We start from the raw sequence: 518,966 nt of genomic DNA, 5'->3' as shown, positions 1-518,966 counted from the left end.
GTCCCATACAGGATAAATCCAAGGAGAAACATGCCAAGACACATATTAATCAAACTATCAAAAATTAAATATAAAGAAAACATATTAAAAGCAGCAAGGGAAAAACAACAAATAACACACAAGGGAATCCCCATAAGGTTAACAGCTGATCTTTCAGCAGAAACTCTGCAAGCCAGAAGGGAGTGGCAGGATATACTTAAAGTGATGAAGGAGAAAAACCTACAACCAAGGTTACTCTACCCAGCAAGGATCTCATTCAGATTTGATGGAGAAATTAAAACCTTTACAGACAAGCAAAAGCTGAGAGAGTTCAGCACCACTAAACCAGCTTTACAACAAATGCTAAAGGAACTTCTCTAGGCAAGAAACACAAGAGAAGGAAAACACCTACAATAACAAACCCAAAACATTTAAGAAAATGGGAATAGGAACATACATATCGATAATTACCTTAAATGTAAATGGATTAAATGCTCCCACCAAAAGACACAGACTGGCTGAATGGATACAAAAACAAGACCCATATATATGCTGTCTACAAGAGACCCACTTCAGACCTAGAGACACATACAGACTGAAAGTCAGGGGATGGAAAAAGATATTCCATGCAAATGGAAATCAAAAGAAAGCTGGAGTAGCAATTCTCATATCAGACAAAATAGACTTTAAAATAAAGACTATTACAAGAGACAAAGAAGGACACTATATAATGATCAAGGGATCGATCCAAGAGGAAGGTATAACAATTGTAAATATTTATGCACCCAACATAGGAGCACCTCAATACATAAGGCAAATACTAACAGCCATAAAAGGGGAAATTGACAGCAACACAATCATAGTAGGGGACTTTAACACCCCACTTTCACCAATGGACAGATCATCCAAAATGAAAATAAATAAGGAAACACAAGCTTTAAATGATACATTAAACAAGATGGACTTAATTGATATTTATAGGACATTCCACCCAAAAACAACAGAATACACATTTTTCTCAAGTGCTCATGGAACATTCTCCAGGATAGATCATATCTTGGGTCACAAATCAAGCCTTGGTAATTTTAAGAAAATTGAAATCGTATCAAGTATCTTTTCCGACCACAAAGCTATGAGACTAGATATCAATTACAGGAAAAGATCTGTAAAAAATACAAACACATGGAGGCTACACAATACACTACTTAATAACGAAGTGATCACTGAAGAAATCAAAGGGGAAATCAAAAAATACCTAGAAACAAATGACAATGGAGACACGACGACCCAAAACCTATGGGATGCAGCAAAAGCAGTGCTAAGAGGGAAGTTTATAGCAATACAAGCCTACATCAAGAAACAGGAAACATCTCGAATAAACAACCTAATCTTGCACCTAAAGCAATTAGAGAAAGAAGAGCAAAAAAACCCCAAAGCTAGCAGAAGGAAAGAAATCATAAAGATCAAATCAGAAATAAATGAAAAAGAAATGAAGGAAACAATAGCAAAAATCAATGAAACTAAAAGCTGGTTCTTCGAGAAGATAAACAAAATTGATAAACCATTAGCCAGACTCATCAAGAGAAAAAGGGAGACGACTCAAATCAATAGAATTAGAAATGAAAAAGGAGAAGTAACCACTGACACTGCAGAAATACAAATGATCATGAGAGATTACTACAAGCAACTCTATGCCAATAAAATGGACAACCTGGAAGAAATGGACAGATTCTTAGAAATGCACAACGTACCGAGACTGAACCAGGAAGAAATAGAAAATATGAACAGACCAATCACAAGCACTGAAATTGAAACTGTGATTAAAAATCTTCCAACAAACAAAAGCCCAGGACCCGATGGCTTCACAGGTGAATTCTATCAAACATTTAGAGAAGAGCTAACACCTATCCTTCTCAAACTCTTCCAAAATATTGCAGAGGGAGGAACACTCCCCAACTCATTCTACGAGGCCACCATCACCCTGATACCAAAACCAGACAAAGATGTCACAAAGAAAGAAAACTAGAGGCCAATATCACTGATGAACATAGATGCAAAAATCCTCAACAAAATACTAGCAAACAGAATCCAACAGCACATTAAAAGGATTATACACCATGATCAAGTGGGGTTTATTCCAGGAATGCAAGCATTCTTCAATATACGCAAATCAATCAATGTGATACATCATATTAACAAATTGAAGGAGAAAAACCATATGATCATCTCAATAGATGCAGAGAAAGCTTTCGACAAAATTCAACACCCATTTATGATAAAAGCCCTGCAGAAAGTAGGCATAGAGGGAACTTTCCTCAACATAATAAAGGCCATATATGACAAACCCACAGCCAACATTGTCCTCAATGGTGAAAAACTGGAACCATTTCCACTAAGATCAGGAACAAGACAAGGTTGCCCACTCTCACCACTATTATTCAACATAGTTTTGGAAGTGTTAGCCACAGCAATCAGAGAAGAAAAAGAAATAAAAGGAATCCAAATCGGAAAAGAAGAAGTAAAGCTGTCACTGTTTGCAGATGACATGATACTATACATAGAGAATCCTAAAGATGCTACCAGAAAACTACTAGAGCTAATCAATGAATTTGGTAAAGTAGCAGGATACAAAATTAATGCACAGAAATCTCTTGCATTCCTATATACTAATGATGAAAAATCTGAAAGTGAAATTAAGAAAACACTCCCATTTACCATTGCAACAAAAAGAATAAAATATCTAGGAATAAACCTACCTAAGGAGACAAAAGACCTGTATGCAGAAAATTATAGGACACTGATGAAAGAAATTAAAGATGATACAAATAGATGGAGAGATATACCATGTTCTTGGATTGGAAGAATCAACATTGTGAAAATGACTCTACTACCCAAAGCAATCTACAGATTCAATGCAATCCCTATCAAACTACCACTGGCATTTTTCACAGAACTAGAACAAAAAATTTCACAATTTGTATGGAGACACAAAAGACCCCGAATAGCCAAAGCAATCTTGAGAACGAAAAATGGAGCTGGAGGAATCAGGCTCCCTGACTTCAGACTATATTACAAAGCTACAGTAATCAAGACAGTTTGGTACTGGCACAAAAACAGAAACATAGATCAATGGAACAGGATAGAAAGCCCAGAGATAAACCCACGCACATATGGTCACCTTATCTTCGATAAAGGAGGCAAGCATATACAGTGGAGAAAAGACAGCCTCTTCAATAAGTGGTGCTGGGAAAATTGGACAGGTACATGTAAAAGTATGAAATTAGAACACTCCCTGACACCATACACAAAAATAAACTCAAAATGGATTAAAGACCTAAGTGTAAGTCCAGACACTATCAAACTCTTAGAGGAAAACATAGGCAGAACACTCTATGACATAAATCACAGCAAGATCCTTTTTGACCCAGCCCCTAGAGAAATGGAAATAAAAACACAAATAAACAAATGGGACCTAATGAAACTTAAAAGCTTTTGCACAGCAAAGGAAACCATAAACAAGACCAAAAGACAACCCTCAGAATGGGAGAAAATATTTGCAAATGAAGCAACTGACAAAGGATTAATCTCCAAGATTTACAAGCAGCTCATGCAGCTCAATAACAAAAAAACAAACAACCCAATCCAAAAATGGGCAGAAGACCTAAATAGACATTTCTCCAAAGAAGATATACAGATGGCCAACAGACACATGAAAGAATGCTCAACATCATTAATCATTAGAGAAATGCAAATCAAAACTACAATGAGGTATCATCTCACACTGGTCAGAATGGCCATCATCAAAAAATCTACAAACAATAAATGCTGGAGAGGGTGTGGAGGAAAGGGAACACTCTTGCACTGTTGGTGGGAATGTAAATTGATACAGCCACTATGGAGAACAGTATGGAGGTTCCTCAAAAAACTACAAATAGACCTACCATACGACCCAGCAATCCCACTACTGGGCATATACCCTGAGAAAACCATAGGTCAAAAAGAGTCATGTACCAAAATGTTCATTGCAGCTCTATTTACAATAGCCAGGACATGGAAGCAACCTAAGTGTCCATCATCTGATGAATGGATAAAGAAGATGTGGCACATATATACAATGGAATATTACTCAGCCGTAAAAAGAAATGAAATGGAGGTATTTGTAATGAGGTGGATGGAGTTAGAGTCTGTCATACAGAGTGAAGTAAGTCAGAAAGAGAAAAACAAATACAGTATGCTAACACATATATATGGAATCTAAGAAAAAAAAAAAAAAAGGTCATGAAGAACCTAGTGGCAAGACGGGAATAAAGACACAGACCTACTAGAGAATGGACTTGAGGATCTGGGGAGGGGAAGGGGTGAGACGTGACAGGGTGAGAGAGTGTCATGGACATATATACACTACCAAATGTAAAATAGATAGCTAGTGGGAAGCAGCCACATAGCACAGGGAGATCAGCTCGGTGCTTTGTGACCACCTAGAGGGGTGGGATAGGGAGGGTGGGAGGGAGGGAGATGCAGGAGGGAAGAGATATGGGAACGTATGTGTATGTATGGCTGATTCACTTTGTTATGAAGCAAAAACTAACACACCATTGTAAAGCAATTATACTCCAATAAAAAATTTTTTTAAAAAAATTTATAAATTCTGTAAAAATAGAAGATGCTGGCATCCCGGCTTCCCTGCAAGGGTAGTTCTCCAAAACTGCTCTCTCCTAGATCTCTATCACTGACTCATCTTTAGACCAAAAGCACCAGAAGCAAAGTCATCGTCAGAACTCAGCAGCGCCTTGTTCTCTGCTGTCACCCCCCCATCCTTACCCCAACTCTCCCCAAGCTCTTTTTACTCCAGGTATCAGATTTTGTATTAAACCATTAATGGTAGTTGCTAACGCAACATGCTCTTAATATAAGTCCATTTCAAAATTAACATCATGGGGCTTCCCTGGTGACGCAGGGGCTAAGAATCCGCCTGCCAGTGTAGGAGACATGGGTTCGAGCCCTAGTCCGGGAGGATCCCACATGCCGCGGAGCAACTAAGCCCGTGTGCCACAACTACTGAGCCTGCGCTCTAGAGCCCACGAACCACAACTACTGAGCCTGTGTGCCACAACTACTGAAGCCCGCGCGCCTAGAGCCCGTGCTCCACAACAAGAGAAGCCACTGCAATGAGAAGCCCGTGCACCGCAACGAAGAGTATCCCCCGCTCGCCGCAACTAGAGAAAGCTCACGCGCAGCAATGAAGACCCAACGCAGCCAAAAAAAAAAAATTAAATAAATAAATTTATATAAAAAAATCAACATCATGACCTATCATTAGGTAATTGACTAAGGTTGTATTCATTGAAAAAATGTTAGCAATGGAGAGAGTGGATGAAAACATCAGAAAACTGTCAAAACGCTTCTAAGAAGACCAACACAGGCATATTTGGAGTAATGTAACTTGCATCCTTCACTCTGCTCACCAATGGCTTTTGGCTTGAGCACTGTCTCTCTGTTCAGTTTTAATTAGACAGAACCCAAGGGGTCAGCTTTGATTTTGAAACAGAACTGTCACCAACAATAAGAGTTCCCGTGTAGGAGGAAAACTCCCTATCATTCTCTTAGCAGGGCTTGGAGAGAAGAATGAATAATATCCAGCAAATTCCAAATTTCATTGATGTTAAAACTCACACTGTCTTGCATTGTAACATCTCTGAATTTCAGGTTCATCTTACAATGAAAGGCATTTTATAATCATGGTTGGTCAGGTGACAGCTGAGATGTTTTGTCACTGCCTGAACACACACAAACTCAGTGGTTATTCCTGGTGGGATGACTTGGCAAGAGTAATCTCCATGTTTCCGTCAACAAGTTGTATAAGGACCATCTGGAAAAGAAACATGCTGCCTGTTGTCTGAAAACCTTCTGTTGACACCTTCAGGTAAGATCAAGAATGTGCCAGCATTAAAAGGTGTACATGAGATGTTAGTGGTTTGAAGGCAAACAATAGTGAAGTACTCTTTAAAATGCTGCATCACCAGCACCTGGTAATTACGGACATCAACAATTTTGAGTCAAAAAATGATTCAGAAGAATAGAGATTCTGTGTGTGAAGAGACTATAGGAGTTCCTTAATGAATTTATTTTGCTTATATTTTCCTTTTTGTGTGGGCACAAGAATGAGGTATAACGATGTATGTCTACGTCTAAAAGCTCTCACTCAATAAATATTTTAAAATTCTAAATGATAAAAAAATCTTTTACAAATGATTTAATTGGGAGTATCTTTCTTTTTAATAGCAGCTCTTAACATTTTTGATCTGAGGACTCTAATACTCAAAAATTAAGGAATATAAAGAACTTTTGTTTATGTAGTAATATCTATCAATATTTACCATATTAGAAATTTACACAGACTTATTTTTTATTGAAGTATAGTTGATTTACAATGTTGTGTGGGTTTCAGGTATACAGCAAAGTGATTCGGATATATATATTCTTTTTCCGATTTTTTTCCCTTATAGATTATTACAATATATTGAGTATAGTTTCCTGTGCTATACAGTAGGTCCTTGTTGGTTATCTATTTTATATTTAGTAGTGAGTATATGTTAATCTCAAACTCCTAACTTCCCTCTAATAATCCCTCTCCCCCCTTTCCCCTTTGGTTACCATAATTTTGTTTTCTATGTCTGTAAGTCTATTTCTGTTTTGTAAATAAGTTTATTTGTATCTTTTTTTTTTTTAGATTCCACATATAAGTGATGTCATATGATATTTGCTTTTCTCTATCTGGCTTCACTTAGCATGATAATCTCTAGGTGTATCCATGTTGCTGCAAATGGCATTATGTCATTCTTTTTTATGGCTGAGTAATATTCCATCGTGTCTATACATCACATCTTCTTTATCCATTCATCTGTCGATGGACATTTAGGTTGCTTCCATGTCCTGGCTATTGTAGATAGTGCTGCAATGAACATTGGGGTGCATGTGTCTTTTATAGTTTTCTCTAGGTATATGCCCAGGAGTGGGACTGCTGGGTCATATGGTAGTTCTATTTTTAGTCTTTTAAGGAACATCCATACTGTTCTCCATAGTGGCTGCACCAACTTACATTCCTTTTTCTCCACACCCTACACAGAGACTTTTAATACTGAAGAATACACAAGTACATGTTCCATTAGCTATCAGAGAGATAATGCCATCACACAACACATAGCCTCTGAAAAACTTCAGTGTACACTGGTGAGAGAATGAGAGCAAAAAGGGCAGATAATGTCATAGTGTTAAGAGGAAGTGAGCTTTGACCTGAAAGTGATCTCACACTCTGAGAGCCACTGGCATATGAAATGATGGTGTGTTTTACACCAGCAGAATTAATGAATATGAACACATTTCCACCTAAAGTATTAGAAGGAGTAAAACCTTAACATGGAGAACTATTGTTGGGCAGTTGGTGTAGCACTGTGAGACACTGAGAAATTAACTGATGTACTTTTCTTTTGTGTCTGTGGGAAACGTTTTCTTCCTCCCACTTCAGCGGCCAGCTCACACTGGGTATCCTACAGGTCTGGGTAATTCTGACCTTAAGAGAAGGTCATTGGGTCCTGAATTTCAGGACACAGTGGAACTGGCTGTTTAGGAAGAGGACAGAATAGGAGTTGGGACAAAGTTGAAAGGAGGAGTGTGGTCTGGCTCTGGGGGGAGAAAGCTGCATTTCCTGGAGACTAGGAGAGGAGTGGGCCTTGCAGTTTCTGCCGGTGATGGAGAGCTGGAAAGACAAGTGATTGTCTGTGCAGGTACCTGTGGAAGAAGGACACTGGGGGCATAAGGCATTGGAACACCAGCCAGGGTCCAAGGGGACTGTCAAGCCAGAGGGAGGTCAGCCTCTGGGCAGGTTCTGGCCTTCCGGGTACCATGACGGCTGGAGCAAAGAGATCCTAGTGACAGTCACCTGACCAGGGCCTATTCTGCCACTGCCATCTTGACCTGGAATCCTAGAACTGCCCAAGGAAGAAGGACCAGAGCTATGACCAAAACTAAAATGACAGGTTTCTCTTTCTTCAGGAATCGCTGGAACCAGATTAGCTTTGGTTTAGAAACTACAGAATAGTTACAGCAGCAAAAGCAAAGCAGTGATGAGCAGATCTGAGATCATGCTGAATTTGATTTCTAGCTCTGACACTTACTAGCTGGAATGGCATTGCTGATAGAACCCACTTCGCAGGATCCCCTCTGGGAGCACTAAGTGAGTGACACACTCGGAAGCTCTTCAAACAGCGCCTGGCACATAGTAAGTGCAATATACCTGTCATCATCTCTTGTACCTGGAATGTTCTGGAGGTGTCATACCAGCCACACTGCATCTTTTGGGGACTGGGATAGCTGAAGTTTGACCCTATGTGTAAATGAGGACTACATTCTAACACTGGAGTCCACGGGACCGAGGGCAGGAAAGTATTCAAAACTGCAGAAGCGCTCTACCCAGGTGTGGGTGGCAGAGGCTGTGTGGGAGAGTCCTCGGCTCCACTCCAGACCCCAAGGTCTTCCTGCCTTAGCCCAACGCACCAAGCAAGCCGGAGGGACTGAGGGCTTTTCTCGGCCATGAGTGCAGGCGTGCCACATGCGCTCAGACATGTTCCTCCGACATGCAGGCAAGTCCGAGCAAAGGCTGCCACGATTTCGTAGGGGCCGGGTCCTCCTGGGTTTCTTAATTTCTGGGTTTTCAAATTTTTGCCAGGGCGGGCTCTGGCGCTCTTTGCGCAACTGGGGTAGGGGGCGCCTGCAAGTCTGAGCCGCAAGGTGGGCGTGGGCAGGCCCGTCAAGGCCTTTGCCACCTGCTGGCAACAGACGCGTCCAGAGGTGGGGGTAGGAGGAGACAGGTCCCCTCCCCGCCAGTCTCCCCTGCCCCGCGCACCCCGCCTCCGGGGTGGGCGTGGCCGGGGGCTCAAGGTCCCGCGGGCTCCCCCAGGGGGCGGAGCCGAGGGAGGGGTCTGCGAGCCAGTCACGTCCTACGCGGCTGAGCGGAGCCCTGAGAGGCCGGCCCGGGAGGCGCCACATCCGGCGGCTGTCCCGTGGTGCATAAAGCCGCCGCCGCTGCTGCCACCACCGCCGTTGGTTTCCAGCAGCAGCTCTGGCCTCCTCTCGGCTGCGGGAGCAGCTGCTCCAATGCCCCAGAGCGGCCATGAGCTCCCCGCACTGGTGGGACCAGCTGCGGGCTGGCAGCTCGGAAGTGGACTGGTGCGAGGACAACTACACCATCGTGCCTGCCATCGCCGAGTTCTACAACACGGTGCGGAGTGCGGGAGTGGGGATGGCAGCCGGGCTCGTGGGAGGGGGCTGTCCCCAAGCGCCGCCGCGCCTGGAGCCTGGACCTGGGTCTGTGCGTACATCTGGGGCATTTTCGCTCCCGGGCCAGAGTCGACCCACGCCCCCTCCCCTGCGCGCCTTCCAGTTCTCCATCTGTCCTCCTCTCCTGTCCCTATCGCCGACATCTGGGCTCATCCTCCTCCTCTAGTCATTTCTTTCTGATGGCGCTATTGTCTTGTTTTGTCCTCACCTGTCCCGGAGCCAGTGCTCCGTGTCAGCCCATTCTTCCAGTTTGGGTCATTGGGGGCGGTGAACCCACCAGGACTACTCCCTTAGTCCCTTAGGATCTCTGTGGCGTGACGCACTTGGGTCGCATTGTGCGTTTTTGCCCTGAGCACCTGCTCTAGGAGTCCGGGGAAACGGGGAGACCTCCCGGCAGGTCTCTGGGGCGGGGCCCACTCCGAAGGTTGGCCCCGCCCCAAGCGTACACCAATAATAGGTCGAGTTCCTTTGGGCCAGAATCAGGTTAACTGCTACGAGTTCTTATTTCCTTGCCTTTAGTACAGAGTTTCACACCAGCCCCAAGTTCAGCTCCCCCAGGCCTGTGCATTCTTCAGTTATTAAGCCTGGGAAGTGAAAGGGAAATTTGGGAGGGATCGTGTGCGTGTTTTCTGGACTTGCCTAGGTCTCTAGATGTGGGCAAGACGAAACTTCCCCACTGCAGAATCCTGTGTGCTTTTAGTCTTTGTGGGAGGGAAAGCCTGCAGTTGGGAAGGAAATGCCTCTTCTTTTTGCTATGCCCATGCCTCAGGATTCTGGTACCAAAATGTGAGACTTTGCATGGTCATTTCTGTGGCTTTTCATTTCACTGCCCTAACATGGAAAACAGGAACTCCCGGTTTAAGAGTCGCTGTGAATTTGAGGTTGTTCTTTAGGATTTCCCCCTTAGATTTGCTGGAGAGAATGTTCTTGACTTGAGTCAAATACTTCTTGCCTGGAAGGATCTCCCATGAGCTAGTCCCTGTCCTATTCATTGATGAGGAAACTGAGCTCTCCCCAGGGGAGCTGCTCTGCGCACATTTCTGGCATGGCTGGGGCCACAATCCAGAGCCTGCACTCTCCCTCCCCTTAGGGCTGAAATCCATTGCTGCCCTGCCAGCAAATGTTCCTCCTTTTTTTTATGACCGGATTAATTCCTCAAGGAAACCTGGCCCTCTGCTGCCCCTAGACGCTGTGACAGATGCAGTCAGTGGAGGTGGCCACCCTTCACCTATTGTACAACCTGTTTCAGAGCATGCTATCAGGTGTGGGCAGGTGCCTTCAGGGGATGAACTGGAGCAGGGCTGGGTGCTTTCAACGGCAGTAACTCAGTTTCTCCACTTGTAAGTGGAGAGTACTACTAAGGATTTCACCAGAGTTAAAGAAGAAATGACAGCTTGGGGACAGGTTCTCACACACCCAGCAAGGTAATTATCTGTGGAGTCTGAGGCCAGCAGAGTCAGGCCTGGTTATTTGGCCAAAAATGTTAGTGTATAGCTGCTCTGAGTCTGCCTTTAAAAGCCCCAGAGTGCTGGATGAGGGGGAGAGCTTATTTTGTCTTAACTTTTAATCTAGTCCCATTGGAGCTGTTTCGTAGTGAGTGCCAAAGTCTTTTTTAGAAATGAGCTGTTGATCTTCAGCTGCAGTGTCTGTGGCTGATTAGCTCTGCTGGTCTGCCTGGCAAACATTATTCTTTGGAATACTTGTAAACCGCAGAATTTGCTTTAGCAAAGTGGAGAGATTGAGGGTCTCAGAGAAGTAGTTGGCCATCAAACTTTGTAGAGTGTCGATCCAAAGAGTTTACCAAAAAAACGTTTCCTCCTCTTCTTCTCATGTCCTAGTTATCTTCTGATCCTAATCATGGCACAAACCCATGCTTATCTTACGCCTGTATTAAGGAAGACATCGAGCTATTACTTGGTGACAAACATCTCATTAAATCCTCATAGTAAGGCAGCAGGCCTAATTATCCACTTTACAAGAAAATAATAATCATTACTCATTTTGAGAAAAAAAATGGAAGGAATAAAGATGTAAAATCAGGAGAAGACTGGGAGGGGGATCTAGAACCTACTTAATGGAGCTTGGCAGTAGCACATCACTACTGCAACTTCAGTTACTCCTGGCTACCACTAGTTGTTCGCTATGTGTTGAAGCTCTGCTGGGTACTCTACAGTCACCCTCAGCAGTGGATGCTATTTATTACATCCACTTTGTAAAGGGGGAAACTGGGGTCTAGATAGATTTTGCAACTTGCTAAGGTCAAGAAAATGGCAGAACTAGAGTTAGAATTTGGACGGTCCATTTGATCCTACTAAAATACTGCTCTTGCAGATGCAAATGCCGTTGTAGCTACTTTAGATTTATTTATTTAGCATTGTACAGGTATTTATTGTTCAGTCGTTCTTTAACTTAAAACTCCTGCATTGGGACCATTTGATCTCTAGGCTAATTATGGTGTTTGATATGGGGAAATAAAGTTTTGTTTAAAGTAGTTTTTTTTTTTTTGGCCGTGCCGTGTGGCATGCGGGATCTTGGTTCCCCAACCAGGGATTGAACCTGGGCCCCCTGCAATGGAAGTACAGTCTTAACCACTGGACCACCAGGGAAGTCCCTTAAAGTAGTTTTTTGTTATTGTTTTTTATTATAAAAGTAACAACATGATCATGGTAAAAAAAAAAATCAGAGTATGCAAGTTATAAAGCAAAAAATACCCTTCTGTATCTTTTCAGACATTTTATAAGCATGCAAAAAAAGTGTATTTGTGTAAACATAAAAGATATGTGTGCAACGTGTATATACACACCACAACCCAATTGAGATCATACTACAGAAACTCTTCTGCACCTTGGTTTTTTCCCTTCAATTTGTCTTGGAGATAATCCCATATTGGATCATATAGAATTATCTTCCTCTTCACAATGTCTATACAGTATTCCATTTAATGGATTGACCAAAATTTATTAAACCAGTCAATTCATTATTGGTGGACATTTAAGGCAGTTTCTGTTTATTGTTTTCATTTTGGTTTCTGAACAGTGATGCAATGAATATCCGCAAATAGGCATCTGGATGTACTTCTCCAAGTACTAATTCTAGATGGGAATTTGCTGTGTGGAGGGGAGTATTTACTTCAAAGGCTAATAATTGTTGCTTAATGGTCCACCAGAGAGAGTACTCTGATCTGTGTTCCCACTGGTGATGCTCCCACAGAGCATTTTGCTTTTGGTCCCCGCAAATCTCCATTGCCTCAAATTTTGTCATTGTCCTTTGCATCAGCCAAGCCCAAATATCTCTTCCAAGAACACATCATGCCCTTACACAGTCTTTTACTTTTGCACATTTTGTACTGTTTCTTCTAAGTACAAGTTTTATTGAATTGAGTTCCTTTTTATGTTTTAAGTTTTAAGGCCCAGTCACACTAAAGAGAAAGACTCCAGACCTAGTAGCTTTGGAGAAAAGGGGGGTATGCCTTTTAATCACCGAGCTTGGCCTTTGGGAATTCTGTTGGGGACTCAAGGGGACAGAAGGAAATCAACTGGTGCTGAAAAAAAGTCTTGAAGCAAAATATATGCCTAAAATCAGTCCATGATCTGTCACCTCTCCTAATCAGCTCTGCCCCCAATCATCAAGTTAAGTAGAGTTCTCTTTATATGCCAAAGCCCACATCCCACTATCTTAGGGCAGAGTTATCCATCAGTCAGTCTATCAGTCTCTCCATCCATCCATCCATCCATCCACCCACCCATTTGCTGGGCAACTGTGTGCCTATCACAGAGACCAGACCTGCAAACAGTCATCTGGGTGGTGAGGACCATAGGAGAGGTACGTACAAGTCACTGAGGTGTTATTAGTACTCTGCTGGGGGTTGGTGTACTGTGGAGGTGGGGTGGGGGATTGCGCAGGAAGGCTTCTGAGTCAGGTGACCAACTTGTCCTGGTTTGCCTGGGACTTGCCCATTTTTAAAACTGAAAGTCCCACGTCCTGGAAACCCTCCTCAGTGCTAGTCATACCAGGACAGTTGGTCATTCCAGAGACAGAAATGGAGCAATGGAATGGATAGTTAGGAATCTGCTTACGATTAAGATACATAGACAGCCTACTCAGCCAGGGTAATGCCCCTAGCTGTTTATGAACTTGCTGTTCAGAAAAACTTACAACCTGTTGCTTTGTCAGTATTTACGCTCTGTCTGGGAAAGTGCACAATCACATGCGTCAGGATGAGATTGCAGTGTGTTCCTGAGATTATTTTGGTACAAGTGGCTGGTAGGAATTCATAGAATGAGGAACTTTCTAAGGAAATAATAAATTTTAAAATTGTGGTTTCCTTTTAATTAAAAAAAAAAAATCTGTTCTGCAGGCATTGAACAAACCAATTCTCCAAAGGATAATCCAACAATAGGCTTTAAAAAATACCCCTTGGCTGAACTATTCAACTTTAGTGAGCCACAAACTTTGAGGGGAAGTTTCATTTCTCAGTAGACATGGAGCCATTGAATCTGTCTTTCAACAAATGAATCTTTTACCAACGACTTGTTTGCTTTTCCGTATTTCTTTAGGAGTTCCTTCCTCTTTTTGTCTTGGGGAGCGTCTCCCTCTAATTTGGTCTTTTCCTTTTCATAGATTGATGTCTTTTTTTTTTTTTAATTGAAAAAAAAAATTTTGGCCGTACCATGCAGCATGCAGGATCTTAGTTCCCTGACCAGGGATCAAACTCACCCCCTCTGCACTGGAAGGGCGAACGAAGTCTTAACCACTGGACCGCCAGGGAAGTCCCCATAGATTGATGTCTTTAAAAAGCGTGGTGGAGACCAGCAGGCACTGGTAGACGGGCTGTGCAGAAGCAATAATGTGATTTCAGTGTTATTTGGGACTGTTAAAATGGTGCTTCTAAATTGAACTCCCTAATATGGGCATTAAAAATATTTGAGGTATCATAATTTTACTGCAGGTGTAATAAATGACCTCATGTTTTTGTGACTAGTGTGTAAATACATTTAAAGGTTATTACTGTATACATTGCTAGTGGTAACATAGATTGAAAAAGCCTTTTAAGGAGCAGCTTGGCCATAGATAGTTGTACCTGGCTGAAGCAAAGGAGATTGAGAGAACTTGAGGCAATAAACATATACAGTTGGCCCTCTGTATCCATGGTTCTGTATCTGTGGATTCAATCAATTGTGGATTGAAAATATTTGAAAAAAAAATTCCAGAAAGTTCCAGAAAGCAAAAGTTGAATTGCTGTACACTGGCAACTATTTACATAGCATTTACATTGTGTTTACAACTTTTAAAAAAAATTTGTTTATTTTTATTTATTTTTATTTGGTTGCGCCAGGTCTGAGTTGCAGCAGGCAGGCTCCTTAGTTGTGGCTCGCCAGCTCCTTAGTTGTGGCATACATGTGGGATCTAGTTCCCTGACCAGGGATCAAACCCGGGCCCCTTGCACTGAGAGCGTGGAGTCTTAACCACTGCACCACCAGGGAAATCCCTGTATTTACAACTATTTACATAGCATTTACACTGTATTAGGTATTATACATAATCTAGAGATGATTTAAAGTATACAGGAGGATGTGTGTATGTTATATGCAAATATTATGCCATTTTATATAAAGAGACCTGAGCATCCAGGTGAGTTTGGTATCTGAGGGGGTCCTGGAACCAATCCCCCATGGATACTGAGGGACGACTGTACTGGGGTAAAAAGCTGTGTTATATTTATTCCCTGGCATTGTAGGTGGGGCTGCAAATTGGTGCGCCTCCCACTGGGGAATGGCTCAATAAACTGCTGCTGTCTGCAGCACTTACAGCAAGTGTGATAAAGCTCTATGAGCTAGGATGGAAAAGTTTGCAAGGCATATTGTCGAATGAGAAAAGGAAGTTGCAGAATGATAATATTGTAATATATGATATATATGTATTCACATAAATGCAAAGAAATTGAAGATTATGAATCTGAGAAGAGGGGATATCTCCAGGGAGGAGTATAGAAAGGAAGACTTTAGTTTTGTAATGTATTCTTTTTCTTACACGGAGAACACATTCATGTTACGTGAAAGGAGAAAGTTACTTATAGTATAACAATTCCATTTCCCTCCCTCTTCTCCCCTGTCACCTCCTTTTATTCCTCCTACTTCTATGTTTAACAAAAAGGAGAGCCGTGTTTAAATCACATAAAGGTCGTAGGTGCACAGTGTGTGATGCAATTCAGAATTTTTAGATGCCCATTGAGGCATGAAGCCAAGGAGGTCAGAATGTGGTTGGGTGGGTTGGAGGTGAAAAAACATCAGCTTGGGGCAGTGGAAGGAGTGGCTGGATGCTGGCCCCAGCTCTGTGGGTCACTGCCTCTCTGACTCTGGCCAGCCTGGGAGCCTTTCTGGGCCCTTAATTATATCCCCTTGTAAAGCAAATGATCTTTAAGATCTCTCATTTTAAACTCTTAAAGATCTCTGACTTTTTTTTTTTTTTCTTAAGATCTCTGATTCTTTAAATGATTCCAAGGAAAGTTAAAGGCTGTGATAATACGTAGACCCTTGTCCTGATTCTTCCTTCTCTGCTTCTTAGTAAATAAATGAGAGTCGGCTATATTTCCAAGTCTGGAGACTGCATACCACCTGGGACAGCTGAGGCCATTTATCCAAACTCTCGCCCGGGGTCACCAGTAGCTCAGAGGGCTCCTAGGGGGGAAAGAGGAAAAGGTCCCCATCAGAATGGGCCGACTAGAACAAGGTACCCCCTTCTCCAGAAGGACGCAGCCCCACGAGGGATTTCAGTCTTGAACTTGAACCAAAGGCAGCAGCCTTGCTCCTATCGCACCCCTGACCAAAGGTCTTGTCCTCTCTTTATTTCTCTCCCACTCTGTCCTTCTCCCCTTTGTAAAGACTGTGTCATTCCCATCCCCTCTTGTTCCCAGTTGGTGACAGAGGCGTGCGTTAGCTACTGTCGTTGCCAAATTCCTACCTGTACTACACCTCAAGTTCTGGAGTTTGCGATGCATTTTGTTTAGTTGTGATTTCCTTGGTCTGGACACGGGTTCGAGCCCTGGTCCGGGAAGATCCCACATGCCGCGGAGCAACTAAGCCCGTGCGCCACAACTACTGAGCCTGGGTGCCTAGAGCCCGTGCTCTGCAACAGCAGAAGCCACCACAATGAGAAACCCGCGCACCGCAAAGAAGAGTAGCCCCTACTCGCGGCAACTAGAGAAAGCCTGTGCACAGCAGCGAAGACCCAACACAGCCAAAAAAAAAAAGAGACAGGAAGGAGCCCCCTAAAGGGTTATTAAAGAAGTTGTGAGTTTTTCTGGTTGTGCTTTTTTTTTTTTTTTTTTTTTGGTTAAAAAAAGATGTATGGCCGCATTCATCTCCATTTGCAAAGGACATACTGGGAACAAGCTGCTTTACTTTTTGCCCTTTTACTTAATATTCATCTTTTCGTTTTACATTTTCTCCCCCCAGATCAGCAACGTCTTGTTTTTCATTTTACCGCCCATCTGCATGTGCTTGTTTCGTCAATATGCAACATGCTTCAACAGTGGCATCTACTTAATATGGACTCTGTTAGTTGTAGTGGGTAAGTGGATTCGTTTGCGAGCATGGGCTGAAAGGGAGGAAATGGAATTCTGCACACTCCCTGACCCCTTTGAACATTATGTTTTGTAAACCAAAGTCATTCTGACGTCTTAGCAAACTTTTATGTTGTTTGCTAGATGCCAAAAGGAGGACTCTTTTGGGCTTGATAACAAGGTTGACTGTAGTTATCACAATTGCGCTTGAGAATTCATTTATGTAATAGCTATTGGTGTCGTGCCAGTGCAGTTTTCTGTGAACTTCTGAAGAAAGTCATGTGGAACAATTGAAGTCTGATGAAACTGTGGTTTCTAATGGACTAAAATAAAAGAAAACAAATTCTAGATGTTTGATCCTTCATTATTCTGGGAAATACTTGTATAATTTTCATTTCCTTCCACAGGCAGATTGGGAATTCTTAACAGTGAGAGAATGTTGACTTTTATTTACTGCCTGTTCCCATGAGGGCTTGGTGGATGAAGACAGAGTGTTTTTGTGCAGTTATTAAAGCTCTGATGTGCTGGTGTTTGGGCCCTTCTTCAAATCCTCTTTCTAGACTTGAAGTCTGCATGCCTAGGTGGTGTTTCTTCCTTCAGCTTCTTTTCTCAGAGAGATAGAGCGACCTGGTCATTGCTGTTTGTGAAAGGGCTATCCTTAAGCAGTGTATTGAACTTGTGAGTCTGTTCTTCTATGTGACCTTTTTTATTGGTTGTAATTGATTCTAGGAATTGGATCCGTCTACTTCCATGCAACCCTTAGTTTCCTGGGTCAGATGCTTGATGAACTTGCAATCCTTTGGGTTCTGATGTGTGCTCTGGCCATGTGGTTCCCCAGAAGGTATCTGCCAAAGATCTTTCGGAATGACAGGTAAGCTTGTACTAAATTTTTGCATTTACTACTAGGTGCAGTACCCAATATAACTATGTATTGGATTGGCCAAAAAGTTCGTTCGGGTTTTTCCATCTTACGGAAAAACCCGAATGAGCTTTTTGGCCAACCCAATATATATCAAGAAAAATCACAAAAGAAAAAAAAAAAGGTCTTCCCTGGTGGTGCAGTGGTTAAGAATCCACCTGCCAATGCAGGGGACACAGGCTTGAGCCCTGGTCCGGGAAGATCCCACATACCATGGAGCAACTAAGCCCGTGCGCCACAACTACTGAGCCTGCACTCTAGAGCCCGCGAGCCACAACTACTGAAGCCCGCGCGCCCAGAGCCCGTGCTCTGCAACAAGAGAAGCCACCGCAATGAGAAGGCCGTGCACCGCAACGAAGAGTAGCCCCCACTCACCGCAACTAAAAGCCTGCACACAGCAACTAAGACCCAACGCAGCCAAAAATAAAATAAATTAGAAAAAAAAAGAAAAATCACACCCTATTGAGTCTAACCTAGTGATGAGCTTATCATATACTTATTTAATATCCACTGATTGTACTGTCAGACCAAAAACAAACTGCCAGATAAAAAAGGTAATTTTAATATGCTTGGGGAAGATGTTATCTGATATTAGGGACAAAAAGTCAAATATCCCCCTTATTGGTACTAGCAAAACTAGAAGGATTTTCAGTGGAGGAGAAAAGACTGAATGGTAGTTCAAAGACCTTTGATTTCCTGCTATAATATTTCCTGAGTCCCACCCAACTCCACTAGTTTTAAATGTTTACAGTAGAATCCACACTGAGGAACTGGTTCTTGGAGCTATAGATAATATTCAAATTGTGTCAGTATTGCTTCTGATGAGAGCTACACACCAACACACACACACACACAAACACACCCCTTCAAGCTGGAAATCCAGTATTTCAGGAAGGGATGCATTTTAATATCCATTGTGTTATTCTTATATGGTTATTTATCCAGTAAATATTTTTTGGACTTACTATTTACTATGAACTATTTACTATCAAGTTTTCTAGGCACTAGGATATAACAGCAAACAAAACAGCAACGTCTCTGCCCTTGATGAGCTTACACTGAAGTTGGGGAGATTATGAATCAACAAACAAACACAGAAATAATATTATGTTAGGGTGTGATAGTGCTATGATGAAAAATGAAGCTGGTAAGGGGGTAGTGGTGACTTGGGGTGCTGATTTAGAGTTTGGTCAGAGAAGGTCTTTCTGAGGCACTCTTGTTAATATCTGAAGTAACAGAAGAGAGTCCGCATCATAAAGATGAGAAATTCTCCCAGAACTCATTACTCATACGTTTCTCTGTGCACACTGTTTTGTTAAGATATATAGATAGATAGATAGATAGATAGATAAACAATCCAAAAATATGGATTCAATCAAGCAAGCTGTGTGTGCCCAGGGAAGAGCTATACCAGGAAAATAAAAGAGTTCATTACAGTGTTCCTGGTACCCTGAGTGGGAATAGGAGCAATGCAGCTATTAGAGACGCAGGCAGTTCTCTATGGATGGAGGTGGAGGAGCGTCAATGAAACGTGCTGGCTGCAAAAAGCGCATTGTAGAACTGTGTGTGTAACACCCTAATTTTAGAATGAATGAAGCCTCTTTTTGAGTATATGTCTTTGTATATGCACAAACGTGCCTGGGAGGATGAGGACGGCAACTGCTACCATTGGCTATTCTTAGGAATTGGGGTGGAGAGAGAACTTTCACATTTACCTTTAATCTGTACTGTTTTACAATTTTTCTTTTTAAAAAGAGCACATGTTAATTTTTAATCCTAAAAAATGCATTATTAAATGAGGTAGGGAGAAAACATTATTTACTTATTTATTGGCCACACCACATGGCTTGCAGGATCTTAGTTACCCGACCAGGGATTGAACCTGGGCCCCGGCAGTGAAAGCACTGAGTCCTAACCACTGGACCACCAGGGAATCCCAAGAAAACATACTTTAAATTAATTAGCTGTACAGTCTTCATCCTGGGCAGCAGGATTTGAATTAAATAGTATTATCTCTAAATAACCATTGAGCAGATAGAAGTATCCTCAAGAGGTTACTTATCCAAAAATGAGAGAGAGAGAGAGAGAGAGAGAGCAGCTGTTTACAAGTAGAAACGAAAAGGAGGGTGTTCCTGGTCTTAGATGAAATACGTTCTCCATCGTGCTGAGACCTTCTCCAGAATAGAAACCGGAAATAGCCTAAGCCAACCTGCTGTGTTTCAGTTGTGTGTCTTGTTTCCTTGTTCAGCTTCAGGAGAATGACTGGGGGGTAATCAGAAAGCCTTGGGAGGTAGGGCAGGGGTGAGGGCAGGGGTGAGGGCAGGGGTGGAGGTAGATGCCACTCGGGCAGAGACACGAAGTGGCTTGGCCAGTGGGGACTTTTTGCCTCTGCCTGAGAAGCACACCCCTTACCTTTTGGCCTTTTTTATGGTCTCAGAAGGTGCCCACCAGTCACCTCCATGCTTTCCCTGAGCACACGTGCATCAGGTTGAGAACTGAGCAACCACTTTGCTCTTAGATCTGATTGTTCAAGTCCTGGGATCTGAGTGAGAAGCTGACGAAATGGGAATAAGGGTTTTGTTTGTCTGTGGTGCTCTGGAGGCCTGGATTTGAAATTCCACTGGACAGTTTTTAATGTGTTCATAAAGGAGAATCTTTTTCTTTTCTTGTCTCTTGGTGGGTGCAGGAGAGAAGAAAATGGGGCAATGCTGTAGTCATGAAAACTTACCGACTTTAATAATGAAACACATTTTGAGGCAGGGAGGTCTGTGACCAGCCGGGACTCTTCCATCGCCAGCACTCTGCAGCCTTTCTCTGGTGAAGATGTGAACTCTCTGCCTTCAGTTTAGGGAGAGTCCTTTGGAGGCGCTGAGCGTCCTATATGTCTATATCCGTGGCTTTGGAGACCCACCTGGGTTTGATTCCTAGCTTCCCTGCTTACAAACTGTATAACTTGTCTTGACTCTTCAACTTTCTGTTTCCTCATCTGTAGAATTAGGTGACTCATGGTGTTCACCTCAGGGTTCTTGTGAGATGATCCTGCAGAGCACTCTGTAGAGTACTAAGAACATGGTCAGTGCTTAAAGTCCGCTTTCGTTATTACCAGTGGCACGTGGAAATTTCTGCCCAGCATTTCTGAGATGTGCATACCAATGGAAGGAGAGAATGAACATTGCTAATTTTAACGAACAAAGAAAGAAAAGGTGCACGTTATAGGAAAGGTAGCTCACTGTAAATAAGGATTTCAGCTCTATTTGTTGGCCTTCAATTTGCCAGTGGTGGGGAGAGCAAGCAGGCCAGAAGGCCAAACCCCTCTGTGTGGGCTTCACCACCCATGATGCGGGGACAGGTGACAGCTCTGCAGTGGAATGGCAGGCCAGACCAAAGATTTCGGGTCAAAACCAGGAATTCTGGAGACTGGGGAGTGTGTGTTTTAACTGCCTGAACTTACACGGTAGTTAACATTTGTCTCCCCTCAGCCCCACCTTTGTATTTTCAGTGATCTAGACTTTGCTGGAATATTTCTAAAAACCTATTAGGAGTGGTTCCAGTGTGAGATTTCTAGAGAAGAGAGGGGAGAATGTGTTGGCTAAGTGACTTTGGATCAGACAAATACGGATTTCAATAACAATCCAGCTTTTTTTTTTTTTTAAGCTCTGATGCCTCATTTTGCTCATCTGTAAAGTGGAGATAGTAAAAGTATCTACCTTAGGGGTTAGAAATATACGGGAAAATCATATCAAGTGTATAATATAGTGTCTCTTACACAGTAAAGACTCACTAAATGCTAGAAGTTTTTATGAATGGCTAATACAGATAAGAGTTTTGAAGATAAAGATATCTAGAACAGCAGGGAAATTATCAAAGTTCATATGTAAATAGAAGTAATTAGTGGGATTTTTTAAAAAAGGGCTGTCTTTCATCTTGCCTGGAATGTCTGAAGAATTGTCAGGATATACACTCAGCTGTTGATGGTTATTAATAATTTGACATTTTTGTTTTGAGAAAAAGAACTTTTGTAGGCTAATTGTATCCATTTTCTAAAGAATTTATCTTGGTTTTTATGATGTTGTGTCTACAAAATGTAGGGACAGCCCTCACTTTATGATCCAGTTCATTTTTTGAATCCTGAGTAGCAAGGTTGCAGGCTGAGGTTTGCCTGTCCTGCTCGCTCTCTGCCTGAATAACCTGGGGCCTCCATCTCAGACTCTCTGGGCTGTATCAGTTCCTTAGGAAATGGCAGGGGTGGACCTTCCAGGACCAAATGCTGGAGTCCTGTGAGTATCAGGGGCTTGTTCTAAATAGGTTATATTTTAGCCTTAAAGGGGAGTTTAAAGCAGTGGATCTTAGCCAGGGACATTTCTATCCCATGCAGGCCATCTGGGAAGTTTAAGGACATGTTTTTGGTGGCCCCAGTGATGGGAGGTTTGATCATCCATAAATTCCATTTCACTTCAGAAGAGTAAAGGGGGCATTACCAAACATTTGATATAAAAAAGGAGCTCAGGGCCTGATAGGGCTGAAAACCATTGCTTTAAAGGGTAGCTAATGATAAGAACAGTAACAGCATTATTATAATAATATTATGATGATGGTATTGGGTTGCTAGATTTTAGTTTGGGGAATACAGGAAGAAGGGGTGCTAAGGGTTCCCTGACCTTGTGTTCAGCTTGAGCCCATAATGGGCTGGAAAGTTGAAAACAGGAACAGAGGCCACAGTAGGGGTTGTTTAGAAAACACCTGATGGGGGCCCCTTGCTTCCCAGATATTTCTAGCTCTCTCTGTCCCCAGGGCCTCTGGTGACTGTGGGGTCGGCTGGTGACCTCTGTTGACTTCTGCTGGTTGCAGAATCGTGCGTTCACACGATGTCCTCACTGGTTAAGCTGCCTTCCAGAAGTGCATTCCTGCACACCCTCTGGGGAGTGGTAGGGAGGTGTCTGCCCACATTACCCTTAGAGAAAGCATGTTTCGTCAAGCTTGTTGCCTTTGATCTCTTCGGCAGAATTATATAGAGCCTTTGCTGATTGCAGCACCAGCTCAGTCAGCTTTTCCCTGCGTGTGATATTATCAACAATGATGTTATTTAAAATAACATTTCTTCTCAAACAATGGCATGGTAACAGAAATAATGGATTTTCTTAGCACACACCATGTACCAGGCTCTGTATTGAGTGCCTTAATGCTTGTAAGAACACCATGGGGCAGGTGTCTTGATTTCCACACGGAACACCTGAAGCCTGGGGAGTTTTAGTGACTTGCCAAAGACCCCAGCGCTGCTAAGTGATGGAGGCAGAATGTGAACATAGTGGGTCTCATGTTGCTCTCCGTGTCCTGTGCCTGAATCCTAAACCACTGGATACAGAGAGATGATGCAATTTGGAAGTATCTGATTATGTGTGCATGCAGTCTAAAAGGCAAAAAAGCCTTGACGTGTCACAGAACCTCAAACCCAGTAACAGAGTCACTGTGGGTCCCCAAGGGCCATGCGCATGCTTGGGGCTGGGGCCGTGTCACGCTGCCGTCCTCAGGCTGAGCCGCAGACCTTTATCCGGTAGCTGAAGGATGCTGGCCAAGGCCAGGAAAAGAACATCGTTCTCCTGAGGATTTGCTGCCTGGATCCCTTCCCATATACATATATTTTCCCTCTGGTTGAAGTTCAGGGCTACAATTCATGTTCATTCCAGTCCGAAAGTTGGCAGCTTGATCAATGATTTCCTGTGCCTTGATGACAAGTGGTGTTCCTCTTGAAGAGATCCATTTGTATTTTGAAGGTTTCAATGCACTTTGATTTCTTTATAATGGAATTTCATTCAGATTAGCTTCCTAACTGTGACCCTTTCCAGGGCTCTTGGCCAAAGTAAATTGTGCTAATGAGGAATGACAGAAACTTCAGGAAAATCATGTGCCCCTAAATTTCAGTCATGGATATGGCCTTTGCGATCATCTAGTCCAGACTAGACAGGAAATTTATAGATAAGGAAACGGAGTCCCAGGGAGAAAAGAAGGAGCATGTCCAGGGTCACGTCACCACTTCTAGCTCTTGCTACCGAAAGCACCTTCACTGAAGGGTGTAAGGATGGTACTGATTATTTTTCTAAGATTTGTCACGTCGAAAACCTAACACAAAATTCCAATGCATACTAGACTGGATTGTCAGTAAATATAGACACTAGAATTTTAGACTTTCGTGTGCTAGACACATAGGGCATTTTTTTCTTTTAATCTAGGAAGTTTTATGATTTGTAAATGGTCTCTGTTTTTCTTATAAAAGTCATACATGTTCACCTTGTAGAACAGGGGTTGGCAGACTATGTTCTTCGGCCAGATGGGCCCCTTGCCTGTTTTTGCAAATCAAGTTTTATTGGTGCATAGCCATGCCCATTTGCTTACTTGCTGTCCACAGTGGCAGAGTTGAGTAGCTGAGGCAGAGACCCTGTGACCTGCAAAACCTAAAATATTTGCTATCTGACCCTTTACAGAGAGAGTTTGCCCAATCATGCTGTAAAACATCTGAAAAAAAAAATACAGAGAAATGCCACTAAAAAAAAATCAAGTATTCATATCTCACCCTTAGGGATTTAGGTTGATTTTAATTTTACCATTTTCATGGCTAAATATTTTGAAAATTTCTTACTGTTTCCTAAGGATAAATTCCTAGAATAACCGAGCCAGTGCGCGAGAATAGTTTTTAGGTTCCTGGTACTTAGTGCGGAATGTCTTTTGAGCTTGCACTCCCATCAGCAGTGCCCGTACTTTGCCAGCATTCAACAAACCAACACGACCTCCTTTGCTAATGGATTTGGTTTGCTTTCACCCATGTAGGGGCAGGTTCAAGGCGGTGGTCTGCGTCCTGTCTGCAGTTACAACGTGCCTGGCGTTTGTCAAGCCTGCCATCAACAACATCTCTCTGATGACCCTGGGGGTTCCTTGCACGGCGCTGCTCATTGCTGAGCTAAGGAGGTGGGTGCAGGTCTTCCTGCCTGGCCCTGAGGCTGTCCCTGGGGTAGGAGCAAACCAGCTCCTGGTTCTTTTACTGCCCTTGAATGTGGAAGAGGAGTTACTCCTCACAAAGAGTAGTTCCTGACTTTTGGATTAGCATCAAGTTGCCTGGTTTGGTTCAAAATCTTAATGATCTCATTTCCAGAAAGAGGGGAGCAGTGTGTGCAATGCATCCCAATGATTTGAAACTAGCTTAGGAGGAACATCTCAAGGACCTGGTGAGTGCCTAGACCAAGCTGCCTAGAGTTAATTCTGTAGAAAGGAGAATAGATGTGCTCATGTGACAAGAATAAGGAGAAAAGCAAAGTCCTAGAGAGGCTATTGCATTTACACACAGAAGGAAAAAGAAATGAATGTCTATATACAAAGCAGCACTGCTACTTTCTCTGAGGCTTAGTTTCTTACAGTCTATCAGGTAAAGCCTTGGCTGTTTGCATAAGCATTTTCTTGTGGGAAGTTGTATGTGCAGAGTTCAGGTTGATATCCAGAAACATTTTAGTTTAGCTCTTGTGTGTTTATGACTGTCTTACTCAGCCCCAATTAAAACACAGCTCAACCACTGCCCTTATTGTAATACTCTTTGAAAATGCTTCTTTTCCTCTGCACTCACTTGTAGACGTCCATTTTAATTCATGACTCATGGTCATGGACATAGATGCTCTTAATTGAAGTCTTATATTTATCCACCTTAGTGAGAGTTTCTCTGTGTAATGTGTTATCAGCTTTCTGTCAGTCTTTGTTTTGAGTGGAGACATGTATATATTTCCTTCCATTGCTTTGCCTCTGGGTGTTGTTTTGATTATCAGCAATACCAGGCAGGGTCAAAGGTGGTTGAAGAGGTATTTAAACTTGCTGGCTGGCAGTGGAAGGACTCTGTCCTGTCTTGTCTTGTCTTGTCTTGTCGGCTTTGAGTAGCCTTCACGGACCTGGGAAGTAAGAGACCCATTTCAGAACACTAAGAGATCTTAAAGCTCTTTGGAAAACAATTATTGGGTTGGCCAAAAGTTTCATTCGGTTTTTTCCATAAGGTGACTCTAATAGTACTTAGTTGTCTTTAACTTCATTCAAAACAATTTTGTTAGATTGTATGTGACAGCTGTCATATTAGCGTGCATTTAAAAAAACCACTTATTGGGACTTCTCTGGTGGCGCAGTGGTTAAGAATCTGCCTGCCAATGCAGGGGACGCAGGTTTGAGCCCTGGTCCAGGAAGATCCCACATGCCGTGGAGCAACTAAGCCCGTGCGCCACAACTACTGAGCCTGCGCTCTAGAGCCCACGAGCCACAACTACTGAAGCCCGCGCACCTAGAGCCCGTGCTCTGCAACAAGAGAAGCCACTGCAATGAGAAGCCCACGCACCGCAATGAAGAGTAGTCCCTGCACGCCGCAACTAGAGAAAGCCCGTGCACAGCAGCCAAGACCCAACGCAGCCAAAATTAAATTTAAAAAAAGATTTATTAAAATTGGTGAATTTTTGTAGCCATTTTAATGTTGAAGATGGAAGAAAAAAAGCAACATTTTTGGCTTACTCTGCTTTATTATTTCAAGAAAGGTAAAAATGCAACCAAAATGCAAAAAAAGATTTGTGCAGTGTATGGAGAAGGTGCTGTGACTGATCGAACATGTCAAAAGGGTTTGTGAAGTTTCGTTCTGGAGATTTCTCGCTGGATGATGCTCCCCAGTCGGGTAGACCAGTTGAAGCTGATAGTGATCAAATCGAGACGTTAATTGAGTACAGTCAGCGTTATACCATGCGGGAGACAGCCGACATACTCAAAATATCCTAATCAAGCGTTGAAAATCATTTGCACCAGCTTGGTTATGTTCATGGCTTTGATGTTTGGGTTCCACATAAGTTAAGCGAGAAAAACCTTCTTGACCGTATTTCTGCATGCGATTCTCTGCTTAAACGTAATGAAAACCTTCTATTTTTAAAACAAATTGTGACGGGCAATGACAAGTGGATGCTGTACAATAATGTGGAACGGAAGAGATCGTGGGGCAAGCGAAATGAACCACCACCAACCACACCTTCATGCAAAGAAGGTGATGTTGTGTATATGGTGGGATTGGAAGGGAGTCCCGTATTATGAGCTCCTTCTGGAAAACCAAACGATTAATTCCAACAGGTACTGCTCCCAGTTAGACCAACTGAAAGCAGCACTCGGTGAAAAGCATCTGGAATTAGTCAACAGAAAACGCATAATCTTCCATCAGGATAACGCAAGACTGCATGTTTCTTTGATGACCAGTCAAAAACTGTTACAGCGTGGCTGGGAAGTTCTGATTCATCCATCGTATTCACCAGACATTGCACCTTCAGATTTCCATTTATTTCGGTCTTCACAAAATTCTCCTAACAGAAGAAATTTCAATTCCCTGGAAGACTGTAAAAGGCATCTGGATCAGTTCTTTGCTCAAAAAGATAAAAAGTTTTGGCTGAGTAATATTCCATTGTATATATGTGCCACATCTTCTTTATCCATTCTTCTGTCGATGGACACTTAGGTTGCTTCCATGTCCTGGCTATTGTAAATAGAGCTGCAATGAACATTGTGGTACATGACTCTTTTTGAATTATGGTTTTCTCTGGGTATATGCCCAGTAGTGGGATTGCTGGGTCACATGATAGTTCTATTTTTAGTTTTTTAAGGAACCTCCATACTGTTCTCCATAGTGGCTATATCAATTTACATTCCCACCAAGAGTGCAAGAGGGTTCCCTTTTCTCCACACCCTCTCCAGCATTTATTGTTTGTAGACTTTTTGATCATGGCCATTCTGACTGGTGTCAGGTGATACCTCATTGTAGTTCTGATTTGCATTTTTTTTGTTAATTAGTGATGTTGAGCATCTTTTCATGTGCTTTTCGGCCATCTGTATGTTTTCTTTGGAGAAATGTCTATTTAGATTTCCATTTATTTTGGTCTTTACAAAATTCTCTTACTGGAAAAAATTTCAATTGCCTGGAAGACTGTAAAAGGCACCTGGAACAGGTGCTCAAAAAGATAAAACATTTTGCGAAAGTGGAATTATGAAGTTGCCCGAAAAATGGCAGAAGGTAGTGGAACAAAAGGGTGAATACGTTCAGTAAAGTTCTTGGTGAAAATGAAAAATGTGTCTTTTATTTTTACTTAAAAACTGAAGGCACTTTTTGGCCCACCCAATAAATTGCCAATAAAGACATCTGAATGGATTTGTAACAGTCAGCCCAGTGATTCTGCCTGCTATGAGGCCTGAAGTCAATAGAATGTTCTGCACTTAGCTATGTTTCTTGAGTATTCATTGCAATCTAGTTGTCATTTTAACTCCTGAGTCTAATCATCTGTTTTAGCCTATAATTTTGTTAAAAAATAACTAAGGAAAGGGAAACTTTTAAATTCATATTACCTAAACAAGAGCAAATGAAAGACAAGTAAGAGGGAAGAGATATGGGAACATATGTATATGTATAACTGATTCACTTTGTTATAAAGCAGAAAATAAGACACCATTGTAAAGCAATTATACTTCAATAAAGATGTTTAAAAAAAAAAAAAGACAAGTGGTTAGGGCAGATGATTTTAAGGTTTAAATTCTGCTTCACAACTGTGATCTTTAAGCAGGGAAACATATCTTTCTTTAATACTCCAATCTTTGAAAGTAACTACAGAGGAAATAATTTCTGTTCCATACTTAAAATCTTGGCCCCTAAAAAGCTAGTCATCACTACTGCTAATTGGTCTTCATCACGACATTAGCAAATTGCCGCATCATGGGAAGTATCCCCCCTTCCATCTAAGGTCAGCCTTTCTACCCCTTGATTACTCCTTCTTCTCCTATGCTTAGTTTACCCCTGTAGGTTGTCTACTGTGTCATTCCTCCCTCTCCAAAGGATCCATCCTGTTAGCCTGCAGCCGTGTTTGAGTCTCCCCCATCTTCTCTAACACCCAAACCTGGACTCAGTCACATCTGTCTCCAGCCATCACCCTTTCTCTCTCTTGTCTGTTGCAGCCACACTTATTTAAAAGTTGTCTGCAGGGAATTCCCTGGCTGGTCCAGTGGTTAGGACGTGGAGCTTTCACGGCTGTGGCCCGGGTTCAATCCCTGGTCGAGGAACTAAGATCCTGTAAGCCGTGTGGTGTGGCCACACACACACACACACACACAAATAAATAAATAAAAGTTGTCTCCATCCATCACCTCTCATTTAGTCTTCAAGCCACTCCAATCTGGCTTCTGTCCCCACTTCAGTACCCAAAGCCTCTTGGTTGTACATCCAATGGTCATTTTTCTGTCCTCCTGAATCTCAGCTCTCTACACAATTCACCCCCTCATCCTTGGAACATTCTTTCCCGTGATTCCTATGACACCACGCCCTCTTGAGTTTCTACCAACTCTGCGGGAGGTCCTCTCAAGCCCCTCATGTAAGCTCCTTCTTTTCTATGCACCTGTCCATGTAGGGACCCCATAAGGTACACCCTCACCTCTCTGCTTTTCTCCCACTATACTTCCCCCTACAACCTCTCATCTACTCCATGGCTTTAATTCCTGTACGTATGCAAATGGCTCTAACCCAGTCCTTCCTTCTACTCCACCACTGTGTATCTAGCTGCCTGCCTGACCTCTCCAACTCCACATGTCGCAGGCATCTCAAATCCAACTCATCCAAACCCAGATTCCTGATCTCCCTTTCCAGTTCTGACTCTCTTAATATTTCCAACCTCAGTAAATTAGAGCACCATTTACCCATTTGCTCAAGCCGGAAGTCTGGCTTCCTCTTCCTTCCCCGATCAGCTCATCTGATCACCATTATTTTTCTATTGGTTGGCATCACAATTAGGTTAAAGTTCAAAATCCTCCACATGGCCCCTGCCTGTGGATCTCTCCCCCACGAAGCTCCCCTTACATTCTGTCCTCCAGCCATTCTGACCTTCCGTGTCCCCAAGGGGGCCTGGCTCCTCCCGGCTCCAGGTCTGGGTTCATGCTGTCCCTTCTTTCTGACCCTCTTGCTTGGTTCACTTCTGCTCATCCTTCAGGTTTTGGCTCAACCATTTATATGCTCTCACAGCACCCCAAATTTCTCCTTTATGGCCCCCATCTTGGTTATAATTTAAAAAGTATTTGTACTGTTGTTTTGCTCAATGTCTGTCTCCTCTGCTTGACGTAACTCCACGTGGGCAGGGACGAGGACCCCGTACACTGCTGTGTCACACTTCCCACTCAAGTCCCAGAGGGGAAAGAGAAGATGCTTGTTGGCCTGCTTTGATAACATCCCCAGCAAGAAGATGCCCTGTCACTCTTGTTGTGTCCTTCCAGAATGTTCCCTGCTTGTCATCAGCAATGATCTGTCATGTCTCAGATAAATGTTCCTCATCCCACCTCCCTCTGCTCAGAACAGATAGGGGAGGGGCTGTTTTTTAGCTTTCCATTTCTCATGAACCTCATTCCTAGAGCTTGTTTCTAGTCTTTTCATACGTTCATTGTCCTTATTAAACCTTCTCTCAGACCAGGAGGAAACAAAATTTTCTTATGACTGGGGGTCATGACCTGACATTGACTGACATTTGTGTTGTCACATCACCAAGTGACTCAGCTGTGTTGAGAATATTTTGAAATAGATTTTTTCTGATTATAAGAGTGAATTTATTGTTAAGGAAAACTTTGAGAACACAACAAAGGGTCAAGAAGAGAAGAAACGACAGCCATCCTCTCAGTTTTTCTATTCTAAAATAGGGTCCTGATATATATGTGTGTATATATATGACTTGTGTCCTGCTTTTCCCGTTTAACCTCACATTGACATTGTGATATAAGCCCTGAAAAGTGGGATAAAACCTGATGAAGCGCAGGTTTGGACAAACCTCAAGTTCACATAGCCCTTGTTAGTGGTGTACAGCAGGACTGTGTCTCTAGAAGCAGAGAAAGGGTCAGTACCAGGTGCCCTGAGTCCCTGACTCTGCAGGGCTTTGCTTTCCCTCCGTGCTTCACAAGTGTCAGCCCCACCCCGCCTCTTCTGTGACCACCTGCCTTTCAGCCTCTCTTGCCACGTACACTGCATCTGCAGCTCTCTGTGCTGGTGTGGCCCTTAAGCCAGATTTCCTAGGTTTAGTTAAATTGAGCTTACATAGCTCCCCTTATACCAGGCTAACTGTCTACGTATTTGTTGATGCTTGTTTTTGTTAGTTTTCATTTTACCTTTTAACATGGCAAGAGCCCTGTTTATTTATTTTTAAAATAAATTTATTTATTTTATTTTTGGCTGCGTTGGGTCCTCGTTGCCGCATGCGGGCTTTTCTCTGGTTGCCGCGAATGGGGGCTACTCTTCATTGTGGTGCGCAGGCTTCTCATTGTGGTGGCTTCTCTTGCTACAGAGCATGGGCTCTAGGCGTGCGGGCTTCAGTAGTTGTGGCTCATGGGCCCTCGAGTGCAGGCTCAGTAGTTGTGGCGCACGGGCTTAGTTGCTCCGCGGCATGTGGGATCTTCCCGGAACAGGGCTCGAACCCATATCTGCTGCATTGGCAGGCAGATTCTTAACCACTGTGCCACCAGGGAAGCCCAGGCCTGCTTATTTTGCCTTGTACAGTGCCTGGTGTGGATTCTGAGAATTTGGTACCCAATCAATATTGTTACTGTTTTTGTTTTTTTTTTTAATCTAAAAAAATGTTCTGATCAGATCACTAGGAGGCAGTTAAAATAAAGAAGTGAAGGACAGTTTTATCTGTTCATGGAGCAAGCCTTATTTTTACGTGCCTATTCTGGACCAGGCACTGTTGCTAGATGCTGGATATACATTGGTAGAAGACTAGGCCTAGTTCCTGCTCTCATTGGTCTTACAGTCTAGGCGGATACTAGGTATTAACAAACACTTAAACAAATACACAATCTCAGCTTGTGATGCATGTTATGAGGGAAGATGGCAGGGCCCCAGGAGAGGATGTGATGGGGGAGTTCGATGGTGCTTGGGCTGTCAGAGAAAGTCTGTTTGAGAAAGTGCCCTTGAAGCTGAGACCTGCAGGGGTGGAGAAAAATGGGCGGAGTGAGGGGACAAGGCTCTGGGAGAGGGGCGGCAGGTCCAAGGGTGAGCCGTTCAGAGGAGAGTGCTGAAGAGAAGAGGGAAAATGGACATTGTTCATCTCTGTTTGCGTCACTAACCTGGAAAGTAGTCACTACTTATGTCATGGGACTCTATTAATTCTTTCAAAAATCTTTTCAAGTGGTGCCTTTAGCCCTCCTACCGACAGGGTTTTTCAGTTTGTTTTTTGAGTGGGTCTCTGAGCCCGCTGTCCATCCCATTTTCACTGATGCTTTTACTCATGTTTCTATCAGGCAGCTGGGAAAGGTACCAGCAAGTCAGGCTTTTGACACCATCTACTCGTTCAATAAATATGAACAAATAAATATGACCCCTTCTTGGGTGCAGATATTACGTTAGATGCTGACTCCTGAGAGTGAGCGAGCTTGACTGACCAGGGAGCAGTCCTCTAAGGGAAAGAGACCCTGAGGGAGGGTTCGAAGGACCCTCAGGCACCAACTGCCTCTGGGCATTTCTCCCTAGGAATAGAAGTCACCCACTTTGCGAGCCATTTGGTGACAAGGAAAGAAAACGGCAGCTGAAATGTCCTTTGAGCTGCTGGGATCTGTTTCAGAAACGCTTTTGTTCCAGTGTACATTCAGGAATAGTGTGAGTCTCCTATGTGCCTGGCTCTGTCCCAGGGGCTGGAGATGCAGCAGTGAGCGGCTTACCTGCTGGTGGGAGTTAGGTCTTAAATATATAAGTAAAACACAGAGGATGTCAGAGGGGCTGTAATCGCTACAGAGAGAACTAGAGGAGGGAAGGAGGTGATAGGGAGGGTCACTTGGGGGGTAGAAACAGGTGGTGCGATGGTTAGGAACAGTGCTCAGCAGAGGACTCCCTGAGTGACATCTGAGCAAAGACTTGGAGGTGGCGAGCCGCGTGGGTATCTGGGAACGGCATTCCAGGTGGCAGGAACGGCAAGTGCTAAGGCCTGGGGGAATGTGCCCAGGAGTTTGGAGGAATGGCAAAGATCCCTGGGGGGTTTGATGAGCAGAGGCAGTGAGGGGCAGAGTATGGAGGAGGAGGTGGAGCACAGAGGAGAAGCCAGCACACGGGGGCCTCGTGGCCTCCGTGAGCACTTTGGCTTTCCCTCTGGGAGAAGGGAAGCAGTCGGGGGCTTTTGGGCAGGGTGTTGAGAGGTGACTGTAGGAGCAGGGGCGGATGGAGGCCGTTGCTATAACTCAGGCAGAAGATGCTGGTGGCTTGGACCCAGGTGGACGTGATGGAAAGAGGTCAGATTTTGGATATATATTGAGGGGCTGATGGATTGGATGTGGGGTGTGTGAGAAAGAGAACAAGGACTCCAAAATTCTTGGCATGAGGTCCTGAAAGCACAGAGTGACCTCTTCCCGAGAGGGCTGGGAGAAGAACGGGCATTGGGCAGAAGGAAGGATTTAGGAGTACGCTGCGGACATGTAAAATTTAGATCAACACTGGACATCGGGTGGACATGTCAAGATGTGACATGTGGTTTGTACGTCTGGAGTCAAGGAGAGGCCTGGGTCAGGAGTGTGGCTTTATGAGCCATCAGGGTACATACGGTGTTTCCATCCATGAGCATGTGCGACGGGGCGTTGGGTGGGAACCCCGGCGCCAAGGGGGGCCAGGGAGGCAAGAGGAAGCAGAAAAGAAGTGGCCAGCAAGGTAAGAGGAGCCAGGACTGACACGAGCTGTTCTCTACATCCCCGGGCAGGTGTGACAACGTGCGTGTTTTTAAGCTGGGCCTCTTCTCGGGCCTCTGGTGGACCCTCGCCCTCTTCTGCTGGATCAGTGACCGGGCCTTCTGTGAGCTGCTGTCATCCTTCCACTTTCCCTACCTGCACTGCGTGTGGTGAGCCCCGGTCGTGGTGGGGTGGGTGGTCACCAGGCAGGGTCTACACTCGCTGTCACTCCATTCTCCCTGCAGGGGGCACAAGTGTACATGGGGGACAGAGCAGAGCCTGGGTGCCTCCTCTCCTCAGGTAGACCCTCAGACGTTTCAGAAGCGATAGAAAAAGCAGAAACAGCTCCAGGGGGGAGGCTTAGCCGGAACAAACAGACCTAATTGTCTGTGCTTCATGTCTGCGGTCTCTCACCTCTAGCTCCATTATTAAAGCAGAAAGGAGCTTGGAACTTGAATCTGTAACCTGAGCTCTAGCTAGATCACCAGGGTGGGGGAAGGTGGCGAAGGCTTGGGGCAGATGTGATGTGGGGATAGGACAGTCCTGAATAGGAACCAAGCACGCTTTTTGAGCCTGAGTGACCAGCCTGGGCCTCACAGGTCATCTAGGGACAGTCTCACCCATTCATTTGACAGGTGGAGACAGAAGCCCAGAGAAGTAAAGTGAATTGTTCAGGATCACCCACCTGGTGACATCAAACCAGTCTAGGAACTCAGTAATAGGGAACTGGAGCATCTACAGTTTAGAAGGCTCAGGATATGCTGTTAAGAAAAAGAAAGCTACAAAACAGCATGCAGAATCCTGTACTCAGAAAGCTGAGGAGGAAATCCAGTGGTTTTCTTCCTGGGAATGGCTTCTGCTCCAAACCCAGCGTCATCTTTCCCTCTCTGTCCTCCAGGACTTCTGATTGCAAAAGATATCAAGGAACAAGGGAAATCTGCTTTAGAATGTTCCTTGTAAGCTGAGAGCACCCAGGGAGGAATTCTAGTGGTAAGGAGTTGTTAAAATTTGTTAGATCCAGATTCAGAAGAAGCTTGACCTCTATCAGGAGACGCCTGAGACTATTCGGTTTGAAAGGATTCGCTTGAATTCCCCTGGATGTTTGAACTTGTGTATTATCTACCATGAGACCTAAGCTGCTCTCAGTTTAAGACTCGGGGACTTCCAGATTTGTTCGCAGAAGATAAGACAAAGGGGAAACAGCTCCCACTGGGGATTCCCAGTCTTAGGATCCATTGCCTGATATTTCTTAGGTTCAACCTCGACTCACATTAGTGAATTTATACACACCTTGTACATTTGAGTTATAATCTACAGATAATCAAATGCACAGATTTTAACTGTGTAGTCTGGTAAATTTTGATAAATGTATCCACCTGTGTATCTCACTGAAGATATGGTACGTTTTTAATCGATCCAAGTTCCCTTATCACACAGTGATTTAAGTAAAATTCAAAAAGTAGACTGTAATAACTTGGATTCCAACTTAATTTGTTTCTAAATTTGGTGTACTTTCTGAGGTTGTTTTTTTTTCCCCTAAAGTTGAACCATTTTCTGAGACTTCCCCTGTGGTCCAGTGGTTAAGACTCTGTGCGTCCACTGCAGGGGGCGCGGGTTTGATCCCTGGTCGGGGAACTAAGATCGCACATGCTGTGTGGTGTGGCCTCAAAATAAAAACAAAAAAAAAGTTGAACTATTTTTTCATCCCAGTTGTAAAGTGACGTATTTATTTATTATAACAAGTGTAAACAATAGGTAAGTATAGAAAGAGAGACTTTCATAATTCTGTCCACCAAAGAGAGAGAACAATTGTTAACAGCCTGAAGTGTATCCTTCCAGGTGTTTTATACACACAGTTCTCTAATTCTACTTTTAAAAACAAAAATAACATCATTCTATACATGATGCATATCGGTCCTTCTTTTGTTGTTTAAACTAAATACTAGATCATAGACAGCTTTCCTTACCAGTGCGTTTATATTATCTTCAACAGTTTTTGTGTCCAGTTAATACCGCATAATATGGATGCTTTATAATTCATTTAACCAACCTCTCTATTAATGGATATTTAGGTTATTTCTAACTTGCCACTTTTACAAATAATTGGTAATGAACATCTGTATTTGTTCATATGCCTGAATTGTGTCCTTAGGTTAAATTATAATATGTTGCCAAATCCAGAGGTATTATATCAACTAACACTTTTTACTAAAATCTGTAAGATAGTAAAAGTGTATCTGTAAGATACACTTTCACATATACTGGATGTTAGTAACTTTAAAAAAAATCTTTGTTAACCTGAAAAGATTTTATTTTTATTTTCATGTCTTTTAAAAAAATTAGTAGTTTGTTGGGCATCTTTTCAAATGTAAATTTACTGTATCTTTCCTCTTTTGAAATGTGCCTTTTAAGTTTCTTTATCATCCCTGTGGAGTGTTTCCATTTTCAAAAGTTTATATCCAGCACCTAGTGCCTGACACATAGGAGACAGTCATTGCTGTTTACTACCTACATGCCGTTTACTGGGCACACTTGCAACATTTTCAGAAGTACAGAGAATAATACATGGAGCCCCCAGGTAGGCAACACTTAGCTTCAGTAGTATCTACATGAGGCCAGTCTCATTCATGCCACCTTCACCCACTACCCACCCACACCTGGATTATTGTAAAGCAAATCCCAGACACCCTATGAGATGATTAGTCTTTAGGGTTCTTTGTAAGATAGGGATTTTAATTCTTTGTCATATGGTGCAAATATTTTCCCCCAGTTTCCCATTTATCTTTCAGTATGTTAATGATATTTTGTGCCATGCTGGTTTAAAATTTTCATGTTCTCACATCTGTCAGTCTTTTCCTTCAGTTTTTTTTTTTTTTTTCTCTCCCTTCTATATGCATTACAGTGTGGCTGTGACATCCCTTAAATGACACTGTTCTCAACTAAGCAAACTGGTAGTACTCTTACAGCCATCTTTATTCCATGTGTTTTTAAATGTAGAGACGTGCATTACATGTGGCTCTCACAGCCATTCCCTTTAGGGTTTCTGAACTTTGTGTCATTCTAAGAAAGGCCTCCCCCACCAAAGTTTCTAAAAAATATTTTCTTTAAATATGTCTTTAAATGTATTTTAAATCTTTAACTCATCTGGAGTTAAGTTTCAGTATAAGGTACAAAAGTAGGATTACATGCCTTTAAATGGTCCCTTGCATGATAAAGATCAATATGAAAACTTTTTACAGGCACAATGAATTTAATAATAGTAATAAAAAAGAGTTCCCTTACTAAAGTGCAAAAGCAGATGAATCAGTATAAAATTATTCCTAATGAAGGGCGTCAGATATGTACAGCCGATTATTAAAGCTAGAAGGGGGGGGGACTAGTTCCACGTGCTCATCGGTTATTTCCTTAGTGCCTCTGTTTTATTTATTTTGGTTTTTTTTTAGTTTAATTCATTAATTCATTAATCAATTTATTTACGTGTCAATCCCAACTCCCAATCTACCCTTTCCCCCCCTCTTCCTCCCTGGGAACCAAAAGTTCCGTTCTCTAAGTCTGTGAGTCTGTTTCTGTTTTGTGAATAAGTTCTTTTTGTTTGTTTAAGATTCTGCATATAAGCGATATCATATTAGTGCCTCTGTTTTAAATCCTCGGGCCTCAGTCTTCTCTGTGGAGCCCCAAAGGCATTTGCAGGTTTTTCCTATTATCAAGCTGGAATGTTTTAGAACATTCCAAGAGAGGCTTTGTTGGCTCAGGAGTTACCATTCTTCTGCTATTCCAGGGATTGTTGGGCACCCTCACCCCTTCCTAATTAAAGGAGGCCCCTGCCTGTCTTTGCGTCCAGGAGAGGCAGGTTAGCGGGAGGGAGGGGCGGGCTAAACCCGAGCACAGTCTGACCTGCGTCAGGTCCTCTCGGTTCTCACGCCGCCACGTCTCCGTTGCAGGCACATCCTCATCTGCCTGGCCGCCTACCTGGGCTGCGTGTGCTTCGCCTACTTTGATGCTGCTTCCGAGATACCCGAGCAAGGCCCCGTCATCAAGTTTTGGCCCAGCGAGAGATGGGCCTTCATCGGCGTCCCCTACGTGTCCCTTCTGTGCGCCAGCAAGAAATCACCGGTCAAGATCACGTGATGGCTAGGCAGTGGCTGGCCTCTCTGCTTATTTTCCCTCGCGCACCTAAACTTCATCTGCCAGCAGAGACAGCCAGGGGGGTTCGCAGAGTCGGGGGTGGAGTCTGTCTTTTAAAAAATTCAGTGCCCTTGGGTTCTAACTAGTGTGTCTGTGGACCGCCAGGACTCCACGGTGCCTGGGGAGCAGCGGGTGTCTTTCCCAAAGGTGGGAAGTAGAGGGCCGAGGGGCACTAGGTGTGTCTCCTCAGTGTCACCTCCAGCTACAGTGCTCGTTGGGCTGCGTCCTTTATGGTGATGGCAGAGCCGTCCCGTGGGGGACCCAGCGCTGCACACGCCTCGCTTCCTGGAGAGAGTTTGCTCCAGATCCCACCGTTCCCATGTGCTCTCGGAGCGGACCCTCCCTTGACAGACAAATCCTGCGCCAGACAAGACCCTCTGACTCTATGATGGAAGAGGCCAGAGGTTTTCATTTGGGGAAACTGTCCTGAAACGAAAGCAAACAAATGGAACGCACAGAGGGGTTGTGGCTAAGGAGGCTGGTTTCCCCCCTTGCAGCTCTCCATAACCCAGGGTTTACGTACATGTGTGCATCCTTTTCCTGCTACCTCTTCTGAGAGATGGGGACTTGGCTTTAGATCAGGGTGAAGCTAACAAGCAAAACCCTCTATGCCAAAACCGACACTCCACGTTAAGCCATTCTTGAAGATAAGCACAAGTTTTAAATGCTGACATGGTCCCCGCCCCCCAGCCCAGTACCCTCAAACACGCAAAGAGAAGACTAGCTACGGTGTGAGTGGTGTGAGCTTTCCATACAGAGACCCACCCCTTTACTGCTTGACCTCTGTGACATTGCCAACGGCCTGTGACAATCGTGGTAGGGGTCCTGGTTCAAACTTTGGAGCAAACATGAAGTTTTAGAAGTTGTTCTCATTGGAAGCCTCCCATATGCTGTCCTACTCTGGAAATTATCCTCAAGAATCTTGCCGCTTCTTTCTTTGATATTTACTGTGGGAATTACACTCCATATCCTCACAGTATGAGGTGCTTCCTGTGGTTTCTCCGCGCTGGCGTTTGACCACGTGCTTTTCTTAAGTGTTGGCCTTAACTACACACTGGCTGCTTTGGGTGCAGCAGGGCAAATCTCTTGCCTTCTGAGTTCTCACCTAAAGTGACACTGGCTGCAACTCCTGTCCTCTTCACTGGGCTGAATGGGAGACTCTGCATATGTCTTCAAGGTGCGAGGTGGGAATTCATGACCTCAGGGATACTCATTTTAACTCAGGCATCTCTTGCTTTGCAACATTCCATCACAGGAGAGGGCAGAACAGACCTGTCCTTCTTGTGTGGATGGGAATCACGTCACTGTCCTAAGTATTTAAGAGTTGGGCAGTAACAGATTTTGGCTTGTCCGGGAACTCTTACTCTGGTTAAAATTTGCACAGAATTGCAGGTGAAAAGTCCAAGAAGCAACTGAATTTAGACTTTAAAAATGAGTGACTTTATTCTACTTCTGTGGTTTTCAAATTATTTTAGCAGCAGAACCCTGTTTGCAGTAAGAAATCTTTATGGAGACTTAATGTGTGAAATAATTTGTATTTTATTAGCTTAAATTTATTTTGAGGTTAAACTTATAGCACTTCGTGAATAATGTAAAAGGCAGTGAAAATGGAAATTAACAAATTGGTGGTTTCCAAGGTACAAAAATTTGGTATTGAATGAGTGTACATGTTGCTTTATTATAGTTTAAAAAACGATATTTGAATTAAATACTCGTGGAATCTTTAATGTACCCATATGAGACCTAGGTGGCTTGTGGAACAGAATTGGAAAAACTGCTCTTAAGTCCTTTGGGTTTCAAGTCTAGAATTTTCTTTAAAGGGAAATGTCAGACCATCCAGATTGACCCACCAGGCACAGATTCTCGTCTCATCCATCCTGCAATATAAAAATGCTCCAACTAGGGAGTTTGTTGTACTTTAAGCCCAGCTCTTTTAGTGGGAAAAAGTAAATAAGGAGAAGCAGAGAGTGTAGGAAATGTTTTGTGTGTGTGTGAGGTTTAATTTTTGTCTTGAAAGCTCCTCAGTGATGGGAGCATTGTCCCAACAATTAAGGAGGGACCGTTTCTCCCTATGAAATGAAGGGTGTGTTCCGTGGGAAACACCATCTCCAGCCCCCAAGGCGTTGACATTGCCCTTCTGGAAGGTTCTGAGTGACCTTTGGAAATAGGGATACAATGTGACTCTGCTGGAAGTAAGGAAGTAAGTACACTAACTCACAGGACTATTTCTCTGCTTCTCCTACAAGACAAATGACTAAGTTAAGTTTAGGAGAGAATGCTTTTGTTATGAAAAACAGAATGTCCTCCTAGAGATTGGTTTTAATGAGATGAGGGCTGAGAAGAAAGTGTGGAATGGGGTATATTTGAGGAAGACAAGACTTTGCTTTTGAACAGAAATCACTACGCTTGCCATTGTGGGATGGTAAATCAAGAGAGTAGGAATAGGGCTTCCCTGGTGGCACAGTGGTTAAGAATCCGCCTGCCAATGCAGGGGACTCGGGTTCGAGCCCTGGTCCAGGAAGATCCCACATGCTGCGGAGCAACTAAGCCCGTGCACCACAACTACTGAGCCTGTGTGCCACAACTACTGAGACTGTGTGCCACAACTACTGAAGCCCACGCGCCTAGAGCCCGTGCTCCACAACAAGAGAAGCCACCGCAATGAGAAGCCCGCGCACCGCAACGAAGAGTAGCCCCGGCTCGCTGCAACTAGAGGAAGCCCGCGTGCAGCAATGAAGACCCAACGCAGCCAAAAATAAATAAAATTAAAAAAAGAGTAGGAATATACCAGTCTTACTTTAAGTTAGGTTTGTGGCATCATGCATATTTATATTTACATTTGTATTCATAATGCTCATAGCACTACATGCATTTTAAAGAAAATGGTGATATTAAGAAAAGTTGATGGAGAAGAAAAAAAGTAATGTGTATTTCTATAGCTCAAGGACAACTATTGTTAATATATTTTGATATATTTCCTTCTCGTCTTTTTTTTTCCTAATATAGTTGTCAATTGATGTCTTTTAGAGCTGACAGTTGATCTTGTACCTTGAATGGAATATAAATGCTAGTTGTATATTTTTCCTGAAGAGCAGGTTTGGGGATATACGAGAGTTAGCTATACTCTTGAGTGTTCATCACTGGATTCTAAGACTTACTACTGAGCCTTCCTTTTTAATCGAGCCTCACATGAATGGGCCCTAAGAAATAATGAACTGAATTCTGCTTTTTGATATGCTTCTGCATTTAGATGGACAAGTCATAGAAAATAGCTCTTAAATATATGGTTCTACAGGTTTTGATGTTTTCAGATTTTAAAAAAGTGCATAGCTTATTTCATTAATTGATGTGCAATCAAGAATCCTTTTTTTCCCCCCTGATAATTCAGGGAAGTGGAGATTTGACATTTAGGAGTTAGGTCACGGCAGTTACTCAGCATGGCTATTAGATATTTGTTCTGGTTAGAATTTACCTAAGATAGATACCCAGCAGGAACTGGATTTAGAATATTAAAAAACATTAATTTACCAAGTGGTCATTTAAGTTAATGATTCTTGTTGTATAGTGTTTGATGATTTTTAGAAAATATTTTCTCCCCTTTGTTATTATAATGTAAAACAAGCACTTCAGTGAATATATTGCGGTGTTTGGGGATGAGATATCTACATCTCTTTGGTAATAGGCTACCTTTTGGGGGAACTCTGTGCCTGTCCTTCTGAAGAGTGCCTATAAAACATGAATTGTGGATCAAAGTTGTTCGGTTAGGGGACTAACCTTGATGGTCATCAAGCACAGGCTTTGTAAAAATACCATCACGTATTCTATTTATTGGATCTCTCAGGTGTGTAAAAACTTCTTACTAGTTCATTATGCTTACATGAGCTGGTGCCATACCGAAGGCTCCAAAACTGGGACGTGATCCTTCCCCGGCTCTTTATCCCTCGGGGCTGACATGGAGCCATCTCTGGGGGACAGGTGAGGGCCGAAGCTTGCCTGGCCAGAGCCCCTCTCATAGCTCCTTTTTCCCAAATGAACTTGGAACCTTTAACAGCCAGCTCTTTGTCCGGGTGCTGCTGATTCAGCTGGTCAAAGAGGGGTCTCGGGCCAGGTTGGGATTCTCAATGGATTTTATAGACATCGTTCTCCTACAGATGGTTTTTTCTTTTTTTTTTTTTTTTTTAATGACCCCTACTCTAAGGGACTAATTGTTTGAATTGTATCTTTCCCTATGTGTTAAACCAGATTTAAGACGATTTTGTAACCACAGTATGTAATCAGAGCAAATAGAGTATTTTCAGATATATACCTTGTTCTGTACTTCATGTAGGGTGTGCTGTCTGTGGGTGGTAGGCCCACTGGCTGTGGTAGCATTTAATCTCCATTATTTTGGGAGTAATTCAAGGCCCTTTGAAATGGAGCTTTTGCACTTTATGCTCTTTTTGTGAACTGACTGTGAGAGCTATGTTTGATATTAAAGCTATAAGTGGTGTTTTCTGTGAATACGTATGTTTGTGTTTATTTCCAAAATGATTTCTGCAACGGCTGCAGTGAGGAATACATTTAATGGATTGTAAAGTGCATTTGTTCAAATTCATTTATTTAATGAGTTTGGGTATCATTGTTATTAAACATACTTAAAATTAGTGTAGTTTAATTGTTGGTTTCTTCTCAGAGCTGTGAAATTAATACACCTACATATTTCCAGTATAGAAGTAGCTAGAGGCAGTTTATTTTTATTGAAAGTTCTCTAATTATGTCATGTGGATATAAAATCTCAAATATAGAAAACAACTCACCTAAGCTGTAGTTCATCCAGTCACTGGAAGGAAGATCATAGAACAATATAATATAGTAAATGAGTTTAGCAGGAAAATTCTGTATCTACCTGTTTTTCTTAATTTCCTGTGACCATTTTTTTAAAAAAATATTTATTTATTTATTTAGGCTGTGCCGGGTCTTAGTTGTGGCATGCGGGATCTTCATTGCGGCATGCAGACTTCTAAGTTGCGGCATGCGTGAGGGATCTAGTTCCCTGACCAGGGATTGAACCTGGGCCCCCCTGCATTGGGAGCATGGGGTCTTAACCCCTGGACCACCAGGGAAGTCCCTCCTGTGACTGTGTTTTTAAAATTAAGGGATTCATAGGCAATCATATTTATAAGAATAATAGGACTATCAGAGGAGAAAGACTGGGTCAGCAGTATTAGTATCACTGCAGTGGTGTTTTTAGACTTCTTTTCTGGCCAGGGTGAGGGGATGAGGGGTAGACACAGAGGCCTTTGATAATCTGCTGTAAGCAGTGGGTCTTGGAAAATGCCCATACATAGAATTATCTGGGTATTCAGATGTCCCTAGAAGCCACCCAGATGAAGAACTGTGTGACAGGACACAAAGCCAGGACTCACATCCTTTCTGGTGATGAAATTGGCATCTCCACAGCTCCACTTTCCCGACTGCCCTCCGAGACCAACCCCAGGGCCCTTCTCGTGTGAGGACTTTCCATTATGAGGGGCCGGAAGGGAGCAGACCCACGGGGCTAGAAACTTACACCTTAGGAGTTGAACAAATTTGGAATTCACCTCTTCCTCAAGCCTCTTTCCTGGTTTATAGTTTCAGCCACTCCTTAAGATGCTATCTGGGCCTGTCATACTATTCTGTCTCCTTTTGCACTGTTGAATTTTTCCATAAATAAAAAAAAATGTTTTAAATAGGGTATTTGGGTTTTCCTCCTCTGCTCTCTCGGGTGGGGTTCAGCCTCCTCCTCTTGCCCCACCTTATAGGGGCTGGTAGCCCCTTTCCCCAGTTTGAAGAGTTCTCTGTATCTCACGTGGGCACTTCTGTCTCTGATCAACTCCAGGCCTGGTGACCCTCTGAGTATTAGCTCACGAAAGGGAAAGATCAACCTCACCTGGGTTTTTGTTGGCTTATTTTATGTTTCTCGTTAAAACAAAGCATTTGATTCAGCTGCTTTTACGAGCAGAGAGACCAGACGTTATTGTAACAAATGGCAATAAAGTCAGTAGAGTTTATTTTTGTATTAAGGCCGGTGGTGAGAAAGTGGCTAACTGTGAGGCTAGGGGCATGGGGTGACAGAAAATGCATAATGGCATTATTGGTGACACTGGCTAGAGATGGATGCCTGTGAACAAAGAAAACCTTAGCCACCAGGGTGGGAGGGACCTGGAGAGACTCCTGGGATAATACTGCAATCTAGTGGCCTTTCAGGTTATTGCTACCAGGGCACAAGTGAAGTCCTTCCCAATTGATGATCATCCCAGGACTCACTATTAATTGTCTTAAAACTCCCACAAGTTATGCAGACTCTTTTTATTTTTAAAATTATTTTATTTTATTTATTTTTTGGCTGCGTTGGGTCTTCATTGCTGCACGTGGGCTTTCTCTGGTTGCGGTGAGCGGGGGCTACTCTTTGTTGCAGTGCATAGGTTTCTCATTGTGGAGGCTCCTCTTGTTGCAGAGCAGGGGCTCTAGGCACGCGGGCTTCAGTAGTTGCAGCACGCGGGCCCTAGAGTACAGGCTCAGCAGATGTGGCGCAGGGGCTTAGTTGCTCCGCGGCATGTGGGATCTACCTGGACCAGGGATCGAACCCGTGTTGCCTGCATTGGCAAGCAGATTCTTAACCACTGCGCCACCAGGGAAGTCCCTATGAAGCCTCTTTTTGGGCCCAAGTATGTTTCCCTGGATTCTTTCAAACGTATCTCTGCCTTCATTTTCCTTTCCTCTATTCCCGCAGCTATTCATTCTTTAACCACTAGGTGTTTGATCTTACTCGAAAAAATCTGCCAAATACCTTAAACCAAATATTTTCCTGTCCATAAAACCAACTTAGAGTAGATGTGATCTGGAGGAAGTTTTGTATTTATTAACTTTTTATTCTTCTTATTTTTATTTTATATTTTTTTTGGCCACACCATGTGGCATGCAGGATCTTAGTTCCCTGACCAGGGATTAAACCCATACCCCCTGCAGTGGAAGTGTGGAGTCTTAACCACTGGACCGACAGGGAAGTAAGTCCCTGGAGGAAGTTTTTTAATCCCCTGGAGTTAAATTTAGCTTTTGGCATTAATAGTTTCATTTACATGAGTCAAATGTCATTACAATCCCCCAAATTTTAAGACGGAATCCAGTTTGAACCAACACTTTGCAATACCCGCTGTGCTAATACAGAGGGCTATGTGATGAGCACATAGCCTTGAGCTGGGTGTGTGTGGAAAGGCGGGAGGAGAAGGGGACCACTAACTCTGCTGAAATCCCTGCATAAGAGAGGAATCAACAGTGCTAAGAGGCAGGCAGGAGAGAGCAATAGGGTTCAACCTGGGAGGAGTTGGGGTTTGAGAATTCTAAGCTTTAACTGATGGCCCATGAGCCACGTTTAATAATATATAATCTCAGCCTGATTAAAGTATACTTAGGGAGTAATACTACCTAGGAGTATTATTATCTTCTTAAAGCCAGTCTTATTTGAGAGCCTATCACATAAATTATCTTTCACATAAATTGTCTGACTTACTCCTCACGATTATTTTGTGAGGCTATTATTATTCCTGTTTTGAAGACAATAAATCTGAGGCTTAGCAATGTATTTTGACCACAGCTGTTAAGTGGCAGAGTCAGGTTTTGAACCCAAGACTTTCAACTCTTAAGTTTATTTCTCTTTCCACAAAGGATTTAATCTTATTTTCAAAATGACAAAGAAGGTAAAAGGTTTTTATATAGGTAGGCACAAATTTGGGATTATCGGATTCAAAAGTGTGTTATTAAAACAAATGATTAGACAAAATGTAGAGTAGCAGTTGGCATATAGTAGGTGCTCAATAAATGGCAACTAAGAAGTTAACCCACCATCAAGCAGTCCTGGGTGACAGTGCCATCTTGTGGCCATAGTCAGGAATCACACCCCATCCTCACACCTTCCTGGGAGTGAGGGGTGTGCATACATGTGAACTCCTCCATCATCTGTCTCCGTAGTCCAAGCCATCTCTCACTCTTCAGTGGCAGATCTGCAAATCCAGTTCCTTCCCGGCCATCTCTACTTGGACGCCAAATAGACACCTCACATTTGCCTTACCTTACACTACTCTTACACTTGCACCTTGTGTACCTTTTCAGTAAATCAGGCCCCTCCATTCAGTTGCCAGAAGTAGTCCCCACTTCCCTCAATATGTAATCTAAGAGTAAGTAAATCCTCTTCATCCCACTTCCCCACTGTCTCAAATCCATCCATTTATCTCCTTCCTAGACAGGGCGCCACCATCTCTTGCCAATCCATCCTCCACGCTTGGAGTCCTCTGTCTCAAGTGAAATCTGACCAGGTCACTTCCCAGCTCAAAACCCACCTATTCTTCCCCATTGCTCTTAGAACAAAGCAAATCTTATCTGAGAGGCTTAGTGTGATTCAGAATCTCCTTCACAGTCTGGTCCTGGCCTTCTTTTCCTGTCTTGTTTTGCGTTTCTCTCCCCTTGTCCCCTTGACTTGAGTCTTTCAGAACTTTGTGTAGTTCTGCATGGTCTTTCATGGCCTGTATTAGTTATCATTGCTGTGTCACAAATCACCCTAAAACTTAGTGGCTTACAACAACAAAGACTTACTATCTTACAGTTTCTGTGGGTCATAAATTTGGGAGCAGCTTAGCTGGGTGATTCTGGCTCAGGGTCCTTCATGAGTTTGTAGTGAAGGTGTCAGCTGGGGCTACAGTCATCTGGGGGCCTGACCGGAGCTGTAGGATTCACTTCTCAGATAGCTCACCCACAGGGCTGTCGGTCGGAGGTCTCAGCTCTTGCCGTGTAGACCTCTCCATAGGGCTCCTTCCTCACAATAGGGCAGCTGGTTTCTCCCAGATGGAGTGACCCAAGAGAACAGATGGGCAGCTGCAGTGTATTTTATGGCCTAGCCCTAGAAGTCACACTCAGTCACCTCTATAATATTCTACTTGTTACGTAAGTCAGTCCTATTCAGTGTGGGAAGGGACAACACAAAGAGGCGAAGAGCATGAGGCAGGGGTGGTCAGGGACCATCTTGGAGGCTGGTGAATACAGGACCTTTGCACAGACTATTCTGTCTTCCTAGAATGCGCCACATCACACCCCCCTCACCTTTTGGGAAACTTTACCTATTACCTTTGCCTCCTTCTACCTCCCTCCATTTTTATTGTAGTGTTTTTCATACTGTGTTGTAATAACTTCTAGGGGCAGAGACTGTTTTTAAAGATAACTATTTCCTTCAAAATCTGGCACAAAGTAAAAACTTGTGGAATTTAATTCAGGGAACGAGGGTTTAAAGTGGGGTAATGGTTGTGAGTGGAGAGGAGTAATTGCAGACTCCCTGACGAAGGTAGAAGCAACAACTTTTCTAATCAGTGGAAGTGGCTGCAAGGGAGAGGACGGCCAAAATGGTCCCTGTTCCCTACAGCTGCTATAACATGTTGCTACAAACTCAGGGACTTAAAAACAATACACATTTCTTATCTTACATTTCTGGAGTTCAGGAGTCCAAAATGGGTTTCACTAGGCTAAATCGAGGTGTCATCAGTGCTGCATTCATTCTGGAGGTTCTAGGGAATTTGTTTCCTTCCCATTTGCAGCTTCTAGAGACTGCCTGCACTCTTTGCTTCATGGCCGTCTTCCATCTTCAACACCAGCAATCTTGGGCTAAGTCCTTCTCGTGCTGCCATCTTTCTGGTTCTTTACTGTCTCCATCCCCCACTTATAAAGGACCCTTGTGATTACATTGGGTCCACCCAGATCATCCAGCATTATCTCCCACCTCAGGATTAGCTGATTAGAAATCTTAATTCCATGAGCAACCTTAATTCCCTTTTGCCATGTAACCTAACACATTCACTAGTTCTGGGGATTAGGATGTCAACATCTTTGGGGGGCCATGAGCTTGTCTACCACAATCCCCAAGTATCAGGTTTGTGTAGTGAAGAATGGTGCCATGAACGAAAGCAGAGATGTCAGAAGAGGGAATTAGGAAGGACATCCCTGGCGGTCCAGTGGTTAAGACTCCACCCTTCTACTGCAGCGGGGCGCGGGTTCGTTCCCTGGTCGGAGAAGTAAGATCCTGCAGGCTGCACGGTGTGGCCAAAAAAATTTTTTTTTTAATTTAAGAAGAGGGAATTATGAGATAGTAGCTAACATTTAGTGAATGCTCGCTCTGTGTCAAACACTTTGTATATACTAGTTAATTTAATCCCATGACAACTTTGGATACATTGGCAATGGACATGATAGTGACCCTCCCCACCAGTGGTAGCTCCATGAGGGCAGGGACTCTGTTTTGTTCACAGCCGTCTCCTGAGCATGAGAATAGCACCCATTGCACAATAGGAACTCAGTAAATATTTGTTGAGTGAATGGATGGTTAACCATGTCTTAGCTTACATCACCATACGAAATACCACAGAGGCACTGGCCTAAACAACAGACATTTATTTCTCACACTCTTGGAGACTGGAAAATCCAAGACCAAGGTACCAGCAGATTTGGTTCCTGGTGAGGACCAGCTTCCTGGCTTTCAGGAGGCCACCTCCTTACGTGGTCAGGGAGAGAGCTCCAGCCTCTCTTCTTCATCTTATAAGGACACTGATCCCATCATGGGTGCCCCACCCTTGTGACCTCATCTTAAGCTGATCACTTCCCAAAGGTTCCACTTCCAAATACCATCACATTGCAGGGGATGGGGGGGGAGGGGTTAGGGCTTCAGATTATGGATTTGGGGGGACACAAATTTTCAGACCATAGCAGACTGTATGCAGGAGGTTTTTCTTATCTTCATTTTCCCAGTGACGTCCTGAGGCCCAGGGGATGTGCATATCTAGTCCGACAGCACAGAGCTGGTAAGTGGCTCAACTCTCCCTCACCCCCAGACCTGGCTCCTTCCCTTCCTCATTCTGCAGCAGAGAAGGTGGGACTGTGTCCACTGTGCTGAGTGGGGAGAGCTAAGGGTGGGAGGGACAGGACGAATATGTTCTGAGCACCTTCTGTGTGCGCCAGGTCCTGATACGAGTCCCTTTCAGATTGGGCTGGAGTTTCCTGTGGCTGTGGTAGCAGATTACCATAAACTAGGTGGCTTAAAACAGAAATGCATTGTAGGGCTTCCCTGGTGGCGCAGTGGTTAAGAATCCTCCTGCCAGTGCAGGGGACACGGGTTCGAGCCCTGGTCTGGGAAGATCCCACATGCCGCGGAGCAGCTAAGCCCGTGTGCCACAACTACTGAGCCTGTGCCCTAGAGCCCGGAAGCCACAACTCCTGAGCCTGCATGCCACAACTACTGAAGCCTACGTGCCACAACTACTGAAGCCCACGCACCTGGAGCCCATGCTCCACAACAAGAGAAGCCACTGCAATGAGAAGCCCACACACAGCAACGAAGAGTAGCCCCCCGCTCGCTGCAACTAGAGAAAGCCCATGTGCAACAACGAAGACCCAATGCAACCAAACATAAAATAAATAAATAAATAAATAAATAATAAATAAAAAGAAGAAATGTATTGTCTCACAGTTCAGGAGACCAGAGTCTGAAATCAAGATGTCAGCAGGATTGGCTCCTTCTGGAGCCTCCGAGGGAGAATCTGTTCCCTGCTTCTCTCCTAGTTTCTAGTGGCTGCCAGCAATCCTGGTTCCCCGGCCTGTAGACCCATCAGTCTATCTCTGCCTCTGCTGTCATGTGGCTTTTCCCTCTCTCTTTGTGTCAGAATCTCCCTTTCCTTTCCCTTATAAAGACACCAGTCACTGGATTTAGGGCCCACTGTTGTCCAGTCCAGTCTTGTCTTAACTAATTACAGCTGCAAAGACCCTATTTCCAAATAAGGTCACGTGCTGGGGTCCCTGGTGTATGTCAATTCTGGAGGGACAGTAGTCAACCTACTACACTGTCCCACAGGCTGCTTCCTGCGTCTGCCCAGAATGTGGGCTCCCCTCCCCACGTGTTCAGCCAAAGGCACCAGAAGAGTGGCTGGAGTCCTCAGTGTACACACATGTGCACAGACACACACCTACCACGGCCTTCCTCTTTCTCTTCCACGGCCCCTGCTGGTGTTCCCCTAATACCTTTCTCACTCCGCATCTCAGCTGGGGAGTATGTGCCCCACCCTACCAGCAGCTGTGGAAAAATACTTTGAGAAAGAGTGAGTTCTGGTAGGAGAGGAAAGAAGGGATCTTAGGGAGCTTGGCTGTGGTTTCGCTCGGTAGAACCCCCCCTTCTGTCTCAGACATTTAGGGTGCCTGGCAGGTGGAAGCCAGCCACCTCTCACCTCCACCCACCCCGTGGCCTCCTCATCTTTGTACTGCCCGAAGCAAGCCCAGGGCTGACCAGGCAACCAGTGTTTGGGAGGTTGAATTCAAACATCTATTAATCAATGCATAAGTCAATTCATACAGTTAGAGAAGTTCAGGGTGTGGTGGGAACACCTTGCCGGGGCCGGGAAGTCCTCTTTGATTGGAAAGCAACGTCCAAATTAAGACATGAAGGGTTGAGGGGGTCGGGTCAGTGCTCAGCCAGAGGATGGCATTTTTGTTAACAGCACCTGGATGGGTCTGTTGGGAGTATGAAGGGGAGAAAGAGAGAGAGAGAGAGAGAGGGAGAGGGGGAGTGTGTGTGTGTGTGTGTGTGTGTGTGTGTGTGGCAGAGAGAGAGAGAGAGACCATGGCGATTGTGCTGCTTGGCCACGTTGGAGAGATGCCCTCGCCAGCTGGGACCAAGGGCAGGGACGCACCTGGGGAGATGGGGAGATGGGGAGATGGGGGTGGGAGCCGGATGAGCAATCGGCCTTGGCCTGTGCGTGCCCGAGAAGTGCAAGCGCTGCCCGTGGTGCCCACCAGGGGGCAGTGCAGCCGCGCGCACAGCGAAGGGCCCAGGAGGCTGTGAAGCCAGCCTCCCGTGCAGGCAGGAGAGGGTTCTCCTGGGCGTGCTGCTCTCGGCTGTTGGGATATTTCAGTCAAGCTACCAGGGCTGACGCTGGGCTGCAGAGACGCTGGGCCCCAGGGTGAAGTAAGATCTGCGCTCTGTGGGGGGCCCTCAAACCCAGGTTCCAGAGAACGGGTTTAGCACAAAGCTGGTGATGCTTCCTGCAAGTAAGGAGTCCACCTTGAGCCCTTGTTCCTTTTTAAAATTGTCAACTGATTAAGGACCTACTGTATAGCACAGGGAACTCTACTCAATACTCTATAATGGGAAAAGAATCTAAAAAAGAGTGGATATATGTATATGTATAACTGATTCACTTTGCTGTACACCTGAAACTAATACAACACTGTAAATCAACTATGCTCCAATAAAATTGTTATTTTTTTTGGATACACATACCATGAACTACATGAGTGATTGCATAACCAATTATCCCAACATTAAGTTATAACAAAAACAAACATTTACTATCGCTCAGTTTCTGTGGGTCAGACACTGAGCAGGGGCTTGGCTTAGCAGTTCTGATTTAGGGGCTGTCATGAATTTCAGTGAGATGATAGCTCAGGATTTTGAGTATGAGATCTTGTTAGGAATCTCTAAGCCTCAGTTTTCTCATCTGTAAAATGGAGATAATGATAGAAGTTACTCATAAGGCTGTTATGAGGATTAACGAAATAATCCTCACATGGCAGAGACTGCCAATTGCCTACCTCAGGGACAGTTCCCTCTTCTTTCTTTGTGATAGAAGCTCCAGTGTTTAGCTGTGAAGATGGATGGCTGTCTGGAATAAAAGTCTACATTTTCCTTTTTTCCCCCAGTCAGTTCTGTTTGAAGAGACAGAAGTAGAACTGGTATGTGGCAGCTTTCAGGAAACTTCCCGTGATGTCACGCTGACTGGGCTAAGGGATGCCCTGATAGCTGGTAAAATATTATTTCTGGGTGTGTCTGTGAGGGTGTTTCTGGAAGAAATTAGCATCTGAAGTGGTAGACAGAGTAAAGAAGTTTGCCCTCACTAATGTGGGCAGGCTTCAACCAATCCCTGGAGGACCTGAATAGAACAAATAGGCAGAGGAAGGACAAATTTGTCCTCTCTGCTTGAGCTGGGACATCCATCTTCTCTTGTGCTCAGACATTGGTGCTCCTGGTTCTCTGGCTTTTGGACTGGAACCAGCTTATACCATTGCCTCTCCTGGCTCTTTGGCCTTCAGACTCAGACTGGAACTACATGACCAGCTTTCCTTGGCCTCCAGCTTGCAGACGGCAGATCATGGGACTGCTCAGCTTTTATAATTGTGTGAGCCAATCCCTCATAATAAATCTCTCTTTCTCTCTCTATCCTATTGTTCTAATTTTCTGGAGAACCTGATTAGTACACTTCTTTTAAAAGCAAGTGATATCTCCATTTGTTTCTTTTGTGTTACCCTTCCTCTAGTTGGCTTCCTGGAATGTGGATGTGGTGGCTGGAGCTCTGGCTGCCATCTTGGAACATGAGGCTAAGCATCAAACCCTTGGGATGACAGAGTGGTGAATTGGAAGGAGTCTGGGTTCCTAAAAGTTTTGTGGAGCTGCCATACCAATGCTGGACTGCCTACATTATACAGAAATGCACTTTTACCCTGTGTTTAAGCAACTGTTATTTGGATTTTTGGGGTTTTCTGGGTCATGCAGCTAAGCTGAACATCCTACCTGACTACACCCTTAGTAAATGCCTGGTAGTCAGGAGGTGCTCAGCACGCTGGTAAGTGTTTTGAATATTCAAAGCTGGGGTTGGAACAGCCAACCAAACCTCATAGCCTGGATGTGGGGAGTTAAGGGAACAGCCAGGATGGTGGGGAAATAGCACTGGGGCTGGGAGACCTGGGTCATAATTTCAGCTCTTCTCTCAGCCTTCATTTTATTTTCTGCGAGACTGGACTAGCTCCAATGTTTTCAAACTTTTTTTTTTTTTTTCAGCAGCAAAAATTGTCTTTCACATGGACGCGAATACACAAAACAGATGTAAGTGGTACTTTGATCCATGCAATCCTTTTGGGTCCATCCCCAAACTGCCTTGGGGTGGCTCCTGAGGCTTCCAAGGAGTGTAATTTGAACCACAGAGAACTGAGTGCCTCCCCAGGTTGTGTCCTAGAGCAACAGTGTGTGACTCTAAGATGCTGAGCTGGGACACTTGTTCAGGCTCTCTAGAATGAGCAGTAATCTGGGGTAAGGGGGGTGTCAAACCTTCGTTGTCTTGGGTTTCCCGGGGCCTCCGACTCTAAGTGTGCTGAGGACAAAGCCTGTAGCTTCATCTTACAGTGAGGGAAACGCATGAATTCATCATTAGCTGACCTCAGGAGTCTTTCCCTTTGCAGTTCTAGGCCGTGTATCACATTACAATCACCAGAAGTCAGTATAAAACCGCACAACTCAGATTGGGACTTGAACCCACTGTCTTTTAATTGAAATCACACACCTGGTCTCAGAACTTAGTGAAGCTCGGGTTCTTTATGTCTTGTCGCAGAAAGAATTCAGTGAGAGACAAAGTGATAGGTAAGAAGTGGATTTACTTAGAGAGATACACATTCCATAGGCAGAATGCAATGTTTCAGGGCTTCCCTGGTGGCGCAGTGGTTGAGAATCTGCCTGCTAATGCAGGGGACACGGGTTCGAGCCCTGGTCTGGGAAGATCCCACAGGCCGCGGAGCGACTAGGCCCGTGAGCCACAACTGCTGAGCCTGCGCGTCTGGAGCCTGTGCTCCGCAACAAGAGAGGCCGCGATAGTGAGAGGCCCGCGCACCGCGATGAAGAGTGGCCCCCGCTTGCGGCAACTAGAGAAAGCCCTCGCACAGAAACGAAGACCCAACATAGCAATCAATCAATCAATCAATCTTAAAAAAAAAAAAAGAATGCAATGTTTCAGAAGGTGAGCGTGGCCCCAGGGCATGGGGTTGTCTCAGAAAGTGAGAGCAATGAGGGAGAAGCGCACCCCACAGACAAAGTGTGGGCCATCTCAGAGGGCGAGAGGCCCTGAAATATGGGGTGGTTAGTTTTTACAGGGGTAGGTAATTTCGTAGGCTAATGAGTGGGTGGATTATTACAACTATTTTGGAGAAGGGGTGGGGATTTCCACAATTTGGGCCACCGCCCACTTTTTGGCCTTTTATCGTCTGCCTCAGAACTGTCTTGGCGCCTGTGGGTGTGTCACTTACATGCTGATGTGTTACAAGGAGCGTATAATGAGGCTCAAGGTCCACTAGAAGGCAAATCTGCTGCCATCTTGGGCCTAATTGTTTCTGACCAGGTTTCGTCGTAGCCTCAATGGCTATGCCATTCCTTTAAAGGTTGTGCCCTGTCCCCTTCCCTCCTGTTTCAGGTAGACATCATCAAAAGCAACAGGAACATGTGAAGTTTTATTTTGCTGGTGCTGCAGGATTGGAAATGTCAGTTCCCTCTAGCCACCTAAGCCATGGATGAGGGAATTAGGCCATGGATCAATGAAATGAGGACAAAGACATAAAACTTTTATTCAAAGTTGTGTGTTACAGACTGTGCTGTAAAGTAAAAACGTTGCTGTGAAATACGAACATCTTGAGCTGTCACGGTCCCTGTTCATTGCTGGGGTCAATAACAGTGTACTTGATTGGGTTGTGTGAGGACAGACATTTTTGTGACCCACAAACATTCAGTGAATAGGTCATCCACTGTTTCTTCTTTGATGATCAACTGCGGGGCTTTTGTGTTTTTCTTATTGAGTTGAGAAAGCTTTTAGTAAGGAAGTGAGCCCTCTGAATTTGGTGTTTACTGCTATTATCATTTAACATGCAAATGTTTGAAAGTTTTAAGTGGTCATATTTGTTCATCTTTTCCATAAAAATTGCAAACATCCCTGTGTGTCAGGCATCCAGGCACAGCTGTCTTTTTAAGTCCGTTTCAGGCATTAGTTTATTGAATTCTCACAGCAACGTGAGGTGGGTACTGCTATAGTGCCCATTTGACAATCAAGGCAGTGGTTCTCAGCCTAATTCCCACCTAGCCCGCCCACGGGATGCCTTGTGCCTACAGCTTCCAGAGACCCACAGAGGCTAGTTTTGTCAGCAGATAAGGTAGGGGTTTCCCCAGAGAAAGAAAACCAGGCGTGACTTTCTTGACATAAGAAGCCACTTTGGGCCTAAGCTATTTTGTGATTTAAGCCTGGCCACAGCGCTTGCCCTGAACAGGTCTCAGCAATAAAGGTCTTAAGGGAACAAAAGAACAAACTGTTATCAGGCAAGAAAAGTAACATTAGCAAAGATAACACATCAGTTGTAAAGACTCCCAGTTCTGTATCAATGGTAAGGACTAGCCTGAAGCACTGTCTTGAGCTGTTTTGCAGAATCTAAACCCCCCTCAGGCGCTCAACCACCAGACGAACTGGAACCTAAAGGATGATGCTGCTGACCTTTTGGAACCCTCGTGATTTCAAGCAATTAAAGCTTGGCCTCCATTGCCCAAGTGCCTTCATGAATATGCATGTACCCTTAGCCTAAAACTTCCCCAATTTTGCTGTTTGGGGAGATACTGCTTTGAGAAAGATCCCAGGTATTCTCCTTACTTGCTGCAAGTAATAAATCCTTCCTTCTCTGACTCTTCTGCTTGGTTGTGTCTTTTGGCTGGACGCCTACCAAGAAGCGAACTCAGTCTTTCCGGTAACAGTTTCCTTTAAGGATGGAAGCATGTGAGCATGTGGTGGGGAAAGACCTTGGGGCGAGGTGAGGGGCGCAGAATCTCAGTGTCGGGCTATGGAAAGTGTGAAAAAGCCTTGCAGGAAATTCCCAGAAGCCCAACAGGATGTGCTATCTTGAGAACCAGATAGGTTCTGAAACCTACCTATGTTCTCCACTGGAAGAACAGTGGAGAAGAAATGTTCATTAGAGCGCTTTTTTAATTCCACACTTCCAGTGCCTGAGCCTAGAGTCCAGGATAGCACCTCCCAATTCCTTTCAAAACCATCCCCAGTAGAAATGCTCTTGCTTTCAGTTTTCCCCAGGATTATGGGCCAAGCAGCTGTAAGCAGCCCCTTGGCCCAAGAGCCTCTTTATACTTTAACCTTTACACTAGCTCAATTCCTTAGGCTTCTGCAATATTTACCAAGGCCTTTGTTCTGCTTGGCTCAGCATGTTGGTTCTTAGATTAAGGGAAGGGAGGGAATGCAGAAAGAAAGGAGGAGCAGTCAATAATAGTGCAGAAATAAAGCAGGGTCCTGTTTCCTCCTCAAGGGATATACATAACAAAATCTTTGAGTTCTGCAGGAACTAAGGCTCCCACCCAGCTGGAGGATGGTAACTTCAGGCTGAGTACAAGCGCCCTGGAACACGGCCCTTTTACTTCACCACCAACCCATCGGAAGAAAGTCCGCACACCGCGGAAGATAACGAAGCCTCTGACCCCCTCCCCAAATGATTAACTGCGATGAACTTCCACTTTCTCCCTTTAAAAAATGTTCATGGTTGAGCAGAATCTTTGGAGTTGGTTCTTGGAAAGGAGTCCGCCTTTTCCCCGGGTTGCTGGCCTCCTGGATAGAGCAACCTTTCCTTTCCAACCGACACTTGTCTTCTGAGTATTGTTTTCCAACGGTGAGCAGCTGAGCCTGAATCTGGTAACACAACCACTGGATTTGGCAAGCTGGCTGTGGAATAGAGGCTGGAGCTCCAACTTGAACTTGTAGAGTTCTGGCCCAGCCACTTAGCTTTGTTAGTTTGGAACTAACTAACAAAGAGCTTTGTAAACGACAAAGAGCTGTGTATAAGAGCACAGGCTGAATATTCATGGTGCGCTTCAATGTGCAACTGAGCAGCGCCCTACAGGGCTTTCCCATGTACAAAAGCCTTTCTGTGTCCCCTGTTTCTGGGTTGTAGGGAAAAGGATTCTGCCTCCCAGACCTTCCCGGAGTTCCAAAGGGCAGATTCATACAGCTACTAGTTAGGGAACTGAGGGATGCAGAAACAAAGGAAAAGCAGTTAAGAAACAATAGTGTAGAGGTAAAAGGAAGTCCTAGCTCCTCCTCGAGATATACATAACAATCTGATACATTTCCCCACCCAGGTGGAGGATGGTGACTGAGACCTAGATCGGTTGCAACCAAAAGGTTGATGACTGAGATTCCTGGACCACCACCCGGTCACCTCACCATCAACCAATCAGAAGGAAGTCACACACCCTGCAGCCATCACCCCACAGCCATCACCCCAAATGTTGCCTTTAAGAACTCTTCCCAGAAAATCATCAGGGAGTTTGGGTCTTTTGAGCATGAGCTGCCTGTCCTCCTTGCTTGGCCCCTGCAATAAACCTTTCTCTGCTCCAAACTCTGACATTTCCATTTGTTTGTCCTCTCTGTGTTGGGCACACAACTCGAGTTCAACAACAAGTGGATGACATCTCAAGCTGGTGACAAGTGAACTTGCTGGTGTAGATGCTGAGGGGCATTTTGAGCCACGCTCTCATTTGCAGCACCATTTAGTGACTGTGCAGATCCCTCCGAGTCAACTGAACATGTCTGAGCACGTTTATGAACTCCCTCACTGGGCCCCTTTCTAGGCCCCCTTCTCTCCTTCTTCTAAAACACATACCACCCGCACTGAATACCCTCGCTCTGTGCTCTGACACTTCTGTTCCCTTTGCCCAGCATCTCTTTCTCCCTTCTCCACACTTTCACCCTTACTTCTACTTGTCCTCCAGGACTCTGCTCACCTCTAGGAAGCTTTCCCTGACAACTACCCCTCCCGCCCCCAAGGTTGGCTTTTGTGCCCTTCCTCTGTGTTTCTGTAGCACTTCTATTTTCCTAGCATGGGGTATATCGCACTGTGTCCAACTGTCTTTACCACTGGGGGAGAGTCTATGTCTTGTTCATTTTCTTCTACCTGCAGAGCCACTGGTCCTTCCTAACATTCTAGAGTCACTGAATATTCAAACTGGAAGGGATCTTAAATATTCAATAGTATCACACCTTCATTTTACAGAAGAAGAAATGAGTCCAGAAAGATCTAGTGACGAGCCCAAAGGCCACCCATTTACTTGGTAACAGAATTGAGCCTGGAACTCACGTCTTCTGAACACATATCCTTTTTTCCTGCCAAGTGGAGTCAAGGAGGCCAGGGTTTGAATGCTGGCATATCCCTGAACCAGTGGGGTGACTTTGAGCAACTTGCTTTACCTCTGAATGTGTTTGCACGTATGGAAGGTGAGAATAACGATCCTGAGACCCAACGTGGCTGCCGTGAGGATTCATTAGTCTGTGGCAAGCAGAGAGCTCAGCACTTGGTGTGGAACGGGGGTGGGGTTATGGAATTCAAAACGAGACAGCTGGAGTTATCATCTTACATGGCTGACCTGCACCTGTCATACAGATGTGGCACCATTATTTATATTGTGGGTCACCCGCTTCCATGTAAGCCCCATCAGGGAAGGTTTATGTCCAGCTCATGGCTGTATTCCCATAGCTTAGAATAGTTCCTGGCACATATTAGGTGCTCGGTAAATGTTGGTTGAATGAATGAATGAGAGAGTCACCCGGAGACCCCACGGGGTGGTTAGATATTGGTGGCCAGTCTAATGGCCACTGATTCAGGACTATTTTTTTTGGCCGTGGCCCGCGGCATGTGGGATCTTAGTTCCTCAACCAGGGATCGAACCCATACCCCCTGCAGTGGAAGTGCAAAGTCCTAACCACTGGACCACTAGGGAATTCCCCAGGACTTCTTTTCTGCCTTAGAACCTGGCTAGTCTGTGTTCCAAAAGAGCCTTACCTCATCCCAACCCAGAGGGCCCCAAACATTTCCACCAAGCACCCTTTGTCAGAAAAAGTTATTTTTCTTGAAGAGAAAGCAAGAAGGGAGAGAATGCCTTGTCTTACCCTCCAGTGACAGACAGAGCCTAAAACACACATGCCTACATGGCTCATGTTCTTGGGAGAGACACACAGTAATGTGGCATCTGGAAAAAACCCAGGTCAAGACAAATTTGTGACAGTTCCTTCTCTGTCAATGAAGTATATAACAAATAGTCCCATCCAGTTTCCTGCTTTTTCTTCTTTCCAAAGAAAACTGGAAAGAAATTTAAAGACACCTGGGCAAAAAAATTCCTAGCTCATAAAGCAGCATTTCTCCATTATAAGTCTCTATGATGATGGAAATGTCCTATAGCCTGCACTGTCTGGTACGTTAGCCACCAGGCCCACGTGGCTATTGAGCATTTGAAATGCAGCTGGTGCAAATGAAGAACTGAGTTTTTTATTTTGATTAATTTGATTTAAAGAGCCACACACGACCGGTGGCTACCATGCACGGTGGACAGTGGACAATGCAAATAGACAGAGGAGGGACAGGAAGAGAGGCTCAAACAGGGGTCAGACCCTGGAAGTCTTGACCAGAAAAGTCTTTCTGTGCTTTTTAACATGGGTGCATTGTGATCAGCTTAGAGCAGCAAATGAAGTCGCGTTCCTTTTAATATTCAAACCACATGACTTTGAGCCCTTATCCCACCTCTCTTTCGTCTCTTGCACAGGGGGTCCTCCCTCCTGGGAAATCTCATAGTCTCCTTGAGGGCTTCTTTTGCCCAAGGGTCAGTCGTGATTACTCTTACCTCCAGGAGGGAAAACCAGGAATTCTGGTTCTTTGGCTGCTGCCACCACCTTGGCCACTAGGTGTCACTAGTGGCCACGCAGCCCACCTTCAAGCAGAAGGCAGGCACCAGGTTGGGGGTCTGGGGACAAATAGGGGGCTGGAGGTGGAGAAGAAGTCAGCTTCTGGAGGGGGTGGAACTCAGGCTCAGGAACACAGTAGAGGCACCAGATCACGTGTTGATGTCAGGGAAATGTACACAGGAAGCAGGAAGCTGTATTCCTTGTCTGGTTGTCCTAAGGGAATCCTTCCTACCTACATCCTGCTGAAAGAAGAGGCTTTTGGAGTATGTACTCTCTTGCCTAGGTGGACTTCAGTAGGCAATCCCCCTCATAAAACAAAGTCATCTGATGTATGTGCTCATCTCGCTGTCTGAGCGCTTCATCTTCTCTGTGGTCAATGTAGAAGAGAGAGATTTCTGGCAGCAGGAGAGGTGGACAGACATGGGTCCTGGTCCGTGTGCCACCTCCCACTTCCGGTGTGATTCATGGGAGCAATTCGACTCCCTGAACACCTGTACAGGAGAGAAAATAAGACCTGCCACACAATTTTGCTGCTTTTGATTTTCTCTCCAAGATGAGATTTTAGTTTCCTGACAACTCATTGCCCAGCTTACTTACGGGGCTCAACTCTTGCTAGTTGACTGACTACTAGTTTGAGGGTTATTAATGTAGGCGGGGGAGAACTGAACTTTTTCTCCTGGTGAGATTTAATTACACTTAACCCCAGCCCCAACACTGAAGTCAGAGAGGCTGACCTCCAACCAGCTACTTCACTGGGTATGTCACTTATTTTGCATATGAGGAAACTGAGGCTTAGCGGAATTGAGGGCAGTATCTACCTTTCAGATGGTGTGATGGTCATATGCCAGCTTCGCTGGGACAAGGGGTGCCCAGGTATATATTTGGTCAGACATTACTCTGGCTGTTTCTGTGAGGGTACTTTGGATGAGGTTAACATTTAAATCGGTAAACCTGGAGTAGAGCAGATTGCCCTCCACAATGTGGGTAGGCCTCATCCATCAGTTGGAGGTCTGAACCAGACAAAAAGACTGGCCTCTCTTGAGCAAGAGAGAATTCTCCAGCAGACTGCCTTTGAACTTCATCACAACCTTGGCTTTTCCTGGTTCTAAAGCAGACGGCCTTTGGAGTTGAGCTGGAACTTCAGGTCTCCTGGGTCTCCAGGCTGCCAGTCTACCCTGCAGATTTTGGAATTGTCAGCTTCCATAGCTGCATGAGCAAATGCCTTATAAAATACACACACACACACACACACACACACACACCCTATTGGTTCTGTTTCTCTGGAGAACCCTGATTATTACAGATGGCCATGAGGGTTAACTGAAATTACAGTGTGAAAGTATCTAGTACAGTACTCCATGCATTGTAGGTGTTCAATAAATGCTACTTTGTTTTCTAACCCTCCCAATTCTCTCGGTCAAGCATTAAATAGACACGGAAGGACAGGAAGACTACTTCGAAGCTGGGCCTAGGAATCCACAGCTGAGTCTGTTTATGTTGCCCACTGTCAATGGAAGACCTGGTTTCTGTCAAATTACTCCCAAGAGGCGGACTCTCCCAGGGCCCCTCCCTCCCCCACCTGGCTCCAGTCTCCCAAGCCTTAGAATAAGAAGGCACATGACTTTCTTTGTTCCCTGGCACTAATCGCTTCTGGGTGAGTAACAATGGGAAGAAGAAGATTCCTTTCTTCTTCTGCTCCTCAACAGTCTTTATGAAGCCACACGTGTATTTGGAGCCTGAAAAGTGTGGAGGTGGGTTCATTATGCTTCCTTAGATTCATAAGGCCTCTTTTCATCTGAGTGCTCCTTACCAATTGATGGCAATTAGAATTATTTTTAGCATATTTGAAAACTTGCTTTTCCCTATTGCACTCTGGAAATCTAAAGTGCTTTGCTACTCTTATTTTTCCTATATATGATTAACATTATAATTTTAAAAACCCACTTACACTATTGCATTTAGGTTCTTTCAAAATACTTTATTATTCTTATAGTTTGGCACATGTGTTACTTTTCTAATGCAGCATAACAAAGTACTGTAAGATTAGCAGTCTCCAACCCCATCTATTTATTATCTCCCAGCTGTGTAGGTCAGAGGTCCAGGCATGGTGTAGCTGGCTTCCCTGTTCAGGGTCTCCTAAGACTGAAATCAGGTGTCAGCCAGGCTTCTTTTTCATCTGGAGCTCTGTGTTCCCTTTTATGCTTATTTGGGTTGTTGGTAGAATGTAGTTCCTTGTAGCTGAAGGACTGAGGATCCTGTCTCCTTGCTGGCTGTTGGCTGAGGGCACTCTTAATTCCTAGAGGCTACCCTCAGCCCCTTGACACTCTGCCCTTTCCCATAGGAACTCACACTCTCAGGCTTTGAACATCTCAGAAAAGGGCTCAATTCCTTTTAAGGGCTCAGGATAATCTCCCTTTTGATGAACTCAAAGTCATCTGATTAAGGACCTTAAGTACATCTGCAAAATCCCTTCTATCATATAACAATGACAAGAGTGATATCCTTCACCTTCACAAGTCCCACTCACACTCAAGGAGAGGGGATTATGCAGAGCGTGGATACCTGGGGGCAGGAATCTTGGGCACTGTGTTAGTTTTCCAGGACTGCCCTAACAAGTACCACAAACTGGGTGGCTTAAACAACAGAATCTATTGTCTTGCAGCTCTGAAGGTTAGAAGTCCAAGATCAAGGTGTCAGCAGGGTTTGTTCCTTTTGAGGACTGTGAGGAAGGATCTTTTCCATGCCTCTCCCCTAGCTCCTGGTGGTTTGCTGGTCATCTTTGGCATTCCTTGGCATGTAGAAATGTCCTCCACTCTGTGCCTTCTTCTTCACATGGTTGGTCCTTCTGTGTGTCTGTGTCCAAATTCGCCCCTCTTATAAGGACACCAGTCATATTGGGTGCAGGGCCCACACTACTCCATCATGACCTCATCTTAACATCTGCAATGACCTTATTTCTAAATAAGGTCACATTCTGACTGGGGGTTAGGATGTCACCATATGAATTTGGTGGGGGTGGGGAGGACACAATTCAACTCATAGCAGGTGCTATCTTAGAACTCTGCCTACTACAGCCTAAATAACATTATCATCCTTAACATCGATATTCAGTTGTTCCTTTTATGATTCTCCTGAAAAATGACCCAGATTTACAATATTTTATATATTCCAGTTCCTTTGTCCTTTTTTCCATCAACTGGGATAAGAAGAATCAAGGATGTGGGGGTGATTGCCCTGGTCATGGAAATCACATTTGGCTCAAAATTCAAAATTCCAGTAGAATCAGAACAAGGGGGCTTGAGGTTTCCAATCCCCCTTAGTCCTGGAAGGATCCAGGGAGACTAACCTTTCTCAGGCCACCGCTAAAGTTTTCTGCAGCTGCTCTAGGCGTTTTTTGTCTTACCAACTGGTAAGCTTGAATCACTGTTGTGTTTCCCCTTTTGGAGCGGATTGGGATGGGTCTCTTCATGCTACCACAAAGACCATTCATCTGATTTCACCTGTTGGCCCTTTCTCCCCTCTCTGATCTAAATCAGGGGTTGGCAACCTATGGCCTATGGACCCAGTTGGTCCACCGCCTGTTATTGTAGTGCTCTATGAGTAAGGTATAAATTTTACACTTTTAATTGGATTAAAAAGAAAAAAACAAAAAGAATAATATGACATTTGAAAATCATCCAAAATTCAAATTTCAAGTGTCATTGGAAGACAGCCATGCTCACTTGTTTACATATGGTGCATGGTGGCTTTCATGCTACGGTGGCAAAGTTGTGACAGAAATGGCATGGCCCAGAAAGCCTAAAATATTACCATGTGGCCCTTTATAGAAAAGTTTGCCAACCCCAGTTCTAAATGGTGGTGTTTAAGGCATGTTCCTAGACCCTCCGTTTTTGTTTTTCTTTTTTCTTTTATACTCTTTCTTGGTGACCCCATCTGGTCCCATAAGTTAATTGTCTTCTGTATATTGATGGCTGTACTGAGCTACAGACTCATATATCCAATCCTTCTCTTCTTGGATACCCAATCTTTTCCATCCTGCATCCCCCTGCCACCCATCAAGCCATCAGCAGGTCTGGTTGATTCTACTATCATAACAGCTCTTGAACCCATTTTAGATCTCCACTGGCATTGCCACCACTGTCACCCAAGCCAGCACTCTCTTGCCTGGACCACCACAATGTCCTCTTAATGCACCTCCTGTCTTGCCCCCTTATCTAATCTACTCTCTACATTGCAACAATCTGTGATCTTAAAACTCACTTTACATCATGCCACTCCCCTGCTTTAAATCTAATGTCGTTGCTCACTGTTCCTAGAAAAAAAAAATCCAAATTCCTTGCTGTGGCCTCCAGGACCCTACAGAATCAGGTCCCATCACCTCTCCATTCTCATCTTGCGCCACTTGCCTCGCACTCACTAACTGTAGTCACAGTCATTTTCTTTCAGCTCTTCAAATCTGTCAACCCCTTTCTCACCTCAGGGCATTTTATTTTATTATTATTATTTATTTATTTATTTTTTATTTTTTTAAAGGTAGGAGAATTCTTTTTTTTTAAGATTTATTTTTATTTATTTATTTTTGGCTGCATTGGGTTTCGTTGCTGTGCATGAGCTTTCTCTAGCTGGGGTGAGCGGGGGCTACTCTTCGTTGAGGTGCATGGGCTTCTCTCATTGAGGTGGCTTCTCTTGTTGCGGAGCATGGGCTCTAGGCCCACGGGCTTCAGTAATTGTGGCGTGTGGGCTTCAGGAGTTGTGGCTCACGGGCTCTAGAGCACAGGCTCAGTAGTTGTGGCGCATGGGCTTAGTTGCTCCATGGCATGTGGGATCTTCCCGGTCCAGGGCTTGAACCCGTGTCCCCTGCGTTGGCAGGCAGATTCTTAACCACTGTGCCACCAGGGAAGCCCACCTCAGGGCATTTTAACGTCCACCTTCTGGAAAGTTCTTCCACCTGCTCTACCCATAACTGACTCCTCCTCATTTCTCAGGTCCCAGATTTCACATTGTTTCTTTTACAGTCTTCTTTCACCTGCTAGCCGTAGCAGCACTCCACTGTCCCCATTACTCTCTGCTTGAACACATTGCTTCTTTCCTTGTTGAGACCCATCAACATTTGTCACCACTGGATTTATCGGTCTACCTTTTTGGGGTCTCTTTCACTAGGACATAAGCTTCAAAGGGGCAGGGAGTCAGTCTGTCTGTCTTCTCCATTGAATCTTCAGTGCTCAGCATCATGTTATTCATATAGTAAGTTTGCAATAAGTATTTATAGGAATAATTAATGAATGGGAGGTAGAGGTGGAGGTGGCAGTGGTGACACCACTGAGACACTGAAATGGAGATACTTTTTTTTTGGCCATGCCAAGTGGCTTGTGGGATCTTAGTTCGTCAACCAGGGATCGAACCCGTGTCCCCTGCAATGGAAGCACAGGGTCCTAACCAACTGGACCGCCAGGGAGTTCCCTGGAGATACTTTATTTCTTTAACACTTTTTATGGTTGCCTAAGAACCTCAGCACTGGGTTTCAAAGCACTGGTCATCCACCAACTCATGGGTCACTACTCCCATATCCCCAAAATACCAGTGTTGTCCTCACTGAGGGTGGAGGTGCTCTACCTTCCACCATCACTTTTTTCCTTTGAAAAAAATTTATATTTTAAGTAAAACACATACAGACAGCAATACAAATGTGTAAATTAAAGAATTGTTCCAAGGCAATCACCTTTAGGTTAAGAAATAGACCACTGCTGCCACCCCAGAAGCCCACCTAGGTCCCCCATTCCAGCCACAGTTCCTGTCCTTTCTACCCTGGCAGGTCATCAATATCCCGCGTTTATAAAGAATTTTTTCACTCAAATGTGCCTCCATAGACACTACGGTTTAGTTTGGGACATTAAAAAAGCTTTGTTATGCCTTTTAAGGCTCTTCCAATCTTGTATCTTATAATCTGGAAGCTTCCCTGCCATCTCTATTTTCCTTTAAATCTATCTGTGGAAGAACCTGGTCCATTTGACCTGTACAGGTTCCCACAGTCGGGATTTGCTGATTGCATATTCATGAATGTATCACCAAGTTCTTTCATATTGGTAGCTGGATCTACAGACTGGTTTAGACTCAGGTTCTATTCCCTTGGCAAAACTACAGGAGGCAGATAACGTCTGGTCATCTTTCTTTTTATGATGTAAGCAGCCATCAATACTTAATGCCTATACCTAGTAATTCATTGAGGTTTGCAAAATGGTGATATCCTATCACTTCTTTTTCATTTTTTTTTTTTTTTAAAATCATTTATTTATTTATTTATGGCTGTGTTGGGTCTTCGTTTCTGTGCGAGGGCTCTCTCCAGTTGCGGCAAGCGGGGGCCACTCTTCATTGCGGTGCGCGGGCCCCCCACTATCGCGGCCTCTCTTGTTGCGGAGCACAGGCTCCAGACGCGCAGGCTCAGTACTTGTGCCTCACGGGCCCAGTCGCTCCGCGGCACGTGGGATCCTCCCAGACCAGGGCTCGAACCCGCGTCCCCTGCATTGGCAGGAGGATTCTCAACCACTGCGCCACCAGGGAAGCCCTTCTTTTTCATTTAATAGTTGGAGTACTTTAATAAAGAGAAAATCCCCCTCATCTACTATTGGTTACCCAGTGATAAAGATCATATAGGGAAGGCAGGATAAATCTTTGATTCTTCCCCTTTACCTACTGCTTTTCAAGGTTAAAAAATTGGTTCCTTATCCTCCAGAAAGGACTAGATGTACATAATTATGAATTCATGGATTTAAACATTTGATGGATTTCAAAGCCATCGCAATTATTATCACTTATACTCAATTTGTTCCATCTTTGGCCAGTGAGAGTCTCTTTAAGTTGGTTCTTGAATTTTTCTAACATGATCCTAGCTATTGTTTGTTTCCTTGTTATGCAGTAGGACAGTATGTTGTCCTCTCTTACATTTCCTACCCAGACCCAGACTCAGCCATTACTCGAAGAAGCACTGTTTGTTCACTTATCTTTATTTTAGTGAGACGTACTTAGAAGCCTAATCCAGGTTCTAGGAATGATCCCTGCTAGTGGCTTGGTCATTGTTTCTAAGCCTTTTCAGTGGACAGAGCTAGTGTACATTTGAAAGTCATGAGAAGGACTGAGAATTGCTCTCTGAATATGGTCCATAATAAACAAAGTTTTTAAGCCCTTGTTGACCTCAAGTTTCCCAGAATCATTCTCTACAGGAGGGGGTATCAGCTTTGCCGTATGAGCCCAACTCTGGTCTTAGTGATGGTGTTCTACTGACCTAAATTCTTCCATTGCAGCTTTGGTTAAAAATAGCACTGCTTCCTTGGTCCCTGCTCTCAGTTGCCACCTGGTTGCCACACAGAGACTCATGTGGAGGCTGTGTCCCCTCCACAGTGAGGAAGTCATCCCTATAGATGACTTGAGTGTCCCCAGGGTCTGTTTATCACCTAGTCTTATGCTACCAAATATTATCTCCCACTGGCGCACTGGACCCTGCTCCGTCTTGTCCTGCTACCCTGTTCCTACTGCCCCTCAGTGCTTTCCCAGCTGTTCTCCAGGACCCACCGCCTTCAAGACTGCATCAGGTCTCATGAAGCCTTCTTGGACTATTTAAGCCTCCAGGTACTTCAGCTTTCATATCTGTGAAATGGAGAAAATTGAATCACCTGACCAAGTTGTGAAATTTAAATGAGTTGCTACTATAATTAGGCTTTAGCACAGCACGTTCTCAAATTTCAGCTTTTATCTTACTCTAGCCCAATAGTTCTCAACCCAGCTGCATATTAGAAACATCTAAGGAGGCTTTTAAAAGCAAATAGTGATGTTTTGTCCCTGCCCCTGGAGATTCTGGCTTAATTGGTCAGGGCAATTGACAGTTTTCAAGTTCTCGAGGTGATTCTGGAGCAGGAGTTGGCAACTCACACTGGCAAACTGCCACCTCCATTATTCCCTTCTGGGTCCTGTGAGGTGAGATACTCCTGTGACATTTTAATAAATTTTTGCTGACTCGACATCAAGCTTGGCTCTGTTACTTGAAACCGAGGGAGGCCTAATGAATGCAGGAGGAATCTAAGAAAAATTACTGGAGAGACCTAGATCTTGGGCAACTCTGGAACTGAAGAAGCTTCCCTACCCTCAGCACCCTAGAGGCCACATCTGCTGTGGTGACTGGCGTGCTGTTTAATGCTGTCCCCTCTTAGAGAACCAGCTGCTACTTGATTTAATAATACATTAGTAATACATATTCTTTCCTTATCACATTAGCTCAACAAATTTAAGGGAAAAAAAAATCACTAAAATTTGTCTTTCATACTTTTCCCCTCTTGCCTTTGAAACCAACTACTGCAGCTGCTAACAGAGGCTTCTCTATGTAGAATGTGTTTTGTCCTTCTGGAGAAGACAAAAGAATTATTAAAAGGGCAGGCAGCTGCTTGTAATGACAGGACAATGTGAAGCGTTTGTCAGCATTCACTCTTCTCTCCTTCCTCAGTTGAATCGCCATGGTCTTCCTCTTTATCCCTTTTGGATCGTACTCTTCCCGGTCCAGGAATGTAGGGGCCTTCACCCTGCCTGTCCTGCATCGTCTGTGTTAAACCTGCATGAGTCTCACCTCCAAGACTTTGAGCAAACCTAACAGCTGATAAACTCTACCCTGACTTATGAACACAATCTCCCTTTCTTTCACAAATGCTCAGATCATGCAATGTTCTAACAGGGATATTTGCACAACAGTTTTGCACGATGGGGATAATGACAGAGTCTACATCATGAGGGTGTTGTGATAATTAAATGAGATAGGGCCATGGGTTTCAAACTTGGCCGCACATTAGAATCACTGGAAGAGTTTCAAAAATCCCATTGCTGAGCAGCGCCTAGATATGTTCAGTCAAAATTTCTGGTTGTGAGAGCCATCCGTCAATATTTAAAAAAAAAATCTCCCTAGCTAATTCCAACGTGCAGCTACATTTTGGAGTCAGCGAGATAGTACTTGTTTATAAGTATTCAGTAAGTGGTAGCTGTTTTTATTATTATAATTAAAAATGGAGAATTACCCCAGTTTAACAGACTGCTTGAGGGCTTAGTAGGACCCAGATTCATTTTTTTAAAATACATTTATTAATTTATTTTTGGCTGCATTGGGTCTTCATTGATGCGCGCAGACTTTCTCTAGTTGTGGTGAGCAGGGGCTCCTCTTTGCTGTGGTGTGCAGGCTTCTCATTGTGGTGGCTTCTCTTGTTGCAGAGCACGGGCTCTAGGCACGCGGGCTTCAGTAGTTGTGGCACGCGGGCTCAGTAGCTGTGGCTCGCGGGCTCTAGAGCGCAGGCTCAGTAGTTGTGGTGCACGGGCTTAGTTGCTCCACGGCATGTGGGATCTTCCTGGACCAGGGCTCGAACCCGTGTCCCCTGCACTGGCAGGCGGATTCTTAACTAACACTGTACCACCAGGGAAGCCCTTCATTTCTTCTTTAATTCATCCATCTAACAATAACTGAGCGTTTACTACCTGCTAGGCTCTGTGCTAAATTACTCCTCTCCACTTGAAAGTAAAAAGATAGTTATCGCCTTCAAAATGAAATTCAAGTTCTTTAGGACAGTCTTCCCATGCCCCCAACCCCCCTTCTGTGCGTTATTACCTGCCAGGGCCATGGCCCACATGCTCGTGAGCTCCAGCCACTCCCAACTATTCATAGCGTTCCAGGCCCTTTGTCTCTGGGCCCTTCTCCATACTCTTCCTTTTGCTTAGGATGCTCTTCCCACACTCCTTCTGCCTTTTTCTGTGTCTTCCTTCATGATGTTTTTCAGAAGACATGTACTACTTTTTTACAGGCCAATGATAAAAGAATCCTAGTAACAAATGTTACTAGTAACAAATCCTAGTAACAAATTTTTTTTTTCCCTTAAATGTTAACATACAAATAGTAGGTTCCATCCAAGTGAAGGCCTAAGGTATAAATGAAGATTTCACTAATATTACAAATACAGACAGGTGGTAAAAGAATTAAATCAAATCATCACACAGCAATAATAGCAAAGCCCTGTTGTCACACTGAGCAGTTATATTACATGAATTCTGTCTTTGTTCTTGGCAACTTTAACAGTTCATGAACATTAAGTATAGTAGCAAATATGCAGTGAAGATATTTCTTAAGATCCTATTTTTTCATTCTTTAATATTGTTTTTGGGTTTCCTCATAGATCCTGATGCCCACAAGCCAGCCACCTGCCTGGATGTTAGTTGGAGCCCTGAATTCTTACCAGGTCTGTATGGACTTGGCTCTTTTATGAACAGTGGGTTGGTGACTGTCAGAATCTGGAGGTGGCATGCAAGCACGCTCAGATACCTCACTCCATTTCTCACAGCCTCTGATTATGTCCCTGAGTAGAAGTAGGCAGTAATTCTGTAGAAGGGAACAAACCACAGGGGGCTCATTTCTGTGATGTGGGGGAGAGTCTGCCTTTCAGGGCTGCTCTGCAGATAGGTTAAAGAAGTGGATTTCCAGAGAATGCAGTTTCAAAAAGTAATTACTTAATGGTTTGAGTTCTTTAGAGAATTATAGGCATGTGCCTCAGACTTCAGAGCAGGAGGTACCCAGTTTCCTGTCTGTTACTTAATAACAGAGACATTGCTGCTGTCAAAAAGGCAGCGTTCTGAAATGTTCCTATTAATATAGCCCAAGGAAGAATGATGTTTTATTCCACGGTACACTGAACAGGGAAGCATTTAAAGGCTAATCACTGCCCAGCCACAATAATCTGTGCATTTCTTCATTCACTTATTCATCATTTATTTATTGAGTGCCACACTGTGCCAGGCACCATGCTGGGTGGAGATATCAAGATAAATAAAACACACATACACCTCCCCATGTATCAGTTAGCTCTGGCACTGTAACAAACACACCAAAACAGTGGCTTAAAACAAAAACTATGTATTTAGTTTACAAGGCTCTGGGGTCAAGCATTTGGGCCGGGTTCAGCTGGCCAGTTCTTCTGGTCTTTGCTGAATTTACTCAGGGTCTGTGGCCAGCTGCGGGGTCAGTCAGGGCTGGCTGGTCTGGGGGTTCTCAGCTAAGATGGCTCGTCTCTTCTCCACATGCCTCATTCTCCCACAGTCTGGCCTGGACTTATTCACATAGGGTCTAGGCAGATAACAAGAGAATGAGGGGAAGCCTGCCGGGTCTCTTGAGGATTAAGCTTTGAACAGACATAATGTCCTTTTAGTTATTCTGTTGGTCAAATCAGAACAAATCGACTTACAAGGCCAGGGAAAGGTGAATACCTCTTGATAGTCACGGCCAAGAGACTTGGCAACAGAAGGGGGAATAATGATGGCTAATTTTTGCAGAGTCTATCTCACTGCCCTTTATAGCTCATAGTCTGTGGTCAGAGGGACAGGAAATTGTGATACGTGCTACTAAGAAATTGTTTCTTTCTCCTCCTCTCTTTCCCTCCATCTCTAAGTAACATTTTTACATTGTACATCAGGGAAATCTAGTCTCTCCAGTTAAAACACTTCAACGAGTCAAAGGTCTGGCGCAGTGCTGCTATTATACATTAAAAAGCAGAAATGTTACAAGGCAGTTGGAGTGATCCATGAACCTCATGACCACCAAGCTGTTGGTCATATCACACACTCGATTCTATGATAGCATGTCTGCCTTTTAAATATATTATCAACATACACACTGTGCCTGGGTTTTGTTGAAACACACTGTATCGCTGCACACACACATATTTCTTCAACTAGAGGCAGAAAATCATCTTGTTAAAATGCATGGTGTGAAACCAATGAAAATAAAGCCATAGCCAAATCCATAGCCATAAAATGGATCTTTTAACCGAGGACCTTTTTTTAAATTCCATCAGCGAGTAAACACCTGTCAAAATATGCGACCTCAACGCCAACACCAGATGCATCTAATTAAATCAATTTCCAGCTCTTGCTGTCCGATAACAGCTGTGTGTAAAGCACGTTTCCCCCGCTCCTTCCCACCACGTGAAATCACTGAGGGGGCAGAGAAAGCCCCGGGTGAGTGGGTCTCAAACTTGTGTGCATGAGAATCACCTGGATAGGGGTGGTGTGGGGCATAATTCTTGTTAAAAATGATGTTCTTTTACTCTACCCTTTCCCCTCAGTCTTGGTAATTTCTCCCAGGAAATCTGCACACAGGTGGTCAGAATCACTGCCTTTATCTTAGAGCAGTTTTCCTTCCAGGAACTTTAAAAAAATGAATTAGGACCTCACACTTCATCTCTCTATGTCAGGCAGAAAGTACCAAGTCTCTGCCAATCTAGTTTTCTCACGTGGACTAAACTTCCTGGAGAATTTGAGATATGAACAGCACTAACTCACTAACCAGAGACCAAAATGCCTTTCAAAAAATCCAATTTGCCGCAAAGGGGAGCGAATGCAGCTGTGACTTGTGGATGGGCACCTAGGGCTATTGTTTGAATTTCCTCTAAAACTGTAGATCTATACAGTCTACGGGTACAAAGGGAATTTGGGGCCACTTAGTTAAACTCCATTTTATGGGTAAAGAAACTGAAGTCAAGTGTCTTCTCTAAAAGTAGCAGAGATGGGGCTAAAACCCAGGTCTTCCCATTCTCTAAAGTTAGTTTTCTTTAAAAATGTGGAGTCTGCAGTGCTCCGTCTGAGAGTCCTTTGGGTGCATGTTCTCTTGTGAGGCAGCCAGCAGAGTCGGGGAGAAAGGACACCCCAAGAGTGTTCTTAGTGCCCCTTTCCGACAGAACTGGAGTCAGGTGACCTGGGGCCTTGTGATTCTCCAGCCCCAGTCCGTGTGTGGGATGCAGCAGCATGGAGTGTGTGTGGAGGGGGGAACTTCACGCTGAGTGTGCACCGAGGTGCTGTGGCGTGTTGCCTGCCACGACCCCCAGCCTCCCTCTGTTCTGGGTTCTGAGAGGAGGCAAGACAGGTCTCCCTGCGAGAGTTTCACACCTGCTTAGAGTCTGCCCCATGCTGACTACGCTGCCGCTTTCCCCATTTTTCCCCCGCGGCAGACATCACTAATCCAGTATGACAGTTCTTCCAGCAGAGCCAAAACCTGGTTTCAGCATCTTCCTCAAATTAGCTCCGTGGGCAGCCACTTCAGATCATCCAGTCAGCGGGAGAGAGGAGACTAGTTTGCAATCCTGCTTCTGAGTGATTTGGTCTAGAAGTAATTCTAGAATCGACATCCAGGGAATAGGGCTTACAGGACCTTGGGGAGGGGGTGAGGGCAGAGTCAGAGCTATGGAACACTGTGGCTGTGGTTCAGGGCTGGGTTCCCCCCCAGCAGCCCAGGTGTTACATGCCGACCTCCACATGGGCATCCCTTCCCACTGAATCTCCTCTGGTCCAGTGTGTGTGTGTAACAAAGACCCAAGATAACCAGCTGGAGCTGCGGGTTCAGTTTGCAGCCATAGAACACAGTGATCCCACTGATGGGGCTCAAACTGATGTCCTTGACTTTCCTGGTGTGATTCTTAACCGAACAAGCTACCTTGTGACCAACAGAGAGTATAAAGTCTTGTGACTCAAAGTGTAGTCCAAGGACCAACATGTTGGCCTCCCTGGGAACTTGTTAAACCCACCTCCTAGAGAAATGGAAATAAAAACACAAATAAACAAATGAGACCTAATGAAACTTAAAAGCTTTTGCACAGCAAAGGAAACCATAAACAAGATGAAAAGACAACCCTCAGAATGGGAGAAAATATTTGCCAATGAAGCAACTGACAAAGGATTAATCTCCAAAATATACAAGCAGCTCATGCAGCTCAATATCAAAAAAACAAAAACCCAAACCAAAAATGGGCAGAAGACCTAAATAGACATTTCTCCAAAGAAGATATACAGATTGCCAACAAACACATGAAAGGATGCTCAACATCACTAATCATTAGAGAAATGCAAATCAAAACTACAATGAGGTATCACCTCATACCAGTCAGAATAGCCATCATCAAAAAGTCTACAAACAATAAATGCCAGAGACGGTGTGGAGAAAAGGGAACCCTCTTGCACTTTTTGGTGGGCATGTAACTTGATACAGCCACTATGGAGAACAGTGTGGAGGTTCCTTAAAAAACTAAAAATAGAACTACCATACGACCCAGCAATCCCACTACTGGGCATATACCCTGAGAAAACCATAATTCAAAAAGAGTCATGTACCACAATGTTCATTGCAGCTCTATTTACAATAGCCAGGACATGGAAGCAACCTAAATGTCCATCGACAGATGAATGGATAAAGAAGATGTGGCACATATATACAATGGAATATTACTCAGCCATAAAACGAAATGAAATGGAGGTATTTGTAGTGAGGTGGATGGAGTTAGAGTCTGTCATACAGAGTGAAGTAAGTCAGAAAGAGAAAAACAAATACCGTATGCTAACACATAAATATGGAATCTAAGGGAAAAAAAATGGTTCTGACGAATCTAGGGACAGTACAGGAATAAAGACTCAGATGTAGAGAATGGACTTGAGGACACGGGGAGGGGGAAGGGTAAGCTGGGACAAAGTGAGAGAGTAGCACTGACATATATACACTACCAAATGTAAAATAGCTAGTGGGAAGCAGCTGCATAGCACAGGGAGATCAGCTCGGTTCTTTGTGACCACCTAGAGGGGTGGGATAGGGAGGGTGGGAGGGAGACGCAAGAGGGAGGGGATATGGGGATATATGTATACGTATAGCTGAGTCACTTTGTTATACAGCAGAAACACAACATTGTAAAGCAATTATACTCCAATAAAGATGTTTAAAAAAAAAAGTCGAATCTCAGGCCTCATTCCCAGACCTACCGAAATAACAATTCAAACCTTAACATATTTTAACAAATCATACAGGTGACGTATATGCTTGAGAGTTTGAGAGGCATTGGCTTAGAAAGTCACTATGACTTCAAACTGATTAGTATTTGAAGTGTGCTGGACTCCTTGGCAGATGTCATCAAGACAGGCCCTGTCTTCAGAGGTAGCTCAGCACGTGCAAAGGCATCGGGCAGAACATGGACTGGATTTGTGACCCATGTTGTTCTAGAAAGAAAACCCTGTTCTTGTTTTGTGCAGCCTTTTTACTTCTTCCCCCATCTTCTGTTCATTCTTTCATCCTTTCATGTTACTTCACCCTGCACAGGCCCCGATATCCAACTTTTGTTGGATATCAAAAGTCCTCTTGGTCTCAGGCCCTCCACTCTCTGTTCTCATTGTCTGCTTCTCCACAATCTCCCTGCAGGCTCAGGGTTTTGAATGAGGCCCTAGTTTTGCAGAAAATACTCATATGGCTTGCCTTCAGCTGTGGTTGATTTGTTTACTGCATTCAAAAGGGCCCAGGCTTAAGCAATTCAAAAGGCAAATAATGAGGTTTGGAGTAGAAGTGCACAGTGGATCCTGTTTGCTGGCAAGAAGAGGCACAGTCTTGTTCAATTGGTCCCTTAATTGGGGGTCTTTCACCTGTTCTGAAATCTATTGAACAGCCCCATGGGCTGGGATTCCCATCTCGGTGGGCACTGAATGGCCAAGTGACAGAAGCCAATGATGTTAACAAAGTGACATGCCCTATAATCTTTTCTCTGCATAGGGATTGTTACTCTAGCCTGCCACCTTGGAGGACTGCTTTGCCCAGCATTGAGTATTGGCTGGATCCCTGTTATTCATGCTAAATTCACTGCAATGGGCCAGACTCTAGGGTGTAACCACTTGACTATGTCCTCTCAACATTTAGAAGAGCAGTGATTAGAAGAAACAAGACAGGGAGTCTCTAAAGTCTGTCAAGAGAAGAAAAGATTAACTGTTGAAATGGCCCCATTTGCCTTCACTGTCCTCATTCAGGCCATTAGCTGGCAGACTAACAGCTGCCATGCCTGGCTTCTCCTGGCTGCCAACATTTAGGGAAGGCAGGCATCTTTAAATCTGAGTAACTGAGTCTGTGGATTAATTGTATTTCCTTAACTCAGACACTGTTAAGAAGACTCTGTCACCATTTCCATTGAGAAAAGATTAATGAGAACTATGATTAATTGCTAGTTGTACCAATGCTCTTGTGTTTTTTTTCCCCTGAGAATTATTTTGGGTGAAGCTTTCCACTATGGCATTTTTATACAAAACTGTATGATCGATTGTCCCCTGTGCAACAGATTAGCCACTAACCATACGTGGCTATTGACATTTAAATGGAAGAAATAAAAGATTTACTTCTCAGCTGCACCATCTACATTTCAAATGCTCACTAGCCACATGTGGCTAGTGGCTACTGATAAAGGACATTTTCATCATCACAGAAAGTTTTTTAGACTTTCTGACAATGACTCAGTAGAATTTAGAAGAACACGGGTTTCTGAGTCTTATGGGCCTGGTTTCTTCTGCACACACATTATATCTCACTTCTCTGTGGGAAGTCACAGGTAAATAAGACACCTACATTTCAACTGATTGACTATGCTTTATAGCTCGGTGGTTCTCAAATTTCAGTAAGCATCAGGATCACCTGGAGAACTTGCTAGAAAACAGCTTGCTGGGTCTCAACACCAGTTCTGAGAACGTGATTTTAAGTTTCCAGGTGCTGCCCCTGCTGCCTTATGCAGCTGCCCTTGAATTGTGGAAGCCAGAACACCTTGATCGACAAAGATTAAACCATGGTTATCCTTGGTTTATACCAAGGAGGTCCACAGGCACATTCTTGAGGGTGTGAGCGTTCTTTATAACCTTGTAACAATTGTGATTTCACTCTCAAAAGATTAATAAACACCTATTCAGGATCACTGATGACCATCTGAAAACCAACAGCAGCATGCGATTTTAGTGCCTGCGTTTGCATGTGTATTTACGATCACATGATCACCAAACGATCTCCGGAACAGGTAACATTTAATTTTGATGTAGTATTTCTTAAACTGGGTTCTGTAGAGGTCACTGAACATATGTAGGAGTCCCAGATTCCCTGTGTTTGAGAAACAGTGACCTGGGGAATGGAGGTAGGGGAGGGGTGGACCCAGCAAGGGCAAGGTCTTATCAGCATTTTTTCAGGGGGAGAGCATGTGGCATTTTGATTGGAAAGATTTTCTGTTTAGGACTTCCCCTCACCTTGAAGGACATTTAGCATTGCTGGGCCTTGCCCATTAAATACCAGGGGTTGCTCCAGAGTCACAGAACAACCCCAACCATTTGTACACGTTTAAAAATCCCTCTGCGGGGCAACAGTACAGCCTGCCTCTGGGTGAGCAAACCCATAGACCATCAGGTTTGCCCTAAGGCAGCTGGGCCTCTGCTCTTTCTGGAGATACTATGGCTACAGCTGGGCCCCGGGGCCTCCCCGGCCTCTGCTTCTCTTTTGTCACTCCCAGGCTTCTTGGTTGGAAACTGAGATACTGTATACTATACAGTGTACGGCCCATCTTCAGGACACTTCGGTGGGGTCACCTTCAGTCTACCGTTTGGCCTGTAGAGGGCAGCAGTACCCAGAACTTCCCGCTTACTTTGCTTATTACTATTATGGAAGGTGCCTGGCACCTGTGTTCCCTCCATCCCTCTTCCCACCTTGCCCTTCTTTTTGGGGGTCTCATCTAGAGAAGGTCTTCTCAATGTTTCCCCCATGGCCCTGGCAACCGGTGGCCAGGAAGGAGGCCTGGCAGCCGCAGTGGTGTTAGCTGGACCCCACGAGCTCTTTCTGACCCTTGGAGGCGGCGGTCCTCTCCCCACGGCCCGGCGCCTGGAGGGGCTCAGCCAGGGCAGGAGGCCGCTGCCCTCCTCACCGACTTTGATCTGAAATTCTCTCTTGCTTTCTTGTCTCCCCCCACGCCGCTCCCACCATGCTTCATTCCCAGAAAGAATCTGAGTCAGTCTCTTGTCATTAGATTAGTTCCTGCCAGACGTCAAAGCAGTTGACGGGGAGATCGTGACCCCCTTGCTCCCACTCCAACAGAAAAGGAGAATAAAGAACTGGAGTGGAGAAGGGGCTCTTTCGGCAGCTCAAGAGCCCTTCCCCGGTCTCCGGTAGAAATAGGAAGAGGATGCAAGCAAGAGTCCCACTTAACTACCTGTTAGCATAGGTCAGAATCTTTAGATTTAGAGTTGCTTTAGAACAAGAATATTTTCCCTTCTCTCGAGAAATACCCTTTGGCTTAGGCCTGCCTCTTTCTAGAAGTCCCCATTTCCCCCCAGTTTTCTCTAACGCTCTCTTTCTCGCCCGCTCTCAAGCATACTCGCTCTTTCCTGTACCATGACTCACATGCGTGGGCTTCAATTTATCTTCTTTCTGTGAAACAAGCAGCACCTGTCCTATCATCAGTGACTCCTGATAACCCTCTCTCCTAGGGCTCACAGAGGCTGAACTTCTCTCTGACCCTCCTGGGGGGTCACCCTGCGTCGCTGGCAGGGGTCCATGCAGTTAAGGACTCTCATGCTGTAACCCACTCCTGCCTGTGACCAAAAGTCCTCCAGTGAACTCTCTGTCCTTGAGGAAAGGACAAAAGATGTGATACATCTTAGATCCAAGACCTGGGACAGAACAGCACATTTCAGAAAACACTCATCATTCGGGATGCTAAAGTGGGCTCTGGGCAGTCCTGGGGGCACCTGGACTTTCTTTGTTGGGGGAAAGTCAGTCTGCAGTGGCCCCAGGGAAACATATTAGCATCAAAGCCAGGGGGCCAGAGCAGAAGTGGCCTGGCCTTGAGAGTGCAGAGAGCTGATTGCTAAAATCTGTGTCAGGCATGATATCCAGGTAGGGGTACGGGAAGCATGCAGGAGGGGAAGGAGGCCGACTGACAGGCAGCCCAGCCTCCCTGGTGACAGCGTTTTCCCTGCTCAGTTTTGCTTTTCTTGACCCTTCCTACCTCAGGCACCCCCTGCTTCCACTTCATGTGCATCAAAACTTTCCTCCTTTCACACTGAGGCGCAAGTGACTGATAAGAGCAGAGAGTGGTGGTGCCTAAGAGCTTTCTCCTGGCCGCCCTTTCAAGATAATTGTTTATAATGGAAGACTGCAAAGATATAGAAACAGAATAGTATCGTGAACCCCCACATAGCCATCATCCAGCCTCAGCAACTATCAACGCATTGCCAGTCTGGGTTCTTTTATAGCCCCGAACTCCTCACTCCCAGCTTCAGTGTGAAGTAAAGCCAAGGCACCATTTCTTTTCAGTATGTGCAGAGGGCTTTCTTAAGCCCAATCAACCATGTCATGTGCTGGTTGAAGAAGCTCTGGTGGCATGAGGTCCAGGCTGCTTGGTGGGTTGGACAAGCCTCCCCTGCAATCTGCTACTGCCCACCTTTTCAGCTTCTGTCTCTCCACTCTCCAGCAGACCCTACCCTTCCAGCCGTGCTGAACACTGTTCCCCCAAACGTCACGTGTTTTCATCTGTCACTTGGTATAAGGGTTTCCTCATCAGACTTCTCATCCCCCACCTGCAGTCAGGAGTCATGTTTTCTCCGAAGATTTCCCTGAACCCTCAGATGGGCTTAAAACACTGTCCTGTGGGCTCAGCTGACATCAAGACACTTATTTAGAGCACTGATTTATCAAGTGGGGCATATTGCTTACTATAAGATAGGCACTGTTCTAGGGGTGTTCCAAAAAAAATTAACTGATTTAACCCACATAAAACAATTCTCATGAGGTCATAGATGGAACAAGGGAGGCACACAGAGGTTTAGGTCACTGAGCTGGTAACTGGCAGAGCTGAGATCCAAACCCAGGCAGTCTGGCTTCTTTTTTTTTTTTTTTTTTTTTTTAACATCTTTATTGAAGTATAATTACTTCACAATGGTGTGTTAGTTTCTGCTTTATAACAAAGTGAATCAGCTACACATATACACACGTTCCCATATCTCCTCCCTCCTGCATCTCCCTCCCTCCCACCCTCCCCATCCCACCCCCCCAGGGGGTCACAAAGCACTGAGCTGATCTCCCTGTGCTATGCGGCTGCTTCCCACTAGCTATCTATTTTACATTTGGTAGGGTATATATGTCCATGACACTCTCTCACCCTGTCACATCTCACCACTCCCCCTCCCCATATCCTCAAGTCCATTCTTTAGTAGGTCTGTGTCTTTATTCCCATCTTGCCACTAGGTTCTTCATGACCTTTTTTTCCCCCTTAGATTCCATATATATGTGTTAGCATACTGTATTTGTTTTTCTCTTTCTGACTTACTTCACTCTGTATGACAGACTCTAACTCCATCCACCTCATTACAAATACCTCCATTTCATTTCTTTTTATGGCTGAGTAATATTCCATTGTATATATGTGCCACATCTTCTTTATCCATTCATCCGATGATGGACACTTAGGTTGCTTCCATGTCCTGGCTATTGTAAATAGAGCTGCAATGAACATTTTGGTACATGACTCTTTATGAATTATGGTTTTCTCAGGGTATATGCCCAGTAGTGGGATTGCTGGGTCGTATGGTAGTTCTATTTTTAGTTTTTTAAGGAACCTCCATACTGTTCTCCATAGTGGCTGTATCAATTTACATTCCCACCAACAGTGCAACAGTGTTCCCTTTTCTCCACACCCTCTCCAGCATTTATTGTTTGTAGATTTTTTGATGATGGCCATTCTGACCAGTGTGAGATGATACCTCATTGTAGTTTTGATTTGCATTTCTCTAATGATTAATGATGTTGAGCATTCTTTCATGTGTCTGTTGGCCATCTGTATATCTTCTTTGGAGAAATGTCTATTTAGGTCTTCTGCCCATTTTTGGATTGGGTTGTTTGTTTTTTTGTTATTGAGCTGCATGAGGTGCTTGTAAATCTTGGAGATTAATCCTTTGTCAGTTGCTTCATTTGCAAATATTTTCTCCCATTCTGAGGGTTGTCTTTTGGTCTTGTTTATGGTTTCCTTTGCTGTGCAAAAGCTTTTAAGTTTCATTAGGTCCCATTTGTTTATTTGTGTTTTTATTTCCATTTCTCTAGGAGGTGGGTCAAAAAGGATCTTGCTGTGATTTATGTCATAGAGTGTTCTGCCTATGTTTTCCTCTAAGAGTTTGATAGTGTCTGCCCTTACACTTAGGTCTTTAATCCATTTTGAGTTTATTTTTGTGTATGGTGTCAGGGAGTGTTCTAATTTCATACTTTTACATGTACCTGTCCAATTTTCCCAGCACCACTTATTGAAGAGGCTGTCTTTTCTCCACTGTATATGCTTGCCTCCTTTATCGAAGATAAGGTGACCATATGTGCGTGGGTTTATCTCTGGGCTTTCTATCCTGTTCCATTGATCTATATTTCTGTTTTTGTGCCAGTACCAAACTGTCTTGATTACTGTAGCTTTGTAATATAGTCTGAAGTCAGGGAGCCTGATTCCTCCAGCTCCATTTTTCGTTCTCAAGATAGCTTTGGCTATTCGGGGTCTTTTGTGTCTCCATACAAATTGTGAAATTTTTTGTTCTAGTTCTGTGAAAAATGCCAGTGGTAGTTTGATAGGGATTGCATTGAATCTGTAGATTGCTTTGGGTAGTAGAGTCATTTTCACAATGTTGATTCTTCCAATCCAAGAACATGGTATATCTCTCCATCTATTTGTATCATCTTTAATTTCTTTCATCAGTGTCCTATAATTTTCTGCATACAGGTCTTTTGTCTCCTTAGGTAGGTTTATTCCTAGATATTTTATTCTTTTTGTTGCAATGGTAAACGGGAGTGTTTTCTTAATTTCACTTTCAGATGTTTCATCATTAGTATATAGGAATGCAAGAGATTTCTGTGCATTAATTTTGTATCCTGCTACTTTACCAAATTCATTGATTAGCTCTAGTAGTTTTCTGGTGGCAGTTTTAGGATTCTGTATGTATAGTATCATGTCATCTGCAAACAGTGACAGCTTTACTTCTTCTTTTCCGATTTGGATTCCTTTTATTTCTTTTTCTTCTCTGATTGCTGTGGCTAACACTTCCAAAACTATGTTGAACAGTAGTGGTGAGAGTGGGCAACCTTGTCTTGTTCCTGATCTTAGTGGAAATGGTTTCAGTTTTTCACCATTGAGGACAATGTTGGCTGTGGGTTTGTCATATATGGCCTTTATTATGTTGAGGAAAGTTCCCTCTATGCCTACTTTCTGCAGGGCTTTTATCATAAATGGGTGTTGAATTTTGTCGAAAGCTTTCTCTGCAGCTATTGAGATGATCATATGGTTTTTCTCCTTCAATTTGTTAATATGATGTATCACGTTGATTGATTTGCGTATATTGAAGAATGCTTGCATTCCTGGAATAAACCCCACTTGATCATGGTGTATAATCCTTTTAATGTGCTGTTGGATTCTGTTTGCTAGTATTTTGTTGAGGATTTTTGCATCTATGTTCATCAGTGATATTGGCCTCTAGTTTTCTTTCTTTGTGACATCTTTGTCTGGTTTTGGTATCAGGGTGATGGTGGCCTCGTAGAATGAGTTTGGGAGTGTTCCTCCCTCTGCAATATTTTGGAAGAGTTTGAGAAGGATAGGTGTTAGCTCTTCTCTAAATGTTTGATAGAATTCGCCTGTGAAGCCATCTGGTCCTGGGCTTTTGTTTGTTGGAAGATTTTTAATCACAGTTTCAATTTCAGTGTTTGTGATTGGTCTGTTCATATTTTCTATTTCTTCCTGGTTCAGTCTCGGTACGTTGTGCATTTCTAAGAATCTGTCCATTTCTTCCAGGTTGTCCATTTTATTGGCATAGAGTTGCTTGTAGTAATCTCTCATGATCGTTTGTATTTCTGCAGTGTCAGTGGTTACTTCTCCTTTTTCATTTCTAATTCTATTGATTTGAGTCTTCTCCCTTTTTCTCTTGATGAGTCTGGCTAATGGTTTATCAATTTTGTTTATCTTCTCGAAGAACCAGCTTTTAGTTTCATTGATTTTTGCTATTGTTTCCTTCATTTCTTTTTCATTTATTTCTGATTTGATCTTTATGATTTCTTTCCTTCTGCTAGCTTTGGGGTTTTTTTGTTCTTCTTTCTCTAATTGCTTTAGGCGCAAGGTTAGGTTGTTTATTCGAGATGTTTCCTGTTTCTTGATGTAGGCTTGTATTGCTATAAACTTCCCTCTTAGCACTGCTTTTGCTGCATCCCATAGGTTTTGGGTCGTCGTGTCTCCATTGTCATTTGTTTCTAGGCATTTTTTGATTTCCCCTTTGATTTCTTCAGTGATCACTTCGTTATTAAGTAGTGTATTGTGTAGCCTCCATGTGTTTGTATTTTTTACAGATCTTTTCCTGTAATTGATATCTAGTCTCATAGAGTTGTGGTTGGAAAAGATACTTGATACGATTTCAATTTTCTTAAATTTACCAAGGCTTGATTTGTGACCCAAGATATGATCTATCCCGGAGAATGTTCCATGAGCACTTGAGAAAAATGTGTATTCTGTTGTTTTTCGGTGGAATGTCCTATAAATATCAATTAAGTCCATCTTGTTTAATGTATCATTTAAAGCTTGTGTTTCCTTATTTATTTTCATTTTGGATGATCTGTCCATTGGTGAAAGTGGGGTGTTAAAGTCCCCTACTATGATTGTGTTACTGTCTATTTCCCCTTTTATGGCTGTTAGTATTTGCCTTATGTATTGAGGTGCTCCTATGTTGGCTGCATAAGTATTTACAATTGTTATACCTTCCTCTTGGATCGATCCCTTGATCATTATATAGTGTCCTTCTTTGTCTCTTGTAATAGTCTTTATTTTAAAGTCTATTTTGTCTGATATGAGAATTGCTACTCCAGCTTTCTTTTGATTTCCATTTGCATGGAATATCTTTTTCCATCCCCTCACTTTCAGTCTGTATGTGTCTCTAGGTCTGAAGTGGGTCTCTTGTAGACAGCATATATATGGATCTTGCTTTTGTATCCATTCAGCCAGTCTGTGTCTTTTGGTGGGAGCATTTAATCCATTTACATTTAAGGTAATTATCGATATGTATGTTCCTATTCCCATTTTCTTAGATATTTTGTGTTTGTTATTGTAGGTGTTTTCCTTCTCTTGTGTTTCTTGCCTAGAGAAGTTCCTTTAGCATTTGTTGTAAAGCTGGTTTGGTGGTGCTGAACTCTCTCAGCTTTTGCTTGTATGTAAAGGTTTTAATTTCTCCATCAAATCTGAATGAGATCCTTGCTGGGTAGAGTAACCTTGGTTGTAGGTTTTTCTCCTTCATCACTTTAAGTATATCCTGCCACCCCCTTCTGGCTGGCAGAGTTTCTGCTGAAAGATCAGCTGTTAACCTTATGGGGATTCCCTTGTGTGTTATTTGTTGCTTTTCCCTTGCTGCTTTTAATATGTTTTCTTTATATTTAATTTTTGATAGTTTGATTAATATGTGTCTTGGCATGTTTCTCCTTGGATTTATCCTGTATGGGACTCTCTGTGCTTCCAGGACTTGATTAACTATTTCCTTTCCCATATTAGGGAAGTTTTCAACTATAATCTCTTCAAATATTTTCTCAGTCCCTTTCTTTTTCTCTTCTTCTTCTGGGACCCCTATAATTCGAATGTTGGTGCGTTTAATGTTGTCCCAGAGGTCTCTGAGACTGTCCTCAGTTCTTTTCATTCTTTTTTCTTTCTTCTGCTCTGCAGTAGTTATTTCCACTATTTTATCTTCCAGGTCACTTATCCATTCTTCTGCCTCAGTTATTCTGCTATTGATCCCTTCTAGAGTATTTTTAATTTCATTTATTGTGTTTTTCATCGTTGCTTGGTTCCTCTTTAGTTCTTCTACATCCTTGTTCAATGTTTCTTCCATTTTGTCTATTCTATTTCCAAGATTTTGGATCATCTTTACTATCATTATTCTGAATTCTTTTTCAGGTAGACTGCCTATTTCCTCTTCATTTGTTAGGTCTGGTGTGTTTTGACCCTGCTCCTTCACCTGCTGTGTGGTTTTTTGTCTTCTCATTTTGCTTATCTTCCTGTGTTTGGGGTCTCCTTTTCACAGGCTGCAGGTTCGTAGTTCCCGTTGTTTTTGGTATCTGTCCCCAGTGGGTAAGGTTGGTTCAGTGGGTTGTGTAGGCTTCCTGGTGGAGGGGACTAGTGCCTGTGTTCTGGTGGATGAGGTTGGATCTTGTCTTTCTGGTGGGCACGTCCACGTCTGGTGGTGTGTTTTGGGGTGTCTGTGGCCTTATTATGATTTTAGGCAGCCTCTCTGCTAATGGATGGGGCTGTGTTCCTGTCTTGCTAGTTGTTTGGCATAGGGTGTCCAGCACTGTAACTTGCTGGTCGTTGAGTGAAGCTGGGTCTTGATGTTGAGATGGAGATCTCTGAGAGATTTTTGCCGTTTGGTGTTACGTGGAGCTGGGAGGTCTCTTGTGGACCAGTGTCCTGAAGTTGGCTCTCCCACCTCAGAGGCACAGCCCTGATGCCTGGCTGGAGCACCAAGAGCCTTTCATCCACACGGCTCAGAATAAAATGGAGAAAAAAATAGAAAGAAAGAAAGAAAGAGGATATAATAAAATAAAATAAAGCTATTATAATAAAAAATAAAAAAAAATTATTAAGAATAAATGTATTCAGAAAAAAATTTTTTTAATTTTTAAAAATAGATTTATTAATTTTTATAGTAAAAAATAAGAAAAAAATTATTAAGAAAAAATTTATTAAGAAAAAAAATTTTTTTAATTTTTTAAAATAAAAAATATGAAAAAACTTATTGAAAAATTTTTTTTAATTTCTAAAAATAGAAAATAAGGAAAAAATTATTAAGAAAACATTTATTAGGAAAAAAAATTTTTTAAGTTAAAAAAAAAAAACAAAAAAACACGGACGGACCTAACCCTAGGACTAATGGTGAAAGCAAAGCTATACAGACAAAATCTCACCCAGAAGCATACACCTATACACTCACAAAAAAAGGAAAAGGGGAAAAATTAATATATCCTGCTCCCAAAGTCCACCTCTTGAATTTGGGATGATTCGTTGTCTTTTCAGGTATTCAACAGATGCAGGCACATCAAGTTGTTTGTGGAGCCTTAATCCGCTGCTTCTGAGGCTGCTGGGAGAGATTTCCCTTTCTCTTCTTTGTACAGCTCCCGGGGTTCAGCTTTGGATTTGGCCCCGCCTCTGCATGTAGGTCGCCTGAGGACATCTGTTCCCCGCCCAGACAGAACGGGGTTAAAGGAGCAGCTGCTTCGGGGGCTCTGGCTCACTCAGGCCGGGGGGAGGGAGTGGTACGGAGGAGGCGGGGCGAGCCTGCGGCGGCAGAGGCGTCGTGACGTTGCAGCAGCCTGAGGCGCACCGTGAGTTTTCCCGGAGAAGTTGTCCCCGGATCAACAGTGGCAGTGGTGGGCTGCACAGGCTCCCGGGAGGGGCGGTGTGGAGAGTGACCTACGCTCGCACACAGGCTTGTTGGTGGCGGCAGCAGCAGCCTTAGCGTTTCCCGCCCGTCTCTGTGGTCTGCGCTGATAACCCCGGCTCGCGCCCGCCTCTGGGGTCCGTGCTTGATAGCCGCGGCTCGCGCCCGTTTCTCGAGCTCGTTTAGGTGGCGCTCTGAATCCCCTCTCCTTGCGCGCCGCGAAACAAAGCGGCAAGAAAAAGTCTCTTGCCTCTTCGGCAGCTGCAGACTTTTTCCCGGACTCCCTCCCGGCTAGCACCGAAGCCCGAGCCTCAGCTCCCAGCCCCGCCCGCCCCGGCGGGTGAGCAGACAAGCCTCTCGGGCAGGTGAGTGCTGCTCGGCGCCGAGCCTCCGTGCGGGAATCTCTCCGCTTTGCCCTCCGCACCCCTGTGGCTGTGCTCTCCTCCGTGGCTCTGAAGCTTCCCCCCTCTGCCACCCGCAGTCTCCGCCTGTGAAGGGGCTCCTAGTGTGTGGACACCTTTCCTCCTTCACGGCTCCCTCCCACTGGTGCAGGTACCGTCCCTATTCTTTGTCTCTGTTTTTTCTTTTTTCTTTTGCCCTACCCAAGTACATGGGGATTTTCTTGCCTTTTGGGAGGTCTGACGTCTTCTGCCAGCGTTCAGTGGGTGTTCTGTAGGAGCAGTTCCACGTGTAGATGTATTTCTACTGTATCTGTGGGAAGGAAGGTGATCTCCGCGTCTTACTCTTCTGCCATCTTGCCCTTTCCCCCCCAGTCTGGCTTCTTAACCACCCTCTAGGCTGCTTATTCTAGTACAAGTCCTGATTTGTCACGTGTTTATCTTCCTCTGCAGACTACAAAGTCTTTAAGAAGAGGGGCTGGAACTTAGTCTCCTCCAGGCCCCCAGTGCTAACGCCTGTATCTGGCACATTGCAGGTCCTGACAACCCATGATTGAATGCATGAATAAATATAAGGTCATTTGTAGAAACTTCCAGGCATGGACTCTTCCTAGAGCCAGTTACAATTTCTACAGGGATCAGGGCCTTAAGCGAAGCAGGATTCTCAATCTTTTTTCCACACAGCACTGCTGCAGCTTATGTAGAGCTCACTATGGCTCTCACCTGGGAGCATACACGTTGGCCAGGTTGGAGAGGGCAGCCGGAGGTGGGGTTGGGTTCTAAAAAGCCCCTGAGTATTTCTGATATGCCCTTTGGGTGCCACCTCTTTGTTGAGAATCCCTGAGCTGGAGAGACAAGGCACTAAGATGAAATTCTAGGCAATAGTCCGGGGATGGAGGGGGAATTTGAGGATGTTGGGGACAGGGTCTTCCCCTTACTTCCCAGACTCTCCTAACGGCCATCCCTGAATCAGGCCAATGGGAATGAATAGCATTACTCTCCTTGTGGAAAACACGTTTCCGTTATCCCTGAAGTTCAGTGGAACTGCTATGGGGATGGATTGTGCATTTGAGTGAGCTCCTGAGAGGAGACAGGAAAGCTAGAATGTTTACAACCTTCCCTGACCTGATTCCATTTCAAGGACATGGGTCGTTAGCTGCTGGCAGCAGTCAGAGCTGTATGCATACTTTCCAACAGTTTTGTGATCGAATTTGGGCATAACTTTACTTTTTGTCCCTGAGGTGATTGTTATTATTTACTGGAAATTCCATTATTAAATCCAGAGGCAAAAGCCTTTCTTTTCTTCCTACGCAATTCTCATTAGTTAGAAGTTGCTATTACTCACTGTCTGGCTATAACCTAACTAATGACCTAACTTAAGCCTTTTAAACTAGATGTCTTCTTATCATAGTTCTCCAGCTACTCTGCCTTGTGAGCAGCAAACCCTCCACCCTGCAACACTGTACGTCATGGCTGAGTATATAAAACACCCGTGGCAACACGCGAAACACCTCAGATGCTTTTTGGCTATTGCAGCAAAGACTATACACAAAACAAAAACCAGACCCTAATATCCAGTTCTACAGCTTAGTAGTGTGACCTCAGGAAAGCAACACTGCTGATTTCGTCTTCATTTCCTCATTTATAGATTAGGCTAAAACATGGCCATTCGATTTTCTCTCGCTCGTCACTGGGACTGATTGGTAGTGGCCGCCTATAATGCTCAGCTGAGAAAGTAGAGTGGGGAATGTTTCTGTGACTGATTATTGATGTCTGCTGTGGGGGAGGCAGCATGAGTGGCATAATTTACCAAGTGTTGCCAGTACTGGTTTGGCAATGTCTTAGGTCTATCCCTGCAGAAATATACAGAATGTATTTAATGTATGAGCTGGCCCTAGAGGCAAGATTGACCAGGAGAAGTTTAGTATTTCACTGTGTTATTTGTAGGTATATCACCAAAGCCTCCAAAAGTTGTGGGAATCCTGGGTGCACCTCAAAAGTTTTCATGTCCTGGATGAGCCTGACACCTAGATTGAAATGGAATCTGCCTTTGTATGCTGTTTCTAACCAGGCTAGGCTTTTAGATCCCAGGGTCACCTGGCGCATTGCTGGATGAGGGTAGGTGGGGGACTGGCTTCCCAGGAAGAGGTGGGATGTGTGTAGTGTTAGCATACTGAGACAAACAGTTAGGATTCCTATAATCTTTAAGCTTAGGAAATATACTGACATCTCAATAAGGGACCGATTTAAAAGATTTTCTGAATCTTAGGGAGGTTATATAACTTGTTCAAGATCACAGGAGGTGGGCAGAAGGGAGCTAACGTATACTAAAAGCCCACTATAAGCCAGGCACGTTATGGCATAATGACTCACTCTTTCCAATAACTTATGGCGGGAGTGGGGCATGCTGGAGAGTAATGCAGTTGTAGCATTTCATAGACAAGGAACTGGTGTGCAGAGTCATTGAGTAACTTGCACACAGCTGCACCGGAAGAGGTGGACCAAGGTCAGTCTTTCCAACAGTTCTGGATTCTGATCATAGCACACTTTCTGTCAGGACTTCTGTGTGTAATTGTCAATGCATTTGGACCCCAGTATCTTGGAATCTGTGAAAACTAGGGAGTAGTTTTTTTAAATTTTTCTTTTGGAAACATTAATTATACAGATGTTTGTAAGCCAATTGCTAACATAAATGGTTGTGAGGGGAATTTTTTTTTCTTTTGTAATTTATTTTTATTTTTACAAATTATACCGTGATAAAACAATAAAAATTGCTTATTTGAAATATTTTCCTTTAACATTTTATAAGTTAACCAAACGCATACTACAATAGATTGTTGTTTAAATAAGGGAACGCAAATGATTTTAGTATTACAAAACTTTAAGCTGAGGCTACACTCAAAAATAAGTTTAGAAAATGGTATTACAAAAGATTGAGAGTGAGTAGTAAAAACACTCCAAACCAAGACCAAACCCAAGCAGGGCTGCTGTGCTGTAGGAAATCAGGTGTTTTCACTGCCGTAAATCTTCACTGTGGCCAAACTTAAAAAACAAAAAACAAACAAACAAACAAACAAAAAACCAGTCCTCTGGGGAATTCCCTGGCAGTCCAGTGCTTAGGACTCTGCACTTTCACTGCCGAGGGCGTGGGTGGTTCAATCCCTGGTTGGGGAGCTAAGATTCTTCAAGCCCCACGGCGCAGCAAAAAAACACCCCCAAACCCCCCCAAACCCAAAAACAACCCTGCCTAACCTCCCCCTCCAAAAAACCCCCCCCCAAAAACAGTCCTCTGAAAAAGAGAAAGACATTCTGGAAAAATACAGCAATTCCAGTGCATGTTATGGCTTTTTCTTTAGCAACATAACCTCCAAAGAGTGCAATCTGTTATAGAGTTGTGGATGAAAAATGGATGGAAAACTCAAATCTTTTTAATCGGTAAAACTGTACCAGTAAAAACTGGGTTCAGTAGAAATAATGGAGAAGATTCCCAATAGCACCTACGGTTGGTAAAAAATTTAATATGGATATAAAAACTAAATTTAATTGATGAACTAAGTTCCTATCTTAAAATTTATACAGAAAGCAATGTCTCCTGGAAATTTTCAATAAAATAGAAAGGATAAGTTAGAAATTGTTCTCTATACAAACGTATGGACACCAAGGGGGGAAAGCCACCGGGGGGGTGGTGGTGGTGTGATGAATTGGGCGATTGGGATTGACATGTATACACTGACGTGTATAAAATTGATGGCTAATAAGAACCTACTGTATAAAAAAATAAATTAAATTAAATAAAAAATTAAATAAAAAAAAAGAAATTGTTCTCTATAGATAACTGATCAAGGGTTTTAATCAACCTAATGAATATTGCCTGAAATCAGCATTAATGAAATCAGCATTCATATAATTTTGATAAAAATATTTACATTTTCAAACATAGATCAAAAATACCATCAAGGGCACACCCCCGAGTTTTTAAATATCACTGGGTTGAACACAGTGTCAAAATGCCTTGTACCTTTTCCCTAAACATAAAGCAGTTGCTAAATCCTCATCTCTGAGAAGTGAGATTCATTTTGGAAGGAAGGGAAATGAGAGGTGTGTGGATTTCAAGTTTTTCTTAAACTTGGCCATGTGCCCTCAGCCCATCAGCTGTGCTGACAGAGAAAAGACCTTAAATCTTCCTCCGGGAGAAATCCAGCTATCAGGACAATACCAATGAACGTTCATTGAAGAGGTCACTTTGGAGCATGGCTTTGGGGATGTGCTGTTTCCATGGTTGTGGATTGCAGAAATTCCTTCAGAGGTCGGCAAAGCTTTGCTTAGGGAGAGACCCAGAAACTCAAGAGAGGAGGACCTCTAAAACCCAAACTGTATTTGGTAAACTGCCCATTTGTGTGGAATGGGCCGAAAGAGTCCCATAGCCTAAGCTTCAGTAGTCTGCTGTTCACACAGAGACCATTTGAGGAATAATGCCAAACAGGTTATTCCTGCTTGAAGTTTTACCTCTGCACTATTGCATTTAGGTGGGGGTGAAGCATGGGAGGTGGTGTGTGTGTGTGTGTGTGTGTGTGTGTGTGTGTGTGTGTGTGTGTGTGTCAGAGAGAGAAAGGGAAAGAGAGAAGACCGAAAGGGCAGCCATTGGCTGAATTCCAGCCATCTTGAGGCAGTGGATTAAATTCTATTTGATAGAACAGTAGTCATTCGCAACCTGGGGCAATTTTGCCCCACCCCAGCCTACCCCCAGGGTAATTTGTCCATGTCTGGAGACATTTTTTTGTTTGTTGAAATTTGTGCCTAACGGGTAAAAGCCAGTGATACTACTAAACATTCTGCAATGCACAGGACAGCACCCACCAACAAATAATTTTCTTTTTTTTTTTTTTTTTCACACACACACACTGTGTTTTATTTTTACAAGAGATAAATAGACTGACACCAAGCATTGTACATGGATGACCACAACAAAAGCAACAATGATTACAATTACCAAACATGAAACACACTCATACTATGTCATAATATTGACATTCAGTCCAGTAATCCTCCACTGTAACAGCTCCTTTACTTTGCAGTGAAAATTGATTTGTATATTCTTTGCCTCTGAGACCTTGTGGGATTTTTTTTTTTTTAATTCAGACAGAAAGTCACAAAAATTATACTCATCCTCATCAGTTCACTCAGTCCCATGTAATTAATTTTTTTTTCATCTTGATCTTTTTTTAGCACTTCTATGAGTTCATCAGTTTTTCATTAGAGTTCTGAAAATGCTTATTCATTCAGTTCAGCAGTACAGTCAGTTACCAGAAACCTGTACTTGTCAGAGTCTTTTCCATGAATTTCTTGAAGATGAAACCCTTTTATAGGAACATATTTGCAAAAGCATCAGAGTACACCCAGAACTGTCTGTAAATGACAAAAGACTTAAAAATGACCACAGTTAAAGATTTGATGAAAGTTCATAATAATGCAGTTGACAAGAAAATTAGTTATTTCTGAGATATACATTTTAAAGTAATAACTAGGATTATTACTTATAACATTATACCAGAACATGTAAGATTTTTAGAAATTTCATGTAATGTCTGAAACATTTATATTAACATATTTCCATACAAATACAAATATAAGATTTTTAGAAATTTCATGTAATGTCTGAAACATTTATATTAACATATTTCCATACAAATAACCCAATGAAAGTTTAGTATTAGTTGTTTTGTTTTTGTTTTTTTATACTGCAGGTTCTTATTAGGCATCAATTTTATACACATCAGTGTATACATGGCAATCCCAATCGCCCAATTCAGCACACCACCATCCCCACCCCACCACAGTTTTCCCCCTTTGGTGTCCATATGTCCATTCTCTACATCTGTGTCTCAACTTCTGCCCTGCAAACCGGCTCATCTGTACCATTTTTCTAGGTTCCACATACATGCATTAATATACGATATTTGTTTTTCTCTTTCTGACTTACTTCACTCTGTATGACAGTCTCTAGATCCATCCACTTCTCAACAAATGACTCAATTTCGTTCCTTTTTATGGCTGAGTAATATTCCATTGTATATATGTACCACATCTTCTGTATCCATTCGTCTGTTGATGGGCATTTAGGTTGCTTCCATGACCTGGCTATTGTAAATAGTGCTGCAATGAACATTCAGGTGCATGTGTCTTTTTGAATTACGATTTTCTCTGGGTATATGCCCAGTAGTGGGATTGCTGGGTCATATGGTAATTCTATTTTTAGTTTTTTAAGGAACCTCCATATTGTTCTCCATAGTGTCTGTATCAATTTACATTCCCACCAACAGTGCAAGAGGGTTCCCTTTTCTCCACACCCTCTCCAGCATTTGTTGTTTGTAGATTTTCTGATGATGCCCATTCTAACAGGAGTGAGGTGATACCTCATTGTAGTTTTGATTTGCATTTCTCTAATAATTAGTGATGTTGAGCATCTTTTCATGTGCTTCGTGGCCGTCTGTATGTCTTCTTTGGAGAAATGTCTATTTAGGTCTTCTGCCCATTTTTGGATTGGGGTGTTTGTTTCTTTAATATTGAGCTGAATGAGCTGTTTATATATTTTGGAGATTAATCCTTTGTCCGTTGATTCATTTGCAAATATTTTCTCCCATTCTGAGGGTTGTCTTTTCGTCTTGTTTATGGTTTCCTTTGCTGTGCAAAAGCTTTGAAGTTTCATTAGGTCCCATTTGTTTATTTTTGTTTTTATTTCCATTATTCTAGGAGGTGGATCAAAAAAGATCTTGCTGTGATTTATGTCAAAGAGTGTTCTTCCTATGTTTTCCTCTAAGAGTTTTATAGTGTCCAGTCTTATATTTAGGTCTCTAATCCATTTTGAGTTTATTTTTGTGTATGGTGTTAGGGAGTGTTCTAATTTCATTCTTTTACCTATAGCTGTCCAGTTTTCCCAGCACCACTTATTGAAGAGACTGTCTTTTCTCCATTGTATATCTTTGCTTCCTTTGTCATAGATTAGTTGACCATAGGTGCGTGGGTTAATCTCTGGGCTTTCTATCTTGTTCCTTTGATCTATGTTTCTGTTTTTGTGCCAGTACCATATTGCCTTGATTACTGTAGCTTTGTAGTATAGTCTGAAGTCAGGGAGTCTGATTCCTCCAGCTCCATTTTTTTCCCTCAAGACTGCTTTGGCTATTCGGGGTCTTTTGTGTCTCCATACAAATTTTAAGATGATTTGTTCTAGCTCCGTAAAAAATGCCATTGGTAATTTGATAGGGATTGCATTGAATCTGTAGATTGCTTTGGGTAGTATAGTCATTTTCACAATGTTGATTCTTCCAATCCAAGAACATGGTATATCTCTCCATCTGTTGGTATCATGTTTAATTTCTTTCATCAGTGTCTTATAGTTTTCTGCATACAAGTCTTTTGTCTCCCTAGGTAGGTTTATTCCTAGGTATTTTATTCTTTTTGTTGCAATGGTAAATGGGAGTGTTTCCATAATTTCCCTTTCAGATTTTTCATCATTAGTGTATAGGAATGCAAGAGATTTCTGTGCATTAATTTTGTATCCTGCAACTTTACCATATTCATTAATTAGCTCTAGCAGTTTTCTGGTGGCAGTTTTAGGATTCTCTATGTATAGTATCATGTCATCCGCAAACAGTGACAGTTTTACTTCTTCTTTTCCAATTTGTATTCCTTTTATTTCTTTTTCTTCTCTGATTGCCGTGGCTAGGACTTCCAGAACTATGTTGAATAATAGTGGTGAGAGTGGACATCCTTGTCTTGTTCCTGATCTTAGAGGAAATGCTTTCAGTTTTTCACCATTGAGAATGATATTTGCTGTGGGTTTGTCATATATGGCCTTTATTATGTTGAGGTAGGTTCCCTCTATGCCCACTTTCTGGAGAGTTTTTATCATAAATGGGTGTTGAATTTTGTCAAAAGCTTTTTCTGCATCTATTGAGATGATCATATGGTTTTTATTCTTCAATTTGTTAATATGGTGTATCACATTGATTGATTTGCGTATATTGAAGAATCCTTGCATCCCTGGGATAAATCCCACTTGATCGTGGTGTATGATCCTTTTAATGTGTTGTTGGATTCTGTTTGCTAGTATTTTGTTGAGGATTTTTGCATCTATATTCATCAGTGATATTGGTCTGTAATTTTCTTTTTTTGTAGTGTCTTTGTCTGGTTTTGGTATCAGGGTGATGGTGGCCTCATAGAATGAGTTTGGGAGTGTTGCTTCCTCTGCAATTTTTTGGAAGAGTTTGAGAAGGATAGGTGTTAGCTCTTCTCTAAATGTTTGAAAGAATTCACCTGTGAAGCCATCTGGTCCTGGACTTTTGTTTGTTGGAAGATTTTTTTTTTTTTTAAATCTAAATGATATAGATTTTATTTTATTTTTATTTTATTTTTATTTTTTAAACATCTTTATTGAAGTATAATGGCCTTACAATGGTGTGTTAGCTTCTGCTTTATAACAAAGTGAATCAGTTATACATATACAATATGTTCCCATTTCTCTTCCCTCTTGCATCTCCCTCCCTCCCACCCTCCCCATCCCACCCCTCTAGGTGGTCACAAAGCACCGAGCTGATCTCCCTGTGCTATGCGGCTGCTTCCCACTAGCTATCTATTTTACTTTTGGTAGTGTATATATGTCCATGACACTCTCTTACCCTGTCACATCTCACCCCCCCCCCTCCCCATATCCTCAAGTCCATTCTCTAGTAGGTCTGTGTCTTTATTCCTGTCTTGCCACTAGGTTCTTCATGGCCTTTTTTTTTTTTCCTTAGATTCCGTATATATGTGTTAGCATACTGTTTTTGTTTTTCTCTTTCTGACTTACTTCACTCTGTATGACAGACTCTAACTCCATCCACCTCATTACAAATACCTCCATTTCATTTCTTTTTATGGCTGAGTAATATTCCATTGTATATATGTGCCACATCTTCTTTATCCATTGATCTGTCGATGGACATTTAGGTTGCTTCCATGTCCTGGCTATTGTAAATAGAGCTGCAATGAACATTTTGGTACATGACTCTTTTTGACCTATGGTTTTCTCAGGGTATATGCCCAGTATTGGGATTGCTGGGTCGTATGGTAGTTCTATTTGTAGTTTTTTAAGGAACCTCCATACTGTTCTCCATAGTGGCTGTATCAATTTACATTCCCACCAACAGTGCAAGAGTGTTCCCTTTTCTCCACACCCTCTCCAGCATTTATTGTTTCTAGATTTTTTGATGATGGCCATTCTGACCGGTGTGAGATGATATCTCATTGTAGTTTTGATTTGCATTTCTCTAATGATTAACGATGTTGAGCATTCTTTCATGTGTCTGTAGGCCATCTGTATATCTTCTTTGGTGAAATGTCTATTTAGGTCTTCTGCCCATTTTTGGATTGGGTTGTTCGTTTTTTTGTTATTGAGCTGCATGAGGTGCTTGTAAATCTTGGAGATTAATCCTTTGTCAGTTGCTTCATTTGCAAATATTTTCTCCCATTCTGATGGTTGTCTTTTGGTCTTGTTTATGGTTTCCTTTGCTGTGCAAAAGCTTTTAAGTTTCATTAGGTCCCATTTGTTTATTTGTGTTCTTATTTCCATTTCTCTGGGAGCTGGGTCAAAAAGAATCTTGCTGTGATGTATGTCATAGAGTGTTCTGCCTATGTTTTCCTCTAAGAGTTTGATAGTGTCTGCCCTTACACTTAGGTCTTTAATCCATTTTGAGTTTATTTTTGTGCATGGTGTCAGGGAGTGTTCTAATTTCATACTTTTACATGTACCTGTCCAATTTTCCCAGCACCACTTATTGAAGAAGCTGTCTTTTCTCCACTGTATATGCTTGCCTCCTTTATCAAAGATAAGGTGACCATATGTGTGTGGGTTTATCTCTGGGCTTTCTATCCTGTTCCATTGATCTATATTTCTGTTTTTGTGCCAGTACCAAACTGTCTTGATTACTGAAGCTTTGTAATATAGTCTGAAGTCAGGGAGCCTGATTCCCCCAGCTCCATTTTTCGTTCTCAAGATTGCTTTGGCTATTTGGGGTCTTTTGTGTTTCCATACAAATTGTGAAATTTTTTGTTCTAGTTCTGTGAAAAATGCCAGTGGTAGTTTGATAGGGATTGCATTGAATCTGTAGATTGCTTTGGGTAGTAGAGTCATTTTCACAATGTTGATTCTTCCAATCCAGGAACATGGTATATCTCTCCATCTATTTGTATCATCTTTAATTTCTTTCATCAGTGTCTTATAATTTTCTGCATACAGGTCTTTTGTCTCCTTAGGTAGGTTTATTTCTAGATATTTTATTCTTTTTGTTGCAATGGTAAATGGGAGTGTTTTCTTAATTTCACTTTCAGATGTTTCATCATTAGTGTATAGAAATGCAAGAGATTTCTGTGCATTAATTTTGTATCCTGCTACTTTACCAAATTCATTGATTAGCTCTAGTAGTTTTCTGGTAGCATCTTTAGGATTCTCTATGTATAGTATCATGTCATCTGCAAACAGTGACAGCTTTACTTCTTCTTTTCCGATTTGGATTCCTTTTATTTCTTTGTCTTCTCTGATTGCTGTGGCTAACACTTCCAAAACTATGTTGAATAATAGTGGTGAGAGTGGGCAACCTTGTCTTGTTCCTGATCTTAGTGGAAATGGTTTCAGTTTTTCACCATTGAGGACAATGTTGGCTGTGGGTTTGTCATATATGGCCTTTATTATGTTGAGGAAATTTCCCTCTATGCCTACTTTCTGCAGGGCTTTTATCATAAATGGGTGTTGAATTTTGTCGAAAGCTTTGTCTGCATCTATTGAGATGATCATATGGTTTTTCTCCTTCAATTTGTTAATATGGTGTATCACATTGATTGATTTGTGTATATTGAAGAATCCTTGCATTCCTGGGATAAACCCCACTTGATCATGGTGTATGATCCTTTTAATGTGCTGTTGGATTCTGTTTGCTAGTATTTTGTTGAGGATTTTTGCATCTATGTTCATCAGTGATATTGGCCTCTAGTTTTCTTTCTTTGTGACATCTTTGTCTGGTTTTGGTATCAGGGTGATGGTGGCCTCGTAGAATGAGTTTGGGAGTGTTCCTCCCTCTGCAATATTTTGGAAGAGTTTGAGAAGGATAGGTGTTAGCTCTTCTCTAAATGTTTGATAGAATTCGCCTGTGAAGCCATCTGGTCCTGGGCTTTTGTTTGTTGGAAGGTTTTTAATCACAGTTTCAATTTCATTACTTGTGATTGGTCTGTTCATATTTTCTGTTTCTTCCTGGTTCAGTCTTGGAAGGTTATACCTTTCTAAAAATTTGTCCGTTTCTTCCAGGTTGTCCATTTTATTGGCATAAAGTTGCTTGTAGTAGTCTCTTAGGGTGCTTTGTATTTCTGCGGTGTCTGTTGTAACTTCTCTTTTTTCATTTCTGATTTTATTGATTTGAGTCCTCTCCCTCTTTTTCTTGATGAGTCTGGCTAATGGCTTATCAATTTTGTTTATCTTCTCAAAGAACCAACATTTAGTTTTATTGATCTTTGCTATTGTTTTCTTTGTTTCTATTTCATTTATTTCTGCTCTGATCTTTATAATTTCTTTCCTTCTGCTAACTTTGGGTTTTGTTTGTTCCTCTTTCTCTAGTTTCTTTAGGTGTAAGGTTAGATTGTTTACTTGAGATTTTTCTTGTTTCTTTAGGTAGGCTTGTATAGCTATAAACTTCCCTCTTAGAACTGCTTTTGCTGCATCCCATAGGTTTTGGGTCGTCGTGTTTTCATTGTCTTTTGTCGCTAGGTATTTTTTGATTTCCTCTTTGATTTCTTTAGTGATCTCTTGGTTATTTAATAACGTATTGTTTAGCCTCCATGTGTTTGTCTTTTTTACGTTTTTTTCCCTGTAATTCATTTCTAATCTCATTGCGTTGTGGTCAGAAAAGATGCTTGATATGATTTCAATTTTCTTAAATTTACTGAAGCTTGATTTGTGACCCAAGATGTGATCTATCCTGGAGAATGTTCCGTGCGCACTTGAGAAGAACGTGTAATCTGCTGTTTTTGGATGGAATGTCCTATATATATCAATTAAATCTATCTGGTCTATTGCGTCATTTAAAGCTTCTGTTTCCTTATTTATTTTCATTTTGAATGATCTGTCCATTGGTGTAAGTCAGGTGTTAAAGTCCCCCACTATTATTGTGTTACTGTCGATTTCCTCTTTTATAGCTGTTAGCAGTTGCCTTATGTATTGAGATGCTCCTATGTTGGGTGCATATATATTTATAATTGTAATATCTTCTTCTTGGAGTGATCCCTTGATCATTATGTAGTGTCCTTCCTTGTCTCTTGTAACATTCTTTATTTTAAAGTCTATTTTATCTGATATGAGTATAGCTACTCCAGCTTTCTTTTGATTTCCATTTGCATGGAATATCTTTTTCCATCCCCTCACTTTCAGTCTGTATGTGTCCCTAGGTCTAAAGTGGGTCTTGTTTTTGTATCCATTCAGCCAGTCTATGTCTTTTGGTTGGGGCATTTAATCCATTCACGTTTAAGGTAATTATCGATATGTATGTTCCTATGACCATTTTCTTAATTGTTTTGGGTTTGTTTTTGTAGTTCCTTTTCTTCTCTTGTGTTTCCCACTTAGAGAAGTTCCTTTAGCATTTGTTGTAGAGCTGGTTTGGTGGTGCTGAATTCTCTTAGCTTTTGCTTGTCTGTAAAGCTTTTGATTTCTCCATCAAATCTCAATGAGAGGGGCTTCCCTGGTGGCGCAGTGGTTGAGAATCTGCCTGCCAATGCAGGGGACACGGGTTCGAGCCCTGGTCTGGGAAAATCCCACATGCCGCGGAGCAACTGGGCCCGTGAGCCACAACTACTGAGCCTGCGCGTCTGGAGCCTGTGCTCCGCAACAAGAGAGGCCGCGACAGTGAGAGGCCCGCACACCGCGATGAAGAGTGGCCCCCGCTTGCCGCAACTAGAGAAAGCCCTCGCACAGAAACAACAACCCAATACAGCCAATAAATAAATAAATTAATTAATTAAAAAAAACAAAAAAAAACAAAAAACAAACCTGAGTCTCATAGTGATTAAGTAGCCTGTCCAGGATCACAAAACTAGTAATTGGCTAAACAGTGTTGAAAAGTCTCTCTGACCACAAAGTGTTATTAAAAAAAAAAAAAAAAAAAATCTGAATGAGATCCTTTCCGGGTAGAGTAATTTTGGTTGTAGGTTCTTCCCTTTCATCACTTTAAGTATATCATGCCACTCCCTTCTGGCTTGTAGAGTTTCTGCTGAGAAATCAGCTGTTAACCTTATGGGAGTTCCCTTGTATGTTATTTGTCATTTTTCCCTTGCTGCTTTCAATAATTTTTCTTTGTCTTTAATTTTTGCCACTTTGATTACTATGTGTCTCAGCGTGTTTCTCCTTGGGTTTATCCTGTATGGGACTCTCTGCGCTTCCTGGACTTGGGTGGCTCTTTCCTTTCCCATGTTAGGGATGTTTTCGACTATAATCTCTTCAAATATTTTCTCTGGTCCTTTCTCTCTCTCTTCTCCTTCTGGGACCCCTATAATGCGAATGTTGTTGCGTTTAATGTTGTCCCAGAGGTCTCTTAGGCTGTCTTCATTTCTTTTCATTCTTTTTTCTTTAGTCTGTTCCGCAGCAGTGAATTCCACCATTCTGTCTTCCAGGTCACTTACCCGTTCTTCTGCCTCAGTTATTCTGCTATTGATTCCTTCTAGTGTAGTTTTCATTTCAGTTATTGTATTGGTCATCTCTGTTTGTTTGTTCTTTAATTCTTCTAGGTCTTTGTTAATCATTTCTTGCATCTTCTCAATCTTTGCCTCCATTCTTATTCCGAGGTCCTGGATCATCTTCACTATCATTATTCTGAATTCTTTTTCTGGAAGGTTGCCTATCTCCACTTCATTTAGTTGTTTTTCTGGGGTTTTATCTTGTTCCTTCATCTGGTACATAGCCCTCTGCCTTTTCATCTTGTCTATCTTTCTGTAACTGTGGTTTTTGGTCCACAGGCTGCAGGATTGTAGTTTTTCTTGCTTCTGCTGTCTGCCCTCTGGTGGTTGAGGCTATCCAAGAGGCTTGATGGGAGGCTCTGGTGGTGGGTAGAGCTGGCTGTTGCTGTGGTGGTCAGAGCTCAGTAAAACTTTAATCCACTTGACTGTTGATGGGTGGGGCTGGGTTCCCTCCCTGTTGGTTGTTTTGCCTGAGGCAACCCAACACTGGAGCCTACCTGGGCTCTTTGGTGGGGTTAATGGCAGACTCTGGGAGGGCTCACGCCAAGGAGCACTTCCCAGAACCTCCGCTGCCAGTGTCCTTGTCCCCACGGTGAAACAGAGCCACCCCCCACCTCTGCAGGAGACCCCCCACCACCAGCAGGTAGGTCTGGTTCAGTCTCCCCCAGGGTCACTGCTCCTTCCCCTGGGTCCCGATGCGCACACTACTTTGTGTGTGCCCTCCAAGAGTGGGGTCTCTGTTTCCCCCAGTCCTGTCAAAGTCCTGCAATCAATTCCCACTAGGCTTCAAAGTCTGATTCTCTAGGAATTCCTCCTCCCGTTGCCGGACCCCCAGGTTGGGAAGCCTGACGTGGGGCTCAGAACCTTCACTCCAGTGGGTGGACTTCTGTGGTATAAGTGTTCGCCAGTCTGTGAGTCACGCACCCAGCAGTTATGGGATTTGATTTTTCTCTGATTGCGCCCCTCCTACCGTCTCACTGTGGCTTCTCCTCTGTCCTTGGACGTGGGGTACCCTCCTTGGTGAAGTCCAGGGTCTTCCTGTCAATGATTGTCCAGCAGCCAGTTGTGATTCTGTTGCTCTCGCAAGAGGGAGTGAGAGCACGTCCTTCTACTCCGCCATCTTGGTTAATAATCACAAATAATTTTCCAACCCAAAATGTCCATGGTGCCAAGGTTGAGAAATCCTGTGATGGAGGCACCAAGGTCACTCAATCAAATGCAGCTAGTGTGCACATACCTTTTCTTGAGAAGCGTATGGTTAGGAAAACCAAGAAAAGAATCCAAGCACTTGGTTGACTTTGGGGTCCTCATCTTGTCTAATGGTCTGTGTGCTCCATAACTGTAATCCTGGAACTTGGGGTAATTATGTAGCTAATGGCAGGGGAGGTAAAAAGTAACGACTAAGAGTTGAAATTTGGATAACAGAGTTCAATTTAAAATTCTGACATTTAATGTGTGACCTTGGAATGTTACTTAACCACTTGAGGTCTTATATTTCTGTCTGTAAAATGGGAATAATAATGGTAACCAACTCAGTGGGTTGTTGTGAGGATTCAATGGAATGATGCATGCAAAGCATTTAGCATTAGTGTAGACACATAGCTGTTAATAAAATGTTGGAAATTGTGGTCACAACAGATAAGAAAAATTATGAACAGAATGAAGAATCCAATCAAGGGATAAAGAGATTAGTAGAATACAACCCAGTGGTACAGAAAAACTGGCTGAGACCCAGTGGGGCTGCAGGATCCACCTACTCAAAGCAGGAGGCAAAACTTTGAAAGAGATTGAAAAAATAAAGTAACGGTAATGATGCCCATTGGACTGCAAAATGAAATTCCAGCTGAAAGGGACCCTCCATGACAGAAGACAGAATTTGACTCAAAGCCTGAGTGTTATGATTCCTTTTGGCTCCAGTAGAATCATCTTGGTAGTATGTAGGAACCATGTGTCATGTTCTGGGTTAATTCTCGAAATGATAAATAATGGTATTGTGACTCAGCCTACATCATCTTATCCTACCAGAGAGGCTCCATAGTGAGGTGACTTTTCAAAGCCTGGGAAGACGTTATAGAAATACAGATAATAAAGTAAATCAAATTCATAGTATTAATACTTTGGTATGATTTAGGAATAAGTTTTATAATCCTTGGGATATTTTGTGTGTATTTGTATTTCAAGGTGTTTGAAATAAATCTGGCATACTAGATAATCTGATTATATAATTTGAAATGTGTAATTATACTAGACTCATGGTATTGATTTTAAAGGTGTAGTAGACTTTTATTAAGATTGTAAATGGCATTTAAATGTTTCGGATAGCCTGGTATATTATATTTTATTTAAGTTTGATATATTAGATTAATAGGAATTGCTTAAGTGCATAGGAAGATTTTGTTTTTTTAGGTTTGTAAGTCTGTCAGGGTTTTGGAGTGTTTGAGAGAATCGGGTATGTTAAAGGTGTAAAATTTAAAAAGTTCCTGAGGGAATTCAATTCGTAAATTGGGTTCATTAGAATTTAGTCTTTTAAAGTTATCAGTCAATTGAGTGTAATCAAAGAAAAAACTGACTCTGAATTCTCATTTTTATGGGAAAGTAATAGGTTTATACAAGACTTCGAAATTGAATTTAAAGGCTTAGAGAACACTAGGCTTTTGAATTTACAATTTTCAATATATTTAATTAATTAAAAGCCAATTGTTAGAGTAGTCCTTTCAGCGCGCAAGGTTCCCTCAGACATTGGAAAGCTCAAATGACATTAGTAAGCACCCCGTAAATGGTTATAATTAACAGTAACTACTGCTTGCCCTCTGTTCCTTTGAGTCCTTGCAGTGAAACTTCCACAACTGTCTGTCAATTTCTTGAGATCCTGAGGGTCCCGATTAGCTGAAGGCAAGGATTATTCCAAAACCAAAACACTTTTTTTTTTTTTTTAAGAACAAGAACCCAGTGTTTTAATTTGATCATTTCTTGCATTTGAAGTACTCCTCCATGACACCCTTGGCCTGAGACTCTTTGCCATAGTCCTTAACCACCACACTGCAACCAGCCACTTTAGGGGGTTTTCCCTCCCCATCAGTTTTTACAGAGGCCTACCCACTCCCCCAGTTTCTTGTTGTCATCAACCTTAATCAGGTTGATCTGGTGCTCAGCACAAAGGGTTTCCACCAACTTGACATATATATAGGCAAATCACAGTTGGATGCAAGCACACAAAGCTGGGCTTTGGCAGTTTCCCGAATTCCACGTGCTAGGCCATCGTGGATGAGGGCGGTCTTCAGCACCTCTTGCAGAGCAGGATTAACGTCCATTACACCTCCAGCAGCAATGCCTTCCTCGGCCATGGCGGCAGGGACTCCGAGGTGGCAAGGAAAGAGCAAAACAACACTTCTTTTGAGTCAATAGTTTTATTACTATTACTTTTCACACCGAGGAGACTTAGTTACATAAAGTGAGATATTCTATGAGTTGATTACCAGTAGTAGAAGCACAAAGGTGGGGAAAGTGTAACATGAACACAGTGAAGAAACGCCCTTTATCAGAGTGAAGTCCGTGTGACAGAAACACATTACTCCAAACAGACTATGTACAAATAAATATAGCTTTCCATCTATGTACAGACATACTCACAGAGAATAAACTGACGCAAAATCTCCATACATCTCCTCATCCAGCGAAAATTGCTCACAGTAAACAAAACACACGGGAAATGACAAAAGTAACTTGGAAGTGCATCACCTGGACTCTTGTAGGGGTACAGAGGTTAAAATGCTTCTTTATAAATGGAGGCAAACAGAGGAAGCATGAGATCACGTCCATCCTTAAAAAGATCCTTTACAAAAATGGCGTTGATATTTGTAAGGTAACCTGTCCCAAAGACAGTTTACGAGTTCTAGGGCAATGCCTATGTTGGGGTCAGTGTTCACAGCATGGTCTCTGTTTTAACACTATGCAAAGAACAAAAGTGTAATTTATCTTTCCTTTAGCGCTAGCAGCCACTTCATTAAACCAGGAAGGTAGTTTTTGCTGCTCTTTGATGGCACTTTTGAGACTGCAGATTGCTTGGAGATGGAAGCTGTTGCTTCTGGAGTTTTTTCAAACTGGAGCAGAAGAAAAACATCCAGGCTAGACGCAGGGCAAAAATATGAACTTTGTGTGCGGGGTTCAACAGGATTATATCCCAACCGAGGTTCCCTCATCCAGATGGAGAGTCTCTGCGCTGTGGAGAGATGCTTCAGACCACAAAACAGCCCCCAACAGAAACATCACTGGCTCTGGATCCAGACAATCTTTCTTTAGGGCAAATGGCCAATTAAACATAAAATTGATGGGGTTGGTCAATTTAACACACATGTTTACTCTATAGAGATAATTTAGGTATCCAGGTGGTAGATATTTCTAGGCTATTAAGTGCCTTTTAGTCATTCTTTTAGCTTTTACTCAAATCATATAAAAAAATTGTGATGAAGTGAAACAAAGTTTTTAGTTGTGGGGACATCAACATGCATGTACATTACATGTACATGCGTGTAAGCAGTCTATGATACTGGGCCAGAAATTATGTAGTTTAGCAGAAAAGGAAAAAAAAAAATCCAATGCATTATGAAGTCTCCTGTTTTATATGCTTTCCTCCCAAGGAAGGTTTATAATTTAGGCATAATAAATTATTGATAAACTGTATATCTCTATTTGCCATTTTTATAAGGGAACTTCTTAGACCCATCCTATATTTACATAAAAACTCAAATAAACCTTAAATTTTCCAGGTACATATTTGCTAATTATCCATTTCACTCTCTATATTGCTTTACATAACAAATGGATTCCTGAAAAACAGTATATCTATAACTTAAAAAAGGAAGTACTTTCACTTAGTATCAGAACTTGCTATTTAAAGGAACTTGCTATTTAACAAGCTATTTTGAAAGTGAAGAATGCTTTTGTGAAATGAACAATTTCTTTGATTTTCAGTTTTATTAAAGTACACATCTAAAATTTATCAGATTAGGATTGTCTAGAACAATAATTGTATGCCTTAAAAAACAGAACAGATAAACTCTAATTTACAACAAACGATACAAAACAGGAGTGACTCATGGACTGCTTATCGATTGACTATATTCAGAAGCCCTGAATATATGTATTATTGGTATTTTATGGCTTTAATTAAGACAATTGTCTCTTATGAAGTATTGATACTATAAAGTGCAATATTAAAAAATTAAAAAACCCAAAAGGCATCCATTGTCCTTCAGTTTTAGCCTGATGAGAAGAATCGGAGATTTGTTTAATTAAATGGCAAAGGATTTTCTACCCTTAATTCCTGCATGTAATTTCATCCTTAAAATTATTTTATTTGGGGATTCAGACTTCATTCATTCGTTCCTTTTTTTTTTTTTTTCTCTTTTTTTGATGACACGATTTAAAAAATTAGTATTCTCTTTTGGTTAGTTGAGTGCTTTTCGAGAACTGTCAGTCCCAAGGCCTTAGTTACTTCCAGATCCATTGTAAAGGAATATGCAACCCAATAAGTGAGAATGTAGGAGCAAATTTCCAGCCTTTTGGTGAACTGTACCCCATTTTCCTGGGCCACGACACCAATCAACAATCTTACAATTCCCAGCCAACCCACCACACAAGGAAGTAAATGCGCTGCAATACTGGGTGATGAGAGGTGGTCCAACCATCTCCCCCATGTCCTATTCAGAGCCAAAATATAGATTCTTTTTGGTAAATCAGTGCAGGTAAGTGCAGGTCCAGAGTTCCTGAATGATCTCCAGCGGTGTCTCCCCCATTCTGAGTACTTGTTGGGTGTGGGATTATGACCATAAAGACGAAGTCCGTGAGCTTCACCTCACCAGGGCCTCAAGACAATGCCGCATCAGTGTTCAGACTTTTCACCAGAGGATAAATGCCTGTTAGTACGTGTTGAGTCGAGGCCTGCTGGTGCTTTTAAGGCATTTCTGTGACTCTACTCTCTTGTAGTTGTGAATTCTATTCGCATTTTAGTATCAATTAGGAGGAAGTCCCTCCCCCCACCCCCCAAGAAGTAGTCAATTACACAAAACGTAAGTTGTTAGGGGCACGGGGCTAGCATTTTTCTATCTTCACCTTAATGCGGAGATGGAGAAAAGGCTCATTAGACTTGCCAAGTACAAGTAAAGGGGAGAGGCTGGTGGTGAGAACCTGGAAGGGGAGTAAGCACTGGGCCCAACCTAGACTTGAAAACTGGAAGTGGGGTTAGAAAGAAACAAACTGAGACTCAGTAAGGCCCAAGGGAGAGGGGCTCATGGTGGTAGGTGAGAACATCCATCCAAACGCACCAGGCAAGCTGAGAAATGCACTCGCTTCACCTGAATGTCTTGGAGAAAGATACGGAAGTCACAGGGAACACAAGATTAATGTGAATTAGCAATGAAGTGTGACTTTCTAAAAGGTAAGGGGCACAGAGGAGTGCAGAAGCAGGGGGTAAACACTGGGTCTGAGGCTGTCATTCCACCCTATTCAGACCTTATACTTGTGCCATGACTAGTCAAAAGGTTCCATGATTTCAGAGCAACATAAAGCATTTTAAAAGACTTAGTAAAGAAAAACTTAAAAATTATTGAGGGTTAGAGAGAAAGACTCAGAAATAAAAATCTGAAGATAACATTTGATGCAAATAGATAAAGGGTCACATAGTGGTGACTCCCAGCTCTGTCAGGGGTAAATAGTGAAGAGTGCCCAGATGCAACTCTTTTCTGCCAAACAGAAAAAAAAAAAAAAGGTGAATTCATCACCTTGAGGGGCTGGGGTGAATCTGGAGGAAGACTTTTCTGACACGGATGGTTGTTAACGTTAATAGCTGACGGACCTGGGTTACACCAGAAACATCTATGCTAGGATTTCTTTCCTACAAAGGGACTGTCTTTTGGATCAGGGTGATAGGTTGAACAAGCGCTCTTAACAGAACTAAACCTTTGGCAAACTCAATGCCAATTCCATGGCACTCTTTCACACTTAGGTCTTTATCAGTTTTTTAAAAAAATTCTTTAAGGTTTTCCAGTCTGCCAACCAATCATTTAGTGGAAGGGCTTTGGCTTAGATAATTTGGTGTTCCGTAGTGTCCCCACTATTTGTTTGCTAATTTGAACAGAGTTGTCTATCCAGTCGTAATTAGAGGCTCCTTTTTCTCTCTAAAAAACTGGCTGACTTCTGGATTCCTGGGCCCTTTGTAGCTTTCTCTCACTTCATTTAAAGAAAACTGCCACTAAAGACCATGATGGAAATCAGGTGGTGCTGAGCAAGGCCGATGCCCTGTGCGTGAGGAAGGTGGGGAAAGGCAGTGAGCACACTGGGGGGGCATCTAGGTGAAAAGCACGTGTGACTTCCATAACAAACATGAGTGCACCTGTGTTTTCTACAGACACCTAAAGACTCTTGGTGATTTCTGTGCTGCAGCCCGTGCCTTTTTTTAAAAAAGATATTTATCTGGTTGTACCAGGTCTCGGTTGTGGCAGGCAGGGTCCTTAGTTGTGGCCTGTGAACTTTTAGTTGCAGCGTGCATGTGGGATCTAGTTCCCTGACGAGGGATCGAACCCAGGTCCCCTGCATTGGGAGTGCAGAGTCTTAATCACGGCACCACCAGGGAAGTCCTGCCTGTGCCTTTTCAAAGCTCCCAGTAAAGTGAAAAAAAAGAGCATAATCTCACGAAAAGTACTGGAGTTCAGCTGGCTCTGAGTGTGCCTTTCTTGCTTTTCTTGTTTGCTAGACATTTCAATGAATAGGAAGCTGTGGGATTAAAAAATGAAACACAAAGCTAGAGAGGCAAGGAGCTAACCTTAAATAGATAGTGGAGTGGAGGCCCTTACCTTTCTTCCCAATGTCTTCTTGAGAGGGGAACATATTTTTATCTGGGACTCTATATAGGCTTTTGTAATTGGGTAAAAAAGCCTGCAATTTGTAATTATTTAAAACTACATAGGGATATATATCAATGTGATATTTGCTTTCTTGGGAATCCTGGTAAAAGTAAGTTCATTTCCCCTTTCTTCCTTTTCCTTATTCTTTATTTTTTCACTAACTTTCTCTTCACAACAAGCCCTCACCTACTAATTGAAGACAGTCTTGCTGAGGGAGGTACAGGAGTTGAGCATGTGTCTTTAAAAATATTAAGCCAGGTGGTTATGTGAGATCTGGCTTAGCAAGAATGAGCATCAGCTTCTATAACAAGCTTTCAGGAGACAGTTGATTTTTCCAGAAATCACCCTGAGAACAGTTTCCCTTTATTTCTTCTGGAACAGAGCTGTAACAATCCAATTAATTACTACTAGCCACTTAATTATTGGAGTAGCAATCTGTCCAGGTGCAAGGAAGAATGGCATGCTCATAATCTTGTGTGTGTGTGTGTGTGTGTGTGTGTGTGTGCGCGTGCGTGTGCATGTGTTGGTAGATGTAGGGAAGAAAGCATATTGCAGTTTTCTGACATGCTTGGATTCAGACCCACGTCAGATATTCCAACCCAGCAATTTCAGCAGAGCAGTTAACGTTAGTCCCATCTTTTCCAGCTGTCTATCTGGCCAGCAGCTCTATCTATCTGCTGTCACTTCCCTGGTCGGCTTTCTGTTAAGGTGGTCTTGGGTGGAGGGCTTCCCTTGATAGCTCAGCCTTGTCACAGAGGAGTTGAAGAGCTATGAGCAATGGTGGGGAGTCTGCCAACTCTCTCCCTGCCCAGCACTGATGTACATTAATATCATCAAATGTCTCATCAGCAAAGCAGCTGTGTTTTGCTGAAAGGCCTCCAAACACCTGATTCACGTCTTCCCTAGAAAATAAATTATAATGGCCCCTGTCAGCTGACACCTGTGAGAAGCCTTACAAAGCATTTTTCCCAAATATGAAACAGTCCCTGCCTCTTTTTATAATCTTCTGGGCAAGGCTTTAGGAAGTTCTGCTGCATCAGCCAAACTGATAAGCAACCCTCCCCCTTAGTCCGTGTACGTTACTGTGTTTTCCTGACCTGCCGCCGTCTGGCTCAGCTTAGGCCCGGGAAGCTGCATGCAAACCTTCTCGTCTCCAGCTTCAGTTCTTGAGGGTCTAGGCAGGTTCAGAGGGCAGCTGAACTCAGCGTGGGCATTCCCAGAAGCAATTGAGAAGGGTCTATTTGGGTATTCTCGGCATGAACCAAGTCGTTCTCCTGTCCTGAGGCTGCCTAGGGTGACAGGGGAGGTGACAGCAAGTTAAGACCTGCTTGGTTTGCTGCAGGTAAAGGGAACCATTTGCGTACAGCTCATTTATTTTAGATTGAACAGTAAGAGGTTGGCTCTTGAATTTTTGATATTTTTACCCTGTTCCAGAGAAACAAAGAGAGTATCTGTAGTCTAAATTTTTTTCCCCTATACTTTTCTATTGTGCATTCTTTGCCTCTACATCACCATTAGGGATATGGCTGGCCATTTAAATATACAGGGAGGGTTCATGTGTGTATGTTTGTATGTACTTGTGCACAAAACAAACCTTATGAGATCAGGAGGAAATGTTCCCTTTGGTTGTTGGTGTGCATGTTTTTCCTTTCCCTTCACTAAGGCAAACTTTGGTGCTCCCTGCTTTTGAATCCTGGATGTAATTGGGTCAGAGGGTGATGATGTAAGTGGCATTGTGTGTGTATATATAGATTTGGTATGAAGATATATATTTATATATGTATTTACACAGGCACTAGAGATGAACTACTCAGAAAACCATGTTGTGGAAAGTTCTTTCTTATAATTATGTTAATGATTTGAATGCTTTTAAAGATCCACTGTTGCATCCTATACACTTTTCTCTGGGTTCACCCAAGCCCAACACATAACCTCACAGACAACTTATAGGGGGCAAGCAGGGGCAAGCAGGGCAAGCAGGGGCAGGGAGGTGCCTGCATACTGGCCAGTGAGCCAACACTGCACTCCCTTGAGGTGGGAACTGGGCTCAGAAATAGCATCTTCTCAAATGCAACTTTTCATGACTGACAACACTCCCTAGGAAGGGAGCTCCCAGGCAAGTCAAACGCTCTGTGGCTGCTTCGATGAGTCTTCACCGTGAGCTGGGAATGAACGGGAAAGAGTGAGGAGGCAGGGCGAGTGTGGGGAAGGGCTGGAATAAGAACAGGGTTGCACTGGACCTCCCTCCTCCTTTCTGGTTTTATATAGTCAATCTGCAACTGAGTCAGAGTCACCTACTCAAACCTTCTTTCACACAACAAACCAGTCCATCATACACATTCATGCAATAAACAACTCTGCTCCCCTTCAAGTAATGCACAGGGAAAACCATCAGGGTTTTTAACTCAATGTTCACTTACTCCTTCTCTTTCACTCAGAGGAACTAACACAAATTCTTGCTTCAACACAAAATCCTGCCCTTGAGGAAGGAGACGTGGGTCTCTCTCACACAACTGAACACCCGACTCTGCAAAGTTGGAGAGACTGGGAAGCTGGCCTCCTGGGTGGCAGCCATCTTGGCTTCTTGCTTTCCCATTGGGCCTCCGCTCAGAAGAGCAATGATGGGCACTGCCTGTGACTGCCATGCTCTGTGGAGGGGGCTGAGGTTTTGTGGAAGGAATGCTGAGCTTGATCTTTATCTTTATTCAGTTGTGAGTTCTGCATCCTGTCTCCCTGTGTTAGGAGGGACGTGCTCACCGCAAAATCATAGCAGCATCAGTGACACAACAGACTGGAGAGAAGCCATGGTGTGTGCCAACTTAGATGCAGGATGGCTACAGAATAATGCGCCATCCTCTATTTACTCTTTCAACTGATTATAAGGAAGCATGATTTGGGGAAATGAAAAACTCTGCATGTTTTTCAGTAAGTTAGTCCACCTAATCTTTTTTCTCTGTTGGTTTTATTTTCTTTTGACATACACAAAATGTCAAATAGAACTTGGGGGCACTGAATGAATGAAATGAAGATGTCCCTTGAATGCTCTGAAAATCAGATCCTTGACGTGACTGGCTTGAAGCCAGTGTAAAGAAGCTGTTGAGTGTAGTCTGCAGTGTACTCTGTGAGCTAGAAAGAGTCCCAAATGGGGTCCTGATGGCAGGAGAGACACCCATGGTGCATGGGTTTTAACCAAATCCTGGTCCTGGCACCACTAGACACAGGTCTCAGAAAACTTCCTAGTTAACAAACGCCTTTCCAAACATCTTGAAGCTGCCTTAATCCAAGCAGTATTGATCAGAGTCAATCTAGTTCTATTGGTTGGAGGAACAATGATTTCTTTCTTCAGCCACTGAAGGCCTTTATGACCACACTGGAAGATGCATTAAAGAACCATGTCCTTAGGGGGCAAGTCCCACTGAGCGCCTCTACTGGATGGTATTTCTTAGTACATATCCAGGCTCTCTTGGCAGGCATTTTGATGCGCTTAGCATCAAAATAATGTCTGAATGACAATCACAACTAAACTTGTCCCCCTTCTTTTGATGATAATGGGACATGCATTGGAACAGTATAGGTTCAGTTTATATAATCTAGCTGTCCTAGAAGAGCACTAATTTGCTTTGCAATCATATTTTCTACTTGCATGCTGGGGCAATATATAAGCCCCCCGCCCCCCACCCAACCCTGGTCACCTCCCCCTTGCCCCAAACCAGTATCCACCCAGCCTGGGTTTTACCTCTGAATGTCCCAATAACCCTGTGGGTTTCAGAGAGTGTACCCCAGTTGGGATGGAGAGACGGTCTTCCCGGTTTGGCTTGTGGGAATAGTTTGGAGGGCTCATTTCAGGGCCCCTACAGGCCCTCTCCGCCCAGCCCTCCCTCGTGCAACCTACTTTCCTAAAATATCCACCGTACCGGGCAGAATCCCAGTATGTCCAAGGTAGGCTGAAGGTCACAGCAATGATTCTCTTAGCTCACCTCTTGCACTTAAGAGGTAAAGCTCAGACTGAAGGTTGATGCCCCTCTTCAAATAGGTACTAGAAATATACTAGAGCTATCCCTGAAAAGATGCAGTTGTATTTTTATATATATATATATATATATACGATTATATATATATATATATTTATAATTTTTCTTTCTTTGTATTTGTATACAGGTATGTACTACTCTATAGGTGTGGAAGGAGAGGTATAATACAGGACCAGGCAGGGGTGTGTGCGTGTGCATCTATACATAATATATATATTTTATATGTATATATATCACCTCTGTCATTCTTTGCATCATGACAACGGCCAGCGAGGAGTACCTGTCAGCGGTGCAGGCAGAGAAGCCCCAAATGCTGGGATCTCTTTGTCTCTTGCATGGAGCCAGTGCAGGAGGCAAGGGTGGGAGCAGCCCAAGAAGTGAGTGGGCCCAGCGCGAAGCCATCCCCTGTCAAAGCCACCAAAGAGGAACACTTGAAATGCCCAGGGCTGTGTGCCAGCGGAGGTCAAGGAGCCTACAACCCTGAGTGGGGGGGGGGGGGGGCGGGGACAGTCCATGCTGTTGGCCTAAGATATGGCTTTTCCTGCTAGATGGAGACGGGGCACATGAGGATTCTGTCTTCCAGGAGGACGCTGACCACGAGGAACCCAAAGTAGAGGCCGAACATGGTGAAGCCCAGCACTTTGTTCATCCTCCATTTGCAGAGGGCGATGGAGAGGATGACGAAGAGCAGCATGATGAAGAGGAGGACGATGGCGCAGAAGAGGCCGTTGCTGCTGACGGCCACGGGTTGGAACCTGTGAGCGACGGTGTACAGGAGCCAGGGCAGCGGGAGCCTGTGGGGGAGAGAGGCAGGGAAGAAGGGGGGGCAGTCAGGCACGCGACGGAGCATTAGCTTCTCGGAATCTGTGATTGGAGACCAGTGTCCTGTTAGGTTCACCAGGACTCAGGCCTGGCTGATGCAGGAAATCATATTTACAAGGAAGTCAGGTGAACTTTAAAAACCCTGGTCTAGGGCTTCCCTGGTGGTTGAGAGTCTGCCTGCCAATGCAGGGGACACGGGTTCGAGCCCTGGTCTGGGAAGATCCCACATGCCGCGGAGCAACTGGGCCCGTGTGCCACAACTACTGAGCCTGCGCGTCTGGAGCCTGTGCTCCGCAACAAGAGAGGCCACGACAGTGAGAGGCCCGCGCACCGCGATGAAGGGTGGCCCCCGCTTGCCACAACTAGAGAAAGCCCTCGCACAGAAACGAAGACCCAACACAGCCATAAATAAATAAATAAATGTAAAACAAACAAACAAACAAAAAAAAAACCTTGGTCTATTTCCCAGTCGAATTAGGGAGAACAGAGAGAATTTATTCTACGGCTGAATAAGATCAAAGACATGGCTGCTGCAGGTGATTTCTGAATTTGATTTGAAATAATTTTTTTGGTTTCCTTCCTAGTTGAGATTAAAGTGTTACTCTTAGCCCTAAAGAGGTGAATTGGAGGATCTGTACAGGATGACAGGAGGAGATGATAAATGGAGAAAAGGTATAGAAATCTGTGGTGAAAATGATCAAATTATTTTTTTTTAATGGAGACAGAGAATAGCAATCACACACACACACACACACACACACACACACACACACATCCAATTCTGGTAAAGTTGTGGTTGACAGCACTACAAATAGATAAAAAACCTTTGGGGGAAATATGACATTTTTAATACTTTTGACCAATCAATTCTATTGTCAGGGATTAAGCACAAGGAATAATTTGAAATGCAGATGCAATTTTATTCAGAAAGGTGATCATTTCAGTGTTATTTTGAGTAGTGAAAAACCAGGGACAACTTAATCTCTAATAATAGGCAGCTAGTTAAATAGCAAACTATAAGTCAATGTAATTTTATGTAGCTATTAAAAATCATAAACTTATAATGATACAGGTAAATGTTCATGATATGATTCTATATTTAAAAAGAAGGATAAACATAAACATAGCAATCTAACTTCAATAATAAATTAAAAAAGATTGGTGTTGGTCTGTATTATGCTTTATATATATTTATGCTTTATATGTATTTTTAAAATCCTTTACCTTGGGTATGTATGAATCCTATAAACAAGAAGAAAATGCTAGCAAGACTATGAAGAAACTGTTACACTCAATATATTGCTAATGACTTTGTAACTTGGTATAAACTCTTGGGAAAGACTTTTTGGAAAAATATACTACATCAATAGCCACTGAAATGTTTATAATCTTCAATCCATCAATATTTCTTGAAGAAATTTATCCAAATAAAATAATTAAAAGAGGAGATGTTTCTGCATAAAGGTGTTCATAAAACACCCATGATGTCAGAAAATTGAAAAAAATACAAAGGTCCTACTAAAGGGTAAAGGCTAAAACCGAAAGCAACAGGATGGAATATTTTGAAGCCATAGAATGTTAATTATGAGAGCTATGAAGAAACTTAGAAAAATGGTTGATTTACTCATTTACTAATAGATGCCTACTCTTTGCTGTGCATAAATGGCTTTAAAATGGAAAAATAAAAGCCCTCCAACAGGGCAAAACTGATTATTCACTAAGAAAACTTTCTGAAATATTAGGAGAAAAACACACAAAAGTTAAATGTTTTGGGGTAGTAGGATTAGGGGTGATTTTCTTTAAACTTTCATTTAAGTTTCATTTAAGTTACAAGATATATAAAATTTAAGAACAATGAACAAAAAGCATCTTGCAATTCACTATAATATTTTTCAAAAACACGACAAATTTGTCTCATAGAACACTTGTCATTTTTCCCAATATGTAGGATTTTCTCTTTTTGTGCTACAGAATATTTTCTTTCTGTTTATACAAGATATTGACCAAGAAAACTACTCTAAATGTGTGGGCAGTGGAACTGAGAAACACTGTTTATACTAGGGATGTCCTTCCTTTAAAATACACCTTTTCAGGCATTCACTCACTCATTCACTTGTTCATTCATTCATCCATCCACCCATCCATTCATCCATTCATTCTACAAACATCTGCCAAACCACTGCCATGCATTAAGCATTGTATTAGGCTTTGGGGAGTTCTTGTTCTTGGGGAATTCACAGTCTAGCAGGCAGACTGATAGACAGGACCATGACAAGAGTGTGAGATACAGATATACAGAAAGTATACAGGAGCACAAGCCCCCAGGCAAGACTTAAGGGAATCAGAAAAACCAGGATTTGAGTTGACACTGGAAGGGTAAATTGGAGTTTTCCAGACAGACAAGCAGGGAGGGCTCCTGAGGGAGAGGTGCCAGCAAAGGAAGAAAGAATGGTAGGAGAGGGCATCTTTGGAACTCAAAGGTGGTTCAGACAGTGGAAGCTCAGAGCAGGGTTTTATGCACAGGTAGTGCTGGAGTTGAGAGCACAGACTCTGTTCAAATCCCAGCTATCTCATTACTAGTTGTGTGAATTCTGTGCCCTTCGGTTTCCTTATCTGAAAAATGGGGATGAAAATACATACATCATAGGATCATCGTGTGGCTTAAATAGATAAAAATGTATGTACAGTGCATGTGGTAGATACTGAATGAAAAAATTATTATATATATTAGGTAGTGGAAAGGATAAAAGAGAACAATATTCAAGATGTTCAATGAGAAAGTAGATCCGTTTTAGTGGTCTTCCAAACTCAAATGCAAGAGCTCAGTTCTTCCGGGAACATAAGGATAATATCCCATGTCTTACTTTCTCAAGGGGCTGTCCTTCAAGTTATTTATCAGACTACTTTTACTTGGACACATTAAATGAAATGACAGAGATGACAGCATCCCTCCCCAATCAGATCCACTTGAGATTATTCATATTGAGAACTTCATTTTGCTTAACTGTAAGAACAGATCTCATCTTCTGACTTTCAAAAAACCTAGACTATCTTCACCAGCACAGATAAAGAAATGATAATGCCAAACCTGCCAGCATTTTCCAAGGAAGGAGATGGGATATTTTTTTCTGGGCCTATGTTTGTTTCAGTCTGCTTTCCAATCCAAATCTCATCTGAGGCTGGTGGGGACTTTAATTAGAATTAGAACATGGAAAAAAATACAGTGAAACCACCAGAGCATCTCAGTCACATATAAATGTTGAATATTCATGACATATAGCCAGTGCCATTTTATAGGTGAAATTCTCTTAAAGTATTTCCTACAACACCCACTCTGTAAGCAAGTTATGTGTTTCTGCCTGTCTACGGATAACTTATTCTTCATGAAGTTCTCTGAAAATGAAAATTGGAGTTGGTGAAATTGAATGGTACTACCAGTCTTTACTTTCTATTGGTATCGGTTGGTTTTGGGCTCTGAGATCCTGGTCACGTCTTTACAGCTTCTAAGAAGACAAAGACAGTGGTGGAGATGATGTGCACCTTTATATAACTAGCTCTACTCACCCTACAGTGATGTCAAAGATGTTGCTTCCAACAGAGCTGGACACAGCCATGTCCCCGAGCCCCTTCCGGGCCACTATGACACTGGTGATCAGATCAGGGATGGAGGTCCCAGCAGCCAAGATGGTCAGACCCATAATCTCTTCACTAATGCCAATTGTCTCTCCAACCTAAAAGCAACGACAGGGACAAACATATGAGTGTTTGAAGTCACAAAACCATCAAACCCACTAACATTTGAATGCAACTCCCTTTTAATGAGTTCTTACTCTGTGCTGTGCTGAGTATCAAGATGATAACAAGGAAGAAGGCACCATCATTGACAGAAAGGATTTTATATTTTAATGATATTCAGACCCAAGGGATCAGGAAGGTTCACATGAGGATTAAACAGATAATCTCAAAAAAGAGCTATAGAAGACTAGAGTGCAGCCTCTATATGGTTTTTATTAAGACCAGGAAGGGGAAGCAGAAGATCAGAGTTATGAATGCCAATTGGTCATTGGCTACAGGGGCCAGTGCCTGACAATGGCACCAAATCCTGTAGCAGATTTGCCCCTGGATTTATCATTGAAGATGGTTGTGAAGTGGTATCTTATGTTTATTTTTAAACAACTTTATTGAGATATAATTCACATACCCTAAAAGTCACCCATTTAAAGTATATGATTCAGTGGTTTTTTAGTATATTTATAGAGTTGTGCAACTATCACCAGAATTTAAGTTCAATTTTTCGTCACTCCAAGAAGAAACTCCATACCTGTTAGCAGTCACTTCCCATTGCCCTCCAACCTCCTCAACCCTAGGTAACTGTTACCTACTTTCTGCCTCTATAGATTTGCCTGTTATTCACATTTCATATAAATGGAACCATACAACATGTGATGTCTTGTGACTGGCTGTTTTCACTTAGCATAATATTTTAGAGGTTCATTCACACTGTAGCATGTATCAGTATTTCATTCATTTTTATTGTAGAATAATATTCCATTGTATGGATACACCACATTTTATTTACCCACACAAGTTGATGGACACCTGGATTGTTTCTACTTTTTGGCCATTATGAATGATGCTGCTGTGAACATTTGTGTATAAATTGTGCAGATGTTTTCATTTCTCTTGGGTATATAGACAGTGGAATCACTGGATCATATGGTAACTCTATGCTTAACATTTTGTGGAACTGCCAAGCTGTCTACAAAGTGGCTGCACTGTTTTACATTCTTACCAGAAATATATCAGGGTTCCAATTTCTATACACCCTCTCTAACACTTGTTATTTTCTGTCTTTTTGATTATATCCATCCAAGTGAGTGTGAAGTGGTATCTCACTGTGGTTTTAATTTGCATTCTCTAATGAATAATGATGTTGAATATCTTTTCTTGTGCTTATTAGCCATTTGCATACCTTTCTTGGTGAAATAGCTACTCAAATCTTTTGTCCATCTTAAACCTTAAGATGCCTGTAGATGCTTGCCTTTCTATTATTGAGCTTTAAGAGCTTTTTATATATCCTGGATACAAGTGCTTTATCAGAGAGATATGATTTGCAAATATTTTCTCTCAGTCTGTGGTTTCTCTTTCCAATTTTTTTGGGTTTTTTTGGCCATGCCACGCGGCTTATGGGATCTCAGTTCCCCAACCAGGGACTGAACCTGGGCCCTAGGCAGTGAGAGCGCAGATTTCTAACCACTGGACAGGCAGGGAATTCCCTGTCTTTTCATTTTTTAAATGAGGTTTTTTGAAGAGCAGAAGTTTTACTTTTGATGACATTTAGTTAATCAATTATTTTTTTTATGGATCATGGTTTGGTGTTATATCATAGAACTCTTTGCCTATCCCATGGTTATGTGGATTTTCTGTTTTCTTCTAGATGTTTTTAGCTCTTACGTTTAGAACTATCGTGCATTTTGAGTTAATTTTTGAGTATCGCAGGTGGTAAATGTCTAAGTTCATTTATTTTGGCATATAGAAATCCAATTATTCCAGCAGCATTTGTTGAGAACTCTATCCACATATGTCCTTGGTGTATATTTCCTTATTTCAAATTGCTATATTTTATTTCTGTTAAGAAGTATAATAATTTTAAGGGTATATTAGACAAAGAATACAAGTGGGCAGTTGGAATTGATGTAGTTTATAATAGAGATTAAAAGCATGAGTTTGGGAGCTGCAGAGTGCTGGGTTAGAATCTCAGTCCTGCATTTTACTACCTAAATGATCCTGGGCATTTTTTTTTTTATTAGCTCTAAGCTTAACTCTTTATCTGTAAACTGTGGATAATAATAGTATCTCCCTCATAGAAATTATACCCATGTACAAGGACAAAGGGATGTAAATTATCTGGCATGTAGTACACATTCAATCAATAATGGTAACCATTACTATCTTTGAGAATGTAAGACCTTTGCATCTCATTTTTCCATTCATGTGTTGCAGCAAACAATTCCTGAGAGTTTATTCTGGTGATGGGCACTATGACTGGTACTGAATTAAAAGTAGTAAAAGGGAAATACATCATCATTTTTGTAAATGGAGGCTCAAGGAAGAGACCATTTTGTGTCCAGTTCTTTCCCTAAGAGCCAGTTGGATGAGAACGTGAGGTGAGTGGCTGCCCAAGAGAAAGTATAAGTGCTGCTGAGCCAGGAAAAACTCTGACATTCCTCCAGGCCTGGGTTGGCCTGGCTTCAGGCTTCAGAGGGCAAGAAGCAGTGAGACTTGCCTTTCCTCCACATGGCTGTCTGGGGCTATGCCGATTTGAGTCCACACTATAGGGAAAGGCCAGGAGACGAGGGAAAGTTAAGTGGAATAAATTCCTTTAGTCCTGGAATATGTAACTTGTTAGATGCAATACTGTTGTGACAGTTTCAGAAAGCAAACACACTGGTTAGCCACTTAGCAACCAAGAGAAAAGCCAGGCAGATGTGTGTCACTCTCAAGGTCTTACCTGATGTGCCCACCAGACCATCAAGTAAGAGAATACTGCGATCCAGGCGATGGAGCCAAAGAACGTGATGGGAAAAAACTTCCTTGAAGACTGAAAGAGAACCAGAAAGAGGAGAGAATGTGAGTGCTAACTGAGGTGATCTGATAGCTCAAAGCTAAGACCACCAATTCAGCTACTTCTCCCTCACTGCCTGCAGTCCTGGTAGAATTAGCAATCAAAATAAATGACCAAGCGTTGGTCAAGCTGGGACATTAAGATTCTCTCTTGAGAATGTCAAATTGGTGGAAGCCAAACCATCCCAAATCTAGTTTCTGAGATGGAAGCCTTTTGAAGAGAATGTCTGTTCCTGCTGCTGGTTTCTCAGATGCTCTCTGCTCCTGCCCTTTCCAAGGCTTGGTTTCTCAGCCTTGCCTTCAATCCCTCAATACCCCACATTCTCCCTCCCTCTCCTGCTCCCTTTTCTACCTTCTCTTCAATTTCATGAGAATCAATTTCTATTGCTTCAACCCATGTATCCTAATAATCCATATGCCAGAAAGCCTACGGGATTAATTACATTTCACAAGAAGGATCAATAGTTTCCAAAATACATTGGCTCATTTTACGGTCCCATGAATTATGAGGAAAAGCCACACAGAAGAAGCCATCACCACAATTAATACAGATTCCTGAGGATGGCCAGTCTCCAGGACGTTGGAGCCACACAAGTATCAACAGCAGATGCTCACTTGTGCTGCTCTCCATGGGGGTGGCACAGTAGACATTCTTGGGAATGCTTTTTCTCCTGTTCTCCACCCCTAACTATGTTATATCCAATTATGCTTCTAGCCCTGGGCTTTGTGCAATCTCAGGCTTATAGTATGAGCACTTTTAAAGTTCTTTCAAACATCAGCCAAAATCAGACACTCAAAATGCAGTGCTTCTTATCCATCCCACTATAGGGAAATCCACGCTTGCACTGGATGGTAGTGGTGTCCTGTTGATGCCCTTTTTGCAAAATTGGGATCCTTTAAAACATGCTCAGATAACAGAATGCTCTCAGAGAGTCTCTCATTTATTATTGCAAAACACTTTTTATTTCAAAGCTTTCCACTTTGAGAAACAATCTCACTTTTTGCTTTGATAACGCCATCCAATTTTGTCCAGAGAAATGAATCCCGGAGTTGACCTGGATGAAAGCTATCTCACTCGTCTGAAGAGTTGACCTTGGGCAGTCACATAGAACACTTCTGCCATGGCTTTTGAGAGCTTCATTAAAAGGAAAAGATAAACCTGTATATGGTAATCTTTTGAATATCTTTAATGATGAACACAGTCTATTGCTCCAAACAGGCTTATGTTCTCTCTATTAATTTCAAGTTTTTAATATATGTTTTCATTATCATTCACATGGTTCTATTAAGTTTCACAATAACCATTTCTTTCTTTCAATGGTTGTGGTTTTTCTTGGCCCTTTTGTTAGCTGGGATGTCTGGAAGACCAGTGGGCTTGATTAAACTGGGGAAAGCATTAACCACGGTGAGTAGCCACAACCTTATTCTTAAATGCTTCCCCCTACTCCTTCCCTTTCTTAGAAGGAAAATATTTCAGCCAAAGACTCAGACTCCTTCTGGGGACCTAAGCACTGTTTAATGGGTTATGGGAAAAAAGTCATCAATTTTTCAAAGTGGAGCTTGAGACACTCACTTTGAAAGCAAATTCCTTTAAAGCGAGGGGTTCAGCTGGATTCTGGAGACCAGATTCCCTGAGCCTTGGAATTGCCAGTGCCAAGAAATCAATTTTTCCCAGGCAAGGCATTTCGCTGATTAGAGTTCCTGTTCTTTTCCTCTGGCCACAAGTCACTGTTTCAGGATCCTAGGTGTGATGAGGGCTTCATCTCCCAGGCCATGCTCTGTCACAGGGAAGAGAAGGGCCCCCCCTTGTGATGTGGGACCACCCATGTGGTTTGAGCAGTAGCCAATCCTTAGCTTGATTCTGCGCATCCTGGGAGGGAACAGAGTACCATCTCCACACTTCATGACATGGCACATGGACTGGATATCCTGGGAGAGTCCTCATTTCATAGGTACGCCCCCTTTCCAGGTTAGCTCACTTACTAAGCATGTAACTATTATTTTATTATTATTTAACTTTTTTGTACCTTTGCATGTCTGTTCATCGATATAGCATCCGAAGTCAGAATCAAATTATTTGAACATATTTCTCATCTGAAAAATATCATCCCTGAACCATAGACCATTCCCAGTCAAAAGGCAGAAAGTAAGGCATCGGACTAAGGATTTAAAGGTGCTAAGTTTACACCAACATATTATTGAAAACCTCTGTATTTCAAAATTTGATGCTTATGAGTCTTAATCAAGAAGCCAATTAGTCATTAGTGGACATCTAAATGTACCTAGTATTGGATTAGGAACTCATTGAAAAAAAAAAGGTTAAAAATATTTTTTCTTTGTAAAGTTTCAGGTCTTCATCATTAACCAGGGGTAGGTAAAGGCTGGGCACTTACTCTGTACCCAGATCTTGAACTAGACATGAAATTCAAATCTAGGTCTCTCTGACTATATAGCACGCATTCCTAGATGTGAGGAATCTAGGTTATACTCATTCCTAAAGAAAGACAGGGCCAATGATGCTCAAAATATACCCGGCTTTGGACACATAATGATCATCCTCATCATAATACTAGCCTATGTTCTGAATGTCAGCAAATAAAGAGCATCAGGGAAATACAGACTAGCATTCCAGCTGTACAACCGTCTGCCTCACCCAGCCTCCCATATTGTTCCTGCTTTGGAAGCATCAACCTTTCATGCATCAACAGTTTGGTTAAGTGTTTCCCCGACTGTCAAAGTACCTTACCATTTCCAATCTCACAGCCCAGGTCATTCCTTCCTTCCTTTTTTTCTGGACTATTTCCCTTCTTTGGACTCTGTGGTCTCATTCCAGTTATCATACCTGTACTCTTATTTAGTTACCAGTCTCATTGGAAGGAAGAAAAGAGCTCCTGAAGCCAAGGTCTGATATGTCAATTTATGGTTAGTAATGGCGGTTCATCCTGACATCTGCTGGGATGGACCTCATACCAATTAGGAAAAAGCAAATTGTATCCATGTGTTGGCCGGCACATGTGTCTATTTTGTTCCAGTGTAATGGTTTACTTGTATAATTGACAGCTAATGTTCTCATTAGAAGTTTTTAGTACATCAGAGTGATATTTTCTTGGCTTAAAAAACATTACTGGACATTAGCTGGTCACACAAATTGGCCATCTCCTAACTTATTTAAATTCAACAAACATTCACTGAGCATCTCCTCTGTGCAAGGTTCTGGGGCATACATATTTAACAGAGTTCTCCAAAGCAATCCTGTTAAAGATTAAAAGTATGGTCTCTGGATTACTATGACCAGTATTGAAATCCTTGCTCATCAATTACCAGCTATGTGCCCTGAGAGAAATTATTTAATCGCTCTAAATCTCAGTTTCTTTCTCTGTAAAATGGGAGGAATAACAATGTCTAGTAGTTCTGAGGATTTCACGCACATGAAATGTCTAGCAAACTGCCTGGCACAGAACAAGTGCTTGGATAGTAATGGCAGATGTTATTAGACAATATTAAGCTCATTTTGATTTTTAAGAGATGAGAAAACTGAAACTCAGGGAGGTGAAAGTGATTGCAGAGATATGGCCTAGAGTCTTGGCTTTGCTTCTTATTAGCTGGTTTTGCTTGGACAAGTCACTCAATCTCAGGGCCTCAATCACTCCATCCTTGCTAGAACCGTGCTTGGTACATAGTAGACACAATAAATACTTGGTGAATGAACCAATGCATGACAGAAATTGCAAAAACCTAGCTGGGTTCTGCAGTACCTTCCTAGCTCTGATGGGTCATATTTTGATATCTCATGAGATGCATTCTTGTTTTGTAAGAACATCCATCCTAGGCCATGAGAAAATAAAACTTTTGGGGTCTTTGTTTCCTTTATTATTTTCAATTTTCATCAAAGACATATTCCTCATTAAGGTTTGCATTTCAGTTCTTGTACTTCTAAAACAAAGCCATTAATTTAAGAAAACTATAAAAGTGAAGCCCACCATTAATTATCTGAGCTGGAAGTATGCATAATTCAACAAACACTGTCATATAATTTGCTTATAAATGAAGTGTAAATAAAAGCAAGTGGGAGTACTATTTACTCTGAAACTAGATGTATACACTAAAAAAAAAATCGTGTTTTCATTGTAATTATTGTCAAGGTTTGGGATGTTCATCTCCATGGGTAAAAAAAATCGTATTTTCATTGTAATTATTGTCAAGGTTTGGGATGTTCATCTCCATGGGTAATTCAAAAACTACTCAGAAAAAAAAACCCAGAAAAAACCAAACTACTCAGGAGGCAGAGCTGCCAGGCTCTGAGGAGTAGCAAGTGTCTATTAATTGATAGTTTTCTCTTCTGTCTCTCCTCTCCCTGGATAATTTTTCAAGAGGCCCTTGTGGCAGGACATGAGGACCATGGCAGACTACAAAAATGACCGCATCACTTTGCAATTCCTCCCGTGAAGAGGTGAGGTCTATTTCCCAAGCCTCTGCATCTGGGCTGGCCTTATGCCTTGCATTGACTAATAGAATGTGGTGGAAATGACAGTGTGCAGATTCTGAACTAGATCTTTGTGGCTTTGCGGCTTTCATTCTCACTACTCTTGGAACTTGGCTGTCATGTGAATAAGCCCAGGCTAGCCTGCTTAAGGATACAAGACCAGTGGAACAGAGACAAGGTGTTCCAGCTGACATACGCCTACACCAACCAGCCCTCAGCCGTATAAGTAAGTAGCAGAACTGTCAGGCTGAGCCCCACCTAAATCGCCAACTCACAGAATTATGGGCTAAAAATAATGCTTGTTGTTTTAAGCCACTAAGTTTTGGGGTGGTGTGTTACACAGCAAAAGCTAACTGACACAAGATCAAACCTAATGAAACTCTCCTGAGCTGAGCATGAGTAAGAAGCCACTTACTGGCCTTTGTATCAATCGGCATGCTTTCGTTCGGCATTTCATGTATGCAAAGAATGACCATATAACTCAAACCAGCATGCTTTGAGAGTAAACTGGGACTATCTCAGGCAAACGGGGATATACGGTCACCTTAAATTAGCAATATTGTACTGATAGTTATCTCTTTATGCTTTCCTGAATCACAGAATGTCACCGCTGGCAGGGAATCTAGAGAGCTTCCTCCACTCCTGTATTTCACAGAGGAGGAAATACAGGGTCCAGAGTTGAGAAGTGACTTTCCCATGATTGCACAGCTCATGAGTCGTGTGGGAAAAGCCACGATAGTAAATGGTAGCATGAGAATGCTCCAGAGTCAGGAGACTTGGGTTCGAGTCTAGCTGCTCTTACTAGTACAGCTGTGCAATCTTGCCCTGTAGTTCTATGTGGTCATGATTTGTTTCCTCTACTGAGTTTAGAGCACCTTAAGAATGGGAATTGTGACTGATGTGTCTCTATATCTCTTTTAGGGCGTAAGCCTGATGCCTGGCATATAATAGGTGCTCAATAAATATTTGCTGAGGAAATCTAGAAAGACCCAGTGTTTTACCTAGGAGTCTCATTTCTGCTTGGAACAGCACATGGTATACTCAGGAAAAAACAGAAAAAAATCCAGTCCATCCAGGGATGGCCCTTGGGGGTGCAGTGAGCAAAAGCCCCATTGGCTACCCCAGCGCACGCTGCAGGGGCTGGCTCCCACGGGGTGCTATCAGCGAATGACCAGTCAGCAGTACTACAGGGGGAACATCATGTTCAGCTGTATTTGCTTGCTTTGCACCCCTCAGGATAAGAGCATCAGCCTCTGTTTCGATCCAGGTAACTACAGCCATGGTGGGATCCTGTTTGCTGGCCAGGAGTTACAGGTTGAGAACTCTGATCTTCCTTAACAGTTCCCTTGACCTATCAGCTCAGATCACGGAGGGGACGAGCACTTTGCCAGCCTTTGCTCTAAGAGTCCCACGCAACCCTGAGATTCTAGGGCCTTGAGTCATAGGCCATTCCTGCACATCTTCCTGATGGCTTCAGCAGTTGTGTGCTGACATCAATCACTCATTTGTGAAAAATTTATTTTTAAAATTATTATTAAAATTTTAAAATTGAGGTGTAGTTGATTTATAATATTGTGTTAGTTTCAGGTGTACAGTACAGCAATTCAGTTATATATTGGGTTAGCCAAAAAGTTCGTTCGGCTTTAAGTGAAAATAAAAGACACATTTTTCATTTTCACCAAGAATTTTATTGAACAATGTATTCACTAACCGAACGAACTTTTTGGCCAACCCAATATATATTATATATATATTCTTCTTCAGATTCTCTTCCCTTATAGGTTATTACAAGATATTGAGTATAGTTCCCTGTGCTATACAGCAGGTCCTTGTTAGTTATCTATTTTATAACATCAGTCAGTCTTATCAGTGAACCAGGCCCCTCTACTCTGGGCCATGATCACTCTAGGCCTGCTGTGGGGATTTAGAAAACCCTGTCTGTCTCCCTCATTTTCCTCCCTGAGCTAAGCAAAAGCATCGGGCTAAACAGCAGAGCAATGGTGACAGAAAGAGAGAGAGACAGAGAGAATAAGTGAGTGAGCGCACGTGAGCACACACATCTCAGAAATGTCAATGTGATGGGAGCCAAGAAGAAACTGAACCCATTCCAGCTATTTGGCTGCAGGTTTCCAGGAAGCCAGGCCTTTGCATACAGCAGATGCTCTGTAACAGCATCTTGAACAAAGAAACCTAGATAGCACTTTAAGTGAGCCACACCTGCTACATTCACCCTTTCCTAGGAATCGTCTAATGTCAGGAGTCCTTAAATGAGGGGTCATTCCTGGCCTGTACTTGACAAGACAAGGCTCTCTATCAGGTTGGATTATTTCTAGGTCAGGGTAACGAGACAGGATTTTTCTCCAGTCTTTTTCAAGGGAGGAAGGTGAAATCATCACAGGGCTCTTGAAGAAGGATGCTAAATTACGCTGGATGTTACCACAGTATTCTATTCCAAATGCTTTTAGAAATGATGTTTTCAGATTTCTACCTTCTGGCGTCAAGAAATATGAGGAAGAGCCCAAGCTGTGTGGTCACACGGGCCTGGGTCTGAATCTCAGCTCTATGCCCTAGGAAGTGACCAGGCTTGAGCTAGTTAACTCTTTTTGCCTAAGCTTCTTTCTACTTATGCCAATTATATGTGTGTGTATATATATATATATATATATATAAAATTTTATATATATAGTGCAGGCATATATATATGTATATGCCCATACTAGATGTTTTCTGAGATTTACAATAGAATTTATGAAGTATACCAAGGATAGAGCATGATGCATAGTAGGTACACACTTTTGTTGAATGAGTACGTGTGTGTAGGGCCATAATAAAAAGTAGAGCTGTTTCTCCTTATCTCTCATTAGTTCTTTCACCCTTTGGGGCAGTGGCCCAGGAACCCAGTTTGACACTACTGGGAAAGGATGTTCTTTTGATTTGATCTACATTCAGATTGTACTTTGCTGATTATAAGATGGTATTGTGTTCACAGCATACAGTACATAATAGCGGCAGATAATAATATTGATTATGGTAATGATAATAATACTGGTGGGAGCAGATCAGACATACAGGCATTTACACCAGATGAATGCATTTCTGTAAATTATTTTTTGAATCAAGTGAATAATTCGTGTACACAAATATTCAACAAAATGTGAGTCACCCTTCTGCCTCAGACCTTCAGTTCCCCTTTGCAGAGACAATCACTGTAGTGGTTTTAAAACATGGTCACAAGTGCTCTGAAACTGCTGCCATCAAGGGTGTCATATGCTATAGGACACTGATATATTCTAGGGAGACTTCTTATCTCTTCCCCTTTAATCAAGACAGACTTATGACTGCTTTGAGTAGTAGGGTTCAGTGGAGGTGACTCTGTGACTGCTGAGACTAGGCCATCAGAGACAATGTAGCTTCTCCTTGTGTTGCTAGAACACTCACTCTTGGAGTCCTGATCTCTTATGTAAGACATCTGACTGTCCTGATGCCACCATACTGTGAGAAAACCCTAGTCACATAGAGAGGCCACGTTAGGCTCTCCAGTAGACAATCCCAGCTGAGCCCAGACTTTGAATCATCTCTGCCCAGGTGCCAGAAACGTGAGCCAGGAAATCTCCAGATGCTTCCAGCCCCCAGCCACTTGAGTCTTCCCAGCTGAGGCCCCAGACATTGTGGAGCAGAGACCAGCCATCCCCAATGTGTCCATTTGACTTACTGATCCACAGGACCCACGAGCAGAATAAAATGGTTGTCATTTCATACCACTAAGTTTTGGGGGAGTTCATTACGTAGATTCAATAGCCAGAAAAATCACTATTATTGTGTATTTGTCCAGAGAAATTTCAGGCACACATATATATATGCATATACATGTGTATACGTCACCCCCTTTTCCTTTTAAGACAAGTAGAAGCAGGCTATGCATACTGCTATATGCTGTGCTTTTTACAAGGAATTCATTTCAAAAAAAAAAAAAAAGCTTTACTCACAGGTTTGCGAACATCAGGTAAGGTAATCCAGAGAGGAAACACTATGGGGAAAACAATTAGGAATGTGACTTGTTTGCGGGTATCAGAAGGCCAGGCCAGGCTGAGAGGCTGGTCCTCCTCATCTTCACCCGACTCTGTGGTCTGTTGTAGAAAGAGAGAGAGAGAGAAAATGAACAAAAAAGACAATAACATCCGCAGGCCACAGAGCAAGGAGAGAAGTTCCGGATCTCATTAGGAGTTTTCTTGGGTCATCTCGGCTGCTTCATCCATGTAACTTTTAGGTTTGTAAGAGAACCCCACCTGTCATAGTCTGAATCCCAGGAACAAACAATACATTGCTCAGCCATGAGAATTTAAGAACTTTCTTTCCTTTCCCTGAATGCTCTCCAGCCTCTCTCTTTCCTGAATTGATCGTTCAACTGGAGTGGACTCTGAACTTAGGAGAAACCACATCTGCAGAGCAAAAGACCCCAATGCCAACCTTCTTCTCCTCTCTTCTTGAGGAGAAAGCCACAGGATTCAGAATCCTTGGGAGTAAATTTTTTAAAATTAAAATAATCAAAAATCGTTTTTTTAGAACACAGATTTGGAGTGGGCAAATGAAAGTAACCACAGAAATCAGTCAGTAACAATGCTCAACTTCCTTCAGTGGCCCTGGAATAGTTAAGTTCATGGATTATTGTGTGGTTGTGAGTTTCTAACCTGCCTAATCACCTCATTAAATTCTAAACCATTTTATTTCCGGCCAAAGGCTTATTATGCAAACATATATATGCATTCACAGAGAAACAGAGTATGGAAGTAGAGGACGCTAAACCTGTGGGTGTCAAGCACACAGGGCTGCAGAGCCAGGGGGTAAACTTCAGAGTTTCTGACTTGGCAGCAAGCGGCCAGCGTATTATTCGCTGCCCGCTGAGGTCAGCAGCTTCTGAGGTCCCAGAGCTAGAAGGGACAGAAGGTGGATCAGGGCCTGGCAGGATGACCATTAGCCTGTCAGACGGGCCCTCCAAGCCTCCGAAACAGCACTGCAGACCGCATCAATCACTCCCTTCTCTGCTTGTTTAAAAATGAAAGTGCAGCAGCAGGACCAAGCGTCAGATCTAAAAATATCAATAGGAACATTTCCACGGATGCTTCCTTTTGAGACCATATAAATAACCCACACAGGCTTCATACAGCTCCTGCCCTCCCCCCTGCCCCCCACCCATGGCTCTTGCTTCCAGCATCCTGTACTATTTCAGGCAGCACTGAATCCCCCCAGCACTTCTCTCCCTAGGGAGGTGGTAAGTGGGCCAGGCTCGGGCAAGTTGTCTTAGAGGAAAAGGACAAGACTAGAGGCAGGGCTGGGTGTGAGGCCCGACTTGCTGCAGTGTTATGTTTATTATTTATAGTTTACACCCTAGTACTGCCAAAAGGATTTGTAGTGGTTTACACAATCACCCCCACTTTCTCTCCAGAAGTTAAAATAAAAAAAATAATAATTAAAAAAAGCTAGTCTTAAGCCATGCTGAAAAAGGTTCTTTCTCTTTACGTGTATGTCCTTGGCAGTGGGTGAACGAATTTTAAACACCAAATATGAGGGAAATAAGAGGATTAGGTAATAAGGCAGAATTAGGAAGTCAGCGCGGTTTATTTGGGTTGTCTGGACCCTCATTAAATATACTTCTTATGCTCCCCATCTCTTTGCTATGCAATATGCTGGAAAAGAAGGAAGATCTAAAATCAGTACTCTACATTTCCACCTTAGGAAACTAGAAAAAGAAGAGCAAATTAAATCCAAAGTAAGCAGAAGAAAAGAAATAATAAAAATTAGGGTAGAAATCAATGAAAGTTCAACTAATCTATGACAAAGGAGGCAAGGATATACAATGGAGAAAAGACAGTCTCTTCAATACGGGGTGCTGGGAAAACTGGTCAGCTACATGTAAAAGAATGAAATTAGAACATTCCCTAACACTATACACAGAAATAAACTCAGAATGGATTAAAGACCTAAATGTAACACCAGGCACTATAAAACTCTCAGAGGAAAACAGAGGAAGAACACTCTTTGACATAAATCACAGCAAGATCTTTTTTGACCCACCTCCTAGAGTAATGGAAATAAAAACAAAAATAAACAAATGGGACCTAATGAAACTTACAATTTTTTGCACAGCAAAGGAAACTATAAACAATACGAAAAGACAACCCTCAGAATGGGAGAAAATATTTGCAAATGAATCAACAGACAAAGGATTAATCTCCAAAATATATAAACAGCTCATGCAGCTCAATATTAAAAAAACAAACAACCCAATCAAAAAATGGGCAGAAGACCTAAATAGACATTTCACCAAAGAAGAATACAGATGGCCAAGAGGCGCATGAAAAGCGCTCAACATCACTAGTTATTAGAGAAATGCAAATCAAAACTACAATGAGGTATAACCTCACACCGGTTAGAATGGGCATCATCAGAAAATCTACAAACAACAAATGCTGCAGAGGGTGTGAAGACAAGGGAACCCTCTTGCACTGTTGGTGGGAATGTAAATTGATACAGCCACTACGGAGAACATTATGGAGGTTCTTTAAAAAACTAAAAACTGAATTACCATATGACCCAGCAATCCTAACTACTGGGCATATACCCAGAGAAAACCATAATTCAAAAAGACACATGCACCCCAATGTTCACTGCAGCACTATTTACAATAGCCAGCTCATGGAAGCAACCTAAATGCCCATCGACAGACGAATGGATAAAGAAGATGTGGTACATATATACAATGGAATATTACTCAGCCATAAAAGGGAGTGAAATGGGGTCATTTGTAGAGATGTGGATGGACCTAGAGACTGTCATACAGAATGAAGCAAGTCAGAAAGAGAAAAACAAATATCGTATATTAACGCATATATGTGGAATCTAGAAAAATGGTACAGATGAACTGGTTTGCAGGGCAGAAATAGAGACACAGATGTAGAGGACAAATGTATGGACACCAAGGGAGGAAAGTGGGGGTGGGGCTGTGGTGGGATGAACTGGGAGATTGGGATTGACATATGTATCAAATAGATAACTAATAAGAACCTGCTGTATAAAAAAAATAAAAAAAATATGTTTGTGAGGAAAAAAAAATAAATCAATGAAAGTGAAAACAGGAAGTCAACAGAGAAAGTCAACAAAACCAAAAGCTGTCTCCTTTCGTACGTAGTTCATGAGGGTTCATCCACTGCTTCCTTTACTTATCCCGAGGGCTCCCGTCCCTGACAGAAGCTTGGGCGTGCTGTCCCTGGTTCCTCTTCTGAGCTACCTCAACCTCCTCCCAGAAGATGTAGCGGATGTAGAGAGTATCACTCCCTGTTGGGCTCACCAGCCTCCCAAGCTGTCAGTTGACTACATGAATAATCTCTGTGTCATGAGACCAGTGAAGATTAGGAGACAGGTGCATTTTAACTGTTCCCTCCCAGATATGATCTTTCTTGTTTAATCCAAATGAATGACTTTCCCCTCCCCACCTGGTAGATGCCTCAGGAATAGGGAGGACCATGGGAGAGTTGAGAATTTGCATTATGACTAATAAGTACCCTGTCTCATGCAAGGTAGGTGGTTTTTTTCAGAGAGAGGATGCCAGCACTTTCTTGAAGACCCATCAAGCTGATCTGATGAGTTCATCAAGGCTCCTCCCCCTTCCAGAGTTGACACTCCCCCCAGTCAGGTCCCCCACTGCCATCTGCAATCGAGCAACTTCTCTCTAAACTCTAAGCTAACCTTTTTCAGAGAAAAAACAAAAGCAACTCTTTATGACTCATATCATTTTAATGACACCAACAGATGGTGACATTTCATCAGTAACCCTTCTGCTTATAACCTACGGATTAGCTCCTTTCTCCATCTGCCCAAGTCACCAGGCAGGCAGTGCCCCTAGAAAATAGCAGAAAGTAATTGTCTGTTTAGATGCATAAGCTCTAAACATACTACTGGTCCAACGCAAACAATTAGCTATATTGTACGGCTTCCAAAAGCTGCATTTGAGGTTGCTGTTGCTAGGGCAGAAATGGACGAGGAGAAGAGACTGGGTCTCAGGCTGTACAAACAGTGCTCTCCGTGGGGACTTCATGGCCTCTTGGGGACGAATCTTGCTACAGAGAAGTACAGGAGCCCAGAACCCTGTGGAGGATTCTAGAGGTGCCTGGGGAGCAAGGTTGTCAGCATATTTTAGGGGAAATTCTCTTTGTCTTTTTGCCAAGTGCAATCTCACTCTGGTTCAGTGGGCAACAGCTTGCAAGCTACTTAGAGGAAAAAAATTCTGTTCCAAGTCTGGGGGCTCGATTTGCCTTTGCCTAAGCTGGGGCTGTTGGCATGCTCATTTGTCTCAGCCCCGGGAGAGGCTTGGCACTGATTTTCCAGCTTTTCCTGGAGTTGTGGCATCCTGGCTTTGACCTTGCAACAATCCATCCTTAACCTCCTAAAGCTTCTGCAGCATGTCTATAGAAAGAAAACAAGGCAAAACGATCCTGAAAAAATTCAAATGTCTCGTGATAGTTTAAGGTAGATTGAGATCTACTGGGGTCTTCATAGAATCCCTAGAATTGTGTAAAACCAGGGCACCAATGACTGCTTTAGGGCCTTGTAATCTCTGACCTGGAAAATGTGAGCCTAAGACAGACGACTCTAAGTTTCCACATTCTGGTTGTCTGATCTTGAAGGAGTCAGTGCAGCCTGGTGGGAAGAGCAGGTGGTGGAGAATCAGCAACCCTGGCTGCCCTTCTCTGCTCGAGCTGGGATTCCTTGGGTGGTGACCATGACCGCCTGCAAGTATTCACTGAGTGCTTTTTAGGTAGAAAGCATTGCACTAAGTTCTGGGACTCTTGATTTGAAGGAGACTTGAATTTCAAAGGGGAGACAGAACAAATGGCTCCAAAGAATTTATTCTTTATCTAGTTACGGGGATGCTGGCAACAGCTTCTGCTTGTTCTCTAGTATCTATTCTGCCTGTTATGGATTGAATTGTGTCTCCCCAAACTCATATTTTGAAGACCCAACCCCCAGGACCTTAGCTGTGACTGGAGATAGGGTCCTTAAAGAGGTGATTAAGTTAAAATGAGGCCATTAGGGTGGGTCTTAACCCAATATGACTGGTGTCCTCATAAGAATAGGATATTAGGACTCATGGAGAGTCCTGTGCATGTGCACGCATGGAGGAAAGGCTGTGGGAGGACACAGCAAGAAGGCAGCCATCTGCAAGGAGAGGGGCCTCAGAGGAAAACAACCTGTAGACACCTGGATCTTGGATATCCAGCCTCCGGAACTGTGAGGAAATAAATTGCTGTGGGAGGACACAGCAAGAAGGCAGCCATCTGCAAGGAGAGGGGCCTCAGAGGAAAACAACCTGTAGACACCTGGATCTTGGATATCCAGCCTCCGGAACTGTGAGAAAATAAATTTCTGTGGTTTAAGCCACCCAGCCTACGGTATTTTGTTATAGCAGCCCTAGCAACCTAATATACTGCCCTTGTGCTTTAGTGATAGAAGGCCTACTTTTACCTGGGTCTGGAATAAAGACTATTTCTAGCCTTCCTTGTAACAAGGTGTGGTCATGGGATGAAGTTCTGGCCAATGAGATGGAATGGGAAGTATTCTCTGCAACTTCTGGGATGTATCTTTAAAGGGTGGAGGTGTATCCTTCCTCACTCCTTCCTCCTTCTGGCTGCCAGGAATGGGGACATTTTGGCCAGAGCTTGAAGAGCTATCTTAGACCATGAGGTGGAGAAATAGTATAAAAGGATCTGACCTCTGACACCCATCAAGAGCCATTCTAGCTCCGGGCTGCCTATAAAGACTTGGGAGAATCATCGGATGAATGGAGAAAGAAGATGTGGCACATATATACAATGGAATATTACTCAGCCATAAAAAGGAACGAAATTGAGTTATTTGTAGTGAGGTGGATGGAGTTAGAGTCTGTCATACAGAGTGAAGTAAGTCAGAAAGAGAAAAACAAATACAGTATGCTAACGCATATATATGGAATCTAAGGAAAAAAAAAAGTCATGAAGAAGCTAGTGGCAAGATGGGAATAAAGACACAGACCTACTAGAGAATGGACTTGAGAATATGGGGAGGGGGAAGGGTAAGCTGTGACAAAGTGAGAGAGTGGCATGGACATATATACACTACCAAACGTAAAATAGATAGCTAGTGGGAAGCAACCGCATAGCACAGGGAGATCAGCTCAGTGCTTTGTGACCACCTAGAGAGGTGGGATAGGGAGGGTGGGAGGGAGGGAGATGCAAGAGGGAAGAGATATGGGAACATAAGTATATGTATAACTGATTCACTTTGTTATAAAGCAGAAACTACCACAATATTGTAAAGCAATTATACTCCAATAAAGATGTTAAAAAAAAAAAGACTTGGGAGAGACATAAAATTCTATCTTACTTAAGCTGCTGTGATTTTGGGGTTTTGGTTGCTCACAGTAGAACCTTATCCTGGCTGATCCAGTGTCCTCTTTATGAGGAATCAAGGGAGAAAAATCTTTCACATCTCAGCACTGGGAAAAGTCATGCTTCCTCTGAGAAACTGAGAAATCCGTGCATCAGGGGAATGATATTCTTTATTTCTTGGCACTGGGGAGTTCAGAGCCAAATTTGTAACCCTGTGCAGCAATCACAGCACTGGAATCTGCACTCACCTTACTCTAGTCTTACTCTCTTCCTTTCCTTTCCATCCTTTGCTGAATTTTCTCAAACTAGTCATTTTATCCTTTTACATCAGATGTATTTTTGCAAGCAGCCTCAAATCTTTGTGAAGGTGGGGCAGACCTAAAAATAAAAGTCTGCAGTGGTCCAACAGAATTTTGGGGATAACTTTATGAGAGAGTGAGAGAGAGAGAGAGAGAGAGAGAGGGAGGGAGGGAGGGAGGGAGAGGGGGAGGGGAGGGGGAGAGGGAAAGGGGGAGGGGGAGGGGGAGGGGAGAGGGAGAGGGAGGGGGAGAGGGGGAGGGAGGGAGGGAGAGGGAGGGGGAGGGGGAAGGGGAGAGGGAGAGGGAGGGAGGGAGGGGGAGAGGGAGAGGGGGAGAGAGAGAGAGAGAGAGAGAGGTAAGATGTTACTGTACGTGACAACGCATGACAAATGGACAACTACCTTCTTGGATTCATTATCAATACTGAAGGTTGGAATCTGGAGGTCTGGCTATCAGAACACCTACAGATAGAAGAGAACAGTTCCAGGGGGCAGTTAGCACCTATTGGGAGGTCTCTGGAGCAATCAACTCATTTTTATTTTCCTTTATCTAGTGAATGGGAGGAGTGGCGGCAGCCTGCCCATTTGTGGCCTAGCATCACGAGAACTGGTTCAGCTTCTTTGCACGTGCGTCTTATACTATTTCCACTTGTGCCTCGTCTGGATGGTTTGCCCCAGAATAAGTGTCAGGTTTCCAGTGGAGGGGCTTGAGTTGGATTTATCAGTCCAGAAGTTGCCTCTTCAGCCAGAAAAATATTTCTTGGAGGCAACTCAATTTCTTATTCTTGTCTGTGAAGGGCACTGTGCAAGATTACTGCGTGAAGGTGAGCCCACTTTAATGCAAACTCTGCTGTCAGAGAATTAAAATGAACACCCAGGAGGCATCTGAAAATAGGCCAACTTTGAGTTCAGTTTTGCTGATTGGTAATCACATCTCATCTCCAGTTCACAAGGAGCAAGCTCAGAGGATCGCTTGCACCTGCCTAGCTCTCAACTCGGTGGGGTTTGATTCTTCTTTAACCCCCTCAAAAGGACCACTCAGTTCAGCACTCAGGAATGCCACCTCTTCCCACTGGAGAGTCCCTTCAGTGTGGCATGATGCTGGATAAAATGCAATGCCAGTACTTAGGTATCTCTGTAAAAATATAATTCACTTACGCTAAAATACTGGGCCAGGGTCAAACTGGGGGAAGGTGAAGATTTCAAGTGATTTGGACTTCTACTTAAAAAGAATGGTTCCTAGTATATTTGTTGTTGTTGCTGTTTCTACGATTTATATCTGTAGAAAAAAAGAATCCGTTTTACCTCCACATTGTTCAGTCACACAGATGCCCACACGAATGATCAAATGGGGCAAAGCTCATGGAGTGCGGTGTGGGCTACGAATCCCCAACAAGACCCCGAGGGGCTGGGAGTGGGAAGAGACATCCATAAAAACATTCGCCGAGCCTGAGATATGAGGCTGGGTGGGTGCACCAAGAGTATTGAAACTGTCACCCTCAACAAAAGCCACTAATAAAACACGTGAAATATGTAGGCTACGTGGGAGGTGTTCATCTGTAGACTGCGGATAGTAACTCTCAGGCAGTCGCAGGATGCACGGTACCTGGGAGAGACCAGGGGATCAGCACATGTTATCCTCTTCCTTTCTGCCATTAATCTCATCTCTGCCACTAACTAGCTATGTGACCCCAGGCAAATCAACGGAAATGCTGGAATAGCAAAAGAACACATATGTGTCACCGGTAAGGCATCTGGACCTGGGGTGCACCTCACCCCCTTTTAGGCCCCCAAAGTCCTTAAAAACCTTGTCATTGTGAAGCAGAGCTTCTTTGTCCCCTGCAATGTTTTAATGTGGGACCACCTTCCTGTCCAAGAACTTGTCATTCATTTTATCATTTGGACACTGAATGATCATGAAAGACAAGCTGCAATCATATAGACCTCTGCAATCATCTAGTGTAGGAACTTCAGGGCCGCAGAATTTCAGAGCTGGAGGGGCCTGGGTCATTGAGCGCCCCCCCCCCCAATTGAGGACCCTAAGATGAAGTGATATGCTGAAGGAAGGTCACAGTGCCAGGCTCATCTCACTCCCAACCCAAGGCTCTTCCAAAATACCACATGGCCTCCCCTCCTCACTCCTAAAAAGTAGGTATGAATGTTCTGTATGTCCAATTACACTAGGTTTCCCAGCTTTTTGTAATAAATCAAATCTACTAAAACAAAAAATGCTAGCTATGGCAAGCACTAAGAATGTAACTGACATAATTTTGGTTGATTTTCTTGAGTCTAGAACTAATTTCTGGTGGTTTGGCTGCCCCATGTTCTTGCAAAAGCTGATCAGAAACATTTGATTCTTGGACGCACTCTTTTCCTTTTCTTGAGTCTGCTATGGATGGCATATCTGTGTCTCTCCAAAATTCATATGATGAAATGCTAACCCCCAAGGTGATGGTATTAAGAGGTGGGGTCTTTGGGAGGTGATTAGGTCAGGGTGGCAGAGTTCTCATGATTGGGATTAGTGTCCTTATATATAACTGGGAAGCTAGCTTGCCCCTTCTGCCACATGAGGACACAGTGACTAAATGTCCGTCTGTGAACCAGGAAAAAGGCTGTCACCAGACAATTGATCTTGGACTTCCCAGCCTCCAAAATTATGAGAAATAAGTTTCTGTTAATAAGCCACGTCGTCTATGGTATTTTTGTTATACCATCCAGGGCAGCTTTGAAGGGGAAATGAAGGACAGATCTGGGCGTGGGTGGGGAGGAGGAGCCATTGTGATTCTCTCTTCCCTCCTCTATCTCCTTGGGTGATATCTCCAAGGAGCCAGGTACAAATTTAAAAATGAAATGTGGGTACTGATAAGATAGCAAAGAATGTCAGGACTTCAAATACAGGTGAAAAAGAAAGACTTGTTCTTTAGCATCTCTAGCCAAGAAAAAAGTGCAGAAATTTAGCCCAGGTCTGAAGTAGGAGGAGGTGACAATCAAGTACACCATAATGAGGGCTCGAGATTTTATGTGCATTTCATTGCTTGATGTCACCCCTGATTCCCATAACTGTGGATAATCCTGTACTGGCTACTTCTAAAATGAGTATCTAGGGAACATTGGCGGAGATGGATTAAGCCCTTTACAATCATAAACTTTCCCGAGGCTAACTCTAGCAAGAAATGAAATAGGAGGTGGGTTATTTCCAGACTCCAGCATTCCGTGTTCACAGGCCAGTGGAACCTCAGGGGAAGAATATGCGCAAAAGAACAGCATCGTCTTGGAACAGGGACCATCTGCTTCTCCTCCTGCCTTTGTCCTCTTTCATTATTGAAGCATTAAAAATACTCTTTGACAAAGGTGGCATGTTTTACTTTTCCATTTAGGTTTCCTTGGGAACTGACGAGAAGGTGTGTGCACCCGTACAAAGCGTACGTGGGAGGCTCCTAGAGAGAGAAGAAATCTTGAAAGTGCCTCACCTAATGAAGGGATTGCTGGAGAAGGGACTAAAAGACGAAGAAGACCTACTTCTGCTCCAGAATGTTCTTTTACAATGTGACTGCTGTGACAGAATTAACTGAGATAGTCCAGGAAAAGCACCTAGAACTGCGCTTGGCACAGAGTAAACAGTCAATAAACATTAGTTATTATTATTATTTTTAACAAATGGTTAGGAGAAGAATTTCTTCAAAGACATCCAGGAGAGAGAAGTTTGACTAGGTGACTTACGATACTTCCAAGCAATAAAATTCTATAATTTAATTTTTTTCATGTGAAAGTGGAAACTGCAATAATTGTGTTCCTCATCTATCCATTCATCCAACATTTACTGAGCATTCATTGACTACCGTGATGTCAACAATCTAATTTACTTTCCTCTTTGGTAAGAGGAATAAACACAAGGCCTTTGTAAATAAGATGAAAGGGAAAATTCCATAGCCCTAAGGAGAAAATGCTCTTTTATTTCAGTAGATGGGCTGTAAGTAGACTTTCTATCTGAAACAAAGCTTCCAAGCAGACTCATAATATTGTGACACCTTGATTCTGTCTTTTGAGCAGAGCTAAAAACAACACTAGAGTTGGAGCTCTCAAAAATGCACAGTCACACTTTAATACAGTGAAAGGCTCTGAAATCAACATCTGTTTGGCAAGTAGAAGGTGCCTTCCAAGAAACATTCCATGGAGTGCTTTACTACAAAGGAAATCTATTCAAAAAGGAGATTTTTTAAAAAGATAAATATCCATATGGTCAGCGTATTAGTCTGCTTGGGCTGCCATAACAAAACACCATAGACTGGGTGGCTTGAGCAGTAGACATATATTATAAACTCACACCATAAATATCAGCTGGCTCAGGGACAGTAAGTGGTTTTCATGTCATCTCCATTTTTTTTCCTAAAGTGGTTGGCCAATTAGTGGGGTCAACATACCAGTAGCCTTCATTTCGTCTGTTACAGAGCTAGAACATTGTGCTTGAAATTCAAAATATCGATCCATAAAAATCTCATTACTAGGTTGTGGATCATTTTGTCTTACAGACCCAAAGACCTATACTCAAAACGTCTGAGGGACACAAGTGAAAATGAATTTTTGGGACCCCAGAGCTATCGTTCAGGACTTGCCAAAGAAGGTGTGTGTGAGTCATTTTGAGTGCAAGCTCAGAGTTCTGGGATGGGTCAGCTAAGGGCTCTAGGGACAACTTCATTTGCCATTTGCCTTTCCTCTTTGAAAAGGGAATAAAAACAGGAGAGCCAGGAAGAAAAACTGTTAGACACAATGATGGAAGACCAGAGTCGTGTTTGGAAAAATTCAGTTACTCAACTCTAAGATGAATCCTTACTGACTATTATGGATAGAGTGTTTGTGTCCCTCCAAAATTCATATGCTGAAGCCCTAACCCTCAGTGTGGGTATATTTGGAGATGGGGCTTCTAAGGAAGTAATTAAGGTTAAATGACATCATAAGAGTAAGCCCCTGGTCTGATAGGATTAGTGTCCTTGTGAGAACAGACATCAGAGAGCTCTCCCCTGCTCCTTTCTCTCTCCACCCACACCCTTTTGTGTAGGAAAGGCTCTGTGAGGACAGAGAGAGAAGACAACCAACGGCAAGCCAGAAGGAGAGCCCTTGCCTGAAACTGAATTGGCCGAAACCTTGATCTTAGACTTCCAGCTTCCAGGACCGTAAGAAAATAAATTTCTGTTGTTTAAACTACCCGGTCTGTGATTTTTTTGTTATGGCAGCCCGAGTGGACTTATACACACTGTCCATATGGATATTTATCTTTTTAAAAATATCTTATATTTGAATCCTTTTGTTTTTTTGGCTTTGAAAATAAAGTGTTCACTTGCTATAATTTATTTTTAAATCACCCTTTCACTCATTCTTTACCGAGTCTTTGAGAAATCTCTTTATTTTTGTTCTCTTGAGTTTCTCAATGTCTTTGCCCTTGCATTATTTACCAATATCCTTCATCTCTCGACTCCGTTTTTATCTCTGTGTTTCTATCACTTATCTCTTTCCAAGAGATAAGTCAAGAAGAGGTCAGTCAAAAAGCATCTCTTTTTGGAAGGCAGCACCATCTGAGACATCTGTATTGCCTTCTGTGTGGACATCCTGAACCAACAGAGCTAACATTTATGTAGCATACAGATTTTTTAAGAAGTGATTAATCTCTGCCTGTCTAGCAGTAGGAAATAATTCCCCCTCCCCTTAAAATACCATCTTATGGTTTGTTTTACATATAGATGGAAAGAAATCTAGCATCAAGAACTTAGCATATTAAATACAAAATGATAAGGTTTCACTCAGCAGTGGCAACCTGAAAAAACTTCATCTGCTTCTCCATGACTTTGAATTGAAACCAAGATTTCAAAATATTTTGCTGTGAGTGATGAAGCTGTCTGGACTTAAGTTTTCCAAGAAGCCAAGAAACCATTTTATATTAATGTAAAATGGCTTTTGGAGAGTCTGGTGAAATGCAATTACTTTCCTTCACTTTGCTTTTTGCCCAAATAATTCTGAGGTGCAACCTATGGACAAGATGGATTTCTTTCTGTATTGCTATTTTAAACTGGTTTTTGTATAGTTTTCATGGGCTTCGTAAATCCTGCTGATACAAATCATAAAAGATCTGTCAACATAAAAGCTACTGAAGAATCTAAGAAACAATTCAAAAGTCATTCTCATCGTTTAATCATCAACTGGATTACAATTACTCATAGGAACAGTAATATTAATGTTGGTATTTTTTTCAGGGTGTCAATGGAGTTTTTTCCTTTTTATTAATAGTCAGCTCTTAATGTATCTTATGTGAATAATTAATAGACTTTCTTCAAACTACTTCAGAAAGCACAATGACAAATGGTGTTATTAACAGTAAGATTCTAAGTGAAGTTATAATTCTCTGTCAATATTCAAATTTAGGCAGAAACCCAAGAGCCAGATCTATCTATTTCATTTTCAAGTGTGGTCAAAAGGCCTCTGAGTGCATCTTAAGCAGTTGGTAAATATTGTACAGGTCATCAGATATAGGAACTAGATCTCAACTTTTCGTTAAAAAATATGTGTATAGATTGAAAGGAAAAAATGTTATCTCCTCCAGAAACGGAACCCATGTACTAAGGCTTGGTAGGTAAAATACTGTAATTTTTGCTTTTTTCTATAGTTTGTATTAGCTCTTCTCAGATACTAATAAGTTTCTTGGCTTGGACCTTGCAAACTCCAGTCTGATGAAGAATCTTTGGATATTCTTTTTCTTTCACAAGAGAAAGGCCTTGCCCTCTCTCCCCAATACTGCCCTTGTGCTCTGGCTGTGTCAGACACAGAGATCCAGCCCCAATTTCCACTATTTTCTACTTTCCTCCATTTCTTGAGTGCCAGAATCCTCTTATTATGCTTCACCAATGTTCCAAGAGATTGAATAATCTCATCAATATTGGGAAATTCGGTCCTTAGCTGTTTTGAAACTTTCAAAATGGTGGATCTGGCTATTCCACCTTAATCATTTAGAAGAGATACTTGCTCTTTGAATAACAGGAGGATTTGAGGTTCGAAAGGCCTCTGTTAAAACTTATTACTGCTAAGAAAGTAAATGTTTACTAACTAAAGGTAATATTTTAGGAAGAAAGACATCATATGGATTCTAGGTCCCATCTGCTTGGATAATGTTGGAAATATTATCAGAGCTAATGTTTTGGACCAATGTTTATTATGAAGTCTTTCTATGGAGCTTTAAAATCATAGCTATAACTTTAAACGACAACAGTAATCCAAAACAAACTGCTGTCTTTGACAACAACGCTTTTTTACCACCCTCAGAGATGCACATTTAATAGTAGAGAAATATCTTTGTGCATTTTATTTTATTTTTCTTAAGAGAAATCTAAGCTCACAATCACATCCATCATCTTTTCCCTACTCATCCTTTACTTAGTCACATAATACCCAAATATTTTTATCAGCACTGAGAGCAGATCTTAAAAACCATACTGAGTTTAGGTGAGGACGAATGCTAGACTGGGGAGAAATAAGGCAGGGTTGAAATCCCAAAGGGAGAAGGGAAGGACTTAATATAGCAAGATGATATTTAAGTTGTAAAGTGAGAAAAAAGTCTGCGCTTTATACATTTTCTATCTATCATCTATCTATCAGTACACGTATGTGTGTGTGAGTATATGTGTGTGTGTGTGTGTACACACACACACACACACACATACATATTCATTTTTCCTAGGAATGTGATTATCTTAAATAAGTCTGTTTGCCCACTGGTGCATCTGGGCAACTCTTAACCAAAGCAAAGACAATCTGGATTTCCCTAAGGACAGAGAGAAGTCTCAGAGGTGAAATGAAATAAAAGCTGCAACATATAAAAAGCATAATACAAGAAAAAAAAGTTAGATTTTCAGATTTCAGAATCTAAGAAATTTGCAAGGCATTTCCCCTCCTACCCTTTCACTGTGCGTGTGTATGTAAAGAGTTTGGATGTGCCGTGTCTGGAGGATTGTGATGCAGCAAGGCAGGCAGCTTCCCTGAGCAAGCCGGCCACATGCAATCACCTGGCTGTTGTCTAGACTGGCCAAATTAAAATGTAAGAAAATGCTGGGTTCTGAGTGGGAGAGAATATAACTTAGAATTGTTTTTCAAACCTGGATAAATTTCCAACACTGAAAATTTAGAAGGTTGGTAAATTCTCAGTGACAGCTCAAATCAGTTCTGTTAGAATTGACAGCATTTTGTTAGCAGGTACTGGGAGAAGATAATTAGCACTAAGCTGTTCGAAAAGTCAAATTATTTCTTGGTTCCACAAAATATACAAATGAAGCAGAAAACCTCCTGCAAAGGGGCTTCCTTGGTAAGAGAGAATATTTTAAAGTGCTCTTCATTGCCAGTGTAAAGCCTGGACAGAAGGAAGGTCTCAGAGCTGAGGTGTCGGTGTAAAATTAGCTCATTGGTAAACAGGGTTTTGAAAACAGCAGGTTAATTACACGAGACAGGTTAAACTCTCAGGAGAGTATCAGCAGTCAGTGTGTGGTGTGTGGGGCTCATCACTTCCATTAATAAAGTCGAGGTGCACACCTCATTCCTCCTGGAGCCTGATAAAAATACAACTGGGAAAGAAAGAAAACCAACACAATAAAAAGGCATTGAATCCTTTCTGTGAAGTTGTGCTTTGGGTGGCCTGAGTGTCCTGATTTCACACCTTTTTTTCTGACTCTGGAATCACAGCCTTAATTTACCGTGTTACCCAGTTTTTCCAGCCTTGAAACTCAAGCACCACCCACAGCTGCTTTTTCTTGTTCACGCTCTGTGACCAATTTATTACCAAAGGGTCTCAACTCTGCCTCAGAAACAGCTCTCACAATCCAGCCACTGTCACCCCTGCCACAGCCAATACTTGGTCTGAGGCCTTGTCATCTGGGCTACCTAACAGCCATTTTTAAACAGTTTTACTAAGTACTGCTAATAGCAAACACCTATGCAGTGCTTACCGTGTGCCAAGAACTGTTCTACGAGGTTTCGAGTCTCACAATAATGCTATGAAATAGGTTACTATTCCTGTTTCAGAGAGAAGGAAGATGAGAACAGAGAGGTTAAGTAACTTGTCCAAAGTCACACAGCTGGTAAGTGGCAGATCTGGGATTTGAACTCTGTCTTCAATTTGTGGTCTGTCTACAGAGACTCTACTCTTAAAGGACTAACGCATATTGTTTCTGTTTTAATTTAACCCATTATTATTTTTAGTTGTTGCATTTTTTTGGAATAGGTAAAACAGTTAACTCATTCAAAATTCAAAAGCTACAGGAGGCTACATACTGAAAGACGTGTGCAGAAGGCTACCTCCCACCCTGGTTCCCTACCACAGGCCCCTGTCCTGCAGGCAATCAGCATGACCAGTTTCTTCAATAGCATCCAAAGCAAATGTTTATATGTTACTATGTTATTTCCGTCCTTTTTTTCCTCTTACACAGAGTATATTGGATGTAATTTGGCACGGTGCCTTTCCCACTTAACAACATATATTGAAGATCATTCCATATAAGTGCATGAAGAGCTTCCTCATTATTTTTTTCTTTTTTCTTTTTTTTTGGAAAGACTGCAGATGGTTGAAATGAGGGGTGGGCAAACTTTTCCTGTAAAGGGCCAGATAGTAAATATTTTAGGCTTTACGGGCTTTATGGTCTCTGTCACATATGCTACTGCTGCCTTTTTTTTTTTTTTTTAATGTTCAAGAATATAAAAACATCCTTATCTGATAGGTTGCACAAAAACAGGCTGCAGGCCGGATTTGGCCACAGATCATAGTTTGCTGATCTTTGAACCAAACAGGCTCTTACCTCGCTGCCCTGCATTCTGTCCTCCCTCACTCTGGCCCCTTCTTGACCATTCAGAAAGAGCTCTCTTCTTATCACATAAATCCAAAGCTGCCACTGCTCCCTTTAAACCCTCTACGCCTCCCCACTCCCAGCAGGGGGAGGTCCAGACTGCTGAACAGTGCCTACAACGCCCTTCCTTATCCCTGTGCCTCTCCTCCCCTGCCTGTCTACTGCTCTGGTCCAGGCCACTATCAGCTCTGCCTCACCTCCTGCAGCGACCTCTTTGCTCCACTACTACTACACGATCTCCTGCCACAAATCCACTCTCTATACCCCAGCGCAGCCCCTTGGATCGTTTACAAGTGCAAAGCACATCTGGGAACCTCTGACAGCTTGTTGCTGCCCTAGAATGAAGTCAACTCCTGTATCATGGTCTACAAGGCAGGCCAGCTCCACTCGGCCCTCCTGTCAGACCTCACTGCCACCACCATCCCTCCCTCCACTCCCCACTCTCCAGCCACAGTGACTTTTCTGTTCCTCAAACAAGCCGAGCTCCTCTCTGCCTCTGTGGGTGCTGTTCCCTTGACTGACCTGTTCTTAAAGTTCAGCCTCTGTTCAAATGCCACTTCCTTAGTCAAGCTTTCCCTCACCTTCCAACCTAAAGGGGCCCCTCCACTCTTGCCCTCCACTGAGTCACCAGGCTTTATTTTCTTCATGGTCCTATGGCTGTCTATAATTATACCTTGGTTTACATTTGCAGGCTCTCTGCTCTGCTAGGATGGTGGGCACCTCTGGTACACAGCACATTGCCTGACACACATTAGATGAACACTGAAAATTTTCTGATTCAACAATGGAAGAATTTCAGCCCAATTTACTTTTCCTAGTGGATTTCTCCTCACTCCTCACCTTATATTTCAGTCTTCAGTTCCCCTGGCTTTCTCAACCAATCACTACACAGGAATCTCCCTCCAAGTGAACATGTTGTCATCTCGGTCATCTCCTCCTTCTTTGAGCGACAAACTCCTACTTACCCATCAATACCCAGCCCAAATGTTACCTCTTCTCTGAAGTTTTTACACTTTCCCTTGCCAGGGTCAATTTCTTCCTCTGGCAGGCTCCCAGAGCACTTTGTATAGACCTCCCTGATCACACTGGGCCATAATGATTTCCCTACCACAGATGTTTTTTAATTTACTTATCATACCCTGAATACTCTCAAATTTATATATATATATATATTTATATATTTATATATATATATATATATATATAATATATGTTTCATTTTCATTTTGTCTACAATAAGCATTTTACCTATAGGGAAAGGACACTTTGGATGCTGTTTATATAGTAGGTATGAACACATAATAATATAAATAGCATCATTTAGCTCCGTGATATGTGCTTTATGTATATTATCTCACTTAACTCTCCTAATATCCCTAATGAGGCAGGTACTATGGTTATCTGTACTTTGCAGATAAGGAAACTAAAGCGAGGTTGGGTAACTCGCTCCTGGTGGATCTGGAATTCACTGTCAGGCTGTCCTGCAGGCAGCTGGTGGCCTGCCTCTTTGAAGGTCTGTGTGCCCTTGAGCTCTCAGTGTATCAGGGCCCAAATCTGCCCTCTCACCCTGCGTGAGACCTGGGGACACAGCTCTGCTCAGAGAGGGGTCAGCTGGGACTCTGTCACTCCCCTGCAGCAAGGTGCCCCGTGTGTGGGGGGCACAGATGTCCCTCTGCCAGCCAGATGGAGAGGCACGATGATGAGGCTGCCCTCTGCACACCTGTGACTGTGCCATCCCCAAGGGCAGCCAGGTATCCTTGGGGCCTGCTTCCTGCTGCCACATGCTGCTTATCCATGTGGACATAAGCTGCTCCGCCAGCTCACTCTTGAGCTAATACGAAGGGACCACAGGGCTCTGGGCAGGAGGGTGGGAGCCTAGAAGGCAGAGGAGACAAGGGCAGAAGGAGCTGCCATTTCTCTATCTTTTCCTTTAGCCATTTCCCCCCCTCCACCCCAGCTTTACTGAGGTATAATTGACAAATAAAAATTTTATCTATTTAAGGTATACAACATGATGATTTGATATACGTACACCTTGTGAAAAGCACAGCAAAGGAAACAACAAATGAAAAGGCAACCTATGGAATGGGAGGAAATATTTGCAAATCATATACCTGATAAGGAGTTAATATCCAAAATATATAAGGAACTCAAACAACTCAATAGCAAACAATGAATAACCTGATGAAAAAATGGGCAAAGGGACTTCCCTGGTGGTCCAGTGGTTAAGAATCTGCCTTCCAATGCAGGGGACACGGGTTGGATCCCTGGTCAGGGAACTGAGATCCCACATGCCGTGGGGCAACTAAGCCCGTGCGCCGCAACTATTGAGCCCATGCGCCACAACTAGAGAGCCCATGCGCCCAAACTAGAGAGCCCACGTGCCACAACTAGAGAGCCCACGTGCCACAACGAAGATCTCTCGTGCCATTACTAAGACCTGATGCAGCCAAATAAATACATAAACAAATAAATAAATAAATATTAAAAAAAAAAAGGGCAAAGGACCTGAATAGATATTTTTCCAAACAAGATGTACAAATGGCCAACAGGTATATGAAAAGGTGCTTGACATCTTTATCCTTTCCTTTAAACAAAGAAACTTTCCTTGCACCTTTCTTCAGGGAATAAAGGTAACAGGCAACAATGAGCAAGTGTTTGTCTAAGACATACAGACTTCCTCTGTTGCAGAGTGTATCCCGGTGTAAAGGAGAAGAGAGGGCTGGAATGGATTTGCTGTAGTCTGGCTTCATTATCAGCTCATCAGGAAAATTCTGCCTAGAGAAGTGGGTCACAAACTTGAGGGGAATGCTACTCAAAGTGTGGTTCTCGTACCAGCAGCATCAGAATCACCTTGGAGCTCAGGAGAATCGCAGACTCTGGGCCCTACTCCAGACCTGACAAATCAGACCCTGAATTGTAACACGATCCCCCAGGAAATTCCTAAGCACATTAAAGTTTGAGAAACACTGACCCAGGGTGACTGATTAAAATGTGAGTTTGGGGCGCTATGCCTTAGAAATTCTGATTCACTTGAGGAGGGTGAGATCCAGAAATCTAACAAGCACCACCTACTTTTTGCTTCTGCCTACTTTTTTGAGCAACTGTGGTCTACAGGCAGTGCTGCTTGGTGGAAATAGTACAGACACTATATTTAGACAGTCTTGAGATCAAATCTCATTTCTAATAGCTACAAACTAAGTAATCCTGAATAACTACTTCATCCTGTTAAGCTTTAGCTTCCTCAGCTATAAAATGGAGATATTAAATGTCTATACCTTCAGCTGGATGGTTTAAAGCACCTAGCACCAAAGTTGTGGCACACAGTACATATAAATGTTAAATATTATAGCCATTAGATCAAACAGCTATCTAATGGTTGCAACATTGAATGGTAGACTGGGCCAGAGTACTGATTAATTTCAACTGCAGGGACAGGGAAGGCCAAAGGGGGCTAACCAAGGTGTGATGGCTGTGGTTTCTTTGTTACTTAATCTTGGCCCTAAAGACAGAGAAAGGATTAGACTGCAGCAGTGATCAAACTTTATCATCTACTAAGAATCACCAGGGAAGGGAGTTAAAATGCTGATTCCTGGGTGCTGCTTCTCAGAGATTCTGTTTCATCGGGTCTGGGATATGGCCTAGGGATCTGCATTTTTATCCCCAGGAGATTTGATGCATGAGTCCTCCAATCTCACCCTGAGAAACAGTGGCTTAGAGAATATGTGTCCTTATTGGATAAAGGAAGAGCCTGACGCATGTGGTACCCTGGCTGGTACTGGGAAATATACACAAGGATGGATGACTCCACCTGGTGTCCACCCAGCTGGGATCTGGGGCCTCCAAGGAGAACGTAAGTCCGTGCTGCTGTGCTAGAATATCGACACGAATGGTGGCCTGGAAGAGCAATGGAAAAGAGGCATACCTGGGCTTCTGCAGCTTCAATGCTGTGGGAGAGATTTCCATTTTGCACAGGTTCCGATGCATCACTGGACGGTGTCATCTCCACTTCTGTGCTGGTGCTGTTTGGGAGCTCGATTTTTTCTGTGACATAAATTAGACACATACAAAGAAAGCAAATGGAGTCAAGTAGGTGTAAGAGCCATATAGAGAAGAACACCCTATATTGGGCCAAGGGAGAAGGTAGTGGTCTCTGAGGGGTGATAAGGCCCAGGGCCGAGGTTGTGTCAGATGGCAAAGGATTTCTACCCTTCTCCCCCATGCCTTTTAGTGTACTCAGTCCTCCTTCTCTCTTTAGTAGCTCTCTGGCATCCCCTCTGGCCTGATGTCTGACCTTGAGTGCCCTATCAACTCCCAGGGTATGCATTCTCTAGACTAGGCAAACTGACCAACTTGTCATTCAAGAACACGAGCGTGGGCATTTTTATACCAAAAGCCAATCTACACACTAACTGTTTATACCCAGGGCCACATCTCTCAGATATTTTTTATAGCAGGATCTTTTCTTTTGTATCACATTCCAGAAAGGATATTTATTAGCTATGGCCTCTGAAGACTTGGGTCCTAGGCTCTGCTCTGCCCCCATCAGGCTGTCACCTCGGGCAAGTCCTCTTCTTCCTCTGGGCTTTAGGAACCTTATCTATGAGATTAGGGGAATCAACTGGGTGACCTCCAAGGCCCATTGCTTCCATCTCTAATTCCCTCAGGCTCAGTGAGTAGACAACTCTGCCAGCGTGTAGGTGCCATGCGTAGGGCAAACCTGGGAACCCGGCCTTCTCGAAATGCCTGGAGAATGCTACTTAGAACCTTCCACACCTGGGCATCCTACTGCAGGCCAGGCAAGAGCGGGGGGCTGAATAAGTAATCGTTCCTGAATGAGAGGTGACATTTGGCTAGAGTGACTCCCGGGCAATGGTTGAGCGCTGGGACTCGTGGACACCGGGCATCTCAGACAGGCCTGGGTTCACACTCTGATTCTGCTACTTGTGCTGGGGGGCCTTTAGCAAGTGATTTAACTCCTCTGAGATTCAGATTCCTCATCTGTAAAATCGGGGTGATGATGATAATAGAACCACCACTGCTGCTACGACTAACAACAACAATACGATCAAAGGGTACGCTGATAAAGATTACATAAGAAAACGCATCCAAAGCTCTCAGCACAGTGCCTGGTACAGAGCGAGCAAAAAAGAAATAGAAACTATTGGGATCCTCATTATAGCACCTGCCTTGCACTAGAAGATTTTTTTTCAGGGCTCAGAGGAACACCGGCAGGTGATCAGTGATAGGCACCACTGAGGTTTTTTTGCCATGCTTTCAGTGACAGGGAAATAAAATGGGTTCCTAGGCCCTCTGGCTGTGCTGGGTCAAGTCTTGGATTTCAGGAGACAATGAAGCTGTGTGGTTCAGTGTCAGGGTTGCCAGGAATACCAGAATGCTCATCAGTATCAGATATGGGCAGTCTCAGGCTGCTCATAGAGTATCAGAGTATTTCTAGCAATTTCAGAAAAACTGAACATTTTTATCACTGGTAAACTCTCACTGGAAAATAATTTGAGAGTTACATAAAAATTGTTGGGTTTGAAGGAGCCAAATTTTGGAAGTCACAGGGAAATATTTATGTTTATGTATTTAGTTGTGGAATACAGAGGCATAGATATATTTAAATATAGAAAGCCACTGAAACTCAAACTTATTTTATCTTTCCATGTTTTCAGTCATGATGACGTTATCTTAATGATGTTCTGCTGTGTGTGACTGTGTCTGTTTTTCCTGGTATACTTGGTTTAGTTATTTAAACTAAAAAGTACTAAGTACCTTGGGAAATATTAAAATTGTGTTTAGGGTGCCTGTTGGCTGAAGTGATACAACTTTAGGATCGGCCTTCAATGGCCAGACAACACAGGAGGCTGGGTCCCAAAGTGGAGTGAAGATATCCAAGAACAGACATGAACAGATGAGAAGAAGCAACCTCCCAGGCGTGATAGTTAGCATTTTAGCTTATTTCCTTTAAGTTTTTCTTTTCATACCCAGTAGAATCTTGACTGTTTCTTGGCCAAATAGTTTCCCTGAGCTAGAAGTCAGGATAACAGGAGAGGCAGAAACTCTTCTAAGGAATGTCATGTATTTCGAGTGCAACACTGTTGAATTTTGTCTGCAGATAATTTTAGTTTCTTGGGCAATAGTATTGTGTATCACATAGTTCCAGATTAGGGTAAATTTAGTCTGAATTTAGAATTAAAGAGCTACGGGAGAGTCACAGACTGGAGATGAGGAACATTACATTCCAAGTTAAAATGAGATGCCTGAATGTCACGATCTGGTCACACAGGAACTCAGAAAAGGTCAACCACAAGAGACCCGGGTGAGTACTGTTGAATTCTTAGGAAAGGCAGGGTCATCTTGTAGGAACCCTGCCACTCAGTTCAGGAGTGACCAAGTGAACAATCGGGTAATTTACTGGGGGTGCTGCAGGCATTGTCACAGGTATAAAATCTGGCTACCAGGCAAGAATTTCAGAAGGGGTACTCTCACCTTTTGTTAAGCATTAAATGACAGGTCTATGTGACCTCTTTATGTGCAATCCCTGAAATGAAGTGACTTTCTACTCTTCAGTGGAGATGCCTGGCTAGGAGCTGGTGTAACTTTGCTTATTTTTAAATTTTTATTTATTTAACATTTTAATTTATTTATTTTATATGGTTCCTCAGAGAATCATTTCACTCTTTTTAAAGTTCCCCTGGGGGTAGGTGATATATTGTGTCTATTCATGCCCTGTACCCACGAGGGGGAAGTGGGACTCTTCCTGACACCCAGGAGAGGGCTGAGTTGCAGGGTTCTGCGTCTGCACTGAGTTGGGGTGTCCACACTGGGTCCTGTCTCTCTGCCCCCCTCCACGTACTTCAGGAAAGGCACGGGATGGAAGCCTCCCCGGACTCACCCACGTGATTAGCAGCCCCATTCTGCCTTTCGTTCTCATCCACCTGACATTTTTTCTTGGCGATCTTGTGGAGAATTGAAGCCTTTTCTCTGAACCTCCCTGAAGCAAGAGAAAGTAATGGAAAGGAGACAGGGTGAGAAGGAAGATAAAGAGAGAGGCTCGTGGCAAATGGCAAAGCGCTGGTGAAGCAGGCACGTGGTTTCCTCAGCTATGGGGCCGGTCAGCAGCAACCCCTCCTTTCTGCCCAGCCCAAAGGCCCTATGACCTGCAAGAAGGGTACTTTCTTACCTTGTGATTCTTCAGCCCAATTCTCTCTCTGAGAATCTCAAGCTGCCAGATCACAGATGAAAGGTGACCTCTTCCCTCCCTCCCACTTGCTTACAAAAAACGAAAGCACCAATCATCACCAAAACTCCCTCTACTGCTGAGGTCCGAAACAGGTCTAGAGAAACAACTGCTCTGGAGGCATAGCCGTGTCTCTGGAATTATATGCTCATCCCAGAATTGGCTTTTGACCATGGAAAGCCAAGCCCAGGGGTCCTTTGATTTGACTTTGGTTTTCAAACATTTATCTTAATTAACACTGCAATTTCTACAGGAGTTGGGATGCATCACAGCTTTTCGAATTAGCTGAGTCAGCTGCAATTAAAGCATCAGGGAGGCAACTGATTCCAGTTAGGGATTTAGGGTAAAGGATGAGCAACTAAGCACAGCAAGTAATGTCTGTTGGTGAAGAGACGCTTAGGGAAAGGTGCTGGAAAAAATACCATTTTCAAAGTAATCATTTTAAACAGCTGTACCACAAAAGTAATGCTTCATTTCTTCTCCATTACTGACATAATTAATGGGTAAATGCATGCAACAAGCACAGAAAAAAAGCATGCAAAAGTGTAGAGGTTACTTTATGTGAAACATAGCACATTTTTCTTTCTCTTTTAATCCTTGATTTTTTTCCCCCTGGGAACGTTCAAGGTACAAAGGAGACTCATTTTAAACTGACTATTGCCTAGATTCAGATATGATGAGTCCCTGAAAATATCACAACTCCTACAATTTTCCCACTAGGCATTGGGGGTTGGCTGGGTTCTCTAGCAGCATATTAGCAGAGGAGCTCATTCTACTTTTCTAGTTAGACCAAAACCAAACCAAATCAAACCGCAAAATGTTTCTCTTGGAGAGCCTGTCCTCCTAGGATGGGGCATGGCAGGTTGACATCTGCACCCCACCCCTCCTTGTGAATGGAAATCCTGGGGAGTGGTCATAGAGGTGACTTGTGTGCCTGGCTGGGGACGACAGAAGCTGTAAACTAGAGTGGGACCAGTTGACTTCAATGGTGAAAATGATGGGGGACAGAGCCCCTTCTGCTCACAAGCTCCATTAGCCTTAAATCTAGAGGCCTGCTACCATAAAGGTAGCCTCTAGCAGGTAAGTACCTTAGTGTAGGTAATGAATGTGCCCTGCCGGGCACACCCTCCAAGGAAGCAGGAAGAGGAACATTACGCAGAGAAAAGTGGGTTGGTATGTGGCTTGGGCTTCATAAGGAGTGAGAAAGAAGGACTAGGAGATGGGCATGATGTCCATCCTTGGGGGATGTCGAAGGTCAGCATTAGGTCCCCCACGTTGGAAGGTAATTTGAATTTGGCTGTTTCTATTTAATCTCCAAGGAAAACTCGGGGAAGAAAAGAGGAAAGGAAAGAAGTCTGGGGACTAGGAGAAGGAGGAGGTAAAAGGGAATAAGAAAAAAAAAAAAAAAAAGAAAAGAAAAAGGAGAGAAAAAGAAGGAATTCAAGAAGGAGGAAAGAGGCAGGGAGCTGGGATTGTCTGGAGGTTGCCAGGCAGCATGGATGCAAGACACGTCCCTGGCTGCCAAATCTAGTCTTATTTGGGGAGTAGATAGGTGGATGATGCAGAGTGATTCTCAGCATTTGGCAGCCTGAAGCCTAAAGAGGCGTACTTCTTGTGGAAGACGACCCTAAGAAGACCTCAAATCATCTGCTGAAAAGGCAAGAAGAGGAAAAGGGAGGTTCTAAAACTTTATAGAAGGTGATGATTCTAGTAATAATGCCACCCTGTGGATTTGGGGTCTGTCTTTGAACTTAGAACATTCTGCAGCTCTGTGATCAACAATCGCTATTTAAAAATTATATGTAAAATAATAATAAAGCAAGAGAGCAATCAGAAGAGGAAACAAATAAGCCTGGGGAAATAAAACCTGAAGTAATCCAATCCAAGTAATGCCCGAAAGTCATGAAACACGGCAGAGAAAAATATTTGATAGAAACCAGTTAATCACATGTTGTGTGTGATTCCAAGGATCTTTTCAGAGCTCAGATGAACGCCAGAGAGAAATGGTAACAAAAGGGGCCCCAAAGCATGGAAGGGATTGGCCACTCCCTCTGCCAGGAAACATCTTTCATAACAGTGTTGGCCACTGTCACTCGTGGGCTCGTTTCCCCAAATTCTCTAAAGGAAGAGTGGGAGGACAGGGCAGGGAAATGATTCTAGAATTGGGATTTCATAGGTTCTCAAACATTTTCACAGACCAGCAAGGGTTTTCTAGACTGTGTGTGTCACCCGTTTTCCCACTGCAGGAGCACCTCAGATTTTCTGTGCTATGGAAAAATGGGAGGGATAGACCTTACTTGTTTTCTCTTGGGGTTCAGCCCTTGGGCAGCAAGGCCAAGCTGCAGAGGCCGCCTGGAGAGCAGCTTTTGTCCACCCACCCCTTCAACTTCTTTAATACAACTTCTGCCCCAATTTGCAGGACTTGGCAGGCTTTCTGCCTTGTGAGTGCTGACAATGGCTGCTCCAAGGCCTAAAAGGATTTTCAGAGATGAGTTTCTAGAAAAGCAGCACACAGAAAAGGTGAAGGAAAGGGGAAGGCCCACCTTTAGAATTTGGCACACAGGGGAATTCCTTGCGGTGGTGGGGCAGAGCCTCGCCAGCAAGGGATCCTCATCCCAGTTCAGTGGACACCCCTGGGATCACCACAGGGCATCTTTTGAGAAAAGCTGTGAGGATCATGCCGACAGGACAATGGGCACAGAACATGTGACTCTCAAAGGGACCCTCTGTGTTTGGGGGTAGGAAGACCTGGCACCTTCCGGACCTGCTCAGCCTGAAGCCACAAGCTGGGAGAACACCTCGCAGGATGCGTGTGTGTTGGGGACAGCACAGTATTGTGGTCAAAAGGATGTGATTTCGAGGCAGCTAGGCCTGGGTTTAAGCCCCGCCTCTCTCACTGGCTCTGCTGGCTGAGAACTGGTAAATACATGAATATTTCTGAGCTTCAGTTTTCCCACCTGTTGAATAGGGATGTTAACGACCGACTCCTGAGCTAAATGCAAGGCTTAAGTGAGAAAATATGTGTAAAGGACTGAGCACAGCACCTGGCATTAGCAGAACTCTGTAAATAAGAGGAAAAAGAAAAACCAACCAACAGACAGCCCGGGGGCAAGGGTGACATGGCCCTGAATTGCTTTAGAGCAGCTGTCCCCAACCCTTCTGGCACCAGGGACCGGTTTCGTGGAAGACAATTTTTCCACGGACAGGGGCGGGCGGCGGTGGGATGGCTCAGGCGGGGTGAGAGTGATGGGGAGAGGCAGAGGAAGCTCTGCTCACCTCCTGCTGTGCGGCCCGGGGGTGGGGGACCCCTGCTTTAGAGGAATCGTTGGCATCGTCTCTTCTCTCAATCCACACAGGCGGGACTGGAGCATTAGCTGCATCTGACCTGACAGTGTAAGCATCGGGGGCCTTGTCGGATTGGTGTTTAGTTTTCAGTGAGTCCTCCAAAGTCAGTTCCAAAACCAATTAGGAGAAGGATCACTTTATACTTTCCCGAAATTAAGAAGGTCAAGGTGAGGGAGCTGGCCCTCTGTGTTTTAGATACCTTTGTGATCTTAAAATGAAAAGATAGTGATCAGCTTACTCCCATTACCTGTGAGGACAGAGTACAGGGAAGGACTATTGGTGTTGCACAGTGGATTTGGGGTGGCTCAAAACAGCTTCCTGATGCACAGGGGCTTTACCTCCTCTGTGTCTCAGGCTCAGAATTGTAAAATGGGGATAATAAATAGAACACCCAGCTCATACAGTTGCTGGAAGACTTAATGGTTTGATACACAGCAGGTGTTTAGATGGCCCTGACATACAGTAAATTACTCAGAAAGGGTTGTTATTATTATGGAAGTGAATGCAGGACCTTCACCCCATAAATTACTGAAAATAAAAAGCTTGATATTTAAAAATAGAATGGAAGCTTAGCAGCCTCCGGTGCAAGAGACCTTGGCAGTAAAGGCACTGCTTCCATAGACTATTTTAAGCATGGATTCCACGTTGGCATAAGGGTTGACATGGACAGATCTAAGAAAAAACTGTAGCTCTGTGCCTGGTGACAAAGAAGACATTTTTGAGCACTTTTCAAGGTGAGAGAGGGAGTGATTTTTAACATTTTTTAAGGCAACTTTAAAAAATATACTCTGCTGCAGTGTGAACCCTTAAAGTGTTGTATGTTTATACAGCGACAGATTATTTGTATACTTAAAATCGCAGAAATAGCAAATTCCGCTCAAATAATTAGGCACCTAGTACGTCAAAACCTAGTACACAATTTTAATATAGTTTAGCTTGCTCTGAAATTTGCAGAAGAATACCAGCTGAGTGTCCTCAGGGGAGTGTGTGTTGAGGGGGTGCGGTAGGGGTGTGTGGGAGAAGATCAGAGCAGAAAGGCCTATTATGAATAAGAACAAATTTTGGAAGAACAAAATTTGAGGAATCAAAATCCTCAACCAATCTCTCTGCCATAAAACAGAAGCTCTAAGCCGCTTCGCAAAATAACCTTTGGAGGTTCTGTTTACTCAAAGAAAAAGCGTTTTGCTTCTGTTTCTGATGTTAATTAATGAAAACAGCCCCTGGAAATTCCTTCACATCTTTCCCACCAAGTAATCAGCAGCTCTGGACAGGAACCCTTTGGGCTGGAGGTGAGATTCCCTCCCAGCTGCCATAGAACATTCTGAGCACCAGAAACACAGAAGAGATAGGACCAAAGAGATTTATAGATGTAAAGGGAGTGGCCACACACACCTCAGTGAACAGACCTTGGTTTGGGAGAAGAAAAGGGAAAATGAAACAGGAGGGAAAACTTAGTGTTTTAGAAACTATTTTTGTGTTTTCAGTTCTGCCTTTCCTGTCTCCGTCTTTGAAGTTTATGGCTTGGCTGGTAGCTTAAAAAGTAAAAGGGCACTGAACTTTCTTCCTGTTTATCCCGTCTTTTTGTCTGCAAGCAGAGACTCAGGTCAGGCAGGCAGGCCATCGTCGCTCTGAGAAGGCATGCAATGGAACTGACGTGGCAAAGAGCAAACGCTGACCTTGGGGTCATCGTGGGTTCCTCTCTTTCTCTCACATCCCACATGTTATCCACCAGCAAATCTGGGGTCTCGACTTTCAGAATATTTCAGAATCTGACCACTTTTCCCTCCCCACCCCCTGGGTCGAGCAACAATCCTGCTGGCCTCCTGGCCAGTCTCCCTTCCACCTTTACCTCTCTATCCCCCCCAGGCTGGTCTCAGTGATCAGATCGCGCCACTCACTCCTCTGTGCAAAATCCTGCAGTGGCTCCTGAGGTCAAAGTGAAAGCCAAAGTCTTCCCAATGACCTGGAAAATTCTGTCCAGTGAAGCTCACCTCGACCCCCTCCCTCGTCCCCTCCCCCTCTCCTAGCTTACTCTGCTCAAGCACTCTGGCCTCCCCGCTGTTCTGGAAAACACTGTGCACTCTCCCACCTCAGCGCCATGGCCTTTGCTGGTCCCCCTACCTGAAATGTTCTTCTCCCAGGGATCCACGGGCTTCACTCTCTCAACTCCTTCAAGTACTCGTTCAAATGTCACCTTCTCATCAAGGCTGCTCTGAGCAGCCTATTTAAATTTGCAGCTTTTCTTTCCAGCGTTTCTCATCCCCAGCTTATTTTCTCTCAAGTGTTTTTCACCATCTAATTTACTGTATCATTACTGCTATTGATTATCTGCTGCTTCCCATTAGCAGCCAAGCTCCACGAGGGTAGGGATTTTCATCGGTTTTGCTCGCTGCCGTATCCCCAGCGCCCAGCGGGGCTCAATCAATCCTTGTGTTTGTGGTTTCCTGGCAAGTTGATGAGTTTCTTACATGCTTCTTGTTGGCTAATGACCCAAAGTAAATCCTTTCAAGTCCACCCAAGCCCAAGGCCCCAGTAGGGCTGAGGGTCCATACGTAGAGCCCCAGGAACTGTCCGAAGGTAAAGAGGAGAAATGGGCTGGACCAGGTGTTTATGCACCGGAGATGGAAGACAGAGGGGCACACCAGTCATCTCGCTCCTGCACCTCCCTCACCAGGCTGCCCAGGTGAGCCCTGGAAGGAAGAGGAGGAAGATGGAAGAGGAGGCCCGGTGGGCACGGCAGAGAGCAGAGCGGGGAAAGCTGGGCTTTGGCTCCTCCTTCTGTAGGAAGATACCCCTCATTTGTCAAGGCCTAACTGAAGGCCAGACCCGAAGCTTTTTCTCTACTGATACACACACCCATCTTCCCAAGTGGAAATCCGCCCGCCGTTCTCATGGCACTTTGTACCCCTGTCACAGCCCTTATTTCAGTTTGCTGCCCACCTGTCTGCTTTCCCCACCAGAGGGCAGGCTTCTCAGGGGCAGAGACCTCTCCACCATCTGCGTATCTTTGTGTCCCTCAACAAGCGTCTTAGAATCGTGCTTGGCACGTCACATGCACTCACTGAGTTACAGTGAGGCTCTCGGTATATTAGCTCCCCTGGGAAGTCTGCTTTTTTTCCAAGTCAGTACAGGTCACAATCTTCTGCTCTGCAAATATTAACCAAGCCTGTGCTATGAATCAGGCAACATTTGGTAATAAGATCCAGCTGGTGGGTGCCCTTGTAGCGTTCACAGCCTGGAGCGAGAGGGACGAGAAACAAGGACTTAAGATTCATGCTCTGATGGTGCGGGCCTTCTCAGGAGGGCATGGAAACTCAGAGAATAGTGAAAGTTCTAAGATACAAGACACTACCTAGCAGCTTGAAGGAATAAACTCCTCTTGCATTCCACAAGCTGTCCTCATGGGGCAGCTTATTCACCTAATAGGATCTGACCTGATTTTTTTTCTTAAAAGCAAAATATTAAAAATAATATTCTCGTCCTGCACAAAAACACCAAGAACATAGAGTTTACTTACTTATTCTTAAATCTACTTTTGCGGTACAACCTCTAAATTATTTCCTCTAATTTTTGTGAAACATCATGTAAAACCACTTATTGTAAAATTACATTGACATTAATGGAAATTAAGCTAGTATTGTAATAAAGTAGTTTGTAAAGTGTCTTTGTAAATATTTTGTGAATGGACCACATAATAAAGATGATGAACATAATTTAATTGTAGTTATAGTTAAGATATAATCATAGGACTGGTTTTTGTAATTAATGAGAATATTTACATAATTGTATCCCAAGCAGTGGCCAAACCCATCATATAATGAAATGAAGCAGGCTGATTTCCTTATTAAGGCTTTTAAAAATAATTTTCTGTAATAATGACCTTTGCAGTCACAAGTAAAGCACAGTTCTGTCTACATGTGAATTGGTTCTATATCATCTCTCCTAATGGGGTCACCTTATCATTGGAAATATGAGAGTGTCTTCCTAAATATTTTGGAAGATTTCCAATGTGTTTCAAAAGTTGGTATCTTAAAGGTTGAAATTTTGTCCTTTATCCCAATTTCCTGCCTTTTCAGGGACTCTGCCTCATCAGTCATCTTATCCTCAATCCTTCCCTTTCCCCTCAGTATATAATCATGCTTAAGTCTTTCAACGTGGCAACTTTTCTCTTGACTTCAGGTTTCCTGCGGGCACTGCTCTCTCTTGCCTTCTCTTCACGGACAAGCCTCTGGAAAGATCAGTCTGTGCTGGTGCCTCTGTGTCCTTAGGGGTCCTTCGGTCACTTCTTAACTCTGCATCTGCCATTTGTCAGCATTGCTCCACTGAACCTACCCGTGGCCACTTTTCACCTCCACTTGCCTGGATCTCTCAGTGGCATCTGATATTCCTCACTCCCCTCCTCAAAATCCTCTCTGATTTTCAAGGACGCCCGAGAGTGCTCCTTAAGTGTCACCACTCCTCAGGGGCCCCTCCTTGCTCCCTCTTCCTCACACCTCACATTCTCCCAAGGGCCCCAGTGGACCACTGCCTGGATAGCGATGATTCCCACTTTCAGATCTCTGGCCCAGATCCTCTCATCCAATGGACTTCTGAACACCTTCACTGGGAAGTCCCTCTGCTGGTTAAACTCAACATGCCCCAAACTTCCATACATCATTTTCTTTCCTAGGAATCTGCTCTTCTGCTTGTATCTGTTGGTGATTTCCTCACTCCCAGTGTTTTCTAGTCACCTTAGAGGTCTCCCTCTCCCCCATATCCAATTAGCTGCCAAGTCCTTTTGAGTCTACCTTTGAACACTTCAGATCCAACCTTTCCAGCCTGGATGTTGGTTACAGCTTCTTAATTGGTCTCCCAGCTTTTAATCACATTGCTGACTTGCCTCCTTCTAATTTACCCTTCATATGGCTTGGAGTGCTCCACAGTTATTTTCTTGTCTTACTCCTTTTTAAGACTCTGCTTTAGGCATCTCATCTTTCAGGAAGCTTTTCCCGAGTCCCTTTCCTGGGCTGGCAAGGCACCTTGGTACTTTTCTCTATCACAGCACTGATACTGATCCTGTCATGGCAGTTATCATAGAGCCTCAGAGGTGTTTTACTGACCCTCTCTCCAACTGGCCTGTGGGCCCCTCAAGGCAGGGATGCTGCTTTTCATCTGTCCCCCCAGTCCTTACTTCTTAGGCTGGTCCTCAGTAAGTGTTTATGAATATAACAACATTAACACAGACAACAAAGGGAACCTTAGTGTGTGTGTGTGTGTGTGTGTGTGTGTGTGTGTTTGAGAGAGAGAGAGAGAGAGAGAGAGAGATGCTTGGAGTTCTTGCTGTATGCAAATCTATTTGAAATTTACATTCTTTTCCAGGGGAGAGAAAGAAGGAAGATCCAGAAACACATCGCAGGAAACTCACCAGACTCTCTTCCCAGTTAATGTTGTGATTAAATCTCCAAAGTCTAATAGTGTTTACAATTAATGTTTGTCTATTTTGAGACTCTCTTAAAAAAAAAAAAAGATAACCTAATCAAGTTCAGGCAAAATCGGAATTTTACAAACCAAAAAACTCGCAGCAGGTATCAGATAGCAAACTACAATGTTTCAGGCAAGGAGCCAATTTACTGACCTTAGCCAAGGCTCACACGGCTTGAGAGCTACTGTTCTTCATCATTTTGGGTCGCCTGTTTTATTATTTTAGGAACTTAATTTTCTGGACATTTCTATCTCATATACACAGATACCAATGGCTCACACCCAAACATCCTCAAAGGGGTTTGTCTGATCTCAGCTTCGGAGTTCTGAGCCAGGGAGGGGCTGCCGGAAGGCTTGAACGTCTTCCCCCTGCTCCCATCCCTTGTACCCTGTGGATATCTAAGAGATAAATGAATAAAGAATCACTTTACCCAGGCATGCTTCAGATCCAAGATTTGCCAGCATCCAGCCCCAATGCCACCTAAGGGGTGGAAGAGAGCTTCTCGGAGTCAGTTTGTCAAAGCCTGTATCTTGGGTATGTCTCTCTGCAAATGGGCTGTGACATTGGTGTATACATTTGGGCAGAGTTTTGATTTGTTCACAGCACTTGGCAAATAGTAGGTGCTCAATAAATATGTGTTGAATGGTTACTCTGACTTGTATATAAAAAACAGAACGTAACAAAACAGTTCTTCCTTATGATGACACTATATATTACCCAGTTATTTATCTTGACATAAAGGGAAAGATTTTATTCTGTAGCAGCCACTGTTTCATGTACACCCATTCTCTCCTGTCACTTGGATTTCATGTGTCTGCAAATTGTCAGTTAACTTGGATTCTTATGTTCTATTTTTTTTGAATCCTCAACTTTACATTGTAAACTGGTGCCTGTAAATCTCATTTGAAATGTGGGTTTGCAACAGAAATGCCGGCACCTGCCGTGGGTTCTTAACTAAATGGGACTGAAGGCTTAGTGGCCCATAAAATGAGATACTTCAGTTCATTTCAGATTTAATCAAAAGAGAAACTTACCATGCTTAATTGAACATGCCAACCTCCTGGTATAACAGATTCCCACTTTTTTTTTTTAAAGAGAAAGTTTCATGGGGGCGGGAAATTATATTATTAATTTATAATAACAATATTCAAGTTTGATTGATGAAGGCGAACTTAACATTTTCAGTTCTGAAGATGTCAGAAATAGACCAAAAAAAAGCATCCATGGTTTGCCTCCTGCTGCCACTTAACACCTTCTACATATGCAATGTGGCAAAGTCTGCCTTTACTTGCCAAGTCCAATCTTTCTGCTTTTACTGCTGACAGTTTAGATCATGAAAATAAGATGCAATGAAGTTTGAAGTGCTGGATGTATTCTAATGAGAAGACTTCCTTGGTCCTGGTTTTCAGGAAGACCGTGGATTTACCCACACAGCTGGTTTGGTCTTTCTGACAGATCTGATACAGGTTACTAGCTGATTAGTTTGGTTATGCACACACACGAGGCTGCTGTCTTCCTAAGATCCAGCCCCAGGGAGAGACCTGTAAGAATACATCTCTAAAAAAGTAATGTGGTTAATAACTGATGAGTTAAATCTGTTTTTTTTGGAGAAGGCTCAGCCTTAACAGAGAGCATCTGTTCAGGTGCCCAGAAAAATTGTGTGGTTATGGAAAGTTGGACAGAATGAGTTAAACCATAAACCTGGAATGAATGAAACATAACATGGTGCTGGAAATGGTGTCTGTGCATAACAGAGGGTGCCCTCATTGGTAACCGGAAGGGAGAAAGTTAACCTGCAGTGTACTTCTCGGAGTTTCTATAGGGATATCAATGGTCTTGAGGCAAGAAGGCACATGCTGTGGTGGAAATTGGATATTCTGTGTGGGAGGAATTGCCTTGTCATTGCATTTAGAAAGGACAAGGACTTCCATCAGAACTGCACCCTGGCTTTCAATCAACTTTGGTAAAAAGTCAGGTTTAGCAATGAGTAAATTAGAAGGTAGTTACATTATGAAGGCTTAACCGCTTTGGAATGAAGTCAGTTTGAATCTCTGGTCAAAGAACTTATTTAAATTTGTTGTTTAAGGCTTGCTCTTTCACTGTTACTAGGAGTGTAAATTGGTGCAATGCCTTTGGAGGGCAATTTGGCACTATCATTCGAAGTCTAAAATGTGTATGTCTTCTGATCTGTCATTTCTATTTCCAGACATTTATTTTATATCTTTATTTATATCTTTTATTCAGTCGAGTTTATTATATGGGCAAAGAAGATGCTCATGTAGCATTGTAATAACTAAATGAACAAAAATGGAAATATCCTAAATCTTCATCAACAGGGGACTGATCAAACCCACCAGGGAAGAGCCAGGCAGTGGAATACTATGCACCTGCTAAAAAGGAATGAGGAAAGTAAAAAAGTGCTAATATGGAAATATCTTCAAGACATATTAATAAACGAAAGCCAGGTATAGAACAGTACATAGAAGAAAAGAGAATATGTTAAAAAACTGATAAAAGTGGTTAACTCCAAGGAATGAATGGAATCTGGGGTAAAAGGGGGACTCACTTTTATTGTCTTTCCTTATGTAATGTTTGCTTTTTACCTCTGTGCGCATGTAATGTTTTTATAACAAAAAAGAATAGTTAAAATTAATTTGCAATTTAAAATTTCTACTGTGGTAAAAGTTTAGATTTGTAACTAAGAATATAGGATTTTTTCGGGGGGTGGGTTGTTGTTCTTTTAAGGGTCTATTCCACAGGAACTATCTAACGGACTATTTGCTGTATTTAACCACATTAATAAAGAGTTGGGCTGTGAAATGGATCAACTAATACACAAGCCTTTTATTCCAGATGCTATGACCCAGGAACATACCTACCACAATCTTGGTGGCAGCTTAACCAAAATGCAAGATCAAGTTAATCTTAAAGGTAGACTGCAAACCAAAAATGTCTGCTGTCACACTTAATAAAGGCACCAGGACAGAATCTTGGACATGGGACTGGAAGGGGCATCAAGGTGTCCATTATCTGAACATCCTTCTGATGGAGGCTTGTTTGGCTTCTCCAGAGATGGGAGACTCACTCCTGTCTGAGACAGGCCATCCCATCTCTGGCCATGTCTGTAAGAAAGGTCCTCCTGTGCTGGACTGAACTCTCTCTCCCTGAATTAAGGAAGGCTGATCTCCTTCCTCAACCTTCCCCACTCCAAGCTGGACTCAGGGGGATTCCCCAGAGCTCCTCTCTCCTGGAAAGATAGACCCCACTTTATCACTGCAAACTGCCCATGCAACCAATCACAAGAAGGAGGCTCTAGGAAGAACTTCGAAAACATTGTTAGGTTGTTCCCATCCCATGCTACATCCTTGTTCACTTCAGCACCATCCATCACCATCGAGATGCTTATCACCAAGTGGCTCTGAAAATCCCTGGACTGACTCAACCTCCCAGCCCCGCCATCGGTAAATCTCTTATGTCTTAACCTCTTCTATGAACATTTTCTTTTTGTTCCAACTGAAACATAGCTGTTTCCTGATGGCCCCTTTTCTCCTATGGCCTTTGAAAGTGACACTACTTGTCTCTCCAAGTGCCCACATTCCATTCCTCCTACCTTACCACTTATAGATCATTTCTCTGTCCTTCTTTGAAGCCCAGGGCAATAAACTCTACCACCTATACCCCAAACGACTTCCAAGTCATCCTTCCCTCTTTCCTGAATATATCAGAACCCAGTTCACTCTTTTTCTCTCCACCATTACTCGTGTTACCATCCATGGTAACTTTACGTGGGTGAGCCCTGCAACACTTGGCTCCTCACCGCCCTAACCTACTCGCTTCCAGCTGCCCTTTCCTCCAGCTCACCTCATCCATCCACTCCTGCAGTTAGACCTTAGACTTTGTCACTAGCAATAACTGCACCACATCCAAACTCCTGATTGGAAACATCTCACGTTCTGTCTGTAACTCTTTTATCTTTCTATTACAAAAAGTCTTTGCTCTCATTGGTCAATTCATTGATGCCATCACCTTTTTATGCCCCTCCTTTAGAACAAGTTCTTCCCTTGGCTTCTGGGATGCCATTCTCTCCTGGTCCTCTGCCCACCCCAGTCTCCTTTGCTGGGCCGTCTCCCTTCTTCCCAGACCCTACACTTTACAGTCCCCAGGGTTCAGTCCTTGGCCTCCTCTTTCCTATCGATTGGCTAGGTATTCTTATCCAGTTCTGTAGCTTTAAATGATACCTATATTTTACGACTTTCAAATCTACATCTATAGCCCTGACTTCTCTCCCAAGCTCCAGACTCCAATTCCACTTTCTCCACATCTCCATTTGGATGTTCCATAGGCATCTCAAACTTAGCATGAGCTCTCAATCTTCCTCCCAGAGCTTGCTCTGGTCTCAGTCCTCCCCATCAACATACAGTTATGTGAAAGTGATATTTCTCTGTTGTGGAGAGATTGCAAGTTGCCTATCAATATCTATCCCTTTTTCATTTCCTAATGACATAATATCTGAATTACTGGGGCTAGCAAATCACCCAGCTTAACATACTACATTTCCAAGCTTCCTTGAACTATGTGTAGGCATGTAACTGAGTTTTGGACAGATTTTACTGGGAGGGTCTAAAAGGAAGCCTCCTTAAAAAGAAGACAAAACAGCTGGGGAAAATAATTTTGGCCCTTCCTCCTTCCTGGAATACAGATGCGATGGCTGGAGCTGTAGTGGCAGCCATTTTGGACCATGAGGTGCCCTTGAGGTTGAAAGTCATATATTAGGATGGTGAAGAAGAAGGATGGAAGGAGTTGGGGTCTAGGATTACTGTGAAGCTTCCATATCAGCCATGTACAGCCTGCCTCTGGACCTCTTTTACTTGAGAGAGAAATATACTTCTATCTGATTTAAACCACCGTTAATCTGGATTTTCGTCTATATAGAGCTGAAACTATCCTGCTTGATATATCAGGGTATACAACACAGTCTCATCCATTCAAAGCCAGGATTAAAATATAATGTGAAGGCCACAGATAGCACCAAGGACCTGTTTTAGGATTACATTTTCAGAGGATACCTCTTGGGCAATGGAAACTACTGTTGAATAGTATTCCAAAATTCAATTTCTCTTTGAGAAAGAACGGAATATTTCACTGCAATTAAGAACATCAAATGACTGGCTAGACTATGTAACCTTAGGGTGCTTCTGTTTCTTTGAAATAATGTGGGTTTTCAAAACTCAGCCACATGACTAATTGAGGAAACCATGATTCACATAAGACATTATTAGTTTCTCAGCTTGGTAAAGAGGTTGCCAATAGGTTGCCATGAAACTAGCCTTAATTTCATTAAAGAAAAGATCATTATTATTTTTGCCTTTGATATTACAACAAACTTTTCTATCTTCTTTTTTCCTTATACAAATGAACAAAGATTGACTTTTTAAATAGTGGAGAAATTATTTTTCTAGAAATGGCTTCTGTTAAATGGCAACGAGTTTAGGACAATACATTGCATCTTTGCAAAGTATCCTTAGTCAGGATTTCTGTTTACCTACCTACCTTCATGTCTCTGTGAATGTTTATCTCCAAAGAGCAGAAATGATTAGTTGTGTATACTGCCACTGGTGGAAAGGCATCTCTCCTTTGAATGTCTCTGTTCCATCACATGAGTTTGTTTTCTTTTGAACTAACTTTCTACATTTTCATTTAAAGTAACTTTAGTAAGGAAGCCAAGTTCAATTTATTGAGGATGTTCCGGAGTGATAATGGTAAGAAATTTGGGTGTCTGCAGATGAGAAATAAACTATGGGTTATTTATTTATTTTTTAACTGAAGTATAGTTGATTTACAATGTTGTGTTAGTTTCAGGTGTACAGCAAAGTGATTCAGTTATACATGTACATGTGAATATGTACGTGTATATATATTCTTTTTCAGATTCTTTTCCATTATAGGTTATTACAAGATATTGAATACAGTTCCCTGTGCTATACAGTAGGTCCTTTTTGTTTATCTATTTTCTAGATAGTAGTGTTAAACTATGGGTTATTGACATTAAGTAAAAATCAGAGATTGCTCTTCCAAGAATATTCGGTATCACCCCATGAGGAGATAAAGGGATGGATGCCCATGTAGGGGGATCTGAGGTCACCAAAAGACTATCCCTAGAGTCATTTGTTTGTATCCTTGGAAACAGCTTGTTACAGAGGGAAATAGAGTCTTTGGGAGGAGTGAAGCTCACGAATCTATCAAGTCTAGGAACATGACTCATACAGAGGCAGGTGCTCAGCTATTATCAAGTGAACACACTAGAATCAGGTGGCTGGTGGGAGAGTCATCACCTTGGCAAGCAGGAATGAGGCAGTGGAGACATGGCCCCTTCTGAGAAGCCTGCCCTCTTTTCCATTGGGCTCCCCTGGCACCTCGGGTCTGCCCATCACGCTACTCATCTCTCTGCCTGTGTCTCCCACTAGAGCGTGAATTCTTCAGGAGAAGCACTGTCTTTCATCTCCACAGGCCCTGCACCCAGTCTAGTGCCTGGTCCATACTGAGTGTTGTTGAATGAATACGTTAGGGAATGAATGAGTGAGTGGATAAAATTCTGATTGGCTCGGGGTGGGAGAGGAAGTTGGGTGTGGCCCAGGGAGCTGTTCCCATTTATGTTCTGGGCACCTGAAGACAAGGGAGGGAGGGAAAGGGCTCCGAGGGGAGGGGCAAATTTTACAAAAAATGTTATGATTTTGTCCAGTGTCTGAAAGTAAGTAGATTGTTTTATTAAAATAACATTTTAATGGTAAAGTGTTCCAGTAGGGGGGCCATGTTTCAGTCAATAGCTCACTGTCATTCTTAGTCTGTGGTTCAACCTTTCCCATGGTCTGGTCTCCATCAAGCCTTTCTTCCCACTCCTACACTGTAGCCAATCTGAACTGTCCAGTTCCTCATTCCACCTTGTGGAGCAACCACAGTGGAGCTGAGAGGACAGGGTGTGGCATGCCACAGTCCTGAGTTCAGGTCCCTCATCTCAACTTACTACCTACGAGTCCCAGAGCCAATTACTTTTCTTCTCTGTGTCTTCATTTCCTCATCTAATACAACACTTCTTTGGGCTTTGGTTTTCTCATTTTCGGTAAAATCTACCTATGTGATCATCACAAGGATTAAATGACACAGAATATATAAAAAGCCCACAGCGCTGCACCTGGCAGGTGGGAGGCACCCAGTAAGGGTTGGTGTGGCCCCTCTTTTCATCCTTCTCTCAGCCTGGTGGCGCGGAACTTACCACTCCTCCTTTCCCAATTTACCGTATTTACTGATCTTTTAGGGTGCAGGTCAAAGATCACCTTCTCCATGAAATCCCTCCCCACCCCGCCCCCCGCTGAAAGCAGTCTTTCCTTCTCCCATAGCCTGTCATCTTTTTCTGAGCACCTATGGTACTTACCACTCTCTTCCTGGTGGCTCAGTGATTGCTGTGCTTTATTCCTCCCCCGTCTCTAAGTTCCATGGGGCAAACTGCCCACCTTTTAATCTTGTGTTTCAACAAAGCACCTAGCAGAATAACTTGCATATAGTAGGTGCTTAAAATAATAAACTGAATCTGTGCTGGACAATTCTCTATATTGAGGAAATCGTCACACAATTTCTCTTAGGATAGGGGGTGGCATATATAATTCATCTTTCCATTTAATCCACCTTAGGGAAAAAAGTAAAACAGGCCTTGTTGCAAGTAGCTGATGTCACACAACATCCAGAGCACTTTCTGGAAACAGTTACAAATAATGACTAGTCACATGGGCAATTACAATAAAGCCCTGTCAAGGGCTAGTCACATTTCTAAGATTGTGAAAAGAAATGCTCAAATGGAGGGGGATATTTCCTATTGCCCATAACATCTTCACCTTTATTATACCTCCCTAAACTGTACAACATGGAAATGATATATATCACAGTTACTGCTATTATTTTCAATGAGAGGGGAGAGGCCCTTAAGAATTTGAAGAAGTCATGCATGGTGGTTGCCAGGTCTGAGGTTACTGAGCTGGCTGTGCGTCTTTTAAATTGAATCCCAGAATTAGGTTTAAGCCAGGCCTGGCTTGTCATAGAGGCAGCTGCCAAAGGGTATAATCTGAGGGGGCTGTAGGGAGACCTCCTGTTCCAAAGTATCCTTTCCATGAGTGCCTGAGAGGGATTGCTATGTGTTTAGAAAACTTTTGAATCTTTCAGAGGTTCCTATTCTAGGTGAAGGATAATGCCTTAACCAGCATTTCTAAAAGAGTTCCACAAGAGGCTCCATGGAAGAATGGGTCCTCTGACCAAAAAAGTCTGGGAAATACTGCAAACTCCATCCCTCTGTACGATTTACTATTATATGCTGCAGTGCACGGGTACATATGGAAGGCTCTGACAAGTCACATGGTAAAGAAATCTATTTAACTTAACTCAGAAGCTCTCCTGCTTATTTAACAACGAAATCAAGCTTGCTTTCTTTTTTTCCCCCAATTGTTGCAAAATTCCTAATGACATGATCTGGAAGTAGTATTTCATAGAACATGCTTTTCAAGTGCTCCCTTAGCTATTATTAGCTATCACTGTAACAGGAATGAATTTTCAGCTAAGCATAGGGCACAAAGGGATGTGCACGAAGGAATGGGGCAGTCAAGAGAAGGATAAGGAACGTTAAAGGTGACCATGAGGGCCCCCAAAACAATTTCACAATCTTGCTAAGCTGGTCAGCCTTCTCATTCCAGATATTATTTTGGCTTTGTTTCCCTGCCTAGAAAGCCCAGCTGTTCGATATCAAGTGGTAGCATCAGCTTGGAAGTAGCATTTTTGCATCCTCACATAATCTTGGTTTGTCTGGCATGGGGAGGAAGAGGAAGGGAGCACTCGGATGGCCACATTTGCTCAAATAGATGTGGAAAGAGGAAGGAAGGGAACAGTAAGGGAGAAAAGGGGCAACTGAGGCAACAGAGAGCCAGAAGCTGCTCTGGCCACAGGAAGCTAAGGGCGGAAGGCAGAGGACAGGATGGAGGAAGGAGAGAAAAGTGAGGGGTCGTCACTGCTCAGGTAGAAGGTAACAAACCCACCAGCTGCCCAAGCCATGAGGCCGAGGCTGAGGGCTGTGAGACGCCTGAATCGAATTATAAAGTCAGTGAGGCCCAAACCTTTGGCTTCCCAAGCCAATCACCAAGAAAAATCAAAGTGGTTTGAAGACATGAACTAAAAATAACAGCCGGGACAGGAGCCTTCCTTTAAGGTACGGATTGCTCTTTCTATCCCTGCGGTGGTGGGATACTGATTCTCATAAGTAGCTTTCTGCCTTTGGCGCTCTCACTGCCCAAGGGTCTGCATTTCCCCAGGTTGTGGGGAGGGCCCTGGGCTACAACAGAGCCCAGTCTGAGATTCTAACTGTGGCCTGCTGCTTTAGAAAAAATTACAGTGGTTAACTGAAAGCACAGAGATAGCAGCAGAGAAGGGCCCAGGTGCGGTGCAGAAGCCAGAGTGGGGAGGGGCTGGAAAGGGCTTGCTCTTACCGAGGGCTGTCGGATGTCCTGCTTCCTGCAAAGCAACTAGGAAATCTTTGGCAAGCTAAGGCAACTCAGAAATACTAGAAGCTGAAAATAAGATATACAACACTTTTGGGAGTTTCTCTCATGTTGAAGGATAAAATTAACTGATTCCCCTTCTAGGTACCTTTTGATTTCTTGTCAATATCAGTGTAAAAATCACGGGAAGACTCCAAATGTTTTCGTAACTTACAAATATTATTTATTAGTCAAAAGGCGGAGGTATGTGTGGGAGATAGGGCAAGAGAACAACTCCCTTTACAAGAATGCAGAAATTCTCAAATTGCTGTTCCGTGGTACACTTATTTCAGAAAAGTCATTCTGACTGGGGCAAGGCCGTGCTCTGGGACAGAGCCTGGAATTCATCAGTAGATACATTGAAAAAGAAGTTTCTGCCAGAATTCACTTATTCAGGGGAAATGGTTAAAATGATACGTCCAATCTCACGGAGTGTGAATCCCAATATATACAATCCCACTGGCTGGAAATGGTGGCCCTGGCCTCTCTCGGGTGAGCTAACAGGGACCGCGACAGCTAAGGACATGAGCCTACGCGGCCCTCTGCATCAGAAACAGGTCTCCAACTGGTTTGGGGCCTAGTGGTTCCTTTAGATCGCTCATTCCTTGGCATAAATCAGAATATTACCAGAACCTCCCCACCTCTGAAATTGGGGCATATTAAAAGAAGAGTGTTGGTTGGATGTGTTTCTATATGTTGTGAGCACGTGGAGGAAATAATGATGACTCAGTGGGTGTGGGCTTGTGTTTATGTTGCTGACACCATTTCTCTGACTGTGTTACACAACTGAGATGGTTTGGATCGTTTGAATGGAATAACATGATTGCTCATAGTATTGCACGTCTCCAATTCCAAACCAACACGATGGCAAAAACTAGACGAAAATGTGGAAAGAATAATAAATCACACAATGTCACTGAAGTCATGCAAAGAGGGGGAAAAAAAATGATTAAAAAAAAATGGGCAAGCCACAGACACCATAAATGAAAAAAAAAAGCCAATGCATACAATTCTAAAATCATTCTTACCTTCTTCAGTCATTGTGTCATAATATTTTAGTTTTCCATATGATCCAAGTTCTACAACATCACAGTAAAAGACACAAAGATAAGGAACGAGCTGTAATGCAAGAACTTTGTTTTTACACATTCTCAATTAATCAGATTCAGAGTTACACTGTCAAATTCCGCAATTGTAACTATATAGAGATGTGCAAACATGGGCCATGTGGCGGATGGCTTTCACGACCCACTTTCAGAAATCACTTAAAATATATTATTCCACCGGGGGTAGGACTTGCCCTGCATTCCAGAATAGGACACAGTTATTTTAACGTCTGATAAAACAAATGCTTGGCAAAGATATCTTCACACCAGGTCCAGCCTAGGCCTATAATTTTTAGAGGTGACATTCCAAGAGAAAGGGCTGGGCAAGGACAATGCCCAGACCCACTGAGGCTTGTAGACGCCAGGATTCCTTGCCATGGAACCGCAGTCCCAGGAGTTCATTTCACAGCTTTTCTCCAATAGAACTACTTCCTAGAGATTAGTAAGGAAGGCTACCTGGGAAAATCCCAAAGAAAAAACCAGGTTCTAAACTTCCCTTTCATTTCTAATCTTGTATTTTAGACAGAAAGCACTGAATACCATGGGTGCAGCATGCTTTGGTGTGTGTTGGGGGGGGAGGGGCGGGGGATGGGAAAGGCGTGGAAAGCTTTGGGAGGAAGGGGGAGGTGTATTCCCAGGGAAGGGCACGTGGCCCAGACAGGTGACAGAGCAGCCACAGCTCCCAGCTCAGGGCATTGCCTGCTGCTGTGTAGACCGCAGGGGCCAGGAGGCAATCTCCTGGGTGCAGCCCACCAAAGGACAAGGCTGTAATGGAAACCACGGGCAGAAAGCAAGCTCTTCTGAGTCAGCTGGTGGAAGTGGCAGCTTGGGTGGAGGGACGGAGGAGGTGGGGACGCACCATTTCTGTTTTCTTACTTCAGTTCTAAAATAGAAACTTTCATTCTTGTTCATCTGAAAATTCCAGATTTTTTGAAGCATCACTGTGAGCAGGTTAGAAATATTTTCCCTGGTCATAACAACACTCTCCCAATAAAATTCAAGAAATTAATGACACTCAAGAGATCTTCCTGTGATTCTGTAGAATGCTTCCATGGCTCATTAACTTGGTCGACTGCTAAAAATTCACATGTGAATGAACTAATAACTGATGGGTTTTGTGTACAAAAAGCTTTAGCTTAAAACACAATAATAAATATTCTTCTGCTTATATTATACACATTCTATATATATTCTTTTTCCACGTGCCTAAAATTTTACCTAAAGCTATTTTAACACACCAATACAAAATTATGTCTTGGGGAGAAAAATCACCTCATCTTTACGTTTCTGCAAAAGCCTGCCTATTCTGGATTTTGTTAGATACACGACAAAGGATGCAAGTGCTTCAATAAGAAATTGAATTTTGTGTAAAAAACAAGAAAGTTTAAAAAAAAAAGACTTCTGGGGATTGCCTTCTGTAGAAAATTTTTTTTTTCTGGTATTTTAAGAACAGTAGTCTATTATATATGACGTTGCACAAGTTTGGGATTTTAAAATGATCCAAATACCTTCATAAATATTAAAACACATGTTCATGGTGGCTTTACACATAATCTATGTATTTGTATTTGTGTGTGTGTATATAATCTTGCAGTAAATTGATGAATTATGTCAGCCGACTAATTTTTTTGTAACCTCTACTCTTTCCCTGAGGTAAAGCAGTAGAATAAGCAGCTGGCATTCTCTTTACTTGCCGAGGAAACAGAACGTGGGCAGCTCTGTGTTTGCAAAGTTGGGTGTAAACCATATTCTACGCAATGAAGATACATTACTGCATTTTTGTGTTTTGAGATGCAACCTCTCTGTATGCACACACTGGTCTTCATGTATCAACCCGAAACTTTCAAACATCTGCTTGTGGCAGATGTGATTATTTTTTACCTCCTCTCTCGTGGAGCCAGTTATAAATAAATACAATCATATTCTTTAATTAAGTTATTTTTACATAGTCAAAACTGGATCTGTGGGTGACTGACAAAGCTCACACATTCTTGCTGCTGTGGCAATGCCTAGATTGTTTCTTAGCTGCTGCCTTGGATGAGGACTGGGGCAGGGGGAAAAGAACTGGACAAAACATATAAAAAAGGAGGCTAAAGGTGGTGGAAGAGAAGGAATAAGAGCAGTGAAAGGCTGAATAACAACAGGTGATGTAGCAACTTAAAGCACAGTGAGTGAGGAGGGCAAGGGAACAATATTTGCCCAAGTGAAGGGAACCATGTTTGTTGTTTACTAAAGAAAAGGCACGCAAGAATGTGAAGGAAACCAGCCTACTGGAATAAAGTTTTTAACATTGACAGCAACGGCACGGTGAGACGGTGAACTCAGCACCTCAACGCTTTCAAATGGTCAGGGAGGCATCCTGGGGCTGGTGGGACAGCATCTCCGAGAGCTGGTGCCTCCCTTCCTTGAACCAGGGGCTCAGGGGATGTAGGAAGAGGAGTGTGACATGCGACTAGGGCAAACACGACTTGCATCCGTAAGCCAGAGCACATCACGCACCTGGCTGGTGTCCCACATACCATGGACACCTCATGGAAAGTGGCCTGAGAGGCATGAACGAAAACTCACCTGTAAGGGGCAATGGCCTCCAGTCAGCGCACTCCCCATGGACAGTAGCCAGGGCACCTTTAGCACCGTTGGATTAAGATTCAAACTGCGCCCAATCCAAGCTGAGTTTCTTTGACACGGGAGGGAGAAGTGGGGGGGATTCAAGAGGCTGCTGTTTAATACCACTGAGCAACTTCCATTACGTCAACTGAGCAAGAGGCAGCCAGGACTGGAAGAGGGATGAATCAGCCGTGAATATCATCCTGGGTACCAGCTGGTGCCTCTTCTATCTAACATTTCTCTAAGAAGACAAACAGCCTCAGAAAAATTCCAGAACCCAGTGGTTGGTGTTTGAGATGAGGCTATGAGCCCATTGGGAATGCTGTCTAACATGGTGCCCACACTCGCTCATGCTAGTTGGACAGCTGGGTCCACAGGCACCCAAGCTCCCAGGTCTCTAGGAGGGCTTGAACCTTTTGTCATTCCTCTGTCCACTTCCCTTCAGGTCTTGTCAGCAACATCATCACCTGGCTTTAAGGTACCGCTGACTTCTTGTCCATATTTCTTGGTTGACAAGTCAAGGGAAGGATCTTGTCTTGAGTCTCAAAGAATCTGAATAAGAACTAGTGTTTTGGGCTCCTAATTTCTTTCTTTCTTAAAAAGGGCATGGACACAGATTTCTCCTTCCAACGTTGACCTTCTCAGCTCTACTTTTGAAGCCTCTGGCATTCTCAACCCTTTTCTCAGCAAATCTCCCCAGATAGGAGCAACAGAAAAGTGACTTCTCACCTTTCAGGCCTCAAAATCCTGACGTATACAACAGAAAGTCAACAGAAGCATCTATGCTGAATTCATTTTGTTAGAATGAAGAATAGAGGTAGAGAAATCAGTGAGAGCAAGTATTTATTAAGTGTTGGTTGATGGAAAAAAATGATTAACTTGTTTGTTTTCTTAAATCAAAGAGCTGCTATATTTTTGATACCGGTTTGAACTGAGTTTGAAGATCTAAAAATTAAGGTTTCTAAACAACAGAGAGTAGTTTCTTGGTAAAGTTGTCTAATACCTAGCAAGGAGGTGTGTACAGATACCAGATTACATCACATCCATGAAAGGATTATTTTCAGTAGCAAATAGAAGTTAAGAACATAGGCTTTGAAGCCAGGGTATAGGTTTGAACCCAAGATCTGCCACTTATTAGCTGTGTGACTTTGAGCAAATTTACCTCTCTGAGCCCCAGTGTCCTCAGCTGTAAAGTGATATGACTGTATCTATCCCGCAAAGTTGTGGTGAAGAGTAGATGAGATAATAGTACCCACTAAGTGATCGGTAATGGGCAGCTTCATTATTGCAAGCATCACCAAGAAGAGTAGAAGAGAACCTATGGGACATGGAGCAGAACACTTAGAGAACTTGGTATTTTACACGGGTTTAGTTTGTTAAAACTAATTCAACAGTACTTATAGAAGTTTAAAATAGCTATTTGTTGCCCAACAATAAAAGATATTCTGCCTTGCTGGGGCTAGAATTAGAAAGAAATTTCTTCATCAGTCCTGCCCTTCTACTGTCAGATCTATGGGGAATGTCAAAACATGGACCATAATCATTGGAACAGGATGTAAAAAGCAGACCCTTCATTCATCTGACCACCATGTTCCAGCTTTGGACTTACGCACCTTTCCTTCTAATATTTGCACACAAGACTGTCTCTCCACATGTTGGAGGCTGAGACCCTCTTTGGATTCCTCTTTGGATCTCTCCCAACTAGAACAGTGCTTTTCTCGTACCACATGCTCTCCTCACATTTCTTAAACAAAGCATATAAATGCACAGCTCCCAAATAACAGTGAGGTTTAGGATGCTTTGGTTTGTTGAACTTCCCTGGACTTGCTGAAGTCAGGAAGGCAGGCTCTGATGTCTAAGGCTTCTGGACTGCTGATACCATAATATCACTATCAAAGTTCAGGGGGTGGGGTGGCGGAGGGATGGCTTGGGAGTTTGGGATTAGCAGATGCAAACTCTTATATATAGAATGGATAAACAACAAGGTCCTAATATACAGCACAGGGAACTATATTCAATATCCTGTGATAAACCATAATGGAAAAGAATATGAAAAAGAATTTATATATATGTATAACTGAATCACTTTGCTGTAGAGTAGAAATTAACACAACATTGTAAATCAACTATACCTCAATAAAGTAAACTAAAAAAAAAAAAAAAGAGTACTTCTGAGTGAGACAGATAAGACAGCTAATTCAAAGCTTGGTTCTACTACTTATGAGCTGGGTGATCCTCTCTGCACCTTAGTCTCTTCTTCAGTGAAATGGGGACAAGAGCAATAAACACCTGTTCTCAGGAGGGTTTTTGGAGGATCAGATAAGAACATGTCTCTATAGCACTTTGTGCTGGGTGGCAGAGGCATCCTTAATAACTGGTACCTCTCTTCATTGTCTCCCAAAGATCCAAAAGGAATATCTATTTCAGCCCAGCATGAGGTTGTTAAATCCTATCAATCTCTAATTATCTCTGCGGGTGGGCACCAATGTCAATGTCAATACTCAATGTGTGCAAGTCAACAACCCCCGCTAGACATCTTAAACACAAGGAAGACTGTCAAAAGGAAAACTTTCAGTTTAATGAAAGGCTGCCCTGGCTAACTTCCAGAACCATGTTTGGCAGTATTAACATTTTAGCCTGAGGTGGTTTTTTTTTTTTAATTTGTGAATTTATTTTCATTATTGAAGTTTTGTGAATGAATAGTACGAGAGTTGTGTATTTGTCATTTTCCGTTCACTCCCTACAAACATAACATTTATATTTGTAGATCTATATAATTTTTAAGTTTCTTGCAGGGTATGTGGGTTGATCTTGCTTCTCTTCTATTCCTGTGTGAAAATTTTTCATCAAAAAAAACCATCTTTGGGCTTCCCTGGTGGCAGAGTGGTTAAGAATCCGCCTGCCAATGCAGGGGACACGGGATCGAGCCCTGGTCCGGGAAGATCCCACATGCCGCGGAGCAACTAAGCCTGTGTGCCACAACTACTGAGCCTGCGCTCTAGAGCCTGCAAGCCACAACTACTGAGCCAGCGTGCCACAACTACTGAAGCCCTCGCGCCTAGAGCCCGTGCTCCGCAACAAGAGAAGCCACCGCAACGAGAAGCCCACGCACCGCAACAAAGAGTAGCCCCCGCTCGCCGCAACGAGAGAAAGCCCGCACGCAGCAACGAAGACCTAGCACAGCCAAAAAAAAAAAAAAAACAACAAAAAAAAAGTATTCTGAGTTAAAAGGTATTTCTAATATAGCCCAATTTAAAGCTTTTTGTTTGATTTTACCTAAAAAAGGGCTGCAAGGACCACCGAAATTAATTGCTTTCCATTAAAAGGCTTTCTTTGGTCATTATTCTTTTATATCAAATGTTCATGTCAAGGCAAGTAATTTGTTTTTAACTAAAAAAATAAAACTTTAAGAGATTGAGGTTAAGTGAGGAAACAACCATATTCTCACTTCAGACTCAAGTCAGAAGAAAAGGAATATTTTAACCTTCAGATTCAAATTCTCACTCAAAAAAAGCTTTTAAAGTACTGACTCATTGCAGAAGCTCTGCTTAACAGTCTGTGGGGGAATGATATTTGTGTGTTAAACTTCCCTAAGAGGCTCCTGAATACACGGTTACCTGGGGACAGCTGTACCCAACATGTGGTAACACATCTATGTCATACACAAGGTATAAACGGAGGTGATTTTGCCCTATGGAGTTCTTTTCATATTCGGCTCTTCCAAATCTATGCTAACGAGTGCTTCTTTTTCTTCTATGAGATTAAAACCTCTCACTTAGGCTTTTGGAAGCAAGGCAAGAACTTTCCAAATGAAAATAAAGGGCTGAACTTGTGGGTAACCCTCCATCAGCTACTGAGTGTCAAGTAGGATTTATGTACATACACACACACCACCTCTTAAGACATTTATCACCTGATTTTCACGCCCTCTGAATCCAGCCCCTTCATGAAATACTCACTCTTCCTTTTCAAGCTTCCTGCAAACCCAGACACACTGGTTTGTTACTGCTGTTGTTCTTATCTCTCTCACTTTCTACATGTATTTCCTTGTTGATGTCCATCTGCTGATATCATTCTGAGGCCCCAGTCACTAGGAAATACTGATACTACATTGGTGGCCAAATCAGGGGTCAGAAAGATCCCCAGCAGCTGGCCCAGTGCCTGGAGTACAGCAGCATTCTGATAAAGCACCAATGAACCACCGGGCCCAGGTGTGTAGGTGAGAAAGTAGACTGGGGACCACAATAGGGAGTGGTGGGGATTATGGAAAACTGGCCAGTGCATGCCTAAAGAGGGGCAGCAGCCAGTCAGCTCCCACTCCATGCGGGAAGGCGGGCACAGTGCTGACAGATCTGATTATTCAAGGGAAGCCAGATACCCGGATTTTTATGTGAAAATTCCTGATTTTAAATGTTGGCAACTAATTCCAAATTAAAAAAAAGAAAAACACTCTGGGTCATTATTTGGCCCAGCAATTTGTAATCTTTGGTTTAAAATCAGGATGCTTAGTCCAATTTTCTTATAAATATTAGTTGAATGAATGAATGAAGAAATGAGACCATTTAGGCTATTGGAACTGGGAGGGGTCCTTGTTAGGCCACCCTTCTCCAGAAGGTCAAGGACTCTGGTTCTCTTCCTTGTCTCCCTCAAGGCTTACCTATCACCTCAGGCTCCTCTGGGACACCAAGGCTGAGTCCATGTCAGGCCAATGGAGCTGCTATGATGCCATGGCTAATACCTTCTTTTTTTGCATGTCCTTGCCCATCCAGCTCTGCCATCACATGAGCCAACAGAGTAAATTTTTTAAAAAAAATCTTATTTTGGAGAGGAATGAACACTGCCCGTTAGGTATAACTGTTCCCAATTATTTTGCAGAGAAATATCTGCAATGTGAAAAACACAATGAAAGGTTCTGAAAGGTAGGTGAGGATCACAGAGGGAGGTGCCATATAATTATATGGGAATTATCATCCTCGAACAGTGAACAATAACGTGTGGTCATTACTGTGGATCATCCAGATGGTTCATGATGAAACGCCCAAGCAAGTCCCCAGATACTCCAACTTCTTATAAATTTGTCACCTAATTTGCAGCCGTGCTCCTCTGCGGTGTTGCTTAGCAATATCAATGGTTACTGATTTCTGTCCTGTGAGGAGCTGACTCAGGCCGTATTTCACTCTAATTTACATGCTCTGGATGATCAAGCAAGAAAAATGGGACTCAGAAGCGCTGTTGTGCTGCTTTCCTTCTGAGGTAGATTGGGGAGGGGGAGAGAACAGGAGAGAGCAAGCAGATTTCTGGAAAGAATTTCTAAAGAAAAACAATGAGCCACCAGGCAAGAGAATCAACCCCAGTGTGGTTAAAAAAAAGATTTCCTGGGCTTTTATGAGTGTCCTTTTAATTGTGTAATTAAAAATCTCAATAACAATCTTAAGGTAACTTTAAACACTGAGACTTTGGCAGAATGTTTTTCCTTTTTCCCAAAGGGACAGAGAAAAGCACGTGACAATATAGCATGATGGCCCCATCATTTGTACTGTGGAGCCCCACAGGCTTTGACTTGACAACTGAAACATGTTACTCATAAGTTTTTGGGGTAGGTAGTGGGTTAAGAAGCTAACATATTCACTAATGACATCTAACATCTTGGGTACTTTTTTGCATCTCTGTAAATGGAAAGATTATGTTTACCAAATCAGGCAAAAGGTACTTTCTGATTAAGTCTTATCAAATTTGGGGTGGAGGATACAAACACATTTATTGCTCAGTCTTAAAAGTGGCAAAGGGCTTCCCTGGTGGCGCAGTGGTTGAGAGTCTGCCTGCCAATGCAGGGGACACGGGTTCGAGCCCGTGTGGTCTGGGAGGATCCCACATGCCGCGGAGCAACTGGGCCCGTGAGCCACAATTGCTGAGCCTGCGCGTCTGGAGCCTGTGCTTCGCAACGGGAGAGGCCGCGATAGTGAGAGGACCGCGCACCGCGATAAAGAGTGCCCCCGCTTGCCACAACTAGAGAAAGCCCTCGCACAGAAACGAAGACCCAACACAGCCATAAATAAATTAAAAAAAAAAAAAGATTACTAAGAGCTTATAACCAATTAACATTCACTAATGTTGTATGACTCAATAAATCTATATATTTAAAAAAAAAAAAAAAAAAAAAAAAGTGGCAAAGTATTCCATTCTCTTCCCCTATCCGCGTTTTAAAGGATTTTTCGAGGTGGCACATACAGATAAGCCCACTGGTTTCTTTCATAGAGATGTGAGCTCGGTTATATCACATGTGACTAAGATCCACAGGGCGGGGCTTTAGGTGATGCTGATACTTCTATAAGCCATACCCACAACCCAACCAGTCATGAAGCCCTATCAATTCTACCCCTAAATATCCTCAATTCTGTCTTTTCTGTTCCATTCCCACTGTCCCTGCCTTAGTAGGAGGCCTTGCTGAGGTCACTGCAATAGTCCTATTGGAACTCTCGTTTCCTAACCTTTCTTACCACCTACCGTGACCTTTCACCTATGTTTCACATTGTTACCAGGGTAAGGCTTTCAAAACACCAACTGAACATACACATCTAAATCCCACGCATACCGTCTTTTTGTGTTGGAAATTTATTAGGTCTCCCAACTTACTGAATCACTTGGAACCCAGGTTTGAGGTTCCCTCCTGCAGGCAGCATTCCTGAATGCCCCTCATCCCTAGTGTAAGTCACTTTCTCCTGCGTGTCTGTTCCAAGTATGCCCTTCTGTGCGTGCTCATCAAAGGCACCTTAACCTACTTGCTTTCTGTCCTTTAGGGCAAGGAATCCACACACTCATTTTGTTAATTTGAACACCCAGCATAGTTCCTGGCACTCTGTAGGTGTTCAAATGCTGCTGAACTGAATTAAATCTCTATTTAATAGTGCTCTGTTAATCTTCCTTAGCCTAGCTGCCTTTGGTATGGACGTCTATGATTCCTTCCATTTTAGTGTTTTAACTCCACAGTTTCAACTATTCTGTCTTCACTATCTCTGCAGGGAGGAAGTCTGTGAAGGGAAAATGCATGCAGCCTCAACTGTTGGAATCCTCTTCATTTCTTCTGTAAAGTAGGAGGATTTACATCATGCAAAAGTGCCATCAGGAGAGTCCTCAGCACATAGAAGACAAAATGGTGGCAATGGCTTGGAAATGGAGATAAAAAAACAAACAAAAAAAAAACCCCACTGGTGTGCGGAATGGATGGCGCATGCTGGCTAGAGAACAATTTGGATGTTCTCCTGGATCCCATCCTGCAGCCTGGCTGGATTCAGAAGAGTCTGCCAGGCAGAGAGAATCAGTGCTAAATTATATCCAGCCATTGGGTCAGCACAGCTGAGTTTCTACCCTCTGATGCACTGAGCATCAAAAAATATCAGAAAAGTATCTTAGAAGAGGAGAGGAAAAACAATAAAATAGACAAACAAACAAACAAACTTCAGCCATCCAAGGGGGAAAAAAGGGCAAGAGATAAGAGAGAAGAATGAGAAGGCAAGAGAATTTAAGAACAGAATGAAATTGAGGGAAAAAAAGACTGGAAGACAAAGGAAATGAATGCCACTGATGTGGAAGTAATTCAAAGTCAAAACTACCCTTATAATTTTGTATTCTACACTTCAGTGCTGTTCAGGATGTCACTGCATTGAATACCTGGCTCCCCACCACAATAGAAACAATCACCCCAAATTATGAAAAACTTAAAGGATCAAATTTAAAGTAGAAAGAATGTTCATGCAATCCTCTAAATTTCACTGAAGTGTAAATCCATTTACCATTACTCCTACTTAAATACCATATTATATAAAATGGGACCATACGAGTGAGTTTAAAATCCAGGATGCAAAGATAGGGTAAAAGATTAAGATACCTTTCCTAAATAGTCCACTATGTGCCTTATATTAAACAGCAAATGCCTGCCAGTGAACCAGAGCTCTGATGACATAGGAGGAAGCAGGGCACTGCAGGATCTTATAACCCCTAACTGCACAAACAGTGCCCTAAGGATGTTTCAGCAGGGTTAAAATATTAGTACAGTAATTGCTTTTGCAGATTTTTATCAATATGTTGGAAAGAGGAATTTTTTTTTTTTTAGTCTGCCAAATATCCTAAAGCTATGGACCCCAGAGGAAACTGGGACTTTTTGGAAGGAAATGAGTTAAGTACCATGTCACATTGATGTACTTCTCATTGTGCAAAGGACAGGAGAATGTGGAACTACAGAAAGTATAATTATTCAATTTCAGGATAACTTTTGCTCAACTAAAAGCCAGACTGCCAAAAAGACCAGTTCCCATCTTATCTTACAGACAGGTGTGGCAGGATCTCAAAAACTGGTACATGGTGAAGAGGCTGCTTTTTAAGGGAAAATAGAGATAAGATACATAATTCAATGAATTACCATTGAACCACTGAAAACTGCCTAAAAATATGACAGCTGCAAGAAGAAAAAAAAAAGAACTGAAAGCAATTTGGCAAATACCTACCTAGAACTAATGAGGTACCAAGCACCGTTCTACATGCTCTGTGAACAGCACTTTATTGAATACACTCAAGAGCCTCAAGAGATAGATGCTCTTGTCTTCCCTATTTTACAGAAGAGGAAACTGAGTTATAGAGAAGTTAAATAACTCACCCAAGGTCACACAACTAGTAAGTGGCAGAGCCGGGGTTCAAACCCAGGCGGCTGGCTCCACAATGTGTCTGCTGAGCAACTACACTATTCCCTCCTCCCATGAGCCCAGTGGGAAGATGCCACCACGAACACACCTAGCGTAGGACAGAGTCCTGTCTAAACGGACATATTGCAAGATGCTACCTTTAAGCTCCAAGGGTCAGCTCCTCACCTTCTAATCCTGACTTGCACAAAGAAGATGGGGAACAGTCCTGAGGTCAAGAAAAGAACTTGTAACTTTTTCCAGATAGGAAACTCTGCGTGACCTGTTGTGCCATGGATGGGAATAGGATGCATGGAAAGGGAGATAACAACTGGGTAAAGTTTTTTTTCAGAAATGGAAGAGGAGACTTTTCATTACGAAGAGTTTTCTGGAATGAGATGGACTCACCATGATTTTTTTTTTTTTTTTTAATTTATTTATTTTTGGCTGTGTTGGGTCTTCGTTTCTGTGCGTGGGCTTTCTCTAGTTGCGGCAAGCGGGGGTCACTCTTCATCGCGGTGCGCGGGCCCCTCACTATCGCGGCCTCTCTCACTGCGGAGCACAGGCTCCAGACGCGCAGGCTCAGTAGCTGTGGCTCACGGGCCCAGTTACTCCGCAGCATGTGGGATCTTCCCAGATCAGGGCTCGAACCCGTGTCCCCTGCATTGGCAGGCAGATTCTTAACCACTGCGCCACCAGGGAAGCCCCTCACCATGGTTTTTTTTTTTTTTTTTTTTCTCACCATGATTTTTAATTCCTGCCAATGATGGTGGTTCTGGCCTAAAGGCCTCAGAGTTGAAGCAAAGCTACCTTCGCTCTTGGTTATTTGGGATTAAGTGCCGCCAGCCTGGGAAGTCAAAGAGAGAAATCACCACCGCAGAAGTAGCCACAGAGGTTACTGCAACTGCACTGCTAAAGCTCAGCTTTGACAACAGCATTTAAGCCGGTTTTCAGGAAGCTATCTAGTCTGGGGCAAGCACCGGCTTCTGTTCCCCCAGAGACTTACCTACAGTGGGGGCTTGTAAAGAGAAACATTCTCAAATGGCGTGACTACTTACTCAGCTTGCAATAGGAATGCATTTTGTGAATGAATGAATGAATGAATGAATGAATACATGACCCCATACACAAATAAGAAACCAATCTGATGTAGATCCATAAGCTTTATATAAATCACAATGCTGCTGCACTCTGAGTGCGTGTGTGTGTGTGTGTGTGTGTGTGTGCACGTGCACTTGCACACATGTGTATCATATAGTCTCATTTGAGCCCCAAGGCAACCGGTAAGGGACAGTTTGATGCGGGTCAGGGAATTCTTTTTAACGGCTGAGGCAAAGAGGCCAGATTGGGTGGCTCTGATATCGTGAGATCAGAAGAGAAATGGACCCTCACAGCAGCTCAAGGATTTGTTTTTATAGTATAACCAACATCCAGAGGTGAGTGCACAGCACAGTGCAAATCCCAGACCAAGAGACAAACTAGGAAGAGATCTGGCTACTGTCAGAGGAAAGTGTCTCATAACCGAATGCAAGTCGTCCAACCTGCATTCCACTAAGTGAGGCCTGGCTATTGATTAAACAAAGCAGAGGTGTCTTTAGTGTTTCATTTGAGAGAAAACACTTTCGAATGCACTTATCTCACAGACGATGTTTCTGTATCAACATGCTTTTGGAATGGGCCGTCACTGACAAAACTGAAGTGCTTTTTTTCACCTTCACTGATTGGCCCCATCCTTCGGTCCTCCACATAGTCATCGCTGTGACGGCTGCTTTCTGTCTCTGGGATTTCTGAGTCCTCTCCTCTGAAGGAGTTCTAACTGCATCTCTTGAGCATGTGATAAGTTCAAGAGAACAAAGATGAAGTTGTAACTTTATAGATGCCTCAACATCTTTTTCTTTCTGCGTGCAATGTTTACATTCAAATGGCATCAAGTCAAGTTTCTGGCCATATACCTTTGTGGACTTGACTTCAAAGCAAACTTGAGAGAGACAGAGAGAGACAAAGAGAGAGAAAGAGAGAGAGAGAACCTATTCCCATCCTCAAAGCATTTATTTCGGTAAGACCATTCACATTCCCTTCATGCCCCAAATGAAATGTATTTGTAATGTGTACAACACAAAGAGAGATTCAATTTCGACCATCTTTGATGTTCAAATCTGAGAGTAATGCTTTACTACTCCCCAAAGAGAGGAGCTATTTAACTTGTTCCTGAATTTGCTCTATGAGAGGCATTAATAGCCTGCCTTCCTCTCTCCAGGCATTTAAACTGCTGTCATCTTATTAAAAACAAGGCCAGTAGATTGCATTTTATTCTTCTCCAGTGAAGATTTTCACTCCTGTTGCCTGTTCACGCACCAGCTGAGGCGGCACGCAAACATCTTTCTTGCTAATTTAAACTGATCTACGACTGGGGACAGAAAGAAAGGTTACAATATTGCCTTTCAGGGATAACTTCTCCCCATTTTGAATCAAATAGGCATGAAAATGACTTTCTTCTGGTTTCAAATGACAATTTTTGAACGCTCATATTGAAGCTGTTTTTAAAAATAGAAGCTGGGGAAATAGGTTCTGCTGTTTGGTGTGAAAAAAAGAAAACCCAGCAAGCCAGTGAAAGTTTAATCTTAGTGTCAGCCCCAAATTAACACACAATGTCTATGTTAAAGAACTGAAGTGATCTTACAAAATAGGGAGCTTCATGGCTGTGCATACGGGAGACGGACACTTGTGGCTACAGACGAAAGTCCTGTGTGAGTGCAAAGCGTTCAGGCTCCGAAGGCAAACTTAGGAGCTGGGTGACCAAGAGCAAATAGTGTCACCTCGCTGAACCTTACTTTCCTCAGAGGTAAAACACACAATAATTCCCAGAGTCGCTGCTGGAAGAACTCCAGGAGGTGACTGGTAGTTGTGTTGCACAGAGCAAGCACTTCGAAAGTTCCACTTTCTTGTTTTCCCTCTTCAGCATCTCTTAGGCCTTTAGCTTCCTACACTTAAGTCACACACGCACAGGTATGGTAGACGTACACACAGACACACGCAGACACAAAAAGATACACACACAGACACAGCCCAAGGGCCCCTGGACAGGAGAAGCTGCCAGAGCATTAGTTCAGCGGGCAAACGGCCACATGCCCACTCATCTTTCAAAGGAGCCCCATCTCGGCTGGGCCAACCATACGTAGTTTCAAGTCTCTCCAGCCAGTTCCATTGCCCTGAATTTTTCACCACCTTTCCTGCCCTCCCACACTCCTCACCTCCTTTGAGAACCACTCTCGAAGCTCACTTCCTCTGAAGGCACCCTCTCCCGATGGCCCTGCCCTCAGGTTCACACGGAGATGAAGTTCCTGAAGATCTGGCCAGCACAGTTCACCTGCACTGAGAGTTTCCTCTGCGGCCACTCAGCGCCGTCTGCGCACCAGCCAGAATTCTCCATTGGGTTTACTAACCTGCACTTGTCATGATGTGATGTCGATTCCGTGAACGTGCGCTTTCACCACCTCGGGAATGAGTGCCTCGCTCCTTCACACGGCTGATTCTAGTGCTCGGGGAAGCCCCTCTCCCGTCCCCAAAGTGCTTCACCCAGAGCCGGTAACAGACCCCCCAGGACAGCGGTGCTCACAGCTTCTTCCTGCTCGTCGGGGGCCGCCTCTGGGGAAACCCTGGCGGCTTCTGGTCCAGCCCTCTCCCCTTCCTCCCAAATCCTTCCACAAGAGCACCTAAAAGCTGCTGCTTTGTGGTGCACCTTGATCTCTGCTGGGCATATTTTCCCTTTTTGTTCTTTTGTCTGAAAAGTGCCTTTGCTCTTCCTGCTTATTCTATATAAATTTAGAAGTCCAGTTATGAAGTCCCATAGATATCTTTTTGGGATTTTACTTAGGATTGAGTTGCACTTAGAGTTTAACTTGGGGAGAACTGATATCTTTATAATACACCAACATTTGTTTAGATCTTCTTCCATGTTCTTCAGAAATGACTACTGTTTTTGCTATAAAGTTCTTAAACGTTTTCTTTGGGTTAATCCTTGGTACTTTTTGCTTTTGTTGCCCTTGTGAGTGGCCCTTCATTTCTTTTATGTTTGATATTGCTGGTCTAGAGGAAGGCAACTGAATTGGGCATAGTGATACAGGATTTGACATGAGTGAACTCTTAACAGTTTTAACTATTAAAAAAAGTGTTTATTCTTCCCTGTGGGAATTCCTTTGAACAAAAGGTTCTGCTGCTACTAAAAAACATGTTTGAAAACACATAATCTAGGGTACAGGGAAGACGGTGAAAAAATAGAGAGTTGCTATTCATTTGTGAGGCTTTTACAATCAAGATGTCCTGGAATTCATGTCACCTCACATTGCCTGAGCCAGACTGATAAAGCAACAGGAGAGATGGCATCAGGATGTCACAGGAGCTAGTGGGAGGAAAATGAGGGACCCAAACTGTCCCTTTCAGAAAGGCAGGGGAAATGCTCCCAGGACACTCCTCCAGTCAATCTGAATGAAAGTAACATAAATGTGTTGAATGGAAAGTGACAACAGCAGAGACTGGCTGTGATAACGTGAAGTGAATTTACCATGGGGGAAATTTGCCCGTCATTCTAACAGCAAAGAAGGCAGGTATCATACTATGAGTACGGTATCATTTTCAGACATCTTATTACAGGATTCTGAAGATTTTGTCATGAAAACAGCCTCGAGAGAAACACATATGAGGCCTGGAGACCTGCTGTTCTAAACTGTCTCATGCCCTGTAGTTAAATAATCCTTCACTTCAATTACAGGCCCCCTAGGCAAGTACTATCCCTACTTTTGTGTTTCTAAGGTATCAAGTGTGCTTATTTGTTAAGTTTTGCTATTGATAATAAAATTGTTGTTATGATGAAAAAATGTAAATCAAAGTTTGAAATTCCACAAGGAAGGAGAAATTACTAGAATTGTGGAAGGGAATCCAAGAATCCATAAAAATTGAATAAGGAGCTTCTTCTTTTGTAGTTTTCTTCTCAAACACAACTTAATACCCAATTTCGTGGTAGATGCTACTTTAGAGGTGTTTGAATTTGTAAAATGAATGGTTAAAACAATAAACTCCTTACAATCTTGCAGTGATGGTAATTCTTTTTTTAAAAATTTTTTTTAAAATTTATTTTATTTTATTTATTTTTTATTTTTGGCTGCGTTGGGTCTTCGTTGCTGTGCGTGGGCTTTTCTCTAGTTGCAGCGAGCGGGGGCTACTCTTCGTTGCAGTGAGCGGGCTTCTCACTGCAGTGGCTTCTCTTGTCGCAGGGCACGGGCTCTAGGCGCACAGGCTTCAGTGGTTGTGGCACATAGGCTCAGTAGTTGTGGCTTGCGGGTTCTAGAGAGCAGGCTCAGTAGTTGTGGCACACGGGTTTAGTTGCTCCACAGCATGTGGGATCTTCCAGGACCAAGGTTTGAACCTGTGTCCCCTGAATTGGCAGGCAGATTCTTAGCCACTGCGCCACCAAGGAAGCACGATGGTAATTCTTTGAACATGTAAAGTTAGGCCCATGAAATGCAACAAATGAAGGGATAAACAGTTTATCAAAGGGAAGAAAAGAAAAGGAAATAAAAGAAGAACAAAGGGTTTGGAAAGAAAAGAGAAAGAAGTGGACAGGAGAACTCATCAAGAAGGTGAGTGGCAGAGAGCAAACCTTTCCCACTGCAGCAATAACTCTAGAACTACAAGGAGATTCACTCATTCAATCATCCAACAAATATTGACCAAGTCAGTGCCATCCTAGAGGCTGGAGATACAGTGCTGGCCACAGCAGACATGATTGCTTCTCACTACTGCAGAGACAACCATCAACTGAACAGGACTTTGCTGGTCACAACCAAAGAGCCTTTTGACAGGGCATAGATTAAGACAATCTATGTGGCTAGAGACATATGTTCTCCAGCAGAAACATTATAAAAGCAGGCACTCATTCAATCTACTCAACAAATATGGATTGGGATCCATGTAAGCTGGGCCCTGGAGATAGAGGAGTGCCTTCCCTATGTCCTGCCCTGTCAGAGATGTAAGGGTAGAGACAGGCAGCAAACGACAAATAAATATATTCATGGCAGTTATGGAGAAATATATTGCAGGGCAAGAAAGGTCCAGAACTCTGCTTTATTATCATTGTTTTGATTCTGCTATTTTTCAAAGGCCGATTGAGTAAGATCTTTCTCATCAGGTGACATGCGAAGGCTGACTTGAAGGAAGGAAGAGCAGAAGCCACTTGGATGTCTGGGAGAGGAGGGAACATGTGCAAAGGCTCTGAGGCAGGAGGCTGCTGGGAGTTTGCGAGGAGGAGCTGCCAGGTAGCCAGAGGAGTAGAGCACAGGGAGTGACACGTGAGAGGAAGGAGAGAAGGGCTGAGAAAGAGGAGGAGAGGAGTGGAGGAGGGAAGAACAGGACGGAGAAGAAGGGAGGAAGGAAGGTCACAGTGGGCCTTAGGGTCACCACAAAATCTCGGGCTTTTACTGCTGGTGAGATGGTTCTGAGCAGAGGTAGGGCATGATTTCACCTGTGTCTTAGGGGAACCAGGGTCCTTAGATGGCAAGTTTTGGGGCATGGTTTTTCTGGGGAAGGACTCAGGGCCACCGTATAAAAGTTGGACTCATGGGCCACCAGAGAATGCTTTAAAAGGAAGGAAGAAGGGGAACGCCACATCTCTTCTCTGTAAATCAGGAACTTGAGAAGACAGGATGAAGGTTATTAAGGACAGGAATAAGAAGGGACGTTTGACCTTCACTGGCATCTACCATGGAGTTCCCTGTTTGGGGAGGCAGAGTGCCAACTCCTGGTTCCTTTGTAGGTTGGGGTGGTCACATAGCCCTGTTCTGACCCATGTGACGTAAGTGGAAGTCTGCTTCTGGGAACACTAAGGGTTTTTCTTTGTTTGTTTGTTTTTGTTTTTGCTGCGCCATGCGGCATGCGGGATCTTAGTTCCCTGATCAAGGAAGGTTTTTCTGATTAAAAAAAAAAGACAGCTGGTGTCTTCTCCTTCCCAGAATACAGATATGATGATGGTGGGGGAGGGGAGTAGCTTCCATCCTCTGGGGATGAGGATGAGAGAAACAGGCTCCAGATGAAAGAATGGAAAAACAGGAGACCAGGTCTCTCATGGCAAGGAGGAGCTATATTATTAGCCTTGAACTGCTTTTAATGGGCTTCTAGTTAAATAAGAGAAATAAAATCCTGCAAAATGATTAAGGCCAACCTAAAGAGGCTATATACTGTGATTCCAACTATATGATGTTCTGGAAAAGGCAAAACTATGGAGACAATAAAAGGATCAGTGGTTTGCAGGGGTGTGTGTGAGAGAGAGGGAGAGAAGGATGAATAGGCAGAGGACAGAGGTGTTTTAGGGCAGTGAAAATACTCTGTTTGATACTACAATGATGCATAAATGTCATCATACATTTGCCTAAACCCACAGAATGCACAACGCCAAGAGTGAACCCTAAGGTAATCTATGGACTTTGGGTGATTATGATGTGTCAGTGTTGGTTCATGCTCAACAAAAATGGAGGAGGATATGCATGTGTGGGGCAGGAGGTATATGGGAAATCTCTGTATCTTCTTCTCAGTTTTATTGTAAACCTAAAACTGCTTTAGAAAAATAAAGTCTTAAAAAAAAACTATTAAATTAAGCCACTGTAGTTGGATTTTATTACATGACACTGAACACAATTTTAACTGAAAAGTCATAGCCAACAGTCACGGAGTGCTAATTATATGCTTTTTGGGTACTGTTGTACTGAATACTCACCATAAACTTCTGATGGTGGAACTATTATTATTCCTTTTTACAAATGAAGAAACCAAGGCCCTTTCAGGTTGGAAATACTACTCATAAACTTACGCTCGTGCTGCTATCATTATTCCATTTTAAAAGTGGAAACACTGAGGCCCGATGAGGTTGAGAAGCTTGTTCGAGGTCTCAGAGCTAGAGGCTGAGCCAGGATCCGAACGCTGAGAGTCTGACTCTTGGACCACATATGCGCCACGGCCAAACCCTAAGCCTTGTCCTCACAGCAACCTCTCCATTTCATCACCCAGTCACTGAGTTCTACCGGAATTACAGAGTTGGTTATGGGCTTCCTTCTGCTGTGTAGGACAGTACCCATGTCCTCCTGGATGGTGAAATCAGTGGTAATTCCATGCGCTTAAGCAAAAGCGAATGAGAGCAAGGTGCGCTTGTGGATTCACGAGTGTGGCTGCAACTCGAGGTGTGGGGGAAGGGAGGGGGGAAGCTAAGGCCAGGCCGGGCCTTGCCGCAGAGGCCTCTGTAGGGGAAATCCACGTCTTACAACGTGAATGTATAATTGATCCAGGGATAGGTCAGAGCTCCTGGTATTTAGGCTGGCGTCTACATTAGAAGAAAAAGGGACACTGAGCCGGACACGAGGTTACACAAGGAGACAGAGCAGCACAAGAACTACAAGAATGGACTGAGTCAGGCAGCCACAGGTTCAAATTCTGGCTCTGCCATTTACTTCCTGTGTCACCTGGTGAGGCAAGACACAGCCTCTTTACATTTCAGTGTCCTTCTTTGACTGACCGAGTAGGGCTAGTGTAAGGATTAAATGGGATGGTTTATGTAGAGCACTCAGCATAGTGTCTGTCTTATAGTAAGCACTCTGCAAATACTATCATCATTATTATTATTATTAGGCAAATTAATAACAGCTACTTCTCACTCCAAAAGCGCTACACCCAGCATCCTTGTTTTAGGTTCATAAAGATGTACACTTGGGTAAATATAATGGCTTGTTTAGAGAAATGTTAAAACCAACATGGGACACCGGATTTTTTAGAAAGATCAATTCAGACAGTCATACTGTGATCTCAAAGATCAATAGTGCTACTTCTCCAGGGCTTTCTTATAAAAGAAACAAAATCTTTATTCCAACCATTTATATGAGCCTTAAGCAGATTCCTTGTTTTCATCAACAATGTCCTGTTCAGAATTCTGTGGCCATGGAAAGGCACAGCTCGGTCTTGTTTGGACTAAATCTTCACCCAAGGCAAGCTGACGATGGCTTTGTCCCTTCCACACAGTGCAGTGTACCCAGAGCCCACCAATGCACCACGGACAGACGAACCTCTCAGTGACGTGTGTCCCTGAAACAGATTAGGTTAGATGAAAGGTGGTTTCACGTTCTCTGCTATCTTCCCATGGAGAGGCGGAGTCTCCTCCTCCCCGTCTTGAGTCTGGGCTGGCCTTTGTGATGGCTTGATTAGTAGAATACAGTAGAAGTGACTTCCTGGGACTTCCCAGGCTAGGTCATGGGAAGCTTTGCTGCCACAGCCTGGGCCTCCTGGAAGGTTTGCTCTTGGAGTCCTCAGCCACCGTGTAAGAATGCCAAGCATGGGGGCTTCCCTGGTGGCGCAGTGGTTGAGAATCTGCCTGCCAACGCAGGGGACACGGGTTCGGGCCCTGGTCTGGGAAGATCCCACGTGCCGCGGAGCAACTGGGCCCGTGAGCCACAATTACTGAGCCTGCGCGTCTGGAGCCTGTGTTCCGCAACAAGAGAGGCCGCGATAGTGAGAGGCACGCGCACCGCGATGAAGAGTGGCCCCCGCTTGCCACAACTAGAGAAAGCCCTCGCACAGAAACGAAGACCCAACACAGCCATAAGTAAATAAATAAATAAATTAAAAAAAAAAAAAAAAACAGAATGCCAAGCACGTGGAAAGGCCCTGAGACAACCTGGAGAGTCAGGGGGCCCAGCCGAGCCTGGCCTTCCAGCTGTGCCTTCAAAGGTGCCAGATGTGTAAGCAAGGCCCTTTTGGATCTTCTAACCTGCAGGTCTCCTAGCTGAATAACATCAAATGACCTCTGTTGATACCACATGGAACAGAAGAATCACCCCGCTGATCCCTGAATCACCCAAATTCCTGATCCATGAAATCATGAGCAGGAATAATATGGGGGTGGTTTTAAGCCACTAAGTCTTGGGTGCTTTGTTACATATCAATAGATAACAAACACAAACACTGTCGGATCTCGTGGCTCGGGCTCAGAGGCCCAACTGACTGACTACCAATTAAAGCTTTTAGTAAGGGCTCCATCACTGGATTGACACCAGAATGGCACAGATGAGAAAAAGGGCATTTTTTAATTTAATTTTATTTTTTTAGTAGTTCAGTTTAATTTTCTGCTGTAACAAATATTTCAGCACCCTCCTCCTCCAGCAACAGGGAAACAATAGGGCCAAGAGTGCCCAAGGCCAGTACAAGCAAACAATTAGGCCCCCATAATAAGGTGGCAATCAGTGTAGTGTAGGAATCAGTGCCCTGGGGAAGGGGATTGACTGTCTTTCCATAGGTCATCTGTCCTAGGTGATGTTGAAAACTTCCCTTTATGAACACTGTCTGCCATGTGGTGCCAGTGCACGACTCAGCAAGGCAGACGCCAGGAACCACCATTAGTATAACAGCGAAGCCACTGCAGTGTTCATGCGGTCAGCTTGGTGATGTAACCAGCATGCTCTATATTGCTAAAAGGTGACAGTTTGGCATGCGGATGTGTGAACTCAAGTGATTAGATGCAAACTAAAAGAGAGATGACTATTTCTGAGAGCTTGGAATGTTCTTGGAATGGAAAATGATTGTGAATTTTTTTGGGGGAAAAATACCAGAGCAATCTGCTTTCTTGGCCGCGTGCTATGGAGCAATTTTAAAGCATTGAAGTACTTTCCATATTTTCTAATCACTCAAGTCCAGAACTGATTATGGCTCTCAGCATTCTCCCAGATTCACACCACTGGAGCACTCCACGTCTTTCGGGGAGAGGTTTCACCTTGAAAGCAGACGTCCAGATTCGGAAGGCACATCTTGGTACAGCAGGAACAAACATTTTAACAGCAGCACAGCCCTACAAGGGCCAGGTGTTTTGGAAAATCACTGGTGGCCCAACTCCGAGACAACTCAGATTCACTCTCTCTTATCTCACAAAGTATAACCTCCCCACCAAACAGAAAAACAAAAACAAGCCCTACCAGAAACTGAACTCCCTCAAACAAAAACCACAGAAATTTAGATTGTTGAGACCTGTGGGCAATGACACACACACACACACACACACACACAGAGTTGTATATGCATAGATCATCTCTGGAATGAGCCCCAAGAAATTGGTAGCTGTGGTTTCCTCTGGGAGAACTGGGGGACTGGAGAAAATTGGGAGGTTGTTGGAGGAGGAAGACTTATTTTTTCCGCATAACCTTTTGAATGTTTTAAATTAAAACATTCATATGCTGCATTATTTTTCAAAATAATGGAACAGAGTAATTCCAAACCTGTATATGGTGCCTACGATCTGCTAGGCAATGTGTTCAATGCTTAATGTATATTCACTCCTTTAGTCCTTATAACAACCTTATGATGTAGACATCATTATATATCATCCTGATTTTTACAGATGAGGAAACTGAGGTACAGAGAGGTTAAGTAACTTATCGAAGGTCACACAGCTAATAAATGCAGAGCTGGAATTTGAATCCAGAGAGTCTGGCTCTGGAGTCTGTCCTCAATTACTACATAACGTGCCTTGCCAGAAATAAATATACCCAGTTGCCTGCCTGCTCATAATCAAGTTGGGGCAGATAAGATAGTTCATTTCTTCTCTCACCTGACTCTTTTGGGTGATGGGTAGAGAAGATGGTGGCTCAAAATAACCAAGATACAATCTTAAACCCATGGGGCTTTAGAGGGCTTTGAAATTGTGTGACTATCAGAGCAAAAGCATGACTTTGGCCAAGTTGCTTAATTCTTCTAAGGCTTAACAGCTACCATGTGCCAGGTAGACTGCTAGACCTTGGGGACAACTAGTAAATAAACAGAATCCCTGCTCTCTAGAAATTTACCATGTCCCGGGGGAGACAGGCAGTGAACAAATAACCACACAAATTGTAATGTGGGCAAAAAGGAAAAATTAAAGGGTGCATTGAGAGAGGATGATTGATTGGGGCCCTGATTTATACTGGATGGTCAGGAGGTGTCATTTACACAGAGGACTGAAGAACGGGCAGGAATAAAGCTTGGAAAAGTGGAAGAAAATGGGAGAAAGAAAAGTATTCTGGGCGGGGGGAACAGCCTATGCAAAGACCCTGAGGCAGGAAAGAAGTATCTGTTTTACAACAGAAGGCCTCTGTCTGGCTAAAGCAAAGTGAGTCAACATGAGTTTGGAGAAAGAGACAGATCATGCAGACCATGGCAAGTATTTCACAATTTTCCTAAGAGCCACGAGAAGCCACTGTAGGTTAATAGGAGTGACATAATTTGATTTACTTTTTAAGAAGATTACTTGGGCTGCTGTGTGGAAAATATGCAAAGAAAGAGGCAACGGAAGAAGCGGAAGACCAGCTAAGAAGCGATGAAGATGGCTTGGAATAAAGAGCTGGCAGAGAGAGAAGGAGATACATTTGAGATCTATTTCGGTGGTACCCTATTTTATGAAATTAGAATAATAATGTTAGCTATGAAGTGTTATTATAAAGCAAAGATTCACAGGTGTGAAAATACTTTGTCAATTATAAAGTACTAGACAAAGGTAACTATTACTGTAGGTGAAAGAACCAAGTACTAGAGAGGCTCTAAGTTGCCCAAAGTCACACAAATGCTTCGTGGCTGGGCGGAGGTTGGCCTGCGATCCCCTCACTCCCTGAGATCATTTTTCTGGGGGTGACCCTGGTGGGGAGGAAAAGAAGGCTAGTGGCCAGGGCTAATTTCCTTGTCATGTGGACCTCTGGTAAAGAGAGTAATGATATTTAGGATGTTCCCGGCGAAGGATTACCTGAGTAAACAGAACCCAGGATCTATGAAAGAAGGCTCTTTGGAAAATATCACATCAGCTACGTAACTCTCTGGGGTATAAGGCAGAAATGTTTTATAACTGAAATGCTCCACAGTGAGAGGTGAGCCCGTGATCCTCACTTATTATTCTGGGTGAAGGTGCGTGTCCAATGAGGGGAGACAGGACCTGGGGAGCTGCTCTTGAGGTCCCAGAGTTTTCTTGACTGCCTCTGAATCTCCTGATGGCCTGAACCCTTGAAATTATTTAGCCAAGCTTTATATTGGTTAAGAGCTCTGATTTATGTGGGGATAATTTGCCAGTGGCAGAGACCTGTTTCCCAGGCTATTCGTCTCCGTGTAACATCAGGCCTTACTATAAGGTCCAGGGATGAAGGGAGAACAGAAGACTTGGTTATATTTGAACCCTTTGCTAGTAGCTTAACTCTGATATTTATTTGACACATCAGATATCTGCTTCCTTGAAAAATTAATTTTTTAGGAAACTTATGCAATTCAAGAAACAAGATGTACCTGGCTTCCTTGTGAATGAGTAAAACTGGAAGAACACAATACTGAATTCTTCGTGATGGTTTATATAATGTCCCTAGGAGGTGAACCAGGCCTCTTCAGTCTGATCCTAAGCAGTTATCTTAGAGAGCGCTCTTTGGGTGCTTAGAAGCTCACCTCCCATCTTCCAATTGCCAAAGAATAAGTACAACATCAGCGCTCTGCAGTGAACATCATTCCCCAAACTAATCACAGCCCTCCTAAGTCATGGAGTTCTTGTCTCCTCTTTTTCTTTTTTAAAGATGTACAATTTTTCAATTTTTCTTCACATATAACTTCATTTCGAAACTTAGGAGGATGATGAAAGAGAACTGTTACTCTAGCTGGAAGGGAGAGAAACCTCTCTTGTCTTCTCCACCTCGTGACAAACTGTATTTATGCTGGAGGCATCAAAAGACAGAATCAGCAAACGGACTTCCGCTCCTGCTCCTGGTGAAAAATCTCTGATCATGAGCTGGGCGGTTGCAGATAAGCACGCAGAAGGGCCAGGGCTGCCTCTGGCAGAGGTTAACACGCGGACATCAGCCGGTTTGTGACGGAAGCGTAAACATATTTTATGAAGAGAGGACTTTTCACATCCTCTCCCCACCCCCCAAGCGAAAGCCTGATGTTTACCTTCAGCGAGCGGGTCGAGGGTGTGTATCATGAGCTGGAAGATGCTGTTCCTCATGAGACTGTTGTGGAGGGAGGCGGAACTTCCACCCCGCTGCAGACGCGGCTTTGCCTGAGCAGAGAGACCAAAGAGGCCGTTAGTGCTCAGAAATGCAAGGCAAGTCCTCACCTGGTCTGTCAGAGGCTCGCACACAACTGAACCAAAGATTTTCAGCGTACGTTCCTTCAAAGTCTCCTGAAGGAATGGCATTCTCACATCCTTTCCTACCAAAGGGATTAACTGCTATCATCTTTTGAGAACTTATTATATGCTAGTCAACGTGCCATAGCCTTCACCTCCATTCTCTAACTGAACTCTATGAACTAGATACCATTATTGTTCCCTTTAGACAGATGAGGAAATTTAGTCTCAGAGAAGCGAAATGAGGTGTTCGGGTCACACAGATAAAAAATGGAGGATAGAGGAATGGGCTGCAGGTCTGCTTCACTCAAAATCTGTTCTCTAAACCAGTGGGTGGTCTCTAAGATGTTTGGATTGTGCATCCTATCAGTAAAGTTTTTGAGTGTGTATATATGCATCTATCTATATCTGTATCTATATCCATATGTATCTCTATCTATATCCAGACACATACTAAAATATTGGCATATATATCATAAAACATTTGCAAAAGTAGAAATAATGAAGAGTAACAAAGAAAGCAAACAATAGAGGTGCTAATATTTCCCCCTTGCTCCGCAAAGGGACATCCTGCACACATTCCGGGGTACCTCATCTCCACGATGGGAACCACAGCTCTCATCCATGAAGCCTTACAGTCTATGTTAAGTGAGATTTGAAGAGAGAGAATCTCCTATTATGAATCCACAGAGAACTTTCCTGGCTCCAAAGAGTCCTTTACATTACAGGGTTTTGCAAAATATTCCATTACACTCCAGATCCACAAGGGAGTTTCCCAAGAAAAGTCCCACAAGAGACTCCATGACCAAATATATTTGGACGTTGCTACATCCTAGACCAACTCACCTTTAGAGTTTTAAGATACACATTAGACCACTAAGTCTAACACTAAAGAAATCTGGTTAACTTGATTAACTTGGACAGTGTTTCCGAACTATTGCCCATTCGTCCCTTGTTTTATAGAATACTTATTGAAACTGAGCCACGTGTTTGGAGACAAACAGGAAACCCAGAGTAAGCTTGAAGTATGGGTAAAATGTCAGTGTGAGATACATGGAGAAATCTGAATTTTTTAGAGTGATTTTATTATAATTGATATTCTATTAGAAATAATATTTCCAACCCTACAGGGTTTGGAGAAGAATCAGAGGGGATTACTGGTGTCTCCTTGGTGAACCAGATCATGATTCACAAAGGAAGAGACTGGCTCTGCACCCCTAGCCCAGTACTGGATCAGGCATATCCTATGGGCTCTCAATGCATGTCGGAAGTCTCTGCTTTGAGCATCACAGGAGGAAGAATGGGGTCATATGTATCTTCATTACTAGTCTTTTCAGCCTCAAAAATCTGGAACATTTTTTAATGCATTGTGTTATTTGATTCAGAAGATTAAGGCTCAAAAAATTTTAGGGGCAAGGTTAAAAGATTTGAATAGATTTGAAATGTAATCACTGTTTGATGGCTGAACACAAAAACTGATGGTCATTTCCTTGCCATGCTGCACAATACAAAATGTGACATGTTAATTGGACAGGAACTGGAAAATATCTTGTAGATAATTTTTGGATCTTTGTTGTTAATAATTTGTCATAATCACTGTTACTATGGTCCTTATTTTGGGAAACCGAAAGAACTCTCTTGTGGAAATCTTCATTAGCCTAGGATTATGTCTACAGAACTTAAAGCAGTCTTCGGGGCATTATGAATATATTGAATATATAGATCTCATGCAGCATTTCTTTTGATGGAACCAAAAGAAACTTCCAACCAAAAAAATAGGTGCATGCAGATACACAAATAGATACCAAGCATTAGATCCCTCGCTGTCCCCAAATATCTGCTCAACATCCCTTGGAATGTAATTTGGAAATATCTCACTCTTTCAACTTTTCCATGCCAAGTGAAAGAGAGAACTCAAACTTTTTGAAAGCCAGTCCCAGAAATAATTTGTCATTGAATGTAAGAATTCAGTTGACACTGATTATAGGACAGAGCATACACACACCAGCAGATTAAACCCTTTAAGTATTCCAAGGGAGAGGATGTTGAGCACAAGAGCCCCTTCCGCCCACCCCTGCCCTCACACTCTCCACAGGCACATGAACAGGTACAGGCAAGGCCACTGCTTCCTACCGGTAGAGCCTGTTCATCCTTGTCGCTGGCTGCAGATGACTGCGTAAGAGGAAAAGGCAGAAACAGAAGACACAGAAATAACTAAACACATATAGGTTTTACATTTAATCACAAGCATCAGTATAGGGAAAGATTTGGTTCTTTCTGCTCCTGGGAAGGACTATGCCAACGCAGGGGGTCAAGAGTGTGTATTTCTAGCTAATATATCATGGTTTATTTAGGCATATGGTACTTTCGCTTGAAAGATCAAAGCTGAATGGCCAACTTAAATGTCCAGTAACAGAGGGCAGTTAAATCAATTGTGGTCCAGCCATCCAGTGGAATGTCACGTGGCCACTACAATGAATGAGCTAAGTACACATGTGTTGACAAGGAAGAATATCTAAGATATATCGTTAAGTGAAAAACATTTAAAAGCCTTATTTATTACCTCATTTTATAAAAGAAAATAAATTAATAATACTGCAGTATATGTAAAGAAAAAGGTTCTGCAAGAATCAATAGTGGTTATTCTTATTAGTGGTCATTATTTGGGGCTGGGATTACAAGGACCTGTCATATTCCATGTCTTTCAGAGGGAACTGACATTCACCGTCCCAAGTGTGATGAATAAAATAAAAGCCTGAAGACGTTAAGTCTTTGAAGTAAAGACTAAGATCATCACACACGGAATCCAGAAAATCACCTTCTTTCCTGCCCCACCACTTCAAATTTTCCATTCTAAAAAAGGAAATATCTGTCACACTGAGAAAAGTTGACTAAAACGCAAGGGCACGTGAGGGCCGGTCATCTGTTGGGAGAGAACACAACTCAGACAAGGGACACTGGTGCTCTTCTAACACGTCCCAACTGGACGGCTTTGCTTCCCCTGCTTAATATGAACACCCCCTCTTCAACAGAACCAGGCACTGTCCTGTGATCTTTCCAAGGGTATGCAGGTGCCTTGGGAACTTCCTCGTGATCAGACCACCGCCTCTGTCACTTCACCTCAACTACGGGTGCATACAGCAAGAAGAAACTGGTTCTCCAATTAGCGTCTTTGCTAACCTGTGTCTTCAGGACTAATCACACACTCGGAGAAGAGAAGACGAGGGCAGAGCTGTTTTAAAATCTTCATGGGCCCTGGGCTCTCTTTTTTTAGTCCTACCACACATGTCACAGAAAGAACGTGAAGATGCCCTGACATCCCACCTAAGATATACATTTTGGTGTAAAAAAAAAAAATGGAAAGGATTCTTATAATTTTGCATTTCAAATTATTGGCTATGTGCAATTCACTTAATTCATGATTGGCATGCTGGAAATCTTGGAAAGTGAGAAAACTGAATCCGTGATTTGGTTTCATGTAATTTTTAAGAAGGCTAAATTTAATACTTAATGAAGTTGATAGTACATATTTTGTTGACATTCAATTAAACATTTGATAATCTTGTAGATAATTTTTGGATCTTAGAGTCAATGTCAACATATATTTTTTCTTCTGGTCCCGAACACTTTTGCAGACCCTTTAAGAACTTGTAAGGCTCAGGCACAAATGGAAGAGTTTAGGCTGGAGATAATTTCTGAGTACAGCCCACAGGCCTGACTAAATTTGCCAGAACCTCCTAATTTGGGACTCTCTCTCGGTGACTTCTCTAAAAACACTAACAAGAAAATATTCCTGCTTCCCTAGTTCTAGAAACATGCTTGGGGAACTAGACTGGAGCTGAAATTGTCCTTTGATTTCCCTTTTTGCTCTGAAAGCCACCGTATGATCCCATTTCTCTCTGGCAGTCCTTTCATTTTCTCGTCTCCCACATTAGACAGCTCAACAAATGGCCCCCCATTCTACAGAACAATCCCCCAGGGAAATTATCCAGTGCAGCCAGATCAGCCTTTGGACACACATGGAGATTAACTGTCAGAGCATGCCTTTTCAGGTCGCAAATTTACACCTTGTGGCTAAACGGGAGACAAATAATTATGAGCTGGGATTGATACCACAGCAATATCACAGAACATGAAGGAACGGGATGAAACTGAGGAAAGAAAAGTGTGGTCTTTATAAGAACAAAAATATCACCAGCAGAGAGTTTGGATTTAAAAGGTAGATTTAAAAAATATTTGAGGAAGAAAAAAAAAATCCCAACCTGTCCTTTGGTCTGAAAGGAAGAAAGAAATATCTATTCCATTGACTTGCTTTTTCTCTCACAAGCAAGGAGGCTCTTAAGACACAATAAACGTAAAGAAAATGCGTTGTACATAGATTCTACAAAGATAAAACTCAGTGCAGAGAAAGGTCTAAATCCTTTACAAAATTTCCCACCGCTTAACGTCAGCAGAGGTTGGCATCATTAGTTTACTTTCAAGTGTAGTTTGCAGACATGAATATACATCAGGTTACAACATGTAAATTTAGGCACACACACAAATGGCAGCTGAGGCCATTAAAACACCCCTGCACTTTCCTTTTATGTAGCCTTGTTGCAAAAGAGATGAGAAATGTGACATATGATGATAATTGCTCATTTTCAGGGCTTTGCCCACCTCTACTGATGATTCCCGATGCTCACCTGACTTAGCTCCCCTCTAATCGCATCTTGAAGCAGCCTCACAGTCCTGGAAATGTGCCTCTGATTATGTCAGGAATTCAATTTTAAAGGGGCTTTAATTACACTGGAAGTAACTAGTGAAGGACCAGAGAAATGATCCAGATATGCACAGCTCGTAGTGTTTCTAAGAACTGAATTATTTAACTAAGTATCTGGGTTTTGGATTGGCCTCTGTGTTGTGATTTTCTTTTCAGGGCCATTGAACATCTGGCAAGTTTATGCTAACCCACTGGATGTCACAGAAAAGACAACTTCAAAAGAGGACTGATGTGACTTTAAGGATTAATCCTGGCATATTTATTACGCATTCTGCTTTTTTAATTTCCTTAATTTTAAACACACCAAAATATCATACATTTGGGCTGTACCAATTTCAAAGCCCAGTTCCTGGTGGTCCGTTCACAAAGGCTGTGCCAGTTATAGGAAAGATCTTTTAAGCCAAATCCATAGTATTCCACAGTAATTCTTGAAGAATACCTCTTTTACTTGAAGTATTCTGTAATTCAATACTTTAATTTAAACTGACTCTCTCCCTAATTACTGCAAGTAATTGAGTAACTGAGCAACTGAGATGATGTCATTAATATCTGTTGTCCTTCCTGGTGGAAACCCAATTCTATGTGGGAATTTTGCTACCCGTTCGGTAGGTGTTTTGAAAGTGCCACATTCCTGCACCCCGGATAATAAAACACACAGCTCATTTACAAAGTATTTTTAATGCTATCAATCATTCACAAATCCTTAAACCACCTCTCTTCCTTTGGCCCTTAAAAGCCACTGGTTAGAAATGATTCCCCTGACTACTAAGTATAGTTTTTTGTGTTTTTTTTAATTTATTTATTTTTATTTTTGGCTGTGTTGGGTCTTCGTTTCTGTGCAAGGGCTCTCCCTAGTTGTGGCAAGTGGGGGCCACTCTTCATCGCGGTGCGCGGGCCTCTCACCATCGTGGCCTCTCTTGTTGCGGAGCACAGGCTCCAGACGCGCAGGCTCAGTAGTTGTGGCTCACGGGCCCAGTTGCTCCGCGGCATGTGGGATCTTCCCAGACCAGGGCTCGAACCCGTGTCCCCTGCATTGGCAGGCAGATTCTCAACCACTGCGCCACCAGGGAAGCCCCTAAGTATAGTTTTGATGTGACTTTGTACAGAGCTTACCCTGCATACAGACCCCCAGGGCTACCTCACACACATAAACATGAGGCAAATACTGCACAGTTTATAGCTACATCATGAGCACACAGCCCCTGGTTTACTCTGGTTGGTAATCACCTACCTGAAAATTACGTTATCAAGTGGGTTACTGGGAAGATTTCTTGTGCCAAAAGACAAGTATGTAAAATAAAGGGTGGATTTGCTGGCCAGTGGCTTTGGCAACAGATATAGAAAGACAAGCAATTTTTCACAACAGTCAAGTAACAACCATAAACTTCCACCACCATAACCTTTCACTAAGTCCTGTGAAATGCACCTAAATTCAGTGTGCAAAGGACTCAGAAGCACTATAAAGTCTACAAGAACAGACTTAAAAGTATAATTGTTTTGTCATAAATGTGATTCAAAACATATATGCTGGCAATTAGAAATATTAATCCATTATTTAATTGATATTAACTTTAATGTCTTAGAATTTAGAAAGGTTGGGTGAAGGATGGTTTGAATGACTGATTTTCATTTAAAAAATTAACAATGAAGTATTAAATGATGTCTCCTTGTGCTTTCAATACATTTACATTCAATAAGCAAAAACATTTAAAATCTCCCTTCTGGTTAAAGATGAATAAACCTCAAAGCCTATGGGAAGACTGGATAAAAGGTGCAAAAACTTGAAATCTGAAATCTAAAAGGAAAGAAACCCAACCACTTCTTAATCAGACGCAAAATCATGTCCCTTTGCCTCCCTTTATTGTGCCCCTAACATACTCCCTAAAATATTAAGGGGAACAGGATTAAATAAATTCCTAAAGAAAGAAATACTAAGAGATTTAAATTCAAATTACTTTTACTACTGGTTGCCAGGTAATTACGCCACTGTCACTGTCCTTTAGGAAAGTAAGAATCTCAAAGATTAATGAAGTGCTGAAGTGGCAGCCCAGGCTGCAAGAATACCCACTTGCAACTCTGGTTTAAAGAAACACATTGGGATGGAGAGAAAGGATAGAAATTAAGTAAAAAGCACGGTAATAGAAACTTTGGAAGCAAAGCGTTTTGATGATTTATCTGAATAATTCCCATGATCTTAAAATATTTGGGATAGTAGAAAGAAACTTCAGAAGAAGACCCTTCAAAAAAATGAAATGGAAGTGAAATTGCTTAGAGACAGCTAGGAACAACATTTTGCCTTTTAAATAGTTGTATGAGGGAAGAAATAATGTAGGATGAGAAGTGGTGTCATACAGTTATTAAGAATATGGAATTCAGGCCCAGACTGTGCAAGTTCATTTCCTTATTTTTGTCACTTATGAGCTGTGTGACTTTGGACAAGTTACTTAATCTCTTTATGCTTTAGTTTCCTCATCTGTCAAATGGGGATAATAACAGTAACTACTTCAGAGGGTTGTTGGGAGGATTACCTGAGTTTATACATGTAAAGTGCTTAGACGATGTTTGGTGCATGGTAAATGCTATGTATTAGCTCTACTATCAGTACTATTAATAATAAGAGCCACAAGGAAGAATAAAGACAAACTATATGACAAAAGTAGGTTCAGGGTTGTGAACCGGCTTAGAGAACAAGGTGGTTTCTAAGGGAAGTAGGAAAATTCCATTGATTAGGATGGTGAGAGGTGACTTGTGTAGGACACTAGAGTACGGTTAATTGAGCATGTCCAAGGTTGGCAGCCCCGGGAAGAGGAAATGTCACAACAGATTATATTTCCTTGGCTTGGCTTCTGACTCCGTCCCTGTCCCATGAGTCAGCATTGTCTGAAGGATACAGGATTGGCAAGGCGAGGCCAGCGTTTCGCATCTCATACTTTAGTGGGCCTGGTTTTGATCAGGAAGCTCTGGAGGCTGGAAGATTCAGGGAAGGTAGGACCCCTACACTTAACGGATGTTATATATATTATATGTCAATGACATCTCAATAAAGCTGGAAAGAGTAAAAGAAAAACAAAAAAGGAGTTTAAATGCTTCTCACTAAATTGGTAAGCTGTATTGGGTGTGTACCACAACTGCCCTAGCCAGCCTCCTAAATAGTGGAAGCCGTAAGATCCCTGAGAGCAGGATTCACCTTGTGCCTCCTATGGTCCCTGACGTGGCTACTAAAAATGCAACCAGGTGGCAGGAGAGAGTGAGGCCACTCAGGCAGAAAGGGGATTGTGCGGTCCTGTGTCAGGAACCAAAGCTCCTCTGATGCTTGCTCCAGAGGCTAAATTAATAGTAATGATGGTTATTTAAATCTACCCCTAAGAGACCCTATTGAATCCTTCTTATTAAGTAGGTACATAAAAGACATTAATCCCCATTCTGTAAATGGAAAGAGAGAAGCTGGAAGTGCCTCCGGCTGTTTCTGTACTCAGGATACTGAGCACCTTTGTTAATTCACTTAATTTAGGAATTAACAACCCGACCACCACTGCCATCTCTCGCCTCCCCCTTAAAAATCCAGATGTTGCCAATATACTTTGTTGTATCGTTTGAGCAATTCTCACAATTGCTAATGAGCCATTTTGATATGCCAATCAAACACAATCTGTTAGTGGTGTTCTGGCATAAGTCACACAAATTTCCTTTGACTGGTAAAGTACCCCAGTGCGCTTACATGTTAAGTCTGGATTACCTGACTTCCAAGGAAGAGTGTCTAAGATGATGTGAACTTAAAAGTCCAACAAATGCTGGTGCTGGACATACCACAGAATAATTTGCCACAAATAAAGCAGATTCCAGTAATAATGGATAATATTTATTGAAAGCACAGTACATGGCAACAGCTTCATGTATAATATCTCATTGTATCCTCACAATAACAGGTATTATAACCAGTCCTGCCCCCTCTAATACGTGAGGACCCCGAGGCTGATGGATGTTGGACAATTTGTCCATGTCCATGTAGCCAGTAAGAGGCAGAGCTGGGATGTGAGCTCAGACAGCTGGGCTCCAGAGCCTCTCTAAGTACCGGGGAAACAAGAAACTGGAATTTTCCTTGCAGTGGCCTGTGGGAAGGAGTCACTAGAACTGCAAATACAGCAAAAATAGTTTACTATTTTATATTAAGAACTATTTATGAGCTCTGACTTCCAATGGAAGCCAGAAAATCGTTGCCAGGTGATTGCTGTTAATACAGAAGGACAGATTTTGTGTTCATTTGGTGCAAAGTTGGTGCCTGGGAATAGAGAAAGTATAGAGGTTATTTTCTGATTTTTTGTCTCTTCCAGCATTATTATTTAGACTTGTCTACAATTGTCATAAATTTTCTTCTGAATGTCTTGAAGGTCACAGAGGCACTTTTACGACCTTCACAATGGTGTAGGTTCAAGTAACACTGCAAACTAGTTTATCCATACATCAAATTGACCTGTATTAAGGAGTTTATAGCTCAGCAGTAGGTGAGAAAAGAATATGAAAAAGAATGTATACATGTGTATAACTGAATCATTTTGCTGTACAGCAGAAATTAACACAATATTGTAAATCAACTACATTTCAGTAGAAAAAAATAAAAGTGTAATTAAACTTTGGGAAAACAACAGAGGGCACAAATAACAAGTATATAACATTTTCCACTGAAAATGCAGTAATATTGAGAATTGGTCCCATTCCTTGATCTGCTCTCCTGTTCCTAAGAGAGGCCAGGAGGAAACTAAGATCACCCATGTCGTGGGTTCACTTCGAACACAGCTTGGCTACTTTCATATTCTACTCATGCTCTGTGTGGCCCTCCATTTTCTCCCTAGTTCATTCTTTTGTATTATTCGTTTCATCTCTCTCTTTCCCACTACTGAGCACCCTTCTGAGGGCAGAGACAGTGCTTTTTTCATTTTATATTATTCCACAGCACAGTAATGCTAGATGCTCAACAAGTACATGTTTAATAATAAATAAGTAAAATCAAGCCCACATGCTCATATATAATGAGGTTGGAGGCACATGGCTTCTTTCTAGTCCAACACCGAACCATGTCACTTTCCTCTAAGCATCTGACACTGCTAATGTCCCACTGCTTCTTGAATCATTCTCCTCCCATGTATCTGAGCTGTGTGTGCTGACCAGGCTACTCCTTCCTCATACTTGTAGAAATGTCATAATATAAAACCTCCCTTCTTTGAACTCTGATTGTAGTTACAATCATCATTTCACAGTTATTCCCAATTGCTTGTGTTTGCCATTTTGCTTGCTTGCTTGGATCTGTAACCTTCTTGAACATGGGTGTCTTACACATTACACATCTTTGTATTTTATATTTTGCCTACCCGTGTGCCAGCATCCTGCAGATGCTCAGCAAACACTGATCTCTTGACTGACAGCTAGAAAGTTGTGGGATTAGAGCTTTGCAAGGAAGGAGGACGCTGGGATAGGCATGAAACTCACTCTGAGACAGAAAAGAGTTGAGGGACCTGGACTCAGTGTTGGGTTTAGGTCACGGTCAGCAGAAACTCTTTGGACTAATACAGAGTGGTACTGATTCTCTGGCTTAATCCCTAGACCCTGTGCCCAAACACTATCGCATGGGTCCTTTAAACTAAGAGAGCCAGTCTTCTTTTTGGTGGTTGAATGGGACCTGCAATAGTAGTGGCAGAGGCGAGTATGGTGGAAGCACTGAATGGAACAGGACCACCATGTAGTGAAGTGGAGAGCATGGGAGTAAGGAACAGTTCCATCGGACACTGACCATTACACACCTGGGCACCCTAGAAAAGTACGGTACACAATAAAGACTACGAATCCCACCACTGGGGCCTGACACGAAGACAGTTACCATCCCACTTTCCCCTTAAGGCTGATGCAATCTACAGTAACGAGAATCACATGAAGGTTCAAATTTATCTACACAGATCACTTATCTTTCCTACCCTTTGCTCTCATAGGCAGTCCAGGCAAATTGCCATTTTAGCTGTTTTATCTGTGTCCTACCTTGGATATTACCAAGTTATTCCCTTGTGCTCTACTTGCCAAATATCTTCCTTCATGGTATCTTCAAAACCACTCTTTCATTCATTCTTCAACACATATTTAATGAGCACCTTATATGCATCACACTGTTCTAGGTATGGGGATAGTCTAGTGAACAAAACAGCCCAAATCCTTGCTCTCGTGGAACTTATATTCTAGTTTAAATCTCTCTTCTAAGACATAGTCTTCCAATTAAGTAGCAAAGGTGGCCATTAATATATAAAATCCCTGCTGACTTTTACTGAGTACTAACTACACTAGAGACAGTGCTAAATGCTCATTGAATCCTCGTCATAATTCTAGGTGGAAGGTTCTATTAGGAAGCATTGAAAAAAAACCTTTTTATTTTGAAATAATTATAGAGTCACAAGTAGTTGTAAAAAAATGTACAGGGAGGTGCTGTGTACACTTTACCCAGCCTCCCCTAAAGACAGCATTTTGCACAACTATAGTACAATATCAAAACCAGGAAGTTGGCATGTACAATCTATTGAGTTCACTCGAACTGTGCCACTTTTATGCGCACTTACTTGTGATTGTGTATGGTGTGTATGGCATTTGTGTTGCTCTATGCAATTTAATCACATGTATAGCTTCAGGTAACCATCATTGCAATCAAGATACTTAACTGTACCATTACCATAAGATTCCTTTCTGCTACCCCTTTATATCTACATCCACCCCTCTCCTCATCCCTATCACCTGGTACTCACTAATCTGTTATCTATCTCTATAATAATTTCATGATTGTTATGTAAGTGGAATCATGCAGTATGTATCCTTTTGAGACTGGATTTTTCTACTCAGTATAATTTCCTAGAGGGTCATCCAAGTTGTAGCAGATGTCAACAGTTTGTTCCTTTTATTGTTGAATAGTATTCTACGATATGGACCAACCACATACATCCATTGAGGGACATCTGGATAGTTTCCAGTTTGGGGCTATGGTGAATAAAGATGCTTCGAGCATTCACGTACAAGTTTCTGCATAAAGATAAGTTTCATTTCTGTAGGATATATGCATAAGAATACAATTTCTGGGTTATAAAACCATTTATAGTTTTAAAAGGAACAATGAAACTATTTTCCAGAGTGGCTGTGCTATTTTATATTCCCACCAGCAATGTATGAGTGATCCAGTTTTTTCTGCATTCTTGCTAGCATTTGGTATTGCCGCTATTTTTTATTTTAGCCATCCTAATAGGTATAGTTATATCTCATTGTGGTTTTAATGTGCATTTCTCTAATGCCTATGATGTTGAACATTTTTTCATGCACTTATTTGCTGTTTGAATATCCTCATCAGTGAAATGTTTGTGCCTATCTTTTGCCCATTTTCTAATTGGATTTTTTAAATAAATTTATTTATATTTTATTTTTGGCTGCGTTGGGTCTTTGTTGCTGCACGCAGGCTTTCTCTAGTTGCGGCGAGTGGGGGTTACTCTTCATTGCAGTGTGCAGGCTTCTCATCGCAGTGGCTTCTCATTGTGGAGCATGGGCTCTATGCACGCAGACTTCAGTAGTTGTGGCACATGGGCTCAGTAGTTGTGGCTCACGGGCTCTAGAGTGCAGGCTCAGTAGTTGTGGTGCAAGGGCTTAGCTGCTCTGAAGCATGTGGGATCTTCCCAGACCAGGGCTCGAACCTGTGTCCCTTGTACTGGCAGGCAGATTCCTAACCACTGTGCCATCAGGGAAGTCCCTCTAATTGGATTTTTTTTTTAATATTATGTTTCAAGAGTTCTTTATATATTCTAGATACAAGTCCTTTGCCAGATATGTGGTTTGCAAATATTATCTCCCCACCTGTAATTAGTCCTTTCATCTTAACGTTGTCTTTCACAGAGCAAAAGTTTTTAATTTTGATGAGGTCCAATTTATCAATTTTTCTTTTGACACACTGGGTTTGGTAGCACATCTAAAAATTCTTTGCCTAGTCCTTGGTCCGGAAGATTTTATTTCTATTTTTTGTCTAGAAGTTTTAATTTTATGTTTCACATTTAAGCCCCGATCCATTTTTTTTATTGGAGTATACTTGGTTTACAATGTTGTGTTAGTTTTAGGTGTATGGCAAAGTGAATCAGTTATACATATACATATATCCACTCTTTTTTAGCTTCTTTTCCCATATAGGCCATTGCAGAGTATTGAGTAGTGGTCTTTGAGTTAATTTTTGTATAAAATATGAGCTTTGGTTGTGATCCATTTTTTGCCTATGGATGTCCAATTGCTATTATACCCATTTTAAAGATCAGGAGTGGAAGTTAACTGATATGCTCACAGTCATACAGGTAGTAAGTGAAGGCACTGGGGTTGAAATGCAGGAAGTCTAACTTGAAACTATGTGCTCTTAATGGCTATACTTCCCTGGGCCCAAGGCATCACTCTCTCTGCATTCCCCAAGTAAACATGAAACACACTCTGAATTCACCTTCCTGCAGGAGGAAATTTATTCAGAAAATGGAAGCCATCTAACCTCCCTAGAGCTATTTAAGAAAATCTAGAGTTTTATTCATTAGCCTTGCTTTGAAAAAGTACATGATTTAAAAAATAAACTATTATTTCCAATGTCATGCATCCTTTCAATAGCATAAAGACAAAGTGCAAACCAGAAAAACAGAGATGAAATTGAGATCTGCCATTAAGTAAGGACAGTGCTCTATTTTTGCTGATGAAGTGTTAAAGGACTGACGATGTTGGAGGTTCAGGCCTTAAAATAAAATTTCTGGTTCCACATAGTGGCTGTGGTCTCTGAGGGCATATCTTATCTGCTACCTGTCAATAGCACAACGGAAGTTGTGTATCATTGAGAACAGATGTAGCTTCGCAATAACAGAAATGGAATAAGATACACTCTGGGAATCCTAACTGCATTACTGTCAAATGGAGCCAGGAAGTGCCGATATTACAGTCAGTACCATCTTCTTGGCCAAATACTCAGCACTATTTTCAGTGATGGAATTAAAAATCTGTTGCAGAATTAGGGGAAAATGACATGAGGAATATCCTATAGAAAAAGCTTTCTTTCTAATCGCTGTTGACTCTGAAGCCTTGGCTTTAGACATTGAGAACTTCTAGATAGTTCTAGAGACTTCATCTTGCAGCAGGTCCCAGGGCACAAGCTTACTGCCCAGAGAGCATCTTAAATGCCAATAATAATCATATAATGTTGTATAATATCATCACTGAAAGTTTATTATTTACTCAGCTATAGGAATGCTAGACATCTGAGGACAGGATTCTAATATAGTGAAATTATGTTCCTGTGGGAAAATCATGCTCACTGATTGAAGAAAATCCTGTCCAAAAGTGAAAGATTGTGCTTGTGTTGACATTTCTCTTAAAATAATGTGTGTTTATCCTCTAAGGTTCTATAATGAAAAATTTCAAACACAGGAAAAGCCTGAAGAGTAGTACAATGAATCACCATACTCCTACCACTTAGATTCAGTAATTGTTAGCATTTTCTATATTTGCTTTATCAATATATGTATATATTTATAATTTTTTTCTGAATCATTTTAAAGTAAGTGGCAGATGTCATGCTGAACATTTCACATGTTATCTTCTAAGGACATGGTCATTCTCCTGCATAATCATTAATACTGAGTGCATGTGCATTTTGTCTGTATGTAATAGGTGGCATGTTGCCTTAACTGGCTAACACCTCCTAATGGTGTTTTTTTTTTTAAACATGGTCAATTATTTTTATATTTATAATTTTGTCCTCAAGGCTAGTTATTAACTGTATGTAAAACAATGTATCTGTTTTACTTGTGAAGACCTCCTCCTTTCCTTACTTATCCCACCAACCCATGAGAGCAGATCAAGAAAAATCATTTGGTTCATTGAAAAAATTGCTCTAGACACAAATATTCATTTCCTGACTCTGTTTGGTATTAGCTTATTGGTGGACAATATTGTCCATACAAATATTTATAAATACAAATACTACTTAGTGCTGGAATTTGGGGTCCATAGTCTGGATTTAAGAGGGGAGTTGTGAAATCTCTGAAATGATGTGTAACATTTGGTGTGCATATGAATTTTCAGGGGCAGGAGGAAGAGTATCGATAGCTTCTATCAGATTTTCATAAGTGTCCAGGACCCTAAAAAGGTTAAGAATCGCTGATCTAACGCTTTCGGAAGACCCTTTGGAAGCTGGATGACATTATTACAAAGGGCACAAATGATCAATTGCTAAATGAAGGGAAGAAGGAATTCCAAAAGGACCCACCTAGTCTATCCAATGACAGCTCGATGCCACTGAAGTGTGTTCTGGCAGAGGGGAGCTAGAGCAGAAGGCAGCACAAAGCATGTTACACACATTGACAAGTTCGCAATTAGTTCAGACTCTTCAGGAAAAAGATCTGAATGTCACTGCAGATGATCCAGTTCTATTCAGTGGGCAGAGACTGGGCGGAGTGCCAAAGGACAGCTCCACGGACCAGGCACTCATCTCACGCAACTGTGTTTGTTCCAGATGTCCCCCGTCTGCAGGCTTTGGCAGTCTTTAGGGTGGCTTACTACTGTGATTATGCTCACCTCGGAGAAACACAGAAGGATGCCGAAAAGCCCAAAGTAAACAAGTGAGGGAAAGGAAAAGAGTCTCCTCTTTTACCTGCCAGGCCATTTTGGAAATGAGAATAAATGCCAAGGGGAATAAAACAGGGGCATAAAGAAGCACCGGCACTGTGCTAGGTGTTCTCACATGGCTATCTCATGGCATTAGCAGAACTATGAGTATCTCCTTTAAACCATTTGGTAGCTGGAAGGAAGTGCAGCTCAACCGAATGAAGCAACTGGATGGCGTAAGGACAACTAGTTACCCAGTGAGCAGAGGCCGGCGTTAGAACCCGTGTCTTTGAATGCCATTTCCTATCACAAATATTTAGTGTGGGAGGATAGATGTGGAACACACAAATGATAGAGAAAAATAAACAAGTGAAATCCCCTGGTTCTGTGGGGTTGTTCACTTACTGTGCTTTGTTTTGTGTTAGCATCTATTGAAAAATGCAGGTGAGAGACAAATCAATAGCACTTAGCTTTTGAACGAATTGATTTACATGCATTATCCCACTTAATATTTAAAAAAAATGTTTTATTGGAGTATAGTTGATTTACAATGTTGTGTTAGTTTCTGCTGTACAGCAAAGTGAATCAGTTATACGTATACATATATCCACTCTTTTTAGATTCTTTTCCCATATAGGTCATTACAGAGTATTGAGCAGAGTTTCCTGTGCTATACAGTAGGTCCTTATTAGTTATCTATTTTATTTAATTTTTAAAAATTTATTTATTTACTTTTTAAAAATTTCTTTGTTTTCTTTTTTTTTAACATCTTTATTGGAGTATAAGTGCTTTACGATGGTGTGTTAGTTTCTGCTGTATAACAAAGTGAATCAGCTATACGTATACATATATCCCCATATTCCCTCCTTCTTGTGTCTCCCTCCCACCCTCCCTATCCCACCCCTCTAGGTGGTCACAAAGCACCGAGCTGATCTCCCTGTGCTATGCAGCTGCTTCCCACTACCTATCTATTTTACATTTGGTAGTATATGTAAGTCCATGCCACTCTCTCACTTCGTCCCAGCTTACCCTTCTCCCTCCCCGTGTCCTCATTCCTGTCCTGCCCCTTTATTCCTGTCCTTCGTCTTTATTCCTGTCCTGCCCTTAGGTTATTCATAACCATTTTTTTTTTTAGATTCCATATATATGTGTTAGCATACGGTATTTGTTTTTCTCTTTCTGGCTTCACTCTGTATGACAGACTCTAGGTCCATCCACCTCACTACAAATAATTCAATTTCGTTTCTTTTTATGGCGAGTAATATTCCATTGTATATATGTGCCACATCTTCTTTATCCATTCATCTGTCAATGGACACTTAGGTTGCTTCCATGTCCTGGCTATTGTAAATAGTGCTGCAATGAACATTGTGGTACATGACTCTTTTTTTTTTTTTTTTTTTTTATAAGAATATTTCTGTGTTTTATAGTTGCCTGAAAACACCAAGATGAACAGCAATAGGATAGTATATTTCCTGGGTTGTAAAAGTGAATATATGTACACAAATATGCTATTTCCGTTTTTTAAAAAAATCTGAATGCAGCACATTTTAACAGTGGTTTCCTCTGAGTTGGGTAGTTGAAGCTGGGTTGTGAACTTTTACCTTCGTTAATTTTTGCAGGTTTTTTTGTTTTTGTTTTTTTGTAAGCAGCATTCATTGCCTTTCATTGTTTTTTTTTTAATAAAAGGAAAAGGGGAATATATTCACCCTCTAAAAGCTTATAAAGACATTTTTATAAAGACCTTAACAAACCCCATGCCCCATAAAGCAGGCATATATTTTCAGAAGGGTCATTACCAAGGTTTGGTTCAACATTTGGTTTACTGTTGCCAATTGTAAAATGTTTGGGGGGAACGTAATCTTTTATCTCTGTATCTGATCCAAGATTTTCCTCTTCTCTGAGGCTACTGAGAACAAAATTGGGCGTTGTTGATTTGTAATCAGAGTCTAGTCCTTCAAGGAGCAAGTCCTAATAACTTCAGCTAGCGGCAGTCAGAATGGAGATGGAAGACTGAAATACTTTCAGGAACTTGGCACTGCTCTTCAATTCAGAAATGGCTCTTCCAGTGTATGTTGGAGACCATGTGAAATGAAACTGCAGTTTTTCAGGTGTATTTAAGTCTTCACATTTACACGTTCCATCTTCCAAGGATTTGTGGAGGTCCCCATAATAGCACTACCAATAGATAAATGAAATATAACTAAGAATAGATGGTGGTGTCGAAGACTAAATAACCTCACCTATTGTGATCAAATCTGTAAAATCTTGCCCCCATCAAGAAGATAGGCCTTTGCTTATAGAGAGAGTTTTATAATTTTAGGGAACTCTGTAACATCCAACTGCAAATCTGGGCTCTATATTTGGCTTTTTCTGAATGTGAAATTGACAAAAATAGCTACAATCCCTACTATATGTAGTTCTTAAATAGTCAGATAATCCGTACAATGGAAGCTGTCATATTTTTCAGGAGTAGCACCAGTAACCTTATAATTATTTGCTAACTTTGAGTCCACTCTGACTGAATCATTTTTAAAAATATATGAAATCAGATGTTCTAGAGGCTGTCACAAAATGCCACCAGTCTAAATTTTCTTTTGCTTAAGGGCACTAGTGACAGGGCACGGTGCAACATATGGGTTTCTTTGAGTTTAAAGTCTGCTGTCAGCAAGGATAGGGCTGCCCGTATATTTGCTGCATCAGACTGGAAACAACTGAATTACAAAGAACATCGTTCTCCGGTCGCACCTTCCATTGAAATGGTGACTGTTCACATGAGTTAGTGCCAAGAAAACATTAATTGCATTGGTGTTCCCCAGTGTGAGTGGTACCAGGACACAAAAGAGTCTAGATCAGTGGTTCTCAATCTAGTATGATTTTCCCCACCTGGGAACACATGGCAGTGTGTGGAGACATTTTTGTTTGTCACAATTTGGGGAGGGTGTATTACTGGAGTCTAATCGCTAGAGAGCATGGATGCTGCTGACCGTCCTACAATGCACAGGACAGACACCCCCACAACAAAGAGGGATGACTCTTTTTGAATTGTGGTTTTCTCAGGGTATATGCCCAGTAGTGGGATTGCTGGGTCGTATGGTAGCTCTATTTTTAGTTTTTTAAAGAACCTCCATACTGTTCTCCATAGTGGCTGTATCAATTCACATTCCCACCAATGGTGCAAGACGGTTCCCTTTTCTCCACACCCTCTCCAGAATTTATTGTTTGTGGATTTTTTGATGATGGCCATTCTGACTGGTGTGAGGTGATACCTCATTGTAGTTTTGATTTGCATTTCTCTAATGATTAGTGATGTTGAGCATCCTTTCATGTGTTTGTTGGCAATCTGTATATCTTCTTTGGAGAAATGTCTATTTAGGTCTTCTGCCCATTTTTGGATTTGGTTGTTTGTCTTTTTGATATTGAGCTGCATGAGCTGCATGCATATTTTGGAGATTAATCCTTTCTCAGTTGCTTCATTTGCAAATATTTTCTCCCTTTCTGAGGGTTCTCTTTTCGTCTTGTTTATGGTTTCCTTTTCTGTGCAAAAGCTTTTGTTTCATTAGGTCCCATTTGTTTATTTTTGTTTTTATTTCCATTTCTCTAGGAGGTGGGTCAAAAAGGATCTTGCTGTGATTTATGTCATAGAGTATTCTGCCTATGTTTTCCTCTAAGAATTTTACAGTGTCTGGCCTTACATTTAGGTCTTTAATCCATTTTGAGTTTATTTTTGTGTATGGTGTTAGGGAGTGTTCTAATTTCATTCTTTTACATGTAGCTGTCCAGTTTTCCCAGCACCACTTATCAAAGAGGCTGTCTTTTCTCCATTGTATAGTCTTGCCTCCTTTATCAAAGATAAGGTGACCATACGTGTGTGGGCTTATCTCTGGGCTTTCTATCCTGTTCCATTGATCTATATTTCTGTTTTTGTGCCAGTACCATACTGTCTTGATTGTTGTAGCTTTGTAGTATAGTCTGAAGTCAGGGAGCCTGATTTTCTCCAGCTCCATTTTTCTTTCTCAAGATTGCTTTGGCTATTCGGGGTCTTTTGTGTTTCCCTACAAATTGTGAAATTTTTTGTTCTAGTTCTGTGAAAAATGCCATTGGTAGTTTGATAGGGATTGCACTGAATCTGTAGATTGCTTTGGGTAGTATAGTCATTTTCACAATGTTGATTCTTCCAATCCAAGAACATGGTATATCTCTCCATCTGTTTGTATCATCTTTAATTTCTTTCATCAGTGTCTTACAGTTTTCTGCATACAGGTCTTTTGTCTCCCTAGGTAGGTTTATTCCTAGGTATTTTATTCTTTCTGTTGCAGTGGTAAATGGGAGTGTTTCCTTAATTTCTCTTTCAGATGTTTCATCATTAGTGTATAGGAATGCAAGAGATTTCTGTGCATTAATTTTGTATCCTGCTACTTTACCAAATTCATTGATTAGCTCTAGCAGTTTTCTGGTAGCTTCTTTAGGATCTTCTATGTATAGTATCATGTCATCTGCAAACAGTGACAGTTTTACTTCTTCTTTTCTGATTTGGATTCCTTTTATTTCTTTTTCTTCTCTGATTGCTGTGGCTAAAACTTCCAAAACTATGTTGAATAACAGTGGTGAGAGTGGGCAACCTTGTCTTGTTCCTGATCTTAGTGGAAAGGGTTTCAGTTTTTCACCATTGAGAACAATGCTGGCTGTGGGTTTGTCATATATGGCCTTTATTATGTTGAGGTAAGTTCCCTCTATGCCTACTTTCTGGTTTTTTTTTTTTTTATCATAAATGGGTGTTGAATTTTGTCGAAAGCTTTTTCTGCATCTATTGAGATGATCATATGGTTTTTCTCCTTCAATTTGTTAATATGGTTTATCATATTGATTGATTTGCATATATTGAAGAATCCTTGAATTCCTGGGATAAACCCCACTTCATCATGGTATATGATCCTTTTAATGTGCTGTTGGATTCTGTCTGCTAGTATTTTGTTGAGGATTTTTGCATCTGTGTTCATCAGTGATATTGGCCTATAGTTTTCTTTTTCTGTGACACCTTGTCTGGTTTTGGTATCAGGGTGATGGTGGCTTCGTAGAATGAGTTTGGGAGTGTTCCTCCCTCTGCTATATTTTGGAAGTGTTTGAGAAGGATAGGTATTAGTTCTTCTCTAAATGTTTGATAGAATTCACGTGTGAAGCCATCTGGTCCTGGGCTTTTGTTTGTTCGAAGATTTTTAATCACAGTTTCAATTTCAGTGCTTGTGATTGGTCTGTTTATATTTTCTATTTCTTCCTGGTTCAGTCTCAGAAGGTTGTGCTTTTCTAAGAATTTTTCCGTTTCTTCCAGGTTGTCCATTTTATTGGCATATGGTTGCTTGTAGTAATCACTCATGATCCTTTGTATTTCTGCAGTGTCAGTTGTTACTTCTCCAGTTATCTATTTTATATATAGTAGTGTGTATATGTCAATCCCAATCTTCCAATTTTTCCCTCCCCTCCTTAGCCTCTGGTACCATAAGTTTGATTTCTACAGCTGTAACTCTTTACCCCATTTAATATTTATAGCTGCATAAGCTTTATCAATCCCATTTTACTGCTGGAAAAAAGTGAGGCTCAGTAAGGCTGAGTAAATAGCCCAAGGTTACAGATGTAGATAAAGTTGGGGTTCATGCCCAGCACCGTCTGGCCTGGAAGCAGGTCTTCTCTGCAGGCTGGAGGCTATGGGATCAGGGACTATGTTAACATCTGGAGGGCACAGACTTTCAGGCCACTAGAGAGCACTTAGTTGAATGAGGAAAGGTTATTTTCTCCAAATGAGCCCCCCTTTTATCCAATACACACATTCTTAAGAAGTTCTGTAGGAAATCAAGTTTTAGTAAATTGAATTTGTCATTATTGTCAATGAATATTCATTAGGCAGATGATTCTAATACTTTCCTTTTACTCGTTCCTTCTGTTGAATTGGAGATTCACAAGCATTTAAACATCTTGGAATAGCTAAAGGAATCTCTGTTTTGTTTTTTTGTAATGGAATGATTATTTCCCAATGAGTTAGATTGTCACATCTGTATTTCTAACATAGCACTTAATAAACATACATGAGAATATGAAATTACAAGAAGCTACAACTGGAAGAATTAAATATCTAAACTCAGAGATGGCAGAGAGCCAGGTTTAAATTCCTACCCCTGAACAAATCTTGAATCTCTCAGAAGCTTTGGCCAAGGATTTCAACTTCATGGAACTGCAGAGAAGTGGGCAAGTCAGTCATGCTCACCCTAGACAGATGAGAATGGAATCTGCTTCAATTTTTCCATTTTCTCATCAAATAATGGTCATTTTGCATTTGCAAGTGGTTTTCCCAACGCAAAGATTCTTTCTCACAGCTCTTCATCCCTCTCTCATAAACTTGTTAAAAAGTCACTAGGTGAAGCCACTATATTCTAGGTAATTGTGTGGGTTTTCCACTTTCATGTGGTGGTTTGTTTGCAAAACAGCTGCAATTATTCTCCTCCCTGTATCCATGTATCTTTGCAACAGTGACTGTAGTTCCCCCACATCAGGGGATGAAGTTTATTTCCCTTCCCTTTGATCTGGGCTGGTCTTATGACTTGCTTTGGTCAAGAGAATGTGGTGGAAGGGACAGCATGCCAGACTAGGTCTCAAGGGCCCTTGCACGCATGTAGACGTTCCCTTAGAATTCTGCCCAGCCACCATGTGAACCAGCCCAGGTTAGCCTGCTAGCGGTCCCCTGTCAGGCCAGCCATCATCCAGCCAGATGATAGAATTACCACTGAGCAGTGAGGCAAATACTTTGGGGATGTGTATGTGCGCAGTACATACCTACGTGTCTTTCTCACCAAGGATCTTATTTGGACATGGGGTCATATTAGCAATATCTGGATAATGAATTTTTAGTGTAATGATGACAATATTTTGCATTAGCAGATTCTCAAATCTCCAATATGGAAACTGAGATAGACACACCTCCTTTAATATAAGAGCTTGACTAAGATGAGAGTCAATAGCTTTTAGGCGTTTCCGAATCCATTTACCCACAGTTATTCAGAGGAAGCAAACCAACTTTTAAAACATAAGGCACAGTGATGAGGGAAGGGGGCGGGGAGAGGTCAAGAGAAAGAAAATGTTTCTTGTTAACTTGGAAAACCTACAAATATTTACCCTATTAATCAAACCTCAAACCATATGCACTCTTAAAAATATGTTCATTAATAGATTTCTGAGATCATTCATGCTTCAGTATAATAACTTGAATTTATTAAAGGAAAGAAGAAATTAAAGCTTCCTGGTTATTTTCATTGACAACCTGGTAAATAAGAAAAACCTCTTCTCTCTGCTGAAGAGGTCACAAAATAAAATTATGATCATAACATATTTAAGCAGTCAAAAAGCATTATGTCTTATACAACTTTAATCCGCCTGGAACCTTTCCATGAAAGCGCCGTCAGTTTTACCTAAAAACGGCTCCACTGCTGTTATTAATCCATGTGCTTCGCTGAGCACTCACTGCATAAGTGAGATCAGATCCATTTGGAAAATAAGAAGTTGAATCTTCACCTTTTTAGATGTTAGTGTTCGGTGCCTTTCTCTCTCTACTGCTGGGCAAAACATCTTCACATGTCTTCGGTTTATTTTAGGTTGCTTCAACATTTAAAAAAACTAATATTTATGTTTTTGACCATAAAAACAATACATGTTCACTGGGAAGTATAGGTCTTGATATGGGGTTTGCAGGGCCAGGACAAAGGTGAGGCAAATGTTTCATTGGCGTCATGCACAAAATTTAAGGGGGCATCAAAAAACTTAGTAATATAAATGATACAAATGCAATCTTTCAAAAATCAAAATCAATGCACAAATTCCATGTTGAACAAAAGATCAAAATTTTAAATAAAGATAGGCTCCGACCCTGTACTTGCATGACCCTTTGTCATGTACCTTATCCTAATCCTGGCCCTGGTTCCAATAAAATTTTATTTATAAAAACAATCGGTTGGACTTCCCTGGTGGCACAGTGGTTAAGAATCCATCTGCCAATGCAGGGGACACGGGTTCGAGCCCTAGTCCAGGAAGATCCCACATGCCGCGGAGCAACTAAGCCCGTGTGCCACAACTACTGAGCCTGTGCTCTAGAGCCTGCGAGACACAACTACTGAGCCCACGTGCCACAACTACTGAAGCCCGCGCGCCTAGAGCCCGTGCTCTGCAACAAGAGAAGCCACTGCAATGAGAAGCCCGCGCACCGCAATGAACAGTAGCCCCCGTTCGCCACAACTAGAGAAAGCCCGCAGGCAGTAATGAAGACCCAACGCAGCCAAAAATAAACAAAGGAATAAATAAATAAACAAAAAAAAAAACCCAAAAAAACAATCGGCTGGCCCATGGGCTATTGTTTGTCAATGTGATTTTTTAAAAATACTGCATTAAAATATGACTTATCTTGAACTGAGATTTTGGATGCCTGCTTAAATCTTGTACCTCACTCACCTCACCCCAGTTCCAGCCCTGGGAGTTCAGATTTTATTTTAAGTTGAAATGATGCAAATGAAGTTTTTCAAGCAAGGGCTTGATGGGATTGAAGTTTTAAAAAGATGGCTTTGGCTGCTGTATAGATTGGAAGGAGGTCAAATGTGGAAACTAGGAGACTAGTTAGGAGGCTGATGCTCTAGTCTAGTGATTCCGCTCTTATCTAAGTCATCAAAGACCACTCTGGTGTAAAGGCAGTGGCCACGCCCCTGTGCTCACGTCTCACTGGACATCTCAGCATCTGTCTTCTTCCTGTCATTGTCTCCTGGCTCTCCTTCTACCTCACTGACCCCTCCTTCCCAGTCTTGAGGACTCTGCTCCCTTCTGTTCTCAAACAATCCCTTGGCCTTAAGTACCATCAACAGACATCTCTAGCCCTGACTCTGTCCTCTCCAATCATGCACATCCAACTGCCCACCCGCCACTTCCATTCCATTTCTAGTGAGCAGACCTCACAGGCCAAAGTTCACGGTCATAGATATTAAGGAAGGTGCCTTTCTATCTGTACTGTTGGGATCAGTCCAATTACAAACTTAGATGTTACAAAACACCTTCATATTTCTTTGGTTTATTTTAGGTTGTTTAAACATTTTTTTAACACTTAAAATAACATGTATGTGTTTGGACTATAAAAGCAACACATGTTCCCTGGAAGTTTTTTTTCTGCTCCCCAAACCTGTTACTCTTCCCCCTCCCTTTGAGTAGAGGATGGCATTGTCATCTACCCAACTGTTCAAGCCAAAAAATTAGGAGTCTTGCTGAATTTTTCTTTTTCTCTTTTCTCCTACATCAATCTACCAGCAAATTCCATCAATTCTATTGCCAAAATGTGTCTCCATTTTTCTTTTAATAACATCAGCACCAACCTCAGTAGGCTGGGGACCTAGCTCCCACATACCTAGGGTAGGGTCTGCCTGGATGGAAGAAGCTGGGGTGCAAGGGGTTGGGGGTGGGGAAGAATGTGTGAACAGGAGTGTTAAATTTCCAGCACGGGTTGTAGGGAGGGAGACTGGCTTGGCTTTTGGGAGGGGGAAGATGCAGGCTGGAGAGGACTGGTTCCTCATGTGCCTGGGCCTCCCCAGGTGGCACAGAGGCTACAAGGCGTCCTAGCTTTAGGCCCACTGCACACACTCCCTCACGTCCTGTGCTGGGTCCACACATCTGGATCTGGGACCAGAGGAGAAATACTCCAGCAGGCTCTGGGAGGTGCATCTGGTCGATCTTGGAGGGAGCAGGGTGATCTCAGTGAAGATGTGTCTAGTTATTATCTGGGAGGCTGCCCAAGCAGAGAGGTTGGTGACAATACGCAGCCAGAGCTCAGCTTGTATGGCTCAGAATCCATGGCCTGGCGTAGGGTTGACACCAGGTGGCAGTGTACCAAAACCACAGGGTCAGTGTGCTAAGCTAACTCCTCTGGGAGCTGAGTTCACTAATGCAGAGGCCATTTAACCAGCAGTATGCCCATGGGTCCTGCTCACATAGACCAAATGAAGTTTGTTCGCCTGATCTGTTGTTTGATTTGGCTTGAAGGTGCCTTATATGGGGCTGTGATGCTATGACTTTTCATGTTTCATGATTGCAAGAGCCAGCTTCCAGAGATGGTATTAATTTTTAAAAATACAGATCTGAATGAAATCATTAATCTTCTTCCCACTTACAAAAATCAGTGGATTTGATTTAGTAACTACTGATTTTGAATGCTCTTTGCATATCAAATGTAAGCTGTCGTGACCCTATTGAGATGAAGAATTTTTATCTTAATGTTAAATACTGAAAAATGATAAATATGTGCTTTACTTATACCTGCATTTTACTAAATTCAGTGGATACTATACTATAAAAATGTTAGATTTAATAGCTCTTTTCTACTAAATTGTCTGTTGCAGAGATCAAAGGATCCATTATTCAGGTCAGTTATGTTTTTCATTGATCTTATTTGTTTGAAGTATCTCTAGCTTATTTTTTGACATGTTCCTGCTACTCCACACTTGCCACCACCATTAAATTTGAATAACTGGTGGAAATGTCCCTAAAATGGTAGCAAATTGAGCATGGAACTATTGGGGTATATTTCTCTGTATGTGGAGTGTTTGCTATTGATGGGCCAGCAAGCAAGTCTAATCCAGACATGCTCCAGAGGATGGGTAAGAGGGGCTTGTTGCCATACACACCATGTCCCAGGACAACTGCCCCAAACACTTTTGCATCCTTTGGAAGGAGCAGACGTGTCATGTCTGAGCCTTCTTTCTATAACATATATTTACCGAAAATAACGATGAACATCTGTGTATGCCTTTCCAGTTTGCAAAGCATTTGCAGTACGTCACTATTAACATGCTGCTTAGGACAGCAGTTCTCAACATTAACTTTTCCTGTAACACTTGAGGATGATACTGTAGTGTGTGACACTCGCACAGCAAAGGGCCAATGATATGCTTAATCCACAGAGTGTAGGATTTCCCAGAACTTTACATCTTTGCCTCCTTCCTCCTTGTGGAAGCTTGCTGGAACTCAATTGAGAGAGGCTAAGGTTACTGAGATAACCTTGAAACTACTTTAATTGGTGCAAGTAAATTTATGAACCTGAGTACTTAAGTCATTGTGAATATAAACTACCTATGACACGCCTCACACCTGGAAACACACTAGTCCCTCTCCACACTGCGAACTTGGAGCTTAGTGAGAAATAGCATGTCTCAGCTAAAGGTCAAAAATTTATGTAAAGTGAGAGTAAGGTGCAGTGTTGGAGATACGGCTGATAGAAGCACTGGTATTATTGATGGTGGGGAGAGATGGTGCTTAGAATTGTTGATTTCTGTTCTCTTCTGGAAATAGATAAGAATATTAAGACAGTCAGATTCAAAAGAATGTAGGTGGAAGACTGGTTTCTGACGAATAAGGACATTCAGCCTAAACTGACATGTTTGTAATTTTTTAAGGTGACACTGTTTGCTTACTCTGCCAGGAAGGGTCTATGTATTTCACATAGATTCACTCATTGAATCCTCATAACAGCCTATGAGATAAGTTCTATGTTCATCCCCATGTTACAGAATGGCAAAACTGAGGAAACTGAGGAAGGGGAAGATTAAATTACTTGCGTAAAGCTTACTGTAATAAATGATAGAGCTGAGTCTGAAGCCAGGCAGTCTACCCAAGGTCTGTGTCCTTAATCATCATGCTACTCTCTATCTCCAATTTTAGCTGGTTTAATGTTAAATTACAGTCCTGTTTTTCTCATTTGACCTTCGCTTATGTACATTTTCTCTCTATTTTTACACAAGTAATATGCTTGATATAAAAAGTTCATGTTTATTAAAAAAATCATGCCACTTTCATGTTTTGCTTAATGGATACTTGCACATATCTGAAAATAGGATTCTTCATTAGGAATATCTGTCATCATTAATGCTGCTTACTCACATTGAAAATTTTGTAGGTAAATGATTATATTAGTATTCTCATTCTGTGATCTCTAAGTCTAAAAGTACATTTATTTAAATAGGGCCTTTTTCCTGAACTAATCTTGGATTGGAACTTCCAGAACAACTTTGACCAGGCATGAAACTACACAAGGAGAATAAGAAATATACAGTACTTAAAAGTGAGAAAAGATGTCCTATTCTATTACATTCTATTTGGTACAGTTTCTTTAGATGCTCCTCATCCCCACTGATGAAAAGAATAATTTTAGTATTCAGGCTATACACTGTAAAGATACAGAGAGAAGGGGCACATAACCAAGGACATAAAAAATACCTGGATGTTATAATATATCCAACTCCCAGAGATTACATTAGCTATTGTATTAATGTAATTTCTATTCATATTCATTTGTAAAAATCATGATATCTGGAATTGCCACCATTTTAGGAATATCTTATATTGTGGTTGACTGTAAACTTGACACTTTTTTTTTAACTTAAAAAATTTCTTCGCTCCTCACAGAGTGTGCTGCATTGTTACAATTAATTATTCAGGACTCTGATTTAGCATATTTTAGTTTGTGAGCTTATGACTGTAAGAGAAAAATAAGGACATATTTTGTACTTCAGAGTAAAATTTCCACATATAACAAAATAAACACGGTATGTTTTTTAAACATGGTGGCAAAAAATAAATGTGTGTTTTTAACACCTGATGGCAAAGAAGGGTGTGGAAAAAGTGGAGCTCAGGACAGAATGTGAAAGGATGAGCATTTGCTAGGCGGGTCCCAGTGACAGTGGGTCTGAGATCAATAGCAGCACGGGGTTGGGTGATAGTTGGCGGGGGGATATGTCCAGTAGCCCAAGTACCCAGGGGCTCCGGCCCACCCCATACCTCAATTTTGGGTTCCCTACATTGGTTCTGAAAGAAAGAAGACTTTGCACTAATTTTTCACTATGAATCACAAACATAAACTTTTCATGTCTGTAAGGAACCTCTGAGAGAATTGTTCTTGCTGGGTCCTCTCTTTGTACAGAGGAAGAAGCCCATCCCTAGAGAAGCAGCTCTGTTTGAAATGCAAAGGGCACTGGATTTGGGGTTGTTCCTGCATCTCCCCACCTGTGAGATCTTGGGAAAGCTATCAGCCTCTCTGGCTGCAGCATCCCCAACTGTAACATTATGACAATCCTTCCTAGGAATGCTAGGAAGAGCAAATGCGACAATGTATATGAAATTACTCAGAAAATTATGTAAAGCAATGCAATCGTTGCCATCAAGTAACTCACTTTAGGTGCACAGTTGAGCAGGATCTGAGCTTTAGCCAGAATGCAAGGAATTCTAGCCCTTTTGTACAACTAAGAGTCAAACAGCTCTATTTTGGTGCATATAAATCTTATAGGTCTTTCTTCCTCACAAAGTAAAATATAAACTATTTGAGTTTCTTGCTTGTTCAGACTTCACCAGCAGATCATTTCTCTTCTCTGAAATTGCCCTTGCCGCTGATTATGACAAAAACCGGTATTCTTCTTGGCAGCAAGCAGGGGGCTGTCACTTTAGGGCTGACACACTTTCTTTCTTTCAGAAAGAAATCCCTCTAAAGCTCTGAATGCTGAATTCAAAACATCAGTGATGTCAGGCCAGGTTTGCCTTTTAAAGAAAGGTCACTGCTGTGAGGAATGGACCTGTGTCCAGGGCATCAAATTGGGTGGGATAAGAGTGACAGACACAGTTCTACCAGAAAGATTCTGATAGATAATAAAAAGCTTTCCCCTTTCAAGGGAAAAATCAGACAGGAATTAGATTTAAACACACTGTCCCCCAGTTCTCTCCCTCTCTGATATTATCTCTTTGAGCATGTTTAGAGTGAAAGTAAGTTTTTGCAGCTTTTACAGCCTTAAAACTATGGCAGCAACCGATCTTCCCAAGCATGTATTTGCCACTACAATTCTTTCCTTCATTTTCAGATATGTTTTTGTACACACACACACACACACACACACACACACACACACACTCTGAGGGAAAGGAGTTGCCAGTTGTTTAGCTGTAGCCCTTGTCTGGAATACTATCTTTGATTCATTCTCCTGTAGAAGTCTGTTGAATTTCTGTCCTTTGACTCTCAGCTCTTCCATGAAGCCTTCCAAGATTTTCCCAGATAAAATTAATTTCCTTTTCCTTCTTATCATGAGGATTCCTCTACTGCAGTAGTACCCACAGTCTGCCTTGATTTAGCAGGTTATTTTTATTTCTGTTTCCCTCCTATGTTTGAACTCTTCCTTGACAAGGAGTAAGTAAGTTGCAGTATCTATGCCTCTCCCATAGAAACTAAGACTTTAGTGACAGTATTTATAGGAACATTTAGCTGTCAAAACTCTGGTTCAAAGTTATCTTTTTATCTCCGGGAACTTACAGATGGTCTGTCGGGATTTCCTAAATCTCCTTCACTGGAAATTTTGATCAAAGAGGACAAGACCACAAAGAGGTCTCTAAAATTAGAGAAATAAGGAGCAGTGGGAAGGATGGGAAAGAGGTGGCCTTTCATGGCTGTATTTTCACATGACAGATGTCCCTGAGATGAGGGGGGCAGCAAGCGCTGCTCAGAACAGCACTCTTGATCAAGGAGCACCATGGAAGGGACAGGAAATGGAGTACTAAAAGGTAATTTAACATGAACATATACAAAAGAAAAACATTTCTGGATTGAGATGAAAAAGGAAAATATACAAGATTCATTATCAGCAGGAAAGAATGCTTGCCAAATGAATCAACTGAGTACCAGTTATATCTCTACTGTTAACCCCAATCCTTTAGGGGAATTTAGGTTCTTACCTTTATAAAAATCATTAGCTCCTATCAATAGATGGGGAAATGCTTGATTTCACAAGCAGCACAAAGAGAAGGCCTGTGATAAACAAGATTACAGGTGTCTCACTTGAGCTGGCCAACATCCATTTTACAGTGGATATTCAAATAAGGATTGTGAACTCTGAGTTTGAAATCCCTTCCTCCTCCTATTGGTGACAGTGATGGGGGGCTGTTGTGAAAGGCAAGAAAGGAGAATAAAAGGTGAAAAGCCAACGAGCCAGGACAGCCCTATGAACTAGGTTTCATAAATAAAAATGGTGCTAACATTAACTGAAGTGCCATAAGCTGTCTGAGGCAGTGGGGAGTCATTAGTTCATAAAACCCATCCGACAATCCCATAACGTAGGCACTACTATTACCTTCATTCTCCAGATGGACAGCAGAGTTAAGTCATAAGGCATCTAATTAATAAGTAGTAGTACGATGCCTGATTCTAATAAAGAAGAAAAATCTGCCAAATAAGGATAATACATTTCAAAAACATTAGATTCCGATTAGATGGGCAAATTAGAAAACAAAAACTAAAAAACCCAAGCCCTCAAAAGAGTTGGATGCCACTTATGGAAAGAATTTCAGAACACAAGAGAAAAAGTTAAGGTAAGAAAAGGAATCAAACTGGCTAAAACTAGAACCTGCACAACATAAGAGAATGCTACAAAACAAGGAAGTTAAACCAGATCATTTAAGGAGCAGCGAAGGAAATAAAATTCACCTGTAGAAAGAAAGCCCAAACTAGGAGACAATCTGTAAGGGTATTATTTGGAAAGCAATATTTAATTCTCTTGGGCAGAGGGGAACTGGGTAGATACTGATTCAGTGACAAGGAGGGACATTAAATACAAGAGGACACTTTGAAGATTAAGGGGTTAGGGTTAGTTATTGGGTTTTATGTTTATAAAACAATCTCTGAAAAGGGTCAGTCTGTATTCAGTTTCACAGACTCTGTACCACCCACGTGTGCTGGCAGGCTGAGAAAGCTAAAATAGGGAAGGAAATGACTCAAAGTTACTTAATAAAACTCGCTTTACTGAAACTGTCTGGGCCTAAAGATATTCATTCCAAAATAAGAGGACTTAGTGAATTTTACCAATGTTGATTAAAAACAAACTATACCCACTTCCCCCTCGCGCCCCAGCAATTCTTCGGAAGATGTGGATGATGGGAAATGTATAAATCATTGAGAAAAGTTCAAGATCAGGGATCAGTCAGAGACAGTTAAATACTAGAAAGGAATCAGTGCCAAATATTAGCCAACCTGTAAGCAATGTAAGCATCCAGAGGTTTGAAGTAATAGCTAAATAGCTTCGAGAATCAAGGTATACAAAACTTTGTTTCTTGAGATGGGGCAGCAGGCGTTTTGTATTCACTTTTATTAAATGAATTGAGAAGTATTAAGCTTTTTTTTTTTTCAAAATAATATTTGTTGATCTACAGCTTGAGTTGTCCTGCACAAAATGTTTTGGGTACTTCAGAATCAACAGGGAGATATGAAATACCAGCGCACTAAAAAAACCACTGATGTTATACCATTCAGTTTCCGAAGCCACTAGAACCTATCTTCCTGATAAAGGTTGTGGGCGTGGGCGGTTAGGCAGAACACTATGTTTGGACTTTAACATGGAGTTTCTTGCAGCATGTGAAAATCAGTTCCCAAAATTGACATTTGGAGAGAGTACATCTGTAGATCAAGGGATTCCTCAAATACAGGCTTCATTTGGTCACAAGTATTAGGGTGTTCAAGCATCTCTGTCCGATAAAATATTTCTGAGGTACAGATAATAGTCCACCTACCCCAGTGGCATGTGATTCAACTAAGAAGTATGGACAGTGCACAGGAATAAGATTTAACTGCTGGCACAGAAAGAGTGTGTCCAGTTAGCACGGTTTGCCAGGTGGCCGTCTTGGATCTAGCTCCAATAAGGGTGATACAATAAAGGGCACCCCGGCTCCAAACCACGTACCGATGCAGAGCAGTGTGGATCTGCAGTAATCACTCAGTTGCTAGTTCTTCTGCCCACAGTGTCATGTTTGCAGGGAAGTATCATAATGGTGTCTAAAGAGCACAGGATCTGGAAGCAGACTGCAGGAGTTTGAATCCCAACTTTCTGAACACCTGGCAATGTAACGGCTCTACACCTTGGTCCTTGTTGGAAAAAAGGAACAGTATGTTCTATCTCATAGGTTATTTTGAGGATTAAAGGTGATAATTCACATAGAAGGCCTTGGCACAAGGTAAGTACTCAATAAGTGTTAGCTCTTATTAGCAGATTCTTTGGCAACAGACTCAAGAGCTGAAAATGTAAGAAACCAGAGATGCAACACCTTCCAAAGACCAAAACTAATGGTACTAATTGGGTCCCAGGAGTCTACTCTGGGGTAAAGAAGATGGATGCTGAAATAATCTAGTCTACTGGTTAAGAGAATGGAGCCTAAAACAGATTTCTGCAGGGACCCAACCCAGAGAAAATTAAGAAGTGGTTCACATGAAGACAAAGCACAACCTGATGAGAGATCATAGCTAACATTTCCAGAGGCCTCTGGCTGACCATAAGCTTGACTGCGGTTGTGGACCATCCCTGATAATCTGCCTTTCCCCCCTCATCCTCCCATCCCATGGGAGACAGCTTGGATGTGATGATTAGGGACCAGCCTCTGGCTACAAAAGGAAGCAGAGAGCAAAGCTAACTGGCCAAATGGGAACTGAAACCATGATCTTGGCCTCATTAAAAAGAGTCAGCAATGTCCTTGGGTAGACCAGTTTTTCACAGACAGCCAAGCCACCTGCAAAGAAAACAAAATATGGCATACACACACATATATGCAAACACACACACATACACAAATAAAAACAGAAAAGCAAACAACAAACAGGATTTACAACTAAAATAGAAATTAATTCACAGATATTTTTACACATCAGCTTCTATGTTTTTCTGGTGCCAACATCAATAGCCTTCTACGAAGTCAGTTCTGTTGGCAGGGTTGAAAGACTTCTGAAGGGGAGTACTATATGCTATAACCTCCATTTGAAGAGACCTCATAGCTAAGTGGTCAACTTGCATTGATAGGAAATCAACCTGCCTCAAAGATAAATAATGTGCTACCTTCTAAAATCTGAAAACTGAAAAAGAAGCACCTCTTCAGAAACAAGTTCAGGTGTGGACCTAACAGTTGTAGGCAGCACAGATCTGACACTCTGATGACCTCATTTGCTTTCACAATATGGTGTGACATGACCTGCCCTTTCTGCTTCTGCTCTAGCCACTCCTTCCACCTTTTATGCCCTGTCCCATTATCTGCTGGGGAAAATTCAACTAGTCGTACTACGAGCCAACTCACCTGGCTTTGCTTCACATTCACTGTTCCAGTTGGGGACCTCAAAACTGACTAGTGATAAACTTAGCCCACCTCAGGCTGCCTCCTGTCCACCTCCCAATCATGGACACATACAGCTAAGCTGTGAACCTGCTTCCCTGAGGACAGAGGCCTTTCACTCTCAGGGCCCAGCCGCAGGTAACAATGGGTCAAGAGCAAACAAGATTTGTCTTTGAAATGCCCCTCAACAGCCTGAAGAAGTGAGTGTAAGCTCTCCTGAGCACTGTAGTGCATTGATGTTCTCTTAGGATACTTGATTACATGCCATCTTGATTATGATCAGAGTAGGAGGATTGTCTTCTCTCTTCTTCTAGTTTATAATCCTCTTAAGAATAGGGATTCATTCATATGCATGTCATTTTCAGTGCCTGACACATGGTAGGTGCTCAAGAAATGTGCTGAATGGGACTTCCCTGGTGGCACAGTGGTTAAGAATCCGTCTGCCAATGCAGGGGACACGGGTTCGAGCCCTGGTCTGGGAAGATCCCACATGCCACGAAGCAACTAAGCCCGTGTGCCACAACTACTGAGCCTGTGCTCTAGAGCCTGCGAGACACAATTACTGAGCCCGTGTGCCACAACTACTGAAGCCCGCGTGCCTAGAGCCCGTGCTCCGCTACAAGAGAAGCCACCACAATGAGAAGCCCGCGCAACGCAATGAAGAGCAGCCCCCGCTCACCGCAACTAGAGAAAGCCCGCGTGCAGCAATGAAGACCCAATGCAGCCAAAAATAAATAAATAAATAAATAAATGTATATATATAAAAAAAAAGAAATGTGCTGAATGAAGAAAAGTACAAGCTAGCACTCATCATGGATAAATATCCCTGCCAGAGTGGAGTAGCATCTTCATAACTTATCAATGCTGATTAATATTCTTCATTATGAAAGCATCATTCCCAGTTGAAAAGTTAATCTCCTGAAGTTACCCAAGTAGCCATGCTGATAAACGTGCTATAAAACAGTCCAAATACAATAGAATGTTGAACCTGGAGTCGAGTTTAGAGTTTTATCCCAAGTCCTGACTTTAACTTTGTGATTCCTCTATCGTCATTATATACCTGGGGCCTAGCACAGTGCCTGGCACGTAGAAGACGTGCAATGTTATGTTTGGTCCCAAGCAACCACTGATCTGCTTTCAGTTATTATAGTTTTGCCTTTTCTAGACTTTCATATAAATGAAATCACACAGAATGTAGTCTTTTATATCTGGCTCTTTCACGTGTTTCTGAGATTCATCCATCCTGCCATATGCATATGCATGAGTTCATCTTCTGTCTTGCCTGGGCCTTTGGCTTCGGTGCAGTCCTGACATTTGGCCTGGTTGCCTTGCCCTGCAGCACCTGCGTGCTCCCAGAGAGCTGAGGGTTCCTAAATCGCGTGCATTTCTCCTGGGTGACACACTACCATTTCCAACCACCTGGAGAACCTGCCCTTCTCCTCACTTGGTTAATGGTCCCCCTTTCTCTGACTACTCACTGTCCTGGTGAGGAACCTGAAGCTTATCTTCCACCTTCCCTCTCCTTTAGGTACATTACCTGTGAATTGCATTCCAGGTAAAGAAAGGGGGCATTGCAAAATATGGTGTTTAATATTGTCCTGAAAATAATCTGTCTGGTAGGTCTGAGGACTTCGCACCAGCTGTAATTATTTAAGAACAACTCGAGGGCAGAGATCCTTTCTCCTTCAGCTATAAATATCCTTCTGTACCTGCCCCCGCCGTCCTCAACCCAGCTTATCACCCCAGTTCCATGATTTCACTGCTGTCAGCTGCTTTGCTCAGCCCAGACGTGTTCCCTTTGGCCATCTTAACGACTGCTGCAGACTCATGCTCATCCTTGCACTCATTATGGGAGAGTCTTTCTTGTGCTTTCTTAGAAGATGTTTATGTGACTGGAATTCGGATAACTGGGGACCTTTGTAAATCTGTAATGAAGAAAATCCTTCACTAATTAATGCAGCGATACCTTATTTATCTAGCCACATCATCAAACAGGAATTATGAAAAATGCATCTTCCAGATAACTGAACCCTGTTCACTTCAAGTGTTATTTCTGATGGAAACCTTTCTAAGGAACACTCGTTACATCCTTCCTTGCTTGGCAAACAGAGTATATTAGACACAATTTAACTTTTTCTTAATTTAGCCTTTCATTTTCTGAACATATTTAAAAATATTTTGTGTACTTCTAGAGATGGCTCAGAAGACACCTTCCTCTCTTCCTATCAGCTTCTACATCTTTAGAACGCCTCTGGTCAGCTTCTGGTGGTCTCACTGTCTTCCAATTTTCTGCCTCAGTCTACATAGACAGTATGCGAGGTTATCAAAGACCCTGGGTAATTAAGAATGTTAAATCATTAACCCATTTTCCACACATCACCACAGTGAGGTAGATGGACTTTGTGAGGCATTTTACCTCTCTGCGGTGATGGATATCTTTTTTATATACTTCTGAATTTGACGCTGTGTTACAGATGTGTGAGGCTCTGGGATTTTAATTTCAAGGTGAATGGACTACTTTGGCATTACCTGAAAATTATTTTCTTTTGTTTTGCCTACATTACTTGTTTTATCTAAAACAAGCTAATATGAATCACAGGTTAGAACTAAGTTAGAGACCACAAGCAATGAATATGCATAAGAAGAGTGGCTGGTGGCAGATGAGTCTCAAGTCCCCTGGCAATTACAGTTGGTGGGTGGAAGGTGGTCTGGAGAGCTGAGCTGAGGACAATTTTGAGTTCCCATCCGGCTGGGATCCCTGGGAGAGTCTGCTGAGATTGACTAGTGATGTCTTCTGTGGGCATGGGAGGAGGGCACAGAGGCTTGAAAACCGAATGTTTAACTTTCCAATCCAAAGGTGCCATCGTTGATTGTGAAAAAGGGTCACGGGAGGCCACAAGTTCTAACTGTCCCTGCAGAGCCTGAGTCACTTTCTCCCGGCTGGATTTCTGAAACTTGTTCTGCAATTACGACAAGTGGGCCCTTTTGGAATTGTTTGTGCGAACCTCAGACTGTCAGCTTCAATGCTGTGAACCAGACTGTGTTTCTCTCCGAAACCAGAGAATGGATCATTTCCCTAGAGAGAACTTCCATTTATGTCAAATTGCTATGGAAGATACCACAATGAACAGAATACAAAGTTTCTGTGGTTGCCAAGACTACAACCAATATTAAAAAAAAAAAATGGAAGTAGAAATACTACAAACTTATAGCTGGGAAATCGGGATTGTTCTGTGTGGTTAGTTCTGTTGAATTTATATCTATTTGATTTTATCCCCTGTTTGTGGCTATCACGATCTACGTTATTTTGACCTTCAGAACTCTAGAATGATCTTCCCTTGTTTTTGGCCAATCTAAAAATCTTTACTGTTTCACTTTCCATCTCAAGTCTCTCCTTTTTCATTCCCCTCTCTCATTACTACTGGATTCCAAACACACTCTCTAAAATCCTCATGGATTGATCCGCCTTTAGTCTCTTTCACAGATTCTCACTTTTCCTGTTTGGAAGATTCCCATTTTTTATTCCCCCCTTCAGAGCCCACAGACCAGCCTCTCCCTGCTCCTGTGTTCCTTGTTCTTATCTCTCTGCATCTTCTTTCCAGTTCCTTTGCCTCTTTTGAAATATGATGTGCACCTGGGGTCTCTCCACACCTCCCACCCGTTTCTCCTCCTACTTCTTTGCAACTGTGGTAGTTGAAATGCCTCAATTTCTCTTTTGTCACCTGCTCCCTCCCCCGAACTTCTTTTGGGTCTAGTCCAGTGGGATCTCTCACCCACCAGGCAAAGCTGAATTCCCTTCCCTGATTCCACCACACACCACTCCCACCTCCTCTCACCTCCACCAATCTGAGGGGGCCTCTCTGTTTCCCAGGCTTCCTTCCACCAGGGTGACTCTCCCTCTGGCCCTCCTGAAAATCCCAGAGAGCTGCGTTCTGTGTGGTGACACTTTAATGACTGGTGGCTCTGCGTTTCCTACCTTTGTAGTGGCAGAATAACTACCCACCTCTGGCTTCCAGAAGTTGCCTCTTTCAACTCCAGACTAGAGTCTCAACTTAATCGCAGAAGGACCTTGAAACAACTGCATATATTTAGGAGGGAGGGCCCACTTGTCATAGTTGCAGGCCAAGTTTCAGAAATCCAGCCGGGAGAAAGTGACTTTGGCTCTGTACGGGCAGTTAGAACTTGTGGCCTCCCATGATCCTTTTTCACAATCAACGATGGCACCTTCGGATTGGAAAGTTAAACATTCAGTTTTTAAGCCGCTGTGCCCTCCTCCCATGCCCACAGAAGACATCACTAGTCAATCTCAGCAGTCTCTCCCAGGGATCCCAGCCAGATAGGAACTCAAAATTGTTCTCAGCTCAGCTCTCCAGACAATCTCCAATCTTCTTCTAAGGAGGGAAGAAGAGCCAGTTTACATTCGGAACATGAAAGACAAACTGCTATGACCTAGACAGTCCAAGGATACATCACGTACAGAGTGCCATGCTTTTGGTGCAGACAACCAGGCATTCTAGATCCTTCCCCATTACTACTGTTTTTAGTCCCATTTCCCCCATAATCCTATTTGTTGTCTTGTATCTTACCTTTCACCCTCATTGATGCCACCACATCTGTTCCTGGCCCATGTGGACATTGTGTGGTCCACTTTGACTTTGCTTAGGCTGTTGCTTCCCCCGCCTCCCAGTCTCCACTTGCCCAAGTCCCACTTTTTCCAGGTTCAGCCCTAATACTATCCTTTCCACAAAATCCTCTCAGATGAAAAAAAAATCCTCCTCGATGTCCCACTGCATAACAATTGGTCGTCTTCTCAGTCTGAACCTCTCAGGATTTCTACTTGTCATGAGAGTTATCTGTGTCCTGCTCTTGAGGGCATCAGCCATAGCATCTCCCAAACAATGTGCTTCAGGCATTGGACTGGTCCTACCTCCACTGTGGAAATTACCCCAGCCTTTGCCCAAGCTGCCGTCTGGCCAGTATGGGTCTCGGGTGTTGAAGAACATTCACTTGGGTTTATGACTTTGAAAATCAGAGAACATTGCTGGGAAAAAGGCCTGTGTGCACATTTGTGTTCATTCACAAACGTGACACCTATTCCTCTCACATTCACCAGATGCATAAGGTAGTGGCCTGGAAGCTGGGTGATTGGAAGATGACCAGAACTCATCATAAAGCAATCGCTAATATTTATGATTATCATCTGCTGAGCACCAAGCTAACAACCCTATGAGGTGGCACTATTATTACCTCTAACTTACAGACAGGTAAACTGAGGCTTGGAGAAGTTAACAGGCTATGCTAAATATTTTCTGCTTGCCCCTCCATATCCAGTCTTCACCCTTTCACCCTGCTCCACGCACAGGGAGGCCAACCTTTAGGGACTGCATGAACGGGTTCCTGCCCTTGGGCTTCCTGTTGGACACAATCACTGGGAGGTGCCAGCAGGAGATCCAGGAGATCAGAGGTTGGGAAGAGAGAGAGGTCAGAACGTTTATTCCTCTAGCTCCCTCCCTGCCTGACTGTTCATTGCGTGGCTGCAATCTCTCCCCAGGGCACAGCTCTCCCAGGCATCCTTTCTTGCAGCACAGGTATCAGAGGGCTCCAGTAACCCAGGGCTCCAGATGGACCCAGCTGCTAGAGGGACCTTTGTTGGCTTTCCTGAACCCCACTGTTATGAGTTGATTCGTATCCCCTGTTGACTTTCTAACTCCCAGTACCTCAGAACGTGACCTTATTTGCAGATGCAATGAGTTAAGGAGTAAGGGAATTCTAATCTAATAGGACTGGTGTCCTTGTAAGAAGACACAGGGAGAATGAAGGCAGAGATCAGAGGTAGGCAGCTGCAAGCCAAAGCCAACACCTTGATTTCAGATTTCTAGCCTCCAGAACTGTGGGATGATAGATTTCTGTTATTTGAAGCCACTCAGTTTGTGGTACTTTGTTATGGCAGCCCTAAGAAACTAATAATCCAACTCCCTACACTTTGGAAACAGTCCTTTCATTAAATTCTCTTCACTTGTTTATTTTGAGTGTGCTATATGTTTACTGCTGGGTCCCTGACTTTCCTAAGGTGAAAAAGCTAGGAACTGGATCCAGGGTGGCAAAGCGCAAGTGCTCATCCTCTGTCATGATACTGATAACATCACAGGTTAAACTTATAAGGTGCTTTTATTAACTCCCTTAATGCCGCTTGGCCTGAGGGCAGAGCTGCAGATTGTACTTTCAGTGTTGATTGACATGCCTGATTTTTTGCTATGTACGACCAGCTGGGTCTGTGTTAAACGGCAGAGCTGTGATAAGAGTAAGCTCTTGAGAAAGCTGATTCTCTGAAGAGGCACAAATACACTCAGAATGGGACAAGTGGAAGCCAGGGTCCGCGGGGGTCAGGATTTTCAAATATGCTCACGAACTTCTCGTGAATACCATCAGGAGGACAGCCAAGCAGGAGCTCAAGTCCCGGCCTCCATTACCATCAAAGCCTAAAACTACAGGACCTTAGCTTCATTTTTAAGGTGAACAGGCAGGGAATTGTGAGGCGACCAAGTGCCTTTTAAATGCAAATAGGCTGGCTACTTGGCGAGCTGCAATTCTTCCAGATGAAAAAGAACTAAAAAGCAAACAGATGAAAGGTATAGACCTGAAAGTCTTCCTTTGTCACAGAGAATCCCCTGATTGTTCTACCTTCTGGACCATCTCAGAGCCGCTATCTTTACATCCTGCCCAGGGAAGCAGGTGGAGGAAGCTGCTGTCTAAGTAATTATTGTTTTACCATTTTTTCTTAAGGATGTCACTATTTTTAGTAGAAGTGACTCATTCATATAAGTAGGTGCACCGGCGGGGGTGGGGCGTCGGGGCGGGGGGGGGGGAGTTCTTAGGGATGACTTAACCCTTAATGTCTCAGTGTATTTATGTTTGTCCTCACACCTTATCCCTTCTCTTGATGATCACCACTGGCCAGTTTTGATTCAGGGCACCAAGAAGAACACCTATCCCCCCTCAGGTGAATAATTTAAAGTGTTCTCCATGCAGATATCTAAGAAATGGGAAAGTTCTTAAAAATCTCTAAACCTTAGGAGTGAGGGGAAGAAACAGGAGATGGCTGCAAGTCTTCCTGAGAAGAGGGACAGGTGAGGGAGTAGCCAGGAAGTGGAAAGAAAGATCGAAACAATGTTACTTCAGAGTGCCTCACTCTTTATTATGGGAGCAGCCCGGAAAGTACTGTGTCAGGAACTGGAAGATTTAGAAGCCCTGGGGCAAAAGCAATTCATTCTGGAATGGCAGTTTCCTGATTCCTCTTGCAAAAGGAAAGCTTATATTAGAACCCCCGCACAACCACCAACAAGCTTGCAAACCTTCGGCATCGGGCGCTTTACACACCTAATCTCATGTAGTCCTCAGGACGCTTATAAGACAGGTAGTGTTACTATCCCATTTTACAGATAAGGAAGCTGAGGCTCAGAAAGGCTTAGAAAGGTTTTGTAATTTTCTCAAGGTAACATACTAGTAAATGGCAAAGCCAGACTTGGAACTCAGGTCTGGCTGAGCTCAGACATGTGGTAATTCTGGCTCACTGGGGTGTTGCTAGCACACCAGAGTCTACCAGCTAGGGATCCTGCTCAAAAGATAAGTTTTTGAACATTTTGGCAGAACTTCCCACTTGGGGATGAACTGACGTCCTCCATCATGAGAGAGTCTACCTGTGTGATTCTGTGGGTTTGCTAGCTAAGAGAAACAGGGTAAAAATCTTGCCATTATGAGCACTCTGGTTTAAATAACCTTTCTTATAATTCCTCCTCATCCAATACAACAATGTAATTTACCCATATGTATGTATTTTCATATCCCAGTCTTTTGTGTATTTATTATTTAACTGACATTAATTATGTAACTGACAAGTCCTTATCACATCGCCCGTGGTAGAGTATGAACCCTCAAATATCACAGATATTTCTGTATAAACGACTAGATAAAGTACCCCGCACAATACCAAGGCAGGATCTTGCTTTTTATCATCCTTTTGATGGTTAAGGAAGAGCGAGCAATTATTATAAAATCATTATGTGCGGGGATCTTTCTTCTAAGTACTTTAAACACAAGAATAAAAAAATACCATGTTGGATCAGGTCAGCTCAATATCTCTTGTTGCTCCATGTGGGGCATTTCTAGTATTGTCTCACAGGATGTCATCATGAGAGAATAGAGACATTTCTTAATTCTCCTGTTAAGAGCCTCATGTAGGGGTCTGTCTCTTGTGCTTTCATCCATATATTCCTTGAGCACATTTATATTTATAACTCCAAGAAGTCACTGGGCTGAGGAAGTTCACATAAGGGGCACGACAAAAGTCATCAACCCTCTCATTTTTTCCAAAACTTTAATCATGAAATAGCATTTTAATGTTCTCTAGGACAACCCTTGGCTACAAAACCATCCAAAGCGAAAAACCAGGGAATCTCCTTGTAAATTTCCATTGTTATTGCCAGTGATGGACACTTCTTCCTATTTATCATTCATATGAAGCCTAACAACATATCTGAGTGTGCATGACCAACATATGTCATTTTATCAAAACACCATGGAGAGCTTTTCACCTGTTCCATCCAGACAGCCTACTCATGATTCCCTAGATACACCCTGCACATTCCTCCTGGTGTTTACACACATATCATTCTCCTTATTCTGGAAAATCCTTTCTCTTTCTTTTTGTGCACCTGAGCCCTACTCATTTTCCACAGTAGTGTTCAAGCTCCATGTCCTTCTCGGCTACCCCAGGCCAAGACCTTTCAATCTCAAGACCAGCGCTGTCCCATAGAAATATAATGTGAGCCACACTTGTAACTGTGAATCTTCTAGTAGCCACACTTAAAAAATAACAAGAACAGGCACGATGACTATACCTAATAATACTGTATCAAACCCTGGAAATATCCTGAGAATAGATTTCAGGTACACTGATCACATAAAAAATGGGAACCATGTGAGGAGATGATACATTAATTAGCTTGACTGTAGTGATCATTTCACTATGTGTGTATATATATATATATATAGAGATATAGATATAGATATATATTATATCAAACACATCATCTTGTACATATTGAATATATATGACTTTAATCAAAACATATGTAAATTTAAAAAGATAATTCAAAAATAAATTAATAAGAGGTAAAATTAGTTATTATCATTTATTTTACTTAACCCAGTATACCCACATTAGTATAATCTCAACATGTAATCAATATAAAAATTACTAATGAGATATGAGATATTGACATTTTTTGTCCCAAGTTTTTGAGAGCTAGAGTATATTTTATACTTCCAGCACATCTCAATTGGACTCGCCACATTTCAAGGGCTCAGTAGAGACATGTACTGGACAGCACAGCACGAGACTGTACGATTCTTGAGGGCACAAGCATGGTGCCTGGTACACAGAAGGAGTCATGCTGCTTGTTTAAAGTTCTCTCTCCTTGAGTTACACTTCTGTCTGTTCTGCTCAGTTTGCAGTGATCATGGTGCCCTCCAAGGCATGTGCACTTCCCTCAACTCATCTACCAGCCCTTGGGCAGAGACCAAGGCTGACACTTTGATTCTCCCAAAAAGCATGCCGAGCCACCTGTGGTCCCTGAACCTGGAGACCCAATCCTCATTGTCTCGTCTTGGTACATACAGGCTGTCACTCCTGCCCAGAATGTTCCTTCCACTTCTCCTTTAAAAAGTAACACCTATTCTCAAAAAGCACTCTGTCCCCGGCCATTTCTCAGTTTGATTTAATGCTTATTTTCTGAACATCTTTTATCAGCATTTATGTTGTACTCTCACAGTTAACTTGCTCACTGGTCTCATCTACTGCCCTATGAGTTGTGTTGTGTCGTGTTGTGTGTGTGTGTGTGTGTGTGTGTGTATTCCAGGTCCTACTGGTTTTAGATCACTAATATCAAATACCATACCTATAAAATTAATGCGGGAATAGTACATAGTATATGCTAAACAAAATATTAATTTATCTTCATAATTTTGAGAGGAGACAGGTTTCTAACTTAAGATATAGTCTGCATTTATCACATGCAAAGCAGGTAAATGGTTAAGTATTCAATACATTGACCCATTCCCTGGAAAGGGAAAGGGAAAGGTGGAATCCAACATTCACCGAGCACTGTTTACTTATTTACGCCATCTCATTTAACCCTCATAACAACCCTGCAAGGGAAGTATCATTACCCTGATTTCACAGGTGAGGAAACAGAGGCTCAGAGAGGTCAAGAGACTTGTCCAAGGCCACGTAGCTACTGAGTGCCCAAAGAGGAAAGTGAGTCTCTGAAGCTGATCTTTGTGCTGCTGTCCCAGTTACAACAAAGTTCTAGAGCAGCAGCCTTCTGATGGCTTCAAACAAACCCGAGTTCAGGTGGCCTCTTTTCACAGATAATGGAGGAGAGCACAATGCACAGGCAGGCATCTCTTCCATCTCTATTCCCCCCACCAGGATAAGCTGCTCGCCTCCCTGCCCTGTCAACCATAAAGGTTAGTGACAGAAGATGCTTCCTGACTTGGCAGAAGAATAGACTCTTGGGGACACGGGGGTGGATCGGAACAGTAGGAAAAGCCCTGGGTCTACATTCCACAAGCTGTTGGAGGGCAGGGGTCAACTCCAGCTTCTGAGTGTGAGAAATAGCTTTGCTGTGCCCATCCCGCTTTCCAGCGAGGCTCTCATTTTCTCTCTCATTAAGCATTTCTGCCACCCTCTGTACTGGAGTCTGCCGAAACCTCACCCAATTGCACTGATTAAACTGTGTGCACAAATGCCTGGCACTGTGGTTGGTGCTGTCACAGGCAATCCCAGGGCCGCTGAGATCTCCTGCAAGGCACTGAAGCTTCTAGCAACAAACCTGGCAGCGAGCAGCGCATCGGAGTGTGGATCTGAATTTGCAAGCAGGGATGATTTCCCCTCCAATCTCCCATCTCTTTCTAATAAGCAGCTGGACCGCTGGAAGCAAAAGAGATTTGGCAGGGCTGCTCTTAGAAGCTTCTGCTGTCCTGAGCACTGAAGGGTTGTGACCCCATAGGGGCATGGATGGATTTCCTCAACCAGCTTCTCTGCAGACTTAGTCTGAATTCACATCACACATAGATTAGCACCCTTGCATAAACGTTTGAGTTTAAATTTTGGTTTGTTTTATGACAGTCCATGTATCTATCCTACCATCAGGAGACTCAAAATACAGAAATCAGAATAAAAACACAAAGTAGAGACAATTATTTGCTTTGTTTCACAGGGTATTTGATGCAGGATTTCTTTAAATTTCAAGTTTCCTTGGTGCACTTAGAACAGGGGTTAATTTACAGATAATTTTTTAAAGGAAAAAGTCTGGCAATAAATCATAGCAGCCATTTACTGAGTAGTCTCTATGAGATGGACTGTAATAAACATTTTATGTGCATTATCTCAATTACTGTTCACAGTTACCCTGGAAATTAGATATTGGCATTCCTGTCTTATAAATGAGAAATCCAAAGTTTAAAGATGTTCAAAGCCAGGGGGCAAACCTGGTGTAGTGGGTTGAATTGTGTCCCCCCGACAAAGACATGCTGAAGTCCTAATCCCTGGTACCTTTGAATGTGACCTTATTTGGGATGGGGTCTTTGCAGATGTACTCAGGTTAAGGTGAGGTCATACTGGATTAAGGTGGGCCCTAAATTCAAAGGCTCATGTTTTCATAAGGAGAGAGATTTGGACTCAGAGGACAGACACACACACACACACACACACAAAGAAGGTGGCCATATGATGACAAGGCAGAGACTGAAGTGAGGCAGCTGCCAGGTAAGGGACGCTACGAATTGCCAACAACCACCAGAGGTTAGGAAGAGGCAAGGACACTTCCCTAGAGTCTTCAGAGGGAGTGTGGTCCTGCCAACACCTTGATTTCAGACTTCTGGCCTCCAGAACTGTGAGAGAATACATTTCTGTTGTTTCAAGCCACCTGGTTTGTGGTACTTTGTTATGACAGCCCTAAGAAACTAGCACAGCTGGGATTGAAACCCCAGGTTCTCTTGATTGTGCAGATACGCCGTCCCCTCCCAGAACATCAAGGCTGCCTGGCTGTGGTTAGTGACATCACAGGTCCTCACTCTTATCTACATCTGATCGTTTGCTCTCCAGGAAAACCAGTGAGAGGGATTAGACAGGGGAATGACACAATCTATCAGAGGTGAGTTTCCCAAACATGGCCCCGGGGAATGGGGGTTGAAGTGGTGCAAGGACAGATGGAGAATATCCAGAAGGGCTGCTATTGTCTAGGAGGAAATGTAGGTGGCTTGACAGTGGGAATGAGAAGAGATTGATGACTTTGAGAAGTGCTGGGCAGGCAGACTTGTGGAACTGCCAACACACTGGATTTGGGGTAAGTATGACAGGGTGTCAGCTGGGAAGCCCAGGTTTCTGACCTGGGTAACTGTGTGGGTGGTGGTTCCATAGTGAGAAGAAGGGAACAGTTCACTGTGAGTGATCTAGACTTGATAGACACAAATTGAAATAGATTGGTTGTAGAATTCTCTAAGGGCATCAGGCAAAAGTAAGTACGAACCCCGGAATGGCAACACATGAGCTACGAAACATTGGGCAAATCATTTAACCTCCCTAGGTTACTGTTTCCTCATCTGTAAAAGGTAAGGATAATGATATGAGTTAATACATGTAAAAAGCAATGGAAAGCACATGATGAATGGTTAGCTTTGATAAAATATTTTATAATTAATAGAATGCTTTCTTCTTTGAATGCTTCAGTGACACATCTTATTCATTCTCATTATTTCCAAATGAGGTACAGGGACCTTGTTTTCATTTCCTCAATTAAACATGAGAAAAATGTGATTTAATTTGGGTGGTATAGAGTGGTTAAGGACCAGTGCAAGCGCCCTCTAATGTCATAAGAAAATAAAAATTATTTCTAGCTCTGTCCATGCAACTATAAAGTATCCATCATTTTTAGTGCAGAGATTGAAACATCTTTGATTAAAAAGGGAATGTAAGTGAATTAAAGCCAAGTAGTGTAGAGAGCATATATTTATTTCTAACGATTCATGGGAACAGCATGTACCAGTAATAAAATAGCACTTTCTCTTCCTTAACAGATTTTTTTCCACTCTAAAGGGCTACTATAACCATTAAGTTTTGTTCAATGCAGGACATCTTGTCCTTTTCCCTGAGGCTATATTACTTGGTGCCTTTCATGGTTTCAGACAGTAAACTGCTCCTTAAGTGGGGCTCTGTTCTTTGTCCAGAACATTTTATCTATTATAAAGCACAGTGTGGCCACGACAGGTGCTTTTTATGTGCATGCTCACAGAGCTACACAAACAATTCACTCTTTTCTTAAAGTATCTGAAGTAAAACACTCAGTACAAATTAATAAAGATCAGGCACTTTTACGTTTGTATAGCTGGGCTCTGTTCTTTCAGCTGAGATACTGATAAATCTAGACGCCTCTACTAGTGAGACGTAACTCGATTTCCCTGCGATTTAAACACATCACCTAAATGAGTTATCATATAAAAAGATGAAATAAAATCTCAAGAATCATAATGAAAGGATGAAGTTGCTAAAATAATAAGGACAGAAATCTTGCCAAAGCCATTCGTTCTCCAACCTGGTTATTTCCCTCTGTATTTCCCTCAGGTGTCTCAAAATAAAAATGTTCAAAAGTGAACGTGCTGTGAGTTACCGTTTCTACTCCCCCACCCAGGTCCATTCTTTCTCCCACATTCCCTTTCTTGGTTAATGATTCCAGCATCTAGCCAGAGGCCTGGAGCTGTCCTAGGCCTTTGTGCTCACTGCCCAGGTCTGACTGGTCACCACATCCTGGAGATGCCACCTCCTGATCACAGGTTCACCTCCTTCCTTCTCTCCATCCCCAAGTTTTCCCCCTGGACCAGGTGTTCTTGAGCTTCTCTAATAGCCTCTTCAAGGGTATTCTATTTTTTTTTTAATATTTATTTATTTATTTGGCTGCATTGGGTCTTAGTTGCGGCGTGTGGGCTCTTTGTTGCGGTGCATGGGCTTCTCTCTAGTTGTGTCGCGTGGGCTCAGTAGTTGTGGCACACAGGCTCTCTAGTGGTGGTGTGTGGGCTTAGTTGTCCCGCGGCATGTGGGATCTTAGTTGCTCGACCAGGGATCGAACCCACGTCCCCTGCATTGGAAGGCGGATTCTTAACCACTGGACCACCGGGGAAGCCCCTTCAAGGGTGTTCTTGCTTCTCATCTTGGAGCTCTTCATTCATCCTCCACTATGGTCCAAGGAGCTTTCCAAATTGCCTTCTCTCTCTTCCTCGGTGAAGCCTTTCACTGGTCCTGAGACCTACAGACCGGAGTGTCAGCTCCTTGGAATGGCCTGGAAAGCCTGCCAGAAGGACCTCTTCCTCCTGTGGAACCTCCTACTGGGCTTCTCCCGGCGCAGCCAGCACTTGACATCCCAGCTGTTCCGTGCTGCCTGTGGTCTACCAGCCACATCATGCTGCTCCCTCCACCTGGAAATGCTTTTCTCCACCTTGTGACCCTAGACAACCATCCTTAAACCCACTCCTACTTCTGACAGTGCCTCCCCCAGGAAGCCTTCCGGGACCTTTCCTTCTCACCCACTGCCACCACAGTAGCCTGGAGGTGCTTTGACCCTAATTCTATTCTTCTCCATTTCCCACTCCATTTATAATGTTTTAATTTACATGTCTGTCTTCCTGGCCACAATGGCAGCTCCTTGGATGTGGAGACAGCCACTGATTCATCTTTGTCTCCCCAGCCTGCCACGTAGTGCCTGGACATGATAGATAGCCATCAACTATTGAAGTGATTTATGATCCCAGTTTTTCACTGCCAACATCCTAACATGATTGCTTTTCAATATCATCTCCTACCACTCCATATCCTCCCAGCCTATTTTATTTTTCAATCGCACCAGACTCTTATCTTCATTTTATAGATGAGGAAGGTGAGGCTCAGAGCATGTAAGTCATTCCTAATATCATACTGCTAGTAAGTAAGAATCAGGATTTGATCCCAGAGCTGTGTGAGATCATATAGCCCAGATGCTCTAGCACTATGCTCTGCTGCTTTCCTAGGATATAAGCAGTAGATAGAGAGCAATTTCTTTAAAACATAAAACATTTCATATCTCCATGTCTGTGCTTCTCTCCTCCACCTGTGAAAGTCCTACTCCCCCTTTAAGGTCTAGTTCAAATGCCACTGACTTTATGAAATATTTTCTGTTCTTGCCAATTAGAAATAATGGTCCCCTTCCTGTGCAACCCACAGTATCTTCACACACACACACACACACACACACACACACACACACACACACACGTACTCATTCACATGCCCAGATCTACACCTTCTCTTCCATGGCCTCAGTTATTTGCTAATTCCTATAATGGTTATTTCTGCAAAACTTCTTCCTTCATTAAGCTGGAGTGCCTTTAGTACAGGGACCAGGCCTTTTCCATCTTTGTATGGCCCCAGCCCCAATACAATGCTGGGCACATAGAAGTGTCATACTTCATTGGTCTATCTCGGAGAATGCTGGGCTTTCTAAATATCCTTACCCTGGTAACCTGAAAATAAATATCTTACCTTATTTGGCTCAATTGTACTATTACACCTTATACAGTATAATTGTTCCTCATAGTTTGAGAAAAGGAAAGAGAATAGGAAGGGGGAAGGCAGATGTAATTTGGGACTTCAGGTCTCAGTCCCTGAGCTCCAAAACCAGAAGAAGAAAGAAAGAGAGAGAGACAATGAATTCTTGCTCAGGAGACTGTTCTCAACCAGGGGTGGTATACTCTCCTATGGTGCCTGTGGGTGTGTGTGTGTGTGTGTGTGTGTGTGTGTGTGTGTGTGTGTGTGTGGCTGGATGATGCAATGACTGGGAGCAGTACTAGCATTAATGGCCAGAGCCTGAGATGCTATAGGCACTAGAATGCTTTGGGCAGTCTGACGTAACAGAGAATTATGCTGCTCAAAATGCTTATATGCCTGTATTAGTTTTTTATTGCTGCTGTAACAAACTACCAAAAGCTTAGAGGCTTAACACAAATTTATCACATTACAATCCTGTAGGTCAGGAGTCTCACATGGGTCTCACTTGGCTAAAATCAAAGTATCAGAAGGGCTGATACCTGTCCGGAGGCTCTAGGGAAGAATCTATTTCCTTGCCTTTCCCACTTTCTATAGGTCACCCACATCCCTTGGCTTCTGGCCTCCTTCCTCTTTCTATAAAACCAGCAATAGCGGGTTGAGTCCTTCTCCTACTGCATTATTCCAATCTCTTTTTCTGTCTCTCCCATTTCCACTTTTAAGGATGCTTGTGATTATATTACTACCATCTGGAGAATCCAGGGTAGTTTCTCCAACTCAAGGTCAGCTGATTAGCAACCTTAATTTCGTCTGCAACTGCAACTCCCTTTGCCATGCAACATAACATATTCACAGGTTCTAGGGATTAGGAAGTGGACATCTTTGGTGGCCATTATTCTGCCATCACAGAGACCCCCCCCCACTGAGAAACACTGGAGGAAACCCCACACTTATTGATCATTGGTGATTATCTTCTGTGTTAGATGGGTCACCCTCAAGACAGGCACTCAGGAAATGGCCTGAACCCAGAGAGATCCAAAATTTAAAATCCCCAGTGAAATTCTCAGCACCCGGTGTAAGTATCACTCCATGCTCAGAAGCCCGCCACCTCAACATTCCTTCCCATTCCTCGTGGTACCCGTGGGAAGCCTCAGGAATATTATATCCCAGTCCTGAGATTCCCTCCTCGTTTATAGCTACAGGTGTTAGGCACAGGTGAGAATTAAGGTCATAGGGAGGCATATTATCTCATCCAGCCCTGGTTAGCCCTGAACTTTATTAGGTTTTCTGGCATCCTAGTTCCTAATGCTGATACTGATAGGCGCTTCCAAGCGTGACCACACAACAACATATTTACAGCTATTTATGACTAAGGTAATCTTAAAAAAACCAACTCCCTACAACAGTCATATATTCTATGAATCTGGGAAGTGAAAAGAACTCATGATATCCCATGCATGATTTTGTTCCTAAAATAATAATCATAGTTATTACAGCTACCATGACAAAGTGCCAGATGCTTTATGCACCATATTTTATTTGTTCCTTATGACAATCCTGTGCAGTTTTTTCCCGTTTTATAGATGAGAAAATTGAGGCATAGAGAGATTATATTATCTGTCCAAGAGCACATAGCTAATAAGCACAGCCAGAATGTGCTGTGATCTGCCAGCCTCTAGAGCATGTCTAGGCCCATAAAAATGGGTTGGGGGGGAGAAGAGGCAGATATTGCCCAGACTCTTGCATGTCTTGGGATGAGGATAATTGTTCTGTGTGCTCCGTAAGTCATCCTTCACTGCCCAGGTCACCAGGTGGTAGAGCAAAGCCTGCTTGATCTGCACTGGACAAACTTTATGGCTTTCTAAGGAACATTTCTGATATCCCTGATAAAAACTGTTAATCCACCCATCATCGTTGAGACCTCAAGCTAATTAGCCTAAAGCAGTCAGAGTAGACTGGGGTTAAGTCTGCAATCATTAAAAGTTGTTTACTGTTTCCTGGGAGTTTTGATAATAAAAAGAAACTTAGAACTTTGTTTCAAGGAGTTTTCCTAAACAATGGCATTTACTAATTATTGTGCTCAATAATTATTTGTTGAATGTATGAATAAGTGAAAACAGCATTTAAAAATTAGATGCTTTAAATAACCTGGACTTTATACACCTCTTACATTAGCAATGATCATCTCTGGGTGGTAAAATTACAGGTAATTTTTGTTTGTTTATCTGTATTTTCTGTTTTTTCCCACAATGAAGGTACTTTTTCCACACGTATATCTAACACAGCGGGAAAAGTTTTTGAAAAGAATTTTTCATTAGAAATTAGGTGAGTAAGATAAAGACTAAAGAAAGCAAATAAAGCAAGATGAACTCTTGATTACTGGAAATTTTTACTATCAGCAACCCCATTCCAATTAAAATGTCAAATAAAACAGATAAAACTTTGTCCTCTATTGAGGGACGTATTAGGAAGGACAGATTTGGCTTTGGAGAGAAATGATTTTATTATTTAATATTAATTTCTTAACCCAAGGGATTTCTTTATAAACATTACAACAATAAAAAAGTGTTTTTTTAAGAAAAATCCAAATTAAAGTGAATAAAACCTTCAAGTTTCATGTATTTTGGCAATTACCTATGTAAATATATTTATGTGTATATAAATACTGTATTCAGTTATATGTGGTATATATTAATATAATACACATTCTAGACTATATGGAATACATTGTATTATACATTTATATATAGATACAATAAATATAGTTATATATAAACATACACATATTGTATGTTTATATATAACATTTATATAAACAAATGCATATATATAGCATACAAATGTGTGTAAATAAATATGTAAAAATATAAAAATAAAATATAAACACACACACAAGCACATAGAAAAAACCAATGAACAGTGATGACAGAGCCAGGCCCCAGGCAGCAGAGTGCCACTGAAAGAAATAAATGGGGCTTCAACCCGCCAGTCCTGGTCTCAAGCTCGCTCTCTGTCACACTAGCTTTGTAACCTTAGGCAAATGACTCAACCTCTTTGAGTCTCATTCTTCATGATTAATAATGGGCTCATAATACCGACTCCCAGGGTTGTTATGAAGATGAAAAGAGGTGATGGAAGTAGCGGACCCAGCACAGAGTCAGTGCTCAGTGATGGGAAATTATTCTGGTTTCTGCTTCCGTTGCTATTCTGACTCTAAATTCTGTGCTCTTTGCACCACAACACCATAAGGCGCTAGTCTATATGGTTCTCAGTACCCTCTCCCACATCTATTTCTGGTAAGGAGCTTTGCACCCCACTCTTCGGCTGCCTACTCAGCAGGAGGATTTCCAAATCGGAATGTGCATCCAGCTTGCATGCATCTGTAGACTTCAATACCTCCTAAGCAGCCTGAGCAGGTAAACCTATGAAGTGATTAAGGAAACCGAGTAAAGCCCTTGCCTTTTGATTTCTCTCTAACTTGGCTGTCTGGTGTGATACTTTATTTCTATTTAATAAACATTGAAGGGTCTTTTTCTGGTCCTCCTTACTTGAATTTTACTTTTTACCCAAAAGAAATTGAAGGTATTACCATAGCACGTCAAGAGGAAATCTAAAGATCTCCTCATAATGAACAAATACAGATACTTTGTCCTTTCAAGTAATTCCTGCTAAATAGCTCATATTGCCTGCACTAAAATAAAATTTACAAAAATGTCTAGAATTAGGAGACTGCCTATGTGAGAGAACTACAATGGTTTTGTTTTTTTTAAAGAATGGTTTTCTTCTAAATACCTTCTCACTCTTTATAGAATTGATATGAATCGACTATTAAGTGATACTACAAATTCACAGTTCTTCCAAGTAACTGAATACAGAAACACCCATCATAATATGATAAGTGGGATAAGAAAATCAATTGTGTAAAATATGGAGTTGTGAATTAGAAGGTTAATGAAAAATAATATATTTAGTTAGTCTGTGCTGTTACAAACTCCACAGAAGGTAGTAAAACTTGTACAAATGGCAGTACACTGAGTTGAAGGAGTTTCCAGGCAATCATGCTCTAATTCCACCCTGATGCCCTCAAGACAAGAGTGTAGCTCCCAAACTGAGAACAGGGACCAAAAGAGGGTGGGAAGCAATCACCCACCCTGTCACCTGACTTTGTGTTATAGGCCAGATTATGGTGGGTTTTCACCCAACAAGCTGTAGATTGACAGCACACTTATCTACACATATTAAAGGTAAATAGTGTCCTGAGGTTCTCTAAATTGCCTATTTTGTCATTTCTAAGACTGCATAAAGATATATATTTTACTGCCTTGCCCTTCTGGACCTTTGTTGCCCTATCCAGAAAATAGGGATAAAAATACCTTCCTCATAGGGTCACTGCAGGCCTAAATGAGATCATGTTTGTAACATGCCTAGCTCAGTACCGGGGACACTGCATACTCATAATAAATGGTTGTCCACAGGAAGGAACCTTAATTGGTTCCTGCAAATGCAGCTATCTAACATAAAACGATAGGTAGGGCTCTTTCAACCAAACATCAATTCAACACACACTAAGTACTGTGCGCTGGGCAATGTTATTTTAGCAATGGGACTACAAACAAAGGATCTGCCACAGTTCCTGCCCTCAGGGAGTTCACAGTCTAGAGGGAAAGACAGACACAGAAATCCATTAACACTGAGAAGTACTCAATGAGGGAGGTGAGGGGGGGGCAGCAATGGAAGCAACAGGAGAAGCACCGAACCCTGCCAGAAGGAGGGGTCACTGGGCTGAGTTTCGAAGGCTGACCGTCGTAGAGAACTGGACGCTCCAGATGAAGCCACAGATAAGCAAAGGCATGGGTGCAGAAAGTGTCAGGGCACACTGAGAGCAGAGTGTGGCTCAGATGGCCCAAACCAGGCAAATCCATTGCCCAAAGGCTGAGGCCAGAAGGAAGCAGACCACACAGAAGGTGCGATGCTGCAGCAGCGACTTACCCATGGTTGATGAGTTTCTGCTGAAAATCCTAGTTTCTCTGCACAACTTTTGTTCATTAAAATGACTGAGTTGGCAATAACTCTTTAACTGCACTTTCTTGAACATTATGGGAAATGAAGACAGTTCTCCATATATAATTTTCACAGCGAAAATTATGAGAATATAAATTTCGCTTTGGGGATCCCTTATCCCTACAATCTTTCACATGACTCAAATTTACTTATTTTAAGGCAAAGAGTCATGGCTTCAAAGCATTTGAAAACTCCTCAATTTCAAAATGTTGCGAAGCTCATAAATACTACTAACAAATTTCTTTCCCGTCAAGATCTGGCATAATAAATGCTCTGGCAGTTTTGCTGACTTGAAACACTCCAAATACACAGCAGGGGTTGTGTGTGTGTGTGTGTGTGTGTGTTTCACCGTGCATCCAGAATCCGACTTCTTCTTGAGGCCCTACCGCTACTATCTGGCCCATCACTTTTCTGCCTAAGTGCAATAATCTCTGAATTCTTTATTAGTCTCCTCCTGCCCCATGTAGCCTGTTCTCAGCAGAGCAGGCAGAGTGGGTCTGTACAAAATGTTGTCAGAACACGCCTCTCCTCTGCTGAAAACCTTCCAGATGGCTTCCTATCTCAGAGCATAAGCTGAAGCCCTTACAGAGACCCTCCAGGTATACAAGGGCCCCCAACCCCACGTCTCTGACCCCATCTGTCCTTGCTCATCTTCTCCAGCTACACTTCAGAATCTTGACCTTGCTCTTCCTCCTGGAATGCCTTTCACCCCAGATATCCAAAAGCTTTCAGAACTCTCCTTCCCTTCCTTCAAATCTTTGCTCAGGGCTTCCCTGGTGGCGCAGTGGTTAAGAATCCGCCTATCAATGCAGAGGACATGGGTTCGAGCCCTTGTCCGGGAAGATCCCACATGCCGCGGAGCAACTAAGCCCATGTGCCACAACTACTGAGCCTGCTCTCTAGAGCTTGCGAGCCACAACTACTGAGCCCGCGTGCCACAACTACTGAAGCCTGTGCGCCTAGAGCCCATGCCCTGCAACAAGAGAAGCCACCGTAATGAGAAGCCCGTGCACCATAACAAAGAGTAGCCTTCGCTCGCCGCACCTAGAGAAAGCCTGCACACAGCAACAAAGACCCAACACAGCTAAAAATAAATAAATAAAATAAATTAAAAAAAAAAAAATCTTTGCTCAAATACCACTTTTTCCAAGGAGGCCTTCCCACCTCATTTCAAATTGAGGCTCCCTGCCCCTCTTCTCTGCTTCGTGTGTCTCCATTACCCTTCTCACCTGCTAATTTATTATTTTTATTTTTAAAATTTATTGTATTGAAGTATAGTTGATTTATTACAATGTTGTGTTAATTTCTGCTGTACATCAAAATGATTCAGTTATACATATATACATTCCTTTTCATATTCTTTTCCATTATGGTTTATTACAGGATATTGACTATAGTTCCCTGTGCTATACAGTAGGACCTTGTTGTTTATCCATTCTATATATAATAGTTTGCATCTTCTAATCCCAAACTCCCAATCCATCCCTCCCCCACACCCCTTCCCCCATGGCAACCACAAGTCTGTTCTCTATGTCTGTGAGTCTGTTTCTGTTTCGTAGAGAAGTTCATTTGTGTCATATGTTAGATTCCACTTAAAGTGATATCATATGGTATTTGTCTTTCTTTTTCTGACTTACTTCACTTAGTATGATAACCTCTAGGTCCATCCATGTTGCTGCAAATTCACCTACTAAATTATTTATTTTCTGGCTTCCTCCTCTAGAATTTAATCTCCAAGAGGGCAGGAACTATTGGCTCTCTTGTTCACTGCTATAACCCTCAGGTTAACCCAGGTGAGGTCTGGGGCACAGTGCAGAAAGCGAACCATCTATAATCCAGTGGAGAAATGGGGTCTCACTGGGATTTTGGTGTCTCCATTCCCTTTGTCCCTAGTTCATATTGCTCAGCTAAAAAAAGAGTTTTTGAGTCAAGACACCCTCTACGTAGCACAACCATAGACTATAAAGTGATGGGCAACAATAGAGCCTGCTAATATAACAACAGCAAGTTTGGCTATTATCTTTGTTCTCAGTTAGCATGAGCATTACAAACACATATTTAGGATCTGTAGATTAATGAGTGGGGAGATCACTTACTTTTACTCACTAGTGACTCATTCAGTCAACCTTCGGGAAACAGTATATTATGTTTGCAGAATATTTGAGCGGGAAGTGACAAACACTCGTTTGCAAAAACAATTCCTTCACACAACAGAAACAGGCACTGATGAATGGGTTCTGCCAGGGTGATTTATCATCATTTCTTCTGCCCAAATCCACCAGCATCATTTTCCTGTTGACATTTCTTATGCAGATCTCTCTGCCACAGGTTAATTGGAACTGGGACCTAGACAGGAGCCTCTGAAGCTCATTATCCTGCATCATGGATGTGCTTTACATGGACATTTACTGAAGTGAGATTCTAATTTTAACAGTGCTGACTTGCAGTGATGAACATCCGGAAATATTCACTGGGCCGGGAGTAAGATTCTCGATGGCTAAGGCAGCACACGCGAAATTATGTTTAGTAACTTCCTTTTGGTACTGGTAGTAGGTACGTACAGAACTGAGGTAGCTGAGTGCAAAACTTGGGCCATTCTGTCAGCCCAAATGGGAGAAACCCTACCTTAAATTAAATTGCTAATGAATACTAGAAGGCATAAAGATGTCAGTTTCCTGAAATAGTAATCCTCTCCTTTAGAGCTGTTTCCCTTCCTGTAAATTTTAACAAAAATGTCAAAAGGGGAAAAAACTTCAATACCTAACCCCAGGTGTGGAGCAGTCTCAATCCCTGTGGCCATGGTATGCAGACAACCCCAAAGGAAAGACCTGTTTCCACTGTAAAGTCTAACCGGCAAATTACTTTGTGTGACACAGCAGCAGTCCAGGGAACAGGAGAAACACAGCATGAGTAAACACATGAAGGCACGGTATGAAATAGCATGGCATCTTTAACTTGGGATCAAAGAGATACTTATAGTTGATCTTAAACTATGTAATTGTTGCAACTAATTTGTACTGATTCTAAGCAAGTGATGGAAGATGTGGAAGATTTTTGAAGGTAGGGCCCAAAGGGAAACTCCAGAAAAAGTAATGGCTTTCATCCATTTCCAACGCTTTTTACTTTATGTATTGATTGGCTGTACTGCCTTGGAGCGAGATGGATTAAAAAACAAAACAAAACTGAGAGCAGTGGTTTCAAAAAAAGACTTAAGGTAAAAAATGCAGACTAACTAAGGTTGCAGTAAAGTCATGAATCCACAATGAATATTCAGCTTCACAAGCCTCTTCCTAGCATAATGCTGATGTAAAAGTCTAGTGCAGGGAATTCATCAAGGAGAGGAGAGCAAATCACTTTAAAGAACATTAGCTGAGTGGTTACATATTATTATAGTCAGACACTGTAATAAGTGCTGTGGTGAAAACACCGAAAGCAAAGCTCCCACAGGCAAGGAGTTCACAGTTTAGTGGGAGAGATGGACGGACAGAAACAATTACAAAACTGCAAAGTGGGAAATACAGGTTTCTGGTGCACTGGAGAAAGGCAAGGAGTGACTGCCTCAGCAGAGGGAATTGAGAAGGTTCCAGGGAGATGACATGGATGTTGAATTGTATTTTCAAGGATGCAGGGGAGCTCACTGTCCTTCTAGAAATGAAAGGGTCTGGAGAAGGTGATGGCCAGCCGGTCTGGTCACACACAGCCATTCTGATCAAGTGACCTGCCTTACACACTCAGCAGCCAGCATCCTGCTTGGAAATTGTGCTCTGAACTATTAAAAAATCTCCTCGAAACGTCTTTATATTTTTTCATGAAGATGTGGCCAACCAAGCTTCATTAATTAAACAACGCTTAGTTCATTTCCCCACTTCTATTAATTGGAGGCTTCCAGTTGGACCTTCTGAAGTAGCAAGGATCACTGCACTGGGTGATGAAAATCTAGCTAAGCACAAACAACTGAAATATAGACAGGGCAGCTTTCCTGTGGTTAAATGGGGGAATTAAGAAACATTTTGGGGGGAAACATTTAAGAACGCCATTGGTGACCTGACGCCCAGGACTCCAGGTGGGGAGCTACCAGCCGTGGGCACATGGGCTCCACACACCTCTTTGTTTTCTCATACTTCCTGGCAGTTCCTCCCTGGGTCTATGGCTCCTCGCCATCTCCCTCTTGGTGGGTGGGGTGGGAGCGGTGGGTAGCCCTTAGGATTCTATGGTTACAAGCAAAAAGGAAACTTTCTGTTAACATGGAAAAGGGAATTTATTGGAGAGAAGTTCACTGGATTGAAAGAAAATCAAGAATCAAGTTTAGAAACAATAGGCATAGCGTTCTCTGGGGTTCTGGGCAGCAGGAACTGATGGGGTATCTCCCTATGGGGTCAATCGGCCCCAAGTTTTTAAAAATTTTTTCTGTTTTTGTATTATTTCACTCAAATGTCTAAGGCCCAGGGGAGAGACAGGGAGACTTCCTTTAGCTGCGTGGTTGGTGCTAGAAGAACAGATCCCTTCCCGCAGTGGACATCACGATGCTGCAGCTAAGGGAAGAGGAGACCCTCCCCTCAGGGGTCTCCCTCTAGAACCAGGGTGACATCCTTAGATGGAAGCTCCACTCAGGAAGTACTGATGATGCCTTTTGACCAAGATGGTCAAAACCAGTTTCCATGATGGTCAAGGAGAGACAGTGCACATGTCCTCAAGCAGTGAGTACATGTGGCTGGGGAGGGCTGCACTTTATAGACCCACACTGTAACTGAGCACGACGACACCAGTAAAAATGAAGGAAGGTGAAACCCTGAGTGTACCTGACAGGCAAACATTACGGGGTTCCATTTTGGAGGTTCCAGGATGGTGAGTTTCTTCTAGACTTGTTGATATCTAGAATATGGTTCTTCCCACTGATGTGAGCCAAAGGTATATAAGAAAGTGGAAAAATCCATCCCCAAAGATGACAAGATGGCAGCATTGCAGAGCTGAGTTCTAATCCAGTTCCACATTGGCTCTGTCATAGTAGCCTGCATGGGTTAACCAAGTCATTGCGCTTTGGGTATGGAATGTGTAAAATGGGACATTACTCCTGTGTGCATAGACCTAAGTTAATTAAATTTTACAAGCCTTTATGAAGCTCTGTGGGAATTCATGTGGAAGACTTGAAGGAGGCATCTACGTGGGAGCAAACAGAAAAGTAAACTCATTTCACCCATGTGGGTCATCCCACACATTGGGCAGGGGATATGACAGAAAAGGGCTTCTGACTGCCTCATGCTGGCCACATTCTTCATTCTGAAACGACTGTCCCAATGTGCCCCACACCATGGTCCTCAACTTGTTTTGGAGCTTCCGAGTTTTTCATTTCATGGCTCACTTCCTGTTTGGGGTTCTCAGTTCCCCACTCACGTGACTCTAGTACTTGCTCTCTGGCTTTGACCTTTGCTTCTTGCCTTGAGTCTAACTCAGTTTCCCACCAGTTACTACTTTCGGCTGTCTTGATAAGTTCCCCAAGTTAGAGGATTGGTTTTGGACCCAGTAATTTGAAGGACAAATTCTCCAGTCAGGTGCCCTGACCCCTTGAAAGGACCAGGGCAATGGCTAAAAAATTAAATGCCCTGACCCGTGTTAATTAAATGTTACTCAGCCTTGGCAATTCAGTGGGGAGTCATCCCTCTGCCCCATACGTGTGTCTTCCAGTGTTTATGCATAAACACTCAGTAGTTTCCAATCATTTCTCTCGCCTTTTTCCATTTCATTAACCTGCAAGGCAATATTTCTGTAGGCTTTTGAAAAGCTCTGTGAAGGCTGCTTTCAGTGATGGGTGAAATGATTTCTATAAATAACTTGCAAATCAATTGTTCAGCTTGTAGAAATCTTGATGAAGAAAGGTACTATTATTACTCAGCCATAAAAAGAAATGAAATTGAGTTATTTGTAGTGAGGTGGATGGACCTAGAGTCTGTCATACAGAGTGAAGTAAGTCAGAAAGAGAAAAACAAATACCGTATGCTAACACATATATATGGAATCTAAAAAAACCAAAATGGTCATGAAGAACCTAGGGGCAGGACTTGAATAAAGACACAGACCTACTAGAGAATGGACTTGAGGACACGGGGAGGGGGAAGGGTAAGCTGGGACAAAGTGAGAGAGTGGCATGGACATATATACACTACCAAATGTAAAATCGATAGCTAGTGGGAAGCAGCCGCATAGCACAGGGAGATCAGCTCGGTGTTTTGTGACCACCTAGAGGGGTGGGATAGGGAGGGTGGGAGGGAGGGAGACGCAAGAGGGAAGAGATATGGGGATATATGTATACGTATAGCTGATTCACTTTGTTATAAAGCAGAAACTAACACACCATTGTAAAGCAATTATACTCCAATAAAGATGTTAAAAAATAATAAAATAAAAATAAGACAGTAATTAATAAAAAAAAAAAAAGAAAGGTGCTATTAAATGTGAAAAACCAAAAAGTCCATTTTAGTGTAGAGTATGCTAGTAATATTCTGTGAAGAGATCCCTGGACTTAGAATAGGGCAAACCTGGGCTTGATAACCTGGGCTTTCTGGGTTCCTGCCTGTGTGGCTTTAGTCAAATCATATAAGTTCTCCAGAACCTCAGTTTTTTTGAATGCAAAATGAGGGAATAACATCTCCCTCATTGTATGATGGCAAAGCCAAAATAAAAGAACACATGTAATTGTTGCTAATAAGATGCTGGGTACCCTTTGATAGGCTGATTACATTTTTGTTGAATCTGAATTTGAAAACTTAACCTAAAAGTGACTGCAAATAGTGGTTGAGGTCTATGAGAAATTGCTGGGGATTTTTCTTGTTTTAAAAAAGAGTTGTACTTCAGTTGACTAGAAAGCAAATTTCATTAGAATGAGTTTTGTTTTTACCTTCGCTTTAAAGATATAAATCAGAATGTGTTCCTGGTGAATAACTTTCACTAAGGAAATATACTAGGAGTGCATTTGTAGAATTTTTAAAATCATTTCACTGATACTGGGTTTCTTATCTGTCCCCAGCATACATGGCTTTCTCTAAGCCAGAGGAATGTTTCTTGTTTTGTACGTCCTGATACCATGCTCAAAGTTCCCAGAATTTAAATTCTCTTAGTCTGTTATTTTGAATAACTACAATGTCTCATAAGGTTAAGCTGCAATCGTTAGTGCTACCTCTGAGTGCATAATATAAATTACAGTTGACCCTTGAACTACATACAATTTAGGGATGCTGACCCTCCACACAGTTGAAAATCTGTGTATAACTTACAGTTGGCCCTCCGTACATGTGGTTCCATACATGTGGCTCCTCTGTATCCACAGCTCCTCCATACCTGTGGTTCCAACCAACCTTGGATTGTGTAGATGCTGTAGCATTTACTATTGAATAATAGTTGTACAAAGCTGTACAAAGAGTTCGAGACAGAAGACAGAAGACAATGGAGAGAAAAGCCATGTTGAAGGCAAGAGACACACAGAGAGAAGCAAAGCCCAAATGTACTGCCTCCTTAGATCCAGCCATGCCTGAAGCTGCTGGACAACTCATTTCCTAAGCTACTGCATTTTATTTTTATTTTTATTTATTGTCATTTAAACAAGTACAGATAATTCTGATTAATATACTAGGCTTTTATACATTCTCACCTAATCCTTATACTTATCCTATAAGGTAAGTATAATTTCCCCCATTTTAAAGAAAACTAAAGCTCAGCAAAGACAAATCACTTGAACAAGGCCACTTTCAAACTCTGGTAAGTGGTGGACTTGGAATTCAGTTCAAATCCTTTTCCTCTGTGATTCACTGGATAATACCTGGTGCTAAATAACGGATGTGTACAGTGCATAGTGGATCTTGGGAGGGTTGAAATGGTGGATCAGCTGAAGTACATTCACCACCAAAGGAGAACTATTTCCTTTCTTCGTGTGTATGTGTGTGTGTATGTGTATGCACCGGCAATAGAGAAAACAGCATCACATTCAAGCAACAGGACCATGAGACAAATCTCTACATAATAAACACCTTTGAAACTGCCCCAAATAATTTCAGAAGTCTAACACCAGACATCTAGCTAGAGAAGATGCTTTATTCAAGTTTAGCCCACTGGCAACACTGGAACACTCTCCGCCTTTGTAGATGTAACCAAGAAAGAATGAGAGGAACCCCAAACAAACATAGGATGCACATGCATGTAAGAGAGATTCTGGAAGGGTCTTTTATCAAGAGCCAGAGGTCTCAGGATGGAATAATGCTCAGCGTGGCTTCCTGCCGACCCCTGCGACTCACATTGGTGGGGTGACCACAGGGCAGCCCCAGCTGTGAAAGGAAGAGAAGAACATTCTATGGGTACAAAGAGAGGGGAGCAGAGGAGGTTATCAGAAAACTAAGAAAAGAACTACAGGGAGCCAACCTTCACAGGGCTCGAGGTGGCCGAAGACCCCAGTGAAGGTTGTGTTCACGCTGACTCAGTCCTCCATGTGCCGCTGTCATGGTTTTGCCATATCTGCTCAATCTGCTTTATTTTTCTTCCTAGCACTTGTCACTATGTGTCACTATCTAATTTGATGTGTTTAGTGCAGTGGTCCCCAAACTTTTTGGCACCAGGGACCAGTTTTCTGGAAGACAATTTTTCCGTGGGGGGGGGGATGGTTCAGGCGGTAATGTGAGTGATGGGGAGCGATGGGGAGCGGCAGGTGAAGCTTCGCTCACTTGCCTGCCACTCACGTCCTGCTGTGTGGCCCAGGTCCTAACATGCCACAGACTGGTACTGGTCCATGGCCCGGGGGTTGGGGACCCCTGGTTTAGTGTCTCTTTCCTCCTCTAGACTGTAAGCTCTATGAGGGCAGGGACTTTGTATTCTTCATGGAGTCTCCCCAGACCTAGCAAAATGCCCAGCACACAGTAGGTGCTCAGTAAAAATTTGTTGAACGAATGAATGTTGATTAATAATCAAATGTTTACAGTTAGCAAATCCTCTCATTTTTCAAGCTCTACCCATCAATTATCAGATCTGAAAAACACACACTTGTTAGCCATTTGACCTTTGTCAAGTCAACCACACAACCGCTCACCGTTTATGTCTCTGTCTATAAAATGGAGGTGCCATCAAATCACAGAGCAATTGCGAGAATAAAATGAAGGAATATCCATGAAAGTGTTGGCCCCTCTATGTAAGCATCTGCATATCTATCTATGTCTCTATCTATGTATGAATGAAACCCTTTGGCCCAGGATCTGGCTCATAGTAGGTGCACCATAAATATGTTTATTAGTTTAATCATTTTATTCATTAATTTGGCCACAGAATATAATTATTTCTTTTCCAGTTGTTGGTGTCCCTGTCTAAAACCAAGAAATCAACAGATGAAAGCATTGCCTCTATATATACTTTAACTCTTACCCTTATGTATCTACAATATGAAGAGGCTTCAAAGCTCCTCTCCTTAATCAAGTACATTTAGAGGACAAAAACAGAACAGGACATTGACAAGACTGATAAGCACTAAAGTTGTTTTTTCTGTCCCTCCTAAAAGGTCAGTTTGGTTTCAGGATGCTTCTCACATATAGAAAACAGTGTTAGGGAAAGGAGGAATTTGAGTTTTAAAATGGTGATTTCTTAGGCAATCCTTCCTTCTTCCCTCCCTCCCTCCCTCCTTCCCTTCCTTCCTCCCTCCCTTCCTTCCTTTCTCTCTCTCTCTTTCTCTCTCTCTCTCTCTCCTTCTTTCTTTCTCTTCCCTCCCACCCTCTCTTCCTGCCTTCACTTCTCTCTCTCTCTCAAGTGTCTTTACTCATTAACTAGAATTTTAAAATTTTGGCTGTCTTCTTCATATAAGATAAATATCTAAAAAAATAAGTAGGTCAGAGGGAGGGAAAAAATGGTCAATAGATGTTTTCTTAGAAAATTAATGTACATTAAGTAATTTTCAAATTAGAATTTCACCACTAAGGTACCACTAAGGCAAAATGAACTGGTTGAATTATAGGAGTTGCCCATTAAAACATGGTTAACCAAGATGCTCTAAAAAATTTCTGAATCATTACAAGTTTTATTCTAAATAAACATCTTTTAAAAACATTAGGAAAATAATGGCCTATTTGTACAGGAAAATAATAAATGATAAAATCTCAACCAATAAGTTAAAGGTATTCCTACAGAGTATTATCTCAGCCATTGGCTCGATGGCTTCCCACTCAGTTTAAGTGTCTGAATAAGAGGCATTTTATATGAGGGCAGAGCCACATCAAGATGTTTACAGGCTACTGGATACATTTACATAAGTATTTGTTCTCCCCCCCAGTGAAGAATTTTCCCTCCACTTCAATATCTTTTTTAAGAACTGATTTGTTATCCGGGGTGAGGGGAAGCAAAACATTTTTACAATACGATGTTCTATCTCAATAGCTCTATCTCAATAGCTTTACAATTTATTTTACTTTTATTCTCTGATAAAGAAAAAGCTACGGGGAAAGTAACAGGTGAATGCTGACCAAAGGAAAGAAAAGAACTGTGATTAGATGAATATGCATTGTCTGTATCAAGGGTTGAGAATGCAAATACTGAGAAATGTATTTTAAATTGCATATAATTTTCAATACCACTTATTGGAATTAATAATAAAAAATTCAGATATGCACAAAGATACAAGGACACTATACAGGGATAATGATGCCAATGTTGGTTCTGGAGGTAAAAAATTGCAAATCCTTGTTTCTCACACCTTTCAGGTAGGTGAGACTACCCTATAGAGACAGGAGGCTGAGTGTCAGAGGAAATTTAACCCGGAGGCTTTGGACTCAGGGATACCAAACACAGCCAAGGGCGGACATGGGACACAGAGTGAAAATGGAGGACTGAGTAAGTGGCTGTACCAGGCCCTTCTTCTCTGATCCTCCTCCATCAAGGACAGGAGACTGGAGGAGTCCTTCTGGAGATAGGGAATGACCCCAGAAGAAAAGGCTTTTTAGAGACCTGAACTAGAAGCAAATAAAAAGCCCAGCCAGCCCCTTATTTATTCTAGAGCAGTGGTTCTCAACTTGGGGGGCTGGGGGCAGGGAAGTGTCCCCAGGGGACATGTGGAGACATTTTTGATTGCCATGACCAGAGGCGAGTGGAGCTACTGGCACCTCGTGGGCAGAGGCCAGGGAAATTACTACAAGGCACATAACAGCCCACAACAATGACTTATCCAGCCCCAGATGCCAATAACCCTGCTGCTGAACCTTGAGTGAAGCCCACAGTTAATGCCTGTCCCTGTCTACATCACTCACACAGGACTTCAAGGGGCTTCAAAGGATGAACTTTCGGACTTCCTCCTCAAATACGAATGGCTGGCCCTTCACCACACATTTGAGAAAAGCCCCACAATGAAAGTCAGAGACAAAAACAAACAAACACCCACCTAATAAGAAAAACCACCTAATAATAAAAATGATTGGTGGAAACAGAGACTATGCAAAAAACTTAAATAAAAACAACAACCCTGTAACTGGTACAACCAACCCTGAAATGCAATTTGGCGATATCCAGCGAACACAAAGCTGAACAAACTGTGACCCAGCAATGCCACTTGTAGGGATCTATCTTAGAGAAACTCTTGCACGTGTCATGAGGAGAGATGCACAGATTATTCACAGCAGCATTGTTTATTGATTATTAATAGCAAAAAGCCTATCCATTCACCAAAAAGAGAATGGATGGATTGACAGTGGTCTATTCATATAATTGAAAGCCATAAATTGCTTAAAATGAGTGATATGGAACTATGTATTTCAATATAGATACATTTCACAAATACAATGTTGACCAAAAAAAACCACATTGCAGTATTCATTAAGATACTGTTTACATAAAGTTTAAGAACGTGTAAAACCTTACTATACATCCTTTAAGGATTTGTTACCTGTCTACTAAATCTGTAAAGTAATGCATTTTAGTATCTACCAGATTCAAGATGGAGGTTCCTTCTAGAAGGTGGATGGGAAGAAAATATGACTGGGAGGGATACACAAGGGAATTTCTACTTTGAAATGTTTTATTTCTTAAGCTGCATTTGGGGTTTACAGTTGCTTATTGTATTCCATTTTTATGTCTTTGGTATGTTTCAAATTACATAAAAACTATTTTAATATCTTCAGCAAGATAAAATAAAATATTATATCCAGTAAAATGTAATGAGTCTCATTCATGATGTAGGAATTCTGAAAATACAGTTGTTCTAAGAAAATGTAATGTGAAGTCAAGTTATTACATGCTTTTAAATATAAAATTAAAATGTATGGGCTTTTAAAAAAGTCTGCAATTTAATTCCAAATACATAATTTAAATTTAACCTCAACAGCATCACTCTGAAATGAACTGATTTTTTCTTTTCTAATAACAGAGCATATAAGAAAACTGAATCATGCACCCATTTGGAAAGTTTTATAGATAGGTTTCAAAGGTCATATGCCATGCCCAGCTATTTTCTTTTAAATGTTGTCTATGTGAAGTATCGGGGGAAATTGCTAATTGCTAAAGAAGAAAAAGCTGATTATATTTTAGGCATTTAGCAGTTTAAGTCCACAATAAAAACTCTAAGAAACTAAAAGCCAACATGTTTGTCAATGTTTTAAGATCTCATCAGTGAATTAAGTCCCTCAGATAAGTGGCTGCATCAAAGGCTTTTAAAATTGTAATAATAACTTCTGCAATTATGTAACAAATGCCTTTTTCTTTGGCACTAATTTGTTCTAACTAGAGAAATCATTTGGGATTTGAGAAAAGCACAAAAAGCCTGTCATTTTTAATCGTATAAATAAGTGATACAAGAAAAACTGAGTGGATTAGTTTTAATTTCCTTACACTGGCTTTGCTAAGAGTATTTTGTTATTTTAGAAATTTTACATGCCAAGTAGTAAAACATTAAAACATATACACATTTAGCAAGTATAAAATAAACATGTTCATTATTCAGGAAAAAAAGATCCTCAAAGACATAATTTATACTTTCCAGTTTCAATGGCTTCATAAGTACTCATTAAATTAGCTTTGGAAACTGAAGTGATAACTTTACCCTTCTTTGATATGGTTGAAAAATTCATATAAAAAATAAATTTGTAATCTAATCATTGTTTCATACATGGTGTGCTTCCACTAAAAGGGAAAACTCTATACGTTTCGATTAGTAAATTCATATTAAGACCATGGCCAGTAACAAAACAAAGCAAAACACAAAGAAACAAAAATGGTTTAATATGAAAAACTTTTATCAAATTAAAATTCCCTGGCTAGTTATTTAAATTTATCCTAGCAAGTGTCTATAAGGTAAGGATGCTAATGTAGCTGTGTTTGCAAAAATAAAATTGTAACCGAGAAGATGGTCTCGAAAGTGAGACCTGTAAGATCTCCTCCAGCTCTAATATTTCATCCATTCATCCTTGCCTTCCTTTCTTCCTTCCTCCCTTCCAGATACTTCCTATGTGCCATGCACTGGGCTAGACTTTGAAAGTACAAAGAGAAAGAAAATGAAATGGGCTCCAGCCACAGTGCATCAGTATGAGCGGTGGGAGGGAACTATAAACACGGGGAGTCTGTAATCTGCATGGAATTCTCCACATTCTGTGCGAGATGAAAGAGAAGCTTGCCCAGGTGACGGGCACACAAGATCCAGCATTTCTCTAACACTTAGTTCACATAGCACATCACATTTCCATCCATTTAGAGTTGAACACACAGAGACACAGAGAGGAGACCTAACTTGTTGAAAGTCACAGAGCAAGTTAGAAGGCCAAAATTAGAACATATGTTCTGCTGTAATGCTCTCAAAAAATGCGTTCAGAACCTGCCAGGTGTCTGGCTCAGAGCCCGGAACTGGGGACAAGAAAGATGATTAAGAACCAGTTCTTGCCCAGAGGTGTTTAACACTCTCAGGCTGGCACTGGCTTGACGTGGGAGTTTCGGGAATCATTTTAATGTTGGATTGTCTTGGTATCTACTGCTGGGTCTTTGAGGATTGCGGCAGCATGGAAACACACCTGGTACTATGTGGATTAGAACACCTGATACAGTCCACATGGGGAAGCAAGTTCAGCTTGGCTGCCATCTGTAAAATGCAAATTAGAAGAATTTTTTTCACCTACCAATCTTGCAAAAATTTAAAAATAACAACACTCAAGATGTAGAAATTGGCCGTCTTACCCACTGATATTGGAAAAGTAAATTTCATGTTTACATGCCAAAATCGCTGCAGCATGTGTAATAGTTTACAACCAGGAATGATTTCTATGTTCAACAGTAAGTGAATGTTTAAATAAATTAAGTTTACATTCATGCAATATTATGGTATATCAGGCAGTTTCTTAAGATTATTTAAGCATCTGGGGAAATACTCATCATCTAATGTTAATTAGAAAACCAGGATATTAAACTATATACGGCATAATCCTACTTTTCTAAAAAATACAGTGTGCATACATAGGTGCATTACAGGCACTGGATGTAATGTATCAAAATAATACTTGGGTGATTTGCATTTTCTTTTTTTCTGTATTGTCCAAATTTTTGATAAGCAGACTTATTTAATAATTAGGAAAAAAGAGTATTAAGTGTTAGTTAATTTTTTTCTGACCAGATTGATTCTCTGAAATGAACTGCCTGCTACCAACTGGTTTTAGGCCACGACGACTCAGCCCCTTCTGGTCTGGACACCACAATGGACTTGAAAAGCCCCGTGACCCAGACCTGTTTCCCTGCTTACTGGCTGAATCTTTGGGGAAAAACAGTTCTGAACCTTTGTAATTTTACCTGTAAAATGTGGCAACTGATATTTGCCCCACAGATGAACTTTAAAGAGAGCATAAGAAAAATGCGTTGAAAAGCACTATATAAATGCAATTTCTGTCTTACATGAGAAATAGGATAGAGGACAGATGCTGAACCAGATTGAGGCTCAAATCCCAAGTGACCAACTTCTTAGTTTTATGACATCAGTCAAATTACATAAGCTTTTAGAATCTTAGCCTCATCATTTGTAAAGTGGAGCTATTAATGCCTTCTTCAGAGGGTCACTGTGAACTAAACACCTTGTGCAATGCTAGTAAAAGTTAGTTTCCTTCCTTTCTTAGGCTCTACCATTCACCACCCCACCCTTACTCCGAAACAAGGATTAAAACAAAAACAAAAACAAACCAACTCTCCGGCATCAGCAGTATGTGTCCTAATTTTAAAGCATACTTATTTTTGATATGTTAAAAATGTATAGACTCTCTCGTTTCTCTACCCTTTAATGGTTTGGACCGATAAGAAGTACAAAGTCAGCACAGCCTGGGCAAATCAATGTGAGGACTGTGGACAAATTTTAAGGTAGTCATCTGAGCCTGACGTCTGCCATACAAACTTTAAGCACTTCCCATCAGGGCAGGCGGAGTAGGAGGGGTGAATGCCCTTGCTTTTGTGCGCTGAAGTGATTTCAGCATATTATGTCTCCTTGGATTCTGGGTTTATCTAAATATATGTGTGACATTCTCTAAATGTGCAGAACTCAGAATTTCTCAGGCTCAGTGTCTCTAGTGTCAATTGACAACCGCATGTCTTAAATGTTTCCTTTAGTTAACCTTCTCCATTTTCAAATCAATTTTCTCACTTCCTCATGGTGTTACTGCTATTCTAAGGAACGCAGACCTATGGTATCCACATTTCAAGGTTTCAGAGGTCCATATGCCAAGCCTGGAACTCTGTCCACAAATAGATATCCAAGCACATCTGCTGTCTCTTCTGCACACCCAAATTTCAAAGTTCAGGGTATCAGGGGATTCAGCCCTGTTTTATTTTCTGACCTCTGGGCTTCCTTTTGTGCGGATCTTTCATTATGAAAGCATTGCAGATGTTTGAGAAAGGGAGCAACCCACTCAAGGCCCTCCTTATTCTAGGCAGATTAATCTGTAAAATGCTGGGAGACTGCCTGGAAGGACTGATCTGCAGGGGAGATGATGATGGAGGCAGATTAGACAGGAAGAGCAGGTGAAGGGCACGTTACGGCAGACACTGTTGGTGCCCCGTCCGTTTCCCTGGAGTCTTAGCCCATCGTTGTGCTCTGGCTGATTTGGAACTGCCTGTGTCTACCTCCCTTTACTTGAGAGCTGAGGAATTAACACCCTCACGCCCAGCAGCCCTCAGCCAATGAGTGACAGGAGTCAATACATAAACACCGTGCCTTTTGGGTGGAAGAACCCTAAAGTGTGTTGTATTTGTTTCCTATTGCTGCTATAAAAAATTACCAAAACTTAGAGGCTTAAAGCAACACAAATTTATTATCTAACAGTTCTGGAGGTCAGAACTCCAAAATGGGTCTTAGTCCAAAATGGGCTAAAATCAAGGTGTCAGCAGAGCTGGGTTATTTCTGGAGGCTCTAGGGGAGAAGTATTTCCTTGCCTTTCCAGCTTCTAGATGCTGCCCACATTCCTTGACTCTGGGACCTTTCCTCCATCTTCAAAGCCAGCAATTTAACAACTTCAAATCTCCTTCTGACTCTGACCCTGTTGTCTCCCTCACATAAGGACCATTTAGATTATTTTGGGCCCACTCGGATAATCCAGGACAATCTTCTCATCTCAAGATCCTTAATTTAGTCATATCTGCAAAGTCTCTTTTACCATAGAAGGTTACATATGCACAGGTTCTGGAGATTAGGGCATGGGCATCTTTGGGGGGGGACATTGTTTGGGCTACCACATGCATGTTTTACACCATCTCCTGGAGTTTCCCCTCAAGGAATAAGCTCTAATCATCCCCAGTGGTGGTGGCTTTATAACTCACTCTTACATGCCTGCTTCCCCGTCCTTGCATACTCCTCTGATGTCCTATCAGTGTTTTCTGAACCTCCCAAGTAAACTACATGTCCTCAAAGTCGTGTCTTGGGGTCTGCTTCTAGGGCAACCCAAACTTAAATATTATGAGGGGAGAAGCCTACAGTAGTGGAGGTGGAGGGAAGAGTCAAGAAGGATAGACTGGGTCATTAAGGGAGAATGGTAACAATGGGGGGTCAGAAGGGGATCTGAGTTTGAGAGAAAGAGAGTGAGTTCTATTTTAGTCGAGGTGACATTAGGACAACAAAGTGGAAATGTCAGTTAAAGGGGTAGGGTGTCTCCTATGAGGTGAAGGCTTTGAGACATGATGGAAAATATTGTACTTAGAACTTTTGGGACAATAACAATTTGTTAGTGAAATAAACAAGAGATATAAAGGGCACTGCCATCATTTGATTCCAGAGGCAGTACTGTGAACCCCAGAGGAGCCTGAGATGTCTAAAACATGAGCTCATACCTTCCTTTCAGAGATCTTTTTCATCTTCTTAGTGAGTGTTTTCTATACCCCAGGCAGGCATGGTTCAAAACATGTTCTTTGTTTTACCACATTAAATCCTTGTTATAAGCATATGAGGTAATTACCATTATTCTTCCCAATTTATATTCAGACTAAAGATCAGAGCCATTCAGTAACTTGTCCAAGATCCTATGGACAATGGTAGAGGCAGAATTTGAAACTGAGTTTATTCAACTCCAGAGCCTCAGATTTTAATCACTGCATTTTCCTGCCTTTTTTTTTTTAAAGAAGAAGAATTCAGGAAGGCTCCTTCAGGTCTCATGCAGACAAGCCACCCACAACTTGTTCTACCTGCATCATCCTTCAAATTGAAGGTACATTTCTCTCTGCTGTCTTCAAACCAATACACCATTAATCCCATGATTTAATTTAATCCCATCTAACTGAATCCCACTATTGTACAATCCAAGTCTAGAACCATTGAGTCAAATCATTTAATCCCCTAGACCAGCAGGAAGATGTAGGAAGCATCCTAGAAGCTCACCCTGGATGGAAATAAATGATGAAATGACAAGATCCACAGAGTCAGAATCTTTTATTTTTCATTCTGGCTATAAATAACTTTATGACCTTAGTGTAATCACTTAGTCTCTGTCTGACTAATTTCATTTCTTTATGTAGAGTTAGAATTAACAGACCTGCCCCTCTTTGAGAGATGTCACAGTGTTAACTGAAAAATTCTATGTGAACTTGTTTTGAGTTCTAATACAACAGCAGTAATTATGTTAATTCAGGGCATAGTAAATCTTTTGTTTTTTTCCATGAATGCAGGCTTTAGTCAAATCTTTCCAAGCAAAGTATCCTCTGTACAATTGGTGCTCCTCAAATACTTATTGTTTTTGATAAGAAGAGAAATGACTCATTGTCAAGTAACACACTCTCTACTTTCTCTGAATTGTAACTGGTATACATTGCACCATCCTAGTCACTTTAATCAACCCCCTCATCACATTTATGTCTCACTTCTTGATCAGAAACAAACTCTCTTCTCTATGTTCATTGGGTTTTTCTGCAAGCTGAAATAATGAATAGTCATATGTCAAATAACAGAACACTTGACTTTTGGGTCTATTTTTAATCACACTTGTGCAATTTTTATTGAGACTCTGTTATGTCTAGGGCTCTGTTGGAGAACAACCCACAGAACTGGTCTTCCAAGAGGTTACATAATAATAGCTAAAATAACAACTGACATCCATATATTGCTTTACAGTTGGAACGTGGCTTCCTATGGTTAGGGGTTTCTCAAACTTCCATCATTTTTATAACATCAGCATGATATTTTACCATATTTTCATAACTTAAGCTCTACTATTTACCAACCATTTTACTTTATATTGACTTGCCTTTTTTTTTTAACTTAAAGAAGTTTATTTAAAAAGTGAACTTCAAAAAAAAAAAAAGTGAACTTCATATCACTCTTATAACTAGAAAACCAATACTGCTTGCCATAAATAGAAAGTAAATAAATGCAATGAAAACAAGACAACACTGTTTAATTCCTGCTGCATACTGCTGTTGGGTAAAGGTCTCTAAGCCTGAGATATGCTCTTTTTTGTGAGGGGTAGGGAAAATGAAAGAAAGAGATTTGCATGTATGAAATAAAGTTTCAAGAAAACTAAGCTCTAAGTTGAGATTTTTTTTAGTGAATTATTTAAATTTTGGATAACAATATAATGGATTGTAATCTTAATTTGCACAACAACCTGGTTAAGTAATTTGTTAAGTAAGCAGCACAAATATTATCCCCTATTTACAGGTGACAAAACTAGGGCTCACAGAGGTTATAGGACTTTGCTCCTCGATCATATAAGCTGGTAAATGACAGAGCTGGGCCTCAAACACAGACTTCCTCATTCCAAACTGTGGCTCTTTCTACTGCACCAAAATCCCTTCTGCAGTAAATCCCTGTGAGGATAGTCGCAGAGGACTTGGGTGGAGCACGCATTCCCTCAAGCAGTTCACAATCTAGTCATGGAGATGAGAGATGCCAAGTGATGTATTTAAATGGCATCAAGGGAAAGTAAATAAGTGTGCTTTGAGATAACCAGCCCAGAGAATAAGGGTGAAAATATTTAGCAAGTGAGTTCATGATAAGTTGGACTATTAGGGAAGGCTTTCTGGAGAAAGTGAGATTAAAGGGTGGATAAAATTAGATGAATTGAAGAGAAGACAGAGGGAAGGCATTTCAAATAATAACAACATTGTGATCACAATTACCAAAAATATCAAAGAAAGCTCTGTTATGGTTCCCTGCAGATAGGGGAGAATGCAGATGTGACAGGAAGTGCCACAGCTACATTTTAGTCTCATGTGCTATGAGGTGGAATTAATTACTGTCTTGGACTCTTTAAAAATAAATTATTTCCCCCTTAAAAATATGTATGATTCAGAAAACTGCTTACAGAATTTTTTTCCTAAGGAAATAATGTCGGATGTGGGCTAATACAGAGATGTGCCTCATCCTTACAGGGAAATTGGAAATAACTCTGATGTTTGACAACATGGGACTTAGTTACATAAACTTTGACACACTGACACTGGGGACACAGCAGACTTCAGAAAGGATGTCAACCTTTGCTACTGAAATGTGGTCCTTGGACCAACCCTATCACTTTTACCTGGAACTTGTTAAAATGCAGTTTCCGATTCAGTAGGTCTGGAGCCAGGTCTGAGATTCTGCATTTCTAACAGTTTGCCAGTGATTCACAATGCGTTAAAGTTTGAGAAGCACTGAGGTAGATGATTAGAGGCATGGAAAGATACTGCAATTAAGTGGCAATTAAACAGGCTGATTTCATAAGAATTAGTTCTTTATGGTACTACACTGGTAAAATTTAAAAATACGTATAAATTCATACATATGAGTGAACAAGACAGACATACAGGGAAAGAGACAGAGAGAGCAAGAGAGCCAGTACAAGACAGCAAGACAGATAAGAAGAGTATTTACCAAAATCCCAGCAGCAGTGGAATTAAAGGAGATTTAAATATTCTTCTGTGTTTGTTTATCTGTATTTTCTACTATGAACATGCCTCTTTAAAATATAAAAGCAATAAAACTATATTTTTAATTCCTTTTCTGTTCTCAGAACTTCATTGAGTTCTTTCTGGAAAAATAAACATGAACCAACAGGCTGAACTGGAAGACAACTACCCACAGGGATTTAATCAGTGTAACAAGGTGCTGTCAGAGGAGAGAAAGACTTATAAGAATTTTCCACTAGGTGTGAAATAAGTCTGTGTAACCTTCACGTTGTAGTCCCTGGAGCTCTTGGGATACATAAAATAATTTTTTTTTAAAAAAAAACAAGGCTATAAAGCTACAGGAACATAGACATTTTCAAGACTGCCAACTGGGAAAGTGCTTTTAAGATGAAACATCAATTTCCCTTAACAAGTATTTTCAGTGGTTTTATTCTGAGTTCTGGTTGGGAAGATTCCAACCATGCTAGTTGGAAGTTGAAAGAGGATCCAGCTGCTTTGTCAGAATGATTCTTTGCCTGAATTCTCTCTTGGAAAATTTACCTGAAACTTTACTCATTTCTGTCAGTTGTCCCCCATTTTGGTGATCCCTTTATTTCAGCATACTGTGGTAGGAAAATGATTCAAATCCCAGGTTCACTATGTCCTAGCTACAGGGAGGATTAGGCAACAGAAGTAAAGGTACAAATTCCTTTAACACAAAATTGGGGGGAATGGTATCTCCTTTAGTTAAGAGGATTAAATAAAATAAAGCATTTATTAGGGAGTACTAGGAAGTTATTAAAAAGTTGATTGATTGGTTGATTCCTTCCTCATTCAACAACTGTGTACCATGTGTCCATTATATGCTGGAAACTGCTGAGGGCAGAGAATATAAATGATCCCAGACATGTTCCCTTACCTCAGAATGCTCTTAGGCTCAAGGGATACAACCAAGGCAACACCATTACTGTAGAGCGTCAGAAGTGCTACGATAGGAAGAGGGCCCGCTATCGTGGGAACAAATAAGAGGAGGACCTTACCCAACCACAGGGGTGGTGGTGGTGAAGTCTTCCTGGAGGAAGTGACATTGAACTGAGGGCTGACAGACTAGTGGGTCTTAGCTGGGAAAGGCTGGGAAGTTCCAGACAGCGGGGGTATCACAATTAAAGGCTCAAAAGTGAGAAAGAGCATGCATATTCAGGTGCTCAGCAAACTAAAATGATTAAGATATGAATTTGGGATAGAGGATGGGGGCAGTGGAAAGAAGGTAAGTAATACTGTAGGGGTCAGCAGAGTCCACTCATGAATGGGCCTTGTAAGCCATGCAAAGGAAGTTTAACTTCCTCCGAAGGGTCATGAACATTATCGTGATCTGCCTGGGGTTTTAGGAAGAATGCTCTGGCCACAGTGTGGAGGAAAAGAGTAGAATTGGAGATCAGCTGCAAGGCTGATGCATTAATGCAGGTGAGAGATGATCCTAGTCTGAACTAGGCCAATGTCAGTGGAAAGGGATGACCGTAAATGGCGCGAGACTGGTGATTAACCGGAAGCGGGGATGATGCAAAAGGCAGTGAGAATGTACTTAATAAATGCTTATTTCCTTCCTGTCCTCTCCATGGAGATCTATCGGCCCCTTCAGGCCAAGGGAAGATTAAACAGCAGTGGAAAAAAAATATTTTCTGGACACACAATACCTGGCTCTCCTTAAAAAGTAATTGTTTCAAATTTATTCAGCAGGCTAGCAGTTCTCAGAGTGAAGTTTAGGGATCCTTAAGCGTCCCTGCATTTCCATTTAGGGGGTCTGTGAGGTCAAAATTATTTTCACAATAATAATAAGACAGTATTTGCCTTTTTTGCTCTCATTCTAGCAAAGCATACTGTGGAGTTTTCCAGAGGCTAAGTGTCTGGAGTGATGCAACGGCTCTGATGTAATATTATATGTTCTTGGGCTTTAAATTTTTACCAGTTTTAATTTAGAATATGGTAAATATAGAAAGCTATAACCCACATAAACAAAAGCTCTTGGGGCCCTCAGTAATTTGTAAGAGTGTAAAGGGGGCCTGAGACCACAAAATTTGAGAGCCACTGTCATAAACATTTAAAGAACATTTTAGAGGCAACTACTACCAAGAGCTCAGCAAATTTATAAATAAGGGTAAACTCTACTTACTGAAGAGCCTAGTTCTAATCTGAGTTTTGGCGTCCTTTCAAATCAGAGCTACTGCCTGTATAACGTAGGGATAATGCCTGGACTTTAAAGATGGCATCTAACTAAGGAAATCAAAGTACATAACACACAGTGTACTAAGTAGAAATATGAAATCTGTATCTGCGATGCTGAAGATACTTTGTTCTTTAAACTTGTTTTTAAAGTTAGAAAACAAAGTCACTGAGTAATACTCATAGCTTAGAACAAGATCTCTGCTGTGTGGGCAGAAAAGCAAAATAGAAGCTGCAGTGTGGGCAAGGGGAGAATAACAGTGAGGAGAAATGATGCAAAGTAGACTCTGAACCAGGGGCTCCAAACTCAAGTTTCCACCCCTGAGAGGACTTTAGGATCCTCTATGGACCATGCCTTTAAAAACTGAGGGAACTGGGCCAGCTAATCAAGCATCAACCCAGCAGTCCCCTTCTTGCCACCCAAAAGGTCTGGAGACATGAAGGGAACTTTATTGTGCCCCTGAAGAATACCGGGGAGGCTGCCCTTCCAAGAGGTCACCTAATGTCTCAGCATGAAGAGCCTGGGGAAGGTCAGGATAAGAGCAACATAGAAAAATGGTCCACGAGACTGACAGTAGTTAAATCTCAAGACTTGAGACCAGGATTCCATATGGTTTTCAGGAAGATTGAGAGATCTTTAAGTGTTAATATGAAATCATCTCCTATAAAGTAGGGGAAAAAAGCCAACAGGAGAACAGAGTGTATAATATGGTCTCATTTGTCAAAAAAAAAAAAAAAAAAAAAAAAAGGTCGGGGGACGGGAGTCTATGCATATAAAAATATAAAAATGCTTGTAAATCATAGACTATTGATGGAAGAATACATCAGAAGTGAAAATAACAGTGTCCTTGTGGGAAGGGATAATGGGGGACTCAGGCTCTGGGTTGGGAGTCTTAGTTTTCATTGTGCCCATTTTTCTACTGTTTAAATCTTTAATCAGGTAGAGTTTACGTAATTAAAAAGTTACAATGAAAATAAAAAATCTGAATGTAAAAAAATGGGATTCATTAGTGGGTAAATCTAAGAAGACTAAGAAGTGCTCATGACTGAAGTATGCGAAACCCCCAAAGGGGTGGATTTCTTCTAGTCTTGGATTATACAACTGAAGTTTCTGAAAAAGGTTCAAGATTTCTTTTGTTTTTAAAAAAATTAAATAGAACTCTATTTAGTAAATAAAACATCTTTTCAACTTACTATCCTTAAGAGGTGCTTCAGGAAGGATTTAGATAAATTCACGAATTACTTTGAATCTATTTATTCCTCTGTAAATTTTTGACCTTTTGTCTAAAAGCAATAGCATCTACTCTAACCCTGCTCAGAGGTGAACAGTTTTCAAATATTTTACATTATATGAAATAAAAATTTAAAACTTTTTTTTCTGATTCTAAAAACATGTTTCATTGTAGAAACTAAAAATAGTTATTTAAAAGTTAGAATAAAAAAAAAAAGTTAGAATAAAGCTATATATACAGATTTGACCATTTTATCCCACTTAACCTTGCTATGTAACTATTTTGCTGTTTAATGAAAAAACTATGTAAAAAACTTTCTTTTTAGTGGTTATCATAATTGATTTACTAATTGCTTTATTGTCATTTACATTGTCAATTAGATTGTTTGACTGCAGCAACATTTTTAAGTCCCTTAATACATTCTGGAACCTACTTTCAAGAAAGGTTTTTAAATTTTCATAGCAGAACTGTGAATATAATTTTAAATCGATTACTAGCACAAGAAAACACTGATTGTAGCCATGCTGAAAGAGTCTGCCTGACACCTGATTGTATACTTGGGATTGCAATCTTCTACAATGTTTGTCTACCTACCATAGCAGCACTGACCCGAAATCCTTATTCTGTCCCTACTCTGAGACCCTCCTGTGTTCAGGTGCTCCAGCTTCTTAGCCTGACTCTCCTCAATGTATCTCCATTTCCAAAATTAGGCTTCTGCTCTAGATGACCATTTTCTTGGCTCCTATTCTGTATCAATGGTTTGAAACATCTCCTCAAAATTCTTCCCATGTATTTTATAAAATAAACTATTCTTTAGCTATTTACTTAAAATTATCTGTCATTTTCCTGGATAGGGTAATAGAGAGAATGTGCTGAGTGCTAATTGAGTATACCATTTACTAGAATTCAGGGTTTTTGTTTTACTTTGTAAAAATTTCTAAATGGCTGGGAAATCAAAGACATAGTTTTAATGCAACAGGACTCATAAGGTGTCAGAGAAACTGCACAGGAAAAACCCTGAAGAAATTTAGAGTAACACCACTAGACATACCAGACTTGGGTTTGAGCTCCAAATTTCAACTTATTAGCTATAGGATGGTAGTACATTTTTTTAAATGGCCACAATTCCTTGTAGCTCCTTCCATCATAAGTCAATTTCTCTACCCTTTGAATCTGGACTGTTGTTATGATTTACTTTGGCCATTACAATGAAGAAGTGACGCTGTGGGAGTTCCAAACCTGGGCTTTGGCTCTTGTTCTTGTGACCCCTGCCGCTGCCACCGTGTGAACAAGCCTGAAGTTGTCAGCTAGAAATGCCAGACACATAGAGCAGATGATGAGCATCACGGCTGAGGCTATACAAGAACACACACCCACAGCTAAGTCAGCGGTTGACCCAGCAGTCACATAAATGAAGCCAAACCAAACCAGAAGAACTGCCATGCTGAGCCCAGACCAAACTGCTGACCCAAAGAACTGTAAGCTAAACTAATGATCTATTTTAAGCTGCTACTAAGTTTTCAGGTGGTTTTTTTATGGGGCAAAAATTAACTGATAGAATTACCTTAGGCATGTCAGTTAACCTTCCTTGGTTCTAGTTTCCTTCTCTCTCACGAAAGGAATCACTGTTCAACTCAAAGGTTCCCTATATTATTAACATTTAATTATCTGAAAACAGTATTGCCCAAAAGAACAACGATGAAACTGCTCCCCGTCTGAGCTGTCCAATATGGCAGCCATAGCTGCATGTGGCTATTGAGCACTTGTAATGCGGGCTAGTACATCTGAAGAACTGAATTTTTAATTTTATTTAATTTCTATCAATTTAAATTCAAACAGTCACATAAGACTAGTAACTACCATATCAGAGACCTCTATTTCAGAATGTCAATGAACTGATCTTCCCGATCTTTGGATAGTCAACACTAAGATCTTCCATCCCTGGGCAAGACGGCTGGGGAGAACTCATTGTTTAGGTAAACAAGTAGGTGAAACCCTTTTCTCCCACAAAACCCCAGAATTAGTTTCCTAGGACATCGGCTAGCAAAGCTGACTAGTTCTCCTGGGAGAGTGACGGAATAGGAGCTTAGTAAAGTGGGAGGCAGAGGCAGAGAACAGAGAAGCAGAGGTCTTGACTGTTACCCCATGTGACCTGGCTGTGAGCTACCTTTCAAATTCTTTTCCTGGTAAATACCCCTTGTCACTGTGCCCCAGCCACACAAGGCTCCTAGCTTTTCCTCAAACGTGCCACACAAGTTCCCATCTCTCAGCCTGCTGTTATTAACTTCCTTCTTAGCCTGAAATACTCTTTCCCTAGATGGGGGTTTCTTAACTTCAGTGCTATTATCATTTTGGGCTGAATAATTCTTTGTCACAGGGGGCTGTTCTGTGCATCATAGGATCTTTAGCAGCATCTCTGGCCTCTACCTTCTAGACGCCAGTAGCACTTCCCACCTCCAGACCAGGTTGTGACAACCGAAAGCATCTCCAGATGCCAAATGTCCCTTGAGAGGCAAAATCACTCCAAGTAGGAATCACTGCCCTAGATGTCGGCATGATTCACTCCCTCACTTAATTTAGGTCTGTACTCAAATGCCACCTCTAGGGAAACTTTTTCAAAATCCGGGCTAAAACAGAAAGCCCATCTTCCTCTGTCCCCTTTCCCGGTTTTATTTTTCCTCACAGTGTTTATCACCAGCTAACATTATATCAGTTAGTTCTGTGTTTATTGTCTGTCTTCACTGTTTTGTTCGCTGCTATAATCCTAGCACCTGGAACCTGAGCAGCTGGTAGATGCTTTACGAAGGACGGAAGGAAGAAATTACCCTGTGGAAAGCTGGAAGAGAGACAGGAAGTTCTCCTCCTGGGGGAAGGGAAACACAGCACCAACAGAAAGGCTTCAGCTTTATTTAGCTATTAAAATCTGTCTTGCCTGTTACATACAGCAATGATGAGGCTTTAGGGAATTTCCTAATAATGGGCACACTTTTACTCACGTTCTCTATAAGGATACTTTGAATGCAGAAATAAAACATTTAAAATTTTTCAGCCACATTTACGAATGGTATGTACTTTTGAGACCTAAAATTACAGTCATTTCATATCAGCAAGAAACTATCTCACCCATTATAAACATTGATACCTGCTTGCCATTGAGCAAAAAACATTGTCACAGTTAGAAAAGTGTCTGATTAAAGAAAGACCTGCATTTGTCCTTCACATTTATTAGTTGAAAATGTGTTTCTAAGAGGTTTTGATTAGCATTACCGTGTAGGCCTATCAATTCAGAGGGTGTTATTCCCAGCACTAAGTTTATTTATGTGGTGAAGTTCTTACTTAATTGTAAGATTGACTGTTTTTTTTTTTTTTCCTGAAAATCTGCTATATTCTTTCTGAATTCCTGAAGACATATTAGGCTGATTTCTAAGAGGTTGACTTTCTTCTGGAAAGAACTTTAAGTATTCAAGAGAAATTACAAGTGCCAAGAAAATTGCATATTTTGGAGAAGGAGGTAAACATATCTCCTGACTGGTGGTAGGTCCTTGTGAATGGTCAGAATACTTCCATAAAACCTGAATCCAGCCAGCCATTGAGTGAAGTTCCACAACACCTCAGCTGCCAAGAATCTCCAGGGACTACCTTCTGAATACATTAAATATAACTTTTAAAAATTAATTCTACTTTAACCTTTTCCAAGTTTTCACTGATTAAAGTCTAAAATGCATAATACTTCCTCTCCTAATAGACTATCTGTAACTTTGTGTGTGTGTATTGTAGTGACCTAAGGTCATCCTTATGAACAGAAGTCCTTTTCTGAGCTGTGCACAGCACAAGCAAGGGCGAGCGCAGCGCAGGTCTCACGTTTTCAGGATGAGGCTCCCAAGAGTAGCCTGGAACTTACTTCCTCTCACAGGTGGAGTGCAGCACGTGCAGAACCATGATGCACTGTCACAAGCCTGCCTTTTACAAAATTAATGGCTAAATCAAGGACTAAAAGTAGCCTTTCCATCCTGGGGATTTCATGATTTAAAAAAAATCATCATCTTCTTTACTCTTTTTCTAGAGTCTTATCAACTTCTGGTAACCTTCCAAACCTTGTTTGTGATGTCTAGTCAGCCCTCTTGGCAACTCACGTCACTTATCTATTTCCATTTCACTAGTTGTATGGAGGAGGAGGAGTCCTCATTATTAGTCCAAGAATTGATGTGAGAAGAGGTAGGGAAAACCTACACCTAAGGTGCCTTGTCCTCTCCCAACTCCACCATCCCCATCCCCATCATCACCATCACCACCACCACCACCATCAGAACATGACCACTTTCAGAGACTTAATACCAGACTACAATTTTCTGAAAGCATTACTCACTGTTTGACTTTGAACAAAATTCTACACATCCACAAAATGCATTTTAATGAACAATGTTTGGATGTTTTCTATAGTATTTGTAGGACATATCAAATTCTTCTTGTATTTTCTTTCAATAATAACATTTTCCTTTCTGAATAATATCCCACTTGATACATGGGCAGGCAGAAAGATGACTGAAGATCGCAATGCTGCTTCTTCAAGGTTAGAGCCATAATTGCCGAGCTGAGAGTAGCTGAGTGTCCTCAAGTAAGGCTCAGATTTGAAATAATCTTTCCCTGACAGTCCACTAAAAAATGATGGAACCTCTTGGGAAGTATTCTTCATCTATCTGTGCATTAGTTTGTCCTCTGGAATCAACACCGAGACGGCTCTGAAATCTCTGTGCTAAGGATTTTTTTTTCTAAAAGTTAAAGGTTTTATTGTCCAGAGGCTCCAAGACTAGCTCCTGCAGGCACAGTCAACCTGCCCTCATTGTGTGTGAAACGAGGCACAGTCCACTGGTAACCTGGCAAATATGACCAAGGCGCACTATTCAATACTACTCAGAGGGTGGTAGTCTATTTACAAAGGTGTTCTCTGTAAAGAATGAACAATGGGCAATTTTTACATAGCTGCATTATATGCTGGCTGTTTATAAAAGTTAAAACCAGTCAAAGTATCCATGCCTTAGTCAACTATAAGAATCTATTCTTTTTCTAATTTGCTCTTTAAAATTTGTCTTTTCGCATTGTTTTGAGTTGCAGGTCATTGAGGGGGCGGGGAGGAGGGAAAGGTACTCTCTCTTTTTGTTGAGAAATACTGAAATAAATACCCCCATTCAGCCGAGCATAGCGGCTTGTACAATACATCAACAGAATGGAAAACACACTTACAAAAGCAGAAGGCTTGTGAAGAGCATCCCTTTTTAAACAAGTTACACAACACTTAAATAACATATGTATCCAGCCAGGTTTCCTAGGCTTGTTCATTTCAAGTCACTTCCAGTTTCCATGCCCCCTTGCCTTTCCCAGTCCACACTGCAGGACACCACCTATAACGCACTCACTCCTAATCCAACTGCACATAGTTACAATTTTCTACAGCCAAAGACTCTACCAGATGACAGTGATGACAGCTCACTCATTACTGCATTCAGCATACATATCGTGGACCTACTATATGACAGGCAATGTGTGGGCCCCTGACCTCATGGTCACTGGGCACCATGGCACTGTATGTCTGAAGGCCTTCAGTAAATTTTTTATGCAGTGACACCCCTGTGTGATCCCTGGGGTGATGTGATTTATCCTTATATTAAATGTAACCCTCCACATCACAGCAGTGTTATTCCAGGGCTGATGCCTGATATCTACCTTTAGACCAACCATATCTTGAGAGATGGCTGAGATCTATAATAATTTTTTGATAAATCCCTTTGCTGGCCTCCTCTATTTGATCCTTTCTTTCTCTCAGGCTCCTAGTGTTTATATCTTACAGCTACCATGCCCTCTCTCGTCCACACAGCCTCTTTTCTTTCCCTATCCTCTTGTCTGTCAAATATTCTCTACTTCGATTATCTTTTTTCTTTTGCCTCAGTCATGTCTTCAATGCTTCTGTGTTCACTGTCTCAGTCTGGTCAGACAGTCAATGGTACTACTATAATATCTAGGTTTCCAGGTCTTCCTAGTTACTACTCTTACTTTTATCTGCTCAAAGTCTGGATAAAGAATTCCTTAAATCACACATTTATCTGTTCCCAACACTGTTCCCCTCTCCCCCATCAAACCTGGTTTGGTGCTATTCCAGAGGCTCAAAGTTGTTTGCAATCTGACATCTGAGTTCTGGATAATGGATGAACTACAGTAGCTGACCTAGCCAGAGACAGTGAGAGCTTTTCCTGAGACACTGGGCACACTCACATCATTTGACAAAATGTAGAGGCTGAATCAGAAGGTAAGAGCTAATGAATAGCACCTTAGAAAACAGGCCAAAGAGCTATAAGCATTGCAGCATATTTCTCTGCAACCTTGGACAGACTGTGCTGACTCACTGATTCTCAAGTTTTCAGAAAAGGAATGGGAATGTTAGATCAGAAAGAGACCTACACTAAGGTTCCATGGAAGGGAGGTACCCTATAAGAAGCCCAGTACACTCCAGTTTATTTGGAAATGGTGGCAGATCGAAATGGTTAGGTCAATTTAATTCTTTGACTAACCAAGAATTGCCATATGCACCATACATGGACTTCTAGTTTTCAAAGAATAGGATGAAATGAGTTTATCAATAAAAAGATGCTGCCAAAAAAAGCCTACTTGATTTTTTTAAAGAACTCTAGAAAAAGTGGAATTCTATACAAAGTCATCTAAATTTGAAAGTTAAACTGATGAACAATAAAGTTATATAATACCAGCTCACCTAATCTGGGCTCAATGTATTGCTTGAGATTCTGAATTTTTTACCTGGCTCTTAAATTGTTTTCTTAGATGCTCTGTACAGCTTCTCCTCTTTTTCTCTGTCTAAAATCATCTGAAGCCTCTTGCAGTAATTATACTGGAGTAGGCGATCCCATAAAACGGTCAAACAATTCATTTTTCAATGACTCAACTACATAAAAATTCCACTGAAAATTTTAGTCACAAAAAAAACAGCGCATGCATGTATTAAGATCTAATCCGATTGGGATAGATGAAGACAATGATGACAACACGATGACTTCACACTGGTCCAGCATAACTGTGTTACCTAGACTGGCACTGTGGCCCTTACTGCCAGCCAGGCTTATATTAATTGTATCAGAGTCACTGAATGCCTAGGACCGGATATAAATCTTATGCATGTTCAAATACTTGGATCAATAGTTCCCACTGTGGAAATGGCTTTATATTAGCTCATTAAAAGATGACCCATTTTCAAGTCCTCTTCAACTTCTGGAACTTTAAAGTGTGGTATCAACTTATTTCCCTCATGACTCTCTCTGAATTTATACCAGTGTCTTCCTTTTTGAAATTGTAGAGCTGGTCTGAGGAAAGTGGGACACACTTCCCTTGACATATTTCAAGCTGTATGAGAAAGAGAAACTTAGCTGCAATAAACTGTCAAATGGAATATTGGCAGAAAGCAATCAAGTCCTCTGCAAAGTCTCACCCGCTCTCTTCCACCTCCACTTCATATAATACCCAAAATGCCAAGGTTCCTGATGAATATTTCTTCTGGGCATGTACTGCTAAGACTTCATTGTTTGAAGGAGTTTTCAGAGGCATAATGTGCTATCCTGGTACTCACAGTCACAAGACATTCTCTTCCTTGGTTACCAGCATCAAATTTTGGGTCAGGAGAGTCATACTATTCCTCGGGGGACCTACTGTAACACTCTTGTCACCAAATTAGTGGGAGAGGAAGTGTGGCTAACATCTTAAAACCTTGTATATTATTTGCAACCCAGTACTAATTTCTTTAGCACTATTATTCTGTTTCACATCTGACCTAGACTATTCCACATCATTTTTTTTGTTTTATCTGAGCTCTTCACAAAGCTCTCAGATGATGCTCAATGCTCTCAAGATGCCTTTACATCTTAGTTCCTACACCTTTATTGTGCAAGGTAAGAGCTTAGGCTGAGAAATGAGAAGAATCAGAATACTTGAGGAGTTGCATCTAAAATCTCCACTAATGGCAGAAGAGAAAGGGTCCAGAAGGTGAGAGGCAGGGCAGAGAAAGATAGGAACCAACCTGGGCTGAATTTAGGGGTTTATGGAAAGTTTCATTTTCAACTAAGGTCAAATATTCAGTACTTAGAAGAATACCAACAAGCTCACTAAGTAAAATGGACCTCAGACCTCAACAAACTTCATATAACCACCTCAATGACTCAGAATATTTTGTCTCATGTTATTATCCACCTTTCTGGATTATCCTCCCTTTGGGTTTCCATTATTGCATATAATAGAGTCGATTACACCTAGAAACCATGTTTAGCAATACATACATAAAATAAATACAACATTATGTGACTTCAAGCAAGTCACATCACCTTTCAGGGTCTTAGTCTTTGAGACAACTCTAAATTCCCTCCAAATTCTACTGTAGCTCTATGATATGGTTCACACAGTCAAATTTCTATATGGGTCAAGGAGGTAACATAAATGGATGAAGCAGGCTAGAGATAAACCTGTAGACGCTATGCTACTAGTGTCATGTCTAATCAATACAAGCAATTCTTGCCTTGCTATATGTATCTTAAAAACCTCTGTGTGTGCCAAACAAAACCAAATGAGGCTGATTTTGGGATTTTGGGACATCAGTTTGACTCTGAGAATCTATAATAATTTACCAGTTACTGTGAAAGAACCTGCAGAAGATGGTACATAAACTGTTCAACAATGGAGTCAGAAAGATTCTTTTGAAGATGAAAGTGCCCACCTGAGACAGCCTTGTCAGAAAGTGCACGGGTGAAATTTCATTGTGAACACGTGGATTACGAGAGAACTTGTTAACTGCTCCCTGAGTATTAAACTACAGAACTGCAAGAAGAAACCTGCAGCTGTCCATGGTGCTTAAGAATTCTCCATAAAGCTGGAGCCTCTTCTCAGAGTCTGTGGTATGGGAATACTTTACACTGAACATATTGTGTGTTTAAAAAAAAAAATCATCTCGGTGTAGCCCAACAGGATCTGATGTATTCTTGACTCAACTCATAGCAAATATTTAAACAGAAACTCATGTCCTCGATTTCCTTTCTGTAGTTCTGAAACAATTTGTGTGTGTAGGGTGGTTGGGGTGTGTGTGTGTGTGTGTGTGTGTGTGTGTGTGTGTGTGTGTGTTACACCTTTGAAAGCTTCTACCAGCATCATATAGTCCCCTGATGTTAATAATATCCTGACTTGATTCTCTAAGTTTCCAAAGTGCAGTGCTTGATACAAATAACTGTTCAGGTACCAGTAATTCTGCTCTGGAGTGTGCAGTTCTGTGTTATAGGAATGCCGATTTCTGATACTTCTCCCTACAAGTTTCACTCCTTGGTAACTACTGCCTTTTATAAATTTAAGAAAAATTACTATTGTCTCAAAGTGACAGGAATTTAAAATTCTTTATAACACACTAAAAAAAAGAAAGAAAACAAACAAAAAAGGTTGAAAACAGCATCTAATCCAGAAAATTTTCCACTCTGAAAATACCACTTTAAAAATATTATTCACCCGGTTTATTTTGAAATCAAAACATCAATTCTGTATGTTCACAAAACCCAGAGCAAAATGATATTGGCTGGATTTCAGTTACTGTCACCCTTTTCCATTATAAACGTTGTGAAATGTTGATCCTACGTTGATACTGGCTAGAGGAGTTTTTGTGCAAATCTGGAATTTTTTTTTTTTTAATTTTAGAGCTAGTAATTTGCCTGGATTGGAGTAACAACAGTAAAAGAAGAAAAATATGGAGACAAAAATATGGGTCCAATAAAATAACCAAACATTTAAGTCTTCTCCCTTCTTTCACAATGAAGGTTTAAAAAGCTTTAATCACGAGGAACAAGACAACGTTGTCTACTCTCACCACTATTATTCAACATAGTTTTGGAAGTTTTAGCCACAGCAATCAGAGAAGAAAAAAGAAATAAAAGGAATCCAAATCAGAAAAGAAGAAGTAAAACTGTCACTGTTTGCAGATGACATGACACTATACATAGAGGATCCTAAAGAAGCTACCAGAAAACTACTGGAGCTAATCAATGAATTTGTTAAAGTAGCAGGATACAGAATTAATGCACAGAAATCTCTTGCATTCCTATACACTAATGATGAAAAATCTGAAAGAGAAATTAAGGAAACACTCCCATTTACCATTGCAACAAAAAGAATAAAATACCTAGGAATAAACCTACCTAAGGAGACAAAAGACCTGTATGCAGAAAGCTGTAAGATACTGATGAAAGAAATTAAAGATGATACAAACAGGTGGAAAGATATACCATGTTCTTGGATTGGAAGAATCAACATTGTGAAAATGACTATACTACCCAAAGCAATCTACAGATTCAATGCAATCCCTATCAAACTACCAATGGCATTTTTCACAGAACTAGAACAAAAAATTTCACAATTTGTAGGGAAACACAAAAGACCCCGAATAGCCAAAGCAATCTTGAGAAAGAAAAACGGAGCTGGAGGAATCAGACTCCCAGACTTCAGACTATACTACAAAGCTACAGTAATCAAGACAATATGGTACTGGCAGAAAACCAGAAATATAGATCAATGGAACAGGATATAAAGCCCAGAGATAAACCCATGCACCTATGGTCACCTTATTTTTGATAAAGGAGGCAAGAATATATAATGGAGAAAAGACAGCCTCTTCAATAAGTGGTGCTGGGAAAAATGGACAGCTACATGTAAAAGAATGAAATTAGAACACTCCCTAACACCATACACAAAAATAAACTCAAAATGGATTAAAGATCTAAATGTAAGGCCAGATGCTATAAAACTCTTAGAGGAAAACATAGGCAGAACACTCTATGACATAAATCACAGCAAGATCCTTTTTGACCCACCTCCTAGAGAAATGGCAATAAAAACAAAAATAAACAAATGGGACCTAATGAAACTTAAAAGCTTTTGCACAGCAAAGGAAACCATAAACATGATGAAAAGACAACCCACAGAAAGGGAGAAAATATTTGCAAATGAAGCAACTGACAAAGGATTAATCCCCAAAATTTACAAGCAGCTCATGCAGCTCAATATCAAAAAAACAAACAACCCAATCCAAAAATGGGCAGAAGACCTAAACAGACATTTCTCCAAAGAAGATATACAGATTGCCAACAAACACATGAAAGGATGCTCAACATCACTAATCATTAGAGAAATGCAAATCAAAACTACAATGAGTTATCATCTCACACCAGTCAGAATGGCCATCATCAAAAAATCTACAAACAATAAATGCTGGAGAGGGTGTGGAGAAAAGGGAACCATTTTCCACTGCTGGTGGGAATGTAAATTGATACAGCTGCTATGGAGAACAGTATGGAGGTTCTTTAAAAAACTAAAATAGAACTACCATATGACCCAGCAATCCCACTACTGGGCATATACCCTGAGAAAACCACAATTCAAAAAGAGTCATGTACCACAATGTTCATTGCAGCTCTATTTACAATAGCCAGGACATGGCAGCAACCTAAGTGTCCAACGACAGAGGAATGGATAAAGAAAATGTGGCACATATATACAATGGAATATTACTCGCCATAAAAAGAAACGAAATTGAGTTATTTGTAGTGAGTTGGATGGACTTAGAGTCTGTCATACAGAGTGAAGTAAGTCAGAAAGAGAAAAACAAATACCACATACTAACACATATATATGGAATCTAAAGAAAAAAAAATGGTTATGAAGAACCTAGGGGCAGGACAGGAATAAAGATGCAGATGTACAGAATGGACTTGAGGACACGGGGAGGGGGAAGGGTAAGCTGGGACAAAGTGAGAGAGTGGCATGGACGTATATACACTACCAAATGTAAAATCGATAGCTAGTGGGAAGCAGCCGCATAGCACAGGGAGATCAGCTCGGTGTTTTGTGACCACCTAGAGGGGTGGGATAGGGAGGGTGGGAGGGAGATTCAAGAGGGAAGAGATATGGGGATATATGTATACGTATAGCTGATTCACTTTGTTATAAAGCAGAAACTAACACACCATTGTAAAGCAATTATACTCCAATAAAGATGTTTAAAAAAAGAGAAAAACAAATACCGTATGCTAACACATATATATGGAATCTAAAAAAAAAAAAAAAGGTTCTGAAGAACCTAGAGGCAGGAGAGGAATAAAGACGCAGACATAGAGAATGGACTTGAGGACATGGGGAGAGGGAAGGGTAAGCTGGGACGAAATGAAAGAGTGGCATGGACATATATACACTACCAAATGTAAAATAGATAGCTAGTGGGAAGCAGCCGCATAGCACAGGGAGATCAGCTCAGTGCTTTGTGACCACCTAGAGGGGTGGGATAGGGAGGGTGGGAAGGAGGCGCAAGAGGGAGGGGATATGGGGATATATGTACACGTATAGCTGATTCACTTTGTTATACAGCAGAAACTAACACAACATTGTAAAGCCATTATACTCCAATAAAGATGTTAAAGAAAAAGCTTTAATCATGAGATGATAAATATGATGGAATCAGGGAAGTTAATAAAGAATTTAAATAATAAATGGAAAGAATCTTAAAACCATTAAAATAGGAGGCTCTTTAAAATGTCATTTAGTCCCTGTCATTTCAGACACTTATGTGTCTTCCTCATTCTTGTGTCTTCCTAATGAAACAACTCCACAGTCCTTCTAAATAAATCATCCTAACACAAAACAGCCTTCATTTTCAGCCAATGATGAAATATTATTTCATCCCATCTAACCTTAATGTTTGCCACCTAAAGCTTATTTCCTTTTCTAAACGTCTCTCTGTCTGCATATCCATGGAGAAAATATTGGTCATTATTCCTCATATAAATGTAAACAGTCACTAAATTAGTGCGGCTTGTTGTTCTTTTTCAGGTAAATAGACCTCATTTCTTCAACCTTATTTTGTGTACTCTTTACTCCCCATTTTCTAATATAAGCTTATTTTCCATGATACTTTTTCACATTCCCCACATCCCACTGGTTATACAATCCTCCCTGAGAGGAGAAAGCATTTCAGACACTATCTGTCAACTGCTATTTTATTTTTTGTATGTGCTATTTATATGACTTGCTTAAATTTAAATGGAAAGTACAGTAAACAGCATTTAAGTAGTTTCACGTATAGCAGGAGGTGGGTGTACATAGATTTATTTAGGCTAAAAGAAAAAACTGGCTTAAGAAATCTTAGAGCAGATGAAATCAGATACCACTTTCCAGAATGTTCCCTAGGAAAGCTTATGAGATTAGGAATTCTATTGAAACAATAGAAAGTATGAGTCTTCACAGGAGTTAGTTGGGCTGAGCTGAAAATGCTGGGCTGGGCACATTTTTGTATCACTTTGAAATAAAAAAATATTATGACTTGTTATATAATAACGTGAATACAAGTCATGCCTCCTTTGGCACTATTACATCTTCAACAGGAAAGCCATGAATAGTTAATTAATATTCGGTTTGTAGTTCTTATGAACAGCTAAAACACACGTGGTAAGTCAAGACAGTCTTTAAAGGAATCATGGGATGTTTCATCAGAAAGAACCAGTTAATATTACCAGATGCCCATTAGGTACAGGGATCTGAATTAAGCTCTCTGGGAAATTACACGGGAATAGCACATTCAATCCGTATCTTCAAGGTCCTAACTCTCAACCTGAAGAGCTGAGGCAACAAAATGCAAGTGGCAGCATACAAACAAAATGATAAAGAAGACTTCCAAACAACCCTAACATGTATTACCGACTTTGCAAGGGAAGGGCAGAGGGAGGGAGAAATGTCAAAGAAAGAGTTTCTACAGTATTTGGAGGTGCTAGAAGGAGGTGAAGCCAGTATGGGAAGACAGGTTTTGAGTGACGTTGTTAAAGGTTATTTTCTTGTCCTAATAGAATCTGGAAGGTCACCTCTGAAAGTAATGAAATTCTCTCTGCACTGCAATAAGATTGCTCAATTTTTAATTCAAGGAAAATCCCAAAGCAAATGGCACATAAAATACTGGGGCTTGGGGGTGGCAGCGATAAAATTATCATCAAAATTTAAAAACCTGTCAATCTAAGCAGTATACTTGGATCCATTTTTAAATGAATTATATTGTTTTTAAATGACATATGCCACTTTTATCATGCATATTCCTGCAATCTAATTCACCATAAATCTCCAAATAACTTATGGCAATTATTTTAAGTGCTGCTTTATATAGCAGTCATGTCATTTGCTCTCTTTTTCTATTTTTGTTGCATCGATGTGAAGGAGTTTTAATTTATTTCATATTTTTGCTAACAACAAAGAGAAATATGATGCACCGAGAAAAGAATGAGCCCACAGAGCATCTGGTACTCCTCCCCCATTTAAAAAATGATATTTAATACGGGTGTTTCCATTCCAAATATTCTAGCACCTTATATTTAATTTACAGTCAAAGTTTTCCCCCCTTAAACTCTATCTAAAGCCATAAACTGAATCTTTCATCTTATCATAGTGACTTAACGTAGACTATGAAGTAAGCAAATTTTGCCACATGACTTTAGGATCAAGTAAAGCACTAGAAGGGACCCTAATAAATATTAGGGCTATTACCTTGCCTTCCAGTATAGCTGAATCAGACAGAGACAGATCATTTACTTTCCTATTCATGTAATTCTCCTTGAAAAATAATTTCAAGAGAATTTCTGTTAATAATTAATAATAGAAGTCCAGGGCCAGAGTCTAAGTGAGAACAAACCATTGAAGGAAATTCACAGTTCAAGAAGTCTTCTATACACCATCCTTCAGGACTGAAATTAACGTATAGAGTTTAATTCAACAAATGTTTCTGAAGAACTTATTAAGTACTGGGTCCTGTACAAGGTATGTCTTTAATAATGTGAGCATTTTGCCATATTGAGTATTTGCAACTCATAAATTTACATGGGTTGAATGCATTGAACTATTTAGATGTCTGATTTATGAAGTAATCTAACTCATGGTACAATATGATTTGTAGTATATCCATAGTAAGGTTAATATCCAAATACAACTTCTGCTGTAAGTCTTATAATTTAATTTACTATGCAGTGATATTGATACAACACAATTATAATACCTGGTAGAGAATGGTAATTCCTTTGAAGAAGAATTTAAGAGCACGTCTTCCTAGAAGACTTCTCTTGTGGAAACTTAGAGCCACGAAGTTTGGCGAACACAGAACCATGATTAATCTCGGACACTTGGTTAAATGCATAGCTGACTGTTGCTCAGTCAGATTTAACGAGGGATGCTATGACAAAGAGAATGACATTCCAACAGGGCAGCATGTGATAACATCTGTTTTTCAAACGCGACACAATTTGAGCAAATAATTTCCTTTGAGAAAGGTGATGTCTTCAAAGTTAAAACTACATTGAAGATTCCACAAATATTTGAAAGATAAGTGTGCACAATTCTGATCTGTAAAAGATGAGTTGCGGACAGGATAAAATGTCTAAATGACCTGACATGCTTTGAGGTCCTGCCAAAAAATAACATTACTAATACAAAGTCTGTTATAGTGCTTCCCTTTCAGTAAAACAATGCCAAGTGGCTTTGTTTTGTGGCATTTGTAAAGGGAAAACAGTGAGTTTATGCCCAATCCAATTACCTCCAGCTGCTCTAATTCCAGAAGAGCCACATTATTAAGTTCAAAAAGAATTCAGTCTTAGTTTAAAGAAAGAAATAAAAATTACTTAAATTTCCCCAATTTTTAATTAATGCACACATTATAATTTTGGCATATTTACCAACTTAAACATCTTTGAAACCAATAGGGCATATTTCAAATACAAACATCAAACTGCAAAAGATACCATTAAAGGTAAACCAATAAGCAAGCCACAGATTAAATCCAAAATCCTATACAAACTTCAGGAGCCTACTAAATCTCACCTCTTCCTTGTAGCCTCCCTAATCTTCCCCATTAGAAGAGCTTGCTCCTTACCCTCTGTCACAACTCCTGCAGCCCTGGTCTGCATCATTAAAAACCTCTGCCTTATACTGTAGTTATATTTATCCACTGCAGTATATGCCAGTGGGGTGATTTCGTCCCACGGAGGGCATTTTGCAATGTCTAGAGACATATTTGGTTGTCCCAACTAGGGGTTAGGGAGGGTCTATTGGCATCTAGTGGGCAGAGGCCAGGGATGCTGCTAAACATCCCAGAGTGCCCAGCATAGTACCCCACAACAAAGAAGCATCCAGCCCAAAATGTCAGCAGTGCCGGGAATGAGAGACTGTGCACATTGCATATCTGATAAATGGTTAATTTCACATTGCACGCTGTAATTACACACAACTCAATCAGTTGTTTCTTTAGTAGCTAAATGAGGTAATGTCAATCCAAACATACCTCCTTCAGAATAAGCAAACAGTTGAGGTAAGAGAATCTGGCTCAACGTTTTATTTTTACTCTATTTTGGCTTAGGATGAAAAGCATACAAACTGTTGAAATGTTTTTGATAAAAGCTCCCAGATTTGGAGGTAATCTGTCTACAAAATAAACTATCTTTCCAGGGCTTCATTTACACACACCACATCATTTTATATGCACATTTATTTTTGCCATTTAAAAAGAAATATACACAAGAATATGATGAGATGGTTTTATGACTAAAGATTGCAGCATTAAAAACACATACGAAGGCCACTTTACTGTGGTCTTGGAGGGGTGAGAGTTTGGGGGGATGGCTAACATGTACTCCTTCTCCATGTTCCTAAAGATGCAGAACTGAATGGATGTGGGTCCACAGATCAGCGTTAGATGTAGCATGTCTTAGGGAAGTTTTCCCCTTACTCCCAGGATACAGAGCAGCTACTTATATTCCCCTCTGGGGTAGAGGTATGCCAGGTTTGAAAGAAAAGTCCAATTCTTGCTATGCCCTGGCCCTTTTATATTCAGACCTGCATGGTATTGGGGGAAAAAAAACCCTTATTCTCCCAGTCTTTGGGCTTCTACTTAACAAGGATTATTTGCAAACATTGTGATCCCTTGATTCTTGAAGCAAACTCAGCTCTAGGGAGGCCACATCCTCATCAAGGAAAGGAAGCAGAGTCAAGGCCTTTGTGTCCTAATCAAGATTTCTTCAGCTTTACAGCACCTCAAAAACCAATCTCCCTGGAGTCACCTCTTGGCAAGACCTTTCATTATGCGGACAAGCATTTCACATTAAACATGGCATAGGATTACACTTCCTCTCAAGAGGAAGTCTCCTTGCTGCAATAACAATATTCTAATTGCTTGGAAGAGACTATAACCTCAAGAATATCTTATATCCAACTAAAAAGGTAAAAAGAAGAAGGTTAAACCTGGTTCCATAAACAATAGTACAATCTTCCTTTGTGTATTAGCGTGAGTCCATATTGCTCTCGAGTATACTGTTTTTGCTTATTCATTTTGTTTTGTTTTAATATGAAGGCAAATACAATTGCAGTGTTTGTTTCCAACCAGCAGTCAGAAGGCACAGCACTCTCCCTAAAACAGGAGGAGAGGTGAAAGAGAAGGCAGTGTTGGAGCTCCGAGACTTTGGTGACCTTCTACAAACTGAACAGAGTATGAAATGTGATTTTGCTCTCTTTAGAATGATTACCGAATTCCTGTTGGCTAATAAGACCATTTGGCATTAAATATTCTCTAGTTGTCATGCAGATGACTCACTTAAAATCATTACAGGATAGCACATATGGTTAACTCAGTTCACTTCATCTGCCGTTCACCAGCTGTTCTATAGAATATTTTTGCATTCTGTAGAATTGATCTGTTTACCTCAAGGCAAATTCAACCTGATCTATAGAGCATTTCTTTTCTTTCAAACCAAGGAAAGTTTTCCAATTAACCTTAAAATTATAATGAATGCCCTGGGTACATTTTGGGTTTCTTCTTCATGTCAGAAAGATCGTATTTTATTTATTGCTCGGTGGTACACAGCAGGTCATCATCCTGCTGGTTTCCTCTGTGACGTCAGTCCCAGATTTACGACTTGTACCCATTTCATTTAGGCACCGAAATAATTTAGGGTAAAACTTTTTCACCATTAAAGAAGCAAAGATTTTGTCACTTTATTTTTAGAAGAAAAAGTTTTTAAAGATTCATTTATGCTAAGTATTGAAAAGAAGACTCTATTTGAAAAACTACCCTCTAATATTTACCTTATATGCCTCTAAGCAAAGATCAGATCAGTTTTACATTTATTTGAAAACATGGTCATTTACTATTGATACCAGAAATCATAAACCAAGATCCCTCCCAATTCTTTCTCAGGGGATAAAGGGGGTTGCTTCCAGTATTCATGACACACCTCCAGAAGTTCATAAAAGAAAGCAGGTTAACTCTAAGGGTCTGAACAGCCCTGGGGGGCGGAGTCAAGATGGCAGACTAGGAGGACGTGGAATTTGCGTCTCCGCACAACTAGGGCACCTACCAGGCACCAGTGGGGGACCATGGACACCCAGGGGATGGGAGGAACCCCCAGAAACCAGGTAGGACATGGGACATGGCGGGGGAGTGAGGTGGGGAGGAGAAGTGGAGGTGGGACAGGAGTGGCGCCCCTGCTGAGGGGCAGCTGGGGGAGGGGAAGGGATCCCACACCCAAAGGGGGAAATTGGGGGACCACTGGGAGGGCAGAGGGTCAAAAGGGAGTATGGCCAGGTTTCCCCTGCCCACTTGGGCCCCCGGGAGCCTGCTGAGATCCAGGGCCTGATCCTCTGCCCACCGAGGGCCCCTCCAGCCCACACAGGTCCTGAGGGAGTGGGAGGGAGGGAAGGGGGAGCAAAAGTAAAGGCCGGACCTACAGGACCGGCACCCCTGAGGGGCGGCTGGGGGGAGGGGAGGAGTTCCTACAGCCAGAGGGACCCACCCACAGTTTGGGGTCCAGGGGCGACAGGGGAGACCCTGGGGGAGAGAGTGGGGGAGGGGAGCAGAGAAACAGAAGGGAATGCTGCAGGCGCTTTTCCTGTCCACTTAGGCACTGGGGAGCCTATTGGGCTCCTGGGCCTAATCCTCTGTCCTTGGAGCCTGCCTCCTGCTGCTCAGAGCCCAAGCCCCACCCCACCCCACCCCCCACCCAGGGCCCCACCTCTACACTTGGAGACCCCCTCCAACACGCTGGGCCTAAACCCCACCCACACACGCTGACCAGGGCCTTACCTCCAAACGCTGGAACTCCACACTCCAGAGGCCCTCCTTTCCGTGTGCTGCCTCTCCCTGTCCGAACAGGTCCTAAGCAGAGGCCCCGCCCCACCCTAAACCCTGCCCCTAAGTTCCACCACACCTAAACTCCGCCCCCCACAGCCAAGGTCTTTTTTTTTCTTCTTCTTTTTTCCTCTTTGAGATTGGGGGTCTGTTTTACCTTGTTGATTCACTGTTGTTGATTCATTTATATTTTTATCTTTTCTAATAAATCTTTTATTTTTCTAATTTTATTTTATTCTTTATACTTTGTCATTGTTCTGCTCCTTTGGCTTGTTACCCCTTTTTTCTTTTTTTCTTTTTTCTGTTGTGGTTTTATTTTACCTTGTTGCAGTTGTTTCAATTATATTTTTATTTTTCCTAATATATTTTTTTATCTTTCTAATTTTATTTTCTTTTTTATTCTTTGTTATTATATTGCTCCTTTTTTCTTTCTTTTTTTGCTATGCCACACGGCTTGCGGGATCTTGGTTCCCAGGCCGGATGCCGGGCCTGAGCTCCTGTGGTGGGAGCTCCAAGTCCAAACCACGGGATGAACAGAGAACCTCAGACCCCAGGGAATATTAATCGGAGTGAGGCCTCTTGGAAGTCCTCATCTCAGCACCAAGACCCAGCTCTATCCAACTGCTTGCAAACTCCAGTGCTGGACGCCTCAGGCCAAGGAACCAGCAAGACAGGAATACAGGCCCACCCATCAAAAAAAAAAATGAAACAACAAAAAAATATGTTACAGACGAAGAAGCAAGGTAAAAACCTACGATACCAAATAAATGAAGATGAAATAGGCAACCTACCTGAAAAAGAATTCAGAGTAACAACAGTAAAGATGATCCGAAATCTCGGAAACAGAATGGAGAAAATACAAGAAACATTTAACAAGGATCTAGGAGAACTAAAGAGGAAACAAACACTGATGAACAACACAATAACTGAAATTAAAAATACTCTAGAAGGAATCAATAGCAGGACAACTGAGGCAGAAGGACAGATAAGTGAGCTGGAAGATAAAATGGTAGAAAAAACTGCCAGGGAGCAGAATAAAGAAAAAAGAATGAAAAGAATTGAAGACAGTTTCAGAGACCTCTGGGAGAGCATTAAACTCACCAACGTTCGAATTATAGGGGTCCCAGAAGAAGAAGAGAAAAAGAAAGGGTCTGAGAAAATATTTGAAGAGATTATAGTCAAAAACTTCCCTAACATGGGAAAAGAAATAGTCATTCAAGTCCAGGAAGCACAGAGAGTCCCATACAGGATAAACCCAAAGAGAAACACACTGAGACACATAATAATCAAACTATCAAAAATTAAATACAAAGAAAAAATATTAAAAGCAGCAAGGGGAAAACAACAAATAACATACAAGGGAATCCCCATAAGGTTAACAGCTGATCTTTCAGCAGAAACTCTGCAAACCAGAAGGGAGTGGCAGGACATATTTAAAGTGATGAAAGGGAAAAAACCTACAACCAAGAGATTACAAAGCAAGGATCTCATTCAGAGTCGATGGAGAAATCAAAAGCTTTGCAGACAAGCGAAAGCTAAGAGAATTCAGCACCACCAAACCAGCTTTACAACAAATGCTAAAGGAACTTCTCTAAGTGGGAAACACAAGAGAAGAAAACGACCCACATGAAACAAACCCAAATCAATTAAGAAAATGGTAATAGGAACATACGTATCGATAATCACCTTGAATGTAAATGGATTAAATGCTCCAACCAAAAGACACAGACTGGATGAATGGATACAAAAACAAGAGCCTTGTATATGCTATCTACAAGAAACCCACTTCAGACTTAGGGACACATACAGACTGAAAGTGACAGGATGGAAAAAGATATTCCATGCAAATGGAAATCACAAGAAAGCTGGAGTAGCAATACTCATATCAGAAAAAATAGACTTTAAACTAGAGACTGTTACAAGAGATAAGGACACTACATAATGATCAAGGGATCAATCCAAGAAGAAGATAAAACAACTGTAAATATTTATGCACCCAACATAGGAGCACCTCAATACATTAGGCAAATGCTAACAGCCATAAAAGGAGAAATCAACAGTAACACAATAATAGTGGGGGACTTTAACACCCCACTTACACAAATAGACAGATCATCCAGACAGAAATAAATAAGGAAACACAAGCTTTAAATGACACAACAGACCAGATAGACTTAATTGATATTTTTAGGACATTCCACCCAAAAGCAGAAGAATACACTTTCTTCTCTAGTGTACACGGAACATGCTCCATAATAGATCACATTTTGGGTCACAAATCAAACCTTGGAATATTGAAATCATATCAAGCATCTTTTCCGACCACAATGCTATGAGATTAGAAATCAGTTACAGGAAAAAACGGTAAAAAACACAAATACATGGAGGCTAAACAGTGCGCTGCTAAATAACCAAGAGATCTCTGAAGAAATCAAAGAGGAAATCAAAAAATACCTAGAAACAAATGACAGTGAAAACACGATGATCCAAAACCTATGGGATGTAGCAAAAACAGTTCTAAGAGGGAAGTTCATAGCAATTCAAGCTCACCTCAAGAAACAAGAAAAATCTCAAATAAACAAGCTAACCTTATACATAAAGCAACTAGAAAAAGAAGAACAAAGAAAACCCAAAATTAGTAGAAGGAAAGAAATCATAAAGATCAGAGCAGAAAAAAATGAAATAGAAACAAAGAAAACAATAGCAAAGATCAATAAAACTAAAAGCTGGTTCTTTGAGAAGATAAACAAAATTGATAAACCTTTAGACAGACTCATCAAGAAAAAAAGGGGAGGACTCAAATCAATAAAATTAGAAATGAAAAAGGAGAGATTACAACTGACACTGCAGAAATACAAAAGATCATAAGAGACTACTACAAGCAACTATATGCCAATAAAATGGACAGCCTAAAAGAAATGGACAAATTCTTGGAAAACTACAACCTTCCAAGACTGAACCAGGAAGAATTAGAAAATATAAACAGACCAGTCACAGGTAATGAAATTGAAACTGTGTTTAAAACTCTTCCAACAAACAAAAGTCCAAGACCAGATGGCTTCACAGGCAAATTCTACCAAACATTTAGAGAAGAGTTAACACTTATCCTTCTCAAACTCTTCCAAAAACTTGCAGAGGGAGAAACACTCCCAAACTTGTTCTACAAGGCCACCATCACCCTGATACCAAAACCAGACAAAGATATCAGAAAAAAAGAAAATTATAGACCAATATCACTGATGAACATAGATGCAAAAATCATCAACAAAATACTAGCAAACAGAATCCAGCAGCACATTAAAAGGATCACACACCATGATCAAGTGGGATTTATCCCAGGGATGCAAGGATTCTTCAATATATGCAAAACAATCAATGTGATACACCATGTTAACAAATTAAAGAATAAAAACCATATGATCATCTCAGTAGATGCAGAAAAAGCTTATGACAAAGTTCAACAGCCATTTATGATAAAAACTCTCCAGAAAGTGGGCATAGAGGGAACCTACCTCAATATAATAAAAGCCATATACGACAAACCCACAGCAAGCATCATTTTCAATGGTGAAAAACTGAAAGCACTTCCTCTAAGATCAGGAACAAGACAAGGATGTCCACTCTCACCACTATTATTCAGCATAGTATCGGAAGTCCTAGCCACAGCAATCAGAGAAGAAAAAGAAATAAAAGGAATACAAATTGGAAAAGAAGAAGTAAAACTTCACTGTTTGCAGATGACATGATACTATATGTAGAAAATCCTAAAGATGCCACCAGAAAACTGCTAGAACTAATCAATGAATTTGGTAAGGTTGCAGGATACAAAATTAATGCACAGAAATCTCTTGCATTCCTACACACTAACAACGAAAGATCAGAAAGAGAAATTAAGGAAACAATCCCATTTACCATCGCAACAAAAAGAACAAAATACCTAGGAATAAACCTACCTAAGGAGGCAAAAGACCTGTACTCAGAAAACTATAAAACACTGATGAAAGAAATCAAAGATAACATACACAGATGGAGAGATATACCATGCTCCTGGATTGGAAGAATCAATATTGTGAAAATGACTATACTACCCAAAGCAATCTACAGGTTCAATGCAATCCCTATCAAATTACCAATGGCATTTTTCACAGAACTAGAACAAGAAATTTCACAATTTGTATGGAAATACAAAAGATCCGGAATAGCCAAAGCAATCTTGAGAAAGAAAAACAGAGCTGGAGGAATCAAGCTCCCTGACTTCAGACCATACTACAAAGCTACAGTAATCAAGACAGTATGGTACTGGCACAAAAACAGAAATACAGATCAATGGAACATGATCAATAGAAATATAGATAGAAAGCCCAGAGATAAACCTACACACATATGGTCACCTTATCTTTGACAAAGGAGGCAAGAATATACAATGGAGAAAAGACAGCCTCTTCAATAAGTGCTGCTGGGAAAAATGGACAGCTACATGTAAAAGAATGAAATTAGAACACTCTCTAACACCATACACAAAAATAAACTCAAAATGGATTAAAGACCTAAATGTAAGGCCACACACTATAAAACTCTTAGAGGAAAAATAGGCAGCACACTCTAAGATATAAATCACAGCAAGATCCTTTTTGACCTACCTCCTAGAGTACGGGAAATAAAAAGAAAAATAAACAAATGGGACCTAATGAAACAAAGGAACCCATAAAAAAGACAAAAAGACAACCCTCAGAATGGGAGAAAATATTTGCAAATGAAGCAACTGACAAAGGATTAATCTCCAAAATACACAAGCAGCTCATGCAGCTCAATATCTCAAAAACAAACAACCCAGTTCAAAAATGGGCAGAAGACTTAAATAGACATTTCTCCAAAGAAGACATACAGATGGCCAACAAATGCCTGAAAAGATGCTCAACATCACTAATCATTAGAGAAATGCAAATCAAAACCACAATGAGGTATCACCTCACACCAGTCAGAAAGGCCACCACCAAAATATCTACAAACAATAAATAGTGGAGAGGGTGTGGAGAAAAGGGAACCCTCCTGCACTGTTGGTGGGAATGTATATTGATACTGCCACTATGGAGAACAGTGTGGAGGTTCCTTAAAAACCTAAAAATAGAACTACCATATGACCCAGCAATCCCACTACTGGGCATATACCCTGAGAAAACCGTAATTCAAAAAGACACATGTACCACAATGTTCACTGCAGCACTATTTACAATAGCCAGGACATGGAAGCAACCTAAATGTCCATCAACAGATGACTGGATAAAGAAAATGTGGCCCATATATACAATGGAATATTACTCAGCCATAAAAAGGAACGAAATTGAGTTATTTGTAGTGAGGTGGATGGACCTAGAATCTGTTATACAGAGTGAAGTAAGTCAGAAAGAGAAAAACAAATACCGTATGCTAATGCATATATATGGAATTTTAAAAAGCGGTACTGATGAACCTAGTGTCAGGGCAGGGATAAAGACGCAGACATAGAGAACAGACTTGAGGGCACGGGGGGAGGGGAAGGGGAACCTGGGATGAAGTGAGAGAGTAGCATTGACATATATACACTACCAAATGTAAAATAGATAGCTAGTGGGAAGCAGCTGCATAGCACAGGGAGATCAGCTCAGTGCTTTGTGACCACCTAGAGGTATGGGATAGGGAGGGTGGGAAGGAGGCGTAAGAGGGAGGGGATATGGGGATATATGTATACATATAGCTGATTCACTTTGCTGTACAGCAGAAACTAACACAACATTGTAAAGCATTTATATTCCAATAAAGATGTGAAAAAACAAAATAAACAGCCCTGAGAGATCAACATCATTAACCCTTTTCCAGTGAAATAACTGAAGCCCTAAATGGTTCAAATTCTCACCAGGTAAGGAAGTAGGGAGTGGAGTGGGGTCACGTGAGCTGGGCTTGGAAGCCGTGCCCTCCTTTCTAAGCATATCAGTCCCAGCTCAGGTCCAAAGAGTATAGTCCCTTCTTGTCCTTTGGGTATTCTGAAAGGCAGATGGTCTCACTTGAGTTGCTTTGTATGACTGGCATTTTTATTGAATTAGTGACAGAAAATAAATTTGACTCACTCCCAGCTGGATAATTTCAAAAATACCAAACTGAAAAGAATGATATCTCATAAATTCAGGCAAATGGTCATTAAGGAGGTTAAGCTAGCTGTCCTTTTAATATACTGAGTATTAGCATTTTCCAGGGCTTCAGGCTGTTAATGTAGTTTCAGCTCCGAAGGCTAACGCCTTTCATTAAAACTCTTTTATTCATTCTGCTTTGTTATAATAAAAAAAGTCTTAAGTTGTCACGTGTAATGATTATAGAAGGTTTTCAACTCTGGGGAGAGAAAGGCTCAGAAAAGGCAGGCACAATTTTCAAAGGCCACATACTGCTTACCTCAGTACAAAACAAAAACAGCTGTAACCAACGATTTACATCAAAAAATAAGTTTAATTGTACAGACTGTTGATTTAGGAAACTCTGAATATCGAAAGGCTCCTTAATTTTTGTACAGTCAGAGGCCCAAAGAATTCTAGGCTAGCTGATTTTATTCACTGATGGGATAAAGGTTGTCTTAGTTTTATTCAGTTGCTATAACAAAATACCATAGACTGGGTGGCATATAAACAACAAAAATTTATTTCTCACAGTTCCAGAGGCTGAAAGTCTGAGATTAGGACTCCAGCATGGTCGGGGAGGGCCCCCTTCCGGGTCGCAGATTTCTCCTAGTATCCTCGTGTCGTGGAAGGAGCTAGGGAGCTTGGTGGGGTCTCTTTCATAAGAGTAATAATGCCATTTATAAGGGCTCCACCGTCATGATTTAAGTACCTCCCAAAGGTCCCACCTCCTAATACCATCACCTTGGGCATCAGGATTTCAACATATGGACTTAGGGGGGACACAAACATTCAAACCATAGCCAAGGGCATATTCAATAGCAACAATTTGTTTTTACTTGAGTTGAGGCTTGGATTAAAAAAGCAAAGCAGTACACCGAAAGGAGTGAATTTTATTGCATGTAAATTTAAAAATAAATTTAAATAACTGCCTACCCATCAGCAGCGTAATGTGATTTGGTGCTAAATCCTTCGGCTACGGACCTAGGGTTCCTTAGATTGCTTCAGACTAGGACAGGAGCATAGAACCCAGAGAAAAGACATGAGGAAAAAGTAGCCCCACTGTGGAGTTTGGAAGACTGCAAAGCAGTAGAAAAATTTCCTTCCCAGTACATTAAAATCTAGTTTAAAAATACAAAGAGTGATATCCAGTTTTTAAGGATAGAAGAAAATGTGCACTCTCACATACTGAGGGTGTATTAGTCAGGATTCTCCAGGAAAAAAAAAAAAAAGCCTACCAAAAAAAAGAAAAGTAAAGCACACAAGTCTGGGGTAGGTCACCTGTCTTACTTATCTCTCCAACAGCCTTAGTGTCTATCATCTTGCAATCCACATAGCAGACACTGAGTTAATGTTTGTGGAATGAGCTGCAAGGATGAGAAGGAGATGGGAACTACCATTTCAATGAAAGAACGTCAGTTCACCTCACGCAAGTCCACAGGTACACTTACTGGACTATTGTTTTGGGGAACACTTTCTGTAGCAGCATGGCAATCTCCCCCACTTCCTTCAAGCTTCTGATCAAGTGTCACCAAAGAGGAGAGATGCAACATAGTGAGAACTCTGACAACGCTTCATCACAGCCGATGTAGAACGTGTCTTTGGAAAGGTTAAATGTGAAAACTTAACTTGAAGGTAATTTGGCAATGTCTGTCAACATCTTGAATGTGCATGCTTTTATCCTACAGACAAAACATGTAATTTATCTGCCCACGTGTATAAAGATGTGCAAAGATATTCAATGTTACGATTTTGTGATTGTAGAAAAGAACCTAAATATCCACCAGTAGGGGAATAGTTAAACCAGTGATGTTACAACCCCACTACGGAATGCTAGGCTATTGTGTCACAGAGGAAGGCCAATCTACATGTAGCAACATGAAAATGAATCCAACTTATCTATTAAATGAAAAAAGCAAGTTGCATAAGAGTCATTTTTGTTTAAAAAACACATATCTGTATAGTTATATGTATATTTCCTACTGCTTGAATTGCTTAAAATATGGATATATTACCTTTGCATTAAAAGTTTTAAACACATTTAAGATATTATCTTAAAAAAAAAAGATATTATCTAATGCATACTTTTCTAAGCATATATGACTGCTTTTAAATTCACAGTTAACAGTGTTTTAAATCATAACTCCTACTCCTTCTTAACACTTAAGTCCTACAGTTCTTAGGTTATTTTTTACCTTGGTAATAAAAGTTTCTGACAATGTAAAAAAAAAAAAAAAAAAAAAGATACTCATCTTTCAAGCACTCGGCCATACTTGAAACTCCCAGGCTTTTCAGTCTATTTTGCTTTATAATCTATTTGTTCAAATGCTGAGGGATATTGATTTATCTCGAGGTACATATTTTAAAACAAGCCAGCACAAAACAAACTAACATAGTACATAAAGCAACTGATAAATCAAGTTTAGCTACTCGTCTCATGTATATATTGTCTCAACATTGAGCCATTGAATAAAGTTTAGGAAGTAGTCTAGCTGTTGGAAAAGGTATGGATTTTAAAATCAGGTCTTAGTTTGAATCCTGTCTCTGCCCTGAGTGTGACTTACTTTCTCTGAGCCTTAGTCTCTCCATCTGTAAAACGTGTTTCTTGTGAGGATTACCCACACTGTTATAGACAGAATGTCTCTGTTCCCCCCCAATCTATTTGTTGAAGACCTAATCCCCAGTGTGACTGCATTTGGAGATAGGGCTTATAATGAAGTAATTAAGGTCATAATTAAACGAGGTCATAACAGTGGGGCCTTGATTCGATAGGGTTGGATTTCTTATGAAAGTACATAACAGAAAAAACACTTTTCTCCCTTTTGCTGCCATGTGAGGATACAGTGAGAAGGCTATAGTGTGCAAGCAGGAAAAAGCTCTCACCAGAAACAGCATTGTCAAACTGAGCTGGATATGAAGCCTAGCTTTGCAACCCACTCATTGGGAGTCAGTTTCTTTAACCACTTGAGCATTATCTCCCCGGTCTGTGAAATGGGTATAAAAATATCTACCCTGCAGGTTGTGAGAACATGGAGGAAAAGCATTGAGGTCATGTTGGTACATTGCAAGTGCTCAAAAAATGATTCTTATTGCTATATTTATTATGGATGGCCAATATAAAACCTTAGAGTTGCTACCGGGTAAAAAAAAAAAAATCTCTTCCCAGTGAACATTTGGATATATCCATAAAAGGGCAGATGCAGATACCTGTCTAGTTACACTCAGTCCAGGGCTTGACCCCCGGAGGGCACCCAGTTATGGCTGCTGCCCAAACAAACATTCCAGTAGCTTAGCTCCACTGGCTGGCACTGAAGAGGTACAGGTTGTGGGATTAATCTCCAAACAGTCCAATTAGCTTCTAGAAAGATCTCCGATTAGTGGCTTGGACTGACAGGGCACCTTGAGACCAACACTTGCAGGAATACTAGAAATACTGGTGTGAGCACATCCATCCGTGCAACTCCTTCAGGGCTGGCAGCCTCATAAGGAGGCTTCAGCAGTGCCGGGTGTGTGTTAGGATATAATCCCAATGTCATAACCTGAGATCCACTTCTTTCCCAAAGCCATGCTGGATCCTCCTCTGCAGTTACTCTGCCTGCAAATGCTAACTGCACTTCACACGCAAAACCATGGTTCTGACCATGAAACAGAGAGACTGACTGCCAGGGTCACTTTTTATTGCAGGCCCAGCTGCCCTCCCATCTGCCTGTCAGGCTGGAGAAAAGGCCGAGAGCTGAAAATGGGAAAATAATACAGCCCCAACTGTTAGGAAATCTTGATTTTTTTCTCAGTTGTCATTCTGTGAGTAAAACCTAGGAATTAATCTGTGACCTCTTTGCTTTTTTTAATTTCAGAAATGCTCAAAAGCCACAGGGAAGTATCCCTTACACCACCCAAGGCCCGACTGCTACAGAGGAAGACAACAGTGACTCTAAAGTCACATAAGGACGGAATATTTTGGAAGTCTTAAGATGTGACTGGTGTTTAAAAAATAAAAAAGGCTAATATGGTTCCAAGCAAACACTGCGCATCTGAGCTGCTCTCTGGGTGGTACTCTGGTCCAAGCTTCCAGGCCTGGTGGCCTTTGGTTCTTGAGTCTCAGCAATGAAGAAAACAGAGCACTATCAATCCAGGGCCTCTGGATTTAGAATTCTCTTGGCCAGTTCTCAGTACCTTTTATGTGAATGCCCTTTTGCATCGTGTCTCAACACTGCTGACCTAATTAGGGGTATCAGAACCAATGCTCTTGATGTCCTTCAGCCCAAAAATGCTTCACCAGCGGAACCATTTCCATTCCCTTTTGTTTCAACACTCTCTTCAGTCATCCAGCCCATCACTCCCTCGCACCTTTTGGCCAGGTCTTATTTCTAGTGATGATCTACGAAAGAATTTTATAGAGAACGCTGCTTGCTGCACAGGGTATGGAGTCTAGCACAGTCCTCAGCACACAGCTTGGCACCCAGATTTGAACAGGTGTTCAGGAAGTGTTGATGAACAAAAAGCATGCACAGAGGAAATCTTCCCCCTAGCTATTTCTGAAGTGATCCTAGTATCCCTCCCCAGTTTTCTTGATATAAAAATCCTCTGACTTGTGGTTTGCAGCAGTTCTCCAAAGCCATATGGGTCCCTGCCTTTATGAAGATTACATTTTAATGAGAGAGACAGAAAAAAAACAAACAATTTTTTCCCCTTTCAGGTGATAAGTCCATGAAGAAAAACAAAAGAAAGTAAGGTAATGGAGAAGAAAGCGGTGGGGTGAGGTTATTTGAATTAGGATGACACAGGCAAGGCTCTCTGAGGAAGTGACATTTGAGCAGAGATTGTATAGAACAGTCTGCCAGTCAGTTTCAGCCATGCAAAAAAATGTCTTTAGAATTAAAATACATGACAATGGAAACACAAAACATCGGAGATATTAAATTGATTAAAATATTCTAAGGCTCTTAATACACAATGTCCAGAAAGTGGTAAAAGTACTCATTTATACTGGACTTTAGTAAGTAAAGTATACATAATATATTCTCTACAGTTTTAACGAAAGAATAATAAAATAGAGGAAGGAGAAAGAATGTAATAATAATAACTCATCCAAAAAGTAGCAAAAAAGAGAAAGAAAGAACATTTAATTGGAAAGACAGAAAACAGCATGATGATTTAAACCCAAATATATCCATAATTACATCAAGTATACATTGACTAAATACTCTAATTAAGAGACAAAGATTGTAAACAAATGACTGCAAATAAAACCCAATCATACACAGTTTACAAGGGAAACACTTTGCATATAAGGGAATGAAAAGATGGAAAGCGAAGGGTAGAAAACTGCAGACAAAAGTTAACCAAAAGAAGGCTGGTATAGGTATATTAAAATTAGATAAAGTAGACTTTAAAGTCAGAAGAATCACTAGAAATCAAGAGGGCCATTTCACAAAAATGAAAGGGTTATCTCAGCATAATGATATAATAATGCTCAATTTGTGTGTTTAATAACATAACTTCAAAATATACAAAGCAAAAATTAACAGAAGTAAACAGAGAAACAGAAAAACTACAACCATAGTGGGAGATTTTGATGTACTTCTCCCTGCAATTGATAGAAAGAGAAGATAAAAAAAAAAATCAGTATTGAAATAACTGAACATTTGAAGAATGTGATAAACAAGGATGCCCGGTGTTTTTTCCTCTATACTGCATTGCACCCGAGGTCTGAGCCAGGCTCACCCAGGCTCATTAGCAGGAACAGGGGTAAGAAGACAGATGGAGCCTACATTCCCCACACATAAACATGCAAAAATTACAAATCAAGTTATGAAACTGTCAAAATATGTTCTGTCCTCCTGCCTTGACAAATAAACCTTCATAATGACAAGAAAGTACAAAGCTAATATTTATATATGACTTAAAACTGGCAAAATATTAAAGATGATTAAATTTAATTATTATAGTACATGTCAGGTGTTCTGTTGATGGGCTGGCCATATTTGAATAAGTCAAAAAATGAAGTCATGAAAAATGCATCAATTTTCACATATTTATTCCATAAAATTATTTTTATACTACCTTTATTTTAACAAATTTCTCACGTTGTTATAGTCAAGATTTTCATATAATTGGTACTATCGACAGTAATGATTTAGAGGATTAAAAAATAAAATGCAATTGCATTCAAGGTATATAAATTAATATATTTTTATAAAAAATAAAGAAAATGTAAAATATCAAAACATTTTTGTTTTCAAAAATACTACTTTTCTTCTAAAATATTCAAAGTTATACATTAAAACTGAAGGCAAGATACAAGTAAATTAGTGAATCTCAAAATTTTAATTAAAAATTACTTAAGAAACCTGATATTTTATATTTAACTTTTGAAAATTTAATAAATTTTATTAAATATTGTTATGCATGTAAAATATTTTCAACTCTATCATTCAGTGTCCTTCCAAATGCCAATGAAATGAATCAGTAAGAGGCATCACATATGTTAGGTCTAGACTTATATGTATGCAAATTTAAGAGTAATATAAGTTGTTTCCTACTGTAAAATGTTCCTTAGCTGGGATATGCAATTGATGCAAAAATGTTGCTAATTTACACATAACTTGCTATTTCCCAGAAATACAAATAAGAGTACAAGAGAAGTAAGAAAACAGAAGCCCAAACTACTGGGAAACAATACTTTGTTATACAAGGAAGCTATGCATTCATGCTATCTAGGAAGAAAGATTTGTCAACTTAATTAATTTGTCTTTTACCTAAGTGCTTTTGCCACTCCAACCTCCTCTCACTACAAAGCAGTGTTAGTTCCCATTATCAACATGAACACAACTCACAAATTGTCATGGAATCTGGATGCTATCACCTTTGTTTCAAAGACAATGCACAAGACGTGGAGAACCATTTTCCTGGAGGGTGGATGATGTTAGGGTAAAAGTGAATATTTAGAGTAACATATCTCAAGTAAGAGAGAAGCCCATGCATTTTAAAATAAATTTATTATGTTCAGTATATGTTTATGATATGCTGGTCTAAAAGAGGTATTGGTCTCAACCAGTGCAATAAAGCAAGAAAAACAAATGAATGGTATAAAGATTAAAAGGGAAGAAACAAAGCTGTCATTATTTGCAGACAACATGACTGCAAATGTAGAAGAAAAATTATCTTCAAAGAAACTAGTTGAATTAATAACTGAATTTAGCAAATCAATTACATTTCCATATATTCAAAAAAAGAAAATAAAAAATTTAAAAATTATTGCAGTCAAAATAGCATGAATCTATAAAAATCATTCATCTAGAGATAAATCCAATAAAAGATATGCAAAGAAAAAAAAATAAATAAATAAATAAATAAAGATATGCAAAGCCTCTACGAGGAAAATGAAATTATTTAGAGAAAATGAAAAGTCTAAATCAATGTAAAGATACAAAATGCTATGGATAGAAGATTCTATATTGCAAAGAAGTAATTTCTACTCAAATTACAGACTGAATGCAATCCTAATCAAAATCCTACCAGGCAGTTTGGAAATTAATAAGCTAATTTAAAATTTATATGCAAGTTAAAAAGGCCAAGAATAACCAAGAAAGTTCTGAAGAACAAAGTTCAAGAATGTACACCAGGGCTTCCCTGGTGGTGCAGTGGTTGAGAATGTGCCTGCCAATGCAGGGGATACGGGTTTGAGCCCTGGTCTGGGAAGATCCCACATGCCACGGAGCAGCTGGGCCCGTGAGCCACAACTACTAACCCTGTGCGTCTGGAGCCTGTGCTCCCCAACAAGAGAGACCACGACAGTGAGAGGTCCGCGCACTGCGATGAAGAGTGGCCCCCGCTCGCCGCAACTAGAGAAAGCCCTCGCACAGAAACGAAGACCCAACACAGCCAAAAATACATAAATAAATAAATAAATTTATAAAAAAAAAAAAAGAATGTACACCATTAGATGTCTAGTCCTTACTACAATCAAAATAATATCGTATTCACACAAGGATATACAAATAGAAAAACTATAAACAAATTCATACTCATACAATCACTTGATTTATGACAAAGATGAAACTATAGTGCAGTGAAGGAATAATAATCCTTTGAATAAATGGTGCCAGGTCAATTGTATATCCATATAGGGAAATAGAATCTTGACCCTTATCTCACATCACAAACAAAGTTCAATTGCAGGTGGATTGTTGACATAAATGTGAAAAGTTAAAAAAAACCCACAAATTTCCAGACTATAACGTAGGAGAATATCTTTATCACACTGGGATAGGTAAAAGTTTCCTAAACAAGATACAATGAGCACTAACTTATAAAGTCTGATAAATTGGACTACATTAAAAACTAAGAACTTTTATTATCAAAGACAATACTAAGAGAATGAAATGGCAATCTACAAGGGGAGAAGACATCAGCAATGTTTATGTCTGACTCATATCCGGAACATATGTGAAGAACTCCTACAGATCAGTAAGAAAAAAGGTAGACAACCCAATAAAAGCCTGCAAAAGACTTGAACAGACTCTTTACAAAATATACCCAAATAGCCAATTAAGCATCAGAAAATGTGATCATCAAGGAAACAGAACTTAAAGTGATAATGAAACTCCATGACACACTTATCAGAATGTTTAAAATGGAGAATTCAGACAATGCCAAGTGTTGACAAGAATACAAAACAACTGGAACTAGTAGGAGGAAAACTGGCCTCATCACTTTGAAAAACTGTTAGGTGGTATTTATTAAAGTTGGACCTATGCATATTATAAGACCCAAAAATTCGTTTCTTGATATATACCCAAGAGAAATGTGTACAAATGTGTACCAAAAGTCATGTACAAATATATTCATAGCAACATTATTTGTAATAGCCAAAAGCTGGAAACAACTCAGCTGTATATGAATGGCAGAATAAATGAATAAATTGTGGTATATTCATACAATAAATTACTACAGAGTAATGAAAATAAATGAACTATGGCTACATGCAACATGGATAAATCTCACCAACAATGTGGAGAAAAAGAAGCCAAACTCAAAAAAGTGCATACTCTATGAGTCCATATATACAAAGTTCAAAACAGGTGATAGTGGTCACTCCTTTGGGAAAGGGTGGTGAGAGGACCTGGGAGAGTACTATAAAAGGGCACAAATGCTTGTAGTAGTCTTTTTTCTGATCTAGGTGGGGTTTACATGAGCGTGTTCGATTTTGGAAATTCATCAAGCTGTAAGTAAACATAATGAATTATTATGAATGAAATTATATAGTTCAATAGGAAGATGGAGGCATGGAGAGGGGGTACAGCATGCTAAATAAAACATAAGTAGCCAAACAATTATGATTGTTATAGTTGAGTGTTGCGTAGGGAGTTCATTGTGCTATTCTTTGTATTTTAGTTACATTTAAAATTTTCCATTATAAAAAGGGCCAGAAAATTAAAGAACTATCCATAGAGACCTATGACAGCCTCCTGATGGTTTACTGCCCTCTCTGAGTCACAGTTTCACTGGCTCTACCTGAAGGTAAATAAACACAGATAAAGCTAAATGTCATTTGAGGACAATGAAATGATGCTACATTTTGTATGCCTTTCCTGGCATCCAGAGTGCTGCCTCTCCCTTTCTAAGAGCTCACAGGTTTGGTTTCTGCTGCTGCCAGCTAACCTTTTTGCCTGAAAACTTTTGTGCCAGTGATTAAGCTATTTACCTCTCAGCTCAAACCTGCCGTTCTATATATATTCCAACTTTCTGAAGCTGGGGATGGGGCTCTGCAAACTATGGGTTTTTTTGAGGCGGGGGGGGGGGGCACGCTGCACGGCTTGCAGGATCTTAGTTCCCCAACCAGGGATTGAACCCAGGGCCAGGGCAGTGAAAGTGCAGAGTCCTAACCACTGAACCACCAGGGAACTCCCTGCAAACTATGCTTCTGGTTTGCCAACAGGCCTTCTGATTCTGCCAAAAAGGGGCATGAGAGGGAGATGGGAAGTCTGTAGGAGGCAGAAGGAAGAAAGAACTTGCTCTTTCCTTTCTATTTCCTGGGCACCTGTCAGTTTCTTGATCCTTTGAGTTTCACCCCAGGGGTGGCAGTCCCTTCCCTTCCCAGCAGCTGAATCCAGCACGCCCTTTCTCACAGAACCAGCCTCACTGGCCTCGGCTCAAAGATGGGAGATCAGGGCAGCAGCCCCCTCCTCCAAGTTTCTAAGTTTTAATAATTCTAGCTTTTTCCCTTTGTTTCCCCAGTCTTAGGAGTGGCAGCTGTTTCCTGAAATTCTACCTCCCTGGTACCTTAAAGTTCTCTTACACTTTAGATAATTAACAACTTTCTGCCTGGTTAACCATCCTTTATGTCAAGCTCACTCTGTTCAAGTATCAGGTGAGATTTCTGCCGACTACTGGATCCTGACTGATACAACCTTCCAGAGTTATACTCTGTCCTTGCTGCCGCTATGCTTGACATAAAAATATTGATTATTTTCTCTCACTGAACATACATTTGTCTTTAACAAAAAAATCAATAAACTCTTCTCCTTCCTACGTTCACCTCAGATAAGCAGAAAAACAATTTCAACTATTCAAGTATTCGGCTATCTCAATTCTTTTTTTTTTTAATGACTATTGAAAATTAAATAATTGAGTTTTGCCTTAACAATTCAGTCATTCACACAGTGTATAATTTTTGACAGTATATCTGAGCTTTAAGTCACATGTCTCTCACATGTTTACATTATTCCTCTTAAATCTTCCCATTGTGAATGAAATTGATATGGCAATATTGAAATTGAAGCAGAAAAGCCAAATTCCATCCCAAAGGCAATTGTCATCAAAGTGTTGATGTCATAAGTATATGGAAGCTATACTGTAGGTGCTTAATTTAAAAGCAGATGAGAGGAAAGTTGCGTATTATATGAATGAGTGTTGCCCAAAACAGAGAGCACCTTATTGGGAATTTAGTCAAAATGTGCTGTGGAAAGATTGACAGGTATTATCCTAAGGAAAAAAAAAAATCAATGTTTTTCTGTAAATAAATCTCTGAATAAATTTGAGACATACCCTAATCACAGCCATCTCAGTTATTCTATTTAATAATACGTGATATTTGTACATAAGAAGATCACTCCCCAAAGCATGTTCATTAGCGTGACCGTCCCCCAAATTCTCACATCAGCCATATGGAATAGAGCTGTATTATTACTACCCTTCTCTGTGCTCCCTCCTCTATACCCGCTGTCTAGATTTTTTTAAGTCCAGGGAGGTTGGAACCTTTTCTTAGTTCAAGTGTATAAAAGTGGCCAAAGGAACTTGACCCTGGTTTTCTGATTCACAGCCTGGTTCTCCTTTCATACAGGTGCCCTAGCTAGCATTACAACATGTCTCCTTTCAGAAGCAAGGCAAACTAAGAAGTAACCTATGAAAGGAATCAATGAACTTATCCCCTACCCCGCTCAGCACACAAACCTGCCCTCAGGAATGTCTCCTCATAGGACATTGAGTCAGTTGGTTTCTATGGGCCACAAATGTACCTCTAATAGTGAGACAGCAGCACTACCTTAGGAATGGATGACAGCTTCACGGAACCATCCTGTTGCATTCAGAGGGAAACAACTGAGACCATTTATCAACAGATGGAATTCTCAACAGGACATGGGGATTTCCAATTAAAACCAGAGAACGCTTTTGTTTCAATGAAAACCCTAAAACATTTTAAATGTCTCAGATTTTTTTTCGTAAGTCTGAGAAAAACCTGTTATTTTGAAAAATAGAGGAATTCTGTGCTTAACATCTTTCTTTCAAAGCAACAGCATACAAAAATTAAAAAGTCAAAATCAGTATTGGGCTAAGAGAGCAGTTAGAGCTGAGCTGGATAATTACTGCTGAGGTTATGTCATAGGGTCAATCAGTTTACCACTTCTGTTCATGGGAAGTTGATCATGCACTGATTTGTAATTCACCTTACAAATTATACAGAATTTTAATCAGCTGCTTTTTAGGGAAACAGTATTTGAAATACAGGTGACACCGATTTTCTACATTTTTTAAACGATCATTTACTGTGCTGTAAGTATAACTTGGAAGAATGAAGTGTTTTCCTTCAGTGGCATTTCTCAGACTTCGCCATTGTCCCCAAGCCAAGGACAGGGTGGGTGTGGGCTAGGGCTGGGTGGAGGCACGTAGCCCAAAACAGTTACTATGAAGCAAAATTTCTTTGAATTTGTGTTACATGCAACAAAGAGAGGGATTTTTGCACTCCATAATCTGTTCTTGTTTGCTTAATATAAAAATGTTCTAAATTACTTGCTAGGTAAATTATTTAACTGCTGCCCTGGTCTAAAATAGCTACCAGGAATATTATGCTCAGATTCTAGGATTCTGTTTGTCCTAAGGCATTCTACTGTCTCTCCTAATTCAAAAAGCATAGAAATTTAGGCACAGTTCTTAGTGCTCTAAAAATGCTCTACAGGGCACATGGGACAACAGCATGAATGGATTGATGCCTTGCTTTGGTGGCTTGCAGGTAAGGAGGATACTCCCTAGGCTTTATTAACCCATCGCTAAACTGTAGGGTTGTGTTTATTTGATTATTCAGTGGTTTAAAATGAGGATGGCTTCACTCCCTTCAGTCCTAATTTCCAGTGCTGGATCACTACCTCAACACCCGTGCAGCACAGTGTTTCTGGAGGGGAAAGCCACAGTGTATTTCATTTCAAATGGGCTCAGAGAGCTGCTCTGCCATGTTTTCCTGCTTCATGTCAATTGCCCAGAACATTGCACAGCAGTCCAGCCAAACCTTCTCTTCTTTTCCCAAGGACAAAGCCCTCCTCCCTCAAGAAAAGGGTCTTGTCTATGTTACTAAGAAGATCTACTCTACTCCTGAGAAGATCAAGACCACCATCTTCAATTCAAAATACCGCTTTCTTTACTTCCATCTTATTTCCTTTCTTCCTTACCATACTGGGGGACAGATGTTCCCATTCCTTCCCCAAATCAACCTTCCCAATTGTGTCCTTGATTCCATCTCCTCTTTCCTCTTGTTGGACCTTGTTCATGTCATGATCACAACTTGCCAGCATCTCTTGTTCTTCTCTGTCCTTAGACTAGAAGTGTGCAGGTTCCTCTTGTTGCATTTTGCGGTTGCAAACTCATCTGTTCATAGAGATCTGGTGGGTCATCTAAAGGATGGAAGGGTTAGATGGGGCTGATTAACCCCAAAGCTTATGCCTCAGAAAAAGGGAGCAGCTATCACTTGGTTCAGCCAAATGTTGTCATGGGGGAATACAGACCACATCTGATTTCTGAAAAGCAGACAGGAATCTAGATTTCCATATGAAATCTGATAACTTTTAAATGGTGGACACTACTTTAAAAGACTGAACAACTCAAAAGATCGGTTGAGTGGGTCAACCAAATACCTCGTGGGCCCCAATCACAACCTCTCGTTTAAACATTCATTTGACTCTGCTTCCTATTTGAATGTTATTTCACTCTCAGAACTTCCTAAACATCTAGTCTGTAACTGTTATTCTTTTCCACACCCATGACTCTCTCCCCAGCCAACTTCCATATGTTTTCCACTCTGCTGAAAGTGTACTCCTGAAGGTCACCAGGAAGCTTCTAGTCACCAAATACTCCAGAACGCCTGCGTGATATATATACTTTTGTACATCCTTAAAACAGTGGTTCTCAAAGGGATCCCAGGAGAAGCAAAGCAATATCAGCATCACCTGGGAACCTTCTAGAAATGCAGAATCTCATGCCCCTCCCAAGACCTACAAAGTCAGAAACTCTGGGGGTGAATCCAGCAATCTATGTGTTAATAAGCCCTCCAGGGGATTCTGATGCCTGCAGGTTTGAGAACCACTGCCCTAAAATATACCTGCTTGTGAATCCATGGAGGAGGAAGAATTCTACGTGTGGGGAATTAATCTCTCTCTCCGTATCTTGCCCTACAACTGCAATCCCTCTTCTACATGTCAGGGAACGGCTCTGCATTGATGGAGCACTCTTTGTTAAAGGATTTTCACATTTTATCATCTACTTTCTGCGTAAGAATCCTACATGTTAGGCAGAGCAAGCCAAACAAGCTTATTATCCCCATCTGGCCATCTTATAAATGTGAAAACTAGCAATAAGAGGTGATTAAGTGATTTTCTTAAAATCGCAGTTAGTACAATGTCAGAGTTAAGACCATTAATCTGGTTTCCTGACATAAATCACAGCCTTTTCTTTTTTTCTGTGTTTCAGAAATAGCATTTTTTCCTTCTTGTAAGAGTCAACTACGTTAGCTGCAGAAAAGCTGGTAAGCACAGAAACTACAACAGAAGAAACCAAAAAGTCACCCAGAATTCCATCATCTGTTACTGTGCATTTTCTTTACCTCTTTTTTTTCTTTAAGTGCATGAGCCCACACCTGTACAGGTGCAGCCCTCTTTTCTATCGCACGATATTGTCAGGAGATAAGCAGCTCCCTTGTCCTCAGAGCCTATGCTAACTTTCTGGGGAGATCATAAATGAAAAACTTCAAGAATTATTTTCTCTATTTATTGTTCATCAAAGTTATAAGTAACTCTGAAAGGAGATGCAAAACCTAAATGAAAGGAAATCAGCTTTGCTGATTTTTCTAGCGGTCATGACAGACAGGGGAAATTGCTAATCCTGATATGAAAATATTCAATATCTCTATGCTATTAGGGGTGCCTGAGGCAACGCCAACTGCAGAGAGTGTGTGTGTGGACTCACTGTGACTAACCGTAATAGAATCCAATAATAAAAACACTCTTCATTACCATAACAGCCTAGTATGTCAATAAAATTGAGACTGTTCCTGCCATAAGCCAAAAATTAGAAAATATACCCAAGGGCATGCAGTGGGAAACTTTTAATTTTTTATGGACCCAGAGAATTAGCTTTCCCTGATTCTGGCATTCCTCTAAAATCCAGTATTACCTTCCTCACTTCCTTAACTCACAAACAAAATTAAAAAGCAAAGGCCCAAAAGCCTGAAGAAGATTCACGGGGAGGCCAACCGAAGTGCTATTTCAGACAAAGAGCCTTTTTTTAGTGCACTTGTAGATATTTATTTTTAGCCACACTTGGTTATCTCATTGGTTAGCAAGAACGTTTGCAAAGGTGTTCTGAGTTCCTTTGGGGGATTCTTGTAAGAGTTCCTAACCTGCTGGATCTTCACTTCAGAATCTAATCCCAGCAATGAAATCAACAGTTTTATTTCAGAGCAGTGTTTGTAGGGAAAAAAGCCTCCTAACAAGAACAATCCCATTTGTGGAGTGCCTGCCGTGTGCCGGTACTGCGCTGGCACTCTCCAGATTGCTGCTGTAACCTCTTTCTCAAATGATGAAATATTTTAAACACTCAAAGAGGTATAGCAAATACAATGATCACCAGTGAATCCACTGCCTGACTTATTCATATTTTAACATTTTGTCATCTTGACACTGATTTGAAAGAAAGAAAATATTAAAGTTGAAGCCCCTCATACTCTCCCACCCCATTCCCCTCTTCTTTTCCTCAACCCCTTTGCTATTTATCATTCCCATGCACTTTTTTTAAACCTTTCCTTTCTCTCTCTCCCATTATGTGTATATATATATATATATATATATATATATATAAAACATTTCTATAAATGGTTTCATAATATACATATGCAACTTGCTTTTTTTGCCCTATGTTATATTATGCAAGTTGATCCTTTATACATAACCTCTTTAAGTCTCAGTTTCCTCACCTGTCAGAAAGAGTCCTGCCTGCAAGAGGACTAAATGATTCTGGTGAAGTGCTAGCACGATGTCCAGTATGTGATAGGCATTTGATAGCAGTTAATTACAAACATTTTACTATTACCCGACACACCATGCTGCCTTTCATGAGATTAGCCAAAGCAAATTCTCCTTGCCTTATCTGGCAATTAAGCTCTCCTAGGAATGCCTTCCATAAACTCACGGATTTCTACCTACTTCACATGACCCCAGGACAGAGCAGCACCATAGGCTGATCGGACACACAACGGCACAGACACACACGCACACGCCACACGCACAAAGGTTATCTGTGTGCCAGGAACCGACTGGAGCTGCTCTGTATTTATCCATCTCACCCACACAACTCTATGCATTTCACAGGTGAGGAAACTGAAGCACAAAGAGGTTCATAAATGCTGGAGACCACAGATCTAGTCAGTGCTGCCACAGCGGGATGCTAACTTCAGGAAGTCCTGTTCCTGAGCCTGTGCTCAGGGCTGATACTCGGCTGCTTCTCCACCTCTAAGCCTGCATAGGTTTCTCTATTTTCTGGTTTTTCAAAAGCTGCACGTTCACAAAAGAGACATGCAACAGCAAACGTCATATGTGCTTCCCAGGGTATTTACTGAATTATTTACTAAAGACAAATACCCAGAGTCATCAGCATTGGACAGCAGCTCACACTCAGCTCAGTCGAAGCAGATATAAATATGTTGTGCAGGAGAGCAGATCCAAGGTTTCGGCTCCCTGGCTCCCAGCAGTACTCACAAACAAGCAAGCAGATTTCCCTCCTTATCATGAGACACTGGTTTCTGTATGCTCAGCCAAACAACAAACCATCATTCCCTTCCCTCTGAAACGACACGAAGGAATGACATAGGAATTTGTAAGATTGGCCTTTCGTTGATGCAGTGGGGTAGATGGTAGAAAAAACTGTTGAGGGCACCTTTGTGAGCGTGTTTAAACCTCCACATAGTTCCAGCTGAGCAGTAAGGATTTTGCAGGACGGATGACGGATATGGCTAGTTGGTGTGAAAATTATGACCTTTGTAATTTCACCTAATTGTTCAGCAATACTGGTCAGCCTCTTCAGGTAGTCTAGGCCCAATTATTTTTTGTTGTTCCTTTTTGTTTTTTACCAACACAGCTCAAAACATCTTCCCAGTTTCCCGATGGCGCTGGTCTAGCCATAAGGGATAAAGCATTTCTAGGTGGAAAATGAAGGAAGAATCACAAGACACAGTTCAGCCACAGTGGAGGATGATGGTAGCCCTTCTTCATTTCAAAGGGAGAGAGTGCAAGAGGAAGTGCGTTTGTGCTGAACTAAAACAACAAGAACCTGCTCCTAAAAAAAAAGACCTGCTCCTCTCTGGAACAGGTTGCTGCACCAGATTGTGCAACCTCCCTCTCCCAAGACCTTGTGGTACAGGATGAGACACATCTGATCGGCACAGCCAGCTTCCAGAGTTACTTCCAGATGCCATCAATAAACCTTTAAGATTCTCATGAATCAGCAGGACCAGTGTGTGCCTTCCAGACACGAGGCAGCTCACCTCTCTTCCTTGCCCTCGGCTCAGGTTGCTTAGGTGAAAAAAGTTAAATAAACAACAACAAAAATAAACAAGCAGCACAATCCAGATACCTAGAATCCCCTTGAGCAAAACACAGGTATTCATTCGTTCTGTTTAAAGGAGGCAGGGAGGACTTCCCTGGTGGTGCAGTGGTTAAGAATCCGCCTGCCAATACAGGGGACACGGGTTCGATCCCTGGTCTGGGAAGATCCCACATGCTGCGGAGCAACTAAGCTCGTGCGCCACAACTACTGAGCCTGTGCTCTAGAGGCCGCGAGCCACAACTACTGAGCCCATGTGCCACAACTACTGAAGTGGTGTGCCTAGAGCCTGTGCTCCACAACGAGAAGCTCCCCGCAGCAATGAAGACCCAACACAGCCAAAAATAAATAAATAAAATAAAATTTTTAAATAAATAAATAAAGGAGACAGGGAAATAGCACATATTTTCTTTTGGTCTGTGTCACTGTCTGAATTCTACTATACCAACCAGGATCTTTTTTTGGCTGTATTTTTATATTTGGTTGGGTGTCCTTTTTTTAGAAGGTGTTCAAAGGAAAAAACAAATACCACCAGCGATTCAAAAAAAAAAAAACCACGAAGGTGAGTTTACTGCTTGTGCAGTAAGAGAGAACCAGAGCTACGTTACTCAAGAACTGAGTTCAGCTGGTCTCCCTATGCTAAAAGCAAAAGGAGCCATTTATTTCTTATTAGGAGAGATTCTACGTATTACAAGAAATATCTGAGGTAGACTGGGTTTAGGGTAGTCAGATTCAGCAAATAAAAATCCAAGATGCTCAATTAAATTTGTATTGCAGATAAACGAAGAATCATTTTTAGTATCAGCTTATTCCGTGTAATATTTGGGACATACTTATACTAAGAAATGGTTGTTTACCTAAAATTCAAACAATGCGTCGTCCAGTTTTTTATCTAGCAGTCCTGATTAGGTGAGGCTCTTTCGGGTTCAGAGTCAGGCAGCAGCAGCTAGGTCACGTGCCCACACGTGGGACTTGGTAACATTCCTCTTTCACAATGTCAAGTCAGGGTTGCACTGCAGTTCATTCTGCCACAGGGACCAGAAACCAAATTCTTCCATCTGGGATCACCCTTTGTCCATTAAGCCCAGTGGAATAGAATACTAATTTGGGGAGCAATGCACACAGATTCTCCAGGAACTCAAGCCAATACAAGAGGGATCGCAGTTACCAGTGCCTCCTGGAAAAGGAGGATCTGTTGTTGGATGCTGCCGGTGTAGACTGGGGTCGGAAGGCGGTTCAAGGAGGGCGTCTTTGACGATGACTGATTTCTAGCTTGTGAAGCTCGTTGGAGGACAAGGTTTTCACAGATATCCAGAAGACGGGAAGATCTACCGGGAAGACTGGAAAGGCTGAGTGGGCACAACAATCCCTCTCTTCCTTCCCAGCTGCCCAGTGAACACCTACCTAGACTTCCTCCACCTGGGTGTCCCAGGAGGCTCTCACACGCGGCATGCCCAACACTTCCTTCACTCTCTTCTTCTCCAGACCCACTTGTCCTCTGATAATTCCTGCCTCATGTACAGCCAGCACACAAAGGCACCAACAGCCCAAGGCTGCCAGCCTCCCTCCCGCCTCGGTCAGTGAAATGCCAACGCCTCGTGAGGCTGCCTCTGAGATGTTTCTCCAGTCCCACCTCCCGTCTGTCCCTTAATTCAAGCTGTCATCATTCCTCACCTCCACATCAGCAGAAAGGTCTTAATGAGCCCCCTCCCCAGCCAGCCATTTCCTCTTTTTATCTCCTCTTCTCAAAAAACGCAATTTTGAGGAGGTTTCTCCGTTTCTTAAAAACCTAAGCGGCTTTTCATGCCTGGGGAATAAACTCCAAATCGCCTTGGGGCAGGCACACGGGTCCTTCAAGGTTTGGCAGTGATCTTCATTTCCAGCCTCTCAACCAGCACTCTCCCCCCTCAACAGATGGGGCCCAACTACCGGCCAGTTGTCTGCCATCTGATGCTCGTTCAGGTCAGGAGGGCTTTGCACAGACTGTTCCTTTACCTGGGATGTCCTTCATCTACCCTGCTTTTGTCTGGCAAATCTGTTCTTCCAGACCCTGCTCAAGTGGTAGGCCTGCTCCTGGTAAGCTGTTTCCTTCTGTGTTGCAGAGTTAGCTGCTCCCTGGTCTGTACCCCCATAGCACGTGGACCTGCCTTCATTCTAGGACTCACCAGTTTGCACTGAGTGTGGCAGCGGCAGGTCTGTCTTCCCCAAAGGATGATGAGCTTTGGGGGCAGGGACTTGCTCACCACGTCTTTGAATCCCTGGGACTTTGCACAAGCACTGACTATAATGATTATAGCAGTAATGATTATTGTGGCTAATACTGGCTGAGTGCTTATGTGCTGGGCAATTTTCTAGACCCTTTATCTATTTTTAACTCTTTAATCCTGACAACAACCCTATGAGCCCAGTACCATCATTATCTCCATTTGATAGAAGAAACTGAGGCCAAGACGTGAAGGGCTGGCCAAAGCACTGTGGCTAGTGGTTTCAACTCAGCTGCAAAGTAGAAGCACCTGAGAAACTTTCTAAAAATACTGATGCTCAGAGCCACCAAGAACCAATGCCTCAGAATCTGTGGTGGGCTGGGACCTGGAGGGGTTTATTAAAACCTCCCAGGTGATTCTAAGGTACCAGCTTTGAGGATCACTGACCTACTTGCTTCATCCTAAGAAACCTGAACCAAGTTTGGGGGGACAGGAGAGGAGCCAGAGAATTCTGGAGGGAAAAAGGGACCAGGACTCTGACAGCCGGGGGCTCCAAAGCTCTGCGGCCACGCCCCTAAGTCCCCCATCAAGCATTAGACTCCTGTAGAGGAGCGCAGTGCCAGGCCCACCTGACATGCTGCTCTGCATCCTTCCTGAGTATTGCAGAGAGGACCACGGTCTGTCCTTAGCACATGGCTGGCTTGAGATCAGCAGTGGGAAGGGAGGTGGAGACGGCTCCTTTCCAACCTGGGTGTGCACTTCACCAGGCAACAGAGGAAGGCTCTGGCGGAATTAGACATTTCTGAGCACATGCACTATGATTCCACCTAATCTTCTCCAAGGACAGAACTGGTCCTGTTTCTCTCGGTGCACCAGCTGCTTCTCTGAAATCACTCCCTTGCCAAAATTAGAATGTGTAATGCAGTAACCACGTTCCACGGAGTCAAAAAGTTGTCGAAAGGCAGGATTTGACCATAAGAATGTTCATTTGATGAGTGCCTGAAAGGTATTTGGTTATGTGACGTCACTGCCAGCTGCTTGCCAGGGAAGAAATAAGAACAGAAACGAGAGAAATTTGGTGCAGAAAGCATGAGGACTTGATCCAGAATAAGGATAAAGAAGGCAGGGGATTTTTTTTTTTTTTTTTTTTTTTTTGGCAGATATAAAAGACCTAGGAAAGGTGAGTTACTGTAGATGTATTAGGAGGAATCAAATGTGGAGCCACGGTGGGGCTCATACAGTGCAGGAGAGATCAATTCTGACCCAGGAACTGAGGGGTTACAGCTGGATCCCAGTGAGAAAAGCCGAGGATTCCCTATGGCTGAAATAAGAACACGGTGGTATCTTCAAGGGTTGTATCTGTCAGAATGATCATCATGGTGAGTGAAGATGCTGTTTAGCACAGGCTGGGCAACCATGCAATCCCAGGCAGTTGGATCTGGGCTCAGCCCCTTATAAGCTCTGTCACTTCGGGCAAACTCCTTAAACCCAGAGAGCCTATTTCCTCATAGGCAAAATACTCTTAATAATAAAGACCTACCTCATACAATTTGGGGAAGGAAGAAATGAAGAATCCACATCAACAGTAATAGCTAATACTTCTAGAAGGGGGTGGGGTGTGTGTGTATAAGAAATCTATTCACTTAATCTTCACAACAACCCTTGGAAGTAGGTACTATTATCATTTCACAGATGAGAAAACTGAGGAACAGAGAAATTAAGTGACTTCCCCAAGTTCATGTAGATAATAAGTGGCTAAGCCAGATTTTGAACCAAGGCAATCTGGTGTCAGCATCTAGGCTCTTAACTGCTATGCTATGCTCAAAATTCTCTGCAGGTATTAACAGAATAAATGAGGAAAAATGTCAAACACAAGAAAAATGGAAATGCCAGAATCCCTAAATTACGGCTTTCAAAGGAGGAGTCCCCTAATCCCTCAGGCGCCAGGAGTGGCATTTAGACCTAGATTCACTTTCTATCACACCCTCTCCTTTTCTTTGCACCCTCTGGCTGGATGGAAAAGAGCCCCGCCCCGTAAAAGTGCACAAAGGACCAGATAGGCACCCTGTGGCATCTGAATGTAGATTTGATGCGAAGAGTGACCCTCTTCCTAGTTTCTTTGTCACTAAAGGAGCAGGAGGTGCTCCTCATGAGTCCCTTCTGATTCTCACAACTGGCAGCTGCCAGCATCTCTCACTTACATCAACCACGTAGCTTCTTTGAGAGAACCAAGCTGTCTTTCTAGCAGCAAAGGTATGTAAATGATCGATTAAGTGCAAAAGGTGCACAAAAGGCACCTTTTGTTGTCCTCAGACCACCAGTGACTCCCCTGGCTCATCAGGCAGCGAGGACAGGAACACACAGCTGAATCAGTCTCATCCAATCACGACTCTCAACTCAACTGATGCCCACCAAGGGCAGCTCACCTAATTTCTCAGATTCTCAAGCCCCAGCATTTTTAAAACCCTGGATATTATCTCTGTTGACAATCAATAAAGCTTTTAAGAATAGAGATAGCTTTATTCTGGAGAGTTCTAAGTGCTGGTAAGCAGAGCTAAGAACATGGGGAAAAAAAGTAATGACCCTAAACTATTAACATCCCCAAATAGTTTGTCCATTTCCTATACAATGGGGTGCTTTTCACTTAGGCTGGCACAAAACCAATCTTCCTATCACGTATTCACCTCTATTTTTAAGGAATGAATGAAATTACATTACTGTAAATAGTGGAATTTGAACCTCCAAGTTTCAAGTGTCTTTTAGTACTTCCTGGCTTTAGTTTTTTCCATTTTCTCCTTTTTTCCACCAAGCACAGAGTGTTTACCTACTCAGCCATCTCTTTAGAATAAGTTATTCCTTCAAAACTACTATCCCACCAAAGGTATGTACTAGTGAGAAAACCAAGCTGAGGACCAGATAGGCACCCTGTGGCATCTGAATGTAGATTTGATGCGAAGAGTGACCCTCTTCCTAGTTTCCTTGTCACTAAAGGAGCAGGAGGTGCTCCTCATGAATCCCTTCTGATTCTCACAACTGGCAGCTGCCAGCATCTCTCACTTACATCAACCACGCAGCTTCTTTGAGAGAACCTTTGAGAGAACCAAGTGGTCTTTCTAGCAGCAAAGGTATGTTAAGTGATTGATTAAATCGTATATTTGAACATGCACGCAAGAAAGATATGCTTTAAAAAAATAAGGCAAAAACTGGAGCCCCCAACACTTTCCACAATACTAACAATTTAAGCTACATTACAGAGGCGAGAAAGCTCACTACTTAGCTTTCACCACGGTAAGCCACTGCACTGAGTCCTCAGAGATTGTGAAAAAGGGGTCACACCCTCGTTGGCAGAGTAAGAGGAAGGATTCACCTGCCTCCAAAGACCCTGCCCCACTGCCTGCCTTCCCAGAACCACAGTCCATCCCTCCTTCCAGATCGAGGTTCTCCATGAAGATGCCCCAGTAAACACTCATTCCCCAACTAGGCTGAGTCAGGCAGTGGGGAGGACGGTGAACACAGAGCTTGGAGTGTGACAAATTCAGTGAGAGCCTGGCCAACCGTCTCTCTCATCATGTGACCTTGGGCACATCCCCCTCTGAGCTTGGGACTCCTCAGTGACACAGGGACTGGCACTCAGCATCTGTCCCACCTTCCTTCCAGTATGCCTTCCTGAACTGCAGAGGCCAGAAACAATGACATTTCCAGCCTCCCTTGCAGCTAGGGTGCAGGGTGCTATTTAGGTTTAGCCAAGCAGAGACTCTCAAACTACATTCAGAAGGTGACAGTGAGAGGCTACACTGCTCCTTTGCTCTTTCTCCTGGAAATCATGGAGAGAATTTTTTTTTTTTATTAACCTGTGATGTTTAGTGACCAGGCTCATAAGTACTGAGAGGCAGGGCACTGGTGGCTTCTGTATTTTCTGCAGCTGAACTCAGACTGACACATCTCTCCCTCCTTCAGAGTAGGTGTGAGGACTAAAAGACTAAAAGGAGGCAGTTAAGAGCATAAGCTCTGGGCTCAGACGGCCTGAGCTTAAACCCCGCTGCTTCTTGTTTGCTTGCTCTATAACTACGAGCAAGTCCCTCAATCTCCAATTCCTACGCAATGGGGTTCTCACCGATCAATAAGCAATGCTTGTAGAATGCTTGCCACAGTACTTGGTCCTTAGTAGGAATTCAATAAGTGTCAGTGTCTTTTTGCCCCAAGCTCCTGTAGAGCCCTCTGTACACCTCTATTCCAGAACTTGTATTGATTAGCCCTCTGTGAACACAAACCCAGAGGACTGTCTATAATGTGGGAGTAAAAAGTATAGGAATATCCCAAACTCAGAACAAAGTGACTTGGGAGCAACCTTAAAGAAGGAGAACTGACAAGTGATTGTAACTGACCAGGTGGAGACGTACCAATCTATATTATTGCACCCTGTTATGGAGATACAGTGTGAACAGGTGGTCAGGTATTGCACAGAGAGGGAAGTATCACAGTTAGACAGAGTTGGCCAGGCCTGTCGAAGGGCTGTCAAGGGTAGAGGAAATCTTGGCTGAGCAGGTGTTCCTCTTTCCTCAGTAAGGTCATCCCTGCTGTGGTGAGAGTCTGTCAAGCATTTTAGCAAAGCAACACTTCTTGAGTCCATGATGATGCTATCATCTGGCCTCCCGTTTTGTTATCTATACAGAGCCTATGGTCAGATCAGTCAACTTGACAGTTTAATTCCTCATTTTAAATTAACAGATTGTCACCCTGATTATGATACTTGGTTTTCCAAGTACTTGTCTACTGGGGGATAATAAGGCACTGATTTGTTGATTTGGGCTTTCCTTTCGATTTTAGAGATGTAGTTCTCATTGTATTTTAATGGGCTCTAATTGGATTTGTATTAATAGACAGCAGTCCTAATGAGCTTGGGCAATACAAGTCCACCTCTGAGAGACAATCCCTTTGCAATGGGCCATTACAATCAGGGTTATGAGTCCAATGGGCTGAGAGCCAGGCTCCTGCCCACAGCAAATTCACTGAGGTAAATGCTACCTGCTTTCTCTGCACCGTGTCATCAGATATAACCTTCAAACTTGAGCATCCAAACTGTATGCGATGATCTGCTTTCATGTCTGTGTGAGCTCCTGGTGTGCAATGACCATGCTTCAGTCAGATTGTACCTCCAAATGCCCCACTGAGTGCCAGGCACATACATAGCTGATACGTAATAAACATTTGATGCACAAATCCATAAACAAATGGATGTGTCCTTCTGCAGAGGAGTTTTTTTAAAAAACTATAGAAACAAAGAGAAAAAGAAAATTCCAAAGGGATTCCAAGAAGAGGAAAATCATGGGCTTAAATATTCTATGGTGATTTTTGAAAATACTCAAAGCCTAGCTATTGATAGTCCCACATTTTTGGATAGCTATTTATATCCTGTTGCTATCATGAGTGGATTAGTTTTCTACTGCAGTAAAACAAACTGTCACAAACGTCGAGGCTCGCGACAACATCCATTTATTATCTCCTAGCTTCCACAGGTCAGGAGTCTAGGCACAGCACGGATCAGCTACGTTCTTAGTTTGGGCAAGCACTTTATTAGGTGACAACTAATTCACCTCTGGCAAGCACTGAAGATTATACTAGAGTTCCAGATTATTCCGGAACTAGAAAACCAGATTTTATCTGGTTTTATTTCAGACTAGGCTCTTTGCAAGAGGTATTGACCTAAGTCTGTTCATTTCATGCAGAGAAAGACCACCTTTCTCAACTCCTCCTAGAAAATGCTGAAGTTCAGGGGAGACTGTGGGGCGAGAGGGCAATGGTATCACAAATGTATAAAACTAGAGCTTGGAATCCATGCCCCAGGCTTCCACTGCAGCCTTTAAAAAACTGAAATGTTTACCTCAAAATTCTGGAGCCAATGTATTCAATTTGCCAACAGACAACTAAAACAACTGACTGGCCAAATGATGGTAAACTGTAAATTCCTTGAAGGCAAGGGTTGTGTCTCATTTATCTCTGTACCCCAAGAGCCAAGCACGGGTCTGTCCTGCATTCAGTACACTGTATGTTGATAGATTCAAGAGTTTTGGATGAAACTAAGCATGCCAGCAAAATATATGGCTGCATTTAAAAAATTATCAATACTTATTAGAAAATTTCACTGATTCATAAATTTAGTTGCAAAGAAGAAAGGAAAAAAATTCTAAAGTAATTTCTTTTATTTGGTTTCTTCTGCTTCTCCTCCTCCTCTTCCTTCTTCTTCTTGCTTTAAATAATGATCACTTAAATTCTACAAGGTTATTTTTCTTTATCAGAAAATGGACACAAAACAGAAATATCCCCTTGACAGTTAAAAAATAGCTTGAAGAAAAGGTGAAGCTCAGAATTGAAATAAACACCCCAAATACCCCAATAAGCCAATGGGATTTCCTAGTCTTTTAAAATCACATACAACCCAGTAAAGATCTTGACATACCAACAGAGAAGAGATTTCACCACTGAGTCTATATTAGGGTAATTTCAATATCAAAAAGGAAGAACTAGTTTTACAGAGCATGAAAGAAAATAACCTACGACCCAGCCATGGACACGAAGTCCAGCCTTTTGCCTGAACTAAGTTGGTGAAGAAGACAGACACAGGGAGGGCCCATCAACTTGCCCAGATCCCATCACACTTTGCTTGTCCCCATGAACATGACCCAATCCCTCCTCTGGAAGAGGGAGGGAAAGAACAACCATAAGTAACCTGTTGGCAGTCAGAAAGTTGTTCTGGACTTTGCAGTTGGGACTATTTCATATGAAATTCTGATCTTCCCTAGTTTGTTTCCATTAGTCTTCAATGAAAAAACAAAACAAACCTAAGAGTTAGAATATACATTATTTGGAAAATAAATCCTCCTTGCTAAAAAGGAACAAGAAAGCATGGTTTCCTTCTGTCGGCCTTTGGGACCAGAACATCCAATGGGAGTAGTGTGTACCTTGAAGGTTGTTCAGTGGGGTTGGGTTGTGAACGTGAGGGTCCAAGGGGACGGGAGACCCTTGTCAGGTTTGGTTTGTTTGTAGTAAGGAAGGTGATTCCTCTTAAAGAGCACTACAGTCTAATACCTCAAAGTTATTTTATCCCTTACCAGTCGCTGGGGTCCACCGATAATTCCTGCTAATCAGGCAAGTTGCAACTAAGATACATCCTCTTGTTCTACTAAGGTAAAATCATCTCTTTGCCTTCCCTCAGTAGCTTACCCCATGCTGCAATGCACCTTTCCTCTGAGGCTCCTGGGATAGAGTGCAAAAAGTGCTTGCACAGCGATTTTGTGTCAAGATTACACAGCAATCAGTATGCAGCCTATTGATTTATGTGAAGATGCTCATCTTGCTGAGCACAAGGAAATCAAGAACAACGAGCCTACTTTGAGGTCCTACTGTTTATAGAGAAAGTCAGGGCTTCCCTGGTGGCGCAGTGGTTGAGAATCTGCCTGCCAATGCAGGGGACCCGGGTTTGAGCCCTGGTCTGGGGGGATCCCACATGCCGCGGAGCAACTGGGCCCGTGAGCCACAACTACTGAGCCTGCGCTTCTGGAGCCTGTGCTCCGCAACAAGAGAGGCCGCGATAGTGAGAGGCCCGCACACCGCGATGAGGAGTGGCCCCCGCTCACCGCAACTAGAGAGAGCCCTCGTGCAGAAACGAAGACCCAACACACCCAAAAATAAATAAATCAATAAATAAATTAAAAAAAAAAAAAGAAAGTCAAAAAAAAACACAACTACAAACAGGCACCTAGACCTGGAATACAAAGTGTAACAGTTTTACTTAGTTCTGAGTCTTACTATGCCTGCCATGTGGTAGCAAGTTGGCATAACTTAAATATCAGAGGACCTTGTTTTGAAATTCCATGACCATATCTGGTTTCTCAGTGTAGGTGTCCAACTTGCCAACAGATGGTGCCCGGCATTTTACCCATTAAACTCTATGATCTCCATAACCATTTAATAATGAGATTGGACCAGATAAGATCAGAGAGCAGATTTTCATTCTGCACAGAGATTCTGCCGGCTTTTCAACAGCAAAGTGAATTTATGGAGTAAAAGCCTCTGAAATTATCCATAAAAACAGAGCTATAAGCGATATTCTGCAGTCAGTTCTCAAGAATAAAGAGTTTGGAGAAAAAGGCAGCAATGCAGCCATATGGACACTCTCACTTGAAAGATGAAAAACTGAAAATGTGGAAACTGATCACTTAAAGTAATTGGTAACTATCCTTTTAAGTGAAAAATACTTTGGTTGCCCTTGGTTTGGCATCAATCATTCATTCAGTAATTGTTTACTGAGCACCTTATATTTGGTGCTCAATAAACATATACAATTACCTAGAAGGTACTCTTCTAGGTAGTAGGGATTCATGTGTGAACAAAAATTCCTGTCCTGACGAAGCTTATATTTCATTGACTTCTATGTTTCTACCATAAACCATGTACTGGCATAGCTCGGGCTCCTGAGGGAGTGAGAAAGTCACCCTTTAGGTTACTGAACTGCAGATAAATGCCCTGCTATATCCTGTTGTTAAAAAAATAACATAGTCTTTTAAAATACGATGGGTTAATATTTATCACTCTGCTTCTTGGCTTCCCAAGCAGGACAGATTTTTGTACTTCAGTCTGAGCCACACAACTTCATTTTGCTGAATGTCGGTGTGATGGACAGATGATTTTTATTACTCATCAGAGCATTTTTCAATCGAATTTTGGAACCCTGTTGCTTCCGATTTTACTGAGAAAACAGAAACAAAAAGAGAGCTTTCACAAATCCCTCCAACACACTCACCCATTACCTGCAGCCATGCCGTTACCTGTCTTCACCCCTTACTAGGTGGTGCCCACAAAAGCCAACCCTTCCATCTGTACCCAGAATCTCCCACCCCTTCCCCACTTACTCAGGGACATTACCACAGCAATTCTCCCCTCTTTGCATCATCAACTCTCCCTCTTTTGCTGTGTCATTCCCATTACCACACAAATGTGCTATTCTTTCTTCCACTTAAAAAAACTCTCGACCCTACATTTTCTCTTGGCTTGCACCCATTTGTTTGTTTCCCTTTACAGGTATCTCTAATTCCCACTTTCCCATTCCTTGAACCCACTTTACCCTGGTTTTCACCCTACTCACTCCACCAAAATTGGTCTTGTCAAATGACCAATGACCTTCCTCGTGGCTAAATCTGATGTTCAATTCTCTGTCTTCTCCCTACTTGGTCACCAATTGATGCAATCACTCTCTTTTATTTGAAATGCTTTCTTCACCTAGCTTCCTCATTCTCCAGGTTTTCTTATTTCCTCAGTAGCTACCACTTCTCAGGCTCCTTTGCTGGCTCTTCCTCATTTTTCTCCCGTCTCAATGCTATAAACCTCAGGACTCAACCTTCAACCTCTTCTCTTTATCTACACTCACTCCCAGGTGACTTTATTCAGTTCATGGCTTCACATACTATCTAGAGTCTTATGATTTCTGAACTTGTATTTCTAGTCTGAATTCTGGACTCATCTCCAACTGCCTACTCAACATCCCCATTTAGATGTTTACCTTAACCATTTAGATCACAAACTTAAATCCAAAATTTAACTCTATCTTCCACTTGAAACCTGCTCCCGTGAAGTCTTCCCATCTCAGTGAATGGCAGTTCCACTTGTCCAGTTACTTAGGCCAAAAATTTTGGTGTCACCTTTGATCTCTCTCTTTTTATCACACCCTGCATCTAATCCATCAGCAAATGCTGTTAGCTCTACCCTCAAGAGAGGTCCAGAATCTGACCACTTCTCCCTGCCTCTGTTGTGACCACACTGGTCAGGCCACCATCATCACCAGCCTGGGTCATGCCACCAGCTATGCAAATATGTAGGTCACTCTTCTCCCACCTACAGCCTGTCTCGAAAGTGCCACTGCCTCTAGCACAAGGCACACTGAACAGGATTTAGACTCTCTCAATACTTCTGTGGGTATTATCAACGTTAATTGTCATATCACTTTCACGTCCATGGGCACCAGGAGAAGGTGAAGCACTCTGTTTTGAACCTGCAGTTACCCCAGACAGATATACTGTCGTATGGTTTTAGAGTTCTTCTGATTCTTGTTGCCACTGGCTGTCATACTGATGGGATCTACGGGGCAGCACACGCCTTGTATATGTGTACTGCCCACAGCCACATGGCTGCGGGGTAAGTGGACCCTGTGCACCCCACCATGCCAGGAGTTCTGGTGGGCACTGTATCTGCCTACCCAGAGGAGATGGCACCTTTCTCTTTGCACCAACGTGTCTTCTGCTCATCACGTCCTGTACCTATAGAGCTGTCCACACTTGAGGGGTGTGTGTGCCTTTTCTAACTGGTCTGCTCAGAGCAGGGAGCCTTTTGTAAACTGCTTAGAGACACTGAATAGGCCAGTAGCAGACCTGGCCATCACTGTGCACACAGGAGTCTACCCCAACTCAGAACTCTGCCCAACCCCTGCTCCAAACAGATCACATTTGTTGCTTCTAAATTCTTTATGGGCTGGAAAACCAGGTAACCTAATTTATTTGAATTTTGTATATGATCAAAGTAAACAGACTCTTATAAAGAGTCTAAGAAATTGTATGATTAAGTGCCTGAACTTTGAACACTGATCTTCTAGCATCTATTTGGCTGTTCAAAAGTCGTCTGGACTTTGGATCTTGGTTCTGTTCTGGACATCTGGATATTGGACTTCCAGATAAATGGAAGTTTATGGGATTGCAATTATATGCAAATACAGATTGCCAGAAAGTGCTTTATTAATCTCTCAAGCTGACTACATGAACATTTTTTCAGGATATTTACATTCGAGCAATCCTTTATATAAAGACAATTTACTTGAACCCCACACTACAAATGTGCTTGAAACCACTCGAATCCTATTTTCTAATATTCTCACTCAGCACTTGCCGCTGTCTCTTCGTGTCTGTGGTTTCATTTGAATGAGAGCTCAGATATCCCCTCATTAGTTACCACACTATCCTATGAGACAAGGGAAGAAAGCCACCTGCTCCCATTTCTTGATGTAGAAAGTTGGGGACAGGTAAACACATATAACTCATAAAATGTCAGCATTTAATAAGGGAGTAGGAACATAAAAATATTTAAATTGGTGTACAGAAACTAAAATTTAACAATGAGTTAAAGAGTGAGTCAGAAAGAGTCTCGGACAAGCATTTTTTTTATTCCTGGACTGGTTAGGTTAAGGTTAAAAAAGAGAGAAGGGGAGTTCACAGCACATCACAAAATACTTAATATTATTTTTTTCAGGTGGCTTTAAAAAACCTCTTTAAACCTCTATAGCCCAACTCTAGGACTTTAAGAATTTTAATAAGAAGCCCCACGATGATCATATCCAATACAAGCTATTCAACTACAGGTACCACATTTGCACAAATGTGATCCACATTTGCAAGAACCTGAACGGAAATAGTCGTATAAGACTCTAAGCAGTTTTACTAAAAACAAATAACCAAAAGCATGTATTGGGGCTGCTGAGAGACAGGAAGCAGCGCTCAGGAGAGGTGCTTGGCGGAGGCTGCGATCCAAGGTGATTATATGCTGAATGTCACTGGCAATACCACTCATTTGGGGCTGGTCTCCCAGAGCCACGCGGTGAAATGAGACAGTTGGATTAATTTTTAGCGTGCTTGATGATTATGCACCAGTGAAGCATGTGGTGATACTTCCCAGGGCATTTAAATTCTTCCTCCTAAAGCGTAACACTATCTTATCCGATTCTATTTATTTTTCTTAAGTGTCTGTGACTTGCAGAGCATTAAGACGCCAAAACATGTTTCCAAAGCCTGTTCTCACTTCTCACCTTCACTCAGACTTTCAAGGTCAGAGCTGTTTGTGGCTATCCACTTAGTTGGACTTAAAACAAAAGGCAGCAGGAAACAGCAGATTTGTAATGGCCCTTCAAAGTAAGCACCAAACGAGCAGCCTGGCACATCTGAACCTATTTAAATAAATCAGCCTCTTGTTCAGGGCCCCCAAACTCCGTCCACCCCACCACTGGTCCCTGTGCAGCTGTAGCAAGCTAGCAGCAAGAGAGAGGATGTTTCCTGAACCCCTTGGAAACCACTGGAGCTTTGAACCAATTGTGCATTTTTGTACACAGCAGGATCGCATGGCTTAAGTTCTCTTTACCCTCGGAGTGTGCTCATTAATTAGGTTTGTGCAATTACTGTTCATGCCAGGCAATGACAGAGTAGATCATTACTAGTATTGTTATTATTTACTGTATGTAGCTCCATATACTTACAAATCTTTGTTCAAAATGGATGCAAATGTTCCTAGGACCTGGAGTGGGAGAGGTTATATGTTTTGGGACAGAGTGGGTAGATGGACAGGATTGGCCCACAGCCAAGATGTATAAAGCTAAGTGCCAAGGTTCAAACAGCAACATGGGCGAAGTTCACATCTGGGAAAGAAGGACTGTGATCCAACTGCTTTCTTGACAACGCTTCTGGATAATACGTAGGGAAAGGGATTTGATGACAAGACACTCTCTTAGGTAATACAGAGAAGAATCAGGAGTAGGTTAAAAAGGGTGATGTAGCAACCAGACAACAAACATCCTGGGTCCAATGTTCAAGTAGATTCACGTTCCCAGGTTCTCTATAATCAATAAGTCCTGAACCTCAAACAACCCCTAAATCTTCCTCCAGTCCTTAGCTTCAAGGGGATCAAGCTTTCCAAGACCAACTCAAGGAAACAGGCAGCTTTAGGGTTGATCCAAAGGTTCCAAATCACTCTAGGTATAAGTAGATGCCTAGAGAACAATAGGGAACAGCTTGGAGACCCAGTCCCAGTCGAGGAGCTGCCCCATCTATGGAGCATATTCCTTATTCCACAGAACAGAAGATATTTGCAAATCATATATATGTTCTTGCCCCCAGAATATATAAAGAACTCTTAAATTCAACAGTAAGGCAAATAACCCAATTTTTAAGTGGGCAAAGGATTTGAACAGACATATCTTCAAAGAAGATATACAAGTAGCCAATAAGCTCATGAAAAGATGTTCAACATCATCATCCTTCAAGAAAATGCAAATCAAAATCACAATGAGATACTACGCCACATCCACTAGGGTGGCTATAATCAAAAAGACATATAATAGCAAATGTTGGCAAAGATGTAGAGAAATTGGAACCTTCATACCTTGCTGGTAGGAATGCAAAATAGTACAGACACTTTGGAGAACAGCTTGGCAGTTCCTTAAAATGTTAAACATATGGTGAGCATATGACCCAGCAATTCTACTCCTAAGTGTATACCAAAGAGAATTGAAAACATATATCCACACAAAAACTTGTAAGCAAATGTTCATAGCAGCATTACTTATAATGGCCAAAAAGTGGAAGTAACCCAAATGTCCATCAGCTGATGAATGGATAAACAAAATATAGTATATCCATACAATGGAATATTTGGCCATAAAAAGGCAACAACATGGATGAACTTTGAAAACATTATGTTAACTGAAAGAAGCCAGACACAAAAGGCCACATACTGTATGATTCCCATTGATCTGAAATGTCCACAATAAGCAAATCTATAGCAACAGAAAGAAGATTGGTGGCTACCAGGGATGGGGACGGAAAGAGGGATGAGGAGTGATTATTAATAGATACAGGTTTCTTTTTGGTGGTGATGAACATGTTCTAAAAATAGTGGTGATGATTTTACAACTCTGAATATACGCAAAACCAGTGAATTCTATGATAAGTGAATTATATCTCAAAAAAACTGTTATAAAAAAGTCAATAGAGGACTTCCCTGATAGCGCAGTGGTTAAGAATCCGCCTGCCAATGCAGGGGGCATGGGTTCGAGCCCTGGTCCGGGAAGATCCCACATACCATGGAGTAACTAAGCCCGTGCGCCACAACTACTGAGCCCACGTGCCTAGAGCCCGTGCTCTGCAACAAGGGAAGCCACCGCAACGAAGAGTAGCCCCCGCTCACCGCAACTAGAGAAAGCCCACGCGCAGCAGCGAAGACCCAACACAGCCAAAAATAAATAAAATAAATAAATAAATAAATAAAAGAAAACCTTAAAAAAAAAGTCAATAGAGAGAAACACTACATAATGCTACACGGTAAGGAGAGCTACTTCGAGGCCACAGCTGGAGTGATCTGGCCTTTAGAACTGACGGCCCTTACCTGCCCTGACAGCCACACTTCCAACCTGAGGAGACTGGAGAATGTCTAATGAATTCTGTTTCTCAAGTCAGATATTTGTTGTTTGCTCCTTGACTTTAATACATAAGCAACTATGTTTTATGAATGATTCAGGCCCAGACTTTTTATCGTGAACACTCATCACCACCATTATCAATTCCCGAAGGGTATTCAGTGCCCTTTTCCCTTCTACCCTAGATACCAAGCGAGACACCAAATACTGCAGGTGGGATTGGTTAGTTCCTGAGTCAAAGGGAGTGATTTGATCCAAGGTAGAAAACACAGATGCTGGCAAACCAACATAAGGCCCAGCCACGACTGGATGGAGATATGACAAGCTAAGATTAAACATTGATGATGTATACAAGAAAAGAGTAAATACATTTACAGGGCAGTGACAGGGGACCTCGAGAGGACTTCGTGGTTGAGCAAGGTTCAGTTTCACAACAGGGAAACTACTTCTCTCCTAATCCTCTGCAAGAACAGAGGGAAAGCAGGTTCAAGTCCAAACACTGAGGATTTGACTATTAGTTAGGGATTAGTTGGGGAATTGCTCCTTCATCTGGCTGCTTGGGAGGCAGAGAGAAGAGGACCTAGGGAGTGAGGCAAGGTCCTGAAATGACAGGAGGGCAGGCTAACAGCACATGGGAGGGACTCAGAGGAAAAGAGACCAGGAGTAGAATATACGTGGGTGAGTGGGACCGTATTCTGCTAATCACTTTTCCTGTGTGATTGCATCAAAATTCACAGCCTTTCTCTGAGGGAAAGGCTATTATTTTTTCTTAATTTATGGATAAACAAACATAAGCCCAGAGAGGTTCAGTAACTTGCCCAAGATCACACAGCAAGGAGGGTCACACTCTATCTCAGTCTTAAATAATAATTCTATTGTGTTAACCCTTAAACGTCATCCTCCCTCTCAGGAAACAAAGTCACAGGTTCCTAGAACACATGCACCAATACTCAGTGCCTACCGCATGCCTAAAATAATAGAAGTGGCTCAACATCTTTTTCATTGCTATCAGGTGACAGGGAAAAATAAAACTGACTTAGCCTACAAGTGGTTAGGGCAACAGATGACAGTTTAAGTGGGAGGAATGGGGCTGCTGAAGGGGAAACCTGTATTTCTACTTGCAACCTGCTTGCCCAGCTCAATGATCATCAAGCAGTAAAAGAGAAAGTACAGAGTACCAGCAACTTTGACCCTTTCTAAGAATGTCCTATGGACAGGTGAAGAAGCCTGCATTACCCCTTCAAAGGAACTAATCTCCTTTAATTGGTCTTCTTAACTGGAAAAGCACTCTGAAGGCGGTAAGTTCAGGGCTTCATTACCTGACCACCTCTTCTGTTGGTCAGTCCATAATTAGGGACATATATTTGTTTCTTTCCCATTAACAGAGAGGCACAGAATTATCAGAGCTGGTGGGGACCCTGGAGATAAACTAGCCCCTTCATTTTCAGAGGAGACACTTGGGGCAAAGTACCTGGACTAGGGTTAGACGGCCAGTGTGTGGGATGAAAGGAACTCCATCTCTCCAGGCTTGGTTCCTGCCAGTGCAGGTTTCTGAGTGCATCCTTTAAAGCTGTAAACATGGCATTAATATAGTCTGGTGCCCAGACCCTTTCCAAACCCATCAGCTTTTACCAGGACAAGAACCGACTGCATCATTTGGTTTACAAATCCAGTCCTTCATAAAAAGGTAACCAACCTAATTGAAATGCAGCGTCGGGCTTCTTGTCAAGGTTCTGCTTCTCTCTGACTTCATATCTCCCTGTTTCATCCACATTTCTTTCCCACCCGATGACAAGCTCACTGGGAACCAAGGATGAGTCGAGGCTCAGGGAGCACATCATGCTTTGACCTGCACCTTCCTTACCCTGCAATCAGTCTCTGTCAGAGCCAGAGGGGGTAAGAAGCAAAGCCACCACCAGCTTAAAGGGCACCTTTGTGGAATTAAGAAAAGGCACCCTTTCCCCTGGGCAGCCACAGTCCCACACCAAAGCACACAGCTTGTCCAGTAGAGTGATGTCTGGATTTCTGTCCCTATTTGCCCCCTTGGTCAGACAGATGCCCTTGTGCAGTAAATTAGCATAGCCTTGAAGGGCAGCCCCACTAAGAAGAAGAAGGAGGAAAAAGGAATTTCTAAAAATACTATTTTTTAAAACTTAGGTCACAATCCATTGGTGGGTCATGAAATTATTTTAGGGTTGAAACTAGCATTTCTAACAGAGTAGAAAATACACTATATATATATATATATATATATATATATATATATATATATGCCTCACACTTAGATTTTATTTTTATATGTATATGTAAACATATACATATGTATGTGTATGTGCATGGGTATGTGTATATACTGAATTGAGATGTAAAATATATTTTTTAGTGGGGGTCATGGTAAAAAATATTTAAAAGTCACTGACTTAACACAGCCTAATATGAAATGTGCATCTAATTTGGAGGTTTGCTTTGTCTTTATTCCCAACTGTCCAGTAGGAAGCAACAAGAAAACTAGCATGCATTTAGGAGTCAGACAGACCCAAGTTCAAATGCAGTTTACCACTAAGTTTGGACCTTGGGCAATCATTTATGTTTTCTGGTCCTCAGGTTCCTGATCTGCCAGTGGAGACAGTATCTGTTTCAAAACGTTGATGTGGTAAAGATGTGGTATTAAGCACGCGTCCAGTTTTCAGATCTCTATCTTCTCTTGACTTTGGAGAGACCAGCAGAGACCAGTGATCCAGGGACACACGTGCAGCTGCCACTGAGGGTTTCCACTGCCAGAAGCCACAAAGCTGAGGAGGTGTAGAGTCCTTCAGTAAACTTTAAATGATTTTCTCCTGTGCAAGTTGTTCTCCTGTCTGTATGGAAGAACCTCCTCCCAAAGCATGCTTAAACAAAAATTACTGTTTAGCCAAGTCAATTAAATCATTTGAGTGAAAATACTACAGGTAAGCCGGGTTAGGAAAAGAGTTTGGTGCTGTGGGTATGGTGAGAATCTGGTCTTCTGTTTTAGGGAAATGTGTTAGATTTTAGTTTGGCATGGTTAGAGTATTCCACATAGTAAGGATGAGAGCCTCTGAGGACAGAAATGACAAGCTAAAGTAATCTTTTAGGTCATGTGGGTCAAATCTCCCATTTTCCAGATTTGGAGATAGGGTCCTAGGACGTACAGGATCCACCAAAGTCACGTGGCTGGGGGCACACCCCGTCCCTTGGGAACATCATTTCTTAACTCCTGGGTCACAAGGCCTCCTTCTTTAGAATAATTCATCCTTTAAAACAAAAATTGCAACAACTTCCTGCCTTGATTTAGGTGTGGAAATGTGGGGAAGTATGAGAGCTAAAGTTAGGGTTTCTCAGCATATGTTTTTAAGAGATTTTTGAGTCATCACAGCAAACTTTAAAAATGACGCAAAAGACACATAGGAAATTGGCAATCTATAAATGAAAATCTGAATTCTCAAAAAACATATTTTCAACCTCCCAATTAATCAAAGAAATGCAAATTAAAACAATGTAATGTTGTTTCACCTATGAAATTGGAAAACATTAAAAATGATAATAGTCAACACTACCAAGGATGTAGCAACCTTAGCAGAAACTTTAAAAAGCTCATAAACTTTGTTCCAGAATTGCTGCTTCTCCAAAATCAAAAATTCATGTGTAAGGCTGCTGGCTGTAGCATTTTTTATAGTAGTGAAATATAATATGAAAATAACTTTCTATTTTATGATAATACTAAACAGTGAATAACAGTTTTGAAAAACAGTTAATGATCTGAGGAAATTCTCATAATAAACCAAGTTAAAAAGTTAAAATGGTATATATTCAATATAAGTTTAAAGTTGTGCATATCCAATATCATTCAAACTTATTTAGATATATAGGTACATATGTGCATGTGTGTGTGTGTGTGTGTGTGTGTGAGTGAAAGTCTGGAAGAATAAATGCAAAAATGTTCATAGTTATTTCTGGATGGTGCAATGGAGAGATTATAGGCTATTTAAATTTTTTTTTGTATTTTGATGTGTTTTTATAATCTTGTACAATGAATATATTACTTTAAGTATCTGGTAAAAATATTATTTAAAAGGCAAATCTACAATTTAAACTTTCTGTTAGAATTGTCTTTTACATTTGATTTGACTCAAAATTTGCCATTGGTAGGATCTGTTGATAAGGAGCTTTATAACAACATCAGGCTATATTAAACATTCTGAAATTATACAATTAAAATACATATTAGCATCCCTTGCTATATGCATTATCATTTGACAAATCCAAAGTCTAAAACATAATTTTTGGCAATATGATGATTAAACATTCAGAGAAACCATTTTCAGTATATACACCTCAAATTATTGGATATTATATTCTTTGATATATTTTAAAATTACCCAACTATATTAGTGAGGAAGCAGGGATTTCTTAGAACCTAGAACACCAACTAAGCACAAATCCAGAGGGGTCTGTGTTGCTTTGCCTCTGAGGTATTTGCCATTCCCCAGTGGTCAGAAACTAGGATTGCAGAAGCTACAAACATGAGGCCTGATAGGGAGGGGGTACTTCAGGGGCCTCCACTCCCAAGAAGCTAGAAACCCTGAAGGGTGGACACTCTTAGTGGGTGAATAAGGAAAAAAAAATCTGCCTACCGAAGGGAAATAGTAGAATGTGCCTATTTTGGCCTTAGCTTTGAGTGGTACTGAAAAAAAGAGCAAGAAAAAAGAGTCTCCCTTAAGAATTTCTAAGCACAGCCTCACTCCTGGCTTTGGAGTCTGAATTCACACTACATGGGTAGAAAAAAGTCAGACATTTAGGTTAGAATGGTTCCAGGTTGGTTGGGCTCCCAGGAACTTGACAGAAGAGCAAACAAGTCCTCTCTGTTGGGATACACTTAGAACCCAGGCCTCAGTGACTCCCTACAGGTCAAGTTCCAAGAAATATGAGTTCAAAGTTTTAAAAGAAATCACTAAATACATAAGAAAGCAACCCCACATGAAACATAAAACAACACAACTAAGACCTGCAAGGATACTAACACTAGAAATACCAATTATGAATTATAAATATAAATATACTTAACATGTTTAGAAAAATAAAAGGCATTAAATAAGAGAAGAAGAAACAGTGAAAATCAACCTGACAGTGGTGAAAAGGAGCCACAAAACCTAGAAATGAAAAATATAATAATTACAATTAGAAACTAAACAGATGAGCACCAGAGCAGGTTAGACAAAATTGAAGAGAAAATTAGAAAGTAGAAAGCAGATATAAAGAAATGATCAGCAAGAACACAGAAAAAGATGAGTAGTTAAAAGACATGAAGAACAGTTTGAGATGGTATAACATATATCCAATCAGAATTCTAGAAGATTATGGGAGGAATGAGGTAGAGGTCAAATTGGTGGAAGGCACTAAACCTCAAATTCAGGAAGTCTAATGAATCACAAATAGGGGATAATTAAGTGAGAAAATCACACCTGTCATGGAATCAGGAAAATGCTGAACACCAAAAACAAAGAGAAAACCTTATAAAGTAGTCAAAGAGAAGAGACAAACTTCTTACAAAGGAGCAACATTCACACCAGCAGCAGTCTTTTCAATGGCAAAAGTGGAAGTCAGAGACAGTGGAATTATTATTTCAAAGTGGAATGAGAAAATAACTTTCTACCCACCAAAGCTATCCTTCAAGAACAAAAGTAAAATAGATCTGTAAGCAAATAAAAATCAGGAACAGATACTATTAACAGATTCTTGCTAAAGGAACTTATAAAGAATGTAAGTCAGTACAAGAAAAAGTCATAGAGAAAAGGTCTGATATGAGAAAAGAAATGAGGAGAAAAACTGGTAAAAATGTGGATATATCTAAAAACATTGATGGCATAATGTCTAATTTGTAGGATTTAAAAAGTGAAGATTATACCTCAATAAAGCTGTTATAAAACATCAAGGTAGAACTTAAATTGTAGACTTCAAATCATTTACATTGGGGGACAGGAGACTGAGTTAAAACGTTCTAAGGCCCTTAAGATGTTTAGCAGGTGTGTAAAGATATTAGCTTTACACTCTGTTGAGTTAAATATATGCATTAAAATTTTTAGGGTAAACACTAAAAGACTAGAAATAGGATGTATAAATTCCAAACTACTAATGGGAAAAGCAGATTTAGAAAAAAATCAATCCAAAAAAAAAGCAAGAAAAAGTTATAAAAAATAGAAAGTATAAAATAGCATGATAGAAAAGAATCCAAATGTAATAGTAATCACAATAAATGTAAATAAACTAAACTTTCCAGCTAAAAGATAATGATTGTCAAACTGAATTAAACAAAATGCTCCTATATTCTGTTTACTAGAGACTTACCTAAAACAAAGGGAGGCTGAAAATGAAAGAATGAAGAAACTAAACCAGTCAAATCCACACAGATGTTCTTGACTCATCTTGGAGCAACTTAACAATCTCATTCCTTGTTAAAGTTAAAATACAAACTATCTGGTTCTAAGAAAAAAAAGGAAAAAAAGGGGAAAAAAGGGGGAGAAGGGAGGCGAAAAGGAGAGAGGAAGAAAGGAGACAGGAAGGGAAGTGGTGATAACTCCTCGCTCTCAACATTGCCAGGATTCACAAAGTTTAGGTCATCTCTTGCTGGAGGAACCAGAGTAGCAAGGGGAACAGCCATGGGCAATCTGTCCTCTGTGTATTAAAATCCACTGGGCTTTCTGAGTCTCTCAAACTGTCTCCTTCACTCTTTGAATCATACGCAGTAACTGAAGGGTTTGCTTTTAACATAAGTAGAGGGAAACAATACAAGGAAAATAGCACCATGCTGTATCCCTAGATCAACAAACAGACTTGTGATACTGTGATTTATGAGAAATATATATATTTGGTCATTCAGATGACCAAAATATATTTCTCATATATATGTGGTCTTGGTTCACAGTTTCGGGCTCGTGGCTCTCAAAACCCCTGGAATTTCCTAAGTGTGGAGAGTGATAAAGGTGTCATTTGTTATCTTAATGAGGCAACTTTAGGAAAGCACCTAAGGATGGGGGCTGGTTGCCAATGGAGCCAACTGTGTGATTAAAGGGTGGGACTGAGGAGAGAGGGGCTGGAGGTCAAATCAATTGCCAGTGGCCAATGACTTAATCAACCATGCCCACGTAATGAAGCCTCCATAAAACCCCCCAAAATGGCAGAGTTCAGAGTTGGTGAACACCTGGAGGTGCTGGGAGAGTGGTGCCTGGAGAGGGCACGGAAGCTCCATGCCTTTCCCCGTGCCTCACCCTAGGCATCTCTTCCAGCCAGCTGCGCCTGAGTTATATCCTTTTATAATAAACCAGCGACCTAGTGAGTGAAATGTTTCTCTTAGTTTTGAGAGATCCTCTGGCAAATTCATTGAACCCGAGGAGGGGTCACTGGAACCTCTGACTTACAGCCAGTCGGTCAGAACTACAGGTAACAACCTGGACTTGTGACCTGCATGGGGAGTGGGGGCAGTCTTGTAGGACTGAACCCTTAACTTGTGGAAAACTGATGTTCTTTCTGGGTGGACAGTGTCAGAATTGAGTTAAATTCTTCGACACCCTGCTGGTGTCCGAAAATTTCTTGGTGTTTTGAGGAAAGCACCCCCTACCCGACCCCTACACGTTTGAATTGGGGCCAGGAACTCAAAAGAATGCTACAATCACAGGCATCTAGTCAGTTAAGAATTTTAGTGCCTATATTTTCTTTCTTTTGAGGACAGAGAGTTTCCAAGTCTATTAAGTAATACTCACTATAAGGACGATCTCACCTTAACTTCCTTGAAATCTGTACATTAATTTTACTAATTTACGTACTAGTATGGAGGGGAAACAAAGGTTGAATTTATAACATATTCTTTGCCTTAAGAAGGCTTGGGACTATACATTTGTATTTATATAATTATTTATGGTTTAGCATCTTACCAGAAATACTTCACTTTATGAAGAATATTTATAATATTGTTTCAATTTTGATTTTCCCATGATCATTAATAACAATTTGCATTGCAAACACTCTGTTGGCAAGCAACTTTTCAGGAACACACAAAATGAATAAAGCAAGGCACACCTAAATTACTAAGTAGCCTGCCTTCAACTATCAAGCTTTAAGCATCTTTATTTAGACCATTCCCTTCATTTGAACTAGGCTGACTTGCTGTCAGATTATAGTGCCAAGTCTAAGAAGAGGTTAAATACCATGGACAGCTGCTTTCTAGGCCAATGACAGCCTAGCACCATAGCAGATCAGGGGACCTCAGCAGGCAGGCCAGGCACACAGCAAAACATGCCAGATGCCCTGAAACTCCACTGCTTCACATCCTGCAGGATTCAAGTTAATTCCTAACCAGCTGTGGAGAGGTTTTTGGAAGATAGTCCCAATCATTTATAAATAAAAATACCCTTAAAACAAAAATCTCTGCTTAGCATAGATATTTCTAAACCACAGTCTACAAAATAAACTTTCAGGACAACAAAGGCATTTGAAGGTTTCCTTGGAGTTTATAATAATATTTCCCTGCATATGTTCACTGTATATGAAATTAGGCTTATAAATATTATAATATGACAAATATCACATGCCCCTAAGGGAGACAACAGCCTGCTTAACTCAGTGATTCACTGGCATGAACTACAATCTTCAAGGAATGTTTTGAAGTTCTCAAATTTGAAATAATTTATCCCGATTAACTTTTCATTTAAGAACAAAAGATGAAAGGAAAGGAACTAACACTTACTGAACAACCCACATTTGCCAAGGACTATGTTAGCTGTTTAACATTCATTTCTTCATTTAATAATTTTCCCAACTTTATGAAGTAGGTATTATTATTTTCATTTTCCTAATTAGGAAAATGAGGCTCAGTGAGTTTCTGTGACTTCTCTGAGGTCACAAGTCTTATTATACACCTGGGCTAACACCTTTTTTCCCTGAATCAAAGCCCAGGATCTCCTTACCATGTCATGACACTACACGACATTTTTTTAAACGATAATATTATCACTAAAAGATGCAATAAAAATATCAAATTAAAAAACCAAACACCAGGTGGAACAGTTAAATAAAATGGGAAACTATTACTTTAAATATGAGAAAAATGTTTGTATTTTCTGTTTTTTCATGCTCCACAGTTGCCCCATCATCAATAATGAAACCAAATTAAGATTTTCAACTGGTCCATGAAGCAAGCAGTTTCAAAGATATTTCACTGTCTGCAGCCCAGCAGAATTGATGAGTTTTTAGTAAGAACCATCGATGACTTGTATAAAAATATCTAAAATATGTTTCCTCCACTTTCCCATACTCCCCTGTTCCATAATTGTGCAATTAAGACAATGAGGTAGCTTTGCCTAAAAATATGCTTAGTATTTTGCTTCCTAAACTCTTGTACAGCACATTCCTCTCTATGAAGACTCCACTGAGGGCTGCCTTTGGCTTGGGGTCTTTTTCTGAGTGTTCTGATGACGTTAGAAGCACTGACTTAGGTAGGAAAGGTGGAGTACACAGCCAGAAATCGACTTTGCAGATGAGAGAACAAGACAGCCAAGCTCAAAGACTCATCCCTCCTTGAGACACCTTATGTTCAGCGCTTAGAGAGCAAAATCTCCATAAGATTCTGAAGTCAGACATCTGATAAAGACCAACTGCTGAAAAAATTTTTTTCCAACAATTATTCAAAAGTGAAATTGGCAAGGTAAAATTTCCTAAAGGAAATCACACATCATTATGTACTGTTCCACCTAAAAATATCTGTGTTCCAGCATACCGAACAAGACTTAGCTATGTTAAAAAATTCTGGTCCCATGATAATTTATAGTTCAATCTAGTTACTGAATGACAAAATAAATAATAATGATTAAGTGGAATAAACTAAAGCTATTCGGTGCTCAAAGGAAAATAATACAATGAACATATTTTGGCGGTAAATCAGAAACAGGAGATATAGTCATGAATATAATTTGCTTTCTTTTTTAATTAGGTAAATCCAGAATTCCAAAATTTGAAAAATGCACAATATTAAGCATAGCAAAAATTATGGATATGAGTAACAACTTTAAGGAATGCCAGCCTAAGTTATTGACTTTTAAATTACCATTAAAATGACATGACAGTCACCTAATATAGTAGGTAAAAATCCTGCAAGAGCTGATTTAATGAGTGACTTATCATTTATTAAAAGCCATCTGTAAACCATATTTTAAAACTTATTACTAAATGCACAAAACCAGCTTCTCCCTCCCTATTAGAAGACAAAATCCCCCTGCAATCTTCAATACACCATTGGACTGCTCTGCAAATTCCTTTTTCATACACGTTGCCAACATAACCTTTAGCCGAGTCTGTGCCTAAGTTAATGAAGTTCCACTGAGGCATAACAAAACGAAAAAGTACTGAGTTCTCAAAAAGACTTTTTATCTTTGATGGGCCCAGGATATTTATAAGACAACAAATCATTCCCTTGCCTCTAAAAAACAGGCCTTTCCCTTGGCAACTGTTCAGCATTCTAATTGGAATACACACATAGACGACTAATGCAAACCACTCAAACTTGTAGTCAGTCTTGAGGAGATGGCTTGAGGGATCATCCTTTGGGCTACAAAATTAGATCAGGGACGGGGCTCCAGTGATGACCCTGTCTTATGCCCTCAAGGATACAGACTCAGTATCACATCTGAATGCTTATTTGCCATGATTTTTTTTTTTTTTTACTACAGTTTCTAACAAACAACCATACACTGAGTGATACGTTAGAAAAAATACAGTATAAAACATTTCTTTTTTGCATGGAATAAATAGAAATATTACTAGTGGTTTTTTTGTCTGTGCTTTGCTTCTGTGTCACGGCTGCTACAAAAATGATGGATGGTCATCAAACTTGAACATAAAGGAAGTATTCTAAATTAATATCATTTTTTTCTTCATTCTGGACAAAACATCTCACCCTCCACTCAACATGTTTTTTGCATACATGAGAATTTCCCCAGATGCAAGTATGAAAAGTCTGCATATGTATTTTGTTTTACTGTTTAAAATCACATTCTGAGATGACATTCCAATGTTAGGATATAGATCAGAACTGCATTACTCTACTTAACAGAAAATTTTATTGATGTGGCCCATGGATTACTTTTAATAATTAATCTATATTTTTGCAGATCGATTTCTTCTAAGCTCTTTACCAACTTGCTTGCTACCTAAGTGGTAGGATGGACACTAAAATGTCATTAAAACTCCCTCAAATCCTACCATAAAAAATATTTTGGGTCATGTTTATCACGGCGTGCAAAATGGGCCCTCGAGCTACAGAGGCAGGCAGCATGGCTTGCCACTGACTCTTTCACAGATCCCGATCGGTGCCTGGTAGAGGGGTCTGAAGCACTATTGTGTGGGTCAAGAAGAATGGCCATGACCCATTCTAACGACCAGTCCTGCTAGGCCCTAGGCTGCTGACTTAAAGGTCCAGCTCTGCTGACACAAACAAACTTTCTTCGCTAAGCACTTTTAAAGAGATGGTTCTTGATAACTGTCACATGTTCATTTAAATAGAAAAAGTCCTGCAACTTGCAAGGCACACACACACACTTTCCCATGAAAATTAAACGGCTCACAAAAATAAGAAAATAAGAGACAAATAACTGCTGAGTCTGCTCTGAGAAGCTTATGTAACCTATATTTACAAATGTTTTACTCTGAGGCAAGTAGCTTGAGAACTTAGTAGACATTCCCCAGAATACCCCTCAAATTATTTTTCCGACTGTCATGTTGGTCTGGCTGTCAAAGAAATGCATAAAGCACCCTGCTATCCATTACAGCCCCAAACACCATCCCATTTAAAAAGTGGCAGATCTCAAAAACATAAGAGTTCAGAGCTATGGTCAAGAAAACATTAAATAAACAACCACTACCACCAACCTTTGCCTGGGCCTCTGGTGCTGTCACCTTGACGACTTTGTTGCGGTGTATCATTTGCTTCACCCATCTTTCTACTTGGACGTTGAATTTCATGAAAACCACATAGCCAAAGTAAGCTGTTAAGAGAAGCAAGCTTTCCCACCACATGATAAAGTTATCCAGGAAAAATATGATCAGCATGATCAAGTCAATGATGTAGAAGGACACATCCCGAAAGAGTGGCCACCATGTCAGGTTTAAGATTTCTCTGGAAAACAGAGCACACATGCCAATGACAAAGAGGATATTGAACACCGCTGAGCCCACGATTGTGCCAATGCCAACATTGCTGTGAGCAATAAATACCCCTATGAGAGACGTGAAAAGTTCTGGGGCTGAGCCCCCAGCAGCCATAAAGGTGGCTCCAGCCACATCATCAGAGATGCCCAGTTTTTCAGTGATGACAGTCAAAGAGGGAACAAAGAACTCATCGCAGACAATGGCTAAGGCTATGAACATGTAGATCATTCCAATGACATGGAGAATGATGGCACCTTTTCTTCGCTGCTTGAGGGAAAAGATGTCTCTTGGGTAGTCTCCTTGGGCATGATCTGTACTATTCTCAGATTTGCCTTCCTGAGAAACAGGTGGCTGTGGAGTATAATCTCGAATCTTGTCATTTAAATCTAAGAGAGTTCTTTGACGGTAATCGTGTGCTACCCTGGGGCCACTTGCACCACTGGCCTCCCCTGTGCTCTGTGTCTCTGTCTCAGAAAAGGCACTGATTGAAAACGAAACAGTGCTAATGGCTACCAGGCCCATGAAAAGGCCTAAGATTCGAATCAACTTCAGTTTTTTTCTGACATTATAATGTCTCCTGCAGCCAGACGGTGAGTTATCTGAACACCATTTCTCAAGGAAAGAGATGGTGGTGGTGCTTTGGTGCAGATCCATCCTGGGTCTTCTGGTGGATGTGGTGGTCTTCAAATTGTAGACTCAGCCAGATGGTTCTTTCATACTTTTCCTCACTTTACAGTTAACAGTGCTTGTGGGTGCTTCCACAATCAGGGATTCTTCGGCTTCACACGAAATATTTTCAACATTTATGCTTAAATAAAAATAAAAACAAGGACATGTGAATCGTAAAATCATGTCTTTTTTACAAAACAACTTGGCAGATATGAAAAAATCCTATCCAATAGCCACGTGACCTCGGGTTAAGTTCCTTAATTCTTCTGTGCCTCAGTTTCCCCATTTCAAAAATTAGGACAGTTATAGCACCTACCACCAAGTGCTGCTTTGAGGATGAGTTAAAATACATGAAGCATTAACAGTGGGACGTGACACATATTAGGCACTTATGATAGTGTATGTACAAAGGCAAACATTTTGGTAAATCCAATGTTAGACGTAGACTATGTATTTGTGTCTGTTAAATACAAAAATTTATAGATGTAGATGAAAATCTATGTTTATCCCACCTTAACTCATGTAACAAATAACCTCCCAGGGCTAAAAAAGGTATCACTTCCTTTAGAATTATCTACGTATTTGACAACCAAAACCACTGTCTTTTCTTTTGGTCCAATTATATAATTCCAGTTGCAGGCACACTTTTCTGATTAATCTATCACTTGGAAAGGGCTGAGTGTTGGAGGAGACAGCACTCTTTTCCTGCACACATAAAGATCTCAGGATCCTATTTTTCATGGAAAGCCCCTCCTATAGCAAATGCAGAAAAGTAGCCCTTTAAAAATTTAAGTTTACAAAAGAATGTTCTGATGACATGAACAAACTGTCTTCCCTAAATATCTAGATATTGTATTCAGCTAAAGCTTATTTTAAAAAACAACCTTTAGTCGTATTTAAAATAGACAACTTAGTAAACCAAACAACTTGTATCAAGTAGGCTATTTCAAGACATCAAATGTGTATTTCATAAACAATATGCAAGTTGCAGTGATACCTCTGTCCACAAAATCTGCCAAAAATAGCCCTGACACTGACTCTCTAGTAGGTTAAGATCCCCAAGCAGTTTTCATTCTCTATCTCCACAGAGAAGGGTAAAATATCCACACATGACAGCGGATATTCTGAAGGTTCCCCTTTTTAATTTTCTTTAAAAAACAGTTTTGTTTTGGGGTTTTGGTTTTTTCTTGTATCAACGATTTCATTTTAGAGGCATTCGCTGAGATCATCTCAGGTGTAAAATAAGCTAATTAAACACACGCCAGTGACACACTGAGATTAGCTGCAACTCAGGTTTGCAGAGGGAGCCCAAGTCAAACCAGGCTGAGATGCTGTTACTCCTGAGATAAACCTAACCCAGCACAGAGATTCCCGGCTGGCCTGGCAGATGTCTATGCCTAGCGTGAACGATTAAGCGACTCACTGAGCTCAGGGGATTGTCACAATGCTGGGCCGGGGCAAACGGCAGGGACGGACTCAACTCCCAGGGTGCGCTATCGGCTCCAGCCTGAGCCGGGCTCGACCTGCAAAACCCACCGCTCCGCCGGCGAAGTGCACCCCCAGCCGCGCCCCAACTTTGCCGTGTGTGGTCCCAAACTTTCCCTGGTGGGCTCATAGGAAAATAAAACTGAAGGACAGACGCCCCACTAGCGAGCCAGAGGCTGGGATGCAGTTTGAGGAGGGGCTTGGCCGGCATCTTCCCGAATCGTTGGTGAGTAGGTGGGGAAGGGGAGCGACCCTCTTTGCGCCTTCCCCGACTGCAGGCCCTGCCCCGCGCCCCCTACCCCGAGCCGGAAGCAGGGGCGGTTGGGGTGGGAGAAGTCGGGGCTCGGAAACCCCGCCCGGGAGCGGAGAGAGTTGGCTAACTCCTTTCGGGGCCTGGGGCACCACGTCCACCGCGGAGCTACCTGTGAGCCTGCAGCGGGATGCGCGCAACCGGGATCCGGAGACAACGACCACTGCGGCCACCAAGCCTGGCGGCTGGCCGGGGCTCGACCGCCCGCACTTACCGGGATCCGCCAGGAGGACGCGCACACGGCGGGGGCCCGAGCGCGGCCCGCCGCTCCGGTCCTCCGCTTTCTCCGGCCCTCCGCCTCCTCGCTCCGAGGCCCGGGCTGCGGCTCGCACTCGCCGCCGCTCTCGCCGTCCGGGGCTGGGCTGGGGAGGAGACTGAGCCGCCGCGAGCCCCGCGCGCCGCCTCTGGTGCTGCCGGGCCCCCTCCGGCCCCTCCCTCTCGCCTCCGCGCGGGGAGCGTGGCCGCAGGGCGCTCTGCTCCCGCGCTCTCTGCTCCACGCCTCCTGGGCGCAGAAGCGACGCCGGCAGCCGTCCCTTCGCAGATTTCTCTGCAGTGGGGACGGGGGTCAGGATTTGCAGGCGAGCAAGGACGGAGAGGAGAAATCGTACAGGTCGGTGACGCGCCTGATTACCAAAGCCTGAAAGTGTTGCCAACTTTAGGGTCATCTCTGCTGGGCCCCTCCTCTCCAATTATCTGCAAAAAGTGACAGCAGTCACACATTTAGGAGGCCATGTAATGTGTAATGGCAGCAAAGACGATCAGTGAAAAGGCAAGAAGGCCTGCAGGGTTGTATGTTCAGGCCCAGGGTTTCTGAGGTCTCTGGTTTGGCTGGCTGGGACACTGAAGGATCTTTAGTCTTGCAGTCGGACCTTTAATTTCGTGGGTGATGAAACTGAGACCCAAGACAGTGTCATTTTGAGTCATAGACAGCGTTCACATGCTGGCCTCTGGACTCCAAGCCCAGTGCTTTTTCCTGCCCTGTCAGGAAAGCAAGATCCCCCCACCACAAGAAGTTGAGCCAGGCTTGTTCGGGACTGGAGGCAAGAATCTGGGCCAAAGAGTGGGCGAAGGTAAGGCAGACGGGTTACTGGGGGAAGCTACTTTTACCCGGCCCTGCGATCACCACCAAAACTGCCAAGAGGTACCCACCAGGAGAAACCTTTCATCAAACGTTTTCCACTCTCTTTACCCTCCACTCTCCTCGTTTTCCACTTAGAGAGGGTTTCTTCATGCTTTCCTGGGTCTAGGAGGAATGTTGGTCATATCTGGAAAACTCATTACCTTTGACTTTGGGTAAAACTCTATACTCAGACCTCTACACTTCCTCTTGATAAGTCAAGAGCAGCCTGGAGAAATTAGAAATCTCTTTTACTCCCACCAAAGCCAGGCATTTAAGACTATTGTCTTGCTAAGGATTTAAGGTCCTATTCTGGAAGTCATAGTGTGAACTTTTAAAATATTTTTTATTTTGGAAGATTCCAGACATTTATAAATATAATAGTATAATAAACCTCCAATGGGGCCATCACCCAGCTTGAACAACTATCATGAACAGCTTGAACTCACGGTCAATCATATTTCATCCAAATCCCCTTTCCCGTGCCATCATTTTAAAGCAAATCCCAGACATTGTATCATTTTATTTATAAGTATTTACAGAAATCAAGGAAGCTATCAACCACTTCTTGTGTCAGGAAGACTAAGGAATCAATTCAAGTAGGCTCCCACTAGACAAGGATGGACCAATCTGAGCACCAAAAATTGATAACAATTGCAATTGTTTCAAACGTATCAAATATGATTATATCTATAAGTTCATAATGATTCTAAAGTAACTTGATTGGTCGCTGTTGATGGGTAAGAAGGAATGAACTCATTATTTTGAAATTGTTTTAGAAAAAAGAAAACAATCATGCATTTAATCTGCCTTTTCCATTACAAACTGGACTTCAGGGTAACCAATTAGCCTTTACTTCTCCCCTGCCCTTGTCTTTGCTTTCCTAGTCTAACAATCCTAATCTTCCCTGATACAGTGATGCATCTGGCTAAGAAGATCTTGTATACAAAGTTCTGCTTAAAAGAAAACAATTATGTATATTTTTAAAAATCACACCCTTCCTACTAGGATCTTTATAAATGTTATCCAGCTGACTCCCCCCAGAGCCCACAGATTACCCTGAATCTCCACTTGGTGGGAAGGGGAATGAGGCCCAGATGCAGGTTGTATTGGCTGGGGTTTGTACTTGGCTGCATATAACAGAAACTCATCCTTAGTGATTTAACCAAATAAGAGTTTATTTTTTGCATGTAAAAAGAAGTCTGATTTAAATCTTGATTTCTAATATACTGTCAAAAAACATTTTAATGTAAGTAATCAAATTAGTATTTTTCCGTGGCTCTTCAATAATGAACTAATTCAACTTTATTGTTGGGATTACATCATCGCTTAGGCAATGATTATCAGGATTTTAAAACTTAATGATTTGTTATTCTAAGTTTGCTGTTTCAAACTTTTGTCAAGCACATTTCAAAATAAAGAAAAAAAGCTGTAAAGAAATAAATAAGTAAATAAAAATAAAAAGAAGTCTGAAAGCAGACTGTCCAGGGTTTGCAGAGGAGCTCCACAATGCCATCAAGGAACCCAGATCTTTTACCTATCTTCCTTAATGTATGACTTTTATCCTCATAGCCACAAAATGCTTACCTCTTTCAGACATTACATCTGTGCTCCAGGCAGGAAGAAGGGAAAAAATGAAGAGTGAAAGACAGAAGGCCTCCTTGCTAGGCTTTGCCTTTTTATTTAGGAAAGGACACACTGTCAAAACTTCTCTTACATTTCATTGGTCACAACTTGGTCACATGGAGCTGTCTAGCTGCAAAGGAGTTAGACTAATAACTGGGCTATTAGTCAGCATTTAGAAAATCAGGGATCTCCTAGTAATACAGAAGGGGGAAACAAATGTTGGGTGTGCGACTAGCAGTATTTGACACACAGTTCTATAGTAGCTCAATGAGATCCACATTGGACTGAAGATTTAGCAGCTGAACTTGGCAGTCAACTGCCATGACAGCTGAGAAGGCTAAAACTGCTGTCATTGTAGTAATGGAGAAAAGCTGGCCTATTGTTTGTCTAGGTCACACGATATGAAAGCAGTAAAACTGAACAACACCTGTAGGTCTCCCAGGTCCACACACCTTACTGCCTGGTCATGAAGAAAAAGGGAGCCTCATGAGAAAATTTACTACCACCACATGATGAGTTATTACAGAGTAGCCTTGATCAAGTCCTTTGCTAAGAGATTTAAGTAGAGTAATCAATGGGTATGAATTATTATTAAAGAGCCAACTCTTTATTTTTAGATATCTGCATAAGTATACACATTAGTTGGCATCATATTTATCCTTCTATTAACTCTGATTTATTTGAACATAGAGTTTATGGAGGTCATTGGTAATTACCAGTTAAGAATGATGGGATGGGCTCCTGTTGTAATTCTGGAGAGGAGCCTTTCAAAATTCAGTAATGACTGTTTAAAGGTATGGGGTCAGACTTAAGCTAATAAGGACTTTTTAATATAAAACTGCCAAAGGTTCTGGTTCAAGATGGTGACATAAGAAGATCCTGCACTCACCTCCTCCGACGAACACTCCAAGTCTACACACAGAACAATGTCCTCTGAAAAAACAAACAGCAACAACAAAAACTGGCTGAGTGACTCTTACCCAATGGGTAGGAAAGGCTGGGACACAATTTTACTGTAAGCCCCACCCTCAGTGTGGTGACCCAGAGTCAGGAGGGAACTCAATGCAGAGTTGAGAGAGGCCTATTTTCTTGTCTTGGAGTGTTGGCCTGAGGGACAGACATCTGATTTGACACACATTTGGGGGCCTGCTGGGATGCTCTCTGGGGACAGAGACTGATGGGAACCATTTTTTCTGCTCTCCCTCTGCCTTGGGGGCACCACCTTTTTCTTTTTTTAAAACTCTAGGCTTTCTTCCTCCCACTTGCTTGCTTGCTTGCTTGCTTTTTCTTTCTTTTCTTTCCTCTCTTTCTTCCTTCCTTCCTTCCTTTCTTTCTTTCTTCTCTTTTCTCTCTCTTTCTCTCTTTCTCTCTTTCTTTCCCAATGGGCACCATCTCTGTGCTCTCCCTCTGCCTCGCTCCAGAGCACCAGTATCTCTTGGAAGGGATCTTTTACACATGTCTGGTGTCCCGGTTTTTACTTCTGGTGCCCAGTCTGTCACCCAGGGGATAACCCTGGATCACCTGGCTCTGGTAGCCAAGAGGGCTTACACTTGTTGTCCCATAGGACTGTATATATTCGTATACTTTAAAAGCTGCTACTTGAGCATTTGGCTTCAATCAGCCTAAATCTAAGTGCTGACTGAGATTCCCCACTTTGGGACACTGACAAATCTTGGCACACCCTCAACTACTGAGAGCCACTAAAAGTAAAATAAGCTGCTTGGATGGACAATCACAAAACTTTGACAGGCAACCAAGAGCTAGGGTAGGGTTGAATGATGAGGTTCATCTTCTACATGAGGCCACTCCTTCAAGACTGGGAGAGGTGGCTGTTTTATCTAATGCATAGAAACCACACAGAGAGTCAAGCAAAATGAAGAAACAGAGGAATATTTTCCAAGTGAATGAACAAGGTAGGGGATTCCCTGGCGGTCCAATGGTTAGGACTCCATGCTCTCACTGCTGAGGGCCCAGGTTCAATCCCTGGTCGTGGAACTAAGATCCCACAAGCCGTGTGGCATGGCCAAAAAAAAAACAAAAAAAAACAAAACAAAAAAAAAACCCAAAACAAACAAACAAACAAAAACCTTAATGAAAACTGCCAAAGGGATACTAGTAAAACTTACTAAGCACCCATATCATTTTCAATAGAAACACAGGATGGTGTGATTTAAGGTAGGGTTGGGAAGGTTCCCTTTCCCCCATCCAAAATGATATCCTCAGTGGGCACTGTGCCTACAATTCCACCATTAGAAATGTGTTATTTTGGCTTTTTATTTTACATCTTTGGGATTTTTTTACAAAAGTAAGTGGCTCTAGAGTTATTGTGATAATAAACAACTTTACATTGCTTTTGACTTGACATTTAATCTAAAGGAAAACAAAATTCTAGCAACTTTTCATAAGAGGAAAGCAGAAGAAAGAAAGCTGAGTGAGCCAGGAAGTTGTGGGCAACAAAGGTAAAGATGACGTATTTAGGTTTTACTTTGTCAGTTTAACCACTTTTTTCAATCTCTTCTGATGTGCTTTTTTTTCTCCTTTCTAGTATAATCTCTAGCTTCTCTGTTATCAACATCTGCAGGCAATCAGAACATATGTGAAAGATTCAATGTGCACAAAAGCAGTAGTTCCCAACCTTGACTCTTGTTAAACATTAGAATCAATGGGGGATAGTTTTAAAAGACTCTCAAAATGACCTTCTTCTTTCCCTCTTATTATGAGCTCCTTGAGAACAAGAATCAGTATCATGTATTTTCCAGCATCAGGCACAGGGCTTGACATCTATTCAGCACACGGCTGTGGAGTGAACTGAGTTGTGGCAAATGCAGTTCATTAAAGGAGAGTGGGTCAGTCAGGAGGGTGCAGGTTATGCTGCAGTAACAAAGAGCTCAGAAAATCACAGTGACATAAAACAACAAAGGTTTCTGTTTCTCACTCACATTACCTGTCCTCTGTGAATTTTGCTGTGTCATCCTCACTCCTGTCTCCAAGTTGGTCACTATCTAGAACATTGCCAGTTGCTGTCATAAAGAAAAGACACATGGCAAATCTTGTACTTGCTTCAGCTTGGGAGTGATACATTTACGGCTACTCACATTTCACTGGCTAAAGCAAAAAGCATGGCCATATCTATCTTCAAAGGAGCAAGAAAGTGCAGTTGTGCTACGTGATTGGGAGAAGAATGGAAAGATTTGGTGACCAGCACTAATGCCTATCATGATGGACAATAGGAGCAAAAAAATGGAACTAACATATATTATGTACTTACCATGAACTAGAAGTTTTTACCTATCTCTTTTCAATCTCATGAGTTTTAGCACTATTACTATTCCCATTTTACAGATGAATTAACTGAGGCTCAGTGAGGCTAAGTAGCTTGCCCAGTACTAAGCAGCTCTCATTTGTACCCAATATTGGCTCCAAAGCCCATTCTTTCTGCTAATCCTCACTGTATATGACTGAGGTTTTTGGTCCCTGCCTAAGTAAGAGTAAGTTGTATTTTTCCTGATGGGATTACATCTTTAGGTGATTCCGGTGGATTTTTTCTACCACCAGCTGGTCTACAATCTAGCATAACTATCTACTTCCTAAGAGGATCCGTTTTGCTTATTTAAAAATCACAGGTGTAAATATCAAAATAGAATCCCAGTGTGCTCTAAAAAATGTTCTCCTCAGGTTCCCAACCCTGAGCTGACTTTGTTTTCCTTTGCATTTGGCTCATTTTTTGGCCAGTGGCTCTCGCCTTCCAGGTCAATGAGAACCATAAAAGCAGAAACAAATATCTGTGGGGTTAAGGAACGCAGTACAGGCTTCTTTGCTTTTGACAGTGGTTTCTGCAATGGCACTTAAAGCAACACACCCAAATCATTGCTCTTTCTTTTTCTTTTTCTTTTTTTTTTTTTTAATCTATTTAGGAGATGAGAAATGATGAATGCCTGTTATTTTTACATTAGAGACAGGAATTTTTTACTCGGCTTAATCAGGAAGCACAAAAACTGAGTTTCTCTTTGCGGCACCAGCTCAGCTCCGGGCTCCTGGGCACCGAGGCAGGTGCAGTGCTGAGGCAGGGTTCAGAGGAGTGCAGGAGCACAGGCCATCGATTTCATCAAGAAACCTGCCTTTAGAACTCTGGCTAGAGTCTGTCTAGAACTCTGGCTAGAGTCAGTCTAGAACTCTGGCTGTCTTCCTGATTCCAGCAGAGACATCCCAAGTGACCTCCAGGGTGTCCCTCAGTCTCTCAGAGCCATGTCAGCAAGGAAATAAGGATTAAATAATACTGGTAAAAAGGAGATACGCTGGGGAAGAGGCAATTCCTGAAGAGGAATTCAGGACAGCCCATTCAGAGGGCAAGCAAGGAGCACTTCTTTCTAAAAGCTCAAAACACTGTGCTCCTGCTGCTTTCCTCCTTAAACTACATTCTCTCTTTACCTATCTCCGATTCAGAATTTCAATATAAAGTTAAAATATTGGGATAGAAGAGAGGTGTGCCTTGAGCCGGTAAGAATATGCTACTGTATCCTTGGTTTTGAATACTGAAATAAAATACTTGTTTTATTCACTTCATACAAGTAAAATGAATGAGTCACTAGTCATTTTCCCAGCTCAGGGGTCTCACACTATTCCGCTCAGCAACACCTGACCCCCCCCCCCAAAATGTATGCACGTGTTGCGGGGGGAGGGACCCCCGGGAGGGGCCCCCCCCCCGGCCCAACACCGGGATTCAGTCAGTAAGCCTGCTTGATGCTCACGCCCCCCATCTCCCCAGATCGGCCGCTATTGGTGATAATAGTGATCCCTCTTCCACCTACCGCTCCTTTTGGCTTATTTCTCAATTTGTTCAAAATCAAGATGGAAGACGGGTGATATATAATGAGCACCTCAAATACTCCAGATATTTCTACAAGGCTTATAAGTCCTGCTTCCTGGTCCGTGGAAATAACCATTTTCAAACGTTTCAGGTGTCTTATATCTTTTCCCCTGGTGCTTATCACAATTTTGGGAGTAGTGGGCTCGTTTTACTATCTCTTGATTTTTCTGATTTGAATGTTAGCTGTTAAATTCCTATTAGGGAAGAAAAAGAGTTCTTCCTCCTACAATATTCGCCAACCATCCCCCCCCCCCGACTCCCTGAAGCCCTCATCTCCACATAACCCTCTCCCCAACCTTTCAATAAGGTTGTGTTGCCATTTTGAATAAATGAATATTCACATCCTTTAATGAACACATCTTGAAATTATGCAAACATAATCATCAGTTAGTTGAGCTGCAGAGTATACTAGTTCACCTCAAACTCTGTTAGAACTGTACATTTTCCCTTCAGAATTTTCAGATGGAGGGAATATCAGCTGATCTACCAGTTTCATGTTTTCCCCCTCAGGGAACGTCAGTCCTGGAGCCCCGTGCCCTCCTGCTGCCACGTGGACCAACAGCTGTCAGGGCCTGCTGCATGGCTGGCATCCTGGGAATTCTCTTCGTTTGTGCTGAGAGCCCTGTTTCCTAAATCCTCTTTTCTTGTTTACTTTCCTGCTTACTGGAGCACAACCTCCAGTATCTTCCTCAGAAGGGGACATGGGAGAAATTTTGAATGCTTGTGTGTCTGTAATGCCTTTATCCTCCTCCCATACTCTGTTCAAAGTCTGGCTTTGTGTAAATTCTTAGGTTAGAAATGATCGTCCCTTGGAATTTTTAAGCATTGATTTCCTTCCTGTCTTTGATGTTTCATTGTTGCTGTAGAAAAGCCTGATGCCATTTAGATTCCCAGTCCTTTCTGATGGGATCTAGTTTTTCTTTTGAGAAGATTTTAGAACCATCCCTTAGTTTTCATTAAAACTTCACGATAATGTTCCCTGAAGTGGATCTTTTCTCATTCATTTTTTTTTCTGCTCTAGAAACTCATATACATCTGAGAAAATTACTTTTGTATATATTTAAAAAATAATTTTCTTCTCTCCATTATCTCTACCTTTTTAGGTATCTCTGTTACTTTGATTTTGAACTTCCTTACCTGATCCTCTAATTAAGATATTTTTTCCTCCATTTTCCATCTCTTGAGAGATTCTCAACGTTATCATTTAACCCTTCTAGTGTTAAAAAATTTCAGCTTATTTTATTTTTTAAAATATTTATTTATTTATTTAGGCTGCTCCGGGTCTTAGTTGCAGCATGTGGGATATTTAGTTGTGGCATGCGGACTTTTAGTTGCGGCATGCATGGGGGATCTAGTTCCCTGACCAGGGATCGAACCCGGGCCCCCTGCCTTGGGAGCATGGAGTCTTATCCACTGGACAACCAGGGAAGTCCCCCAGCTTATTCTATTTTTAATTTTTAAAAGCTCTATCTTGTTCTTTGCACATTTCTTTTATGTATTGTTTCCTGTTTTTATTTCTTAGGTCTGTTAGCATCTCTTCTCTCTGAGACACTGTTAGCTTCATGAAGCCATGGGCTTTTTCTGCTTTGTTCACTACTTTATGGTTCAACTCCTAGAAAAAATGAGTGCCCAGTATAATAAGCATTTGATAAATATCTTTGAATGAATGAGAATATTTATTATGCTTATTGCAAATTTCCTTCTTCTCCCTGAAGTTTCATTTTCCTGCAAGTTCCTTTTTTGCTGTTTGTTCTGGCTTAGTTATCATGTCACAGGCCTTTCTAAAATGTCTGGTCCACTTTGGTAACTGTAAATAGCTGGGTGAGACACTAAAATGCTAATTCAAAGCTCCTGCTAAAATGGGACCCTCAAGAAGAGGGTTTTACTCTATGGTAATCAAGTAGGGACTCAGCCATTCCATTGCAGGAAGCACAAGCAACAGGATCTCTATTCAATTTATAGACTTTAAGGTAGCTCACACTTGACCACAGCTTTGCCAGATGTCCCGGCCAACTCTGGTTGAGTTTCTTCAAAGGGTCAACCTCAGTCTTCTGCCAGGTGGGAGAAGTTGTCTCCTGGCTACACAGGATGGGGAAAGGTCTTTAAAGGTCTCATTGCTTCTTTAAGACTTTCAACCAAGCTTCCTATTTTCAGCCCCATCCTGTATCCCTGCTCAGTTGGTTTTCTGTTGCTGCTGTAACAAATTAGCATAAACTTAGCGTCTTAAAACAACATACTTTTATTACTTTACAGTTCTATAGGTCAGAAGTCCAGTATAGTCTCACTGGGCTAAAATCAAGGTGTCAGCAAAGCCCCTTTCTTGGAGGCTCTAGGGGAGAGTATGTTTCTTGCTCATTCAGGTGTTGGGGGGATTTAATTCCATGCAGTTGTAGGACTGAAGTCTCTCTTTCCTTGCTGGCTGTCAGCTGGGGTCAGTGTTCAATCTCTCTTTGCGGTTCATAGTGAAGGCTAGTAGATCACAGATGTTTTGTGTTTAATCATTTGGTTTTATTCAGTCCACTTTGATCGGCACTGCAAATCTGCTTAATACTCCCCTCTCTCTTCTTCTTCACACTCCAGTTTATTTATGTGGTGCATTAGTTTCCCTGAGCTGCCAAAAAAATTACCACAAACTTTGTGGCTTAAAACAACACAAAATGTATTCTCTCACAGTTCTGGAGGCTAGAAGCCTGAAGTAAGGTATTGGCAGGGCCATGATCCCTCTGAAGCCTCCAGGGTAGGATCCTTTCTTACCTCTTAGCTTCTCTGGTGGGTCCTGGCAGCCCTTGGCATTCCTCGGTTTGTAGCAGCATCACTTCATTCTCTGCCTCTGTTTTCACATGGCCTTCTCCCCTGTGTGTCTCTCTGTATCGTCTCCACTTCTTGTAAAAACACCAGTCATTGGATTTAGAACCCACTCTAAATCCAGGATGATTTCATCTTGAGTTCTTTAGCTAATATCATTTGCAAAGACCAAATTTCCAAAGAAGATCACATTCTGAGGTGTCAGGTGGACATGAGTTTCGGGGGGCTTTATCCAACCTACTACATGTGAAGTTAGCCTCCAGGTCTGAGAAAATAATAAGGTTGGCCCACATTCTGACCACTCCAGCCTTGCCAATTCTACACGAAATTGTGGCACCAAGGTGTATTTTCTCCTCCTCAACCTGTATCTTTAATTTTTGTTGTTCCAAGCAAGAGATTAGATTTCTCATGCCTTGTCATTTATTTTGAGGGAATATCATTGAGCTCGGGAACATGATCTATTACTTTTTTGGAATTCTCCCTTAATTTGCCCAATATCACTATGTTTTACAGAAATTCTTTATCATTGGTAGTTTGGGATAGAGCCATATACTGTGTTCATGGTAGATGGAATTCCCTTCACTGTATGATTTTATTTTATTGTTAATTTGGAGGCATTTTAGTGGGACAAGTGAAGAAAACATACATTTACAGTACTACCTTTATAGAAAGACTACTTTTTTTTCCCAAAGGGCTACATTATATCTTATGGGTGGATAATTTATTGAACAATTTCCCTATTACCCTACTGTTGTTTTTCAATTATAAATAACACTGCAATGGACATTATTATACTTGTAACTTAGTGTGCACACTCTCGTTTACCTTGAAGTATGTTTCTTGCTACTGGGAACTCTGGGAATTCATGTGTGTCTTTCTCTCGTGAGTGGATTGGGGAGGATGAGTCTTCTCTGCTGATGCTCTTCCATGGAGGTCTCCACTTCTCCCAATAACCAGTGGATAGTCTACCTTGTAATTAATTCACTGGGAGAGCCAATGGGCTACCAGTCCTGTCTTGGCCAAAGTCCTAAACAAAAGTATTAGATTTCTAAATCCACACACCTATGGTCAATTAATCTATGACAAAGGAGGCAAGAATATATAGCAGAGAAAAAATAGTCTCTTCAATAAGTGGTGCTGGGAAAACTGGACAGCTACATGTAAAAGAATGAAATTAAAACATTCTCTAGCACCATATACAAAAAAATACACTCAAAATGGATTAAAGACCTAAACGTAAGACTGGACACTATAAAACTCCTAGAGGAAAACATAGGCAAAACACTCTTTGACATAAATCACAGCAATATCTTTTTGGATCTGTCTCCTAGAGTAATGGAAATAAAAACAAAAATAAACATATGGGACCTAATTAAAGTTAAAAGCTTTTGCACAGCAAAGGAAATCATAAACAAAATAAAAAGACAGCCTAAAAAATGGGAGAAAATATTTGCAAATGATGCAACCGACACGGGATTAATTTCCAAAATATACAAACAGCTCATACAACTCAATATCAAAAAAGCCAAACAACCCAATCAAAAAATGGGCAGAAGATCTAAACAGATATTTCTCCAAAGAAGACATACAGATGGCAGACAGGCACATAAAAAGATGTCAACATCGCTAATAATTAGAGAAATGGAAATCAAAACTACAGTGAGGTATCACCTCACACTGGTCAGAATGGCCATCATCAAAAAGTCTACAAATAATAAATGCTGGAGAGGGTGTGGAGAAAAAGGAACCCTCCTACACTGTTGGTGGGAATGTAAATTGGTACAGCCACTATGGAGAACTGTATGGAGGTTCCTTAAAAAACTAAAAATAGAGCTACCATATGATCCTGCAATCCCACTCAGGCATATATCTGGAGAAAACCATATTTCGGAAAGATATGTGCACACCAATCTTCATAGCAGCACTATTTACAATAGCCAAGACATGGAAGCAGCCGAAAGATCCATCAACAGATGAATGGATAAAGAAGATGTGGTGTAGGGCTTCCCTGGTGGCACAGTGGTTGGGAATCCGCCTGCCAATGCAAGGGACACGGGTTCGAACCCTGGTCCAGGAAGATCCCACATGCCGCGGAGCAACTAAGCCCATGCACCACAACTTCTAAGACTGCGCTCTAGAGCCCACAAGCCACAACTACTGAGCCCATGTGCCAAAACTACTGAAGCCCTCGCACCTAGAGCCCATGCTCTGCAACAAGAGAAGCCACCGCAATGAGAAGCCCATGCACCGCAACGAAGAGTAGCCCCTGCTCGCTGCAACTAGAGAAAGTCCGCACGCAGCAACGAAGACCCAACACAGCTAAAAATAAGTAATTAATTAATTTTTAAAAAAGATGTGGTGTGTATATGTATACACACACACACACACACACACACACACACAATGGAATACTACTCAGCCATAAAAAAAGAATGAAATGATGCCATTTGCAGCAACATGAATGGACCTAGAGCTTATCATACTAAGTGAAGTCAGACAGAGAAAGACAAATATCATATGATATCGCTTACATGCAGAATCTAAAAAAAAAAAAAAGATACAAATGAACTTATTCACAGACATAGAAAACAAACTTATGGTTACCAAAGAGGAAGGGGGGAGGGAGGGATAAATTAGAAGGTTGGAATTAACATATACACACTACTATATATAAAATAGGTAACCAACAAAGATCTATATAGCACAGGGAACTAAACTCAATATTTTGTAATAACCTATTAGGGAAAAGAATCTGAAAAAGAATACATTTATTATATATAATATATATATATAAAGGAATATATCTATTCAGTTTTGTATATATATATACAAAACTGAATCACTGTGTTGTACACCTGAAACTAACACAATATTGTAAATCAACTATACTTCAGTTAAAAAAAGTATTAGAAAAGAGTCACTGTTTTCCCTCAAATACTTCCAGTCCTATTAGTTTTCCATGCCAGGCACACATCAGACTATAATGGAGATAGTCCTTTATTAAGAGTATCTCTTGTCGCTTACAAGGAGAGGTTCATGCAGAATTTGAGGGGACTGATAGTTGATGGCCTGACTGGTTGTTAAAGTATTGAAGTACTCTATACCACCTGGTAAATTTTATTATATTGATAGTAACAGTGATAAGCAGTAAAGTTAATTTATAACTCTAATATAAATTCATTAGTCCTACTACAACAACCCTTGACAAATGGCCACCTGTCATAACAACATCTGAGAAATAGTTGTAGCTCTACCACCAGTTGGCCAATGTCTAGTAAGCAGTGCTGATAGATTGTGTGTCCTTTACAAAACTCTCTGTGCTTTGGGAGAATCACCAGTTTATGTTCATCATGGAATTATAGCTGCTATTTCATCTAAATATTGTGCTTTTTAATTTATCTTTTATAGTTACTGTGTTGTAATTCTTGAGTAAGTGCATATTTTAATGTTTTGAGATTTAAGAATTTATAACAAAAGGTTGAATACAAACACCTAGAATGAAGTAACAAAAAAGTTTGGATATGTTTCTCAACATTTTTGTTATATATAGTAACAGGAACAATTTGGATCTGTTGGAGTATAAAAAAGAAATGATATCAAAATTATATTATTAAAAGGTAAAAATGTTGAATACTTAAATCTTTATTAAATTAGGAAACATGTTCTGTTAAATCTCATGATTTAAACAAAGGAACTTTATAATCATCATTAAGAAAAAATTTTTTAAATTAAAAAATGGGTGAAATAAAAAAATCTCAAAAGTTTGAAAAATCCAATTCTTAAAAAAGTAAAAATCCTTAAAAATAATGGATGGTTTTAGGCATGAATATTTAATAGAACTTCAAAAAAAGAATACTATCAATATAGATACATAATTATAATCTATATTTGTAGTCCTGGCTTGTTAAAAACATATCCCCTGAAATGAAAACACTTCTTTTTGGAAAACATAAATCAAGACAATAAAATTTCACATTATTGATGAAGCTTCGATTGTTCTATGTAAACATACTGGAATAATTTCCTTTAAATGAAAAATTCAGTACTCTGAAGAGAGTTGGAAGTTTTTTTAATATTGGGGAGCTGATGTGAATAAGATCTGAAATGCTATAAAAGTTTTTGTGATTGATGTCAGAGAAAAAATATTTCTGTGAAGTATACTGACATAAAAACCTTACTGAATTTATACAGATGTACCAGTGTAATGTTAGATTTTTAACCATAATTTTAAAAAGTTCTGGATATTTTAATTTGGCACTAAGCCCCCCTATTCAATCATTTCTGGGTGATGCAACTAAAGCCATAAAATAAATGTTTTCTTGATAATTATATATTTACTACTATTCATCAAATAAACATCAGAGAGACTCACCCAGTGTTCTGGAAGGGATGGAAAATGAAATAATGAAATTAGGGAAATATTTGCATCTCAGTTGGCAGCTTATAGTGCTAGAGCTGAAAAGCAGTTTGGAAATCATGCCATTGTTACAAACTGTGAAATGAGGTAGCTGAGTATTTGAGAAATGAAAAAAAAATAATTTTTGAAATACATTACAGAATTGCGGTTTTTAAAAACATCTTTACTGAGATATAATGCACATACCATTAAATTCATCTTTTAAAAATGTACAATTCAATTGTTTTTAGTGAAGGAAAAGTGATATTTAGTGAAGAAGAAATGATATTGACAGTAGACTGTGGTCTGAAACATCTGATGTTGTAGACAAATAGGGAAGAGCGAATCCTGCAACTTTGTTCTTTTTCAATGTTGTTTTGGCTATTCTGGGCCCCTTGCATTTCCATATTAATTGTAAGACCAGCTCCAACTCAATTTCTGCAAGGAAGCCTCCTGGGATTTTGGGAGGGATTGTGTTTAATCTGTAGACCAATTTGGAGAGTGTTGCTATCTCAACAATATTATATCTTTTGATCCATGAACATGTGAATTCTTTCCATTTACTTAGGTCTTTCATTTCTTTCAACATTGTTTTGTACCTTTTCAAGTACATGTTTCATACATATTTTGTTAAATTTAATCCCAAGTGTTTTATTGTTTTTAAAGCTATTATAAATGGAATTGTTTCTTAATTACATTTTGGGATTGTCAATTACTAGTGTACAGAAATACAATTAATTTTTGTATATTATCTTATATCCTGCAACCCTGCTGAACTCATTTATTAGTTTTAACAGTTTTAGTGGATTCTTTAGGATATCCTATATACAATATCATGTCATTTGCAGAGAGTTTTACTTCCTCCTTTCCAATCAGGATGCCTTTTATTTCATTTTCTTTCCTAATTGCCCTTGTTAGAATCTCCAGTAGTATGTTGAATAGAAGTGGCAAGAGCTGTCTTGTTCCTAATCTCAGGGGGAAAGTGTTCAATCTTTCACCATTAAGTATAATGCTAGCTGTGGGGTTTTCTTAGATGGCTTTATCAGATTGAGAAGGTTCCCTTCTACTTCTAGTTTATTGAGTTTTTTAAAATCATGAAGTGTAGTTGGCTTTCATCAAATGCTTTTTCTGCATCTATTAAGATGTTCATGTAGTTTTTGTCCTTTATTCTATTGATATGGTGTATTATATTAATGATTTTCAGATATTTGGAGGTTTGGTTTTAATAAATGATATTCTAACAGATACTTACTTTAACTTTACAAGAAAGAAATGTTTCAATTACTAAAGCCGACATATTAATTTGACAAACTACCACAGTGACTGAACACATACTAACATATTATTCTTGACACCTGTCAGCACAATGTGATAAAGGTGTATAATGCTGTCAATAACGGAATAGCCTTGTATGAAAGCCCACCTACATTTCATGGAAAATATTGACAAGTCTTGACTTTGTCATTTATCATATTGAATTACCCTCTTCAGCTATACATTTAATAAGGATGCTTATGTTTTACATTCAGGTTGTTAGTAAAATAATTGAATAAGACGATGCCATGGACTGACATTCCCTGTGATATTCTTCTAGAGACTACTGTTTAAGTTTACATGAATCCATTAATCAATACTTGAATGTTTGGCCATTCTTCTAGTAAGTAATCCACCCAACAATGCTGTCATGCAGAGAATATTACTTCATCTTATTCAAAAATACATCTTAAGAGACTTACTCAAACTAAAGATATATATGGTTAATTCCATTGTACTGTGCTCTTTGAGGACAGGTACTTTGTTATTGTACTCCCAGTAAAGAAAAATATTAAATAGAAACTTCACTTACATAGAGTTGGGAGACCAGAGGGGGCGCTATCACGCCCTGCAACAATAGCAGAGCCCAAGAGGAAGAAGATAGACCCCTCTCCTTTCCTGGCAAGGACTCAGCCAATGAAAAGCCATCGACCCTTTGTTTACTACAGCCCTCCTGAATCCTTCTCCTCTCTATTAAAGGATTCTCCTTCCCTTGCCCTGCAGGGACTTGCATGTGGCTCGCCACTGTTACAGACCCCGGATTACGATTCTCTGCTGATTCCAAATAAACCCGTTTTTGCTAGAGAAATATCTGGCAGTCTCTTTGTTTCATTTCAACATCTACAAACCCTTGAACAGTGCCTGACACATAGAAGGCTCTTAATAAACATTTGCTTCATGAGTGAATGAATTAAATTCATTGGTGTACTAACCTAGAAAGCAATCAAAAAAGAAAAACAAATTAGGTTACCATGATTAGTTCTTGGTGAACCCATGTGTTCAAATGCATCTAAATTATGAGCTTGACAATTTATTTTCATTGTTAGGTCCAGGTCTTATATGGTCTTTAGCTCACACATTTTCATGAGCCTAAGAAAAAAAAACAAGCCAACTTAGTTATAGGGCCTTAGAAGGGGTCTGAACAAGTGTGGGTCCCTGAGGCTTAAGCTTTATTAGCTTCTCAGTAAATTGCCTTATCTAAAATGTCACTGTGGATTGATGCTTGTATAATGAATGAATGGATGAATGAAATTCTTTCTTTTTCCTCCTAAAAATTAAATCAAAACGTTTCATTGCCTCATTTCAGTTTGCCTTTGGATGTTAAACCAGATGAAATTAGAAAGGGCATGCTATTTATCAAATATTAGGATAATTCAGATGAAAGAGTATTACTAATTTTATTTTTAAGATTTAATTATCTGGGAAAATCATAGCAAAAAAAAAAAATACTGAAATTTAAAGTTTCAAGGAATATAGCTGAAACCAAGCAGGACCCTGTGGGTCCCCACCACCACCCTGGGTACAAATCCTTTCTGTGTCCCCCATTTCTTGTTTGTAGGAAAGAGGCTTTGGCCTCCTAGAACCTCCCTGAGTACCAAAGGGCAGATTCAAACAGTTGCTAATCAGAAAAGTGAGGGAATGCAGAAACAAAGGAGGAGTAATCAAGAAATAATGGTGTAGTGATGGGACAGAGTCCTGGTTCCTCCTCAAAGAATATACATAATAATATATCTTTGAGGGAATTCCCTGGCAGTCCAGTGGTTCAGACTCTGCACTGTCACTATAGAGGACCCGGGTTCAATCTCTGGTTGGGGAACTAAGATCCCACAAACTGAGCGGTGCAGCCAAAAAAATATATATAGACAGACAGATAAATATCAGATATCTATCTATCTAATCTTTGAGTTCTTCTGCAGGAACTAAGGCCCCTACCCAGCTGGAGGATGGTAACTTCAGGCTAAGCACAAGAGTCCTGGAACACGGCCCTGTTACCTCACCACCAGTCAATCAGAAGAAAGTCCGCACACAGTGGAAGATAAGTAAGACTCTGACCCTCTCCCCAAATGATTAAATGCCAATAACTTTCCCTTTCTCCCTTTAAATACTGTCATGGTCGAGCAGAGTCTTTGGAGTTGGTTCATGGATACGAGTCTGCCTTCTCTCCATGTTGCTGGCCTCCTGAATAATGCAACCTTTCCTTTCCAACCAACACTTGTCTCTCAATTATTGGCTTTACAGCAGCGAGCAGCCAAAAATGAGTTCAGTAACATAGTGGAATCAGCATGGTGTGAAGACTGGGCATACTGTGGAAAGAGCACACGGATCAGGAACAGGGGGCTTGACTTGCCATTAACTAGATGAGGGACCTTGACTAGGTCCCTCATTTCTTTGTGCTGAGGCAGGAGATAGATGGGTTCCAGGTTAGACATTTACAGCGAGCCTCCTGTTTACAATTCCAGATAGAAGTAACAAGGAACAGGGTAAATAGCTGGACTTCGCCTTCGGTGGACACTTTAAGATAATGGTAATGGCAAGGGCAGAGAGGAGCTGAGCCCTGCCCAGATAAGAGATACAGAGACCACATATTTCTCATTCTCAAGGTCAAGGAGACCTTCCTGACTACACATGCGCAGAAAGGCTCCTCAGGGGTCAAAAAGGGAGGGGGTGCCACCCCATAGTAGGTGAGTCAACCTACCCATTGGCCTCTTCGCTAGAGTCCATCTTGGCTAAGAGATGTGCGCGCACACATGGGAGGACCCTGAGCTAAACCAAATACGGACTTAGAGCCAGGCAAACAAGATGATTGGCCAGAGGCAACCTGGAAGAAGTGCCCCATGTAAGTGATTCAGACTACCACGAGGGCAGGACTCTCTCTCTGAGCCAGCCCGTGTGAGTCTATTCACATGTACTCTTTGTCCTCCTAATAAACACTTTACTTGTTTCACTACTTTCCGTCTCTTTGTGGAAATTCATTTCTACAAACCCGACGGGCCAAGGCCTTGTCACTGGCCCTTGTGGTCTAGTGGCTAGCATTCAGCTCTCTCACTGCCGTGGCCCGACTTCGATCTCTGGCCAGGGAAACGAGATCCTACTTAAAGCCGCTGCAGGCCAAGGCCACCCGAGATCAGTACCCTCAGTTTTCTCACCTGTAAATAAAAGCTCTGGACTAGGCAGACTCTGAGATTTCTTCTGCTCTGAATTTTGATGCCTGTTTCTACATAGAAAGGATTTGAAAATTCATTTCTGTAATTGTAAAATCAGATGTCAAAACAGATCCTAAAAAAGAAAATACAAGGGAAAAATGTTAATTTTACATGACATCTTATATTTCATTTGAGATTTTCCTTTATAAATAAAAAGAAGCAGAAAAGGGACTTAAAGTGTATCTGTTACCGAATACAAGTTCATGTGCTCGACACACAGTGAGGCCAAACAAACTGAAATTTCAGAGTCTGGAGCTGAGAAAGGTTTACTGCAGGGCCAAGCAAGGAGAACAGGTGACTTGTGCTCAAAAACCCCAAACTCCCCGATTGTTTTGGGGGAGAAGTTTTTAATAGGCAAAATTTGGGATGAGGGCCGTGGTGCGTGTGACTTTCTTATGATTGGTTACTGGTGAGGTAACAGGGCAGTGCTCCAGGAATCTTGTGCTCAGCCTGAAGATACCACCCTCCACTTGGGTGGAAGCCTTAGTTGCTGCAGAAGAACTCAAAAAGTTTGTTATATATATTATCTCTTGAGCAGGAACCCGGGTCCTGCTGGGTTTCATCTCCAGCATCTGGATTCTGTCCTCTTTTGGAAACAACCTTGCTGGCCTAACCCTTGAGTTTTATAACCTAGATGGGACCATTTATAACCCTGGGAATTTAAGTCAGTCAAGTGGTATGTCTTTATGGTGACAAGCAACAAGAGCAAGGCAATGGGTTTGAAACTTGGCTCCTGTCATATATCTGAGCACAGCAACATTGTCTAGCCTTTCCTGTTAGTCCAGGAAACTGCTTCCTAATTTTGTTATTCAATATGATTGATATTTTAGTTTCCTTTTCTCACATCCTTCAGGGAGAACCAACATGTTAGAAGAAAAAAGTGCAACAGTGGATTCTATTTGAAAGAACAAAAGGGAGAGAAACCTGGTACATTTAGGAGAGAGGATAAAATGAATGGCTCAAGTAGACTTGTAGCTGCAACCATATGTAAATATAAAAGGGTTACTATGACTACAAAGGTGGCATATTTGAATAAAACTGAATGTGAAAGCCTTTTAAATGCTAATTGCAATTCGAGGAGGTCTGCTGTTTCAAACTGCAGACAGTTTCCCCACCTCCTTTTGTACTTTATGGCTTCTGGGTGAAGTCTGCTTTAAACAAAACTATTGACCTGTGACTTTCCAAATACTTTTGAGTTCCCTTGTGTAAGGGCTACTTTACACCAGTTCCGACATTGTGACTCCAAATCTTCAGTTGTTCAGTCAGAGCCACAGGATACTTTTTTTTGTGATGAAGAGCATGACGATCCACCCAAAAATCTTTAAAGTGTAAGCCATCCCTTCTGAATGGTTATGACTTTCAGTCAATTCAGAGAACATTCATAGAGCTAATTCTAAATGCAGGGTACTATGGGGAAACTCAGGTAGATAAATTTGGGTTCTGCTCCCCATAGACTCCCTATAGATGAGGAGTGATACTGAGTGATCTTTCTGGGTTCTTTCCAGATCTTGTTTCAGGTTCACAAAAGAAATAGCCATCATTCCTTGTCCTTAAATATAGATTGTACTGGCAGGTGCCTGAAATAAAACCACTATAACAGTGTCAGCAATACCAGATTACGGAGATGTTCCTGAACTGGCTACAGTATTCTCGCTCACCTCTGATAAGTTTAAAGGACATATATGCAGTCTGTTTTTTAAAAGCATGTGAGTAATGAAAGAAATGGATGACATTTACATAAAGAGTATTTGGCCACAGAACTCTGTTTTCAGAACAATGATTAACAACCCTAAGAGAAAGAGTTTTCTGATACAATGTGGGAAATGAACATTTCAAGATTATTTAAGAAGGCTTTTCTATCCAGACCATGATGAAGACTTATTGAGGAGGGGCCCCTGACCTCCAAAGATTGCAGCATCTGAAGTTTACTTTTGGTCCTGTCATGACCAATAGTTACACATTTACAAATAAATGAGTTAATGAACATACCTTTCACCTTTTGTTTTGTTCTCCTGTTATTTACTTTCTAATTATGTGCACGTATTAGTTTAATTTTTTTAAATGTCCACAGTAGTTATCTGGGGAATAGAAGGATAGGCTAGTTTTTGGTTCCCTTCTTTATACCTATGTTTAAAAAAAAATCTATCAACAATATATTAAAAAAGCAAAACAAAACACCAAACCCTACTGGATTTTCCTATCATGTAGGAACAGATTAAATGCTCTGAGATATAACAGAATGAAAAGAAAGAAAAACTTAAAAATTTTAAAGATATTGAAAACTATGTACCTGGCAGAAGATTATTTCCTTAGCACATCAATCAACAGCCTCCAGAATATTTCACAGTTTGGGAAACTCTGACCCAGCCCCTGGGGCGTAGAAATCAGTCTGCTGGCTGGAACCTTAGGAAACAACAAGGAGAAGTTTAGCCCTGAGTGAGTAATGTGTCCTAATGAAGGCCTGGATGGGGCGACAGGTTATTCTGGGTACTGGGTGAGGCTGGCTTGGACACTCTGACCCAGCGTTGTCCCACCTCCTTCAGAAGTCCGTGTGGCCAGGCAAGCACAGTCTCAGGAGAGCTGGTGTCAACTGCAGGGAGGTTGGATAACCAGAGCAGAGGGACCCCAGTGCATGAGAATGAGCACCTCATGCAGATGAAATTCATATATGTGGGCATTTAATTTAATCTCTTAATAATGTGTTTGTTTGTAGAGCTAGATTTTTTTAAAAAACTGTGTAGATAGGAAAGAGCATAGGGAACTATGACTAATCCCAGAAAAAACAGGAACTGTATTGAACATGAAGAACTGAAGAACATGAAGAACGTGAGGAACTGATCAGCTCTAATGGTCACAGGTGGAAATGGGTTCCAACAGCTCATCAGCATTGTGCGTACTCATGACCAAGTAGAAAGAGGGCGTACCCGTGTGTCCTAAGACGATAAAGTATCCAAATGTCTGAAAGAGGGATGCTAATTCAGTTAATGAGTCAGTAAAGTAGCTGGTTACACAAAAAACCGTGACAAAATTCATAGCTCTGTTGTATACAACCAGTAACTTTTTAGAAAACAAAATGAACAATAAGATCTTATCACAATAATAATTTCTTATTATTTATTATTTTTTCATTGACATATAGTTGATGTACAATATTATATGTTACAGGTATGCAATATAGTGAGTCACAAATTTTAAAGGTTATACTCCATTTATGGTTATTATAAAATATTGGCTATATTCTCTGTGCTGTACAACATATCCCTGTAGCTTATTTTATTCGTAATAGTTTGTACCTCTTAATCCCCTACCCCTATCACTGCCGCTCCCCTCTTCCGTCTCCCCACTGGTAACCACTAGTTTGTTTACTATATCTGACAATGATAATTTTTTAAACCATAGAATAACCAATATTAAGGATAATCTTATCAAGAAATGTGTGAGGTCCATAGGAAGAAATGGACAAAACTTGTAGAATACTTGGCTAGATAAATAGGTATATAAAATATTGCATCACAGTTTTCTTTTTTAAAATTCAAAAGTAAAATATGCTTATTGGGAGCATTTCTAAAAACCAAAATTTTGGAAAATAAAATCCTTCCCCTTATTCTCCCTCAGACACTTTTCACTCTCCAGAGGCGTTGGAGTTAGCAGTTTGCTGTGTATCTTTCCAAATATTTGCTGTATTGAGTTCATTTACATTACTGAACTTAAATTTGCAATGGGTTCATTTACATGTGCTGATGACTGTTATATGTGGTTTTAATATGTTTCAGACTTCTTTTTGACTTACCTATTTATCTTCTTCTCTCTTGACTTCTTTTGGATTAATCAAATAACTTTTATCATTCCATTTCCCCCATTAACTTTTATTTTTACATTCTTTCACTGTTTTTTCAGAGGTTATCAGAGATTTCAGCATGCAGTCTTGATTTGCAGTCTAATATGGATTATCTTTTATTTTCCTGATAATATTAAAACTTTAGATTAACTCAATTATGCCCCTATTAACTTCTGCATTTTATTTCTATACATCTTTTAAAGCCTGTAAGACATTGTTATTATTGTTATTATAGTTCATTTTTATTTATCCTTTCCATTGCTCTTCTTTACTTCCTGCATTTCTGTGTTTTAAACTGGGATAATTTTCTTTGTTTTAATAACATCCATTTGTATTTCTCTTAGTGCAAATTTTCTGGTAAAAATTCTGTTCTGTTTGTTTAAAAACTTCTTTATTTTGCCTTCATTTTTGAAGGATAATTTTACTGAATATAGAATTTTAGATTTATTTTCTTTCATTGCTTTCAAGATGTCATCTCATTATCTTCTGACTTCCAATTCTGTTGAGAAATTGCTGTCAGCATTATTGTGTTTTTTTTAAAGGTAATAAATATACTTTTTTTTTTTCCTCAGCTGCTCTGATTTTTTAAAAATCAGTTTTGGAAAGTCTTGGCCATGATCTCTTGACTTTTTTTTCTTTCTTATATTCTTTCTTCTCTCCTTCTGGGAGTCCAATTATATTTACATTAGGTTTTTTATTATGTGTGTCTTATACTCTTCTAAAATTTTGATCCTTTTTTCTCTTAGTGCTTCACTCTAGTTATTTCTAACAACCTCTCTTCCACCTCACAGATCCTCTCTATTGCTATCTCTAATCTGCTGTTAAACCCATCTATTAAATTTTGAATTTCGGGTATTGGGCTTTTAGCCCTAGAATTTCTATTTGATTCTTTTTATAGATTATAATTCTATGATGAAATTCTTCATCCTTTCATCTGTTTTCTCTAACATATTAATCATTGCTGTTTTAAAATCCTTGGTTAAAGCAATTATACTCCAATAAAGGTTAAAAAAAAAATCTTTGGTAACTCCAATATAAGAATCACCTGTAGTTCTACATCTATTGTCTAATTTTTCTCTCCATTTTAAGTCAGATTGCACTGCCTCTTGACATGCGTAATAATTTTGATTGACTGCCAAATACTATTTATTACTGTATGGCTTCCAGATGATTTTATTTCCCTCCAGGAAGTATTCACCATTTTCTTTCCTAGGCAAAAAGAATTGGGTCTGATTATCTCATTTTATTTAGGTGCTGAGCTATGCAGTTTTAGTAAGTCTCTACCTACCTCTGTTCTCCTCTGCTCCTAAGCTATAGCCCTTCAGGGCTTCCAACTAAGAACCTGATGTGTTCTCTGGACCTGTCTGCCTGGAAGGTCCTGAACTCTAATCATTGCTTTTTAGCTGAAACTCTGTTCTGTTTTCCGGAGGCTTTCTTCTTAGCCTCTTAGCCTCCTGCACTGTGTAGTTTCATAATTTGGTGAATGGTTAAAGGAATAAGCCAGACACATGTCAGGCTTAGTTTTCTGTCTGCCCCTATCCCCAACCTCTGTCTTGGCCCATGATGTCTCCAATTTTAACTCTCTGGCCCCATGAAAGCATCAAAATCTCTACTGGTTTCTCTGTCAGCCCTCATAGCTCACTATGGGTGCAAAGCCTGGATTCTCAACCTCTTGCTTTAGTTCAGAATGGACAAATACTCTCAGAGAAATAGCAGTTGCAAATGGTCAACTCACCTCTCCACTGTTTCCCCCGCTCCAAATCCTCGGTTCTTCTAATTCTGGTTGCTTTAGCAGCCCTTTCATGGCTGTAAGCATATTTGTTGTTTGCATATTTCATATTTTTATTTGGCTTTGCTAATTGTTCTCAGTGGGAGTGCTAGTTTGCTGTAAGCCATTCGTCATACCCAACAATATCTCATTGTCCAGACTTAGTCATATGGTTACATTCCACACTGTGAAAGATAATTTCAAAAATTCTGAGTGACAATATGCAGAACTAAAAATCAGGATTCCGTTCCTAGGAAAGATGGGAAGAATGGGTGTTAGGGTTAGCAACTAGCACGCTGTTCCAAAGTGGGTAGTGGAAGCCAGTTATAGTTTCAGGGTGGGATAGGAGTGGTCTTCTCATACAGTGGGGCTATGAGTTGCCAGAACACACCTGTGACTTAAGTGAGCTCATAAAACAACCATGACTTGATTAACCCCAGCTATCAAAATCATTCAGCTCTCTGTGTTCAGATCCATGCTCACCAAACAACCTTGAGGTAGTCATTTGACTTTCCCTAAAGATTTGGAGAGAATGTGCTAATCAGCAGGTATGCATCTGCCAGTCAGTTTGGCAGTTATATTTCTCAAGGTAAATAATAAGAAATAGTGTCACGACTTGCATGATGAACCAGACTTCTTGAGCTCACTTTGCCCTGGATAAAATGACAAAATATAGTGTCTTAACCTACCAGAAGTTGATTGTTTCTATGACATTCTTACGAAAGTACTGTCAACACTTAGATATTAGGCATCTCTTTCTAAATTTATCAGCAATTCCTGTCTGTGGAATAAAAAAAATGAATCCTCTGTTTAGAAAGATCTTGCACATGATACATAAGTTTCCAATAAATAGATGAAACATCTTATAACAGTGATGAACACTGGAAAGATCATGTCAGAAACTAGTTTCTTATTATGTCAGATATGCCGTTGGAAAATGTGGTCCTGAAATTTGGTGAAAAGAAAACTCACAGAGAATTCTAAAAGATTTATCTCTCAGGCTGACTGGTCGGCAATTTGGGGGTTATAAAAAATTTTTGTTCTTTTTCAAGGTAGAGCAGAATACAGATTTTGGCTAATGTGAGAGAACTTCCCTATTAAGTTAATCACTGCAAACACTGGGCCCTAACACACAGAAGAGATCTAAATTCTGAGGGTAAGAGCTCTCTTGGCACCCATTTCAATTTTATGGGAATAATCAGATGATTAAGAGAAAAAAATTGTAACTAGAGAGGTCCTTGGGATTCTCCTACAAAGTCTGAAAAAGGCATTTAATTTTCCTAACTCTGATTTCTTCCTTTTCCAGTCTGTTATAGAAAATAAAATATGACCTCTGAGGATATATTGCTTATACTAATGAAATAATAACCTAAATGATGCTGAGTTTATTGGATGGGCTCTGGGCCAATTTCCCTAAACCCTGTTCTTGCCTAATTACTAACTCACTTAAAATTCAGCACTTTATTAATTTTTTTTGAAGTATTGGAAATATTTTCCTCCATCCATCCTCACTTTTAAATACTTCTACACGCTAATCCATTAAGCTTGTAGAATCAGATGTATGCTGCAGAATCTATCTCTAGAAAAAGGCATCTATGCACAAACCCAGAGATTTTTGCCTGCACCTACAAGAAATTCGTAGACTCCTTGGAGCCCATCCAAGGACTAATTTTATATCTTTTATACTAAAGGAGATATAATGCATTTAAATTCTTGCTAATATATATTTATTAGACTTGGAACATTTTGTAAACAATTAGGCTCTTTTGTATCCCTACTGTTGAACATTTTACTTTTCAACATCAGTTCATAACATCATATTGGATTATAAAACATAAAGAACTATATACAGGGGTAGCCAACATGCTGGGCAATGGAGTACAAGTAACACCAAAGACTTCCATATTGGGACAGGTGTTATTATCCATTTATCTTTTGCTCTATTTTTTACCTTAATCAGAATTTGTTGTTTTTTGATGGCCCTGATGACTTTCCCAGGCGTATATAGTTTGTGGCAACCAGCTGCTGAAATTGACAGATACATTCTAGTTGCTTTAAGTCCCTCACATATGTACTTTCCTACTAGGAGCACCCTCTACATGCTTTTCTCTCTGCCTTTCTTTCTCTCTTTGCATAGTAAAATCCTCCTTATTCTTATCTGGTTGATGAGCAGCTTCCCTCCACACGGTTATTCAGGGACCCAGGCTTTTTCCATCTTGTGGCTCCACTGTCTTCAGGAGCTCATAGTCCTCTGCTTCCAGTAGTGGAGAGAGAGGACGGAGAAGGCATCCACTTGTAATCACCTTGACCTGAAAGTGACATAGATCACTTGCAAACATATTCTGATCATAAGAACTACTCATATGGCCCCACCTAAGGTGCAAGGGGGTTTGGGAAGTATAACTCCTAGCTAGGCAGCCACTTCCTAGGGACTCCTCAACACTGGAAGAGGGAACATGAGTTTTTAGTGGCATTTGCCTATCTCTGCCACACCATAGTGTACCACTGGCATCTAGCATAATGGCAAACCGACAGTAGGTACTAAATAAATACCTGCAGAATGAATGCAATTGTTTGAGGTAGTTTATGATGAGCAGTAACACAGCAATTTCACATCTGGTGTACAGAGTTTGGAGGAGCAGCAGTTCCATTATGGTGTAGATGCCTAATTTACATAGTTTCAAAATAATAATCCAGGAGAGACTGCTTTCTCGGGTTTAGTATGTCAGAATGCACCACGCTGGGCAACATCACTCTTACATCTTGGTTTCAGTCTGCGGGCTAGTATCATGGCACAATGCATCAACAGAAACAGAAGAAGCAACTGTGGTGAATTATGTCTGAGAAGCCCATTAGAATGGATTTTATCCTGGCCATTTCAAACTGCATCATGAGTTAATTGTCCAAAAGAGGAAGAAGAGAGTATAACCTAAGAGCAGATAAATAACCAATCAAAAGTAGGTTGAATTTAGGCTAACTAATCCTTAAGTAAAAATCTTTGTGCAAACTGACCTGTTCCCATTGGGTGAGTATATATATTCATATATATTAACTTTTATAATGGCCATTTGAAGGATTATATATATGAAACTAGGTGTATATAGAACACATCAGGGAATTGTAATTATGTTGTTTGCATGTTTAAAATAACACCTTTGCTCATTCCACATTATAATTAAGAGCTGATTTTCAAATACAAGAACTTGATGATGTAACAAATGAAATTATGTTTCCACCAAATTCTAAATTTGAGCCTTATAGTATATCTCTAAGTATACAGCTTTAATACAAAGTTTACAAGATTAGCAGGGACTATAAGATTTATTTACCTTTAATCTTTAGTGTAACATCTCGCCTGTAGTAGAGTCTCAGTACAGGCCTTCCTGGTTTCCCCATTTTTGTAACATTTCCCCGATTCATCCAGCTCCGTTTCTCACTGAGTCTCTGACTCCCACCTCCTACAAGGTGCTCAGTGTTCTTACCTGTCCTAATTATTCTGACTGATAGGAGAACCAGAGAATCAGAGGATCTGTAGTCCGGAAAGGACTTCAGCTTCAAGGGGACAAACCTGCTATGTGATCTGATAAACTAAATCAAAAATAAAGATCTAGGGACTTAACACAAGTGATTTCGTAATAGAAAAACGTTCACTAAAAGATCACCAGGGAGATACGACAGGAGGTAATGGATTAATGAAAAAGGTAGCCCAGGATTCTGCGTGTGTGTGTTTGTGTGTGTGTGTGTGTGTGTGTGTGTGTGTGTGTGTGTGTAGGGAGTTACATAGCTGAGAAAGATTTATATGATACAAAAGGAGGAGGGCTGGACCATTTAAATCATACTAGAATAGGCTACTTTTGCTTGCATAAAAGAGCTCAGGTGTAGCATTTGTATTTTCTGCAACCTCAAGGAGGTGGACACATTAGACCCCCATCTTATGTTTGTGTAAAGAAGTCTCTACTGAATAACCAAATATTTTTCTAAGATGCTACATTTTTGGAAAAGCACTTCTAGTTATTTCAAAATCTTAAGTGCTCTCTGAATGGCTGTGGCTTATTTTTGAAACAAATTTTTTTTGTTGGTACTGGTAGTTTCTGAATGATTGCTACATAGAAGAGTTTACATCTACGTGTGAAAAAGACCAATTTAACTGTCCATATTTCTGTGTCCTTTAGAGTGGTGCCAATTTGTACTGTATTGTAAGGATTCATAAACAGATGAAATAGATTGGTACTAAATGAAACTTGATCACCCAAATTAAATCTGCTCACATAGAATTTGTAATCTAGATTCTGCTTCTAGAATACACAAATAAATACACAGTTACTTAATTTTGTTTCATTAATTAACATACTGGTGATGATATTCCACTTTGCTATTCGTCTTACAGCAAATAGATTTACTTTTCGCCTTGTTAAGGTGGGTTTGGAAGTACCCCCAAAGAATCTATTGAGAATGTGATATCACTTTTAAGGAAAACCTAGCCCAAGGACATGGGGGGACTTTACACAGTGTCCAATGTCTTTGATGGTACACGGAATCATTTCAACAGCAGAGGTTCCCAATCTTTTTGAATATAGGCTACTTTTGAAACTCAGAAAAACATCACAAAGCTGGAAGTTGTACTTTTAATATCTATGGATTGAGAAATAACCTAATGATAATATCTATTCTTGAGCATAGCAATGCTTTAAGATATATTCTCATGTCATTAATCATAGCATCAGCACGTTTTTGTAAAAGTATAAGAGCTATTTAGAAGGGGCATGTTATCTATGACATTGATGCTTGGCCTTCATATAAGCTTGTAGCCCCTTCAAGGGCTTGTCACCCAGAGACAGGAAAGTACTGGTTAATATAAAAATATATATATAATTGATGATGGACATCTTTTTTTTAAAAACATCTTTATTGGAGTATAATTGCTTTACAATGGTGTGTTAGTTTCTGCTTTATAACAAAGTGAATCAGCTATACATATACATATATCCCCATATCTCCTCCCTCTTGCATCTCCCTCCCACCCTCCCTATCCCACCTCTCTAGGTGGTCACAAAGCACGGAGCTGATCTCCCTGTGCTATGCGGCTGCTTCCCACTAGCTAGCTATTTTACATTTGGTAGTGTATATTGGACATCTTTTTAAGTTATGAAAATTCATTTTTGACAAAGGCCTGAGAGCTTTAAGTAAAACTTACTTCTTTCCAGGCCCAGGCTTGATGCTGTTCTTATTTCCCCCCATAAAATGCCTGATCTTTTTTCTTTTTTTTCTTTTTGGCTGTACCACACTGCAAGGCTTGTGGGATCTCAGTTCCCCAACCAGGGATTGAACCTGGGCCACCACAGTGAAAGCGCCAAATCCTAACCACTAGACCACCAGGGAATGCCCTGTCTGATCTTTTCTTGATGCCAGATGTGACCTCTGATAATCCTGAGTGGATCTAAAGCCTTATCATGGCTGAAATGATACACTTCTCCATGAAATTGTGATTAAAGTTTGATGTTTTATAGCACAAGGAATTGGCTAGGAAAAATATCAGGCCTGATTCATTAATTAGGTAACCTGCTAAACTATAGCTCATTTTGCAGTATCTCTGGAAAAAAAATGTAATTGCATATGCTATGGAAAACAGGAGCACTAACTCAGAATTTAAAAATAAGACTGCAATTTATAAGGACTACATTGCAGGATGGAAGGGAGTACTCACCTGTCAGAGGAAAGGTACCATCACACCCTAGCTCTTTAACACATAAAAATGATAAACATACTTCGATTCATGCAAAAACCTCAGAACCCTAATGGGGGGGCAAAGAGGGGCCAAGGGAGCCTTAGGTGGGGGAGGCCTCCTTTCCTCTCTCTCCTTCACAGGAGTCAGACCTGTGTCGCTGTCTGAATGCTCATCCTGCCCACTCCTGCTTCTTTTCGCTTTATCTTTCGTGGAGGTTTCCTCCAATAAAATCTCTCCATCTAACCTCTGCTTGGCATCTGTTTTTTGGAGGATCTGAACTACCACACCACTTATTAGCTTAGATGAATCCTGATAAGCATGGGCTATCTCAGCAGTAATGTGGGTAAAATAATATTATTTAAGTCCTAGGAGTTCTATGAGAAGGAATTTTGACAATGGACGAAAAATTCTAAGCACAGTGCCTGGCACATGGCAAGTTATCAGTGAATAATAACTGTCACTATTATCCTTACTATCCTTCAGTGCTGCTGGAATTCTCTGCTTAGGAGAAAATTGAGAAAGTTGAAAGTTACCTTTACCTGGAAGAGCCCTGGATTCCCAAATATGGTTGGGGAAGAAATCACAGAATCCTAGGCTGATCACAATCCAAGTCTTTTGTAGCTGCCTGTGGTAGGGTTTTCCTTGCTATTGGGTTTTTGTGCCCTTTGTACTTAGGCAAAAGCCAATGAAAATCTCTCTGACCTACTGAGGCTTAAGCAAGGATGGGCTGGGGGCCTCAGGGACTTCTTGGCCAGTCCAAAAGAGTCTTCTCCCCTCATGCTTTTTAAAAAACATAACCTCAGACCTACATGACAGTTGCAAGAATAGTACAAAGGATTTCTGAATACCTTTACCCAGATTCCCCTAATGTTAACATTTATGTGTGTGTGTGTGTGTGTGTGTGTGTGTGTGTGTGTGTGATTTTTTTCTGAATCCTTTAAGAGAAAGTAGCAAGTATGATGTCTTTTTCCCTTGAAATATTTCACTGTGTTTTTCCTGAAAATAAAGAATTTTCTTACACAGAGTACAATTTTCAATCAGGAAATTAACGTTGATTCAATTCTATTATCTAATAGATCTTGCCCATTGTCTCAATAATATCTTTTATAGCACTAAAAATCACAGATCAGGCTTTAGAGTCTTCTTTTTTACTTTGCCTGAAATGTAATTCTATGAATAACTAATAAGTGCCTACTAAGTGCCAGGCAGGAACTGATAAGACTCAGGTGGGGAAGAAGGGGTCCTCATGTTTAAGCAGCTCACATCTACTCCAGGAAGTAGATGCACCAGTAACTAGGGAATGAGTTAGGCTTGTAGTGTGGTATGTGGGGAGATTCAGTGGGGACTCATCTAACATGCGGTGTATGGAAGGTGAAAATTGCCCAGTTGCAGTCTCACATCCTGCCCTACAATAAATCCAGAGCAGCTTGATTTTGTCTTCTACATTGAAACAGATCATTTCTTGGTTAAGCAGCTGATGAAGTAGTTATTTTGCTTATAGGGACCATGTTGTCTAGAAAAAAAAAATAGCATTTTTAAATACCAGAATTAAACTTATCTTGGTAAGAGGCTCACCCACGAGTGGCAGGTGGGAAGCTGGAACCCTCTGAAGGTGGTTCTGGTGGCCCTGCTGACTCAGGCTCTCTCTAGGCATGTGCCCACGGAGGTCTGAATTACCTCCATTGTTTACATTATTTCTCTCTCATTCTCTTTATTAAACTAGTTTCTGTTAAATACTCACATGATGTGACTTTGAATGACTGTTTTGCATGCTCAGGGGATGGAAAATTATTAAGACAAAACCCCTGCCCTGAATGAACTTATACCAGGGAAAATAAGACGAGGACACAAATGATCTTTAAAAAAAATATGAGAGAAGGGGTTTAAGAAGGAAAAAGGATTGCAAAGAGGTAGGCTCAAGGAAAGATCTCATGGAAAAGGTGGCATTTAAGATGGTCATTAAAAGAGGGAAAGTTATCTGGGCAATGTAAGTTGGGAACTTACATTCCACGGGGCGTATCAGCATAGTTAACGTATAGAGATAGGAAAGCACTATAGTGAATGGGATACTCAAAAGCACCAAGGGTGGGGAGCCCCATTCTTCTGGGACACAAAGCATTTGTGGAAGAATAGTGAGAAGCAGGGTGGAGAGAGGACTGGGGCAGATTGTGGAGCACATTAGAACGTGGTCTCCAGCAAATTTTCTCCTAGTTCTGCGTATGAATCCTGGGAGCAGTTTGTTTCCCCTCCTCCCTCCCTCGGCCTTCCCTCTTACTTGCACGTTCTCCTTTTTCTGCTCTTTTCTCTTGGCGTCAAGAGACCTACTCTCAAACAGAGTCCTTTGCCGGGTTGGACAGAGACCTCCTTCCATTCTCACTCTCCACACACTCAGCCCTACTCCACGTTGTTAAAGTCCAGGGACAAACATTCATATTTCTAGGCTGTCACAAAACCACCAAGGTGAGGGATGCTGATGTGCCAGCATAGTAAATGAGTCCTGTGGGTCATCTGAGGAATGGCCCTCTGCCTACTCCCGACAATGCATCTTGGCAAGGCTGGCATATGAGGCTCTAACCAGGTTCAATATTTTAGTCAAATTAGCTGGTTGCCTCCACTTCCCAATATGCCACTGTTCTAGGTCCAAGATAACTTGGATGCACATGTTAGAAACTCTCTGAGTTTACAAGAGTGCTTTCTTCCTGAGGATGCCAACCTAAGGAAGTTACCCTAATATTTTTTTTTCTTGTTAAGGGCATGCAAATGACCATGAGGAAAGAGCAAATGCCTCCTAGTACTATTTTTTAAAAGGTATGACTAGCTTTACTATCATATCGCCTTGATTCTAAGATGCACATTTTCACATGTTTTGATGTTTCTGAAATGGGAGCATGGCTTACCTTCAACATGCATGTTTAATGTGATATCTCCTTGTTTTCTCCCCCCGCCCCCAGTTTCCTCTTCCCTCCTCCCCAACTCAAACCAACAAACCAAAAGGTATTATTAAATCGCTGTCTTACAATCAAGGGAATAGGATGATATTTTCTTGTTCGTCACTCCTATCCCCTAGAGATACCCCTTCTGCTTATTGGCTGGGTGAGGAGAAGTCATCTACGAAAAATTTCCTATTGATGGTTAAGCATCCTTCCCTAGAGGATTCCATGAACTCTGGAGTCACTCATGTATAAGACACGTCTAGACTATTTCCATCAGCCAACACCCTTTCCTCTATAAACCGAGTCTCATCTGAACAATTCCCACATGCACATGTCTTTCTGACGTCCAACTGTCTCATGTTGCCATCATGACAGAAAGCAGCAAGGGATTAATTTTTAACAATCCTAGCCTGCTTTTTGTGATGGTTATTATTATTATTTATTTATGTAGAAATGATTCTATGATGATTCAATTACAAGTAGAAGTAGAGGAACTTTGTTTGGTAGATAGCTTTATATATCTCCCCAGAAAGCAGAATATAAATTAAATATTTTCAAAAATAGGAAATGAGGTTGTTTTCCTAGAACTCTGAATATAAATTCATGAATGAGAGGGACTCATAACTAGATTCACGTGAGGGATGGGCAAGTCATATCCTCTCCCTGCTTTCAAATTTTCCCCCCAAGATTTAAAAACTGGCTAAAATCTGGTTGGAGTATACAGACTGGACAGATGCAAAGGATTTCTAAAAATAAACAAGGTGTCATAAAAGACATCTTGGCGAGTAACCCAGAACTAGCTGCTTAGCTGCAGGGGGGTGCAGTAGGGGAGGTTTAAAACGAGGAGAGGGTCTGCCGCTCAGGACCACAGTACCTCTGGCACCACACCAACATTCTATCTGCAGTCTGGGTGGGACTCTTTTAACAAATTTAACACTTCTTCTTCCAGATCTCTAATGGACCTCCAGCAGCTCTTTCCTCCACTGCCAGCTATTCTATTCCCCACGCTGCCTGCCCTTCTCTCCCCACGCTCTTGAACTTACCCTTCCTTTTCATCTCCAACTCTTTTCTCATTCTTTTTGTCTCTACACAAGAACTGAAATCTGACTTTCCCTGTAAAACTCTGAGGACACCACACTTTCTTCGTGTACCTGAAACTCATAGGATATGAGGGTTTGCTCAGTTCTGTTCCTCTGTGTCATTTTCTTTCTACTCTACCCTCTCTCTTGAAACTCTCCTCCTGGGAAGCCCATAGGGGTCACTTCCATGGCTTGTGTGAAGGGGTGCAGAGCACAGTTTGACACTGACCTCCACCGCTCAGAGACTCTAAGACCATGCTGAGTGGTGGTGAGGGTTAAATAATTCACCGCTCAGGAGCATCTGGCAGAGGGCTTAGCAGGTTGCAAGCACTCAGCTATTTCTTCAGTTCACTTTCTCTCCTACCCTCCATTCCTCATTCTTGATTCTGCCATCTGCACAATTCCTAGAAAATCTTTTAATTTCTGAGAACTAGATGAGTTTATCATCTGGCTCACAAATTAATAAGGTATTTCAACATCCAAACTGATGGCCCTTCCAGTTCCTTGGTTTCACCATTCTTTACCAGCCTCTATTTTAATTACCTTCATCTTGAACATCTTCATCCCCTGCAAGAACTTTACTCCAGCTCTTTCACTGATTATCTCCCTCTGTACATGAACCACCTCTCCACAACACTAGATTTATAGAACTACCACTTATGATGTGGTCTTTTGCTTTTAATGAGGACTGAGTCGGGGCAAAAAGAGCTATATGTGCAATATAGAATAATATTTCATTGAAAAAATAACTCCAAATGATATTGAAGGCCTATATACATGTTGCTCAATATTTCTTATTTAGATATCTACCTGATATATGAATCTCAGAGTATGAGGCCAAGAAAATGCTTGCCTCCTCTGATGATTTGGTCAATGTCTTTTAAGCAGAGAATGGAACTTAAGAAACTGTTAGTTTTCCCACTTTGCCTTGGCTGTCGGGAAGGTCAGGGCCTCCCTTCTTTCCCTCCCTTCATTCCCTTTTCTCCCCCCTCCCTTCCTTCCTTTTTTTCTTTCTTCTCCCTTTTATAAAATTATAACATTTTTCTTACTTTAATTCCAGTATAATTATTCTTTTCCTTTTCTTTTTATTACTTAAAATTTGGATTTTCTACAGACTTAATCTTTTTAAAAAATTTGAGGTAAGGAGAGTAAATAAACACAAACTGGGATAATATTGGCCTAATTGGCTCCCTTGGACCCAGACTTATTCCCAAGGGGAAGGGGCAGATGGGTGATAAGGGAGCAGGTCTATGATGGAGATGGATGAGTCTTTCCAGTAGTTTTCCAAAAGTGCCAAGGCACCTCTCCAGGATTGCCATGGAGGCCTTGAGGCTGCTGTAAGCACAGCCCACTAACATGTCTATCTTAGATACTGGGTTTCATGGCTAAAAAAAATCTGTCAGCGACTGTGTTTTGCTTCAGGTATGATAGGACATCTTTGTTCCAGAAAAAGTAAATTCTTTTTGGGAGCCCCTAAGGAATCTGAGGTCTTTTAAATTAACTAAGATATTTTTTACAATATACTTTCTGTGTGTTTACTTGTCATGAGACACTGCTAGATTTTGACATGTATCAGTTTATTAGATTCTTACCATAATGCTGTGAGATAAGTATTATTAGTAGCTACATTTTATAAATCAGGAAACTGACTCTTAGAAAAGGTTAAATAACTTGCCCCAAACCAAACAGCTAAGAGTTAGGCCTGGAATCATCTATTTGAAACCAAAACCCCCAACTACATTAGGATCTCTCAAGATGGAATGAAACAGACCAAGTCTCCCAGTTTCTCTGGGTGGCAGATCATCCAGACCCAGGGGACTCCAGATTCCTGCCCTTTCCTAGCTGGACAGGACTCTGGAGACTTTGGCATTGACCCATGAGACAAAGAACCAAGCAGAGGACACTGCATGGCTGGCATATGCCTAACTGTATGAATTCTGGTCACCAGCTATATCAAGTACCTGTATGTATTTCAGTCTGACTGCCTGGGGAGAAGACAATTCAAGGTCTCCTTGATATATCTCTCGCCTAGAAGTCTGGGTGAAAAAGCAAGTCCATTGTTTTTATGCTTCTTTTTAAATTCCTCTGCTGCTCTTACTCTTTCACTGTCCCTTCCATCTGAAATGCCTTCTCTCTACTAGACCATAAAACAGAGCTGCTTATAAACTGTGCTGAAACTTGAAGGGAAAAAAAAGCATGCATTTTTAAAGCATGTCCCCAAATAAATCTGAAATCAAATCAGCTTGAACAATAGTTGTGCTACAAATGTCACTGGATTCTCAATTACATTTGATTCACAGCCCTTTTATTTTCCCCAACTGAATTCTAAAAGTGATTTTTAATTAGGAAGACATAATATTGTCTTAAAATTTATTCAGTGGTTCATAAGACAAAGAAAAGAAAGGGACAAAGACTTCTGGTGGTGAGAAAAAAATCTCAAATCATCAACATGCCAAATGTTTATTTTCCTTCCGAAACAAAGTTATTGATTTCCAAATAAGGAATCCATTTAGGGCCAAATATGCCATTCAAATTATAATTGCTTTTTCATGCTAAACTTAGAATGGAAGAATGTATGCATTAGAAATGTTAGCAATTCTAGAAGCAAACATTTTGCCCATGATACACACCACATTAAAAATATTCTTGCATAATGGAAAAGACAGCATTGCTGATTCAGTATCAGTTGAATATTTCGTTTTTGCTTGTTAGTTTGAAATGAACTTTTTAGTGGTGGGATAGATTTGTATCACACCTGTGCCTGTCTGCACTCTTACCCAATCATTCCCACAGTTCTTTGATGAAATGCCAAAACTGGGTCAGGGATGCTTGTTTCAGAGCAGGCAGAATCCAACTGGCACAGAAAAAGAGGATTTCCCAGATTTTGGTCTCATAAGTGAATATTCCAGCTATAACCCCAAACATCTGCACCATTTAGAAGCTAAAAAGGAAGTCCACAACCTATGTCTCCAGAATCATTTGGCTGACGTTAAACTACTATCTACTCCAATTTATATCAGAGAAAAGTTATCATTCAATACACAAACCTTATTATATGCTAGCTCTGAGTTATAGAAGTGCTTAGTAACTGATTCCATCAAAATGATCGACCAAGTCTTATGTGTAGACGAGAAATTTCTGAAGAGAATTCAGTGCAACACCAATTCATTAGGACGCTAAAAGATGATACTTTAAAAAACGTAATCCATGGCCCTCTGAGCTTGAGAAATACAGTGTTAAGTGCAAGTAAACAGGGTTTTTAGTGTAGAACGTCTACGCTATTACAGATAGACTAAGTGATGACCAAGCCTGTATCTAATTAATCTTTTCTTTTTTTTAATGTTTGAAAAGACAGGTTTATGACAGCCTCTATTCAGAAGCCATCTTTGTCTTATGCCAAAAAGGTGGTGTAAACAAATACAGATTTCTTACTGATTTCAAAGAACTTGATCTGTTTGCTTTACCATCAGTTACCTGAGGGCCATCTTAATTTTCCAATTACTTGTTGCTATTTCTGTTTTAGCAACATGCTCAGAGACAGGGATGACTTCTATTAGGTATAATGGCAAAGTGCTTTCTTCATTCTTACTCTGCCCAGAGTAGAGTAAGATGCCTAAACAATGCCAATAGGCCAGTTTAGTCTGAATTCTCTTTTCTCTCTCTCTCTCTTTTTTTTATTTCTTTACGGAACTTCCTGACATATTCTTTTGTGTAGGAGATTGATCACATAATTCAAGAGAGAAGAACAATGAGTCATAATTATTTGAAGAATGGGTCAAAGTCTGGACTGGTGGAAACTGATGGAGAAAGTCCATGCAACTTAGGAACTTAACTACAGTTGGTGAATGTTTTCCTATCAGGCTCGAAAACACAGGTTAACTCTAGCAACAATTCCAAGAAAGTATAGTATGTAACTTTAAAAATGGCAAAACAGGGGCTTCCCTGGTGGCGCAGTGGTTGAGAATCTGCCTGCCAATGCAGGGGACACAGGTTCGAGCCCTGGTCTGGGAAGATCCCACATGCCGCGGAGCGGCTGGGCCCGTGAGCCACAACTACTGAGCCTGCGCGTCTGGAGCCTGTGCTCCACAACAAGAGAGGCCGTGATAGTGAGAGGCCCGCGCACCGCGATGAGGAGTGGCCCCCGCTTGCCACAACTAGAGAAAGCCCTCGCACAGAAACGAAGACCCAACACAGCCAAAAATAAAAATTTTTTAAAAAAAGGCAAAACAGAATTGAAAACAACATAAGTGGTAAAATCATAGGAACTTGAAGGACAATTGAATTTGTGCTTGTACGACCCTGCACAGAAAGACTAACTGTTGTCATCCAAACTCAGCTTGTGACAGTACTCAGCCATTAAAAGTAAAGGAGGGAAACTATCATTTTCCCAGGTAGCCTCTTTCAATATTTTACAATCCTTGTAACTGTAATTCTTTCTACAATCAAACCAGTGTCCAGCCTTGAACAGCAGTAGCCATCATCAGAAATAACAGGACTGGAAGAGTCATACTGGAAAAGGAAAGAACTATAGGTCTCTTAATTTTTAATGAGTTGAGGGGACTTAATTATACTTCCTATGTCCCTGTTCAGCCACAAACAAACTATACCTGAACTCTCTGCCACTTTCTCTTTTGTGACTTGACTTCTGGGGAATGAACTCAAACCTTGCTTTCCATATGATCAAAACTTGTGTTTCTGCTTTAGTCTTTTTGATGAATGTGAGAGTCATGAGTCTTTTCCTGGTTTAATGAATAAATTATCATCAATTGGGATTACTGATTGTTTTTGTGACTTTATTATGTATCCAAATTACTACTGAATTTTTCATTAAAATAAAACTTACATAGGATGAAATGTACTCATTTTTAAGTGTGTCGTTCAATGAGTTTTGATAAGTGTATACTCCTGTGTAACTTCCACCCCAATTGAGATATAGAACATTTCTATCACCCTGGAAAGTACCCTTGAACTCCCCTCCCCTCTCCCTAGGCAAATACTGTTCCGATTTCTATTATTGTAGATTCATTTCACAAGTTACAGAACATATAAATGGAATCATATAGAATGTACATTTTATAACTGGCTTCTTTTGTTCAGCATATTTTTGAGAATGAGACTCCATGTTGCTGTGTGTATTAGTAGTTAATTCATTTTTACTGATGAGTAATATTCCATTGTAAGAATATACATCAATTCTCTTGTTGACAGGTGGATTGTTTACAGTTTGGGGCCATTATGAATAAAGCAATAATCGTTCTTGTACAAGTCATTTCATGGACATATGTTTTAATTTTTTGGAACCATATACTTTTTCATCACCCTTAACCTAAATGTATACAAACATTTAAGTTTTTTAAAGACCACTTATTAAACAAATATTTATCAAGTGCCTACTCTGAGATGGGCACTGTTCTAAGTGCTGAGGATGCAGTGAACAAAAAAGAATCTGTTCTTGTGGTCATTTTCTGGAGAGGAGACTAAAAATAAGCAAGGTAAATAAGTAAAAAATATATATTGTAGCATATGTCAATAAGTGTTACGGAGTAAAGTAAAGCAAAGGAGGGGGATAGTGGTATTGGGGTGGTCAGGGATGCCATCACTAAGAGGACGGCATTTAAGCAAAGACTTGAAGGAGGTGAAGGGCAAGTCATCTGAATATCTGGGGGAAGAGCATTTCAGGTAAAAAAGGGAAGTGCAAAGCCCTTGAGGCAGGAGTGTATCTGGTGTACTAAATGTGCGTAGGTGAGGTGAGCGCTGCAGGGATCAGTGAGAGATAATAAGTAGTGGGGAGGGCTTATAAGGTATGATAATAAGTCAGTTAGCAATATATTGCCTCTCAGCTCTGAATTCACCCTTTTTGCATGCTTTGTGAAATTGGATATGAGCCCTTTAAATATTTTTCCCCTGTCAGCTCACACTGAAGCTTTGTCAATACAGGGCACTGAAGAGGATTGGAATACTGGTGACAACAAAATCTGGGGAAAAGATATGTAGTTGGATTTCTGTGAATGGGCACAGGCTGTGAAGATATTTGTGTCCCATCTGAATGCCTACCAGCAGGGATTCACTGCAATGGAGTTGATTTTTTTTAATTTTTAAAAAATTTGTTTATTTAATTTATTTATTTTTGGCTGCGTTGGGTCTTCGTTGCTGCACGCGGGCTTTCTCTAGTTGCGGCGAGCGGGGGCTACTCTTCGTTGCAGTGCACAGGCTTCTCATTGCAGTGGCTTCTCTTGTTGCAGAGCATAGGCTCTAGGTGTGCGGGCTTCAGTAGTTGTGGCACACGGGTTCAGTAGTTGTGAATCGCGGGTTCTAGAGCACAGGCTAGGTAGTTGTGGCTCACGGGCTTAGTTGCTCCGTGGCATGTGGGATCTTCCCGGACCAGGGCTTGAACCCGTGTGCCCTGTATTGGCAGGCAGATTCTTAACCACTGCGCCACCAGGGAAGCCCTGCAATGGAGATTTTTAATAGTCAGGTGGACAAAATTACTCACTCTTTGGATGCCAGCCACCAGTGCTCAATGAGCCCATGAATAAGGTGGTTATGATGATAGGGATGGAGGCTATGCATGGGCTCAACAACAAGAACTTTCCCATATCAAGAATGATCTAATGTTACTGTTGAGTACCTAATCTGCAAAAAGCAATACCATGATTGAGTCTTAGACATAACACCACTCCCTGTGGGAACTGGCTGGCCACCTGGTGGCAGGTTGATTACATTAGACCTCTTTTACCACAGAGGCAGCAGAGATGTATCTTCACAGGAATCACACATATTCTGGATATGGATTTGCCTTCACTGTCCGTAATGTTTCTGCCAGCATCTCTAGCCAAGGACACTCAGGTTGTCTTATCCACCATCACGGCACTCTGCACAGTGTTGAGTGTGATCAAGGAACTCATTTACTGCAAAAGAAGTGCAGCATTGGGCTCATATCCATTGCATTAACTGACCTTACCACAGACCTCATTATCTGGAAGCAGCTAGCCTAATTGAAAGGTACAATGACTTACTGAAGACGCGGTTATGATGCCAGTTGAGAGACAACATCTGAAAAGAAGGGGTTCTGTAATACAGGACACAGTATACTATTTGAATCAGAGACCACTATATGCTGCTGTTCCCAGAGCCAGAATTCGTGTGTCCAGGAATCAAGGGATGGAAGCAGTACGGGTTCCTCTCACTATTATACCTAATAACTCACTCACAGAAATTTTGCTTTTTGTCCTGCCAACATTGAGCTATGCTGGTGTAGACTTCTTAGTCTTCAAGGGAGAATGCTTCCACCAACAGACACAGCAATGGTTCTCCCGAACTGAAATTTATGACACCACCACACAGAAATTTTGAACTCCTTATACCACTGAACCAATAGCTCTACTGCATTTGTGTTTCTGTCTATTCCACACAATAATTCTACCTGATATTCCCTCTCTAAAATTTCTAATTTCTCTTCATTCCTCAAAACTCCACTCAGATCACTGTGCTTTCACTAAGCCTTGCAATAGCTCCCCCGCTCCCAGAGATCTCCCCCTTACGTAATAAATACTTTTACACTTTATGATCTCGCTGACAATGTTGTATTATCACTTGTAATTATTATTAGTTTTCCAGTGCTTATATTTTATTCCCCCCAGCTGATTGTAGCTTTGTTTGAAGCAAGAGTTGTGTCTTTATACTTCTGTATACACCCCATAATAGTTGGTGCCGGCCCATGAGCAATGCTGTCACCAGTCTGTAGCAAAGAGGAAAAAATAAGGATTATGTATTCAGGATTTTAAAAAGCTAATATATTCAACTTAGAGGACTATCCTTTATATATGTCCTTTATACTTGCCTTATGTCAATATGTTCCTTCTTTTTTGAAATTATAGTAATAATAGATGATAGGGTTTTCTGAAATCTTTCTTTGATGAAATTGAAAAATCAGAAGCTCTATATCTGTAGACCCAAATGTGAGGGATGATAAAACTCCAAAGTCTGAAAAATAGTGCACATAACCGTTAGTGCAATACCTTTTGGGATTGTGGTTTAATATGTGTTTACTCACTTGGGACTTCACTCATCAGTGAGTCCTTGTTCTTGAAGAGCTGATAATTCTCTTAAATTCTCTTTGTTCAGAAATTTCCACTTGTATTAAATGTTGTAAGAGAAATGCAGATCTGGCTTACGTTCCGTTCATATGATTTTGAGATAATTCAGGGGGAGGAAAGATATCTTTCCTAATTATTTGGCATTATGCAATTGTTATATTGGATTATTTGGAGTGGGGGGGCCGGCTAATACAACACAAATGCAAGAAAATATGTGAGAAAAGAGAATGATTCACAAGGTAAGACACAGTATAAATTTCTGCATCTTTTACAAAACTGCCATCAATCTGTTAATTTAACATTGTTCATTCCTTATATATCCCTGGGAGAAGTTCCTCTTAGAATTTAATGTTAGGAAAAAATCTTGTGTGTGTACCAAAGAACAAACTGCATTCTTTTATCAGATAACGTGAACTACATAATTTATAACGTTCCTCTTTTAGCCTTGGCTGCCAAGAAGTTCAGTGCTAAATCTAACTCTCAATTGCATTAACCTATCTTCTCAGTGGCTGCTGATGTAATCTCTCCCTCCTGGTTCTTAGTCTCTTTTTCAGATTTTTTAAAACTGTCCTTACATATATATGTTCTTTGGGTACTTATCTCAATTACTTTGTGGAGAGCAGGAAAGGTAAAATAATAAACGCATCATCAATAAACAGAATTCTCCGTGTTGGTAAGAAAACTGGGCTCTTACACAGAAGGCAAGCACTACACATATTTTGCTACTCCCACGTCAGCACTTGCATGCCATCCTAATCCTCGCGAATTTATTTTGAGTAATTCCTTTTCTTTCTTCACACCAGTAAACAAGTGGCTTAATTTGCTCGGAACAAAACGATGGCAAGTTCACACGGCCTGCCCTATTTATTTGGCCATTTTCTGTTTAGATGGAAGAAGCTTCCAGCTTAGGTTGGCTTAGAGCTTGAGCCCAGCTTTGAATTTGACCATCAAAGGGCTTCTCTTTTTTTAAGAGGAAGCTGCAGTGCACATTGGACAACCATCAGCGACTCCCTCGTGACCACAGTTTTGGTGTGGCATCAGATTGTGTTATAATCCCTGGCATTGTGATTTAAATTATTCAGAACAGATGGATTTTTCTGAATTTAGAAGCAAGTTAACTTGATAACACTAAACTTTTTGTGTACAAAGGAGGTGGTTTAAACTGTAGATTTTCAAATTTGAAAATTTTGTGCTAAAACTCGGGGGGAGAAAATAAACAGATTTAAATTTTGGCTCTGCCGTGTTCTAACTCTGTAAAGTGATTTGTGCAGGTTATTTAACTTCCCCGTGCTTCTGTTTCTTCATCTATAAAATGGGCAAAATGGTAGTAATTGGGTGGAGGACAAATGATATATGGTAGCATAGGTAAAGTATTATATAAATTTATTTTTATATATATATATATATATATATATATATATATAATGTATGCATAGTGTATGTATCACAGCATATGCATTGAAGTATTGTGTGTAAATGATATACAGTATTGTATGTAAAGCACTTATCATGGTCCCAGGCAAGAGTTAGCTATTACTATTTTAGAACTATAGAAATATAATCATAAATAATAAGCATTACAAACAGATATTTTAAACATTTAATTTCTTGTTATGTTAAATACAATTTCACTTAAAGAGCAGTAGGTGAGATAAAAAAATGTAAAAATCTTCTCACCACAGAAGACTATTCTTTACTATTAAACTGTGACACACTTCAAGTTCCTTGCAGTCAATAGAATTGGATCCACTTATTCTTGTGTGCTCTGCTTGACCAGAGCACTTATTGAACAGCAGATGTTCAATAAACATTGACCTGGAGTAATCTGAATTCTGAGTAGCTATTCAAAGGCTATATTTATTGAGTGCCAAGGATGCCCCAGGGACTTGTGATACAGAGATAAATAAAACATGGATTCTGCATGCAAGGGGAGCACACCCTAGTGGGGGAGGCAGACAGGTAAAGAGACAGCTGTACTCCCAGGGAAGTAGCATGTGTGAGAAATGTGCAGGGCTGGGGGACACCAAGTGGGCACTGAGACCCCTGGGGAAGGGTGGGTGTCACAGGAGGCTTTCCTGGTCGTGGGACAATGAATCTTTACCTTCCCTCTGCTCTGTGTTTGGGGTTTAGGTACTAACATCAGCCAGTAAGACAAGAAAAAATCAAGTACAAATAGGGCCAAATCACCCTTGAAAAACCTCTTAATTTCTCATTAAGTATATATAGAATAAATCCTGCACAGATACGCATCGTACATGTGTGAACTATCTCTGGTAATGGAAAGTATATAATAGTGAGTACACAAGCAATATTTTACGGTATTTTAGTTTAAAAATCATTATTATTGTTATCTTGCTGAAGTTATAACATTCAATTCAATTAACTTAGATGTGCATGTGATGAGATTCTGCTCATGGGCCAATGAAAGGCATTGTACTGTTATTACATTTATGACCCTAGTTTGCAAATGTTTCAACAGAGAAATAAAAGCAACACTGGGGAAAAAAAGATTTATGTCCATCCTTAAAATGGAATGCATTATCATAACATACCTGTGAGTATGAGTGACAATAAAATTTTACTTACCAGTGTAAAGGCTATAGCATAGAAATGTGTCTATTTTCATGCTATAGACTTTCTGTCAAGTAACCAAGAAAATGTCTTTATCTTTCTATGTCTGGAATGTTATGACTCTAGGAAGACATAAATATAGCAGGCACCAATCTAAACTGTGAAGACCAAAACACTGAGATGATATTTCATCAACAATCAAGAATATTTAAAGCGAACGCTTCTATAATGGATTTAGATATAGAAAGTTCTTAAAGGGTTGTTGTGGGGAAAAAAAAGGGCTGATATATGTGAACAAGTTCATAAAACAGTTAGTTCATAAAACAGTTAGTTAACACATTCCTAGCAGGTCATTTTCTCAGAGAGGAGGCCCAAAGTCTAAATCATAAGAATAAAACCTGCTTTTCTTATACAATCAATGTTATAATACAGGGCTATGTTACTGAGTAAGGGCTTGGTTTTTAATTCTTTATCAGAATGGTCCCCTGAGATTATACAAATGCCTGTACACTATGAAGATTTTAAAATAATTGAAAATCAATTAGGCAGTCATCAAAGCAGTTAATGACTTAAAATTATATTTAATGATACAGTAGCATAAGGTATTATTCAATGATCTCATCTTCTTTCTCTATAATTTCTAGGTTACACTGCAACAAATGAGAAATTCAAATAATTCTTTTCTCCAACTTGTATTAAGAACATTTTTCAAACACAGAGAAAAATATGAGAAAGTAGAACATCTTAATTGTTCTAGATTCACTCATTACCTAGATTCAACAAATTTTTTTAATATGAAAAGCATTATGTACAAGCCATTATACCTCCTTATGAGTATGTTTGTCTTTTATTTACACCTTTATTAAGGTATAATTTACATATCATAAAATTCAACTATTTTAAGAATACAAGTCAATGATTTTTTAGCCATTTATAAAGTCGTGCAGCCATCACCAAAATCCAATTTTAGAACATATTCCCTCATTCCCCCCAAATTCCCTTGAGCCATTTTCAGCATATCCTAGGTCCTTTGCATTTTCATGTAAATTTTAGGATCAACTTGTCAGTTTCTAAAAAACAAATCACATTGGAATTTTGTTGAATCTAGAAACCAATTTGGCAAGATTGCCATCTTAACAACTATATTATTTTCCCATTGCCTTTGTAACAAATGACCACAAGCTCATTGGCTTAAAACAACACAAATTTAATATCTTACAGTTCTAAAGGTAAGAAGTCCAAAATCAGTCTTACTGAGCTAATTTTAAGGGGTGGCAGATGTGGTTCCCTGGGGGTCAAGCCTAGTTGTAGAACCTGTTGGCTGGGACAGTAGGTCACAAAGGACACTAGAGAGGCTTAATATGTAGTAACAGGAAGGCAAATCATACCCCCCGGGGGATATAGAAACAGAAAGTATTTGGAGATCCAGGTAGGTTACTCAGTTTGTAGACACCTGAGATCTTACTCCATAGACTGCTGTCCAGGGAGAAGACCCCTCTGAGGAGAAACTCAGAGGTCTGGAAAGAGTCTCAGAAAGTCTCAAGAGGTAGCATGGTCTTAGTGGGAAAAGCATGGGTAGTGAAATCCGATAGCTGTGGGTTTATTTATTAAGAACCGTGCATTGATGAAATAATATACATATAGCTGTCAATACTACCAAGTAAGGCATCTAAACCAGTGGTCCCCAACCTTTTTGGCACCAGGGACGGGTTTCGTGGAAGACAATTTTTCCACGGACGGGGGTGGGGTGGGGCTGGGGGGAGGGTTCAGGTGGTAATGTGAGCGATGCGGAGTGATGGAGAGCAGCAGATGAAGCTTCGCTCTCTCACCGCCGCCCACCATCGCTCACCTCCTGCTGTGTGGCCCAGTTCTGATCTAAACCTTCTCTTTATTTTCCCACTTCCACCAGCAGCCTCATCTAGCACCTGGATGTTCTGCAAAGTGAACCTGCATTTACAATAGAAAACTCAATCCGTCCCTGAATTTCACTTTCCCCTCTTTGAATTTAACCACAATTTTACATTCTAGTGTTTAAAGCTTCCAAAGGTTAATTTTCAATGCATACAAATTCAATAAGCCACAGAGAGCTGACTTTTTTTCTAATTTCACAAAAGTTCTTCGACTCTTTGTTTCAGTCTCTGTGATATGAGAGAGAAGATTTACTCTATTTTTTAATGGAAATCATACATTTTTTTCCCAGTTGAAATTATTGTATTCTGTGATGTGGAACTTTGGTGCTTCAAGTATCCATTTGTCTTGGCAGTAAAGCTAATCCAAATTGCATTCAGAAGAGAATTTTCACCTGCTAGGAGGAGAGATGGGCTTCTATTAGGTAGACAACTCAGTTCTATTATGAGGATTTTAATTCTTCCCTAGTAATGCTGAGGGATAAAGCATATGATGCAGCACTCAAACTGCAAAATAATCTGACTGGACTCTGTGTACTTGCCCAGTAGCCCAAATCACCACCTCCCAATATCCATCAAAGGCCCAGTTCACAGATAGTATTTACTGCCTGCTTTAAGGATAACTAGTGCAATTGTTTCTCTAGATCAGCAGTTCCAAAACTTTTTGGAGTCATGGACTGCTTTGAACATTTGCCAAAAGCTACAGATTCCAACTTCAGGCAAAAATTCTGTAAACTGATACATATAATATTTTTCAACCAATATCCTTTATTGCACTGGAAATTGATTTCCTTCATAGATAGAATAGGAAAATGTTGCCCAGAAAGAATTATATCTCTCATTCTCGTTTTTCATATAAACATAATTGAATACTTGCTAAAAAAAAAAAAAAGGTCCAAAACTGCAAACAAAATTAAAAGTAGAAACTAATTCTGAAAGTTTATTTCAGTATCAAGGAGGTTGTTTTTGGCCTGTACAAGAAGTTGGAAATGGTGTCTTGAATATGTATGACTTTGACCCAAATGCTTTCCAACTTTTCATTTTAACAGCTGAAAAATTTTAGAAATGTATATGGTACCCATAGCTCCCTTTGCCAGACAAGGACAAGCTTATTTCTTGGCACCTGAATTCCCTCAAGATTCTTCCAGTTGAATTCGCAATGCATCATTTTCTTCGTCCTGTGTCCCCGTCAGCTTTCTCTGTGGCTGCGTTATTGATGCTGCTTATATCATCAAGGAAAGGATGTCTTCTGAATCTGCTTTTCGAAATTTTAAGCAAATAATCTGAGCAGAAGTATTTTTCTGCGATGTTTGATTGTGTCTTCAGATTTCTGCCTATACCAAACTCTCTAAGGCTTTATCTTCTTTCCTCCATTTATAGAAGCCCTTTCTCTAGCTTTAGAACATTAGCCTAGTTAGCTTAGTTTTCTATGTCCAATTTTATCTTCCAGAATAGCAAAAAAAAAAAAAAAATCTTGGCCAAAATAGTTTTTGTTTTGTTATTTTTACTAGCATCCCTAACAGTGAATGTATAGGAAGATTTTACTCACTCCCATGGCCAAAAGTATTGCTGAGAAAATCAAACCATGAATGAATACCTTCCTGTCAGATTTCACCGAGCAGGCTTTCCTTTTCTCTCTCATGAAACTGAAATTTCTCCCTGATGCTTCCATCTACTCTTTAAAGACTTGTCCTCAAGAAAACCAGTGAACTTCGGTTTAGTAGAAAACATTTGTACTTTGCTCTTATTTCTTAACAAAATCATTTGAAAACAAGGTGAACGAAGGCCCTGGCTCTGGTGAAATTGAGGACTTACTCTGAGTAGATGGTGGCAAAACTTCTTTCAAGTCCTTTTGCAGAGTCTCTGAGTGAAATGCATGCTGTTGAGGACAGTGATGAGTCATGAATGACATACAGAGCCTCTTTGTTCATCAAAACAGCAAACCAGATGTGTTACCAAGTCCTGCAAGGGCTCCATCTGTGCCCAGGATATCGAGATAATCCTCATGGGGAGGTTTTCTTGGCAAAGAAACTTGTCACCATTTTGGAGACAGTAAGGGCCTTTGAAGTTTCAAAATAGGGTTCAGGAAAGAAGAATTCTACTTTTAAGTATAGGCCGCACCCAGCAGCTAAAATTCAGTTTTGGAATGTAGTGGTTTCATCCAGATGCATGTTGAAAGGAAAGGGTGAGTTGCCACCAATTCTTCTATGATGTGCTTAAAACTATGAGAAGAATTTGGGGGTAGGTGATGTTACTTGAATAAAGACACTGCTTCAGATTTCTTCCTCTGTTTCAAGTCACATACTTGCTCAGCTGTTTCCAAGGCACATGGATTAACTAAAACTTCTCCAGTTGTGCTTGGTAATGTGATAAGCAACCTTATTCAATGCTTCAAAACAAGATTTTATGTTTGGGAAAATTTTAAGATTTAGTAGGATCCCAAACCTTTTTCTTAAAAAAAAATCTGGTTAATGAAGGTTTTCCCCCAGCATTGTTACCTAGCAATTTTGGTTATGAAAGCCAAATCAAAGGACACATTGGTGTTACTATACCTCCTTTTCCTGAATATTTTCCAATTGAAGGCAGAGCTCACATAAACATAGAAAGATGTTTACTAACATAAATGTCAGAGCATGTGCAATAAGAAATCATGAGACATCATTACACACTTTAAGATCCTGAGCATATACAATAGTATCCAGTGCCATCTCACATTTATTTAGAATGAAACAATATCTCGACTTACAAACTGACATTAAAGTCTATGTTTTTAACAAAGACCATTTAGAAATAAATTAAAGTAAACAATTTGATTGGTGGATGCATGTATGCCAATTCATAGAACTCTTGGAAGCCATCTATAAGGGGCTGTGTACTTCAGGTCAAGAACCTCTGGCTGAATTCTTTAAAATCCACCTCTGGATTAAGTCAGATCAACAGAAGATATGCTCTGAACCCACTTTCAAATGGCTCTCCATAGAACTGCTTCTACTGAATGATGATGCCTCCAATTTAGAGTGAGGGTCACTGTAAGAAACAGCCTCATAAAGCTTGTTGCTATGTTAACTATATAGATATTATGAAAGATGTTTTCGTCACATTACACAGTTTTCTCTCTGTCTCTGACAGCCACAGTAAAAGTTTATTTTTATCTTATGGACACCTTGAAACACAAAGTGAATCATATTTCCCTTCACAGTGTTTTTGAGAAGATTTAGAACCATATTTGTGGCCCACCAAATACAGAGTCATTATTTTTGAAATCTTAATGGCTCAAAGTTAGTTCAAGCTGCTGTTTTAAAGCTGCCAGCTGTTTTCTGATTCATTTTTGAGAAGGACTATTTTATATGTTAAGAAAAATATTTTCATTTATCTTTTGCAAAGGTAAAGCCAAAAATCTTATTTCAGAATGGAGAACTATGGATAATATGGGAGCTAAATTTCTCTTAGTACTAATGTGAAACTTTGCCCATTTTTAGGGTACTCACATCTGTGTGGACTATTATGCTATTGCCTAAAACATGGGCCTGACACTGAGGGTGAGGAAAAAGTAATTTTCTTCCCCTCTCATTAGATCCCAGTGAAAGGTGGGGTCCTAGACTTCCAATAGGGAAATGAGAGTCAAAAAATTCCTTTGTGGAAGGTAAGCTGGAGCCTGCCACTAGAGCAAGTACAGGAAAAAGGAGAGCTATATGGCAAGAAAGCACTGCGTGTTTTCTTCTGAGACATTTATGTTCCTGTTCTTTTGCACCTGTTCTTTTTTGGTTTCTATGGTTGTATGTATCTTGGTATAAGTATGGCGTCTCTTCCTTGTGATTGTAGCTTTAAGGCTAGCACCAATCTTAACCCTCATATTTTCTTTAGTCTCCTAAAAAGCAATGGAGGAAAAAGTGGGCACAGAAAGTATACAGAAATCACAGTTCTGAGTCTAAGACAAGACTCAGTATTGTCCACTGTCTGTTTAACCCACTGGGAATTTGGTCCCTCTGCAGTGGCTTTCTGAGAATTTACAGGGATGGGCATAAGAGGTGGCAAAAAAATGAAGAATCAGTTTCCACCCAGTCCTCTACTAGGCAAACACTTTCTAAAGACATACAAAAACTGACCCATAACTTGTAGAACTGAGCTCAGTAGTTTGAATAAAGACAAACAGCAAGCAATGTCGAATAACATCTGAAAAATGCTGCCATTTAAACTCTCCTATTCTGAGCTGTGCTCTGCTGAGTCAAAAGGCTAGTTCATGCACGCAGCTGACATATGATTGCTGTTGGAGATCTCTCAGTTGCATTAGATATGCAGAAAGACTGATGAAAATAATTGCACTCTAAGAGAAACTGTTAAACATTTGTGACTTAGAACATGAAATGATTAAAAATTACCTAATACAAAAATTATAGCAATGAGGATTTCATTTACTACTCTAAGAACTACTAGAACATTTAATAGGAATTTCATGTTTGCAGCAGGCAAATGTCTCTACTTCTTCAAGATACTGGGATTTGGCAATTGAAACCATTTTATCTACCCCAACACCAACTCATTGCAAAAACTCTAAGCTTCTGATATCGTATGTAGTGTGTCCAGACTGGAATTACTTACAGGTGTAATAAACTTTTTCCTGAAATGTATACAAATCAAAGTTTTACAAATTTAATTTTTTTAATATGGTCACAGGTTAGGAAATTTATACTGTTAGCATCAATTAAAATTTTGAAAAATATAGTGTAGCATTTTGTAAAGCAAAGAATTATTTTATAAGCAAAGACTCTTCACCTAGTTTCTCTGCAAACTGTGTGAACTTGCCCAAGTTGCTTCACATTTGGGGGGCTCAGCTCCTTATCTGTAAAACGATGTATCTTTACTTCACTTTATCTGTATCTCGAAGGCTACTTCTACTCTAGAGTTTCATAATATGTGGTACATATAGACAAAAATTGTCCTGTTAAAGCTCTACTCTATAAAGGGCACTATTATTCTGGAAAAAGTCAGGGAGGGTCAATGCACCCAGTCTAGAAACTTATCTATAATTTTTTTTTTTCCTTAGGACTTTATGGCAACAACAACATGTATTAGTGTAGAATAGTTGGACCAAAACCCAGAAATTTTTTTAACTCAATATTTATGAACCATATTCCTAAAGAGGTTTGTTTCCTCTACCAAATTCTACAAAATGCCTGCTAATTAATATTATTGCTACTTGATGATTATTGGAGGATGGATAGCTTCTCATTCTGTGTGCACCACCCTAAGGTTATTATTTGGGTCCTGTGTTTTCACTATTTTGAACACTATTCTATAGTTTAAAAAGGAGACAATGTGTAAGGTTTCCTCTCTTCACATTTTAAAATTTGAAATATTTTCATTGTAGAATCTGTATTAGCCAGACTCTTGGTTGGAAGTGACTAAAATGCAATCCAAATGCTATATATATATATATATATATATATATATATATATATATATGTTCATAAAAGAAAATTATGGAATGGATGAATGAGGTTGGGCTGGCCATAAAGGATGATGGAAATTCTTTCAGGGTTCTGTTTTTCAGTTCTCATTCTTTCTGCATGTCAGTTCCTTTATCCTTCTGCATATCCTTTATCCTATGTGGCAGGGGATATGGCCACCAGCATCTCTGAGGACATATCCTTGTAGCTCCTGGCAAGAAAAGAAAAAAAGGCCCCCAAGAACAACTCTGATTGAACTGGCTTAAATGACATGCCAATTTCTGGCCCTTCACTGTGGTGAGGTGCATGGGGTATGCTGAATTTCTTATTCCAACAGTAGGGAAGAACAGTTCTTCAAGGGAACAGGAGCTATATCACTACTGGAAGAAGGAGGGCAGGGGTCTGGGTAGACAAAAACAATGAGAATCATGGTTGATTCATGTGGATGATGATGAAGATGTCTTTATGTATGGAGGACTTTACAACGTTAAGAAACACTTTCACATACACCATGTCTGTTGGTCTCCCCAGAAACCCTATGAAATTTGGTTGTTATCCCCATTTTATAGGTGAGGAAACAGGCTCAGAGTTCTGCAGCTAGCACATGCTATAGTAGTGGTAATTAAACACTTAATTAAAATTTAGGATAATTTAAAAGTATCCTTCCAAACTTTAAGTGGCTTTTCACATTGTCACCCTGTAAACTGATGTGGCTCCATATGTTTTAATATTTCTGAAAAATGTTTATATACCAGTGTTTCTGTTAAGTTCATCCCTGAGCATGTGCAAATAATTTGAAAGATTTACCCATAGCCTTCCTTTTAGTTCCTTTGCCAAAATTTGTTATTTTTCCTTCTATAGTCCCCTTAATTTCCTGATCTTTCTTGTTCTCTGACCAAACCTAAAGTGGCGGAGAAGCATGCATCAACCAGCCTGATTTCTTCTTCAGATCGTTCAATACCTCCAACCTCTAGTGTGTAATGTGACTGTCCCTGTTTAGAGGGATTAAATCTTGGGCACCAGTATTATCTGTTACCTTTTAACTTGGATTCTGCGCTGTTTCATTAAATATACCATTTATTTGTTGGCGTAAGAGGTATCCTGGAGGAGTGGAAATGAGAAGGGTTTGTATTTGGATAAATTATGGTTCTAATTTGGGCTACCACTTTCTAATATGTGATACTAGAGGGATCAGGGAAGCAGACTCAGCCAGAGTGATCTGGACTAAGAAATGTATTCTGAGTACAGAACCTGCTACCCCTGTGTCTGGTGGTGCTGGCATCTGTCTTACTGTCATCCTTACCATATGTCTGTCAAAATCCTGGATGACTTCCACACCTACATCAATGATTTGTTCTGCACCTTTAGTTTCTTTCTATAGTTTCCTTCAGTCTGTCTGAGCCACTTACTCTTAAGGTTATACTGTACACATTACATTCACCAGTACAAGTTTTGAAATCTCCCTTTGAAGCACTCTTCTCTCTACCCATTACCTCTTATTCTTCCTCCTCAGTTATTCTGGTATTCCACCAAGTCCTCATCTCCCACTGAGTTTTTAATCCTTTGTCCCACTACTTCTCTTTCCCTTACACACTTCGTCGTCACTTCTCTTCTTACCTAGCTTAGAGCCTAGAGACCACTAATAGAACTACTCTATTACAAACTCTTTTAAGTCCTACACCCTTCTCTTCCTCTATCATAGTTGCCTTAAAAAATCCCAATGCAATTTAAACCTAACTATCTGTTTCCTCTATGTCAGCACCCAAGCCAAACACTGGAAAGCGAGAGAGCAAAATGGAAGCCCAGTCTTTTGTAACCTAATCTCAGAAGTGACATTGCATCACTTCTGCTGTATTCTATTAGAAGAAAGTCAGTAAGTCCAGTCTATGGTCAAGGGGAGAGACTGTGCAATGGCATGAATACCAGCAGGCAAGGATCATTGGAAGCTACTGAACATTTTAGAGGCTGCCTACTACATCTAAGTTGCCAGTGACCCATATCTCAGCAATGCCAATGGGCAATTTTCTGCCCTCAGCTCACTTGACCTCTCAGTGGGATTTGATACAATTGATTATTTCTTCCTTAAAACACTGAGTCTCTAGGTTTCTAAGACAGCACACTGGTTAAGTTTTTCTTATTAATGACCCCTTCTCCTCTACTGACCTCTAAATACTGGCACGCTTGAAAGCTCTGTCTTTGGCCTTCTCATCTTTATATCTACATTCTTAGCTGATCTCATTCTATTCCATAGCTTTTAATAGCATCTATGTGCTGACAAGTCTCAAATCTGTGGCTCCTCCAGTATCTTTCTTACAAGCTCCAGAATCATACGCCCAACTGCTTACTTAACATTTATTCCCACTTGGAGGTCTGACACATATATCAAACCTTTCATATTTAAAAGAAGAACTATTGATTTCTTCCATCTCTACCCTCCTCCTCCATCATCTCCTACCCCACTATCCCCTCTGCTCAAGTAAAGCACCCTTGATTTCAGTTGGTGCTTGGCCTTGAGGACAGCTGGTACAACTCTCAGGGAACAGGAGTTTTTATTCTATTCAATTTTATATACTTGTGGAGCTCGAGCTTTGGATAGACAAAGAACATTACTATAATAATAGCTACTGTTTATAATAGCACCACTGGATACCTGGCATTATTCTAGGTGAATTAAATTTATTCATCACTTTAATTCAGTCCTTCAAACAACTGTAAAACATAGATATCATTATCCTCATTTTGTAGATGAAGAAACTGAGTCTCAGAGGGTTTAATGTTGTATTTGCTTAAGATCTCATTGTGGGTATCAGTTAGGCTTAGGTTCAACTGTAAATGACAGGAACCCAATACTGGCTAAAACAAAATGCAAGCTTGATTTTCCTCTCACAGGCCACATGGGCTGGTATGGTGGCTTCACAACCATCAGACTCTGACGCATGTTGCTCTCCATCCTCCATACAAGGCTATCTGATGGTCCAAGATGGTTGCTCTAGCATCAGCTTTCATGGCCACCTACTTGCCAGCAGGAAGAGCAAAAAGGGGGCGGAGGGAAATCCCACTTCTCTTAAGGACACTTCTTGGAAGTTACAAAGTTACTACTTCTCTTCATCTGTTCAGGTGGCTATAGAAAATTACCCTAAACTGGGTGGTTTACAAACAGCAGAAGATTGTCTGGAGAATGGGAAGTCCAAGATCAAGGTGCCAGGAGAGTCTGCATCTGTTGAGCCCTCTTCCTGGTTCACAGATAGCCATATTCTTGTCCTCACATGGTGGAAGAGGCAAGGAAGCTCTCTGGGGTCTTTTTTTAATAAGGGCACTAATCCCATTCATGGAGCCTCTACCTTTATGATATAATCACCTCCCAAAGTCTTCTTCCTAATAAAATTGGAGATTAGGACTTTAACATGAGTTCTGGGGGGACACAAACATTCAATCTATAGCGCTATTTCTACTTGCAACCTTTGACCAGAACTTAATCTCAAAGCCTTGCCCAGCTGCAAGGGAGATTGGGAAACATAGTCTAATCTCAGTGACCATGTGCCCACCTAAATTCAGAATTTATATTATCCTGAGGAAGAAGAGGAAATGGGTTTTAGAGGACAATTAGCGGTCTCCTACAATAGGGACATAAACACAGGGTTGTGTGGTTCTGGAGATCACAACCGTTCTGTCTTCCTATCCCCGCCTCCTGAGCACCTTAGCAGCTAAGGGTTCCAAAGACAGCTTTGCCATGTGTCCTGGGGCAGCTTGTGTGCCTCTGAAACTCAGCCTCTGACACATATGCTACAGGCGAGGTCAGTTATTTCCTCAGTTTTTTACTCCTCAGCATTTTGAATACTTTTATAAACTTATCCCATATGTTGTGATTATTTGTTTTCAGTTTTTATGAATCAAACAGTGGCTAATTGGTAAGTTTATTACATGAATGACTGAATTAATGAACAACCCGATATTGTTTATGTAACTCCAGCACATTGTCTGGCATTTCACAGATGTTCAACAAATACATGTTTATTGAATAGATGGCTGGCTGGCTGGCTGGCTGGAAAGTCAACAGCTTTCCTAATTCAACATTTTTGTCTGATTTTGGATAAACACAGCCTTTGCCTTCAGGATTGGGAGAAAAGAAAGGAAAAAGGATACAGAAGATGAGATATATTTACACAAGTTCTTCCACCCCCTACTTCTTTCTCTCTCTTTAGTATTGATGCCACAATCATGAACTTTTCTATCTAAATGGACCTCCATAATACTTATTAGGAAATGTCCTGAGTATAACACATTCAAGACTGATGACCAATGTATTAATGTTTCAGAATTTAGGAGTATTTAGGGAAGTTGTAAGAAATTTTATTCAGCCAAAGTTTACATACTTTTCTCTTTGTGATGCCTTCTTCACTGAAAACCTAAATAGAATTTCACATTTCAAAGCCCTAAAGGTGAAATAAATTTTTAAAAATCCTTTGCAAGGTAGTATAAGTGAATTCACAGTTATTTCAACTTCATAAAGAAGTAAACATCATCACATCCCCCATGAAGAACTCCAGCAAAAGCCCCTGACATGGTTTGACTGACTATAAACATCCAGCAGCTAAATGACTTTATCAAGCTACAATCCCTGTGCTCAGCAATTTAGAGGAAGTCAGCAGTTTAACCAAGGGTTTTTGTTTTTGCTTTTGCTGAGCAATTGGGGGCCAAAAATAAAACATTATTATATCAAACTGCAGACAAACTAAAATCTGAATACATTTGCTATCTTCTCATGGCATTTCTCTGTACCTAATGAGCACAGCTGAGCCTGAAGGCGTCAAGATGTTTCTCGCCATTAGGCAGTGGGGTAGAGGATTATCCAATAATGCCTGACGGGCATCGTCAGTTCTACTGTGTAAAATAGGGAAAAGGTCAGAAGAGGATGTGAGTGTTTTCTAATCAATGAAAGGGAGACCTAATACATTTCTCTGACCTTTTCGAATGCAGGGAACATGCATTATTTGCATTAACTAGCATGTTGAAAATTCCTTCTGGATTGCCAAGTGCCTTTCCATGAGTGGTGGGAAATATGATACACAGCAATCTGTCGGAAAGAGCCAATTTTCTGAACTTTGCCTCTGAATACATATAAAACGTGAAACAACTTAGTTATGTGGCATTAGTCTTCCTAATTGGTGAAAAGGTTAACATTTGTCTAACAACATTGGTGCAAGGTACTTGGGTTTTAAAGCACCAGTATGCGTAGGACACCGGATGTTGTTAAAAGGAAACACTTTGGGAGGTAATATAAATCGTTAATATCTCCAGCAGAGTTACCACTTATTGAACACTGAAATTATTTCACTTAATCTTCACAGCAATCCTTGGAAGGACGTATGACTGGTATATTTTAACAGATAACAAAAATGTGTGGTTGGAGAGATTAAGTAATTTGGCCCCAAATCACAAAGGTTCTAAATGACAGAGTCAGGATTTGAACCCAGGTCAGGCCTGACTGACTCCCAGAGCCAACATCCTTTCCCACACTTCGGTACTCCCTTTGCCTTTGCTCTTCTCAACTGGCTGCCACTGTGAGAGTTACTTAGCTTTTTGCTGCCTCAATTTCTTTGTTGGTAAAAGGAAAACAAGAATAATTTTGTATCATTGGGATTATGAGATTGAATTATATACTGGTTATAAAACATTCAGTAAAATGCTTTATTATACATACCATGCAATTAATCATTTTTTCAAATTATCACATTCAAGGGTTGGGAAGAATCTAGTTATTGCCCCCTTTTCTCATTTGGTGAGTAGCAGTTAGACTGAGTAAATGTCACTTATTGCCAACAGAGCTCATATTCAGGGTCCTGGACTGATAGAACTTGGAAGACTTCACATTAAGCCTTCTTTGTAGTAATTTATGAGGAAACTGAAACCCCAACTGAGACTGAGAGAAGTATACACTTGGTAGAACTGCTTTCAAAGCTACTGATGAGCCTCTCCATGGGAGTACAGTGAACTCTTATCTGTTATTCTGCTTTTATTTCATTGCTTGAATGTGCCATTATGTAAACAATTAGTTATCAATCAAATATATGTTATGCTCAATATTTTTTATATTTATAAAAATGAAAAGTGAAATTTTTATTTTCTAAAAACTTAAATAGCTTATGAAAACTTGCACTTCTTTTTGAAGTATATTAAAAGAAGCATAGCACAGAGTACTTTTAAAAACCAATTTGAGAGGGCAAACCCAGAGCAATCACAATTTTATTCATATTCTTATTATTTAAAATGTATTTTATAAAGGTATTTATTTTTACTAGAAAGTCCTTTTAAATAAGTATTAAAAACAAGAATTCGTAGTTCAAATGGGCAACAAACACGTCTTCATTATATTTGATTTCTAAACATTGGACATAAAATGGAAAGGGCCTGAGAGCTCAGTCTACTATGTTCTCAACACTTCAAAATATTTAATCATCACCAAGCTCATTAGGTAAGTATTATGATGCCCATTTTAAAATGAGACAACTGATGCTCAGAGATGTTGAGTACATAATTAATTTACAGAGCATCACACAGCTATAAGGGACAAAGCTAAGACTAGAACCCAAGCCTTTATGATTCCTGAAGCCCAAGTGTTTTCCATTATTCTAGGCTGCTTTGAACAGAATTGTGCACTTCAGATTTATTTTTACCACACATGTTATTACCCACCCCATTTTTCATTTCACTGACTGGATCAGTCACAGTTCAGTCAAGAAAAGAGAACTATGTATTTTGGTGTAAGAATTAGATCTTGCACCGCCGTGGAGAGTTACAATTTGAAGGTAGGAGAAGAAATCACAGAGTCAGAGAACCATCTCTAGCCACTTCCTCTGAAGCACCGGTACACGGGGTAAGTCAGAGCTTGTGGGAGAATCTGAGATGCTGTACACGTCCAGCTGCCAATGTGGAGAAGCTCGTGGAAGGGTCTGTGGAAGTCTGCACGTCGGGGAAGCTGCTGCTCCCCAGGTCTGCAGCAGATATGTGGTGTTCAGTCTCACATACACTCTGGAGCATGTATAGCACACTTATGCAAGAAAGCCCAAAACTCATCAGTTGACAACTAGAGCCTTCAATATCTCTCTTCTGTCAATCTCATCAGCCTCATCCTATGCCACTGCCTTACTCCATCTTTCTTCTGCAGTGTGAACTGTACTTGTCCGGTAGGTTTTGTGTGAGAATCCAATGAAATAAAGAATGGAACAATGCTTAGGATAATGCCTGGCACAAAATAGATGTAAGCTGCAAACAACAGAAATGACTTCAGCTGGTTAAAGCAGAGTATACATTTATTCCAGGTTATTAGGTAGCGCAGAGAATTTCCATGAGGGAGCAGATCAACTTGGAAGGCACACAGACAGAAAAGATGTCAAACTACACCATGAGTCAATCCCAGAAGCAGCCCTGTTGCAGCCTCCTCCAGACACTGACATCAGGCACTGCTGATACTGGGCCCTGGATTCCAGAGTCACCACAACTGTTGTCAGAAACCAAAGGCCTCTGTTATCAATCACTCCAGGAAATGGATTTCATGCTCCTGTATTCTCCTACTCTTTTCTAAGCCAAAACTTCACATGTGTACATATGACTGGCAGAGCCTAAATCACATACCTGTGCCCTTTCTGCAAGAGAGGTTGGGGAAGCAAGGGAGAGAGAGGCGAAATTTGTCTAATATAAATTCTCTGCAGGCTGCCTTCTATAAAATGAGTTGCTCCCCTGCAAATATGATGGAAACTGGTGATAGCTTGGTGCTTAAAACAGTCAATTCTGGTTAACTATGAGACTTAAAGCCTAGCACTCTGATCATACCAGAGGAAGGCGTGGTATTTCTTTGGTCTTGAATGCTGCTTGGTTGCTGGGGTTCAAGCCGATAGCTAACTATATTATGCAAATACCAGAGAAAGGCCTGGTATTCCCTGAAGTCATGAAAGACAAGGGTAGGGCTGGAGCCAGTGTTCTACCATGCCATATTACTATGGTACCCTGAACCCTGATCACCTGAAGGGAGGGGCTGGTGCCTTCCTAACCATGTAGCTTATAAACCCCATGGCCCAAGATTGGAGTCTCTATGAGTCTGCTGCCTGCCTTGCTAGATCTCTGTGCACCCCCTTAGAATACAATGGATTAGAGGGGTCTGCCTATCTGCTACTGCTTCTATCTTTGTAAGCTCCATTCATTTAGTCCTGGTGTGTGTGTTGAGTGGCATTTTCCCTTTTTGCACAAGAGCAAATGCCTGGTTTCTACCTTTGGGAGGCAGGACTCTTAATACGGAAAATTACCAAGCCACCATCAAGTTGGATTCATTCCAGAGTCACAAAGATGGTTCAACACATGCAAATCAATCAATGTGATACACCACACCAACAAAAGAAAAGACAAAAACCACATGATCATCTCAACAGATGCCGAAAAAGCATTTGATAAAATTCAGCATGCATTCATGATGAAAACTCTTACCAAAGCTGGTACAGAAGGCACATATCTCAATATAACAAAAGCTATTTATGGCAAACCCACAGCCAACATAATACTCAACAGTGAAAAGCCTTCCTCTAAAATCAGGAACAAGACAAGGATGCCCATTCTCACCACTTCTAGTCAACATAGTATTGAAAGTCCTAGCCACAGCAATTGGACAAGAAAGAGAAATAAAAGGTATCCAAATTGGAAGGGAAGAGGTAAAATTGTCATTATATGCCAATGGCATGATACTATATGTAGAAAACCCTAAAGACTCCACACAAAAACTACTAGAACTGAAAAACAAATTCAGCAAAGTAGGAGGATACAAGATTAACATACAGAAATCGGTTGCATTTCTTTACACTAACAATGAAAATATCAGAAAGGGAAAGTAAAAAAAAAATCACTTTAAAAATCGCATCAGGGCTTCCCTGGTGGCGCAGTGGTTGAGAGTCTGCCTGCTAATGCAGGGGACACGGGTTCGAGCCCTGGTCTGGGAAGATCCCACATGCCGCGGAGCAACTAGGCCCGTGAGCCACAATTACTGAGCCTGCGCGTCTGGAGCCTGTGCTCTGCAACAAAGAGAGGCCACGATAGTGAGAGGCCCGCGCACAGCCGTGAAGAGTGGTCCCCGCTTGCCGCAACTGGAGAAAGCCCTCGCACAGAAACGAAGACCCAGCACAGCCATAAATAAATAAATAAATACATAAAATTAAAAAAAAAAAAAAAAAATCGCATCAAAAAAATAAAATACTTAGGAATAAACCTGACCAAAGGGGTGAAAGACTTATATGCTGAGAAATATAAAACACTGATAAAGGAAATTGAAGATAATTCAAAGAAATGGAAAGCTATCCCATGCACTTGGAAGGATTAATATTTTTAAAATGGCAATACTACCCAAAGCAATCTACAGATTTAATGTGATCTCTATCAAATTACCCATGACATTTTTCACATAACTAGAATAAATAACCCTAAAATTTATATGGAACCATAAAAGATCCAGAATTGCCAAAGCAATCCTGAAGAAAAAGAACAAAGCAGGAGGCATAACCCTCCCAGACTTCAGACAATACTACAAAAGCTACAGTAATCAAAACAGCATGGTATTGGTACAAAAACAGATATATGGATCAATGGAATGGAATAGAGGGCCCAGAAATAAACCCACATACCTATGGTCAATTAATCTTTGATAAAGGATGCAAGTACATACAATGGGAAAAAGACAGTCTCTTCAGTATGTTGGAAAAGTTGGACAGCTGCATGTAAATCAATGAAGTTAGAATACACCCTCACACCATACAGAAAAATAAACTTGAAATGGCTTAAAGACTTAAATATAAGACATGACACCATAAAACTCCTAGAAGAGAACATAGGCAAAACATTCTCACATTTTTCTTAAGTCAGTCTCCCAAGGCAATAGAAATAAAAGCAAAAGTAAACAATGAACCTAATCAAACTTATAAGCTTTGCACAGGAAAGGAAACCACAAACAAAACAAAAAGACAACCTACAGATTGGGAGAAAATATTTGTGAACAATGTCACCGACAAGAGCTTTATATCCAAAATACACAAACAGCTCATACAACTCAATATCAAAAAAAGAACAACCCAATCAAAAAATGGGCAGAAGACCTAAATAGATATTTCTCCAAAGAAGACATATAGATGGCCAATAGGCACATGAAGAGATGCTCAACATCACTAATTATCAGAGAAATGCAAATCAAAACTACAATGAGGTATCACCTCACACTAGTCAGAATGGCCATCACCAAAAAATCTACAAACAATAAATGCTAGAGAGGGTGTGGAGAAAAGGGAACCCTCATACATCATTGGTGGGAATGTAAATTGATACAGCCACTATGGGAAACAGTATGGAGATTCCTTAAAAAACAAAAAATAGAACTACCATATGACCCAGCAATCCCACTATTGGGCATATATCCAGAGAAAACCATAATTCAAAAGACACATGCACCCCCAATGTTCATTGCAGCACTATTTACAATAGCCAGGACATGGAAGCAACCTAAATGTCCATCAACAGAAGAATGGATAAAGAAGATGTGGTACATGTATACAATGGAATATTACTCAGCCACAGAAAGGAACGAAATCGGGTCATTTGTAGAGACATGAATGGACCGAGAGAGTGTCATACAGAGTGAAGTAAGTCAGAAAGAGAAAAACAAATATCGTATATTAACGCATATATGTGGAATCTGAAAAAATTGGTAAAGACGATCTTATTCATAAAGCAGAAATAGAGACACAGATGTAGAGAACAAACATATGGGTACCAAGGGGGAAAGGGGAATGGTAGGATGAATTGGGAGACTGGGATTGACATATATACACTATTGATACTATGTATAAAATAGATAACTAATGAGAACCTACTGTATAGCACAGGGAACTGTAGTCAGTGCTCTGTGGTGACCTAAATGAGAAGGAAATCCAAAAAAGAGGGGATATATGTATACATATAGCTGATTCACTTTGCTGTACAGTATAAACTAACACAATATTGTAAAGCAACTATACTCCAATAAGAATTTTTTTTAAAGTCTACAAATAATAAATGCTGGAGAGGGTGTGGAGAAAAAGGAACCCTCCTACACTGTTGGTGGAAAAGTAAATTGGTGCAGCCACTATGGAAAACAGTATGGAGGTTTCTTACAAAACTAAAAATAGAGTTACCATATGATCCAGCAATCCCACTCCTGCGCATAAATCCAGAAAAAAACTGTAATTCGAAAAGATACATGCACCCCAATGTTCATAGCAGCACTATTTACAATACCCAAGACATGGAAACAACCTAAGTGCCCATTGACAGATGAATGGATAAAGAAGATGTGGCATACACACACACACACACACACACACACACACACACACAATGGAATACTACTCAGCCATAAAAAAGATGGAAAATAATGCCATTTGCAGCAACATGAATGGACCTAGAGATGATCATATTAAGTGAAGTAAGTCAGACAGAGAAAGACAAACACCATACGATATCATTTATATGTGGAATCTAAAATATGATACAAATGAACTTATTTACAAAACAGAAACAGATTCACAGTCATAGAAAAATTTATGGTTACCAAAGGGGAAAGGGGGTAGGGGAGGGATAAATTAGGAGTTTGGGGTTAGCAGATATAAACTACTGTATATAAAATAGATAAACAAAAAGGTCCTACACTATAGCACAGGGAACTATATTCAGTATTCTGTAATAAACCAATATGGAAAAGAATATGAAAAATATATATATATATTCTGAATCACTTTGCTATACTGAATATAAAACTGAATCACTTTGCTATACACCAGAAATTAACACAACATTGTAAATCAACTATACTTCAATTAAAAATAATAAATGTGGAAAATTACTCAAATATAGGAAAGATGTTCAAAGATGCTAGGTGGTCACAAAGCTTAACAGATATCTATTACCCCCAATAAGTATTAATTCATAAATAATTTCCCTGCACTCTTGCCTACTGGTCTATTCCTGGTGGACTCCGTTACCTGAAGAGAGTAGATTTTGGCATTAGGCATGCCTGGGCAGGCTTGGGTCCCAGTTCTACTACTGCTAAAACTGTGTGGCCTTGGGCAATTAGCAATCTCTCTTATGAGTCTCAGTTCCCTGTTTGTGACATAAGGCATACTAGTAATTGTTATGATTACTATCTTTAGTTATGATATAACATAACTGACTTTGCTATGTCAAAGTGTTGTTATTATGATGAAATAAAGTATGCAAAAATAAATAAAGTGTGCAAAGACTTACTAACATGTCAAGCACACAGTAAACATACAAGAAATGCAAGTGATTCTTACAGGAAGACTTCAAGGAAAGGAGTTCTAACCTGCTCTTGATTCTTTAGGGCTCAGTCTGGTGACAGTCCACTCTGTTTTCTTACCAACACTCACCCTAAAACCCAGTCCCAGAGGCAATTCTGGGAAATCTGCTCTTCATCAAAGGAAGGGTGAGGAGGAGAGAAAGGACTGGAAAAACATGCAGGGCTCATGGCAGCTCATGCCTATGTATCATGGGTAGACAGCAAGCCTCCTCAATGTGAAATTCCCAAAGTGCAAAGCATTTTGGTGCAGGGCAAACGTGGGCCTTGGGGTAACAGTCCAATGTTGAATTCCAGCATTCCTTTTCACTACTTGGGGGACCTTTGGCCCTGGTGCTATTTATTCACTGAGTCAACAAATGTTTATGGATCATCTACGGTGGACTGGTGTGAACAGCACAGAGAATTCTGTAAGGAAGACAGACAGGGTGGGGAATCCTCCTGATACACTGTGAACGATGTGATGATAGGGGTGATTACAAGATACAGCAATGGCGCAGAACAAAGACAACTTCAGTCTTCCTGGGTGGAGGGGAGGACTCAGAGAATGCTACACAGAGTGGGCAACATTGCAGCTGGGTTTAAAGACTGAATAGGCATTTTCAAGACAGGCAGTGGGGAAAGGACATTCCAGACAAGGAGAAAAGCCTTTCCCCTTAAAACAGATCAATCCTGACCTTACAGAAATCAGAGGGTTAGATAATCAATAACCAGATTTTTAAAAAATGCATAAACCCTTTAACAACAAAAAGCTCCTTATCATCACCAGCAGCTGCATCAACAACCACCAAAGTACCAACAGAGCCGTTAAGTGTTGCCTCACAGGGTCTGACCTGGGCAGAATGGGTGCTCTCTCTATTCAACCAAGGTTCTCTCTGGAAGAGGATATTGACTGGGCCACTTGCCTAAGTCTCTGGAACTGTCACACTCCTACTGTATCATAACATATAATGAACATTATATTGAAAAGCTGGGTCTCCAGAAAGGACTAGATTTCTAAAACAGGAGGACAGGAGTGTGAGGTAAGGTCATCACTCTACTGCAATTAAGTTAGAAGGGAAGGAGGCACAGAAATGGGCTATGTGAACAGAAATGGGTACGTTTATGAGATGTGTGAGTATGGTTATAGACTGAATATATTTGACGTAATTAACCAATATAGCTTTATTTCCTCCCTAAATCATGTTGCCTTGTTGCCTTCTACCTCCACGGCGAGGCTTGTTACTCCAGGGAAAGAGAGAACAGATCCTGCCTAGGAAAAAGAGCCACTGGGTCTCAAAGTCTATAGCAAGTCTTGCAAATCAGTCTTTTTTAAATGCAGGAGTTTCTAAATTTCTTTAACTTCCATTCAACAGATCAAGTGTCAGATCTCCTGGGACTTGATCATGCTTAGGGAGTATATTAGTCAGTTTGGGCTGTTACAGCACAATACCATAGACTGGGTGGCTTAGGCGACAGATATTTATTCCTCACAGTTCTGGAGGCTTGCAATTTGAGATGAGGATGCCAGCCCGGTTGGGTTCGTGGTGAGGGCCTTCCTCTGGTTCACAGGTGGTTTGTCTTCTTGCTGCGTCCTCACATGGTGAAGAAAGAGCGAGCTCTGTTCCCTTCATCTCTGTATAAGAGAACTATCCCATCTGACCGCGTCTCAACCTAATTAATCACCAAAGGCCCCCAAAATACCATCACATTGTTGATTACAGATTCAAAATAGGAATTAAAGACTTCAACATAGTAAGGAGGCATAACTCAGGATATGACAGAAAGGAAATGAAATATCCAGCTTTTCTCATTCAGGTGGGTTGCAGCAAGAAAAGAAAGATAGAGCCAGGGGGAGGCATTTTATGATTCTGTTTTCCCCTTCCTGAAGCTGCACTCTGATATGAGACTTCAGAAATATCCAGCTAGATATGAGAAAATTATGGGAGACAGGATTTAGAACACACTACTGCAAAATATGATGCCGTGGCATAGTGAATATTTTAAGCTGAAGGAATTTGAGAAACAGAGGAGCAGGAAGGACTCTAGGACCTCCACCTTCTCTGCTGAAGCAGGTCACAAGACCCTCATGTGAGAGGTGCCCTCCCTATACCAGGAGGAAAGGAGCAACCTTATTGCTGAAGGGAGGGCAAGAGGAAACTGAATGAACAGGCCTTGCTAAGTTTCCCCGTGTTTACTACCTTTAGCTCATTCCCTTTGGTCCTTTCATGTTTTACCAGGACTTCCCACTCTTCATCAAACCTAGTATTAAAAAAAAGCTCAGGTTTAACCATTTCTTCAGGTCTTCATTTCCTTATGAGGGCTCCACTGTCATGTAAAACTTACATTAAATAAATGTGTATGCTTTTCTTTTGTTATTCTGTCTTTTGACAGTCCAATTTATAAGGCACCAACTGGGGAACCCAGGAGGGTAGTAGGAAAAGGAATTTTTCCTCCCCTACAGTAGCTCCTGCATGGAGCTAGAGGAGAACTATGAGCCTCAGGAAGTCTCACATATGGCACCTCTTCCACCATGGCACAGGAGACAGCACAAAAGTGGTGGAAGCGAGCTTGAGAGGTGAGTGTGAGGATGCACTCTGTTTCCATGCCTTGTATGGCGTTCAGGGGACCCAGATGTTACCCTGTGTCCTGGTAAGTAGGTACACATGCTCAGAGAGGGGGCCAGAGCTGTGTAGAGTCAAAGAAGCCCCTATATGCAAAGACTGTAACTGAAGGAAGGTGGCTGAGACCATGGATGTCAGTAGTGAGAGCCAGTGTGTCACCGCCAAAGGTCTAATGGGACAAGTCTTACCTCAGTGGTCACCCGCCTAGCAGCTGAGCAGACCAGACATGTTGCAGCAGAGACCTGCAAAGGTCAAGAGCCTCACTACTTAAGGTGTATCCTAACACCAGCTGCATCAGTATCACCTGGGCTCTTCTTAGATATGCAGAATCTTGGGTTATCATCCCAGAACTGCTGAACCAGAGTCTCTACTCTAACAAGATACATAGATAATTGGTGTCACATTTAAGTTTCAGAAGCCCTGATCCAGAAGATATTGGGTGGGTCAAAGTCTCTGCCTCTCCCCTATAGCCCACCATGAGTTGCATGCCACAATCACCCTCTATAGCCATGTGCTCTTTTAGAGAGAAGTAAAAGGATGGGGAGAAATTGTGAAAGACTGAGCATTACCCAAAAGAGACTCCGTTATCTACAGAGACTGTCTGAATTTTTGATTTGGACCAAGTTTACTGGGTTGGACCCAAACTGGCCCCCCCCACCAAGATTAAATCAGTGGTGGAAAATGATGAAACTACATTTTCTTTGCGCATTTGAAAGTAGCAGGGTTAAATTATAAGGACTGCCATAATATTATCAATGTATCTGAGTGGCAGAGTGAATAAAGACTATCTCCATGTTTGTTTTTTATTAGTCAGGATTCTCACTCAGACAAGATGAATACTGAATTGCGTGGTTTCTCATTTACTGTTTCTTATTACTCACCTCTTTTTAGAGTCTTTTGTATATTTAACTTGTTGGACTCACCTTTTAATGAGTGAATCCATGGGTCTATGACATGAAATATTTTTATAAATTTGCATAGCAGGGAATACAGCTTAAAGCCAGATTTGTTTTTTGTCCTAGGATTTAGTTAAGTCTGGACATGTCTGCACAGCTGGTAAGGAAGCCTGGCAGGGCTATCTACTTGTGGGACTAAAGATCGTGATGATAAAGAATCCATCTTGAGGGAAAAGAGTAGAAATAAAGGAAAAATGATTGTTGAGTCTCAAAATATACAGCAAATCTTAAATTAGGCTTTTTTTGGTAAAAGTTTCTAAACATCTTTAACTCCCATTCAACAGATAAAGTGCCAGGCCTTGTGGGACCTGATTATGCTTAAGGAGGCATAACTCAGGATGTGACAGAGAGGCAATGAAAAGCCCAGCCCTTCTGGTCCAGTTGGTTCAAGGACAGTAACGCAGGGTCAGAGGGGAGGTGTTTCATTCAGACTGTCTCTTACTTCATTAAGGAAATGAGAGGACATCAGGCATAAGGTCCTTCAACTCCCCAGTATTTTCCCTATAAGCACCCATATTTATATTCATCCTCAACAACTGTTGTCTCAGAGGATGTGATGTTACACTTTTTGCAAAATACCTGTGCCCAATCCCCTTCCACTTCTTTTGGGACCTCACTATTGTCCAGGAGAAAAACTTGCCTCTACCCTCTCAGGTTCAGTGTCCGGGGGCTTGCAAAATAAATGAACAAAGACAGATTAATAGGAGAAAAAGCACAAAATTTTAAAAAATTATTTTGTCATTACCTCTTTTTTTTAGCACTTTAAAAAAATATTTATTTTTTATTTTTGGCTGCGTTGGGTCTTAGTTGCGGCACACGGGATCTTTGTTGAGACATGTGGGATCTTTCGTGGTGGTGCACGGGCTTCTCTCTAGTTGAGGCCTGCAGGTTTTCTCTCTCTAGTGTGGCGTGTGGGCTCCAGGGCATGTGGGCTCTGTAGTTGTGGCATGTGGGCTCCAGAGTGCATGGGCTCTGTAGTTTGCGGCATGCAGGCTCTCTAGTTGAGGCGCGCAAGCTCAGTAGTTGTGGCGTGCACGGGCTTAGCTGCCCTGCAGCATGTGGGATCTTAGTTCCCCGATCAGGGATCGAACCCGCATCCCCTGCATTGGAAGGTGGATTCTTTACCACTGGACCACCAGGGAAGTCCCACAAAATTTTTATTAATATTTACATGTACAGGGGGCTTCCCTGGTGGCGCAGTGGTTGAGAATCTGCCTGCCAATGCAGGGGACACGGGTTCGAGCCCTGGTCTGGGAAGATCCCACATGCCGCAGAGCAACTGGGCCCGTGAGCCACAACTACTGAGCCTGCGCGTCTGGAGCCTGTGCTCCGCAACAAGAGAGGCCGCGATAGTGAGAGGCCCGCGCACTGTGATGAAGAGTGGCCCCTGCTCGCCGCAACTAGAGAAAGCCCTCGCACAGAAACGAAGGCCCAACACAGCCAAAAATAAATAAATTAATTAATTTTTAAAAAAAAAGCTGGAAATTATTAAAAAAAAAAATTTACATGTACAAAAGTTGACAGAAAAGAAGTAAAACTAAAGGAAGCTATTAGACTTGGGGGCTTACATACCATTTTAATGAAGGAAAGAGTGTGCTTTAAGGGATGATAAAACATGAAGCAACTAGGAAACATATGGGAAGATAAGGGTTATTTTAGTAATGTCTGTTTATTCAGACTCGTCTTGATGTTGACTCTATCTCTGGTGATAAGAATTGCTCTTCCAGGTGGTGGTGGGGGTACCTTCACAAAGGGAAATTTATGCCCTACTAGGCAGATGAGAGGAGGGCAGAGAACTTTTCCTGCATCTGTTGATTCTCAGTTGCCTTCAGCTCAAAATAATCCACGGTGGCATACTTTGGGGTGGCATATTCTGATCCCCCCATTATATCAAGCATACCCTCCCTCTGTTAGAGCTTCATTTCTGTCCCTAGTTGCTTCTTCCTCTCTTCTTGCAAACATGCTCAAATCCTTCTCATCTTAGTGATCCTCCCACTGGCCTTTCCACATTCATTCAGAATGATATTTGTTGAGGACTTACCAAGAGTAAGCATTGACCTAGGTGCTGAGGATACTGTGGGTGAATAATGCAGACATAGGCCCTATCCTCCTGAAATGTATAGTCTTTTGTCTCTACCTCCTCTAATTACTATCCAATCTCATTTCCTTCTCATCCAGATCTCAGAGTACTCTACTCTGCCTGAACTTTCTTGTATAATCTCTCCTTAAATTGGTGCCAAGCTATCTATCACCCAAACCAGAAACCTATGAACTTATTTCAGTTTCCTCCTGCTCCTCACCCCACACATCACTAAGTCCAGGTGATGTTACCTAAATATTCAAAAGATGATTCCCCTCCTCTCCATTCCGACCACCACGTTTCTAGACTGGCCTTGATCATCCCTTGCTCATCCGTGGTCATTATGATGCGTCTCCCTGCCTCTAGTTTCAGTTCCATTAAATCTGTCCTCCAGATGGGAGCTATAGAGGTCACTCTAATGCTTTTAACCCCTCAATGACTCTCCATTTCCTACAGGATAAAATCTGAGTTCCTCAGTGGGGCCTCAGATTTTTGTCACAGCCTTCATCTCTGACCTTACCTCTCATAACTCCCTGACTTGCACTCTGTCCTTGTAAGTCTCCACATATGGCATGCTCGGTAGGTGTATATGCTTAAGCTCACAACAACTGGGAACACTCTTTCCTGGGCTCTTCTTGCACAGTGACACTTAGCTACATTTACCTGCAGACTTTCCTAGCTTTATTCTTCAAGCCTCAGCTTTTTATTACCTTCTCTAAGAAGCCTTACCAGATAGTCCCCCTTCCTGGAGGGAAGGATGGGTGTCCTTCCTCTGGCTTCCACAGTGGCTGTGTGTGTCTACCCATCACTATGCTCTTATATTCTAACTCTCCATTCTGTCTTCCTCACCAAGCTGTGAGCTCCTTTAGAAACGTGTTTGATGCTTGGTAGGCAGTCAATAACTATTTGTGGAATGAGGCCCAAATAGACCTTGATTTGGGCTTTTCCATGACTGGATGAGATTCCCAGGACTACAGACATGGAACCCAGTTCTAATGGTGGTTTGATTCTGCAGTGTCATTGGAAAGCCAGCATCTCCTCCGAGAGATGAGATGCCAATGGCTCTACCTTAGCCTTTCACTACTGCTCCATTAAGCCTTTTCTGTGGCAGGAAATCACCTTGATCTGTGGAAACACCCATGATGCACAGTCATGATCACTTGTTTTTAATTCCTGCCTAGCTCTTATCCCTGCACATTGGCTTCTCTTTTTATGGAGAAGAAAATCAGATGTTTAAGGGTGAACTTGGGGGCTGAGCAAACAGATACTGATAAACTTGAGAAAGAAACTGTGTAACATGTCATTGAGGCTTTCGGTGTCTGAGACCTAAGGTTTTGTTCATCACCCAATGTGTATAAATGTGTATTTACATGTTAAGCATTCTTTTAAAGTCACTGTAGCTTCACTATGATCACAGAATGAGGATTCTTGACTATGGCGTGTCATGAAGGTATTCAAGCCCCCAGTGTGAGGACTGAGACCAGCAGTTAGATGACAGGTAAACCCTCTGTGGAGACACACATTCCCCTTACATACACACACATACAAATGCTAGCGCCGGAAAGGACCTTAGGGATCATGTTGGTGAACTTTCATTTTATAGATCCAGAAACTGAGCCTATTAAAGGCTTAAGTTTGTGTTCTCAGATGTTACCTATGGACAGTGCTGGCATGCATTTAATTGTCCTGGAAAAAAAGGTTACAAATGTGAATTCCCTGTTCCCATCCCACCAGCAGGGATTTGACTCAGGTGTGGGTTGGAAATTATTGGTTTCGGTGAGTTGCCAAGTTATCCTGTCACAGTCAGGATTAAAGTATCGGTTCTCTGCTCTCTACACTACAACATATGGCCTCACTCCATTTATCTAATGAAATATAATACCCCCCTCTTTTTCACTGAATTCACGTGGGACCCTCACTCTGTCATACAAATTTCTTGCTATTGCTTTCAGCTTCATGCTATTCACAAATTGGATAAGTAAACCATCCTTGTTTACATCCACACGGTTTATAAAGTGTTCACAAAGACGAGACTATGCCAGGGCCTTTTAGCTCATATTAGAGTTTCATATGTGGACATCATCCCCTAACCCACATCCCTTTGGGATTCTTCATTTGCCTGATTGATCATCCTCCCACCTGAACTTCATCCAGTTTATATTTCTCTACCTTGTCCCCAAATCATGTCATTAAAGATGTCAAATGCCTGGCTGACACTCAAAACACTGTGTCTAATTTTCCCCTCAACTCACAGGCTTGTGAAACAATCAACAAATCCTTAAAAAATTAAGATGAAACTTTTCTGTTTCTTAATATTCTCTCCTGGTTTTCTTCATGTCTCTCTGACAATTACTTCTCTCATTCACTGGCTCTTTCCCTCTGTTTCCATCACTTCTGCATACATCATTCTACATATTCTCTTCAAGCTGTCTCCTCTAAACTGATGACTCCAAGATCTACAGCTATCCTGTCCAAACATAGGTCCCATAGTCCCAGCTACACGTAGATGTTTGGGTGCAGCCTTATATCAGAAATGCAGTCACTTTTTGTCTGCCAACACTCATTTCTTAGAGAATGTGTCTTCCCACAGTCCATAAAGAGTAGTCATGTAAATCATTATCTGGCCTCATCTCTCAGGCCACAGCTGATTTGATCAGACTGGCTAACTGATGCAAGCCAGTCCAATCAGATTCCCTTACCTGGGAATCCTCTGCCAGTGGGCCCTGCAACAGTAAGGTGATATAGGGCTTGGGACCTTGTCCTGAAGATAAATGAGCAGAGTAAGCCAGTACAGAGAGAATCTGGGGCAGGCAGGGAAAGAGAAGCAAAGCAAGGTACAATATGATTTCAGAGAGAGATGGAGTGGGTGGTTGCCTGAGGATCTTCCAGGGCTAATGAGACTCTGCTCTACTGCCCTCATTGTAATTCATGAAATTCAATCATTCACTTTTCAAATATCATTTGACAAGCTACTTTATGTCAGGAACTTTGCTAGGTACAAGAGACTCTTTGTTGAATAAGAAAAATATGATCTCTGACCTCACAAATCTTATATTTGAATGCCTTCTCACAGTAAACTCCTTTTTACTTGCACATGTTTGAGTGGGCTTGTTTCTTGCAATCCAAAGATCCATGATTAGTATATAAGTTAATTCTTAATATATCTCAAATCAAACTTGTCTTCCTCACTACGCCAGCTCCTTCTCCACAAACCCAATCTTGGTCAGTGAGTATGGTGAGTGGCACACCCAGTTTTCAAAAGCAAAAACCTTATAGTTGCCATTCATTCTTCCTCTGCTTCACTACATATCCAGTCCTTAGTCAAATATTTTGGATTCTACCTCAAAATATCCTTCCCTTCAGACATTCCTTTTTATCCTTACTTTTATCCTGCCTCAGATTAGATCCTTGACACCTCTCACCTGCAATGTTTCCACCACCTCTTATCAGACCTACCTGTTGATCTTGACATCCACCTCCTAAACATGTCCATTGGCTCCCCACTGCCCCAAAGACAAAGTACAGACCCCTTTTACAAAGGGCCTACATGACCTGGTCCCAGATTCCTCTCTATCATTCTCTCCAGCAAGTTGTATTCCAGTGATTTCCAACTACATGAAACATCTAGCATTTTCTGAGTTTGTGTTTTTCTAATACACATTTCTCTCTGTCTAAAAAGGCTTTTCCCACATCTCTGCCTGGTAAACTCAACTTTTAAAACAAGCTCAAAAATCATCTTTTCTGACCTAGGCAGAAGACATGTTCTCTTAAGGCATTCTGTTCACCTTCAGAGAGTCTGGAATCCAGACAAGGGTGAAAAGAGATAACAGTAAGTCTCCCTTGTGCCTTGTGGTTATCCCATTTGGGATAAGTATGTCAAGGTTATACCACTTGAACCATATAACAACCCAGAGAGGCAGATAAGGGAGGAATGCACCCCATTTCATAGATGAGAAAATGGGCTTAAAGCAACAAATGTCCTGTCTAATGTCATGTGATCAGTCAGTTAGGACCCAGATTCTAGAGACAGGTCTTTGCAAAATCCTGTCACATAAAAGACCTGACTCCAGGTATTTCAATAGTTCTTCAACATATGATTTTAATTTCATTTTAAAACACATATTTTAATAATTAAAAAAACTGATTGAGATAAAATGAGATAAAATTCACATAACATAAAATTGACCATTTTAATCATTTTAAAGTGTGCAGTCCAATGATTTTTAGTATATTCACAATGTTGCACAACCATCACCACTACCTAATTCCAGAATATTCTCATCAATCCCGAAAGAAACACGTGTCTTCCAATTCTGCCCTCCTTCTGTCCCCTGGCCACCACTAATCTATTGTCTCCATGGATTTGCCTATTCTCGACATTTCAAATGAATAGGATCACACAACATATGGCCTTTTGTGTCTGGCTTCTTTCAATTAGCATGTTTTCAAGGTTCATCGATGTTGTAGCAGGTATCAGGACTTCACTCATTTTTATGGCTAAATAATATTCCATTGTATGGATATACTACATTTTGTTTACCCATTCATCAGTTGATACACGTTTGGTTATTTCCACTTTTTGGCTATTATGAATGATACTTCTATGAGCATTCATGTGCTAGTTTTTATGTGAATATATATTTTCAATTCTTTTGGGTATACTTCTAGGAGTGGAATCGCTGGGTCAAGTGGTAAAACTTTAACTTTTGAGGAACTGCCATGGAAAAAAGCTATATGAGCAATATTACACACAGTCATCCCTCAGTATCCTCGGGAGGTTAGTTCCAAGACCCCTCAACAGACACCAAAATCTGTGGATACTCAAGTCCCTTATGTACAATGGTATAGTATTTGCATATAACCTATGCACCTCCTGTTGTACACTCACCTCTAGATAACTTATAATACCTAATACAATGTAAATGCTATGCAAGTAGTTGTTATACTGTATTGTCCCGGGAATAATGTCAAGGAAAGAAGTCTACATGTTCAGTACAGATGCAACCATGGTAGGCCTAACTACATAGTACATGTCAGCAACAACATAACATTTTCTTTCTTTCAACACATAAATTGCTTTTGTTTAATGACCTGAATGGGAAATACATAAAATAAAACACAGAATATTTAAAATACAAGTACATATAGAAAATATAATTATAAATAGAGAAATATAAATTCATTCTCTCTCTCTCTTACACACACACACACACACACACACACACACACACAAGGTGTTAACACTCACCGAAACCCTGGTTCTCCTCTCTTGATAACCCTGCTGTGATGATGATGACGAGGACAGTGGTGATGACTGTTGCATGGGGCCTACAGTGCTGATGCTATGAGTCGATGAGATGTGCGGTACTGCAGGCAAGCGGTGAGACAACAGGCCAACTCACACCTCCTTACAGGATGTCAGAAGGATCATCTATGCCCGGAAAACTGGCTTCCTATTGCAGACACTGATGCTTTGGAGGAGGCTGCAGCAGTGACATAGTGTTAGGAGGCAGGAACATCACTTCCACATTCTCATCAGTGAAGCAGGGGGGTTGGGGATGACTGGGAGCATTGTCAATTATGAGCAGGGCTTTGAATTGCAGCACTTTCTTTTTGAGGTAATTCTTCATGTCAGAAATAAAGCACTGGTGGAACCATTCCAAGAACAAGATGGAGTTACCCAAGCCTTCTTGTGTTACCAGAACACTGGCAGGCAATTTTTGTTTTTGTGCTTAAGGGCCTGCAGATTGTGTGCCCTGCAAACGAGGCCCTGGTTTGATCATGTGGCCTACTGCGTTGCCACCCAGCCCCAGAGTAAGGCGATCTTTCCAGGCCTTGAACCCCGGGGCCTGCTTGGCTTTCCTGTGGATGTAGGTATGATTGGGCATCTACTTCCAGAACAAGCCTGTTTCATCACAATTGAAGACTTGCTCCAGAAAGTAGCCTTTCTCTTCTATGAGTTTCTTGAGCTCTTCTGGGAACGCTGATGCTGCCTTGGTATCAGTCGATGGCGATTCTCCTGGGATCTTTAAGTTCTTGAGGCTGCAGCGCTTTGCATGGCTAGCCAGCCATCCCTTACTAGCCTTCTGCCCCTTAGGCTCGCTCTCCTCAGCCCCTCACAGCAGGGCTCACAGAGGCTAAGTGCTTTTTCACACATCATTTTGCCATCAACAGGGATATGCTTCTGTGACTTGTCCTCTAGCCACACATTTAACGCTTTCTCAGTCTTTGCAAGCTCTTTATCAGGAACCAGGGAGACAATTTTTCCCCTTGTAGCGGCAGCACTAACACTTCCACAAATTCCAGCTTCTTTCTGCTTTACTGTGCGAATGCTTGATTCGTTCCTACTGACCTCAAGGCCGACTCCCACAGACGAAATGCCGCTTTTCAAAAGAGCTAAGATTTCCATTTTCTCGTTGAGAGATGACGCTTCACGCTCCCTCTTTGCCTTTGAGGGATTGCTTTGACCACTTAATTGCTTTTTAGGAGACATTGTTTCATAGAAACAAAGGTTGCACACAATACAAATAGGCAACGAATGAGACGTGAGGCGCTCAATGCTCACGCCCGTTCAGCAGAAACTGACGACGACCTGTGAACCGGAAGGAGGCTACAGCGGGGTGTGCCTACATAGCACGTCACTTTCATGTTTTCCGCGCAGTGCTCCATATGAGGCAAATTAAGTTTTGTTTTTTGGAACTTTCTGGATTTTAAAAAAAATTTTTGATCCGGGATTGGTTGAACCCTTGGAGGCGGAACCCGCGCTGGGGGTGGGTGGGTGGAGCAGAACCTGCGGGGCGGTGGAACCCTGCGGAGGCGGAACCCTACGGAGGCCGAACCCAGCGGAGGGGGAAACCCAGCGAAGGGGAAAACCCAGCGAAGGCGGAACCCAGCGGAGGCGGAACCCAGCGGAGGGGGAACCCAGCGGAGGCGGAACCCAGCGGAGGCGGAACCCAGCGGAGGGGGAACCCAGCGGAGGGGGAACCCTGCGGAGGAGGAACCCTACGGAGGCGGAACCCAGTGGAGGGGGAACCCAGCGGAGGGGGAAACCCAGCGGAGGCGGAACCCAGCGGAGGCCGAACGCCGCGGAAAATAATGACGTGATAAACTTACCTGTAAAAATCTTTGCATACATTTTTTTAAACTTAATTAATTAATTAATTAATTAATTTATGGCTGTGTTGGGTCTTCGTTTCTGTGCGAGGGCTTTCTCTAGTTGGGGCAAGTGGGGGCCACTCTTCATTGCGGTGCGCGGGCCTCTCACTATCGCGGCCTCTCTTGTTGCGGAGCACAGGCTCCAGACGCGCAGGCTCAGTAGTTGTGGCTCACGGGCCTAGTTGCTCCGCGGCATGTGGGATCTTCCCAGACCACGGCTCGAACCCATGTCCCCTGCGTTAGCAGGCAGATTCTCAACCACTGCGCCACCAGGGAAGCCCTACATTCTTAATATATATTTTTAGGATAGATGCCTAGAAGTGGAATTACTGGATCAAATCCTATTTTAAGGCTCTTGATTTTTATGGTTACATTTCTCTATGAAGATTGCAACAATTTGCAAATCCTATTGAGGTATGAAAATGCCATACCCCACAGTCAGCCAACACTGAATGGTATCAGTTTTTAGCATTAGCTAGTTTGGTGGGATGATAGTATGTTTTTTCAGCCTTTTAAAAATTAATACTTAAGTTGAGTTTTCTCTCTGTTTTATTGGAGTTCCTCGGACTGTTTATATCTTATATCCACTATTCTGTGAAGATTTTAGTATGTTTTCTAATGAAGTGTATGAATTCTGAGTTCATTATGGATAGATACAAATACCTTGTCTGTCTTACTTGTAGCAAATTTTCTTCTCAGTTTTGTTGAGGGGGAGGGGAGAGGTCTTCATTTAGTTCTGATAATTATATTCTTTGACTTACAGAAATTTCACATTTTCCTTTCCATTAAATCTTCTAAGTTTTCCTTTTTGTATTTCCTTCAACAGCTTTTGGTTTTGGAATGTCCTATTCGCAAAGGAACGACAAAGGTACTGGTTTCTCTGTCTACTTTGGGGTTTTGCGCTCACTTAGCCACCTGGAGTTTACTTTAGTGTTACCCTTAGGAAAGATCTAATTTAATTTTTTCCTAAAATTTCAGCCATGCTATTTTATTTATTATGGCCTTAAATTTTATTTCTGGTAGGGCTGATGTTCATTGATTATTCTTTCTTTTCGTGGTCTTTTTGGCATTTCATGTGCATTTTGCCTATAGGTGACTTTTATCATTACACTGTCGAATATTATTAAAATCTCATTGAGATTTGGATTTGGATTGCATTTAGACATATAAATTAATTTGACATTTTTACAACATTCATTTTCCCATCCAGCAACATCATATATCTCTCTACTTTTATGTCCCATGAGCAGGTTTTGTGATTTTTTTCATATAGCTCATGCACATAAGCTTATCCCTAGGGTTTTTGTGTGCCTTGTTGTTAAAATAGTGAGTAGGACTTTTTGCTGTTTTTCTATTTAAAATATATTCTCACTGATAATCAATATTTTAATTTATGTTCCTGTCTCAAGTATCAAATTTGTATCAAATCTTGACGGTTTTTCAGTAGATGCTTTGGAGTTTTAAGGTTATAGGATGTGATACTTATTTGCGTGTAGTCATTATGTCATCTCTTCACTTAAAATAATTATATCTCTTTTCTTTTTCAAATATTAATGCACTGTTTAAAGATATTATTACAGGCATACCTTGGAGATATTGCAGGTTTGGTTCCAGACCACCACAATAAAGCAAATATGGCAATAAAGTGAGTCACACAAACATTTTGGTTTCCCAGTATATATAAAAGTAATTTTGTATAAAATAACTATAGTGTAGTCTGTTAAGTGTGCAATAGCATTATGTATAAAAAAAGCACGTACCTTAATTAAAAAATACTTTATTGCTAAAAAATGCTAACCATCATCTGAGCCTTTAGTAAGTTGTAGCAGTAGTATCAAAGATCACTGATCACAGATCACCATAACAAACAAAATAACAATGAAAAAGTGGAATATTGAGAGAATTAGCAAAATGTGACACAGATGCAAAGTGAGCAAATGCTATTGGAAGATGGTGCTGTTAGACTTGCTTGGTGCAGGGTTACCATAAACCTTAATTTTGTAAGAAACATAGTATCCGTGAAGCACAATAAGTGCAATAAAACAAGGTATGCCTGTACATAATAATGGGAACAGAAGGAATCTTCATCTTATTCCTGTTGCTAATGGGAATGCCTCTAGTTCTTGCTTTGCTGTTAAAATGACTGGCTGTTGGTTTAAGTTAAATATTCTTCCTCATGTTAAGGAAAGATCCTTACATTCCTGGTTTGCTAAAATATATATATATTTTAAAATAAGGAATCAGGATTGAACTTTATTACTATCTTGTCATTATCCTTTGAAATAACTGTACATCTGTTCCAACAACTATATATATAAACACATACATAGACTGATTTCCTAATACTAAGCCATCTTTACATTCCTGGGAAATATTTTATTTGATTCTGGTATATCATTTATTTAATATACTGCTGAATTGTATTTGTTAGTGTTTAGGATTTTTTGTGTCTATATTCATAAGTAAGATTGACCTGGAGTGTTTCTTGTTGTTTGGTGTTATTTGTGTTATGTTTAGATATTCTGTTTATTCTGGCTTTATAAAACAAAGGGAAGCATTCTGTCCTTTTTTGTGCTCTGGAATAGTTTGTGGGTTTTAGATTCATTCGGTGTGATTTCCTCTCTCTTGCTCCTCTGTGACACTTGCCCCTCTCCATTCCCACACCTTGGGTTTTTCACCTCCTACTCACCCATGTCACTGTTTGGACTGTGGGGAATGCAAGGGTGAGATGCAGGTTGATGCTGCCTGCCTACCTGCTGCCAATGGGTGTGTTTCCCCAGAGTTTAGTTGTGGATGCCTTAAACAGGCCCCATTGTGAGCCATCTTAAAGGCATTCACCAAGGGCACCATATGAAACAAGGGGCAAAGAGACCCAGCCACAGGTGGTCCAACAGAAGCCCAAAGACTGGGAGCAGTCAACCTGCCAGCCATAGACGGAATTGTCTGTCTCAGGGAAACTGCCCTTCCCAGCAGAGAGAAGGCCAAGGAGACCACCAAAGCCCAGTGAAAAAGAGGCCAACTATGGTACAAGCACCACACAGGAGGTCCTGCTGTCAGAGTACAATGTCCCAAGCAAGTAAGATCATTGAAGTCTTCCCTTACCTAGGACCTGAACCTTGAACAGGATGAAAAGTCACCCATGCCTCTCTTTGCCTGAGATAGGCCAGTGTTGGGGGCTGTGGTGGGGAGAGGAAGGGTGGAGGTGGGGAGATTGAATTAAAGGAAGGTTGCAGTTTTGATATTACACTGATTGGGATTTAATTATTTAACACTTGCCGGAGAACTTTTCTCACCAGAAAGTGCCTAGAAAGCTGTGGAACCTATCCAAGCATGTATCAAGTGGAACAATTTCACAGAGCAGAGTGAGTGGGGGTAGTTATTCGAAAGACTAGTATTGGCTTCTGTTTGCTTCCAGTGGAGTTCAGCTCATTTGGCAAACAGGCCCAATGAGAGGCACTTAGAGAACAATCAGAGTGGGATTCCCAGCCCTCTTTATATAATTACTTTTAGAGTGTTCTACTTTATTGTGCTTTGGAAGGTGATGGTAATACATCGCTTAATCTAAAACTTAGACATTGTCATTTGCCTTTTATTGATGTAGTCTCTATTTGAAAATAGAATGGAAGGACAGGAACGTGCTTAAAGAGAGCAGTGAAAATGGCGCACATGGGATTTGGGCAAGTTATTGAACCTTTCTGTGCCTCGGTTTCCTCATCTGTAAAAAGGGCATAATAGTAGAAGCTAACCTCATAGGGTTGTTGTGAGGATTAAGTGGGTCAATCAATGCAGGTAACAAACTTACAATAGGGTTGACACAATATATGTGCTGTTTATTCATATTTACTATTTAGGGCTTCAAAGTAAATTGTCAACCCACTCCCAGCAGTGCACCTGTGGTAAACAAAGACCATTCACCTGTGTTCCCCTCACTTTCATTTACTGACTTAAACACCTTTTCATAGTTTTAATATCTTTACTAAGGACTTAGAACTTACCATGCCATGTGCAATACTGAGTAATCTCACCTCAATTGGAAAATAAAGTTCATTTTCCATCACACACATAAGTATGTAATCATCAGTTTGTGAGTATTTAGACCTCTCACCTGAGCACATTTTGAGAAAGTTTAGTTGATTCTTATTTTTTCCCAAAGATAACACAGTGCTTGGGCACACATCTCAACAGGGAACTCTATGGTACAAGGCTGCTTCCTACTCCTGCCTTGTCCCTTTAGCCTCCATCTGTGCTACTTCTCAGGCAAGAGGTCCCGAATCTTGCTGGTAACTCACATTACAGAAAACACGTCTATTATTTATATGGAATTTGAAGTTTATATTATTGGAGTAAATCATAGTGGCCAAGATGGAAGACAATGGTTAAGAAGCCTCTGTGGATGTTAAGACACAAATTAAAAGCAGATATATAAGAAATGATCCTCCTGTCCCAAGAATGCTCTGAGTAGGGGTTTAAGCTCTTAGAACACACCTTGCTTCGTCTGCTTCTCTTCACACACATTTGCATGTATGTCCATCCCAAGCAGCTAGAGAAAATAGAGTTGAATGATTCAGACCATTTCCGTGGTTTCATGAGCAATCATCTAGTCTAAAAGACTAGGCCAAGAATTCTGGAAGTGGAAAATTTAGTGTTTCACTAAAAAATTTTATAAGCTATCTCCCTAAGTATGAAATAGCTTCAGGGAGTTGTATTTTTTCCTGCCAGTTTGTCCCTAACTATTTGAGTCCATTATTTTCAGGGGAGCCAAGAGATCTCTTAATGAATTGCAGGGACTTCCTCTGATGCTTAAAAAAAAAAAAATGCAGCCATTTACTGTTTTTTTCCGATTTGGAGAACTTCAATAAAATCTTTTTATGCACCCTATTTATTTTCCTAGACATTTAAAATTTTCATGCAGGCTTGGCATGCTCAGTAATTCAAGTATAGCTTAAAATGGCCAGGTTTTACTCTCCATGGATTATCTTTGGGGACTGAGGGTTTAAAAGGCTGACAGCCATGAAAAATCCCAGGCCTGCCTCCAGCGGGGCACGCAGAATCCTATCGCCACCAAAAAGTAACTTCCGCCTGCTCCACAGGAGGCATAGGACAGTCCTTGTAAATCATAGAACTTCACGCAGCTAACTTTAGAGCAGTGGGGCCATCTAGACTCCAAACAGGGAAGTACTGAGCGGAAAAAAAATCCCTTCTGCGATCTGGGTATTGAGAGGGTGAAAAGTGAAGCTTGTACATGTCGGACGCTCTTTAGCAGGTGATCAAGACAACGCAGCTGCTCAGTGACTTTCCTAGATAAAACACGTTAAATATTAAATTTTAAATATTTACTATAAGTATTTAAATTGAATAGATTACATATTAAAAATTATATTTTATGAGTGTGCTGGTATAAAAATGAATATATTCCTATTTTATATTAAAACATTTTATTCAGCCTAAAAGTTAATTTTTTTTCTTTTGACTTAAAAAGAAATCAGAATATTTTTGTAGAGTCCTAGATGTATCGTGGGCCATAGGCACTGTGCCTAGGAGATAAATCTGTCCTGCTTGCACATACAAGTGAAATCAGGGGTTTATAAAATCCAGAAACCTTCCTTCCCTGTACTTTCAGACCGTACTGAAAAGCGTCCAGACATGCTGAAGGACTTACTATATTTCTTTGCATTTTGTGCATTTGTCTCCTATTTTAATGTTTCTTATGCATCATATAATAGATGGCACATTTAACATGGTAGTGGTGGTTCTTCTGTTTCCTAAATGCCTTCATTGAATTGATGATCCTTCTTACATATGTAACATCTTAGACTGGAGGAGATATGGTACCCTAGCCACGATGAGGAAAAATGGGCATCCCTCTTGGAACTGTCCTTGACGTGGCTCTTTACCCTCCCTATCACCTGGCCACACATCAAGAGGTGTGTCCTTTGTCATTTATTACTCAACGTTGGAAGCCACACAAGGATCAATTCTCCTGTTCTCTTGTTTGAAGCAGTCACAAGCCCAAACACATCCATGGCAGAATGACAAGGTCATATTGTAGAAGGACAAGTGGGATGAGAAATATTGTTGTGGGCACCTTTGGAGAATTCAATCTGCTAAACATCCCCCCGCCCCAGAGACAAATTAATAGAGAGTCGGGATCATTTCTAAAGGGAAGTGGGTGGCAAGGGTCATGAACAAAAAGAAGTGACATTTTGCTCATTTTGTTGTGCCACAATCATCCCTGTTTCTTTACGGAATGGGCGACACACCCAGTACGCTCAGGTGGTGGGGGTTATTGTTGAGCTATTTGCCGAGGGGTGAGGAAACAAATGGCAAAGAGTGGCCAGTGCATCCTCTCAGCCAGCTGAACTGAGATGTGAAAGGTCATTTAGAGTGGCTGTGTTTTTGTGTCATCTGACACCCTCACAAGTCAGTTGCTGCCTTCTCAAGAGCTCTGCCATTATGGCCTCTTTCCCGGGACTCTGCCACTCAGTTCTCTTGCCATTACCAGTTGCCTTGCTCCCTGCTCCTCCTGTCTCCATGGCTTATGCCCCCTTATGGCTTCTAGAATATTGTCTTGATCAAGTCTCCATCACTGCTTTAGTTAGCTGTGTACATTGGTGGTAGGAAGCTAAGTGCTTCCAGACATCTTCCCAGCAGAAGCTGCTCAGGGCACCTTCCTTGTTAACTCGGATTTTATCAGTGATCTGGGGCACCTGGGAGGAGAGTGGGAGAGGGAGTGACTCACCTGTCTTTGCTGAGTTCAAGGGTCATGCTGTAGCAGATTCTATTAGCATCCAGTTTGGGGCTGAAATTTTGGAAGATGGATTTATAAGAGCCCATATTAAATGCTATTGTGAATCTAATCATCTATCACAGGCATTGCTGCTTCAGAAAATTGTTCTTTTCCCAACTGATTCCTACCTAAGAGCCCACAGAGATCACATGCCATTTGCCTCAAGATAAATACTTTTCATTACCTGCAGAAGTTAATTTCCTAAGGTTAGGCCCTGGGTGAATACATGAGGAGAAAAGAAGATGAAATCTCTGAGGGTAAAACACAAAACAAAGTGAAATAACTTCTTAACCAAAGCGACTGCCAAACTCCTTAACATCTTCCTTCTCTCCTATCTCCATGAGGGTCTATTGTCTTCCCTGTAATTGCCATCCTTGAGCTCATTTGGCTCTTAAAGCGAAGAATCAGCCCTTTGAATTCAGTACAGACAGAACCAAGCCAGCTTGTCTGACTATGCCATGCTAAGTGCTCTGGAGGTCAGGCTTCAAGTGGAGTCAATTACCACAGGGCCTTTGGCCCCCGAGCAAGCCAATGCATCTCTAACTGGAAGTTTCTCTAGGACCCTTAGACCCTCGGTCTTCAGTACCTAAGTAAAGTATAGCTTGCCTCACATAAAGGAGCATACATTATCACCCCCAGAATGGTCAAGGACCTCCCAGATCTGCACTGGGATGTGCTGTGGAACAAACACCATGGACCTTCTCCGTATGGAGAGAGATCTAGGCTGCACCTTTTATCTGTCAGTGTCAAAAGTGTATACATTTATAGTGATCAGGAAAGAACACAGAAGAGCCTAGAGAAAGCAGACGGCTGCTTAGGTCTACAATTGTTCATCCTGTGTATACATAGGCACAGAGAAGCGGAATTTTGAGAGGCTGTATATACTTTTTGTTGTACTGTCTTAGAATCTAACACACGTAAGAATTTTTGGCATGGACAGATATCAAAGTCTGTAGCAAACAATCATTCAGGGTACACATATGGGTATACATATAAAAGTTTAACTATGTGCATATGTATTTAATTCATAATATCTTAGTTCTCACTGCTGAGAAGCTCTACATTTTATAATATTACTTCATCAGTGAACGCTAGTACCAAGATTTTTATCATCGGAAACCTCAAATATTTTGTGTTTGGAAATGGGTAAAATCTTGAGGAGAAAAAAATGGCCAGGTCCTGCATTATGTATTTTTCAAAGGAAAGCTAATTATTAGATGAGGGTAAAACTTGGGGTTCCCCCATTAGGGAGTGGATTCCAGCCGACGAAGCCATGTAACGTCATCCTTGCTCCATCCGCTTCAAAACTTAAGAATATTTGGCTTCTGGATAGCGTCGGAAAATGGAAGAATAGTCTTTATTACTAGAGAACCGGCTTTCCCTGAGGGAGATTTAAATGTGTGCTGCACATGTGAATCCTTTTAAAGAAATTGCTCAGGGCTGGGAAATTTCCAATCCCAACCTCCCTTAACCTGCAGATTGAGCGAGACACACATCTGTTCTTTAACTGCACAGTACTTCGAATCTAAACAAACAAGCCCTTCCACGAAGAAGGGTCTGCTCTCCTGGCCTTGAATTTGGCTTAAGTTAGCCTTTTCCCTGCTGGGTACGTCTTCTCTGGGGACCAGGAGACAGCCGTCTCCCGGCACCACCCGGCATCAAGATCGCCCGCAGCAGCCTGCGCTGCAGTCACGCATCATGGCCACTAGATGGCAAGAGGGGACTGAGTTGGGGCTCCGGCGGCGGCTCCTTTCACCCTGCAGGGGGAGAAACACTTTTGTTTCTCTGCTTTTTCTTCCTGCCTCTTTGTTTGACTTCACCATTTTCTCTCTTGCTTTCCCTCCGCTGTAGTTACGTCGTGGTTGGCTTTTCAGCACCTCCGTTCTAGGAGAGCCGGCCTGGCCCCGTTTCGGGCCGCGTGGGCTGGGCGCACACAGGGCTCTTGCGATGACCCTGGCTGTCCCGCGCCCAACGCAAGCATTCGCTCCAGATCCTTCGCACAGTTCCTTTCAGTTGTCACCCAATCCCCGGCCAGGTGTCCCTGTCTCAGAATGGGCCTATGCTCTGCTCTGCATAACTTGGGGGAGGGGGAGGGAAGAGCGGGAGTAGCGCTCTTCATGCAGGTATTACAAAAAAAAAGAAAACAGCTTCAGACCGTGTGAATCAGAATATTATAATCTTGTGATGGGGATTGAAAAAAAAAAAAAAAAAAGATTCTGTTGAGGGAATGCAGACCAAACCGACCCCAGACCCGCCGTGTCTCCATACTGCACTGGAATTGGCCTTTCACCATAGGCACCCAGAAAGGAATTCAGAGGGGGCTGGAGGAAACAAGCTGCTGTGATAGATTTTTGAAAAAGGACATTCTAAAGAGCACATGAGTTTTATTTGGTAAATGACTTAATAATCTGAGGAACCAAATCAAATGCTGAATTGCGGGCCTTCAAAAGCTGGGGAGAGCAGCTGCCAGGCCTTTGCTGCCCCAGTGGAGGGTGGTGGGAAAGGATTCATAGGACTGGGAGGGGGGTGGTAGTGGGGGTGAGGTCTCCCAGGCCTCCTTTTGCAGCAATTAGAAGTCTATGTCCCCCTTGAGGCAGAGGGGCGACTCCCATTAATGTTAATGAGATTTCTGCTCACAGAGAGCAAGAGTGGGGGAGACTCCGGGACGAGTCCCCAGTGGGGTGGGCTTCCATGCTGCAGAAGAGGGACAGAGTCCTTCCTCTCTTCCAGTTGGACCTGCCAGAGCACCAGGGAGGCATCGAGTCAGAAAGGACCTTAGCAGGTGGCCTTCATCAGCACCTCCAGCTCCACCCTGGTGAGGGAATCCTGCCCCATGGCCACCCCGTCCCCTGCTTCCAATCTGCTAAAGAGGGGGTTCCCTGGGCCTCTGGCCAGAAAATTCCCTGTGCAGTCTGAGTGGTGATGGTCTCTTGCCTGGGTTTACATCCCAGCTCTGCCAAGTTTCTAGCTAAGTCTAGTTTCCTCCTCTATAAAATGGTGATAACAGTGGTACCTACCTCATGGGGTTTTATTTTGAGGATCACATGGAATAATGAAAATCAAGGACTTAGTGCAGTATTTTGGCCCATATAAAGTGCATCTAAGTGGTTATCATTTATTATTATTCATTTAGGCCTGTATTGGCAGCCTATTCACATCAGGCAGAATCTAGTTTTAAGGAAACACACCTCAGCGCCGTGATGGAAACATTTCATAATGAAAACCTAAGCAGGTGTGGAATGAAAATGCCTGCCCTTTCCAACTTCCCCCTCACAACCCTCACATACACTTGGGGCAAATGAGATCAGGATAGGCCAAGTTTCTCAGTTCCCCTCTTCCTTTTCTCGGTGGCAGCAGTGTGATTTATGGCTCTGAGGGGAGAGCCGCCCAAACTCAGTTGTTTCAGCTGACCTTCCCTGTGAGTTTTCAGGTTGAAGTGAAATCCAATGGGGTGTGAACTGAAACTCAAGAATATCTTCTGAAAAGTCCAATGGTGCTGAGCTCAGTAAGGAATCAAACCAAGCCAAACCCTCCGCCTTGCTCAGTGCTGCTGGAGCTCACAAAGAATGGGCCACTTCTGAGCTCCACAAGGAAGGGGCTGCTGCCCGGGCTGGGAGCAGAGAATCCCTGCTCTCCCTGGAGCTGGCCCGTGCCAGCGCCCTCAGAAGCTGTCATGGGGACTCCGAGGAGCTGGTTACACTGAAAAAGTGAGGCTGTGATGAGAGACTCGCAGAGGCATGGCCAGGCTTTTCTCCCCCAGGGAAGCGGGTTCTAGCTCTTTCCAAACCACTGATACCTTCTAAGTTGAAAAGCCGTGGCACACTGAGAGTTTGGGTTAAGGCATGGAGATCTAGAAGCTTTTCTCTTAAAAGGTAATTGTTAGTGTCTGTCTGAAAAGCCAGCGTGGTTTCTAGGGGATTCTGAAATGATGTTCTTAACGCAGAACTAAAGTTTTAAAAGATGGAAGGAGAAGTTTCTGGTCAGGGTAGGAAGCAAAAAGCATGAGCTTTAAAGCCAGACAGTCCTGGCTCACACCTTTGATAGCTGAGTGACCTTGAGAGAGTCACTGAATCCACTCTTCATCTGACCCCCTCCCTACCCCAATGTGTTTTGTACTTATGTTCCAATCAGAAGACTGCAATGAGAACTAGGGTTTATAATAATTTTACTCATCAAAACTAAGTGCACCGAGTGCTCAATGCATTGGAGTAATTTCATTTAATCTTCAGAACACTTCTATAAGGTAGGTCTTGAAACAGCATGTAAAACATTGGCCAGCTTAAAGTGGTTTGGCTCTTTAAATAACTTGTTGATTAGTGAAATCTGGAGTTATTTTACAGACAGCACTAAGCATTTGCAAGACAGCGGCGCCCCCGACCCCCAACCAAGAATCTTCAGCCTACAGAACTCAAAGGATAGAAATGTCGTCACCTGAGCCGTTTACAAAGCATTAAGTCCTTCAATAAGGAAAATCTGTCTTCCAGCAGCATGAGTAGCTTGATTACTGATTTGAGACTAGCCAATCAGCTTCTGCCCCAACCCCTTAAATTCCGCCCGGAGTGCTGGGTGGGGAGACAGGTTGAGAGTCTTGTCGTCTGTCTCTTTGCCGGTCGACCTCTCGATAAAGCTCTTTCTTTTCTCAAAAAGCTTGTGCCAGAGTGTTGGCATCTATGCGTATTGGGCAGCTAGCCCTCGGAAGCAGTGTGATTCTCACTTAATAGGGAGGAAATAGAGACTTAAAGACTTAGAATGACCTTTCTAAAATATAAGTCTAGTATGTTAGTTCTTAGTTAAAAACTCTACCATAGGTTTCTTAAATTCTTTAACCTAGCCACACACAGCGCTTCATGTTGTAATGCTTCGGGACTTGGTACTTGACCAGTGCCATCTTTCTAACTTCCTGACCTCTAGTCCATTCTCTGACAGCAAAGAACTGCTCACCCTTCCCCAGTTCTCATACCTCAAGGCTCTGCACAGACTTTCTTCTTCTCTTTTTCATTCTGGGGAGTCTCTGGCTAATCCTTCAAGGTGTGACTTAGGTATCCCCTCTCCTCGAGGGTAATCCCTAAGTCCCCAAAGTAAGGGTAAATGTCTTTTCTGGGTGATCTTGGTGAAGTTTCTGGGTCTGCCTCTCTTAAGGGTGGTCAGTGTCTGACCAGTTATCTGTCCCCCCAACTAGGTAGCAGCAGTTGATGTCTTTTACTTTTGTATCCCCAAGACTTAGTTTGAGTGAAAATTTTTTTAAATTTAAAGGTATAGAAAAGAAAAATGTAGATTTTTGCTCTAGGTCAAGAACTTTATAACAGCTGTCCGTGGGTGGCAGTTCCAAGTCCTAAAGAGATGAAGGTATTCTAACCTAACATATGTGATTTACGAAGTCATCTTTAGTGGCAGCAGCAGCGTTTGTATCCACTGCACATCCCAGCCCATGCTCTTCACCATTAGTAGTGAACTATGAGGGAGTGAGAGGCATTGATGGGGAGTGTCATGGGCAATTAATAAAGGGAAAATACTGTGCTGAGTAGAACTCTATTAGAGGTCCTGGGAATCACGTAATGAAAACCTCACTTTCTAACTCAGCATGTCCTTAGATTATTGGACAACAATAGGAAACGCCTATTAACATGTCTCAGATCATTAGAAAAACAAGGAACACAGTTGAGGAAATGCTGTTCTGTAATAGGGTTCCTTTGGTACCCCAACAGCCTCAGCCTCTTTCTATATCATCTTACCTCATTGATTCTATTTTGATCCTTCCCCCAAGTAATGCTTTCATTGAACCACTTCTCTTCTCAAAACTCAACAGGTCTCCCCATCAGCAAGGTTAACTCCAAGTGCCTTAGCCTGACACCAAAGAGACCTTTTTGCTGCCCTGGTTTGGGATTCTTTCCATTGCTGGGCTTCTGCAGCAGGGAGACCAGGATGCCCACTGCCTCTGAGCAAGCCAATAGCATACCTCATTTTGGAAGTTTTGATACATTCTGCCAAATTGGTTTGAAAAAGGCTAAAGACAAATGATTTTCGAAAACTCACATATCATACACTTTGCCCCCAGAGTCTTTTCAAAGACCATCTGGCTCAGGAGTTCTCAATCTAGCTTGCATGTGGAGAAATAAGGGCTGAAACTCAGAACTTCTGACTTCTTTTCTGGTGTTCCCTTTAGTTTTCAATTCTTTTCATTGTGGTTCAGACTTCCTGAGGCCTTTTGAGAATCTGACAGCTATATACCATCTTGAAAAAATATCCAGGTGCACTGGTCCCCTGCAACACTCACAAGAAAGACCTGGGACAGAGCACAAAGGGAAATGCAGGCCCATGTACCATATGCCACAGGGTTTTCCTCATCCCACTCAGTCCTACTCTGCCCATAATGTCAAAGATGCTATCACCCTTTTGGAGCTCTTCAAAGGAATCCAAATTGGAAGGCCAGGTTCATATTTAGAATTCTTGGACTTCTTGTCATTTCTCACTGGAAAGTAGTGGCTGGGAGTGGAGCTGGGCCTCATCCCTCAGCTGCTAAACTTCAGCCCACAGCTTGCCCTCCCCGCTTCTTTCCATCACTGGTGCTATCCCACCCTGTGAGAGGGCCACTTGGGCACCTGTGCTATAAAATCCTACCCTGCAGGTTCCACCTCTGTCTACAGCCGTCCTTTAAGCAGAGTGGCATGGGTTATCCTCAGGAGGATGGACCTGGGGAAGAAGCTTGGGCTCTTTAGGCTGGGATGTCCAGGGTTTAAGAGCAGAAACTTGCATCACAAAAGGAGGGGGCCGGCTTATAGTGGGCACGTTCCCTTGGTTTCCAGCACCATGTCCTGTTGAGAGGGGCAAAGCCAGAGCAGGGCACACCTAGACACTCCTCTTGTTTGATCTGAAGGCAACACTACATCTGTATGTACTCAAACAATTCTATAGACAATTTTTGAGGATTCCCTACCCTCTTGTAGCTCTTCCATAGGTCCCAGATTAGGAACTTCTTTATTCTTCATTACTTAAGAATAACAGTAGATCCCATTTGTGTTGCCCTTAATAGGGTATAAAATGCTTTCACGTTCAAAAACTCATAATCGCACTTGAGTCCTAATTTCTTTATTTAACTCTATTCATCCACTTGTCAAAGAAATGTGCCAGGAGCTAGGCTATCAACTGGGAACTGCAGCAGTGGATAAAAACAGATCCTTTCAAAAAGTTCAGCATAGAGCTGCTATAGGACCCAGCAAGTCCACTCCTAAGTATACTCAAAAGAAACAAAAACATATGTTCCTTTAAACACTTGTATATGAAGATTCAGGTACATTCTTAATAGGCAAGAAGTAGAAACAACCCAAATGTTCCTCAACTAATGAATAAACAAAATGTGGTAAATCCACCCAGTGATATTATTCCACAATAAAAAGGAATGAAGTACTAACACATGCTACAACGTGGATGAATCTTGAAAATAGTATACTGAGTGAAAGAAGCCGGATGCAAAAGCCACATAGAGCATGATTCCATTTATATGAAACCCCCAGAATAGGCAATTCCATGGAGAGAGAAAGTAGACTAGTTGTCTGGGGAGGAGAGATTGGGGAGTGACTACTAATGGGAAGAAGGGTTTCTTTCTGGGGTGATGAAAATACTCTGGAATTAGATGGTTACTCATCCTCCTGAACACACTAAAAATCATTGAATGCTATACTTTAAAAGGGTGAATTTTATGGTATTTGAATTATATCTTTAAAAAAAGGAGAAAAAAGCAAAGCAAAATAGATCTTGTTCTTGCTTTCACGGAGCCTACACTCTGGCTCTATGGAGGCCTCTGCACTTAGCTTGGGAGGTTCCAAGATGGGCTGACAGGGCCCCAAAGCAGGCCCATCATTTTCTGTCGCCCCCCGACCCCCAACCTGACAGAGGTGGGGTAGGGCAGCGAAGGACCTGGCAGGAAAGGAGCAGATGGCTTTGCTTCGCAGCGTCAGTTTCCCCAGTGGCCTCCGGAGGCCTGTCTTCCCCCGCGTGCTCACCGGGCTCACCCCGGTGTGCGCGCACCTGGCCCCTGAAACCCCGCACGCCGGCGCCGCCCCCGCCCCCGCCCCCGCCCCGCGCAGCCCGGGCGCCCCTCGCCTGGCTCGTTAGCCGCTTGCGCTGCCTGCCGGGCGGCGTGCGCGGCAGAGGCCGAACAAGCAGCCGGCACATCCTGCCTCGTTTAAGTGGTAATTTCCTTTGGGGGTTTCACTCAAGTGCAGCCCTGGGAAAATCGTGGCGGAGAGCTTTCCGAGAGGAAATGTTACCCTGGACTTCCCGGAGAGTTTTAAAGACAGAGAACTTTCTCTTTTGCTTGATGAGAACCTCTGAGAGCGGTGGTTTAATTAACCAAGGGCCCTCTCCTGGGAGTGTCCGCTGGGAAGGACTCAGTGGCGCGTCCTTTTCTGTCTTTTGTTTGTTTTCCTCTGGGGAGAAGAGGAGGAGGAGGTGGTGGAAGAGAAGATTTTAAATGTGGACTTTGGGATGGACGAGGGAGGGCTGCCAGGGATCTCAGAGATGTGGGATTTGGTCATCCTGGTGGCCCTGGAATTTTGTTTTTCTGGTGGTAAAGGCTATTAGTTCCTCCTTTAGCCCTGGTGGTGGGGATGGGGACAGGGTGGGGTGAAAAACGCCCATCTTTAACAACCTTGCTGGATGATTATTGAGCAAACTAAAGCTGAAGAGCCTCTGGTGGGCACCAAGTCCTTGCTGCTGAAGATTTCAGTCGTGGATGGGCTGAGGCTCACTCAAGAGGGTCCGAAGGAACTAAAAGCAAAAAAAATAAATAGCACTTAAGAGCAGCAGGGTTGAGAGGGACTGGGTAGAAATACAAACTAATGGCCCATTCTGTTAAAAGAAATTAGAAAACAAAGCTGCCACCGGATTCCCCTTTAATTGCCACTTCATTTATTCACTTGCCCCCAACGCTCAGACCTGGGGGCGGGGTGTTTAACTTTTTTTTTTTTAAAGCAATGTTGTGGTATTTAAAATGATGTGTTATAAATTTTTCTATTATACTAGAGAATTAAGAGCAGGCAAATGTAATCAATTATGGCAGATTTGAATCAAAGGGTTTTAGGTGTTTTTAATTAAGTACACAGGTTCTCTCTAAAGCAGTGCTTCTCAACCTTTTGTAACTTCTGATTTTTCACTCAAGAAATTTCTGAGCAAGGTATTCATGTACTCCTTTTTAAGATGTTTCTCAAACATACAATGTTATAATGTTAAACATAATTTTTCAAATGCATGCATACCCTCACGTCAGAATTCCTGCCATCCTGTCATACTTCTTTGGCCATGCCTCCCACCCATCTACGTTAGATCCCAACTCTAACACCTGGATAGTTCTAACAGCCTCAACTGTTTCCCTGATTCCTCTCCCACATCACCTTGCTGCTTCCCTGTGTCCTCTCAACTGCCCACCACACCTGCTCATGGAAGAGACAAGGGTGCAGGGTTAATTATTGTCTGGTTAGCAGCCGCCGTACTTGCAGTCAGGACCCGCCTTATCATCTTTTCAGGGCGAGGCTGGTGCTGAACGGTGGGAGGCTAAGTCCAGCTCGCTGCCCTTGTTTTCTTTGCCAGAGCCACCCTAACTGCTCTTCTGGGAGGTCCCCCCTTTTGTCTGTGTGTCAGGGTGAGGAGCCCACGGGAAGGGTGTCACCGAGTTAAACCATAGCGAGGATGTTATGGAGTTAGACCTGTGCCCCCCACTCCACGGGAAGTCAACACAATCCCTCACGCTGAGCCCTTGAAGCAACTTCTGGATGGGAGGCAATAGGAGACTAGGAGGAGAAAAAAACTTCTCTGCTGGAAAAAAAGGAGTATTTAACAAGTGCCTTAAAATTTTTAGGGAAAGACAAACTTTGAAACCTAAGACGTCAAGTAACCACAACAAATTTTGAAAGGAATTCACCTGAGTATCAGGGTAGATGTCTGCAACTCATCGTTCAAACTTCAGTTTAAGCCCTAATGTTAAGTTTAACCATAAATGAGGCTGACACCATGATAAAGCTGAGCTTACCCTGGTGTCTGAGAACCACCTAGCCTGTGTTACCATCCTTCACATTTTCTAGGGCTCCTTAACTATTTAGCTTTGGATTCATCATGAAGACTTTTTGGCCTTATTGTTTTGGCATCTGTGTTGTTAGTTGTCTTCGCTTTTAAAAATTAGGTAGCTCACAGTCCTACAAATGAGTAAAAAAATTGGAAGTGGGGGCTTCTGATTGGAAGGTTTATGTATTTAAAATTGCAAAGGTAAGAATGGTAGAAGAACTGAAAATAATAATATAAAACATTTGGAAGAGGAGGAGGTTTAGAGTAAATGAGCTAAATCCTCCCTTTTCATATTAAGGTGTCTAGAGATATTATCTCAAGTTGATAAATGGAGAAAAAGAGGTTAAGCCTCTTATCTAGATTTATGGAGGTAACTGTTAAAGGAACTAAAAACAAACAGTTAAAAGAGGTTGAATCTAGGGAGTGGAATGGGGCTGGAGGCAGAGCAGCGGGGCAAGAGGCTGCTGCTTTTCACCCTAAGTTCTGTCCTTTTGTTCCCACGCATGTGTATGACTTCAGCAGAAATTTTTTTTTTTCTCTAAAAAGCAAGAAACAAAAAGAGGAAAACATGGTGGGAACATAAAATTGAGTCAAGAATTAGGTTTAAAAACACACCACATTGATTCGCACATTTGCTGCAGCTGGGCCGCACATTTGGCTCCGAGCTGTGTGGCAGCCATTGGAAAAGGGACCTGGGTCAGTGGATTCATAATACCCACAAGATGAAAACAAACTAATTCTTCGAGAGAATCTTGCCTGCTCTTTGCTACTAAAAGGTCAAAATGAAATTTCTTCCCGAGGTCTTTCTAAAGAAAACATGGTGATATTGTTAACACTCTCAGCAACCTCACTGACATGTATCACATTTTCCTCTCTTAGTGTGATTCTCAATGGAAACAGTTGGGTGTCACACCCAGGTGTAAGTCAGATAAATAATTCCATGGGAACTCAGCTCCCTGCTTGATCTAGGGATAGACTTTATAGAATATTTGGAGGAGATGTAGTTTTGAAATAACAGATGTGTTATTTTTAATTTTTCAAATTTTTATTTTATTTTATTTTTTAAATTTTTTTTTTTTGCTGCGCCTCACAGCATGTGGGATCTTAGTTCCCTGACCAGGGATCGAAACTGCGTCCCCTGCATCCCTGTGTTGGAAGCGTGGAATCTTAACCACTGGACTGCCAAGGAAGTCCCTTTAATTTTTAAAAATTAAAATCGAATTTCTCACCACTGAGCTACTGAAAATTATTAGGTGACATTGAGCTTGAAACTATACTTTCTAATAAGCACTTGGATTACAACTAATCAATGTTGTCTGTTGAAATTCATCCATGTACCCTGACGGCCAATCAAGTTGAGATATTTTGTATATGACATTTGTCTATGCAAACAAAGTACTGTTAGAAACACAATATATGTATACACATGTCCTGTGCCTCTCTCTGGGCATGCAAGCTGTGTTCTAATGGTGTCTTCAGGTGGGACAGCCTTCTAGGTGAAATAGTTATATTTCTAGTACTTCCGCAATTAAATAACACTGCACAGAAACTAACTTTCCAGTAACAATTGTGGTTTGGTTATTATAAAAGCAATATGCTTATTAAAAATGCAAATATATGAAAAAACTTAAAACAGCTGTTAGTAGCATTAACACTTAGCCATTTGAGTTTTTTCTATGTGTATATATAGATTAAAAATGTAAGTAAACTCTGAGTTCTCTTAATACAGTGTCTATCTTTTCATGTCATTAGACATTCTTGAAAAACTTTAAAGTCTGCATAACCCATCATTTTGGTACATATTTGGGTTATTCATCCAATTCCCGACTGTTGGACATTGATTTTTAAAAACATGATGTGGAAACTCAATTTTTAGGGTTGAATTATTAGGCCCCTTAATTACGCTGTTTCCCAAAAGAAAAATCTGAGAAACCTGAGATTTTTAAAGAGGACAGAAATATTTTAAGGTCCCATTTGACTTATATGGACATAGTTTTAAGGGTGCTATTAACATCCCAGTAGTTTGACACTTTCTTTCATTTTTGAGGGAAATTTTATGGTCATAAATAGGAGTATGGCTCATTAAAATGTCTAAGGAGTTAACTACAGACCCCAAAATAGTTTCATATTTTTCAGTATTACTGGTTAGGCAAGACACTAAAACCTCACCTGCCTACAAGTCTCCAGTTTTCTTTTCCTTATTTTGACACTTAAATGACCAGGAAATATGACTTCTCCTGGTTTAACCCTCTAGTGCACTGGTTCTTAAATGGCTCCATGGATCCTTGGTGTTTATATGAGCTGGGCTGAGATGTCTTACAGCTAAAATTTAATAATTCATGTTTTCTCTAAATTTCCAGGAGAAGTGAAAAAAAAAAAAAAAAAGGTACCACGTAGAATTTTCTCATCTCAAAGTTTTCCCTCCCCAGATTTCACTTAAGCTGTAGCCGCTGCTAAAGTTTTTTCTCCTTGAAACTGCTTACAAAGCTTAGGAGCAAGCAGAGATCAAATGGTGATGGAAAATGGAAAAACTCATAAGGAGCCTTCTGTGTCTAATCCCGTTAACTTTTTTTTAGATGGACATGACTGCTTATGGTAGATCATAGAGATAAATAGGTAGAAAGTAAATGTCTTCTGCTAGTAATCTTGTTTCTGGATTCTAGTTTATGTAACAGAACTGACTATATCAACATATTCCTGGTATTTTGCAAGGCGTATGGCACCACCTAGGTTTTCTGCCCTTTAAACCTGAGGACTAATGCTGTAGGTAGAACATAAGCGGCCAGCTCTTAGTGAATTACAGCTATGCTAAAAGTCATGACTTCTGCCAAAGCCCTTCTCCAGAAAGTCCTGGCTCACTCAGATAAAATGCTCCAGCTCATGTTGAGTGTTTTGCAGCAGCATATGCCTCCGACACAGTTTTTCTCAAGCCCAGGCTGTAACAATAGCACTTAAATAGACTGAGCACTTCTGCCAGCTATGACTTCTCACAACAACCCTGGGAGGGGTGGCGCTCCCATTCCTATTGTACCCACAGAAGTGAAGGGTTAGAGGGTAAGAAACTTGTCCAAGGCTGCAAAGCTGTAAGTGCCCCTTTCTGCATTGTTTTCCTTTAGGGTTTTTCTCTGGCTGCTCTCAACTCCTGTCTGAAGGTGACAGTGAGAAGCATCTGGTATCCTGTTGTGGGCAGCTCAGGATTCTTGAGTACGGGATTTGGATTTGGGAAATAATACCTCAAAGGGGAAGGCAAGAGGCTTTTGCTGACTGTTATGTACAAGCCTTGCTACTACACGGCATTCTGCATCTGTATTTTGTGGAGAATGAATACTTGGGGTGGGGGAAGGGTACTTTTAAGGACAAGGTCATACAGTGCTTCATACATTAGTGGTGGAGTCCGTTGCTAACACCTCTTTGCTCTGTGACCTTGGATAAGTTGTATCTTCTTGCTGGTCCTTGATTTTCTCACTTGGGAATTTAGGAGCTTGGGCTAGATGAGTGCTCATGGCGCTCCCAGCTCCCACCTTGTGTGCCACGGTGACCCTCCGCCCCACAGGGCATGGTGGGAGCTGTGAATCCTGCTGTGTTTTTCATGAGTGTCTCCATGGGTTTCCTGTGTAAGTGTGTCTATGTATTCAGTTCTGAGGCATTGCTGCCTTAAGGCTGTTCATTCCACTCATGCTCAAGGTGTGAGAACTTAAAAAATAGTGATTTTACTTGGGACAGGCCTTCTTTCCTACAAAACCTGCTCCCAAGGGCGCCCTGTCAATGCTGTGTTCAAAGCACTGCCTGGCACATATATGGATCCCAGTGTGGCTTTTTGAAAAGCCAAAAGCCACGGACAAAAAAATGGGAAAGCCTCTTTCATTTTTATTGTGTTCCTGGCTATTCCAAGAGTCATTTCCTTTCCTTTCAGGGAGATAAAGAGACATATATTATGTGGGCAGAAGATGCTGTGTTCTGGTCAATAACGCAGGCCACAGAGGTCAATGGCTTTAAGCCAGGCCTGGCTGAAAGCTGCCATAAATTTTCAAAGGTGGGGGAGGAAGATTTAGAGTCTGATGTACACTGGCTAAGAGGAGGAAAGGCACTGGGCATAAATGGCCCTCTAAAAAAGAACAGAGTATCAGTCCCATAAAATCCTACAGCAGTCTATACAGAGTCCCTGGAATGGGGAGAATTTTGCCCACCCAAGTTTTACCATGCAGTGAAGACAAATAAAAGGAGATCTGAAAATAAATCTCTGAGGCCAACCTGTCTCTGGAGACTGAAACTTGAAGCCTTCTTCTCTGATTTTCTGATTCATCAGCATCTTTAGTGTTGATGAGCTGACTCCAAGCTTGATGGCACAGCCCCGTAAAGCCTCCGTTTTGTCTGGTCTTAACTTGTTTCACCATCCTTCTCAAGGCCTACTTTAGGATGGAAACATCATATATTCAAGCTACCCAGTCCCCCCCACCAACCAAAAAAAAACCCACAACAACACCTGCTTTAGAAAGCTGCCAGGTTTATTTACCAGATTTTGTAGAGAGATTGGGAGTGTATGTCTGTATATGTGTGTATAAAAGAAAGAGTGGTGTTGTGGAAAGGAGGGATGGCTTCACCTATTCGAAACACATCTGGGCTAAATTGCCCATCACATGGCATTTATAATTCCACACTTACTATAAGCATATGATAAATAATTTTGTTTTAATAAAAGTTACTAAGGTTATTATTGTATATAACAAGATACTGGATGAATATACCTGCTGCAAAATTCTGTCTCTGTTCCATAAAACACATGATCAACACAAGGAAGTACTGACAAGGAGTCATTACTAGAAGTTTAATTCCATGAGGGACCCTTTGTTGGAGGCTGTGTGTATGTATAAGCGCACATATGCATGTTCATGTATACAATAAGGATTTCTCTTGAAAGATAAATATGAAAATGTAAGATTTAAAAACAAAGAATAATTACTTTAGCAGCTTAAAAAAAATCTTATTTTGTTTTATTTACTAGTTTAATTCTTCACTTTGGCATTTTGCAAGCCCTCACATAGCCCTGAATAGTTTTCCAAGCCTTATACATATTTTATCTCATTCTGTCAACTCTCTGAGAAACTAAAATTCACTAGGAGTAAATATCTTGTTTGATAACTTTCAGTAGCAGAGTTGGGGGGGAAATAGTAATAAGCTTGATGTTGCCTTTATGTGTGGCCAAGTTCTGAATACATCACAAGTATTAACTCATGATCCTTCCAGCAAGTCTCAAAGATACAGATACTATTACCACTGCCATTTTATAGATGAGCAAAGTGAGGGTGCAGAGAGGTTAACATGATTTGCCCAGGGTCACATGAAGAGTCAGTGGCTGATTCAGGATTATAGCCAGGCGATTTCCAAGCCACTAGGATGAATTTGAAAGGAAACTGCATTTTGAGTCACAATCCAGGCTGTGGGCACGTTTGTATCAACTGCAAAAGCATATGGGAATTTCTTAGGGGAAAGAAAAGGACAGCTTAACATGGTTCAACAGCATATTTCGTTTTTAATTTAACCTAGCTGACACAATCACCTTGTCAGTCGAGTATTTAGGAATAAGAAGATATTTATAATTTTTTTTTTAAATTTTATTTATTTATTGATTTATTTATTTATGGCTGTGTTGGGTCTTCGTTTCTGTGCGAGGGCTTTCTCCAGTTGCGGCAAGCGGGGGCCACTCTTCATCGCGGTGTGCGGGCCTCTCACCATCGCCTCTCTTGTTGCGGAGCACAGGCTCCAGACGCGCAGTCTCAGCAATTGTGGCTCACGGGCCCATTTGCTCCATGGCACGTGGGATCCTCCCAGACCAGGGCTCGAACCCGTGTCCCCTGCATTGGCAGGCAGACTCTCAACCACTGCGCCACGAGGGAAGCCCCAAGAAGATATTTATAACCAGATTGCCTAAAGTGCCCTAAGGCCACCATTTATGTCCATATGGCACTGTGCCCAGGAAGACGCATCTGTGTCACAAAATCCCTACTTGCTCCAGAGAAGAATTTAGACAAGAGAAAGTGAAGCCATAATCGGGCAGCCATGTCCTGGGTGTTTACAGTGTACCTCCAGGCACTGATGAGCCAACAGAAATGTGAAGTTGTAAATAAAATTCACTATCTTGTCCACTGGTTGGATCCAAAAATGGCCCCAAATAAGCTTTCTAGAGAAATCTTAGAAATCAATATCAGAGAGTGAATTAGAACTAGAAATAGGTTCTTTCAGAAGCTTAAGAAATTATTGGTCATCTTCATGAGGGTCTTGGAATATTAAAGTATAAAAAAAATTGCTTAAAATTGCTTAAATACAGTTGTGTATTCTCAATGATCACATTTACCTGATTAATGCTTCTAACATACTCCCAGTACAATACACTACAAATGTGCTACTCACAAAATAATTACAGGACATATAAAAATATTAATTTATAATATTCTATTGGGGGTAGGCTCCATTAATGGGACACTCAGAGTTGTATGATGAATGCCCTCTTTCACCGTATTAAAAAGAACAATTAAACCTGGGCTTTCATGTACTCACCCCTAATTACTTTCTACCCTGGAAGAATTTTATTCCACAGTTACTATTCCAGCTATCTTTCATAACCTGCTCCCTGGAGGGAAGTTGGAAGACGAAGAAGTATTTATTTTCATTATATCTCCTACGTCCCTTTTCATTAGTTCTTTTTTTTTAAACTACAATTCAAGCTATTTATTTTAGAGTTTATACAGTGCTTTTGTGCTTTTGAGCCCTGCAACTGCTCAAAACACACTATTAGCTGCTAGCAAGCATCTTACTGAAAGAAGCCTCGAGAGTTCATTTGTGCCTCTGCTCTGAAATTGTTAAGTAGAAGGACATTTTGCAGATAATTCTCTTGGATGTATATATATGTGTATATTTATATTATATACTTTTTTTGGTCTGACCTAAGATACAGAATGGTATTATTTCCAATGTTTCAGTTTTCTCAGTTTCTCAAGAAAGATACTGCTCCCTTTTACTAAAAAAAAATTCTTTTTAAGTTATTTAGCCTATTTTATTCACTGATATTTGAAAGCTACTGCAACTTAAACCTTCATTCATTCATCAAAACTATGAGGTTCTACTTGGTGTAAGACACTGAGCTAGAAATTGGGAATACAAAAATGATCTTTTAAAAACTCCGTTTCAGGGAGCTTAATTTTCACACCACATTTTCTTAGGAACTTAAACGTTAGACAATTTAAAGGAAGGGGGGGAAAAAGGAGAAGGAATGAATTGGAGCTATCAGAACAGGCACAACTTAAAAATAAGGCTTAATAAATATCTGAAAGAACGTTTAGTTCATAATATGATTCTCTTCTCATTAACAAGATTGTATTTCAAGATAAAAATGCAATTTTCTACCAGTATTAGGCTTCTGCAACATCCTATATGGGCCAGTGCCTTTCTGAAGTGTCCCTTTTGTTTCAGTGTCCCTTTGTTTCTATTAGACCATGAGGCATAATGTTCACTGCAGTATAATACACTTGTAGGTGTCAAGAGGAAGGAGGTGAGTTGGAAGCTAGAAACCTTTTTTCACTTATAGTTGTCCTCATCTGCTCATAGGTGTGTGTGTGATATAACTGTATATGCATATTTGATATATATGACTGTATATTTGATAGTTACAGAAGGAGGAAAAAAAGACCATTCCAAGTTGCTGGACTTGGTCAGATTTCCATTTGGAGAAAAAGGTTGTCCAGTTTCTGTTTGATCCACCCTAGCATATCCCCTCAGTATGGATGCACTGGGCTTTCTTCACACACGTTCTTTTCGTGCACGCAGAGAGTCCTGATCAGTCAAAGCATACACATCTAACTCAGCTGCTTTTCTTTGAATTAAAAAATCAGGACACCCAAATCAGAAGATTAGCATGTTGAACACAGCACTGAGTTGTCACAGACAAGCATAAAAGACATTAAATTGCAGACTCGGCTATGACAATTTCATTTGCAATTTCTTTGAATCAAGGACAAAATGCCTTTGCTTTATAAGAAAATGCTGGCAGGACCAGGCTCTTCCAGTACTAACAAAAAGGGTGGAGGGATACGGGAGGATGGGAGGTGTGGAGGGAGAGAGAGAGAGAGAGCGCGCGCAGCAAGTCTGTAGAAATGGACTCCCTTCATGTAAGAACAATCACTCAGTGCCTTCAGCTGTTCACCAGACTAAACTCCCCCAAGCATTTTACATCTGTGTTTCCTTTTTTTCTTTTCCATGTTCATTGCTTCACACAGTTGAAACAAGAAGTGAAAAGGAGCAATTTTTGCCTTGTTGTAGACGGTGGACCACAGGAGTCACCTTGGTTTGTAGGATGTTTAGTAAATGCCAGACACTAACTAAGGAAGCGGCACAGATGATTGTTAGGGATCCCCACAAGACCCTTTTGAGTTACATGTTGTTATTACCCTTATTGTGCAGATGGAGAAATGGAGGCTCAAAGAGGATAAGATGGAGGATCAAAGATCGCGCAGAAAGAGGCAGCCAATATTTCTACAAAGCCCTCACCTTGAGTTCCCAGTGCTCAACTAATTGCTGCTAATTGAAATGGAGGTGTCTTCCCATTACTGTAGGAACAGACGGGTTTTGTCCATATGTCCCTTGAGGACTTGGACAGTAAGAAAGTCAGTCTTTTTCCAAAGGAGCCTGCCAAGTTCCCATTTCACACTGGTTGTAGCTTTAGAAGTAGCCTGGGATCAGGGATTGTTCGAGGTCTGAGAACCTCCCATCCTCTCCATGTAGAGTGGAGAAAATTGTCACTCTGAGTGACAATCAGTTTCAAAAGTAAAACTGCAAGGATTTTGAATTTTCAGGTTTATTGTGATCAGTGGATAAAACTGGTTAAAATGCTCTTCTCTCTACCCCTTGCACCCTCTTAACCCTCATTTAGTGGTTCATAATTGGTCACGAGCAAAGGTGGCCATCCCCATCACCAGGCCTCTCCTGCCTCCCCCTTCTTGAGTACTGTGCTAAGTAAAACTACTCAATAGTTTAAGTGGAGTCCTAATTAATGAGTCTGATTCCTGCTTGACACAGGCTCATTTTTAACCTGGTAAACTCATTAAACCTCTGCTCTTCATTTAGCCACGGATGACCAGAGTATCATAATTTCAACTAAGTGCGCTCAGTGATTTAATGGGCCTCGAGTTTCCTGCATTCCCATAGTGTCCCATCCGAGGAGCTCAATCAGTATCGTTAGAAGTTTATTTAGTGCAATGAGAGATCTCTCTGATCTATCCTGAATTCAACCGAAGGCTTTAAAGATGAATGAAAGCAAACCGCTGGCTCCACAATTTCAAACAACCCATTTTGCTTTTAACCGTAAATCAGCCAGGGGGTCTGAAATGCAGACAGTTTCCAGACAGACCAGCACATCTCCTGAGTTAATGAGACAACTCCTGCTAAGGAACAGTCCCCACCTCTACCAGCAGATGCCAGCACCTCCTCTTCTTGGATAAGAAAGGGCCCAGGAGTTTGGTCTCCACTCCACACATTCTGAGATTTGTAAAATAAAGGCAGATTAAAAGCAACAAAAACAAACAACACACACACATACACCCAAAGGTTATTCTCTATCTGCTTTCATTCCCAGTTACTGCTCAGTTAATCACATCCAAGGGAATTCTCCGAAAGAGCTATCTGTTTTGTCATTGTTGTTACTGCTATATTTGTGTGAATGTGTACATATCTAATAAACCACTTCCGTGCTCCCATATAGAAGAATTTTCAAAGCTCAAACAGGCCAGGGTGAGTTGGATTCCAATTTTAATGGGTTCTCGTAAAGCCCCTGTCAATTGTGAGCAACGAGTAAGTGTTTTGTAACAGTGACAGCTTTGCAAATACTGTAACATATGTAACTTGGATTGGGTCAATACATGGCGGGGAAATCAGATTGTGAGATGGTCGAGCTGTTCATTTTGGCTGTCTTTACAATCAATCAGCCAGACCAACTGAGCCTTCAGTGATACTCACTGATTATTGAAAAAGCTAAAACAAATGGATTGGCCATGCTGTCCGCTGAAGCCCATTCAGTAGCTAAAACCTCTGTCAATATACAGACAGGTGCCACCTTTTGAAAACCAGTTATTAGTAATAACTCTCAGGTCCAACTAAAAGCGAGGCCACATTTTGACTGCCACAAAAGGGATTAGTTCAATTTGTTTCAAAATGTTCTGTTTGGTAGATTTTGCAGAATGACCTGTTCAGAAACCCAGAGTTTATAGACCGTGGTGCCAGGCCACAACAATAATTTCTGCCTCACCCCAACTTGCTTCTCTTTTTCTTCTTTGGGTATCTTCAGCTTTTTGTGCTTAATTCAAAAGCTTGTAAAAAGAACAGTAGTCTCAAATATATTTCCCAACCATGAAGATAAAATTCCTTTAAAAAGATCCAGGTTCCAGAGTGATATGCAGGACTCGTAAGCCCTTTCTTATAACCTGCACAAGTGACTGGATGTATTAAGCTACCACAGATCCTCACTGCATTCTTTACTTCCAGCCAACTCATCTGTGACTGCTGGCAGGATGAGTGCATTGTGTGAGTTGCCTAATCCAAATGTCTCTGAGTTGCTAGGTTTAGGCTAAGACGTTCCAATAAAAATTAGGGCAGCCTCCCAGTCTTTGCCTAAACTTGATTCAAATCACATTGACTTAGAATGAATTACTTTCACTATATTTTCTTCAGGGACCACTCTGGCTATAATAGAGATAAGAAACCAAAAAGCTGCTTATCAAGATTTCTAGTTAGAGAAAGGGGAAAAATTAATCAAAATCAGTTCAAGGACAATATTTCCAGCTTCATTGCGTTTCCTGAGGATCAGGTAGAGGTTGAGAGGTGATGGGCCACTAATGAAATGTGGCTAAAGAAAGATGGGGAGGGGGGACTCAGATGTTTAAAATGCTTATTATTTATTCATTGTAAGGTACTATTTTTAGGGTGTGCAAGAATGGACTCCCTCTTTCCATTTAATCAGAGCTTTGGAGGAATCAAATTAAGGAAGATTACTTAGTCGTAAAATGGGTTTTTCTAGACCCAAAGGAACTCCTGTGCAGGTCAGCAGAAGATGGGGGGGAAAGGAGATATACTGTATTGGCTCACACTAAGAAGAAAGAGATAACAAGATGTGATGAAAATCACAGGCTTTTAAATCTACTGTGGCAGAGACTGTAAGTTGTCTCACCAATCAACATTAATCCATTACAAAACTTTATTTCAATAATAGAACCTCCTGAGTTTTAGCTGTGCATTGGTCCAGTTGGAGACTACATTTCCCCACCTTCCTTGCAGCTTTGGTGTGACCTCATGACCAAGTCTGGCTAATGAACAGTGTGTAGAAGTGCTATGTTAACTTCTGGTCATGCCCTTAAAAGGAAGCTGCTTGCTCTCCGCTTTCTCTTTCTCTCTTTCCAAAGACTGGAATGTGGCTATGGTGGTAAGGGTTCATTTTTGACCATGTAGATGAGGGCAATCCCTAGTGGATGGTGAATAAAAAGAAGGTACCTGCATCCTTAGACCACCTCATGGTACAGAACCAGCCCATATCTCTAGACTGCCTGCTTCCTTGGATGTTCTCGAGAGAAGTGGTTCAGTGTAGTGCCTTGCTAATCAAAGTGTGGTCCTCAGATCGTCAGTAGCACCTAGGAGCTTATTAGAAATGCAGAAGCTTGGGCTCCACCTCAGGCCTGCTGAATTATAATCACTTTAAAAAAAAATCTCCCGAAATTTGTATACACATTAAAAGTTGAGAAGCATGGGTAGAGTGGTTAAAAGCATAGATTCTGGAGGCAGTTCCTGAGTTCAAATCCAAATCTCTGACTTAATTAGCTGTGTCACTTGGGGAAAATTACTAAAACTTTCTGTGACTCACATTTCTCATCTATAAATTGGGGGTATTAATACCTTCCTCATAAGGTTATTGTAAAGATAATATCAGTTAATAATGTAGATAGGTTGGTGTAAAGCTATATAAAGACTTACTATTATTACAAAAAGTTAACTTCTATCTTGTTTAAACATCTGGTCCCTGATAAAGATGTCAAAACAACATCTTAAATTCATCTACTATTAAAATAATGGATCTGTGTGAAGATTTGGAGAAGGGTAGAAATTGTGTCAATTCTTATAATTGAAACAACCACATATCTTGGCTCTTTCAAGATGATCTTACAAGAAAATTTATTTACATTCAACAAATATTTACTGAGCACCTCCTATGTGTCAGTCATTTTTCTAGGTGCTAGGCATGCTTCAGTGAAGAAACCTGGCAAAAATTCCACCTTCATGAAGACTATATTTTAGTGGAACAGATGGGAGGGCATGGAGATGGGAATTATCTATCAAGTTTGGGTCTCATTATCAGGTTGTGGTTCAGGTTGTGTTTTTTGATCACTAGCTTGGAAAATTTAAACACTGTGAAAAGAGGAAGTGAAAAATACTGAAACCTCCTGGGGCCTATGAAGTTGTGGTTATTACACTATCCATGTAGGGCCAGCAAGGTTTTTGCATAGTGGAGAGACTTTGTGACCACAAGAAATCTGTATTCTACAGCAAAGTCAGAAGACTCTACTAAGTGTGGAGCTGGGCTGGTAGGTCTCCAGCTAAGTTCCTGACCAGGCTCAGCCATTGCTGAAGAGCAGGCAAAGGCCCCCTCCATGAGGCATTTGATAACTATCACCAGGAAGTATCACTTCCTCATGGAGATGCTTGACCATAATGGGAATTCATTCATATAACTTTTGGGGAAGTGTCTAAATCTTCCACTCATTCCTTTAAAATTGTGTGGTTTTTCTTAAGGTGTCATTGTTCTTTATATATTCTGGATTTTTTTCAAATTTGTGACTTTTCATTATCTTGATTGTGTCTTTTGATGGGGAAATATTTTTGAATTTTATCAAGTCCAACTTACCAATTTTTTTTCTTATGGCTTGGGTTTTTTGTGTGTCCTATATGAGAATTCTTTGCTTAGCCGAATGTCATAAAGATTTTCCCCCTAACTTTTCCTCTAGAATCTTTATAGTTTTAGTTCTTGTATTTAGGTCTGTGACACAGTTTGAGTTAATTTTTGTATAACATGTGAGGTAAGGAACAAGGTTCACATTTTTCCCTTACAGATACTCAGTGTCCAGCACAATTTGTAAAAAGTATCCTTTTCTATTGAATCACATTGACTTCCTGATCAACAATCAATTGACTGTAAATAAAGTTTATTTTTGGATTACAGATATATATATTCTTAAACCAATGTCACAGTATTTTGTAGCTTTATGATAAATCTGGAAGTTAAGCTGTGTATATCCTCCAACCTTGTTCTTTCACAAAATTGTCTTGACTACTCTAAGTCCTTTTCCATTTGATAAAAATTTTAGTAATGTTGGGAAAACAGGCATAAACATGGGCTGTGCAAGACAAAGGGAGGCGTATGTCCCCCCAGGAAGGACTGGAAATCATTGATTTTGCAACTTCAGCAGGACTGTGCGTGCATTAGCCAATAAACAGCATTTTCTACCAGATTTCCTCACTCTCTTAATTATGTCTGTTTCTGGTTCTAAGAATATTGCAATATTTCCCTGGGCTTTCCAACCCCTCCTCTGGAGGAAGCAATACAACAGAGTCCTATTTTGGACATAATGTCCATCTCTGGGAATCCTCATTCAGTGAGGAAACCTCTTCTACCTCTTCATATGAGATGCTGAGCTGCTGCCTTTGTGTCAGAGAAGTTCTTTAGCCACGTCTATAAGAAGCAAAACTTGGAACTAGTAACAGAACAATTCCATAAGTTAACTATCACATATTATAAATTAGCAAACTGAAGTGTGAGTAACTCAGTTATTCCCTTTCACCAATTCTAAGACACATACAGCTCCACATTTTGTTATCTCTGAAATCAGGGTTTGTCCCACGATTAAGCATAGTTTAATTGACTGCATTGTTTTCTGTGGAGTGATATATGTCTTTATAGTTAATGGTGTCTTAGATTTAAAGATAAAAAGTTCATCTGTTATACGAAGATGATAATCGTGTTGGAGTGATGTGAAGTTTCAACAATAAATATTGTTTGCTTGTAGAAAACGTGGTAGAATGAATAAATAAAAAGCTGAAATATGAGTAGAAAGTCTCAGTTTCTCTTCCCTTTTTTGAGAAAATAGTAAGGATTTTATTATCAGAAAAAGTAAGAGGTACAAGCATAACAAAATACATAAATTAATTTTTCTGAATTTTAGACTCTAGGGTCTCTCTATTAAAAGGTCAGTTGCTTATGAGGGCAAGATGCTATTCAACAAACTATAGGCATTTAAGACAATGTTTAAGACAGTGAGTCTTAACAAGGACATAGTCTTAACAATGAGATACAGTGAGAAATAGAAAGCAGTTTTCTTATTTCCTTTCCTTAGTAAGGTGTATACATATGTATAAAATGTATGAGGCTCATTTTGGGGGAAAAAATGCCTTCATATAGAAAAATCTTAATTTCCTCCATCATCCAGAAAAAAAAGAGTTTCAACCCCCTAGGCCAAACAAGGAAACCAAAATAGGGTGACACTAATTTCACATGAACCTCGAAACTATAATCTGACTGTAGTTACCATCTTCTTTACTTTTAAAAAGTTTAGCATCCTTTTATCCATTCCAAACCAGTACACTGAATCTTCTCCCTTACAAGGTTTTTAACCAAATTGGAATTAAATTAATCTCATTTTAAAGTGCAAAAAAGGATATGTAAGACAAGTGCTTGCTCTGTGTGACACACACAAAAAAGCATCCTTCTAACAGCACTGGCCCAAGAGGTACTACAATAAAACTGCCGGAAAAGGGATCCATTAGGTCGACTAAAAGGGCAGAAAGAGTCCAGTTTCAGCAAAGAAATGCCTGCCAAGTCTGATTTTTAATTGTACCCAGATCTCAATCAGATCTTAGGTGCCCCTAACTGACAAGACCAGAGCACACAGTACCAGCACAGGGTCAAGAGGGCCAAAGTTGTCTAAACTAGTCAGTCAACATCTCTACTCCACTATTTGCCAATGCTTTTTAGGGGCATTGCCAGTGGTATTTACCTAATAAGCAATAATCAAAGTGTTTGTTTAGGGTGAATGATATAAAAATAGGTAATGAGGTCTCTCATACATCACTGGTTAATGATTTAGTCTGACTGTAAATTAAAGCAGTACAGAATGGCTTCTTCCATACAATAAAGACAAGCTTTGCACTAGTGTTTCTCAAAAGCCAATTATATCTCCAGCTCTACCTTCAGTTTAACAACTTAAACCCCAAAATACAAAACCTTTCCTATGGTAAGGTAAAAGGGAACAAGACACCCTCTACCCAAGAGTCCCTGGAATAGAAAGAGCTCTAGAACTCAGTAGGCATGAGCACATTCAAGTTTGAGATTATGGATCTGCAGTCATTGTTTCTTCCCTTCTATCACTGGGATGTCCATCTTGGGTGGCTTGAATGTTGCTGGATCCTCAGCCATTCAGGTGGCCTCGATCTGGATCAGCTCTGTTGGAGAGGGCTTCTGGGCTTCTTTGTAGGCCTGGTGGCAAAACTTGAGTCAGACTTCTGGAGTGGTCTTGGCTCAAAGAAGCTCCATTTATCTGAGTTTCTGTCCTTATACCCACTTACAGAATCCACGGCACTGGGCTTGGACCAGGTGAAGCTGTGGAAGAACAGTAGTGTAACAGCCTCTGGGTTTCTGCTTAGAGAAAGAGTGAGCCGTGCTGCTAGGGTGGTCTGGGCCGATGCAGGCTGCCTCTCTTCTTTTGTTGTCTCTCCACTGTGTAGCTTTAGTTTGTGGCATGCTTTTACCACTTGAAGGTACTTGATCTCCCTCGGTGGGAAAGCCCTTGGGGGGTGTGCAGCCAGCACCTCTCAGCCCTGCATGTTGTTCAAAACACTGAATGCTCTCCCGGGTCTGCTTTGTGATCAGAGAATTCATGATAACATGGGTAGTTCTAGCCTTTACCACTTGTCCACATTGTCAGTGCTATAGGGTCATGGCCGGGGGTGTGCATACTGGCGTCTCCTTAGTCTACCTTGGCAAGGTTCTGATACCTGTGTCTGGAATCCCTGGCTTCCAGGGGATGCTGCCCATAACTGAAGGAAGAGGTAACATGGTGTAGGGCTCTTAAGGGCATTGTCATGGCTGAGTGACTGACAGTACATCCTGGTGGGGCGGGACATCTTGCCTAGAGGCCCACTAGGCTCAAGAGCAGGCCTTTGGAGTTCTCTCAAAGCCATTGAAAGACTGGGATCCAGGTGCTTTAACTGTGTAGAATTCTGGAGCTGAGTCCCTACGACCACAGTGAAATGATGTGACAATCATGCCGACAAATATTCATGAGGGACATTGTCCAGCCTCCCAAATTAGCAAAGCTTCCCTGGAAGAGTTTATCCAGAGGTTCTGTTTCTCTGCCACTATGGGGCTGCCTATGGCCTGAGCTCCAGCACTAGAAGGCTTCAAAGACCCATGTCTGTTGGACGTGGTGCAGTTGGAACCAAGCCATGGTGTGCTGGCCACGAAACGTGTTCAGGCCTCGGGCACTGATCGACAAGCGCTGGCTGCCACAAGGCTCAGACTCTGCCATTAACTTTGCTCTTGAAGAGCTAAGTGACATTGGGTAAAACACAGTATCTCTGAACCTCAGTTTCCTTGTCTTAGAAAATGAGAATAAAATACCTGCTCTGTCTACTTCACAGGGTTTTTATAACATCAGACAATCCTTGTTCTCATTGGTTTTATGAGGCAGTGGAAGTGGAAGTGTGTGAAATAAAAGAATGCGTGTGAAAATATTTTTTTAAGTTTTAAGGGGCACACAAATGTAAAAATAACTGCTTATGATTTTAATAGTAAATCCAGGCTAAAATGTCATCATTTTTATGTTCAATTAAAGTCAACCAACATTTCTGAGGTCCTGCTTTTGGACCTGACCCTTTGGGAAGGAGTGTTAAGTTGTACACACACACCTTAGGTGTGGAAAGGCAATTTTCCTTTGGCAAGCTCCCGGCCCCCCAAAGCAAAGATGTGTGGCAAAGAATTAGAAACCATTGTCCTGGGATACTGTGGCTTTTCCCCCTAAGAACCACACTTTGATCCTTGCTAATCCACCTCTCATTAGAAATGTGTGTAGGAAAAGAGAGGTGGGTCCCTTAGCTCAGGGCTAGAGGTAATAGGCAGAACACAGGAGAGTCAGTGATGGATGGCAGGGGTGGAAAAGAAAAAGAGGGACCTGGGAATTGGAGAGAAGAAAAGACAATGTACAAAGAAAATCAATCCTCCCAATTGTGGCATGTGGAGAGAAGGAACCAAGCTATAAAAATGGAAAGTGAGGACCTCAGATTCAATCAGTTGGATGCCAGGTGGACACGGCTTGAAAAAAAATGAGGCTATTATCACTGAAGTTCATTTGACAGAGCTTATGTGTAAGAGTTAAGCAATGATCACTCTTGTCCAAGATCATAAAATAAGGTGCCAGGGTGATTTGTCACTTTGCTCTTCTAATAAACCCCAACTTTAGGAAGCATCTATAAACTTGGGCCTCACCCTAAAAACTCTCACTATGTCATTGTAGATTAGTCCAGTCTCTGGCACATAGTAGGCATTCAATAAGTGTTTGATAAATAAACCAAAATATTGCAGACCTACTTAGGTTAATTTATGTTTTCATGGGGTTGGAGGGTTCAAAGCTAGAAAAGAGTACATTTCCCTCCTCATTCTTTTATTTCCTTGAACGTGAGACTCTCAATTAAGACTCCTCCAGTCTACATACAGGTCTTTCTCCACTTACAATGGGATTACATCCCAAGAAACTCATCGTAAGTTGAAAATACCGTGAAGTCCCCGAAAATTCACTTAATACACCTAACCTACCGAACATCAGAGCTTAGCCTAGCCTACCTTAAACCTGCTCAGAACACTTACATTAGCCTACAGTTGGGCAAAATCATCTCTCAAAAAGCCTATTAATAAAGTGTTGAATGTCTCATGTGATTTACTGGATACTGTACTGAAAGTGAAAAACAGAATGGTTGTATGGGTACAGAATGGTTGTGTTTGGGTTGTTCATCCCAACATGGCGTGGGTGACTGGGAGCTGTGGCACTGCCTCTGCCCAGCATCACAAGAGTATTGTACTGCATATCGCTACCCCGGGGAAAAGATTAAACTTGAAAGTTCCAAGTATAGTTTCTACTGAATGCATATTGCTTTCCCACCATCATAAAGTTGAACCATTGTAAGTTGTCAGGGACCGTCTGTAGATAATTTAATCATAGCTGGTACTTATTTAATGGTTGTGTCGGGCACATGTGTGCTTGAGACGTTCACATGATCTCAGTCAATCCTTGCAACATAAGTGAGCACATAATTATGGTACTTTAAACATGGAGAAAGTAAAATTCAGGGAGGCTGCCTTTAGACAGGGTAAGTAACTTGGCAAAAGTCACACAGCTAGTAAGTTGCATATGGTTTTCTGTAATTATGTTAGTAGAGAGGGCACTAGGAATTGGATCTTTATAACCACACTTGTCTAAGTGGTTAAAGCCAGAAGAAAGTGTGTACAGTGAAGGTAAGGTATTATTAATACCTGAGCACTGTTGGCAGTGACCTTAAGAACAGATGGAATGGCTAGGGCAGAGGCTTTCAAATGCTTCTGATGGCAACCAAAGTAAGAAATGCATTTTAAATTCTAACTCATATACACACGTGTGTGCGTGCACACACACACAATCACACATACCCATATACATAACTGAAGTAAAACTTCAAGCAGTGCTTACCATCACTATGTGCGATGCATACTAATTTTTTCTGTTCACTTTTCTTCTCTTTCCTTCCCTTCTCTTACATTCTACTCTACTCCAGTGTTTTACATGCTGGTTGGGACACACTTACTTGACTTCACTATACACTAATAGGTTATGATCTGCAGTTTGAAAACCCCCCTGAGCTAGAAAACAATAAAGGTGGTAGAAGGAGCATGGACCTTTGATTCAGACAGTTGTGGGGATTGAATCCTGGGCTGCTGTTATATTAACTGTGCAGGCTAAAGCAAGCAACATCTTCTTTTGAGCTTTTGTTTCTCATCCATAAAAGGGGGATAATGATACCTACTTCAAAGGGTTATAGAGAAGAATGAGCAATGAATATAGGCACCCACCCTAGCATGTAGCCTGTCTCCCAGAAGGACAGTGACAGCCATGTACTGATGCATTTAAGAATGTAGAGTGCTGGTCCTGGCACCAGCTAGCTGTGTGTTTATGTAAGTAATTTCTTTAAGCTTCTCTCTAAGTCATGTAATTCCTCTAAGCTTCAGTTTACTCATCTGTAAAAAATGGGAGAAAGAGTAGTACCTACCCCATAGGATTGTTTAAGAATTAAATGTGATAACACATGGAAAACCCTTAGCACAGCGCCTGGTGCTTAGTATGTGCTCAATAAACTATTATTGGCTATATTAGCTGTTGAACAAATATATCTATTATTACTGTCCAACCACTTAAGGCTAGCCTGAACTCCCCAGACTAGGTTACAATATCTATTCTGATGATACAAACTCAGGATTGTGTGTGTGCATGTGCACGTGTGTATGTGTATGTGTGAAATTGGAATTGCTGTTAACTTTGTTCACCAGTATTTTCTAGAGGCCAAAACAAACTTGGCTGCAGCAGAGGAAATCATTTTAGTAAAGAAAGGTTAGTTCCAAATTGGATTCCCTCTCCCTGTTCTTCTTAAGTATTTCTACAAAATCCAATCTTTGGCTTGACATTAAAGGCTTATTTTCAGTGAGTAGACTTCACACACCAAAAAAAAAAAAAAAAAGAATTAAAGAAAAAAAGAGAAAAGAACATGACTCTACACACTAAGTAGTGGGAAGTGAGTTGAATTCTTCTGAGGTCAGTTAAGGAACTCTGTGGCATGGCCCCTGCCCAAAGCCTTACTCCTTCCCACCTGTGAGGCAGCCTCATGGGATTCATGCTCTGTGTAATCCCCTCCTCCTGTTGGGCTGGACCTAGTGACTCACTTCTAACTAAGAGGATAAGGTGGAAAACACAGTGTACGACTCAGAGATTAGGTCATAGGAAGCAGTGTGGTATTGCCTCCCTCTCTTCTGGATCCCTTGCTCTGGGAGAAGCCAGCTGCCATGTTGTGCCCCATGGAAAGGTGCATGTGATGAAGAGGTGAAGCCTCCCACCAATACTCACGTAAGTGAGATTGGAAGCTGATCCTGCAGCCCCTTCAAAGACTACAGCCCCAGCCAATAGTCTGTGACTTCACCAGAGACCCTGAGCCAGAACGACTCACGCAGGTGCTCCCAGATTCAGGACTCTCAGAACCTGTGAAATAATAACTGTTTTTTCAAGTTGCTAAGCTTTGGAGATGATTTGTTGTATAGTAATAGTGACTACACTACCCTTGAATCCCACTTCACAGCATCTCTGTGTTCCATCAGTCAGTTCATTATTCATTCAACAATTCCCTCATTCATTCCATGAACTTTTATGAATTGTTCACCATGTGTCAGGCAGTGTAATGACCTTCAGATCCTAACTTGAAGGAGATTACAGTCCAGTGGTGGAAATACAATAAGCAGACTAAAAATTAAAAGGCGAGCTGCATGCTAAATGCCACCATGTGGTTTTGTTTTCAGGGCTTTGGGAACTCAGAGGAGGAAATGAAAACTTCCAGCCTGGCCAGATGAGAGAGGGATGAAACAGGGAGGGGATGGCACTTAAGCCTTCATACTAAGGTGTGATGCCTTTGTAATGAGTCACCTTGTCTAGGCTGACTACATTCCCCAGAATTCCTTTTCTTCTACATTTCTGTTTAGGGTGGGCCACAAAGGAGATTCTTGCTGCAGGCAGAAGGGAAGCAGCAGAGAATCTGTGGTGCACACATATTGATGCTAATCTGCTAACTCACCTTGTTAGTGTGAAGCAGCAGCCAGGCCTGCAATTTCTCCACCTTCCCTTGCGCCTTCCTTCAGCTTTTCTGACTTCTGGGTTCGGTGTGTATGTTAAGCTCTGTGATAAAGGGCTTTTGCTTCTGAAGGATACTTTCATCACCAAAGTGAAAGGCAAGACCAGACAAGGTTTCAGCCCTTCTTTGTTTCTGGGATGCCAGCCTTCCTGACTGCTTGGAGCTCCAGCCTCAGATATGGAGACCAGAGCCTTACAGATACTGCTCTACCACCTCCCACAATTGTGTAGTCCAGTTCCCTGTGACAGACATGAGAGAAAATATGAACAGGTGAAATGAAAAAAAGCATTCGAGGCAGAGGGAATAGCATGAACAAAAACATGGAAGGGAACAGTAGGAGTAATACTTAACCCCTGGCATGCCATTGCTACTGACCAATCAGAACAAACTCTGGCTCCAGCACTGACCAATCAGAATGAAGCAGGGTCCTCAAGGGCCCTGATTGTGTCCCCTTCAATTACTGGATTATGGAGACTATCTGAGAAGTCTGGGTGGCTCTTGTGGTGGTGAAGGCATTTGGAGGATCTATCAGATGTGGCTATTTACCAATTGGAACAGAAATGTTTTAATATTTTAACAACTGGTACTATTATACTAGTGCATTCTAGCTGTATGACAGCTCTGAAAAAACATGTGGGGCATATGTGATGAGGAATGAGTTTTTAATGTGACTGGAACATTGGCTGGCTTGGTGTGTGGCTGTAGTTTTAAACCCCAGTTACTCAAGTCAATGGAATTGATGAAACTGATTTAACCTGCTGTATGTTATGTGGCCATAGTCATAGTAGCTATTAAAACTGTTCTGTGGAGAAATTGAATTTAATCCAATTACAGAAGACCAGGACCCTACCCCTTCACTGAGTGAGGGTTCAGAGAACAGGAATTTTAGGCTCTCTTCTGCCGTTGACACACTGTACGCCGGACAAGTCACTTAATGCAACCTATCCTGGAGCCAGAAAGCAGTGACTTTACTTGGCCTTTCTTCTCTAATTTTCTGGGGATCTGAAATGCTTTACCACTCTTGAAAACTATAGCCATTATGCCCTTCAACTTTGGAGTAAAGATGAATTTAACCCAAGAAGCTTGCTCTGTATTTCACTGCCTCATCACCAGAATTTTAGTCTGGCAATTACTTCGTATGAGTTGATCCATTATTGCCCTGCTCCCTCTAGAGAGCCCCACAACTGTGTAGTTTATCCCTCCTTTTGATTGATCTCTCAGCAAATCACTTATCAGGTATTCCTTTTATACCCTGTAATGTCCCCTGGTACTTAGAATTCTCTGTACAGCAGGTGCCTAATATCAATACTTATTTCATATATCACTTTGGTAAATTTTCCATCTCCAAGTGAAAGTCAAACAGGACATTCTAAACGAAAATATTTCAGGGTTTTGGATTGTGTATAGCTCTGTATTGTCTCTGCGTCCCTTCCACTAGCATGAATAATTAAGAATAGATTTGGACCCCTGTGTGTGCATGCCCATAATAATATATGTGAGCATATAATAATGGTGTATAAATTAAATCTTTTTGCTTCCAATGAAAAGGCAGACTTGTTCAATGATGAGTAAGTGTGAATACAAAGAGCACTTCAGCATACTTAGAGCCACTGATGTCTCGTAGATAAGATCAAGCTACCAGAAATTAGTATTTGTCATTAAAAGAAATTCAAATCATAAACAGAAAAAATAATACAGTCAACAGTGAGATACTTTCAATATTCTTCTAAGGCAGTTGGGCTTAATTTGCACACAGTTGAAGCCCATCCTCACTAATAAACATGTCACCATTGAACTCATTGTCCTTTTGGGAAATGAGAAATATAAGTTGAACGTTTATAGGGAAAAATAAACACAGGAAAATATTGGTCTATGGTTTAAAACAAACTTTGAAATCCAAACAAAAAAGTGAATATGCTAACTAACAAAATGGTAGTGTCTGAATGCGATTGCTGAGAATTTGGGATTTTGAATACAAATTCTTTCCTCTCAAGCAATTGAATTAGTAGAAGAAATTAAAAATGAATAGAAATGACTACAAACAAAAGTCTTAAGGCTTTTACAATTACTACAAAGCAAATTTTCCTTCTTAACCCTGGAAAATTGTTCAGAAAATGATGAGGTAGGTTTTTGAGCTTTTCTACTTGTCTTGTTTTCATGTTTAGCAAATATACATTTAATTATATTTGAATATACTTACTGCAGCTATAGGTGAAAAAAATGAACACGTTCATTTAGCATGACCTTATGAAGTGTACAAAGGAGAATAAGAATTTTTTTCTCTCCATTCTGTTTCCCAGGAATAAATCATAAGTTGTTCACTGTTATTGAACCGTTTTTCAATAGTTCACCTCCCAGCATTAGCATGAATAAATTTCTCCTCTCAGTATAGAAAGCAGTTCACCATTTCCTTTCTCTCTCTTAACCACATCCAATCCTTCAAGTTCACTTGTTCTCTTACACATAGGTGTATATAGGTCTTAATTCTTAGCAAACTTCTCATTCCCCAATAGAAAGAAAGTCTCATCTATGCCAGTGCTCTTTAGTCAGAATTGGTCTTCTGAGTCCATATTTTGCTTCCTGTCAGTTCCTTTCATGAAGAACATCACAGAAGCTTTATTCATTAGCATTCTGAGTGGTTTCTCTACCGTGGGGGTAGCTCTAATGTGATTTATATTTAGTTCTTCCCATGCTTCTAGTTCTTTACATCAAGCCCTCCTATTAGCGGTGAGATAAGTGAGCAAATTGGAAAAGGTTTTGAACCCTTGGTGAATTTCATCCTAAAATATACCAAAATGCTATAATCTGTATGCAGTCTTCATTAAGAACTCCCACCACCTGCTTGCTGAAGCCACAGCACAGCTCCACTCATAATCACCATGCAGGGGGCAGCATTAGTTAACGTCATTAGACAAATGTTGATCTTCTTTTGCATGTTCATTAGCACCAGGTGGGAAGAAACTGCTAGATACAGGCGGGGAACTTTTGGGGATGATTCAGGATTATGCATCATTTAATTATCTAACTTTATGAGCATCCTTAATAAACCAAAGAGGCTAACAAAGAAGTAATTTTCTGTTTTTTATTTTTGTTGTTTTTTTTGCGGATACTTCAGGGTCAGTGTCAGTTTCCAGCCTCACTAAAGAAAGTAGAGGGTGATCTTTACTAGTGTGGCATTGGGCAAGTCACTTAACCTCTCTGTGTCTCATATTCCTCATCTATAAAATAGTAATTTTATCTGTCTCATAGGGTTGGTATGAGGATTAAATGTGTTAACACAGATAAAGCATTTTGCATAGAGCCTTGTTAGTTGCAATCATCATCATCACCATAACCTTTTGCTAACTCTTCTTTAACATTGTTCATCTAAACACTGGGGAGCCCACAGTGCCCAAAATAGAATCACAGAGAATGATTTGACTCTGAAGCACAGCGGCTTCTCTTGTCCTTTTCTTTTTAAACCTACATTCTTGGAGCACTTCCTAAGTGCCAGTCATTATGCTAAGCTCTTTGCAAACATTTTCTCATGCAAACCTCACAACAAGCCTAATAGGATAGACACTATTATAATTTCCATTTTATAGATGAGGAAATTGGAGTTTGGAGAAGTTAATTTGCTTATAGAATTAAGATCTGCAGAATCTAAGAAGTGGATGGACTTATTTCATATTAACCTTAAGGTGTTGTATTCATCTTAAGACTAACTATGATAAAAGTTTTTAGAGCTAAAAGGACCTTTACACTTATGTAATCCACATGAAGGAGTTAAGGCTCAGAAATTAACAACTTCAGCCAAGATCACACAACCAGTTGTGACCAGCCAGGACCAGAATATTTGCAGGAATACCTGTCTCTACAACGCACTGCTTTTTATTTTAATATTATTTTACATAATTAATAGATCTCTTTAAGTGTGAATATACTTAATCTATGCATTACTTTCAGGGCATGAGTTTCTTCAGCAAGGAACTCATATGCTGAAATGGAAAATTAATTGAAGGGAGAAGAATACTTCGGTTAGGTTTTTTACTTAATTTAAAATTAAACACAATTGCTTTAAGTGAGCAACATCTTAAAAGATGGTGTTAAAATCATACCCCAGAAGCCACAAATATGATAATAAAAGGTTTACAGTGCCTGTGTTACCAGGCAGTCTTCAATCGCATTTTCTCTCCAGTGTTTATAACTAGCATGGAACTGAGAGAATTAAGAACAGTCTTCTTTCAGCTTCTCTAAGACTTCTGTTTTAAACCTGAATTCCTTAAGGCAGGGGAGAAAAGGGAATTTCCTGTTTCTGCATCCACCACCCCCATTGCTCTCAACACACACGCGCGTGCACACACACACACAACTACTTTTCCCAGAATGAAATCTACTTTTTTTCATCTATTCTTTCTCGCAGCCTGCACTCCCTCCCCCAAATCTCTCCCTCCAAACCTAAATTTCAGAATTTGACTCAGTGACATTCTGTCAAGATCAAAGTCAAATGATGATTTCCATGAAAATCAAAGTAATTTCAGTCTCCCTCTCTCCCTGAAAGCCTGGGTCTCACGCCAGTGAAACACTATAAACATTCCACATTTCCCCTTCTCCTCAGGACCAAACACCACGCTCCCTCTTTTTTCTTCTGGCATCTCTTCACTTCAAGTACATTACTGCTTTTCTGCAGAGACGAATTTGAAGCTAAACATTTCTACAAACAAGATTTAGCTACTTTTAGTCTGTCTCTGGCTCTCTCTCTCTCTGGGGTAAGCAGTGGCTGTGAGGCTTGAGGCTGAGGTGAGAATAAAGGACCAAGAAGGGGCAGGGGAGAAAGTTAGAAGATGGAGTGCCGGTGGCAGGGCGGGGGGATGGTGGGAGATGAAGTGGGGATATAGGAAATTGGTATTTAGTGACTTTCTGTATGTCAGGTATCACTGTAGGTATAAGAAAAAATTTTTATTTTACATTTGAGTAGCCTCAAACTCATGGAAATCATTTCAAATTTTCAATGTCAAAGAGCTTGTAAAGGGCCTAGTTAAAATACTAACCCCTTGCTGTCTGACCCCAGAGTCCAGGTTTTGTACAGAAATATGAGGTCAGTGGCATAAATATGGGGAGGACTGGGAGGGGCTCTACGCCACACCGTGACCCCACCATTACACACTGCTGGTGACTTCCTTCACACGTCTTTATGATGAATTATCCAACTGACCTTGTATATAACAAAGGGACCAAAAGCACCTGCAAGCTAGAGTTTGGACAAGGACCTTACCCTCTCTCATTGCCTCACCCTCCCTCCGTGCACAATCATGTATATGTTCAAGTAGCTCCTTGTGCAGGGGGGCAGAGGAAGTTCTGATTTTGATCTTAAAGTGGAAGGGGACCCTCTCTGAAATCACTGATGCATTCCAGGAACCCTCCCACAGAGTCATTGACTGGAGGAGTGACTTCATATTTCCCTTTGACCAAGATGTTACCTGGGAAGTTTCGTGCATATGAAAATCATTTTCCCCCTCAAGAAATGGAATAGTAATTTCTCCACTTAGTTAGGAAACACTCTCAGAAAGGAAAAATGCAGTATTTTTTTTATTTGAGAGGAAAATATCAAATTCCTAACACAGGAAATCTCCCTAGAGTCTACCTTCAGTAGGAAAGCTCATTTTGTATTTTGCAAGTTTTATGAGAAAAGCATTCAGCTCTAATAAGTAAGCTATTTGAGTATTATTCCTTGTGTGTTAAATTCATTTGTTGAGACTAACATAATACCACGGGATGGAGACTGGTCCCAATAGGAGTTATAAGTCATCCTAGGGATTATGACATGAAATGTTCAGATATCCATTATTAAAAATGAATCTGTTTTCTTTTGCTACTTTTCTTCCTAGTGGGGAAAAGAAAGAAAAGGAAAAGTACCGTATAGATTCCATTAAAACAAACAAATAAACCAAATCCTAGAGTGTATATTCAATAAAATCTTGGCTTGACATAAGGTCCTGATTTGGTAATATGAATCGGCAAGTGGGTTTCCTGATCTAATTGGATAGGAATATAAGGAAATAGAAGTCAGAATTAACATTTAATGAGCACACTACCCATGCCTGTTGCCATGTAACTTTACAGCGCTTGCTCTCCCACTCCTATTCTGGGCTCAGCCTTGTGATCTGCTTTGGCCCATGGAATGTTAACAAATGTGATGCAAGCAGAAACCCGAAAGGTGCTTGAGTTTCCACTTGTTCTTGTACCCTGCCATCGCCATGAGAACATGTCTGTGTTAGCCTGATGGAGGATGAGAGTCACACAGAACAGAGTTAAGTCATGCCAGTCACCCCAGCTGAGACAATCTAGATTAGTCAACACCCAGGCAATCCGTGAACATATAAGCAAGTCCAACCAAGACCAAAAGAACTGCTTAGCTGAGCCAAGATCAGCAAAGCTTCTGAGCACACCTCTCAGATGCATGAGTAATAAATGTTTATTGTGTGGTTTGCGGTGGTTTGTTATGTAGTATTACTGTGGCACTAGATAATCGATAGGAAACCTGCAGTGAGGAAATGGTTTCTGGATATGAAAACACATTGTAATTGTGCTGCATGTTATGTGCAAGTGACAGTAGGGACTTGTGTTAAGGTTGACTGTAGCCCTGTGTGAATGAGCCACATCCAGGTAAGTAGGGGAAGGGGTCTCACTTAAAAGATGAGATCATTTTTGCACCATTTGCTCAGGGAAAAGGAGTCTCTCTCCAGGTAGAAATTAAGATTAAGGATCATAGTCAGGTGGGTGTTATGATAGGATCTCTCTTAGGCAGGAGCTTTTGTCTAGGAGGGTGTTTCTCTAGGGTCCATTCAGAATGACTTTAGCTGTGCAGGTATTGACCAGGAGGTGAGAATTGATGGGCCCAGGTGTTTCCATGTGACCATGATGATGATGACAGCTGACTCTTACTGAGCAGGTTGCTTATTATGTCCCGGGTGCTATACTCAGCCCTTGATATATATTAGCTCATTTAATCTTCATAACAATGCTATCAGATAGGTATTACTTTTCCCCCATTTTATACAGGAGGAAACTGAAGCCCAGAGCTCTTAAGTGACTTGCCAGAGACAAATAAGAATGAAGGAATAGAGCTGGGTGGTCACGAATCTGGCTCAAGAACCTCTATGCCAAAGGGCTTATGGAACCAAATAGACAAGTTGAGTTGGGACCAGAACTTTATACTTTGTAAACTGGGCTGTTTATATTCCTTGTATGTAGTTTCTGACTCTGCATGGGAACAAATTTCATCCCACATGAGGCCAATATCATGGTGACAACAGGAAGGGAATAGACAGAGCTCGAGTTGGGAGTGAGAGCAAGAGAAAGAACAAGAAGAAAACCTCGATGGGAAGGTGAAGTTGGGGGACAAGGTCAAGTGCCCTCAGTCAGGGGCTTACCTCACTCACTTTCCCTGGGAGATTCTCTACCTGGTGCTGTTCCCTTAGAGGTTCTGGGTTTAATTTTATTGAAGAAAGTGGAATTTCCTTATGTTATGTACGTGCCAGGCACTTTTCTAAGCATTTCACATACATTATGCATTGAATTTTAACAACCACCCTCCAATGATTAAAGATATTTTTAGCCTTAGTTTCAAAGATCCGTGCTATTCAAAATGCAGTTCCTGGACGGGGTGGCAGGCAGTGAGCTCTTTCTTTCCAGTCCACAGTGAGATGAGACACTGACAGCAGGTGTCTAGAGACTTTTAACAATTAGAGTAATTTTTTGACTGTTAAATCTAATCATCTAAAAAGAGTGTATATTTTATGTCTATGCTTTTTATTTTCCTGGTAATTAATTTCAATGAATTTTACAGCAGTATTTTTCCTCAAATGGATTGTAAATTTAAGAAATATGGTTTAAGAAACATGTCTAGATAATAGAACTGAGGCTCAGAGAAATGGAGTAACTTGCCACAGTTTTAGTCATTGAGAGGCAGGGCGAGACTCAGACTCAAGTCCTAATCCAGTGCCCATCAACTCATTTTATTTTTATTAAAATTAACATCCAACTTGACTAAGAACTGTGCCTGCCCATACCTGCCTATTTAAACAATGACACTAAGCTTGATTTTGCAGGGCTGAGAGGAGAGTGGTAGGCACTGGGCCTTTCTATTGCTGGTCAGTCGAGTCATTCCAGAGCACAGAAATTGGACTTGAGAGCTGGACTTTATCAAAATGATGCTACCCATGTGTTCATGTAGTAGACACATAGCCATGGCATGATTCATGTAGAATCTCTTGGAAATAACAGCAAAGCTTTCTCCTTTGCTCCTTCTGTGACTCCCTAAAGGAGAAAAAGAGGAAATACATAAAATTCTCATTTAAGAAAAATTGTCTAACAGACCCTACATTTAGTGAAGCAGTTCATTTTGTGCTTTAAAATTCAAAGGAATTTCTTCCTATCATCTGTTAAAAATACAATCGTGTAGTGGTTACCACGAAAAGTAGTAGATAGACATGGGCTTTGGAGCAAGACACATTAGACTTGGGTCCTGCCTTTGCCATTGTCTTACTGTGCAATCTTGGCATCATGCTAACATTTCTGAACTTATTTTCTCATTTGTAAAATATGAATAATTCATACCTCATAGGATTTTGGGATAATTTAATAAGGTAACTCATGTAAACTGCTCTCATCAAGTCTGAAGTAGGAGGATAATTACATCAGATGCCCCCAAACCAAATCCATTTAACCAGCTTGTTTGAGATCCTTTCAAATGCTGTGGCTGTACAACCTCTTAAAAATTAAAAGTTTTTTTTTCTTCTTTTTTTAATTAGTTACTCAGCAAGTAGGGTTTTTTGGGCAAGGAATGAAACAAGGTCATTTGACTCAATTGTAAAAATTGAATTAACTGAATGATTTGCATGTTTTGTTTCCATACACAGAGTCTAATAATTCAGGATTATATTCTGGTCTATTGCACATTGAAAAGTGATTTCATTGAGTCTGTGATGTACTCACTTTCATAGATTACTGTTAATCTTATCTCATAAGGATGTTAGGAGAGTCAATTAGATTATGTAATATATACATGGTACATGATAAGCACTGAATAAATATATTTCCCCCGTATTCTGCTTTATTTATAAGTGCTACTGTTTTTTTAGGTCAATGCCAATCTATAGCGTTTGATTATATATAATCAAATAGTACTTTTCTTTTAATTTAAGACTTAACAGGATGAAATTATTTGTACTTAGAAGGTAGAGATATGGGCACCTGTGATTTAAAGCCATTATGAATTTGCCTCGAAACGCTATGGTGAAATTTCTCCAAATGAATGATAATAAAATCTCTATGATAAATGATTCCCAAGGTCTGCACTCCAACTAGTTTATGAAGCAGCATTGAGCCTTTGGCATTTCCTCAGTAATTTGCCCCTAAATTGTGTCAACAAGTGCTTGTGTACTTTTTAGAGTTTTACCTAACTGTTTTTGCCTTTAACCATTCCAATATCCATCTCTGAGCAAGACACAAACCTGTGCTTTAAACTGTTAATTGATTTTCCTTGCAACATCCCATGGGTCTGAAGTCAAAAGCCTCTTTCAGGAGCTCATTTTAGGCAACATTGGAAACTATTTCCGAAACTAAACCTTATAGGATTAGTTAGAAAACCACCTGGAAATACTGGATAACTTTATTTCTATCACCTGGCTGTCACTTTGGTTGAATCCACAGCTTTTAGATCCTTCCAGAGCACACAAAATAACCAGCTCATAGGGTTATTTAAGCATTAAATGAGATGAGGTATATAAGAGTACTTTCCAAATTATCAACAATATACAAAGGCTATACAAAGGTCAGATATTGTTATTTCATAGAATGTTTTTGCTTCTCTGTGGTTCCTTCATGGTCACAAGATGGCTGCCATAGCCGAATGTCACATACTTATATGACAGTGTTCCAAGCAGGAAGGTTTTCTCAAAGTTTTATCAAGCAGGAAAATCTTTCCCAGAAGCCCCCACTCCAGCAGACTGCTCTTAAGTTTTCATTGGCCAAAACTAGGTCACACATTCATCCCTAAGGGAGGATAATAGAATTATCCATCCCAGGCAAGGGGAAACAGGATTACCAAGATTGATTTAGGCCAAAAGGACACAAAGGGTCTGATTTAAAGGTCTTTGATATCCAGCCTCTAGTCCCAAGATCCTAGCATAGCTCTTCTGGGCTCCCTTACTTCTTGGCTCCTAGTCAGCTTTCATACAGATACTTCTCTCATCTAACCACTTCTTTTTTTTTTTTTTAAACATCTTTATTGAAGTATAATTGCCTTACAATAGTGTGTTAGCTTCTGCTTTATAACAAAGTGAATCAGTTATACATATACAATATGTTCCCATTTCTCTTCCTAACCACTTCTTGGACATCTTGACTGTACATTCTGATATTCCTTCTTAAAGTGTACTTAGCATTTCCATGAAGGAAGTATGGCAAAAAAAATCCTCCAAGTGTGCCTGAACTATACTACATGCATTCTTCCGTGTTTGTCTCCTTCTCTGTACCTCTTGTCCATCCATGGTAATGTGGAATTGGAGGGGAATAGTGAGCTTGGAATCAGATGGACCTGAGTATGGCTCCATCACATCTTAGCTAAGTCATAGAACATTTTTGGAACTTCATTTCCTCATCTGTAAAGGAATGATAAAAATACCTCCTCATAGGATGGAAAATACCTGGCATATGGTAGGGAACCAAAAGAGGTGACCCGTTTCTTTGTTATTTTCATTGTCAAGCCACACATCAGTTCCTGTGATTGCTCTATATCCAAGATGGGGTCTGACTCTTCACCTTGCTCACTTGTGTTGGAGACCTGGTTTTTGATGGCTTATTCTGGATTTAACACTGTTCTCCTTCAAGACATGCTCATTGCTTCTAATATTCTGCTTTTTGTCTATTGATAAAGAATCTTCAATAAGTGGTGTTGGGAAAACTGGACAGCTACATGTAAAAGAATGAAATTAGAACACTACCTAACACCATACACAAAAATAAACTCCAAATGGATTAAAGACTTAAATGTAAGACCAGACACTATAGAACTCTTAGAGGAAAGCATAGCAAAAACACTCTTTGACATAAACCACAGCAGGATCTTTTTTGACCCACCTCCTAGAGTAACGGAAATAAAAACAAACAAAAAAAACCAAATGGGACTTAATTAAACGTAAAAGCTTTTGCACAGCAAAGGAAACCACAAACAAGACAAAAAGACAACCCTCAGAATGGGAGAAAATATTTGCAAATGAAACAACAGACAAAGGATTAATCTCCAAAACATACAAACAGCTCACGGAGCTCAATATCAAAAAAACAAACAATCCAGTTAAAAAACGGGAGGAAGACCTAAACAGACATTTCACGAAGGAAGACATACAGATGGCCAAGAGGCACATGAAAAGATACTCAACATCACTAATTATTAGAGAAATGCAAATCAAAACTACAATGAGGTGTCGCCTCACACCAGTCAGAATGGCCATTATCAAAAAATCTAGAAACAATAAATGCTGGAAAGGGTGTGGTGAAAAGGGAATCCTCCTGCACTGTTGGTGGGAATGTAAATTGATACAACCTCTATGGAAAACAGTATGGAGGTTCCTTAGAAAACTAAAAATAGAAGTACCATATGACCCAGCAATTCCACTACTGGGCACATACCCTGAGAAAACCGTAATTCAAAAAGACACATGTACCACAATGTTCATTGCAGCACTATTTACAATAGCCAGGACATGGAAGCAACCTAAATGTCCATCGACAGATGAATGGATAAAGAAGATGTGGTACATATATACAATGAAATATTACTCAGCCATAAAAAGAAACGAAATTGAGTTATTTGTAGTGAGGTGGATGGACCTAGAGTCTGTCATACAGAGTGAAGTAAGTCAGAAGAGAAAAACAAATACTGTATGCTAACACATACATATGGAAGCTACCAAAAAAAAAAAAAAATGGCACTGATGAACCTAGTTGCAAGGCAGGAATAAAGATGTAGACATAGAGAATGGACTTGAGGACATTGGGTGGGAGGGGAAGCTGGGGCGAAGTGAGAGTAGCATCAACATATATACACTACCGAATGTAAAATAAACTAGTGGGAAGCAGCAGCGTAGCATAGGGAGATCAGCTCGGTGCTTTGCAATGACCTAGAGTGGTGGGATAGGGAGGATGGGAGGGAGGCTCAAGAGGGAGGGGATATGGGGACATATGTATCCATATGGCTGATTCACTTTGTTGTACAACAGAAACTAACACAGTATTGTGAAGCAATTATACTCCAATAAAGATCTATTAAAGAAAGAAAACATATACAGAGTGGGTAGATAAATGATGGCCAGAAGGATCTCCCTGATGATGTGCTGCTGTGTAAGACCCCAAGGTCTTTGTGCGATCCTTGGGAAAGTCTTATTAATAACATAAATTTCCTGCAAGGACAGATAGATGGGTGCTAGATGTAGATCTAATTTAATTGCAGAGAATAAGAGAATGGACATTTCTGAACTCTTGAATTTGTGAAATAGATTTCCAACTTGCATCAAATATGTGCTTCTATTTATCAAATAGTCATTTACTAAGCTGGCTTTCCAACTTTATATCTGCGTTATACCCTGTATAATTTTATGTCGCCACCTGCATCACATGATCGTTTGCCATCTCCAGCTAAAGAATATAGAAAGAACTTTATCAGTTCCTTAAGAAGAGAGCTTTAGAGAGAAATGATGAGTTTCAGTGTACTGTTGTTCAGAAATAACCACTAGTTGTTATCTTTAGCTTGCTCTAAGTGCCAATTTTTTTTAAGCTGAAGGCTGTGTCACTCCAATAGAGGGAGAAAATGTGACCCTAGTATAACTTCTACAGTCTTAAAAAGGCTTAGGACAGGTGGGTGGCAGTAGATGAAGAAAGGAAGTAGTGTCAGTGCAAGCAACCAATGTTATGATTCCCAAGACAATTTAAGGAAAGAAGAGAACATTTTTTCTTTAAAATATTTAACAATTTTAGAAATATCTATTCCTTAACTCCCTCTAAACAAAACAAAACAAGCTCCACATCTAATTCTTAGGCGTGGGGCAGTGGAGAAAATAATCTATGAATTGCCAGAATTGAGGTGAGTGAAGAGAAAAGTAATTTTGCTAAATGAGTGGCTGAAGAGGAAGGAAGGAAGAAAAACAGGTAGAAAGAAGAAGAAAGGGGCAGATGAGTAGCTCTACTGAGTGAAAGGGGCAAGTTTCTCTGCATGCTGAAGAAAGATGACTACATCCTGGCAGAGGAAGACTTTGAGGCCAATCTGGATCATAAAGTATCAACATTGGTTTAAATATGCTTGTGGTGGCACGTGTGTGCTCTCCTTTCTAAGTGGTAAATTAGATCTTCACCTACAGGTGTGTGAACAGCAGAGGCCTGAGATAATGATCCCAGTGTACTGCAAGTAGCTGAAACATCTCTCTTTCTGGCAGCTTTTCAGTATCTTGAGCTTAGGCTATCATGTCATGTTCAGGTCTATCCTAGCATACCTGGCATGATTTACATTAGTGCTTCTCAAACTTTCATGGACATATGAAGCACCAGGGGACCTGATTAAAAATGCAGATTCTGGTTCAGTATGTCTGAGGTAGGGCCTGAGTATCTGCATTTTCTACCACTTCTCAGGTGATAACAATGCTGCTGATCCTCAGACCAAACTTTCATGAGCAAAAGCCTAGAACACACAGTCACAAATACAGAGATATTCAAAGGTGTGCAATAAGCATATACATGTGTGAACTTGGACACACATACAGGTAGAGAAAAAGACATTTACTCATTCATTTAGGTAATAAATAATTTTGAGTGCATTTTTAAAGGGCAGGCACTTTAGACATATAGACATACTCATAGAGAACACATTTTAGGAATGATCTTTGCAAATGTACCTTAAAAATCACAAAATAATTCTTTGCTTTCCCAAGGCATGCCATCATTCTCCAGCACCAATCTCTTTGAATGGCCTAGTTTTCCTTACTCTTAGTTACTAGCTGACTTTAGGATGGGTATTTGCCTACACGCAGTACCTAAGAAGATATTTCTCTTTACTGTCTGAAATTCTTAAAATGGCTGTATGACATAGAGGTGAGAACATGGGTGTTGAAATGAGGAGGCCTGGGCTCAAATCTCAACTCTGTCACCTACTACAACACTTTAACCTCCTTGAGCTCCAGTTTTTGCATTTGCAATATGGTGACAATAAAATCTCCCTCATGTAGATGACTATTCACCTAATTCATCAAATATCTATGGTAGGTTGATAGCCTGCAAAAGACACAGAAATGAAGTTGATTCAATTTCTTGACTCAAGGAACTCATAGTCCAGTAGAGAAAACAGACACAGTAGAAGTATGTAAAGGAAATAGCAGAGGGAGGAAATGATTAGTTTTACTGGGTGGGGGTTTGGGGATAAAGTCTTCCCAGTCCTAGAGGAACTGATAGAGGAGTTGGGCTTTGAAGGATAGAAAGAGAGATCTGGTAGAAAAGGAGAAAACAAAGCCATGCTTCTCAAATTAAATCTGCATCCAAATCACTGGAATTGAAAGACCTGATAGTAACTGAAGCAGAGCATGTGATTCTGCATTTTCTAACAAGTTTTGAGTAATGTTGGTCACATACCTGGAGAAGCAAGGGAGTAGGACATTTCAGGTTAAGGAAATACCAGCACAAAGGTGACACTGAAAGCACTATGGTGGATTTGAAAAGCAATAAGCAGCTTGGAATGATTGGACCATCAACTGTAGGGGAAAAGCTATGGGAGATGATGCTGGAAAGAGGGTAGAATTAGATCAAGGGAGAATTATGAAAAGACATAAGTGATTCTTCCTGGTACTTAATGAGCACTTCAGCAAAGTTGCAGGATAGAAAATCAATACACAAAAATAAGCTGTATTTTTGTATACCAGCAATAAACAATCTAAAAAGGAAATTAAGAAAACAATTCCATTTATAATTGCATGCAAAAGAATATAATACCTAGGAATCAACCTGACCAAGCAGATAAAAGATTTATACATTGAAAACAACAAAACACTGCTGGAAGAAAATAAAGAACTACATAAATGATGAGACATCCCATATTCATGGATTGAAAGACTTAATAATGTTAAGATGTTAATACTACCCAAAGCAATCCTCAAATTCAATGCGATTCCTGTAAACATTCCAATGGCTCTTTTTGCAGAAATGGAAAAGCTGATCATAATTCATGTGGAATTGCAAGGGGCCCTGAATAGCCAAACAATAATGAAAAAGAACAGAGTAGAAAGACTAATACTTCCTGATTTTAAAACTTATTAAAAAGCTACAGTAATCAAAGTAGCATGATACTGACATAAGGATAGATATATGGACAAGTAGAATACAATTAAAAGTTTTGGAATAAATCCATGCATCTATGGCCAATTGATTTTTCACAGGGATGCCAAAGCTATTCAATGAGAAAATAATATTCTTTTCAACAAATGGTTTTAGGACAACTGTATATCCACATGCAAAAAAATGAAGCTGAACCCCTACCTCACACCATATGCAAAATTTAAGTGTTGGGAGAGGAACACATGGGAACTCTCTTTACTTTCTGTGCAGTTTTCCTCTAAACCTAAAACTGCTCTAAAAAAATTCTAATTAGGAAAAAAGTCCTCCATATGAGACAGCAATACACATTACTAGAATAGCTAAAATGAAAAAAGATTGACAATAACAAGTGTTGTTGAGGATGTGGAACATCTGAAACTCATACATTTCTGATGGGAATTGAAAATCATATACCTACTTTGGAAAATCATTTGGCAGTTATTTTATAAAGTTAAACATACATTGCTAACCATTTGGCTCAGCAATCCCACTCCTGGGAATTTATCCAAGAAAAATAAAAACTTGTATTCATAAAAAGAGTTGCTATGAAGTGTTCATAACAGAATCATTCATAATAGCCAAACACTGGAAATAAAAGTCCATCAACTGGTGATTGAATATGCAAATTATAGTATAAACATACAACAGGAATACTTCTCAGAAATAAAAAGGAGTGAATTACACACAACTTGGGTGAATCTCAAAAGTATTATTATTTGAAATATCCAGACACAAATACTACATACTACGTACTATATGATTTCATTAATATGAAATTCTAGAAAAGGCAAAACTGTATTGACATAAAGCAAATTAATTCTTGCCAGGGGCCAGGGTCAGAGAAAGTATTAACTATGAAAGGAAGCAAAGGAACTTTTGAGGGGTAATGGAAATGTTTTGGCTTTGGTGGTGGTTACATAACTGTATACATTTGTCAAAATTCACCAAGATCTGTACTAAAAATTGGTGAATGTTTTCATTTGTAAATTGTACTTTAATAGGATGATTTTTAAAAGCATTGAAAAATGAACCTAATTAGATCAATGACTTAAATACAAGAACTAAAACTATAAAACTCTTAGAAGGAAACAGGAGTAAATCTTCATCATCTTGTATTTCAGAATGGATTCTTGGGGCTTCCCTAGTGGCGCAGTGGTTGAGAATCTGCCTGCCAATGCCGGGGACATGGGTTCGAGCCCTGGTCTGGGAAGATCCCACATGCCGCGGAGCGACTAGGCCCGTGAGCCACAACTACTGAGCCTGCGCGTCTGGAGCCTGTTCTCCCCAACAACAGAGGCCGCGATAGTGAGAGGCCCGCGCACCGCGATGAAGAGTGGCCCCCGCTCACCAGAACTGGAGAAAGCCCTCACACAGAAACGAAGACCCAACACAGCCAAAAATAAATAAATAAATAAATTTAAAAAAAAAAAAAAAAAAAAAAAAAAAAAAAAAGAATGGATTCTTAGACATGACATCAGAAACATTAGCAACAAAAGAAAAAAATTGGTAAATTGGACTCTATCATAATTAAAAATTTTAGTGTATCAAAGGACATAATTAAGAAAATGAAAAGACAACATACAGAATGAAAAATATTAGCAAATAATATATCTGATCAGTCTAATATCCAGAATATATAAAGAACCATTACAACTCAGTAACAAAAAGACCGACAATCCAATTAAAAATTGGGCAAAGAACTTGCACAGACATTCCTTCATAAAAGACACACAAATGGTTAAAAGTCACATTAAAATAAGTTGCTCAATATCATTAGCCATTAGAAAAATGCAAATCAATACCACTTCACACTCACTAGCATGGCAATAATTAAAAAACAGAAAGTAACAATATTGGTGAAAATATGGAGACACTGGAACCTCTGTAATTGCTAGTGAGCATATAAAATGGTTCAGCTGCTGTAGAAGGCAGTTTGGCAGTTTCTTAAAAAGTTAAGCATAGAATTAGCATTTGACCAAGCAATTCCACTCCTAGGTATAGACCCCCCAAATTGCAAAGCAAATACATGTACATTCATGTTCATAGCAGCACTATTCACACCAGTCAAAAGATAGAAATAACCCAAATAACCATCAACAGATGAATGGATAGACAAATTGTGGCATATGCATACAAAATAGAATAATATATACATACAGTAATATCATTCAGCCACAGAAAGGAATGAGGTACTGATACATGCTACAATGTGGAGGAACCTAGAAAACATTATACCAAGTGAAAGAAGCCAGACATAAAAGATTATATACTGTGTGATTCCATTTATACAAAATAGCCAGAACGGGTAAATCCATAGAGACAGAAAGCAGACTGGTTGTTGGGAGGTGCTGGGAGTGGGAAGGAATGGAAAGTAACTGCTTAATGGGTACAGTTTTCCTTCTGGGATGATGCAAATTCTTTGGAACAGGGTTAATGGTGGTGGTTGCACAATATTGTAATTGTACTAAGTTCACTTTAAAAGGGTTAATCATGTCGTACACCTTAAATTTATACAATTTGATCAGTTATACCTCAGTAAAGCTGAAAAAAAAATTACAGAACAGACAACTGAATACAAAATAAATAAATAAAATGGTTCATATTCTGTTGCGTGATTTTCAACTCAATTTTTTAAAAAGCTGCCGTTGGCCCTGATGAAAGATAATGAGCTTGAATTCAAGCGGACAGTGACAAAGGAGGAAACAATGCGGACCATGAGAGTGGTACTGGACGGAGGAGAGCAGGAGAGAGGGAGAAGTGAAGGGTGATACTGAAGCCTCTCACCTGGAAGAGCTGATGCTACGTTGCTGTAGATGGGAATAGGGAGGAAGATCAGGTTTGAAGTGTGAAGACAGTGAGTTTAGTTGGGTCATGAGGATGGGTGTGCCTGGGAAGTGCAGGTGGAGCTCTCTCTCACAGTTAGCTGGACCACTGGCTCCTGGAATATAATGGGGGAGAAGAGCTCTAGGACACCCTGGTGGACAAGCCTTATGGATGAAACTCCCGTCTCAATCAAAATATTGATCCATGTACAAGAAATCACTAACTTCCTACTTTACTACTACAAGATCCTTTTAGTAGATTCAGTTTTGCCATTTTAATAGATTAGTGAAGACTGAGGATTATATAATATTAAGGGTTCATCCAGGGACACAAAGCATATCCATCCCAGAACCAGAATTTTTCAACACTCAAGCTCTTAGCACTCTTGCTTAAACACCACACTTACCAGGCACCATTTTACTGCTGAATCCCAGATTCAAGAACCAAGAGTTGCATCATTTCCCAGGATGGTTTGCCTCCTGGGGAAATGTATCTATTTTTGTAAAAGTCTCTCCAAATCCAGAAAGTTAGCTGGAGCAGTTTTTATTGGTATCTTGAAACCAAGAGCAAGGTCATTGCTTTGAGCAAACTCAGTTTTAGCCCAAGAATCCTTCAGCATCATACATCTGTATTCTCAATTTCTTTGGGCCACATTTGTTGCTCTGTCTTCACCCACTTACCACTCTCTCCCAAAGAAAAGTGAAGCCATGAATTCCCAGGTAGAGGAAACACTTTCTTTGCTGTAAGGGCACTAAGGCAGCAACACCATCTAAGTTTTTACCACTCCCCACCCCGTGTTCATGCCCATAAGCCTCAAGTTTGGAATCTATTGGAAATGTTAATTTCATTGAAAACGAAAAAACACTTTAGCATAATTTTACAAAGTATCATTCAAGAATTGAGGAAGAAATTGTGAGCCCTGTAGAAATAGTCCTTTATTCACAACTGGAAACATTTGGTAGAGGTACAAGGAGGGACAGATGAACTACAGGTACGTATAGGAATTTAAGGTTTTTCTCCTTTTCTTGAACTATTTCTCTCTACAACCTCCTTGGATCCTCCTTAGTCTTCCCAGACAAGCCACACTGGAAACCTGCCCTCACAAAGTTCTCCCTGCCCCAATTTAATTCTTTCCTTCCTTTGCAGCTGATTTTGAGCCACACAGCCCCAGATGGTCAGTCTGGGAACAGATATAGGCTTTTTCAAAGAGACAATATTGATTCCCTCTAGACCCACAATGACCTCTTTTTTCTATCTCTTCTTACTCCAGTTCACAAGGTTTTTAATCCCCATTGAATACAGTGCTCCAGTATGGGTCAGAGAATGGGCCACAACTCAAAATCAACTGTTCCCATCCAGGAAGCTTTGACTGGCGCGAGCAGCGTTCCATTAAGCGGGGTCTGGTGCCATTGTTTTTTACAAGGCTCTCACCAGCTGGCCTTGCTATGCTTGGCTAAGAATTAGACAAGGGAGGGAGGATCTGGCTTGAATAGGAGGAGAGACAAGAGCTGGCTTTAAAAGGTGACACCCTAAGGACAAGCTTGAAGGGACAGGGAATAGGCAATGTCCCCCACAGGGGTGGTTCTGCTTTTGCAGAAGAACCAAGGAGAGAAACAAGTTTACACTTACCTCTCTCTGAAACAAAACCAAGATCAGAAGAACACCGAATCCACTCCTTCCAATTCGCACATGCCCTTTTGACTCCAGGTTGTAGGAAAAACCTATGAGGAAATAAAACAAAATTTTGCTTAAAACTTTAATTTTCACGATAGGTATTTGCAACACAAAGATGCTCACAGCCATCACATTTTCTTGTGGAAGCTGGCTTTCTTGGTCTTTTTGAAGCATTTATTCAGCAGCAGAGAAATATGAGATGTCCTATTTATAAATTCTGCAGCTAACACGAGCATTTACAAATATAAACAATGCTAGATAAAAATTTTAATAAAATACATTTAAGTCATACACACTCAGCATAGTAAATATTATGCATTGATATTATTCCATGTCTGTTTAAACAGAGTTTACCAAACATAATAACCTTGTAAAAAGACTGTTTTATAAAAGGTTGGGATCACTAGCTCTAGAATCAATAGAACTCTGCCACTCACTAACTGAGCACCTAGGAAGAGTCTCTTAATTTCTCTAAGCCTTATTTTTCCTTTGCAAATGGAGCTTGGAGCTTGATCATACCACCTACAATGAGGTGCATATCGTAAGCACTTAATGCTAGCATATCGTAAGCACTTAATAGAAGATATAAATGTTATTGTCATTACTAATTTCTGATGATTTGGGAGTCATCATAAAGTATGTCAATTATTACACTTAGCCCAGTCAGTCCTTTTATATGTGTTCGTTAAAGTGGATGTTAATACTGTAAAGTCCTTCTAGGCTGTGCTTTATGCTAAGTGATCTGTCACTGTTCCTGATCCTTCCTGTTTCTTAGCTTTTGTGTCTTAGCCTGTTATCTTTTAGAGTCCTTCCCTTTGCTGCTTTTAATCTGATCTCCCTGTAAACTAAGAAGAATGCTGCCTTTCATTTTAAGGAAACTGGATAATCTTGTGTGTTTAAATCAGTGGGTTTAAATTGCCACCCAATGGTAAACAAGCAGACTAAAGCGTCAAAATCTTCCCATAGAGAGAAGTACATGGGCTTTCTGACATTTATTTTTTTCAACCTGCTGAGAGGTGTCTTGGCGTGAGGACATATCCACTGGAGGAGGGGAGAACAGTACCGTGCAGAGAGGGAACGGAGTGCAAAATCATGGAGATGGGCAAGGGTGTGTTGGAGAAGGGTTAGATGTTTGGGGTGACTGGAACATAGGTCACTGTGAGGAAAGGCTGTACATTGATGAGTTTGGAGAGCTAGGACTCAGTTACTCAGAGTATTGTATAATGTTAATAAGAATGGTATAATTGTAAGCATTTTCAATATTTTAGGTGCTGTGTTGAATATTATACATCTATTATCTGATTTAATCTTTACCACAATCCTGTTAAATCTATACTATAATTATACTCGTCCTATAGATGACAAAACTGAGGCTTGGGAGAACTAAGTAAATTGCCCAAGCCTTATCCAGGGCTATTTGATTTCAGATTCTATGCTTGTAACTACCATGCTATATTCTGCCCTAATGTCTATGATAATCACTTTGGCTTCCTTATGTGGGCAATGGGGAGCCAGGAGAGGTTTGAAGTGGGAAAGTAATAAGATGAGATTTATTTTTAGGAAAATAACTCCAAATGATGGATTATAGAGGAGAGAGGCTGAAGGCAGGGAGAACTAAAGACATTCAAAATTTGTCTGGACATTCAAAATAGACCTGAGCAAGACTTAAGCTAAGGCTTTGGTAGCAGGAATGAATGTGGGGGGGGACTCTAGAAACATTCCCAAGGTAGAAGCAGTAGGACTTGGGGACTAGCTGGATGAGGGAAAAGGAGAAGTAGAGTAATTCACCCAGGTTTTTAGCTTGATGAATGACTGGATGGCTGGCTACATCTATGCTGGGGCAGCATTTTTTATTCTGTCCTCTAGGGAAGAGAAATATTAATGTTATCACTCAAAAGGAACCCAGTAGCAAACATGCTTGGGTTAAATAGGATTGTTTGACACAGGACTTCTCAACATGTGTAAACACTACTGTGCATTGGGAATCGCCAAGAGAACAGCTCCTTAGGCACTGGGGGCATGTCCTGGCAGTATGGGTCTGGTACTCAAGAGGGCCGGCCTGGAGGTAGAACTTTGAGCATTATTTTTTCTTCAGCAGATCTTTGATAGCATTTCTGTGTCAGTCACAGTGCTTGCTCACTTAATGTGTGTTGCTAAATATATTTTTAAAATTCTGAAACCAGTGGCTATGTATCATGAGTTGGAAATGCAACGTAGGTGAATGCTAAAATATATCTACCTCTGGGTGGAACCAAATACCTTTTTATACAAACTGTGTACCATCCAAGTTAAATTGGTAAGCTTTTGGAATTGTCAGAATAAAATGTTTATCAACTGAATAAAAAAAACAGAGACAAGATTCAGTTAGTTCTTTCATATGCCTCTGGAATGAATCAGAGGAGCCCAATACTTCACTGGAGCCAACTCGAGGGTTCAGAGTAAATTCAACTCAGTTGACTGGGGTCTTATTTACCCACAGGAAAAACCACCCATGCCTTTGTTTGTAGAATCACATCAGCATTTGTACATTGGCAGAAATATGCTCCCAGCTGCCCAAGTCTGTGGTTTCTCTGGTCATACAGTAAAGGACTTGTGACCTTAAATAACCCACAAGGCTTTGAATGACAGAGCTGGGTATCCCTTCCTGGCAACCACAGTGCAATCTGTTGACCTATCATTTTGCATCAGTGTGGGGCAGATTAACACTTAAAGACCTACTAGATGGTTCACTTAGTCAGTGGCAGCCCCCAGACAAATATGACCCCCATGGGCTTTGGTTTTTTTTTCTTATTCTAATTGAACTCTTAACATGTGCCAGGCAGTGTTACAAATGCTTTATAGATATTAACCTTCAACTCCATATGGTAGCATCATAATTATTCCTATTTAATAAATGAGGAAAATGAGGCACAAAGAGGTGAAAGCAATTGCTTAAGATTGCAGCTTTATGCAGCAGAGAGGTGAAGATTCTGGTTCATATCTTTTCATCCACAGGGTATCCAGAGACGAATCCTATTACTTCCAGCAGAGTTTCCCAAACTTCAGTCATTCACATTGTTGACATATCCACAGACTACCTTTAATATTATTTAATGGATTTTAAAAAATCAATTCATTTAAAAAACTTTAGCTTTCTGTCAGGATATAGAATATACAAATTCACACAATTCACGTGTTAATTTTTTTCTAATCCACATGAAAATAAGTCCATAACTCTTAAGAATTTTGTCCTTGTCCTTCCTAAAATTTGTTCTCTACCATCCATGGGCATTCACTCTTCCTCTGAACTGCTTAGGTTGTAAACTAGAAGTTATTCGTTCCAAACACTAAACACATACAATCATTCCACACAGTTCATCGTTATAGGTCAGTGTGCTTCTATGTTTAGGGCAATGTGCCAGTTAATTCCTCATTCCATAACACCTCCTCTGTGAAGCCGAGCCTGATAACCAGAGCCCACACAGATTTCCTCGTGCCCTGAATCCAGAGTGTGCACTCGCTAATTAAGCATTTTATGGGAGACTGTACTGCTCTCTAATTATGTCTTCTCTCCCCAGTAAGACGTTAAGCCTCTCCAGAATATTACCACCATATCCCCCATAACCACAAATAAAAGAGTCTTGAATTTGCGCTTAGTGATCGATAAAGCACAATCGTTAATGCCCATGGTGAAAGTCATCAGATCTAAACACAAGAAGAGAAGAAAGACACAGTAACTGAGCCACCACCATTTGCCAGGCACCTTTCCGTCATTATCTTGTTCATTTGGAATTAATCTCCACAGCAGCTGTGTGGTAGGAAACTGAGGTGAAGAGAGGCCAAGTAGATTGCAGAAGTTCACACAGCTGGCAGGTGGCAGAGCTGGGAGCAAAACCAAGATTTGATATCTGGCTGATTCCAGGTGAGCTGCTTTTCTACTGCAGCAGCCTTCTGCACTCTGCTTCCAGCAGAAAAAGACACTTTAAGAGGAGGAGTGAAGACAACCTTCTCCATCAGGGAAAGACCCTGCAATTTCTCATGATCTCAAAACAAGAGTCCTCTTCTACCAAGAGCTAAATTAAAAGGCAATGACAAACTGTGACCATTGGCAAAGGCTATGGAAAGAGAACCTTAGCATAGATGACCAGGGTAATTAACCACCAACACAATTCTGTGGGCCAGAGTCTTGGCCGGGCTCTCATTCTCCACTCTGAGTCATACGAATTCCAGGCTAGAGCATGGCCAATGGTTTATGCCTGAATGGGTTGGGCACCTGTTGGTCCAGCAGCTGCAAGGTGTGTTGTTGTTGTTGTTGTTTTAATCTTGGCTCATCCACAGGGGATTAACCAGTCATGCCTGGGAGGAAGGGATGACCAGGAGTTTTACTCTGTTCAAAGCCTCACTTAACACTCTTGGATGGAGGGCCAGGCAGGAGTTGGCAAGCTGTAAGGGAATGCCCAGGTGAGGAGCAGAGCAGCTTCTTGGCAGCTCTGAGGACCTCAGCAGGTGTGAGGACAGGGTCCTGGCTGCCATTTTCTGACCTGCAGACGGTGTGGCTCTGTGTGCCAAGGTTCAGCAGCTTTCCAGCTTCTTCCTTTAGCCTGCCCTGCAGCCAACCTACACGGGTTCACTGTGCAGAGGGAGACACGCTTCACTCTAGAGGTCTCTTCAAATATGCAGGGAGAGGGGTGAGTCTTGAGGGGTCTGTTCCCAGAGAATGCAGATTGTGTTAATTAAAAGTAACTAAAATAACACCTTCTGTCTTAAAAAGTCAAGGATATTGAATTTCAGTAGGAACAAATGCCGTTATTTTTTAATTTGGAGGATGGTGAGAGGATTTAATCCCTGTGTGAGCTCATATCTCAGGGATTTAGGGTTTTTTCTCCACATAAGGATAACTAGTCCCTTCATGCAGGATTATTGTGGGAGCCAGGATTGAAGACCTGCACATGAATTTGCAGCAAATATCAGCTCCCTTCTTTTTCTTTCTTCTTCCATGAATATCTTCTGGACTTAGAAAGAAGCTGGGTAGTGAATTGTATCTCAGTTGAAAAATTGTAATCTTAGTCAACATTAAACTCTTCCCTTATACCTCTTCCTTAGAAATATGTTCCTGTTTCAGTCACGTTTTCAACACACATGCCCCAAGGAAAAGGGAGGGTGGAGGTTGTGTATATGAACATCAGAAAGCCCCTGGTCCTCTGGAAGGAAAAAACAAAAGAGCTGAATTTATCCCCCAGAATATGCTTGTCCTATGAACCATAGGATACAGGCTGTGAGGGCGCCATGTGAGAATGCCTGGGGACCAAGATCTTTTCCATCAGGACACTGGGTATTTTGAGCAAACTTTCTCCCAGTGGAAGGAGTGCTTAATGATAATAATAGCTAATGTCTGGTTAGATGTCTGTCTTTGAAGCATTTAACACAGTTGAACTCTTGGCCCTTCTTTACAAAATTATTATCTTGCTATAATCTCCATTGCACAGATGAGAAATTGGAAGCACAGAGTGTTTAACTAGTCAGAGACAATCCAGTTGAGAAGTGGGGGAGCCCACATGCAACCTAGGCAGAATAGCTACAGCGTCAAGCCCTCAATTGCTCACTGTTTCCTAACGTTCAAGAGATGGGGCACTATGTGTGTAGTCAAGGCAGTCTGGCCTATGCCTCTCCCCACTTTGGAGATGAATAGACACATGCTCACTGCTGAGCTAACCTCTTGAACCCCAGTCTGAAGAGGCAGCTGGACTGGGTTTTTTGGGTGAGCGGAAGGGAAGGTTGGATGAGAATATCACTGTCCAACTTTTTAAGAAGATGGGTGCCTAAAGACAGCTGTTTCAGAGAATGGGGTTAAAGGAGTGGAATTAACAGAGACACTTGTAACTGACATTATGCATGAACTGCAAGAAGTGAGGAGTGTTAGAAAGAGTGAGGATGGGAAATAAATATGAAGCTGGGTCAAAAAGGATCTTGCTGTGATTTATGTCACGGAGTGTTCTGTCTATGTTTTCCTCTAAGAGTTTGATAGTGTCTGGCCTTACATTTAGGTCTTTAATCCATTTTGAGCTTATTTTTGTGTATGGTGTTAGGGAGTGTTCTAATTTCATTCTTTTACATGTAGCTGTCCAGTTTTCCCAACACCACTTATTGACGAGGCTGTCTTTTCTCCATTGTATATTCTTGCCTCCTTTATCAAAGATAAGGTGCCCGTATGTGCGTGGGTTTATCTCTGGGCTTTCTATCCTTTTCCATTGATCTATATTTCTGTTTTTGTGCCAGTACCATACTGTCTTGATTACTGTAGCTTTGTAGTATAGTCTGAAGTCAGGGAGCCTGATTCCTCCAGCTCCGTTTTTCTTTCTCAAGATTGCTTCGGCTATTGGGGGTCTTTTGTGTTTCCATACAAATTGTGAAAGTTTTTGTTCTATTTCTGTGAAAAATGCCATTGGTAGTTTGATAGGGATTGCATTGAATCTGTAGATTGCTTTGGGTAGTATAGTCATTTTCACAGTGTTGATTCTTCCAATCCAAGAACATGGTCTATCTCTCCGTCTGTTTGTATCATCTTTAATTTCTTTCAGCAGTGTCTCATAGTTTTCTGCATACAGGTCTTTTGTCACCTTAGGTAGCTTTATTCCTAGGTATTTTATTCTTTTGTTGCAATGGTAAATGGGAGTGTTTCCTTAATTTCTCTTTCAGATTTTTCATCATTAGTGTATAGGAATGCAAGGGATTTCTGTGCATTAATTTTGTATCCTGCTACATTACCAAATTCATTGATTAGCGCTAGTAGTTTTCTGGTACCATCTTTAGGATTCTCTATGTATAGTATCATGTCATCTGCAAACAGTGACAGTTTTACTTCTTCTTTTCCGATTTGGATTCCCCTCCTAGAGAAATGGAAATAAAAACAAAAATTAAACGAACGGGACCTAATGAAACTTAAAAGCTTTTGCACAGCAAAGGAAACCATAAACAAGACAAAAAGACAGCCCTCAGAATGGGAGAAAATATTTGCAAACGAAGCAACTGACAAAGGATTAATCTCCAAAATTTACAAGCAGCTCATGCAGCTCAATATCAAAATAACAAACAACCCAATCCAAAAATGGGCAGAAGACCTAAATAGACATTTCTCCAAAGAAGATATACAGATTGCCAACAAACACATGAAGGAAGCTCCACATCACTAATCATTAGAGAAATGCAAATCAAAACTACAATGAGGTATTATCACCTCACACCGGTCAGAATGGCCATCATCAAAAAATCTACAAATAATAAATGCTGGAGAGGGTGTGGAGAAAAGGGAACCCTCTTGCACTGTTGGTGGGAATGTAAATTGATACAGCCACTATGGAGAACAGTATGGAGGTTACTTAAAAAGCTAAAAATAGTACTACCATACGACCCAGCAATCCCACTACTGGGCATATACCCTGAAAAAATCATAATTCATAAAGAGTCATGTACCACAATGTTCATTGCAGCACTATTTACAATAGCCAGGACATGGAAGCAACCTAAATGTCCATCAACAGATGAATGGATAAAGAAGATGTGGCACATATATACAATGGAATATTACTCAACCATAAAAAGAAACGAAATTGAGTTATTTGTAGTGAGGTGAATGGACCTAGAGACTGTCATACAGAGTGAGGTAAGTCAGAAAGAGAAAAACAAATACTGTATGCTAACACATATATATGGAGTCTAAAGAAAAAAAAAATGGTTCTGAAGAACCTAGGGGCAGGACAGGAATAAAGATACAGACGTAGAGAATGGACTTGAGGAGACGGGGACGGGGAAGGGTAAGCTGGGACAAAGTGAGAGGGTAGCATGGACATATATACACTAGCTAATGTAAAATAGATAGTGGGAAGCAGCCTCATAGCACAGGGAAATCAGCTCGGTGCTTTGTGCCCACCTAGAGGGGTGAGATAGGGAGGGTGGGAGGGAGACGCAAGAGGGTAGAGATATAGGGATGTATGTATATCTATAGCTGATTCACTTTGTTATAAAGCAGAAACTAACACAACATTGTAAAGCAATTATACTCCAATAAAGATGTTTAAAAAAAAATTATGAAGCTGGGAAGGAAAAGCAGGCTCCAAATCTCAGAGGGCTTTGCACCGAGGAGTTTGATTTTATCCTGTGGGTCAGTGCTTCACCAATTTTTCCACTTTAAATTCCTGAGAGTGATTGCATATCTCCATAAGTCCTGGGTCAGGAGCCAACAACTCCAAGTGTGAAATTCCTCTGGAATCCCATGTTTCATCTATAATAGCCAGAAAAATTGTGTTCTACTCCATAATATATGCGTGTTTCTTAATATAGAAATGTTTTATATTTATCACCAATGGCATTACAGAAGATCCAATATGTTTATCATATGCTCTTGCTTTCACCATGAGGCTCCTTACCTTAAGAAGGACCCCTTCCCTGGTTTGAGAATCACAGGTCTAGACAAGAGGAGCCATTGAAAGGTATTAAACTAGGAAGTGACATCATTGGATTTGAATTTTTTTTTAAAGATTTTTTGATGTGGACCATTTTTTTAAAAGTCTTTATTGAATTTGTACAATATTGCTTCTGTTTTATGTTTTGGTTTTTTGACCGCGAGGCATGTGGGATCTTAGCTCCCCGATCAGGGATTGAACCTGCACCCCCTGCATTGGAAGGCAAAGTCTTAACCACTGGACCGCCAGGGAAGTCCCTGCATTTGAATTTTAGAAAGTACTCTGTGGCAACAGCATGGGGAAAGGAGTGGAGAGGAGGAAGGCAAAAGAAAGGGAGACAACTGGTTAGGAAACAAGGCCAATATTACAGGCAAAAGATGGTGTAAAAATCCAGAAAGAAAACAATATTCTGAGCACTTTAGCTGGGTGTGTTTCTTGAGAATAAGAACACAAAAGAGGTATTTTTCTTAAGACTGAAAGAAATGTCTAGAATTCAGTCTAGAAGAGGATCTTTACTAGTTCTTTTTAAAATTTTTATAATCTAATTTTGGTGTTGGATTCTCAATAGTCAGACTATGCATGAGTTTAGGACATCAGCAAAGCAGGGGCACAGAGAGAGAGAAGGATAGAGAAATTAGATAGAATACACCATAATGGCATCCTACATTTAAGGTTTATGTCATTTTGAAAGATGGATTTATTTAACAATTCAATACCGTTTTCATTCTTACTTTCTTGTGGGAGTGTGGGCACTATAATCTTCCAGGGCATGATGCTCCTAAAGCTCTTAAGCTAGTCCTTAGAGGGAGGAAGCTGAGTTCCCCCACTTGAGAACCTGAGCAGACCAGAGGACGGAGTAAGAGTCGTGCACACTCATCCAAAGACAGAAGGGTTTTCTCAATCGTGATACGCTATTACTGGTGGAGAAAGTCAGAGAATTTACTGAGTGGTTAGAAATGGTTCCATTGCTGAAGAAAACTGGCATACAACAGCACATGGAAGCCTGGCAGACAAACTTCTAGGTGTCACAATTCCAAACAGGTTCAGCTCTTAGATCCCACATGATGACATGGTTGGATTCAAGCAATACATTTTATCTGCCAATGGAAATGCTATTTGTATAAATAGTTAATTTACCACTGTTCCTCACTGCAAAGGTGAAGCTCTTATTTTTCTTCCCAACTTAAGCCATATTGGAATCCTGATTTAATCAATAGAAGATCATTAATTTTCTCTGACTCTTTCCAACAGGACCTCCTAGTTGCTAGCTTTTCATAATCTGGCATCCTCATTTTCTGGGCAAAAAAGCCAGTAACAGTGGGGATAAGCTATAACGATAATAAAAATTAAAGTGATAACGTAGCTCTCATCTATTTAGCACTTACTCTATACCAGAGTCTGTGCTCAGTGATTTACATTCATTGTGTCAATTGATCTCCACAAGAAATCAATAAGATCTCTAATCATCATTATCTGAGACTGAGGCTTAGAGTTGGCAGAGCTGAGATTCAAACCCTGGCAGAATTCTGAGTCTGTCTGTCTTCACCTGTGAGCTCCATGGACTGTTCCTCTGACAAGGAGCTTGGGTCCTCCATTCTGGGGGTAACGCAGCCAGAGCTGGACAACACATACCCATTTTGAGCTCAACTTTTTCCTGTCGGTAGTACTTCCTGAAGCCTTTCAGTGATTCAATTGCAGGTAAACTCTACCCTCTGTGAGCCTTGTGAGACATTTAAAGTCAGAGCCACATTTGTTCGTTAGAGCTACAGCACTTCTTTTCCTGAGGACATGCTATTTTCATTAGGATTAAAACTGCCCTCAGCAATAAATATTAAAAACCTGCCCAGTGAAAAGAGCAGCTTCCTCAGAAGCTTATGAGGATTAGAATTTTTAAGCAGGCCCTGCTACATATGACCACCCCTCTTCTTCGCCATCCCTTTGTGTGCTCCCACTTGGTGTGCTTTCAGCATCAATCAGATTTGGTGTTTGCTCAAATCCGTTCATACTAATTGTCTGCCCATATTGCTGCATGCTCCGGATAGAATGGTCAGGGGGAAATGGAACCTCACTCCTTCCCCCACCCCTGGGGGGATTCAGATTTCGTGTGCTTGATCTTCGTTGGTGGCGAGATGAAAATGCTTGCTATACACAGCAGCTTTCCTCCCTGACATTCAATGGCAGCCCTGCTGACGGGGAACCTCAGCCATCCTATTTGTTAGAGAGCCACCCACGGAAGACTCAGACCAGCAGAAGCCAGGAATCAGCTAGCTGGGGCTGGGAGTCTCTCTGTGTGTGGTGATCCAGCAGAGAGACTTGCGCAAGTTCATTATTTGGGGTACAGATTGTGGTTCCACTGCTTCGTGGCATGAGATGATGATCCCCAGTTTACTTGTCTATAAAATGAAGATGATAATACCTACCCACTGGGGCTTCTGGAAGAATTAAAGGAGTTATATAAAGTGTTTAGCATAAAGCTTGGAGCAGAGGGATGCTCTCTGAATGTTAGCATCTTCCCCTCCCCTCTCTGGCTGCAAGCCTTAATGGTAGGTGAGGCATTTGTTATCCATGTTCCTAAACATCCCCAAAGACTTGTGGTTCCTGCATTGAAAACCACATTACTGTTCCCAGCTAATTGGGTATCCTTGGGCCTGAGCTTCTCCATATGAATATATGAGCTTGGGATTTTTTTTAAAGTATACAGTAATTACATTCTTGGACAAATGGTACATTTTTTAGAAAAGCACAGAGAATTCTTTCAGCACCTGGAGCTGGGTACGAATTGCTTGATAAATGGGTAGCAAGTCGCAGAAACTAATGATTTACAATAAATGCTTCAGCAAAGAAAAGTCTGGGTAAGTTCTATATTTCATCCTTCTGGCAATAAGCTATACAAAGGTTTGCATCTTAAATCAACTAGTGGTTGTGCACCAGGAGGATGTGGTCTAAATAGATTTGTTTGACGGGCAATTACTCATCATGGAAAGGATCCCAGCTGTCACTGTGGCTTCTCCCAAAGCAGTCAGTGAGCAAGCAGTTATGGAATTACAGAGCTGACCTCCTGTCCACTGCCCCAAAGTTTCCTGAGCGAGAGTCACAGAGGATGTTCATCAGCGAGACCCAGGAGGCACAAAGAGCAGTCAGTGCCCGCAGCTAGGAATGTGACATCTAGGAAGAGCCAGTTTCCTCCCTCCTCATTATGGTTACTTGTGGCGATTTTGGCTGGGGGCAGAAGAGCCAGACTGGAACTCCTCCAATTCAGGATCCTCATGGCCTGAGTGCTAGCTGTGGGCAGCATGGAGAGGAGCAGAGACTGTAGTCTTGGGGGCTGGAATCCCAACTCTGCTAATCACTGCCTGTGTGACCTGGGACAAGAAAACTACATTTCCCTGATTGGCTATTTTTCTAGCTAAAAAATGGGGGTGATAATTACTACTTAAAAAGATTTTTGTAAACAAGTGTGCATGAACATGGCTGGCACTCGGTGAATGTTATTCCACCTTATATCAATGATAGTTAATATCCACACAATGCTCCTATATGCCAAGAGCCGTGCTACACTCACAACTCCCTATTTTATAGATGAGGAAACTGAAAGAATGGAGGGATTAAATGACTTGCCTGTGCATAGCTAGGATGGAGCTAGTAAGTAGGAGAGACAGGCTTTGGCCCAGGCGGGTTGCATCCAGACCTGTCCTGTAGTTGTCATAGGGAGGAAACTTACCTTGGGCTGGAGCTTATAGAGCACTTTCTGGGCTGCTTCTCAGTATACAGCAGGTACCATCTCCCTCCTCAATGAGTCTTCTCCATCTCCCCAAAGAGCAAGATATAAATCTCAGAAGTCAAACAACGTGATGTAGAAACCCACAGGAACTGCCACAGGAGCTCAGAGGAAGATCGTGAACCTGACAGAAGACATGGATTCCTTCTCCCATGGCTTCCATCTCTGTCACCTTTTGCATTTGGGTTTCTTCAATGTCAGTGTTTTACAGTTTGAAGGCTCTGATTTTGAACTAGAGGATGAAGCCTGCTTTGGGCTTAAGCAAAAAAAAGGAAATATATATGCCAGAGAGAGAATTAATAGTAAAATGTGAGACTCTTTCTCCTCTGTACACAGAAATGTTTCATGGGAAAAACAGAATCACAGGAAAGTTATGTGTAAAAGGATGTGGGGGACGAAGGTGGAGAGCATAAGTTGGAACTGATTTTTTAAGTTCAGAAGGATTACCTAACTCCAGTAGATGGTAAGATGAATATTATCTTGGTATCCAAGAGCAGAGATGACCATCCATTGCTCTAATGGTCCCACCCTCACTTTTAAAATAAATAACCAGGGACTTCCCTGGTGGTGCAGTGGTTAAGAATCCGCCTGCCAATGCAGGGGACACGGGTTCGATCCCTGGTCTGGGAAGATCCCACATGCCGCGGAGCAACTAAGCCTGTGTGCCACAACTACTGAGCCTGCGCTCTAGAGCCCATGAGCCACAACTACTGAAGCCCACGTGCCTAGAGCCCGTGCTCCACAACAAGAGAAGCCACTACAATGAGAAGCCTGCGCACCACAGTGAAGAGTAGCCCCCGCTCGCCGCAACTAGAGAAAGCCCGCGTGCAGCAACGAAGACCCAAAGCAGCCAAAAATAAATAAATAAATAAAATTTTAAAATAAACATAAAATAAATAACCAAATGGAAGGGTAGTAGTTGCATCCCCTAGATTACAGAAGAACAAGCCAAAGGCTAGGGTGTCATCCCTTTGTTTCCGATGGTGAAGTCCACCTTGTTCCTGGTAAACAAGACATCCTGTCTTCTTAGATCCCTTCAGTGAATGGGGTGAGGTTGGGCAGGGATTGTGCACCCCCCCTCCCTGAGATGCTGCATATTCATGTGGGGAGAGCACTGGCTGACCCTCCCCAAATCCTGTTCCCCCTCTGCTGGCTGTGCTTGGTGGCCCCGTGTCAAGCCTCAGCCACACAGGAGCTGCAGCCCGAGCCCAGCCCTGCGTGGGGAGAGGGGAACTGCCCTGTAGATGAAACCCTCAATGGGAGTGGGCAGGCAGGAAGGGGAAGGAGCCAATGCAGCCAGTTAATTTTCCTGTGTTGCTTAAATCATTCTCCCCCAATCTGCTCTGCCAAGAATAAGGATAGCTGTCCCCAGCCTGTCAAGGCCCTGCCTTCTTTTCAGTAAATCACATAGAAATCAGAAATAGGCCCACTGGGTAACTCTGAATAAAGGCACCTCAGAAGGGAATGGTTGGTTTTGGTGGACAGTCACCTCCCCTCCATGTCACCTGCCAACTTTGAGATCTGCCTACCTCACAAAAGGGATTGCTAAGTATTTTCCTACTGAGTCTTTAAGACTGTTGTTACGTGGATTTGGCTGTTCTATATTACATGTCCTGTTCATGAGGTCTCTGGCTAATAGTCACTTGTCCAAAGAAATGAAGCTTCATAAAGCGACACCTACTTTGATCCAGCACTAAAATCTCCCAAAAGTTTGGAACACTGGTCCCATGATATGTTCCCAGAAAAATGTACTTCATGGAAGGCATATAATACAGCCTCTTTACACCTTAACATATTAAAGGTGAGAATAGTATTTATAGGAGTTTAACCCAGCATTTCCAAAACGTTCGTTGAATTCTTCTGCTTCTCAACATGTAGAGGCAACCCTCAGTCCTGGTTTAGTGGAACACACTTGTGAATGCTGACACAGTCTGGAAGGATTGCTCTGTAGCATGCTCTCCAGTGCACAGGCAGGCGTTCTGCTTTGTACCACAAGACTTTGACACCAGAGGAGTAATATTTAGACCAATAACACTATCATCCTGTATCTCCCCCAACTCTGTGTGTACACAGACTGACAAGTCAGCACTGCCTCACCGGCAGTTGGACCACGTCTCTGTGCAACACATGTTGCTTCTGTGTTTGTTAGGGAAAAAATTAGCATTTTCTTCTACAAAAAGGCTTACACAGTCTGTCGACTTTTTCTCCCCGCTAGTAAAAATGATCAGTTTAGTATCCCCTTGAAAAGATAATAGTATAACACCAGGAAAATCCACAAATGACCCAGGGGCATGATCAGACATGAAAATAGAGGGACCTTTCCTGCACTTACCATTAAAGCAAACCCTACAACCAGGTACCCTTATTAAACCCATTTTTCAGGTGAGGAAACTGAAGGTACCTTCTCCAGGATCTCACAGGCAGTCAGTTAGAACTTGAACTCAGGCAGTCAGACTCTGAGAGCTCATGCTCTTCACCATAGAAGGGACAGATAGGTGATGGGGGCTCCAGGTGGGTGCATTCAGAGTGATTGCCACTGAGGAAGCCACACAAGTGCCTGGCCTTCCGTCTTCTAGATGTAGAGTGGCCAAATCCTTCTTCCAGATTTTTCTGCCATCCCTACCCACTACCCATGTCTGATGGTTCCAGGAGGGCTTGACCATAAGGGCTGACTGTCCTCTACTTAGCAGGGTTCTTATTAGCTGTGGTCTCCATACACACCCTCTACCCAGCTCTAGGACTGGCTTCATGTGTGTGCATTCACACAGGGCCGTGTACTTAGAAGGGGGCTGTGTTTGGTTCATTGCTAGCCTGTTGCCATCTTGAAATTCTCAGTAACTTTTGAAGAAGGGGCCTGCCACGTTCCTTTTGCTCTAGGCCTTACAGATTATGAAGTCATCCCACCTGCTTCTTTGGTGTTCACTTTATGCTTGTCAAAGTGGTAAGATTGTGGTCAGATGATTATGCGTGGCAAATCTCTAAGTGAGGATTCCCTCCAAAATGTATGGAGAATGGTCAATGCAGATGATACATGGCAACTAGCCAAACAATTGAACACATAATACATACTCACATTAGAAAACTATGTCTGTGACGACAGGCAGAATGATGTCCCTAAGACTCTATTCCAGCAATTAGCTATGTAGCCACAGGTCAATCCAAATCCATACCTGTTCATGTGGTGAACATCCTACTGTCAGAGAAATGCACTGTTATAAGACAAATTGCTTTGTTTCATGAGGATTGAACTAGAGATTATGAGCTATCAAAATATTCATACCTTTTGATGCAGTAATCCTACTTTAGGGAATTTAGGCTAAGGAAATCCTTTTTTGAGGAAGAAAAAAAAAAGTAAGAACCCTGATATTCAGTGAGGTAGCAGCAACAAGAAAAGAGAAGTCAGACTAAATATTCAGAAACACAGGGATGGTTAAGTAAATTATAGATCTCAACTTGATGGAAAGTATGCCAGGGGTTGGTGAACTTCTTATGTAAAGGGCTAGAGGGTAAATATTTTAGGATTTGCAGGCCATGGGGTTTCTGTCACAACTACTCAATTTTGCCATTTGTAATAGGCATAGGCAATACAAACATAGATAGACATGGCTGTGTTCCAATAAGACTTTATTTACAAAAACAAGCAATGGGCCAGATTGGACTGGTGAGAAGCAGTTTGCCAACCCATGGCACCATCACTGAAATGATGATTATGAAGACTGTATTAACATGAGATAGTTAATGAAAGGAGCAGGATAAAAAACAGTATATTCTCAGTGATTATGACTGTGTATATGTATTTGTCTATTTATATTTTAAAAATTGGGAAAGAAAGCATATGTATATGCAAGTAGTAGCTGGGCTGGAGAGCTAGGATTATGAGATGATTTTCTTTTCTTTGCTCTGAGGGAGATTTTCCAAGCCTTGATATTCTCTCATGTATTTAATGCTGAATATGTACAAAATAAATACAGATCCCTTAAAACCAGGTCTTTCTACCAAGCAGTCAAAGGATGGTGAGAAATTATTGACTGTGCTCATACATAACAGCCTTTGCTCCCCAAATCTTTAATCCCCTATCTTTGGAGATTTCCCTCCAGCTAGCCTAAAATCACTTTTGCGGACCCAGGCTCAGCTGGGCCCGTGGCCCCTGTGGTGGTTGGCCTTTTCCAGGGAAGCTGGGTGCACCACTGGGCAGCAGAGAGTCTGCGATGGGGAGAGGGAGGAAAGAGAAGTGACGTTCTTTACAAAAGAAAGAAAACAGTGCTAATTCTATCTTACCATGAATCCTTCCAGTTAATAACCGAACACAAGCTATCATAAATTTGCGTTATGAGACCACCTGCCTAAAAGACTCTCTTGTTTTGTTTTGTTTTATTGAACTATGGGGTGGTCCCCATTAGTGGATTTCACTGTACACAGATTTAGCCAAAGCCATTATTATATTTAAATTTGTTGAGCTGGAGTTTAATAAGGGATTTATCCCCAAAGGAAATCAACTTGACTTTGTATATGTGTTCATTTCAAAATACAGTATCTTGTCTCATTAAATCCCAAAGAATGAGGGATTATAACAAAACAAAGCAGGCCCTGCTTTTATTAAGCAGGCCCAACAATGTGCTGTGAAGACGGTGAGTTTTCTTTTCTTCCTTTGGGATTACGTAATTGAACCTGAGTTGTTATAAAGAGAAGATTTCTGAAAGAGGCAAACTTGAAAATGATATCACTTTTTTGGGGAAAAAAACCCACTTTTTTCTCTTTCCTTCAAGGATCTGATACTAAATAAGAGATTTTCCTCTCTAGTGCTCCAGTCTGTTAGTTAGCACAATGAAATATTGATAGTTTCCCAAACTACACGTCTTGATACTGATTGTCATGGAAATAGTTGGGCTATATCCAAAGTCAAACATTAAAACGTCACAATAAAATTCATGGAGAGAAGAGTGCCTGGAACAGTCTCTTTAATTTTAAGCTGCATGCATTCGATAAGCACCTCAAAGAGAAATCATTATTCCCTTCGCCCACAATTGATGGCAAAGTCAAATTGGAAGGCCCTCTTCCCTTTGCACAAATTGTTGGCCCTGTAAATTATCCATGGCAAGAACTGAGACAAAGACAATCATTCACCTGGCAATCCTAAAAATAGAAGGGCTTAGGGAATAGTGATAATAATCAAACATGTTTTGAGGGCTTGCTCTGTGCCTTATACTATGTTAAGGATTTTACATATGTTAGCTCATTTAATCTTCTCAGTAGCCCAAGATGTAGACACTAATGCTGTACCCATTTTACAGATGAGGAAATGAGGTCAAGCATCTTGCCTAAGGTCACAAATTTATGAACTTGTTGATCAAAGACTTGAACTCAGGTCTCTGGGATTCCAGAACCTCTTTTATTAACTCATCCAGCATGTTGCCTAGCCAAAGGGAAGGTCCTAAAGGATTGGGAAGGGGGGCATTTCTTGAGTATATCAAAGGAGACTTCTCCCAGAAAAAAGTTCTATTGGGTGGGGTGGAAGAAGATAATTTTACATTGTTGGCAGAATGTGAAATTATTCTATAAAACCAAGGACCAGCGATTGAACCAGGTGCTAAAGGTGGAGTAGAGAAGGGAAAAAGATGAACAGTCCAAAATGATCAGGAACTCCAGGATCTCATTCCCTGCTTCAAAAAAAAAAAAAAAACAACCAGAAAACCTTAAGGCTATTGATCATAAGAAAGTGACCTGAATGTTGGGGGTAGAAGGCATAGGGTCAGCTGGTAACTAGCATTTTAATAGCATCTCTTGGGAAATTCATACTTATATTCTGTCATACCACGTACATGCACTTACAAGGAAGAGTAGTCACTCAATTTATTTGGCTTAACAGTGGACTACATGGTATACTATACATAGTGTAATACAATATATACACATAATTGACCCTTTTCTTTAATATCTTATAGTATTTTAATTTCAAAAATTAAAAATTCTACATTTACCTACCTTCCTCATTTACAGAGCATATTAATTTAATGTTTTCTTAATGACAGTGTAGTCATCAGAAACATTATGTATTATTCTATTCTAAAATTTATGCCTTTAGGTCTCATTGAGGTCTAGGGGACTCCCTGCTCCTACTATTCTCTTGGAAATATGTAAGCTGCAATTTGGAGGGGGTCTATGCGGTGTCAAGAAAATAGTATGTGCTTTGGAGATTTAAAGACCTAGATTGACTCCCAGCTGTGTGTTTTTGTGTAAGTCACTTAGTTTCTGTGAGCCTAAATTTTTCTCATCTATAAAAGGGGAATAAATTGTAATACTTTCCTTAGAGCATGCATATTTTATATATATATAGGAGAGAGAGACACTTGGAACAAAGTTAAAAATATAAAGTAAATGGAAATTATTCTTATTATGTCACCTTCTTTTTTTGTCAGTATCCTGGCTTCCTACTGTCAGTGCTGTTTACTCCAGTAAAATCCCAACTGTTAATTAGCTTACTCTTTCATGTTGTGGACTGACAAACCAGATGACAGCTGATAAGGCTTGCTAGAATTAAGACCACAGTAAGAATAAATAGGATCTGAGAAAATAAAAGGCATAGTTTTCATGCTGCTTAAAACCAGACTCCCTGCGCCTGATCTGTGTTCTAGAATCTTGAACAGGAATGATAAACAGTTTTCATCTTGTATGCCAACTCTCATCTCTTGGAAGTGGCTGCCTGGAATGTTGGTTTGAAAATGACTCTGCACTTCAGCCCTGGTTCAGAGTGAAAGAGGGCAGTGATCAATTAGTAATGTCTGCCTTGGGCAAGGGATGGGCTTGGGGTGAGGTGGGTGGCACATGTGCCACATATTTGCTAAAACTAATCTAGGTTCTTAAGCTTTCCAACTCAGTTATCTTCATATAAAGGAGGGATATATACATGTGTGAATATATGTGTATATAAATCCGTAAACATCTGTATGTGTATATAAATCCATTTATGTGTCTATAAAGTATCCACCTTATTGAAGTCTGAATGCAGTGGGGATTCTAACATGACATGGTTTTATTTTCACTAATCATTGTTCTCAACTGTTGTGTTAGAAGTCCCTTTGGGCATATCCCAAAATGTAGTTATTTAAAAAGGAATTAGTTCAGCCCAGTTTGAAAGTCTAATCCCAAAAGTATTATAAATCTCCTCTCCTTTTCTCTGCAGCACAGGCTTGATCTGTATTTCAAGAGACTTGCAGAAGCGAGGGCAAGTGGGCTTCTCCTTTAATTCCTTTTCCAGAGTCTCCTGGGTCAGACTCTGGGACACCGTCTCTCCCCCAGCCCCACCCATTTCTGGGTCTCTCAATCCTCTGGGAAGGGAAACAGAGGAGAGGGCAGGGGTTCCTGGCTGCCTGTCTATAGCGGGAGGCATCTGTGGTCTCACTCTGGCTTGGCCTGGTTTTGCCTGCCACTGGTGGCCTGTGCACATGGATAGTCTCTACATGGTTTTAGGAGGTGATGGTCACCTTCACTTCATCCCTCCATTGCTGAAGGATAGTCATGTCTACTTTTGTAGACACAGTTTCATACCTCCAATCCCCTCTCCAGATGGGGCAGCCTTTACTTGGCAGCCACCTTGGTAGCCCCATGGGTTCTGCCTCCTGCCATGGAGCCCTGGGGAATCCTCGTATATACCCTCAAAGGTAAGGCGGGTGGGAGTTTGTGCCTGATTTCTTCTCAAGCACATTCAACTGCTGTGGGCCATCCTGCTGTCATCAGAAACTTCTAGAAAGAGGCAGACTCCAGACTCCATATTCACTCAGGCCCCGAACTCCAGAGGATGCATTGAGCTCTCCCACTTACTCCCTCTCCACCCTCTGCTCCACCCCACTGGCAGGACCAAAGAGGCTCTTCAGGGTCCCAGTCAAACGAGCATGCACTGGGGTGGAGAGATGCTGGTCTTCCCTTCACTGGGGAAACTTCCATCTCTAAATCATTCTCTTGAGTGCTCCTTCTTTATGTTTACATGGTTTATATACAGCCGTACCTTCTGAATCTGGTGCTGAGCCTAATATCAGCAGGTCAGGCAGTCAGAAGGGAAAGAAGGAAGTAGAGTAGGGGAGAGCAAGGATGAGCTGCAACCCACAGGGATGAACTGGAATCTGGGTCAGTCTCTCACTGCCTCCAAGTCTCCAGCTTCAAAGATGGGGAATCCTGTAGAAGCTGACGCCCTTTGTCATGGAGCAGAACACACATCTGACCCCAGAGTTCAGCTGAAGGAGGAAATCTCATGAGAACTAGAAGAGCTGTGGGCTGGGCTCTTCTGCCTTATGCCTGGAAAATCAGTGAGCAGGTTCCAACAGTATGCTTGAGCTGTAACAGTGTCTCATCTTCTGAAAGTAAAGATAGCTGCTGCTTCACTTCTGTCTTCCCATTCCCATAAGAATTTCTCTTGTGGCCAACCCCAAACCAGACCATACCGAGAAGGGGATTCTGGGAAACATAGCTCAAGCTTAGCTAGGTTGACCCAGTACAAAATACTCCAAGGCCTAAGACTTCTAACTCCAGTGTTTCTTTCACCCCCCCACCCTGTCTTTCTGTCTTCTCATATAGATGCAAATGGGTATCAAAATTGGGTAGTGGATAGTGACAGCAGAGCTAATCTCTTAATAGTTCTGGTTGAGAACCTAGCCCCAGGTTTTGGAATGTGGGGTTCCTGATTCTTCTTATTTACAGCTTCAGACCCCAGTCACCATTTCCAAGGCAGTAGGAAAAGTCCCACTATATAAGATTGTATTTACATAAGATTGTATTTTATTATAGTACTTAAGATTCTAGTTTACAATCCCATTACATAAGATTCTATTTTAAATGAATCTTCTGAGTGGGAAGGGATCAGTACTAGACTGTGCTAGTACAGCTTTAGCTATTTAGACATTTCTATGATCACCTGAAAATGTTCACAAGTGTAATGAGCGAATTCTAAAGTATACATGACAGTTTTACTAATGTAGATCTGTACCACAGGCTGGAAAATCTAAGCCAGTGCTGTGATTTTAGCCAGTGCTAAACTATGAAAGGAATGTACAAAATGATATTAAGTAGATCCTTGTTTATCTTAACTATATAATCCATCCCCTTTCTTAGAAATATCAGATTTCTGTAGATCAAAATGTTATTTTTATCTTGATTCTATTGTATTATCAAATAACTCAGAATCCTTTCACTAGGATATAGTTTTTAGGAAAAACATGAGAATGTAATAGATACGGCATTGATTGATACATACAATATCTAATTCTAGGACTTGGATTAGAAAGATATTTACTCAGGATATAAATGTAGATGTATAATAGAGAAACTTAAGAGATAGCTCATGAGGTTAAATGAACGGTGTTCTACATTGACTCCTAAATGATTTCCTGAATATGTTTTGCTTGTAATTTTTGCTACATTCACCCTTATCCATCCAGTACCAAAAAGGATCTGAGGTGACTGATTTTCTAGATTTAACCTAATCCTATGCATAATTCAAGATAAATAAACTATGAACTGTGTATGATTTATTTTACTTCTCAACTAAAGCTGTAGAAATATTTTCTCTAAGTACTGTTTCTAAATTTGGAGGATGTATTTAAATTCGGTGACTGATTTGTTGAAAGTGAATAAATATAACAAAAACCACCAACTATCCACACACACATGCACACATAAATGTTTAGAAAAAGGCATGGGAGGATACACTCCCACATGTGAGCGGCAGATCTCTTTGAAAAGGACAGTGAGACTGCAGAGGGAGGGAGAAGGGGGATAATTCGGTATCAGGGGAGATAAAAGAGGGCTTCCACTTGTAATTTTCACAATAAATGTGTGTTTTATATACTACTTGTATACTTAAGGAAACAAACACTGTTCTAATGAAAAGATAACAGATTTTAATTTAAAAGGCATAGATCTGGATCAAAATAAAATCAATCTAAACATTCATAATACTGTATGAATATTAGTGATTATAATCTTTTCTATTTTTTTGGCATGAAAAGATCTTTATATCATCATTAATTTAAAAATGTTAAAAAGCTTGCTGTGGGTGATTGCAATTTTATAAAACTATTATCTAATCTCTCTGTGTACCTATCATCTATCGCGTGTGTGTCTGCTTGTGTTTTTGCACGCGTGTATAAAGGAATTCGCACAGGGCTAATGTATACACTAAAGCATTAAAGTGATCATCTCTAGGTGGAGACTGTGGTCTTTCTCCTCTTATGCTGCCTGTATCTTTATTTTAAAATTTAGGAAATCCCGGTAAAAATTGTTAAATCATAGACTCCATTACATTCAACATCATTTAAATAAGAATATATGGAAAGAGTACTTCCCACATGGCTCTTTCCCACTAGTCTTTATTTTTTATTTGTCCCCTTGGAGATCAGAAGTTGACCCATCATGTACACTCATATACTTTTGAGACCACATACTGTGTGTATAGACATAATATATGAATATGTGTATTTATATATTATCTGTATATACATATCCAAATACAGGAGTAGTGGACTGAAAAATGAATATCTTCACATTAAAATAAGTAACCATTTTTATACAAATAATAAAATATTTTTCTTTTTTTAAGGAGTTACATAGATTGGGAGGGAAGTGTAGATAGATGTGTTTGTGTACAGTCCATTTATTTTTGAACAAAAGCATTTAGTGAATTGTGCTGATTTATTTCCTTTTTTTTTTTAATTAATTAATTTATTTTTGGCTGTGTTGGGTCTTCGTTTCTGTGCGAGGGCTTTCTCTAGTTGCAGCAAGCGGGGGCCACTCTTCATCGCGGTGCACGGGCCTCTCACTATCGCGGCCTCTCTTGTTGCAGAGCACAGGCTCCAGACGTGCAGGCTCAGTAGTTGTGGCTCACAGGGCTAGTTGCTCCGCGGCATGTGGGATCTTCCCAGACCACGGCTCGAACCCGTGTCCCCTGCAGGCAGATTAGCAGGCAGATTCTCAACCACTGCGCCACCAGGGAAGCCCTGTTTCCTTCTTTATGAGGAATTGTGGGAAGGATATATATGTGTGTGTTTATAATTATATTACAGACACATACACACACACACCCCCAATATAAAATCTAAGGCAGCTATCCCAATTGCTAGTAATCCAGGTAGATTGACAAAAGCTGCAGTACCAAGAGGAGCTCTGGTTTTTCATGCCCTGGAGTGTTCTCCATGGTGAAGAGGTCATCAAGTAAGAAATGAAGCAATGAGGCAACACAGGTTCACACAGAATCAGACTGCAGTAGCAAAGAAGTTTCCAAGCACATGGGTGGGTTCAGTGTAGTCTCCTGTATGGAAAACTCTGTCCATTCCCTTTGTGCTGTCTTCCTCTGTCTGCTTTCCAACTTCCTCCCAAACTCCAGCTCAGATTGCAGCCCCCATGTGTTGGGCTACCCCTTAAAGCCATTTACTTATTTTCTGTCTGGTATTTCTCATTACATTATTATTAGCCTGAGAAGCCACTGGTCCCCTCTGCACTAGCATCACCTCCCAACCTGCCCATCAGGAGCTGGGATAGAACAGTCCGTGTCCTTCTCCCCAGTCTCAGCAGCCTCTGCCTCCATGGTAGAACTCCAGCCATGACCCAAACTCAGCTCCCTCTAGTGATCCCCAGCATAAGCACAGCCTACACTCAAGTCCTGCCTGTTCCTCCCAATGTCTCCCCTAAAATCCCTGATTAATTTATTCTGTATCTACCACCTAAACCTGATACCTCTTTCCCTTCTTCACTATTACTAATTTAAGGTATTTTTCTGGTCAATGCCACCCAACACTCTCTCCAACTATTATTTATGTCTTTTAAAAATGTCTTTCCTTTCTCTCTCTAAAAGAAAGCACATTTGTATTTCCTCACTCTTTCCTTCTCTGTATCACCTATCAAATCTCCTTCGACTATTTACTGCAAAGATGAAGGTAACTTTGAATGATAATAATAGAAAAAATATACACAATCCTTACCATACAACAGACATTTTAATCACAATTTATATATAAATTTATTCAATCTGTGTAAAAATTCTTGGGGTCAGTACATTATTAGCCATCACTTATAGATGAGGGAACTGAGGCACAGAACCATTAGACAAGGCCTCACAGCTTGCAAATGCCAGAGGTGGGATTTAAGCCAAGTCAGTGTTGGGTCAGAGGCCAGGCGCTCAATGACTGCAACTTCTCCCTCTCACAATCCCTGTTACTGAAGTCCCCGGCCGTGTGGTCACTAACCCATGTGTTCACTCTCACACATAAAGGAGTCATGACAGCTAAGTTATAGTCCTAAAGAAGAGGTTTCTGCTGCTTCTCTCTTACCAGTTCCTTTCTGGGACCTTAGTCCAAGAACTTGATGGTAAGGAAAGTTAGGTAGCTGTTACTAAAAACAAGCCAAACAAACAAACCTGGTTTGTTGCTATTATCTAGCCTTGGATATTCCCTTGAACAGCCATTTATTTGCTAATAAGAACGAACATATTACAGATCTGAAAGGGGTAAAAACATGTACTGAAATACCTACTATGTACCAGACATTAGTCTAGGTATGTTCACCTGAATTAACTTGTTTAAGAAGATGATAAGGGACAGGTATGACCTTGGAGCAGGAGGCTATCTGAAGTCAACACCAGGAATAATACAGAATAGAATATTAAATTTAAATGGGGATAAATGCTTCAGTTACTAACATAAGAGGAAATGAAATGACACTGGGGATCTACTGCCATTCAGATACTGAGCAGTCTGAAAAAGCAGCCTACTCAATTATAAAAGCTACAACAAACTGACTCTTTTTTTTTTTTTTTTTTTTAAGATTTATTTATTTATGGCTGTGTTGGGTCTTTGTTTCTGTGTGAGGGCTTTCTCTAGTTGCAACAAGCGGGGGCCACTCCTCATCGCGGTGCGCGGGCCTCTCACTATCACAGCCTCTCCTGCTGCGGAGCACAGGCTCCAGACGCGCAGGCTCAGTAATTGTGGCTCACGGGCCCCGTTGCTCCGTGGCATGTGGGATCTTCCCAGACCAGGGCTCAAACCCGTGTCCCCTGCACTGGCAGGCAGATTCTCAACCACTGCGCCACCAGGGAAGCCCCAGACTGACTCTTAAATCATACCCACTATATGTTTTCACGATAGATTTGAGCGAGAACATGGAAATAAAATGCTTGGTCCAAAGGTTTGAAATGATCCATCTGACCTGACATCAAAGTAGTGCAACAGAATATAGTTAATAAGATCAATACACAAAGGATGAGTTTCTCATGCTTGCTTTTAAAGAATAGTTAATGTTAACCACTCTGCATTTCCATGGAAACACAAAGGGAACTCCTTAGTGAGGTAAGCAGGAGGTAATAGAGAAAAGGGACAGAATTACCGGCCTTGGTTATTGTTAATAATTACCTGGGTAACAATGATTGCTTTTGGAAATTAAACAATCTTTGTAGCTCTCATTCATTTGTGACCTCAGAGTTCACTTGGATTGGAAACCAGTGGGTTTCATTTCACTGGCATTCAGAAACTCCCCCACCTACCACCACCAAACCAAGATATGTTCAAGTACCTTTTCTCTGATCTTGCTTAGAAAGCACTCATCTGTGGGAGAAGAGGCACAATCTGTTTGGCCTTAAGGTACCTACTTTTTTAATGTACCCAGCTCTTGGCTCCTGGTGATTTTGTTCAGAATTAGAGAAGAGTTAGCCAAATGCCCAGAGAAGCAGCTGTTCCTCAAAAACAAACTGGGAAGGAAAACAATAGGCCATCCTGCCCCTCAATCGGGGAAGGCAAATGGTGGCCAACATGTCCAAAAAGGGACATCTTTAAGGAGTAAACACCGTTCGAATTGAGAATATATTTTCCAATGAGCTAAGGCCCATGGACACCCTAGAGCTAGGAGCTTCTGTTCCGTAAAAGAATATTGTACTTAGGCAGAAGAAAGAGCCAAAGAAGACTGAGCTGGTTACTCTAGCCTTTAATTTGCCGCATCTCCACGGAAATGCTTTCCCATTTCCCCAGTTGTCTCTGTAAATCAATTTAGAGCTGCTTTGCTTAGACTCCAGGCAGACAGAGTGGAATCACAGCCCTTCCAAGAGGTGTGAGTTTCTCCCATTTATCATCCTGGGTGCTTACTTCAAAGCCTGGTTGGAGAACTACTTAAAGGAAAACAAATCCAAACAAAACGGGACTGTGCTGTCTGGATTTGGTTAAAAATCTTGAGAATGTGTGGCAGAAAATTCCAAGCACAGACCTGGAAAGCAACTGGCAAGAGACCTCACAAAGGGCTTAAAAAAAATAAACAATTGACGAACTCCCACCCACAAACACATCCCCACACGCAAGCCTTGGGACTGGAATAGAAATGTGAACTTTGCTGGAACTCACATTTGGCACAGGAATTGGCTTTTCCGGCTTTGGCCTTCAGCAAGTAGGTTACTACTGAATTACTAACACCACTGCCGAGCTTGACAGCCTTTTCACATTTATTGGTTCCCATTCAACCCTGTAAATATTTAAGCGGGCGGTGGCATTGGAATGTGATTATGTGATCGTATGTCATTAAAATTAGTGGATTCTCTGGTAAGAAAAGCCTTGGAGTTTACAAATGTAAAAAGACTAAAAATATATGCATGTATGTGGTATGTGTGTCTGTTTGTATTGATATATCTAGCTAATTTCAGTCACTATAAAAAGAGAAGAGAGAAGGTTTTAAGGCCAAAAAAGAGGTCTAGTCCCGACGCCTGAAGCATCTGAAGAGTTTTGGGCTAGTATTTTCAAATGTTTTTCAATCTGTGGACATCTGTTGACTTACTGAAAAACACCTGAGGGGCAAAGTAAAGCCTTGTAATTCAGCCATCTGGTCATCTTCTTGTTCAAGCATCTGTCCTTCTGTACCCTCTTCCCTAGACCACCAGACCAGTAGCTTTCAATTCTTTTTGATCTCAGTCTATTGTAAGAAATGCTTTTTACAATGCCACTCAGGATATTCACAACGCATTCATAGATACTGTGGAAATAAATGTTCGTAAAATAATACCCGAAGTTCATTTTGGTATTTTCTATTCTATTCTATTCTGTTTTATTTTCTTTAGTGCTTGTCATGACCCACTAACTTAATTTTATGTCTCACTAATGAATTGTGTCCTGCTGTTTGAAAACCCTGCGCTAGAATGTATTAACCTTAAGTGCAGAAATTATAATCGCTCTGCATCCCAACTCCTAACACTTCGTCACTTGGTAAGCATTTGTTAACTAAATGAGTGGTGAATAAATAAATGAATAAGTTGAACCTAATATTCTAATTCAGTATATAAAGCAGGAATGTTGGCCAACCTGGAAATCTATTTAATTTACAAATTAATCACAAAAGATACAAGCATAAAATAAAAGATAAGCATCACCCTCAGGTGGTGGGTGATTTTGGATATTTGGGTGAACATTATTACCTGTTGGTCAGCTCCGCCATTGTTGCCATTGTCATCTTCATTGTACTAGTAGTAGTGGTATTAGTAATAATATTAACTATGACAGTAGCAATAATACTAGCCCACACTTGTTGATCAGCGACCATGTACTAGTTTCTGTGCCACCAGATAGAGCTATAAAGATGGATGCCACTAGTTTCCACTCTTAAAAAGCTTCTTCTATGGCATTCTTCTCATGCATCTCCCAATCCAGAAACCAGAGGTCCTGAAATCCTAATCACAGGTGAGTTTACAGCTGTTGGCTAGTATAGAAAAAGGGCAGTGATGTCTATGAGAGAGGAAAAGGTGGGAGGGTCAACACCCCCGTGCTAACAGCTTTTACAGACAGCTGCTCGGTGAGCAGAGAAGCGAGGAGGTAGGAAAGAAGACAGCGATGCGTTACTGCTATTAATGAACTGTTCAGGACAACTTTTTTTGTCCTTAAAGAGAAATAGTAAACAGTCCTGTGGAAACCTTGCCATGATAGCAGGGAATATAATGTATTGGTTAAGAGCTTGTTCTCTGGTCAGAAGAATTTGTTTTCAAATCCTAACCCGCTTACCAACTGTGTGGTGTTGGTTAAGTTGTATATTTTTTCTTTGCCTCGGGAATAAAATGGGGACCATGTATGATCTATTTCATCAGGCTGTTTTAAAGCAGAGGTCACATATACAACTGCCTCCAGGGGCCTGTAGGGAAGGGGGTCAAAAGTAGGGAGTGCTGTGAAATATAGAAAACTGAAGAACGCAGGCCCCATATAAAGACATCCAAATTTACATTCAGAAAACAGAGTTTCAATCTATAGGCCAGATTGGCTTGCATGCCACCAGTTTGCAATTAAGTAAGACAATAATCATAAAACACTTCTCACAGAGCCTAGCACATAGTAAGCACTCCATAAATTGAAACTATTATTAGCTATTATTTCATCACATTTAAAAAAATCTCTGGAACCATTTGCAGATTCTCTTTAAGAGAGAAAATAAGTGGCCTCAGAATTACTCCTGTGCATGCCTCAGTTAATGGCATCATTAAAAATAAACGGGCCTTAGGCCACTCCAGGGATAAAATAAGTAGAGGAGCCTGTAGTCGATTGTGTGCAGATGAGAGAATGTACATAAGCTCACAGTTAGTAAGCTAGAACCACCCCCGAGGGGCAGGGACTCATAAGGGAGACCCCTGGGCCCACGTTTTGAGGACTCCTATACTATTGTAACAGTGAGCATCAAGACAGTCCCTTAAGGAAGCAGAGAAGAATGCATTCCGGCCAGCTGGTATTAAACTCCAGCCCTCCCTTCCAAGGCAAAGTGATACCAGAAGGTTTTAGAGTCAGGCAGACGTGGGTACAAACCTCATTCCCCCCACTTGCAACATACAAGGTGGGTTTAACCAGTCCGCCCTACAGGAGCGTCCTCTGTTGTGTCAAGGATGGTAATGCGTTAGCATTAATGATCCAGTAGCATAAGAGGGGCTCAATACTTTTAACCTTCCTTCCTCCCCATTTCCTGTGAATTGTTTTGAATTGTTGAGGCTTATTTTTTCCTTAAACATCATCTTAGTTTCCATCTGTGTGAAAATGGGGGCAGGACGCTGCCCAAAGTCTCATTTGGCCTGCAGGCTCCTTACCCCTCCACTCCCTTCCCTGATTAACTCCCATGGGTCCCAAATGACCCAAATGGCTTCCCACCCTTCCCTCACTCTGTCGTCATTCACAGAAACGTGCCATTCTGCTTGGGCTTCCGCCCTGCCTCACAGAGTCCATCAGGCTTACTAGAAAGCTCCCCAAAGGGCAATAAAAAGTTTATGTCAATCTCACGCCCACCTGCAGCATCTCTAGAGTACACATCCTCCTGTCTGTCCTCCTCCTTTGATTCCGGGCTTTGTAAATCTTTTACCAGATGTTGTCAAAAGCCTGGCAGATCCCCAAATCCTTCCCTGATAACACTCGGTCTCTTTAAACAACCTGGCAGCACTTCTAAGTGAGAAAAAGCCCTAAAATAAAATACACCGTGTTTAGTCTCTAAGGTCATTTCCTGGCTTTGTCCTGCAGTTTCTGTTTCCTCTAACTAATCACCAAGCGACAGTCCTGGATTTATTGTGGAGGCTACTTGAAAGTTTGGGTGAGCCTCTCAGGCAGACTACGCACCTCCTCCATCACTCTTCCACCCACTCCCCAGCAGTTTATCACTTGCTGTGATTTAGTGTGGAGGCTTGAGGTGCAGCTGTAGCAGGAGCCAGATCTTTGTCACTGAAGCTTTTCAGGAGGCAGAGGGGCCACGCCAGCACGGCGGAGCATTGTGGGCACAGTGGAGCCCATGCATCACCGCCTGTTCAGGGCAGCCTCCTTCCACATCCCTGGCAGAAACTGGCAGTGGGAGCTGTGTGTCTACCTTGGCATGCTCATCATCCATTTCCAACTTTTATAATGATACCTTACCTTTTTTTTTTTTTTTTAATTAATTAATTTATTTATTTTTGGCTGTGTTGGGTCTTCGTTTCTGCGCGAGGGCTTTCTCTAGTTGCGGCAAGTGGGGGCCACTCTTCGTCGCGGTGCGCGGGCCTCTCACTATCGCAGCCTCTCCCGTTGCGGAGCACAGGCTCCAGACGCGCAGGCTCAGCAATTGTGGCTCACGGGCCTAGCCGCCCCGCGGCATGTGGGATCCTCCCAGACCAGGGCTCGAACCCGTTTCCCCTGCATTGGCAGGCAGATTCCCAACCACTGCGCCACCAGGGAAGCCCACCTTACCTTTTTAAAGTATTTATATGGGCAAGGTGAATAGCTTTATTTCATTGACTATTCACAACAGGCATGTGAGATAAGAACTCTTATCATACACTTTTTAGAGATGCCACAGCTCAGCATGGCAACCTGAGCGTGTCTGACGGCAGAGTCCATGCTCTTTTTTTTTTTTTAAAGGAATTCCTTTATTTTATTATCATTATTTATTTATTTATTTTATTTTATTTTTGGCTGTGTTGGGTCTTCGTTTCTGTGCAAGGGCTTTCTCTAGTTGTGGCAAGCGGGGGCCACTCTTCATCGCGGTGCGTGGGCCTCTCACTATCGCGGCCTCTCTTGTTGCGGAGCACAGGCTCCAGACACACAGGCTCAGTAGTTGTGGCTCACGGGCTCTAGAGCACAGGCTCAGTAGTTGTGGCTCACGGGCCTAGTTGCTCCGCAGCATGTGGGATCTTCCCAGACCAGGTCTCGAACCCGTGTCCCCCTGCATTGGCAGGCGGATTCTCAACCACTGCGCCACCAGGGAAGCCCAGAGTCCACGCTCTTAAACCCAGTCTTTGTTGAGCTGTCCTATGCTTGACCCGCGGTGCTGATCCTCCAGTGTTGAAGCGTTCCTGATTGTGAGGAAAAATAATGATAGTAAAATTTACTGAGCACTTATGAAATGCCAGGCAGTTTAGAGAAACTATATGGATTATTGCATTTAATGCTCACAGTAACTCTAGGAGTGGTTACTCTTTTGAGCTCCATCTTACAAATTCCCGTTCCACTGCAGAACCAGAATGTGAAGCCAGGCAATACGACCTTTAATTCTGATACAAGCTAAAATTACTGGGACGTGTGTGTATATGTGTGTGTGTGTGTGTGTGTGTGTGTGTGTGTCTGTGTATGGTGGGAGGGTGGAATGAAACAAGCAGTGTAACAAATATTACAGTGTGACGAGCCCCATGTTAGAATTACACAAAGGGTGCTCTGGATGCAAAGAAAATGGGCCTATTCTTTTAGTCCATTCATGCTACCTTAACAAAATACCACAGATTGGGTGGCTTACAAACAACAGAAATTTATTTCTCACAGTTCTGGAGGCTGGGAAGTCCAAGATCAAGATGCACAGATTCGGTGTCTTGTGAGAGCCCACTTCCTGATTCATAGATGGCTATTTTCTGCTGTGTCCTCACATGGCAGAAGGGGGAGGGAGCTCTCTTTTATAAGACACTAATCCAAGTCATGAGGGCTCCATCCTTATTATCTAATCACCTCCCAAAGGCTCCACCTCCAAATACCATCACATTGGGGGTTAGATTTCAACATACAAATTTTGGAAAGACACAAACATTCAACTTATAGCACCCACATTAAACTCAAGGTTTTTGGATTGGCATCACAGAGTAGGTGATGTTGGAGGTGAACTTTGAAGGAGTAGGTGTCACCCCATTAGAATGTTTAACGTGGTCTCTCTGGAGCGCACCTTGCGGACATAGGGAACAGCATGTGCAGAGGCATGAAGCACCAGGGGCAGGGTTTGGGACAGATGGGGTGTGGCTGGAGGGAAGGGGCGTGGCATGAAGTGGCTTTAAGAGTAAAACAGAGGCCAGCCGTGGAAGGCCTTTTAAGTTATTCTATCACATTTGAAATTCATTCTGAAAGTTATGGGGAGGTTTGAAGGGTTTTGAGAAAAGGAGTAGGGGGGTCATGTGTGTGTTTTTTGATAAATCATAATCTAAGGGAGGACCAAAGAGGAAGTCATATGTAAGGTCTGGGGAGGGGGCAGCAAGGAAGAGGCTGCCACAATAACTGAGCTTAGCAGTTACTTAGGGAGGAGAACCTGAGCTCTTCTCATACAATCATGTAGATATGTCATGTGCTGATGCAGTTGCTTCCCTTAGAAGACTCCGAATGCCATACAATGAGAAGGGAAGGGACCAACTAGCTGCACCGATAGGGTGAGCCAGTCATCTGGTCACTCATCATGTTTCCTCTGCTCCTGTGGGCTCTGGGGACTCTACATAGCTTCCTGCACAAACCTCACCCTTTCCAGCTCCCTGTCTTTGCTTATTCGGAATTCGTTGTCTGCCCCTGACAGTATGACTTCTACAGCTCTCAGTATGCGCCAGGCACTGTTGTAAGAGCTCTGTAAATATTAACTTATTTAATTCTCAGAAGGTGGGTAGGAGGTAGATATTACCATAATCACACTTTTACAGACAAGGAAACCATTAGTAACTATTTAGTGAAATGAACCCTTTTAAAGGAATCACCAGTAGAGAAGAGAAAGGACAGCAGCCGTTGTGTTGTCTCTTAGAACGTGATGCAGTGTAGCTAAGTGGTGAATTTCCCCAGTCATGGCTCCCAGCCACTCTCATCTCACACCCTCACCAGCACTTCCCGCCAGGGGAATCCCTCTCTGTGAGGAAAATATTTGTTAGACCGCTCTGTTATTTCTTGGCCCCCAACAGAAACGTCATGTATGCTGTGACAATGCCACCCTGCCTTTGATAAAACATAAAAGAACCAAAGACATAAATTTTATTCTGAATGTATATATACACACACTTTATAAGCAGAAAAACATTTATTGAAATGCTAAGAATTTGTTAAATTAAAAAAATTAAAGAGTAAGCCACTAACAAATGGATTATAAATAAGTTTTAAAGTAATGGAGAGGAAATTGTGAGAGAGTAATTGGAGAGAGTAATTGTGAGGAAAGTATGTACTTTTTGTTTTTTTAATCAAAAGATTGCTGGGAACAATAACAATGTCTATGACAGAGTTGTTTGAGGATTCAGTGAGATGGGATTCAATGCAGAGAGCCCCCATGAGACTGGGCGTGGAGCGCAGACTCAGGAAATGTCAGGTCCAGGGAACAGGTTCCCAGGGACAGAACTCCAGTCTGCAGGCCAGCCCCAAAGCTGACCAGGACTTTAGCCCTTGTGGGCAGACAACCCAGGACTCAGCCACAAGTCACCTCTGCTGCTCTAGGGACAGTAGTATGCTGGTAAATGTTTAATAATTAGCACTGGGGAAAAAAAGAAAAGGAAAAGCTCTTCATTTGAGTGTGCCCCAATTTCTGTAGTGTAAATACTCCCATGATGATTGATTTCAGGCTGCTAATGTGATGTCAAAGGATGTAGAGTTGGGAAGATTTGCATAGCTGGCTCTTGTGAGCCACCATCTGTATTTCCAGCACACAACTTTCTTGGGGGACTCTATGTGTCCAGGCTGGTGGGCTCCTGCCTTGCTCCTAAGGCCTGACCTATACCTTGGACACCCAGCTATTAACGAACCATCTTGTCTGGAGCTTTGGTGGGAGTTACCCTGGATCATTTTAATTGATTAATGCTTTGGGTGGGAGTTGAGGTTGGAGCTGCTCTTGTCTCTTTCAAATGGGAGATAACCCAATTTAAATTCCCTAATTCTCTCTGTTACAATGACTTCAAATCTCTTCACTGTTTAATTAACTGAGAAGGTTTGCTCTCATGTATATTTGGCCCAGAGCAATTAAGCCACCAGCAAAGTTTGCAGGGAAAGGAAGGATGATCATTTAATTAGAGGTTAAATAATGAATTATTAATTATTGAATTGAGTGAGCATTCATTCGTTTGTAAAGTGCAATAATTACATCTTTTGTGTTTTAATATGGAACTGTGTTTTATAATTATCTGCTAAGTCGATTATGTAACCATTAGCATTTTGCCCAAGGGTCAGGTTACCATTGTTTTTTGTCCTCTACAGACTGCAGATGACAGAGAAATACAGTAACTGGGTTCTTTCACATAAATGGTATCCTGTTTACAGTAAAATGTTAGACAACTTGGGTCACTGAGTCAACTAACTCACTGCAGTTAATGTAGACAAAGGGACAGACAATTCTGCGTTATTTGCAGTAGAAGGAATTCTGTCAAAAGGGAGAGTTTCCTGCTGTGAATGAGGTGGTGGTAGGAGCTGGTTCTAGTAGGGACCAGGAAGGACCCAAGCCAAGGAGGAGTGGTAGGGTGAGGTGAGGATGGGCATGTGGGTGAGGAAACACACACAGTGTGAAGACTGCTTCTATTTCAAGCTGACTTAACCATTCCTCATTCCCAGCAGCTGATCAAAACGAGAAAGTAACAAGGCACAATTCCAATTTCTTTCTTTTTCATCTGGTGTTCTTTGCCTTTTTGTCAAACACCCCTTTGAGAATCTAAAAGATCTTCTCTGAATAATGTACCCACAGCACTTGCACAAAAGGTTGAACGCAATTTCAGAGTTCATAGGCCCCTGAAGTCCCCTCATGAACTCATCTAATGACTCTCAAATTTGAGCATGAATGAGGATTATTTGGGAAGTCTTGTTAAATGCAAATTCCCGAGCCCCACACCCACAGATTTGGATTTCCTGGGTTTGGAAATCTGCATCTTAAACAAACACTTAAGGGAATTTTGATGTGTCCGAGAAATGAGACCCCACGTTTCTGCAGGTTAAAAACCCCTCTTAGTGTTTTCAAAAAGACCTTGAGCAACATGAACATAGTGAAAAGAATCAGAGCATCCGACTCAGACTTGGATCCAAAGTCAAATTTCTCCCCTTAATTGCTGGGCATGTCATTTAATGGTTTTTAGGCTCAGTTCCTTCATCTGTGAAGTGGCTGTGATACCTAACTTGCATGGCAGCTAAGAGAGAAATAAATGAGAAAACCAACTGGAAAATGCTGGCTGTCAGAAATGTTCGTGACCTCCCTTTTAATCTTTAGTAGGTAAGGTAGACTC

At 41.3% G+C, this 518,966-nt stretch overlaps 2 protein-coding genes, 1 long non-coding RNA gene and 2 pseudogenes across 3 annotated transcripts; 2 read left to right on the top strand and 3 right to left on the bottom strand.

Moving 5' to 3' along the window:
• The first annotated feature begins 9,012 nt into the window (after positions 1–9,012).
• On the top strand, positions 9,013–42,197 carry ACER2 (alkaline ceramidase 2). Its single transcript, XM_059924654.1, has 6 exons — positions 9,013–9,256; positions 16,770–16,884; positions 17,606–17,747; positions 24,618–24,755; positions 33,545–33,682; positions 37,454–42,197. The coding sequence occupies exons 1-6, from the start codon at positions 9,149–9,151 to the stop codon at positions 37,638–37,640; spliced, it is 828 nt and encodes a 275-aa protein (XP_059780637.1). The 5' UTR covers positions 9,013–9,148; the 3' UTR covers positions 37,641–42,197.
• A 60,462-nt stretch (positions 42,198–102,659) lies between these two features.
• Positions 102,660–103,040, bottom strand: LOC132367811 (small ribosomal subunit protein eS12-like; annotated as a pseudogene).
• An 8,948-nt stretch (positions 103,041–111,988) lies between these two features.
• Positions 111,989–348,559, bottom strand: SLC24A2 (solute carrier family 24 member 2). Its single transcript, XM_059926402.1, has 11 exons — positions 348,431–348,559; positions 345,474–346,560; positions 198,449–198,487; positions 196,138–196,246; positions 170,804–170,854; positions 151,053–151,151; positions 148,077–148,195; positions 127,544–127,675; positions 118,962–119,051; positions 116,015–116,181; positions 111,989–112,422 (listed from the first exon to the last, which is right to left on the bottom strand). The coding sequence occupies exons 2-11, from the start codon at positions 346,404–346,406 to the stop codon at positions 112,173–112,175; spliced, it is 1,989 nt and encodes a 662-aa protein (XP_059782385.1). The 5' UTR covers positions 346,407–346,560; positions 348,431–348,559; the 3' UTR covers positions 111,989–112,172.
• A 77,410-nt stretch (positions 348,560–425,969) lies between these two features.
• LOC132367810 (uncharacterized) lies at positions 425,970–480,505 on the top strand. The gene is made up of 3 exons (XR_009503858.1): positions 425,970–426,041; positions 426,908–426,949; positions 480,445–480,505. It is a non-coding gene; the product is annotated as an uncharacterized LOC132367810 (long non-coding RNA).
• LOC132367809 (putative monooxygenase p33MONOX) lies at positions 458,303–459,190 on the bottom strand (annotated as a pseudogene).
• Positions 480,506–518,966: the final 38,461 nt, after the last annotated feature.

This window comes from Balaenoptera ricei, chromosome 6 (genome assembly GCF_028023285.1).
Source record: "Balaenoptera ricei isolate mBalRic1 chromosome 6, mBalRic1.hap2, whole genome shotgun sequence".
NCBI classification, from domain to species: Eukaryota; Metazoa; Chordata; class Mammalia; order Artiodactyla; family Balaenopteridae; genus Balaenoptera; species Balaenoptera ricei.
The sequence above is the reverse complement of the archived record's forward strand: the minus strand, read 5'-3'. Positions and strand labels throughout refer to the sequence as shown.

Coding starts and splice junctions, on each gene's coding strand:
- ACER2 (XM_059924654.1), top strand. CDS start 9,149: ATGAGCTCCCCGCACTGGTGGGACCAGCTGCGGGCTGGCAGCTCGGAA. Junction 9,257..16,769: donor TCGCCGAGTTCTACAACACG/GTGCGGAGTGCG, acceptor TTCTCCCCCCAG/ATCAGCAACGTCTTGTTTTT. Junction 33,683..37,453: donor CCCTACCTGCACTGCGTGTG/GTGAGCCCCGGT, acceptor TCTCCGTTGCAG/GCACATCCTCATCTGCCTGG.
- SLC24A2 (XM_059926402.1), bottom strand. CDS start 346,406: ATGGATCTGCACCAAAGCACCACCACCATCTCTTTCCTTGAGAAATGG. Junction 151,152..170,803: donor TGACACAATGACTGAAGAAG/GTAAGAATGATT, acceptor CTCTTGCTTCAG/GGAGGTTCAGAGAAAAGGCT. Junction 119,052..127,543: donor TACCTGATGTTCGCAAACCT/GTGAGTAAAGCT, acceptor GTTCTCTTTCAG/TCTTCAAGGAAGTTTTTTCC.